Source organism: Carassius auratus, chromosome 43, assembly GCF_003368295.1.
Source record: "Carassius auratus strain Wakin chromosome 43, ASM336829v1, whole genome shotgun sequence".
Classification (NCBI taxonomy): Eukaryota; Metazoa; Chordata; class Actinopteri; order Cypriniformes; family Cyprinidae; genus Carassius; species Carassius auratus.
The window spans coordinates 3,786,880-4,261,304 of record NC_039285.1 but is presented as its reverse complement, the minus strand read 5'-3'; the positions used below and the strand labels follow the sequence as shown (position 1 = coordinate 4,261,304).

Genomic DNA, 474,425 nt, shown 5'->3' with positions numbered 1-474,425 from the left:
CTTTGAAATTAAATTATAGATTAAATTAGATTTATTATCCAATTAAGCCAATGCGTTAATTTATGCAGTTATGTTTGCAAGTAGTCTGTCTTATCTAAGAACTCCTTCCCATATTCATAGTATGTGTGTATATTTAACTTTCACTTCTAAAGATGTTTTGTGGTGATACTGTTTGCCTGGCTGATCTTTCAAACAGTTCAGTTTGCTTCATGTTTTCTCCTGAGACACACACTAAAGCCTGTGTGGCAAAGTAGATAATCTCCCTCCCCTGGTACTTAGAAACGGCCTATCAGGGCTCAGTCATTGCTTTATAAAGGCTGTGATTAGGCTACTTGGGATGCGTCATTGTTGGCCCCGCCCATCCGGTACGTGTGCGCTCCCGCCTAACAAAGGTATGTTTGTAGCTGGTCTGGCTAATGCTGCAATGAGCTCTTGGACATCGGCTAACTATATTAATTTATTGTAGCTGGAGTCGCCTTTTTGCAGCTTGAATAGCCCATTATTCCTGGCTTCGCTGTGGTTTTCAGGCTGTTCTTGCCACCTGGTTAGACTGATTTCATTCAAGTAATCTTCTGAGACTTGTGCTGTGAGCAACTGTATGAGGTGTGTGTAACGCTGTAGTCAATACCTGGTATGTATAGACACATGTATATGCATTTCTTTTTAATGGACACTTGATTGTGTTTTAAATTTAACTAATGGGTTGTTTTTAGTAGGACAAAGTTTTGGGAACGTCCGCCTGTTTTCGGGTGGGGAAGATCGCCTCCTGCATAATAGCAGATTAAAGACGGCTTTGCTGTTTTGCTGTTTTGCTGTTTTGCTGTTTTGCTGTTTTGCTGTTTTGCTGTGTTGCTGTTTTGCTGTTTTGCTGTTTAATTAAGTTTTGTTGTGCTCGTATCATTGTATGGTTTTTGGTTATTGTTTGTTTTCGTTACAATTGATTTTTGTTTGATTTTGATTTTGTAGTGATTGTTAAAACGTTTGCTTTAAATATATATTTCTTTCCTTTTCATTTCAGTTTTCTTTAAGTGACCATTGTTCATTTTTTTTTACATTTTGTTGTGTGTTTTGGTAATTGTTTCAGTCAATCAGGCTTTAGATTAATTTCGTTTTGTACATTTGAGTAATTTGTGTTTTTTGTGTTTTAGGCCCCTGAGTCGGGTGGCTAGCTGTCCTAGTATCCTGGTGGTGGTGGTGTTTGGAGCACGGAGTGTGGATTGTCGTTTGTAGTCACTCACCTCACTGTGTGTGTGTGTGTGTGTGTGTGTGTGTGTGTGTGTGTGTGTGTGTGCTTTTACGAATAGCCACTTTTGCAGCTAGCCTACCCTGCTAGGGGTAAGCCTTCGTAAAACTGATTAATGTATGCCTGGTCAAATCATATCTTTGCCTAAACTTTTAAAAGGTGTATTTTCTACTTTGTGAATTTAATAAATAGTTTATACGCTAGTGCCTCTGTCTCTGCCTCCTATGGTAACGAACCTGTGTGTCTAAATTCCATCAAGTATTTAGTTCCCCTCACTTTAGAGGGGTGGCGTAGTCGGTAGTTACATCATAATTAATTAACTTCAAGACGCCACGCCACATTCTGGCGTAGTCGGCAGGGTACCATGTTTGGCGGAGACACTGGTATTAGTGGTTGTATTTTTTTTTGTCTGTTCTTTTTCTTTTCTTTTTCTGTTGCAGTGAGATTGGTAAAGAGTAGCAGCAAAACAGCAGCGCACGTCTGGTGGATTCTGATTCTTTGTGAGTCTACTCCCTCTTGTTGGTAAGTGTTACGGCCGTCAAAATTATGGAAGAAGAGTTACAGGAATTGAGGGAAGTAGTAGCTCAGTTGCGGGCAGAAAATGAGAGGTTGCGTCAAGACCACTTTCTTGCGCTTCCTGGCCCTAGTGATGCACCTTCTATTGTTCCTGGTCCTTCTGTTGCTGCCCCCCCCTCAGCCAAGTAATGCACAGGCAGTCCTGCCAGAACGATTTGTTTTTGTACCTCGAGACAGGAAATGTCAAAAATTCAATGGCAGGGTTGGTCTGAGCATTGATGAGTGGGTTGAAGAGGCCAAAGCTTGTATGCAGGCTCGTCACCTGTCTGTTTCTGATCAAGCTTTCTTCTTGTTTGACCACTTGGAGGGGGAGGCAAGGGAAGAGATTAGGTACCGTTCGGAGATTGAGCGACATGATCCAGATAAAATTATTTTGGTGTTGCGGGAATTATATGGTTGCTCACAGTCATATGTCTCATTACAGGAGGCATTTTTTTCTAGAAAGCAGCAGGAGGGTGAATCATTGTTGGAGTTTTCCCTAGCTTTGATGGGTCTCCTAGAACGTGTGACGCAGCGATCGCCGTATGTTATGCCAAATTCACAAGTTTTGCTACGCGATCAGTTCATTGAACATGTTTGTGACGTGGCCCTTCGCCGAGAATTAAAACCGTTAATACGTCGTCAGCCAATGTTAACATTGTTGGAAGTTCGAAGCGAAGCTCTTAGATGGGAAAGGGAGGGGATGTTGGGGAGTACGAGAGGACTTGTAACAAGTGTCTCGTGTTTCTCGTTGAGTAGCCGTCAAGGCCAGGGGACTTGTAACAAGTGTCTCGTGGTTCTCGTTGAGTAGCCGTCATGGCAGAGCACTTGTAACAAGTGTCTCGTGTTTCTCGTTGAGTAGCCGTCAAGGCCAGAGGACTTGTAACAAGTGTCTCGTGTTTCTCGTTGAGTAGCCGTCAAGGCCAGGGGACTTGTAACAAGTGTCTCGTGGTTCTCGTTGAGTAGCCGTCATGGCAGAGCACTTGTAACAAGTGTCTCGTGTTTCTCGTTGAGTAGCCGTCAAGGCCAGAGGACTTGTAACAAGTGTCTCGTGTTTCTCGTTGAGTAGCCGTCAAGGCCAGAGGACTTGTGCTAAGTATCTCGTGTTTCTCATTGAGTAGTATGGTCAGTGGTTCGAGTTGTGTTATCGTCGGGGCGACGATAAAATGGTTGGGGCAGATTGTGGCAAAGTAGATAATCTCCCTCCCCTGGTACTTAGAAACGGCCTATCAGGGCTCAGTCATTGCTTTATAAAGGCTGTGATTAGGCTACTTGGGATGCGTCATTGTTGGCCCCGCCCATCCGGTACGTGTGCGCTCCCGCCTAACAAAGGTATGTTTGTAGCTGGTCTGGCTAATGCTGCAATGAGCTCTTGGACATCGGCTAACTATATTAATTTATTGTAGCTGGAGTCGCCTTTTTGCAGCTTGAATAGCCCATTATTCCTGGCTTCGCTGTGGTTTTCAGGCTGTTCTTGCCACCTGGTTAGACTGATTTCATTCAAGTAATCTTCTGAGACTTGTGCTGTGAGCAACTGTATGAGGTGTGTGTAACGCTGTAGTCAATACCTGGTATGTATAGACACATGTATATGCATTTCTTTTTAATGGACACTTGATTGTGTTTTAAATTTAACTAATGGGTTGTTTTTAGTAGGACAAAGTTTTGGGAACGTCCGCCTGTTTTCGGGTGGGGAAGATCGCCTCCTGCATAATAGCAGATTAAAGACGGTTTTGCTGTTTTGCTGTTTTGCTGTTTTGCTGTTTTGCTGTTTTGCTGTTTTGCTGTTTTGCTGTTTTGCTGTGTTGCTGTTTTGCTGTTTTGCTGTTTTGCTGTTTTGCTGTTTTGCTGTTTTGCTGTTTTGCTGTGTTGCTGTTTTGCTGTGTTGCTGTTTTGCTGTGTTGCTGTTTTGCTGTGTTGCTGTTTTGCTGTGTTGCTGTTTTGCTGTTTAATTAAGTTTTGTTGTGCTCGTATCATTGTATGGTTTTTGGTTATTGTTTGTTTTCGTTACAATTGATTTTTGTTTGATTTTGATTTTGTAGTGATTGTTAAAACGTTTGCTTTAAATATATATTTCTTTCCTTTTCATTTCAGTTTTCTTTAAGTGACCATTGTTCATTTTTTTTTTACATTTTGTTGTGTGTTTTGGTAATTGTTTCAGTCAATCAGGCTTTAGATTAATTTCGTTTTGTACATTTGAGTAATTTGTGTTTTTTGTGTTTTAGGCCCCTGAGTCGGGTGGCTAGCTGTCCTAGTATCCTGGTGGTGGTGGTGTTTGGAGCACGGAGTGTGGATTGTCGTTTGTAGTCACTCACCTCACTGTGTGTGTGTGTGTGTGTGTGTGTGTGTGTGTGTGTGTGTGTGTGTGTGCTTTTACGAATAGCCACTTTTGCAGCTAGCCTACCCTGCTAGGGGTAAGCCTTCGTAAAACTGATTAATGTATGCCTGGTCAAATCATATCTTTGCCTAAACTTTTAAAAGGTGTATTTTCTACTTTGTGAATTTAATAAATAGTTTATACGCTAGTGCCTCTGTCTCTGCCTCCTATGGTAACGAACCTGTGTGTCTAAATTCCATCAAGTATTTAGTTCCCCTCACTTTAGAGGGGTGGCGTAGTCGGTAGTTACATCATAATTAATTAACTTCAAGACGCCACGCCACACCTGCATTCTTTTGTGTCGAGCACTTTTTGGTTACTACTGAAACACACACACACACACACACATACTGATATGAGGTATGACTCACTGTTGTGAATCAAAATAAGTTCCTCTATAAGATCTATATGACTCAGATCTGTGGGCAGCACAGGTGTATGGTGGTTTTGTGATCCTTCTAGAACAAATGTTACACACGCCTGGCAATTCCTGATGGGAAATGGATTAGCCCTTATGCTGTGGTGGCAAGGAAGTTATCACACTTAATCTCACGGTTCAGCTCTGCTCTAGAGGAAATCCTCCTGCTAGCCCCGAGGAGATGTTGAGGTGAGAATAGAGATTGACGGCTGTTGGGGAGCTCAGGGCACCTCAATTCAACTAGAAGCAATCACAGATCAATGACACTTACTGTCAAGTCAGCCTCATTTGGGGGTATTCGCCGCCTAGGAAAATAATAATAATACAAAAAAAGAAGAATCAACCACAGAGTAAACTCTGGCTTTCATATACGAAGTTAGTGTATATCTTCAGACACTTGTGAGGAGCAGAAAATATCTGCAGGGTGCTGCTGCCATTTATCTGTATACTAGGAGGTAATGTTATGGCTCAGTGCTAGAGCCCGTCGTTATGTGCTCTGGTTGTTTTCATGTGTTAATCGAGAGGTCAATCTGGCGACATCTCTCCCTCCCCTGTTTAATGCTAATAGTGAGCTTACACTCTGAGCTAACACTTATTTGTGTGGAGGCTTCTATGACTTTAAACATTATGTATTTGTTTAAATGAAATGGCATTATGCAGAAATGCTAAATTGCTTGTCACGTTAACCTCAAAACATCACCTGCTTCTGAAGTTAACTCTCTCCAGAAGTAAGTAATGCATCTTACTAGTGAGTGGGTTGTCGTGCCAGCAGGTAGATGCCTTGTATGGGGATCATCAGCTCTGTGGTGGGGCCAGTCTCTTGCTGCTTCATACTGATCTTTAATTGCCGTTTAATTAAATTAGGCCCTGTTAGAGAGTTGGCCCAAATTATCTGGGTCATATGCAATTTTCCTCCATCTCTTTTGCCGTGTGCAATCAGCTCCTCTGAGCACTCGAGCGTGGATAAATATGATGGCAGCCCCTTCCACATGACCCGAATGTCCTGCATCTAAAACACCTGCTTCTTTATGGACTCAAACTGCTTAAATAAAGTGCTAAATTGTACCTCACGCACATAAATTTTATAGTGCGGCGTGTTTTTACAGTGTCGAGCAATGTAGCTAGTGACAGACATATGTTGATTTCTTGAACACAATGCTTAATCAGAGGTGTTGAAGTTAGAATCCACTGACTGCTCGGAACGCCGGAGGTATTGTCAAGTGCTGAGTTCTGCAAGCACGAGATTCATCTTATTATAACAAAGTGTAGACATGATGTAAATAAGAGATTCAATAAGCAGTGTAGACAGCCTCATTGATTATAACAGAACTTTGTGAGATTGCGATGAACTATGAGTGACAGCTTTTTAGTGATTTTAATGAGAGTGCTCCATGCACGCTTCCTAGGATATATTTAATCCATTCAGAATTTGCATAAAACTTTTAGTTTTTCACATGCACGTAGCAAAATATCGGGAACGATTGACGTAGTGATAACCATAGCAATGGACTGAACAAAAATATGATAATAGTAAACCACTATTTTTTTAGGGCTACACGTAGTGCATCATTGTGAGCAACAAAACTGTAAGACAGGGTTCATGCTATTTCAAGGTTTTTTTAAAAAAGCTTCTTGATGCATCTGTGCTCTTGCCAGGGGAACACTCTCATAAATTTCTACACCAGGACTGACCTCTGACCTCTGTTAATAACCCACAACACAACATTCCCTTCAGAAATCTTGTGTTGTGTTTGTATTGCACTGTTAAATTTGTTCATAATGACTTAATGCTTTTTGATCTGTGTGAAATGACAACTGATTTATCTACATTTATGTCCATGCAATATCTTCCATATTAGTATGATAAGACACTATTCAGAGTTTAAAATGTGTACCACACCAATCTCTCAAACAGCCCAGACAAGAAAACAGCAATAAGAGCGATAAAACCGGCAGTTTTCTGAGTGCTCTATTTGTGAATTGGACTTCAATTATGTTTCTAGCTCTCCACAGAAGATGACTCTTTTGCTCTTTTTTTCCTTTTCGCATCTCATCACTCCCCTTGGCTCCATCAAATGGGTAGGAGAGATGCATGAAAAACAAATTCCCAGCATTTGAAAGAATAGAGAGCACATTGATTTGGGATTGAGCTGCTTCGTCTGAAAAGTGGAGAGACAAAGCATGTGCATTGAATCTGAGTGGCTGAAAAGATGGAGGGAAATCGAGGACAGAGACCGCATGCTGATCGATGGATGGGAGAAAGTGACTAAAAGGGAGAACAGCAGGTAGAAGCGGTGCCATTCTTTAGTTAGCAGAGAGTCAGGGTCATGGTGGCTTTGGAATATAACTGCACACACAAACACATAATGTAACCCAGAATAGTGAGGTGAAAGAGGTAATATAAACCAAATCATTACTGAAAGATAAGCCTCACTGAGACCTCCAACCCCAAGAACTGTTCACCTTTCTCAATATCTTGGAAAAGATAAAAAAATGATAAACATATAGCTGTTAATAGCCCTTGAGAACATGTCTTAATTTCAAAATGAATGACGTGGCTGCCAAAGTCTGCCTTACCAAATGACTACAGCTTCCTCTGAGAAAAGTGCTGTTTTTAGAGCTTTGCAGAAATATACAGTGGGGCGATGCTGAAAATCTAATATAAATCTTAAAATAAACAGAAAATAATGTGATTTTCAACAATAAAAAAACATGATGTTAATTCATTGAGAAATGTTTAATATTATGCATTTTAGGTCACTGGTAAAATAAGCAATTTGAAACAAATTATGTTCTAGCCGCAACCAAAGCACAAGATGCACAGATCATACACAGATCATGCTGGAGAGCTCATTCAGCTTTTACATGAATTTGTGAGGATTTTTATAAAGAGAAAAAGGTGGAAAAAAACATATTTAAAGGTTTGGGGTTGGCAAGATTTTTGGTGTTTTTATTTTAAAAAAAGTACCGTATGCTCACCAAAGGTACATTTATTTGAAGAAAATGCTGTAAAAGCATTGTAAAACATCACAATTTTAATGTATATATTATAAAACGTCATTTATTACTGTGATAGCACAGCTGAATTTTCAACAGTCATTACTCACAGCTGAATTTTCAACAGTCATTACTCACATTTTGAGGGTCACATGATTCTTCAGAAACATTCCTTCTTATAGTGTATGTTGTTATGCTAAAACAGTTGTGCTGCTTAATATTTTTAATGATTCTTTGATTAATACAAAGTTTTATATATATATATATATATATATATATATATATATATATATATATATATATTTTAGCCCTTCAAAATTCCGAAGCATAGATCCACTTATATACTTTGAAATGACAAAAGCTTGTTTAAATGATGATAGGATTCTCATTTTTGGGTGAACTTTTCCTTCAAGCCTCCAATCAGCAAAAGACCAGCAAAAACACATTCATCTGACTGCTTGTCTGAGGATGACAAGATCTGAGAGCCTTTGGTCCCTTTTTTCTCATATGCACACTTTTAGACTGACAGTCAGAAAAAAAAACACTATTTGTATAACACATAAACTTATAATGACCTTTAGAGTTATTGTGAGCCGAAGTAGTGAAGTGTGACAAACAAAATGACCAGTCGGCAGCTGCCTGGAGGGCCATTGAGCTGTTACCACACACTGAGTCTTCGGGAGAATAGGGGATGGTAAACCTAGGGGGGTTGACTATAAAAACAAAATCTGACACACATCCAGATGACAAATAAACACACAGATCAAGAATACAGATAAAAGCAATGGGATGCAAAGCCCGCTGATAGACAAGCAGGTCCATTGAGAAACAAGTCATTCTAATAAAAGGAAGTAAACACAAATTACACAGACTTCATGTAATAGAAATAAATTTTTATCAAGAGAAATCAGGAGAATGTTGCAGAGAATCTTTTGAGCCTTTGAGGAGCGGGCTTCCGTAATTACAAGCCAGATAATAACCTGTGTGATATTCTCAAATCGTCTTTAATAATGTCTCATGAGGGAACGTTGATGGACTGCAAATGGGCAGAAAACTGATGGAGAAATTCCAAAGATGCAAACAGGGATGAAACGAAGCGACTATCAGTGAACTTTTCACACAAGGCCGTTCCCAGATTGCATGTCACTCTGTGCCTAATGAAAATGAGTTTTTATCTGTAAGAGCCTGGTCGTCATGGCCTCTTTTTTCTCATCTCCTTTATGTTGTTAATTAGATATTCCACTGACAGACTGCGGAGATGTCATTCCTAACGCCCAGCGTAACATGCTGGCGAGATATTGGTCATGATTGTGACTCAATATATCGCAACTGTAAGGCTGCAGAATTAGACAGAAAAAAAGACATTAATTATGATACGAGTCTTTCAGAGAAAAACACAGCCACTGATAAAATGTATTATCTGGGACCAACATCCTGAGCTGTCAGTGAGTTTTAGTAATTTTTCTGCGCTTACAAAAAAAATATTATATTACAGAATACATTATGTATTATTTTATACATTACAATATAATATGTTAATGTTTTTGAAGGAAATCTCTTATGCTCACCAATGAAAGTGAAAGTGACGTGACATTCAGCCAAGTATGGTGACCCATACTCAGAATTTGTACTCTGCATTTAACCTATACAAAGTGCACACACACAGAGCAGTGAACACACACACACACTGTGAACACACACCTGGAGCAGTGGGTAGCCATTTATGAATTACAGTTCGATGCCTTGCTCGAGGGCAACCTTTCGATTGGGAGTCCGACTCTCTAACCATTACGCCACAACTTCCCAATGCTGCATTTATATGATGAAAAATGCAATAAAAACAGTACTATTGTGAAATATTATTACAATTTAAAATCATTTTAAAATGTAGTTTATTCCTGTGATGGCAAATCAGATTTTTCAGCAACCATTAATTACTCCAGTCTTCAGTCATATAATTTCTCATTATTATCAATGATGAAAACTTTAAGATTTAATAGGATAAAAAAAGAATACTAATTCAATACTAATATTATTATTAGCAGTGATGAAAACTTTAAGATTTAAAAAATTTAAAAAAAAAAAAGAAACTTTACAAGAATAAATTACATTTTAAACATTACGAAATCTCAACTTTTGACCGGTAAATACTGTATATAAATATACTATTCATTTATAAGTAAAAAAATAAATATAAAAATAATAATAATTATCAAAGACAGCTTCGTTTCTGCTTTTATTCAACAGTTCAATAAACAGTAAGTTAATACTGAGTAACTAACATATACTTCTAAACAGAGCCACAGCAGAACCACTGCAACACCGAACAACACTCAATAGTGGTGTTTCATTCATTAAAGAAGCAGTGTTTTGAAGAAATCAGGTTGAATGATTGATTCAACGACTCACTCATAGTCAAGTCACTTGTAGAGCAACAATCTAATGCACAGACCGAGTTCAGGTTTGAGGACTGGAATGTGCTGCTGTATAATAAAACTGTATAACTGCATAATTAGAAATATTTACAAATTGTAGTGACTGTGTACAGTGATTAGCAGTATTATTGCAGAATTGCATTGATTCGCCATGACTGCATTATAGTAATCTTGTTATTGTATATCTTGTATCCCTGATCTTCTGCATAGCTACTACAAGTGATTTATTTGTTCTCTGTCATAGAAATAGAACTTAAGGAACCACATGGTGAAATCGTGCTTGCCAGCTTCTGTATGTGACCTCAGGTCTCTGAACAAATATAACTTGGAGGGGGCAAGAAAGAGAGGGAGAGAGAGAGAGAGAGAGAGAGAGAGAGAGAGAGAGAGAGAGAGGACCAGAAAAATGCAGGATGCAGGATGCATCTGTCACTTTTTCAGCCAAGAATTTCATTTCATTCAAAACTGAGTTCTCAGGATTCCTGTTGAATTGCTCACTCGCGCAGAAGTGACAGCCCATAGTTTAAGAGCGTCATCATCCTTGAAGGCCAAAGCAGTTTACCATCAGCTAAATCTACACTTGAGGTACTGATGATTCTCAGCTTTGTGGTTCATGGCTGACTCATCTCCCCTCAATCAATCTTTCACACATCTACTCTCTTCCCACTTTCTCTTTAAACCAATTTCAGACTGTAAGGGCTCTTGTTATACAATTTAGTAGTGATTTATGTCAAATTCACATAGCATTCAGCATTTTTCAACTGGTGCACATGATTTAGATCAAGAAAAAAGCGGGCAAAATCGAGTCAGCAAGTGGTTGAGATTTTTATAGTGTGTCGAAGCCCAAAAAGAGCAATGGCCCTTTAACAATTTTGAAAAGAAAAATTGTGAAAAGAGGCTATATGTAGCCTCATTTATGCCTGAATCATGAAAACATAAATAATAAATTAATTTCAACTAAAACAAAGTTAAGTGGTTTAATGTGTTGGATTTGCTTGGTAGTGTAGCATCAGCATGAAAAAAAAAAACAAAAAAACAAAAAAACAATTGCATAATTTAGATTTGTGTGAATTGTTATATCATGGTAAAAATGATATAACAGAACAAGTTAAAAACAGATCAAACTCCCAGATACTGAGTAACTGATTACAGCTACTATGAAACACGTGAAAGCACGAATGAGCTTAGTGACAAGATACACCTTGATGTGCCTTACTGCCATGGCAACCGCAGACGAGCGAGAACAGATTTGATGGATTGTTCCGCATTTTTCTATAGGAGAAAAGGGCAACTTACTGACATCAGCGCTGATGATTTCATCCATTTCAGCAGTGAGGGGATTAAAACAGGTACTGGTTAATGAAAGCAGGCAAACCAGGCAATAACTGCAGGTGCCCTGTGTAGGAGTGAGGGTTTATACCACTGTACACTCATAATGAGACATGACATGAGTATGAGTCACAGCTGCCTGAGAACGTACAGTACATGAGAGCTGGATTCACTCTGAGGTTCATCAATCTCTCATAGAACTCTTGTAATATGTCTAAAGCACTTTTTGAAAGTCCTCACCGTGTTTTTAGAAAAGCTGGCATATTTGCCTTATATACACAGTTATGTCATAATTCTTCACATTCTTAACACTTACATGTTTTCATTTATAGCTAGCACTTTTATCTATACATTTTTATTCGTACTATACAGGAATATGGTAAGTAAGTTGTTAGGGAATCCTGGAAAAAAGTATCAAGGTTTCCTCAAAAATCAAGAAACACAACTGTTAAAACTAATGTAAATGTTTTTTGAGCACCAAATCAGCATATTATCTGCAGTAATGACAGGTGAAAAGTCAGCTTGCTTTGCATTACATTTTAAAATATATTAAAATATACATTATAACAAAAGTTACTTTAAAATATAGTAATATGTCACAGAACCCTGTATCATTTACCCCAAAAGCCCCTCTGATCACTTAAAGGGATAGTTCACTTTCAGTTGCTGGTCCCCATTGATTTCAACTGTATGGGAAAAAAAAGTCAATGGGGACCAGCAACTGAAGGTGAACTGTCCCTTTAAGAATTATCAAATGTAGCAGGGAAAAAAGTTAATAAATAAATAAATAAATAAATATATATATATATATATATATATATATATATATATATATATATGTAATTAAAAATAATTATTTTAAAGGATAAATTTGGTTTTAACTGCCTTTTATATTTGAGGAAGGTCAACATCAAATTTTGGGGTCTGTGGCATAAAAAGGTTTGAAAACCACTAAAATATATTATATGATAGATAAACATAAAATGTGACTGATAAAATTTGAGGAGCATTTAGCAAAATAGCAAATTATACGCTGAGGCCATTTATGAGGTAATGGTTTGTGTTTTTCCTCATTTCCTAATTTCTATTTAAGCAGAAAAGCAGGCCCTGTGGTACGCCAGTGTTAAGTGTGATGGTGGTGGAGTGGTTGTGGCCTGACCGAACATGCTGAGGCCTGTTGGTCAGAAAGTCCATAATCCAGTTGCAGAGGGAGCTGTTAATGTCCAGGTCTCCAAGTTTTGTGGTCAGCTTGGAGGGAATGACGGTGTTAAATGCTGAACTGAAGTCAACAAACAACATCCTAACATACGTGTTGTTATGGTCCAGGTGTGTGAGTGCAGAGTGCAGCACTGTGCATACTGCATCCTCTGTGCTCCTATTCCTGCGGTAGGCAAATTGGTGTGGGTCCAGTGTGGGTGGGAGGCAGTCTTTGAGGTGTGCTAGGACCAGTCGCTCGAAGCACTTCATAATGATGGGTGTGAGTGCTACGGGGCGATAGTCATTGAGGCACGTTGGGGAGGAGTGTTTTGGTACTGGCACAATGGATGTGGACTTAAAACATGTAGGCACAGTTGCTTGGATGAGGGACATGTTGAAAATGTCTGTGAAGACCCCTGCAAGCTGCTCAGCACATGCCCTAAGCACACGTCCAGGAATGCCATCCGGGCCAGCAGCCTTGCGTGCGTTGATCCGGCTCAGTGCAGTGTGGACATCTGTGGAGGTGAGTTTGAGAGGTTGGTGGTCTGAAGAGGCTGAGATGTTGGTGGCCGTCTCCTTGCTGTCGCTGTTGAAGCGATAATGATATAAACATGATTTCTAGTCATGACCTCTTTGGAAGGTCAAACAAAGTAGTTTTTCTTTCTCAACGAAACAGCCTTACACACCGTGGCCTTAAGTGAGCGGAGGCGGGCGGCCTTGAGAACGGCGCAGCTGGCGGATTATACAAAGGAGTGTATGTTGGGCTTTCAGCAACCACATGTGACAACCTCGGCCTGGATTCTGCTTTATCCATGGTAAAAGCCGATCCAGCGATCCACAGTGCGAAGTTGATGTATTTCCTCAGTGATCAGCAGGCATCAGCCCCAGGCATGACAAAGTGGATATCGTCCTCTTTAGGAAGCCAAACAAAGTAGTTTATCTTTCACAGTGAAACACACAGTGTCTATATGACATGGCAGCGGCAGCAACAACAATACCACAGCGAGATTAGAGGGTATGCCTTCTTTCTTTGCGTGAACATATGGGCGGCGTTATGCAAATCTTCCCACATAGTGATGTAGAGATGTGGGGGCGTGTAAGACCGAGCCGTTTCAGGGGTGTGTGTGGTTGACTCTAAACTTTTATAAAAAATATCTCTTTGGATTTGAGACTTCAGTCTTTGCATCTTTACAGATCTTCTTTATGCACCAAGAGCTTGTAACACTCCAAAGAGAAAGGAAAAATCGAAATCGCATAATATGACGCCTTTAAATTTATGCTCAATTTAGCCCTTCTCTTTTGTAACTGAGAAATTTGGTATCACATGCTGATAAAGGGCCGGAATGGTCATAGTGTGACAATAAAATATCTCTGGTTGAGTGAATGAAAGGTGTTTTTAGTAGTGTGTGTTTGGACTAATGAGAGATGCTGTGAGGAAAGAGTGACTCACATAAGCGATCAGACGGCGGTCAGATAACTTGCCAGTATCTACAGTATTGTTCAAAATAATAGCAGTACAATGTGACTAACCAGAATAATCAAGGTTTTTAATATATTTTTTATTGCTACGTGGCAAACAAGTTACCAGTAGGTTCAGTAGATTCTCAGAAAACAAACAAGACCCAGCATTCATGATATGCACGCTCTTAAGGCTGTGCAATTGGGCAATTAGTTGAAAGGGGTGTGTTCAAAAAAATAGCAGTGTCTACCTTTGACTGTACAAACTCAAAACTATTTTGTACAAACATTTTTTTTTTCTGGGTTTTAGCAATCCTGTGAATCACTAAACTAATATTTAGTTGTATGACCACAGTTTTTTAAAACTGCTTGACATCTGTGTGGCATGGAGTCAACCAACTTGTGGCACCTCTCAGCTGTTATTCCACTCCATGATTCTTTAACAACATTCCACAATTCATCGACATTTCTTGGTTTTGCTTCAGAAACAGCATTTTTGATATCACCCCACAAGTTCTCAATTGGATTAAGGTCTGGAGATTGGGCTGGCCACTCCATAACATTAATTTTGTTGGTTTGGAACCAAGACTTTGCCCGTTTACTAGTGTGTTTTGGGTCATTGTCTTGTTGAAACAACCATTTCAAGGGCATGTCCTCTTCAGCATAGGGCAACATGACCTCTTCAAGTATTTTAACATATGCAAACTGATCCATGATCCCTGGTATGCGATAAATAGGCCCAACACCATAGTAGGAGAAACATGCCCATATCATGATGCTTGCACCTCCATGCTTCACTGTCTTCACTGTGTACTGTGGCTTGAATTCAGAGTTTGGGGGTCGTCTCACAAACTGCCTGTGGCCCTTGGACCCAAAAAGAACAATTTTACTCTCATCAGTCCACAAAATGTTCCTCCATTTCTCTTTAGGCCAGTTGATGTGTTCTTTGGCAAATTGTAACCTCTTCTGCACATGCCTTTTTTTTAACAGAGGGACTTTGCGGGGGATTCTTGAAAATAGATTAGCTTCACACAGACGTCTTCTAACTGTCACAGTACTTACAGGTAACTCCAGACTGTCTTTGATCATCCTGGAGGTGATCATTGGCTGAGCCTTTGCCATTCTGGTTATTCTTCTATCCATTTTGATGGTTGTCTTCCGTTTTCTTCCACGTCTCTCTGGTTTTGCTCTCCATTTTAAGGCATTGGAGATCATTTTAGCTGAACAGCCTATCATTTTTTGCACCTCTTTATAGGTTTTCCCCTCTCTAATCAACTTTTTAATCAAAGTACGCTATTCTTCTGAACAATGTCTTGAACGACCCATTTTCCTCAGCTTTCAAATGCATGTTCAACAAGTGTTGGCTTCATCCTTAAATAGGGGCCACCTGATTCACACCTGTTTCTTCACAAAATTGATGACCTCAGTGATTGAATGCCACACTGCTATTTTTTTGAACACACCCCTTTCAACTAATTCAACTAATTGCCCAATTGCACAGCCTTAAGAGCGTGCATATCATGAATGCTGGGTCTCATTTGTTTTCTGAGAATCTACTGAACCTACTGGTAACTTGTTTGCCACGTAGCAATAAAAAAAAATATACGAAAAACCTTGATTATTCTGGTTAGTCACATTGTACTGCTATTATTTTGAACAATACTGTATGTGATCACAATATGTTGTATATAATTGCATCTTATGGTACCTCTTCTTTCACACTTTGTCAGTTATCTTCTTTTCAGGTAGTTTCATCTGATCAGGGCGGAGCTGACTGAAAGCAAGCACTACTCACCTCTCCTGCAGACTGTGTGGTCAGTTTGACTGTTTAATAGCTTTTTCATACCTCTGCATCACTGACTTTTATATGTTTGCCTGCCGAGAATACATCTAGAACAAAAAAAACAAAAAAAAGTGATCAATGTCAAGGGTTAAGACACCTGCTGATAGCACCTTTGTAGTAACATTTTCATCTATAATGCTCCATATAACAGCTCTCTGAATGCTGCTTGAAATTATTAATGAGAAATGTTAGTAAGCAACGTACCTCTGATAGAGATGTCTCTGTGATGTACGTGTGCTATCAGGGTAGCTTGTTGCTGGAATGGCTGATCTGAGCTTTATTAACCATGCTGTAACAAAAGTTGAAGAGCATTTCCATGTGCAAGTAAATGTCTGTTCATCTCCACTATTGGTGTCAACCCTAGAATCATTGTGAAAATTAAAAACAGTGATGAAAAAACGTGGTGCCAAAGCATATTCACATATGAGCTCAGCAAAAGCCAGGGGAGGTCGCAGAAGATCTGACACTTGATGTTTATTGAGGATGCCAAAGTTGACAGCTATCTGCTTTCGGTACTTCAGAATAATAGACCACCTGACTTGGATCGCTGCCACTCAAAATAGCTCTTCCATTTAAATGTCTTTTTTTTTTTTGTTGAAAGGTTCAACCCATACAGACAGACAGGTGGCAGGCACTGCAACATCATGACACATGATTGAAAAGCCTTTCAAAAAAATCTGAAAACTGCTCGAGAATATACAGGATCTGAAATTGCATTCACTGACTTTATCTGCATTGCACGCTAAAGGCTGTGCCATTTTACAGCATTCAGATGACTAAAAGGAAAAAAGCCCAAATAAGTGCCACCAGATACTAAAAGCGTGAATTATGACCACCTAAAGGTAATCTGACCTTCATGAACATACACTTGATTACATGAGCAACTTGATTATAATCAGCACTGTCTGTTTCATGCTGTGCTAAATTGCTTTCTTTCACTACAGGTGAGCTTTGTTTTCATATTTCTTTATTGATTGGTGTATTTTGCACCGACTCTGTGTAGACTCTTTGTCTCTGTTCCAAGAGAGATCTATATGGGTCAAAACTACGATAAATGGGGAATATGTTAACTGAATTTTAAATTAGCGTTTAAAAACTGGTTCAAGGAAAAACATGTCAGGTTCTTGTAATTGTCCCTAAAGAGGAGACCTCTGGGTCATGATTCTTTAACCCCTTTAATTAGGTTTTATAGACATGCTTGAAGAATCAAGTTCAGTATGTTTTGAGTCAGTAAATGTTGAAACTCTTACATACTATTTCAAAATTTATAAAAGGCAATTAAAAGAGGCATCTGTGGTTCCATGATGAGTCTTTAACATCCATGGAATCTTCCCATTACACAAAAGATTATTTATAGTGGAAAAAGTTATTTACATTTTTAAGATGTTCTTCACAGTAAAAAAAAAAAAGGGTTTCTTTTATGAAGTTTACTAAAAGTTTATTTGAGGAAACCAAAAATGGGTTCTCTATGGCATTGCTTCAAAACCCCTTTTGGAAATTATTTTCAGGAAGTGTACATGCATCACTTTATGGACTGACGTTAGCAAACAATGCTACCCTTGACTTCTGGTAGTGACTGGTGGGAACAAAAGATTTTAACCCTTGAGAATGAGTGATTATAGACTTGGTTGTGTTCTACATTTGGATTATCAACAATAAAGCCTCCTTGTACATTCACAAAGTTAAGGAGCAAGGTTTTACCATGAATAAAGAGTAGTCAAGGACAGCTCCTCTTTGAACCCTATTGTTAGCTCCATTAGCGCTGCAGCATGGAAGAGCATTTGTCTTGAGACCTCTCTACCTCTGCAGGTCAGGGATATGCTAAATAACTCAATTCTAGCAGGAACAGTGCATCATTATGTAGAAATAGAAAATTGAATCTACAATTTGTGATGTATAATGCCCATTAGAACCCCTAATGGATTTGAAATCCTATTCAACAAAACCATTTCATTAAATATCATTCATTCTGACCATTAAAAACTGAAAGGTAAAATTGCCCTCGGCTGCCTTAGGACACAAGTTATTCCTTATTCAAATCTTAAAACGAATGGTTTATTCCCTAAAGCTTATTTTTTTTAAACATCACGCCTTTCTTTCTTTCTTTCTCCACACAGTTTCACCAACAACTTCATATCATAAAAATACCATCACTGCAATACTTTTATAAATCAAAAAGGCTTGACCAAAAACACAATAATTGACAAAGAGTGGAGGAAAATGAGAATTCATGGCGTACAGTACAAAAATATTCATCCTATGAATTTGCTTGTAAGCTGTCTGTAGTGTAAAACAGAACATCATTTTAACACTGATATGTTTCTTGTTAGCAGGCACAAAAAACTGTATTTTAATGATATTTTAAAAAATAAAAATTAAGAGCTGATTTTTAGAATGTTTATGCGGTTCTTTTCCATACAACTAGATTGATAGAAAGCAACTGTTGATGGAGATTTTTCCCTTTGATTATTGCTCTCATACACATAAAAGCAAAATACGCCACCAATACAAACATAGTGTGTCAAATGGTTGAACCAAAGAGAAAAATACATAGCATCAAAAAAAACAATAGTATGCAAAGTTCCCAGAACGCAGAATGTGTGTCACATCACAGTCTACAAACTACTTAGAGAGAAAAGTACGACAAGTTCTCTTGCACTTTGAATGTCCTTCTGGACTCTTTATTTCCCATGCATAGTTTGGACAAGTTTGTAGTGGAAGTTTTTGTAGCTGGAGAATAAAGAAAAAAAAAAACAAGGAAAGGTTGACATTCATTATTTTTCCAACATTTTTAATTATTCACAAAGTATTTTAATTATCTTTTATTTGTTTTAGAATGTTCTAAATTCATGAGTAAGTCCTTCGGGGATAGGCTTGGACAAGGAAAAGTGCTGTAAAAACATAAATACATACAAAAAAGCTTCTAAAACTAAAACATTCAGCATTTTTGTACAACACAGTGCAATAGAAAAGGGATCTGGAAAGGTCAGGTTTTCAGCACTGGTCTTTTGGACTTGCGACACTCACTGAATGATAAAACCATGGAATTGTAAACGCCTCTGTGTGAGTTCACGACGGGTGCAGCACCGTTTCAAACCCACAACAGCATAGAGAAATTGAAACTGTTCTCATTTGCACGTGGTTCTGCGTGTTCCTGTTCTTACCGCAGAGACAACTGAGGTTGCTTTTTTTGTAACACAGGAAAGGGGAAACACCACTGGTAACTTACACAAAGTCCACTTAGTAGGGGAGAGTGATGAGCTTTGTGACCCGTTGTTTCAGACATATTGACAAGAGTCTTTGTTAAGGCTTTGCCAAGGTAGCCTGCACAGAGGAATAGATTGCATGACGCTGTTCTTTTCAACATACACGCATATGTAAAGTAGTATAAAACATCACTGAGTCAGCATTGAGAATGAACAATTGAAAGGGGAAAGAGAAACAGAGTGAATGAGAGAAGGACAAGAGCGACACTGGGTTGCCATTTTAAGAAAGAAGCAATACGAGCAATGAGTTCAAATTTCAAATTCTCTTGCTTTCAGTAGCCTTCAAGATCGTTCAACTGTGAGCAAGACATTGATATGATTCTAATCTATGTTATACTTCATTTCAAGGTTAAAAAGAAAAAGGAGGAGAAATAAAAGACAAAACAAACATGCCTTTCTCAGCATGTCCATGATGGTCCGTCTAGAGAACACATGGCACTTTTTCAGCAGGTCAAAGGGGTTAAGGATTTTGAATCAGTGAAAGTTTTGTGTTCGGGAAGAGATAAGGTGAGCTGGTGACTAGACATAACAAACTCCTTACACTGTTCGAAATCCAAACCATAAAATCCCAAGACAGTTCTTAGATCTGTAACGCACATCCATCTGATGGAAACTGTCTGTCTGGGAGCCGGGAGCCATGTGTGCCATCCTTTACCTTAATAGACCAGCACTTACAGAATTTCCACTCAAGTCCCAATGATCAATGCGAAAAATTCAAATATGACACATATGCAAGTATCAAGAAAAACACCACACTAAAGATCGAAATGGTTCCTTTTGACAGTATGAAAAAAAAGAGTATTTCTTTCAAAAGAAACTAGGTAGCATTTTTAACTCACATGAAATGCATGAGGATGACCGATGATAAATAGTTTCTTCACTTTTTTTTTTTTTTTTTAGCATTCAAAAACTTTCATCTTGATCTGGTAACCAGGTGACCCCAATTTCAACTGGGTTACTTAGTTTGTACTACATTTTTCCCCCACCAGTCAGTGTATTGACAAAAATCTGCAGAATCTAAAGACCTCCACTAGGGGTCAGAATTTACCCCAAATCAGCAATTTAAAACAAAACAAAATTGGCTCAGTCAAACAATCTTTTACAAATATACAATGGCATCATTGATTAAAAGGACCATAAAAACAGGATTGATTAAAACAGCATTTTCAAAGCAAATTATAGGGCAAGATGTCACTTTCCATCAGCAGATTTATAAACTCACAAATGAAAGAAGTCCGCATGGATGAGCGAATAGGTCAGTGGGGCACATTCTGTGTGCAGGTAGTCTCATCTCTTAGTGTAATACAAACTTGACCCATAACGTGTAATAAGTTACCATAGTAACAACACCAGATAACATGGTCGGTATCGAGACGTCCATATCTGGCTAGTAACAGTCCCGCTATCATGCTCTGTCCGGATCAGGTCAGCAGTGACATGATTGACACTTCTAAGCATAAGAAGGAATGGCAGAATGGAATAGGAAGAGGGCTCACTTGACATGTTCGGCACTGTGAGAGGAACAGTAGTATTTTTTGTGTGCAATGAATGTGGAGAGGCTGCTGAATTTGATGTTGCAGAGGCGGCAGTAGCGGGTGTTCCCGTTCTGCAGAGGAACGGCGAGGGGTGTTTTAGGCATGGTCAGAGTTGTGTGGACATGGCTTACAGCAAGGCCTGCCTTTTCAGGGAGGAGTGTGGGTAATGGGTTATGGCCTATCTGCCTCACCTCTCTTAACGTTTCAGGCACAGGTGACACAGTTACTCCTGTAGGGGAGAGGGCAGGGGCTGCGGTTTTCGGAGAACCAGACCCCACGGACTTGGTTTCTAGCAGACTTCCATTAAGCAGAGGTGAGAAAGGTGAGGTTGCTTCCACCTTGATGCTCCGGCCATTCACACTGTCCTTATGGTGCCGAGGGCTTGGTTTTTTAGGTGGGGTGAGAGGAGCTCCTTCCCGTGGGCTAAGGCTAGGACTAGGACTGACTCCAGAGGACTGCATCTCCAGATGTTGTTGTAGTGTGAGCACCAGACCATGAGTCATTTTAAAATGCTCCATCAGATCACAGGTCAGCAGTCTGTTGGGAGGACAGTAAGGACACACTACTGGGGAGGTGCTGGGGGTCTTTGGTCCCTGCACATGTGGAGGAGTGGATTCAGAGGCAGGTAGGGCGGATGGATGCAGAACCGCTGCGGTCTTACCTGTCTGAAGCCCTTTGGGATCAGGGTGCAAGTCAACAGCACGGTTCTTTGGTGAGGTGGAAGCAGGTCTCTTCAAGCGGTTAAGCTGTTCCATAGTGTGCGGCTTCTGAGTGGTTGCAGGGCAGTAGTAGGTCTTGTGGGCTAGGTAGTTCTCGATGCTGTTGAAGCTAATGCTGCAGGCGGTGCACTTGTGGTAGTCAGTAAGGGGCAGAGCGGGAACACTGCCCCCTCTCTGGCTTTCTCTAAGTCTTGGTCTTTTACTCAAGTCAATGGGTTCGTCATCTTCAGGACTTGAGCTGCGTGTTGGTGTGGATACTTGGGGCAATCGGGGAACGGAAGGGCCTTCTTGTTTCACCCCCAGACTTGTTGCTGCCGGCAAAGCAGTGGCATTGGCCAAAGCCTCAGTTTGAGCCATGTGGATCTCATACATCTTCTTGCGCTTGCGTGTGCGGATAGGTTGGGGAAGGAAGGCGGTCTTACCAGAATTGGGCCGCTGGATGGAGGGATCATGTCTTGAGGCGCAGTAGAATTGCTTGTGGACAGTGTAGTTCTCGTGGCGGCTGAATCGGATGTTGCAGGCCTGGCAGAATGTGCGAGTAAGATCATCGTCTGGGTCTTCAGTGGAGCCACTGGGACTTTGGCTACCCTCACTGGCCTGCCCTCCTCCAGGTCCCTCTCCCTCTGAGGATGATGAGCAGGTGGTCTCTTTCTTCCCTGTTTCCTCAGTTTTCACCTCCTCTAACTTGGGCTCTAAGGCTGTGCCTGCTGGGGCAGGGGCAGGGTCAGGGTAGCTAGGAGAAGCCGAAGCTGCGCGGCTGACCGGTCTGGCCTGGGGTGAAGCAGCGTGTACGCCAACAGGAGCAGCTGCTGTGACCCCCCCTTCCTTCATCAGGCCTGCTGCCTCACCTTGCTGATGCCTGCCGGAGCAGTAAAGCCTCTTGTGCACGTAGAAGTTGTTGATGTTGTTGAAGGTGATGTCACATTCAAAGCAAGTGGCTCCTTTGTGAACGCTAGCAGGAGACCCTGGTGGGTAGAAGCTCTGCTGTCCAGCTGAGGGTCCCTGTCCCTGTTTAAGCCTACTGTGTACCATCTCAGACATCTTAGCCAGGATCTCAGATGCTTGTGGCATTATGGCAGCCTCGGAATTGAACATGTACTGCGGTAGAAGCATTGCACCTCCAGGGAGAACAGAACCGCTCATTCCAGTGTGCACGGGACTGGAACCTGGAGTGGGACTGGCTGGCTCCGTCTTAACCGCCACAACCTTGGGGCTCTTAGGTGAAGCAGACTGAGATGAGCTTGCCTCCACAGCATTTCCTTCAGGACTACCTGCCTGTTCTTCTTCCTTCGAGTCATTTTCGTAGTCTGAATGTGGTTCCTGTTTGATATTGAGTTGGTTGAGCGGACTGCAGCCTTGAGAAGCTGAGCTCCCATTGGCTCCTGGGCTGGAGGAGTCTGGTCGGGGCACGCAGGCAGCAGGCTCCGTCTCTTGCAGCTCTGGAAGCTCAGAGGAAGGAGGACTGCTCTGGCGAGGGACAGGACTCCTCTCAGCCGGAACCCTCACTTCCAGGTGTGTGTGGACATGTTGCTGGAGTAGGGCAGGTGTGTCGGCAGAGTAGCCGCACACTTGACATTTCAGAACAATGCCAGAGTCTCCTGGACTCAAGCCTGTCACAAAGAAAGAAGTGACAGACATTCAGTTACAGGATGACTTCTTTAAATCTTACAATTAATAATAAAGACAGGATGTAGCCTTGAAGTAATGTCTCATATCTAAACATGTATCTGTGTTACTGACATGATTTAAACAAACTGCTGTATTAGTAATAATCATAAAAAAGGAACTAATATGCAGCATCAAGACTAAGTTTGCGATCTGATATTAGAGCTGTTACCTGCAGCCAGAGGCAGTTTGGGTGAGTGCACCTCGCTGTGAGAACCAGGCTGGCAAACCATGTGACTGGTGACCAGGTGGCTATACAGTATGTCTCGTGTTGTGGAGATGAAACCACAGCCGTGACACACACCCTTCAGCGAGTCTGTGTGAACCTTCAAGTGCCGCTCACAGTTCGCCTTAGTGGTGAAAGATGACAGGCAAATCAAACACACAAACGGACGCTCTCCTGGAGACACATCAAGAGACAAAGACATACTTACTTACAAATTAGACATACCGGATAATTAGATATAACACGGTTACTAATGCAAGCGTGCACATTTCAAGAAAAAAAAAGAAACTGTAACAAGAAAAGTGTCTCACCACTGTGTGTTCTCATGTGGATCTCCAGAGAGCTGGCACTGGGACAGCTTTTGTTACACTGCGGGAATGGACACAGCCTCTCGTTAGGGTACGAATCTTTAGGCTTGTCCTGTGGAGGAGACGCCGAGGTCTGCTGCTTCTGTCGGCTTGCGCAGTAGTACATAAGATGGGCCTGGAGATTCCTCTCACTTCTGTACCAGATCCCACAGTCTTTGCAAGGGAAAATGTCTTCTGCACGTACAAACACACCAAATACGACAAGTTAAAACAATGCTAGCAAACTATTTATATCTTGAAAGAACGATGAGTTATCACAGGGGATGTTTAGAGAAGGATATCCACTCATTTCTTGGTGTTCCATATTTGTGTGCTTTGTGTGTACTGACAATTCATGGATTATACAAATAAAAGCTTTTGTTAGTTAACAGACAATATGTTATTTATCCCATGTATCCCATTCTAAGTGATACACTTTTAATCATATATAGGATGATAAGCACACATAAACTTAATACACACACAATTATAAATCAGAGAAGGCCATCAGAATCGTTCAATCATCTCCACAGCAATGGGCACAGCGAGTTTGTGAAGTGTGTTAAGTGTGTGTCAGGGTTTGATCTGGTGTCAGGGTACGTGCTGATCAGGCTTTATCTGACAACAACCGTCACATCCCAATTATCTGTCTACTTGGAGCCCAGCTATAATGCAGTAGGAAGCACAAAGTTGGGCTGATCATGTTTTACGCTTTAGCCTTATTTACAGTGTTTATTCATGTCTTCATCATGGCATGTCCGTGTCCACTCCCACTCATCATCCAGTTTAGCAGATATGGTGGAGAGACCTGTACCAAATCAATGAACTCCACAGCTGTGGGAACTGACACAACACTGCCACCTACTGACGATGACCATGAATTACAAGCAACTTGGAGATAAAAAGCAGGTAATTTTTTCCATGTTAAAATATTATGGAATTGCGAACTTGAAAAAAAAAGGTATTTTTGATAATTAAAGCTTATCAATAGTTAAATCAAATGTACAGAAGTTCTTTTAATTAACTTTAAGTAACATACAAAACTCAACTCATGTACAGTACATTAGTCAGTGATTATGTAAGAATGTATAACATGTAGGCTGCATTAAAAATACAGTAAAAATATTATTACAATTGAAAATAACTGCTGTTTTAATATATATAAAAAATGTTTTTGCTGCTTGACACTTTTGTGGACAATCATTATTTGATGAAAAGAAAGTTCAAAAGATTAGCATTTTAAATAGTAAAGCCTTTTTACATTGCTATAAAAGATTTACAACTTCTGATCAATTTAATGCATCCTTGCCGAATAAAAGTATCTTACTGAACTCAAACTTATGAATACCAAGGTATTTTACATACGTACACTGTGCTACTGGAAAATTACCATATTCCTATACCATGGTATATCAATGGTTCCATATGTTATGGTCATGGTAAACGTCCATTATAACAGTATTAAAAAATATTGGAATATTCGAATATCTAAATAAATACTGTAATAATGGTATGTTTTGTGGAAGCAGAACTGTGGTAAGAACTTTTTATGTCACAACAATCTTTCGGGAAAAATCATTCATAATCACAGATGTAAACACGCTCAAAAACATGCATGAATGTATAGACATAATGCTTTTATCAGCAAGCAGTGACTCACTATTTACGACAGCGGTTGCTAAGATGGCAGCCATGCCAGCTTGTTGAGGGAGGAGCTGGATCTCAGAGTGCAGAGCAGCGGGGTACGCAGGCTCCTCCTTCACCCGCACGCTCTGGACCTGAGACACCGCTGACTGATCCACGGTGGAGCAGGACAGTGTTGCCAAAAGTGCATCTCCACTGGACAGTTCCTGTGTCAGCTTACAGAATAATGCCCCTCCTGTAAAACAAACAGTCACTGTTAGACCCTCCATCCCACACTGAAGTCAATGTGAGAGGTACATGTGGGAGTGTTTCGGTGTTGTACCCTGATTGTAGATGATGCAGTTTGACTCAGTGGGGCTTGAGGTCACAGGAATCATTTTGAGCCAGCAGTTTACCTCCTCACACTCCACAGACAATACAGGCCTCTAAAAACACACAAGGAGAAAGAGTCAGCCGAGAAACAAAGTCAGCCGTGCAATTTTAAAGGAACACAGACAGATTTAGACTCTTCCAGCAGATCTAACACAGAGGTTATACAAAAGTACTATTTCACTACAAGTATATTCAAGTAGTTTGCTTGAGTGCTATTTTTAAAATGTATTAAAAAATGTTAAAAAGTTTTATAATTAAAATGTTATTTCTAAAATATATTTTCTGTAATACATGTTTTTTTTGGGGGGGGGGGGGTTATTTATAAAATGTAATTTTGAAATGAAAATTTTAAGATGTTAAAGCAGATATTTGTATTTGTATTGAGATTTGTATATATTATTGTTTAAAGTAGTAGTTTTATCTTTACATTAACATTAGCTTAAGAGTATAAATAGAATAAATAGAGCTTTTTAAATTGGTCTTGTATTTAAAACAGACAATACTTATTCTACAGCATAGTATACACTCATTTCTGACAGTGTTTTCTAGGTATTGGTAACACTTTAGACACTAGTTACACATTATTGGTTGACCACTACTAATTTCTTGGCTTGAGGTCCATTCACTACAACAATGCTTTTGAATTGTACTTTCCGAGAGGCAACCATTTGTTTATCTATGAGAGACAATGTGAAGTTTTTTTTTTTTCAGCGTAAATGGCTTCATGTTATGTTCAAAGAAACACAAAAAGCTGACCAATAAATATTTTTTTATAATTTCACTTTTAAACAAAGACATTAAATGGGGTAAAAATAAAGACACATCATCCTACTATAGTGGACTGGGCAGAAGGATGCAAGGAGTAAGAAAAGACAAAAAAAAAAAAAAAAAAAAAACGGAAACCCCCCAGGAAAACCTGGAGGTTGGAAAGGGGATATCATGCGGATATAGCAGATCCATTTCAACGGAACATTTTCAGTAAACTAACCAAAGTATGCAGAGGTGGAAGTGTGTATTGGCAAGCTGGCAAATATCTGAATAAACACACCTGGACTTTTCCACACAATCGTTTCAATGTTTAGCTGTAGCATATGTTAATAGGTTTAATGGGAAACACACCCGTTTCAACGTCTAATTTAACAGTAATTCTCACTCACAATGAACTGCAGAATGACTGACAGTAAAGTCATAATAAAGGTTCTGGTAACAGACTGTATATATAAACTGAAATTTTTTTTTTTAAAGGCTAAAATACACAAAATTGAGTGACTGATCCATTCCACTAGGTGGCAGCATTTCAAAACTAGCCTCATATTCAAGAAAAGCTTCCCACTCGTTCATTCTCTCGGCTTCACGGAGTTAAAGATTTGCCCTTGGGGGAGACTAGTCCTTCTATCCCTGACATGCTACCAAATCAACTTTAAAGCCAGGAGAAAATAAAAAGACATTAGTTCAACTGTGTTAAAGAGCATAAAAAGCCACCAGTCGAGAGGATGAGGGAAAGAGACGGGCCGCAGAGGAGGACAGCTGAAGGGTTTCTTTCTAATTCTGTCTGTTCTTGCCTGAAGATACAGTCCGTATTGTATTTCATGGGGAACCAGTGCTGATAAGGAGATAGGGCTCCTTTTGTTTTAATTTGAAACCCAATGCTGGAGCCGTCTGTGGCATAAGTGCTGCGTGCTTCTGCTAATTTGTTTCAGACTCATTTAACACGACTCGACTTTAAGCTTCACAAAAGGAGAGGGCAGCCTTTGACAAAACACTTCCAGACAAACGCGCTCTCTAATTAAACACACACTTACTGACACACAGACTGATCCTTGTGCAGATGCGAACAAGGAGTAAGTGAAGATGTAAATGGTCAATAGTGAACAAGAACCAGTTCAAAACAATCAAGACAATCAGAGCAGGTAATTATTTTTATGTCTAAATAAAAGACAGGTGACTAGATACATCACTCAGGCAAACAAGGACAACAAGATCTAGCAGAAAAATAACAATATTTCATGAGGCCCAAAGTTTTGGTCATATCACAGCACAGGATTTTCTTCCAAATCATCAATACAATGTTTTTTTCCAATGATAATTGTTGAAAGAATTGTAAGGATGATCATCTGAATTACTACAGAAGGAAACATCAGTTGTGACTTGCATATCTTCATACTTCCTTAACACTGGTAGAAATTTCATCATCAATGTTTATCTTGGAAAGCATGTGGAAAATTGCACGTTCCTTGTGTACAAACCAGTGCAGTCTTGTGTAATATCATGGTGTCACTCTCTAGACCGATTGGTGGTTTATGTTTATTATTTCATGATTTTTTTTGACAACATGAAGCACTTTTTACTGAAGAACAACAAAGAAAACAACATAAATGTATCGTCCAAAATTAACTTTTAGCTCTGCTAAAAAATCTATTCATAGTATTTAAGGTTGAATTTAACAGTGCAATCCTTGATACAAGGTTAATTTACTTGAGAAACAACACTGAATAAAATATTAAAGATTTTGTTTATTACTCTGAAATAATAAAAGACAATACAGACTTGCGTCTAATAAATTCGCAGTTAATTGAGAAAATCTCAAGCTATCAAACAACATTTTTCAGTGTGTGTGTGTGTGTATATATATATATATAGTTAATTGTGAATCTTAATGCAAAAAAAGCATGTTCTGGATAATAATAATAATAATAATAAAAACATTGGTCTCCACTATATTTTCCATGGTCGGACTTGATTATACATGCCACATACATGAGGGTCAGACTATTCTTGCAAATCAATTTAAACCATGTAGTGTTACTAAAAGTTACCAGCCACAAGAAGAGCATATGTGACACTGTGTCAATTTTGCATCCTGCTTAAATGTATCTGAACATCATATAACAATGCTATTTGTAAATCATACCCGAGTTGAAACTAAATGTTAAAGATGCTAAATCACTGACATTTTGAAAAAAAAATGCATTCTTATTGTAACTAGCCTGAAAATGCCGGCAACATGTAGTCATGCCACCTCTGTGTGAATAGTTGAAAAGCAGCGTGAAGAATAGAAAGAAGGCTATCATAAAGGAAGAAGGCCACATGTTTTAGAGTGTAACCCTGGTGCTGGTGAATATACCCCCAACCCCCTGATGCACAAGGAACTAGGGGTACTTTGAGAGTGGTGCTTTAAGCCCCACCGAGTATGGGGCTTTGAGGAACAGTCTAAGCCCCCTCGTCCGAGCCCTGCTTCCTCATGAATATTAAATGACGGCGGCCGTGCTTTAATCTGCCTGATCCCCGCACTGCTGCCGTCGCCCTGATAGCGAATCTAATTATTTGGTCTGATATTAACCAGCCCCCTCCCTCCCTCCCTCCTCCTTACAAATGCACGCCATCAGGAAAAGAGGTAGATGCACCTTTCCATGCACACAAACACACACTTGTGCACTGCCATCACACCAGAACACCTTATACACACCCACCCCCAGTCAAGCCTGGTGTGTGCAAGCCCACAGTGTTATCATTCTTAAAAACACCCTCCTCTCGTTCTGATAAAAGTTGAATGCAAATGATTCTCGGACTATTTTCGTTTCTCATTTTGCACATCTCCTTTCTACGTGGAGAAAAAAAAATATTTCGCCGCCTTCTTTAAAGATAGAAAAGGACCGTATCTCTCAGTGACCCTACAGTATGACCCCTCGAGTCAAATCCATCCAGGTTTACAGAGCCAATTAAAACCTATCAAATTGACTGAACTCATCTGCCGGCAGTCAAAGGACAGGCCGGTCTTTTTGACATTCTTAGAAATCATTTGAACGTCTCTGGAACGCACACTCCATATGCTTCACATGTAGATGTTTGAGGCATTAAACAGTGTGCAAATACACTAAAGCCGATGCCCATTATGATAGCATGGAACAAGGTTTTAACAGGTGTTTGCTCAAGATTTGACAGTATGTGTCTTCCCATGTGTAATCCTGCAGTCGTATGTGATGCAACACCTGCAAGAAGTGAAAAAAAAGCTCTGATGTGTCATAAAACAGCCTTTGTTAACAGAGGCGCCCACTCAGTGTTAATTGTTTCGATTCACTGAAATTACTGAATAAAAATGTTTGTTGACTTCTTAATAAAGAATATGAGATGGAAAATATGAATCACAGCTATAATTTGGCACAAATATGACACAGACACACTGACAAAATACTGGGCATTGATCTGCATTTTTTCTGTAAATAGATCATTGTAAATATTACACATTGCACCTTTAAGTAATAAATAATAAAAAAATCTTACTATCCCTCAACTTATGAATGGTATTGTATCTATGAGAATATGTGATATCCACAACATTAACTTAGGGTGTATTCACACCTGTCTTGTTTGGTTTGACTGAATCAAATTCGAGTTCGTTTCCCCTCTTGGTGTGGATCTTTTGGGCAGGTGTGAATACAGCAATCACAATCGTGTACGGACCAAAAAAACGCACTGAGACCCATGAAAATGAACTTGACCTAAGCTAAATTCTAGCCAGAATGTGCGATTACAATGCACTTTATGTAGTGTAACATCCTAAACCGTCTCTAAAACACAGGAAATTCATTATCAACTGACAAAGAATTGGGTCTGTGTCAGCCTTAAATGGTTTTCATCATTTTGAACATAATCGGCAGGACCAATACCAGGAAATCTGGGCCCCTATAAATTGCATTGAATTCATTACACTGGATCCTACATGAATTCTGCTGGAACTGTTGCAGGGCAATTGAGTTATTCCCATGTTTCACATTATCAGTCACAGCCCTGATCGACCTTGAATGTTATTTTTGTGAATTAAAATTATACTCAACTTCAATCAGGGTGCAATGGACTAAAACAGATAAAAAACAATTAAATAGTGACTACATTTAACACATATTTGGCATAAGAAGAACTATGACTAAAACTAACTCTCACTGTACAGTACGCTTCTTCAGAAACATACTTTCTCCCTTTCTTTCTATTTTTCCTGCTTTTTACTCCAGCGTTATCTTCCTCCATTCCTGTTTCTCCTCTATCTCCACCTTTATCCCGCTCCTCATCTGTCCACATCCCTCTTTTCATGCTCCGCCACGCTCTTTGTCTCCATCTCCTTCTTGCTATCTATTCCTCTCCATATCTCTCCACACATCCCTTTCTCACTTTTCCATCCCACCTGCTTTCTCCTTCTCCCAATCCTATCCCTCTCTCTACCTCCTTTCCACAGGAAATGGTTTCTTTCCCAAAAGGGGGTGGCGGGGGGGATAGAAAAGGGGTTCATACCGTCCCAAACAAAGAGGTCAGTGTGTGAATCCTCCAAAAATACAGAGAAGAAAAAGGAAGAGGCGATAACAATCAGAAACCTTCTCTCATCCGCCTCACTCACACACTTTTTTTCTCCATCCTTCTCTTTTTTCAGGCCTCGTTTGCACACATCCAACCAAATGCACTTACGCATATGTACTCCTACTTATGAACTCAAAGCAAACAGCAGAACATCACCACATACACATCCCTCCAAGAAAACAGCATCCAGGTGTTATGAGCAGCATGCAAATAACATGTAAAAATAGGAAACTGTGAGTACTTAAAAAGGCGCGATAAGAGATTTGAAAATGAGGCACTCTTGGAAAGTGGGCTCCTGATCTGCCAGTGATCAGGTTTGGAGATAGAGGAAGGTTTCCTCTCTCTACTCCCCACTCATCATATCTCTCGCTCTCTGTCGTTTTCTCCACCGTAAAGCATGCAAATCCAAGTACATCACGATCAAACATTAACCATACGTCTTTCAGCATATCTAAAGTTAAAAAAATAAAAATTATTAATCAGTACTTCACAGTATATAAATAATTTTATTTAGTAAGGGTGCTTTAAATTGATCAAAAGTGACAGTAAAAACTTGTTTGCCACCTTATCTTTACACTTCATCCCTGTTTTGTTAAATTCCATTTTCTGCACAATTTTTATGTCTCCATTAGACATCGCCTTTTGATGTTTAAACCTAGTCCGCTACATTTCTGAACTTCTACGAGTGGAGAGCAGGGAAAGGTCCTCAGAAAGATCCACAGGTGCCAATGTGTGATGCTCCCAATTGGACTCCCATTTGAAGCCTGACTTGCTTACCTTTTTATCACTATGCAGATAATTGAGGGAGCAATAATTAAGGGTATTAAAGCATTCCTTTCAAGGAAAAGCATGTGTAGTGAGGAGTGACTCTCTGAGATCACTCTACTGACAGATGTAGATAAACCAGAGATTGGTTTACCCGCTGGTAAGTGAGAGGAAAAAAGAGAGAAGATGAAGAGAGCTCACCTTCACGTGTCCTTTGTGGGATGGCAGAGAGGAGGGGAGCAGGGCTCCCCCCAAAAAAGTGGGCTGGAGAGCAGTGGGTGGCGGGGCTTATCGGAGCAGTTCTCCTGGAGAGATTATTGGGGGATTAGTTGGGACGCTTGTTTCTAAAACATGATAAAAAGGCGCACGGTGCATGAAAACGTCTTGAACTCCACACCCGCTACCTTTGTGTCCTCGGGCGACGTTCCACAAAATAACAAGAGATGCAAAATGGAAAGAACAATGGCATCGTGGAAGTGGGAGTCATTCTGCACTGACTTAGAACTAACGAATGTTCTTTTTTCTTTTTCTTTACTACACAAAAATCTGACTTGACAGTTCTGCTTGTGTCAACAGCAAAACTGGGCTTATCAAAGCATTGATGGCATGTATAGTTAATGTAAATTCTAATAATATTTCATAATTTTACTGTTTTTACTCGTACTCTACATTAAAGGTCTACCAACCCCAAATAGGCAGTGTCTGTTATAACACTATATAATAAGCATGATATGAATTAATATTCATTAACTTAATTATATTTAGTTAAGATATCTGAAAATGTTGGACTCTTCAGTCACACTTAAACATTTTTTATTCTCATTGCATTAGGAAAAAAAATAACAAATCATTTGGCATCTTCAAACAGCTAGAGGTAACGTTTTTTTGGGCACACTGTAGTCAATTTACTGTAAGTCATTTAGAAGTCTAACAGAAAGGTGTGTACATAACGGCTACTTCACAACAGCTTCATTGTGTCATTGGCTCATTCAATCATATTTAGGAGCTAAAACCTTTGTAACAGTGATAACTGATCTGTTTTGGAAAGAATCTTTCATCCAAAAAAAAAAACAATTCTGGAAACAGTGATATGTCTGTTCATATATCCTTTTTTTTCTAACCTTTCTCTTTCAGTTATCATTCAAACATTCAAATAGATAAAAGATGTTATGGTGGTTTCAGTAAAGATGCAAATTATACGATTTACATAAAACAGCCAACTGAAAGTGATAATCAATACGAAAGGATCTGTTAGAACAGTACAGTTTCATGGATGTCATATATTCAGTTTCTCTTAACGTCTTAAACATTACAAATTCCCAAAAACTCCTCACGCACACAATATGACCAGAACAACGCGTTTCATTTCTCACAGTGTCTCAGATTAAACTCTGAAGAAAGTGAGACTGAGAAATAAACAAGCACAGCCATGACATGACAGACCCTGACGCTTTGTGACCCCAGCAGCTCCAGACTCGGGAGGATGTGGAGGGACGGCGAAAGATGCCATAGGAATGTGAGATTCAACACACTATCTCTGCCAGATACACACTCCTTCAACGAAGAGATAGCGGAGCGAGAGCAAATGCGATAGAATGCGAATGTGAAAGTTCTGAGCTGAAAATCATCAACAAAGCCCTGCCTCGATAACAAGATTTAAAAAAATACAAAAAAGAGTGAGAAAGAGGAAGGGAGAGAGATTAGGAGGAGGTGAAGGAAAGGCGCGGGGATGGGAGGGAGCGCTGGGTGCACGGCCTTAGAAATTCTCATAATAAATGAAATCTTAGAAATGAGAGCCTATCAAGTAGAAATCAATCACTGGGGTTTGTTGTCCAAGAGGATGGCGCCACGCTGAGATAAAAGAGAAGCGTCCGTCTGGTGGGGGGTTGGGGGGGGGGACTAGCCAATCTCGTGCAGGAACGGCCGAAAGCAGTACAGCGGGAAAAAGATGACACTCGTTCAAGATATGCATTGCCATTTGCATACACCCATACTCCCATGGATTACACCTCACTTTGAATCAGTGGAATGCAGACGTCCGCCCATTCATCCTCAATTTGATAGGTTTTTCTTAACACGATCCACAATCCTTGTATTTCACTGCCGTAACACACTTGAATCGAACAATTTTGGAATCATATGCAATCAAGCCAAGCGAGGAACTTCGCCTGTGAGTAAGAGTGTGTACAGGTGTACAGTGTCATCTCTGAAATGTTTGAGAAAATGGTCTGAGCCAGGAAACCTCTCCTTGAGCTGACGTCACATGATCAGATGGACCTACAACACATGGCTGATTCTCTAATACAACACAAGGCTACGGTATATGGTAACCTGTCCAGAAATCCCAATCCCGATATGGTAATATCATGTTAATTGAACCAGGTATATTATGACTGTCATGTTATGACACAACAGACCTGAGATAGGAATCTTCACCAAATATCCAAATTGATCGCTGGTCCATTCACATGCCCCTTACCTCATTGGCAGGTCCGTCTATGGGCTCGCCTGATTGGATGCTGCCAGAAAACGGACCCCACACGGTGTCATCAGACAGGTCCCTGAGGGCCAGGACCTTGAAGTCATCAGCACTGCCACTTAGCATAAGATCATCTGTTTACACACAGAGCACAAAATAGTGTAAATACATCAAAACAACAATTAAAAACCGGTAAAAAAAGAGAGTTAGTTTGTTTTAAGTGCCGTTTGCTAAGGTGACAGCTATTGCTCATACTTAAGTAGGGAAGCACCAGTGTTACAATTCTAGCCGATACACCAATAAGTTTAAAATCATTTAATGTTATGGCCGATAACCAATAATTGTATGGTATTAAAATGATATACAATTTTGGCTAAATTAATAAAATAAAACCGCACAAACCAAACATTTTCAGTGTTAGAGGTTAAATTAGGCATCACAACAGTGACGTGTTCTGTGATTCGTAATTTCACTTCTAACATGACAAATTACGATATTATTACTGATAATGGTGAATAAAAAATGTAAGAATTTAAAAAAGTAATTATTTGACGAATCGCTTGATCTTAAATGTAAATGTAAATGTAAATATACAGTAATTTAAACAAAAAATTAAATGTTAATTAGACAATGGCAAAAGTATATCTAAATTAAAGAAAAGAAAAATCCAATTATATCATATAATATAATAATTCATCTATAAATGTATACAGTAGAATACAGATCGACAGGCCTATTTTTTTCTTTCTTTCTTTTTTTACTTCAGCCGAAATTCTGGGATTCCACACAAACTGCACAGCAATAATTATCCAAAATGTCATATATGTTCATTTGTTCTTATTAACCGGCTGCTCACTTGTCTTTAATAAGTTTGAACTTTATATTTGTTAGGCAAGGAGTCAAAACACCATACCAAACCATATCTATTTCAGTCTTTAGTATTAATAAACATCGATTCTAAAGTCAACTACTAAATCTAGTACCACTAGGGGGAGTTTGGCACTCAACGGGCAGTGACGCTGGACCAAAACAGAAAGAACTTCTGTACTTCCTATGAGAGATAAGTGCAGTGGGATGGGAGTCAAGGCTTTGGTGAGTCACAAACGCAGGCCTGACACAGGAACAAACACAGGCTCCACAAATAGTGATATGGAACAGCTGACACAAAAGTCCGCTGCTCACTCAACCTAGAATTCTACATATTTATGCTTTAGAAGTGTTTATTAAAAAGGTAACTTCTTCAGAGGGAGCTTCGCTGAGGAGGTCGACCTGTGGTGGTGGTTCCAGTCTGTTCCAGCATCTTTGTCCCTGTGCAGCTCTGTTTAACTACCCCCCTTTAGCCCCCCCACCAGTCTCGCTTTTGGGGGTCGGGCTAAAGTGCTGGGGCCGATAAGAGTGTTTGTCTAACACTCTCCATGTCAAAACACTCATCTATCTTCTCTGTATCTATCCCCACCAGAGAACAACAGACAGACGCTGATAAAATGGCTTTCCCACAGCCAAGACGTGGAGTGGGGGAGGGCGTGAAGAAGAGAGAGAGGGCAATGGGAGCAAGAGAGAAGGATACATAGGTGGAATGGGACAGATGCTGGACAGAAACATGACAGAGCGAGACTTACTGGAATTGTCTGAAAGCTAGTATTAAATGATTAGTTATAAATCAGTCAGCGGTGGGTTGGGTTGGAGTGTTATTAATGAGAGGCTGGGCCTCTATCTGCAGTCTGAAGTCCAGTGTCCTAGATCCACAGCCCAGAGCTCCTATCTACTGTTTGGCTTCTAATCTAAGCCCAACATCAGTACCCACCCTGACCTCTCACATGACCCAATCTTATCACTACAGAAGCCATTATTATCAATAGACTACTCTAAAATAGCACTGGCATAATTCCTACATAAGCAATTCCTACGCCATCTGTTTTTATTTTTGCTCAGCAGATGGTGACTGCTAACAGGTAGCTTCTCAACAGTAAAATCTCAGTTGTTTTTAAACAAAGTCTGAATAGGTGAATCCAATGAAAAAAGTCCTAGTTAAAAAATAAAAATAAAAAAAAGAAACATTTAGCACATATTACCCAAAATGCTCATTACCAGATATGACTTTCCTTGTTTTTGCGATTCATTTTACCCTCAAAGGTCATTCTCATTAGATTCAATACAAAATTCCGGTACAGCAATAGTTTTAAAAGTTGTATAAAATTACAATTATAAAAAAAAAAAAATTAAGCCATATATCTATTCAAATAAATGTATTTATCAATAGTAATTAATAATAGTAATAATAAAACTATATTTAATTATTATTATAACTGTACATTAATAAATTTTAAGATTAATAATAAATACAAATAATTACTGTTAACATTACATGTTATATACGAAATTATTAAATATATGTTATACAATATAAACATATAGAAAGGGAGAGAGAGAGAGAGAGAGAGAGAGACTATAATAGCTCATCTTTATTTGCACATTACAGTATTAAGAATTAATTTTATAGAAAATAAATATACAAATAATAAATGTCAATATTAAATACATTTAAAGTGATCAAAATAATTAAAAATGAAATAATAAATAATCCTTTTTTATTTTTATACTGACACGGAAGAGAAGTATTTTTTTAATAAAGTCATTATTCTCATAGCATCAAAAAATGACGATTGAACCATTGATGTCACATGGACTATACGTGATCCTTGCTAAGTTTCTAGGCCTGGGAATGTTTCAGTTGCATTGCTGTCTATGGAGAGTCAGAAAGCTCTCGGATTTCACCAAAAAAATGTTATGGGTTTGGAACGACATGAGGGGGAGTAATTTATGACAGAATCTCGACAGATTTCTTAACAGGTTTCATGAAATTCACCTAAATGTGCTCATTCTTAACATCAGGGAAGTGTTAAAATACACAGTACTGACACACCTTTCCATAAAGCTATAATGTTTTCAGGGCTTCTGCTGGACAATTCACATCTGTAACCCCCGTGAACAACCCCAAACGAATCCTCTCTAAAGACCAAGTCGTCTTATCTTTAAAACCCTATTATTTTCCCACACAATACACTGACACACTCGTGATGCTGCCCTTGTGTTAGGCCATGGCAACTCCCCAACAATAACCCCATCAACCTTATCGATGGCTCTGCGTGAACTGTTCCCAAAAAATGTACACCACCCTTATCGATAGTGATGAGTCCACACAGCTCTTATCAATAGCTCTACACACTGGCAGTGTCCACACAAGCCTTATCAATATGCCTGCTGCTGTAGACACCAAAGCACCCAGTGTGCCATATAAAAAAAGAAAATCACCCTTCGTCATTAATTCAACACCATCGTACAAAAGAAAGAAAGAAAGAAAGCTGAATTCAGCTATAATGACACACTAGAGGGAAAGGGTCTTCGAAAGAGCAGTTCTGGAGCAGCAGCAGTGTGGTAAACACCCTGAAGCCAACACAAATCACTCCACGGTGAGTGTTGTGTGACTAGTCATACTCCGTTATCACAGCCACATAATTCCTTTGAAGAAGGATTCACATTAACTCAGTTGGGACCCAAAACTTTCCTGAAATCTCATTTAATGAACAATTTGTAACTAAAATATTGGTGCTTCATTATATGTGTAGTACTTGTATGCATGACAGGGTTGTTGTTCACAGATATTTTGGGTAACCCTGTAACCAGGGTTATGGTGAGTCGGGCTGTTGGTGATAACAGCCAAAACTCCACAATAAAACTGCTAGAAGAGAGAAGAGTAATTATTATACATGACGAAATGATTGCCTGTGGCCTTAAAGCTCTGGAAATAGAGACAGAGAGGAATTCAGTAAACAGCTGCAGCATTGCATCACGCAAACATAGCAGATTTTGCAATCATGCCTGTGTAATTATCTGTTTTATCATTACTGACGCCAGAACCAATACATTGGTATCATCAATACTCATGGTCAGTATTCAATAAGAGTTATCATTGACTGGTATTTTGGCCAGAAGCAATGGTTTAAAATTAAAGAACATTAAAATGGATTTGTTTCTAACAAGCACAGCTTTTTACTTTGCAAGATGTTTCACTGGTGACCTGGAGTGTGGATTTCTTGTGGCATGTGGAACGTTATGATGTTTTTATCAGCTCTTTGGTCTCTCATTCTGAGCAGCCATTCACTGCTGAGGATCCATTGCTGAGCAAGTAATGCTACAGTACATTTCTTCAAATCAGTTCTGATGAAAATTAAAAAATGTTTTATATTTTCAGCAAATTTTCATTTTTGGATGAAATAGTCCCTTAAAGTTAATCTTAAACAAATCCAGATGAATATCCATTTTCCATACTTTACATTTCAATGTTGTGACACCTAAATTCACTCGTAGCATTTAAAATTATTGATTTAAATTATTTTAAATTAATACATTGCTTTTGACAATACATATTCAAAGGAGCTTCACAAAAAATATATATGTTTCAATTGTACAATCAGGAAGTAATCTGTTATCAGTCAGTGATGAGTGTCAGAGTAATCCATAAAAATAACTACTGGCTATATTAACGGTATCAGCAGGAATTTGAATATCAACAAACTCCTAAGAACAACGCGTTCAGTTAAACAAGAATTCGCTCTTAGTCAGTTCTCCTTTCAATGTATTTTTATATTTGTCAGTTAACGGCCTCATACCTAATTGCCAGCTTTACATTTTTCAGCGATGTTCCTGAACAACACTCTATATCAGTCCAACACAAACAAAGATTCTCATACACTCATAACAACAACATTGAGGGAGTTCATCTTTTTAAAGCTCCATTGACTCTTGTTTATTGGCTAAAAGGATCATGCAGATGTCAAGTCATTCTTATTCAGGTTTTCATGGCTCCTTGGGCTTCTCTATAAGGACTAATTGATTTTTAAAAAGACTATTGTTGATATCAAATGAGCAGATCGCTCCGCAGCCATTGATTTTTTGACACAGTAGAACAGGAAATCTTTATCAGAGCCACACTCCGACCCTACGCTAATAGGTGGGGTTTAACCTCTGCTGAACGACAAATCCCCCACTTTCCTAACTCATACGGAGTGGAAATAACAAGTGTGTTTGCTAGAAAGTTTGTGTCTAACACTAGTAAAAGAGTGGTTATTGTGTAGTTTAACAGGAGTGATCAATAAACCGCTCACCAACACACTCATACTCAAACAAAAAGAGCCTGATAACTCACCCAAGCGTCCGTAAGTCAAAGAGTTCATTTAAGAAGATACAAATTTCTAGGATAGGCATCGTATATTCAGCGAGGCATCATTTCCATTTTACCCTTCTTTTGCTGGGTGGAGATAAGACACCTGTGTTGCCACTCTCATCAGATGAGCTTCAACAGAACTTTATCATTGACATTTACTACCGTTTAGACAACTAAGTTCTCTTAACTGTACTTCTGAACTTTTATCTGACCAACACAAGGCCTGGAGAAGAGCAGATGCCAAACAAAATATGCAAAGGTGTAGGCAAGATGAACTATGCTCAAACAGAAAGCATTTCACACTGCTGCAAAGATGTGGCTTTGAAGACGCACGCCTGGAGAAACAAATAAAGCCTTTGAGCTATATGTTAAATTATACCATGGTGGAAAACATATTGAAGTGCTGAAGCGATTGTATTACAGAAATTATAGAAGAAAAGTGCAGGTCTGATAAGCACAATGAGTGTGATATATCACAATTTAAACATAAATAATGCTTGACCAGGATAATAGAACAAGAAACAAGGAACCAAGAGGATAACTACTGTAAGAAACTGCAAAACAAAACCGTTGCATAATGACTCATACAAGATACTTTAACTTTAGCTTTACTAAAGTGTCAACTCACCCAAACCAACAGGGGGCGACAAGTGAGAAAGGTGCAATTAGTCTTAACAGGGTGACCTCGACAGAAAAGCAACAACGTTTATGTTTTATTATTTTAGGGGGTCAGTAGGCTTTAGTTACATCACAGCCATAAACCATGTTTTGCTACAGGGACATTAGCTATTAGATAGGCTCGCGTAGGAGCTGGGAGCTTTCACTGTGTCAAACAACCAATCAGATTAGTTTCGTTCATCGTCATGTTTTTTAAGGCGTGGAAATGTCGCCACAATAACAGACCATTATTTTAAACCGTATTTTAAAGTTTCAATGCCGCGAACTTTAATTATTTCACATATTTTTGAAAACCCAGCGTTTAGTTGATCCCAATAAGTGCTCGTCGTTCCAGTTCTAAACACTACATCTTTTTTCTTTCGTGAGGGGGTTTGGCGCCACGGTATCTTTGTTTCCAGGCTGATTGTTAAAGAACGTGACATACGTCTCGCAGAAATCCTGTAGAAATCAACCAATCTGATGATGACTTTTACACTCCTTAAGTGTTTCCACTGTTGTGTCCTATATGCATCATACGTTTAGCCAACGGTCCGAGGGCGTGTCGTCTGACGCTGAGACTAGCTTCTGGATAGCTTTTGACAAAAAATCTGTGTAATGCAGGATGAGTCATATTACGTGAGAAACAATGTACATTGTAAAGTGCAAATAAATATATATGTGCTTAAAGAGTTGTATATAGATTAGCTTTAAAGCAAATGCACATGAACTAAATGCCACAAAACACCAATTCTGATTTCATGGGGTTTTAAATGATGTTTAAAAGGTAATACATTGCTTTAGGATAATAATTTTGTTTTTAATTCTCACCCTTAATGCTGTGATTTTAATTAATTTGAATGTCTTCTGGTTAGGAGACCATATAGATGCTCTATAATCTTCTGTATGACTGCAGGCCTGATCTTGTGCGTGAGTGTGAGTGTGTGTGTGTGTGTGTGTATTTCTTCCTTGTCTTCCACCACCGTTACCCTTTCACAAATTGAAAGTAAGGACCTTCCAGAAACTCGTCCTGATAATCAAACATAAATTAATTAGAAAATGTTTCTTGACATTCTCGCCGCATAGACAGGGGAAAAGACTCCGGGAAAAGCCATCAAATTAATTGTACGGTATGTGACTTTGATAATTAATTCAATAATTATTTCATGTCTACTTTCGCAACTCCCTCTGGCTGGGAAAAAGGACATTTTGATGATTTGCAGTGTAAAGATTTAGGTTTTGGAAAATAAAATATGGGAAATTACAAGGAAATACAGCAGTGAGAATTTTTTTTTACTTCAGAGGAAGCAAACACCCATTTGAACATTTAAAATGTGTAAATATTAATGTAGTAAATAACAAAATATAAAATATACAAATTTGCAAACAAATAATTCTAGACATTTTCTCAAATCATTTTCCATAACATTTCCTACAAATTGCTTGAAACCAACCAGTCCCAAGGTGAGATACATATATATAATTATTATTTCTTTTTACAATAAATGCTATTTGGTTTGATACTCTATCACAAAACAAAGAAATGCACACATTTTTAATTGTGGGTTAACTGTCCAAATATTTTTAAGGCCACTGCATCTCTATAAAACAAAGTGAAATAAGAAACGGCTAAATGACTAAATGTCTGAACGAAATAAACTTTAAATTAAAAAAAGATTTAATTCAATTGGATTTAATCCAACCATTAATATAATATCAATGCAAAACTACCAGGTATATGTGGTTTCTTCATAAATCCTATTCCTACAAAATAAAATGTCTCCAGATACTTCTCACATATTTAAACTGTTTTCTAGCTACATATGACAGATGTAAGTGGCACACAGAGAAGCCAGGGCCTGGCAGAGGGAAGATATAGGGCAGGAGAGAGAGAAAACTAACTGAAATGCGGGGCACAGAGAGAGAGACAGGAAACGGCAGGAAAGCACAGGCATCTGATAGGGCTGGTAATCGGCGTGGCAGTGTCCCGGCTGCAGCCGCCAGTTCATGGGCCACATGGAGATAGCAGTAGGGGACGGCGGTGAGAAATGTTCCTTCAGATTAAAGCCCACACCTCTCAATCATCAACAGGGGAAGAGAGTGACAGACAGAGGGAAGGGAATGTTCTTAATTACAGATAAATTCCCCTTCCTTCACAGTCAATCATCATTGTGCGAGTCGTATGCTACAGTGGAATGCACACTTATTCACAAACAATAGTTCTAAATTTAAATTGTTCCAGCCAGAATGTTTTCGTGTGAAGTTTATTAGATTGCCGTTGAGCTCCGTTTAACCACAAGTGTGGGACGATTGTCCCGCAGCCCACTGTGCACAATAAAGTTCCAGCATTCTGCAGGTGCATAGGAAGCATGCCAAGAGCAAAATAAAAAAATAAGAAAACAAATGAGATTCAAAGACACTCTCATCAGTGAAAAAATAGAGCCTGAAAACACATGTTTGTTACTGTTAATTAATTATACGAGCCTTAACTGAACAGAATAACCCATCAGATCATTTGACTCTTGGAAAACCAACAGAAGTGATTTTTTTTTGTTTTCATTTTATGTATAAAAAAAAAATAAAAAATAAAAAACACACCGGTGGCTATACTGGTGGCCCACCATGACCAGAGTGGGAAAATAAATACTTTGTAATGGTTAGTTTAGTAGTAGGGATGCTAATATTACTGTACATTTGAGAAAAAAGAAAAAGTAAAAACATTTTTCACTCATAAATTGCTAGTAACTTTTACTATTGATGACAGAGAAACAGAAAGTAACTTAAAAAAAAACATTACAGAGTATCAATAGGAGGATAATTATTTTCTTGTTGTAGCTAATAACTAAAAAAAACTGCAGATATTCAAATTCTGTATTATTTTGTCAAATAAAATCACCCAAATTCACTTTTACATTTCAAATGTTTGAGTAGGAATGGCAATCCTTCTTTAGTAGGAAAACATTGTAATTTTGTTATTTGCTAAAGATTAATTTAAATATGCTTTTTAATTATTAGTGTCGTTAAAGAGAAACTTTAAGTGAGCGTTAGATGGCTGTAAAGATTAACTATAGAATAAAAACAAGAAATATCAAATATAAAATCGATATTAACAGATAAACTACAATTCCCATATGTCAGGTCAGGAATCTGGGACACACGCTGTGCTGGAATAAGAGGGTAACGTGGGGAAGTGAGAGTGACTGAGAATGGAAGTTAACTGTCTGACGCTGGTCCCGCTCTGCTCAGCCTCAGATAACAGCTTTCGCCCGAGTCCCTCGTAGTGCAGCACGACCACAGCCAGATCTCAGGAAGAAATAATGAAAGATTGCAGAAGAAGGCAAGATAATCAACTGAAAACCATCGACTTCACAGGCTGTCATTCTGATATATCGGTGCTGCCAAAACATTCTCGCCGACACAGGAATTAAGAAAAAACATTTTGGAAAAAAACACGTTTGGTAGTCTGGCAAATTACCAGGTGCAGTTATATAGTCTAATGGCACTTCATGTAGATCTCTGAAAATATCATGCTCCGTTTTACCATGAACCTGTTACAGCATTAAACTTTCCGCAGTTCTCTCTCTAAATATATTTTTCTAAACAACCAAAAAAAAAAGCTTCTACAGCATGTAGAAGATCACAGTCAGACACAATTACAGATCTGGGTATATCTGATATCACAATCTAACTTTATGATTATGCATTTGAGTCTTTTGTATGGTTAGTATTTATTTTATGCTGTTATGTGTAACCCAAATCAGCTTAACCAAACTAACCACATAATTGATGAGACTGACAGCATGTCAAGATTATTTGCATGTTTAGGCCGAGTTGAATTAACTGAACAGATACAAATACAGTGGTATCAGGCTTCCACTAAATTATGCCCGGAAAGACATACAATAAATTATGAGAAAAAAAAGGAACTAAAAGAAATTCAGCTTTGTTCAGCAGGATATAGATCATCAAAGGTCTAAAAGAGCATCAGTGCCATCGATGCCCTTCCATTGAGAGTGACAGCAGATCAAAATAAACTTGTGAATGAATCTTTTGAATTAACTTTGAAATGCAGAGCACAATTGCATATTACGTCCATACACTCTGGTGCTCTGATCTAAGCTTCCTCATTCAGCAGCGAAACAATGGGTACAGGGATGAGACTGAATGACTCGCCCGTGAATTTCACTCCTGCAGTAGACACGTCTGATAAAACCCCAGACTGCAGGCGCTTTTGTCTCCCTGAGAACAATATAAATATGTTTAACTAAGGACTATCACTTGCTACTCTGTTTAATATCAAAATTTAACTCCGTGATATCCAGGTTTTTATGTTCATTCTATTTAAAGCTGAGGTTTGTTTTTTTTTTAAGTGAAAAGTGTAACCAGTGTGTCACTTCAAAACACTGATACTCTTGTTAGTTTAAGGGTGCTTTCACACTTGGTCTGAACCAGAGTTCGACTGCTCACCCCTCCCTCTTCCCCCGCTGCACTATATCTATATTATATTATTTGGGTCCGAATCGCAGTTCATTTGTTTCATCAAGCCAGCAGCTTTTTACCCCATTGCTTAGTAACAACGGCACAGGAGAAGTAAGCAAATGCATACATTGCTCTCTGCACTTTTATATATTTACATTTTTGAACAGTTCAATTTGTTTACAAGGCTTCGGTACATTACGGAACATACGTCTGTCTTACGAAAGTTCCGCAGCTGCTCTAAAGAATGCTGAAGGCTAACAGAAATTAGATATATAGCTCTCTGTTTGCAGCGCGTCTGTCACGCTAGTCAAGAAAGTGAGTGAAACACGCATTTTTATCAAATAATACGTCTTTAATAATGGTTCACTTCCGCGATTTGTACGTGTGTACGGTGTGTTCACATCAGCAGCGAACTGTGCCAGATTTCACACGAACCGTACCCCAGACCCCCTTTTTAAGTGGACTTGGGTACGGTTCGCAGGTGTGCACCCGAGTTCGGAAGAAAGCGTTCACATCATCCAAACGAACCAAACTCTTACGTCAAATCGTACCCGGGTGTGCACCAAAAAAAAAGCACCCTGAGAATCACAAACAGCTTGACACACCAACACTGCCTTGGGATGGGGCTCTTGTCCAACCAATGAAAGTAAGGAAGAGTGTCGGGAAACCTGTTTAATAACAATCACTATTTTGCTATTTTTCTGCAAGAATTTAAAAACACACTTCATCTTGCATACAATATTTACAAAAATACAAAGAAAAAACTCAAATGCTAAGATAAGAAAAATCCAAGTTTGACATCTGAAATCTATTTAGACAACTTCACTAAAAACAAATATTAATTAAACATTAGTAATACAATAATAATCTTAATAAATAAAAAAATATATATACATTTAGTTAAATAAAAATAAAAATATCTAATGTAAAATATATATAATAATAAAATATGAAATATAATAATATATTTATATTATATTATACATTTTTATTTATTTATTTAAATATTTGCAGCAACATTTCATGACATTGGACTGACATCCACAAATGCATTTCTTTTTAAATCTCCCTCTCTGAGCTTTGCTGATATGTTTATAATTTTCCAGCACTCAGGACTCTTCAAGAGGTGTATGCAGATTTTCTTACTCCTCTGCTGACGCTGTAAAACCCGGCCAACACCTCCGCACCTATCAGCGCCCCTGCAGCCCTCTCATCAATGCCAGTTCCAGCACCCGCAAATAATTTATCAGCATTTAAATGCCAATGATAATATGCACACGCAGCTCCCTCCGATCCCTTATAATTAAATATGATAAAATCCCACCACGCCGGGTAAATAACAATAATCGTTATTATCATTGCCATTATAATGCTTTATTGGAGTAATTTGAATAACTTATGTGGATAAGGAAGGCTTGTGGGGAGGAAATGCTGGGCAAGCAGGAACATAATATTCAGAGCTAGTTTAGTCAAGGTCTAATTCCATCCTGTTAAACTGTAAAAGAGAAAGCGAGATGGAGAGAGAGAGAGAGAAAGAAAGGGGGAGAAGGAGGAAGGAAAAATGAGCAACGGTCCGCCAGCTAGAAGGGATTACTGTGACGGCCATTTGCATATCAAGAATTTTAAGCAGAGAGGAAAATATCAAACCCTCCAGCCAGCAAGGTCATTTTGAAGATAATTTTTTTTCTTCATAATTTATTTTGCATATCATGCAGCAGGACACGTTATAGATTAAAAAGCTGCTTTGCCGTATCAACCCATTCCTGACACTTCTGCCTCGCCACTGCCTATCAATTCATTCAACAGAACCCCACCCTGAAAAATATTTGATAAAGATACAGAAGCAATTAATAAATAACAAGCTTGAGTTTTCCAGGGTTGTTACGTATGGATGCTTTAAAGAAAGGATAGACGCCTGTGCACATTAAATTGCGTAAGTTGTCGAATTGTAATATGCGCTATTCTTTGATAATATGGTGAATTAAAAAACAACAACATTCAATTTAAAAAATAATAATACCTACATTTTTTAGTTACTCTTTGAAATGGTTGAATAATTCACTAAAAGACTCCAACTCATTTAAAATTCTGTTCTTTTTTACACAGAATTCAAACTAAGTTGTACCCCAGCATACTGGCAATTCTTAAATATGTGCATTTTATAGCTTCAAAACTGATAAGGCACATATAAATAAGCATACTTGTTTATTTATGGCCTACGTTCTATCTCTTTATCTATGTGTTTGTGCATGCGTATACAATAAAGCTTTATATAAACTGATAAGAACGACACTGGATGAGAACCTTCCAGCTGAGAACTTTAAGGAAACATAAGGCCAAGATACAAAAGGTTAAACAGAAATAGGAAAACGTTCCAAGAGATATATTCAGTACAGAATGACAAAATCACTGCATAAAGACAGCAAAATATGAAGAAATTACGGGTAGTTTCGCTACCACAACACCTTCATATACGGCTGTGCAAAAAGTCGAATGCGATTTTCATGCACATCTCATCAGTAAAGCCACTCTTGTGATTAGAAGTATATCTCCAGCACGTGCGTTTGGATCTGGGTTGCCAGGTTTTCACAACAAATCCTGCCCAGTTGCTTCTCAAAATTAGTCCAAAACTAGCTCAATCGGGCTTCCAGGAGGTTCCCTGATAAAAATTGCTTCCCGGGGTTAAAATATAAATTTTTTGGAAGGGTTGCCTTGGTAAAATTCATATTTTAGGGGCTAAATATCACATTATTTGTATTGGGGTCGCTTCGACCCGAGGACATGAAAAACAACCAAAGACTTGGCAAAACCGTTTGGCATTTACTACACCGAGCCGTAATTCACTGACAATCTAGACAAAATCGATGTTAAAATCGCAGGCGATTCTTTGTCGATTTTGAAAGCGATTTTGTGTTAGTTGTCGGTAGACTATGGCTCCGTGTAGTAACTGCTGCTCCACCTGAACCATTGTTGCCAAGTCTGCGATTGTTTGCGGGTCGAAGCGACCCCAATACCAATAACGTGACATTTAGCCCCTAAAATGCGAATTTTACCAAGGCAACCCTTCCAAAAAATGTATATTTTAACCCCGGGAAGTAATTTTTATCGGGGAACCTCCTGAAAATGCGATTGAGCTAGTTTTGGACTAGTTTTAAAAAAGCAACTCACAGGATTTATTAAGAAAACCTGGCAACCCTGATCTGAACGCACGTGCTGGAAATATGCTTCTATTTACAGGAGCATCTTTACTGATGAGATGCGCATGAAAATCGCATTCGATTTTTTGCACAGCTCTACCTTCATACTAAAGAAAGTGGTAAAACAGGATGTGACATCATCAGACAAGGCCCGGTCCTCTCTGAATAAAGTCAATCTGGTCGTTAAAACCAGAACTCCGCTGATTACAGTAAAAAATGAGAGGAATGCAAACAGCTCCAGATGAAATGGTTTTTGTTCAGTTCTACGAGGATAATAGAAAAAATAAAAAGGTGACATATACAAAACGAGTGCAAGAATTAACACACTGTGACCCAAAACAACAAGAAACAAGGAAGAAGTGCATGTGTGCATTGGTCAGGGGGTGTAAGTGGTGATGGAGAGACCAGTGGTGGGATGTGGGGCAGTGTGGGGGGATTCAGACTGGTCAAAGTTTCACTTTTGCCAATCGTGCTCGTGATAAAAGCAGTGCCTGCTCCAGTACTGATAGAAAGCATATCTCTCTCCTGCTCCCCCCTCTTTCTTTCTTTCACTCTCTCTCATTTTCTCTCTCCCCTTCTTCCTCATTCTCCTGGCAGTTAGTTTACAAGGAGGGGGGCCTATCGCGCTCACATCGCCAGTGCTGTCATCAAGCGGCAACCGCACAGCAATTAATATCACTCCAATTACTGTTAAAAGGACAGGCTGGAACAGGGCGATAATAAACACATCCTTCACGTGAAAAATTAAAACACACACATAAACACACACACATATTTAGACGATTTCTACATATTCGAGATAAAGAAACGGCCTTGCATATTGAATCATGTCATACTTTACAAGATCCCCACTATCGCTATAAGCTGTACCGCTCAGCCGCATGGTCCTGAGAGAAAAAGATGGAGAAAAATGATAGAAAAAGCTGCTTTACGTTATCCAGGCTGATATTAAAGATTTGAGTGCAGCAAAGTCTCAAAGTTCTAAGTATGTCTCAGATTTTATACAACCGGTTTGAGGGAAAGAGTACAACACACAAAATAACCTAGAGGTTGATGCATACTTATTATCATATGTTTGCAATTTAAGGTCTTTGACAGGGTGATTGGCATCGAGGAACATCTATGAACACTGTTGCGAAGAATGAGGCCCACTAAGGTACTTAACCTGTGCTGAAAACATGAAAACAAGTCTCTGGTGTCTGCAGAATGTGTTTGTGAAGTTTCAGCGAAAAATACTCCACAGATCATTTATTATATCATTTTGACAATGCCTTTTTTAAGTCGAATTGCAGAAAAACACAGTTTTTCGGGCCTTTGTCTTTAAATGCAAATAAGCTGACAGTATGAGTTCGGCTGGCCCTTTCTGATGTAAACACTCCAGGGAAAGATAGAGACTGACCTGGGCCGTTCCACTGGGGTTCCCCTTCACCATCTGCCCCTTCCTCCTCCTCATCTTCTGATGGTCCTTTCTCATCTTGCCCACCCTCACCCGGCACCGAAATGGACTCGTTCGTTCTTGGTTCTGTGGAGAGCCGATGAAAATAATACATCAAAAACAACACATATTTCTTAGTCGTCATGTTCTGAAATGTTTATGTATGTGCAATTCAATTCTGTGCTATGTTATCTGGAGAATTTGTTCTGATCGGACAGCCACAGCATTCTGCAGACAACTGCTTTTGTAAAAATAAAATATTTAGTTATTTGGTAAGTTGACATGAAATAAATGGAATAATGAATTAGTCATTATTGCAAATTAATCTACTTCAGAGTGATCAGATTTGTAATTTTCATTATTTTATTATATGCTATTATCATATAATACCACAACACCGTTCAAAAGCTTTTGTTAATGAAATCTCTTATTGCTGACGAAGGCTGAACTTATTTGATTGAAATAAAACAAATACAGTTAAACATAATTAGAACTTAAAAAGAACTTCTTTCTATTTTAATATATTTTTTTTTTCTGTAAAGAAGCCATTTGTTGCTCAAGAAACAGTTTGATAAAAAAAATAGTTTGATCAACGCATGCCTGCTGAATTTATTGGGATCATTTAAGTATTAATTTCTTCCAAAATTATGTCATATAATATCAAATAATATAATGATTTAAACATACATATTTTTTTATTTTTTATTTTTATTTCTAAAATTAACCTTAGCACATTTAGCACATTTAATAATTTCTGGCTCCTGAGTGTGATCTTTCATGTCTTATGTTGTACAGTTCTCTAAATACTGGTCTTGCTCTGATGATCAAAGGTGTATTCACCAATACACCCGAGTCCTTCTGATTTACCAAACGAGAATTGGAGCCAACTGCCAACAGACGGCCAGCGTATTCCTTTTATTAAGGCCAATCTTTTTCATCAGCGTAAAAGACAGTACATATCCCCCACACACTGATGCCAGTGATTAGTTATTCTCTGTGATCAAGCGATCACCTTGCTGATAGCACTGTCTCTTTCGGTTGGTTGAGTGCCACTGTTGCATGTATACAAATAAACTGACATGACTTCTTGTCCTCTTCTCTCCCACTCTCCCCCATTCCTTCTCCCCTTCCCCATCTCTCTCCCCTTCACCCCACCTCGATTACAGCTCATCTATGGTGCACAAAGGGCATGTTTACCCTTGCATTCCCGGGGCGATAAACAGTGATAGCTGCCGATCAATACCAGCCATAAATGTCCGTCTGCGTGACGCAGGTCAGAGCTGCTGTTATTAATGCAACAGGTTGAAGATTAGATCTTCATCATCAAATAAATCACACATGCGCACGCCCTTCTCAAACCCGACAATTCCACCCAGGCCCGACCGCCATTCTCAGCCCGTCCCAGTGCATGCTGGCTTATGACGTGCCTCCCTCCCTGCCTAAGAAGCCCTATTATTTTCAGCTATAAATCACACTGAATGGCACATTGATTTTATCCTGCAGCGCTCAGCGTGGGGACAGGAGCTGGAGCCACAGTTATTGCATTTAATATTATCAATATAATCTCCCATATCATCTGAGCAGAGACGGCAGGTATCAGGAAAAGAGGGTGGGGTGGATGGGTGCTGCCACCATCCTGGCTCCTCGACAGTGTCTTTAGTCTACCAGCACATGCAAACACACACACACACACACCACATCCCCAACCCAACAACCTCCGTTCATCTGATAACAGCGACTTCCCTTGTCACACCTGGAGGGCAAAGTCACACAACTTGCTCCATTCTTTCTGGCTGGCCTCGTTTTTTTAGATTCAATTTTCTGTAAGGTCTTTCTCCCAAAACAGATCATCGTGGTAGGGTCAAGTTCTGTTCTTGTATGTTACGAAGGGCTCAGCTGTATCATCTCTGAGTCCACCATGGCGTCCAAAGTGGGGGCTAGCTAAGATGTTTCCATCCAGTTAACTATTTCAGCCTCAGTAAAACCATAAGCCAGATCAGGACCGCGATCAAACCTCCTCACTGGGTTTGAGATAACAAAGGTGTTCTGGAACATGAAGCCATCTTTACTTAAGGTTTATCAGCTCCTCTGCTGATATGGACGAGAAGGAGTTCATCAGATCTTTATTGGGAACGCTTCAGACTGACCCTTTCACGTGGAAACCAGCAACCGCTCTGCCATTAATGATTATTAAAAGGTGGTATTTTCGTTTATATTTATGTTATACAGGTGGTTATCGGCACTGTGTGTCCTGTGACTGGTTGAGTGTTTTTCTGAAGCAGTTATCAGTTGGTTATCGCCGGTCTCTTTCTCTCCCAGATGGTGGATAAGGGAGCTTGCCTTTATTAGCCACTGCTGGTCTGATAAAGACCTGGTATTGATCGCAGGTTGAAAGAGCAGGTTCGTCAAACACGGCTGATTTACAGAGGCTGATAATAGCAGCACCGGGCAACAGTGAAGCCCTGAGGGGTGGGGGCGAGAGATTGATAGAGGGGGGGGGGAGCTAAAGAAACACATTAAAATAGACACACCGGAAAACAGGAGGATGACAAACAGGAACTCAAATGCGAACTTGCAAATACTACTATGTCTAAATGCACACATGCGCACAAACAAAACAAAGCAATCTCTAGACTAGTCACGATTAGCACCTGACAGAATTCCCATGCGTTTATCAAAAGCAGCCAACGAACTGGCTCTTATCTCCCCAGTCCCCAGTTTCACAAGAACGGGAATTTTCCAGATTAAAAATAAAAAAAGAGGGAAAAACAGAAATCTTAACCAAACATGTGACTTAAATAGCTTATGTGACTTAAAACATAATAATATTACCTCATTACCAAATTTTTTTATGACTTTCAGAAACTAAACCAGGTATTAAAACAATTAAATTTTAAGTTATGATGGACTTTCTTATGATGCCTTATCCAGTGAGTGTTTCCTTTTCATCAACAGTTATTTCATAAAGGATGAGTAGATTAGAAGAATCTTCAGGCGGCTTTTACAAACAATGACAATTCATAGTGACCACATCAAGCTCCTAAAAAATGACTTAAAAATATATAGCTTAAAACTATAAAAACATTATAAAAACTTTTTGGAGCTTGATGTATAGAAAAAAGGAGCATAAAGATGCTTAAAAAATTTCCTTTTGTGTTCCAAAAAAAAAAAACACTGCAAATAGGTTAAGAATAATATGATAGTGAGTACATTTTAATTGTATCTTTTAACCATCCCTTTAAGTCACATGACAAAACGAAGCCATTTTATGGAAGGCCAGACGTGAGCGAGGTGTGAATATGAGATGTGTAATACTGTTATCAGCAGACATCAGTGATAAAACTGTTTCTTCACAAAACAGTACAGGTTATGTCAGACCATCAACACACTGTTGGGAACATTTGGGCTTCTGATGCTTTTCATACAACAGCTGGTTTAGCATGCGCCACTTCACCTTCATTATAAAGTGGTGTAAATGAAGGTGGGCTTGAACCGTCACACTCTGCGGAGTCCTCCTGGTCTGAAGCTCCGCCCTCCTCTCCTGACATGCTTACATCATCAGATGGGTCCTCATCTCCGTTAAGATCCCCAATAGAGCCTGCAGAGAAAAACAGAGAGAAAGAGATCATAAAAAAGTCGTCCGACATTAAAAGGACTTTTAAAAGATCCCATATCATGCCAAAGCCTCAAATGAGAGGCTGCAGATAATATTGAATATGCCCTGTTAATGTCTTACAGGAAGTAGGGGAGTTCTGTAAATAAAAAGTAATAAAGTACATGATTAAGATAGAAAATTCTGATTCATTTCAAACCTTCTTGCTACAACCCTTTAACAGCTTTAATTGGCTGGAAATCCCAGAGCTTCAGATCACAAGGAAGTAAATGAACATGGTGTATGTGTGTGTGTGTGTGTGTGTGTTGTATCACTGGACAGGATGATTAACTCATTTGTATAACTCAATACATTCTCAGTTGGCAGCAGTTGAACAAAACCTTACATTTTCCAACCATGATTAGAAAACCAACCGTTGGTATTTAAAAACACCCATTTAATAAGCTGATCTTAAAAAAAAAAGGGGGGGGGGGAAACCTTTACAGAATGTAAAGTGTAAAAGCTTGGTGATAAAACTACTTGCGTACATATTTTTTTTTTTTACATAAAATCAATTTCAAATTATATTCTTTTAGAGAGAACAAGCTATACAATAAAAAGAGCTCTCTACGAATATTATAATGCAATACATAGACAGGGCTTTGCATGCTAATTCAACAATCGCCGGCCATATTGTTATTCCAATAAGGTTTAAGATGAGCAAAACTGTTGAGAAGAAGCACATAAATTCACCATAGCACATTCTCAGTGCTCTTAATTCAACCAGGACACCCACTATCTTACACATCTGCATCTAAAGCAAAATTACCAGGGGTTGGAAAATCGGATTTTACCACAGTTTTTGGTAAATTAATTTTCATTAAGTTGTGATCAGAGGATTGTGTGGAGCTAAACCTGTGACCGGAGGCGTATATATTTACACTTGCTAGAACAAAGAGGCCTATAATCTATACAAAGCACACAACAATACCCGTGAATAAAGAGCCTTGTAGAAAAAGGCAAAGGCAATTTTTCTAATTCTGTTAATTTCACTTCCAAAGCAATTAAAACGAGGCGGAGATAATGCTTAGAAACAATCGCTCCCTGACAAAGTGGTTCGGTCTTTGTAAATGAAACATCTTTAGGCTAATTTCGACTTCCACGCCTGCATGGTTCACTGTAATTTCAGATAAAATTAACACACTTAGATTTGGACCTCAGTAATAAAAGGCGTGAGAAAGAAAAGTAAGAAAAGATCGATCCCATACGCCATATTTTTAGAATGTAGTGCAGGCCTTGCTAGATCTAATTTTCTATATCTGTGGCGACATTTTCATACAATTAATTTTCCTTTAATCATAATCGTACAAAGGGGCCCCTCTGTTTAAAATTCCAATTACATTTCATGTTTAAATGTAAGTCTGAATTATGATTTTCTTTCCCATTACTGCTCTGGTTAAATGAATAAATCGCCGCATCACTGCTTTCTGACATCAAATGGCGCGGAAAAAGTTTCTGCTCACCCTCTTCATCTTAATAATATGCATCTTTCACAGAACTGAACACAGAAAAAGGATCGTTTACATTGGCAAAATGTCAGCAGACAACGTTATTGGCAAATAATTTAATAAAATAAAATTAAAATCAAAAGAGGCACTCAAGAACATTTAAAACCTGGAGTGCTTTTTGTTATATACAGCAGGATAAATATCTGAGATTGCACTGAAGTATAATTTAAACCTGTAAAAATGATCATTAAACGTAATGATGTAAAATATAAATTATAAAATTGTTTAATAAAAAAAACGCTAACTTTTGGCTTTCCGTCCATATTTAATGACTTAACCTTAAATTGTAAAAGCCCCCATTTCGTCTATTATGATGAACTGAAAGGAATACACTTTTGAGTTCTAACTGGCACTCGAACAGGCAGAACAAAGTGAGAAAGCTGATGAAGGCGGAGGAGATAGGGCTTTATTAAGTGAACCTGTCCACATCAAACCTGTGCGCTTAGCTGCAGTGATTAAACTAGGAGACACCACATCAAACCTGAGCCCTGATTAAACGAACAAACTTCCTCACCCTCACGTTAATCACCACATTACCAATCAGCCCAAACACAGCGGAAAAAAGAACACCACTTGTATAGGGAAATCAGGGACTTGTGAAGAAAGATACTTCTAGGAGAACTGGGAGCCTTTGGTGAGAGTCTGTGTGTGAGAGTGAATGTTCAGGACAGTATTGCGGTACCTGACTTAATTTCAAGCACAAGTGGCTACACACATTGATCAGAGCCAAGGGCATTAAAACACTCTTAGTTATATTCATTGGATCCAGGAGTTAGACCGGATAAATTGGATAAATCAAAAGGAGACTGATCTCATAAGTGAAATGGCTGATTAGAAGACCGATCAGTTTATATACAGACAGGCAAAAGGAGCCATTGATCTGCCAGCTGAAAATGTGCTGAAATGACTGATGAGCCAGTCGAGTGCTGAGACAGAGACCTGGCTGGATGGGACTCGTGTCACCAGCATCGCTGGAGCCGTAGATAAGCTGGGAGCCTCAGGGCTTGCGCAGCACAGGCAGGACCTCTGCGGACACGCTGACGGACCGGAGTGGACTTTCACTTGCTTTGCCAAGATTTGCGCCATCTGTTTCTACCAACACAGCATGCGGTGTGAAATGCAATGAATAGCACTCCAGTGCTCTTTCAGTAAAACTTCAGACACAAGAGCAGAAGTGTCTTGTCATCCCTGACAAGACACCATTTACAATTAGAGGCAGGTACTTAGACAACGGATTCAAGTGAGGCAGCGATGTAATATTATTAATCTTTGTACTAAATTAACAGATTCCACTGCGGAGTCTCTAGGCCCCACAGTATTAACTGTTACATTAACCAATTTTAGAGGAATATTTGTGCTTTTATACATGTTGCTGTGTTGTTATTTACACATTCATACATTTACAATTGAAGGCTACAGAGAAAGAGAAAAAAAAAATTTGTACGTGGGTGGTATCTATTAATTATAAAAAAATGTCCAGTAGTGTGACATTCTATGTTCAATCTAAAATGATTGTAATCAGCATTTTGCTGAATTTTTATGCATGCAATTTTTACTAATCATACATGGAATATTTGTTGTCACAATGAAGGACAAATTGGACAATAAAAAAAAGATAAAAGACAGACACAGTTCTTTTTCTTTGCAATCCAAAAAGGAGATGTTTGGATGAATGTTCATGCTGCTCTTATACATAGGATGAAAGTGGATAAGAGAATCTAAATGCCCTATCCTCTTTTTTTTTCTTTTTTTTTTTTTTTTGAGGCCGAGCATTAGTTTTATGTGAGAAAACAGGCTGATATTAAAGTCATACTGAAAATGTAATGGTCACTATTCACTTTTGTGAAGCTTGGATATTCTTCTGTAAACAACTTCCTTTACAATAAACGGATGAAAGTCAGACAGGTTTCGAAAGACATGAAGGCAAGTAAACAACATCTCTTAACAATTATAATTTTTTAATCTGAACTTTTAAAAAGAGAGAAAGAGGCTTGTAAACAAAACACAGTATATTTACACAATATCTTTTGTATTTGCCAAAGCATGAACATAAAAAGTAAGAACAAAGAAAAATAATTCATCAAAAACTCTTAAGACATAGCACGAACACTGAACAAATATAGTTATACTTGACGAGGCTCGTTACTAATGAAATAAAAAAGTAAACAGCGCAGGAAGATTCTGTTCTCATTTCCTTCAGTCAAATCACACGAATGAGTGATTAGAATACTTATGATAATGACTGATTATTGTAAGGTGATAATGTGCGCTGGGCACGGGAGCACTTCAAACGGGCCTGACTGATCCTCGCCGTGGATTTGTCAGCAGGTTGTCAAACATCAAACAGCCATGGGCCCGGGACACTGCAAAGAGGCAGGTTTTAAAGACATCCCTCGATTTCCTTATCTTCTTCTCTCACTCGACGCTTCCTTCTCTGCTTTTTACATCCCTCCATCACGTTACTGTCTCTGCCTTTTCTCTGCCTCTCTCTCTTTCTCTCTCTCTCGCCTGTGCAAGCTCTTTCCTTTCCCCATTGCTCTCTCCTTTCTTTCACTCTTCATCTCTCTCTCTCTCTCTCTCTCTCTCTCTCTCTCTCTGTCTGACTGGGAGCGTCACTCTGTGTGGATAGCTGCGAGCCGTTCCCGGTTATCGCCTCCTGCAGACTCTACCGGTCTGATCTGTCTCCTCTTCATTAAGCAAATACGCCGACGTGGAAATGAAAACATAATAGCTATTTGATTTCCAGCAAGATATTTTGCATATTGGTTCAGAGCTGATAGTGGATTTTCATCAAGTCGTTTTTTTTTTTCTCTCCATGCTTTAAAAACTGAATTACTGAGCTGGGCGGCTTCGGCAGGATTTCTTTACATTGCTGGGAAGAGGGAAGGAGAAAAAAAAAAAACTGAAACGGCAGCAGCAGTTCCCCAGGAAGACTACTTAAACGATTAAATATCCCCCATTCCCCTTTTTCTCTTTTTGATAACAGGGAGGGAAAATGTAAAGAATTCACAGTGCTTTAGGTTCAACTATACTAATCAGAGATAGAGGGGAGAAAATTAACTCCTTAATGAGCAGGAGCTGTCTGCCAGATAATGGTCAAGGAAAGGTGATAGGGCTGGAAACTGAAAGGGAGAGAAAGAATGGAGGAATAAAAACAGAGAGATGGATTCACCGAACAAGGGAGAAATCAGATTTTACCCCTCCTCTGGAAATTGTTCTTTGTGTCCACAGTGGGCAGGTGCGATTGTCGGCAACGATATCTCTAAGGTTACAAGCCAGTAGGGTCACCATAGAGATGAATGGTGCATCTGAGGGTATTTCTCATGCCTCTTTGAGAGAAAAACTACCACTGCAAGCACAGTTCAACAAACCTGCTCTCACCAATTTATCAGTCTTCCTGTAGAGGAAAAAAAGCCCAGCCAAAATACTACTGATATCTATTTTCACTTGTGCTTAATATACAATCTTAATATTTCTGTCATAACACATATAGAAACTTTATTTTCAGAAAAAAAAAATACGATTGTGGTTCCTCTCATTCAAAATTTCACATTCACATAGATGAAAGGAGTGTAAAGTCAATTTCCATGACTTTTTTGTTAATGAACGATTTAAACAAATCCTTTAATAAAGATTTTGCTCACAAAGAGGAATTTTCACCCAATTTTAGAACAGAATATAAATCTATTCACTATAGCAATTAGCATGACTTCATTTGATTGTATTAATTTAATATTGCCTGTTGGGTTTTCTTAAAGGGCTAGTTCACCCCCAAAAAATACATACCCACACATTACCCTCAAGTAATCCTAGGTGTATATGACCTTCTTCTTTCAGATGAATCCAGTAGGAGTTATATAAAAAATTGTCTTTGATCTTTCAAGCCGTTTAATGCCACTCAGCGGGCGTTACAGTGCATCAGTACAAAAGAAGTTAAATAAAAAGCACCCATCCATAAAAAAAGTGTGTCATACAGCCCGGGGGGTGAATAAAGTCCTTCCATAGCAAATCGATGCATTTTTGAGAGAAAAATATACATATTCAAATGTAATAGGTCTAATCACTTTAATGTGGCTTGCGCAAACAGATGTACATTTCTAGCAGCTCCAGGCGGATTACGTATAAGGGTCAGTGTTGCGCTTTTTATTTAATTTCTTTTGGACTGATGCACTGCAACACCCGCAATTAAACAGCTTGAAAGATCAAAGACAATTTTTAATATAACTCCTACTGGATTCGTCTGATTGAAGAAAGCCATATATATCTAAGATGACTTAAGGGTGAGTAATTTATGGGCTAATTTTAATTTTTGGGTGAACTAACACTAACTATGGCAACCTGGTATGACAAAAAAGTTTTTTGTTTTATTTTTACTTTCATTCATATGGAAATATGGAATTATGAATCATGAAAATCTGAAAAAACCCTATTGTTTGCATGAAAACCAAAGATCAATTACCCAAATACCACTGAAAGTTCTGGGGTCAGCAAGACTTGATTTTTTTTTCAGCAAGGATGCATTAAATTGGTTAAAAAATATCTTACCAACCCCAAACTAGAAATATGACAAGAAACAACCACAACACAGGAATATACAGTAAGTGCCAATCGGTCACATCACATGTCCTGAAAGAGGTGAGAAGGCACATTTTTCCTATTTAGGAATGACGTTAAAGACCCAATGATGGACACATCACCACACACACGTTTTGCACCAAGCCACATCTATGCTTTACTCCTCCAACTTTCTAACCATCGCTAGAACAGTAGAAATAGACAAAACAGGACATACGTGCAAGTAAACAAACTCATATCTGAGCATGTGTGCCTGTGTTTGTTAGAGTATTTAGGAAAAAAGTGTGTGTGTGTGTGTGTGAGCATTTATGTGAGAGAATGACTGAAAAAGAATGGCTAGAAGTGAATGAGAGAAACAGACGAGTGAAAGGAAATACATGTGATGCAGAGAAAACTTTTCTTCTGAAGGTCAGAATAGATGTTGAAAGTCTGGAAAAGAGTGTGTGTGCGCATTATGTGAAATGCCCATTGCTATGATTGAATGTGTGTGTGCCTTCTCAATAGCCTTGCAAGTTGTTCATGGGGAAAGACAGATACGGATGGATGAAATAAGTAGTTGATTCAGTTGCCCCTCCTCCCTCCGAATCTTGGATGGTGGGAAAGTTGAAATCTGCTGCTATTTTTTATCTTTTATCAGGCAGCTTATCTCCTGGCTCTTGTCTGCGTGCCTGGCTTCGATAGTCCAGGGTCTCCACTCAGGCTGCCTGGCAACTTCACTCCCCCCAGTTCAATCTCTCCTCATCTCTCCTTGCGCCACGCTCACCCTACCTTACTGAAGTGCAGAAGCGAAGCAGAAAATTTCTGTTTACGATTTAAAGCATAAATGTTCTCAATAATGCACAAACCAACATATATTCACATCAAATGTTAACTCAGCGGTAGAGTTACACTCACGAGACATTGCACTTATTCGCAATCACAAAAGTACATTATTTGCATGTGCTTTACAGCCTTGCCAGTTAAATTTAATTCTCATCCTGACATGCGCTTTTGTCTGAGTGCATACACATTAGGCGCACACACACTGAAAAGCCTGTCAAACAGTACCTGATTACAGGACTAAGTAATCTTTCGCGTCTGATAGCACTAATACGATCACAAAATGTAAATATCACTATATGCATATTGCAATGGCATTGGGATATCTGAAAATAAAATAAGTGGCATAATTTATTTTGAATTTAATAAATTAATTTATGCATTTAGCAGACGCTTTTATCCAAAGCGACTTGCAGTGCATTCAAACTATACATTTTTTACCTCTCATGTGTTCCCGGGGAATCGATCCCCCAACCTTGCACTTGACAACGCAAAGCTCTACCATCTTCCTTTCAGAAGTTGTACAGATTCATTATTTTCTAAGAAAAATTGTGAAACATATATTGGTTATAATTTTGAATATTTATATTTTAAAATATAATGTAAATTTATTTGACACACTTTAAGCAATATCGTATCACATATCGCATTATTTAACAAGGTATTGCATATAACTTTTTTTTCCAATAACGCACAGCCCTAACTAATACTGTCAAAAACACACGAGGTTTACATAGAATCAGTTGTTTACATAGGTTTACATATAAACACATTTGTAGTGCATCTCCCATCCAGTTATTGTCGAAATGAAATTAATTTAATGAAATAACTACATTTTCATTTAATGTCTTTAATGTGGCGTGATAGACCACAGTAAGAAGCAGTGTGGTTGAACCATTTAAATGTGTATATTCACACAACAAATTGTTATTGTAAAAACTTGAATACCCAGCTGTAAGTAAAATGTTCAGTATAAAGTAAACGTAATTATTGATGCTAAGTGGTTTTGTGTTGTTGCTATTTCCAGTAGTTTGTTGTTGTTGCTATTCAGACTTATCTATTTCTTTTTGGCAGCGAAACAACAGGCTGATGCAGTGTTGTCACTATTTGGGCAAACTAATTATATAAGATGATGCAATTTACATTGAACACTGTATGCGTACCTTTCTGTATGTGTAAAAACCAAATAATACTTTGGGCTTTCATGTACTGAAAATTAGTTCAATACCACAAATACATTAAAAAAATTGTTTGGTAATTAAAAATTGTCTATTTTTGCCATGTTTTGTTTGTTCTGTGTGGTGTTATAACTTATTACCTCAACAACATGCTAACAACAGTTAACAGTAGGCAGCTCACTAGGTTTAGAATAGAGCTAGAGAGATGACGGGTGTGAAACTGTGATATCATCATAAAAAGAATCTGACAAGCACATGGACACCACATTATGCTTATTTATCTGACATTTTAACAGTCCTTTTGTATGAGGTACCGCTACTTCTCTACTTCCCCACCACCCAAATGGAGGTTCAGATCCATATACAAACATATCTCTGTATGTTTAGCTAAAGAGTCTCTAAGCCGAATCAAGCTCTCGGTCTATTCAAGAGGTCAGGGAAACAGCTGCCAGGATGCGTCTAATGGAATAATGAGCATCAGTGCAAAGAGAGCTGTGGGGTTACTCAGGGGTCATAACCTGTTAACCCACATACAAGCATAATGCAAGCAGGCCCAAATGGGTTTCCAAATTCTGCATTAAACACAAGCTTTATCTTGACTTGTCTGTCAGCCAATGGAGACAAAAAAAGGTGTTAACACTTATGCACTTACAATAGACGTCTATATGTCAATATAAACATTGAATTTAAATTTTTAAATTTAAATGGTCCTATAAACTTTTATTCTTAAGTGCACTTCTTCCAACACATGGAAAATTAAGTTTACCTGAAAATGAAAATGTTGGCATCATATACTAATCCAGATCCTCAATATACAGTGTATTTTTCACTATGTTTCTATTATTAGTAGTATTATTATTATATTGTTTTACATTATTTTGGATGGGATTGGTGGAATGTTCTGATTATATATTATTTCCTTAGCTCTCTCTCTCTCTCTCTCTCTATATATATATATATATATATATATATATATATATATATAATTTGAGGGCAAGTGGGTGTTTTACAGTAGATGACAGAATTTAAGGAGGTCTAAAGATAAGATATATTGATGCTAATGTTAATTGCACTGACCTCATCAAATACTGAACATTGTAAAAAAAAGACTCTCGTAGTACTGGCAAACAGCCTCTCAAAGACATTGTTGCATTTGTTATCAGACCCTAACTTGATTGATATGAGCTGTCCTTGGATAAGCCTGAGGCAATATTCAGACACATTCTTTTCCCATGAAAACCTCAATTAAAGCAGCATTGCAAACAAAAGAAACAAGCTCAGATTAAACTAATATCAAAAATATATATTAATATCACTATACACTATACTCCAAGACACTTTGCATGTTTGCGCATGCGATGAACTCATGTGTGTGTGTGTGTGTGTGTGTTTTATACTAAGTGTGAATGCTGAAAGAGTAAAGAGAGAATGAGAGTGATCCCTGAAATCTCATCTCACCCAGAACACTTCTGAGACTCTTCAGAGGAAAAGGGAGAGGCAGTCATTGCGACGGTATGTGTAGGAGACACCACTCATCCTCCTCTTTTCACCATTCCATCAGGTTTTCACTTTCTACTCTGACAGAACACAGCAGATCCATCGTCATCCCCCTACTAGAGATGATTCTCACCCTCCACACACACACACACACACACACACACACACAGACATGCGCACGGCCTTCACCGTTTATCCAGATTCTGACCCTGAGATCTGAGATTCAAGAAGACAAAGGGTTGTGCAGATCTTCCAGCTCCCCCATACAGACACATCCCCAGCTGTTCCAGTCCAGACTAAAGACTAAACATGGTAGATCACACAAACACTCTGTGGATGTGCCAACTGAGGCACAAGACCACAACATGCCCCAAAGAAGAGCAGCAGAGGGGGGTGACTAAAGCAGCCAAAAAGAAAATATGTTAGAGTTTAAGTGTTGTCAAATCAAAAGGAAATGTGTTTCACCTTTACTTGATTTTGATCAAATATTTGAAGATACTCATTAAGAAAGTAAACAGAATTTCATGTTATAATATAATACACAGACATTTTTGGTGGGCACACCAGTTAGAGGCCTATTATTGAAAAAGAGGGGACAATATGAATGAACATTGAAAATATATGCACGTAAAAAAAATACACTACCATTCAAGCGTCAGTAAGATACGGAACCCCGCACATGACATGAGGGGAAAAAAAAAAATAGTAGGCTAAATCTAGTGCATGATTTACTAATTCATTCCCTCAAGGTACTAAAACGTGCACACGATTACTATTTCGTTCACTCGATTTATAAATCGTGCACACAATGTACTAAGTCTTTCCCTAAATTTGCAAAATAGTGCGCACGATTTAGCAAATCGAGGGAACACAATAGTAAATCGTGTGCGCGTTTTAGTACATTGAGGGAACGAGTTAGTAAATCATGCGCACAATTTATTTATTTTTTCTTGCATGTCACGTGCAGGAGTCCGTAGTAAGATTTTCTTTAAATAAGTTAATACTTGGCAAAGATGCATTAAATTGATCAAAGTGACAGTAAAAACATTTATAATGTATAATGCCACAAAAGATTTCCATTTCAAATATATGCTGTTCATCAAAAAAATATATCATCAAAAAACCTGGATGTAACTGTTTTCAACACTAATAACAATAATAAGAAATGTTTCTTGAGCAGTAAATCAGCATATTAGAATGATTTCTGAAGGATCGTGTGACACTGAAGACTGGACAAATGATGCTGAACATTTGCTATTTGCTAATGTAATAAATGACATTTTAAAATCTATTGAAACAGTTATTTTAAATTGTAACATTTTTTTTTTCACTTTCATTATAGTTTGTGAGAATGAGAGACGTCTTTGAATGGTAGTGCACATTTAAACGTGTGTTATGTGTTCTCTATAGGAATATTCTCATAGTGTGAGTGGGTGTATTTACATTTCTTTTGTACTCCTTGTCAGGAGGCAGAGAAAAGCCCTTTATGGCTCTTATATGATTGTTATGACTTAATCACCATAAAAGCACATAAAAACAGACAACACCCTGAGCTACTGAGTGAGCTGATGCAGATGGACAGAGGTTATACACACACATACTAAAACACTTCATGGGCCACAACTGCTTCTAATCCATTCGCTCCTATTACTTACATCATGTAAACCATTAATAATTATTTGCTGGTTTAAACATTTTCTTAATATGAGAAGCACATGAGGGACAAATGGTACCACCATTGCAAGCTTGCAGGAAAAAAAATAATAAACTGGTTAAAGGTTGTTTTTTTTTTGTTTTTTTTGGTGTTTGGTTACCAACAGTCACACAGGTTTGGAACGACATGAGGGTGAGCAAATGATGACAGAATTTTTGGGTGAATGATCCTTTTAAAAATAAAGCACCACCTACGTCCATTCAAACCCGTTGCAAAGGAACCTCATCTGAAGGGATTCACAAGCCAGACAAAAGACTTCAGTTCACATGCATTGGCATTATTCAGCTGTGGTCAGATGTACATGTACCTATGTGCCACATCTGAGCACACAAAAACATATCTGCAGGATAGTAGAGAGGGAAAGAGGCAGGATTTGCTGTTGAAATGTTATCTTTCACCATTGTCGCAAAGGCACAAAATTTTAAAAAAATATATATAAAAAAACAGCGATGTGTGAGGGTGCCAGAGATAAGTATGGAGAATGTAAGGTGGGGGTTGATGAAGTAGGCATGTTAAATATAAACCAGCTCACAGCTGGCAGCAGGAAAGAAAGGGGGTATTTTCAAGAGGAAGGGCATCACTACAGCCCTCAGTGCCTCTGATAACATCCATGTTGAGAGAGAGAGAGCAGTACAGAAGAGGGAAGAAGAGATGAGGGGGGACGAGGGAACGCAGCCCAGGAAAGATACGTACAGAGATGCCGTTTGCGAAAGGAAGTATCACCCCCTCCCTCAAACGCAAAAGTCACAATGGGATTTCTGATGGGAAAAATGTGTTCTTTTCAGATGAGAGGAAGATAGAGAGAGCACAGCCAAATGTCAAAGATGATAAATGAAGGAGTGCGCGGAAACATCAGCATACTCTGATGTCTAAGTCGCCAACAAACAGAACATGTCTGTTTGCTCTCTTCAACAAAACCATTCAACGATAAAAGTTATACAAAATGAACAGCCAATAGATTCACAGATTTAAAGGGAAAGTTTGCCCAAAAATAAATGTGTTGTCATGATTTTTACCATATAAATAAGTAGCTAAAGATCTGAATTAATTTCCTTGAGATTAAAAAAAGCTCAGAAACTTCCCAAGCAATATATATATATATATATATATATATATATATATATATATATATATATATATATATATATATATATATATATATATATATATATATATATAATAAAATATATCAAGTATTTTGAAAAAGTCTATGAAAAGCTCCTGACGTCTATTGAAAGCTACAAGATAGCTTTGCATGACAAATGGACAATTCTATAGTCTGTCAAGTCTATATTCACAAATCAGTAACATCTGTTCAAATGAACAAATCATTTAGAATGGTTTAGTGATCTGGATCAATAGATTCATCAAAAACACCTGACAAAAACAACCAACTCGTCCACTAATCAGCCCTAATGTACTTTTAATTATATTCAAATGAACGTCCACCGTGTTCACTTTCAGTCCACATCGGAAGAAAAAGACACACGCGGAGAGTAAACAATGACAGAATACTCCATTTTTGGGTGAACTACTGCTTAAACATTATGTTTGCGGATGCACGTACACAAACACCTACCATTAATTAGCCTCGTTATCTCCACAGCCTTACTAAATCTAATTAAAACCGGTTTGTCATTAACCGCAAATGATGGTAAGGAAACATTAATGAGAGTGACTCGCTTTAGAAGAACACTGGTGAACCAACTAAATGAAACCGCCACTTCAGTCGGGGTCGGTAGTTCAGTGGTTACAAAGCCAGTTCAGTGGCTCTTAGAAGGGAACAGAACGTCTTGTCACCAGCGAACAGGATTCTGTTGTCAGGATGTGAAGTATTGGTTACATGACATTTATTCTAATACAGCAAATATTGGATGATGACTTACTCAAACTGGTAAAGATTGCACCATTAGTGTGAAACATTAGTGGTATCTATACTACGCCTTGTCATAAATCAAAGCTAGCAGGTACAGCTCAACAACTCTCTAGCTAGCATAGCCGCTATTTATCAGTAATATTAATTGCAATTTGTGAATTAGCAGGGCTAACGGACATTACAGAAAGCAGAGGCCTGTCTAGTCCGATGTGTGCCAGGATGAGGTGTGTCTGCGTGTGTGTGTGGATGACTGTAGATAATTTTAATATCAGGCTGGTGTGGATTGCTGATAGTGTTTTAAGGCAGGGCCCTGTGGACTGAGCACTGGTAGTACCTATCTGTAATTAGTAACCATTCTCTATCGCTGATAAGATAAACTCACCCTGACCTTTTCCATTTGGTCGCCTTGGTAACAGGCCCTATACCCACCCTCTTGATATTATTTTAGTGATTAAACGGCAAATAGCAGGGAGATGGAAGAAAGCGATAGGGATGATTAATAATGGTGTTTGGTTGAAGTGAACATATGCGATTGTGTGCGTGAGGGGGGCCGCCGGTGTCAGAGAGGAGTGTGAATAGACTTGGCTTGGCTTTTTTTGTGGTGAATAATGGAGATTTAAGATGAGGCAATAGGAAATAAAAGCATGGGGTGAGAGCGATAGATGTCTCGTTTCTTTCTTTTCCCTTTTTTGTCTCGACGAAACACTTTCACAGGGAAGAAAATATTAATGCGTCTGACTCTTTCCTCCCTACCCAGCCATGCCCTTTACCCACAATCCCCTCATTCTCATCATTTAATTCTGGAGACTCAAGACTGTTCTGATTAATAAGAACTTCTGCCCTTCAGTACCGCACTGGCTGTGATAGCATGTGAGAACATGGAACAATCCACAATAGTGTTTCAGAACATGTATGAAATTCCACATGATAACTAGATTTTGGAAACATCTGCATGACGACAATAGGATGAGGGCATTGAATTCCTTTCCAAAGACTTCAAAAACATTAAATATAAATGCGGAGGATGCAACAAGATAAACATTCTGGCCGATACTGATAAGCCAGATGTAAAATGTAATGAGAATAAATTAATATAATAATAAATAAATAAATAAAAAACATTAAAAAATAATGTGAATCTGGGATCATATTATAATGTACATATAATGTATATATATATATATATATATATATATATATATATATATATATATATATATATATATAAAGTTATATATTTTTTTACTTTAATATAGGATATCCTTAATTAAAGCATTTAAAAATATATATATTTTGAAAAAAATATTTGCTTTTATTTTGGTAAAAGATTATGCAAATAATAAAGAGAAATATCAGATTTAATTCTAATTTATTTTCTGGTCAGTTAAAAGATACTGATCAACAATTAACTTTACGAAAAGGAATAAAAAAAATATTTACTTATATATCATCAAATTAATAATAGTAAAAAAATAATAATTATAAATAAAATAAATATATAGGCCTAATTTATATTTGTGATACCAAATATATACTTTATGAAAACTATTTTTTTTTTTTTTTAATTCCAGGCCCTGAAATCTAAGAGAAACAACAACCACCAAGCAATAGAACAAACATATTACTTCATTTTTTGTCCACACTGAAACCAATATATAACTTCAGTTCCCAGGCAGGGCCGAGGCTTCTCTCAGCAACCTCTGAGAGTGCATTTGCATAAAAAGGAAAGGGCAACCGTGCATGCAAACTGGGCCCAGTTGACTGAAAGGTCACAGGGCAAACGAGCAGGGCTTGACAGCTCGTATCAGGCTGATCTCTGTTCTGATAGGCAGTAATGGACACCTTCCCAAATACGGCCAGGGGGAGAGCTCATAGACCTCACACGAACTCTGACAATCTGATGACACTGGCGTAGATTCACACGACAACATGCATTTCATCAGAGACACAACCCTGTGAGACCACACTGACATCTCTTCAACCACTGACCTGAGCAGCTCTCTGGAATGTGGCTGTCATCAAGGATTCAAGGGCAATCTGATGAAGGTTAGCCATTTCCGAGATATTTCAGAGATAGACTTCCCACCATATCTGCAGAAAGGAATGCCTGGCCTCTCCGAATGGATAATGGATCCCATACTTTTTCCAAGTGATCTGAGATCTGACAGAAGTACTGAAGACCATCCATGTTCAAATGAAGATCCCCAATAAATCCAGCACTTTACAAAAATGACAGAAACAGACACCTCGCCTGTATCGAACACTTTTTTGGATTTCTTACTTCATTGCTAGATTAATCGTTCTTAAAACAGGGCCACAGAACACACACACACACACACACACATCTGCACTGTAAGTCTGCTCTATTGCTTGAGTAAGCGAATTAGCCTCAGCGATGGCTGAGGAGGCAATAAGGCGATGGAAAAAAAAGGGATAATCTTTTATCTCACATCACTCCCCACTGATTTTTAGTCCATATCGCTTCCCTGACAGCTGATGTTCCACTTTTCTTTTTCATTATTTATTTATCTATTTTTGCTTTGTGTGAATTCAGCTAAAATACTTCTAAAGCCCTTAATGGTGCTATCGGGAGCCGGGATCTGCTTCCATGTGCTGCGTTTCATTGGAGATATTTGCCGACCATCCATAAAGAAACGGGACATTATCAAATGTCTAACGAGACTGACACGGCCAATTATTGACAAATTATTCCTTCAGAGAGCGCCTGACTCCCTTGATGAGTGCGTAGTCCCCCCTCTGTCCTCTGGGCCGGGGGACTGACGCCTATCAGATTCTATTAAACGCTCTGCACTTCTGCGAACAAAGCTTCCCGCACCCTGCGTAACATTAGCTTCCATTATACACTCATGAACTTCGTCATGATCACAATGCTATACCCGTCTTTTAAGACATTCTATTTATCGGGAGACTCAAACATGACTTCTCACGAGGAGGCAATGATATGTGTGCTCTTAAGAAGGTCCGTTGTGGCCCAATTCAGACAAGAGTGAGAGAATACACCAAGAATAAATTGCATCCACTTTTTGCGGATGCAAACAGTCCCAAAAAATGTAATAAAAAATAATTAAATAAAAAATATCGACTGCAATCCAGGCCACTAGTTTTTATTGGAATGAGGCCTATTTGCAATAAAAACAATGATTATTCATTGATTTACCAATACCAATTTCGCAATTTCGCAATTTCGATGCACTAACAATAAAAACGTGGCCGAACGTAAATTATTTTTATGGCGCCAAAAAATAACCAAAAAAATGGCCAATATTAAAATTTAATTTAATTTAAGAAAAGAAAAAGAAAACACTAAAACCTAAAACCAATTTTCATAACATTATAATGTAAAGTATGAAACTAGACAATCATTTACATAAATTACATTTAAGTGTCATTACATTTTTAAAGATAAAATTAAGTGAGCCTTAGATGCCAGCAAAGGTCATCTATGTAAATGTGAAATATGCATATGGACAATTAAATAATAGTTATCTATAAAAATAAAAAAAAATCCGATATAGGCCAACAATCAATCCATTTTGTATCTTTATTTTTTAAGGATTAACTTTCAGTGAGTGTGACAAAAATAAAATAAAAATAAAAATAAAAACTAAAATGTAAAACCAGGGGAAAAGAGAATAACATTTGTAATATCGATAAATTAATAACAGACCATTATGCAACTATTATCACCTAGTTAAACTTGACGAAACATCTCACATCTCTCCTAAGATTGAGCTGAGCTGTTATTGGTACACCACAACAAATCTTGAGTAAAGACTCCGAAAAGCTATTAGCCTGAAATTTGAACTCTAAGCACTTAATATCTGTCAGGAAAATAATGCTTTATCGGCTATTCGCACTGTGCACTTCTAAGTACTGCGCGCTTATCAAATGCATCGTCATCAGGGGACTTTGAGGCATGACACGGACTGATAGATGGGAGCAGCTGATGTGCTTGCTTTAGGCAGAGAGGTCATTGGAACGATGGGCCTGGGGACAGTCCAGGAGCAGGACACAGTCCAGTTCTGCAGTTGTTCGTGGGATTGGAGTCTGGATATGAGAAGCTGGTTCTTTACAAGCACAAAATAATAAGCTAGTTAATGACAGAGGACAACAAAGCAGTCACTCCAGACGACATCCAGCTGTCCTCTGTAAACTTTCTCATGAGGGAAGTGACTGTACTAGTTTATTAGAGGCAGAGATAAGCACTTTCAATCTCCAGCTAAGACAGACGAGCCAAGACAGCAACTTTATCATCAAGATATAATGATATATGTGGTATTAAAATTAGGGATGGACGATGCTAAAACAATTCATTATATTTTTTCAGCCTTCATTTCACATTGAAAAAAATTCTCTCTATATATCTTTATCTATGGTCTGAAAAATAATTGTGAAAATGATTTTTACAATCAATCAGTGAACCATCATTTCAAATAAATCACAATTTTTCCAAATAGATTTAGAAAGTTGAATACAATACTTTTTTATGCACCAATACAATATTCATAAAATAAACATACTCATTTATCAATTTTTTCAGTAAAGTCACACTTCAAAATAAATTTAACTGCAATCAATAACAAAATATTTAGATTAAAAGTGCTATGTAGCTTCAGCTACTGTAACTCTAAAATAAATGACATTTGGTTGGATATATTGTAACATAAAATAAAAAATACAGCTTAAGTGTTCGAATACTTGCTTGTATTGCTGTATAAATATTTCTGTAGGGCTTGTGACTATTAATTTCAATACAAAATTGCAACAGTGTATCCTGGAGAGCAACAACATGTATTGTGTATAATTAAAAATAAATGTAAGGAAGGAATCGCACATGCAATAAGTGCATTAAATATGAAAAAAATTTATCACATATTTGAGCTTCTGTGTTTATTCATTATTATTAAGGAATGTAAAATAAAATACATTTTTTAACAACATACACTTTTTAAATGTATGTAGTTAAGGACAGAGTGCAGGCATATGTGTCTAACATAATTCTTTATTTTCACATAAACAGAATCACAATATTTCTATTCTGGTTAAATGAACTTATTTTTGCTATCTCTTCATCATATGTCCATTTGAACTCTATTTTGGCTTAGTTTAAAGTATTGTTAGAGTTGTTAAAAGTGTATTGTTACACCCCTTATGTTTGTGCAGAAAATTCTTTTTTTTACTAAAAGGATCTAAAGACATGGAAGGGAAGAAATAAAGACAAAAGCATGTCTGTACAATAACAGGGTCTTGACCTCTAACCTGCCGACTGGCGCAGTGTGCCAACATTTTCCTCTCTCTCCCTCCTTTCATGTGCGGCCCCCTTCATGGTCCTTGCCAAGTCCACATCCTCTCTAACAAGGGTGTAGTTTCTTAACATTCATCATCGCTGAACTCTGAAACTTTATCAGCTCCGGAGCACGGCGCCACGGCCCCGGCCCGGCTCGCTCCAGCTCTCAGATAGGGCCGATAACACCCTGATAGATTACAGTAGATTGTTTTACTTCAGGGGACACTGCTGCCTCTAATACTAATACTTAGGCAAGACTCACTGCTTACGGAGGGAGAACAGAGAGAGGGAGGGATCGACATCACAAAGAGGAGAGGGCAAAAGAGCCAAGTGTGTATGCCTATGTGTGTGCGAGTAAGGGATATTCACTAGGAGATTGTAATCAAAATGGGCTCTAACAGTAGCACAGGTTTAAAATGACAGTTTTCGTGGAGATTATACATTCCTTTCACTCCACAATCTGATTTAATAATGCTCAGTATCACAGAAACTCAAATGCTGCATATTGCCTTTGTGTGACTTCTCAACATTAAAAAGTGCTGAAATATGTTTCAGACTTATAAGCGTAATATAGAAAGTACAGACAATAAGTAAGGCATCAAACAAAGATGTTGACTGAAATTATACAGTTGGACACAGTTGAATGTTTCCAGCTAAGCAGCATGATGAATATGAGAAATAAACCTATGAATAAGCGTTAATTGTGTGCAGGCCAGCCATAATGCATCTGACATGTATCACACTTAGAAATGTCTGAAGTGACCAGACACAATCGAATCTTGGATGACAGAAGGCACATTTTCCACCAAAGTTTCCACCATCTTCGAAAACACCATTATCTGAATGTGTTTGTCCCTAAAATGAACTGTTCTACTCATTTGTAAAAACAAAACTGAGATTGGTCACTTAACATGTCATTTAGAAGGTCTCTTACTGTTAAAGTGGGCGGTTTGCAGAACCAAGCAAAAAAAAAAGTAAAAAAAAATTAAAATAGACTTGTTTAAGAGCCAACAAAAATGCACATTTGTGGGGGGAAAAAGTACATATCAAATTTCCTCACGTTTTATCATACATCTACATGCTTAAACACAAAGACTATATACCATTGAATCTTTTCATACACATGCAGCTCTCCCCAAATAAAGCCTGAGGCACAATGACGAGGAAATCTGAAGCGTCCAGGCAGGGCAGGACTGGAGTACCACCTGACCTTCAGCTAAAAAAAACAGGGTCAAGTGTAAATCACAAGGACTCCACAGAAAGACTCCTGACTTGACCATAATCAGATGTAAGGGAATAGTATTGAACACAAGGCATAAATGTAGAAGTTGTTGGTTTTATTTCTTCCAAACTGGCCATAACTTGAAGGTTTTCAATAACAATCGAATATGACCGCAAACAGCCAAATAGGATAACAGAAATAACCCATAACAGGGACAGTTCACCCAAAAAGTTTAATTCTGTCCTTACCACCCTTCATCTGAAACACACACCCCACTGTCAAAAAAAATTCAGCTTTGCCCTCACAAGAATACATTTTTAAAATACATTAAAATAGAAAACAGTTATTTTGAATTGAAAAATATTAACTACTATAAACTTTTGAAACAAACATGAAAAGAAAAAACTGTCAAAAAAAAATGTAATGACAGTGCATGCAGTTTTTATGTGAAACACAATGCTAGGACTATTTCTTTAGGCAACATTGTTATACTGTACAAATCATAAGAAACTCTTTTTATGTTTTTTTTTTTTGACGAATTATCCCTTTAAGACACAAACGTTTAGTCATAATACAACTGTCAAAGTTTTTTCCGATGATTATTAGCCGTTGAACTGAGACTGCCAAAACAGTTTTATAAATGTAAAGCAGGGTCAATTACATGTAACATCCCCTTCCTTCTCTTTTTGCTGAAAGTGAACTGCACCCTAATGATTATCCACTCAGCTGTCCTCAACAACAACAGACGCCTGTCGCCCACTGCTACATGCCTGTCCACTGAGTTCGGCCTCTTTATTTGGGTCAGACTGAGGATAGCCTTATCAGAGACCAGCAGCTCTAAAAACGCTGAGGTGTGTGTGTGTGTGTGTGTGTGTGTATGTGTGTGTGTGTGTGTGTGCGCACACGCGTGTTAGAAGGTATGCATGTCTGCTGAGAAACAGCCCAGAAAGGGTAAACCTGGCCCAATCACTCACTCTTTGGCAGATATAGAGAGAAACAGTCACACAAACAAATTTTTTTTTATGCTTCCCTCTTCCCTTTTTTTATGCTTCCTGCAAAACAACTGCCATCAGTAAAAGCCTAATAGCTCCGTATATTCTTAATTTTTGCATCACCTACTTTATCAGCAGGCCCCATGAATAATCCGTGCGGTAATTTCTTTTCTTTCTCCCTTTTTGTTCCTGGCATTTTGGTAGAGAGAGATAAGGCATAAAAAACAACAGAAGGGCTAAGAGAGTGAAAAAGACAGATAGATAACATTGATATCAACTCCTACACAACGCAGTCATTCCCTTATCAAGGCTTTTTATCATGCTCTCGTTATTTTTTCTTCTTCTTCGCCTCCACTCCCTTTTCTTTGTAGCCAGACTGAAAAAAAGGTCTACTGCCCTTAACAATCAACGCAAGGTTTTGGTATCAAATTAACCCTCTGCAGGCTTTTTTAAAGGCTCGCAAATGTGAAGAATTCAGCACACAGGTACACCCGGCTGGAAGATTGTGCAAGCGCCGCCGTATCAGAGGGAGCGTCAAGATTTTCGGAGCAAAAGCAAACTCTCAAACAATTCTTTTTAATTCCTGTTTAAATAAACCTCTGATTTCTAGACTGAGTGCTGAGGGGAAAAAACGGACACGTTCAGACAAATACTAATAATTTCAAACTCGCTCATACTCCCACAGAAAGTTAAAAGCCTTTCTAATCTATCAAGGTCAGTTACAGTGCCCTGAACAAATGCTGCGTTGTTTAAGAGAGCTCTCTATGTAAGCAGAGAACGGACGTTTAGACAGAAAGACAGGAAGATAGAAGGACAGATAGTCAGCTAGACGGTACAACAGACAGAGTTTCAACGCCAAACGTCCCCAAACTTCCGGTATTAAGTGATTGAAAAGCGACCAAATATAACATCACTCATCTCCATCAAGAAAAAGATTACATCTGTCATATTAGACATCCTTGATTCCACCCAGATTTGAACATGTTCGTGACAATACCACTTACGGACAAAGCAGGAGGACCACTTAGATTTGAGTTATGCCACTACTAGATTGCATCATTAATGGCACATGAGTCCCTCTGACATCAGCAATGTGATCCAGGAAGTGTGAGAGGAAAATCCACAGTTGGATGGGTGGAAAACACAGGTGAGAAGCAAGAAGGGAGAGATAAAGTGCGTATAAGGTTTACTGTATACAAGAGGATGTAATCAGTTATATCAGCATGGTATCTGAAAGCAATCTGTGATAAAGAAAAAAAGCACCCTGGAAGAGCATGTTATTGCAGATGGGAGGTCATCAGCAGTGATAGGGTTGCCCACGCGCTGCCAGGCTACTTCCTCCGGCTGCTGTGGGAAATCAGCGGTCAGCCAGCTACAAGCCGCTTCCAGCATCGCCAAACCTGTGCGATTATTCAAAGTGGTCGGGCGACCCTGTGTTTCTGATTGAGAAAGTGGAGCGCGAGCGTTTAGGCAGCGCTTGTTTATGCAGATGGCGATGTGATTGCGCGTCGTAGAGTGTCAGTCGACAAGATTCCAAATGTAATAGTCCCCAAGAGGCACTTGAATGGAGTCATTCCCCCATCACACTCCCCCGCCCCTCCAAAACTTTTTTATTAACCTCACCATCTCGCCATCTCTCCCACATACCCCTCCTTTCCCCCCATTCCTCCTCTCTCCTTCTCAAATAAACCTGCAAAGAAAGAGAAATTAACAGAGGAGACGTTTTTCTCCCTGCTTGCCCTCTCCTTTCTAGATAGCGTGGGAAGGAGTGAGAGAAACAGAGGGAGAGAGTCCCTCTGAAAAAACATAATTTATCTGTGTATTATCAAGAAAGGCAGACACTTTAATCAGTCAGCTATGAAGTCAGTATTTCCATTCTTATCTGTTGCAGGAGTGGAAATGGAGAGCAGATAGTGTGCTGGGAGCCCATCGGTGGGCAGGAATGATAATGGGAGAGAGAGGGCTGGCTATTGGACCGCTGTGTCAGCTCTATCTGCACCCATTATCAAGGGCTTTATCGGCGCTGCCATCAGCCAAGCTGTAATGGGGCCAGTTCAACTTTCCACATTATCATACCGCTAAGACCTGGTTCAGTGAGGCTAGGGGTCTGACTGGAGACAGGAGGAGAAGGGGCGGGGGGGGTTACAGAGAGACAGTTGTTGGGGGCAAGGGGAGTGGGTCAGGGGAGAAAGAGTGAGATAGCTGTAGATATTGGGGATGAGAGAGAGCTGGGGTAATGGAAAGAGGGAAAGAAATGAAGGGGGAGAGATGAAGGAGGGGCTTATGTGAAAGGGTTAGGAAATCAGGACTTTGATTGACAGAATGAAACTCTGGGATAAAAAAAAAAGGTAAGGTGAGGAAGGCCTAGAGGACTAAAGTCCATGCTGATTGATGATTCAAAGAAATAGTCCACCCAAAAATGAAAATTGTTACATGCAAACAATTTTGGCTCCCAATGACTTCATTAAATGGACAAAAAATTATAATAATAAATACTATGTAAATCAATGGGAGCCAAAATGTTTGGGTTCCCAACATTCCTCAAAATATCTTTCTTTGTGTTGAACAGAAAAAACAAAAACAAAGACATATATAATTTTCATTTTTGGGAGGATTATCGCTTTAATAGCACCAGTCTTATCATATAATCATCATTGTGATCGTCTACAAGGGGAGGATTGTATGTGCTGGATAAGACTTTGATTGACAGGCTGAGAAGAAGTGCATATATCTTTAAGAGTACATTCTGGAAACATAACAGAATGTGTGATGTCCAAAAGTCAACAATCATGAAATCACGATGATCACTGCCTGCAATATGCCACCAAGTATTATCATTTAATCATAATGATAATGATAATATTTTCTTTATGATTGTCTAAAAAGTTAAGACCCTCTGGATGATGACCTTTGACAAGTAAGATTTAATTTTAGATACTGTTAAGTGTACTGTTCATTTTAATTAGAGCAGGATTACACAATAAATGATTTCAACATAAGTCATAGACCAAACAATACATTCCTAAATGGTACAGTGAAATATTAACTGACCCTGCAGGTTTATAAAAACACAATCATCCTAACAATCATGTTAGCCAATGCTCACCTACTTATTGGAAGCAATGCTATTTGTAAAAATGCAGACTATTATTCTCACTTTATAGCCAATATAAAAATTGTATACAAATTAAAAAATATATACAATCTTAATTGCTAACTGAAGTAATGCAAGTGTTTTCCACACACTTACACTTTATGTGTGGCGGCACTTCCCCCAGGGGAAATATATATTCTGAATACAGTTGGTTCCCTTCAAAAACAGTCATATAAAAACACCCACGCCGCGTTTTGATTTTAAAACGTACAGTGCTCAAATTTATTCAATGAAGTCAAATCCTTTTGAAAAATCTATTTGTGGTGGGCAGTTTTGATATTGAGGCGGGCCACCACAAAAAAATCAATGTGGGACTGGGAAATAATGAATAAATGATATAATATTATAGAATGAAATTTCTTGTTTAATTTTGTAATTAATTTTAGTTTAGATTAATTTTGTTTGAATGTTCAATGATATGCAAATATTATATAAATGTAAAAACTGATCAAATGAGCATCAACCGATACGATAAATAATAATAAAAATTAACTCTAACATCTATAAATAACCAATATTGTACAAATATATTGTGCATCCCTAGCTACTTGACTGGTTTAAACAGGATATTCTGTAGGAAATGCTAGTGAATTTCATTAACGAAAACTATGTAGAAAAATGTTCGTAGTAGTGCTCGCGATATATCTAGCGATACGATCATACGCATCTAGTCAGTAAATCTGGTTCTGTGATTACCGCTAAATTGCCATCACCTGCTTTCAAATGGAGTGGCATTTAATAGACAGAGCCGTAGATCACTGACAAGCTACGCAATATCGCGTTCATTATCGAAGGCGATTCATCTGGGATAATAAATACAATATTGCGTAGCTTGTAGCTTGCAGACTTCTGTATGGGATTTCAAATCCCCAAATCAGAGCTTCTGGAAACCATGCACACATGTTTGGTCTGCATTAAAGAAGCACCTACAATGATATGAAAACACAAACAAATACGCTGAAGTTTATCGATCTCCATGTGAGATGTTAAATGAAAGTGTCATTCAGCAAATCTGTGTTCCCTCATGATTTCTCAACTATTTTGTTTGCTATTGTAGTTGCTGAATAAATGCACTTACTCGACAGATGTTTGAAATAGAAAGCATTACTGCAATTTGGATTTATTGGAATTACTATTTGGAATTACACTGTTAAAAGTATTTTTGTTTGTTTTTACCAGTTTTCATAATGTAGAGAGCGTGTATATCTAAAATTTGATATTAATTTATATAATAAATAGTCTATAATAAATCAGTACACTAGAGGTGGCAAAATAAACCATGTATCTGAGCCCACGTGATTTGTGCTTATCGGTTAAAGTGCAATTCCTGAAATGTAAAAATAAATCTCTCAAATGACAACAATTATTGCAATTATAATTTTGAGCAAAAAAAAAAAATTAAAAAATTCTTGCTACAGATGTTTTCCTTTGGCTTTTAATCATGCTGTCTGTGTTCGCTCTTACTGATTTGCTGAAAGCAAAACAGGGACGATAATAGTTGAGTGTCAGCCAATGAGATTGCTGTTTGTGCATTAGTTCTGCCCACTACCAGAGAAAAAGGAAGTATCTTATGGTTGTTCTTAGAAGCTGAAGAATTCCATAATAACTCAATGAACAGTCTGTTCACAAAATGAGCAGTCAGAGTGATCGGCAAATGAAAATATATCTGTGCTAAACTTATACTAAGCCTCCAACTCACACACTGGCGAATTAAAATCTAACAATTTATTAGCCAATGGCTAATGTTAAACATCATTCCAGGCTGAAGATTTATTTGCATATGCAAGTGATTTACTCGCATTTTAGAGGGTTGTCTTCCATGAAACTGTTTAAGGCTAGATTTGCCAACTAAAAAGGACACAAAAGGCAAAAACACACTGTATAAATTAGCTAAATTCCTGTTTACTGTTGGGGGTTCAGCTATGAAATTGTTGTGCCTGAAATGTAGAAATGCTGGAACCTCTGCAAGATTTCATGTGCCTTACACACAAATTGATCAGATTCCCACCTCACATACACATGTACCTCTCAAACAGAAGCTGGAAGAGGTCTGAGGCTGATCTCTGGTGGTCTTCTTTCTCTTTCTAGAGCCGGCCAAGTGGAGTGTGTGAGAGCCGAAAGAGGAGCCACTTTGGTCTAGACCACCTCTGTTCAGGGGTTGCTCCCTGGAGGCGGTCTAACCTCTCCTCTTTCTAAGGCCTTTGTCCCAGCTGCCCTTCTGTGCTTATCTCTTCTATTTCCTCCTCTCCTTATGAAACATGCCCGGTGTTCCCTTCCCACAAGAGCCTCCTGCCTGGCATATAACACCCAAGCCTGAGGTCTCCACACCGTGAGCAATAGGGATACTCAAGACTGCATTATCTTTCACACTGAGGCCAGTGGTAGTTTATAGTACAGATGTGCAAACAACATGTTTTCAAAGCTGACCACTCAATCGATTGTTGATCATAATCAATATAATCGATCATTCTGTCTTAAAAAATAGACAAGTAAACGATTAAATGTGTTTCAGTGATGAATAAATTTAAATGTGTGTGTGTGTGTGTCTATATATATATATATATATATATATATATACATAAATAATTTCAAAGGTATAAATTACATTTTAACATAAAATAGAATAAAATAGAATTTGAATTATAATATTTCACAATATGGAACCTTGTGAGTATAAGAACATATGCAAATAAATATATATTCCATTTTATATAATTATTATAATTACATTTTTATATAATAAGAAAAATAAATAAATTTTTGCCTGTATTTACATTTTATTATACTTGTATGACTCACAAAAATACTGTTGGCAAGCTAAACTCTTCTTGAATAAGTTGCCCACTTAAATTCCTTAAATTCATTAAGAGCTATGGCTTAATACAATTATGCAAAACATAAGCTAAAAAAATTAAGAACTTGAGATGTGCAAAACTACATATTTATTCAGTATGTTGAAACAACACCTACCGGCCACCCTGGCAGGTAAATAAAAATAGCAGACTCTTTCACCCGGCCAGTGGACAAAAAAGTTTATTTCCATCCCTGGTGTGTGTTCAACACGCAATAAAATGTAATATCATCCGAAGCAGCTCCGTGGAGAAAGGCGATGTAAACCTGGCTCGAAACGGCGGCGTTGTTCCCAGTACAGTGTTTGCAGCTGAAGTTAGTGCTGCCGGCGGAGTGTTATATGTGATGAGACACGTAAAAACGATGTATTAAAAACTATGTGTGTTCATTTGTTGATGGCGTAAAAGTTTGTGAGCCGAGATTTCTTTCAGTCATACAGTGTTGAACAGGGGACTTGACATTGGTCTGAACGAATACAGCAGACGGGCTGATTGAAAATGCAAAATCATTCTCTGCAAGCAGGAGGTGCTAAATAGCAGTTTCAATACCTTATCAGGATTATAGAAAAGATTAAATGAAAATTACATCAAAACTTTCTGAAGACAGTTAGTTCCCTTCAAAGATACATTCATTTGTGACGGTCAGTTCTGATATTGTGGAGTGCCACAAACACTGACCAGTTAACCTCTGGTTTGTACTATTTGACCTTTGAGTCAAACTCCCTAATCCACTCATCAGGATCTTTTTGGAGTTTTATATGCCACTTTTTAGAGTATAAAATGAAACTCAAACATTAAATAATTTGTAAAAACCTGACCTACACTGGTCTCTTTGCAGCCATAACAAACAAGCCAGTGAGGACTGTTACTATTCCAGATATACCAGAGTGTTTTATTATTTTAGAAACTCACCTGAATGCCACTGGGATGTGACCTACAGATTTAATCGATGGCCTTATGGTTCAGACAAATACACCCAGCTGAACTGTTTGCATAAAGCCCCCCTTGAGATATCTGTACTGATCCTTTTAAAGGAGGGAACAGAATATGGTGTCACTCTTGAACTTTTACGTCTTTAGCGCTACATCAAATTGATGGCCCACACCCCTAACCAAGCCAATTAAGTACATCAAATAAAGAACATGACATCAAACCTCAGTGTGGAAATCAGCCAATCTAATCAACCCTGTTAGCCGTGATCCACATCAAATATGGCTCCTCCACATCGGGCAAATTATCATATCTCCATTCTCCTTAAGACGCAAATTATTAACTCCAACCAAAAAGCGCAGAAAACTCTTTTACACCAGCTTTCCAGAGAAAAAAAATCTTCCTCCTGCGATGGCAAATCTCACCTCTGCCGTTCTTATCAAAACTGCACATAAAAATAAGTCCTCTCCATAAGATGCTAGGTGATACAGTACATTAAAAGATTACTGCCCTATTCCCATCTTGTTTTTAATTGCATTGGGGCCAGAGGCTACAGGATCCTTAATAACACTAATATTTTATTCTCATCCACCCCTCCACAATCACATGCAACTGTAGCTGTGTTAAAAGCTTTATGCTATGTCTACATTTGGTGGGGTGTATCACAACTTTTAAGGGCCTTGTTTGAGTTTACAGTATGCACTGTAGGTGACATCATCAAGTGTAATCTACATATATTTACATAAAATATCCTAAACAAACAAAATAAAAATGTGGTTGACTAGATAGTTGTTTCTTCTGCCAATATTAGACTGAAAAAAGACAAAAAAAGTGTTTATTACAGTTTAAATACACGTAGTTTAGCAAGTTTTCAGCTCAAGCTTTTTACGAGTCTACACAACAGAGGAAGAAGTGAGGATTTAGGAGTGCTTATAGGTCAGTGAGGGTTCAGTTATCATAACTCACTGGACTTCCCCTTGCGTAAACATTAGGAAAGAGCAATAATTCATCAAAACACCTAAAAGCTTTTCCTTTCACCCTGGCAACCAACAGACACTTCCTTTAAACAGTAAATTCTAATCCACAGTTACTGCTTTTAGACATTATTTAGACATAAAAATATAGCTATATGGGTTATTTGGAACAAATAAACTATTTAAAAAAAAAAGATTATAGTTAAAGATTTGGGCTTTAGATAAAAAAAAAAGTTAAAGATTGAGTAACAGAGATTTGTCAGCAGAAAGCAACGAAGAGATACATAAAAATCCTTGCATCAATATATTATGAGATGTTTTTGGCTCACTAGAAACATTTCTAAACCTATAATAACATCGATGCTGTTCCTTTAATTCATCAAAGAATCCTGAATAACATGTTTCTACAAACATATTAAGCAGCACAGCTGTTTTCAACATTGATAATAATAAGAAATGTTTCATGAGCACAGAATCAGCATATTAAGGCCCTTTCACTCTGCACGTCAGACCCGGCAAATTGCCGAAACATTGCCGGGTCGCCTTTTGTGTGAAAGCAAACACATCCGGGATTGATTCCGGCATTGAACCCGGGTCAAGCGCTGTGTGAACAAAGCCAGATTTAATGCTGTATCATAGTGATGACGCACGTTATCGCGCAACTCTTTTACCGGTAGTTTTGAAGGAAGATCAACGTTCGCGACAAAAAAATATGTGCAAACTGTAATGAAGCAGAGATCAGTTAGTTACTCACTTTCCACACTGACGCTGAGATCGTTTACTAGCTTGAGTGAAAGTATAACGTGCCTAACGTTTTCGACTCATACATTACACGTCACACCCTGATGTCACGTGTCGGTATCGGATCTTTACGGGTCGTGTGTGAAAGCACACACATACCCCAGGTGATCACTGGCAGTGTGAAAGTGCAAAATCTAGCGACCCGAGAACAATTTCCGGAACACTTTAACTGTGTATTTGCCAGAATCGCAGTGTGAAAGGGGCTTTAGAATGATGTCTAAGGTATCATGTGACACTGAGGCTAGGAGTAATGACTTCTGATTTATTATCACAGGAATACATAATAGTGAGCATAAAAGACGTCTTTCAAAAACATACGAAATCTTACAGAACCCAAAGTTTTGAATGGTAGTGTAAATCTAAATAATTTGCTTTGTCTTTATTTTTACCATAACATTATTATCTATAAGCACAGTTCAAAAGCAAGATGCATTATTAAGTAATAACCATTAAAAGCAGGACTTTGAAGACCTTAACAATCTTCTTTAAAGATTAACAGATACCACAAATCATTAATGATCATGTTTTATCAAAATCATAAAAGCGTCCTTGGCTTTGCAACACATTATTAAAGACTTTATAACTTTCTCACAGTGTTCACTGCACCCATTATCACTCAGTATCTAATATCTCACTGCAAATCAACATTTCAGCCATACTGCTGACGCCACATACTTGTTTCCTTTTGCAAGGCGCACGGCTGAATACTTTTTTTTTTTTGCTGTTTTTCACAAAAACGCACACTGCAGATTAACATCGACAAACAAAAAAACCCTGCATCTCAATCCTATCTAACACAAGATCTACAGTGAGTAATATGTGGAATTAGTTTTAATTAAATTAATCAACCCCAACGGTTGTTAGGAAAAAAACATAAGGGTGGGAACTAAGAGGGTGGGGGAGTAACTAAGGCGGGGGAGGGGGGGCATTCACACCTATCATCTAATTATACAACAACATTAATCACATTAAGGCTGGAACTGATTGCCAGGGTCCGGGGCCCTGCTGTTCTTATGTGTAGCTTTGTTATTGCAGCAGAGCCTCAGCTCCTGCCTGCTCTGCGCTGATAACAACTCTTATCACACTTGGCGATCTTTATCTATACCGGAGATCAGGCCCCAAGCTTTATCAAAAGTTCACATCAAGCTAAAAGCAGAACAAAGAAGGAAAACACACGAGCAAAACCAACAGGATGCAACAGCGTGTGTGGGTATGTGTGAAAATATGTGTGCGAAAGCCTGTGATCTCTCATTCTTTTCAGCGTTTTTGGCGGAGTATCAATTGACCCCGAGATGCTGAACCTGACAGCAGCGAAAGCTCTGAGAATGCTTTCAACAAAAACAGGAAGAGATCCCATCAGTTGTCCACGCTTTCAAAAGTGCAAGCCAAAGGTACAAGAGTTGGTAACTCAAACAAGTGCATTGTCTGGCCCGGGCTTCTCAAACATCCTCCAGCCGCTGACGCCAAATTCTGGGAGCTCATGAATAATTCATGCCGACCTCTGAGCCGTTTGAATGATGTCACTCGCCTGTTATCTGTGAGAATCTCCTCTCTGTTATCTCCCAATCATCTCAACGGCTCGCTTATCGGCCTCTGCGATCTCACTGAGGCAGCTGCTTCTAAAACGCAGCATACATCCATCTACCATTTCTATATTCCTGCCTCTCTCCCCCAGCCCTTATCAGCCCTGCCATCCTACTCTACCCTTATCTGCTTTTCTCGCTCTCTTTTTTTTAAACGTATCTAGAGATACACCCAGCCAGTCCCAAACAACAACAACACAAACATGACAAAGATGAGAATGCTTCAGCCAAATGTAATTATAATCCCAATGTCCCCACCCCCCTCAATGTTGGGACTATCTCCACAGAGATCACCGCCTCACCTATCTTGTCTCCCATCTCAACTGCCAAAATATAAGCCCTGGGATGTGGCCCCACTAAAACCGTGAGCTAATCTCGCCATCAGGGAGGGATGGATAATCTATCAGCGTGATCTTCACCATTGGGAGAGTGACGCACAAAAGCCACACAAAAATATTTCCTCTCAACACAGTCTTCCATGATACCGGATACCTCTTTTTGAGGGGCTAGGATTGTAATCCTTCCAGCAAGAGTGTAACAAACAATGCAATCGCACACTTATTATACAGTGTCGCCTTCACGTTTACATATGCAAAAAGGTCAGATAAGAGAAGCAATGTGACATCCATATGAATTCCTATGTTTGCTAATGGGGGGGGACTCACCTTTGGGGTGATATAGAGCCAAATTTGAGACACTTTTCCTTTCCGTTACTCTAATGGGATACTCGCGGGGCTGGCGATGTGTACTTCAAAAGCCACTAGATATGAAATCTTCACGGGGTTCAACATTTCAGGAAAGATAAGGAATGTTTATTCTGAATTGTTCAAAACATCAGCTATGACTGGCCTGAAGTAGTAACGCTGGTTCTTCTGTTTGCAGCTGCCTCTAGGTAAGAAAAAGAGTTCTGCAGAAACCAACCAGAGATAGCTTTATATCAGATAAGACATCTCAATTAAGGGAACGCCTTCATGGGTCAGCAGGTCATTGGCAGTACTGGCCAACGTGCTCATATAACTCTCCAGTCACTTAAATAAACCTTGATACCGTCCGTTTACACTCAGTGGCATATGCTAATGCTGCCTTATCAGACCATTTTTCTTTCCTATTCAGGAGTCGCTTTCTGCTTTTGAATTGCATTAATATTTTTCTTTTTTTTTTGAGCAGCCCTTTCAAACTCAACCTCCAAGATATTGCTACTGTGCTTATCGCCCGAAAGCATCTCTTCTGGATGAAGAACTGAAACAGCGCCTGGCACCAGAGCAAAACAACTTTTCAGCGCTGTTGGTTCTTTTCACAGAAAGAGAGGGAGAGGCAGGGGTCAATGAATTTGATTTTTTTTACTTCAACCACACTATGCTAAGGGCTACTTCAATCAAAAATGGATTTCTGTCACCCTCATGGTTGTTACAAACCTGTATGACATTTTTTCACTTTCATCAGTGAAAGTCAAAAAACGGTAGCTTTTTTCCAAACACAATTAACGATGAACGAAGATGTCAAGTCTCAAAAAGGATGATATGAACATCTCAAAATCATAATAAAAGTGATTGATAAGACTAGCGCACTACAGCCTTATGATTGGCCTTATGATTGCTTTGTGTGAGAAACAAAGTTGTTTTTCACTTACAATCTTATACTCCAGTGAGCCGTTAACGGTTGCGACCAGTTTATGGAGTCAGCTGAACTCAAGAACCAAATCAGTACAATACATAAACAAATAATTCTGATTGGTTTTCTGAATTGTGTCAACTATTTCCTTTAATATATTTGAAAACATTGCTACTCTGGAAAGTTTAAAGAAGAGATTATGCCTTGAAATAGTGCACAAGTCTTTAAGACCACTTTTATATTTAGCGTTGTTTTAAGCCGGGCTTCGGCCACCATTCATTGTCATTAAATGGAAACTAGCAACCATGATTTTCTTCGAAATTTCTCCTTTTGTGTGCCACAGAAGTAGGCGAAGGCATACAGGTTGGCAGCAAAATTATGGTGTGGAAATTATGACTGAACTTCATATCTTGCATGCAATCAGTAAAATGTCATTTTAAGACCAACTAATGGTGCCTGAACATCAAAGGGTTAAAATGGATAGATGGGAAAAAAAAGAAGATCCAATTGTAATCCTCTATCATGTGGAGAGATCAGCTGGGCGAACTATCTGACATCTCATCTCTGGAAAGAGAACTGAAAAGCCAGAGGAAAATGCAACAGCAGCCTTGGTGCAGCCACAGTCAGAAAACAAATAAAGGATCCAATTTTAATAGTTATCTCGACTCAGATCGCATCGCTGTTTATCTGAACTTATATCGTCTTTTTCAGAGAACAGTGACGTTTCCACAACAGTGTTAAACAGGAAGCCAGGGTTACACAGCAGACGAAAACACTTTTACATATTAAAAACTAAAATATTATTTACGTTACGGGTTTATTTCACACAATTATCGCCGCTGGATTTGAAAAATAAAGCGCGAGTTTCAGCGGTGTTGACATGTGATGCGCGCTTTTACAAAATGAGCCGCGCGTCCTAAAAGCTATTGGTTACTTTGGCGATTGTAAGTAAATATAGCCGTTTATATTTTTTCTACTGTCTTAAAACCATTCCAACACAAGGACTGTTAGAACAGACCGCTCGCACATCTAACGTTAGAGCGTGCCTCGTGTCAATAGAAAGATCTTGTCAGTTTCCACGAAATTGTTTAAAAGCATGACACCGTTGCGCTCAAAACCAACGACATCCAGTCATTAATAACGTAACACTTTATTAAACTGAGAGACACTATTCAAAAACAACATTACCGGTAACGTTACTAGTGAAACTTTAGACGCTTACGTTTGATTTGCCGGGGTTTGCTCTGCTTTCTCCGGGACATGCTTAATTCCGTCGTTCCTGCTCAGCTTGCGGCAAAAGTCCACCGGAGTCACTAGCAGTCACAGCAGCACTGGATCACAGCTCTCTGTCCGTCCGAGGACACCCGCATGACCTGTACTTTAATATTCAGATCCGAAAGTGCTACCTGTGTCCAAATGAGGCTTAACGTTAGTTACTTTTCAACGTCTTCACAGAGAAGCGATCTATCCTTTCCGTTAGCCACAGAAAACTGTGCCGATGACAGCGCATATGCTACTGAAGAAAACTAAACCCTTAGCTTTTAATAATCTGTTTATGTCTACTCCGGTGAAGCACAGAGAGAGCGCAGTTCTCAACAGGGCTCGATCGACACATGAAACAGTAGCGCTGATGTGTTATGACACGCCTCCGCCACGCCCCTTGCGGATGACGCCATGCCGCACGCCGCACGCAGCTCCCAGCAAGCTCTCGATCCCCCAAACATCACATTTCCATCCACGCAAGGCATGCAATTTGTGCCTCGTTTGCATGCTAAACAATTTTCTTAAGGATGTGTGTACATGGAAAATTATTATTGTTATTTTGTATTGCATAAATTATACATAAACGATTTTATATACATAACAATTATAATTTATTATAATATATTTTTTATTAATAATGATAATTATTATTATTATTATTATAAAATGTAAAATTCTAATCAATTCAATAACTAATTATTATTGAACTAATATAGACAGACAGACAGACAGACAGACAGATAGATAGATAGAGATAGATAGTAATATTAATTACATTCTAATAAAATATTCTAATATCACTCTATAAAAGTAGCTATTTGTATTACTATACATAATTATAATAAAATGAATAATTTTAAATATTTAAAAATATATATGTAAATATATATATATATATATATATATATATATATATATATATATATATATATATATATAGAACAAACATAATACAAACAAAAATTCTATAAAATGTTGATAACACATCTAATTTATATGAATTATTATTATTATTAATCTGTCATTGTTGTACTTTTTATGCAAAATAATTTATATGATAAATATTTTGTGGTAAAAAAAAATTACTTTTTATTATTTTTCCTTGTCTATTTTATATAATTGTTCATTTATCTCACAGAGGAATCAATAAATATAATTCAATTCTATTTAAAGAAATACTGAAAACCTATTTATATATATATATATATATATATATATATATATATATATATATATATATATATATATATATATATATATATATATATATAAATGTCAATCATTGTATAATAACCAAAAAAGCAAGAATGCTGTTAACATTTTCTTAGCACAGATGCAGGCACTTGTGACCTACTCAAAAACTCACTGCTTCCATCTAGTGACCAGCGAAAAAGCTTATCTCATGCCCCATGGTAGAGGCACGTGGTTGCAATGAGCTTCCTTAGTAGATACATTCCTCTCAAGCCACAACATTTGAATATGTGTCAAATACATCAACCATGTCTCGTTAACAACCTGGAACTTGTGATGCAACCACAAATAATAGCAACAACACTAGAATAAAACACTATCCGATAATTCAGTTTTGTGTCATGATTTATTACATGGTTCAGAGCAAACTATTTGGGCAGACTATTAACTACTATTTACAAGATCAATGTCTAACTTTGTAAACCTTTATGTTGGAGGAACGTTGTTCATCATGTCTTTCATGATTAAACATTATGAAATCAACACGTAAAATATAAAAGTATTATGCATTTATAATGACAATAAATAATGACATAATACAATAAAAGCAGGATACACTGAAAATATACTATAGTCTATATTTTGAACACCCCATTTCAAATGCATTTATCATAAACTAACTTTTTAACTTTTTACACACACAAACCTACATAGTAAAAACATTATAAACAATTAAAAGAATGTAAAAAATCAATAAATAAATATTTGACCAAATGAGCAATGAAAAAAATACATGAGACTGAGCTTTATAATTATAAATCCTATAAAATAATAAAATAAAAAAATACAAGTTATAAATTACTATTATGATGTTTGAGTTTATGGTTTATGTACAGTATAAGGTATCTAGAATGTGTCATGTAAAAAAAAATCAACTAATCTCAACTAAAGTACAAAGGTATTTTTATTCAATGGAAATTAGGAAGAATTTCAAGGACAAAAGCAGCAGCTATTTGACCATCTTTGTGGTTTATTGAAATGACTATACCTCCCCTATTTCTAGACCAATGCCTCTGGAGGTTGAGGGTTGATGACCGTCATGCCATCAGTTAGTCAAACAACTTTTTATAAAAAAAAAAATATATATATATATTAATAAAAATCTTGTGAGTGTCAATGGATACAGCTTTTAACTTCTCACTCAACTTCATAACCTTCAAGCTTCCTTGTAGCCGTGTTCAATAAAACCAACATCCGACATGAATTATTACCCTACCTTTGAAGATTCTGAGCCTCTGTGACACTCTTTTACCATCTGCATTAGCACTCACTTTATCACTGGGTACAGCATGAACCATTTGACTGAAGAATTTACTGTGGTGGCAAATGAAATGATCCATATGGGAATAAATGGAAATTAAAAATGTATGAGTTTTGATTTATGTGTTTTGTTCACTTCACCAATAAATGTAAGATTTTAGAACTCTAATCTAACAAACGTGTCAGTGCAGAATACAGAGATGCCGACATGTTGTTAGATTCGAGTTATAAAATACGCCCACTTTGTACAAATGTATCAGCTGAATTTTTTTTTTTTAAAGGTTAAAAGACAATATTTTGTAACTGAGCGTCAACTATATATTTTATCAATTTTTGAAGGAGTATTGTTACTGTACAAGAATATATAATATAATATGATTGATAATTTGTATCAAAGAATGGGTGTTAATGTCAGATTTTTTTGTTTTTGTACAGACTCTGGGCCGGTGGTTGTTCTAAAGAATGGCAGCATCTGTGGCCAATACATGAAAGTTAAAGGCTCAAAAAAAGTAGTGTAGCAGTATTTGTGGTTATGTGAGACTGAACTGTATTTTTCATTAACCAATATAATGTTAATATTATAACTAAAGTAATACAATCTGTTTTGTATATTATAATATACTGATAACCACCATATCAATACAGGTGGTAAAAGGCACAAAGTGTCATGCACACAATAGGGTAACATAAACCTGTACATGGTAACACACGTGATGTAAAATAATGCAATAACCTTAACTGGAAAACGTACTTTGTAAAATGAAGCCCAAATGTACATAACGGATAACAAAAATTAAAAACCAAAAGCCAAATGTGTCAAAAGTGTAATGCAGATAAATGTGGGAATGTGAGTTAATGTTTTTTCACAGTAAATTAGGCCTACATGACTTTTCATATTTACTTCCAAAATCTGTACATTTAACAGCATTTTAATTGTTTACTGTAATGTCCCACTAGATCTATTACAGTTTTTCACTGTACTGTACATGATAAAGGAACTTGCCATAGTCTTTTACCATTAAAGTGGCAAACATTTCTTACAGTGTACCTTCTCTTGCTGTATTCTCGATGCCTTCAAAACCCAGATTTTCTTTCTATGATGCTAAAATCAATGATGTTGGATTTCATACCAACAGCAGTCTCAGAAAACTGTTTGTATCTGAACGTTTTTCACTTCTTCTCAAAGATCAGAATCAGATAAACTTCCAGTGAGTACTAAATAACGGCTTCTCTAATCTAAACTAGAGGACAGCAATTTCACTTACAAATTATTCTGTTATTCTTTACTGATCATTGCCCCAGCTCTTATGACGTATCCCCATTAGTAGCTTATATGAGAACATAGTTGTGGTTGTCATTCAGTACCGACTTGGAAGTTAGGATACTTCAGGTATTAATTTATGGTGGATTTCTTGTTTCATACTGAAGCTGCTTCTGCAGTGCGTAGTAATAACACATGCTTCTGGTTTTAGCACATGATATAGGAATGCTCAAGGAAACTGGGGTTTCTTAGAACAGATTGTTGCATTACAATGGGTGCAGCACAACATTGAGGGTTTGGGAGGAGACCCCCAGTCTGTCACCATAGCTAGGCAGTCTGCAAGAGGAATCGGTGGCTCTTTTCTGGTCAGCAAATGTTTTTAAAAGCAGCATTATCTTCATTGTCTTTCTCTAATGTTGTATATTAATTATTTATGTGCCTGATTTAATTAATAATAATTCATATTATGATTTCTGAGTCTTTACAAAACAAGATAAGTTCCAAGTAAGTTGAGCTTCCCCTGGAATTATGATAATAAGTGAATACTGAATAGCTGAAAGACAAGTTGTTAAAACAACATAAGATCTTATCCATTAATAGATTCTCTGCACAAGATACTCTGTGCAAGGATCAAGCACGTTCTAAAGATGTTCTTCTAGACATTTTCACTAATGACCAAGGGTCTGTTTCAGCGGGCGATCTTTCAGGGTGGGGTAGCAACTACAGAGGGCTACTTCATTAAAGACCCTCTGATGTTTGTCAAGGTATTTAGTCCAAATGCAACAATAAATGTGTATGTCTCAGTAGATCCTTATAGGGAATCTGTAGAATTATGTCAGATGGCAAGAATTTTAGAACCTTGTTAAGTTTAGCTCAGGTCGCTTCATTTTGTCTTTATTTCTTTATTGTCTTTAAAGCATTATGGTTTCAGCATTTAGACATAAAATTATGTTAAAAAGTACAAAAACATCCACCCCCAAAAGTTTAATCAATATAAAAAAGCTTAAGCTCAACCTCCTTTGAAAATGCACATTGAAGAAACTTAATTTAAGATAATTATTGTCAATGTTTAGAAAAAAAGCTGATCATATGTGATGTGTTTGATCAGATGGGAGCAAATGTTACTGAATGTGACTTCAGCTCTAATGAAGTGCTGACCAAATGCATTAAAGAACTGACTGAGGAACAAATCATCAATGCAGCTGAAAAGGTAGGAGAAGAGAATTTAAAAGGAGATGCTTTCCAATAGTTAGACGAAATTAATTTCTTAGCAAAACATTTTCCCTGGAGCAACAGCTGATGGGGAATTTCTTAAAGCTCAACCAGAGGAGTCACTAAAGAACAACAACGAACCATGAATTTGGATGGATGCTCCTTCAGGCAAGTATCTGATATTTTTGTATGGAATGGTAAAATGAAACAAAAGCTCTATGAACCTTTATGACTATTTTTAAATAGTAATGCACTTTGTTTTCAGGCCTTATTCTCCGAAGACTGAATAAAAGGGATGGAAACAAATTAGTGAAACAAATGTTGGACAATTTTAACAAAGATGGAGTAAAACTCAACTTCTCTTCTTCTTTCTTTCCAGATTATTTGTAGTGATTAAGAAACTAAAATGCAAATGAGTTTGGTTGGATTAACTCTTTGTTAGTGTTTGTCTCCCTCTAGTGAACAAAGTACAACATATGATTTAGGAGGCTCGGTAGAATATGTGTAATCCTTTATTCTGTCACCATAGACGTCAGGAGTCAATGAAATCATAGCAGAAGAATACCTAAAAACTGCTAAAACTCCACAGGACATTCGCAATGCATTTACTGAGATGCTGGGGGATCTTTTTATGATGGTTCCCTTCATTGAGGTTGCATCTTACAGAGGTTAGTTGCGATTTCACTGGCAACATTTCACAATCAGTGATGTTTTACTATTGGTTTCCTTTATTATTTTCCATCCTTCTACGTTCTAACTTCACAGATGCTGCATTGCCTGTGTATGAGTTCCAGCACTGGCCAAGTATATGTAAAGATTACAGACCCAGCTTTGTGAAAGCTGACCATGGTGATGAACTTGGATTTGAGTTTGGGGCCTGCTTTTGGGATGGCCATATCAAAGTCGGTATACAGATCTAAGAACTTATTTGTCCAGGCAAATTATTAATATACTGGACATTTGTACTGGACGATTTACTATACCAGGGGTTTGAAGCTGCAAATGATTGAAACAAAAGTGAAAATGTTAATGATGAAGTGGTTGTGTGGTTATGGTTATCAACTCTTTATCATCTACAGGAACACTCACTGAGGAAGAAAACCGCTATGCAGAACCATCATGAGATACTGGGCTAACTTTATTCATACTGGTTAAGTGGTACATCCATTGTTGGACAAAGCATTAGTTAATGATGATCCTTTATTCCCTAAATAATTAGTTAATTTATACAGCTCACCAGATGGTCCCAATCTGGCACGTAGTGGCCTGTGTATGACAAGTCTAATAAATACATGAACCAGGGATTGCAGCAAACTGAGGGACAGGCTCTGAAGATGGACAAGCTGCTCTTTTTCACTGAAGAATTACCTAAAAAGCTTGTAGAACTTCACAAAACCTAATTAGTTATTTCATCAATAAGCACAATAAGAACATATGAACAAAATCTAATGTTTACGTCAGTGTGCAAATAATTATTTGACTGTGAAATTGTTCCCAGATTAACATTTTGCAGCTTGATTAACCTTTTTTGTCTGTATTTCATAGTAATGTACAGAATAATTTCAGATTTCTTTATAAGAAAGAAAAAATGTTAATTTTTTTTTTACAAATGAAATAGTAAGGCCCATTACAAATAAATAATACATATTTGTTTGTAAATAAATAATAAATCTTGCCAATCAAATATGAACAGGCTTGCTTTGCAGTGAGTGATGGAGGAGGACAGGAGAAAAGTTGAATCAGTAAAGTGCTTGATAGGGACCTATCCTAATGTGTGTGCACGCCATGAGTGTAGAATACATAAACACTTTTTAATAAAACCTAAATTTTTCCACAGCAATTTTGTTGGCCAAGTCAAGTGAATTCATAGAGGTTTCCATGGGCCAATTTGAATAAAAATACATGATGTTGTCAGACCTTACATTATATTCTTGTCCAAAACAAGATGTGCTATGGGTGTGATACAAAGGCTATATACAGTAAGATCTGACAGAAAGATCCAAAGATCAGCATTTATCTGAAATAAAAAGCTTTTGTAACATTATAGGCTACATATACCATTCAAAAGATTGAAGCTATATATATATTAATTAATACTTTTATTTAGCAAGAATGCTTTAAATTGATCAAAATACATTTATAAGGTTATAAAATATATATTTCAGAAAAGTTTGTTCTTCTGAACTTTCTGTTCATCAAAGAAACCTGAAAAAAATTGACTCCGCTGTTTTCAATATAATAATAATGATAATCATCATCATAAATGTTTTTTTGAGCAGCAAATCAGAATATTTGAATGATTTCTAAAGGATCATGTGACTGGAGTAATGATGCTAAAAATTCAGCTTTGAAATTGCAGGAATAAATTAAATTTTTAAATATATTTAAATAGAAAACAGTTATTTTAAATATATAATCTTACTGCTCAAAACCTTTTGACTAGTACAGTGTGTGTGTGTGTGTGTGTGTGTATGTATGTATGTATATATATATATGTATATATATATATATATATATATATATATATATATATATATATATATATATATGTATGTATGTATATATATATATATATATATATATATATATGTATGTATGTATATATATATATATATATATATATATATATATATATATGTATATATATATATATGTATATATATATATGTATATATATATATATATATATATATATATATATATATATATACATACATACATATATATATATATATATATATATATATATATATATATATATATATATATATATATATATATATATATATATATATATAAACCAAATGTATTTCTGTATTATTACTACATATTACTACTTATTCTGTATTATTATTACATATTAATTTCTGGAAATTGTGTTACTGTTTACCAAAATTCCCATATGTCCATTTGTGTTATTTAATTATTGGAAATAATTCTAATAAAGAACTTAAAGATGCGTTTACAACTGACGAGATCAAACGTGAACAGTGAAAAATACGCAGTGTGTAGTCACGTGACATCTAGGCTACGTCACTGGATTCCCCAGTCCGCTACTGATAATGTTGCGCATGCGCACAATCAGCCTCAGAGCAGTTCGTAGCAGCCTGTGCATCTACGCGCCTGGAAGACGAAGCTCCAGCTGGAACATCCAGGGTAACCGTCATCTTACAAGACTTTATTAGGGGACTTGACGTTAACAGTTCGAACAGCGCTATTGTTATGTCCATTATGACATTTTCTTATGTACGTAGCGCGAATGAACATGGCGTGCTGATGAAAAAAGTATCATTATCGATATTCATTACGCTGCAGGCAGATACCTATATAAATATATGCGCGAGCTGTTATATAAATGCAGTTAGCGACGGAATGAACGAGATATTCGCTTACTTCCAGTATTATCCGCCTTGCTTTCCGCATGAAAGTGTGCCATATGATTGCACAGTGTTGTTTACAATAAGAAGGTGGAGGGGGAGGTTTCATTTTTCAGGAGTAAACTGATCCATAGAGTGCTGGTGTGAAGAAAGTATGAATGATCAGAGCTTTGAGAACATGGCTACTGTGTCTCAAAACCTATATTGTGTTCCTAAAATATGTAACTGCGCTTATTTTTTTAAATGATTGTTACAAGCAACCAGAGATGCTGATGCATTTTTAATTGGTGCTAATATAAATATGTATTTGTTATGGTGGCTAAAAATAGGGCCATTATGACTCTAGGAAAGGTTTCCAATGGACCCTTAGATTTGTCTTTTGACAAGCTGGTATTTTGACAAGCTGGTATTTTGACAGGCACTATTTTAAGTCAAGTAAAATAAAAGGTCTAAAGCACTGGATGCGGAGTAAGATGGTTTTCACTAGAGAAATCCATGGTATTAACTGCAACTACATTGAGTCTAGTTCCTTCTCAATTTCTTTCTATTTCCGTTTACTGTCTGGGGTTGCATTAGCAGGTATGCCACCTGACTTAGACGGCATTTCAATCTCTTGTGAATAATTGCTTCATGTGTTCTGAAAAATGACTCAGATCAGTGGCTGATTTATATTTAGAGGTAAAGCCATTGTGAAATAATATAGAGTGTTTGTTATTATTTACATACTGTCAATTATTTTTTTTTAAATGATATTTGCTGTTGGCTTTTATTAAGATTTTTTTATTTAAATTTTTGTTAAATTTTTAGCCATCTTTCTATGTGTGTTGTCATTTTTAAACATTACTAATTAGGTTTATTTATTTTTATTTAAGTTCAGTGTTTAGTGTTGTTTATTTATTTCTAATTAGTCATCTTAGTTCTTCAACTTATACCTTATATATATAAAAAAAACTAAAATGTATGTATCATTTTCTTTAAAGTGTTTATCTAATATTTATATAATTATTTTTGATCTCAGCTTCATTTTAATTAAAAAAATTGTAATAGTGGTTTTAGTTTTAATTCACCACAATAGCCCTGTATTTATCTTTCCAGTCAAGTCGAGGCTCATTTTTCAAGTCCTATTCAAGTGCAAGCCATTGATGAAAAGCTCAGTGTTAAAAGCAATTCTCAGTCTGTGTGTTCTGTGCAGTGTCTCAGGAAAGAGTAGTTGTATGTGACTTTTATTGAATCTGATGCTCTCTGGTTAGAAGCATCGATCCATTTAGGCTTTGTTTATGTGTCTGATTGTGCGGCATCAGTCAGCGGCTAGCTGATCAGTCCCTGCGTTCAATCGTAGGATGGCAGTCTTAAGCTCACAGCGTCTGATACCGTGACATATACAAGTGAGGTTTCCCTTGAGAAAATGTTACGTAATGATACAAATGAAACAGCCTCAAATTAACCTCTCTCTGGCCTTCATTTTGCACCAGAGACACACTTTCTCACACCATTAATACAGAGAAACCTTTTGCTTTTTAAATCCAGCCGAAATCTGATCTGTTAGTAATCTATCACTATCATGCATGGTTAGTAATTATTTGTTCCCTAAATATTTTGTTTACTACAGCATGTAATCTGAATCGGTCTATATTTGCATTTTGCTTGTAATTCAAAATCTAGTGATCGCTGAACTAGTTGGTTCTCAAAGGGTTGGTTACAGGTAAGTTCTTCAGATAATAATAAAAATGCAAATAACCATCTAATTGTGCATAGATATTATTGCAAAATAAATTAATAAAGGGAGGAGAAAAAGCTTCCTATATCTTCGGTTGTCAAAGGTTTTGTGCCTAATCAAACTTGACAGTGCTTTGGCAAAAAATACATGTAACATGGAACAAGGACAGCTTAAAATAAAGTGTTACCATATATAATTTAATTGATAGTTTTTAATATTATAATCAGTGAGATACACACACACACACATATATAATTATCTAATATCTTGTTATAATTGATTTTGTTTTTTTAATAATTTCAGTGTTGCTTTTATGAACATTTTTAAATGTTTTTGTGTGATAAATGTTGGGTCGCAACTTGACATCCAAAGTAAAAAATTTCCCATCCAGTGTAACAGCCTTGACACAAAACTAATTGAACGCCACTGTTTTGGCTCACCAGTTTTCTAGTTTTTTGACCGGCTTGACCTTGCACACAAGCCAACCCAATATCTCCCACCCTGAGACATTCATCACACATGTAATTATCTTTCTCTCTGCACTGCTGACTCTGATATCACTGCACTGCACTGCTTTGGTGACCTGAACCCATTCAGCCCCTCAAGCCAGTGGACCAGCTCAGCAGTGTCCCGTCACTCTGACAGCAGATGCTCTGCGCTGGGCTCAGGGTGAAGGGGCATTCTCATGAATGGATGGAGTAAAAAGGGGGCAGTGCTCCAGTGCAGGGAGGCAGGAATATTGCAGCATTTGCATTTACCCTCATGAATGCTTAAATGTATGAAATGCAAGAAAACATGTTCTCCCAGAGAAGCAAGCCATGCTTACCCCAACACACAGCTGTTTCTTTCTGCCTTGTGCTTCTCAAAGATAAGTGAAAATAGGCTGTGGCAAATTGACACCCTCTCTGACTCTGGTCATTGTGAGTGTGTGTGTGTGTGTGTGTGTGTGTGTGTGTGTGTGTGTGTGTGTGCACTTGTTTGTGTGCAGCCAGCCAAGTCACGCTCCTCCAGCTCTGCATTATGTAACCGTCCTCTCAGTCCTAATGCATTTCTCAGGATTTTGTCAAAAGCCTAAGGGAATATAGTTTCTGGTGTTGTTTTAAGTCTTGTAAAAAAAATCATTCAAGTATAGCATGAATGATTGTTCTTCTTCGTGTAGAATTCATATATTGTTTTCATTCGGTTTGACTTACAGAAGCTGCTCCTGTGGTAGCCTTGCATGGTCCACTGCATCTTAAGGTTGGTACTCACTAGTTATCATTTATGGATCATTTTAACTGATAGCCAAAAAACTACTTTTCATGATCCAACCAGTTCCTAAACTGTGCAATGGATTTCATAATGTAACATCGTATTAACAGGCTCTGAGGGACACTGCTGTGTTCAGTCTGTATAAACACAGCTGCAAGGAAGTTTACCACAAAAGAGGACATTAAAGTACTCCCCCATAATGTTACACTTCATGAAAATGATTTGAATGCTTGATGGTATATATTTATTACAATGATTAACATTTATTATAATTAATAAAATGTGTGTATGTGTGTTATAACATAATTAACAAAATAATATAAAAAATATATTATACACTATCATTCAAAAGTTTGGGGTCAGTAAGTTTTTTTTTTTTTTTTTTTTTTTTTTTTTAAAGAAATTAGTACCTACTTTTTTTAAGATTTCAGTGCCGAAATAGAAATGAATACTGTTCTTTTGAACTTTTCTAGTCACCAAAGACTAATAAGAAAACTGTCTGGGAAAAAAAAAGTGTCTTAGAATGAATTCTGAATATTAATGGCTGCTTATATTCAGCTTTGCATTTCATATATAAATTTTAAATGTATTAAAATATTTGAATTATTTAAATTTTTTATGTAACAGTATTACTGTTTTTACTGTCTCTTTGATTTAATAAATAACAAGTTTAACCGCAAACATAGATTAAGTAATGTTATATTCATTTATAAATTAAGCTGCTTTTTTTCTTAGGTCCTGCTGCTGTGACTAAATTGTGGAGCTACAAACAGCGGTTGCCTCTGTGCGTTTTTTCAGCTGACATCATCATATTTCACCTAGTGACTGAATTACCCCCATAACAAAGAATGGAGGGGGCCGTGGTGAACAACCTCATAGACTTTGACTCACCCCCAGAAGGGACAGATCCCTCTGTTCTTGGACCTCCCAGTGAGGCAGGCTTTTTCTCATCCGAGCCTCTCTTACCTGAGCCTGCGAGCCACGCCACCATGGAGCCCCTTCTACCAGAGCCAATGGCCCCCACACACACTTCCCACAGAGAAGATGATAGTGATGCCACCGAATCTGCCGACAGCGACAACGATGACACAGGATCGCCATCGCACCCGTCGAGCACACGGCGGTCCTCGTCCTGCTCCAGTCACAGCGCCGAGGACGCAGAAGAAACGGAGATAAGAGCATTCATGAAAGCCTACGTGGCAAAGCTCTTCCATGGAAGGTGATTTGCTCCACAAACTACTAGCCATGAACACAAAATAGATTTTTCGCAGAATGTTCATGCTGCTCTTTTATTCATAACTAGAGTTACAGTCTGTTCCTTAGTCAGAGCTATTGTGTTGCTTCAGAAGGCTTAGAATATCGTGTATGAGTCACATAGACTCATTTTATGAGTCTTTAATGCTTTTTTTGTCTCTGTTGGAGATTGACAACCCTTTGTTTACTTTTGTTCTCCATGGTAGTAAGAAAAGCATAGGGGTTTAGAACAAGTAAACGATGACAAAATCTTCATTTTGTAGGTGAACCGTTCTCTTGAATGAGTAAGAAATTTCAAACAGAATTATAGTCACATGTCAACTGATGTGTGTTTGCATTTATTCCTCTCTCCCTGTCTCTTTCTCTTCCTGCTGCTACTCCTGGTTCCTTTAATTCTCTTTTCCTCTCTCAGGGAGGACTTTGATCAGGAGGAGAAAGCTCACTTTGGAGAGCTGTGCACTGGAGAGAACGGCAAAGGCAGGGAGTGGTTTGCCAAATATGTCAGTGCGCAGGTATGAAAGCAGCCACACTGAGCAATCACGAAAACAAAATCACTGCATGTTTCTATTCCAATTTCAAAACATTTTATTTTCTAATTGTATGAGTTATTATGGTCATTTTGGATAATGGCTTAGACCTGTTTCACAGATCCTGCACCTGAGGTGTGTGAACGGTGTTGTTATCGTTTTACTAAAACCAGTACTTTCAAAAATCTTTTTTTGATAATTGAAATCAAATATAAATATTGAGATTAAACATGTAAAATAAAAAAACAAACGTACTACTTAAATGAAATTTAGAATGGTTGCCTTGGCAACTTACTAAAATAAATAAGTGTTTGGTTTGTTAAAGCACTAATTTGAAGTCAAGTGACTAAAACTAAATCTGAAATAAAAATAAACGCTAAATAGAAATATATATATATATATATATATATATATAAAAAACCTAGTAAAAATGACAAACGCACATAAAATGACTAAAACTAAAACTATAATTAAAATGAAAACTAAAAATATACAAATACAGTCCCCTCCACTAATATTGGCACCTTTGGAAAATATGAGCAAATCTGCATCGTTTATCCTTTTGATGTTTCATTAAAAAAAAATCACATAATTCTAACCTATCAAAATCTCATTATGAAATACATGTTTTTCTCTAGCTCACATTGGCCACAATTATTGGCACCCAATTATTGCAAGATCATTTTCCCAAGATAACAGCTTAGATAGTTTTCCTCAGCGTGCATTAGGACGATATAGACACACATCCTCAGATTTGTAACATCTTTGGTGGATTGGAACCTCTTAATTATTGCCTTGATGGTGGAAATGGGGGGTTTTCAGTGCTTTGGCTCTTTTCTTACACCCACATTCTACTTTGTGAAGCTCAACAATCTTGTTCTGCACATCAGAACTACATTCTTTGGTTTAACTCCTTGTGATGGATGATTACGGGAATTTGGCTTTTGTGTTACTCATATTTATAATCCTGTGGAACAGGAAGCCATGGCTGGACAATTTCATGCTTCTAGTCTTCTTACATAATTTTTTTTATATGAATGGTAATGTGCTTTTGAGATATTTTACAGATAATGATTTTGAATGAATTATTGGGGTGCCAGTAATCATGGCCAATATGCATTGGGGAAAAACATTTATTTCATAATATGAGTTTCCCCCCACTTTCAATTGTTTTACTTCAGTGAAAGATTATAATTCTGTCAATTTATTGAATGAAGGATCAGAAATATAAACAATGCAGATTTATTTTCACAGCCATATTTACCAAGGGTGCCAATATTAGTGGAGGGCACTGTATAAGCTAATTCAAAATATTAAAGAATAATGTAATAGCATATAAGTAACACTAAAACACCACTGTGTGCAAACAGTGCATATTCATCTCTCTATTTTCACCTCTATTTAAGTTGGAGAGTTCACACCGTATGTGTGAAAAGCAGCAGTAAAGAGCATATTTTTTTCAGGCACATACTAAACATAGCAAAAAATGTTACAATTGCCATACAAACATATTTAGGAGGAAATTTTTTTTGCAACATAGGATTTTATTAAGCAACACCAAATAATGAACACCCATTGTTTGAAAAATGTGTTGAAAATTGTTTGACTACTTAACAGACAAAATTACCAAAATGTTGGCCAATATTAAAAAATGTAATCTTTAATAACAGTAATAATTTAATAGCACTGTTAAATGTAATCTTATAATGTTGAGATGCTTTTAAAATCATTGTTTTTTGTGTTCTATTTTTAATTTATTTAGAGTGATTTTTCTATTATTTTAATAACTGCAATTTATTGGTTATCTACCATAACATAAAAATTACTTTCGCCCATAGTTATCATAAAATACACTATAAACATCAAGCACTGTCTATTTAGACTTAATATACCAATCCCTTTTTAAAAGATAAAGAAAACTCATGCAATAAAATGTGCATCAACAAACAACGTTGTGATGATTGCAATGCTTTGTGTTTGCAGCGCTGTCACTCCAAATGTGTAAGTGAACAAACATTCTACAGGCTGGTTCAGTCCTTCGCTGTTGTTTTATTTGAGTAAGTACATCAGCGATAATATCTCAGATGAGTGTTTGACATTATATAGAATGCCAAACCAAACTGTTAAGAGTAAATTTACCAAATGTCTGTAGAACTCTTGGCAAGTCAGTTTGCGGCAAGTGTGAGACTCACATGTGACCAATTTTTGATTGATTGACAGATGTCACCAGGTGGATGACTATGCCCCAGCCAAACACCTCATGACCATGTGCTTCACATATTACTACAAGGGTAAGAGAGTTCACCATTAATATCAAGCAAGCATACTGTGGTGTTGTAAAGAATATAAGAATCTGATAAAGAAATGTCCAGACCTCCTCTCACTTCCTGTTACAGCCTATGACTCAGACATTACTGGCACTGCCGCTTATTATGTTTTGGAAAAATGTAACAATGCCATTTTAATTAGTTTAAGGGAGGTTGGTTTATATGACCTTGTATAAAAACTAGTGATCTGGGAAAAGGTGCATATACAGTACATTTCAAAAGTAAATATGATTTAATAAAAGTTAATAATAATTATTCAGCAAGGATGCATTTAGCTATTTGTTTAAAAGGAACAGTAATTGCATACAGTATTACATAAGATTTACATTTTAAAAATAGATTGTTCTTTTAAAAACAAATGAGCTTTGACATCTCAGAAATAAATTACATTTTAAAAAATATAACTAAAATATAGAGGAGTTACTTTCAATAGTAAAAATATTTCACAATATTTTTTTCCCCAAATAATTGCAGCCTAAATATCTTTTATTTATTTATATGTTTTATATAAAATCGTGCTGACTCCAAATTTTGAGCGGAACTGTGATTCACTAAATAAATTCACCAAATTTTTTTTGCAATTAATTATTAATTTCTCTTAATTATTATGTATCATGCTAATGATCCCTTTTGTTCTCATGTTATGAATCGTTTTGGAATCAAATCGTAGAATTCAAATTTTAAGAGAATCCCACTCCTAATATACACAGTGTGTGACTGCCTAGTGTGCCTTTTTGATTAATTTGAATTTCTAATTAGTGTGTGTGTGTGTGTGTGTGTGTGTGTGTGTGTGTGTGTGTGTGTGTGTGTGACAGGTAAGTCCCAGCTGTCTCCTGCAGAGCTGCTGGAGAGGCCCAGCGGGGGGATCGACTCGTATCTGCGCAGTGGAAAGGTCTGGCTCTCTGGGAAGAAGGATATCGCAGAGCGACTGCTCAAAAACACCTCAGCTAAAACCGATGTTAAAGGATTCTTTGGGGGTCTGGAGAGTAAACTGAGAGGACCTTTGGGCCGAAAGAATGAGTGGGTGATATTTTGTCATAGCTATTACTCACTCTCTTAATTAGTGACGCTTCTGTTGTTCACAAACCCATCCGGTTCTCATTCTGTCCTCCTCAGAGACACAGACAAACCTGCTGAACAGAAAACCAAGACTCCAGGTAGTTCACGATGAACCACCACTGTGTTTTTAACATCTAGTTCTCTCCTCTCACCTGTGGTGATCTCTTGTCATGTCTTTACCGCTTTTTAGAAGTCTCACTTAGGGTTTTCTCTATATATACTGATTATTTGACTTGGTGGTTAAGAATCTGGGTTGGTTACCCAAACCATTCATTAGCTTCCACCACTCTGCTGTTGAGCCAGACCCTTAACCCACAGAGATTGTCCCTGTAGACATGTGTACTGCAGATGTTTGAGTTATTAAATGTGCTAATCTCTGCGTACCCTGTAGTTTCTCCCCCACTCTCCCCGGATAGAAAAGAAGAGGAGAAAATTTACCTGTACACACACCTGAAACAGCAGCCCATTTGGTAGGTTGTCAGTCATAATTATTCAAATGAACAGCTGAAGCTATTTCTAAAAATGTATACTTTCGCATAATTAGCATTTTCATTAAATATTCATGTTATTTTAAAAAAAAACATTTATGGACTGCATTTGCGGCATCCTGTCAGTGTCTTAAGTTGTTTTAAACAACTGACTGAATATGTTTTAACCAATGTAACAGTGATTACATCATAATCATATTTCATGCAAGAATAAGAAATTAAATTGGATTTTTTTTTTGTGTTGTTTTTGTTGTTGTTATTATTCATGTGGATTTATTTAAATCTAGTTGATTCCAGTGATGGCAAAGCTGGATTTTCAGAAGCCATTACTCCAGTCTTCAGTGTCACATGATCCTTCAGAAATCATTCTAATGCTGAAATGTTCTTTTTATTGTCAGTGTTGAAATGAGTCGTGCTGCTAGTGTTGTGGAAACACTAATAATGGTAATTTTAGTGTAAATTTACTAAAACAAATAGTAACATAATATTACAGTATTTTACACTATATAAATAAGTCTGTAAGTCACTTTGGATAAAAGCGTCTGCTAAATGAATAAATGTAAATGTTAATATAAATAATGTATCACAATTTGTTTGGCATTACAGTAATGTTGTCAGATTACAGCAAAAAGTCATCTTTTGTAAAACAAAACAGAAAATCTGTTTGCAATGAGACAAACTGAAGCCTAGCAAAAAAGGAGGCTGGTGGGTTTAATCGACAAGGTCTGCTGGTATTTTAAAAGTTCTCCGAAGCAGTTTTAACATTGTTCGGGCACTAGGTCTGATCACTTGCCACATATAGATGCTAATGTTGCTTTGGTTTCATTTGTTTCCCTGTCTTTTTTTTAAAAGGCACACTTTGAGGTTTTGGAACGCAGCGTTTTTCGATGCTGTCCACTGTGAGAGAAATAAAAGATCCCCCACCACGAGGTGAGAGAGTGCAGGGTTTTTCACAGTAAACCCTGTAACTCTTATTTTCTCTTTCTCCTGATATAACGTGCTATTAAACAGACTTTGCACGGCACCTAATGCACATGTAAGATTGTCGTGTTTGTTTGTATGTCTATTAAATCCAAAGGGAGAGATCTAGAGTTTACTTTGTGTTTGATAGATTGTTAGTGATGTTGAAATAAACTACCCAGAAGTTTCAGCCGAGGCGCGTGTCTTGCACTGTATTTGTAGTGGAAATATCTGATGTCTGGAAGAGTCCTGAAGTCCTTCTCTGTGCTCATATGGTTTACTGTTCCACACTGCTCATCTGCTCATCATCCTTTCTTTCTCTTAGTGGCTCTTTCTCTCTCTCTGCATGTGTCTTTAACCCTTTATCTCCCTGTGCCTTGCTGCCTCACGCAGGCGGACGGCTGAGGAAGAGAAAGATGAAAGGTCTGTCCTTCATTCCGTCTGCTGCTCTGGACATTGCAAGATAGAGAGAGGAAAGCCAAAGAAAGCGGAGGATTAAAGAGGAGAGGAGAGACAGTCAATTAGAATAAAAAAAGAGTGAAAGATGAGCAGAGGATACGTTGAGGAGAAAGTGGAGGGAGTTTAGGAAAAGGATGACACACTGACAGAATCAGGCCAATGTTTAATATACTTCCACTCTGCACAGGGTTCTCATAGTCATAGAAAACGTATACATATCAGGGTTTTTTTTATATTCCAGTCCTGAAAAATAATTAAAATTAATAAGAAATATAATAATAAAATCTTAAATATGAACTCTTCATTATTTAATATACACTAACACTAATGAAGTCGGTAAGATTTAAAACATCTCACCAGAAGCTGAATAGTTAAAAAACATTTCTTATCATCAATTACTGCCTCTTTTTTTCAATTGAATATGTCCTTGCTGAATAAAATTATTTATATATATATATATATATATATATATATATATATATATATATATATATATATATATACTTTTTTTCTAGCTACACTCTAAAATATTTGACAAACTAGAAGTTCCTCATTGTGAAAGCATTCACTGACTGGAAAATTCTCAGGTCAAAATAAGTGGGAACCCTTTCTATATTTCAGTGCAGGTTCCAGTCAGGAAGCTGTGTAACATTCTGATAACATTTTCATCCGTACTCAAAGGAAACTAGGTCCTCCAAATAACTCGTGACTCATATTTGCCTAAGGCGTATTGCATTGTATTTTTTTTTATCATGCTGTCTTCATTGCACAACTTTGACATTTTGGACATTAAAAGCAGATACAATATTTATTAATACTAAAATACTAATAGTTGTGCTGTAAAAATGTATTAATAAATACAAGCAACCATACACTCCTGCAGCTAGTATAGTAAAAATAAATAGGCTTATTAAGTTTTAGAAAAAACAAAGAAAACATGCTTTTGCATCCAATCAAACAGTGTTTGGGCATGGTATTTCAAATTCATCTGGCCTGCATGGACAGGTTGCATGACATGCCCCTGTTATTGAAAACCATAATATTACTACATTTCAATGTTTAACTAAGGAAATTTTTGTTTACTTTTGTACCATAAAAAATGTTGGGATTGTTTCGGGGTTATTGTAAAAATCTGTGTTCTGGAACCAGCTGGGAACCACTGATCTACTTTACACAAAATGAGATGTAGTGAGATCACAGTATTCACTATTTGCATTTTTCTCATTGACACTGCATTATTTGCTGTATTATTGCATGCCCTCAGAGTCTATTGTATCCAATGCCTGTTCATTGCTACGTCAACTGCTAACCAAGAACAGCTTGAACTATTAGAGATGTTTACTAAGCCAAGCATAACTATTACTAGTGGACATACTTGCCGTTAAGGGTTCTGTCAAATCGAAAGCCGTAAGTATTAACCTTTGACCAGTAATTCATCCCACACTGTTTGTGCTACAGACATAAATGGTTTTTCAGTCATGAAATTTCTTGTTGAAGAGATATGTTACTTTTATTACATTTACGTAGTGTTGTAAATGTAGGCGATAAAATGGGCTAAAAAATGAAAATAAAAAAAATGCATTGGAACAGAATACAGTTATATATTAGTGAAAGACATGGGCAAATTTTTTTCTTTTTTTTATTTAGTCAAATTTACTTAATCTATTTTTAGGAAAGGACCATTTTGCACATGGAAAATGCATTGATTTTTTGCCTGAGCATTTTAACCTGTTTCGAGAGCTGAGTTATACTGTGGTTCTGTGTTGCTCATGTGCTTTCTGTTGTTTCAATTTTGGCTTGTTTTTGTTTGACTCGTGAATCATGGCTACCGCTGACTGCTCACTAAACCTTTTTATAAAATCTTTGTTGGATTTTGCATGTGCACCAATGAATGGCTAATACACATTTGTTCTTTTGTATGATTGTTTTCACACCTTGTAACTCTCTAACCTCCCAGTATTTATTGTGATGTGATGTTAAAAGTTTGAGTAACATTTAACATTATGAAAGAGACTATTTTGATGGTCTCATGTACTTGATAAGAGAAGTCTGTGAGAGAAATATCAGTGACCCCTTTGTTTTTGTGCATTTAGAGAAAAGTGGTGTCATATGACCAAGGAAGAGAAAGACGATAGCTCCAGATTTAATGAGAACATCACCTTTGGTCAGCTGGGGTGAGTCACATGGCATTGGTCTAATTTAAAAAAAAAAAAAAAAAGACAATTATTCACTGCATGTTTTCGGCCATTGTTTTGTATGCTCATACGCACAGAAATATTTTTTTCTGTTTATTCAGAACATTCACCCATAACATGGTGGCTTTTGGATTGAGCAAGAAACTCTGCAATGACTTCCTGAAGAAACAGGCAGTCATTGGAAATCTGAATGAAGGTAAAGTCACTTTATAGCTTTCTGTGCCAAATTTTTGCACACAAAAAAATATTTGTCTAAGTTGTGCTACTTAATATTTTTATGTAATGTGATACTTTTTTTCAGGATTTTTGAGAATTGCTTGAAACTGAAATCCTTTGTTACGTTTATAAATGCCTTTACTGTCACTTTTGATCAGTTTAATATACTGCTTAATAAAAGTATTAATTTCTGTCAAAAAACTATTTGAACAATAAAGATTGTATAAATATGGTTCACACTTTTTATCATCCTTTTTTAGAGCAATACAAGCTGCTGTGTGACCACATTGAGCAGATGGCTGCAGAGTGAATATCCAAATTCATCTAAACTCTGCCATCCACATCAGCACATCCATTCAAAACTCTAATGATCAGTATTCCTCAAATGCCAACAGGTTTGCATTCTGTTATCACCACAAAGTTCTACCACTATCCTTCAGTGTCCAGCGGCAGTATAAAAATGGTTTAATTCTGTTCAAACTGCAACAATGGGAAAAAAATATACAAATTTGCACATACCCTGGAAAAGCCATATGACTTAGAGTCTTCAGGCATCGCAAGACACAATATCTGTCATACAAATAAAAACTCTGTAATATATGTTTGACAAGAATGCGATGCAATCACCATTTCTAATATTCCACATATCTTTCCTGCTACTTTTATGTACAAAACTATAGTACTAAAAGCATCCTTTGAGCAAATACAGTGACAAATGATGAACAGAAAATAGAGTCAAACAATATCAGTATTTCACTATATCAATATCAATAAGATCAATGTTTCAATGTTATTAGTCAATATTTTCTATAAGTCCATTTGCTCTCCAGAAGTCTCTACTGGTCTGTTCCTGTTATGTTTCCATTTATTGCACTCTTCTGGTTTTGTGTTCTTCCTGTATGGGTAAATTGAGTATGAATATTGTTTGTGACATCCTCGTAATATATGGAGACTGGAACTATGTCTGTTCCCTGGTTTAAAGTGCCTTTAGTCATATATATTAAGTGGTGATCTTCCCATTTTAGTGCGAACAAACCTGTGTCAGCATGCTGTTCTCCTCCCATGACTCTCTGGGGTAGCGCTCATAAGTTTGTGCACCCTTCCAGTAGATGTGTTAGTGTTGAATGGATTATGCTTGCGGTTCGTATTCGAGTCAGTTAAAGAAAAGTATCATGCTGCAGCTGTTTCGATGTTGTACAGTGTTGTGTCTATAGCGCATGGTATGCATGCACATTGTTTACCGTCTACTTACACTGTTGTGCAATTACATTACAAGCCAGTAGAGAGCAATCATAAACCTCCGCTTCGACTGAAGATCAGTGGAGGTGATTGTCAGCCACTGAGTGGGGAGTTTGTATTGACTCGTGTCCTCCATCTGAGGGAAAACTGAATTTAATATATTTGGATTGTAAATACAGATTGTTTGTTCACACAACGATGAGGAATCGGATGCTAAATATGGGCTAGTTTAAAGGGATCATCAGATTGTTGGGCATTTATTTATTCAGTGTCTGAATGTGTTGTTGTACATGAACGCATGGTTGTATCAGGAATGTGCTGGATCCAATATGGTCTTTGCATTTCAGATGATGATGTTAATATTGTGCTGTCTATGTAAATTTATGTTCATAGTAAGCTCAGTGGTCCGCATTGTATTTTCCCAAGTGCCCTGAATTTCCTTTTGGAAACGTACCTTGAAACCAACAAGAGTGTGAAGTGTTTATAATAAAATAAAATCAAAATCCAAACATAATTCTCTTTTCCTGTTGCATTTTAATCTTTTAAGTCCTCATTGTACTGTAGATTCAGCTATGGAGTGTGAATGCATCTTTAACCAGAAAAACCTCTTATGGTCACAGAGGCTGTGTTTATTTGATTAAAAATACAGTTAAAGCAGTGATATTGTGAACATAATATTGCAGTTTTCTGGGGCAATTCCTCCAGTCTTTAGTGTCAGATCCTTTAGAAAACATTCTAATATGGTGATTTGGTGATTTAAGAAACATTTATTATTATTATCAATGTTGAAAACAATTGAGTAAACATCAAGAGATGATTATAAGATGGTGCTCTCTGACTGATAATATGTTGTTGAATATGTCTGTGCAGATTCAGCTCAATGTGGGAGTGTTTAAGGCTCTCCAGTGAAGAAAACTGCCAAATGGCTGCCAAGGCTGGCTGTGTGGATAAATAAACAGCAGTCACACTGATTGGACACACAGTAATGAGCTGTGAAAGGCCGAGCACTGGTGTCACACAATGAGAGCTCTACTACTGCTAATTAATACCAGACCCCATCAAACAATGGCCAAACACTCCTTATCTTGAACAGTTAGTGATTGATCACATCCTCTACACTTTTTCTTTCTTTCTTTCTTTCTTTTTGGTCTTTCTTGGACTCATTTTTCTTATCTTCTTTATTTCATTCTGTCTGTGTGTAGTTCTCAGGAAATGGTATATAATTTATACACAGCCTCTAAGGGGACATGGTGTGTAAAGAAAATGGGAGAATATGAAACTTCATTAATTATATTTCAAGGCTTTGACATTCACTCACCAAAAATTTGTGCTCCATCAAAATAACTTTGCTGGAAAATCTTTTGCATTTGCTTGCGGAAATTACTGAAAAATGTTTTTCTCCAATATCATAATTCTGCTACCCACAAAAGTTTTGCAAGCAAACAGTTTGGGTTCCCCCCCGAAGAAAAAAAAAACGAAATATTTTGCAGAATATCTTCTTAAAAGAAAGAAAGCAATACAGGTTTCGATTTGAATTTTCATTTTTGTGGGGACTCATTCACACCAAGGACAAAAACTATAAACATAAATAGGGAAGTCCACACCACAGCTATAACAATAATGACACACGATGAAGGAATAATATTGTTGGAATCACTTTCAGAATTACTTTTCCAAGTGGTAAATGGTAAAAACGTTGAACTTCATTTAAGTAATGGAAGTCTTAAAGGGTTAGTTCACCCAATAATCAAAATTATGTCATCAATAACTCACCCTCATGTCGTTCCAAACCCGTGAGACCTCCGTTCATCTTCGGAACACGGATATATCTTAGATTTAGTCTGAGAGCTCTCAGTCCCACCGAGCCGAGTCATTAATGACATAATTTTGATTATTGGGTGAACTAACCCTTTATTAATTAGACTAAATGTACCACCAGGGCTGTAACCACCATAGAAATATGTCAATATTCAGATTAGTGACAGTAAGTCTGGTGTTTTTATCCATAATATCTCTGTCTATACATTTTAAAACACAGAATCTCATAAACACACATATACATCCTCTTGTGCATTCATAAAGAGCTTCTCTGTTTGAACCCAATTGCTATAACCCACTGTTAATGTGTCTGTGTGATGTTTGGCTGGCCGGGTACAGATAGTTTGCTGTAGTCAGTCAGTTGGAGTGGACCTCTGAGGCCAGTGCACTTTTCAAGCCCTCTATGGGAGGCTAAACTGGAGTCAGGTTTCTCCCCGTAGGCTAAGTGTGAACCAGACAGCCGGGTGGTCTGTGACAGGGGCCACAAGCACACACTAATGGGTCTTGGGAGCCTTTGACACGTACACACATAACTGTAAAGGTATGTGTAGACATGCACACTTTCATTCAGACGACATTTGGCCGGCACATCTGGCTCTTAGAACTTGAAACGATTGTTTTCAGGATGGCTTATGTTGCTCAGAAAGTTTCCTCACTATAAGAAGTGTGTGAAACACATGTCTTCATGATAATCCCACTAGTAGTCAGTATGGCAGATGTAATGTATTTTGTCTCCAAGGTCTGCTTTCTAAGAGTTACAAAGTGGTCAATGATACTTGACGTAATACATAAAACATAACATCCTCATTTAATTGTGTTCTATATGTAATAAGTAATAAGTTGAACCATCACATCTCTTTTAGTTGTTTTAATTGTATATCATTGAAATCTCATTTGTTATTATCTGTGTATTTAAAATGGACAATTTTTGAATGTTTTTGTTTTTCATTGTTGTGGGTTCTGTGTTAAAATTAATAATTATAAGGATGTTTAGTTTGATTATTATTATTATTAGTCTGGTTTTAATTCAATTTACCAAAATACACACTAAAAAATAGTTAATAGTAACCATTGCAAATAGCAAGCAGTTAATTATGTTATAATAACAAAATTATGACTTTACGAGAACACATTACAAAATTATTTATATATATTTTCCAATTAATATTTACAATTTTACAAACTGATTATACTGTATATGGCAATTACAACTTTTAAATATTATTTTATGTTCTTCTTTATTCATACTGGGGTGTACCTTCACCATGTGATATAGTTAAGTGTGTGTGTGTGTGTGTGTGTGTGTGTGTGTGTGTGTGTGTGTGTGTGTGTGTGTGTGTGTGTGTGTGTGTGTGTGTGTGTGTGTGTGCCTGGTCTTCACTACATTGGTTAGTAAATTTTGCCTTTGTGGGGACAAGTTTTTAGAAAATCTAAAAATGTTTTATTTGAAGGCTAAGGTCAGCTGTAGGGTTAGGGGATAGAAAATACCCCCGGGAACGAAGATGTTTTAGGGGTCTAAAAGGCTGAGCTGAGACCACTAGTCAAAATTATATTGAGTAGCATTTTCTAATTTAATTCATGCAAATTTCATTATAAAAATAACATATTAAAAAATTAAGACAAATTTCAGAATTTTCACACAAGTATCTTAATAATTTTACAACAAGGCCGACTGCACATTATCCCACTTTTTACATGTCTACTTACCAAAAGAATAGAGTGGATATTAAATTTAATAATACTTTTATAATCTTACCTTTGTATTCATTTTACGTTTCATAAAAAAATTAATTAGAAAAACGTCCATTACAACATACAAAACGATTGGTATTGCAACAAAACAAACATTGCAACAGTGAAGTTCTCTGATTATTTTCAATACAAAAATTACGATAAGTGAGACGCACAGTAGTAACAGTTGCAATTGTAGGAAATGTGATAAGATCGACTTGAAAGTAGCACCGGCTGAGCTGACTTATCTATGGACGATGGGCAATATCAGACAAGTAGTTGTGTAATTGATCGGTCAGAATTGAGTATTTCAGGGAGCTATGTAAATATTCACAATAAAATCAGCAGAAATGCATGCTGTGAGAAAAACTGTATAACTGGTTTTGAATATTCAGTGTCCTAACAATAGGTTGGCATAGTAAGAGAGCATCTCTTGCCAAAGCAATAAATAATGAATTGTTTGAAATCAATAGAAAATTCTTTTGGTCATTAATAATGTGTATGTTACTGATTTAGTTTAGCCTTAAAGATGGGAATGTGCAAGGACAAGGGTGGGCTATTGCAAAAATCAAGATAAAAAGTGTTAATTCAGCAGCTGTTAGTCAATTTAAATTCCTTGGTTTGTGTGATTTAAACTGGAGGAAAATGACCATGTCCAAGCCAGCTGGTGCATAATCCACTGAGATGGTGGTTATATGTGTAATATTTAGTTTGGCGCATAGAACAACACTTGAAAGTTTGTTTCTAAATGGCTCTTTGTTATTCCCTCAAAAATTGTATTTTCACGGTATGAATCACATGTGTAATCATGTCAATTACTGTGTGCGGCCATATGTGTGGGTGAGAGAGATATTTATTGTGCTAACCTCCAATTACAGCTTCTCAGTCAGGCATCTGAAAAGATATGTAAACACAATCATCAGCGAATACTTCATGACGTCATTCCAAATCAAAGAGCAAATTTTACATTTGACTCAAGAGCAGAGGTGTCCATCTGTGTTTTTCGTGACTGTGTCATTTGCAAATTTGGTTGATTTGAGGATCACACGTGCATCAACTGCAGTTTGTCTCACCAGGCATGCATTTAGTGAACTGCTCTGCTGAATCCCAGCTTTAAAAGGGCCAAATGAGGGCATGAAAGTCAAATAAACCTCAGATTCCTAAAATAAGTGTCAAACATTTACATTATGATAAAAAAAGTGTTTGTTGTAAGGCAGTTCAAATGGAGTCAACATGACCGTTATTTTAAAAGGAAAAAACTTTGAAAATGCTACAGTACAAACCTGTTAAATGGTTAACGGTAATTTCCTGTAAAATTTACAGGGAAAAAGACGTTCCCAGAATTCCCAGAATTTCAAATTTGTTTGAATTTGATGTTTTTTCTTTGGAATAACTATGTTTCTTCTTATTTTTTTTTCTTATCTGCTATGTTTATTAGGGTTGTATGTTACATATAATGTTGTTAAATGAATGTTTACTTAATATTTCAGTTAAATGAGTCTCACCATTATGTTGTTTAGTGTTTGAATGAATGACACTGTGCACCTTCTATGTATCTTATTTTTTAAAAGCTGCTTGTGATGGGCTTTGTTTCATCATGTGACTTTCTCATTACCACCTTCTTATGGTGGTTAGTCTGCATGGTTACCAGTGTATTACAAAGGTACAAAACAGATTTCAGTACTTCAATAAGTTGTTATATTGACATTATATCAGTTTAATTATTGTATTAAACTGTAAATTTAAGGTAAAACCGTTAAACCTAAGATGGTTACTGTATTTTTTATGGTGTAATTCAGGCAACCACAGCTGCCGTTTTTTTAATGTATATTTTACAGATGTTTTTTTTTTTTTTTTTTTTACAGTGTAGGTAGCCTGGATTAGGTCTACCTCAAGTTAAAGGTCACATTTTTCGTGTTTTTTTTAAAGCTTTGATTGTGTTTACAATGTGCAATATAACATGTGTTCATGTTTCGCGTGTAAAAAAAACACAGTATTTTTCACACAGTTCACCTATCTGTATACCGCTGTTTTAACTGTCATAAAAACGGGCTGATGACTTCCTTGTTCTATGAAGTCCCTCCTTCAGAAACGCGTAACGAATTCTGATTGGGCCAGCGGTTCCTGTGTTGTGATTCGACAGCAGCTTACAGTACGCTGCCCTCCTGCAAACGCGATTGGACTAGTTTTGAGAAGCGAGTGGGCAGGATTTGTTTTTAAAACCTGGCAATCCTGATCTGAACCATAGACAGACAGTAAAAAAAACGCACATGCTGGAGATGTACTTATAATCACAGGAGCATTTTCACTGACGAGATGCGCATGGAAATCGCATTTGATCTTTTTGCACAGCCCTAACATCTAGTTAACAAAGCTAAACAGCGTTGCCCTTTGTGTAATAAGTTACAGAAACTGTTAAACGCACCAACTGATATAATAAAATACACTTACTGGTTGTGGTCCATAAACAACGCCTTCTCCAGACAAAGAGGGAACTGCTCCATCTTTCAAGAATAATCTTTGTGCGAATCCGGCATTAAACTGATTGAGATTGAGGAAGTTGTCCTCAGCAAAATGTGCTGCACATAGTTTTACATGTGGATTATAATTTTTGGGGAACCGAGTTAAACATAAATTGTAACCATTAATCTCCAAGTACACCGTCCCTGGGAAGCCCAAACAAAGATGATTGGACTCCGAGATGAAAATAACAGCGTTTCAACGACGTGGCGACAAACACAAACGCAGCTCTTTTTCTTCTCCGTCGGAGCGCAACAGGACCACGCCCCCTTTTTGTGTATTCATGTGGGCAGAGGTTAGTTAAAAAAAACAGTTTTAGTGACGTCAATACTGAGGGAAGTAGAGGGATGTAGTCCAAACTGGTCGTTCGATGTAGGAGAATTCTGTTGAATAAAATATCTCGCTTGGCATTGAACTTTGAGCTTTAGAATTTTACAGATATTATTTATACTCTAACGACAACATTACACACTAACTAAAGTTTAAAACATGGGATCACGAAGAACAGGATCTTTAAGATTACTTGCATGTGGTGCTAAAAGTATGTTTAGACCCTAAACTCAATATTTAGACCAGTAGATTTTTGTTGCTGTTTTTCTCTCATTTTACTGTTTTTATTTTTATTCATAAAGTCTTATCTACATTATTTATTTATAATAATTTATCTTTAATATTATTTTCTATTATTATTATTATTTTTATTATTACATTGCTTTTAAATTTGGTATATAAATATAGTTTGACTTGACTAAACTGTGCAGTGGTGAGAAACTTGGTTGTTAGTGGTGAAAGTGTCTGTTTTTCATATTAAATGTAGATGAATTAATGCATGAAGGTGTCTCCTAACATTGCTATCTGGATCGTCAGCACTGACTCGGATGTATGAGTGTGTTTCTGATAGCAAACATGGATCTTGTGCTCTTTGCATGCAAATAGCGATGTATAAAATGGAGTGCCAGGAAACATAACTTGATTAGCAGCTAATGTTCCTCCCAGAGAGACCATCAATCTTCATCAGCGCCCCACCCCTCGCTTGGCGTTGAGAGGGTATTTGGACAACTGAGTTTGGTTTACGCTAGGAGTGAAAATATATAATAAACACACAGATTAAAACTCTTTTGATGTCGGCGGCTTGAAACGGTATGATTTAATGCTGCCTGGAGACGTGAATGCGCATGAAACAAGGGTGATGACGCTTCTGCAGTAGGGCTTCTTCTTTTCTCTCTTTCTTGATTTGACCCCTGTCTGATCTATCAGACCTTGTCAGTTAAATGAGATCCAAGCTTTGAACCATGGCTCATTGACCTCTTCAGGAATGGATTCATGGTAATTGGTTTGTTGTAATAACCTTAACTTGTCAAATATATTAAGTAAAAATTATGAACATAAACAGTCCTCTAATTTCTATGGTAAATATGTAAATTTTTATGAAAAATCTATTTGTAAGAAGAAAGAAAGGAAGATTTATCTATATATCACTTTATCATTTTTAACAAATTTTGTTACACCGTACTATGACATTTTACAGTAATCAACCACATGGCACAATAATAATAATAATAATAAATAAAAAATAAACATTTTAATACATAATTTGGCTGATATAATGTATAAAATCATAAAAATGTACACAGGATATACTTTTAATACTATTTTATTAAAAATATCAAACTGGAAATATATCAAATATACTGAAAGGTTCTGATTTCATCAAATGATCCCTTAAATTTGTTTGAAATCATTGCAAGGCAGTGTGTCAGAAGCATTTTACTTTACTGGCTTGTCTGATACAACTGTTTGTGGATCTGAATCAGTGTTGGATTTTGTCATTTAAACACAAAAAAAGAAGTGAGTAATTGCTTTAAGTCAGCCAAACAATATGTTTGTTTGTGTAGCCGAAATATGGTTTTGTTTTTTAATTAGGCCACTGGTGTTTATCAAATTCTGCTTTATAGTCAGTGTGCTTTGATTTGGCACTTCTCACATTAGAGCACTTGTGGTTATGGCCACAGAAACTGCTCTATTTCCAGTTAAAATAAATGAAAATGAGGTGGCGTTCTGCTCTCTGGTGTGAAAGTTTTACACTTTAAACACTTAGGAAGTTAATCTTTCTTCTCGTGTTTATTTTAATATGATACTCAAGAATGACAGAACACAAACTGAGAATAAGGTCATTGAAATTCACATCCAGCTCTGTGGTCCATCAGCTTCAAGCTGTTGAGGCAATGTTTGCCTTCTGCTATACTGTTCTTGTGGTTCCCAAACAATCTTACTAGCCAGATATCCAGCAGTTAGACATTTAGCAGTCAATCTGTATCACATAACTGGATCTTTGCAGAAATTGGAATGAAGATGTATTGATAAAACATAGACTGGTCTGTTAAAGGAAAAGTAAACCCAAAAAAAGAAAATTTGCTGAAAATGTACTCCATATTAAATTGCTTGCTCACCAATAGATCGTTTGCAGTGAATGGGTGCCACCAGAATGAGAGTCCAAACAGCTAATAAAAGGAATAATCCACAAGTAATCCACAAAACACCAGTTTATTATTTACAATAATCCATAATTCATATTAATGCTTGCCTCCGTCGAAAAAGTCTATCCCCTTGTCGTCTGCTCACATCAAAACCCATTTAGTTTAGACCTGTTTTGGTCTGTTTTTGCATGTAAACTGTACTTGATCAGTGCACATCCTGATTCAAACAAGACAACTTTTTTTTACTGTAAAAAGTAATATTATGGATTGAGGAGTCATATTTTAGGAAGCAAAGGCTCAGAGTTTTAAACATCTTTATGATAGATTTGTTTATTACAGACACACAGTTTATGGATTACTTACATTACTTGTTGATTATTGTGATGTTTTTACCAGCTCTTATTCTGACGGCACCCATTCACCGCAGACGATTGGTAAATTTAGCATCCACATTATAACACTAGAGGGCACAATTATCTTTAGCAATATAAAGAGACAATTATATATTTGTGTATGCAGTAACAGTGTTTACTGTAAGAAAAATAAAATAGCAAAATAAAAAACATTAAACAACCTGCACCACTTAATTGCAATATTTAATGCAATAAAGCTATATCAGTACTTAAAGTCATGTAATTCATCCAGTATCCTATGATGCCATCAAGAAATTCCACTGAATATGAAAGAACATTCTTTTTATAATCTTAAAGATCACTTTAGCGATAGCAGTATTTCATAATGATCATGCCTAATTCAGGTTCTGCGGTCGAGCAGAGTCCTGCAGACTGCTCCATCTAAGGAGCCCATCTGTGAAGAGGAGGACAGATGGAGGCAGCAGATTGAGAGATGTAGTCTCTTTCTCTCTACAAACCTTCAGATGGATGGCGCTCTATTTACACTTCTGACCAAAAGAATCCTATACACAGGAAATGCTTGTGAATGTGAGTTCCTCTGCCTGAATGTGGGGAAGCTTATTTATTTCCACAAGCATTCCTGATTTGCACTCAGTGAGGCTTAGACCTTTCAGTTCAAAAACTACTTATGGCTATATATGGTGGCAAGAAATACATGTGGTAGACTAGTTTCACAGTTGAGGATCATGTACAGTCCTAGCAGTAGCGACAAATTATAGCTAACTTGGCTATATAGAAAAATTACATCTATTTCATTCATTTTTATGAATAGCTATAAATACTTGCCCAAAAAAGCACTTTATTAGCTAAAACATATTTAAGAAAGCACAATTGTAAGTTTCTCTTACAGATATAAATTTTCCCTCCATAAAAATGGGTTTCTTAGGGGTTTATATATATATATATATATATATATATATATATATATATATATATATATATATATATATATATATATATATATATATCAGGTTCTTTTGGGAAACTGATGATGTTTATTTCATCAAGGTTTTACTCAATCACATTGTTTATTTAAAGACTTGATTTCTGTTTTTTAACACAAATCTCAATACAAATGGAAATTCCACTTTCCTTTTCTTTTCACAAATGAATAATTAAGCACTAAATCAGGTTTGAGTTTTTAGCTATCTGTAGTTGTAGAGGAGAGGACAAGAACAGCACAATGCAATTTGCCAAGTATCTGAGAGGAACCTTGTTCATATAAACATTATCGTTTATCATTATCAAATATACAAATAAACATAATCATTAGAATTAACTACTGTTAGTATACTGTTCTTTAGAGTGGCAACCCATGTTGAATTCCACAACAACAATAATAGCAATAGAAATAATAATAATAATAGATTTAGCCTGACCGCTTGATAGATCTTTTTAAGTATAGATCTGTTTGTTTGCAATTAATAATTATTAGCTGATTGAATTGCTTTGCTACGGACTGAGATTCGTCAAAAGAATAATTTCTCATCTGTTTTCTCTCTGAAGTTCAGTATTTTGTCTGGACAGGTGAGAGACAGGTAGGAGCAGAGCGGGAATCCGCGCGGGTACAGCTCTGGGTGCGCGTGTGTGATCAGCGACGACGTGAGCGCGTAACCGCGCGACTCCAAACACGCGACCTGCGCTCCTCCAGCAACGCCGCACCTTCTTTGGGACTGGTTCTCCTTTTTTGACAGAATATTGTCGATGCTAAACTCCTTCGATTTGTCTGTTGTTTTTCGAGGGTGTGTCTGAGCATTCGTTTCTTTGGCTTTGGCGTCTCCGGTTTGCGCGCTTCCAATATCACTCGTCACGGATACCGGCGTCTCTCGCGCGTTTAAAGGCGCAGTGTTTGTGCCATTTAGATTGTTTAGAGACACTGTGCTGGCCTGATCGGGCCTCGGGCATCTTGGGTTAGAGCCCGCTGTGGTCGAGGGTGCTAAACACCAGTCTTTCGTGGAGTCAGATGCGTGTGTGGTCACATTAGCCTCTCTATTTTGTTGTTGGGTGCCGTTAAACTTCTCATGGATGTTTAGATCTCTTTCAGGATGTTTTTCGTGTTGCCGCTTGTTCGTTTCTGAGTCCTTAAGTGGTGACTCTTTCTCCAAATGGGCGCTTTGATTAAGTTTGGAGTTCAGGGTCGTCGCTCGGGTTCTCTTATGTCCAAATCTAATCTCTCCCGTTTCCTGAGTCCTGCACTTTCTCTTCCGTCGCCGGTAGTTTCCGTTCTCGAACATGTCCAGGCATTTGGTGTCCAGCGTCCAGTAGCTGCCCTTCCCCGGTCGTCCTTTTTCTCTGGGCACTTTGATGAAGCAGTCGTTCAGCGAAAGGTTGTGGCGGATCGAGTTCTGCCAGCCCTGCTTGTTGTCATGATAATAGGGGAAGCGGTCCATGATGAACTGATAGATCCCGCTCAAAGTCGCGCGCTTGTCCGGCGCGTTCTTGATTGCCATTGCGATGAGCGCGATGTAGCTGTAAGGAGGTTTCTGAGGAGGCTCCTGCCGGCTTGACGCGAATCCCAAAGCGGGAATGATGCCTCCAACTTCACCGCCGTAAACATAGATCAGGGAGGAGTTCGATAAAGTGAGAGCCGAGGCAGCCACGCCGGACTGTGGCACAGGGCTGTGGTATAAACTCATGACTTCGGAGGACAGTTTCAGTCTGGGGAGCTCGCCACCGGTGTGTCCGCTTCATGAGTCTGAAATGTTAAATAATTGTTGTCCGTTTTGCTGTTTTATGTTGACTTAGCGCTGGAAAATAAATTGTCTATGATAAACACCCGTTGTGTTCCCTCAGCCCACCCACATTAATTAAATTTTCATTGCCGAAAGCCTCGAGTCTCTCCCTCTCTCTCCTCGCGTGTTCCCTGCCTACCAGCCAATGGTGTGCTCGGTTATTCCTTCATTTGTTTATAGAATTAGTCTGTTGATAAGTCTGCCCACCCAAGTCGAATCAAGCTGTGTTTATTTGGAAAAATTTCCGGGCACCCAATACATAAACGCACTGATCTGATGTTTGAAATATCACGTCCACCCTTAACGCTGAAAGTTGCTCGCACAGAGAGAACAAGCAAACATGACAGAGCTCTTTCTGGGAGTTGCTTTGGGTTGCTAGAAAGGAAAACAAAGCATGCTATTTAAAGGAAAATAACTTCGTTTCTTTGTAACTCAGATTGTGGACACCACAGTTGACATCTATTTACCAAATCCATTTAGCCTAATTTGACATTATTGCGTCAGATGTATCTGTAATTACACAGTGATATTTTGTTTGTAACACAATGGATCTGTTCTACACAATAAAATATGCACTATTTGCAAGTTTTATTGAAGAACAATGTTAAAATGTTGCAGTTAAAACTCGATTGACCATATTTGTATATAAATACATTGTAAACGTGAAAAATATGAATTATCTTATAAATTACATGTTATAATTTACAGGGCTTATTGTTAATATTTCTGTAAATAAAAAATAACAATTTCCTTACTTTTGGTATTTTTTGAAAAATGGTATTAGAATTCCCTGCACAAATCATTTTATTTAGTTCTAGATCTTAGAAGTTTTTCCTCAGTGCACTGGAGTGTTTCATATTGTAGTTTATTTTATTATTTTAGCATTGTGTATCTTCCCCAGTCATGTTTTCTCATAAAAAGTCACAATAGCTGTCACTGGGACGGTAAAAGGTACTAAATTGCAGCTATTATGTGCTAAAATATACCATTTAGGTAGTAATGTATAACTTTAGGATACTAATATATATCCTTTAGGGACGAATAAGGTACAAAGTTGTACCTTTTCTGAAAGTGTTTGAATTTTAAGACATAGTGTCAACTGTGCGGTTATCAATTCATTATATGATAAAAAACTAAAAATATTTTAGGTTGTATTAATATTATAGAATTTAATGACATGAAAAAGGCATCACATAATGCTTGTATATGACTGAATTTTTTACAATTAGGTTTTGGAAACCACACCTGCTAAGAGCATTTCTACTGCTTCTTTATTCTATCACATAAAAATGTCATCAGTTTGCTAACAATAGATGAAAGAGCAGTGATATCCAAAAAAGGAAAACTTGGCAGGAAGTTAGGATAAACTCTATTATTTGTGGATGCACGCATGATGCTTTATATTATGTATTTTCCTGTTTATAGGACAGAGAGGGATTATAACAACTTTACAAGTGCACACAGCTGGCCTATGATTACATTACGAATTTGGTGGTTTCTGTGAATAAACTTAAAAGTTTTTCCTGAGTTTGTACTATCCCTCCGATAATGGTGATTCAAAAAGTTTTAGACTAACAATCCAGAAAAATGCCACATGCCACTATGATAATAGTTTCAACCGACAGAGATTGTTTAATCCCGCAGATGTGTTGCCATTTTCTTTGAGTTTGCCTAACCTTCCCATATTGTTTTATTCAGCTTTATAACTGATAAACAATTGCCTTTTTGCGTTTGAGTTAACAGTATATGAATTGCCTTTGTTTTCCATATACTATATGTTCGTTGATTATTGATAGCTCTTAAAACAATTAACATTTTATTTCAGTTGTCTTCGTTCAGCATGCAATTTTCATCATTGAATCTGTCTTCAGAACTCAAAACAAGGAGAGAAATGTGGTTTAAGATTGTTACAAGCAGACACAGATCTTTCTGTTATTTTTAACCGTTAGGAACATGTGTTAAAATTCCTTACTCTTTGTTTTATTCATCATGTTCCCATCTGAAGGATAAAAACAAACAAAAAACCATGTGAAACAGACTGGCAAGGTTTGTTACCAAACACAATAAATAAAATCAAGGCCAACAATTTTTCCACAAACAATGTAATTGGAGTTTTGATCTGAGCTATCGATGCAGAGAAAGTCAAATTATTCACAGAGCTTTGCAAATCATTCACATTGTCTCATTCAGTCTTTTCAATCAATTTGTGTCAAATGTGATTATAATGCAAGCTCTTTAAAAGTGTTTTCCGAAAAATATATATCTTTCATTCTATTTGGATAGTTGTTGTTTACCAGGCATTTTTATCCAAAGCTACTTAATTACGGGAAAAAGCCCAATGGGACAATACAGGGTTAAATGAAGTTTGCTCAGACACACAAAAGCATGTTTCATATAACAAACAACAGACTGTTATAGATACAATCTTTTAAAGAACATGCACAGACCACACCGCACATACACTGGCATATGATCAAGACACGGTTCAAGAGGAACTATAAACGTATCTTAAATGTACAGTACAGAATAGGCTACACATATATTTTCATTCAAACATTATTAAATGACTCTTCGGCTTTTGAACACTGGTGCCATTCTATTCTATTCTTCTGTATAGGCAACTATTATATACACTCAAGGATTCATGCATACACAAAAACTTTTCATTTGTACCGGATGAGCATGTGACAAATAAAACTGAATGTTGTAGGCCTAACCACAGAAGAAACAAACAAATGTGAATTAAAGGAGAGCGTAATAGTCAGACACCAGAGAAAAACGTCAACATTTCAGCATTTTATGGCACGTTTTTGAGATTAAATAATAAACAGACAGATGCATTCACCACATTGTCTCTGTATTATCACCTGCACTGTAATAAAGGTACTCGCCAGTGACTCGATGCCGCCATCTGGTGGCTTTTCATCAATATTTCTAACATTTTCAAATTACTTTGACCTTTCCTGTGTGAACACAAGCTTAATTTATTGATTCAGCTGTCAGATCTAGCCTTAGGCTGGAATGAACCAGAAAAAGAGTTAAATATATGTCCCAGCCCATAACAGTTAGCCTACTCCTTATCTTTCTCACACAGTAGGCCTAATAGACCTTAATCAGGGTATGTGGCATACTGAATTTTATGCTGATGAAAATAGGATATGTGGAATGGACTTTAAGATATACAAAGCCATGCACTGTTTTATTTAGTTTTTGTCTACTGAAAGTCTTTTGTAAATATGTTTTGTCAGCTGAAAAAAACGATATGTTTGATAATAAAACACAGAATTTCTATCCCTGAAAGACTAGTTTTGTTGCTTTTCAAAATTTTTAACAGACCAATGGCGCTCAGACTAAGATCTATTACATTTATTACTTTATTTATTTAAAGCAAACTGATGGTCTTTTGTTTATTTCTTAGAATGCAATGTGAGTTGAGCTAAAAAGTAAAGTTAACTAAATATCTGCACTCTTAAAACACTGCTGGAGTAATATATAGTAGCCTAATAAAAGTAATATAACATCTAAAATAGTATACCCAACATAAATACTTTCCTTCAAGCACCAGTATGCTACACAAAATCTGGTAAGTGATTCATCAGCATAGAAAAATCAACATGACCGAACTATTGAGTCTAATGACAAAAAAAATTGAATTGTTTGCTCTCATTTTTGGAGTTTTTATCTAATTTAATATAATTTTATTTATTTATTTTACATATTTATAATTTGAAAGGATTTAAATCCTTATTTATTTACTTGATTTTTTAATTATTTTATTTATTTATTTATTTTTGGTATTAAGCTATATTTGCATTTTTGTGAACACTTGTGGCTTTTGTGGTCTGCGGTGTATGTTTTGTTCGGACAGCTCGCCGTCTTTGACTTTTATTTTGAAACTTGCCGCGCGGAAGTGATATCTCGTTCTCACAGGAAGCTGAACTATCAGCTGGTGTTTTGGATGGAAGTTGCTTTTGGCACGAAGGCGTTCTTTCTTTATCATCTTAAGCAAATCTTAAACGGCAAAGACACCGGAAAATAAAGCTGCATGTAACAGCGCGCCATCTCCAGCAAGCGAAACGGCGGAAAACAAGAGAAATCGGCGTTATTATGAACAGATGATGGTCTTAAGTGCTTATCTGTTTTCTTACTGTTAAATCATCGGAAAGAAAGAAAACAACGTCAGGCGAGGCTCGTGCTAGTCACTGATAGTCTGATGTGTGTAACTTATGTTGATTCATCTCGACCTGCGATCTTTGCCACAAATAGCTTAAATGCGTGTAATGTAACTCGTTGAGCACAAAATGTTCTTCGTTCGGTGTAATAATTAGTAGCATATGTGTTTTATTTGATTCAGGAGTGAGTCAAAGATCAGATCAAAGCTTTTTTTCTTGTTTACAGCAGAAAGCAGTTTTAAAAAAATAATGCATGCGCCTACATATTGGTCATAAGATAAATAACGCCTTGAATTAATTTGTGCGTATGGAAGTTGATAAAAGAGCAGCAACCTGTAACCAGTTATTAATTCTTGACATCAGCTCGTCGTGACTGAAATACAGTTTGTTTAATTTATTCTATAACTTTGTCATATTGACCTTTTTATCCGTGTCTTTATAAGTGTGTATTTGTTATTCAGTTGATAGTGTTATTTATAAACATGGTGACAGTGGAATGCATTGATAGCTGCATTGCATCACTTGTGTTTTGACATATCTGACGTCAGGGGTGCCGTGTGTCACTCAAACTGTGTTTAAAGTGTGTGGGGGCTTTTTAAACATACTACTTCGTCATATTTGGACTTATCTGCTGATTTAACGGTGGATTATTCGAGATATTTCGAGAGGGAAGACTCAGATCTGGCACAGTCGGAGGTCCTCGTTGATATCCCCAATTTCTCCCCGCCAATGCTGGATCTGGAGGTCGTTCCTGAGCGATCTTTGGGAAATGAACAATGGGAATTCGCATTAGGTGGGTGTGAGATCAGTTCAAAGGCTTGAGTAATCAGTGCATGTTGAAATAGCTAACGGTATGCCAATTTGAAAATAAGCACATTCATTTGGTATTATAGTCGGTTGCCATCTGGATTTCATAACTGCATCCCGTGCTCTTTGACACGTTCACATCTGAGGTTCACTTGACCTGAAAAAGGTCTCTGTTGCACTGAATTATTTTGTTTGGCCAGGGCTGAGGCATGAATATTCCAATAAAACGTGTATTTAACTCTTTATGATAGTTTCAAAATGAAACCAGGCGTTATCGCAAATATATCTTGCATCACTGAATGTATTTGGGTTAAATGGTAAATAAATATCAGTATGCGTTTATCATCTGGTTATATACGTATCGTTTTAATAGTATAAATAATAGTTATAATAAAGTCTCGTAAATCTATTAAAAAGCAGATAACATTACTACTATGCACATTTATATCAGTAACCATAACAAAGCTAACTATATTAGCGTACACATAAACAAACGATGACGTTATATTTATTCAGTTACGCTGCGCGCGCTTTATTATGTTGATTGAGTGTCGGTGTTTTTATCGTTCATAATCAGCTGGAAATCTTCCTCTACATTTGTATGCTTAGTTTCGTTATTCTTTTTGGTGTGACTGGACCTTTAAACTTAAGTTCAAGTTACTTTTGGAAGGGCTTCGCTATGCCGTGTAATAATAAATTATTATAAACGTTGCCAAGTTATATTCTTACCCTTATGATTATGTGTTTCATGTTGCCCTGTGATTATCATGCTTTTACTACACACCCTTTACAGCTGTTGACGCCACTTCTTTCATCATCACGTTAATGTAAACTGAACTGTTTGTCTGGATTTGTTTCCAGGGATGCCATTGGCCCAGGCCATTTCCATATTACAGAAACACTGCCGAATCATCAAAAATGTCCAGGTGCTCTACAGCGAACAAGTAAGGATCTGTCATTGTTATTGTCTATGAATGTCTGTGTTGGCACTGCAGTTATGTATGTGGATCATTAGTATCCTTATCTGACCTGTTTCTCTCCCTCAAACAGATGCCACTCAGCCACGACCTCATTCTCAACTTGACTCAGGATGGAATTAAACTGCTGTTTGACGCCTGCAATCAGAGACTGAAGGTGAGAAATGGCATGTGTGTGTGGCTTTGGGCTCAAATGTGTTTATTTCTGATGTTAGTTTGCAAATCGAGTCTGTTTTGTTTTGGCAGGTGATCGAAGTGTACGATTTGAGCAAAGTAAAACTGAAATACTGGTGAGACGTCTAGTTTAGCCACACTAGTTGTGGATAACATTTGTATTAGACCCAGAATGAAGCTTTTTCTACATGTTGTAGATGCTGCTACACTACCTTCTACTGATAACTTGTCAGCCACAGAAATGTAAAATGATGCATTCTTCTGTTCATTACAGTGGAGTGCATTTCAACTCTCAGTCAATAGCTCCTACTATTGAGCAGATTGATCAGTCTTTTGGCGCTACTCATCCAGGAGGTGAGATTTGTCATCTGTGTCAGTCTTTTGCCCAGACCTCTATTTGCTGTGTGTGTATATTTATTGTGTTCGTGTTCTCTCTGTCCAGTCTACAATGCTGCTGAGCAGCTCTTCCACCTGAACTTCAGAGGGCTTTCATTTTCCTTCCAGCTGGACTCCTGGAGTGAAGCTCCTAAATATGAGGTGAAACTGTGTTTGCGCTCTCTGTTCATGCTACTTTATAAAAAGCACTGTGTACCATTAGATAGATTGTAATACCATGGCTCTGAATGGTACCATATTCATGGATCATGGTATTTAGATGGAACTTAAAAGAATACTGAGGCACGACCAATGGATTGCATCTGGCATGATGTAAAAACATTGTATTTCCATGGTATTTTCCACTTTTTGTGTTCGTGTGTGCTCTTCCTTTCACACTGTTTTAGTTCTAGCCACAGACATGTAGGAAATTGCCAACTGTCTTAATAATATTGCTTATCTGTTGTTACATGTGATTGCTTTATGACAAAAGACATATAAAGCAAAGTACTTATACAGAATGATTGCAAAGAAAGAAATTACTTTATTTTTAACGAAGTAAATTAAGATAAATACAAATTAATGCATGTTAACCAATGACACTTATGTTGTTCAAGTATTTTATATAGGCCTACTATTATAGTTTAGTATTTTTTAATATAATTTATAAATATTTTAAATGACCTTTAATTTTAGTTTTTTTCATTAAAAGTTAATTGACATATAATTAAGTTTTATTATATACAGTATATTAGTTTTAGTTCTTTTCTAGCGATTTTGTTGTCCATTATTAAATTTTTAGTTGTGTCTTATATTATTATTTAGTTTTTTTTTTTTTTAAATGTTATTTATTTGTATTTTTCCCATTTTAGTTTTAGTTCTGCTTTAGTGCTTTTAGTTAGTTGCCAAGGCAGCATGTCTAATATCCGTTAGTTTAAGTATTTAATCTAATATTTGTTTTTATTTTAGCTTTATTTCTATTAATAAAAAGGTAGTTTAATAGTTTGTTTCAGATAATGACAGTAACCCATGTATAAATGTATCTAACATACGCAACTGTGATGATGTGAGCATCTTTTCACCAGAAGAGACACCTGCACAGACACCACATTCTACTCCTAGTTGTTTTGCCTTGACAGCCTAACTTTGCCCATGGCTTGGCCTCCCTGCAGATTCCCCATGGGGCCACTGTGAAACGGATGTACATTTACTCTGGAAACAACCTTCAAGAAACCAAGTAAGAGCTGTGTTTGAATATTGGTGCTTGTGTGTGAATGTAAAAATGCCGTTACACCACTAATGAATAATTACAGCTGCATACTATCGAGTATGGATGTGTTTACTTATAGACCCTGAAGTTCTAAATCAGTCTTCTTGTGTCTGTTTGTAATGTTTATGTGGCCCAGGGGTGCATTAATCTGTGTTTAGTCTGAGACCATGGGCCTTTATTTCTGAGTTCAGTTAAAGCACTTGTTAAGAACGCCTTGGTTGCATTGCCTCAAGCAGCGATCATTATAAATTATATATTTCTTCACAGGGCTCCGGTGATGCCTCTGGCCTGTTACCTTGGTAATGTGTATGCAGAGAGTGTGGAGGTGTTGAGAGACGGGGCGGGACCGCTGGGTCTCAAACTTCGTCTACTCACCGCAGGTATTACAAGCAGCCCTAATCCATAAAACTATTCATTATGTTCTAATAAACTAGCATGCATGTGACTAAATTCGTTTTAAACACGCCTTTTAATACTATTACCTGTAAAAAGTATCAATATGATGAATAGAATATGGTCACCTCACGTATTGTACATCTCGGTACAAAGAGTGTCATATTCTCGTGAACTCCTAGAATGAATTCATTTTAAATTAATTCGATTTAGCAGATTTTTTAGATGCTCGTTTGGAACTTTTTCATCTCCACTCTCGTCTTCGCTCTCCTCCTGTTATTCGAAACTGATAAAAACAGATACTTCCTGTAGAATGGCATGTTTTGATCAAACCTAATTAGATTCAAATTTTTTATACTTTTAATATGACATTAATAAATATGTCTTGTTTTGATGAAGACCACAGTTTCCTGTTTTCTGGCATGCTTCTGTGTTTAAAGGCATGTCTTGACATGTTATTTCCAAAGTTGAGCGGTGCTTAGCAAACCAGCATAAGTAATGTGGGCTTCTGGGATAAATACACATTTGTGCTGATTATTGTTTGATTGTTAGTCATCACCGACGTAAACAAACAACATAGGTTTCATTTTATCACTATAACATAAACCACAGAGCTGGCGTAATTATAGATGTATAGATCTTAACAAAGATATGTAGCTTCTGTTATCCATTCTTTGGAAGTGTTCTTTGTAATCAGTATTGTGTGAGTTGAACTATAGTATAGTTCAGTGGTTCTCAATTGGAGGGCCGTGACCCAAAAATGGATTGCAGGTCTGTTCACAGTCAGCAAAGAAAAACAAGAACAAATCATAAACTGCAACTGTGTAATCATGTGCTTTTAGGATAGCAAAATACAAAGGTTTTTAACATTTATCAAACATTTTACTGTTCATTAATCATAGTAATTTGAACATTAACTCATTATTAAAATCGCTCATCATAAAAAAGGAAGCAAAATGTCTTAAAAAAACTACTTTTTAACTATATTTTTACTGTTTACACAACTGATTAAACGTTTGGGGTATCAGTAAGAAAAAAAATATATAACAGTGAAGACTAGAGTAATGACTTCTGAAATTCAACTTTGCTATCTCAGGAATAAATTTAATTTTAAAATGTATTAAAAAGAAAATAGTAATTTTTAAATTGTAATAATATTTCACAATATTACAGGTTATTTTTATACTGTATTTTTGAGCCTTGGTGAGAATAAGAGACTTATTTCAAAAACAAAAATATTTTACTGACCCCAACAGCAGAGTATGTTTACTTAAGTGTTGTTTGTTTTTTTTATTTATTTCTTCTTTCTTTTTTTGCCATAACCATTTTTACTGCTGCCTTGATGTCCACAATAAAATCTTGGTGCCGTACTCCAGATTATAAGTGATATCCAATGATCCAGTATTAATAGACATTAAATAATAAACACATATGCAACGCTGCTTTTTCTTTTACTTTCTCAGGATGTGGCCCAGGAGTGTTGGCTGATTCTAAAGTGCGGGCTGTTGAGAGAAACATCTACTTTGGAGATTCTTGTCAGGATGTTTTGAGTGCTCTTGGCTCCCCACATAAGGTCTTCTACAAGTCAGAGGATAAGGTAACGACCAAAGCTATTTCAACCAAACACGGCACGTTATTCTCAAGTTGAGCAAGCTACATTCTCAAAACGAAACTAGCACATTCCCTCTCCACATGCATTCTGTTTGAAAAGCTTTTCTTTTTTTGTATGTCTCAGATGAAGATCCATTCACCCTCCCCTCACAAGCAAGTCCCGTCCAAATGTAATGACTACTTCTTTAACTATTATATACTGGGAGTGGTGAGTATCATTTTTAAATTACTCCATAACATGCTGTTAGCGTAGTTTTTTGTTTGTTCAGTTTACATAAAGCCATTGAACTTTGAGCATTGTTTCTTTCTATATCTTTCCAGGATATACTGTTTGACTCTACAACCCACCTGGTCAAAAAATTTGTCCTTCACACCAATTACCCTGGTCACTACAACTTCAACATGTGAGAGACGTTTCTCTGCTTTTATTGTATTATGTCTTGTAGCATTGTAAATATTTGGTTGAATGTCTCAATTGGTCAGTCTGTGGGTTTTGCAGTCTGGGCATATTGATTGAATATTGGTTTTTATTTCAGAAAGTTTACAGTGTTTAGCAGTGTGTGGTTTGAGAATCATATTCCACTTTATTTAAGCACACGAGCATCAGAATAACTGCCCTTTATTCCCATCTCAGATATCATCGGTGCGATTTCAAGATCCCTCTTATCATTAAAAAAGGTCAGTGTCGTCTTCATCATGCTGTCTGGACTGGATCTTTATTCTGTCATGTCTATTTGGGCTTTTGTGTCTCATTCTTTAAATTGTGTTTTAGAGAGGGCAGATGCTCAGAGTGAGAACTGCTTTCTGACCACTTACAGCAAAGTGAGTTCTGGGACTTCATTGTATAGTCAATACTTACATTATATGCACAACATGTATTAGATGTAATGCACTACTGAATGCGATGAATAATTAATAAAAGATTTTTAAGGGAGAACTAATTATGTTTTGAACTTTTGCACTCAGTGGGATCAGATTCAGGAGATTCTAGGACATCCCATGGAGAAACCAGTTGTGCTACACCGGTGAGAGCCATATATGTAGAGATTTGGCCACATGAATGCAGTGTTATTTTAATATAATTTACATAGTAGTATAGTATTTATTAATGTTTTAAATAGCTGTTATTTGTATTTTTATTTCATTTAAGTCTGTGGTTTTACACATGGCTTGATTAAAGATACATCCAGAAACCTCTGAATATGAAAACCTGTTTATAATACTCTGATTAATTGATAAATTATGCACTGCTCTGCAGGTCTTCGTCTGCAAACAACACCAACCCTTTCGGTTCCACATTTTGCTTTGGACTACAGCGGATGATATTTGAGGTATGTGACTGGGTCAGCTTTATTTTTTTCTTAGTTAGCCTGTATAAAAAGTTGCTTTTTAAAATTAAAATAAAGAAATATCTATAAATGGCAGATTTGTTATTCAGACAGCTGTTGCAGCTTTGCTATGTTCATAGTTGATGGGAAATATTATTGGCTTTTACTATGGATGTACTTACCCTATTTTCCGGACTATGAGTCGCACTTTTTTTAATAATTTGGCTGGTCCTGCGACTTATAGTCAGGTGCGCCTTATTTATAAAAATGAATTTGACATAAACGAGAGAAATGAACCAAGAGAAAACATTACCGTCTCCAGCCACCAGAGGGCGCTCTATTAGAAATATGTTGTTTAAATACGTTTAAAAAATAAAACCTAAAAAATCAGCCGATTTAAATGTTGTAAGTGAATTTAGGCATCACACAACATCATAATGTACAGTATGAAAAAAATGGAAATTCGTTTAGGGATTTGTTAAAGATAACATTATTTATAAGGGCACTTAAGATTACTGCAAAGGTATGTTAAATGTAAAAATAGGTGAAAACATGAAATCAATTTTTTTATTTTTTATTATGATTTATCCTAGCACATCATATTTTGTAATCTTTAATCAAAATAACTTTGCCTCCATTGTGCAAAAAAATATGTTTGTTCTTTTTTTTAAATAAGCTGTTTCACTCAGATGTATGTCACAAAAGGGGGGGGGGGTATCGCAAATTTCATTTTATACCGAATTTAAATATGACAAAATGTATTTTTTATCATACTTTTTTATTTAAAAGGTCTCTAATATTGGCAGATAACCAATATGGTAATGATATATTATGTTCCCCTACCTCATACCCAACTCAGCACTTCATGAACTATTGGATCTCATCTCCATATTGTTGCTATGGTTGCAGGTCATGCAGAATAACCACATAGCTTCCGTGACTCTCTACGGAGCACCTTGTCCAAGTAGCCTGGCCCGTGCCGAGCCTAGTGCCCACTGAGGAAGTCGCCGTGCCCACAGTGCCCGTCCAGCCCTGCAGAGCCTCTGAACTGACCAGCAGAGTGTGCCTTCACTCAATGCTGCCATCACACAAGCTAAAGCAAGACATGCTGGGAGTTTCTGTTCATCCTAATAGAGGCCACAATTCGGTCTCCTCATCCAATAATAGCATGGAGGCTGCCCTCAGCCTGCTAATTATCCCAGATAACCATGCAAACCTGGCTCCGCCCCCAAAGCTTTAACCCAGATCTGCATCAGCATCAGCATCGTTCTAGTACTTGTGAATGCACAGTGATTTATTTCCACTCAAGCATATTTATGCATTCTTTTTTTTGCCTAACCTTCTAAAAAGTTCCATACCAGATGCAGCAAATATTAAACAGATCTCTCCTCTGCACACTAAACACTTTAACAAAAACACACATGAATTCAACTTCGTTTGCTTTCTGGCAAGCAGAGGATGAGAGCAAAGGCAAATGAGGACATACTTTCGCAGCAGTGTGTTTTGTATGCATTTACGTAAGGTTCCAAGCACAAGCAAGCACAGTATGGATCCAGTGCTGTGAAAATATTCTTGTGGCACATGAGCAGGCTCAGATAGACACATAACGATTCATCGACTCATTTCATACCAAGTCAACAGCACAGATTACCTCCCATTTCAATACCGTACATCCACTTTATGGTCGATTCTGTTATTGTTTTGTTGTTTGTGAGCGCATTAGTTTTGAACATTTGCACTAAAAATGCACCTAATTTACTTGATAATTGTCTCCTGTCCACTGAGGAACATTTTAACTGCTGAGTCTCGGAGAGAAAGGACGGCGGGGAGGGAACGACGACGTGCAATCTTGATTTCAAAGCTAGTTGCGACCCTGACTGGAGAGAAAACATCCACCCATCGCTGTTTCATCCGCTGGATGCTGTCAATTTTTTTTTTTTTTTTTTTGTGCCCAGTAGAAAGATGTGAAGTGCTTTTACCTTATTCAGTATCTTAAAGTCTTAACAGAACAACAGAATTGTCTTCTGTCGCCTGATTGCCAAATCGCTAGCCAAAGAAGAAACAACAGTTAGCTTTCAGTCATTTTAAATTCACATCATAAAAACATTCCCTGTTGATTTGATCCATACAGACCCTGAATTGTTTTTAACATAGCGACTCAAATGATTCATTGGTTTTTAATGCTTTAAAGCTTCCTTTCTTGCTTTTTACTCTGCAGATTTGTTTCTGTAGTAAGTAGACGTGATGTTTTCTGTAGTCATGTCTGATATGTCCATGCCTGTACAGATCTGTAATTAAGATGCACAATTTTCATTGTTTAATCAGTCTACCAGTACCGTATCAGATCAGCTGACATCTGGAACTGGTTTTCTTTGCCAGCCATTGAGGGTCACTATAGCAGCTTCCCTCCACTGTTTTCCTGGATGAAATCGCCTACATTTGAGCACTTTCAGGAGGATTTAACAGAGTTGACTAGAACATTTTAACAACAGTAGATGGTTTGTTCACCTCTAACTACTGTTCATTGCTGTGCTGCCTTGCAGTGTAGCCACCTGTGGCTGTCAAGCTCCAGTTCTCTGGTGTCGTTCCCACCTCCCTCCAAGCTTCTGCAGTGTGTGCTTCAGGCTAATTCTGGTATTTATAGCTTTCTGTTTCAGTAGCCTCTCATTAACTGTGTTGGAAGGCCATCAGTGGTGTTTTTCATATGTTTTACCCTCAGCTTTTGGTCATTTACAAGGAAGATGCTATTAACATATAGTGCCTCATTTCCCACCGAGCCTGTCTTGACTTTTTCTCTGTAAATGAAATTGTTTGAAAAACTGCTTTGTGTATGTCTGAGCATGTAAAGATACATTTATAGTTATAGTCCTTTTGTTTCAAAAAAACAAACCTGAATATTAGAGGAACTAAGAAAAAACTGACTTGTTGAGGAATGAACTCTTGTCATGAAGGGCTAGTTTACTATAGAAAAAGCCTTTTTCTGGCACGGAATAAATAAAATTGCAACCTTATCTAACTTGTTTCTTTCAATTGGGAGATGAAATCTCAGAAATGAGGGGGGGGGGGGGGGTTGGGAGGATGGCCAAAAGGTCAGAATAACCAGATAGAAAATCGATTACCTTTAAAATATATATATATATATATATATATATATTTTTCATTCCAGAGCGAAAATAAGCTTCAAAGTATTACATTGATTAAATGCAGCACCTATTAAAAATTAGTTCAAAATATTACGGAACATGTAGGTTGCCCTTCATGGTTTGAGGTTCACAAAGTAGTTGCAGTGTTTTTATCTAAATGCAACCTGTACTTTTTGAAAATGGTGTGAAGTTCCACTTAAATGAGTTTAAAGTGAAATAAATATGGTTCGAGCTTAAAACTCTTTAGGGCTGAGGATCAGATTGAAAATGCACAATTGGAGCCTCCATTGTCAATAAGGAATAACACAACTGCTGTTTTAGTGTCATTTACAGGAGGAGTGTGGTCTGATGGGCTGTTTGTTTGCCCAATCTCAGGTGGATGTTTTTAGTTTTTTTTAAAGCCAGGAAGCAAGTGAATGCTTAATTTTCATCAAATGGGTTTTGGCTGTTGTCTCCTCTTCAGACTTTATCCTATTTTTGCATCGTAATGAGTGAATGATCGTCCTGAGGATTGTAATTAGAAAAGGACAAACTCCATACAGTGTAATGTGCATATTAATGCTATGTATTGTGTCCCTCTATATCGTATGTTTTTCCCCATCCTCCAAAGTGATTATTTTTTGTGGATTCAACCCATTTCTGGAAATGGGTCTTATCCTCGATTAAAAAGTGTGCATCAAATTGATTGCAATGTAGTGTTTTGTATCTCAGATATTTTTACTTCTGTAGATTTAAGGAACATGTATGTGGATGATAAGCATTATCAGGCATTTTGTGTTGTTTCTTTGTTTGTTTTTAAAGCAATAATCGTTGGATTGATGGATAATAAATTGGAATGATCTGGTATATGTTTGTCAGTAGCTCAGAATGGTGCAACAATGCTGTGACCATTGGATTTTAGTTTCGTTGAATCTACTGAAAGCATTATACATTTTTTTAAATTGCTAATTTTTTTTCACAAACTCTTCGTGTGTTCAACAACAAATAAATATTTAAAGAATGGATGTAATAAATATAGGGGGAAAGAATGGACGCATACTTTGTCTTTTTTTTAAAAAACATCTTTTATAAAACAGTGTAGTAGTATGTTCATGTTCACAGCAGGCTACTTTTCAAATTCAATCATTTAATTCAGCAGACAGCAGATCATCCAAAACAATACAGCACACTAATCAAAGGGGAAGAAAAGTGTTCCGTTTGATAAATAGTGACATTTTTCTAATAAAGAATATAAACAGTAATAGACTGTGCTAAGATATAGAACCCAGTACTTTTTGATGCATGAGAACATCAGTCAAGATAACATTAGTGTTCATTTTGTGCACACAAAATGTGTCTGATTTGATTTCCTTGGGATTCCTATACAGCAACATATTTATCATTTTGCTACAGTCTAGTATAGTTTGAGTCAATGATACAACCATTAAAACTAATTGTTTACAAAGATCATTTTTAAAGATCCATCTACAAAAGCTTTTGCAATCTTAGGTTTCATATGAGTTTTGCTATTTTTTTAAACAGTCTTTTAGATGGTAGTTCACCGCAAAATACATTTTTTGTCATCTTTTACTCATCCTCATGCTGTTCCAAACCTGAAATTTTAAGATACATTTATATATTGCATGTGTCAATGCTGATCACTCCGGGTTTGCTGCCGAGTCCTGGCTTGAAAGAGATTTTCAGTGAATAATGACTCATTTTCAAGAGTATGAAAGCTGATGGACATTACATGTTTACTTTGTATGGAAAAGAGCAGTCCAACATCCTCAAATAAACAATCACGGATGGAAGTCTGAAAGGGAAAAACCGTGGGATCTTGACTGCTGTGACACTGAAGGTTAGGGTCATGCAGAAGGTTCAACATGAGCCACATCTGTGGGACAGTCAAGCCGTGCACAACCATCAGCTCTCTGTAGAAGCACGGACAATGATGTCACCAACAAAGAGATCCTTATTGATCTCTTGACCCTCAAGCATCTCCAGGATATTGTCAATGTTCACATAAACATCTGCATCACCCTTAAAAATAAACTTTACTTTGGGACAGCTCACATTGATCCACTGAATGAAGTGGATTTCTTTTAGCTTCAAGTTGAAGAAGGTGTCTTCAAAGTCCCACAGCAGTTTCTCACTAAAAGCGTGACTCTCATATCCCAACAGTTTGTCCCATAACTGGAGCACTGTTTGATATTGGGGCACACCGAGAAGAAAAAATCTCTTGACGTTCATATTTTTCTGGAACACACCTTCTCATCCCCATGTGCGTCGAACAACCTGACGTTTGTCAAAGTCAGTTGCTACTGATTTTATGACGATCGGCATGTAAGGGGCTACTTCTGGTCCAGAACACTTTGTTGGTTGATCGATTAGCAGCTTGAAGTCCTGTTGATCTTTCATTTGAAGGTGAAGGAAACGTGTTGAAAGCAGGATTTCTGTCGTTGAGGGCTAGCCAAATTTAGACTTTGCTTTGCAATGTTCTTTCTGAGATTTGACCTTTGATGAAGTATTTGGATTTTCTCACAGCCTTTGTAGGAACTGCAATGTAAAATTACAAAATAAATTAACAGAAATATGTTTTGTTAAATTTTGCCTCCAAAAAATAAAATTCATGCAACATTTAAGCTTCTATTTTGCAGTTATATTTATAAGTCCTTAAAATCAATTTCCTATTCTGTAAGATATGTCGGAGTATGATTTATATAATAATTTAATTAAGATCTTGCTTGTATACAGATATAATAGTAGTGGTTTTATACACACAAACACACACACACACACTGCCTTGGTACACAAAATAAAGTCTCTTTAACCCAGTTATTCCTCTAACACAAAACTGCTGCCAGTGAGGGCTGGATCCCATATCTATCCCCTCATGCAGGCTTTTAATTTTCCACCAGGTTACTGGGAACTTTCCAAGCCAGTTTTGGGGTCTCTGTGCTCTGATATTCCAGACATTTGTGCTTGAAGGTCATTTAGGACCAGATCTTCCTCATGACAAGGCAGTCCCTGCTCTCATGATCTTGAAAAGAGCATTGATGTTGTTGTTCTTGATGGCATCCCGACAGGCAGTGATAACCTGAGTTTTGGGTTTTCCCACTGAAAAATATATATGATAAATACATTTGGCACAAATAACTGCAGAGGAAAGCATTGTTTTGCCCTCCAGATGCACATTCCTATGAACTATGAACACTAATTGGCTATCGTACATGTGTCATCTCAGAAAAATCCACCCACCTCTCAATCTCCCTGCTCTTTGGATGGCCTGGTTAACCGATTTTAGCCGGGCAAGTAGGGCATTGTGATTATTAGATCTGATTTTATATTCATTAATCAGATCTCTGTTGAGGTCATACAGTTCAATGTAGCGTTTCTTCGTGTTTCTCCTAGGAAACAAGAGTATTATTTCTGTGCCTACATTTATCTGAGAAAGCAAGAGGACTGATTAATCAAACTAGGGATGCTCACCAATCACCCATGAGTCTGGCATCTTCTGCCTGCACCAGCATATTTCTTATATAGTTGGAATGATCTGCCATTGCTGCTGTGAGCTTTTGATGCACTGAGTGAAACTCATCCACCTAGAAAACGTAAAAGGTTATTTACAGCTACAAAATACTTTCAGAAATCTGATGCTGCTCTTCCTAACCTCGGTGAGTGTGGCTCGTAGCTCCTTGAAGTAGACAGGAAAGTCAGCTTCAGCTTGTAAGTCTTCTATGGCCAGAAAAGAGGCAAGAGACTGGATCAGATCTCCTGCCAGGTCAATGTCATCTGCTCTCAGCGTGATCTGACGAGGTAGAATCAAGTTGAAGATTTTGGAATAATGAAGAGAAAGTAGCTCAGAAATAGTGACAAACACACACAATAAAAACACCTCTCCACTAGGCTGCATGTTAATGTTCAGGAGACCTCCTGCACGCAGTATTGTAAAGGTGATGTCTGGGCTGTCAATGCCCTCGGGCAGCAGAAAGTTCTGGTTTAGCCACATGACCACCTGCAGACAGATGCATGCCTCATATTTAACATTTCATCAATAAATAGAGATTTGTTTTGTAATGCACACAGAGTGTGTCCTTTTACCCTCTGTGGTCTGTCATTGAGGTTGAATGTGACTTTTCCTGTGGGTTGTGTTGCTGAGGGGTCAGTGTTAAGGTCGTACATGGAGAAGCGAGGAAGCTGACGTGTGATCTCAAATACATGGAACTGTGTACTGGAGTAAATGGGGAAGAAGAGAGAAAAAGGAAAAAACTATTCACTTTTACATGATACCTTCATTTTAAACTTAAAATAACCACTAAGTATTCAAGCAATGAATCCTCAAAATGTAATCCATATAGTTAAGTTTGTCAGTCGTCGTGATGATATTCTGCATGTGTGTACCTTGTCTTGCCTCCCACAAAGGCTTTAATGTGAAGGTCCACTGGAATGTCTTTTGGAGGAATGATTGGGACACGGACACAGCCGGAGAGATTTTGAATGCTAGGATGAACAACATGACTCTCGCCTTCAAAAATCCCTTCAGCAAATATCAGCACGGCTCTAATGATGGTTTCTGAAGGAGGGCAGCACCAAGAATGTGACATTTTTTTTAATTTAAAACTTCATGTCTCCAGGGCATCGTATGTGTGCTCTCTGGCTCTCTGTGGCTCTCCGTACAGACAAGGCTGTCTGGAGCTGTGTGTTGGCTGGAATTACACCCTTCTTAGATTCCCCCTGCAAAACACCAGGAAGAGCCTACAGAACATCAATGTCCATCAATAACATTTTAACTAAACAACTACATGTATGACCTTGGCATTTTCCTCATAGTTTCGTAATTCCAGTATCAAGTTCTGTTTACGTTGGCTCAACTCCCTGATCAGGTCTTGTTCTACACTTGCATCCATTAGGTTTCCCTTCATCTCCTTACTGGCAGGCAGATAGCCACGTACTGCAGGATGACACATACATTTGATGAGCCAATCCTCAACATGCATTTACAAAAACGTCCTGTCAAGTCACCTTCTCCCTCCACAGAGCTGCATATAAGCTGGATCTGTCCATCCATACGGTAGTCTCCTTCAACAACCCCAGCCACAGAGGACGAGAAGTTATCCTTGAAGATCACTTCACCAGTGCGATCACTGCGAGCGTCAATCTAGACAGGGAATCATCTCATGTGAACAGTACTGTAAAAACCTTGTTAAGGAAAATGCGAGTGTCATTGCTAAAAGACTGACCTTTCCATTGGACCACCCAGTTATGAGCTCAACAACACCATCGGCATTAAGATCAAAGGCATGAATACTCATAGCGTGATTTTTAGACTGTAAGAAAAAAGTAAGACACTATATCAATACAATTTGTTTCCAACTCATTTATGATAATGAACGATCATGCTCGTTTAGCAAAAATGGCTGATTCAGGTTAAGTTTTGAATGGAGCACGATGTACTACCTTGATCCTCCAGTAGCGGGCAGTTCGGTCATATACTCCGACTGTGCCATTGGCCAGAGCATAACCAAACCTGCTGCCGTGCATGTGACAAAGCGACGTGACTGTCTGAAAGGAACAGACTTTATACATAAGAAAAGAATTCCCACAGAAAGCAAAAACCATAAGCCATAACCATATCCATAAGAAAACAAATCACCAAAAATTGCCCAATTATCAAGCAGCAATGTCTCAGACTATTTTCATTAGGGATGCACGATAATATCGGTATCGGCCGATAAAAGCTTAAAATGACCATTATCGGTATCGGCCGATATGACTATTTCTGCCGATGAGCCAAACCGATATTCTCCAAGTGAAATAATTGACCTGTTTTTCAGATGTGAATGTCTGTCTACATTTGTAAAATAATACATTTATGGTAGAATCAGTACAGAAGAGATACATGGATTTCTCTTCAGTAAAATTAAAGTTTAAATATATCAGTATATATTTGTATATATATCGATATCGGTATCGGCATCGGCCAAAATTATTTTGAAAATATCGGCATATCGAATATCGGCCAAAATCCAATATCGTGCATCCCTAATTTTCATAACTCATACCTCATTTTCTGCCATCTCAGTCACTAGTTCATCTTCTCTGAACACCCTGAAGTCCTCTGAGCCAACAAGCAGCTGGAAAGATGGGATGCATCGTCAATTTATAAAAGCAGTGGTTTATAATAACTTACAAAACTTGCCATTATGAAATGAAAATGAAAAGTGTAATGGCTCACCTCATTCTTGCCATCTGCAGTAAAGTCACAAAGCACAAGTGATCGTACATTATCACCAGTGACCTTTTAAAAAAAAAAAAAAGGTTTATCTATAAATATCCTTTTTTTGGTCAAATACATTTTGTAAAGAGGAAAGTGAATTAATCTTACCGTCCAGAACTGGTCATTTCCCTCAAAGTCAAAGCCTTGCAGAGCACAATTTCCTCCAATAATGGCGAGGGGGGATTGGATATCTCCTAGTTTCCCCAGAACAATGGCATTGGCCCCATCAGTCACCTGTTATAGAATAAGCATGTGACAAACATTTCTGTCTTACTTGGATAAGAACCACTCATATTAATCTATCTATTAATCTTCTGATATCAGTGACATTAGAAATCCACTCTAAATTAAAGAAATTGAAAAATAGAAATTTTGCTGTATATTGTATATGAGACATGCCTATTCACCTTGGCTTACCTCCTTGTAAAAGATGTCAGTGTTGTCATGCACATCGTAGGCCAACAGGTTGGTCTGAGAGCCTACAAGCAGTGTGTGTCCTGTGGTGTTGGGTCCCAGAGTCCCAGCCGTGAGACAGCTGACTGCCTGGTTGATATTGAGGAGTGAGATATCGGAGTCCTGCCTACTCTGACTCAGTCGGTGGGCTGCTGGTCTCTGGCCTCGAGTGTGAGGGTTATGGATAAAAACCTGCATGGGTTTAGAAGTTAGACTTGATGGTAATGTATGGAAAAACACAAATAGGTATATTATGTAGAAGATACTATTAAAGCTTTTTATTCCCAATTATGAGTTTATATCTCACAATTGTGACTTTTTTCAGAATTGCGAAATATAAACTCAGAATATAAACACAGGAGCTGCTTGTCAAAATGAAAAACAACGTTGTTAGTGGGGAAAGCTGAAGACTACAGAAACATTGGCACAGTTAAGAGCACTATGAAGTCCATTGTAATAAAATACAACAACCAAAGCACTACTGAGATCAGGCTTTGCTGCAAAGATGAGAAAATACTGTCAAAGAAAAAAAATGTTGCTTCTTATAGAAGAAAACAAGCTTTCTGCATGAATATTCTTGACACCAAGGGAGAATAACTATTACAATGAGTATTACAATATAATATATTGTTACATAATATAATTCAATACTTTTAACTTACCTTCCCTGCTTGTGTGGCTGCCGTGAGGCATGGGTGTATCCCATCATATTTTCCAATGGCAACCATTCGAGGGTTAATTTTATGATTAAGTTTAAGAGTAAAAATGGGCACTAACATGGTGGCACGACAGCAAGAACAGATCTGTTACAAAGACAAAAAAATAATAAAAATGAAAGTGAAACCACCATAAACATGTTATAACAATGGCTCGGTTAACATTCATAGCATTAACTGCAAAAAAAAAAAAAAAAACTATCAACCATCAATGATGCAGCATTATTGTAAAATAACACACACACACACACATTTTTTTCATTTCTTCTATTCATTTTTTATGAGTAAATTGTTTGGCTTTATAGTTATGTCAATTTACAGTATAATGAAAAAAAGAAGCAAATTACTACGGGGTAAAAAAGCAATCATCAGGGTAGCATGACGTAAAACAGCTTTTGTCAGTAGTTATGAAAAAAATGATTGATGTATTCCATAGGTCCATGCTAAAGGTTTAACCAGGGACAAGTGCTGTATATCAGCTCTATTAGCTAAAGGCATTCATCTGAACATCTGCTGCTCAACACTGTGCAGTAATGTCACTCTGATTCGTCCCTGTCAACAAAACAATCGTTTACTTAAAATAGAACTCATATATATGAACTGAAATGTCTATTTTGGTAAAGAAGGAGGATGAGACATCCAAGCAGCTGACTGTATTCAAGCTTTAGTAGTGCCATCTTCCCTTTCTGTCTGGGTAATAGAATAAACAGCTTACTGAGCCTCTCGCCCCATAGGGCTTCCGTTGCCTAGCAACAGTGGGCAGCTTGTCACGGCATTATGAAGCCACTTTTGCTAGCATGTTATTCTTGCTAATCCTTTTCGTTTACAAGTCTGCTCACCAGTTTTTATTTGTTTTTTTTTAATGAACTTTAACTTTATTTTTCTACTTGAACATACTAACTATGCCACGTAATTTGGATTTAAAACGAATAATTTACATGCTATCTAGTGTTAGCCGGTATTTTCTATGCGCTGGCTATGTGTGCTAACTCTGCGTAGCTAAGTTAAGTTACACAGAATTCTTGCAGAACCACTTTTTATATTGCTCTGGGAGGTATATTTATATTGATATTGCATTCAAGGCAATAACCTTATAAACTGTATTAAATTGAAAATTGTCTTACCACAGCCGCTAGCTTAATTGTTCCCTGCCAGGTGGTGTACCAGACTGTTCCCTAGCAGGACATACAAATGCCCATGAATTGGAGAGGATTGTTTTCAGGATGTGCCGTGAGCACGCGCAGGAATCCTGATTTGAATTAACAGAGCGGGCCATAATAAAAGCGGGCACCTTGGCATCAAGAATTAAAGGGAACGGCTTAAATTCAGAATTTATATATATTTTTTTAGGTAGATGAAACCTCTGGGGATCTTCTGGGATCGGTTTAGCTTCCTCTTATACTGTGGATGATGAAGAAGCTGCTGAGACCTTGGAATGGTTTTTCTGTGCAGAATTAATTTTAGAGCCACTGATAATTTGTTTTTCAATTTATGTAAGACATGCATACATTTTTAGAGAATGTGGTGGAAAACATGCATTAAACAAAACTGAAAAACAGTGGTTTATTTTTTTTTTTTTATGTAATGACTTTAGATTTGAAGAGTATAGTCAGTATTTAATTTATTGTATTTATGTATTAAAATAATTCAACAACAGCAACTGTGAAAAACTCAAACACAATGCACATTTTTTTATGTTTTATTATTTACCAAAGTCAGCAATCACCAACTGCTGTGTGTTGAGTTATTTTATTGTGTCAGTTTTGGAAAGCATATTAACATTGAATGTGACTATTACACATTAACTTGTTAATTGATGATTAAATAATTAATTATAAAATGGTTTATACATATATTTTTCATTGTGCAAAGAAGGGATATAAGCAGGTGCTTATATATATATATTCAGTTTCAATTTAATTATTATATAATTGTCTTAGCTCAATTATTTTCATGCCTGAAGAATGTGTACAAGGAAAAAAAAACTATACGTTTTTAATAAGGTATTACTATAAATTAGTAACATATTTTGCCAATATGCGGACCATCTACATAGGTATATATGCAAAGTAATTGAACAATATTAGTGTTGATGTTCAACAATGTATTTGAGTTATTTTATATAAATCCAAGTCGTGACCTAAACCACCAGCCTCAGCGTGCATGTCCTCAAAGCTCATGCTCGGCTGAGAGTGCATCGTATCTGCAGCCAGCCAGACTATTGGAAATTGGAGAGGTAAGGAGTGCAAAAATATTACATTTTTTTTTCAACTGCTTACACACATTTTCCAAAGTGTTCCTCTTTTTTTCAAAACTTAACACACAAATTCAAGAATTGAACACACAAGATGCAAAATGCCTCACAACTCTTTCAAAATGAAACACCACAGTCAAAATATCACAAACATATTTCAAAAGCAAACATTGGTCTTACGTTGTAAACACCTTTACCATAATGTTTTATTTTTGGTTATGTCATATACACACTGTTATTCAAAACCTAAAGCTCTTCTTTTAAAAGCTCACATGTACATGATTGAATGTAATTTGGAGAGAGCTGTTGAATATATATAATGTAAAAACAAAAGCAAAATTGAAACCAAACTTAATTTTTTTGCTTTTTGTGGTTGTAAATGTAGTATTAGTGTACACAGTTTGAAAATAAAAATACATCACAAATATGTAGTGTTGTAGCATGTAGTGTAAAACCAAACATAATGTGTGTGTGCTTGCATGTGGAGATGGTTGGGTGTATCTAGGCTCCATCTCTCCTCCGGGCTAGGTCCGGTCAACATACGTCATCCACGTCACATGCTATATTCTCTCTTGATACCTTACCAAACTGTGACCAATGCAATGCACTGTAGTAAATGAATGCAAGGGTACTACAGTAAAATATTTTTATTACTGTAAAGTATAGGCCTATTGTTTGTTATGGTAAGAAAGCCATTATGTGTACATTAGAACATGTGTACATTACATTGTTACATACCGGTTCTCATTTCTAAAGGTTTGAATTATACCAGCCACAGTAAATCTACTCAAATTATCTCATTGTTAAACCATGGTATATCACATCTAGAAGAAGAAGAAGAAGAAGAAGAAGAAGTTTATTCACATTTTTTACACATACATATATTCATATAAACTTAAGATGAGCATGCATGTGAACTGGTCCCCAAAGAAGCTATCTAAAGCTTATAATAGGGGGCCATGACAAGCCAGGGAAAAAAAATAAATAAAAAAAAATGATCGACTACTGTAGCCCTAATCTCATTCGAGACCACTCTTCTTTTTCCTTGTCCTCCTCCATTTCTGACTCGTCCTCTTCCTCCCCTTGCTCCCCTTCCAACTCCTCTTAGTCGAACTCGTCCTCTGGCTCTCCCTCCAACTCCTCTTACTCTGTCTGCATTGTTTGCATCCATTGTCCAAAAGCTATTACTTGACATTTGGCCTATTTATAGACCACTATTATAGTTATGATTGGTTGTTGTTAAGTAAAGCAACAAGTGTTTGCACATGTGAGGAGTTAGTGTGAGGCACTGATGAATAAGTGTGGCATTTTTATTGGTTGTGTTTATAAAAGGAAATCAAGACACTTCCTGTCAGATTTTTGTGTGTTGCATGGAAAATTGTGTGTTGTGTTCTGCAAAAAGTGTTTAACGGAATTGAAAACTGAGTAAAAGGCCAAAAATTTGTGTATGGTTTTGCAGATTTAGTGTATGGTTCTGGTGTTTGAGTGTCAGGTTTTAGAAATTGTGTGACAAGTAATAATTTTGTGTGTAAGCAGTTGAAAAAAACTGTAAAAGATTGCTGGGAACATGGAAAGTCCAATTACAAAAGTTTGGGGTGGATTGGCTATGCGAAAGCTGAGAATATTGGGTTACATAAATTACAGTACTGTCCAACGGTTTCAGTCCCTCCTATTCCACCATGGTTTTCCCTATACCAGATGTAGATTTAGGCATTCATAAGGAAATAAAAAGTAAGTCAAAGGAAGTAGCAGTGAGGGATATTGTTAAATCTTATCTGGATATGCATTTCTCTGACTATACATTCATATTTACAGATGGTGCTAAGGATCCAAAGACAGGACACGCTGGATCAGCAGTATATATTCCAAAGAATGGGGTAATATGTCAGGAAAGAATAACCGATAATTTATCAGTATACACAACAGAGCTGGTTGCAATTTTGTTGGCCTTGGAATGGGTAGAGGGAAATGAGTTAAATAACTCAGTGATTATATCTGATAGTTATTCAGCTTTAGAAAGCATAAAAATAATTATATAATTCATAAAATGTGTATGGTTTTGCATAAGTTAAATGCAAAGGATTTAAAAATCAGGTTTCTCTGGATACCTGCACATGTTGGAGTGAAAGGGAATGAGGAGGTTGATAAACTTGCAAAACAAACACTGAAACACAATAGAATATTACAAGTTCCATATAGTAAATCTGAAGCTAAAACATTCATTAAAGCATATGCAAGATCAATGCAAGGTTTATTAGGGAAAGCATCCAGTAACATTCATCAATTTGTTATTAAGTTTCTTAGAGACACAGACTAAGCCAGTAGGATTTAACATTTTATTTTTTTATTTTTTTTAAGATCCAATATCTCCTGATTCACACTCCAGCCCAGTCGGTGGCAGTAATGCACCATTAAGTTGGTTTGCCAACCGCCCTAAAAAAACAAAAGAAGAAGAAGAAATCATTGTTCTTCCATTGTCAACCATGGTGACCTGCAAAGAAACGCGTGCAGCCATCATTGAGTTGCATAAAAATGGCTTCACGGTCAAGGATATTGTAGCTACTAAGATTGCACCTGAATCAACAATTTATAGGATCATCAAGAACTTCAAGGAAAGAGGTTCAAGTCTTGTAAAGAAGGCTTCAGGGCATCCAAGAAAGTCCAGCAAGCGCCAGGATCGTCTCCTAAAGACGATTCAGCTGAGGGATCGGAGTGCCACCAGTGCAAAGCTTGTTCAGGAATGGCAGCAGGCAGCTGTGAGCGCATCTGCACGCACAGTGAGGCGAAGACTTTCGGAAGATGGCCTGGTGTCAAGAAGGGCAGCAAAGAAGCCACTTCTCTCCAAAAACAACATCAGGGACAGATTGATCTTCTGCAGAAAGTATAGTGAATGGACTGCTGGGGACTGGGGCAAAGTCATATTCTCAGATGAAGCCCCTTTCTGATTGTTTGGGGCAACTGGAAAAAGGCTTATCCCGAGAAGAAAAGGTCAGTCCTGTGTCATGCCAACAGTAAAGCATCCTGACACCATTCATGTGTGTGGTTGTTTCTCATCCAAGGGAGTGGGCTCACTCGCAATTCTGCCCAAAAACACAGCCATGAATAAAGAATGGTACCAAAACACCCTCCAACAGCAACGTCTTCCAACAGTCCAACAACAGTTTTGTGAAGAACAATGCATTTTCCAGCACGGTGGAGCACCATGCCATAAGGCAAACGAGATAACTAAGTGGCTCAGGGACCAGAATGTTGAAATTTTGGGTCCATGGCCTGGAAACTCCCCAGATCTTAATCCCATTGAGAACTTGTGGTCAATCCTCAAGAGGCAGGTGGACAAACAAAAACCCACTAATTCTGACAAACTCCAAGAAGTGATTATGAAAGAATGGGTTGCTATCAGTCAGGCTTTGGCCCAGAAGTTGATTGAGAGCATGCCCAGTCGAATTGCAGAGGTCCTGAAAAAGAAGGGCCAACACTGCAAATACTGATTCTTTGCATAAATGTCATTTAATTGTCGATAAAAGCCTTTGAAACGTATAAAGTGCTTGTAATTATATTTCAGTACATCACAGAAACAACTGAAACAAAGATCTAAAAGCAGTTCAGTAGCAAACTTTTTGAAATGTAATTCTCAAAACTTTTGGCCACGACTGTACTTTGTTGAGTGTGCATAACTTTTATAAATGCTCGTTTGTTTAGTATTTTAATGTTTGAATGATTTATCTTCATCCCCCAAAATTCAAAGACTCTCTGCACTCGTTACATTTCATTTGTAATGAAGTGATGGGTAGTGGAAAAATACTCCTGGTCAACAGCCAGCGAGCAAACGAGTGCAAATCAATTCTTCTGTTTAGTCTTCCCAGCATCCTCGCCGAGTGCAGACAGGGGGAGCACGTGCAGTTTCATGCACACACGTCACAGTTAGATTCGCTTTAGTGCCGTGTGCAAAAATGGACAAACTGTTGACAAACTATTACATGGCAGAAAATAAAGCTTTCATAAATTCTAAAATTGTTTCTCCGCGAACATCTTCTAAAGCCTGCCTGTATCTGCTTGAATGCTAACTTACTGATGTTCAAATATATGCTTATATTAATATTAAATAGGGTAGTCGCCTATCACTTTGCTTTTATAAACTAAAGACATTTAAGAAGCTCAGAAACTAAGTATGACAACGCATGGTCTTTTATTTATAGTCCTACTTGATTCTAACAAAATACTTGGAGATTAAAAACAAAAAGATATTTCACCTCCAAAAAAGAAAATAACATTCAAAAGCATCGAATTATGTACTCAAATAAACACTCCCCTGTCAATATTCCGCCAGTGGAGTGGAAACGGTAGCTATATAATCGTATAAATAACACATTGATGTGACAAGGTGGGAATGGTGATTCCTGATTGTTTGATAGTTTGCACCCAGTTTCATTAATGAGTCACCGTGTGCAGGCTGGAGCGGGCGGGCTTTTGCACTCGGTCTGTGTGCAGTCCCAGCTGTATAAAACCAGCGCGCGATCAGATCTCTGGTACCTTCCACAACAACTCATTCGCAAACTGAGTGACGCGAGATCTCAAAGGGACTTTCGAGCACTTTAAGGATATTCTTAAGGCAAAAATGGATCCTTGCGATTGCGCCAAGAGTAAGTGTTTCAGATCGTTCAGTGAACTCACATTGATGCTGAATTTTTGTGGGTGCTTAAAGTTTAGTTACTATATAGATTTACCACCAGTGTGTCAATAACATGCAACTTTTATGTATCTTATTTAAGCTGGAGCTTGCAACTGTGGTGCCACCTGCAAGTGCACCAATTGCCAGTGTACAACCTGCAAGAAGAGTACGTGAACCACAACCCAATATTGATGATTTTTTTTTTTATTAATTTTTTATTTTTTTTTTATTTTCTTCAATCCGGTGGCTTCATTTAATTTTTTTTTTCCCTCCACAGGTTGCTGTTCTTGCTGCCCGTCTGGTTGCAGCAAGTGCGCCTCTGGCTGCGTGTGTAAGGGCAATTCCTGCGGCTCCAGCTGCTGTCAATGAGGAGGTCAACGTGATGTTTTGTTACAACAATGTGAACTTGTTCGTCTGTGCTGGGCGTCTTCGCTTTTCCATCGCATGAATGTTTTATTTTTACATGATTCTAATAAACGACCTCCCTGTTGTTCTCAAAGTCTTGTTTAGTTTTGCCAAATCGTTTAACAACTGCTAGAGGGAAATGATTCACTGAGACTATAACCACGTGTTTGTTCTTCATAAAAGGACAATTTGTAAGTTTTTATATAATGTACTTTGTCTACAATATATAAATGTCTGCAATTATTGACTGACGTGTGTGACTTTCACAGCTTTTTTTTTTGTGTGTTTCAACTCTAACAGTAGTGGTGGATGAAGTAGGCTACTTGAAGTCACTGAAAAGTATAGATCTATTACCAGAAAATACTTAAGTCACCGTTTGGAATATTACTCGAGTAAAATATTTTCTTGGTGGAAAAGTAGCAGATATTAGAACTTATTCTATAGCTACATGGTTTGGCAGTCAAGATCTTGTTTGGTTTTAACATTTTCTTCAATTTTTGTATCTTTGGGTCAGCTTAAGAGCCACTTCTGTAACAAAGACTTTCAACAAAAGAAAAAACGGTTTAAAATGTACTATGGAGAGTGACCTTTGCATTCACACGGTTTCAATCAACTCGAAGGGGACATGGATGCATTTAAACCGTTACAAATGCATAAGTTGTTTTTGTTTTTTAAACCGTTGAATATTTTTACTTGAAAAGAACATTGAAAAGATCCTTGAAATGTAAAAAACCCGACAGTAGGTGGCGGTAAATTAGTCATTGGCTGCATCAGAAAACTATCAGACAGCTGATTTGCTTCCTCGCTGCCAAATAAAGAAATGACTTGACTTTGCAGGCAGCGTTTTTGCACCATTGTTGCAACTAATTTTCAGGGGAAGTTGCCAAAGGAAAGTTGATTTGTTAAAAGATGCTAAACGATGTTTACAAAACATTTTTGTCAAATCTCAGCAAAACATATTTTATATATGTTAGGCCTAATTAAGATTTAATCGTAACAATATAAATGCATATAATATAAATATTTTTTAAAGGTATTTAGTGTTTAATGTTAACTTTTTAAATAGTGAATTGTCGTAAACTTACATATTTTTGAACGATTACAATTGGTAAGATTTATTATTATTATTAGCCAGTAAACAAGTAAAACTACACATTCTGAACAATTATACTTAAATGTCGCCCAAGTCACCAACTATTTTACAATTAAATCTAAACCTAATCATGACAAACTATCGTTGGAAACGTCTAAGACTTCTAAATAGATACATTACTTACCACTGTTTTTTCTTTAAAAAGAATATGTAGGAACATTTATAGATTAATTTATGACAAGAGTGCACCTCACAAATCTACATGATTACAGGAGTACTGACCTTTGTCACAAAAAGTCTTCTTCGTTGCCTTTTCCTCGAGCATACTTTAGAAATCATCAGAAATTATATGAGAATCGAAAACTTAAAATCTCGAAATGGATCCTTTGAAAACCATTTTAAAATGAGACATTGCATTACCATGAAAATAGTATACATCAATATCGTGTTACAAAATGTTTTAATTCATGAATTATAAAAATTGAAGTCCGGATAGTGCACTTTCACGTCTGTGTTAAAAAATGTGAGTGACAATTTAGGGGTTTTAAAGCACTGTATTAATAATTAGTATGCTACACTCTAAGAAAAGTTAAAAAAAATAGTGCACAATACGTTAATGTGAAGGAATTTTCTGTAGGCCTGTTTATTTTTTTTATTTTTATTTTTTCCCCTGCATTTTTAATTACGCATTGTATTTTGTGTTTTGGGTTACAGGATTGCAACGAATAATATCCTGGAAAATTACTATCAACTTTTCAATTTTTTTCTACATATTTTTCTTACAGTAAACTAACTCATCAACAATCGCAGGTACAAGCTACTAACAATGTGTCTCGTAGATAAACAGTAACAGTATTCACTTATTATTATTACTATTAAATTAAACTTGAATGTATAGCATAAATAGCAGCTAACTTAATTACTATGATGCATGTACTTCTAGGCATCTTTGTTTTCCCGTTTTTGTTTAATTAATATGGTATATTGTGGCCCTTTTATCGTTTGAGCCACTTATCAAAAGTTCCCAAATAAATAAATAAAAAACGTTACATTTGTTGCTAGGTGCTTTTGGAAGAGAAAGTATTCATAAAGTCTTGTCTCACAGAAATTATTGTCAACAGAATTTTTTTTTTGACATTTAGGAATTACAACTGCAGTCAGGGGGTACAAAAAGTAAAGCAAATAAACAGACATAAAAATACATATACAAATTCAGAAAAAATGTAAAGGCTAAAGATGTGAAAATGCTTACAGATTGAAACGCATTTTGCAGCTTTCTTATTTTTCAGAAAAAATAAAGGCTTATTTCCTCCAAATTTACATTTTAACAGAAACATCTGAAAACAGTTCTATCGAGTCGCGCGTGCTTCTGGGAGAAACTGTTTGAACCAATCAGCGCGCATTCTCAATGGAACCCGGGAGTTCACGAGGGGGATGTGTTTAGCATAGCGGCTAAAGTGGAGATTATCCTATTATAGCTGCTATTACTGGGATTCACATTCAGAGTGGTGGGTTTTTACATATTCGTTAATTGATTAACTAGTTAATAGCTAGTTGACTGAAGTTTCATTTGACAGGTGTCTGTTTGGGACGGGTTTGCCAGCAGCATCTCATGCCAGGTTAGCTTGCTAGCAAGTGACAGTCATTTCTATTTACCACTGTTGTTTCACAAGCTAACATTCATTCAGTGTAATACTTATATTGTGTGCTTTCATATGTCCCATTTCATAAAAGACAGTATGTTAAATACATGAGTACGTGTATGATACATCTTATTTGACGGAAATAATTGTAGTCACGGTAATCATGTCACTGACATCCCAAAGTTAACATGATAAAGGTATGTCATTTCAATGAAATTCCCACAGTTACTACTGTACAATCATAATAAACTGACATTGAATGGCCTTCAAATTGTAGGTTTGTCAATGTAATAAGCTTTTAGAGATTCTTTCAGTGTTATTGTAATGACATGAGCTGTAGTAAGTGACAATTTGCTTGTCAACTTGCATATAAAAGAATATAAATGATGTGTATAATATCAGCATGTAATATAGACCTACTCTTTTGTGATGCTGTCAGGTGGTACGTGTACTGGGACATGGATACTGAGGGCTTTGGGGAACTCCTGCAGCAGGCAGAACAGCTTGCGGCAGAGACGGATGCCGTGTCTGAGTTGCCCCATGTTGAGCGAAACCTACAGGAGATCCAACAGGCAGGAGAGCGACTACGCTCCCGCACTCTCACCAGAACCTCTCAAGACACAGCTGATGTAAAAGCGTGAGTTTTCAGATTGGTGTCTGTATGTAAATTGGCAAGTCATTTGGGTCAGCATGCCCTTTATATCTGTATTATTATTTTTTTTTTTTACTTTAGCTCCATCCTCTTGGGCTCTCGGGGTCTTGACATCTTCCATATCTCCCAGCGTCTTGAGAGTCTCAGTGCAGCCACTACATTTGAGCCTCTTGAGCCAGTCAAGGACACTGATATTCAGGTTAGTGCATGTTTTACTTGGGTCAGTGTTTGTGTTTCTAGTTGTTTTTGATACTTTTGATACTTTATACCTCCCTTCTGCATCTATTGAGATGCAGCTGTTTAAAGTCATATATATATATAGCCACGGCAGTAATTGTTTGAACTGTTGCATCTTGCATATTTTTTTTTTTTATTTTTTTTTTTTGAGAAGTGCATTTTTCAAATTCATTTTTAAACTTAATGTAATATGCCCCCTTTATTTTAAGTTGCTTCAATTGGAAATCAATTGCGAAGTACATGTAAACGATACTATTTTTTGAGAAGTAAATCCTAATACTCAGTCTTAATTATTTAGATTGTCATTTGCAATTACCATTTTTAAAAACAAGTTCAGATTTGATACAAGGCAATTTTTCTTGCAGAAATTTAATACAACAATTTATGACTTAACATAGACTACTATTCAAAAGTTGGGGTTAGTAATATTTACTTGTGGTTTTCAAAGAAGTCTCATGTTCACTAAGGCTGCATTTATTTGATCAAAATAATTATCTCTTTAAATATATTACAAACATTTAATTTATTCCTGTGTTGGCGGATATGAATTTTAAGTGAATAGATTTCGTCACATAATCCTTCAGAAATGATTCTTAATTATTCTGATTTGGTGCTCAGAACATTTCTTATTATGATTGTTGTTGTTATTATTATTATTATGATATGACTGTTGTGCTCCTTGGCATTTTTGTGGAAACCGTGATGCTTTTCCAGTATACTTTGATTAGTAGTAAATTTAAAAGCACAGCAATTATTTGAAATATAATTTTCTTGTAACATTATACATGTTACTGTCAATTTTAATTAATGCATCCTTGCACAATTAAAGTATGCATTTCTTTAAAAAGAATCAGTAAATAAGTTCTGAACCCCAAACCTTTAGTTTTTATTATTGATTTTCCCCGTTAGCGATGTACTTTGCAATGTCATCTTAATAGTTTGATGAGGCATCCTGCATGACAGCCTCAGTAGAAGCCAAATAAACATTTTAACAATCTCCACACTCAGCCCATTTATAATTAACACTATGCTGTTGCCTTCAGAGCTTCAGAGACAGGGTTGGTCTAATTGCTCTCAGTTCATTTGTATGCGTTTCTCTTTATGGCAACAAGTTTTTCTGCTGTTCATGTTTTTGTATTGCTTTTATCTGCACCTTGACTTGTGTGTGCCATACATTATTACCTGTTGTTTATTTTGATTTGGCCATTTGTGAAGGCAGGTTAGAAGTGTAAAGCCTTTAGAAATTATACAGTGCTTGCTGTGAATTGGATTATAATAATGTCAGTTTTCTAAGGTGTGGCTTTGCTGTGGCAGTGGGTTATTACTGAATTCAGTTCTAAGTGCATCTGTAAAAGTAATGTAGGCCTAATGGCCAAGAGATGTGATGTGGCAAAATGTGAGTCCAGCAAAGCAATTACATTTTCTAATCGTGTTTCAACAATTAAACATTAAAATTACACAGCTAAGAGCATTACAGCTTAAGAGTTGAGTGTTTTCAAAGACAGCTGCTATTGTAAGTTAAAAGAACTAAATATGAAAATGGAAAAATCACATTTGAACTCTTAATTTTTCCTGACTGTATGAAACATAACAGTGGTTACTACTCCCCCATGTGGAAGCTGTTGATACCAGAGGATTTGTAGATTCCGATATATAAATTCATGCATTGCTAATGCATGATCGCAACTGTTCTGGTAAAAAAAAAAACACCAAAAGACAAATATGTGGGTTCAGATAGGGACAAGAAGGGTGTGTTTATGGTTACTGCATTATAATATCACAGGTTTAGTGAATAATAGTGAGCTCACTAGAGCCAGGAATCAGCAGTGAAGTCAACACTGAGCTGGTAAACCACATGAAATTAAACCTGGAGTCATCTGAGGCTTTTTGTCCATGTCTGCTTAAATTAGCTCTAGAGAGATTTTACTGCATAAGTGGCAAATGTGTTTACTTTTCCTGTGTGTAACATTATACATTTTAATGCTGTGAAGTAGAGACCTAAATGTATTTACACAAAATCACAGGAAGTATTGTATCACTTACTTGAATGTTGAAGTGGATTTGACATAAACGAAAGCCTATTGGCTTAACTGCTCTTGTCACTCCATTTATTGTGCTGCAAATAATTTAAAAATGTACATTTGAGCCATTTATGTGCGATAGAGTTTTGGTACAAAGTTTAATCATTATTGAGGAAGAAATAAATTGTGCTTTATTAATTAGACAAAATATGAATGACACATTTAGGCCCAAAAAAAAACGCTGTCAAAATATAAATCAGTTAATCGGTCTTAAAAAATAAATAATGACTCTGGACAGAGGCAGATTGTTTTTGCAGCAGTGCTCTGTAAAACTTGTCTTAGTTATAAAATATCATATCCCTTATTTCTCATTGTGCTTCAGTTTACAAAGAAGCTACCTGATGAGTCCGTTTTTAGCCACAGTATCGATTATCTGAAGTTTTAAAAATGAGTGATTGAAATAAATGCAATTTTAAAGTCCCCATTAGATCGAAATGGTTTCTTTTTTTTTTCTTTTTTTTTCAGCATGGTAAATTAACCTTCAGTTTATCTTTAAGCTACTCAAAAAAAAACAATGACAAAATTAGCATTTAGAAGATATAAGCATTCAGAACGTCACTCAAGCCTTCTACACACTGCACGATTTTAGCAATCCCATAAAAACATTAGAAATCAAATTGTGCGACATGGATCTGATAAACTTGTGTACGACATACAGACTGTACAATGATGGCACCTGGTGTCTCGATGAATCACACTTTGGCACTTGTAGTTTTCATGTGTGCTGAAAAAAGTGGAAGCTGTGAAAGAAGAAGAGATAAGAGCTTGAGGTAAGCAGTTTAATGTTTTAGCACCATGTCGCGTTGATTTCATGTCGCATTTTAATCGGCTGGTCTGCTGCTCTATGTCATGTCCTGTCTTCCTAGTTATATCAACACGTAGAAAAATGCTGCATGTTTCAAAGATTTTAAGTGGATTTTTAAAGTCCGCATGAAATCAAAATTGACTTTATTTACTTTACTAGCGCACATAGCTAGTCTTGATGTGAACAATTAATACGTGCAAGTTATTCTGCTGAATAAAATTGTTTGTCTTGGAAATTTTTAATCAAGATCTGAACATTTATTTCTGCTCTGGAATGGCATTCCTTTCTGATGACGTCAGTTTGACAGCTGAATATCCTTAACCACGCCCTATGAGAGAGAGACAGCGAGGAGGGGTGCAAAAAATAAAACTTGCCGATGGGCCACTTTTCTTACTGAAGGGCTGTGGGGTACTTAAGATTGGGAAACATTAAACTGGTGATTATCTAAATGCTGTAAAAGACGAGGACATTTCTGCAGCCTTTATGAGAAAAACAATCAAGAACATCATCTTTTTTAAAAGATTTGTTTTGGCTTCATTTGAATAATACAGTACAGAACAGACAGCAAGCAATGTGGGAGAGAGGGGAACAGGATCAGAAAGGACCACAAGTTGGGATTCAAACTGAGCAATTGTGTCGAAGTCTCTGAATGATTTAAGCGTTTGTCTCAGATCAGTTGTTGTTGTTTTTTCTTTCTTTCTCTCAAAATCAAAAGAGAGAAGTTTACCATTTCTTCACAATCCCTCAGCCACACCCATCAAAACATACAGGTGACATTTAACAGAATGTGTCTTGTTGGTAACTGGATGATGTCCTCAATGACTTTTGACCAGAAAAGATAGAACTATTTTCATTTGTTTGAATTTTATCAATGAAGATAGAAAATAGACTGTTGACTCAAGTCGTATAATGATCCAATTGGTTTTCGCTTCTTGAAGGTTCGAAGTCTTCCATCCCCACCCATCCTTTCCTCTACTTATCTATCTTCTATTTCTCACTGTCTTTATCCCTCCTCCACCTCTCCATCGTCTTTCTTGTCAGACATATTTTTGCGGTGGGCCTGCCAGAGTGCGGCTCAGCTCTTACTGGAAGTGCACTTACTGCCTGGCACTGTCCTCACCTCCCTCCCTTCCTGAATGTGTGTGTGGCTGAAAATCTCTTTAGCATTTTCAGAACAACTCAGATTGACTCTAAGGGCTATGAGATTGAATATCTCCCTTTTGTTGAACTTGTGTAACTGCTCTTCCATTTATCATCTTCATTCTCGTATCATATCTCCGCCGTTGCAGTCACCTATTGAAAAGATGTTCAGGATCGCATTAAACCCTCTACTGAATAAAACAAAGATGCTGCAGGTGCCGTGCTCATAATTTAACTATTACAGTTGTGCCGAGGCATCCAGATGTGCATCGACCCTGCGAGCTGGTGGCTGAGTGTGTGTAAATTGTATATTGTGTGTGCTCCATATAACGCTGCCGAGCTGCCTGCTTGCCTGAAGACAAAGGAAATGCACGCTGCTGATGAGGCGTAGTCTCCTGCCTTTCTCTCATCTTCTGCATTTGCGTGTGTGGGAAAACGTGCACCCTTCGACAACACACATGTTTCTTTTATAAAAGCTACGTAAAATCGTTTTTTTATTTTAACGTCACAACAATAATGCGAACAAAGGCAGGAATGCTTTAGGTGCTTATATCATGTAGATGGAAAAAGCGAACACTTTAAATGATGGACTCGAAGGAGATGCACTACCCGAGCTAAATGACGCAGAATCGGATGATGCATCTCATCTTTTGCTTTAACTCGCACTTCCACATACTTCAATCTTTCCCACACCATGCCTTCGCATCAGAGTGTATTATCTAAGCACACACAACACTAGGTGCAGGATGAGTGTAAATAGCTCTACATGTGGAGTCTGATCTCTGGTCATTGCACTCTGCTCATTAATTAAACATGACTCTTAAGAGGATTATTAGCCCAGTTTCTGGACAGGATGTCGAAAGCCATCAGGAGAGTGTGTGGTGGGGGGGGATCCATTACCATAATTGCATTGCGCTAGCACAAGAGGAAAAAGGAAGGATGCAGAGATGTTTAAAAAAAGGAAGAAATGAGTGAGAGTGAAAGAGGAGGCTGGCAGAGATGCTGGAGGAGAGATGAGGAGGGGTGGACGACTGATGGTGAACAAGCGCATGGATCAGGTTGAATAATGACTTCTCCTCAGAATCCCCCCCGTGTCTGTGGGCCAACTTGGTACGCTCCGCCTCCGACAATAAAGCAGCCCACAGTAACCCTGCTCGTGGCTCATATCTAGGTTCAGACCACTGGGCCGCCTTGAGGTAAAGAAGAGTGCATGTGGCAGAGACAGTGTGGGCCTCTGGCGAAGGAGGTCAGAAACGCCCTAAAAATGCACCGGCCTGCTTCTGCAAGACAAGGAAAACGGAGATGCCATGGGCAGTGGATGGGCACTCAGCTCCCAGACACTTTCACCTCTCAGCAGCACTTTCCCTGCAGGTTAAACCAGAGCATAAGTGAGTATCACTTAAATGCACATGCTTTAGATAGGCTCGCTATAGTATGTATGCCTCAGGTCAGTTGGTTTAGTCCAAAAGATGAGACTGTCACCTTCTCCAAAGGGATGATGAAGATGGCGAGGAGGAGGATGAAGACTTGTCTGTCACACAGGAAGTGGTGGGGTTAGGGTGGGGTTCCTTCACTACTACTTATTGTTCAGAAGTAAAGGAAATGAAAAAAATAAATGTATAGATCTAGAGGGGGGGTGTTTGAGTTTAAATTAAATGCTTTGGGATCGGTTAGCGCATGCATGAATGTCTTTCATTCGATGCCAATCCATGTCATATTTCCTGCTAGATGTTGCTAAAAATGCGTTATACCTAATTTCAAAATGTATGTAAATCAACAAGAAGGCGTTTGCATGTATGAATTCTTTATTGTTGCATTTATTACAATGTCTTTACTGAACATGTATACATTTCCTATAGTAATGTCGTCTTTTGCTCATCGTGATGCACTGTTTTTATCCAAATCGAACTCGCTCAATATTTGCTGCACCTTGAATTTTCCAAAAATACATGGTGCTTAATTGTATGGTTTGTATGTAACCTCCTTTCAACCTATGTTATCTGCACTTTGTGTAGCTGCTTTAATGGCAGCCTTTAGTGACACTTTTATTTTTCTGTGGTCCGATGATTCAAAATATTCATCAGAAATGTAGTTTAGTATGAATTGCACATCGGATCTCTTCTGAGTTTTTTTCTATTCAATGTGACAATTTTTTTTTTAAAGTGCTATATGTAATAACACGCTTCACCGTATGTAGTAAGCATTTTCTCGGTTAAAGCATGACCCAAATCATCCATATAAAATGTGTTCCTTTTGTCGGCTAGTGGCTCTTGGGTACTTGATGCAGAGTGTGGATGTCTGAAGGGGGCACTGTTCTGTAGCTAGCGGTTGGAGGCATGGTGACTGAGCAAGTAATAGTGCTGCTAAGTATGAAACACCCACCCACTTTACATCTCCGTATCCATCAGCTCGGCGCTTTCGTTCAGATGCGTCATTTAGATGTCGCATTGCCCAAATCAGAATAAATCAATCCTCATTTGCAGCTGTCAGTCAGAGTGTGGATGGGGTGATTGGGGTCTTGTAATCTCAGAGGTGGAAGGAAAGGAGCAGGAAGGCACTGGGGGGTGGGTGGGTAGGTCAGGCTTTAACTTGAAGACTTGGATAAAAAGGGTGTAAATGATGATCTGTGGCAAAATTTTTTAAAATGAAGCAATTTTATTGAGGAAATCGAGGAAACATCTCCAAATCTATGTTTAATCTTTGGCGGTAGCGTGATGTGTTATTCACGACATGACCTTATTCAGTAAAAATCAAATCTGGAAAATGTGCCTGATACTTTTTTGATTCCATCCTTGTTGTAATAATAAAATGCAGTGGTTGTAGGTTCCATTTCAGAGGTCGCATCTTTCGAATATTGGCTTTTCAGTGGTCTGATGATCCTCTAAACCCATCAGAACCAGCTTCTTCCTTCCATCAGTACCACTCCCTATCCCAACCCCCACTCAATGTGTGTGTGTTGCACGTCATTCCAATGACTTCTCTGTCCTCAGGATCAGCTGCTGGATCTTTCTGTTCTGTGTTTAATCAAAACAAATGCAGGTGTGTGTGAGTGATTGTTACCCCGCTGTACATCAAGTTATGATCGCTCCTAGTACATCCATATAGGTTGCTCGAGCTGCACACTTAGCATCCAGCCAGATAATGTAGCTTGTGTATCCGTGGAGGTTACTGAAGTGTGCATTTTCCATCTGTGATCGAAAAAAAAGATGACATTTTAGATGATGATGGCCCATAATTAGATATAAGCAGCTGTTGGCTTTATGATTTCCAGTGTGTAACATTCTAGTCAGGGTTTATTCTGGTTTCAACTGTCAGTGTCCTTAAGGTAGTCCGAGAGCGGTAGATGGGTGGAAACCAAGCAGTTTGAACCACATTTTCCATATACCTTCATGGACTTCTGTGTGTAGAAATGTGGTTTACAAATTGTTTGCATGAATGCGGTGTTTTTTTTTTAATTTGCAGTATATTTGCTAGTGAATGTAGTGAACGATCCTACTTTGACCAGTCGAGAATGGCCATTTTGGGCGACTGTTCTTGCACAGAGTCGATTTTAAGCATATTTTTTTTAGCAGCGATTTCGATAATGATGGCAATTCTCCATCTCTGGCCTGTGGCGTTTGCGTCTTGGAGGAAGTATGGAGGGAAGGAGTGAGAATGGGAGAGAGAGGGCGTGTGCTCTGCATGCAGAAGAGAGGAAAGTAGGTTGCAGTACGTTTAACCTCCATGCCGTGTCTCTTGTTCCAGGGCTTTCTGAAGAACGAAAGAGACAATGCACTGCTGTCAGCCATCGAGGAATCACGCCGCAGGGTGAGCATCTTCCTTTACCTCTCTGTATCCTTTTACATCCATTTATTTGATAGATCCAGTCTATCAAACCATGTCTTTTTGTTCAGTGTAGAGAAAATGAACAGGATTCTTTACAGCAGAAACTTCAGTGGAACTGCATCCCGTATTCATTTCAAATTTGCACAATTCATCTGAAAGCTCCTTTTAAACAGTCTCCTACTGAGAGTTGCCAGAGGTTGTAGATCTTTTGGTTATAGGTCAAATCCCCCTTTTTTCCCCTTGTTGCCTCTTCAGCCTCTGTCAGTAAGGTAAAAACATGCTCTTTCACCTGTTATTATCCATTACTCAGCAGCGAGCTGCTCTCTGCCAGGTTAATCTCCCATCTATCTACCCTCTCAGTCTAGTCATCAAACCTCTTAGGATGAGGAATGTCAGCAAAGAGATGGACAGAGGATAATTTGCTCACCAAAGAAGAGGTGTTACACTCACGACACAGATGGCCTGTGTGACAACATGTCTCTGGTGAAAGTTTTGGGTCCTCAAGAACTACAGGAAAATTTAGATCCCTCACTAGCAGGATCAAAATCAACTTTTTGCCATACACTTTGTTTAAAAAAATCTACGTAAAATAAGGCCACTTAACTATGTTTTGCATGATTTATATATTTAGAATTTTATAAATTCCTTGTGACAGTGAAACTATTTAGTTCCATATTTAGTCATATTTGTGATACAGCCAGTCACCATCTATAATGGTACCTGTCAGAAAACAGATTATTTCCTGTTTCTGTTTTGTTTTTGTGTTTTAATATGAGGAATATTCCATATATGTAACCAATTTTATTCTTTAGGATATACGTTTCTCTCATAGAGGGTACAAACTAGGCTTAGCAACCTGAAGTTTTCTTCAGCAGACCATTTCTACGGTTTTGGTTTGAATCTTGCATGTCTCTTACATCATAATGTGTTGAACGATCTTTCTTAAATTTGACATTAACCATTTAAAACTGCAGTTCCTAATAAAGCTGCTGGCGAGTAATTTCTTTATTCTGCTTTCCAAAGCAAATTTTGTACTTTCCCTTTTTTTTTTTTTTTTTTTTTTTTAAGTATTCGTTTTCAACCCCAAGTGAGAGTGAAGTAAATTGCTAGATGATTAATAGCTTTTTTGACCTAGCAAAATCATCTGGAGTACAGTTAGTTCCTGAAGTGCTTATAAAGCCATAAACTATTGTTTCCCCCTAAAACAAAAAGCCCCTGAGTGTTTTTTCCTGTTTTAAGTTTTACCCGATTCACATTAACTTCAGACTGGTAATATCTCCCTCCCTCCATCATTATGCTTGATTCCAAAATCTGTTCCTCCAGAGTTCAGAAGCCCTTTTAATTAGAACACTCGCAATTATCACACGTCGATCCGCCGGGACGGAGTAAAATAGACGAAAGGTCTTTGGATTCAATCAGGGTACGGGCTAAATCGGTAGTAGGCGTGAAGACAGACCCAGATAGCGGCACAGTTCCATTAGCGAGGCCTCCACGCATCCGGGCTTTAGCAGGCCAGACCCAGTTTGAGTCTCCCCAGGCCCAGCTCTCGTCGTTCCTTGTGCCTTGAAGGTGGGATTGGGGGAGGGGTGAAGATAGTGGTGGCCGTTAGCACTTATTGTGCACAGCATGTTTCCCAGATCGAGGCTGCTCCCTTCTACTCCACTAGCTATTTTTAATGCGTCACGTGTTGAGTAACCTAAATATGTGCAGAAGGCTTTGTAGTTTGCATTGTCCACATGCTTTTTTTATGTGTTATTTGTACCTTATTCCCTCTATTTCACTCGTTCTGGCTTTCTTGCAGACATTTCTGCTGGCGGAGGAGTACCACAGAGACTCTATGTTGGTGCAGTGGGAGCAGGTGAAGCAGAGAGTGTTGCACACCCTGCTGGGAGCTGGAGAGGACGCACTGGACTTCAGCCAGGAAGTGGAGGTCTGAGGAACAACACGCCACATGAAACACAATACACATGCACGATAGATATGATATATAGGTATGCACTGCCTTGTATGATATGGAATAGCACACATTCACCTCACTTCACACAATTGGCGTATCTGTGAAGTACACTTGTTCTCATTTAGCATCTAAGGAGCTTGTTCAGATCTGTTGGCGTGATACACCCAGCCTGTGGGTACATTTGGCCTGAATCTGAGTGTCTCAGTGAAATCTTATCTGGCAAAAGCTTTTCTTGTAGTTCTTTTCAGAAAATGACATTTAAACCTGATTGTCCTTTCAAATCGTTATGTAAAGTTATCATTCAGTTGGCATTAAAGTAATTTATGCAGAACTAGCATCACCAAATGGATTATTATAAAAATATATTTTTCTCTTATGTATGACGTATGCATGTTGATATAAACAAAATCTACATTCAATATAAATATATGTATTTAGATTTAGTTTTATTTTTTAGTATATAGAGATTTAGTCTTAACTATATATAGATATGTTTCATTTTATATTTTTATACTTTTGTATTATATATAGAGAGAGATTGAGTTTTTTTCACATTTTTGTGATATATTTTTAGTTTTAAATCTAATTTGTTATATTCACATGCTCACAGCATACTAAAGTAAAAAAAAGTCAGTCATGTGACAGTAAGATGGGATGGTGTTGGTTGCTTTTAGAGGGTATTATGCATAAAATAGATGCTGTTTTGGCAGCATTGCTCACATCTCTGCTGTAACAAAATGGAGAGGTGAGTAAGAGGGAAGGATGTAGAAAACATCAATCATTGAAGATGGCATGCACTCCTCTTCTAAATAATATATAGCAGAAAAAAAAACACACAGCTTGTTTCACTTTTATGTCCTTAAACAGAACAATAGTCTTATCTACGGAAAACAAAGACAGTCTTTTTCTGATGACGAAACCTTAGAATATGCTTTTGTCTTTACTTTTATTTTTTTTATAAAGGATTAAGGAAGAATGTTGTGTTTGTGTGAATTTGGACACAAACACACGTATGTTTGTGCTCTAGAAGGTTTTGGACTGCTGCCCTGCTCCTTTAATTATTAAACAGCAGTTAAATTTTCCATGTGTGACCTGCTGTACACTTCCTGTACCACCCGCCTGGGTCGCCCCCTCCCCGCTGCATAGTCACACAAACTACAACGCTTCGGTGGCTTTCTTGACGGGCTGTTCATGTAATTGTAAATGTATTGTCTGTGTGTGCGTGTGAGAGAGAGAGAGAGAGAGAGAGAGTTGGAAATCATTTCAATTAAAGCACCATATGCTTTATCTATGTCAAATTATTCTCAGTACATGTGACATTTTTCTTTGGAAGAGATAAATTCATCTCCACATGTACAATTTAAGGTTTTTCTGTCTCTGTCTCTCTCTCTCTCTCTCTCTCTCTCTCTCTCTCTCTCTCTCTGTGTGTGTGTGTATTCACAGTACTGAGCTGTGTGCTCTCAAGCGTGAGTTATGTTCTTCACAATAGCTTCACGCTACATTGCTCGCTGCATTTAGATTAAAACAACTCTCTGAGAGAAACGCAGCTTGTGCACTTGTCAAACCCACGCCTTTACAGGCGCACACATGCACACCTACACGCATATAGAATATTAATTCGGTCTTGTTGTGTAGACAGTTTTCTGTGTGCCTTAATGACAGTTGCTATGTGCCCCACAGCCCAGTTTTGTGAGCGAGGTCAGAGTTCCAGGACGCAGTGCACTAGACAGTGTGGAAGCTGCCTACAGCCGACAGGTTTGTAGAAAGCCATACGCATACATACAAACATAAGCACACGTATCATAAGAAAAAAGTATCTTTATAAAACATTTTGTACATTTTATTTATTGGTGTATGTGTATTACAACAATATTTGCATGAACGTAATCAGTAGAACATACTTTTGAAACATCACACTGAGGAGGAATTGGATGACATCAATATGGTCACTAATAAATCAGCAATCTTAGTTATAAGACATGTAAAAAATATATATTTTCATTAAATTAAGCTTAGCTTTACTTTCAGTCAGTTAACTAGCCACAAGAATAAATGTGTTGTGTTTTGCAAGCCTAGCTCGACTGATCGAAAAAATTGATTGGCTGGAAATAAGCTTGATGGGTAAGCTCCCAATCGGTCCATAAAAGGGAGGACCGTCTCTCACTCTCCTCCTTTGTTCTATTTTTTTTTTTCAGATCTCTTTTATTGCCTTTCTCCTTTTTTTCTAATCATGTGTCGCCATATCGCCTGCGGAGTCATCTTCCTGGTCTTTATGCTCTTTTTCCAAGACCTTCTAAACATTTTCATCCTGTTTGTTTTGTTTTTTGTCATCCTTCACTTCACTTCCAGATCGTAGCGGATACACCTATGGAGAGCTCAGCCTTAGAAAGCAATCAGTCTTTGACTTTAATTCACCATTTGCATTTTTACTTTTTCGTTTAGATCTATATCTTCAATGAGAAGATAGTAAATGGGCATCTTCACCCAAACCTGGGAAATCTCTGTGCCTCAGTAGCCGAAAGTCTGGATGATAAGGTATGTCGCATTCGGCCTGGCTTCAGTGTGTGTTCCTTCCTGTGCCTTTTGTCTCAGAAATATTAGAGGGTTATTGCTTTAATAGCGATTCTGTAAAGTTGTTTGTGCATGTGCTTGCAGAATGTGTCAGACATGTGGCTCATGGTGAAGCAGATGACAGACGTTCTGTTGGTGCCGGCAAAGGACACGCTGAAGAGTCGAGTGTCTGTAGACATGCAGATGGCCTTTGTCAGACAAGCCCTGCAATTCCTGGAGAACAGGTGAGAGAAAGAAAATCCAGCTTGCTCTTTGTACAGAGAAATAATATTGGGACAATTTTAAGTATGGATGTAGATACGTTGAGATTACTAGTATAGGCAAAAAATGTTTTTATGCTATTTTTTATTTTTATGATTGTCAATTTTTTGTAAAAAAATAGAGAGTTTTCTGTTATTTAATAAATATTCTAATAATTATTGATTTTAAATTTAATTTAAAATGAAAAATCATTATTTAAAAAAAAGGGTTTAAAAAAAAAAAACAATAAAAGCTTTTAATTTACTTTCTTTAGAGACTTCCAGTTTTTTATGCTGGAAATTGGTTGTACAATTCAGAATATGCTTTTGCAAAGCAGTGTTATCAGCACCCATTACTCCAGTCTTCAGTGTCACATGATTAAAAAATAATAATAATTTAAAATTTAATTTAATGCTGATTAGCTGCTAAATAAACATTTCTTATTATTATCAATTTTATCATTATTGATATTGAAAACATTTGTGCTGCTTAATATATTTGTGGAAACAATGATATATATATATATTTTTTCTTTGATGAATAGAAAGTCTAAAAGAACAGCTTCTGTTTGAAATAAAAAAATATTTTGTAGCTTGAACTATTTAATGCATCCTTGCTGAATAAAAGTAGTAGTCTTACTGACAAACCCTTTTTCTAACAGTAGTCCATGGTCATGGAAAACCTGGAAATATCTGGGAAATTAATACAATTAGTTTCAGGGAAATAAAATATTTAAAGGGTTAGATTTTGCTCTTATGTTGATTTAAAACTTGGTTACTAGACAATGAGTTCAGGTTTGTGAACTAATCCTTTTTAGTCAATTTATTTGAATGAGTCTGTCAAACTACAATAGGGTTATGGAATAAACATTTAAATTCACTGGTCAGAAAGTTAGTAAACCCAGGATGTACTTTTATTCACTAGAAAAATTGACTGCTCGTGTGTCTCTTCTGCAGCTATAAAAATTACACTCTGGTCACTGTATTTGGGAATCTGCACCAGGCTCAGCTGGGTGGAGTACCTGGCACTTATCAGCTCGTATGCAGCTTTCTGAACATCAAGCTGCCGACCCCGCTGCCTGGCATGCAGGTACTGCAGCAGAACGTGTCCTCACCACACAGCACAGCACAGGCAGCTCTACATCATACAGACTAGATGCCTTCACTGCAGATCCTCTCGAGTGAACTGCGCAGAGTGTGGCTTGCCATAGTTTAGATAACAGCAGTGGATTCTCCCTGCATGGGCCAATAAGCAGCTTATTCCAGACTTAAAAGTAAAAAGGGGGTAAATGGACGGAGTGCGACCCAAGGATAAACCCTGCAGTGTGTGTATGTGTGTAACAGGACGGCGAGGTGGAGGGACATCCAGTCTGGGCTCTGATCTATTTCTGCCTGCGTTGCGGAGACCTGTCTGCCGCCATGCAGGTGGTGAATAGGGCACAGCATCAACTGGGTGACTTTAAGATCTGGTTTCAGGAGTACATGAATAGCCCCGACAGACGGTGAGAACGCACATACACCCTAAAAAAAAAAAAAAACTAGATCACATCCTAAGAGGACTATTTCTCCTCTGTTTTTGGTAACTACTTCTCTCTCTTGTGTGTTTGACCCAGCTTGCTCCCTTTTCATCTCTCATGCATAAGTTTATCTTAAAACTGAATAATTCAGTAAATTTTTTTAACGATTCAATATACAATTTTGTTCAACTGCACTGTTCTTCTCAGTTTGTCTCCAGCTACAGAGAATAAACTCCGACTTCATTACCGGCGTGTGCTGAGGAACAGTGCCGACCCCTATAAGCGTGCAGTCTACTGCCTTATCGGCAAATGCGACATTGGCGACAATCATGGAGAGGTGGCCGATAAGACAGAAGACTACCTGTGGCTTAAGGTCAGATATAGGGACAGAAACAGACTTTATTGTATGTCAGAGTTCACGTTCTTGCTAATATTTTATACTAATGTTTTGAGCCATGTTCTGTGTTCACCACCAGCTGAATCAAGTGTGTTTTGATGAGGATGGGAGCAGTTCCCCTCAGGACAGAATGACTCTAGCCCAACTTCAGAAACAGCTGCTGGAAGACTATGGTGAGACTCAGTCACCTGTACATAATATGTATATATATATATATATATATATATATATATATGTGTGTGTGTGTGTGTGTGTGTGTGTATAGTGGATTAAGTTGACTATATTTGTAAATAATATTATATTTACAAAATCCAGGGAATGTATCTTAATGCATTAGGACTCGAGAGATTTCAACTCTATAAAACAAGTGGTCTCTCTCAACGAGTGCAACTCAGGTCAAATTATTCCATACAGCCAATAAATCACCCCCCTTATCTTTAGATTCACTTGAGTCCTAAAGGAAGATATTTAAATGGGCATTTGAAAGACTAGGAAGTTAGTCAGCATGCAAACCCCCCCTATTCAGTCTCTGCCAGTGTGCCTAGCCCAGATAAAAGTGTATGCTATTGTGCTGCTTTCTCATGGCTTAAACTTCTCCTCGCCTAGTTTTAAAAAGGCATCCGCTTAGTTTCTTCCACCTGCCTGATGAGTCAGTCTTATCTCGCCGGCGCTCCTGCAGTACACCACATTTAAGACTCCCTCTATTGCTGATAAGACTCCTTCACTCCCAGCTGCGCTGCCATTAAGCTCCATGCAAAGTTGCAGCAGGGTCTTTTCAACGCCATTTTAATATGTCAGTTTTAACGGCAATTTAAACGAGGGGATTATTTCAACTCATGCAAATGGAAATGAAACAGCCTATTTAAGCACTTCACAGCTGAGGAAGATTTATGTGGAACCTATTACTCGCTTAAAGAAGCATTCAAGTTCCTTAAGTTACAAATCCTTGCTGGCTGCATTTGCATGTGCACATTCCCAAAGTCATTTATATTGTTCTGTAAGTGGTTTTGGATTATCCCAAACGCTCATAAAGGTGTTTGGCATTATTTGAATTGTTTTCTGCAGGTGAGTCCCATTTCTCGGCCAGCCAACAGCCATTCCTGTACTTCCAGGTGCTTTTCCTGACTGCACAGTTTGAGGCGGCCATAGCGTTCCTTTTCCGAGTGGAGCGTCTGCGCAGCCATGCCGTTCACGTAGCTCTGGTGCTGTATGAACTCAAACTGCTGCTCAAATCATCAGGCCAGAGTGCACAACTCTGTAAGTTCTGATCAATGAGTGATAATAAAAGATTTCTGGATTCTGTTCTAAAGAGATTATGGTCTCTTCTCAGTGAGTCAAGAGGCTGGAGATCCTCCAATGGTGCGAAGGCTCAACTTCATCAGGCTGCTTATGCTCTACACTCGCAAGTTTGAGTCCACAGACCCACGAGAGGCCCTGCAGTATTTCTACTTCCTCCGGTAAAGATCGGACCCCAGCTGATGCTATTGGGTCGTTTAGGGGTAACACGCTGCAAGAGCTGATCTCAAATCAGTCATGTTGAACAGCTCCTGAGCAAATCTATACTTCCCCACACCAGACCGGTTCTAAAATTAGCTCGTTTCCTGTTTGATCAGTGGCTGAACTGTAAGTCATGTCTTTTTCTCTGAAAATACTGCGAGAAATCCCTCTCTGAGAAGAGATTAAAGTGTCATGAATAACTCAGAACCTTCCATGGATGATCCATGAATAATTAAACCTGTTCCATGCACCCTGAATTCGATGCTAACTCAACCCTTTGTTTTAAGAGACCTCACAGGCACCGTTACAAAAAGGAAACGGTTGATCTTCTAAAGGTTTTTTATTTCTGGGCTTGCATGCGTATCACAAAGCAAACACGCTCCTTTGCAGGTCCAAGTGCTTTCGCGCTACAAATGGCATAATCGCTGTACTTTACTAAGTGAAAACTCACAATCACTGTTCTCTGATTGGCTACAGGAATGAGAAGGACAGTCAAGGAGAAAACATGTTCATGCGCTGTGTCAGCGAGCTAGTCATCGAGAGTCGGGAGGTAAGAAACAAGCTCATTGCAGGAAACGTTTCTGCATAATAATTGCTTTTATCATTACATAATTTCTGTTAATAATTAACTCTTTCTGTAGTTTGATATGCTTCTTGGAAGACTTGAAAAAGATGGAAGCAGAAAGGTATGTTGGAGGCTTCTGTTGTAACATCACTTGACTTGTAGAAAGCAAACATGCCACAGTTTTTTCTTGCTAAGTCATTGTGCACACACTTGTTTGATATTTTGTTCATTCAGCCTTCCAGGGTTGTGGAGAATGTGCTTTTGTCTCAAAGCCTTTAAATCACAATATGGCCTTTCATGCTCAATGCAGTTTGACAACAGCATTGTGCATTCAGATTTTTCTCAGCTCTAACCAGGGTTTGTTTGAATCCCTTCAGCCCGGCGTGATTGACAAGTTTGCCGGAGACACGCGGACCATCATTACCAAGGTGGCATTGGAGGCTGAGAACAAGGGGCTGTTTGAGGAGGCCGTCAAACTATACGAGTTAGCCAAGGTAAGATAGGTTGTGATGTGCTGTTGGGTTCATTAATCTCATGATGATTGTGGCTAAAGCATCTTTTCTTTCCTGCATCAGAATGCTGATAAGGTTCTGGAGCTGATGAACAAACTGTTGAGTCCAGTTATCGCTCAAGTCAGCGAGCCCCAGTCCAACAAAGAGCGACTCAAACACATGGCAGTGGCTATTGCTGAACGGTGAGCATTTTGTACAAATACCTCTTAAAACTATTAAAGTCAATCTAACTATCTAACAATTGCAGCTTTATTTTTCCCAACTGATAATAATCCCAATAACTATTACTACTTTGCCTCTCAATTACTAAGTTGTTTGCTAATTGCAACTTTATACAGTATCTCAAAATAGTGCCTTTAGATCTCTCAACTGTGACTTTATATTTTGCAGTTGCAACATTGTTTCTTGTAGTAGTGATTTATTTCTTCCAAATGCAACTCTAGTTCTTTCAAAGTGACGGTTTCTTGCAACTGTGACATATCTTGCAAATGCAACTTATCTCACAACTACTTTAATGTTGAGACAGAAACAGGCTTCCATAATGAACCTCCATCATGGAATATTTTAGATTGTGGTTTCATTGAACACCAAATGGTTTCTTGTGTGTCGAGCACAGGTACCGTACTAATGGTATAGCTGGGGAGAAGACTGTGGACAGCACCTTCTACCTGCTTCTGGACCTCATGACGTTCTTTGATGAGTATCACGCCGGACACATAGACCGAGCCTACGATGTAAGTCTCCTATAAGACCCCTGCTGACCTTGGGCACATGCTGCCAGGCATTAAACTTTGTTTTTGTGCCATTCTGTGTCAGGTGATTGAGAGGCTAAAGCTGGTTCCCTTAAGTCAGGAGAGCGTTGAGGAACGGGTTGCGGCCTTCAGGAACTTCAGCGACGAGGTAAGAGATCTGAAAGTATTAGCAGAAATTACCTACTTGCTGTTATTTCAAATGCTAAGCTGTTGTGTTGTTTCAGGTGACCCCAAATTAACAAGGTTTTCAAATCTTGGCATTTTGGTTGATTTGACTAAAATGTAGTCTGTATAATTGTGAAACATTATTCTTTTTTTTAATGAGCAGAATAGAGACCTTTATTCTCATGACATTCTCTCCAATTGTGTCCTAATCTTTCCACAGGTGAGACATAATTTGTCAGAGGTTCTGCTGGCCACGATGAATATCCTGTTCACACAGTACAAGCGTCTAAAAGGGGCTGCAGCAGGCACACCAGGAAGAGCTCAGCGTACCCTAGAGGACAGAGACATGGTAAGACACCTTTGAAAACATAAAATGATTGCTTAATTAACTATAAAGATAATCCTGAGCCCTTTATTCACTGGACACACACAATGATGATACATGTTAATCCTGATTATCTCTACTTTCTCTGCAGCTGCTGCGCAGTCAAGCCCGGGCTCTGATCACGTTTGCGGGAATGATTCCGTATCGGATGGCTGGAGATACCAATGCCAGACTGGTTCAGATGGAGGTCCTAATGAACTGAAACTCCCCACTCCACCCTTCTCCAGCAGCTGTCTTTCATTGTCCTCATTCCATCATTACTTTTGACATCTTAAATTTGTATATTATTTGCTTTTTTCCATTATTTGAAATAAAAAAGAATGAAATTCAGTTTTGTTTCATTTTAATTTCTTTTATCATAAACCTTTTTTTTTATGTGACATTTTGTCCTACATTTTCCCTTTTAGTTGATTACATCTCAGTTGCATGTCAATTTCATTTTAAAAGCCTATAAAAGACTCATATAAAAGGCTATATGAAAATAATCAAATACACTTAAAGTTTATCCCTCTTAAAATCCAAAATCAATCCAATAAGAAATCTAGTGCAAGCAAATCAATGTGCACATCTCATGACAATTGTATTTTTTATTATATTATTAACATTGAGATTAGTCACTGAATTTGCAGGCAACCAACAATCTGTGTACTATATATACAGGGTTCTCAAAAAAAGAAAAAAGGAAAAGGCTTTGAAATTAAATAAATTCAGAGATTCCTATAGTGGCTATACATTTTACTAATCATTAGTTCTTCTGGAATATTTTATTGACTGTGCATTGTTCTTGATAGAGCTTGTGTAGTGTAAAACTCACAATCTAGTGATTTGTGAGCATTAATATTTCTTTTAAGGGGAACACTTTACAATACATTTTCATTAGTTAATACATTGACACTGAGTGATACATTTGTTACAGTATTTATTCATCTTTGCTATTGTTAGTTTTTTAAAATTCAACTTTTATTAGCTCAGGTCTGTTTAATAATATTTAAATCATGTATTAGTAAATGTTGAAATTAAGATTAATACATGCTTAAGATTTTACAAATCAGTCAATCATTGCTCAAAATCTGTGGGAGCCCTGTATATGTTTTGGTTGGGTCATACTTCATTTATAAAAATATGTATGTTTTGTAACAAACCTACTGTACAAACAAGTGGCTGGACAGGGAGTGTTTATACCCTTTCAGAGAGTTATGAGAGTATGCATGTGTCTGTGTGACATTGATTCTCTCAGCAGATGGTGGGTTATGGAGGAAATGCCCGTAGCGCACACAGATGGACGTGTTGGCTTTGTCACGGCTGGCTGCAGTGTCTGCTCCAGCTCCCTCCAAGCTCTGCTTTGCATTTTTAACCGTTAGCATCTGGAGCTGCTGCATTAATATTAGAGTGCACTGTCCTGAATTCAAGGTACTGGATGCACAACAATCGGGCTGTTTCAACTTTATTTCACCCTTTGAACAACACCTGTTCTGCAAAGACAAATCTGGTCCTTACATAATTTTTATCCAGTCTTCCAGCATCAGTACATCACATGTGTCAAATGGGAACTCTGTGTTGTTTGGAACCTGGAGGAGAAGACATGGAGGGAAAAGATTCATCTTGACGCCTCATGGACTGGTGTGAGAGGTGTGTGTGCTGCAGCTGGTGTTGTGAATCAGGCCGATGTCACACGTCCGCGATAACCCGGCTATTTCACAACACCAGGGTGGCACCACACCGCTGCCAACAAAAGAACTCTTCCTAAAAGATCATCCATCCTTCTCACAGGCCTTACATCTATGTGCCTGTACAGTAATGTATTATCCTCACTAAAACTACAGAAGTCGTTCTTGAAATAAAGCATTGTAACTAAGATGAGGTTTCTCCGTTTTATTGCAGGAAATATCGCTACCATTTATTGTAACTTCTATTTTTATATATTTTAGAATGTAATTTGTTTCTGTAATTTTCAGCAGCCATTACACCAGTATTCAGTGTTACATTATCCTTCAGAAATCATTCTAATATGGTGATTTGATGCTCAATATACATTTCTTATCAGTACTGAAAAAAGTATTGATTGATTGATTAGAAACCATTATTCATTTTTAAGGATTCCTTGATGAGTATAGAAGGTTCAAAAGTACAGCATATTTTTCAAATAAAAATATTGTGTTTACTGTCCCTTTTGATCAATTGATTGCATCCTTGGTGAATTAACATATTGTTAATAATATATATATATATATATATATATATATATATATATATATATATATATATTACTGAAACTTTACCAAAACTTTTGAACAGTAGTATTTAATAATATTTAGCATTTTTTCTTAGTTGATATTTATTTATTACAAATTGTTATAATTAAAAGAGGAATGTCCATCTTATTTTATATGTATGTGCAATTGTTAAACATTACAAAGGGTTTTACCAGATTAAATCTGTCTTTTGATGTAATTAAGAACGATTTTATGTAATATGAAATTATGGCCATGTTTCCTTTACTGTAGACTCATTGCCACTCTATACAGTCTTCTGCTCCTTGTTCTGACAGCTCCCCTCGGGTATAGCATGAGGATTTCAAAATGACCATTTAGTAACTTGGTTTTCTGCTTAAGCTCTCTGTGTCTAATAATAGAAATTTAATCAAAAACCTTGCTTTAAAGGATAGCACCTGTGGGTACGTTTGTAGAGTCTGCACTAATTACAATTAAAAGGCTCTACCTTAGAGGCTTCCAGACCAATTTCTGCAGGAAAAATCATTTAACCCGACGCTGTTCCCTGGGTCACAAGCATTGGCGGACATCAGCCTTTTACTTAATGAGGAACTGTTTCTGCAATGATCAGTCAATGCTTAAGGCAAAAGACTGTCAGTTGGAACGACTTTGAGCAGCTGGCGAGTTAAAAGAGACTAAAATAAATGTCACTTTGGGATGGAAAATTCTCTGATCAAGACAAACTGTCTCTGTAAATACCATTTCTCATTACACTTTAATTAATGGTGTCTTGTTACGTTGTAATTATACATTTAAGCACTGAGTAATGTTAATTAACAGCATGTACTTATAGGGTTAGTATTAGGGTTTGGTTTAGGGTTAGGTTAGGTGCATGTTATCATTTATAATTTACTGTTATTACTAAATTAAGTGAAACGTATAACAAGGACACTGTAAAAAAGCATTGCCCATTTGTATCTGACCTGAATATTTAGAAATCAATGTTCAGAAAGTTTTGCCAGTATTTTATTTTGTCCTGATCAAAAATAAATGAATAAATCTACCTAATAAAATAAAATATTGAAATAATTCCCTCGGTTAAATAAGCAGACTACATTCCACCCGGGACTCAAGTATGTCTGACCTGAGGTCTGAGTCTTTACAGATACTGATGATGTTTACAAGTCCCAGGACAAGCAAAAGGCCCTGCAGCAACAATGAAGAATGAATGGCTGTTACAAAAGCTCCTGAATATGTTCCCACACTAATCATACGTTTATAAGTTGTTTCTTCCGGCTCAGGGATCAAATCAAGCCTTTGCGCTACACAGTCGGCTGTTGTTTCAGTTGTGTTGGAGGTACTGCAGGCCAATGAAAGGATGAACCTCTCAGCTGCCAGGAGCCCTTTCTCAGCCTCTTCATTGAACAATGGTGATGCTCATAAAGATGTAGAACTTTCTGTGAATTTATAACCTTTATATCTTTAATACTGACTGAGTAAGGCCGTGTCAAAGATTGAAATCAGGGTTAAATGAATGGCTGAAATCAAACTTTGATGCTTGTTATTTCATAATTAGATTTTGAGACTTCAGCATGGATTCAAAGACAGGGTCACATATAGCTACATACTCATGTGAATCAAGTCTAGCAGAAAGCATTTGTGTTCCTCTGATTGGATCCTGTCCCTCCCTGTAGATCCGCTGTATGCTGAATATGTGATGCTTCCCTGGTTCACAGCTCAGGCAGGGCTTGGTATGTCAATCTCTGTTTCTATATGTCTTGATCTCTTTATTTTGTGTGAGTGATGTTAGCATGGTAGACCATCTAAATGATCGTTGGAGTGATTACTGTCACCTGTCTGCTTGCCATCTCAATGGCTGGAATGGAGTGGGAGTCCAAGGTACGTTTCTCAAACAGAGCGATTTTAAGCAATCTTTTCTAGTTCAGCTCCTAATAGTTTGCACTAATTTGTTCTTCTCCCAGACCTAGGTCTTGTTCTTCTGGTAATCATGATCTCCTTCACCAGTTACATTGTGAGACCATCATACTAGCCGCTCCAGAGAAAAAAAGCCAAAGGATTTTTCAGCTACTAAGCTCAAAGAGCAGTGCAGTCAATATGTTCCACAAATGTGCTAATAATAACACTTCATCCTCATTTTCTCATTGCTAGTCAGATTACACTACCATATGTTCCTCATAAACTATCTCAATTTGTGCCCAATAGCTGATATTTTTGCAACAAACTTTGCACCCGGCTGGCGTGGACCGGAGGGCAGTTTCTTTGGCAAGTTTTCCATCTTCTTCCCCTCAGCTACAGGCATCCTTGCGGGGGCTAATATCTCTGGAGATCGAAAGGCAAGTTGAGCTCCCGGTCTTAGTTATGTTTCTTCCAATAAAAGATTTTTATTTGTGGGAACTCAAGCCTCTGAAAGCTTGTTTTTTTTCAGTCTATTGTTTTCACACACAACCTCCCATAGGATCCAAATGTTGCCATACCCCGTGAAACAACGTTGGCCATTTTGTGCACTATTTCGTATCTCTTTATCTCAGCTGCTATTGGTGAGTATCAGAAATGCAAAACAAGTCCATGATAATGTCTGTTGATTATTATTTTATTCCTTCCTATACATTTACCCTATGTGGGTTTTTATATTTTGCCCATTGCTATTCACAGGTTTCAAAATAGCCGTATTCCTATTGAGGCTCACTGAAGCTTTTCTCATTTTCCTTTTGTGTGAGCAGGCTGGCGTCCAACTTTTTGATTTTGGACTGCTGTTATAGCCATCGGCATAATCATCTTCCTGCTGGGATATGTGCTGTATAAGAAACCCGGTAAGACACCGACCCTCTTTATAGCTTGTCTTTGTCAGAAATAATTTGTCTCACGAAGCTCATGTGATTACATTGAGCATTTCAGCTTGACAAAAATAATACTGCCAAACTTTAATCATGCACTTATTGTATAAATATTGTTTGTGTTTTGTACATTTCAGATGTCAACTGAGGTTCATCAATGTAAGCCATCTCATATAACATGGTTACGCTCACTTTAAATGTTCCATGCTCTATTCTCACTTGTTCATTTTTTGTCATTTCTTCCTGTGTCCTACTTTTTCCATCTGTTCTTTTTCTCAGGCCACAGTGTTTAGTCCTCAGTGGACCTCCCTGTATGCCTCCTTCCCTGGTGGATTTCATCTGCACCTGCAACCAGAGGCTGATGATATGTGCAGAAGTCATAACAGTGAGTCTACGAATAGAAACACTTAACAGGCTAATGAAAAGAGATGATGGCCTACACACAAAATGGGGGTTTGAAGTATTTACAGTAATTACCCTAAGAAACAAATCATTTTATTTTAATGATATATTTCCAAATTCTATACTAATATTTAATCACATAGTACATACAATTTATAAATTAATGATATATATATATATGTGTGTGTGTGTGTGTGTGTGTGTTTTAATTATTATTTTTTTTTACTTATTAATGTATACCTAAAAACATAATATCTTAATCTATTTAATGCATTTTTACTTAATGCATTTCATTGTTCCTCAAAATTTCAATGTTTATTAAACAGAGTTTGCAATTGTCAATTTGCAGGCTCAAAGCTCTGATCATCAGGTTCCGTCTGCGTTTCCAAGATATTCCGGACTTCAATGGAAAACTTGATCAGTACAGTTTCATTCCTTCCATTCATGTTACAACTTTCTGCATTGACCTTTTAAACTAATGAAAAGTATATTCTTATGAAAAGAAATGTTGTATTTCTGTCCCCAAAGATTTGAGGATATCATAGCTCCATATAGAGTAAATTCAGTCCTAAAGGATGGTCAAGAAGCCGATAAGAGAACAAAGGAATTCTCCTGGATCTGTCTAATGAGGAAATGGAAATATTCAGCACTAAGGTATTTCAAATTATGGTTTTTGAGCCATGAATCATCTTTTTAAATTTTTTGTCCCATGTTTATGCAGTTCTTCCAACAAATACACTTAAATAAAGTTATTCAGGATTAGTCAAGAGATGCTGCACTGATTATTGTGTAGTATAAGTTTTATTCATACAGTACAAGTGCATCTTGATAAATCAGAACATCATGGAAAAGTTCACTTATTTCAGTAATTCAACTCAAATTGTGAAACTTGTGTGTTAAATAAATTTAATGCACACAGACTGAACTAGTTTATGTCGTTGGTTCTTTTAATTGTGATGTTTTGGCTCACATTTAACAAAAACTCAACAAATCACGATCAACAAATTAGAATACTTCTTAAGACCAATAAGACATTTTTTTTGTGTGTGTGTATTGTTGGCCTTCTGGAAAGTCTGTTCCTTTACTGTACATGTACTAGGTAGGGGCTCCTTCTGCTTTAATTACTGCCTCAGTTCAGCGTGGCATGGAGGGGATCAGTTTGTGGCACTGCTGAGGTGTTATGGAAGCCCAGGTTTCTTTGACAGTGGCCTTCAGCTCATCTGCATTTTCTGGTATCTTTTTTCTCATTTTCCTCTTGTCAATAGCTCATAGATTCTCTGTGGGGTTCGGATCTGGTGAGTTTGCTGGTCAGTCAAGCACACCAACACCATGGTCATTTAACAAATTTTTGGTGCTTTTGGCAGTGTGGACAGGTCCCTGAAGTGAAGTGAAAGTGACATACAGCCAAGTATGGTGACCCATACTCAGAAATCATGCACTGCATTTAACCCATCCAAAGTGCATACACACAGCAGTAAACACACATACACACACACCGTGAACACACACCCGGAGCAGTGGGCAGCCATTTTACTGTCTATGGCAGCGCCTCGGGAGCAGTTGGGGGTTCAGTGCCTTGATTAGGAACACCTCAGTCGTTGTATTGCTGGCCCGAGACTCAAACCCACAACCTTAGGGTTAGGGGTCAAACTCTCTAACCATCACGACTAACCCCAACTATACGGTGTATAGCCTACACCCTTTCTATATCCCCTATGATGCGCATCATTCAGTAGTCTCCCAACATTAGCCAAATCATGACAGTCCAACACATGAGTATACCTAGTGTTTGTATATAAAATTTTAATCAGGAAAAATATTATAGAATATATATTGGTTATTATTCAGCAGTGTATTTGATTTCTTAGCCAATTAAAAGTAAGAAATATGATAATGATAATAAAAATAATAAAACCTTTCAATATGAGACCAAAAAATATCTGAAATGATGGCAACATTCCTGTGTATTATTAAATTACCATTTGCCCAACACTGTGTGGAGAAATAGTCATAGCAGTACAGATTTACAATTCTGTATAAATTGAGAATCACATTTTTTTTTGTTTCAAATAGAGATAATTATTCTCCCACACTTCTGAAGAGACAAATAAACACTATTTAATTTATTTGAATTATTTCAAAATCTGCACCTTGGTTAATATTAATTTCATTACGATCCGTAGACTACTCCATGAAGTCAAGTAGCAGTAAAGTGATGGTGTGCCAATGCTACTGGCCCATTTTGGGAAGAACGAAACACGCAAGACTACGTTACATGTTTAACATATTGCTGTTTATAACATAGGGCGTTCATCCTTTCCTGCGCTTAAAAAATGGGGGCATAAATTAAGAGTATCGCACCACTACGCCACTTCTTACAGCAAACATTCAAATCATGAAAATATACCCTCATATTTCAGGTAAATTGTACGTAAAAGCATAAGATATTACATTAGCCATCTGATGCAATCACAACATTTGCAACAAACAACGTAAAAAATTCCGACGGCTTTTCCTTAGCGCGCATGCGCAGTGCGTGGGCCTTCAGGACTGGCTCCACGTCTGAACACGAGCTCGTTACAGCCAATCACAGGCGGCCACAGTGTGTTTGGAAACAACACACGCAAATACTTCATGGCTTATGACCAGCCCGAAACTTCTTGAATCAGGAACCTCTCTCTCTGCCTTTCACTTGTCGTCTAGTGTCCTAGTGAAGTCTTCGAATATTACCCTAACGTTAGATATTTTATGCGTTTCTTAAAATAGTTCCAGCTGTTTTGACTAAGAAAGAAAATGGAGAATTCTGAGCTCTCGGATAAAGCGACGATCTCGCTGGTCATTAAAACGCCTAATCAGTTTCACGGCGACCAGCGGATCGAGGGAGTGCGCGTGGACTGGACCGTGAAAGACCTCAAATGTCACCTCTCCAAGGTTTATCCCACCAACCCGGTAGGTTTGGATTGGTTTCCTATCCTATAGAAATCGTTTTACACTTCCAGAGCCGTTAGCATTCCTCAACAGACAACACAAAGCCAGTATGGCTGAACTCTACTGGAAATAACTGTCATTCATTTGCCCTCTGTAAACAAGATTAATTTGCACTCCATAAAGTCTCTAGGCTACTTTCATAATGTTTGGTAAATAATACTTTAGCAAATTATTCCTCTACTGTGTAACTGTTTGTCTTATATGGACACAAATTCAGTGTGCAAACTTTGATTTTGAAGAGATAAAGTTACACTGAATGCATTTCCTCAAAAAATGTTTTTACTTCGCACAAACATAAGATAAATACCATGGTGTAAATTGACTTTCTAGACCACGTTTGACATTTGGATTTTTTTTTTTTTACAGGCCGAGAAAGACCAAAGACTAATTTTTTCAGGAAAGCTACTTCAGGACAACCTTCTTCTGAGAGATGTTTTCTCAAAGGTGAGGGACTTTACCATCTGTGGGGATTCTTTCTGTTTATTTCAGGGTTGACAAATTACTTCAACTACAGACCTGTAAACAAAGATTTTAATTATCTTATGCTTGTTTGCTTGCTTTAGTATTTTATGTTTACCTGCTTCAATGAAATGACAATAGTCTTTATAATCCGTAGCATGATCCAGAAATAACAACCAAAAATAATCAACCTTTTGGCTACATTTAAAATCGCAATAAGTCATGGCCATATTTTTTGTGTCCCTGAAACATAATTCAGGGTTAGAAAAAAAGATTCATTGTATGAATTCAGTTGTACTGAAAGGCAGGGGTGTTGGCAGAACAATGCTGGTGTTTTTTTTTTTTTTTTTTTTTTTTCATTGTTTGTCAAAGCAACAGAAAAAATGTAAAATGGGTGGATCCACAGACATCTCTTGTTCCGTATCTTTAGCCTGATCCTCTTACCATGTGCTGTAGTCATTTCAATTTCAAAGCTATTTAGAGAATTGACACTCAGTTGCCTTCCATCTGAGATGTTTATTTGAAAATAGGACATTTATTGTTACATGTTGAAAGCCTTTCCCCTACATGCCATAAAAGCGTGACGCAGATTTGCACAGAAATCGAAACAATATGACAAACACGTGGTTTACCAATCTGCCAAAGCTTTCTCTTTCACATTAATAGTTTCCCTTGGTGCATTTTGTTGTCACATCGAAAACCATGTTACCACATGCTTCTGCCAAAAGTACTGGAAAAAAAAAACTGTTTTTATTGTTACAGGTTCCTTCAGAGACAAAGCCCACTCTTCACCTGGTGTGTGCTGTGAAACCCCAGCCTGCTACCCAACTTGGAGCCAGACCGAAGGTGTGTTATTCCCCATCTACTATTTATTTTAGGCTTTTACCAAGTGGCAAGACTTTAGTGGTACATGTGTAAACAGACATTCCGCTGATTAGTTTTCATGTCCTGAATTTAGCTTCAAGGCAGGATGTTTGATCAGCTTACAGCGTGTTCAGTGAAATTGAGATATGTAGGCCTACAGTCTCGAGGGGAGTCTGTGTTCGTTTCAGTTGGGTGGAGATATCACCACACAGCGGCTTACTTCCTGTTCCTTTCTGCATCCGTGTTTGCATAAACCAAACACTGCAGCAGTTTTGCACCTGCTCTGGTCTTCTTACTCAAAAATCAAATATGCTTCTTTCTCAAATCTTGGGTGTAGGTGACGTCAACACAGCAGCAGCAGAGTTCCCAACCCTCCCCACTAACTGCTATCCAAAGTTCAGAGACTTCAGGACCATCTGTGGCCTCTGTACCCTCCACTGACGGACTTAGACAACGAGGTCATGCCGCCTGGCCTGGAACTAGCATTAATACATCTATGTGAGTTCCTGTCTTTTCCGTTCAAATTAAAATTCAGTGCAGTGAGTATTGAAAGTGTATGAATGTTAATGTGTAAATTGTGTGTAGAGTTTTGTACTAGTTCATTAACGTTCGCCTTCGTTTGCAGGCCTGTAACTGCAGCGATGGCCCACCCAGCCTTTCCCACATACTCCCTTTACAGTCCACAACAGCTCCTGTGGTGGCAGCAGATGTATGCCCGCCAGTACTACATGCAATAGTAAGTACAACCTATGTAGAAGTACTACAGAATAGGGCTGTACAGTTGGGGGGTGGTTGATTTGCTATTTTTCTGATTAAAATTGTGATTTTCAAATTGCTATGTACAATTGCTATATTAAGTCTCAGTTTGCTTAATGCAGTACACATAGCAATAGCTTTTAAATAATATAATAAATGAAAACCGATAGAATACAAAAAGTATTGAGCAAGTTAATGTTAGAGGTCTTTTTTTTTCTTTTTTCTTTTTTTAATAATAAATAAAGAAAATATATTTAATAAGAATAGAGTAGAAAGCTAGTTAGATTTTTATTTTATTATTATTGTTATTAAATTATTTTTTTTCTAATTATTTGTAATATTATTATTTAAGGCAAATCTTATAATAAAATAACTTGATTGTACATATTTAAATATTTATAGCTTCCAGTTATTTTTAGCTGTACAAAACCGCTCAGCTCAACTGGTATCTCTTATCGTATTATCTTAATATTTAATCATTGCAAACTTCTACTTCCCTGTAAAATAAGAGTATGTAAGAAATATCATATAATAAATTAACTTATAAAATTACAGTACTAATATTTATAGATTCCAGTTACACTTCCAGTTATTTAAATTGAAAACCAATATCATAATTTGTTTTATGATTAATCGTACAGGTCTACTAGAGTATTACACTGTTTAATGCTGCGATGTGTCTTTCAGTCACGCTGCCATGGCAGCCGCCGGCTCCACTCCAATGGCTGCCCCTGCTTCATCACTCCCTGTTGGTCCTCATCAAGCTGCTGTACCTGCAGCTTTACCCAACCAAGCCCCCATCAACGACCTGCCAGTTAATCAGAATGCCCCAGCTCCTGCTTTCATCAACCCAGAGGGAGCCAATCAGAATCTGCGAATGAATGCACAGGGTGGTCCTGTGATGGAAGACGAGGAAGACATGAACCGCGATTGGCTAGACTGGGTGTACACCGCGTCCCGACTGGGTGTCTTCCTGAGCATTGTGTACTTCTATTCCAGCGTGAGCCGCTTCATCCTGGTCATGAGCAGCCTTGTTATTATGTATCTGTAAGTTTCAACTAAACTCCAGATGTTTTTTGCAAACAAACTTGTGGTTATGGATTTTGAGTTATTTTGGGGGGATTTGGACTACACTGGTCGTGCTGTAGGTTTGTGATTTACAAAAATGAGCACCTCTTAGAAGTAATTAATTCAGAAACCACAGTGTTCTCTCTGATCTCTGGTTTTCATCTCCAGACTGAGGTCTTCAGACTGGTAAAAATTAACTTCTCCTATTTTATCTCTGCAAACGTGGCAGTTTGACTGCTCTGCAGACCAGTATGTGGCACTCCAGCAATCATTAGCTTGATCTAAGGGTGTTCACTGTGATGTCCTCCATGTTACAAACCTAAACCAACCCACCATAAAAACAGTCTGAGCCACCTCTCGTTAGTTAGTAATGTATAAATGAGCAGAGTCTGTTTTGTTGTATGTTGTCATTTTAATGGCAATGGAGTTCATGGGGGCCTGAATGTCTTTTTGTAGCTATTCTAATGGTTCTTTTTCTCTCTTTCAGACACACAGCAGGCTGGTTTCCTTTTAGAGGGAGACCCCAAGCCAGGCCTCACAATCAGCCAGCACCAGAAGTCATTCAGAACCAACAAAACCAAAATGAGGATAGACACCCAGGACCTGTGAGACATAGTTTACTTTTAAAAAAGCAAATGAGAAAATAATTAGTTTTACTTGAATAAGTGGAGTGTGTATGCATATATGTGCTTATTTGTTCTCCTTTTGTTTTGAAGGTGCTGCCCCCTGATGAAGTGGAGGGTGCTGGTGTCGTTGAGCCCGCTATGACGGCAGTACCTGTTCCCCCAGTTAGACAACCCATCCTATGGACAGCCTGGGTGTTTTTCAAAGCTTTTTTTGCTTCTCTGATACCTGAGGCTCCACAGGATATTGCAAACTGATGCCAAAAAGTTGGACAAAATTGGACTCCAGAGCCCTTGACCGTTTAGACTGGACATTATCAACAGAGTCCTGGAAATGGTAGCACTTTCCAGTCCTTTGACTGTGACCAATGCTTGCAGATTCTGTATAGGCAAGCTCTTGGACATGGAGTTGTACATTTTGCTGGACATTTTTTTTTAAACCGCACTTTATATAACCACAACGGCTGAAATCAGTGCTATCAGTCTCCTGGCTTGATCCTCTTATATATAGGCTCCTGTCAACAGGGCTTCATTTTCTTGAAGTGCTCTACTAGGAGTGATCCAAGGATTAAACTCATGGGATTATCTTATTAAGGTTCTAGAATGGTGGACAAGAAAGGCCATATATTGATTTTGTTCTAAGTGCATGAATAGATGGAGGGTGCTTGGGAGAATGCATTTGTGGCACTTTGAAACTAATGGTGTTTATGCAAGTAAAACATGCTTCCATGTTCTTTTCTAATTGTGTTCCACCTGTGAAATGAGAAATGTTTATGAAAGTGGTTTGGTACGAGTTCAAGTGTTGTAAGCAGAATTTGCAATTCAGGGAGCACCGAAGAGTTTGTCGTTGAAAAGGCGAGTGAACCTCACTTTGAATTTTGCTGCGTCTTTACATGAAGGAACAATGGCTTTCGTACTTGCAATTGACATGAACAGAGTAATAGTTCTGAGAGACTTAAATATGCTTTTTGACTGATATTTATCAACAATGTAGCATTGCTGTAGCATATTATGGATTTAATCGCTTTATTATTAACATTATTAAGATAAGCCTCTTTGTACCTGGAAATGCAAGTGTAAAACAAAATAAACACTTTCTTTTGTTCCAATTTCTAATATAAATGAGTTTTATTCTCTTAGGGTAGCTTTTGTTTTCTCACCCATTTTTATTTAATTTATTTATTTTTCTTATTAATTTGTTTAAAAAAAAGAAAGAAATCATGCCAGTGAGTTTTTTTTTGTGATGTCACAAACCTACATAATGCAATTGCAGCCAAATCTTTCTAAAATCACTGGAAAACAAAAGATGGTGTTTTAAAAAAAATTGTCCTGGTCACTTTTTATTTCTGTGGTATTAAAATGAATGGAAACAGGATCTTTCAGGTTTCACAACAGTTTATGGACTTTACAAATCGTACATTGCTATTTTTCTCAAGAACATGCTACGTTTAAGCTAGAGCAGAAATCCATTAGTCTACTTTAAACTCAAAATGACATTAAGGAATTGAGAAAAAAAAAGTTTGTCCTAGGCCTCACAAAACTTGATGGGGATTTTGTGTTGGAATTAATTTTAAACATTTTCAGGAACCTAGGAGACCAGACAAAACTCCTGACTTTGTTTCAGTACCCTCTTCTCACATGCAGAATAGATTGTAGTGTAATGTCTTGTAAAAATGGTTAAATTTAGGACGTTTTATGATCTCATAAAGCATAGCATAGTTATGTTATACATACTGTAAAATATAAAAAGGTTGCAAATGACATCAAGTCATTAGTAAGAAAGTAGCAAAAATATTCAAATGCATAAAAATAACTGCACACAAGCGGAAATGTAAATTAATGAAAAACAATAATCAAATAATTTCCTTCTCATCAACCTGCAGTTCCCTGAACTTGGGAAACCCTGGAATAGAAAATAAATATTTACCTTCCTTGATTCCTCAGTGAATGAGGAAACTGGCCATTTTTCAGCATGCCAGAAATCCCAGAGCAGAGGGACAGCGATCAATAGGCTTTGGGATGAGGAAATATGGATTCCACAAGTAGGAGACTCCTGAATTTGTTTACATGTTATGGGGTCCACATCTGTGTTACATCTTGTATCTTATGACACTCTTCTTCCCACATCAACCACAGCTTAGAGATCCTTAACCTTTCCATTGGAACGAGTGCGTTTGAGCTGAATGAGCATGAAGGAATAGGGATTGCTATTTCAAATGTGTCTGCTCTATTCAAAGGGACCATCAACGATGAATATGTCAGCTGGCTGTGAGTGTTTCTATTTATTACCACATATCAGGATCAGGTTTCTGCAATAGCACAGCTATGGTTTAACCTGATGCTCAACATATGTTTTATCTTTTGTTTATGTAGTATGAACTTTAGGTATCTTCCGGTCAGCCTGTAAAGAAATCACACACTTATTTTTAATTAAATGCACATGTTATAAAGACTCTAGTCTAAAAAAAAAAAGATTTTAACATGGAATTTGTTCCTCTAACGAGACAAAGTGTGCCACTTTTTTCCACAATAGTAAAACCAATGTCAATTTGCATCAAATTAACATTTCTATGTTCTTTCTTATACTAACTCAAACTGAACCAGTCAGTGGATTTTGAAGTTGAGTTACTTATTGACCTGGTCATCAATCCAAAACTATGTGAGTGTATCCCCATTCTGTTTAGAGAGCTCTGTTTGACATAACATACTTAATACTTAACATACTTTAATTGGCTCTACTTTTCTCAGAAAAAAAGATCTGTTTGTTTGTTAGACTGTGGAAAGGGCAAAGTGGCTGCAGACACATCAGACTTTACCTCAGCTGCTCCTGCTCCTGAGTGTGAGTTTCACATTTCATATTACTAAGATACACTAGAAGTGATCATGATGCTTCAATCAACCTTTTTACAAAGTAGATTTTGATTTATATCTAGTTCAAAGTCAATTGTCATTTTCTCTGAGTAAATAACATGTAAGACAGACATCAAATATAGCAGAGTATCAAAAAGAGTATCATTTTACTCTTGGAATGGTTACATTGTTGTTTTATTTCTTTAATTGTGCATGTGCAGGTGTATGCGATAGTCCAGCTGGACCACCTGCTCGTGGAATTCCCTCAAAAAAGACGCTGAATTGGCAATCTTGTTCTTTTTAATTTGGTCTTTCTCACACAAACACACTTATAGACACATGCACACATCACATAAACCAAAAATATGAATGACTATATTGTGACTGCCTTTCTGCCATTATGGCTCTTATGTAAAGAACTTCGATGTTTTAGCTGTTCAGTGTTCAACATTTTGTAAATATGAAAGTGTAAATCACAATGATCTAGTTTTATGGTCTCCAATAATAGGATCTCATGAACTACATAATTCAAAGTAGAGATTGTATTACCATTAAACAGTTCCTGGTCCTGTCAAGCCTAATTATGTGTTGCACGTTTCTGGTTAAACTGGTTTGTCTTCTGAATGAAGTGGGCTGTTACAGTCTTTCTTTTGGATTTTACATTGGTTACATTTTTTTAACTCATGAAAACTATATATATATATATATATATATATATATATATATATATATATATATAAATAGGGAAATGAAAGATGGTTAACAAGAGTGCAGAAGTACCTAATCCTGACTGTTAACCTAAAACTGACATTCCCTCAAAAGTTATCTCTCAATTCTGATTGGTTGATTGGAATGATGTTCCTGGATCAACAGGGATGTTGTAATTGGTGAAAGCAGGCTCACTATATATATATATATATATATATATATATATATATATATATATATATATATATATATATATATATATATGTGTGTGTCTGTGTGTGTGTGTCTGTGTCTGTGTTGATTGCTTTGTTACATGTTCAGCACCATTTCATTTATTATGGTGAATAGGCTTTGTGTGATGTAAAAAGTTCAACAAAACAAAATTAAGGACTCTTTGTTTATTGATTCTGATTTCCCCCCAGCTAATGGATGAGAATGGACATGGTGGACTGGTCAGGGGACATCCTGCCACTGGTGGCCCAGGAGCCCAGTGCATTGGTGGACTTGCTCTACAAACAAAACAGTGGTGTTCTGGACCTGATCTTTGCCTTGGAACATAACCTAAGTGGAACCTAAAACACTGGATCAGATACGGTCATTGACCAACAACAGGGACCGTGTCTCAGCCATTGTAGATTACTTCAGGAACTCAGACCAGAAATTATGTATACGGTTTCTTTCCACTGTATGTCAGTACTGTGACAACATTCCCTTTCTTGTTTGTTCTTGGATTTGACCGATTGGGTGTGAAGGAATACGTTTAACAGTACTTCCATAAAAAAGGAGAAGAACTCAAAAAGAAGGCTGTAAACTTGCTGATGGACAACCGACACTTCTTGTCAATGTCTCACGTACCCGGAATCTGTCATATTTGCTGTGTATGTATAGATCATCTGTTCTCCAGTGATGGAACTGATCTACAGCTACCAACTTCCTTAACCCAAATCTACATGCAGATCCTCTTGGCATTCCTCAAACGCTTAAATCGAGGTGTGGTGTCTAGTACATATTCACTGCAGAGATACAGAGCTAAAATTGTTGAGATGAGCCTGTTGGCTCTCAGAGGACTGGAGGAAAGCACTATAGTCTTCAGGGACACGGATGTGTCTCCAGAACTCCAGGATTTTGGCATGGTTTTACCTTCATGCACCTTAAAATGCAGGAGTTTCTCGCTGCTCTCCACCTCATGATCAGTCAGAACATTCAAAGAGTTTTCTTTATTTTCATGACTATGAAAATTGTAGAGTCACACTGAATGCGTCAAGGGCTATTTGACCAAGAAGGAGATTGATGGGGTGCTGCGCCAGATGACCTGGCCTCCACAGTCACCGGACCTGAACCCAATCGAGATGGTTTAGGGGTGTGCTGGACCGCAGACAGAAGGCAAAAGAGCCAACAAGTGCTAAGCATCTCTCGGGGAACTCCTTCAAGACTGTTGGAAGACCATTTCAGGTGACTACCTCTTGAAGCTCATCAAGAGAATGCCAAGAGTGTGCAAAGCAGTAATCAAAGCAAAAGGTGCCTACTTTGAAGAACCTACAATATGAAATATTTTCAGTTGATGACTTCATGGCTGTTATGAAAATATGAAACATTTATCACCACCTTGTCAGGACATCACAATACTTGTATTGATAGGTTTATAAAACAGCAAATGTAGTGAAAGAGACAAAGTGATGTTAATAGTATTTACATCTCGTCTGTTCTTTTGAAGTCACTTGAATTAACAAAAATTTGTCTCTCTATTTAGTTGTAGTTAGGTTGTGGTTGTATACCGAATGGTTTCCCATGTGGCAATGTTACTCTCATTTCATCCCAACTCACACATTCACTTACACATATTCAGTGGGCATGACAGATTTAGATTTAAAGGGTTAGTTCACCCAAATATTACAATTATGTCATTAATGACTCACCCTCATGTCGCTCCAAACCCGTAAGACCTCCGTTCATCTTCTTCTCTTCCGGGTCTGTTGTGAGCACGTTTACGGCACTGTTGACGTATGATGCTGCTGACGTGTTTTCTGGCACACCCAATAATAAAGAAAACACGTCAGCAACGTCGTACGTCAACAGTCACAGCAGTTGCGCTCACAACAGACCCGGAAGAGAAGACAATGCTGAATAAAGTTGTAATTTTTTTATATTTTTGGACCAAAATGTATTTTCAATGTTTCAGCAAATTTGAACATACCCTCTGATGTCACATGGACTACTTTGATGATGTTTTTATTACCTTTCTGGACATGGACAGTATACAATACACACATTTTCAATGGATGGACAGAATGCTCTCGGACTAAATCTAAAATATCTTAAACTGTGTTCCAAAGATGAAAGGAGGCCTTATGGGATTGGAACGAGGGTGAGTCATTAATGACATAATTTTTATATTTGGGTAAACTAACCCTTCAAAAAATGAATCCTTACCTGAATATTGCTTGAGCGCAATTTATAAGGCTTATGATAGAGCGCCCTCTAGTGGAGACATGATGGAAATATATTTTGCCAAGTTGTCAATGTTTATTTAATATATACAAAATAGTTTGTGGTCAGTAAGATTTTTTATTTTTGGTTGAAATGTGGAAGCTGTCATCAGAAATAAATTACACATTCATATATTACCGGACATAAATACATTACAAAGGAGGACAGTTATTTTAAATTGTAATAATATTTTACAATATCACAGTTTTTACTGAATTTTTGATTCAGTGAATGCAGCCTTGGTGAGATTAGAAAGACATACTGGCCCCATTCTTCTGCACGGTAGTGCTATCGTCTAGATTTGTTACTGCAGTAACATCATCTGAACCCTTGCATCGTTATTAATTTTCCTTGATTAAAATTTTTTAGCAATGTGCTTTTTAGCAACAATGTGACTGACCAGGCTGGAGAGAAGCTACTGGCAGCACTATCCCACTGCAGAGTTCTTCAGAAACTACAGTAAATCATTTATTTTATTTTATTAATGTGTGATATTTCTTGCAAAATCAGTAGCTGACCATTCTTCATCATTTTGTTTTCACAGGCTGTCCAAAACCCGGCTTGGTCAGGCATGTGCTGCTAAACTAGCTCAAGTCTTTCCGTTACTGCCCCAACTTACAGAACTCAAGTAAGTCTTGTGTATTGTGGTCTTCACAATGAATAATTACAGAATTAATTTAAGATTAAACTTGAAAAGATGTCACTGACAGGGAATATACAGGGAATAGTTTTTGATTTTATATAGTTTGTCAGAGAATCATTTTGGGCCACATGGATCCTTGGTTCTTAGTGTCAAGGTCGGATGAGCATGAAGGCACTGAAAACACTACAGTAAGACATACAGTAGCCTTAGTGAGCATAAGAGGCTTATTAAGAAAACACACTGTAAACCAGTGTTACTACTTATCTCTCGGTTTGACTTCGATTGGGAGTTCAGATCTGGTTGGTGTGGCCTCATCCCACAAACACTGTCCGTCCATAGAGGACATCAGGTAGGATAAGACATTTCAGACTTTTTTTTAATGCTGCAGTTGGACTGATAAATGCATTGTCCCGGTCCCTGTGTTGTGTGTGTGTTGCCATTAGAAAAATACTTGAGTAAGTGCTTGAGTGCTTGCTGTGAAGGTTTAGCTATTACTGCGATTACAAAATGCTGATGTCATTAAAACTAATGATTGCAGCTTGGAAGCAAATAATATAACTACAGCAGGAGCCACAGTGATAGCCACATGCATCCTATTATGCCCCTCCATTGAAGTAATAAGGTTTGACTAGTACATACACTCTTTTTCAGAAAATGTTTTACACAGACTCTGGAGGAACCCAATTGCCAAAGAAGATGAGAATCTGAAAGATTAGAGACTTAATTTTTCATCATTGTAATTACTTGTGTTTTCTTTTTATAATTTTTCCCCCTTATATTGTAAACAATATTGTTGTAGTACTATTACTGGATTGTAATGTCTAGTTATTTAATCAGGGAACACATTACCTTATTAGAGCAATTCATTACACCAAAGTGACCAAACAACACAGTTTCCAGTTGTTCAGGGACTTGAATCAATTAATGTCCATCTAATGGTAACAGTAGGCTCTGTTTAATAAAGAGAAAGAGCAGGCAACAAACTATGGCATACCTTTACATTTTCTGCAGATTTTCTAAATTGGAAGAATTAGAAACAATGAAAATGTGACTAATTAGCACAGGCAGCTCTCTTGTAAAGTTCAGCACACTCATGCTCTTTGTTATGCACTGACATAAGAGCCCAGACCTCCATTAGGGGCATTCATGCAATGATCAACCCTGGACATCCCCATGTTGTGTTAACTGTTAGCTATAAATTGTTTTATTTTAATTTATTTTTTTGTTGTGTGCTAAACTCTGTGTTATCTGTAAAATGAAATTGCCCAGCTTGTGTCACAGGGAAAAGCACAAACATCCTCTCTGATAGCTGCACTGATACATTTGCATTATGTTCATCTACTGTGTTTTTAATGTGCCCTTTAAATATAAATAAAGGTAATTCATCAAAATTATTTTGGACAATAGTCATTCTACATTTTAATCACATCTCAGAATACAATATAGATAGAGACACAACGAGATATAGTGCCTATATATATATAAACTGCTCCTCTGCACTCTGCAGTATTTCTGCTAGATGGCAGTATAAAGCAACACAGTAAATGTGTTAAGGACGTGGACCGCTGTTCTCTTCAATGTTTCCTCAGAAAATACTGTTCATCTGAATTAAATCACAAATTCCTGTCACTATGATGACACGATGTACGACATAATCAAGAAGAAACAAAAAACATTATCCGTCCGTACGCCCAGTTTATAGCCAGTGATGACAATGAAGAGCACATATATTCAAAGACTGTCAAAGATCCCCCTACAAATGGTCTGTGACTCTTTTTAATCAAAATTGATTAAATTAGATGGAATGAAACAGTAGACAATACATACGTTTGATTTAATGATCTTTCAAATATTTCCCTCACAAGTTATTTCAGAACAATGCGCGTGCGTTCAAAATACACCAAGATACGACAGACACAAATATATAAAACACAAGTGTGTTACTTTAATTCCTTTTCCTCATGGCTTTCTTTTTACTCTCTTTCTGATGGAGGCATGTAGCTCAGAAGAGACGGACTCATGATAATGACAGATGTGAACTCGGGCGGAGTTCAGAGCTGTGAAAACTAACTGCACGCGCTTTAACCAGAGCGAAGCTCTTTCTTCTTAGAAGGCGTTTACCCTCTGATATATCATACATTGGAACCTTTTTTGCTGGATAATCCAAACAACCCTTTCTTGAAACGCAGAGTTGCTGCCACCAGCACTAGAAATAACGACGACACAAGACGCTGAAGAAAAGTAGGCTTTGTATCGCACGAGAGCTTCGAGAGGTGAGTTATTATTGAGTTATACAGTGACTTCATCGAGTAATCATTCCCATTCACAAACATGCAGGGTTTGTTACATGTTAACCTCTGAAAGGAAGTAACATGAACATAAACAGTTCCGTTGTTTAAGATTTAGAAAACAACAACCTGACAAAAAAAAAAGCTTAAAACAATACTGCGTTAACCAAAGCATCTCATCTGAGCGTCTTTAGATAATTGCGTTATATAATCGTGTCTAAGATGACAAAAATGAGAAATCTCTTATAAATACAGTTACCATACGTGCCAAGTTCCTAGAAATGCCATTTAACGTCATAATTTTTGAATTAAGGTAAAAAGGATCCAAGAAGTCGCCCAGTTGACCTGAATTCACTTCAAAACATACCTGTTTTAGAAACATTTATACATTTATCTGCAAAATATCAATTGAATGAATCAAAAACTGTCAAGTGGTGTAACTTTACTTGCATCTTGAGGACATGATTATGTATTTGTATTTTTAAAACGCTAATCATATTTTAAAACAAACATATTTGGCTCTTTGTCTTCGACCTATGTTAGCTTTTTTTAAATTATTATTCGTTTTTCAAAGTGTTTTTTTTTATTATACAGCATAGATATTTTTATTATTATTTTATAAAAAAAATTAATGTAACTTTTAAACCAAAAATTTACAAAATATATGAGAGATATGTGCAAGCTTTTCTTTGTATGATTGCATCTTTAATGTCATTTTGAATAACTTAATGGATCAAGGCAAAAGGAGCGCCACCTCATTCCACTTCACTGACCCAATTTCTATTTATTTTTTTTATTTATTTTTTTTGCAGTGGGAGAATTTTTAACTGCAGGTAGACTGCCACAACCTCCATTCATACTGTTTTACAGTTAGCCATTCTAAACTTTTTTCAACACATTTTTTTAATGTCTCAACACCTTATTGTAGTCAACCGGATGTTGTCGCTTTGTACTATTTAAGTGAAGTGAATATGGTTTGACACTTGAGCAAAAAGGTGATGCTTAAACTGCAGCACTAAGTCACAGATGCTTGAATAATTGTCTTTGAGCACATAATGTTGACTTTTTCAAAAATGCATTTTCTTGATTTTCTTGAAGTGGAGCTAACCCGTAGTGTTAATGAACAAATTAAATGTGAATTGACATCAGATACTTCAGATTTCCCCTTTGCTGCTAGTTTGCACACTATTGTAACATGAATTCACTTTCAATGAAGGCTATGTGGCAAAGCAGAAGTGAAGCTCTTTATATATATATATATATATATATATATATATATATATATATATATATATATATATATATATATATATATATATATTTCTATAAATTATTCCATAGATTTTTTTAGCATTTACTGTGCAAAAATAAACTTGGGTCCATGTGATGAACTATATTTTTCCATTTAAAGAGTTCTTTGTAAATAATTGTTAATTTTTTTTTTTTTTTGTGCATTCTGTGTGAAACTTATTGCATTTACTTAACTGAACTATGACTACAATCTGCATTGTTGTTGTTGTTTTTTTCTTCTTTTTTTTTGCTTTTGCTTTAGCAAAGGTTAATAAAATCATAACAGTATACTTCGCATTTGATTACAGCCCTTTTCCACTCCTTGATGTCTAGCTGTGTGCTATCTGGCACTGAACCTTGGAGATAAGTACTGAAGTCAAGGGTTGAGTTGATGAGCACTTAGGTTAAGTCATCTTGGATACATGTTGCCATTTTGACCTCAAATGGGAGGGATAAGACATTATTCCCAGACAGCAATGATTAAACTAGGAAGCAAGGTTAGGTGGAGGATTTCTCATTTGTGGACTATCATTTTGGCATTGCATGAATTGAACGTGTGCTATGGGTGTATGCTTTCTTGAGTGAGATTTAAGCACACACTGTTGAGATTGTATATCCCGTTTTCCATGACATCAGTCATTTGCAATGTGTCATTATTCTGGGAATAGTTACCAACACAGGTCAGTTTTTGTCTCATTTCCTAATAGATCAGAAAATTTTTCTGTTGTTTATAATTCATTTTATTTATTTTTTGGCCTTAATTTTCTCAAAATCAAACTTTGAGTTTACAGTAAGGATTTTGCAATGTAAATGCATGGGGAACAGTTTTATAGGGTTTAAACGCTGAGATATCAGTCTAAAAAAAATAAAATAAAAAATGTAATTCCTCTGTCAAAATCTGTGTATTATTGAAGTTTAAATCTCAATTTTTACAGTACTTTTAGAGTTTTAAGGCCTTGTGATGTTATGGTGACAAAATAAAAATGAATATAACTTTACACAGGAAAGGTTAGTAAGCAATCTTTACACTAAAATCATATTTATATATATTATTAGTTATTGTGTCTACATGTGTGGAACAGTATTATAATTTACTTACTTTTAATTTACTTCCATTATACAGTAAGTAACCCAGATAGTTTTTTTTATGTTGACAAGCTGACATCAGTACCACTGGAAATTATGCACAGTTCTTAAATGAATTGATTCAGACTGACTTCCTCTAGTTAACACGATAAGTTGTATTGCTAACATTGATGTACTGTGATTCTATGTAACGTGATTGTGAAGTCACTTTCTATCATGCTTTGTCTATGGTGGTGGTCACAGCCTAATTGTTGTTTGTGACATTAACACAGAAAGAGATGGTGGTACATCAGTATCTAAGCAACAAGAGCCCTCGCTGTATTCCCCTTGTCCTGGAGTGATGGTCGTGTTCTGTGTGTGTGTATGCGGGCACTGATGTGTGTGCAAATCACAGGGTGTTTTCATGTTTAGTGATTTTGAGGAGTTGGTTACCAGGGGACCATGAACCCAAGCATCACAGTCCCAGACGAGTTATTTTTGTGAGAAAAGGTCAAACAATTATGTGTATTTCATTTCTTTACAGTGTTATATGTTGGTAATTTAGAAATGTGCGTATCAAATATGAAACAATAGGTTTTATAGGGTTGCTGGGATATTGCTGTCTAAAAGAATTGGACATTAAGATATACAGTGGGGTACAAAAGTCTAGTGAAAATGAATAAATTGTGCATTCAAATTATAGTAGCATAATAACAGTTTGAGTGAAATTTTTACTTGATAATTGTTTAACCTTGCGGGAAGACCAGACCTTTTATATTTAAAGCAATTTTCATGCTCATAAATGTGCATATTTGAGTGTCTTAGAAATAGTGCAGACTTATAATCATATTTAATTAAAGAAAATATTAAAATACTTAATTTTTATATCCTAGGACGTCTTTGTTTTAAAATGTTCTGCTTATTTCAGGTTTAAATTAGTTTCTGTTTTTACTGAGTGAATATTACTTTGCAAAGGAGTATTTAAGAAGTAATACTGAGAAGAGTATTGTTGCCCCCAGGGTGTGGGAGAGGAGGTACTCCCATCTCCATGGCCTATACTCTGGCCTCAGGCCCCGAAGCGGGTCCTGCCATTGGGGCCCAGCACTGCATCACAAAGGTAGAGCTCTCTGTCTGTGGCTCCAACCTGCTGGACCGTGACGTGGCATCCAAGTCTGACCCCTTCTGTGTTCTTTTACACGATGTGGACGGCAACTGGGTGGAGGTAAGAAGTGATAAAAAGTATTCACTTTCCACTTTACCTTCACAGATCAGTGGAGTTATTGTGGATAACAGGGTCGCCTTTAATAAAATCTGATGCTAGTTAGAGATAGAATGGAGAAAGCAGACTGACATGTAAATATGAAAGAAAAGATGATGGAATTGGGCAGAGATCTCTTTGGGGACAAAAGCAAAAGCTGGAAGCTGAAATAGCTGGCATGTAGGATGCAAAATCTGATGGAAACAGGTTTTAATCTCTTTGTACGCTGAAAAAAAAAATGAACCTGTGTCTGTAGAGTCTCTATGGGACTGTGCCCTCAGCGGTCCACTCATCACAGGCCAGTGCTGCTGGTCAGTAGGACAAGCCGGCACATGAAATCACTCTTCCACAGCACACTGTAACCATGGAAACACCAAAGGACAAACAAAGGAATGTGTCTGTAGTATAAAAATACATCTTAGAACATGATGCATTTAAGAATTAAGCTAACATTAAATGAAAAGATTTATATACGGATAAATAATAAACCAAGATTCTGCCTAAGCTCTCTTTCATGTTCACATGATCTATACACCATTTATGATGTGTAGTGATTGTATGTAAAAATAGACTCATTGTCATCTCATCTATTTGTTGTTTTTGTATATAAAGATTATACCGTTACTACAATATACTATAACATACTGTTTTGCTGCCTTTAATGTATGATGGCTTGAGGTTATGCAATTTTATACAATGATGAGATAAATAAAACAAAAACCAATAGAAATGATTACAAAAATAATTACCAAAAACTTCAACTAGAACTTTTTTCATTGAATAGTATGGAAAAATCCTAAAAATACTTTATTTTTCATGCATGCTGTTTTGAAAATAGTGTTACAATGCCAAACAAATAATTGTATTACAAAAATATTTTGAGATTGATTTACTTTTTGTTTTCAGGATGAGATCTGATCTTACCTGGCCAGATCTGACCTGAGAATATTGGTAAATTAATGGATTCAGCCTAATTTACTGGGCTATCATTAAATTTTAGCATTTTTTGTTTACAGTTTATTTGCCAAACTTAAATTAGGCGAATATCCCCATCTTTGTTTTACACTACTGAAAGAGTAGTGCAATGCAAGTGTATGTAGTAAATCCTGATAATCACATGTCCTCTGCTTTTATCTCGTTTCAGTTGGCTCGAACAGAGACTGCTGTGAACAACCTGAATCCAGTATTCGGTGTGAAATTCCAAGTAGATTACCACTTTGAGGAGGTCCAGAAGCTCAAGTTTGCCATGTTTGATGAGGACAAATGCAGCAGCCAGCTTGATGAACACGACTTTCTGGGCGAGTTCACCTGCACACTGGGAGTGGTACGGTAGCACTTTCATATTTTCCATGCTTCCAGATCAATCTGCTATATGCTGTTTCACATCACTGTCATTAGATAAGTAATTAACGTAAGCTTTTATGCTCTTAGGATAAATTAGAGGCTTTCTGTATCGCCTCTGCTTGTGCATTTTATCGGGCCATCTGTTTTGTTTTAGATTGTGTCAAATAAGAAGCTACATCGACCACTGATTCTGGCTAATGGCAAGCCAGCAGGGAAGGGGGCTATCACAGTAAGACGGCACATAATACACTATTACAGACATATGCTTTAATGGAGTTTGTACTAGAGCATCATGAAATGCTCCGTTTGGTCTAGATAACAGCCCAGGAGTTATCAGACAACAGAATAATCACCCTAACCATGTGTGGGAGGAAGCTGGATAAAAAGGTGAGTTAAGAGGTTGTGAAAACCATTCAAGCACTTTAAAAAGCGCTCCGGGATAGAGGATGATGCTTTTGTTTGTGGCTGTTTTTCAGGACTTCTTTGGTAAATCAGATCCCTATTTAGAATTCCACAAACAAGGGGATGATGGGAAATGGATGATGGTTCACAGAACAGAGGTTGCTGATATTTTTGTTTAGAAACACTTTCGTTCTTATAGTTTTATCATTTGTTAAGCTTGTGTTTCAGGCTGTATTCATCTATTTAATGAAGGCAAGGAAGAGAATAATAAGCGTTTGTGTGTTTGACTTCAGGTCATCAAGAACACTCTGGATCCTGTATGGAAGCCTTTCACGGTGCCTCTAATCTCACTTTGTAATGGAGATGTGGACAGAAACATCAAGGTGTGCATTTATATTGTATGTCTTTATTTAGTCTTATAGTCTATGTGTGTGAAGATTCCCAGTAGAATTTTGTCTGGGGCATTTAATGTAACATGTAATATGAAGATGAAAACATATTCCCGATGAGTTTCAATTAAACTAATTATTTGTAGCTTTACCAATAAGATTATTATTTTAACTGAAAAAAACTAGTTGTGTTTGGCACAAAGCATGCATTTTCGCTACCATTTAAAGTAAGGTTTTTAATAAAGATATGAACGCTTTATTGAACAAGAAAGCATTTTTTAAAACTATATATTTGGTCCAGATTCATGCTCTTTCATGCTAAACAAAAACTGTATCCCATCTTACAAATATTCAAAGAACTACTAAGTAGTTATGTGTTTGATTTTGATTTTGACAAATTTGATCAGCATCAGTTTCCTTTAACATGGTCATACGTGTCACAACTCACAGTAAACGTGTGATGTCACAGGTGCTGTGCTACGATTACGACAACGACGGAGGCCATGACTTCATCGGCGAGTTTCAGACCACCGTGAACAAGATGGGCGAAGCACAGAACGGAGTGGAGGTGGGCTTGCCTTCAATTAACACTGTAGAGATTCATCATTTCCAGAATGTAGGAACTAAATGCGTGAAGTAAAGCTTGGCTCGCACTAATGCACGCCACTTTTGCGCCAGAATACTATGTGAGTACTAGCTAAGCTTCATTATCTGGCATAATGAAGCTGAGAATTAGTGAGTGAGAGAGGGAGAGACAGAGAGAAAAAGAGAAAAGAGGTGGGAGGGAGAAACAGAGAGAGTAACTGGCTCTTTTGAGATGCAAATCGTTCTTATTTTACCGCTGCCTTGTTTACCAGAACAAGCATTGTGTTTGGCCAGTCACACTTAGGCAGAACATGTGTTAATGTTCTCCTGGAGAAAGAGGTAGTGTATTAATAAACGCCCTTTTACTCCTTTCAGGTACTGACATTCTTTTGCACAGCCTTAGCTAGGAGATATGATGTATTTTGTGCCATGTTGTGAACGAATCAAGCTCCCGCAGTGATTGTCACCCCTCTGTGTTCACATTTCACTCGAATGCTCACACTAGAATTCACAGATGATGCTGATGCTTGCATTAACATTTCAGAATAGACAATGTGGCAGTATAGTAGCCTTAAAATAATGTTTTCATTGGTTAAAATAAAGAAAGCTGATTAGTTAGTAGATTTATTATATTAGCAGAATTGCAGCTACTAATATCAAGAGACCAGGATAAAATATGAATAAATCACAGCTAAGGATAATGCAGATATTCAAGATTGCTGAAATAAAATTATTATTATTAATTATAAACACTAATATTTTACATAATGTAATATTGCTTGAAATGTAAATAGAATTATTATTTTAAAATAGAATTAATTAAAGTGGACAATAACACAGTGCTCTCTGTTCACAGGTTGAGTTTGAATGCATTAATCCCAAAAAACAGAAGAAAAAGAGCTACAAAAACTCTGGGGTCATTATAATGAAGTCATGCAAGGTAAGGAAAGAAAATGGTGACATTCGCTGTTCACAGGTAGCAAAAATGCAGTTTTAAATACATTCTGCTTGCACATTAAAGCACTCCGGCTTATTTAATTAAGGCATTTAACTGTGGCTTCGCTGTAAGGACAGATTAGTTTAATAGTGCTAAATCCCCTTTAAATAACATGTATTAATATCGGCACAAAACACCTGTCACTCTTGCACCATCACCATTTAATCACCTCTATTGATGGATTCAGGCATCAAAACAGAACATGATTCAGTAATTCTCCCTAAATCTCCTTTTGAACTCACTTTAACAACCAGTTTGCAACCTTTAGCTGGAGGGAATGTGAAAGGGTGGTGACATGATCTGGATATGTGAATATAGAACGTTTTGCTGTGTTGTTTCTTTGTTAGATTACGAGAGACTACTCCTTCCTGGACTACATTCTGGGCGGCTGTCAGCTCATGTTTACTGTGAGTATGATAACGTCACCACTGGAATTGTTTTGTTTTGTTTGTCAGTGATTTGAGGGGAGTGGGGTTCATGCAAAAACATCATTTGAATGCAGATGATATTTAAGATATACTCTGCCACTGAGAACGATTTTAGCTCAAAACCACAATGGCACAATGCTAAACTGTCAGATTTGAATGGTGGATTCGTTTGATGTTTTACGTGACTGAATTTTGCACAGATGATTGTTAAAATCAAATCCAGTACTCTAAAAGCTCTCCGTACACTGTCCAGTTGAGCAGGCTCTATATATGGTCCTTTTATATGACTCAATTGCTTTCACCAGTGTGATTGGTAAGAAATTAAGTACAGAAAGTGAGTGAAATTCACAGGTTGCTATAGTTACAGTGTGCTGCAGTATAGAGGTCCATGTCTATCATTTGAAACTAAAGACAGAGAGACACAGGGATGTACAAGAGAGAGGGAGAGAAAACAAGAGAAGCCGTGTGAGCCTCTAAACAAAGGAAAGTGATTTCGATCTTGTTTGCATGACGGCACCTTCTGATGCATGCTTGTTGGTTGCCCTCACATACAGATTTCACCAATGCAGATTTTCTGTGTCAACTTTTTTTTTTTTAATGGTTTTTTATTAGTCAAAGGATTAGTTTATCTATAAAGAACATTTTATTCACTCTGATTTTGTTCTAAACCTGTTTGATATTCTGTCTTTTGCTAAAAACACAAAAGGCTTTTCCATTTAGTTACAATAAATTGGGACAGGTCATTTTAAGCTTAAAAAAAGGAAGCCAGTGAATCATAAAAGTGTCCTAAAATTTGTCCATATGATCACGACTTTCTACTGAAGCCAGTTTTCAACCTACCAGTAAGCTGTTAACTGCTTAATAAATGATGTTAGAATCTTCATTGTTGGGTGAACTTTTCCTTTAAGGTTGACAATTTTTGAAAGTATTTGTGAAGACACTGGAAACATCGGTCTCAAATTTCTTAAGCATGTGATTTCAACATAGATTCATGGTTTAGGTCATTTACTTTCACTTTCTTGCTTTCACCCCATCATTCCTAGAAGATCCAGTGTGCCGCAGCTGTGATCTCAGTTTCTCAGTCCTCGTGCAGCTTCAGTGCAGCTGTTTACCAAGTTCCTCAAAGCATTTTTATAAAGCCAGTCGAGCTCAGGGTTCAACAAACTGATGAATGCAGTATTCAGAAGAGATGTTTTCTCTTGATATTGAAGATTGAGAAAGGGCTTATAGGATTTTACTCACCGTAGGAAAGGACATTAAAAAAAATTCTGGAGAGGAGAATTGGGCAAGGTCTGTTGGTTAGATTTATTAATTTTAAGGTAGAACCAAAATTTTAGTCTTCAGTTGTGTTATCTCATTTTAAGCTGTATTTCTTAAAGAAACAGTTCACCTAGAAATGACAATTCATTCATTTATGGTCTCATATTATATCTCCTTTTTTTGTTCAACAGAATATTGAAAGTTATATGAGTTTGAAAGGAGGCTGAGTAAATGTTGACAGAATTTTAATTTATAGCTGAACCCTTTCTTTAATACAGTGTGAAGGGTGCATTGTATATTCCATGACTGCATTTTTATCTACTGCAAGACAGTCTCTTAAAGAAACAGTTGTTACAACCACACGAGTAAATATAGTAGACATCACTTCGGTTTATACTCATGCGCTAAACTTCACAGCTTGGTCACCCAGAGGCCATGACAGGCAATGTGTGGACGACTACAGTAAAGGGCACCCTCATTCTGTCACCTCCTATTCCCCTCGTCCTATCATTTCCACCCTCTTTCCTTTCTTTTCCCACCAATAATCTGTTTTCATCCTCGGGGGGAATGATCATCCGGTGTTTAGGTGTTCTCTAGCGAGTGTGAAGGTTAGACACAGGGTCCTATTGGTAAACATGTTTTGTTGTAAGCATGCAGTTGGAGAACATGTCTCCTGGATCTTGACTGCCATAGGACAGAACTATCAGATCTCATATGAGCAGATTTGACGGTTCTGCCTCCCTGGTGTTAACAACATCGCCTTTAGCTATGAGCTTTGATGCCTCACTAACTGAGTAAAAAGCTTATGAAATGCATTGTACTAACAGCTGCTTTTTGTTTTTTATACACCAGTCCAGTTGGCATGCATTATCGGATTACATTGTGAATGTGTGTTTCTCTAGGTTGGCATCGATTTCACAGCGTCCAATGGCAACCCTAGGGAGACGTCGTCTCTGCATTATATCAACCCAATGGGCAGCAACGAATATCTGTCCGCCATCTGGGCTGTAGGCCAGATCATCCAAGACTATGACACGTATGTAACAGTGTTTAAAAAAAAAAGCACACAATTTAAAGGTCTACATATGGGCACAAAAGCAGTGTCTGGTAAATTCACACTCCTTCTTATTCACACTTCATGTCCACAGGGACAAAATGTTTCCTGCACTTGGATTTGGGGCTCAACTCCCACCTGACTGGAAGGTGAGAAAAAAGTGTCCATAACTGTGTGTGCATTTGTATTTAAAATGTATTTTTGTATGTTTATTTTTGTGCATCTCATATTAGTTGTCCTGTGAAATAATCAGAATTGTATGCAAAAGGCTGCTAAAGCTTTCGGAAGTGTGAAATGGAAACGAGAATTTGAAGTGCAAGACAGAGAAGAGGCAGATAAAGAAATTAATAATACTCACATATCCCAATGATTATGCAACTGCCATCCCATCTGCGTTGCCATGGCACTGGAGTGAATACAAGGAAGTCTGAGGGGGGATTTCACACGGAAAGAATTGCACCCGCTGATTTACCATTTCTTTGTATGCATTGCGTTACTTTTAGCACTTATCTAATCAACTTGTTATGCCCAGTTATGGTGATCTTCTCTATCATTTGATGATTAACTGCTGCCATTAGCAATATAAATTGTACACAAACATATTAAATTATATCTGCACAACATGAAACATGGCCAGAACAATAGCACTTTTGGAGTTTTGTGAATAAAACGTCTCTGTGCAATAAGTAATGACAGTGACTTAGATATGATATATACACTACCATTCAATAGTTTAGGGTCAGGGTGATTTTTTTTAAAAGAAGTTAATACTTTTATTTAGCAAGGATGCATTAAATGGAGCAAAGGTGACCATAAAAAAAACATTTATGATGTCACAAAGGATTTCTTTTTTAAATGAACCTATAAATCAAATAAACCTGGAAAAAATGTATCACAGTTTCTAGAAAAAAATGTTGTTGTTTGTTTTTTTTTAGCTTCTGATTTTTTTTTTACTCTTTATATTCCAGGTATCCCATGAGTTTGCCATCAACTTTAACCCCACCAACCCTTTCTGCTCAGGTGAGGCTCAAAAACATGTTCTGTAGCACCCACAGATTGAGTTTAGTTAGTATCTGTGGTATCGGTGTTTTATGTGCATGCAGGTGTGGAAGGGATCGTTCAAGCTTACTCCAACTGCCTGCCTCACATCCGCTTCTATGGACCAACCAACTTCTCCCCCATTATCAATCACGTGGCCCGCTTCGCTACCCAGGCCCTCCAACAGGACACTGCTGCAGTAAGTGCCTGAACATTCAAGAGGATCAGAGGTTTTCGTGAGGAAAATTAGAAAGGGAGTCTAATTGGTTAATGTAGTCTTATGCTAGGAACAATCCAATGCTTGGGATAGTAAGCCAAACCTGTTTTGGAAGTACATTAAGCTTGTTCAGATTGTATGATAGCTTGTACATTGATAAATTGATGGATTTAGCAGATCACTTTCTGAAACGCTTGCCATCTGTTGGCCATGTCAGTCTCACATGTGAAGCTAAAGCACTCTGGAAGTCCCTCTGGATGAGAGCATCTGCTAAATGTTTTAAAAGCAAAGGCACATTACTGACTCTTACTACCCTCCTTTCACTATTTAGCAGTTTTTAACAGTTAGTGGACACTCATTAAATGGTTGGAAAAGCTCGTCCTGAAGTTTCAGACTGATGTGTGTGTGTCCCAGCACAATACCGGACAGCAAGCCTCCATTTAAAAGCCTTAGTAGTCTTATTGCATCCCATTACGTTTGTCAGCTTGGTCTGTAAGACTATGAGAAAAGACTGGAGTGGATCCAGACACAATTTGCACAAATCTCTCCACTGAGAGAGGAACAGTATTACTCTGTGTTCCCCTCAGACACTGAATGGAAACTGTAAAAGCTCCTTGGTTTCCTAGATAAGTGCAACATTTAAGCGAGGCACTGACCAGGGCTCACTCTTTTCCATGATAGCACAATGTGTCTGTGCTTCGTCAGGCAGGGTGTTCCTGCAACTTTCCACTTGTGAAGTTTAGCTCACTCTGTTAACTTCCTGTGAGCATGTGCAAAATTTGCTTTTAAAAAAACTCTCCCTCTCAGCTGTGGCTCTGTAAGTGCCTCTTGGCTGTAGCTGATTCTGAGATAGCGATTTTTAACGAATTGCAAACCTAATCAACTGTAGACTGATTTCTTTCTTTGATTTCTTTTTTTGTGAAATGTTTTAAATGAACATACAATGAAATAAAGGGTGCAGTCAAGTTCAAAGTTCAAGTCAAGTTCAAAACATGAATCATAGAAGTACCTTAAAAATCTATATCACTTATGTGCTATCGTTTTTGATGCCATAGTAGCTTTGTGGGAGGATCACAAATTTGGAAATGCAAACCTTCCATCTCAGCACTGACATGTGAGTCAGATGGACTTTATGGTATGGTATGTTTTATGCACTTTCTGCTGGTGTTGTGTGAGTAGGATGGGTGTGCCTGTGTGGTTGTTTGCTTTTGTAATAAACAACAGGACTGACCCTGGCTCAGCAGAGCCTAATTGCTCCATAAGCCACTCACAAAATGTGCCTCCGGTTGTTAGTTCAAAGTCTACTAAGGGGCTTTGAACAGCACAGTGCGCACAATTTCTCCTGCTCTTATTATCAGCCCAGTGGAAATAACCATTAGAATCCCTTTTCAGTTATAGCTATTTATAGAAGTTGATTCAGCAAACAAATGTCCTCTCTTTCCCCCCAGTTGTTCTTGGGTTTTAATGAGGCTTCACCCTCGGGTCTGTTATGTTTACAGGCCAGCAGCACGGCCATCTTCAGAGAAAGATAAGGGAGCGATGCTTTTTTGTTGTTGCGAGGGAACAAGCCTACATAGAATGTCAGTGCAGTCATCAAACCGACAACTGGCAAGACTTTAATTCTTATAGAATTTAAATCTTATAAAAATATGTTGCTATGGATAAAAAAAAGCATTAAATGGATTTGGCGAAAATGTAGGCCTTAATTGGCATTGAATTACATCATTACATTTTATACGTCATTCAAATTTTTCAGATGGTTTATATTAAAAGAAAAATAATATTACATAATTAACATGAAATAATATTAGTTTATTTTAAATGTAGCTTTCGTGATAATAACTATTTAATTTGCTGTTGCGGGTTACATTGGGGTTGTGGATACAGCAAAAACCGGAAGCTAACAATCCATAAAAATTTTACCTGTTATATTGTGTTTTATCAACGTCTACACCTACCCCAACCCTAAACCTATCCCTTACAATAATGGAAAAATGGTAATTATTGTTGTACAGTGAGAGAAATATTACGCTATATTGATGTAAGCATTCCCAGTAGTTTTTGCTGTATCCTTTCTAGCCTTAACCGTACATTGTGTGATACAAACGCAGAACCAGTTTGGTAATTGCCTCCGGCTGGTGTGAAATTACGTAACGCCGGATGTTTGGACAGCCGCAGACTGGAACATAGAGGAGTAAATCTTAGAGCAGAGAATGTAAATTTTGTAAAGTCTAAAAAGAAATTGGGAAGTGCAGTTGAGCAGTTTCAGCTAAAATGATTTTGATTACATTGACGCGCTGCCAAGATGGTGACGGCTGGTTCCGCCCACTTTGGGCTTCAAAGATGCTCTTCAGAAACCTACTGGAGACGTCACGGACACTAAGTCAATGTTTTCATGCAGTCTATGGGCGCACCACACTGTCTTTTTTTTGGTTGACTTTTTTTTTATCAAGAAAAGAGCAGTGCATGTTGCTAGGCAACCACTGAATCAGCTGTCCTGTCAGTCTAATCTAGGATTAAATCAGGAGCACTCTGAAATCTTTGGTTTGAAGTTAAGTAAACTGTCATATTAGCAGAAACTTAAAAAAGAATACAGCTCAAGGTAACCCGCGACAGCCAGCACAAGTTTCTCCTCCATCATTGCAGTCTCTGGACGTTCCAAGCAACTGGAAACTTCCCTCACCACACCAGAGGGCCTGCCTCTCCATTCATTCGATTGGACAATGGAAAAGAAAAAGGCGAACGACGATGGGCGTTTTTCTGCTCACAGTTAATTTTTTTTTCAACTTCAGGCGCTGATGTTATTTTTCTAATTTGAGCTTGGAATGAATTAAGACCTGCAGTATTGAATTAAGCGGAGTGCAGTACTGAACTCACACTTCATAACTAAACACGCCTGGCCTGGAAGGAAAACTTAATAGTTAGTTATTATTTAACCTCCTTTAGGAGAGCCCAGAGCGCTTTCTATCCCTAATTGCACCCTGTCACCTTTAAAAGATACAAATGGGTAGTGAAGAGAGAGATAGAGAAAAATAGAGCCTTAATGCAGTAGATGAAGGAATATAATGCAGCGAGCTTGTAGTGACTGAATGGCCGAGAGGTCACAGAGGATATTTTATTATTTATACAGACCATTTGAAGCTGAAGAAGAAACTCAGAAGAAATGTCATTTCATAAGAGCTGCATTATGGGTGTGTAAATTCAGTCCTAGAACACTTGCCGAGGTAATCAATCAGTTGTATGTGTCTGTAAATATTCAGTTTAGCGGTGTATGTGTTTCTGCTCTGGATAATGAGACGCTAATGAGCCTGCACCTTAAAAGCCCAGACATCAGAAGCCACAGCAGGGAAGATGTCATACACAGTCCACTGTTAGTGATGCTAGGCAGGTACCATAAGAAACCCAGCAGCTAGCAGATACTAACTGCATTTAAGCCTGTCCAAACAATGTCTGTGTAAAGGTTAGGGAGTCCAGATGAATTAGGGTGGTTCGTCAACATTCTTTCTGCTGTGTCTTGTGGGTTTTCGTTTTGTTTTATTTTGGTAACTTGGATGGTAAGTGATAAGACAGCTTGTGTGACTTCGTCATGTGCTGAGTGTGTATATTTAGGAAGGTTAACACCGTGGTTACAGGAAGTGTTGCCCACAGTGTCTCAGCAATACAGTATGGTGGTTAGGGCAGGGGGCACGGCCTTGTTCCTTGTTCTGTTACGCATGACTGTACTGTTCATTTGGTCATAATACACATAAGGGAAGAGGGCACGGCCTTGGATTCCATCTATTTCTTTTCCAGATAACAGATGTCCACTGTTAATGTTTCCTTCTTGATAACACTTTTCAGAAATCTCCACCATGATGCTAGTGTGCTCTGGGTCATTGCTATATGGTTGCTAATGTGTTCTGGGCGGTTGCTAGGGCATTGATATGCAGTTGCTAGGGTGTTCTGAGTGTTTAAGTCACTTCATTGTAAGTCGCTTTGGATAAAAGCGTCTACAGAATGACTAAATGTAAATGTGTTTACTGGCCTAAGTCAAATTAATTTCTGATATTCTGATCTTTATGTCTTGGGTACCCCCTTATTATACACTACTATTCAAAAGATTAGTTTTTTTTTTTTTTTTAAAGAAATTAATACTTTTATTCTGTGACATATTAAACTGATTAAAAGTGACAGTGACAAATCTATTTCAGATAAAAGCTGTTCTTTTGAACTTTCTATTCAAAGAATTACATTTGTTCTGTGATCAGTTTGTATGAAAATATTAAGCAGCACAAATGTTTTTGAAATTGTTCCTAATGTTTGAGCACCAAATCAGGAAATTATGTTTTAATATTTTAAAAATATGTTATCATGTTTTTTGAAAATTCAGTTTTGCAATCATAGGAATAAATTCAATTTTATAATATATTAAATTATAAAACATTTATTATAAATTGTAAAAACATTTCAAAATATTATTGATTTTACTGTACTTTATTATATTAAATAAATGCAGCCTTGGTAAGCATAAGATACTTTTTTCAAAAACTTTAAAATAATCTTATCAACTCCAAACCTTTTAACAGTGATGTAAGTGTAAGATTTTTTTTGCTATTATTATAGCCCACCAGGTAAAGTTTTTTTTTTTTTTTTTTTTTTACATCCAATTGTTGTTAAAAAAAAGTGGTTGTTATGGTTTTCCAATTTGTTTCTATAAGTGAAACGTCAAAGGAGCCCACCCTACGAGATTATAGTATTATAATGCCTAGACTTTAATCAAGTCCTTCATTTAATACAAGTCTGTTGGATTTTGACTGTTTAAGTGCTTGCATAAGTATACAACACTAATACACTTTAGACTGCATAAGTGATGAAATATATTTTTTATCTCCCCACATCTCACCACACTGTTTGCCTATTTAGGTCACATCACCAGCTAAATTTAAGGCCAATTAGCTTTTGGACCAGCCTCTAAAGCCCCAGTTCTTGTTTCTTATTTCTGCTTTGGCAGATCCAACATACTTCTTTCCATTTGTGCAGTAGGGCTGGACTCCTGGAGGAAGTATTGAAGTATGGTGTCCATGAATTAGGGCTGGAGAGACAAGCCATGCTAAGTGTTACTGTCAGAGAGGAGCTCCCACGGAGAGAAGGAGGAAGGGAAAGTGTCAGCGTAAATCCCTCCACACATCTACTTCAGCTCCCCGTCTGTCTGTTGTGTGCGGGGGGAGGGTGGTGTGCAACATCAACATGTCTTATTTTCCTTCACTATGTCTTTGTATCTTGGGAAAACCATTGGATTTGGGGGCTAGATGAAATATCTGTCATTAGCAGCTCTTGCTAAATACTGTTGTTCATAATTAAGGGTTAGAGGATTTTCAAAACATCAATTCGTGGAACTTTTCTTTGTTGCTAAGTGATTAGATGCACGATTTTCACCAGGTGGATGCTAAAAAACTTTCCATTAAGCACAAACTCCATATTTAGGGCCTTGAACTTAGGGCTTGGTTAAGTAAACTCCCAAACACTACAGCAACCACATAGCAATGCCTTAGCAACCCATTAGCAACCATTTAGAACACCCTAGCATCTACCTCAAATGCCTTAGCATCCGCATAGCAGCACACTAGCAACTACCACAAGCAGCTTAGAAACGCCCTAGCAACCTCCAAAAACACCATACAAAGCATAACAACTATCACAAATATCTTAGCAACAGCATTGCAACAACTTAGAAACAAGCCCAAACACCTCAGCAATGCCTTAGCAACCACCCACCACACTATAGCATTATAGACTCCATTTCTAACACCATAGCAACATTTTATAAAATCTTAGCTACCGCCAGAACACTTTAGCAATGCCCTGGCAACCATCTGGAATACCCTAGCAATAGAAAAGCAATTACCCCAAATGCTTTAATACCTGCATTGCAACCACCCAGAGTACCCTAAAATTGTTGACCCTAAGTCTAAGGACTAGAAGATCATGGAAATGGCTCTTCTGACTTGGGAAAGTAAACCCAAGACACATTCTAGCAACAGCGTTTCTTAGCTTCTGCTTTGTTAATTTGTGCGATTTAACAAGATGCTTTCAGGAAGTGCACCAAATTTAGTGCATGCCATGTTTGCACAGTTTAGAATGAGCGCATGTTACTTCCATAGACTTCTTTTATAGTTTCCTTTTCCTCTTTTGCAGCAATACTTCACGCTACTTATCATCACTGACGGTGTGATCAGCGACATGGATGAGACACGTCATGCTGTAGTTCAAGCCGCCAAACTGCCCATGTCCATCATCATCATCGGGGTGGGCAACGCCGACTTCAGCGCCATGGAGTTTCTGGACGGAGACAGCAGTGCACTCAGATCCTACACGGGAGAGGAGGCGGTCCGAGACATCGTGCAATTTGTCCCATTCAGGGACTTTCGTAACGTGAGTGTTTCCCATCCTGATTTCCTCTCTTGATTCCACACTGCTTCACTTTTATAAGGATGTTGTCATAGGGTGCATGATGCAATGCTTTTAAAATGGTAATTTCAGTGCCAGGTCAAAAGGTCTTTCCCAAGCTGCATTCAATTCTCAATATTACGCAGATGAATTGACCCAGAGGCTTCAGCTTACGCATATAATCAATATTTCTGTTGCCAGAGACCTCTGGATAGTTTCTTGTTGTTCTGAAGTAAATCCAATCCTGGATCACGTATGTAAACAGAATCTGCAGTAGGAGTGCGAGTGGGCGCTCTGTGGGCCATGTGATTTCCTCAACAGCAGGAGGGAACGGCCAGCACTCCCTCATTTGGGCTCCATTCAGAGGAAATTAAAATTCATTTAGCTTAGAGAGAATATGGAAGGAACCGGTGCCAACTTTCACCGCCACACAAGCGAACCTGTCTGCCATTTCTTCATTTTCATTACATGGAAGTGGATTTAACAATCTAACAAGTGGCCACTGCCAACGTGTGCTCAAATATGCATCCGCAATGATGCCGTTGCATGTGTTTGTTGTTCTCGCAGGTTCCGAAGGAAACTTTAGCCAAATCCGTATTGGCAGAGCTGCCGCAACAGGTCACACAGTATTTCAAGCAGAGGAACCTGTCGCCTAGCAACACAATGCCGGAATAAGCGCTGGAGGCCTGGGGTTCACACTGCATGTTGCCAAAACCTGCTAACTGTTTACAGACCACCCTTGACCAATTCCATGGACAAAGTGCATGTTTTTTTTTTCTGTACAGAAGTGTTTTTAGTAAATGTTTTTATTTATTGGTTTATGTATAGACAGTATACTGTATATGATGAATTATCAATCTAAAGGCAACAGCCGTTTGTGTGTCTGTCACAAAGTATTTAACAGTATTGCCGAATGTAACTTTATACTACTATTTTTTTGTGTTTTAAAAGAAGTGAAAGCTAAAGAGTACTTTATGTAGTGATTTGTATTCAGTGATAATTGTATGGTACCATGGTCAAGCTGGTGTTTTTGGAATAAAACAACTTGATTGATTCATTTGGACTATATTTTCAATTTCTACAAACTGCAAATTGAAAATTTTGCATCGTTGGGGTTTCAGTGGATGAGAGAATTTATAAATATATATTCATTTCGATTTTGAAGATTATTGAAAGTCCTGTGGTTTCAGAATGACACGAGGAATAAACAATTACAGAAATTTTATTTTTGGTCTTCCTATTAACAGTAGCCATTTAGGAGTTTTTTTAGGTCACAGCAGCCATTTGAATATCTTATTTAACACAATAGAATATTAAAAACTATTAATGCTGATTAACATAATTATTTAAAGATGTCATACATTCACAAAAATCTTTCAATTGAACATTCTGAAATCCTCCACTGAATTTTCGGTTTCACTCAGAAACTTGCATTACAGAACTATAATGGGTTGCAAATGCTGTTTTACATTGATAGGAAATGATAAAAGAAAGAAGCAGCACAGATTCATGAGAAACACCTTTATTTTGCATTCTGTCACCACTGGTTATTTTCCAGTTAACATGACTATCCTTTACACGACATGAAAATTCCAGCAATCAGCAGCACTGCAGCATTTTGTCTTAAAAATAAACGTCAAACAAACAAATGTAGAACTCAATCAAGGCATTTAAACTTGAAAGAAGCCCATGATATCTGCTTTGTCCTGTGATGGTGTCTGAGATCTGGACTAAATGATTCATGTCTTCTTGATCCACAGCTGTCAGTCAGTGTCCCCTTGGCCACTAGAGCTCTGCAGAAACCGCAAGGGTGGGTAGATGGGAAGGTGCGTCACCGGGTTAAGCTGCCAGGGGTTTAAACTGTATGGAACGTAATATGAGGAGGATGGGGGAAGTGTCACGTTTTGAGAGCACAAGACATCAACAACCACAATAGAAGTTAACATTACAGCCTTTAATAAACATCAAGCAAGTAAGCAAACAGATCTATCCAAAAGTGAACCACTGAAATAACGGATACCTAGTGTTAAATCGTTTTAGGTAGTGCACCGCTGAGAAGGCGAGGGGGCGGCGCCCAAGCCTTGGGCAGCACAGGTGAGGGAGAGAGTGATAGTGAGTGAGTGTGATCTGTCAGTGTGTCTATCTGAAGAGCCTGTGGCGCTTTATGGGAGAGCCAATCTCGTCCACGGTACCTTCGCTGTCGCTGCTGGACTCAGAGTCGCTGCTGCCCGAGTAAGCGCCGAGCCCTGGCAGGATGCCAACACATACAGCGGCGGCGGGCAGGTGGAGGACGCCTGAGCGAGGCACGCCCGCGCCAGGGGATTTGGGCTCGACCGCCTCCTGATCTGACAACACAAAACAATCCATGCACATACAGCACACTGATGCATTTCACATCTAACCCGGCAGGTTAAAACGGAAAGGTGAAGCAATTTCTAATGGTAAATATTACACTACTTTTACATTGCATCTCGTTAAGTATAGGAATATGCCATGCTAAAACAAAATTTTATTTTTCATTGTAAAAAAATAAATAAAAAAGGGTAACACTTTAGTATAGGGTCCAGTTCACACTAATGACTAGTTGCTTATTAGCATGTCTATTATTAACATATTGGCTGTTTAAAAGTGCTTATAAAGTACATATAATGCATGACATCCATAATCCTACCCAATACCCTAAACTTAACAACTACCTTATAAACTATCAATAAGCAGCAAATAAGGAGTTAATTGATGCAAAAGTCATAGTTAATGGTTAGTTAATAGTGAGAATTGGACCCTTAAATAAAGTGTGACCAAAAAAAGTGTTGATAATGTACTTACAATTAATTTCTATGGGGAAACCATTGTACACTGCTGTTCGAAAGTGTGGGGTCAGTAAGATTTTTTTGGCGTTTATAGAAGCAGTCTCTTATGCTCAATTTACCGGTAATCCAAAATACAGTAAAAACAGTAATATTGTGAAATATTATTACAATTTAAAATGACTTTTTCTATTTTAATTTATTCTAGAGATGTCAAAGCTTTTTGTTACAAAGTCTTTACTGTCACTTTTGTTTACTGTCAATTTAATGCATCCTTGCTGAATAAAAGTATTAATTTATTAAAAATAACTGACCACAGTGTAGTGTACATATAACAGTGTTTGTTTTTTTTTTTTTTTTTACAGACTCCTAAAAACATTTTTTAAAAATTAGTTTCACGCTGGGATTCTTATGAACACTTCCCCATGTTTTTTTTATCAGCTATAATCTAATACATTTTAAAAGCAATTTAAATATTATGGCAAATAATTACATATCTAATAATGACCTGAAAATCACTTTACATAATTACATTATATAAAGCCAGCTTTTTACTACTTTTGTTACCTGTCTGACTGCCATTGCCGGCTACACACTCCTCTGTTTTCTGCTTTTTACTCCCCTCTGAGGACTGAGACGTGCTGTACAAAGACAAAAATGAATAACAAATAATTATACATGAAGATTATTAGGCATCAGGTTTCCGCAGGTTTAAATAGAGTATAATCATGTAAATGAACACATTGAGGTGTGTTTGTCCTCTTCGTACCTGCGTCGTTTGACTGCCCCAGCCAGCAGGTGGGCCTGAGACAGGTGACTGGTCCTGTTCTCTGAGGGTTTGGGTCCTGCCTTTTTCTCCGCCTCCTTCTTTTGGCTCTCATTGGTTGCCAGCTTCTGCAGAGCACTGTGAGGTTCATCGGTTAAGGAGAAATCACTGACCTACAATTAAACCGTGAGAAAACTTCTCAGCAACACATGACAACCTATGCTCCTGCGCTAAGTCACAAGACAAATTCAGTATTTCCTTTTATACCGTTTCTTTCTCATAAAACCTAAAATAACTTCTGGGAGGACTTAAAGAGCATGCAAACAGACCTAAACCCACAGACAGAGGAGGAAGTTCAGATAAAGAGGTCAACTGCTCCTAAAAGTCAGTCACCACAGCAGCCACCAAAATCAAACCTCCTTCCTTGTGTTCACAGATGGCCTAAAAATGTGACACACTTACTCACTTAATGTGCCCCAATTGTACTGAAACAGGTAAGACCAAATTGTCTTACTAGTTTGGTACAATTCAGTTCAATTAAGGCACATTACTGTATTATGCTGCAGATCACGGTTCTCAGCAGTGCTTTTAGATGCAGTTATCAAGCCCTGAGAAAGGTTTCAGTTGCCACGACAACGCATCCTCCAACCTTCTATCTACAGTCATACCTGATTATGAGAAGAGAAAGGCCACTGCTGATTACGTCAGCAGTTCCATGATGAAAAATCTATTTTATGATATAGACAAAAGTTCAGCATTTGACTTTGATAATTTAATGCAAGAAAACCATGCTAATGTAGTACAACCTGCTGACTTCATAGTTCACTGTATATGCTGTACACACTATATATGTATGTATATATATGTGTGTGTGTGTGTTCATACACAAGACATGCAATGATACTGATACAAAACATGATTTAATTCATCGAAAGATTCAGAAGACTAATTCAGTCAATCTTTTTTGATTCATTCAGAGAAAAAGCTCAAAAGAGTTGTTTGTTCGGGAATCGTTGCATGTAGTGCTGTATGTTTGCGTGCATCCTCCAAGGGCAACTCGTCATTTTGGGCTACATCGTATCACACTCAACAAAGACCACAAACTCACAATCACAACTCAGGTAAAGACAGTTTATGTTTTTCCTATAGCGCTGGAGATTTGCTGCCGCGTTCCATTGCTGAACGTTGGAAACGAGAAACGATGCGTTCTGAAGGGGAGTCCGTGGGAAAATGAACGATTTTTAGAACGACATTACTACAGCACATGCTTATAATAAACAGATCTAAAGCACTTTATCGTGTGTTGGTACTGAGTCTATAATAGTTACCCACCGTTTCTGGTGTGAACGGGCCTTAAAGCCGCATTCCACTACTTTTTCAGCTTTTTATAAATACATAAAAATACATTCCTTATTAATTTAAACAATTATATACAGCATTTCAACTGTATAAAACTAATTTAAGTGAAATTGGTACGAATTCGTACGACCACACTTGTACAAATTCATACAATTTTTGCCAAATCGTACGTATTTTACGAGTTGCACAATTTGTATGAATTTGTACGAATGACCTACACCTAACCCCGCCCCTAAACCTAACCGACACAGGGGTTTAGGCAAATCTACCAATTCATATGCGTTTTACGAGGTGGCTAAGAATGCTGGACTCTGGGTGCGGGACTGTAGATGCAGCAGGCTCAGGCTCCGAGTCTGCAGCTTCATAATATTTCAAAAATGGCCAGCTGCAAAATAAACTGCTTGAAACTCAACGCATTCAGACTGACTGTTTTCTAAACCTTTATGCCAGGGGGGTCAAACTCAATTCCTGGAGGGCCCAGGCACTGCAGAGTTTAGATTCAACCCTAATTAAACACACCTTATCCAACTAATCAAGTCCTTCAGGTTTATTTGAAAACTACATGGTGTGTGTGTTGGAACAAAACTCTGCAGGGCTCTCCAAGTTTGACACCCCTGCTCTAAGCCATTTTCCAAGACTGCATGAATTTCTGTTGAAGCAGCACTGCAACATCAATGTGTCAGGTTCCTCTTGGGGCCGTCTTGTTTGAGAACATGTACACTAACAAGGTATAAGAACTCTTTACTTTACTTTTCACCAGCGATCACTGCGCTCGACAGCTGAAGCTACCACCACCAGCTTAACGAAGGTGAAAGTGGAGACAAGCTCAGGCGGTAAGCAAAACTCGCTGTCAATTTTTAAGAGGCATGACAGTAATACCGTGTGCGCTTTAAGGTGCAAAAGGATATCCTGTATTCTTTTAACTCCTGAGCTTCCTCATCCCTTCTGTGTTTCTCTATTAGAGACTGCTTCTGTGAGACCTCATCAAGAAAGCTGGTCTCATCTTCATCCAGGCCTTTAACCATGTTCTCTGTGAAGGAACACAACAACAGCATTATAAAGTATCCATTAGTGGTTCTTTGCGAGGACACTCAAGAACCGCTAACAGAACCATGCATCATGAAAATAATATTTTCTTTCTCACTCAGTACGGGTTCTTCAACCACTAATGTCTGAATGTGACCACCATGCTTGCAGATCAATAGATGTGGCTCTAGGAATCGACAGGAGCAGCAATGGTCGCTAGGGAGACCGAGAGTGGGTTTGTCACCAGGGATACAGAGACGAAGCCGAGATGCTAAGATCATGCCAGTCTCCCATCAGCACCCGCAAGAACAGACCTGCTCTTGATCTCCACCACTCCCATCTGTTCACACTCATAGGCACCCACCGACAAGCTCAAACACACTCATGTTTTTGCGCAAACGATGACAGATAAACCCCAAAATGAGGTCACATTGACGGGAGAGACAAGCCCCCTGAGACCGTGTGATGCGTGTCATCCTAAAGATCTGTTTTTGATAAAAATAAAGGGATGAATATGGGAGAGAAGCAGCATGAGGGCTTACTGAATTTGAACTGCTCCTCATATTCTTCCTGTTTCTTGTCTTTCTGCTCTTGTAGCCGCTCATACAGAGATCGGGGGTCGTACTTCTCTTCGGGGGCCTCTGTGATTGAGTGAGAACGAACACAAGCAAAATTTGGCAAGTGCATCGGAGGAGAACTAATGTCTGTCATTAAGCCTGCTGTTAATTTGTGTGATCGGTGCAAATAAAGGGAAAGTTTCACCCTCCGGTTCATCTGGCTTGCGGACTTTCTCCCATTCCTCCTGCCTTTTTTTCCTCCTCTCGTCTAATTCAGACTCTGACACAAACTTTCGGCTGAGGTCCACACCATCTGCCATGGCAGAACCTACACAACACATGCATATTTTTATTATGTTATCAAGTGGTGATCACCACATACAAACAAAAATATATTTAACCAATCAAAACTTACTTAGATGCTGTTTATGTAATCACGACAAACACTTTAGGTAGCTCATGAAGTCCTCTGCAGTAGATTCTGTTCAGAGATCGAGAATAAAAACGTGATAATAATAAAGAAAAAGAAAGAAACTGAAAGTAAGACTCAGAGGGTCAACATAGTCATCTTCATTAAAAATAGTGCTGTCTTTGATCTTGAAATGAGCTGATAATTAATAAAATGCAGCGTTTATCTTGTGATTTCGTTGACGTGAACCCGCGTTAAATTTAAACATAGATTCGAAGATCAGATTTATATCCGTTTAGCGACGACACATTTATATGGCCAAGTGTAAATGGAAACGTTTTAACAAACCAAACAGATATCCGATCGGCGAAAACCCATGAAATGACAAGATGTAATCAGGCCCACAAACAACTTTAAGATCAAATAGTGAACAATGCATTTTCATAGAGAACTACACAAGCATCTAACTATTCATTTTAAACATGAAGCACAATATAATTTAAATTCCCAGTCCTGAGATATAATATAGTATATATATTATAGATCCAGCAGATCATTTTTGTCTTGAGCAATGTGAATGTTTTGGTAAGAGAACGTAAACACTGCCCCCTCGTGCTGGAATTAAACGGTGAAAGCAATAGATCCAGGTGTTGTGCCCAAATCTGACCCCCTGCCAAATTATTAACCCCTAGTGTTGGTGGGTTTAGGAGTAGGTTTGGGGGAGGGGTTAGGATTAGGGGTGGGATTAGGATTAGGCAATCAGGTAACGATTTGAACGAAGGGGTAATAATTTGGAAGGGGGTCAAAATTGGACACAACACCTGATACAAACTCACTTATTTTCTTACTTATAACCATTTAAGATGCATATTTGTTGAAAGCAAACACATATTTCTAAGTGTTTAGCAAACATAAAGCATCTACTCCATATAAATGGTGCTAGAAACACCCTGAGATGGCAAAATATATTAATAAAAAAGTCAGTCTAGCTCAATCCATAGTTTATAAGCATTTTCACTGTCACTGTGAAATGTGGATGATAAAAACATACCATCAAATAGTATTGTGGTGAAAAAATAAATAAAATAAAGACAGATATAAGCCTAATGCAATAAGGATGAGACTCGACACGGTTATTTTATTTTGAATATATGCAAGAAATCCTGCGATACTACTATGCAACGGACAGCAAGGCAGCTTCAGTGCTGATATTGAGCTCAAGTAGTGCGTGCAAGGCTTTGATCGCACTCACTGGATCAGAAATCAGCGGTATTTATACAGCGATTGGTTTAATACACATTATATAATCTTAAAGCCGGTTTGGTTCATATGTTAGACAAATAATGATCGAAGTGAAAAGAAAAGGAACGAGGAATAAATCATTATTTCAAGAAGGTAATGCGCTCGGATATTTACCTAATCCGGTTTGTGTCCCTGTAAAAGGATCCCCCTAAGCAACAAGCTGCTAAAGACGTAGTTCCCACGCACGCACTACTGACTTATGGCAAATGTAGTTTTCATGGGAAAGTTTTTTCTTCTTCAAAGTTTCAACTCATTTATTTATGGGTAAAAATTTAAATGAGCGGACAATAATAATCAAATGTACTTTAAATTAGCTGTTAATTTTATGTTATTTTAGTGTGCTGTCAGTTACATAAGCCAGTTAGTTATTTAAAAATATATATTTCCAGATGACTAATATAGTCAAGAAAAGCAAACGGATTTGTGCTTGTAGATTTTGTAGCATTTATTTGTGTTGAACCCAATGAATAAATTTCAACATATCTGAAATTCCTCAAGTTTAAATTTTTATCTCTAAAATAAACATTCGCTACTTAGACACACACAAGAAAGCAAAAAAGTCTGACAAATATAGTATTTACCACTTGCATATTTGGAATTTGTTTACACAGCCCTCTCTTCAGCAGAATTTGGTTTGTTTTACTGGTTGCTGGGAGGGGTTGGGTCCAGCATCATGTGCTAGACAGAAATATGCGACAACGAATCGTTCTTGAATCACATATTTTTTTAATGAACCGACTGAACCGGTTCACAAAAACAGATTGAATGATTAAACATGAGTTGGACTGAGTCGGTCGGAACGGATCGGGCACGAGTGAGCCCAGAGAACCGAAAAGGGATAAATTAGAAAGCTAATTTAATAACTTGATTGCTTATCAACATACCAACATGGTATTGATAAATAGCATTTTATCAAAATTTGGGAAATAATTTCCAAGGAGGTGAAGCGAATGAATTATAGTGTAATTTTTTACAGTTTATATTTAGTTTCTAAAAACGAAAAACAATCTGTACTTGGACGCGACAAATTCGTCTATAATAGACACCGTTATTAAACATAAAGGGAACACAGGCTAAACAGCAATATGTGCATACAACTAGCATTCTTGGGACGTTTTTAAATTTCAACCTCTGTACTGTGATGGAGGAATTTCGTTCTGACGTTAAAGAACAGCGGAATCATTTGTTGAACCGGATCTTTGAAACGAATTGTTCAAAAGAACCATTTCGCGGAAATGATTCGGACTTCCCATCACTAACGCCACACAGAGCTCACATTGATCTCCAGATATCTCACGCTGATTCCAGACAGTTTTTATGGTTTCACTTCTCAGTCAGCCATTTACTTTCGTTCTCAAACACCGGCTGTATAAGCCTTTCTGTGTGATCGGCAAAATGTTGATTGTTAAAGCGGTTGTAGTGTGTGAGAGTACGAATCAAATCGCTGAGAAGTAAAGCACGCACACTTCCCGTGTAACGTTAGTCTTTTGTGTTCGGCCTACGGATCAGTGCTGTTGGATTTACCGAGAATCCTCCGCTTTACCGGGTGAGTAAATACTTGTCTCTGGTATATCCACATTATTTATCGATACAAGACCTGCTAGTGTATGTATAATAATGTAACGTTTTGTTAATCTCGTCGGAGGTGTGGCTAGTTATATGTTTGCTAACATTAATTTCTGACATTTATAATAAAGGCTGTGTTAAAACACACAGTAAGCTACCTATCTAGACAACATTAACGGAATTATATTCACGTCTACAGGCTTTTGTGGACATAGGCCCGTTCGGCGTTTTTAAGTCTCAAAAAATTGCTTAAGGAGACAGACAAAATGACAGCCTGAGTCACTAACGTTATTCATTTTCATCATATGAGCATTCACGAACTGAAAGTATATGGTGGCTGACGTTGTCAGTTTCCAAACATATACTTTGTATCTCCTTCTTGTGTTTCATGGAAGAAAATAAAATTTTATAAAGTTTTACATCTTTTCATTTACAGACAGACTACTCCTTTAAATGCCACCTACTTAGGCAGCTCACTCTGATTTGAGAAGCAGCCACAGAGACTCAAGTTTATTGACGCTAATTTACTGAAATGACAGCTCGTTTTTTATAAGCTTTCAGCGGCGTTGTAAACGTCAGTGATTGTGTTAAGCGTACACTAGCCATTGTTCATTCGTCTGTGTCTTGGTTATTGTGTTTTAAATCGGGTTTTTGTAGTTGTTTGGTTTGCTAGTCGTTAGTTAGCCACTGCTAACATTGACACTGCTAATCCTAGCAAGAATATTTGTTTAGTTTATATACTTAAAAACGAACCCTCTGTTGTTTTTTTGTATTTATTATACACCATTAGTAACTGAATTTATATTTAGGTTAATATCAAATTAGTCAGGTTAGTTTTTATTTTATTTTATATTAACTAGTTACAAACTTTATGCATCAAAGCAAAACATTGTACTGGAGACAAGCCCTGGATATTATTGGAACTAATGATATCATCAATAAACATTTAAATCAATAAAATATAATAATAAATAACATATTTAATGTTATTTTCATATCATAATATATTACATATGTTGTTATGAGTGAGGGACGTGACATTCAGCCAAGTATGGTGACCCATACTCAGAATTCGTGCTCTGCATTTAACTCATCCGAAGTGCACACACACAGCAGTGAACACTCACAAACCGTGAACACACACCTGGAGCAGTGGGCAACCATTTATGCTGTGGTGCCCAGGGAGCAGTAGGGGGTTATGTGTAGTGCTCAAGGGCATTGACATGTTTTCTGTCCACACTGATAATAATTTGATGCTTATTGTTTTTCAGGAGTGAAAACCTCCCAGGCTGTAAGATGTATGTGGACTGCACAATTAGCTTTGCTCGTCTGCATCTGGCTCCTGATGGTCTGCAGTAGCACAATGACCGACACGTCTACTCGACCCATACTGAGACAACTTTTAAAGTCCTTCCAATGATATGATAGTAGTCACCTGGATTGCATTCTGTGCCAGCAGGAGCCTCGTGCGGGTTCTGCGACTCACCGTAGTACAGCTGCAGTTTTGGCCCGGCCGCTCATCCGGCAGAGCCATGGGGAACAGCTGCGTGTGCAGAGAGGACAGTGATGTGGACGAGGGATCAGCCCCTCGCAGGCAGCTCAGGCGAGTGGATAACTCCGTGTCTGATCCCCCAGAGGCCAGAAGCAGCCGGCCCAGGGACCCGGTCCGACCACCCCGGCGAGGGCGTGGACCGCACGAGCCACGTCGGAAAAAACAAAACGTGGACAGTTTGGTTCTGGACACATTGGCTGTCATCAGGACTCTTGTTGACAAGTGAGTGAACATTTAATGACAAGAGGATCTGCAGAGAGTTGTTATTAAATCTGTGTAGGAATGGATCAGGCACATCGTATCAATTTCAGTTCCCTGTTTACTCACACGTCAGCAATAACATCTCTCCATCTTTGGCTAAAAGCATTGGCTTGCTGTTGAAGCACCGTTTGCATTGTGGGTTGTTTTCCAGTATTCTTGTCTACCACAGCGATGCCACACAGTCTGCAAGAGCTTTCACTTTCAAAATAAAGCAGCTTTAAATGTGCAGAGCTTATGGAGAAGCCCGGCACAGCTCTGTAATGAGCATGCCATTATTTATTTATTCATTCGTTCGCACTGCACCACATTCACTCTAATCTTAATGTATTGCCCAAGACAGCAGCTTGAGGTAACAGAGAGAATTTCATGTTTCTTTTAACATTTTGTCAGAGTCCCCAGTCACTCTTCCTCTTTGTCACATGTTCTTACACCTTCCCACACAACCGGCCTACTGCTGTCTAATGATGGATGTTCATTTTAGATGAGAAGTTGTTCTGTGTGTACATCAGATTTGGTGGCGAGGCCTGCAGTATTGCCTGGGTATTTTAAGTTTTAAGTTTATGGTCACTTTTCGAAGAGAATCTCAGATTAAAGAAAGAAATATGCAGCAGCAGCTTCACAAGAAAAGGAAATGTTTTTGTTTTGATTCCAAAGAAAAATACATAATGGGCACAAGAGGGAGTGTCAGCTTTTCTTTTCTTTTCTATTACACCTGGAATATATTATGGTGGGTCAACCACATCCTTTGACAGCCGTTTATATTCTTAAACCTGAAACCCTAGTTTTATTGTTATAGCTAAGGATAAAAAAACTCAAAATTTGCTTGACTTTTGTGGCACAGATTTAATTTTTATATACTACTCTGTCAACCAGGGGAAACATTTTATAAATATGTATGTCTGTAATGAGCATATATATCCATAACTCTTTTAATTGAAAGATTGAATCTCATAAAATCACAACATGAATCATCTACAATTTACTAACACCCAGTTTCCGTTCAGTTTCTAATTAGAACATATCCCTGTGTGACCATCACACAGCAGTCAGACACCCATGGCTGGGGGCATTAGACCTTTATCACACACTCTCTCTTTTTCTTTTTCGACCACCCTTATAACTATCTTTTCCTTGGCCTCTCTGCTTTTTGAAAACATCTCCCCTACTACCCACCCACCACTGATTTATGACTGACAAATGAACCACACCGGTGTCACAACGAAGAATAGAGGCACATTTATTTTCCCTGCCTAAGTGTCTCTAGTGGTGTTTTGATCGCACCGGGCTCGCTCTAGGAGCACCTCAAGGGATTTTGCTTTCGCTGCTTAGATTTACTGTTGCAAAATGCTTGTAAAATGGATGCATACACCCTAAAGCCAAAACAGCCCCAGCGGCAGCGGGAGTCTACCCTCCACTAGCAATCAGTCATGTGTCACACAAACACGTATTATACCATTAGGCTTTCATAACTAATGTCTAGAGCAGCCAAGGACTAAATAAGATGCTTACACCCTGGGTGTGAGGCACACAGGCAAACCTCTTCTCTATTAGGCTGCTCTACTTTTTTGCCATTAATTATTGTGTTTGTTCTTTTTGTATTTTAGTGACCAAGAGCCACCGTACTCCATGATCACACTGCATGAGATGGCAGAGACGGGTGAGTGAACGACTCACGAAATGCTGCAGGATTTCCATAAGGGGTTCAAATCTGCTATTGCGCTATATGCCAATGCAAGAAAGTTTTAATGCTCTTGTCATCCATGTGTCTCATCCAAGATTGTTCACATGTGGATTGTGGGATTCACAAACTTTCAAATGCTGGCATTCTGATTAGGAGGAGTAAACTTTGTGCACATGCAGAGGCATATACTCTTACCTATGTCACTTTTTGTATGGCTTATATGCAATTACCAATATGGATAATGGGATTACCAAATCGCACTGCGTTTTTATCGCAAGTTATGCACTTTTTCAGTTTGGCTAACTCATGACATGAGTTTGAGAATGCAGTATGTTCAGTAACAACTATCTTCCCTAACCTGTTATGAGAAGCACTTATAAACCAGCTATTGTCAACAAAGAGGAGGAGCGTTGTGCTCCCTGTGGCTTTCTGCTAAAATAAAACTTGATTGTTTCAAGTTTGAAAATTAAGAACTTTGCCATGAAGACAGCCATAAATATTAGTTGTATAATTTTACATCTGTCCTCTAAAATGAAATTATTCACAATTAGTTTTATCATAAAAATGGCAGTTAGATCGTAAATCGTACACTTCTACCACCTACTGAGGTGATTGGATTGCTATTCATCTCAAATGCATCTCCATGTCTTTTCATGATCCAGGGTATGACGTCTAAAACCCCCCTAAAATTCCTGGAGAGAATTATCTGTTAACATTCCCATTCATCTCAGTGCTTGAAATCTCAGATGCTTGAAACTGACTGACTTGGATGGTGCCATTTTTGCTTCATATAAACTCTGATTTGTTTTGAATGGATCACCTGAATTGTAAATATGACCCAAATGATCTGGAACCACAGGAGAATGACAACACTGATGGCACAATGAGAATGTGTGGAGTCACAGGCTCTTTCTCCTTGCTCCAGGGGTGTACATGAGCTGTGACATTCATTGTTGTCTACTTCACCTACTCGACTATATAAAGCTCAAAACATTGATTGTTGAGTTTTATTAAGTAAATCCTAGAATGAGTAGATACTTTTGAATGTCTGTCAGAAAACAATGTAGTTATTAGCCAAAGCAAACCAGCCGAACCTTGCCTCTCTGGTTATAGGCTTGTTTTTTTCCAACAGGGGAACAAGTGCAGCTTGCTGTGACCCTCTTGCTACTGATGAAGTATTAGGATTGTAATTTAACAGCGGAAGCTCTATTGGTATTAGTGGCGGCTGGTTTTGAAGTTTGGCTCATGCCCTGCGCTACCATTGTCATGCCGTCACTCTGTTACAGTGACTGACGTGAGTGGGTCGCAGCTTAACTGCAGCTTTAAAGTCCCTCAGAGCCTCAAGACTGCAGAAACAAACACTGGGCAGTGGGCAGTGCGCTGCTGTTTGTTTACATGCTCTTTTAGCTACAAATTCACCTTTTATATTTTTAATTAGTCATGGATGTTACCTGCAGTGAATCCAAGTGTGCCACTGTAATGTTGGCACTCTAGTCAGAGGTTGAAATTAAGCAAGGTCATATGCAGGTCGCCCGCCTGCCTCTCTTCTTATGCCATTGCCCAAGCCTCTGTGACTGTTGATTTTATTTATACATGCATCTGTTGCTCCGAGCTGAGCCTGCATGTTGTGGTTTGAGACTCTGTGGCGTCAGGTGGCTGCTAAGAGCTTCATGCAGGAGTAAACAGGTGGAAACGCTACTCTGGGCTTCAAGACTGACATCAGAACCCTCTGAAGAGCATGTGTTTAGTAGATTGCTTTTGTGTCAATTTATGTGCATTTCTGAGTATATTATCTGTAAAATAAATGTGTAATTTTACTTAGCAATTTAGTTATCTAGTTTGCTCATCATCATCATATATATAATATTGACTTTTTATAGACCATCTGCTCTCGAGATGTTGGCATTACCATTAGCACTGGGAAACACCCATATTGTTTAACCAATCATTTTCAATGTTGTTTGAATGCATTGTCATAATATTGGCTCTGTAAAAGACATGTCCCATAAACTGAACTTCTGTTTGTTCTTTTGTCATCCTCTTTTGTCTCTGTCCCTCTTTTTCTCACGCTGTAGATGATGGTTGGTTGGAAGTGGTGCAGTCTTTAATTAGGGTAATTCCTTTAGATGACCCACTAGGACCGGCTGTAATAACCCTCTTATTGGATGAATGCCCTCTGCCTACCAAAGTGAGTTCACATATTCATTAACACACAACACTGACTACCAAACTAGTTTTCCACCTCTGTTTTTGCTAATGGACAGTAATGCAGCTCTAGTTTTGCTAGCACTTTGAAAATGGGACCAACAACATTTCCCTGGTACTTGAATCTATGCTGCTTTTGAGTGGTATCCCTCTTGCTTTATTTAATTGATTCCAACAGATGCTTTTTTTTTTCACTGAAATGGTTCTTATTTCTATTTTATGTTGATACCAAGATAAAATCTTGGTATAATTTCTGTTATTCTTCATAATTGCGGTCAAAATCATGCTTAACTGAGCATTAAGATTCATGATTAAGGTATTATGATGTTATGCAACTGTTTTTTGTACTGATTCAAGATTAATTGTTCGTTAATGTCCTCTTTTGGTTTGGGTCCTTCAAATTCCAAATATAAAAAAATGTGTTAAATTATATGAAGAATCTTTGTGTATATACATATTGTTATCTTCAAATGCTCTACTTAAAGTTTAAAGTCATTATGTTTTTTAGCACTTAGAAATGAATATTTTTATTCAGAAATGATGTCAAAAGTGACAACCTTGTGGAAAATATGTTAAGTATCAGTCAAAATATGTTATTGCTTCTGATGCTTTTTTTTTTTAGTTTTGAGGAAATGCTGCTAATATTAAGGCGAAGGAGCAGTTTTCTGTGTGTAGTTGTTTCCGTGTTCAGTGCATTATTTTCTGACCCATTACAAAGTCAGTCATTGATGAAGAGTTTGTTTTGTAAGGATGCTCTTCAGAAGTTGTCAGACATGTTAAATCTGAGTGCTGCTGTGGCGCGTCAGGATGCCCTCATCCCAGCCAAACACCGCAACACCACAGCAGTCCTGGGCTGTCTGGCGGAGAAACTGGCTGGTAAGGAACATGCATACACACACATAGTGTACACACACACACATATATATATATATATATATATATATATATATATATATATATATATATATATATATATATATATATATATATATATATATATATATATGCGCATCCGGTTTTTTTATGGCATATTTGCAAAAGTCTGTTCCTCTAAAGCTAAAGAGCTGAGTTTGCAGTCTGTGAAGACCTGTCATGACTGTGAATGCTGTAGGCTCCCTCAGAGGCCTGTGATTTGACAGCTCTGCTGAGGCTGCAACAAACACACACACACACACACACACACACATACTGACCAGTTCTCTCAGTTTGTAGATATCTGCTTCTGTTTTTAAGGTCAGACACATTGCCCAAAGGAATAATTTGTATAAATCTGGAGTACTTCATCTTTTCACTCTTCTGTCTACAGGTCCAGCGAGCATTGCGCTCCTCAGCCCTGGAACTCTGGAGTACTTACTTGAGAGTTTGGTAAGAATGCTGCGTGGTTTTATTAAACATACAGACTAACACGGTGTTTCTTAAAGAGGTCACATCATGTTTCCTTCCTCTTTTGAAGTGATAGTTCAAATTGCTGCATAGATTTACTCTATTCTCAATGCAAATCTTCCTCCCCAGTATTCTTAGAATATTACGAAATATATGTGAAATATCCCAGTTTGGTGATCATTTTAACTCTTTTTATACTAATGCTTTGGTTTTGCACAATCAGTTGTACTAAAGCTGGTGTTACAGCCATTAAAGTGGTCTTGATGTTCTTCTAGAGTTCTGAGGCCCATCCCACTGTCATGCTGTTTGCTCTCATCGCTTTAGAGAAGTTCTCACAAACCAGTAAGTCTTAACTGGTCTCGGCTCAGAATGTTCAATCAGAAGAGTCTCAGAAAGTTACTTTGAATGACAGCCTGTCTTTATCTCAGGTGAAAACAAGTTAACAGTGTCGGAATCGTGCATCAGTAAGCGTTTGTCTGATCTGGAGTGTTGGGCAGATCATCCAGACTACCTGAAGCGTCAAGTGGGCTTTTGTGCCCAGTGGAGCCTTGATAACCTCTGTGAGTATCTTCCACTACTGTTACTGAGACTTTTTAAATGAAGAACGACCTAGAAAAAAAATATTTCCCAAAGAATGTGAAATTCTTTCAATCCATTTTTTTTGGTCTTCATTGATTTCACTTTCTGTGGAATATGGAACAACTGTTTTGTAATTTGTGATGATTTTGTCAGTTTAAGTCAAATGTTAAGATTGCACATTGTGTCTCGCTGATAATTTTATCTTTGGTCACCCTTTGGCCTGTAGTCATTAAAGAGGGGCGCCAGTATACCTATGAGAAGGTCAACTTAAACAACATCAACGCCATGCTGAACAGTAATGACGTCAGCGAATATCTCAAGATCTCTCCTACTGGACTGGAGGTGAGAGACAAACTATTATTATGATTGTGGGTAAAATGCAGCAAAATGGTTTTAAGATAATGTAAGATGCGATCAACAGAACTGAACTACACACTTATTGGTAGATAAAAGACATTTATTTAAGGCTCTTTCAAAATGCGAATAAAGAAATAAGTGAAAACCAAACATGTACACACAAGGCATGAGGAATGTTGTAGAGATATGAAAGATTTAGATTTTGTGGAAATCTAAAGAATTCTGTGCAATTCTGCTGTTTCACTTCCAGTTAGGCCACTCTATAAACAAAACATATTTTCATACTTCTTTGAATGGTTCACAAACATCTCATAAAGTTCTATGCATGCTATAACCTTTTTACCTTTTGTGGAAGAATAGCTAGTTGTAACCATAAAAAACAAAATATTGTGATTAGTGCAAACAATTGATGTCTAACGTGACCTGGCTTTCTCTTATTAGGCACGGTGTGATGCATCATCATTTGAGAGCGTCCGCTGTACATTCTGTGTGGATTCAGGAGTTTGGTACTATGAAGTCACGGCCATCACCTCCGGCGTCATGCAGATTGGCTGGGCAACCAAGGACAGCAAGTTTCTTAACCATGTGTGTTTCTGGTTATGTTTAGATATTTGTGCTTTCTCTTATTATAGTATGTTCTTATATTTACATGAAGAGTACAGTGTTTATGTGAACACCCCTGATATTTTACAAGTGATATACAGAGTCCTGATATTGTAATGACTATGAATTTGATATGCGTTACTTATTAAGAAATTTGGGGTCATATGTTATACATTTTTTTAGGTATATATTTAAAACAAGCTAATTGTTCTCTCACATGAGTGAATAAATCAACTCGAGTCTCAGTAGTGAGAACATGTTTGTTTGTACAGGAGGGTTATGGAATTGGAGATGATGAGTATTCATGTGCGTATGATGGCTGCAGGCAGCTGATCTGGTACAACGCTCGCAGTAAACCTCACTCCCACCCCTGCTGGAAAGAAGGTTTGTGCAGAGCATCCTGTTCAGCACCCAAGTTCTTCAATTATGTGATGGTTTCCTACATTTAGTGTATTTCATCCATTTGGGAAAAAAAACTTTTGCAAAGTTTTATACTAAGCGTTCTCTGGGCTTTCTAGGTGATGCCATAGGATTCCTACTGGACCTCAGTAAGAAGCAGATGATTTTCTATCTAAACGGAATCCAGCTGCCTCCTGAGAAGCAGGTGTTCTCCTCCGCCACGTAAGCAAAGCTCACTTCCTCCACCAAAAACAAATGCAAAAAAAAAAGAAGTTTTTTTTAAAACTTGCTTTACCTTGTCTTAGATCTGGCTTCTTTGCCGCAGCCAGTTTCATGTCCTACCAACAGTGTGAGTTCAACTTCGGAGCCAAGCCCTTCCGCCATCCCCCCTCCATCAAATTCAACACATTTAATGAGTTTGCCTCACTCGCATCAGATGAGAAAATCATTTTGCCCAGGTTCGCTCCATTTATTCAATTTCTTTACACAGGGCCAAGTGTTAATGACTGCTATGTGGATGTGAATAATGCATTAGTTATCACCTAAAGCAGGTGACTCATACCATTCATGCCAGAAAGAGAGCACATAAAATTGTTCTTTCTCTGTCTATTATTTCAGACACAGGCGCCTAGCTTTGCTCAAGCAAGTTAGCATCAGAGATAACTGCTGCACCCTCTGCTGTGACCAGATGGCAGACACTGAACTGAGACCCTGTTTGCACAGGTACAAAGTTCAACATACAGAGTCAGTGTTTACACCATTGGGTTTATGGGTTAAGGCAGCAGTCCCCAACCCCCCTGCCGCGGACTGGTACCGGTCCGTGCGTCATTTGGTACCGGGCCACACAAGAAAGAATAAATAACTTACATTAAAGCTGCATTTGGTAACTTTTGGCGCTCGCGTCTGGCGGAAGAACATTGTAGCCGGAGCTACTTCTATCTATGGCGAGTCACGCAGGTACTGGGCAGGTACCGACCCCAACCAGACTAAAATAGTCCGAATATAAACACTTATTGTAGGTGTACCATAGTGATTAAGGATAAGACAAAAACACAGTTTGGAAAATGGATTCATGATGTACTTGCTCATTATATATTATTCATTTTATGTTGGCGCGATGTTACGAGGACGCTGCTAATAAAGTTGCATGCGAATACACAGTGGATTCATGTTTATTATTATATTTACAATATACCACAGTTTTTATGCCAGTCGTATCATTTTATTTTGTATTTATGCTTCACACCTTAATGCCCGGTCCGTAAAAATATCGTCTGACATTAAACCAGTCCTTGGTGCTAAAAAGGTTGGGGACCGCTGGGTTAAGGGATGTGACTGGAGGCTCAAGAAAGCAGGAGTGTTGTGCTTGGCTGAATTGGAGTCCATAAGAGAATTAAGCCAAAACGTGCGAAGATTATAAAACTGTTTCATTGGTGTTTTATTCATTAATTTTCATAGTAACATGCTATTTATTGTTATATTGCCTTTCACAGTTGCAAGTTGCCAATCATTGATCATTAACTGTGACATAAGAAGCCTAGAGTGGTACAGTAACCATGAGCTACAAGGTTTAGTTTGATGCCAGCATCTTGTAACTTTACATGTTCTTGTACCTTTTATCTTCTTGTTTCCAGTATTACAATTATATCATATATTTGTGTGCTGCTGACATGCCATTAAATAATTTTTGTCTAAAGAAGTATAAAGTTCACAGCATTATAACATACTCGTTTTGAGAATTGTTAAAGATTAAATTGATCAGTTATTAAGTTTTTTTTTTTTTAAAGATCGTCTTAAGTGACAATGCATTGGATGATGGCAACTGTGATCTAAATAAAAGAAATTAGCATGTACAATGAAATAATGGTGCCATGCTTCCTTATAAATATGTCCCAAATATTTAAAATACATTAACACGGGAGAAAACTGCTCATCAAGTGATTACATATTGTTGTTTACTGTTAGCTCAACTCTTTGTGCTGAACGATAAAGTCAACTTCTGTGTCTCTGTCTTGTCTTCAGTGGGATTTGTATGGAGTGTGCCTTACAGCTGGAAACGTGCCCACTGTGTCGCCAAGACATCAAGACAAGAGTCAGACTCATTTCCCACGTCTCCTGACATCAGCCCACCAACCCTAGATGTGGACTATCCCCTTCAAGCTTCCATACTGTCCAGTCCCCTCTGTCTGAGAGATCAACCTGACCAATCAAATCATGATGCTGTCTCAGGATTGGATGTGGCAGCGTGGACCTTTGACGGATGGAGAAGACCCTCCTTAAAACTGGAGGGAAGAACAGAAAGAAAGAAAACTGCACTGTTGCACTCCAAGGAGGCCCTAGTCTCAGGGCTATTGAGGAAACCAGGAGATTTAAAGGCTTCTGGGAATTTTTAATCTGCATTTCCAGGAACAGATCAAATATGGAACACATGCATCTAATACATACTGCTCTGTCTTTGAGTCTCTCCCCTCAAACTCTGGTCTGCTGTGTGTCTCTGTTCAGATGTGTTAAATGTATATGTGACTTCATTTTTTTTTTCTTTTCTTTTCTTTTTTTTTTTTCAAGTTAGTCTCTGCAGGAAATGTCACCAGTCGCTTAACCACTTTGTTTCCTCTTAATGTTCATGCCTGCCTCAGAAAACCCATTATTCTTGATTGTACTTGAATCTGTTCTGGGTTGATTGCCTCATATTCTGAATATGATTTCAAAATGTCTTGATGAATCAAGACACTGTGATTTTTAAATAGTATTTTATATTGATGTATGATGCAGAGTCCATTTAGAAATAAATGAAGCCAAATTACATTAGATAAAATGACAGAACTGAGTGAGGGTTGATTCAATCAGACTGCAAGGCATCCCTTAAATGAGGTTCGGGGGAAATTTCATGTGTTTTCTGCCATGGTTAATGCACATATCAGTGTCCTAATGCTGCTGTCGCTAAATGTGAACTTTCTGAAGCAGTTCCAGAGACTTAAATCTCCAAAGATAAGAGAGTATGATTGAATTAAGAATCTTTCTTTTTCTGAATTGTGGTGTTTGTAATAAATGTCTGTTTTATGTGTTGCACAGACTTTATCTGACATTATTTACTCCTTTCAACTGTGATTTACCCGAATTCCAAAATTCCAAGATCTGTGGAGAATTGCATTTTTGCCTAAACAAAAATGCCTCATAGTCCATAGCATGCTCACCTAACAATTTAAGACTACCATCTTCACATAATATCAAGAGTGCAAAAATAAAATGGTAAAGCTTACTTTTTTTGTACATCCTAATTAAGATTTAAAAGCCGCAATTTTATGAGATAAAATTGCAGTTACAGAATATAAAATTACAATTGTATGATATTGATCTTGTAATTGAAAGCTTAAAATCTCACAATTATGACTTTCAGCTTCACAAAAAGAAAACGTTTTTTTTTTTTTTACTCTGACAGATATAAACGGGGAACAATATATACAACAATATATATTGGTGACTCAAATATTTGACTATTCCTCAGAAGCCTTTTTTTATGCTTCATTTGAACATTCAGTTTAAGCTTTGGTACAACAGTTATAACACTAATTATAAATAACAGCAATAGAGAGAATAAAAAGCAAACATGAACAGCCAATACCATATCTAAAAATAGAAACATAATGATAAAGTAAAGAGAAAGAAGAGGGCATTATACAGAATGATAAAAATGATACAAATTTGTTGGCTGTGCAAATTGTACAGGTTCTGAGTGCTTTCTTGTTCAGCTAAACTGAAATTGTAAGTAAATTATTTTTGATCTCTTGTAAAAAATACTACAAAAATAGGTGTACGATTTGAAAATGTACATTTATGAGTATAGTTATATCTTTATTACAAAACAGGCATTGGGATCCGCTTCAAAAAAATCCATTCATTGAAAATGTCAGGGCCCGATTGCATAAAGCACCTTAAGTGTAGGCCTAACTTTCCTTTAAGATCGACCTTAAGTTTCCCATAAGGGCGTTGAATAAAATATCTCTTAAATCTTACTTAAGGGTTTCTTTAGGTGAAACGTCATAACCCTTAGAATTTCTCTTAAGAATCGATTAAAACCGACTGTCATTTTCAGGAGCCTCATCCTGAGGAGGCTGGGCAGTGACGTCACTTTCGTTGTAGTTTGTCTTCCCGTCCGTTAGGAGGCGCCACATGCTTCCGCAAATACTCTCGTTCAGGAAGTCAGATCGAGCGTGCAGCTGGTCTTTTGCCGCAAACAGTAACTGGGATTAATGCTTATTTTCCAATTTTATTTTAGTATGTACTGATCTCGTCAGAGATGAAATAACCTATGAGCAAATTCATCAGTTTATCACGATTCACAGAGCAACGGGAATTTAACGTCAACTGAATATCTAACGTTACGCAGGTAGGAGGGGCTTCACATCAGCTTGAGTGTTTTCATAACAATAATTTAGCAAATGTCGCGGATATTTAACATTGTTTTAACTAGTTTTTTTAAACAATGGTTGCGCACATTCATAATTTCATGTGCAACCAAAACTTATTTGTCTTGTTTCCTGCGATATTAAGTTTGCCGTTCATTTAGAAGTCAAATGTCGTCGTGGTCGAAGAAAGCTGGAGGCAGACGACCGCCACCAAAACACAGCGGAGGAAGGTTTGTGACACATCTGTAAATTAGTGACTGCGTTTCAAAAGACTGGGAGCTACTGCTTAAATATGTTTGGAACATTCGAAGAATTAATATGACGCTTTCAAGTCCTGTCTTGTTAAACAACTCAATAGGGTTTAACACACAGCCTAAGTTTTATATTTCTTATGTTATGTTTATCATAATCATGTTGATTTACTCCAAGCAGTGTCTCAAATCCTCCCAGATCTTTTCGAAGAACACCATATCCGATGAGGGAGGACAGAAAAGATGATCATCCAGAAACTGAGAGGTAACGTTCCATTGAATATGACAAAAGAGATGAGTGTTTATTTTTATAGTCAACAAAGTGCAACAGCATTGATCTTTTTCCAGATTTAAATCTACATTTTTTGATACCTGTTTCTCTCTTCTTTGGTTGTGAATTATTATGCATCTAAAATCTAAACCCCTTTCCCCACCGATCTTCCTTCATTTTGCAGCTTTGAAAGTTTAGATGAAGGGATTGACTACTCTGGCACTGCAGACTATGAGCATTCACCACATCAGTCAACTGGTAGGATTTTTTTGTGTGTAGTAAACATCTTGGTTTCTCACTGCTGCAGTTGCGGCAATTATGAGAACTCTTTGTGGAGCCACTTATTCATGTAAATGTGTTTGTAACAGCTGGTTCACCTGAAGAATATGATGCATCGCTTCAACGCAGTGCCATATACGAGAGGTTCTTCCAGCAGCTACATGGAGATGGTGCTAAACAGCCTGCAGACTGTGTCGTCCTGTCCGTGAACAACCAGAATGTGTGCGTATATACTGCTGGTAGCAGTAAAAATCTGTTGCATTAAATGTTTTTATTGGGTCAAACTTGCTTTCTGTTTTAAATAGAAATGCATTTTGCAGACTTTAGGTCATAAATTTGCATGTAGTAAAAAAAAATATGGGACTCATTTACTTACATTTAGTGTGATACTGTTAGATTTCTGAAAATTCTCTGTTGTGTGAAACTGCCTCGTTATTGCTAAAAGTTAGACTGACAAGGTTCGTCAGGTTTAAGATCAAGAATCCGTATGTATCCAAAATCATCCTTGATGGTTAAAATAATGAATTCTGATGGGTATTTTATATTACAAATAATCCAAAATCTTTAAAAGGAATTAAATATGCCTTCAAGGGGAAAACAAAAACAACAAAAAAATGTGCAGTATTCTAAATGTTCAAGATGGGGGTCTTAGAGGCCTCTAATGATTTAAAGTTTAAATGTAATCTAATCAAATGTTTCTATTCCACATATCTAAAAAAGAGAAATAATAAAGGACCTTTAAAATGTTTCCAGAAACGTTGAATATACGTTTTTCAAAATTAGTTAGGTCTCAAGCATAAAAGAGTGTTTTTCTAAGCAATAAGCTGAATTAGTTTTGTTTTTTTTGTCCCCCACACATGACTGATTTATTTGTATTCTGTATATTTTCATCCTGCTAAAAACACTTTAATTGAAAGAATAAGTATGTCCAAAAAACTGAGATTTTAATCACATTCCTTGTTTATTTAGCCAGCTATATAAGAGCTTCTTTAAGAAGTTGTGATATTCAAAATGTTCAGTAATCAAAGCCATATTTCAAAAAAACAAAAAAAAATTAAACCAAAACAATCATTAAAATATGAAAAACACAAAGAATGCTATTATTAAAACAGTGAATTCAACTTAGAAATTGAACATTTAAATATAGGTTGACTGCAAACTCATACTTCTGTTTTTATTAATACACAATGAATATGACCCAAACAAAAAATAAAACATTGTAAAATGGATCTTAATAAAACGTGAAACACTTCGATGAACACATTTATGACAAGATCATCCAGTTAAAAGATCTTGTCATAAATGTGTTCATCGAAGTGTTTCACGTTTTATTAAGATCCATTTTACAATGTTTTAATTTACAACTTTTTGGTAAAACATTTATACATGTTTTTTTATAATATCTAAACCCTATTAAATTTGTGTGAAGTTCTATTATTATTAATATTAAACTGTAACTTTTATTTACAGTTTATATATTTAAACGTAACATTTATAACTTTTTATCTCCTTTGAGAAGACTGATGCCTCACGCAAAAGCATTTATTTGGCTAAGATAATTGTAACCAGTTAATTTTCAACTATTTTCTAATATTCAATTCACTTTGAAAATGCTATTTGTGTTGGTTTATTCATTTGTGTAGTGTATTAAAACTTGACCCTTTCATTACTGCATACACAAACGAGGCCAACCCCAGCACCTCATGCCCTCAATAACATGGTGCTCAATAACAAGATCTCTTCTTCTTCTTTCAAAGGGATTACCCCAAATCGATAGGCCAGTGTTTGCAGGAACGCGGCCTCTCGGTGGAAATGCTTTACCTGCAGGTGGAATCTGGCCTGACGCGGGCCCTCCAAGATGTCCGCTCCGACGGTTCCCCCTTATGTATTCTCGTCGAGCAGACTAATGTAACTCTCTCCTCGTGCACAGTAATCATATTTTCAGAGTCCCTCAAAAGTAAGTCCCGACTCCCACAATCTATCTCCCAAAAATAAAAATAATTGTACAAATTTAAACAATAGTTAAAAAACCTTAAACAGCCTTGACTTGGTGGTGGGCATTTTATTTTACTTTTGATCATATAATGAACAAAACCTTAACATTATTCTGTGATTGCACCTAAAGACATACATTTATCTTTTCTGAAAATATACCTAAAAAACATTCAACAATTGCAAAAACTTTCAGAACAGTCTAAAAGGAGAATTCATTTATATTAACCTCAAATACAATGTAAGGGCTGCAAGCAAGCAACCTTTATCTTTGTGTATAAACCTGGTTTCTGGGATCTATTTACTAACATTTGAAATATAGAAAACAAAAAAATGTCACTCTCTAAGTTTTTTTTATTATTATTTATTGCATTGTGGACACACAATTCACATGCCTCCAAATTAAACCGTATAATAGCTTGTAATTTTGCAACAATTTAGTTTGATTGTTTTACACTTTTTTTCATAAAATATCAACAGTTTTGAGTGGTCAGAATAAATTAGCCATAATTGATCAAAAAAAAAAAAAAATACATAATTATTATAATAGATTTGTGTACAATAGTTTTTCCAATCTACATTTTTTAAAATGTTTGCACCATTTAAAGCCAAGCAAAAATGAATCAATGTAGTGCAAGTCATAACCCCCCCCCCCCCCCAAAGAAAAACATCTAAAAAATGGTGATTTTGACCCTCAGCATCACATTAAAATAGATGAAATGCCCTCAACAAAAGACCTGCTTTAATTAACTTTTTCTTAAAATCCATTATTTTATTGAATGTCCACCACTTAATTAAAAAAACTTCAATATTAAAATAGTTCAGATGTTTAATATAATTACTAAAGCTTTTATTCCTATAAAACCTCACCTTAACAAAAAGTTATCTTAAAGCTGAAATACACTTTTTAAAACACTAGGCATCATGTTAATGGATACACAGAAAAACTGAACACACACTTAACAACTAGAACTGGATAACACACCACTAGACTTTCAAGTCTAAAAAACAAACCCACAGAACAAACTTATGCAAAAACGTAAGTCCTATTTTAAACATGTTAAATTATTTTAAATTTTCGGAATGTACGAATTTGCTATTGCACAATGTCACATGTAAAAAGTGAATGCATATGGAAGTATAAAACAATTGTACCATGCACAATTCCTTCGTCACATTAAAATGTGTAAAAAACTATTTTAAAAGCAATCTTAAATAAACTTCAACTTCAAGTGTGCTCATGAATGTGTCCTTTGAGTGCATAGTGAGTTTTAATGTGGTAATTGGGTTAAGCAGTAGTTGCCAGACTGCAGTGTGTTGCTGATGAGGTAGAACTCTTGTGCACACTGCTTCGACTGCAGTTGCTCACACTGAGCACCATATGTAACCCCCTTCCCTCCTCTGGCTGACCCTTCCTCTGCCTCTCCACAGTTCATCGAAATATGCCCAAAGAACAGGCCTTGGAGTTTGTGATTGTGGAGTTCAGGCGCTTGAGCGGTTCACGACGGGTGCTGGACCCCACAGAGGCTGCGGCACGGGCGGCTGAGCTGACGGAGGACTACCTGGAGCGCAGCAAGCTGGAGCACCACACTGTTCCCTCTGCCACCCGCCACCTGCTCTTTCTCCTGGCCGAAGGTTTGCACCTGTACCCAGAGGAGCTCAACACACTGGCGGAGTATCTTCAAAACCGCCAAGACCATCTGCAAGGTGAACATGCTTCCATGTCCTGGCCTAGTTACATTCATGTAGTGCTCTCTTTATAAGTGATTCTTAATTCTCATCATTATGATACATTTTAATATGTGGTATAATTAAATGATCTCAAATTAGATTTATGTATGATCAATACAATTCTAAATGAATGCACAAAACAAAAAGCAGTGATGGTAGCGCTGCTGCGGGGGTGATTCTAATACAATGGTTGAGGGAGTCCTATAAGATCAAATGGGAATTCCCCACCATTGTAGAAGTTTATGACTATGACAACTTTTGCTTGTGAGATCCCCAGAATTATGAAAAAGGTACGTCTAGCCCAATGTTTCAATTTAAAATATATATAAAAAATAAAGTAATTATACATGTAATTATATATGAGGTTATTTAAACTATTACATTATTTGAATATTTATACTTTCTATATATATATGTGTGTGTGTGTGTGTGTGTGTGTGTGTGTATATATATATATATATATAAATATTTCATGCTATACCCCAAAATATCTATTATATATAATTAAACCTTTAAAATATCCGTTCTTTTTCTCTCCAGTATCTTCAGCAGAGGTGGGCAGTGATGTTGCTCCTGTAATAAACAGCCTGCCTCCAGGGTTAGGAAAGCCCCCACCACTTCTGCCTGCTGGGTCTGGACCACCACCAAGAGAGCAGGCAAACCTGCCCTCGGGGTCAGGAGGTACACCCCCGGGACATCACATGGGATTGCAAGGTTTGTTTCATATATATATATTAGGGCTGCACAATAAATCGCATGTGATTGTCATGTGCACCTTGTCAGTAAAGCCGGTTCTGTGATTAGTAGTATATCTCCATCACGTGCATTCAGATGCAGCGCCAGTTACTACACAGAGCTGTAGTTCGCTGACAAGCACAGATGAATCTCATTCAATGCGTTGCTTGTTAGCTTGTTATAATTTTTTACTTTAAGATAAAATTATTCATTACATTAATTTGTCTAATCTGTTTATGATGCTTATTTAATGCAATATTCCCTCTGTTTCCAGGCTCGTACCCTAAGACGAAACCACCTCCTTTGCTTTCAATGCAAAATCTAAAGCCACCTTCCCACAGATCAACTGGCCCTCATAATCTTTTACCCTCTCGGGCTTCTTTGGTCTCACACGGTTCTTCATTTAGTTCCCCGTCTAGAGGTCCAGCAGCCCCTCATAGTCTTGACAAGCCCCAACCTCTGCTTGGCCCAGCACCTACACATGGGCCAACGTCCACCCGTGGCCCTCTACTTGATACGCCTCTTGGTTTCCCGTCCTCTAGAGGACTGTTGCAGCATCCGGGGGCACATTCATCACGAGGACCACCATTGATTAGTGGACCCCCACCGCAGAATGGACCCCGGGGTCCTAGAGCACCACCACCTTCACTCAGGAGCCTTCATATGGGAGCCCCAACCGGTCAGCATCTTCTCATGAAGTTCTAGTTATAATCGCTATTTAGAGTACTATAGCTACGGAAGGATCTGTCACTAATTTTTCCTTTTTTCTTTTGGATCCAATTGTTTATATTATTTTTTTTGTCCATCTTCAGGTCCACGGCCTCCACGACGCCTGCTCCCTGGATTCTCTCAGGACATCTGATTAAATCAGAGGCCAATATTGCCACTTAGTACACTTGATACATTCTGAACAAGCAGTTTAGTGTTTTATATTTTTTTAGGAATTTGCCTTCTGTGTTTTCTTTAGGGATCCCTTGAGATGTTTAAAGATTATACTGGTATGGAAATAAACCACAGTGGTGTTCTCTTGATTTCCACAGGTGTATGCTAATTTTTTTAAATAAATATAAAAAATGTCAGTGGCATGAATGTGCAAGAGATATCTTTAAATATCACTGTTCTCTATACAATCACTGAATATATTTCAAATACAATTTTTGGTGTGAGGTAATAATATGAGACTATTCAGATTTTAGGCAGATTGTAGAAGATTGCAGAGCTTGAATAGACAAGATATATTAAAAACCTTTTGTATCCACTGAAGAAAGTTCCACTTCCAATTTATTTAAAAAATCTAAAAACAAAACATAAATTAGACGTGTGTGTGTGTGTGTATATATATATAAATATAATATAATATATACTGTGTGCACAATTATTAGGCAAGTTGCATTTCTGGGGATTAATTTTGTTATTGTACAACTACAGTGCTCTTGGTCAATCCAAAGTCTTAACAAACCCGAACATTTAAGTAGTAAAAGTGAAGTTTTGGCGTCCTTAAGAGAATATCTACATGTACACCATTATTAGGCAACTATTAGTGTGCAGAATTATGCAACTAAATGAAAAACAAAGATTTTCCCATCTCGCTTGTTTATTTTCACCTGTTAAAGTGAGAATAATAAACTCCATTTACAAATGAACATTTCTGAAATTTCAAAAAGAAACCTCAGTGACAGCCACCCTTCTTTTCGATAACAGTCACAAGCCTTCCACTCACGGAGTTGGTCAGTTTCTTGATCTGGTCAGAATCAACTTTTTGTGCAACCGCAACCACAGTCTCCCAGACACTGTTCAGAGAGGTCTACTGTTTACCTTCACTGTAAATTTCCTGCTTAAGAAGGGCCCAACATTTCTCAATAGGGTTTGAGTCATGTGAAGAATGGGGCCCATGTCATTAGTTTTTTCATCTTTAAGGCTTTTACTGGCCAGCCACACAGTGGAGTACTTTAATGCATGTAATGGAGCATTGTCTTGCATAAAAATCTAAGTCTTCTTAAAAGATGCAGACTTTTTCCTATACCACTGCTTGAAGAAAGTGTCTTCTTATAATTGGCAGTAGGTCTGAGAGTTTATTTTGAGTCCATTTTCAACCCGAAAAGGTCCAACCAGCTCATTTTTAAATAATACCTGCCCATACCAGTACCCCACCTCCACCTTGCTGGTGTCTGAGTCGAAGTGGAGATCTGTGTCCGTTACGGATCCAACCACGGGCCCATCCATCTGGTCCATCAAGAGTCACTCTCATCTCATCAGTCCTCAAAACCTTTGAAAAATCTGTCTTCGGCCCATTCTTGACGTTGCAATTTAAGTGTCTTGTTCAGAGGTGGTCGGGTTTCAGCCTTTCTTAACTTGACCATGTCTCTGAGAACTGAACACCTCATACTTCTTGACACTCCAAGTAGGTTGCAGTTGGGGAATATGGCAGCACTGGAGGATAATGTATTCCTGGTAGCTTCATGTTTGATTCTTCTCAAATCTTTGGTGGTTAATTTGTGTCTTTTCTTCTAGACACGTTTCTTGTGACCCTGTTGACTATTTGCTAAAAAACATTTGATGGTTCTGTGATCACGCCACAATATCTTAGATATATTACAAGAGTGCTGCATCCCTGTGAAAGACTTTTTTAAAATTTTTTATACAGTTTTTGACTTTTCAGATTCAGTTAAATCTCTTTTTTGGCCCATTTTTTCCTGAGAAGAATCTGCCTAATAATTATGCACACCTTGATATAGGGTGTTGATTTCCTTAGGCCACACCCTCCCTCGTTACACAAATACACATCAACTGATATGCATTAATTCCAATAACCATTCAAGTTTATATAGCTTGGACTTGGAAATTATGGATAAAATGATGATATTTTTTATGTAAACTCCAATCTAAAAAATTATGTCTAGCTGAAAAGATAAGTGAGTTTTTAATGATTATAAAGACAGTTTGCAAATGTGTTGAATTTATACAGCAGTTCAATAAACAAGAAATTCATATTAAGTAACTTACATTTTAGGAATATTGTCTGATTTTGCTCTATTTCATCAATGAAAATAGTTTAAACCACTGCACATCACAAGTGGTGTTTTATGAATGAATCTACACTTTTGAACAAATTTAGTGAGACCTGATTCAATCACCCATTCACAAGGACCTTCACCTGCTCATATCTCAATGAATCAACAGTTTGAAGGAATGGATTGAATGAATGAGTCATTGACAAGACTTGCTGCCACCTACTATGCCTTTTACTTTCACTTTTTAAAGTATTATTTCAGTATTTAATTCAAAGCATTCATGCCACTTCTGAGCCTCTTAATTTATTGTTCAATTAATTGTTTGTTTAAAAAAACAAAAACAACAACAAAAAAAATAAATAAATATAAATGTATTAATAAAAAGATGACACATTTAAGAGAAAGAATTCCAGTGCAAAGATGCCCATGCAAATCTCATTGAGTCAAATAGTGCCTCATAATATGAAGGTAATTTTTTGTCATTGATCGGAAGTTGCTTCTATAATTTTCTACCTTTTATGAAACACAAGGGCTCATTAAAAATATTTACATTTTAACCCCCCACCCCCCCACCCCCTAGCCCTTCCAAGCTAGAGGTAAACTATGGAAGTTCATTTCTGCCACATTCAAAAATATTTTAAATGGTATATCATAATTATGAGATAAAAAACTAAAATCACATTGAATCCTGGCTGTTTATATCACAACTAACTTCTTATAATCTCGATTCTGATAACTACGACATTATTCAAATTTAATAAAGAATGATTTTTATATATAGGCCTATTTATTTTTAAATGTATAGGAAATCGGTTTACATAGTCAACATAAATGGACAGAGGAAAATACATTATTTTTTCTGGAAATATATAAGGTCATCTTATTTTTTTACATTCTTCTTTAGTTTCTTAAAGAAAAAGTAAATTCCAAAAATGAAATTTACGTGGAATTTAAATGTTAGTCAGAGAGTCTGTTACCATTTACCTTACTAAATGGAAAAAAATATTTCCTTATCTTCGCCTAAGGCAAGACAGACAGGCTTGAAACATGAGCGTGTGTAAATGATGACGATTTACATTTCTAGGTGAGCTGTCCTGTTAAATAAGGGGAGATTCTTAATATTACAATTAAATATAAATGTATAAAATTTTGCGTTATTGCAATATGTATGACTATTTTATCACCACAGAGGCAGAAAAAAAGCAGTAATAATCGACGAAACACGACGCTATCTGAGTGTAAGCTAATTTTAACCGCTAGATGGCGCTGTAGACCTACGTAACATACGCTTAACGTAGCAGTTCGGTGTTTTATTTGTGGTCGTGTTTATCAAACCTCAAAATATCCATTGCATTTCTATTACATACATCATCTTCTCACATGAGATTTGGTTATACTTTATTTGAATATTTCATTTGAAAAAGAGAAACACTGAAATGCAGCATTTAATACGATTTAAAAACAGAATGAACCCAAATTGTTTTCGTTCTCTGGAACACATTACTAGAGTGAATGAATGTATTTTCCCTCAGTAATAGTAAATATCATTTTCTCATTAAAAATAAACCATTGGGAGATACACCGAAGGCTTGCAGAATGTTGCTACTTTTGAAATTTAATAATAATAGGAATCTGTATTTGTGCAGCGTTCGCTGACGCACATCCTCCAAATTGAGCGAGAGAATATTGCTTTCAGACGACATAATTTTTGAGGACAAATATAGATGAACGTAGACTACAAACCAAATATAGAAACAATACTAGATATTTTAAGGACAAAAATCGTGTTAAAAAAAGTAAATGCTGCTCTTATTTTATTTGGTATATTTTAATATCACACGTTTTATAGTCACTTTTCAAAGCAACTCTCACAAAATATATGGACTGATTCTTGTCCTCAAAAGTCTCCTTCAAATACTTTTTCAAAGGTTTCACACAAATGTTTCTTAGGCCTCGCGTGAGAACAAAACTAGTTCTGGATGGACCTCTGTGTGTACACAGTAAATACACTGCATGTTAATCCTAATGGCACACACTGTCAGCAGATGCATGTCTTTAGTAGGGCATGTTTTACAGCTGTTCGTCTCTCCACTTTCTGATCACAGACACTCGACCGCAGCTGTGAAGTATCCATCACGTCTCAAAGTAATGGAGGCCGGTTCTGCTTCATTTCACCAGCTGGGAGGTGTTGATTGGGCCTTTTTTGGTTAAGTGAGCAAAAAACGACTCCACTAAAGCCGATAAATGCAGTAGTCGATGGAAGGATTACCAGTCAAACGGAGTGAAACCAGCTTTCGCCGTCACAGAAGGGAAGACATGCCTCATTTGTGTCCCAAGATATGCGATTCAGTTACTGTTACAATTCCTCAATCACACAAAATCACCCCCCCCCCCCCACCGAGACAGAACACTTGCCATTCCCGCACAACTGGATATCAATCAAAATGTATCACTATGAATATTCTTGGCATTATTGTGTTAGAATTCACAGATACCCAGGTCGTTTCTAAACACGATGTGCTTCTTTGTTAGGACAGCACCACACTGAGCTCCTGTGTGCTGCTGTGAGTGAGATCTTCATTAGAAACCTTGAGCCCTTCACCAGGATCTGTGCCAGGTACTGGGTCTAACAGCCAAACATGTTGATAATTAAACCCCTGTAATCGAGAGGTGTTATCACAACAATTAACAGCAAAATTGTGAGGGTATGAGCGAATAACTCAGAACGTGTGACTTTGTTCGCATTTCCTCCCCTTTTCAATTTGACGGAAAGGTTTTGCATTCACTCTAATTATTTAAGAGCCAAATTAGCTGTGCATTTTTGTTTTGAGTGTATATTTTGTGCAGTATTTTTCTACCAGACCATCTAGGGAGGGAATTGATGTGGGGGGAAACGTACAAAAACATAATTTCTCTTCCCGTCTTTTTTTCCTGATAGCACATTTGTCTCTCTCCTACTTTCCCTAATTCTCCAGACGTGTTCCAGCCGTTCTCTCCCCCCCCCCCTCCCTCCCCAAAGTTGGCTTCCTCTGCCCTCGTTCCTAGGCATCAGCTGAAGACCCAGCAAGGCCCCCATACACAATGAGCTTTAATTGGGTTAAGTTTGTCCGCCACAGATAACATTTCTCTTTCTGTGGAGAATAAAACAAATTGCTGGCACTAATGGCACTGTTTAATGTATCTCTTTTTATTATGGATGGAGGAAATTAGGAGGAGACTCCCAACAGAGAGCCGATGTCGTGGGAGTGAGTGCATTGTTGCAGCTCATCAGAAAAGCGTTTTTTTGCTGGAGCGCCGGCCTCCTCGCTGCTGTTGCTCATTTCTCTCTCTCTCGCTAAGCCCTTTCATGTGCCCTTTTGAAAACACGGCTGTGTACCTAAGAATTGGAGCGTTAAGGTGTATAGCCTGTGTGATCTGACGCGATCGTGCCCCACGTTTGGCGCCATGTGTTCCGAACCTGTTCTCTGTCCGCTGTTTTTTATGCTTTAATGCCCTAAGTCCATAAAGCTGGTGTTTCTTTGTGTAAGTCTGGGGCAAGAGCCAGGGAAACGGGGGCTGGAGGGGGGCTTGTTATTGAGGTTTTGGCACAAGACGTGTTAAGCCTAAAAGCCTGAAATTTGTTCTGCATTGCTTTCGTTTCTGAAGAAGGTCCCCATTTTTCAAGTCAGACGTCTCACTGCAGCAAGCTGAAGGGATGCGAGGACAGATGCACACCCTGGCATTTAACACGCCAACACCTGAGAGTGTTTGGAAGACAATCAGCAGTAAAAATGTAACGTTCAATCTGGATTTATATGGTGGCTAATCAGGACTGATGAAGTAGAGGGTACATTAAAGTGCAGCCGAGCGGTCAGCCCCAATCTGCGTTCCTGCTCTCCACCTCTCCCTCGTGTGCACTCGGCATCAGCACGGCTGTCTGGGTCTGGGGTCACTGTAACGAACAAAACGTGCTGTTTTAAGCGCCGTGCTGTCCTTACATGGACAATTAGTGCTGTACAGCGGCATATTTTAGCAATCCTATATTTTGCTGATGTGCACGTTGAGACAATTAAAAGCTTCCGGCAATGCTTTCCTGACATTTTTTGCTTTCATAATAGATTTTATCAGGTCAGGTCACCGTAGCTCAGTCCCGAAAGTAAAACCCGAATCGAAGGAAGCTAATAAAACTGCTAATTTTTCTTGGCCCTGCTTCAGATCCATTAGCTTGAAACGCATTTGTATTTTTAACCTCCTTGTACGGATTGACAGAAATGACACCGTAAGCGTGTGCCTCTCCTGCACTTTGTAAACGAGACAAAAGAGTGTTGGCTTTGCAGTATTTAAATCAGTTATGTCTAATTATTTCATACAAAAATAGCCTATCTAGGGCAAAGCCAATGAGATGTAACATTGTCTGTGGAGGGGGGACCTGGAGGAGTTGGCGTTAGTTCAGCTGAACAGAACAGAACAGAGAGAATACGCTGTAGGCAACATAAATATAACATGAACTCTCCAGGCTTGTGACAGTACAATGGGGGAGTGTTTAAAGGGTGCTTTCTGGGGCCGCACTGTCCAATGGATGATAGTCGCATAAGAATAGCAGCATACCTAGGTACGGCGAGAGAGGAGATGGATGAGCGAAAGGACAAAACGCTGTTGAGTTATTGCTAAATTTTGAATAATGAATAATGTTAGGGCATCAATCTACCACTGTCCCTGCTGCGTGAAGGAAAATACCAGCCAATACTGACACCATTTGAATTCAGTTAGCAGTGAAATCAAGTGTTGCAAATGCCATCCTCCTTATAATATCCAATGAGGGATTTTCTTCCTCTTCTAAGCATTCAATATTTTTCAAATCGCATGCAGTCATCCAAGCTCAAAAAATGATTTGCCACTCATTAAAATAGTCCTTAAATAGCATCGGCGTCTATTCCAAACAGGACCACCGCATTTGCGGTTCACACCTCTTTTTCTCCAGCGTCTTAATTAATTTCATCCACATGTCTTGTAAGTCTTATTCTGAACTGTTCATTGTGGCACAAGAAAAATGCAAATCCGTAAAAAGATGACAGAGGGTGTAACCGCTTGCTATGTGATTTCACAATGCCACTCTTTCAAACCATTCATGTCTTGGCTGTCCTTGACCCTTAAGGAGCTTGTAATGTGGGCTATTTTCCTCCTTTGAATTTATCCGAGAAAAAGGGACCACTGCGGTGAGCATTCGCCCCTTCGTGCCAGCGGCCTCTCTCTCTGGGACACCAAAAGCACATTTAAAAGCGGTCTCCAGGCGTGCGCTCAGACGAGACAAGAGGGGCCCCGGTCCTCCACAGGGGGTCAATTTTAAAGGCCGCTCCGTGGCTCTGCGGGGTGCCCAGCTCAATCTGCAGGACATCCCGCTGACCAAGACAGGGTGCCCACCATGTTATCCATGACAACGGCCAAGCAGCTCTGGTGCGCTGCGTGTGATTTTGACCATTTCTTAGGTTGATTTTTGCACAAATTATCCTCTTTCGGCGACAGCTTTTCGGCAGCACAAGCAGACAGCCAGACAGATGCTGTTGGGACTGAAAACATAGTCAAAAAGGCCTAGTCCTGCCAAAAAGAACACAACAAGAATCCTAGAAAAAGGGTTAAAAGTTAATTAAAACATCCCATAATACAAATGAAAATAAAACAACGCATCTTAAAATATCAAACATTATTCAATGCAGATCTTTTAAAAAATATAATGCATGCATTTAATGTTGCAAAGGATAAACACAAATACAAATCTGATGCGTTTACTCACCCTGTTGTTGTTTCAAACATTTAAGACTTTCTTTTTCTCAGTCACCATTCACTTTCATTGTATGGGGAAAAAAGATAGTGTGTGAGGCTGTCAGACTTTATCATACAGCCTAACATCTACTTTTGTGCTCAGCAGAAGAAAGAAAGTCAAACGGTTTTGGAACAACGAGAGGGTAAGTAAAAGATGACACCGTTTTTATTTTTTGCCTGAGCTGAACTACCCCTTTAAATCCTAAATCGTATCCGTTTAAACGCAGATAAACGTATTGCAAAGACGACGCAGAAATGATAAATGTTCAGAACAAACCCCCCCTAAATAGTCAAAATGTCATCTTGTCCAATCGACAGTTAAACGCTGGAGTGAACCCGAGACGATGGCACCAATACAAGGAGCGCAAAAAGGCTAATCCAGTCCGTCTTTTTTCTTGCACGCTGCAGAGTTTCCTCGAAGCTCCGTGTTTTGGCCCCGATCCGTGCTCCAAGTTAAGCTGTAGTTTCCATGGCTGACCATGGTTTGGTGCTGTTGGCTCTCTCTGTCTGCTCAACCCAGGCTGTGCGGAGCTCCCTGCGGGATCAGAGCGCTCCCCCGCCGGGACCCTACTCTCACATCCTCCTGCTGGGACACGGCTACATTTCCAGCCAAGCCTGGCTTTATTATGTGTGTCTGCGCTGCAGCCCCGCCAGCAGTCGGATCGGGAGGCGGAGGGAAGACCAGAGTCAGGACAAAGAAAAAGGGAGAGAGAGGCTAGCGACTAGAAATATTTACGGCTTTTAGGACGATAAACAACAACAAGAAGAAAAATACCCTCCGGTGAAAATGCTGCTTAAAATGCCATCGAGAGTGGGACCTTCGGAAAAATAACAGCGAAGGAGGGCGGTTCGGCGGGATCATAACGTAAAGAGACAGTTGCGACAACTGCAAAAAGGAGGAAAAACATTGCGAATCAATCCCGAAACACCGTCGAAGTGGGTTTACCACATTATCGGCAAGTATTGGCACCTCTCGCTACTGATCAGGTGTAATTTGGGCACGCTCCGCTTCTTGAAACTCTGAGCGCGCGTGCCCGCTCCACCGTCAGCGTCTGCCGCTACGGAGGAACAAAAGAGCGTTCGCTTCTCGAGCACGGGGAAAACCGCAAGTTATTCGTTAAATCTACAGGTTTGAGGAGTTAAATCATTGGAATATCAGTTTCCATTGCCGTACTCTCTCTTCCTTTGAACGCTTCTGGACTAGCGAGACTGAAGTTGCCGCATTGCAACAGGCAAAGTGAAGAAATCTCCCAAGTATCAGCGCGTGACCTGTCAATATTTCTCGGGAGAGGACAAGATACCCGTTAAAGAAAGTAAAATATTGTTGTTAACACGGAGATGTCTAGACGCAAGCAGGCCAAACCGCGCTCCGTTAAAGGTAAGCGTTTTATGTTGGTACATGATAGGGAACAACTCACATGACCAATGACATTTCGTGGCTAAAACTTGCGGGGATTGTGAAATTCATCGATTTAATGTGTTTGCTCTCAATAGTGTCATTATGTTCAGAGGCTTTAAAGAAGGTTTTTGGCATTAAAAGATAATTAAGAAATGAAAAGCTTTCCTTTTGATGCCAGGTGCCCTGGTGTCTTGTGATTGGCTGTACAAGTTATCTCTAAAGTGCTCTCCTAGAAATAGTGCTCAAGTTTAATTTAGGTTATTTATTAATATTATTATCAGTAGTATTTTAAATTATAATTTAAACACAGTTTTATTAAATTATATTTTGTTTTTAGAATTAAACATCAGTTTGTAGTCAATAATCATTATGTAATATTTTATGAAATTCAATTAAATATATATTTTTAAGTAGGCCTATGTTTAATTTTTTTTAAACTTTTTTTTTATATATATTAACAATACTGCTACTAATCATACAATAGACCTTTAAAACAGGTATATTTCTATTTTATCCTCTTTGTGGAAATCCTAAATAATCTTAAATGTAGTTTAGAAACCCCCCTCTCAGTCTGTAGTAGTACTGTGAATGGAATTTAACTCTCTATAGCTCTCAGTTTGGTGTTTTTTTTTTCTTTTTTTAAATAAACCTCTGCTTTTTTTTATGACTCAAATGTATTCCCGGTTGTGACTTTGACATGGCAGAATCAGTCACACACAGTCTCATCTCATTCACACCCCTCCTACAAGACCCAACACTCCCAGGCAGGTGAATTTAGGAGCAATAAGGCCTGCTGCTATTTTGTCTTGTCCATCAGCAATATGTGGCAGATATTGTGCTGCCGGTCGAGATATCACTTGGCACCCTCACCCCAATAGAAACCAGATGGGCTTTCGGGTGGCCATGTGGCCCATATTAGTACCCCCTCCCCCAAATAATAACCTTTTTTTTTTTTTTTTTATCAACGGCCGCAATCTGCAGAGGTTCATCAAGAGAGAAAAAATGGTTGTACGTTTACATAGAGTGTAAATGGATAATATTCAAGGTTGTTGAACTGAAAATACGTGTTAAGAATCACTTATTGTGAGGGATATTTAACATTGACCGAGCCTGCTGAGTGCAGATCAATCTTGAACAATGTTGTTGAGTTGTTTAGGAGAGAGACCGCAATCCTTTCGACCCTGCAATCAATATTTTAATATTTTTTTATTTTGACCAGCTTTTTTTTTCTTTTCGTATGCACAAAGTAATTGCGAAATATTATTATATTTAAATATGCATCACCCCCCCCACCCAATCATTAACTAATAATGTTTTTTGTTGTTCTGTTTTTTTTTTCCAAGGCATTTTAAAATCAATGTTTTGTTCTATTGCAACAAATACTATTTCAGTTTTCTATTGAGTATGCATTGGCCTGCTTCAGCGCAGAGGTTTGGGGGTAAACAGTGATTGTATTGACTCAGTGATGCACGTCAATCAGAGGCCAATTAAATATGTAACCAAGGCTCACTCTGTCCCTATCTCAGTCCAGCACCTTTAGCTTTGATTGCTATGCTCGGAGATTAGAAGGGCACCAACAATATGTCTGAGTGTGGTATGCACAAAATCATTCATGTTTTTTTCTGTCCCGGTGTCTAGTGTATTGGCTCGCTCTTCCAGAGGTTAAGCTTGTTTGTCATTCATTTCTGCTTTGGTATCTTCAAATCTGCAGGTGTTATGGCTGTAGAAAACATATGCAGGCACACAGAGAGAGAAAGAGGAGGGGGGGGGGGGTTCTTCAAAAAAACGTTGCCCATTGTCATGTTAGACGGGGATTATTTTCCAGTAAAGGAAGTCATGCTCTCACATCACATTACATAAAAAAACTGATTGCCAGTGTTACTCGCGCACGCAAAAGCGAGAGAGAGATTATTTTGAGAGGAAAGAGACAGCAAGTGTTCGTCAGAGGGGGAGAAGGAGCTGCGCTTATCAAAATATTATTTCTCTCAATTAATCCCTTTTTAATGTGTGTCTATGCACTGAGCGCTTGGCTGTGGCATTCCTGTTTCATATCTCCACCGTCCCCATGAGTGTTTCATGCATTATGTAGCGATGATTATTACTTAATTACACATTAATAAATCCCCTTCATTTGCAGGACATTAAGAGGGGGATGAATGCACATGACAGGAGGGGAGACAGTGAGGGCACTTATTTCCATTTTTCTTTTTTTTTCTTTTTTTTTTTTACTGTTGTTTACAGTCAGTCAAATCAAATTGGACCTTTTATTCTAAGGAGGGGAGAAGACATAAGAGTAATGGTTGTCTGCAGCTTGCTGAGAATGAAATCTACTGGCATTATTCCACCTCTGCCCACTGACACTGAAGTCTTTTTGGGTATGTGGTTATGTGGATGAGTTTGTTCCTGGTTCACATGTTGAAATGTCTTTCAGGAAGGCATTCAGCTCTTCCTGCAGAATATGTATCCTTTAGCAAGGGTTTCGATAGGGAATTGGGTAATTACTCGCTGTTTTGAATGTAAATTTTCAGACGTGCATTTCAACAACTGAGGGACTGAGGGATGGAAGGGATTTTCATACACTGATACACAACATCGAGTTAAATTTTCTATTAATTTTGTAGTTTTATTATGTGAGATTCAAAGTTGTGGATTTTCCCATCTTTAAAGAACACTACAGGGATTTTCTATTGTGTGATTTCAGTGATATTAGTTGAAACTCTCATCCTTACACATTTTTTTTTCTGGGGGAGCTGTGCCACATGCTAGAGGATAAGAAAAGAGGCAATGAAGCTGTAATGTGTTGTTGTGTTGATATTTTTTTTGGTGTGTGGTTATGTAGCGGACGGTACAGATCTAATTTCTGTCACCATCTGGTTTTAAAATGAAATGGCTTTTTTATTGTCACCTAGACTTTTGGCAACAGCGCAGAAGTTTCATTGGTCAGTGGGCTGTTGTAAAATGTTGAAGTGAGTTACCATAGTGATGCAGGGCCACAAATGAAGAGATCAGGGAACAAGAATCCCCAGCGCTCTTATGCATCTGCATTTGTGTTTTTCATTTTGTGCTTTGATTGGTGTGCTGTTTCCAATAATTTTGTGCACATAATCACTATATTGCATCTGTTGCACATTTTCAAATGATGGTTCGTTGAGAATAATTGATTATATTTATTTTCTGTCAATATTTCCATTCACTTTTCTGTTGTAGTCCCAGAAACTATTTTTTTGGAATATTTTCCTAATTATGTGTTTAACTTATAGTGATTTTGGATTAAACAATTTTTTTTTAAGCATTTAAAAAAAAAAAAAATGACAATAATAATCTGAAATTGAGAAAGCATTTGTTTCAGTTCTAGACTTGTTTATGTGAAGATAAAGAGTGTAGTATTTGTTGTGTGTGTGTGTGTTGACTGTTAGAGGGTGTGATTTTGAGGTAATGGGAGATGAACCACAAAATTGATTTTTATGCTCTTGCTTTTTTTTTGTTTTCATTGACTTCACAGCATGAACAATTAGTTAAACAACTCTAAAAGTATTTAATCAGAACCAGGAAAAAAAAATGTAATTGCGCACAGTTTGACAGCAGCTGAGGTCTTTTTTAATGGCTTTCTTTGGGTGTTGATGTGACTTGTATCATGATATTAAGAGGCACGCTTTTCTTTCGCTCTTTAACTTTCTTTTCAAGTCAAATAGTTACACCTTGCCGTATCTCAAAGCAGTGACCCCTATTGGTGTGGAGATCATGGAGTAATTCATATGGTCTGTGATGGGAGGAAAAGGCGGGTGGGTTTGGATGTGGGTTTCTCCCCAGTGGGCAGTGTGTCTGCCAATGACAACTCCTTATCAGCAGCCTGCCTGCTAGTTTTGTGGGGAAGAATCTGTCTTAATGTAAGAGCTCATTCGTAGGCTCTGCCATTGTACCGGCTTAGCCATACGCTTTATCAGAAGGCCTGGGCTCAGTGGCCCGGAACCGGCGCTCGCTGCGGACCCGCTCCATGCCACGCTTCACTTCTAAAGAGAAAGCGTCGCTCTGACGCCTGCTGTTATTAATTCTGTTTGTGTGTTTGGCATTCCCTGCGCCCCCCTCTTCTTTCCCCACCAAGCCTGCCAGCCTAGGCTCCCCTGTCAGGCCTTCCCGGTGGATCACAGCCGTTCTAAGATGCCGCGCTCTGGAACCCGGATTGGGCTGCTGCAGAGGGCAGATTAAAACGTGCTGGAACAACGCACAGAGAAAGAGTCTCTCAAAGCTGCTCGTACCCATGTAGATTAAACATGGCAGCCATTTTCACCTAGTCCGCAGAGAACATCGGAGACTTTTGTCTAGAAAGCACGTTGTGGTACATCCTGAAAGTATACTTTTACGTTTAGAAAATTAAGTTTGGTGACCTAGAATAGGAATTTGAGTAACGTTTCATATCGTAAGACTGTCGATGTTATGAGGTGGGAGTGGGTTACTACTGTAAAAAAAGTTGGGGTCAGTAAGATTCTTTTTTTTTTTTTAAAGGAATTTATACTTTTATTCAGTAAGGACGCATTCAAATAAAAAATGTCAGTAAAGACATTTGTAATGTTATACAAAATGTTATGTTGTTCATTTTATACTTCCTAGCACTCAGACAATCCTGAAAAAAATCATCCACAGAAATATTAAGTAACTAAATAAATGTTTTTAATATTGATGATGATAATAAGAATGTTTCTTGAGCAGCATAATAGAATTTATAAATTATAAATCACTGGCTCTGAAGACTGGAATAATGGCTGCTGAAAATTCAGCTCTGCCATTTACAGGAATACATTACATTTTCAAACATATTAAAATATTATTCTCTTGTGAAAATATCATTTTTTCCCCTGTATTTTTGTTATAAAATGTATCTAGGTTGAACAAAATATACTTTACTGACCCCAAACATTTGAACAGTGTTTAACATTCAAAGTTAGAAGTGTTTGTCTGTGTGTAATTGACTTTTCCTGATATTCAAAGATGCATTAATGCTCTTTCTCTACTCCTCTCTGGGTGGCTGCTCTACGACCCTGCCCCGTCTCGCTGGGCTGTACATTAAACATAAGGAAAGGGGGCAATTAGGCCCACTCTCTACACCTGGCTGATGCATATATTTATTGGCCTGTCTCCCTGCTGGACAGGCTACAGGCCTTGGTCTGAGCTTTTTGGGGGTGGTGATTGAAGGGCTGCAGAGGTCATTAATGAGGAGTGCTGGTGCTGGTTTGACCCCTGCTGTGCCCCCCAGAGTCTCTGACCCCTCACCAGGTCATCTGGTCTCCCATGGCAGAGCGCTTAGGGAGCCATCTTAGACCAGTGAAGGACTGGTATAGCTGGAGGTGAAATGTTTCTGTGTGTGAGAGCATGTACCCACGCACTGAGAAATCTCTTGAACGCTTGTGGCTCTCTCCAGAGCTGAACCTATCGATTTCACAAGGCCTAGAAAAGTTTTCTAGCAGCAAGAACAAAACCGCTAAAACAAAGATACACTTACAGAGTTGAGCAGCCTTGCCCTTTCAAACACAGATGGAGTTTGACTCTGCAAAGCGAAACTTTTGAGTAATTTGCAGAGTTCATCCAGAGGCAGAATGTCTGGCTGTACCTTGCGTTAGATCTTCTAGACAATTACGTTGGCGAATAAAGAGGCGTAATTGATTTGGCAGAAAGATAAAAGACAGCTGTGACCCTTCACTGATCAATTAAAGCAACTAGTTTAAAAAATACAGACATGGCTAATGATAGAAAAGCGGTGCTTGTCATTCTGCTGTTTCGTCATGGACAGATTATGTGTGTGAACCACGGGTCTCTGTGTTGGGTTAGTGATGCCTTGATAAATTGATTTTAAGGCGTGAAACTTCTTTGCTTTATCCTGAGGCTAGTCTGGAACCTAGCATAAAGCCTTTTTGGCTTAGACAGAATTAGCCCCTCATTGTAAAAGACACTTGGTTCTGCAAGCCCGTCTGACTCCACAGAAAGATGAGCCCTTGATCCTAGAGTCAGACATGTTTTACCTTATTTTTCTTCATTTAATTCCCTGTCAAACAGCAAGTCCCCCCGCAAAGTCAGGGATAACAACCCGTGCAAACAGCGGGGCTATGCTGAAGAAACAATTAAAGTCGCTCTTCGTTCAAGAGGGCTTACACACATATACACTCACAAAGGGAGAATAAAGGGGAGGGGAGACAAGAAAAAAGTCATTTACAATACAGTTGTTCTTCTACAGTGTGTTCATTTGTTGGTTAAAAGTCAGGTTTTTCCATTGTGTGCAGTTCACTTAGCATGTGTGTTTATTTGGAGGGCTGATCCTGTATTCAAGAAGTTCCCAGAGGAACTGAATGAGGCAAAGAGTGATTATTACGCTGTCCTCTCTGACTTCTCTCTGTTCACCTCATCTCACCTCACTTCTCATCCTGTTGCCTGACTTTACAAGCTCAAGGTTATAAAAATTAATAATAAATAAATTGACATTGCATTGTTTATATAAAAAAAATAAACTTAAAATTTTTTTTTATTATATGGTGGAAGTCATATTTGATTATAATTTTTTTTCTGGGTTAAGAAAATCATGTTAAAACTGAGTGTTGAGTGAGTCATGCAAGTAAATGAAAGTCCAGTGGGTTTGCACCATGCAGGTAAATTGTGTTTTCAAGCTAACACTTTATACACTGTATTTTAAATCTGCATTGCGTGAGACTAAAAATGGGGTTGGGGAATATGGTACAGCAATTAACAGTATACATTTAAACTGACACTTCATGTCAAAAAAGACTGATAAGAAAGTGGAGAAAATGGGATGATTTAGACTTAAACCTATGTCCCTGTGTACACAATGGCTCTTATGTGTCACATGCACGTGCGTCACCCAATGCAAATTCAGATCCACCAGTCTGCCAGCGAAACACACGACGGATCTGCATTTCAGTGTGGCTGACGTGTGTATGTTTGTATTAGAGCACTGCCAGAGAGATAGTATTCACTCCAAACTGTGTCAAAACACTTGCCATATTCAAACCAAATAAGTTAACCTTATGTTATATCTCGTCGGCTTAGTCCCCAGGTAAAGCTCTCCATGCTACAGCCACAGCGTGTATTTAAACATCCATCTGCTGGCACTCAGATGCGCGAGCACGCTGTGGGCTGTTCTGGTAGGTGTGTATCAGTGTTGTTGTGGTTGAACATGATTGGGAAGAGAGTCTCTTTCAGCTACTGCAAAAAAATAAAATAAAATAAAAAAAATAATAATCCAGGGCCAAGAGAAGTGCACAGAAATTATTAACCATCCACACACTCGCACTCCCAAATCTTCTTTATTCTCTCTTTCCTGCTCTGCTTCTCTTGCCTAATAAATGCTTCATGTCACCATCAAACAGGGCCCGACTTGCTCCAGGAGAGGCAGGAAGGGAGCAGAAAGAAAGAGAATTGGATATCGCGGGGCGGGGGGGGTTGTGTACTGTGGGGCCTTAGTGTTGATGGATGGATGGGTGGATGGACAGATGTTAAAAATGTAAAGTTTTGACCGGTTCTGTAGTGATGGACAGGGGACCAGGCTGCCCAATTCTCTTTTTTCTATCTGGATCCAGCTCGATCATTAAACTCAGACAAAACTTGATATCAGAGGTTTTGCACCACACTACCTTGAGGCATAGTGTAAAACACAACACTTTACACATTGGTTCTGCAGTAATCAGACCATAATTGGTCGGAACACTATAGTCTAAGTATGTTGCGCTTATTAAGTGTTATTTTATGGCTTCTTTTATTAACAGCGACAGTGCATTATGTAATCACAATTGATGCGTAAAAGGTTAAAAACGGTTGTTGACTTCCATAGTATTTTTTTTTTTTCAATATTATGGAAGTCAGTGGCTGATGTCAGCTGTTTGGTTACCAGCATTTTTCTAAATATCTTCTTTTGTGTTCATTAAAGGAAAAAAAATCATACAGGTTTGGAAAAACATTAGTGAGTAAATGCTGACAGAATATTAATTTTTGGATCAACTATAATTTATTAACTAGAAAATGCAAAAGAACACTAACTTTTTGTAGGAAATTAATATGATTAATTCTCTACTTCATTAATGTTTTTAATTATGTGTTTAAATGTATATCTTCTATTTATGTCATTTAAATAAATGATTTAATTTAATTTAATGTTTTAGAATGCAAATCATTTCAATCTATTTATTTGGTGAGATAAGACACTCTGTCAAAAGTAATGTAACTTTATTTTTAAAAGTATTGTTCACTAGCACGCTTGTGTGTATTTATCTATGTTATGAGTTCTTTAAAAATTCTCATACTGGAAAGGAAGACCCTTGAGGTCAAGGACTGAGCATTATCCCCCCAAACACTTTCCTTCTATATCTTGTGGTCATGTCCTATAATAAGGGTCGCTGTAAGTGTGGGTAGAGTTCATTTAATAAGAACCCCTCCCACAAAATCCCCATACACAAACAAACATGTGCTGGCACGGTCTCTGGTGGGCTAAACAAACAGTAGCAGGGTCTCAGAAGGAGCGTGATTGCAGAGTTAATCTGTCCTCTAGTGATGCAGGCCGGCCACAAAGCTCCTTCAGAGAGGGACACATTGTACTGCCTAATCAAGTCTGTATCAAACTAAATAATGCTGTAGCGTGAAATTGGAAGCCGAAGTCAAAAAGCACTCCCAAGCCTGTACTACAGGATAAGGCAATTAAGACTCTCTCTCTCTTTTTTCTCTCTCTGGTTCTTCCTGTCTCCTGAGCAGTCGGGCTGTACTCTTATGTCTTTGTGTGTAACAGTCCTGTTCTCTTTCTTCCTCCTGTTCGGATGATGGTATTGTTGGTGGTGCACTGGGACCATCTATTTCTGGAGGGTCCCAAAGGCGGTGTGATCCAGGGAGGCCGTCCTCCTCCTAGGTCAGGGGCATTCGGCACGGGGCCCTCCACCTGCCAGAGGGTGTAAAGCAGGCATTTTGGTCGTTTTGTCTCCTTGAGTACTCTACAGATAAATCAATGGAGTACTTTGGGATCTGCGCTGTTGTGCATTGTTTGTCTGTGAGCAAATGCGTCTGAATGTTATGCCTTTTTTGTTTTTAGTCACAAGGCATGTCAAGTTGAAAGTGCTGCTTTAAAAAACAACACCACAAAAATATTTTAGTAAAAATGCATCACAAGACCCTTGTATTCTGTTCCATTAAGTTGCTCTCCGTCTAGATATCTACAAAGTGCTCTGTGGGAAAACATCCTAATTCTTGAAGTTTTGCGATGCAGCCATTGTGTACAGCTATTTTCTTAAAAGGCCATATTTTCCAATTTAAATTTGAGGAAGGCCAAAGATCTATGTAAATATTTCAATCTTTGTAATTGCACTTTATTCACCCCAAAATGGAAATGGTCATAATTTAAAAAACTGCATGACTTTATTTTGTGGATATTTTGAATGTTTTGTTTTTTTGTCCATACAGTGAGAGTCTATGGGATGGATTTTTTTTCTCCTCCTTTCAAAATGTCTTCTTTTTGTGTTTCACATATAAGGTTAGAAAAAGACATTATTTTCCTATTTGGGTGAGCAACTTTTTATTTTTGGCATGAAAAAAATATTTTGAGATTTTAAAGGCAACTCTTATGAGCTCTTGTGAGGAATTATAAAATCTGCTTAAGCCCAAATATTTGACAGAGCCAACCCAAACAAAACTGATTTAATTATGTTCAGGATCGAGAATGCTGACTTTTTACATGTTTAAAACATACATTGTGCACATGAACCTGCAACTGTTGTTATTCATTTATTTTATTTATTTATTTTTATTTTCATAAATGGAACCGATTGGATTAGACATAACCAGATATGTACGCCTGTACTGCCAATTTATGCGCTTTTGTGCAGGAGACAGCACATCAATTTCGTCATTATTTAATCAATAGGAGGGTCATATAAAAATGATAGACATGCAGCATTTGGCCCAAGGGCTGCAGCATTGGCACACATTGCTGTCTGATGAACTGCTGAAAATAATGCAGTAACCAGTCAAAACTGAAAAATGGACTCCTTTATGACATGTTTACATGTAGTAAAAGGTTTAGAATTTTGGTCCAGTCATGGAATTATTGAGCTTGCATGATTGATTGTTGTGGTCACTTTCAAGTTTTAATGGCCATTCTTTTAGTGAAGGGGGATTTTAGACAAGACGGGATGTGTGTGGTGGTTTCGGGGCTTTGCCATTGTCGTCCCCATTGCAGCCGCCCACCCATCCCGTACCTGTTTGATGGCATCATGGCGGGAAGAACGTGATTATGGTGCTCTCCCTAGTGAGCAGGGATCTGAACCTAGTGTCACAGTCGCTGACAGCCCCACACAGCCGACGGGATTTAATCATGCCTGCTCTCTCTTTTACTTTTTCCGCTTTATATAATTCAGACTCAGCTTCTCTAAGCCGTCCTCGATCCTTCTCTCTCTCTTTCTGTTTCTTCACAGGTATATTGCAAACATTTTTCCTCTTGTCTTTGACAGGCGAGACAGATGAAAAACAAATTTCAGATCTGATCTGAGCGCCCCTTTAATCTTTGACTATGTTTTCTTCTAGTGAACACTGTAGCACCGTGCTCTTGCGTGTGTGTGTGATGCCATTGTGGTTTACGTTTTTCTTGAATCTTTGAGTTGAAGAATGTGCCTGGGTGCATTTCTAAGCATATTTGTGCCTCTGAGTGTGTGTTTATAAGAGTGTGCGTGTTTAGAGTCAAAGAGTGTCAAGATAAATATATAAACTTCAGTGTTCTGGACTGTGTTGAAAGCGGGAATTGTGGTAAACTGATAAGACCCTGACTGCATCTTTCACTGTGTGTGTGTGTGTCTGTGAGAGAGAGAGAGAGAGGGAAATGCAGAGGAAGAAGGAGAGTTGACACTGTACCCAGGGTTTTCCTCAGGAAACGCCTGCTGACGGCCTTTAGCCAGAACCTCGCATCGCACGGCCAGGAATGTGCCATGTGTGCGGTGTGAAGGGAGGAGTGTGAGAGACAAAGAATGTGTCTACATGTATGACTTTGTGTCTTTTTTAATGTTTGACTGGCATCACGATGCAGGGTGTTATTTCTGGGACACTAGTGACGAAAATCAGAATTGCAAATGTAATGATTAGTTTCAAACAGGTTTCCAAAACACTCTCATTTGCCATTCTGCCACACCATTTGTTAGTGTGTGGCCTTGCATTTATTTATGTATGTATGCTTGTTTGTGTAAGTGTGAATTATATTAAATTATATATTTTTTTTTATTTTATGTCACAGCTCAGGATAGTTACGCTTTGAAGTTTATGGATGGCCTTCTCCAGTCATTTCAGACTTCTTTGCTTTGGACAAGCAAATAGTCCTGAGTTGTTCAAAAAGAGTAGTTTTTTGAAAGTGTTTTAACCCACAATAGACATTTCTGTTCATTAAACTGTGATCGGATAAAGTATTTTAACATCAAAAAATGACAAATAATTTTTAAGCTTAAGTAGCTGTATGTTTTTCTTTCAAGGCTTTGACTAAAAAGATATTGTCAGATTATGCTACAACATGTATTTGTGCTTCTCATTGCAACATTTGTTTGTCTGTCTCATGGTCTCCATCTTCCATCATATCACAGGTGTTGGATCTTTAGTTGAGTCTTGTAAAAACCGAAGTTACCCTCACTTCAAGCTTTCTCGCAAACATGCAACACACCTTAACTTATGTGAAGGAAAGACAAAGAGATAAAGAAAGAGAAAGAAAAAGCATAGAGAAATAGAAAAGCACAATACTATGTGTCTCTTCTGACCTGAGCTGTCCAAGTTCTCCCAGAGCACCAAAACTCAGGAAGACAACACAAGTGCTCTTGCCATCCTCCCACTCTTGTATCTGCTCTCTTTTTTCCCTATACACCATTTCCTTCTTTTACAGTGTTGACTTCCTGTCCCTCTGTCCTCTACATTTCTTTGCTTAGATTCACTGGTTAGGATCATATGATGTACGGTATATGGATGAGTATTGAACACAAACATGCTAAGCAGCACTATCTAAAATAACCATTTCCAGTCTGGTTGGCTGGCATTTTTACTTACATTTAGTTTTTTTTTTTTATGTCAGCTATATATATATATATACAGTACAGACCAAAAGTTTGGACACATCTTCTCATTCAAAGAGTTTTCTTTATTTTCATGACTATGAAAATTGTAGATTCACACTGAAGGCATCAAGGGCTATTTGACCAAGAAGGAGAGTGATGGGGTGCTGCACCAGATGATATATATATATACTTAATAATAATAATTACAACAACAATTTATTAATAATAATAATGAATAATTTGTAATTCATTTTTCATTTATTTGTATTTGTATTTTTTAGTTAATCCCAGCATCTTGAGCCATAGGTATGTTTTGAACCATTCATTATTTTTTCCCAGTGCAGAATATTATACTATTATTATGGTGTATATATATATATATATATATATATATATATATATATATATATATATATATATATATATATATATATATATATATATATATATATATATACAAATAAATATATAAATATATAAATAAAATTATTTCAAAATTTTTTGCCTTTAAACATAACTGTGCTAGGTTGATTTAAATATGTGACTAGTGTTGCCATATGTGTCCTCTGCATTTTTAGAGTGATGTAGTGGTGAGCCTTCAGTTTGGGTCCAGTTAGGCCTTATTGTGTCCCTTTGCCATGTAAGCCTCGCCCCCCCCCCCCCCCCCTCCTTTGGCGTGTTTCTGGCCAGTGCTGCTGGTTTGTGTTTTTAAGGCCATTTTGTGCAGTGGAGCAGTTTCAGTACTGATAAAAGTATTTGGTTAATCAGCTTCCCTTGCCGTCCCTCGGCCTAGGTTTGGAGGACAGGCTATTGAAGTTGAAGCCCTTGTGGGAAAAGCCCAGGCTGAGAGATTGGCATGGAGCACTACCAATGTTTGACCTGCGAGATGCAGCTGGCAGCCAATGCGTTCGGATTGCGAGGGTCTGAGGGCGAGGCTGTCAGCTGCGTCCCGTCCAGCAGGAAATGCCTGTACCGCCCTCACAGGACAGCCTCCAAAGCCTGATTGGACACAGTGACCCAGTTGAGCGATAAGGCCTAGCAAAACTCCCGCTATCCACGCTTCCATGCCGTGCTCGGGGAATACTCATCCCTGTCATTCCATCTCCGCTGTCATTCCACTGCAACTGGAGAGAGTGTGTGTATGTGTTTGTGTGTGTGTTTTCAGGGGCGGAGCTGTCACAGAATCCGGCTGCATTCAAAACAGGCTACAGGGAAGGAGTGAAAGAGAGACATAGACATATTGAGGAAACGGGCTCCTCCTACTGCTGTCAATGCTGGAGTGTTGGTGACAAATGGCTGCTTGAGTGTAAATATTAGTTTTTATGCCACATCTCTTGCTGTCAGGATGGCAGCTGTTGTTTAGATGGTGATATTTTGTAGGTGTGGGAATCATCAGGGACCTGGTGATTAAAATATTACAGTATTTTGATATCCGAATATATGACTCTTTCATGTAGTGCATGATTGCAGTTCAAACTTGTGAAAAATCTTTTACTTATTTTTATATTAATTTTCATTGGACTGTGGTCAGTCAGTTTTTTTATTTCATTGTAGAGTGATTTAAATTAATTAATTATACATTATATACAGGGTCTGTACGGATTTCTATAAAATGAAATGAGTTATAGACTTCTAAATTATAATTAGTTATAGACTAATGTATATATTTTGAAATAATATTTAGAAAACATATTTTTTTATTATTTATTTTATTACGTTTGATCTGACTTTTAGGTCACTTGCTTTTTTGTGGTGGTCATTCTCTTTTTTTTCTCCAAAAAATAATGTGAAAAATAAAACCGTAAATGTCAATTTTTGGCTTCAAATTACTAAGTTGAATATCGCCAACTACCTTGTGGTACAATACACGTCATTCAACATTTGCCACAATTGTAATGTAATATAGTAGTAAAATATCACTGGTGCAGTCATTCTGCTGCATTGGTGCATACCTGCAGCCAGTGTTGTTCTGTTGTGCTTATCACTGTAGTAAACACACTAATATTGTATACTATACAGCATGAACAATACATTTCAGTTCAAGCTATTTGTGTGTGTTTATGTGCTGTGGCAACCATTTGAGTGTATGTGTGTCCATTCTGCATGTAGTCGAGTCCCCTCTTTTGAATGGCTTCATAACCACTGTGTCCGGGTATTGATCTTCAGTGGTTGACTGTGATGTGAGTAGTGCTTACGGGAAAGAGCGTATTTATTTTTATATGCATGTTGGCAGGAGTGAATTGCGCCATTCAGAGAGCAGGCCTATGAACGGCACTCTCTTGGGTGTGTTTGTGCCCGCGTGTGTTTGAGTAAGTGCATGGGTTTCTTTTAGCATGCTTGCCTCTCTCCGATCTCGTGCACGCGTGTGTATGTGTATCTGTTCTGGCTCAGGTACGCCTCCCCCCTCTGTGCTGCAGCAAGATGACGGTGTCTCTGGAGGTCTGCAGGCCAGCGTCTGGAGACACAGCCGTGCGTGTTCCCGTCATTCTCCCTGCTATTAAAAGCTATTAAGCCATGCAGAACAAGTCAGGCTTTTATCTATTATTAATTATCTGGAAATGAAAGACACTCTGCCTCTCCTTCTCCCGCTCTCCCTCTCTCCTTCAAGGCGAGACTGTTTGTCAGTGTACGATGACCGTTAAGGCATCATTAACCCAGAAACATGGCAGTGATGGACAGCATGCTGGATCTCTTCATTTATAATGTGTTTTCTGTCCCGGAGAATAGGGGCGATGTGAAGCCACATATAGCAGCCATTAGATCAGCCCTACTGCAGGACTTACTGGATGCCTCTGATTTCCTTTATTAAATGTTGATTGCTGTGCCTTATGCTTTTTAACACTGGGTTCAGTGGTCGAAAGGGTGCCTATTGACTCGAGTTGGGTTCACCAGTAGAACCAGATGCCGCGATGGAGATGGCTTTTTTTGTGCTGATTTTGGCAAAAATATCCATCACGTTTAATTAACTACTATCTTTCTATATCTGTCTATCTATCATTCCATCCTTCAATCGATCATTCTGTCGTTCTATCACTGTTTATCTGTCTATTAGGCCTGTGGCAATAATTAAATAACCGTCTAATTGCAATTATTTGATCTAACCACGGTTGTTTCAGACAACCATGATTATTGTGCTTTTTACACAGCACAAGGGGGAGTCACCAAAGGAAACAGAGGAGCACCAGTTTGGTTTTCATGCACTGTATAGCCTGTATATCATCTGAAGAATCACTGTGACTTATGTTGCTTCAAGCACATCATTCTGCACCCTGGATGTGCATTAGAGCTTTGTGCCATTCTGTTTGAAGCATTTCACATTATCAAAGTTTTGCACACAATAAGATTATTAGAAGCTGTAATTTTTCCTCATGATTTCTATCTCATTTTCATGAATCTATTTTGTCAGAATACAAATAATTAACAGAATAAACATTTTTAAATTGTATAATGTGCGCCAAATATTTTTTTCAAGATATTGTTTTTGCTGCTCAATTAAACAGTCAGCAACTTTAATTTCATAGCTTATATATTTTTATTCAAATGTAGTTTTTCTCTGTAACGAGAAAGTGAGTATTTAGTGGATTGTTAAAAAACGGGTTTCAAAAAAGAGTGACAAACACAGTATTGATATTTGTAGTGGTGTAGAAAGTGCTGGTGTTGAATCAGTAGTAGCTGATTCTTAGTATTTGGAATACTCTATGAAATCTTACACTGCAAAATAATAACTCAAAAAAGATTAAAAGATAAAATCATAATTACTTCCTGAACCCTTAAATTGATCACAGTTATATAATCAAAGCCACCCCCCCCCCAGACAATTAATTGTGATAATTCGGCATAATCGCCGAAGCACCTAAAACAGACAATTTATCGCGGTAACCGTGACTGTTTTTGGACAATTAATTGTCAGAAAAGTTTTTTTTATCATAACTGTCTGTCGTGTAATCAATCAATCTATTGAGCTGTCGATCATGTTAATCAATGTTTTTCTAACATTCTATCTATCGCTAAATAAATACGTCCATCCATCTATTGTTGTAATTATTACTATATTTTCTGTGAATTCACTAAAATTGAAATTGACATTACTGATTTTACACAACAATACAGTATTTGGCCAATTAAGCGTGGTTAGGAATTATTGGCCGATATATTGGTCTATTAAACTAACCAAAATAACAAAAAGAAATACCCAATATTTAATTAATAATAGCATTTATAAATAATCCTAGCAGACGAACCTTTCATTGTTATTATTACTAACTTTAGCTTATCCAGTCATATTTTAGATCCTATAATCTACACTATAGTTAACAAATCACTACCATTCGCCACCAACAAGGCCCTTCTTTTTGTTTTTGTAATTTCTATTAAATTATGCATGCCATAACTCTGGAATTCACCACCACTACTCTGTGCGTGTCTTTTTATGATGATGTTTGTGCCACAGAGCTGTGGACCCCAACATGATTAATCCAGAGCAAGCATGTGTCTGCGCGACAGTCTGGGGCCCGGTCTCCCAATTCTTAGGGACACGCAATAGGCCCCTGATCGTGATGCGTGATGTTGCAGTGGCAGCCATTGGCCCTGCGTGGCCCATTCTAATGAGGGGGGCCGGACCGCAGTGCACTCTGGGCCCAAACAGCTCACCGCTGGACACCAATCCCAGGGTGCCGTGGAGCTGTTTTGTACTGCCAAAATTACACATGCTTTGCTCAGGAAGCAGCACGCACACACTTGTACACAAACAAGGCAGGAGCACAAAGACACAGGGGTATGAACCCATTCAAATGCATGGACTCAAACATGCACAGGGCGCACATACATACACACACACACTGAGCTGCAAATGGGGGGCTGCTAATGGCTTCCAGTGGGAGAGAAGGAGAGCAAGGCTTTATCCCTTAAGTGTAGAAGACTTAATCATACAGAATGGCCCGGGGCCAGTAACAGGGCTGTACAGCACGCCCCTCCACACACGCATTAGGTATTCTGCAGCTGAATCTCCTGCAGACGGCTGCAGCAGAGCCGGGCCCAGGTGAGACTCCCTCTGAGCACTCTTCCCTTCCATCGCTCTCTTTTTCTCTCCATGTCAAACGCACATACCAACAGTGGTCCACTAGAGCTTTTCATTGTAATGTTATTGGAGGTGCATCTGCATAATATCCTCACCCTCCCACCGCCCATCTATTAGTCTTTCTGTCTCTTATAAAAATTTATATTCATACAAACCCTACTAGCATCACTGTTTAAATAACAATCTCTCTTTTCCGCCGTGCCGCTGCAGAGCGATGCCAATCTTTGAAGCTTTACCAGCAATGTGTGAGGCCCTTACTGGGAGAAGCAGGGGGCTGGCGTGCATGTGTGGCGTGTGAGGGTCCGCATATGCACGTGTGCTCGTTAAGGGCCCTCACAGCGTCAGGTTTGAGGGCGAGGATGTTTCTTCTCGCTGGGTTAAGCGATGCGATCTCATCCTTTGTATGCGCAGCAGCATCTTGTTGTTGGAACCTCTCACTCGCGGTGAAGCACATCCCTGATTTGATAACGTGGCGGATCCTGATGGAATTCATCTTCAGTTCAGGAGGAATGTGTTCAGGTACAGTAATACTGCTAGTCAAGTGCTATATAAACGGATGCTAACCGAATTCACCCCCAGTTCCTCATTTTTCTTACTGTGGTTATGTCCGGGGGGGAATTTGATACGAGTTTCATGCTTATAAAGCCTCTTACGGACAGCTATCCTCACCTGCTTTCTTTTTGTATCGCTCTGCATTAAATGACCTCCTGTAACAACAATTGCTGTTTTGTACTTGACTTTCTTTTTTTTTTTTAAAGGCAGGAAATTGTGAAGGAAAAGGGAATCAATAAATGTATATATTTAGTTAGATTTGAACCCTAGTAACCACAATGCCTCAATCATTTTTATTTTTGAATGTATCATTTTAAATCAGATTGTTATTATTGGATTCAGATTTGCCTTCATCCAATCAACAACCTATGGATTTAATTGAGTGCCCATCTTTTTTTACTTTTTTAAATAAAATGTTTCAATCAGATGTACAGTATATCATATTGAAGATCTATCAAAACTTCTGTTACATCACAACATTAAAAGAATGTTCACCCAAAAATTTACATTTGTCATCATTTACTTGCCCTCATGTTGTTCCAAATCTATATGAATTTCTGTCTTCTGTTGAATAGAAGATATTTTTAGAAATGTTGGTAACCAGAAAGTTGCTGGAAGCCATTTACTTCCAAAGTATGGTTAAAAAATACAGTGGAAGTCAATGGTTAACAGCAACTGTTTGGTTACCAACATTCTTTGAAATATCTTTTGTGTTTAACAGAAGAAAAAAACTCATAGGGGTTTGAAGCAACTTTAGGGAGCTGTGATTCATTTTTAGGTAAACTATCCCTTTAAAAGTTAAATTACATCTTTAAAAAAATTATCTTTCAAATATTATTATTGTAAAAGTCGAGCTACAGTTGGCTTTGCCATTGTGCTTATGCCCCAATAAAGTGCATTAATTTCCTCTGGAAAGTATAAATAAAATTAATTTCCTCTGAAAAGTTTCCTCTCTTTGTTTGAGAATCATGACCAGCAACATTGGCTAAACCAATGGTGTGAGTTTGGGGCAGGATCATGATCTATTTGGCCAACCAGTGGCACAACTGATTAGGAATCAGTATTTCTTTCTTTCTTTATTCCTTTTGGTGACACAGAAATTAGACAAGCCAGACCCTTTACAAGTTCAGATAGAAATGAAGCTTGTTCATCTGCGCGTACTTACTGTGATTTCCCCATACCCTTGTTATTTTGGTAGATAAGCATCGCCCGTTGTTAATTTAAAGTGCTCATTTTAAAAACAATTAAAGGCTGTGTCATTCTCCCACTGGCTGGCAAGCGTTTTGGCGGCTAAATGCGAGTGTTGTGTTTGCCATGTTGTTACGACGCGCTTGTTTGATCTCTACCCTCGTCCTATTCTCCGCTCTGCTACGCTGATCACTGTGTTGCCGTCAGCTACACTCAAATACATTTGTCTCTGTGAGTGAGTGTGTGTGGTGACGGTGATGTTTAACACTGCTTAACAGGACCCCGAAATGCAAATAACGCTGCATGCTCACTCCAACACAGCAGTAATTAACTGAGGAGGAATTTCAATAATATAGAAATAAACTGTGTCAAGGATTTGTGTGTGTGTGTGTATGCGTGAGTGAGATGTAGAGAGGGAGTTTGAAGATGGCCCTTGGGGGAAATGTGCCTTTTTTCCTCTTTCTTTCTCCCTTTAAATAATAGTTTAAATGGTAAAAGAAACCGCAGTCCACCCCAGCAATGGTGCTGAAAAGGGGGGGATTTCCCTAGGATGCTGATTATTTATTAACCCCTTCCTAACTGTGAGATTAATACACAAACACACACACAGTTTATTTTATTCATAGTTTAGTTTGTTTATAAAATAACAGAATTGTATTACATATTTTTAGTTAAACCTATTAAGGTTGACCAAACTGGAACTTTTGTTTATATATATATATATATATATATATATATATATATATATATATATATATATATATATATATATATATATATATATATATATATATGATACCGGAGTGAAACCGCGGCACTGACCCCCACTGTCGTTTAGATTTTTTTTGTAGTAATAAAAATCATTTAGTTCAGTAAAAGAACAGACACTACAATTAAAAACTGAGCGTGGCTGCTCAATGCAGCGTGTCGAACCACAGTCGTATCACAGATCAGATTTCATTTACCCAGTGAGGAGTGTGAGGAGAGCAGATTGACAAGAAGAGTGAGGTGAGATGGAGTGAAGACAGACAAGATGATGGTGGATGATTTAGGTTTGAAACGAAATGCAAGAGATTTTGAAAAGCTTGCTCTCTTTTGGCGTTTATCTAAGGTGATTTTGGAATCTTTTTTTTAAACATTTGTTTAAAATGTTATTGGTTCAACGTTGTTTGGTGCTGTGCCTCCAAGCTGTCTTACTCGTTTTGCTAATTTATTTGGTTATATATTATACATTTTTACTTATTTCCTGTTTTGTATACCTATTTAAACTTTATGCAAGTTATTTGTCATTTTATATTAGGCATAGCCTGCCATATAGCATGATGTATTTTTATTTGTTTTATAAATAAAAGTTCTATGTTTTATATATAGGCTAAAGTTAGTTTGACATTGTATTTTGTTGTTGCATTCAAGAAAATTACAACTACATCTATTTGAAAGTGAAAGTATAATGCACATAGTGCTTTTAAGCTAAGGAAAGCAAGGAAAAGAGGGAAAATTCGAACAAACTAAAAATTAACTATTGCTTTATGCTGAATCGCCGCTATTTGAAAGTGAAAGTAAAGTGCACACGCTGCTTTTACAAGCTATTTAAAAGTGAAGGAAAGTGAGAAAAAGCGGGAACACCCCCAACCCCATGGTGATACCGATATTATCAGTGTTGTCACACGACCATTAACCGGTGGGAAAAATTTCTCACCATCACAACCCTAGCTTCCAGTACACAGAGACAACAACACGCAGACAAAAAAAAATCCTCATATGTAAATATAAATAGACAAATATAGGAAGGAGGATGGAGTTGGGAACAAATAAGGTTATTCATAGATTCATATAATGATATGATATATTGTCCATCTAACTAAAAATATCCATGTTTTTAATTTCAGAAATAGTTTCCTTATAGTATGATAAGGTCTAGTTTCGTCTAGAGTTACAGACATTAGACACCATATGTAAAAGCATCCAAACGCTGTGGTCAGTGGTGTCCATTTTGGATCTTTAAATGGAGGTACAGCGTCAATCTCCACTCCTTCTTCCAGCTCCTGTGTAGCTCTGGAGCATGTTACGGAAATGGAGAGTATCCAAGGTAACATTTAAAACATGCTGTTATCATTAGAATGTGCACCCCACTGTATAAAGCTTTTACAAGCAGGAGCTGTTCTGGAGAAAGGAAGTAGTGTCAGTGCCTGCAGTGTGGAGCTTTCCTTTCACCAATGCACAATGTCAAAAATGAATAAGGAATGCACCAAGTCTGTAGTGGCAGACTGATATTAGCAATATAGTACTGCCATATACGCTAATGTTCAAAAGTTTGCACTGAAGTATTACTTTATTTACTGTAGTGTAGCATAACATTTTAATTGAGCAAATTAGATATACACAAAATTTAAAATGTAAGACATTTCTTAAGAATGCACACATATTAGTAATAAACTGGTTGTCAACTTATAGTAGAGATCTTTTTATATTGGTTGATATTGGTGGGTATTTAATCATGCATGCTTTTGTCTTCTGTTTTTACATGTAGATTTGCCACATCTAACGTTTACTTTAAAGTTAATCTTTACAAACATGTATAATTTAATTAACACTTAAACTTTTAAAATGATTACTGTACATTTATAATGCCATTTCATTTTGAATTTATTTAGACGTAATAGCAGGGCTCAATGCTAAGGATTTTTTACTGGCCCAGTTCAACTTATTACTTGCCCTGCCAATTACAATTTAATTTTCCGCCTGCACTTGGAAGCATGGAACAGAGATAGTCTCTGAAATAAAACTAAAAATGCCCAGTCGATTGGTGCATCTCTACTCCACTGTATAAATTAAATATATATTAATCATCGTTAAAGCTGTAAAGTTACTTGCCAAGACTGGAACTTCGACATATTTTTGTATGTATTTGTCTATTTAAGTGCAAGAAAGATGCGGAAATGGGGCTCGGGCATCAGAAACGCAACTGCTTGTAAGCGCACTGAACACTCAGAACGGTACGCGAGTATCGAATGGAGTTGTCTTTAACCCCTTGCTGGGATGCTGTTAAATTGCTTGATTTTTTTTTTTTTTTGTTAGCAATGCTTAAAAACATAAATGATCTTTTTATGACGATGTGGCAGTGGTCCGATCGGGCAAGTGACAAATCTGTCAACTGTCCCAAGCTTCTTTCACTCTGGCCATGGGCCATCAGGCAGTCCTTATTGTTGAGCCCTGGATAGTATAGAGTTTTAATTTCTCTGTTTACAACTTATCAGTATAAATACTTCTCATCTCATGTGCTTTGGCCAAAATTTTAATATTAGTGCATCTGTCTAATTCTGCCTGAAAATTTGTTTATACGTATCAGTGATCCTCAAATCTGGCTCGGGAGATCCACTTTACTACAATGTTTAGCTCTAACCCTATTCGGACACACATGAGTTTGCTAATCATTGTCTTCAGGATCATTAGAAAATCACAGGTAGGTTTGTTTGATTAGTGTTGGAGCTAAACCCTGCTGCAAAGTGGATCACATATATATATATATATATATATCAATGGGCAATATATCGGTCAGTCACTAGAAGTAGTATTTACTACTTTGGGATTGTGAATGTTGGTAATTGGTTGATAGTGGATGGTTAACAATCATATGACATGCCCGTTATATCTCACATTCCCCCTTCATCTCACACTTCCTATGGCTAAAGCCCCCCCCAGTCGCGTCGCAGTTCACAGTTTCCACACGCAGGGCGCCAGGGGATGAAGACAAGATACACAGAAATAAATAAGCTCAGCTAATGAGGGAGAGCAGGAAGAGGCTTTTAATAGAATGCTGCTTTTAAAACTCCTTCTAATGACTTTTTTTCTTCTTCTCCCAATCGCCCTCTTCTTTTGTTTCTTTCCATGTGGGGTTGTGTTTGGCTGTGCGGATCCTAGTGTGAGGTCTTAATATCCACTTGGGTTTTATGTTTTATTCTTGTTTTTAGGAGGGTTGGAGAGTTTGAGTCACTCAGGACTAGAAGTGTGTGCTGAGGGTCATCTGTAGTCCAGTGGTCCACAGCTGGACGGCCCATCCCTGTAGATGAGCGTTAGCCACACCTTGATGTGTTTGGGTTTTTATAACAGTGATAATTTATATTCTGTAGCATCTGCAATCACTTTCTTATAGCTGTTCAATCACTGATATTTCTGACCATTGACTTCACAGTGGGTTCGGAGTTGTAGCTCTCTCTCTCTCTCTGTGTGTGTGTGAGACAGAGAGGAAGTAAGTATGTCTTATTTGGCTCAAGCCCAGTGCAGTGCAGTAGTGTGTAGGAGGCAGAGGTCTGCCAGTGCCGCCGGCAGCTTTGTTTTTAGACAGGGATCGGGGCTCAACTGTGTGTGGTGCTGTTGTGCTGAAGCCTGGGGCTGAACGGAGCTGTCTCTGTGTGTGTGTGTGTGTGTGTGTGTGTGTGTGTTGAGAAGACGTAGGGCATTTGTCTGCTGTAACCCTCTTTCTCCTCCGCACTCCTGCGTTCTTTCTCTCTGCCTGACTACACTCCAATATCCTTCCTCTAATGAAGCGGGAAATGGGGGATGAGTGGCCCTCTGATTGGGAGTAATTTAGCATTTTTTCCTCCTCCGTTGGGAAGACGTGTCTTCAGGAATCTGACGTCCCTCGTCTCGTCCAGGAGTCTTAAGTGATCGCCGTGGTGTAGCTGAGATTTAGATGATGCTTCGGTTTGAATTCTGGGATTGCACAAAGATAGGGTATTCTGGATGGTTGCTAAGGCTAGTACATGGCCATCCAGATCAGAATAGCACATCTTGTAGTCTCTGTGATACTCTGGTCTCTATGTGTAGCGTGGGTTCCTTCTTCACAGGTGGATGGGCCAGGAGGGGGCTCAAGCCCCTGCCTCTTTAAGTGCCTAAAGTACCCTTCCAATCTGTGATTTCTACCGAATGAAAGCGATATGCCTTGGTGCAATTTTTAAATTGCAAAGACTGCCATTTAATTAAATTTATATGTGCAATGTTATTTTATTTTACATGCAAGCAGTTCAAGATCCAGTGTTAGCTTTTTGGTTTAATATCTTGAAATTTTGAAATTAAGAATAAATATTATTATTGATTTTTTTTAACAAAACTTTTTACATATGGAGAACAAGTCATTGTGAAGAAACATGCGTAATTTCATAAATTAAAAAAATTTCAGCTGACAGATATTACGTTTGTCCACTGATGAACTGATAAGGTAAGAAATAATTTAAGCCTAGTCTTGTAAGGCTCAGTCTCTAACATTTAGAATGACAAGTTAATGCACTGAATCAGTTGGTATGTACTTTACTTTAAGTTTAGTCATAATAATTTTTTAAATGCTTATAGAGCATTGAAATCATAAAAAAAAAAAAAAAAATGTATAGGCAGAGATCATTAAAAGTTCTATCCAGTCCTCTTTCCCTCATAGGAAATCTTTCATGCCTGATCCTTAACTGCTCCGTTCCATTAGTAAGAATGACAAATAAATACATAAAATGAGTTAATATTTACTAATAATATAGTTTTATATAATTATTTCACAAATTTTTATATATCATTACAATCATTTAAAAAAATGGCCATAGATCATAAGCGTTTGTAACCCCTTTACAATAAGGTGTCTTTTGTTTCCATTAGCTAAAGCATCAAATACGATGAACTAACAATGAACAATATATTTTTATAGCATTTATTAATCTTTTTTTAATGTTAGTACATAAAAATGTTAATGCAATTCACAGTACCTTTATTAATGTTAACAGATACAACTTTACATTTTAATAATGTATTAGTAAGTTTTGAACCTAATATTAAGACTAACATGAATGTATGCCTTATAATTATTGCTCATGTTAACTCATATAATGTTAACAACTGAAACCTTTGTAAATTGTAAAGTGTTACCAAAGATTTATCTATCGTTCTGTGTGTGTTTCACACTTGATGTTATAGTGTAAGTCTTTAATTGCTGTATCCCTTAAAACCAGACTGCCAGAGGGTTACTGCAAATGCTTGTGCCCACTGTGCACCGTTTTCCTGATGTGCAGCATGGGCCTGTCATCTCTGCTTGCAGCTGTATTTATTATTGCATTTATATTTACAGTAAAATGCTAATAAACAATAAATAAATTAAATACAAATAAGTAATCACAATTTAAATTGCAGTCACTATTAATTTTTTATCACAGTCAGATTTTATCAGAAAAAAATGCAGCTTAAATTTCCTTTAATGCATGCAACAATTTTATTATTTTACAGTGAAAGAATGCAATTTTAAAGTTAATTTATTTTAATATTTATATTTAGTAGTTAAAGTAGTAATAATAATGTCATACTCTTTTTCTTTTTATATTTTAAAATGATTAAACTTATAATTTAAAAAATTAAAATATTATTATTCTTAACAGTAATAAGTACTATTTTTACGTCATATTCATAATTAATAAAAAAGAAATTGGCCATGTTGAGCAAACCCGCAGCTTTTTTTTTTTATCACCTTTTAATTCCAGAAAAATCAGTGTTTACACTTTATTTTAAAGGTGTCTTTATTACAGTGTAATTAAACATTTAAGTGCTGAGCAGTATTAATTAACTAAATGTGCTTACTGTATGATAAGGGTTAGGTTTAGGGTTTGGCATAGGGTTACTTGCATTGCAATTATACATAATTAATTGTTATTATAATAGTTAGTACATGTAACGTGTAACAAGGACACCTTAAAATAAAGTGTTACCAAATCAGTCAGTAAAATATATAATGGGCTTCTGAGTCTAACATTTCAAAAGGTAATTGAAATTTTGAACAAAAACACACTGGTACTTTTATACAGCATTCAAAATATCTTATTTTTCCCCTTCAGAAGAAATGCATAGAGCTAAACTATCCCTTTAATAAGTGCATTTTTTTTGTATGAGTAGCAGCACTCATAGTGGATCTTACAGACTACCGGGAGCATACCATAAAGCCAGGGGGAGAGAAGCCCAGCCCTGCACAGTGGAGAACAAGAGAACAAGAGAGCAAGGAAAAGCAGCATGATATCTCCCCTGATAAACAGTACAGCACGGCATCGAAGTGACTCAGGCCAGGGGAGAAACTATTCAGTGAACACACAAATACAAACTTACAGTAAAGAGAAAAGATGGTCAGAGAAGAGTAGGAGAACATCTAAGCAGTGTTAGCTAGATGCATTCTGATTTGGTCATGATCAGGGCCGCAGTAAGCAATTGTTGGGCCCAGTATAAAATGTTAATCACGGGCCCTATACGGCTGAATTCCGGTTGAATTCTCATTCATCCTGATTAAAATTACATGAATTGTGCTATGCTAAATATGCAAGATAAGATGCTACCCGGCTGCAATCATGTTTATTTGCAAACCAATACAAACCAATTTATTGTTTTGCCTGATAAGTAATCAATGTTTAAATTATTATTGTTGTTATTTATTTTCCCCATTATTTAATGTGAAAAACAATGTATTCAATCTATTTTATTCGTTTTAATTTATTCATATATTTTTTCAGGTTACACAGTGATTCCTTTTTATATGGGCATTCTTGAACATGAGTCTTTTTCATGACCGAACACTTGAGGAACATGTTTGTCATTTCACCATATTTTGTGAATGACTCAAGCTCTTGACTTTTGTGATCTGTTTATGAATTACACATGTACCAGTTCTACCCAGCACTGCCTCCAAGTCTGGTGCAAGAATAAACGGAAGCAAAAATCCAGCCACACGTCATTTTAGAACGGGAATTTGCATGAAGGAGGGGAAAAATGTGAGACTTTTAAACAAAGGAAATGAGAAAGGCCAAGAGAAGTGTGACGAATCCCTTGACTCCAGCATCAAATCACTGAGGGTGCTTCTTAAATTAGTAAGGGTGCTGTGTATATATATATATATATATGTATATATATATATGTGTATATATATATATATATATATATATATATATATATATATATATATATATATATATATATATATATATATAGTGCTTAGCAACCTCTGGCACCCCTTAGAACCGGGCCTATACCTCAGTGTCCTGTTAGCAAAGGCCTTTTGGGCTCAAGTGCTTGGCGTCCCGTAACAGGCCAGTCATTCTGACCTGGCTTGGCTCCTTGGGTCTTGATGGCAGGCTTTTCACTGGAACTCCTGGCTGGAGCATCTGCGGTCCTTATATTCCACTGTACTGAGAGGGAAAACAGGGGCCTGTTGGCCTTGGCTTGGGAGTAGAATATTGAAAAGGGTGGTGGTAGTGGAGTCGAGTTCACACCGACCACCCTGCTGGGAGCAGCTTCGGCAAGAACGGTGTACGGTGGCCCAGACAGCACTTTCAGCAGAGTGTGTGTGTGTGTGTTTTTGAGAGGAAAAGATAGTCTGTGTGTAATTAAGGAACTGATAATGTGGAAGGAATGCAGTATGGTTGTCCGGGACAGTGCAGTTTGTGCCTTTCTCTCTCTCTCCCTCTATCTGTCTTTCTCTCCTTTTGTCTCTCATTTTTTCCTGCTTTCTCTGAGTCTGTTCCTGAGAGGAAGTGGGTTTAGTGAGACTGCAGTGATGCCCAATGCCAGCGGGAGCATATCTAACCACAATTTCCTGTATACAGAGTAGATTCAGTCTCTCTCGTTCTTTCTCTGGCTCTATCTGTCTTTCTTGTTCCCACTTTAGTTTCTTTTCTCATTTAACTCTATTTAAAGGAACAGTTTATTCAAATAATAAACGTCTGACGTGATTTACTCATCCTTATATTAGTGTAAACTGGTATGACTTTGATTCTCCTGTGAACACAAAAGAAAGAATGACATTCACATTTATTTAACAGAGACTGAAAGCGAAAGCAACTTAAATGATATGTGCTTATTGTCTTTTCCACCCACATTTAATGACAGTGAATGGGGACTTGTGTTGTTAGACTTGAAAAGCAAACAAAAAAGCATCATAGAAGTGGTCCATATGACTCATGTGCAATATTCCATATCTTCTGAAGCCATCCATTAACAGTGAATACATTTTCATTCACCGAAAAGGTTCCTAAATCATGTCCTGCAAATGATTGTGATGGCCAAAGTTATTTGGAATATTTGGAAATGCATTATTTTATTTTATTTTTTACAATCCCTAGACACTTTCATATATGCCTAACTGAAAAAGAGCAGTGTGAACATTCACACTGATGCTTCCACATAAAAACAACAACAACTAAAATCCCTCAGTGGTTTGAAATAACATGAGGGTGAGTAAATAATTACATAGATAAGTTTCATTTTGGCTTAATTAACGCTTTAAATCTTCACGTTGGCCTCTTTTGAACCTCATCATTGATGTTTATCTTTCCTGTTTTTTGTTACTTATCTTCATGGACATTGTTCGCTGAATGTGAAGTCTTCTACACTTAATAGTCCATTCATGCTGAAAAAGTGCTGTTATAGATTACTCGACATATTCCTTCATACTCTGATGCCTCTGTTGTCTAATGTGGCGAGGTTACACAAATTGCCGCCCGTGTTGTTGAAGAGTTACAGTGTGTGTTTCCATTCTAGACTGCGTGCCAAAGTGCTTCCAGGCTACGGGGAGTTTTGTAGAGACCGGTATTGTGCGTGTGTGTGAGTGAGAATGTGTTTATGGTTGTGAGCTATGGGGGGTGCTCCAAGTTCTTATTGTGTCCTCAACACTGCTGCTTCCTGTTTGTGTGCCAGTGAGGCTTCCTTCCTCGACTATGCCCAGGAAAACCTTCATCACACATTCCTCCTCTCATCTCACCGCCTCCCGTTACCTGTTTTTGCACCTCCAAAATTAGCAGATAGACAAACAAAGAGAACACACACACAAAGCGCTTTGATGTGCATCCAGGAATCCGATCGAATGCATCATAGGCTCATAATGGGCCACCGTTTATGCGGCGCTCTTCTGACAAGATTGCCAAAAATGTTTGTGTGCTCAAAATGTGTGGTTGGGCTACACAAATGCTCTAATATGCTCTCTCTCTCTTTTTCGGTAGCGGTGGAAGAGTCCGAATCTACAGAGTGCGCCAGTGGTTGGGACTCCTCTGTTCAGACAGGTATGATTTCGCTAGCGTGGCGTCCTGCACGATACATCCAACCCCCTGCTCCCTTGGAGACGACCCGCTGCATCACAATCTCGAATATCAATTCCACATGGCCTGCAGTCCTGCACACAGAGGGAGGGAGGAAGGGAGGAAAGGAGGGAGAGTTTTTCATAAGGCACAAGAGGATGGCGTCCAGGTGCATGCTGGACTGGAGGCTTAGAAGCGCTTCCTGTCTGAACGTAAAGGCACTTTGCAACGCTCCGAATGTAATATTGCACGACTTGACGAGTTTGACTACACCTCCTCTCTGTAGAGGAAGATTTCTATCTGGCAAAATCCAACCGGGCTGTTTTAGATCATGCATCTTTCTGAATATTAGATTTTGCTTTTCAACCTATTTCCTCAGAAGCCCTTTTCACTTCTTGAGCATTTTCAAATTAGGGATACGTTTATGTTCGGATTTGGATGGGATGGGAGTGTGAAAATGTTACCACAGCATCAACCGAGCTCCGTTTTTTTTGACTGGACATTATCCAACAAATTACACAGCTATGCATTTATTTGGATTATGAATGTATTAGCCCATGCTCCCTTCAGCAGTGAAAGATAGTAGGGTGGGATGTGATATCATTCACCTGTTGAGATTTGATTAGATTGTGGAAAGTGGTTTCTATATGACTGGTTAGTGGCAGGAGGGGGTGATGACAGTCAAAAAGGAAGCTTTTGAAAGTTATTTTAATGAAATATTACAAAGACAAACTTTTTTTGTGTGCAGGAAAGTGTATTTATTCCGAACATATATTGCCAGTTGTGATTTCCTGATTTCCTGAAGAGTAACATCTTTTCTCCCTGAGGTACTTTATTGTTTAACTCCAGATCATGTGGATTACTATTGACTGGATCTCGGAAATTTTGTTCAAGGAATGGTAAGTGTGACTGTACCTTAAGACTTAAAAATGCTGAAAAACACAAAAAGTGTCGATATGAGGCCTTTTCCCGGACCCATTCCCCCTTTTCCCTGTAATTTCCTGTCATCCCTCTATTATCCCAATAAAAAAACATGGCCTAAGTAAAATAATATATGGCCTTTATTGGAATCTTATTAGTCATTAGGTTATTGAAATCACTAAAGTCAGATATCGAGAGTGTGTTAGATGTGTTTATGCTTTTTTTTAAGAGTTTGTATTTGTTCGTTGCATCCTGGTGAGCTCAGCAGAGAGAATGGAGTAAGATAGTGGCCCCCAGGGGCCTGAGGGGATGACGTGGGCCCCTCCTAACTGGCCCTGAGGGAGTGCTGCAGGGGTGCTGACTGAGGTCCTGGGTGGCTGCAAAGTGCTGCGTGTGTGAGATAGAGCAGGAAGGGGAGTCCCAGGGCTCTCTCTAAACCCTCCGCTCTTCCTCCCTGCCTCTCCTCCTCCTCCCTCCATCCCTCTCTCTCCTTCATTTTTTGTGCCGTAACCCCATTTGCTCATGCTAATCAGCCTTTTTTTCCCCACCTCTGTTCCGGGTGGACTTGGTCGCATTCCGCATCACCTCCTCTTTCTTCCTTTCTCTTTCCTCTTTGTCTCCCTTTTTTTCCTTCTTTCGCTCAATCCCTTCCCCCATCTATATTCTCTTCTGTGTTTGTTTGTGCTGCTGTGCTGAGGCTCAGGGGGCAGCTCGCCATCTCTTATTTAAAAAGATAAAAAACCTTCCTTCCCTTTATTCCCTAGGAGATGATGTCGACAAGGACACTGGCAGGCTTTTCCTGGTATTAAATTCACTTCGTTCCCCCTTCCGTCCTTCTCCTCGATGGAAAATGTGTGCTGAGTTTGGAGTGAGGTGGTGGGGGGGAGGTTGGATTGGAGTTAAGGAGTGGAGATGTTAAAGAAAATAGTTATAGCCCCGCCCCCATCCGTGGGCCCCAAAGGAACTGATTGAGGCCCCTTCGGTCTGTCCCGCTGGGGGAGCGGGCCGGAGGTACACCCCCCGTTTCCCTCTGTCTCCCATTCTCTCACTCGGTTTCTTTCTCTCTCCACCCCATGCTCCCTGAGATAGAAAAACAACCCGTCCCTCCCTGGCCCAGAGGGGAAGAAGAGAAGGAAAGGAGAAAAGAGAGAAAATGAGCCAGGTCTGACACTGGAGACTCTGGGAGATGGTGGTGTGGGTGGGGGGGTGGGATCGGTCGAAGGAAAGGAAGAGGAGGGAGAGCGCGAGTTTATAGAGACAGATGCATAAGCTTGTCATTTTTTTTTCCAAAGACGGGTCAGGGAGGGGGAATTGTTTTTTATAAGTGCCATCAGAGCTGTGAAGTTGAGCATTGTTTTTCCTGCTTCCTGTCAAAGAACCGGAGCGGTGTTTTTGAATGCGTACACACACACACACACATACACACTGAAACAATAGCTCTAGAGACTTTGCTTTATCAACATATAGGACATCGTCTGATGCACATTTGCAAGGATCAAGTACATTATTACTCACACACACATCGACGCACACAAGCACCCAATTTGTGTGTGTGCCCCCGACTATGATTCATTGCGGAAAAAAGCTGCTCATATCCCCATGCGCTGGCCGATCGGGGCTGTAATGGTCTTGAATTGAATTATTTTATTCATTTCCTCCCTCAGCTATTGGTGGGCCGGCAGGACCTCTTAATGCAGCCAATCAGATGACTCCTTCTGCTCTCCCTCGGTCTCACCCACACTGGGCGAGTCATTGTGACCTCACCCGTAATGTGAGCTTTTTGGTCACCTGTGTATTCCTCAGGCAGAAAGGGAGCTGTTGTGTTCTGGTTTTATTTGGCAGCGGGGCACCGAACCAGGCCTATTTATGACCCTCTTAATAGCCTAAGCTGTCAAACTCGGCACACGTTAAACTTTTGTTGAGGCCAGAATGAAAGGGGGAGAAAGTGTTGCAGTCAGTTCAGTGCAGAAGATTTGATTTTTACTTGCTAATATTTTAATTGGCTCAAATATATATATATATATATACTATACATTTTTAGAAACACATTTAATATGCCTCAGAAAGAAAAAAATATATCTTTTTTGGGACGTAATGACACTTTTTTTTTTTTTAAATGCTATATTTAAAAAAAATATTAATTGGCAGGTTGCCTGAATGACCAGCTGACTAATAAATCAGTGTTTAGGAAAGGCCTGTATAATAGGTTGGTTTTTGGGGTTACCTGATTTTAGTCAGGGCGTTTACATGGGATGTGTCCCTGAGGGGTCTCAACACTTTAATTAAAGTTATACTAATTATTACCTTGACACTGATAAAAAAAAATAAATAAAAAAAAATAAATAATAATATATATATATATATATATATATATATATATATATATATATATATATATATATATACATTACTGTTAAAAAGTTTGCCATCAGTAAGATTTTTTTAAGAAAGTAATAGTTTTATTTAGCAAGGACACAGTAAATGGATAAGTGAATGATAAAACTTTTGCATTGGTACAAAAAAAACGAATACATTTTAAATTATTTATTTATTTTGAACTCTCTATTAATCAGAATTATGTTAAAACATAGAACAACTATATAAAACTGTTTTAAATGTTGATAAAAAATAGAACATAAATTCAAATTTAATTTAGAAAACAAGTAAATTGTGATAACATTTATCAGTATTCCTGTTTTTACTGTCTTTTGTTCAAAGAAATGCAGCAGTTAGTCGACGGTCATAATGATTTTTTTTTTTACACAATTGAAAAAAAAAATTACAATATACAACTCACAACTCCAAGAAAGCATTTATTTTCTACCTCGTTTCTCTAGAAAATGGTGGTGTAATGTGCAAAACACTTTCTTAAGAGACATCTAGTGGTTAGATTTTGGTTAGATTTAGAAAATGTAGTCACAGGTGTATCTATTTAACTAGTTCTCATTCTCTATTGTCTAACACCCTGACTAAGGCCTGTTTGGGCTGATTCGCGTTGGTGTTTTTTAACATGGAGCCCTGTTTTACAATAAAGGCTTTTTCTATTTTTTCTGCTATGTGAGTGCCTGGATGTGGATTCTTTTTGTTTCTTGCAATGGGATCCACTTTTTGTTTTTGGCTTTTAGGACTACCACAAGTCATTCAAACAGATTTGCCAGAACCAGCTCGGTAGCGTAACCTTGGTGACATATTTATATCGCAATGCAACATTAGCTCAATTGATCTAGCAGTAGTTCAGTCTGACCCAAAACAGACTATTTTTTGAGGCAACTGTTGAGAACCAGAGGTTTGGCGAGATCTGTTAGATGATTTTGTGTGTGTATGCACCGACTCACACACAGAGTGAAATATCAGTCAGTCTCCTGGCTCCTGCACATGCTCTGTCCCTTCTGGAATCTAACCTGAGCTGGATTCAACCATGCATTCTCCGTTTGGTGGCTGGGAACAAGAGAGGGGAGGGTGGGAGGAGGACAGGAGCGATGATGACCGTCGGCAACATCGCAGCCCCAAAATGGCCTTCTTTCTCCATGATGCAGTGGGCAGTTTAGAAAAGAGGACACAACCAAGAGATCCATCTCTCTATCCCTCAAGTGCTTTTGTGTGTCTTCCTCTCTCACCATTCATGTCTCGCTGTCTGTCTCGCTATCTCATTTATGTCCCTCTCTATTTTTCTTCATCTCCTTGCATGAACCTCTGGAGGTCCATAATATATTTTTAATTTCCCCAAGGCAGCGACAGGAAAACAGTTTTAATGTGTGAAGAGGAGGTGAGGTTCTCTCTCTCTGTGTGTGTGTGTGTGTGTGTGTATGCTTTAGCAAGTCGCCGCGTGCGTATATTTCCACGTAGAAGTGTGTACGCGATGATCGCACATTCGTTTGTCGACTGACAGAACCACGGGCTGGAACAGGTGATGGCATCAGCGAGCAGCTGTACGGCTGTTTGTGTGTTTTGTGTGATTTAATTCCCATCCTTCCATGACGTGCTCTTTCATCATCTCTAACTTTTTTTTTTTCATGTGTATGCATTGGGTGCTGGGTCTCTAGAGGAGGGGAGACTGGTACAGTGTGGCTGGCAAGCGGGGGTCCCAAGGGGCCGTGAGGTATTGTGGAAACGCAGCTAGCGGAGGCCAGTAGAGCCAAAGAGAGAGGTCTGCTCACTTTAACTAGGTCCTGTGTTTACCGCGTTAGGCCTTGCGCTCCCCCGAGAGACCACGTGCACACAGTGCACCTGCTCAAGCACTGGGGCATCAGGGGCCCTTGTCCCAGCTCCAAACCAGAATATGCACAGATTGGATGTAGATGTACCATACATGCGGCTTTATAGCTAGTGGTCAACCAACTAGTGCTATTTGATGGCCCATGGCAATTTATGGAGGGAAGAATGACCACTATATATACATGCATTAAGAGAAACAAGATTCAAATGTTGAAATCAGTATTTCAATATTTACTCCAAAATGGCAGGATTGGTGGCCATTGATAATAATCTTAAATTAGCAAAACATTGGCAGATTAATGATGTTTTTATATTATTTTATTTTATTTTAACAAGCTGGCTATATTCTATTGTTCAATTTTAATTTATTAGTAAAAAATAATATTTAACTAACAATTAAAGGAGTATATTCAGTTGCAAAATAGCTGCTGTTGAAATTGGAATAGTAACAACTAGGGTTGGGTACAGTTCACTTTTTAACCAGTACCCAATGGTTCCTCCTTTTAGTAATTTACTCTCTTTGTAATTACGAAAACAATTATTTCAGTGAAAAAATAAAGTCCAAACGTCTCAATTTTTAGATTTTGAACAATAGGGCCCTACAAACTTTTTCTTTCTCCAACATATTTTTTTTTATATTCTAATTATATATTTTTTTTTCTACAATTAAGTGATTAATCTGGTTTTAATATTTATTTTACTTATTTAATTGTTTTATTTAAATTTGATAGAAAATGTAATATTTAAAGATGTACTTTATTCTGTACAAAAGTAATACAAGAGTAATATATTTCTCTTACATGTTAAACTGTACTTTTATTTTGACAGGTTGCCATGCCATTTCTGTGTGTATACAGTATGCTGATTATAGTTTTCTGAAATGAAGCGGTAATATTATAGAGTAAATTACGTTCTTATAAATGGACTCGCGTACACATTTTCACAGAAACAAAATATAACCTCACTTCAGAACATTTGGGCTTGCCCTCTCTGTTTCTCTCTCTGTAGCGTATACTCCCAGATGTATTCTCAAGTACCGAAATTTGGCCCTGATTGATTTAACGTGAATCGGTACTCTGTGGAACCGACACTATTCAGTAGGTACCAAACCCTAGTAACAAAATGAATCATTACAGCTCTTCTGAATGGACTGTATACCCCTAAGGTATGAAGGTGCTGGTGCTGTGGAGTCCATATTAAACCTGGATCACCTATCCATTGTGTCTTTTCTATCAGTGAGCGTATCTGTACCAGTTTTCAGTGACAGGATGAGCGATGGATTTGGACAGGTAGGCTGTGCTCATGTGATGAGATCAGACATCTCTAATCGAGCTCAGAGCAGTTCTACAATTCCTTTGGTCTCGCTGACTAATGCGGGCTTGGTCTGGTTTACATTTGGCCATGTCTGGTTCGAGTGTGTGTGTGTATTTGTGGTGTAGTTGAAAGACAGCCTTGTGCTTTAATGTTTTCATAGGAAAAAAAGTCTTGTTGAAGTTGGAGCTGATATGTTTCCAGTACAGCACAGCACTCATTCTTTTGTTGGGGTTTAGTTGTAATCTGGTGTGTGTGTGTGTGCCACTCTTTTCCCCAAACCAAGTTTACTCTCACACTTCTCTTCTGATCCCCATTTCTGTCTAATATTGGTTGACATGCGAGTATGACCTCATACTGTATGTGGATTTCCCCTTTTAGTGCTTTAAAAAAAATCAAAACACATTCTATTGCGCTTAAACGCACACACAGTACAGCATAACTAAGAGCAGACACAGTGGCGGAAGGGGAAATGGAGTTTTAACGGTTCTAGTCATAAAGAGAGTTCCCTAGCTAAGGTCTCAAAACGTTTTAGCCGAGTTGCTGTCTTGGTGAAGCGAAACCCACAATGCAAAATGGAAAGCTTTTTATTGCATTATTTTAAGATCACATGAAATCAAAATCTGACATTTGTGGCTTTTAGTCTGTCTTTTAGCATCTATATACTAGTGCACTTCTAAAAGTTTACAAACTTTTAGTTAATACATGTATCTAAATTTTACGTTGTTTTAAATTTGTTTTGAGGATACAAATTAAAAAGTTTGATGACTAACCATGTGCTTATCAGTTTTGTCCAAAATTCAACACAGAAAAGAAAACTGCTTGTCAAGCAGATTTATGTCATTTTGTATTTAACATTTATTTTGCAATGTGAGCGATTAGAAAGACAACTTAGTTGTGCTGTTAGATCTGTGGACACTTAGTGGCACTAAAACATCTTCTTGAGCCTTTGTCACTTTTGTCATTTTGTTCCTCCCATCAGCGTGGAGGATGCCTTGCGGTGTCCATTAAGGGCAGCATCACACCAATGCTAATTATTTCCCGCTCTCATGATGGAAGCTGCACCACACTTAAAAAAAAAAAACACATATCAACTTAACGAGGGGTAATTAGCAGGTCCCTGTAAGGCGGGGCTGTGCTCGGCAACATGACTGCTCTGTGGATTCTGCTAATTCACTTCTCCTCATCTAATTACCCCACACAAACATGGCTGTTTGTCTTTCCTGAGAGAGAAAGTGTGCTGGGTGGGGTGGTTTGGTATCTTGGCAATTGTAGCACCCCCCCCCCCCCCCCCAAATCTCCGCCACTGTCACACACATACAAACGCGACCCAAGGCTCAACAAACACAACCCTGTTTAATATAAAGACTAAGAAAGGGGTATTTGTAGAACTATGAATATTATATAATATTATAAGGAAAAACATACTATGTTAAATCTGAGTTTCAATCAGACCATGTTGCAATAGCATGTGGTTTAAAAAGTTGGCCAAGATTTATGAATATTAATATTATTTTCTTTTTCACTAGAATATGCAATCTACCATTTTTAGAAAGGATGCCGACCCCCGGGACTGCATTTAATGACTGGAACTCTTGAGCACCATTGAATTACATCGTAACATATGAATATGAATACATCTTCTGAAAATATTGCTAAAGCTATTTTTTGAAGCATCGCTTTACATTTGTGAAAATGGGTATGTCTTAAGAATTGGAGATGAACCAGCTTTTAAAAATTTAAGTTTACATTTTTGGTTTTATGTTCAACAAAATATTAGGAATGAATATATATTAATTTAAAATATGTAAAATAATTGTAAGTATCTTTGGTTTTTTACTTTTCCGATTTTTTGCTTTTTCTTGATTAAAATGTTAGAAAGGAATACTGACAGGCTAGGCTTGAACCGAACCCAATTTGAGCACCAAGCAAATGTGTAGCTCTGACAGAATTACATAATTATAAACACTCATTTTTTTAAGAATAAGGACTGAGTTGGTCAATTAAGAGTGAATTTGTTTGTGTGTTGATTGTACTTTTTATAATACCCTTGTTTAGTGTGTTTCTGTTGTTTGTATCTGTAGTGTAGGTTTATGGTGGGTATATTTGTGTGAGTTCTTGGTGCTGGGACAGGCTGATAATGGCCCGCAGAGTGTGGGACAGGGGCTCCAGCTGGCTTTGAGAGAGTGAGGAGGGCTCCGGGCACATCCCCTGCTGGGGACCCCCTAACACTCATTAACAGATCACTCTTGCACATGAAAGAAGACAGCAGCACACACCTTGACTTACAGCATTGATAAAATACTCTCACATACATGAACATGCAGGGGTGGAAAGTGTTTGGCACCTGGAACGGCAAAGTCTCAAAAGAGCACTTGAGAGTGTGTGTGTGTGTGTGTGTGTGTGTGTGTTTGTCTTTGTCATCAGCATACCAAGGTCGTTAGTTTCAAAAACTGCAGTAATCACTTCTACTCTGATAAATGGAGCTTTCAATCAAGTTCGCAACTCCGTTGTCCAGTCACTAACCCTTACCAAACACACACACACACACACAAACATGCACACAGAAGTGCAGTCTCTTTGCCTTGTTTCTCACCTAGCCCTCTCACAGTAGAGGGAGTCTAGGCCCTGTTGTGAGGTATGCCAGTGTGTTCGTCTGTCCTCCACCTCCAGTGATGCAAAAGGACACTGAAGGGACAAAATTGCCTCCCATACTCATTTAAATCAAAACAGCCCACCTGAAGCACAACATTATAAAAATATTAAACACTACATTATGTCGCTAACACATTTCTACTACATTAACAACACAGATAGCAGCTCAGTTACCACAGGTTTTCTAGCTTGACAGCTATTACAGTAATGAAACAAAAATAGCTGCACGGTTTCTGACAGGAGCGGTGCGTGCTGGAGATATATGTTAGCGGAGTTCGGAGGAGAGTGGAGAATTATATGAGCACTAAGAATATATCGGAGAGCATAAAAAGAACTGTTTCTTTTGAGTTACTTTCTTTAAGATCATTAGTCTCTTAGTATTCTCAAAAGCCCAGATTCCATTGAGCTTGACTGTGCCACAGTCAGTCTGTGTTTAAAAACAGCTAGCTGCTTCAGAATGATTCAGCTAAGCCTTGCCTTGACCTTAAGTCACTTTTACAGGTTTTGTCTATGTAGGGGCATTAAAGAGAGAGTGTAGCTAAATTGTCATTACTTGCTCTCATATTGGAAGCAGTAGTCTTCTCAGGAACACAAAATGAAAAATGTGTACTTTTTTACCATTTCAGTGCAGCTGCATTTGGGACTAGCGCTCTCAAGCTTCAAAGAGGGCACAAAAATGCATAAAAGTACCAAAAGAGTGATCCATAATGACTCCTGTGCTGTATTGTAAGTCTTTTGAAATCATACAATTAATTTTAAAGGTCCCGTAATGACACATGACATTAGGATGTGATGTGTAATATACAAGTCGTAAACGCTAGGCACGTTAACTTTACGATAACGTCCGTCATCACTACAACACACACTTTATGGCATTGGTTCTGGCTTTTACTCACACAGAGCTCATTCCGGAACTGAACCCTGCAATGTTACTAAGTCCCCAACCCGGGATCGATCCCAGAATAAATCCCGGGATGTGTTTGCGTTCACACAGAAGTCAATCCAGCAATGTTCCGGTAATTTTTCCAGGTCCAGCGTGCAGTGTGAAAGGGGCTTTAGACTAACAGACCCAATGACTCAAGGAAAAACATCAGTAAATCTCTTATTCTTTTGTCTTTTTGGTGCAAAAAGATATTGTATGGCTTCATTAGACTTGCCCAAGATGTCTGGACCACCTTTAGGGTACTTTTATGGTTATTTTGTGTCGCAAAAATTTTATTATCATTGAATGCAAAAAAACATAGATAACACAATCCTCAAATTTTCTCTCAAAAGTAGTAAAGTTATATTTAAAAAACATTGGTGATGGTGAGTAAATAACTGTTATCTTTTGGGTGTGCTATCCCTTTAAATATTTTAACCGTCAATTGCGCAAAATCAAAAGTGAGGTCTGTTGGGTGAACCCTAATCTCAAAACGTTCATGGACCTCACCTCGACCTGTTCCCCACCACAAGTCCATCAGCCTCTCTTCACACCATGTGTCGTTTTTACGCACATGTCTGCGCTTGTGTGTGTTTGTCAAGGCCGCGGTCGGAGGTGGAACGACCGCAGCTGAGTTGTGTGATGCGTGTGTATCAATCTTCCACTGCAGAGAGAGAAATGGAGCCCTGTAATGATGGTGGCCCTGCACTCTAATGGAGTGTGTTCTGGAGGGCCCCCTCTAGAGACCTCCCTCCCCTTTTCCCTCCTGAGAGGGCATACACTTACAGGAAAGGAGGGAGGGGGAGAGGCGCAGTAATGAAAGGAAGATGCAAAAAAGAGAATGAAAACGAAGGATGGAGCAGTTCAAAAGGCAGGTTAGTGGCGTTGAGCGCTCTGCTGGCCACTTTTATCCTCGTTTCCATCGCCTCCTGTCCGCCAGCACTGCTTAAGAGCAGAGAGATGGAGGGATGGAGAGAGTAGAAGGGTAGGGGAAGGTCCCTTCCTGCTCCTCCCTTGTTGCCATGGTAGCAGGTTGTGCTGGCATGTGCCTTGGTTGGCAGTGCCTGTACCTCTGGCATGAGGGTACCTGGGGGAATCAGGGTTTGTGCGCGAGTGTGTGTGTGATTGAGTGAGGAGAGGTGGGGAGTGTTAAAGGGTTGCTGCCACCATCCATTTTCCCCGAGATTAGAAGCTCTCGTGGATGAAATAGTGTAGTTAATGCACCTTTTGTGTGTTTGCGGGTGTGTGTATGTGTGTAACCGCTGCTCAGGGTTCTATCAGTGTAGTGTCAGTTAGGGGCTGTTTCCCTCCCTGTCCAGACGGTGTTCTCACCACTGGACAGATGGCCATACCCCTCCTACCCCCTAGACCAGCCTGCACCACCCTCCAAACCACCGCGACGCCCCCACCTTCACCCCCACCTTTCTACCCTCTGCTCTGGTGAGAGATATAAACTAGAGCACCTCAACGCTTCCTTATCCAAATGCCCCTCCAGATACCTAGCCCACCAACCCCCCTCAACCATTTCCACCTGCAGTCCGGACTGGGCTGGGGCCCAAAGTGAAGCCCAGGCTCTCCTCTGGCTGGGCTCCGATCCGCAGGCCCCATTAGCGTGGGCTGCTGCGGCGCAACGTAATGCAGTGCCAGGCCTGGCCAAATTAGAGCTGATCAGAATGTGTGGAGCACAGGAATGGCCACCTCCTGCTTCTCTCTGATTGCACAAGTCCAGGATGATTAGACAGGATGTTAAGCCCAGGGGAGTCGGTGAGCAGCCCTCCCTCACTCCGGCCCTCACTTCCTCCCTCCTTTTTTCCACTACCTCTGCCCTCACGTTTCCTTCTTTCCCCTGCTCGTTTTCTCAGCTCCTCGGTTTCCCTGGTTGGCAACGTTGTTTTAAAAAAAAAAAAAATTAATTTCTTTCATTAACACGTTTCATATTTTTTTCCAACTCGGTGTATTGGAGAAATGGAAACTGGTTGCGTATTGCATCAGAAATTGCGTTTACTGAACACGTTCTGTCATTTAACGAATCTGAAAAACATGCATGGATAATTCAGTGATTTATTTTGTGTGCTATTGTGCTAAGATGCATTGCCACAGTAAATTATGCTATTAGGGAATAAAAGTGATTAAAACATTTTTTAAACTCCCTTCCGATTATAGAAAGTGAGTGACGTGAGTGAGGATCTAGGGATTGAAACGAGATTCCAAGTGTAGTCCAGTGGAATAATTTATGAGATATTGATTATAAAGTCAGGTGACCTGATCGCTTGACCTTCTGTTGTTTGATCACATTTATGTTGTCATGAAATGGAAGTAGCAACTGATCTTGGGGATTTAGTTCTCTCCGTCGGTTGTTGGGTGGAGGTAGATTTCAATGCGAACTTGCAGTCAATCATAATGTTTTGAATTATTTTGTTTTGTTTTGTTTTGCATTGACACTTTTGCCAAGTGTGGTCATAATGTATCTGACCACCTCCATATGTGGTCTGGGTAAGCATGATGCAATCGCATGGCTTTTAAAGTGGTCAAGCGCTTTCAATTCTGATCCGACCACCAAATGTGCATGCTAATGGCAGGTATGACGTTCACCTTTTGTGTCTTAATTTGGATTAATCATATCTGTTCCTCTTTGCTCTCGTTCTGTCTCAAATCCCTTACCACCCCACATTTTGTACACTGTCTTGTCTCTCTTCCTCTGTCTCTCTCTCTTTCCCTCTCACTCAATCTTGCTCTCTCCTCCCTCTTCCTCCAGTCTCATGTGTAGTCCTTTCAGCGTAGAGCCTTTAATGTGATAATAAGGTGTGAAAATGGAGCCACAATGGCGGAAGGAGGATTGCAGTGGCAGATTTCTCCACTGGTCCTTACTGTGTTCCATAAGCGACTGGATGGCTCATGCTCAAGCAGCTCTCGAAGCCTCAGGCCCCTCTCTTACACTTCAGTCTAGCGGCTCACGGGAGCTTTGATGTAGTTTTGACTGAGACTAGACACACTTAGGGTTGGGATTTATGCTGAGAGGCTAAGAAAAGTGATCTCTTTTAGGTCATTTTTAACAGTGGGGCTATTCCAGTAATGTGGTACATTTTCTAGCGATTAGTGATTACAATATAGCTTTGGAAAGTTTAATTGATTCAGGTGAATTGGTTCTTCATAAACGATTCTTTACCTCATGTGCAGCATTGGAATTTATGATTCATTATAGTGAATTAATATATATATTTGTGTGTGAATATGTATTTTTATATATTTATTTATTTATGTATATGTGTGTGTGTGTGTGTGTGAATATGTACTGTATATATTGAATACTTTTTTAAAAAGTAACATGACTAGTTTACAGTTTTACAGTTTTTTTTCATAAGTTCTACCTTGGCAAACTACGGTCTCAAAATAGCTTCGCCAACACCGGATAAGACCTGCTTGTATTTATTATTTTTTATTGATTTAAGTTTTGACAAGTACAGAACGTTTTACTTCCCCTGACATTTGCAAAAACTCTGCATCAGCACATATATGAAGTACAACACATAACAGGCCAGAAATGATTGTTAAAATTTGATTCACCTGTCAGTAGCAATCCTTTATCCTCATGTCTTGCCCCTTTCTCTCTGTGGTGTATATACATAGATGCAGCAGTATCAGAGCGAGACTCTGATAGAAAGGAGAGCCGGGCGGCGGGTGAGGATGGAGAACAGAGTGTGACCAGTCATGATGAGAGAGTGGGAGAGGAGGATTTAGATGATGACTCAATCTTCACCTGTGACAACTGCCAACACGACTTTGAGTGCCTGGCAGACCTGACCGAGCACCGTACCAACCACTGCCCAGCAGGTTTGTGCATGCATGCGTGTATATTGTGTTTCTCCACTGTATTTAACAGAGAAGTGTATATATTTTGTAATCTCCTGTGTTCTTCTATAACAATTTAATGTGCCACTTATGTTGACTTTTGTAGAATGCCACTTTAAAGATTTTGAGTTAGACTTTTAAATGACTGACTGTTGCCACAGTGCTTTTTTACCTAAAATAATCATGCAACTAATCAAAGATACAAATAATGTTGCATTTCATTTATGGGTGAGACTAAATTTTTATCTGTAAAAAAACGGTGAAGTGTTTGGTAAACCTACTTGAAAACAGTCCTTATTTTATGCAATTTCGTGTTATGCTATTGGCACAGAAATTGTACATGACTTTAATTTCTTATTACTGAGGAAATCATATTGGCATGAAGCAAAAGTAGGTGTAGTTTTCATGGTGGTGGGGTTACTCAGAGGCCGCTGGCTGTTCTGGAGTCAGTATGCTCCCTCAGGAGAATAGTGTTTTAAAGCTAACACGCAGTACACTCACACAATAGCCGTTATTACAATCGCAGTAATTAATGAAACGCTGAAAGCGGCCCTGCAGGGGCATCTGCTTCCTAGCAGATTAATCAAGGGCCTCTCCTTAACGAGCTTAAAAACAGAGGAGAAGAGAGGGAGAGGTAGTATATATATATAAAATATACATAGAGAGAGAGAGAGAAAGAGAAAGAGAGCATGTCACTCCAGCAGTCGTATGCAGTATATTTATTCAACAATCCTGCTTTATTTTTTCAGCTGTATAAAATTCTTGAAGTCACAAAATATGATGGTAGTAGTTAATATCCATGGCCTCATCGTACCAGAGCACACGTTTCTGAGGGGACACAATACAGCGTGACACAACCCTCCATCCCATCGTCTTCCTTTATTTTGGCTACTTTCAAAGTAATGAAATCATGGCACATGGATTGTGGACGCAATCTCAGTTTTGGAGTCATCAGAGAGCTGCATGTTGTGTAGTGGAGGGGAAAAATAAAAATTGAAATGAAATGACCAAATGTGGTTGTTCCCAGGAGTGTGCGATCTGGAGATTTCAAAAATAACATGGTGCTGTGTCTGGGGGATTAGCTCAATCACAAACCTTCTTCCTCTTTTTATGATTATGATTACTTATATATTGTATAATTATGAGTGTAATTTTCAAAAATAATAATAATAGTAAAAGGAGTAAATAAAAAAATCACTTGCAATCCTTTTCAAGTTCTTGATACAATCCTGGGAGCTGGTCTGGTGGGGCAGAGAGTAGCATGATGCTGGTGACAAACACACCATTGTGTGAGTGAGTGTGTGTGTGTGTGTGTGTGTGTCTGTGTGTGAGGCAAGCCATGTTGTGGAGAACAGTGGATGGTTCCCATGGCCCCAAGGAGAGCCTGGCCAATATCAGCACACCAACAGAAGGCTCATAAAGCCACTCTATCAATTTACGGTTATTATTATGACCGCGTGCCCGTCAGAGCAGGAATATTCTCGAGCACAGCCGTGCCACGCCATGCCATGAAATGAAATTTCTTTTCCCTTAACAGTAGACACCGTGGCCATGGAATTACACCTGGAATCCCATCATGTGTTTGTGTGTGCATGTGTTTGAGTGTCTTGTATTTGTGCACTGTCCTCTTGTTTAGTTTTTCGACAATAATATAACCTCTGATATGGTTGCTACCCATCTCTACCGTCATTGTCTTTCTGCCTGTCCCTCCATCCTTCTCTTTTTCTTCTTCTCCCTTGCTGCCATTGATTGCTTCTAATACGAGTTGCACAGAAGACGATATTGGAGACGAGGAACGTCTGCCTTTCCGTCCCTCCAAATGTCTTTGGCTCTGCAATCCCCCATTAAACTCGGCTCCTAGCATTTCCATCTTCTCCTGCTTTGTCTTCTATATCACTTTAACTTTTGCTCGCTTTCTCTTTCTGCTGAGGATTTACAGCAGGCTTCAAAAGTCACATTGAAATTTTTTTTTTGTTAAGAATAGAAATAGACAAAGTAAATATCATCTCAAATATGCAGTTTTCTGACACTGATCATGTGACTATTTGTACAGACAGTCAGATGTCCCTGCTTTATCAGGTTTAACTCAAACTAGTGGAGTTAATTCAGTTCTGCTAATGTAACCTTAATCAATTTCAAATAATTATTTTAGTTACATTTTACATTGAAGTAAAAAATTTTCACACAAAATCTGAATTTGGTCCAAAATACGGTAAAAACAGTACAATTGTGAAATATTGTTGCAATTTGAGTAACCCCTTTCTGTTTTGGTTATAGTAATGTAACTTATTCTGTGATCTCAAAACTCCATTACTCCAGTCTTCAGTGTCACATGATTCTTCAGAAATCAATCTTACAGTATATGCTGGTTTGGTGCTCAAAAAATTATCTTAGCAATTTTGTGAACATTTTTACTGACCCCAACTTTTGAACAGTGTAAACTACGTCCCGATAACATGTCTGTTTACAGGATTGCAGTGTGAGCGTGTTTGTGTGCACTTTGCTGGCAATTGGACGACATCAAATCGCCTTGTGTATGTTTATATTTGTCGGTGTATGAATATATCGGGTCATGAGTGTGGGTTAGTGTTTGTGTGCACAAGTATGCGAATGTGTGTGGGTGAAACGTGAGTGTGTGTGTGAGTGTCGTACTGTGGGCCGATTCTGAGGGGAGGCTCTACTGGAGGAGGAATCTGGAACACTGGCTCCCTGAGGAGCGCTTGGAAAAAACCTCAGATCAAATGGAGAACATTCACCGCTCTGCTCCGCTCCACTGCCCTGCAACCGGCCAAAGTTGGGCCCTGGCTGTTAACAACACTCACCTCGCTCTCTCCCTCTTTCCTTCTCCCTCTCGCCCCCTTTCCTCAAGTCCCCTGTGACATTGTGCAGCTCACCCCTCCCTCTCTAGTCTGGAACAGAAGGCCCTATAGCCTCCTGGGTTTGGCTCAGTCGAAGAAAGAGGCCCAGTTTAGACTCTACAGCACACTGTGCAGACCAGTAGACCCGTTCAGGTGTCCTCTCAGCCTCATTTCGGTTATACGTGTAGATTTAATTGGTCCACCTTCAAAATGTGTTGTATATAGCATTGTTGACCACCCTACAAGCTTCCTAAACTCATGTGGCAGGACAAGGGATGAGCAGGAGGCACAGATACACACACGCACACAGAGGTGACCGCTGCATGGCAGCTGAGTTCTTCTAGCCCGAAATAAAAATTCATTGGATGACATCCTTTGACCCATTTCGCACTCAATCGGTTCATATTTTGATCTGTATAGAAAATAAATGTCGGGATGTGTGTTGCCTTAGTAGAATGGACGAGAAATACTGAAAGACTATAGGGAGTATGCCAGAAAATGGTTGAGTGAAGCAGGCAGCCATGTGGGTAAACGAGAAAGCTGTCAGTCAGCTGGGGGGGCGGGCTCTCCACCTGTCAGATACAAATAGGAGGCGAGTGCTAATTAACCCACCTTCAGAAGACTGAGGGGAACGGCAAGCGCTCCAGAGAGACAGACTGAGAGAGAGAGAGAGAGAGAGAGCGAGTGGTGGTGGTGTGTGTGTGTGTGGGGGGGGGGTGGGGGGGGGGTCTATTCAGTAGAAATAGCTCTACACAGCTCACACTCTCTGTCACTGTTCTGAGAAGGAAAGAGAGGGTTGGAAGATGAATGGCTTTTTTTCGGCCTTTTTGCCACTTTTATTTATAGGTGTAGTCAGGAGAGGACAGGAAATGATGGGTAGAATAAGGGGGAATAAGGTCAGTAAATGTCACCAGCTGGATTCAAACCTCAGACTCATGTGCATTAACCTCTAGGCCACATGCCTGACAGTGAGACTTACTCTGAGTTGTGATATCAGTTAGCATGAAAATTGTCAGCACACTTTTTGATTCAGATTCAAAGTATTCACATGTTCCAGATTTATTCTAACAATATTTCTATAATATTTTTTTGATATTTTTTAGCTTTATTTAAAACATTTTAAATTAGTATTTTTTATTAATTTAGTTTACATTTTTCTTAAATGTATTTGCAGTTTTATATTTAACAAAACTAGTATTGTTAATAAATATAATTTTAAAAAATAATTTAAATGAAAAGGTTTTTGTGAATGATGACACAATGGCAAATCTGCTAAAATCTTCAGATTTTTTCTCCTGCTTTCTCCCATGATAATAGTATCCCATCTTTTAACACTGTAACATACAATGCACACTAACTCATTTACTTCTATAGACACTCACACACACAGGCTAGGTGAGGAGCTGTGTGTCTGGCCGGCAGTTGAAGTGTAATGGGGGTATGTGACGGGGCCTTGTGGTGGATCGGTCCCTTGAGAGAGCAGTCACCCCCTTCATTCTTCCACTAAACACACACTCGCCCAGGGCACTGCACACTATGAGTACATATCCCTTTTCCACTATCCATCCTTCCATCCATCCGTCTGTATGTCTGTCCAGGCCAACAGAAGACCCCCCTGCTCCTGCCTGTCGTCACAATGGCAGCTGAATCCAGGGAGGCCAAGACTCTTATTAAAGTTGCAGATCATTTTCCTTTTCCCTTCATCCTAAAGAGAAAGAGGAGAGTAGTTTGTAACTGGATCTTGCTGTGCTGTGAAAAAAAGCCGGACAAGGACAAACTCAGATATTAGTAGCCTAAATTAGTTTTATTGCCATTAGTTTAAATTATTTTGTGAATAAATGTGGCTGGACATCTCTATGTATGTTGAAGAAAAGATTTATTAAATTAAACTCTATTACCGCGGAAAATAATTCTGACTTGGTTAGGGACATTTTTTAAAATGCTCTTACACGCTTACAGTGTAAGTTTGGTGGCCCCTTTCCACTGACAGGAGGCCAATCTGGAACTGTTATGCACGTCCCTGTTGAGCTGGAAAAAATGGCTATTTAATATTTTATTTTAAACTGTAACACTGATGCAAAAGACACTGAATTAAATTACATTTGATGTTAAAATGTGTTCTTGAAAATTTGTATGGCTCATAAACAAAAGTTTATTTGTGGACATCTTTTAATGTAATCAGTTACTGTATATCATTGTTCAACTGTCAAGTCAGCAGAAACACAGTCCAGAGAGAGGTTTGCCGATCCCTGGTTGATCTCAGTGAAAAAAGTGTAGTCTACATGCATCTACATACCCCATATTTTCTCATAGATCTCCACTGTAAACGCGTCTTTTTTGTTTTTACAAATTGCGAATAAAGCTGAAATTGTTGTCTGTGGTAATCTGTATCATACCACATGCATATTGAGCTGAATTTGCTTTGCATGCATTTGCGGCACATATATATCAGATGAGAGCGTGTGTGCACTTATGTGTGTCTGTCTGTGTTTAAATCAGACTACGCGTGTTCCCTCAAAGTGAGAGCTGCTTTTTGTGTTGGTCCTCCCTTTCCACCTCCATTCCCTCTCGCTCTCTCTCTCTCTCTCTCTCTCTCTCTCTGTCTCTCTCTCTCTCTTTCTCAGAGCCAGAGGGTGGCCTGAAGATTCCTCCACTAAGCCTTTGGCACAGATACAAATGCAGTCACAGCTGGTTGTAAACTCAGGTTTTCCAGGGAGAGCAAGAGCCCTGCCTCCATAAGAGAGAGAGATTGAGGGGAGGGGAGGGGGCACAGCATGGAGAGAGAGAGAAAGGGAGGGGGTGAGATGAAGAAGGGTTGTTTCAAAGCACACTGGAAGTCATTTTTCATCACAGGGTTCATTTTTCACGATGAAGTTCTTTTCTCTCTCCTTTTTCTCTTTCCCCGTCGCTGTCTTTCAGCATCTCTTTTTCATTTCCTCTCCACCTCCTTCCATACGTGACTCTACTTATCTCGTGCTTTTCCCCCCTTGCTCGGTCTCCTAGCCCAAGATTTTCCTCTACCCCCTCTTATAAAATATGGATGGCACCAGTTTTGGGAGAGTTGAGAGGCTCTCTGGCAGAGAGAGCAGTGCTCTGTCTCTGTAGAGACTTGGTTTGTGCATGCACCTAAACACTTCACTGAGCAATCTGTCAACATGTCAGCAACACATGTTTTGTAAAAAAATGAGAGGAGAGGAGAGAGGAAAAAAAAGGAAAAAAGAACTTCCAGAGGGAGTAATGGCTCCCACCAGGACTCCGAAAATGCTTTGAATTCAGCAAAATTCTATTGCGGGGGGACTCCCCTGGGGTGCCTTTTTTACAATGCCTGCATTTCAGAAATTTGAGCCAAAGACCCCTGGGGGCATCCTTTCATAATGCCTGAAAATGTAGGGTTATATTGTGTGCAGTTCCCCATGGGGCCTTTATTAATACCTGAATTCTGAGGGACTCGAAATTACACAGGGACTCTGTGGGGGCCTGTGCTCGCACCAGGAAGGGAGAAAAACTCTGTGGGGACGTTCTCTCTTCTCTTCTCTTCCTTTTCCTTCCATCCTCTCCTCTCTCATTTTTTTTTCTTTCCTGCTCCACGCAAGAGTGAAATAAAAGAATTTGCCAAAGGACACAAAAAAGAAGCGTGTGTGTGTTGGCGGCAGCGTACTTGTATTCAGCTTGCCTTCTCGGAGGGAAAAAATCAGCAGATTAAAAATGTAACTCTCTCTCTATTTCTTTCTGTCTCTCTCCCTCTTTCTCTCTCTCTCTCGGCTGCTGTGTTGAGCAGGCGGGCGGAAGAGGGGAGAGTAAATATTTGGTCTGTCTGCGTGTGCCCAGGAAGAAGCCAAAATCTGTTGGAATATCCACACACGTTTTTTTCCCGCTCGTGGAGAGAGAGTTAATATTCCTGCCACCAAATGCACTCATTTGTATTCATTGGCTATAGAAAGGGTGTGCACAGACAAATAAATGTACAGCTAATCAAAGTACACAATTACAAGTCTATTTCTTTTGGTGCTCATCCACACCAATAAGCATAATTTATACAGTGCTTATTTGTGCAAGTTCTGGTTACGTGTCCTTTTTGTTTAAAAGTTCAAATCAACTCTCTTTTTACCATATCACACGTGTGTAGTAATGCATAAATTACTCATTCATACATAAAGATCTGTGCGCGCCTCGGGAAGTGCACTAGTTTGAAATGAATTTTCTGCAGATTACATTAAACTTTCCATTCCTGGATGTTTACTGCCCAAAATCATTCAAGGCCATCTCCACTACCTTTGAATGATTGTGGGGGGCGGGGCGTAAGACCATTCTAAGATGGCAGCCTTTTGTTGGTTTTCCACAGGAATGAAGTCTTTGACAGAGGCTCTGTGGGAGGAGGAGGCCAGGTGTTCCGGTTATCCTTCGATTGGTTCGCATCTTAGTTAGGGTTTTGTCTGAGAATGTGACCCTGGTTGGTGTGCATGACCTCGGTGACCCCGGGCGTTGGAGAATAGAGCCATCACCAGGTTCTTCACAGGGAGTCGCAGTAATGAGGGACAGCCTGTTCTCTCCGATTTATTCCATGTCACCCCTCCTTCTCTTTCCGTCTCTCACCCTGTAGTGGATAACCCAAACTGCCCTCTTTCTCCCAGTCTCCCTCTCTCCAGCTCCCCTGCAGTGTACTTTCTCCCTTTCTCATTTTCTTTTCACTCACTCCCCATGTCCTGTTGAGTTTGGCACATTTGCCCCCAACTCCCTTGCACTCTCAATCTCTGGCTTCTCCATTATGGTTTGTGGCTACTAGCTGTGCTCCTCCACTCCATACTGGCTCCCAATGGCCAGCTTAGTGTGGGCCTTGTGTGGGCACAGAGGGGGCCCCTGCAGGTCCCACCCTCAAGATGTGCCATTGCTGGTATTGTTACCATACCAAGTACCAAGATGCGGTCAGGTGGTGTCGTATGTCAACACACCCCGGAGCTGCAGACCTTGACACATACACACACACACACCTAAACCTACATACTCTTACACATTCTAACACTCAAGGGGCGTAAAATGCGTGCACACACACACACACACACACACATACATGCATGCACTGGGGCCAAAGGGCAGTGTGCCAGGGGGAGAGCTGTTATAATAGTTTTAACCCTGCGCTCAGGTGTGGCTCGCCTTTGTCAAGTAAAATGTCAGGAAAAGCAGTGCCCCTGGGACGTGCGCAGAGAGAGAAATGGGCAAGGCTGTCTGAATCCACACACTTTTCAAAGAGCCCCAGCCTTTCCCCATTCCGCAGACAGACCAGAGTCCATTAACCACGGTCGTCAGCGTACACGCTCACACACTCAACCTTATTGACACACAGTCACTGATTCAGCACGCAGACATGTGTATGCTAGTAGAGATGGACCGCACATGCACAGAAGTGCTTTTCCTTTTGTCATATTTTGTTACTTTTAAATTTCTGTGCAATGGATAATTGTTCCTGAGCCTAGTGGGTCTACATAGGCAGCTGCCCGCTTAGGCAGCAATCCGAAATTAAATGGACCCTCAAAGGTGAAAGAATTGGAATGCTCGACATAGGCAGCAACTCAAAAATAGAGCTGCTAAAGTGAAGCAAAATTGACCTTTATAGAATTTGATGCTAGCATATTACTAAGCTAATGATGTCATGCTCTAAGCATATTTTCTTCCCCAAACCAGTTAAGTGCAAACTCAAAAAGCTGATTGCCTTATCTATTCATTAATGACATCATCAGTGACTAGTCAACTTCAACTCGACTTTCATCACATAAAATCACATCACCCCTAGTTGTCAATAATGATCAATAACAATTTGTTTCTCACCAGTAATCGTCTAGGTAAACAGGTTGTTAGGTTTTGGAGCAGAAGTTATGGCCTATCTGTGTAAGAGTCTTATCTTTAGGTCTCAATGTGGCGGCCAATCACAGTGTGCTTTGTAATAGCACAGAATGCCGCCTCCTGTACTGTCGATATTACATCTCCTAAGATTTGCACAGGCTTCGTATGTCCTCTTAAATGCATCACATATCACATATTCTCATTTCCGTAGTTATGATAAATCTCAGTTGATATTTTGCACACAGCCCTCACTCATTGAGAGTGTCCGGAAATGATAGAGAACCTCTTTTCCTATCTTCTCATGAGGACAGGCCCCCTCAGGGACCTCTGGCAGCCTCAGGCAGGCTCTCAAACACCCATTACGCCCTCCCTCTATCTCTCTCGCACATACACGCACTCATGCGCGGTGACGTCAGTGGCTGGTTGCTCCCCTGGGTGCCGAGACCAGTCTTTGTTCCCCCTCATTTTTCCCTTTCCATCCAGTCCTGCTCCTTTCCATGTCCTTTGTCCCTGGAAATAGCAATCCAGCTAAGTGCCTGATTGGAATCCTTCGCATCTTGCAGGTTCGCAAGGGGGGGGCCTCTGAAACCACAAGGGAGTGAGAGATGCATGGATAGTAGGAGAAAGAACAGGACAGGTCTAGATTTAGTGTGTAATATTGGACTAGGGAGGGCATATAGATTGTTTTTTTCCCCTTTTTTCAATGGAATTAGTGTGGTAGGTGCATATTGTTTTGTAGAGGCTATTGACAGTGAAGCTTCCCGGGAGAAACAGAAGAAGGGAAATGCGTGATGGGGAATGAATGTTCAAAGAAGACGGCCCTCTATTGGGGTTAAAATTCCTCTGAGCTCAGATCTTACGATATCCACCCTGCCTTTGTAAAATATTTAAACCTGTTTCACATTTCTGAGGAGGATAGGAAAGTCACTGCTGAATAAGTAACCAGACCTGGGGGTGGGTGGCGTCACCTATAAAACTCATGCACAACCCGACGAGAAAAAGCATAACTTGTCACATTATTAGCCTTGGTGTCTCGCCATCACCACCTTTCCCTTCTTTCTTTCTTTCATTTCCTTTTATTCTTTCTTTCCCTCTGCTTAATGAGAGCAGCTCCAGTGGAGCGCAGTAGGGCCATGGCGGACCTGCTCTCTGGCTGGCTGGTGGGAGCGCCCTGCTCAAGTAATGAACTCCCCCAGGACACAGCACAGCAATGCAGGCCTGTTTCCACGCTCTGTTCCCAGGGCAGGCCGGGACTGCTGTTGCCTGCCCTCCGCTGCCACTGCTAGGTGGGGAGACGGAGAGAAAGAGAGGGAAATGGAGATACTGGTTGACCCCCCCCCCCCCCCCCAGTCTGCTGCCAAAGCGTATGCCCTGTAAATGGTTAGATAAAGTGAAGTGGGGTCTGGAGGAGAGGGAGCGAGAGAGGGAGTGTTGGGAGGCTCCGACAGCTGTGGTGGGCTTTGGGTTGACTGGTGAGGGGTTGATAAGGGGTCAGTATCGGAGATGAGTAATAATCCACAGGCATGTCTGAAAAGTTGTGGAGAGATGAAATGAGTGCAGTTGTGTGCGGTGGTTTGGGATTGTTACAGACACTGTGTAGTGATGGGATTTAATATGCATTACTTTATTTTTATGTTCTGTCTTTCTTTATTTTTTAGTTTATGAGATCATTTTCAGAATATAAGACCTACGTTCTTTCGTTTTTTTTTTAAAAATTCTTATAGGAATGAATTTGAGTGTGTGTGTGTGTGTGTGTGTGTGTGTGTATATACACACACACACAGTACAGACCAAAAGTTTGGACACACCTTCTCATTCAAAGAGTTTTCTTTATTTTCATGACTATGTAAATTGTAGAGTCAACTGAAGGCATCAAGGGCTATTTGACCAAGAAGGAGAGTGATGGGGTGCTGCGCCAGATGACCTGGCCTCCACAGTCACCGGACCTGAACCCAATCGAGATGGTTTAGGGGTGAGCTGGACCGCAGACAGAAGGCAAAAGGGCCAACAAGTGCTAAGCATCTCTCGGGGAACTCCTTCAAGACTGTTGGAAGACCATTTCAGGTGACTACCTCTTGAAGCTCATCAAGAGAATGCCAAGAGTGTGCAAAGCAGAAATCAAAGCAAAAGGTGGCTACTTTGAAGAACCTAGAATATGACATATTTAAAGCTGTTTCACACTTTTTTGTTATGTATATAATTCCATATATAATTCCACATGTGTTAATTCATAGTTTTGATGCCTTCAGTGTGAATCTACAATTTTTATGAAAATAAAGAAAACTCTTTGAATGAGAAGGTGTGTCCACACTGGTATATATAAAATATGCATTATTTATTTATGTTTTAATATGGTCAAACAACCATATTATGATTCATTGCTTATGAAGTTGGTCAAAATATTTAATATGTGTACACTCCAGATGAAGGAAATATGTTAAACATCATAAATGACTGAGATTTGTAGTTTTTACAACCTCCGATTACACTTGTGCCTGGATAAAAAGTTTTTACATCATAAGAAGTCAAAGGTTTTGGAGAATTGTGATTATTTGTGGCTATTTGCTCATGTAAGTGAGTTCTTTTGTATTTGGCAGTTCAAAAATATCACGAAAGACCCCACTTTTTGGCTCAGTTTAATACGGCTTTTGATTTTATGCCTGAGACATAAACAAAACTGCTGTCCAAATCATGGACGATCAGTAACCGAAACCATCAGAGCAGCAGGCAAGCCCAGTGTCTTGTGGGATAGCAGAGGAATCGGTGGTGATTTTGTTGTGTTTATGTTGCGAGAGTTTCCACCACCAGTTTGGGTCAGAACGGATAAACTTCTTGATGTAGATGAGGCAGCAACATTACTTCAGCGCTTTAAAAATGCGATATGTGCATGTCAGAGAGGCTTGCCAGGACTCTGTAGTGATCCCATCATGCATAGTTGTTCCACTATTTGAACCTAAAGTCAGAGCCAAGTCTTAAATCTAATTTTGGCCACAATCTGCAATCAATAAGACAACAATATGATGTTTCAGAACTTTGGATAGTTGGAAAATGAGCTCAGCAGCAGTCCTGAAGTGAAGAGACAGTTTAGTGAGGACGGCGGTGTGTTGGTGTGACTTGTTGCCCGATATAGACCAACCCCTTGTATTACTCTCTCAACGAGAGTCATTTCACAGCTCAGACACATCAGAGGCCCTTGTCAGACACTTTCCAGAGATAACAACATTTCTTCCAAATGAAATAAGGTACAGTATGAGCGATTGTTTTTTCCCTCCAACGTAATAATACCCATATGTCCTTAATTATTCATATTTTCGTAATGCAGTCTCTTAATGGCTGGAAACACAAGTAAGTAATAAAACACTTGGGGGTTTGATTTAATTTAATTTTTTTTCATATTAATTTAATTTTGGGGCATGTGTGCGAGCTTGTGCGGCAGAAAACGCACCCTTCAATATTGGCTTTATGATTTTGCTTGTGTGTGGTAAAGAGAGAAAATAAAAGACAGGTGAAAGACATGTTAGGTATTCAGGCAAGACTTTTTGCAGGTGCATGCCTGAGTGTCTTTACCTTTCCAAACTTTCCTTTCTTTTCCTCTATTCATTGATATATCTGTAGCAACACCTCTGACAATAAAATAAATGAATTTAAATCAAAATAATAAAACTAAGTAAATAAAATAACTCAAATTTTTAATTAAATGTTAAAAAAACAAGATTAATTTGTTTAAATTAAAATTCTTTTTCATATTTTTTTTCTATACAGGAAGAACTTTTATATAGTAAGGCTATAAATTTGTTAATGCATTTTTTTTTTTTTGTGGTGGAAAAACCGTAATCCCAAGAGCCCAAGTGATTATATTGTAGGCCATTGGACCTTGTATGGTTTTTGCCTAGTAGATGATAAAAATCCAATGGACTTGGACCAGTACACAACCAACCAACACCCAGAGCACCCTGCATAGACCATCCTAGCATCATCTCAGGGACATTTCCTTATCACATTTGCATTAAAAATGTATAAATGTAGTTGTAAGTGATTTTTTAATGATTAAACCCACACCTCTCATGTGTGTTGAGTTTGATAGCATCCCATTGATGAAGGCTAAACACATCCCTGAAGTTATTTTATAGGATAGGGTAAAAAGAAAGAGGGAGAGCGCACATGAAAGCCAGCTCATCGTTGAAGCTATTTTAATGTTTCTGTTCTACTGCGTTATTAAAAAATGTTGGCGGGGCCACATTTGATGTCAGGATGGGGCTGTACTTTGACTATTAGTCCCACTGCAGTCCTTTTTTTTGCCAAGGAGTCCAAGCAGCTAGTGGTCGCCATTGATCTGCTGCACCCGTCACTCTGGCCTCTACCACACAGGGTGCTTCATTGTGTGTGTGTATGTGTATGAGCTGACTTTTTTATTCATATATAAGCGGGCATTTGTATTCATGTTTGCATGTGCATTTCATGCATTTTACATGTGTGAATGTCTATACAGATTGTATGTTTGAATGTCTGGAGGTCAGCTTGCTTCTCCTTCCAAGAGAACAGCCCCTGGGGCAAAGCATTAAGTTCACAACCAAAAGTTTCTTTATTTTTTTCAAGTCGTCCAGTCACAGTGGACAGCCACCCCCAATGAGCCAGCAGGGTGGGCTCCCCGCTTGGGCCGGGGCCTTGCAGGCCAAAAGGGAGTGCCAGAAGGGGATCTGGCAGCGTTTGTGCATCCTGGAAAGGGTTTGAGTGTGTGTGTGTGTGAAGGACTATCGCAAAGGCAACCCTAGACGCCAAAGGATTGGAGAAGTTTTCACATTGCCTCCATCCTCTCTTTCCCTCTCCCCATGCTTTAGCGGATGTAGGCCGTAATTACTGGACCCCCTGGCTTCCCTTTCTCCCAACCGCAGCCTTTGATCTGTTTCATGTCAGGCAGATTTTTTTCCCCATTTGCTGTACCTTTGTCTCGTCCTCCCTTTCTTTTCTCTGCCGCTCCTTTTCCCTTGGCTGAGCCCCCTTTGACGGAGACGGTTTGCGCTCTTTAATACACAAAGAGAATTTTCTCTCGCCCCACCTTCCATTTTGTTTAAAGTTGGGTCTTTTTTGTTGACAACCACATTGAACTTGATACTGATTTTTTTTCTTCCTGTTTGCTAGTTTATTTGGTGTTTTTTTCCGTCCTCATGACCTTGATTATAGCATGTCCCCCTCTGTCACTGGGTTAAAAGTGAAATGAACTCACAAAGCCTAATGGCTGGCCACTCTTTGGGTCGTCCTGGCATCCTTTTTTGCGTTTGAACAGCAAAGAAACAAGATATAGGAGATGTGTGTCTTAGTCTAATGCATTTTCTTAACGTTGTGTGTGTAAGGGAGAGTCTCGGAGTGCATAGGTTTAACAAAAATAAAAATCCACTGATGAAAACAGTCCACGGTGAATGAGCAGTCCTCACCTGTTGGCGGTCGCGCATTGTCTGTTGTTTAGCATGCGTCCCGCCGGGTGTTGATCCATAGCCTCCTGCGTGCATGGAAGAGAGGGGGTTGTATTTGTTTGTAAAGTAATGGCATTGTTAGCATAATGCTGGGTTGATTTGCTATTCAGTGTGGCTATACTTTTGGGCTAATTGCCACGCCACATAGCGCAATGTTAAAGGGCCGGTGTGGGTTTCTAAGAACGCTCAAATCTGATAGGCGCTATCAGAGCGGGTGTGGGTACGGTCCAGCGCTCAGCTTTTGTTAACAGATCCCAGACAAGCAGTCCGTTGTGATTTCACTGTTTGCTTGTTGAAAGATTTTGTGTGTGTGTGTGATTTTTCTGATGTTCTGTTCTTCTTGTCTTCTGATTGATGTTTCACTTTTTCTTGCTCTCTGTCTGAATGCTGCTTAATGGCAGCGGTTGAAGGAATGGTTCTGTCAAAGAATTACAATTCTCATTATTTGCTTACCCTGGTGGTATGACTTTGTTCTGTGAAATGCAAAAAAGAGTTGCTAGTTAGGATATCTAAGCTGTACTTTTCTATACAACAAATAAGGAATGAATGATGTCCAAAACTCACCAAATATCATAAATAAAGTTTTTTGAAAATGTGTAGGAACTAATTCTGTTCTGAAAAGTCATTATTCGTTAAAAATCATACGTTTATGAGATTTGAGAGCTATGATGGAGGGAAAGATTTCAAGTGAATAATGAATATACAATTTCAATAAGTTTATACATTAGTGTTTTTTTTATAATACAATAAACTTTTTTTTTTGTTTGTTTGTTTCTTAGTATTATGTATGTATACATATTCAAGAAAAAAATCTGTTCCTTACACCAAGCTTTAGGAGGTACACCAGATTTGACAAAAGTAAAGAATGCAACTGGCTCTTACATCTCATGACCCATTACTTAACAGCAGCTTTTAATATGCAGACGTATGAATGTAACTAAAGACCTATCAGAAAAGTGAATAATGGCTTAGTCTGACTTATTACTGACTTGCTTTTTTCATTTTTGGAGCCACCTTTTATTGTACAATAAAAATCTATTTGAATATGCATTTCTTTTTGTGTCCTATGGAAGAAATTATGGAATGACATGACATGGGTGAATAATCAATGACAGAATTTTCTTTTTGGGTGAACGGTCTCTTTATGGGCAGCTGTTTGAGTACATGTAAGTGTGTGTGAGAGAGAGAGAAAGAAAATCGAGAGAGACAGTCAGAGACTGCAGCGATGACAGTGTTGAGGTGGAGCTGTTTGTGTTTATATATGTTGTATTTGAGTGTGAGAGAGACCGAAAGAGAGGTTGAGCAGCAGACAGGCAGTGAGAGGCCGTGCGTGCTGCTGTAATGACAGTGCTGAGGTGCAGCTCTCTCTGCGTCCTTGAACCCCGGCTGGGTGCTCTGGTGTCACCCTGGGGAGTGCACCGTTTAATACCACAGTAATTATCCTGTCCTTATTCACCACATTGCCGTCCAGGTGTCTCCTTCACCCTGCCTCGCAGCATGTGTGTATCTGTGCACGTGAACATGTGTGTTTTAGTGTTTGTTATAGTGCCGCTGCCCTGTATTTTTATACCTCTTAATATTCATGACACCTTTTCATTAACTCGTGTGGGTGTGTGTATCTGTCAGGTTTTTTCTGTCAGGTTTGTGTGTTGATTTTTTATGCACAGTTCTGCATGTGCTAGTTCCTGTTTACTCGACTGTTTGTGCATTAATGTCAAAGCATGTGTTTGCCTGTATAGTTCTTGTGTGTGTATGCGTATATGCATGTGTGTATGTGATGTCTTTCTCTCCAGATCTCCAGCTTACCGTCTGTCTGCTCTCCCAGTCTGTGTGACTAATGGCAGGTCCAGGTGTTCCTCTTAGTTCTGGGGGTCCCTTGAGATGCCGATGGCTCCCACTGTGGCAGCATGGGCAGGAGGTACCCACCTCTCTCTGCATGTGTGGAGGGTCCCCTGGGCCCAGGAGCCTCATGAGGGCCGCAGCTTTAACCCCCCACTCTCAGCACCTCTGTACTTTTATAGCTTAGATATCGAAGTGCAATATTATACATTAGCTCATGTTGTGAGCTTGCTGTCTGTGATGAGATAAAGGTAAAATACTGCCAAGAAAACATGCCTTTCCATTGGATTGTCTTTGCTTGCTGCATTTAAAAACAAACAAAACTGCTAGTTTACTTGGATTCAAGAATAAATGACTCCTAGTCTTTTAATAAGTCATTTACAAAATCAGTTTGAATCAGTCTGATGAATCCTTCATTGAATGATCTCACTGCATTCCTGTACTTAACACTACTGTTCAAAAGTTTGGGGTTGGTAGGATTTAATTTTTAATGAAGTCTTTTTATGCTCACCAAAGCTGCATTTCAATGATGGAAAATACAGTAAAAACAGTAATAATGTGAAATATTCTAAACATTTTGTGGAAAGCTTGATCATTTTTTTCCAGGATTCTTTGATGGGTCGAAGGTTCAAAAGAACAGCAGTTATTTGAAATATAATCTTTTTCAACAATGTAAATTTTAACTGTTAATTTTGATCAATTAATCAAGTCATCCTTGCTGAATAAAAATATTAATTTCTTTCTTTCAAAAGAAAAAAAATACAGACACATAAGACAAACACACACACACACACACACACACACACACAAACACTCATATATATATAATTGGTTTATGTATTCAGTTTAAGGAAAAGGAGAATTTTTTGCAGTCCTCAACTGACTGTAGGTGGCGATACACATGTCAGTGTTTCCCAACCCTGGCCCCTGACCTCTAGCACTGCACATTTTGCCTCTTTCTGATCAAATACACCTGATTCATCTTATCAGGATCAGAGTTGAGGAAACCCCGCTCTACATAAATGACATGCAGTATAGTTCAGTACAGTTGGTTTATAGGGTGGCGGATTCTAATCCAGCCTGCATTCCTTTTCTCTTTCTTTCTTTTTCAACTTTACTGTTTCCCTTTTGGCTTATGAATAATAAAAAATAAAGCTTTGGATTGTTTGATTTAGCCCCCAGCTCTTTAGCGCCCTACACTGCTCCAGTGGTCATCTCCTGCACTGCGGGTTGGTGCAGGTGTAAGTGGATTACTGAAGCGTCAACTTGTCAGCTGGGAGCACTTGTTTGAGGGCTTGAGGTGGATTAAACACTCATCAGAAATAAGGTGCTTAGCCTGTCATGCCCCAGAGACAGTTACATGCTAAGCTAAGTGCGGTGGCTATTACTGTCACGCCCATTTTTACACTGAATTTGGAGAGTGTGCTTACAGCTAATCTTTCAAACACATTTAGAAGGAGTAGTGCTAAAGTTTTGTGGTGTGGATGGCAGGGTGTGCTCATTGTAGTTAGCATGAAGCGTTCTCCATTAGCCTCCTCCTGTAGCTCAGGAGCCTGCAGACACATTGACTATTTTTAACAATGAGGTTTGGCTGATTGAGTTCAGGGAAAAGAGGGGTGGTCAGAGACAGACACTGTATACTGCAGGTTGACTTCCTTTCAAAAAAGTTATTATATTGAAAAAGTATAAAAGATATTTTGCATTCATGGAATTGAACTATCTGTCTAATCTAATCTAATCTATGACTTCCACTAGTGCTCGCTTGTAGTCTGTATGTTGTGATGGTATAGCAAGGGCCACTTTGTGTTACCAGTCAGGGAGCAGGTGAGCTTTAACCTAAACTTTTTTTGGAATCGGTTTGATCAAAGAGAGCCAAGAGGCAGAGTACAGTGCGTGATCTGCTTAGAGGCCTGTCTGCCTCCGAGCACAGATGATTGCGAGAAAGACAGACGGGTACAGTAAGTGATGGGAGAAATGATCAGGGAAACACATTCACCTTCTCTCTGTCCTCTCTTCCATCTGTTATGCACATGCTCTCTTGCTCTCACTTACAAAACACATACAAACACACACAAATTCACGTCTCAGTGATGGAGGGTCATGTTCCAGGTTATGTAAGGTAGATGTTTGTGTGTGTGGGACTCTAGAAGGGAACAACGTGCTTGTTTAGCCCTGCTTTCCTGCATGGCTAGGCAGGCAGCTGCTTCCCATTGACTCAGTGCACAGTGGGAACCTTACTACACTCACTGTACACTCCCAACCAGTAAAACTTGTGATATACCCAACTACCAGACAGAAGAGACAGAGCGATCAAAAGAGAGACATCAAATGAGTGCTATTGCCAAAAAGTTTTTCCTGGGTTTTATGGTGTATCTGTTTTTTGTTTTTTGTAGTCTGAACAGTTAAATAATAAATAAATAAATCCAGTGTTGCAATGCTGATCCAAACCATATCCATATGTGCAAAGTCAGGCAATCTTCATAATTTCTAAAATGACAAGCCAGTTATAACAAACTTCCTTTCTAGTACTTTGTGACATCATCAGTCTACAATGTTCAACCAAACGTAGCAAGTATAGCAAAGGAATCCAAACTTTAAAGAAAACACTAAAAGCGAGAAAAGAGAGCGGCAGAAGCCAAATGTCTCATCTCTGATACTGGAGTTGTGAAGAAGCTTGTTTTGGTACACTTCACATGTAATTAATATGCAGCTGTTTAATAGTGCGGGCCCCCGCCGCTCGTGCAGACTGAGCAACACAAGAGTCAAACGGAGCTTAACCACTACCAGTGCCCCTGTCGTCACGCAACCTCTCCCTCAGTCTTTATCTCTCCTTCATCTCACCTTCCCTCTCTCAGTCAGACAAACACAGAGTACTTACGCTTCACCTCTGTGCCCCTGAAAATGCTTAGCATGTAAATCATCCTCACTAAAACGCCATTGGCTTTTCCGCATCTGAACATTATTAATGGCTGAAGGCTTTTAATTGGGTTTACAGCAACTTTATCTTCTGTAGAAAGGGTTTGTTTAGAAGTGATTTCATCTGTGTCTGGTTAGTGTTTAAAAGAGTGTTCTGGGTTAAATACAAGGTAAACTTTATCAGCAACATCTGGGGCATGCTCTCAGTTTCCATTGAAAATAATTTTGCTCCTTCAGTTTATAGACAAAAATGTGCTAACTGAAATTTAACCCCTTTATGCACCCTTGTTGCACATTTTTGGGGGGCTTTACGACCTGGGTATCAGCATAGTTATTGATCTGATTCATGTTTAATTTCAGTTCAGTTATTGAGATTATTTAGATTTAGATTCGATTGCATTTCATTTTATTCAGTTTAATCCAGTTAATATATTACAGTCAATCGGTCAATAGAGCAATCGGTTTAATTTGATTTAATTTGGTATAATTTCTGTTATGTCCATATATATATATATATCATGAGTACATACATTAGTGCATAGACCAGAAATGGCCGAAGGACCAAAAGGCAGTAGGCCAAAATAATTACTGTAAATAATTTTTTGCTACAAAGGACCAAAAACTTGAAGGCAGTAGGCCAAAATCATTACTGTAAATTATATTATAATACTTATACATTTTGATACAGAATGACAGGGAAAATCAGAAGCTACAGAGCTACACTGCTCATGGATTTGGCATCTCTGGAATATAAAAAAAATAGAGATTTTTAGAGCTGATATCAAGATTGTTTACATGAACGTGATTTTTGCAATCAATCTAGAAAATCTATATTCTTCCCAGCTTTTGTGTAGAAAACGTGGTGTCACATTGGTGTCAGCGATCTGCTCATGTCATTGCCTTATCCTCTTTCTCCCTTCTTCTGCACATCATTTCCTGTCCTCTCGACAGCCTCTCTTGTTGTCATGTTAGCACTGCACCCATCTGCACAGCACTCTGTGGTCTCTAGAGGTGAGTGAGTGGTCAGGCTCCAGAACGTATTCCATTTCTCTTCCTCACCTGGGGGTCGCCAGAGGGGAGATGGGGAGCAGGCTGTCAGCTGTCTTTGGCTTCCCAACCCCCTGCTCCTCACCTTCTGCCCTGGGAATGAGTCCGGCTGCTTAGATGCTTATGGGCGCCAACTACTCCATATGGGCCGTGGGCAGCAAGAGTGTGTGTCCTCCAGGATTCCGGCCCCTGACTGACAGTCCGTCCTGTGACATCACTGCAGTACCCATATGTGTGTGTGTGCGCAAGGGTACATATGAGTGTAAATACATGGGTTTTCTCCAGGATTATGGTTCCTGACAGACTGGCTACAGGATGACATCACCTTGGCATGTGTTTGTGTCCTTTAGGAAAAGACCCCTAACAGACTGTGTCCCTAGAGTCCACTGTAGGGTACAGAGAGCAATGCCAGGGGTCCTGCGAGCAAAGACTGGAGAGTGTCAGCTTGATGGAGCAGAGACCGCTAGGGACAGCAAACATGAGTTTGTATGTATGTGTGTGTTTGTGTGTCCACCAGGACCAGTCCCTTGACAGGATGTCTCCCTTGAGCGGCAGTGGGGTACGGCAGAGGCAGAGAGTGTGTCAGCATAGACACCCAAAGGAACACGGCAAAACTGTAGGGGGGAGAGATGCATGAGTCGGTTTGCTTGTGTGTGTGTATTTAAGTTTCAGTAAACAGGTGTTTGGTCTCAGAGACTCTGCTCCCAGAGGACTGCTGGCCATGTGGTCAGTCCCTGCGTGCCGTCCCTCTCCCTTCTCTTTCTCTCTCTTGTCCACACTCTTCCACACTTTCTTACCCTCTTAGCAACATAGCTTTGTCCTCTGCTGTGTTTGGTTATGACTGTCCTGTTGCCTAGGGGAGAGAGGAAGGAAGGAAGATAGGGAAGAGGGAGGTCTCTCCGAGAAGCCCAGAAAAAGAAATGAGAGGGATGAACGAAGAGAATTAAGAATTTACTGCCAGTAAAAAAAAAAAAAAAAAAAAAACTCCTATAGTCCTATACTCTGGGTTTTTTTGGAAGTTGTTTTCCCCTGGCTCTTGCTTCAGGCCTGTCTGGCTGGCATGCTGGGCTGCCCAGTGGGACCCCGGGGTGGAAGTTGTTTTTCTGCCCCCTACAGTGTGTCTCTCCTGCCCCGGGCTGTGGGCAAAGGGCCAGGGGGAAGAGGCTGTGAGCTGGGCAGGGGGGCTGCTGGGAGAGGTGGAGGTTTGGTGCAGGGGGCCAGGCTCAAAAGTGGAGGGGGTAGAGGTCAGGGATGTGGAATGTGACTAGGTGAAGTGATAAGACGCAGGTCTAGTTAGACCATGATTCTACTGAAATCGCTTTTTTCCCTAGGTTGTTATATTGTAACATGTCGGAATTATTATATTTTTGAGATAAGTGCACATGAACACCACCTTGAAGTCACCAGTAGGAAATCTGTTGCTTTATTTTAAGCTCTAACTTTGATATGTGCAGCATGTAAATGTAACTTTTTAGGGTGGAATTGAATTGGTTTTGATTTGTAAAAAAAAAAATTTGATCGCGTGTTTGTTAGTTTGTCACCCCTCCCTCCATTTACAGGCACATTTGTCCTTACTTCTAGAATAAGTAAAAATGTAATTGACAAAACATTTGAACACAAATAGATATCACAAATAACTTGTTTACACTATTATAGTTTGTATAATGTACTGGTGATGAAAAATAGTGATAAGCTTGCTAATTTGCAGCATTAGGGATATTTAATCTGACATTAGGGATGCACAGTATTATTGGAACATTATTGGAATCACTCCATAAAAGCTTGAAATGTAAACTTCAACATCGGCAAGACATTTCTGCAAATATACCTTGCCGAAAAGACAAATAAGCTTACATGTTTTCAGTGTGGGATAGTGAAAAGCTCACATCAGCAATGTGGACATTCTTGAAGTGAACTTTTGCCTGAATGATTGCCATAATGATTTGAAAAATATCTGCATATCGGATATTGGCAAAATCTAATATCGTCTATCCCTATCTGACATGAATAAAAGTCCTGCTGTGAGGTTTAGATGTAAAGTCCATTCAATATCTGAAACATCCTGAGCCATGTCTAATCATACCTTGCCTTCAGAGTTTTTGTTTTTAAAAAAAAAACTTTGTTAGAAAAATTTCAGTGTTTCGTCGGCTGAACCATTAGCACCATGAAACAACCTTGTACAGGATCTACATCTAGCCTCATGTTTATGTCAAATTTAATATGGCATTTACCTTTACTAAGGTCCATTACTATTATAATTAGCATAGCTTGAGGCTAACAGGATCAGCTTGTTGACATCTGCAGTCACTGATAACATCCTACTTATACTTTAGAATAGGTTCTGGCTGTAGTTTTGAAATGAAACATTTGTGGAAAAATTATTAAACTTCTCCAGCAATAACTTTGGTGGTGAAAAATACACTGTAAACATTCTGGTTTTCCATGACTGAACCTTATATATTATATTATCTTATGTTGACTGGATTTTTTTTTTTTTTTGATGACAGGCATTTTCTGAGTAGTTCTGAAACAAAATACTTAAAAAGCATTTTAGGATAAAGTGAGATGTTCGTAGTGGCATCTAACCTAGATGGATGATGAGATTAATCAGGCCAAAACCAGAACGTTTGCCTTCATTTGTCAAGTTTGAATAGAATATGTTGGAATGAATGTGAAGCTGGTTAAGTGTTGGTGCAGTTGTTGTAGAAGTGGGTATATTTAACCTCATCTCCCATGCAGCATCAATTTCAGTGTGTTAATTATTGTGGAACTGCTGTATTGTTTTTGGATGGTGTATTGTTCCAAGAGGGGAACAGCAGTGCTGTATGTCATAAGTGTAGGCCTGTTGTATATGCCTCCAAGTGCTAATGAACACACTAGCCTGTTTTGGCTCTGACGTTTGGCACGTGTTGGTAGGGGCATTCGTAAAATCCACAGATCTGGTGTTGGGAGAGATAGAGAGGGGATCTCTTTTTTCCCCCTTCTCTGTCTGTCTCCCCCCCCCCCCCCTTATTCTCTCTGTCCTTGTGTCTGATAAAGAGGAAAGAGGACAGACATCAGACCGAGCACATCTTCATTAACGTCTTCCACCACGCTTCCGGCCTGGCATGCCAGTGCTTTGGCTACCCCATTAACTTGCCCAATGTGGTTCAGCCCAGCCCTGTCCAGTGGAGGCATGAGGGTCTGTGCAGGGTGGGTGGGTGTTGGGGTATGCTCTTGAACCTCCTAGAATTATCTGCAGATTAGTTGCTGGGGTGGCTGCCACCATCACCCTGTGTTTCTGTTATCATGGTTCCAATTACCAGGCCCTGTTCGAGGCAGGGTGGCAGGCCCATCCCTGGACATCAGAATGTGTCCTTCTGCCAGTCCTGTCTACCCATTCTATCCACCCCCGATACACCCTTCCATTCTGTGCTCCACCCCTCCACATGGGACAGGCTGGCAAGGAGAAGGCCAGCGCCAGGGGCAACCACCAGAGCAGCTTGTTAATTTGGTAATGAGTCACAACTTGAAAGAAAGTTCAGGATGGAATGAGGAACAAGTGAGAAACAAACTGTCAGAAAGGAAGAAAATCTGAAATGAAAGGGAAGGTCAGTCATGCCTTAAAAATGTGGAAAGAATGGGAGTGTGGAAGGTTGCCCCATGTTTTCGCACTCATTCCAGTCGCCAGTTCTTTTCTCTCTCTCTCCCCCCTCACTTTTTTTCTTTCTGTTTCTTTTCTAATTTAACTTTTCATTGAAATTTCTTACCCTGTTTAGTGCTCTTGCCAAGTCCCCCGGTGGACAGATGACAAAAGCCCCCTAAAAGCCATGTGATCTTCCATTTTCCGACAGCCACACTTCTGAGGATTAAAGCTATTTAATGACTATAATCTCCCTCTTTCTCAAAAGTGATTTCTCACATTCTGTCGCAGTCAGAGGGATTGCATTAGCATTAATAGATTTATAATTCGCCAGAATGACCACATGTGCCAGGAGGTTTTTTTTTTCTTTTGGGCTCCATTCTTTTCCTGTACTCTGCCTCTTTTTTTCCCTCCTTTTTTCTGGCTCTGAACTCAAGCAAGTGTTTCTTTGTATCTCTTGCACTGTGGTACATGTCTGTGTCTCAGCAGAAAGGGCCTACCTGTTAGTCGGCACCCCCACCATCACCACCATACCCGCCCCCTCTCACCTCCACAGTGGCTGGATCAGAGAATGGCCTGTCAGGGGCCACGGTCTCATTGTGCAGCCAAAGAATTCACCACGGTTAAGTCCCTTATGGGCTTTTCATCTGGGCCTTTTCATTGGGCCTCTGCAACACTTTCTCTCCCGTGTTGCAAGGGTTTTAGGTTGTGTTGGGATGGCTCTTATCCTGGCATGGACACAAAAGCATGAGAACAGAACAGGGGGAGGGCACTGTACTTGAAGGAGGGAGGGTAAAGAGACAGAGGAGGTATGTGAGAGGTGGGGTGGGATGTCTTACGCTAAATGTAATCTGAGAAAGTGAGAGAGACTGAAAAAAATGAAAGGGGTACAGAAGAGGGTACATATGGGCACAAATACAAGTTCTTTTCTACCTTTTTTATTTGATATATTAAGACAACCTATTTATCTTTGTTATGTATTAAAAATGGCATGAACCAAAAAACCTCTTATGGCATTATCATCCTTTTAAGACATGAACTTTTCAAAAGTCAAAAAAATCTAAATGCCTTTTTTTTTATTACTTTTTCCTTTTATTTTTTTCAACAGTAGGGGAAGTAAATCCAACATATATTAAATATATTAATTTACCTCGAATTGCCACAACTTAATTTATGAAATACTTAAATTGTAAATCTGAATCTTACAAAATTGACCTTAACCTGGAAAAGGCTCCCATTTGATAGAATGACATCTTTCTTAATGTCACACCTCCTTCTCTTATTTTACTCCTTTACTGATATCTCTATTTTTAACCTTTTTGTTACTCCAGCTCTGAATTCATTTCTCGATTATAGCTAAATTCATAATTCATTGTTTTACAAATTTCTACCCACAAACCCCCCTGGAGATTTATTTGTTCAGCACAGTACCTACATTTTAAAGTGGATCAATTCATCACTTGAATTTATTTTCTACAAATTCTGCTGTGCTCACCTTTGTGTAATGGGAGAGTAGTGGGCGGAAGTAAAATCCTACAACTGCCATGTGGAGTTATTAGTTTATACAATACACGCTGAGGTTATGCACTTTCTTTGTTCTTTTTTCCCCCCGTTTTTCCATTGCATTAGGTCATAGATTGTGACTGTTTCAGTGGGTTTTCATTTCTAATTAGAATACTGAGCATAGGAGGCCATTGTTAAATTTTGCTTGTGAGTGCGAATTGAGCTTTTAGGGTATGTGGAGTGTTATCCTCTGTAAACATAAATTTTTTTCTGGATCTGTTAAACCAGAGGCTTCTTTCATTGCATTAAAAGTGAACATACAACTTAGAGAAAATAAAGCAAACAAACAGTGCACTGATAGAAAATTCTGTGTTTGTCTGAGCCGCAGTGGGACTTTGTGCTTGCAGCATCCCTGCTCAATAAGTCATGAGCTCTCTCCCTTGCTTTCCTTCGGAGTCTGCTGGTTGAGATGCTAAATAGATGACGTGTGGACTGTGTCAGGCCCCATCAGATTACACAAAGCAGGACAGAATTAAGAGCAACCCGCTTTGTATATCTTTGTATAATGTATGCCTGCATTAATCTAGACTGGCCATGTATTTGCACAAACAATGAAAAAAACATAAATAATCCAGTGCTATGATTTTGTTTGCATTGTCCAGTAAAGGGGCTTTCCTTTCTGAATATGCTCTTATCAGTTTTGAGAAGCTTTTCAATCTGGTGACCATAATGGAAAATATGATAAAGCAAATCCAAATCTGAGGGATATAGGCATGAGCTTGTTTGCTGAGGGAGGATAAGAGGATACAAAAATACATCTTTGTCCTTATTTCTCTACTCCTTTGGGGTTTGTTGTCTTTAGTTCTTGCTTCTATTTTGATATTTTCTCTACCTCTTTAACATTTTAATTCTGTCTGTGTTTTGCATTGCAGATGGTGATGATGACCCGGGGTTCTCCTGGGTTGCGTCCTCTCCCTCTAGCAAAGACGTGGCATCGCCTTCACAGATGCTAGGGGATGGCTGCTGCGATATGGGCATGGGCACAGGGGAGGAAGAAGGGGGCTCTGGCCTGCCTTATCCCTGCCAGTTCTGCGACAAATCCTTTAGTCGCCTCAGCTACCTGAAGCGCCATGAGCAGATCCACAGTGACAAGCTGCCCTTCAAATGCACCTTCTGCAGTCGTTTGTTCAAACACAAGCGTAGCCGTGATCGTCATGTCAAGCTGCACACCGGTGACAAGAAATACAGCTGCCAGGAGTGCGAGGCAGCATTTTCTCGCAGCGATCATCTCAAGATCCACCTCAAGACACATAGTTCCAGCAAACCATTCAAGTGCAGCATTTGCAAGCGTGGCTTCTCTTCCACCTCCTCTCTCCAAAGCCACATGCAAGCTCATCGGAAGAACAAGGAACACCTGGCAAAGAAAGACCAGGGTAAGCGTGATGGATCTAACAGTGATGTAGCTGACCAGGATCAGGACCTTTACATGTGTGATTACTGTGAGGAGACATTCAGTCAGACAGATGAACTTGAGAAACATGTGCTGACACAGCATCCCCAGCTCTCAGACCGTGCAGAGCTTCAGTGCATCCACTGCCCTGAAATCTTTAGCGATGAAGGCACTCTACTCACCCATATTGATAGAACGCATGCCAACAAGAAACACAAGTGTCCCATGTGTGCTGAGCAGTTCCCATCTGTAGAGGATGTCTATTGCCATCTTGACAGCCACCGGCAGCCAGACTCTAGCAACCACAGTGCCAGTCCTGATCCAGTCTTGGGAAGCGTGGCATCAATGAGCAGCGCTACCCCTGATTCCAGTGCCTCCCTGGAGAGAGGATCGACCCCAGACTCCACCCTTAAGCATGGACAGAGTAGACGAAAGCTTGCACCTTCTTCTGATCATGACGATGGAAGCTGGTCAGGCAAAGTAACCTACAGCTGTCCATATTGCTCCAAGAGAGATTTCAACAGCTTGGCTGTCCTGGAGATTCATCTGAAGACTATCCATGCAGATAAACCTCAGCAGAGCCACACTTGCCAGTTTTGTCTGGAAACCCTGCCTACTCTCTATAACCTTAATGAGCATGTGCGCAAAGCACATAGATCCAGTGGAAGCTCTGCGTCAAACTTCCCCCTTCTTCAGTTCAGTAACGTTTCTGCCTTTCATTGCAACTACTGTCCTGACATGTTTGCAGACATCAACAGCCTGCAAGAGCACATTCGTGTTTCTCACTGCTTATCTGGTGGTGGTGTTGCTGGATCCACCACTTTGGAGGGCAACCATGCTTTCTTCTGCAACCAGTGCTCCATGGGTTTCCTTACAGAGTCCTCACTCACAGAGCACATCCAACAGACCCATTGCAGCAGTGGGGGAGGTGTGACCAAGATGGAGTCCCCAGTCTTGCAGTCCTCGCAGTCCTTCATGGAAGTGTATTCTTGTCCTTACTGCACCAACTCTCCCATCTTCGGTTCCCTCCTCAAACTCACTAAACACATTAAGGAGAATCACAAGAACATCCCACTCGCCAACAACAAGCGCAAAGTCAAAGTAGCAGACTTGAGCCCAGCCTCATCTGACGTGGAGATATCCTCCCCTAAACGCCATAGGGTAACTGGTGACAGCACTCCAGCAGTTGCTAATGGAGACTATCCCTGTAATCAGTGTGACCTTCGATTCACCAGCTTTGAGGGCTTCCAAGCCCATCTCAAGTCCCACCTGGAACTGCTACTGAGGAGACAGTCTTGCCCACAGTGCAACAAAGAGGACTTTGATTCCCAAGAAGCACTGCTTCAGCACTTGACCATTCACTACACCACTACTTCCACCCAGTACGTATGCGAGAGCTGCGACAAACAGTTCTCTTCTGTAGATGATCTGCAAAAGCACTTGCTAGACATGCATACCTTTGTGCTGTACCACTGCACACTGTGTCAGGAAGTCTTTGATTCGAAGGTGTCTATACAAGTCCATCTGGCCGTCAAGCACAGCAATGAGAAGAAAATGTATCGCTGTACGGCCTGTGCTTGGGACTTCCGCAAAGAAAGTGACCTGCAGTTACATGTGAAGCACAGTCATTTGGGTCACCCTGCCAGCACTGGGGCCACCGGAAAAGCACGCAAATGCATATTCTGTGGGGAGACCTTTGGTACAGAAGTAGAGCTCCAGTGTCACATCACTACTCACAGTAAAAAGTATAACTGCCGGCTCTGTGGGAAGGCCTTCCACGCCATTGCGCTCTTGGAAAGACATCTCAGAGAGAAGCACTGCATTTTTGATGGAGGGAATGGCAATGGAAATGGAGGAAGCCAAAATGGTACTCCCAATGGGGTGACTCAAAGCTCTAAGCGTTCTACTGCAGGATCCACTGCAGCTGCTGAGCAAGCAGATTTGCAGAACATGCTGTTAAAAGGAGGAAATCAGGAAACCTTGAACAGTCATGAAGCTAGCGGTGGTGAAGAGGAGCTTGATGCCTCAGAGCCAATGTATGCCTGTGACATCTGTGGTGCGGCCTACACCATGGAGTCTCTGCTTCAAAATCATCGCCTTCGAGACCATAATATCAGGCCTGGTGAGGATGATGCATGCTCAAGAAAAAAGAAGGCTGACTTCATCAAGGGTAACCACAAGTGCAATGTTTGCTCACGGACCTTCTTTTCTGAGAACGGCTTGAGGGAGCATGCCCAGACGCACCGTGGCCCAGCAAAACACTACATGTGTCCCATCTGTGGTGAACGCTTCCCTTCACTTCTTACTCTTACTGAGCACAAGGTCACCCACAGCAAGAGCCTGGACACAGGCACCTGCCGTATCTGTAAGATGCCCCTGCAGAGTGAGGAAGACTTTATAGAGCACTGCCAGATGCACCCTGATCTGAGGAACTCCCTCACAGGCTTCCGCTGTGTAGTTTGCATGCAAACTGTCACCTCAACACTCGAACTAAAGATCCATGGAACTTTTCACATGCAGAAGCTCTCGTCTTCTGGGGTCAGTGGTGGAGGAGGAGGATCAGCCTCATCATCTCCCAATGGCCAGCTGCAGGCCCACAAACTGTATAAATGTGCCCTGTGTCTCAAAGATTTCAAGAATAAGCAAGAACTGGTCAAGATAGATGTGAACGGCCTGCCTTATGGTCTTTGTGCTGGCTGCATGAGTCGGGGTACAAACGGCCAGTCCCCAACTGTTGTTGTCACCCCACAAGAGGCTGGGGAGAAGGGCACTGGACTGCGCTGCCCAGAGTGTGCTGTTAAATTTGAGACCCTGGAAGACCTGGAAAGCCATGTTCAGGTGGATCATCCCGAGATGAGCCCTGAGACCAGTGGAGCTAAGAAACTTACAGATGCTTCCCCTGTCCCTAAAGTAAGTGTCAAAGCCTCTTACTTGTATGTTCTTTTTTCTGAAAGGGTATTAAAATGTACTTGATAGTTCAATGTGTTAACAGAAGAGCAAAGATGACTCTTAGCCAATGTCAATAAGCATTGGGCCATTTAACAGAATTGTTATATCACAAAATGTTTTTATATTTGCTTAGGGTATTTTTTTAGGTCGTTTGAGGTTTTCTTCTAGTTCTCAGATTCGTGTTCTTTCTCTACCTTTTCTCTTTTTGTGTTTCTTTTCCTATTATCTCTTTTCTTTTGACAGTTCAAAGAAGAATTTTATGCAATTTCTTTTGAAAAGGGGAGGCATTGCCAGCAACCATTTTCTGGCAGTATTTTTAGTGTATAAGTTCCCTGTGTTCCCAAAGTATTCGGAGTCAAAGAGAAATGTGTGAATTCATGGCTACATTACTACTGGCCCCAGAGGGTTCAGCAGCTTCATCCTGCTGGGCTATTGTACAGCCTGTTCGCTTCACTTGATATTGACAGTGAACTTCCAGGGATGCTCAATCTTTACCTGTGCTTTTGTCTCAGCTCAATGTAACAGATAGTAGAATCTCTGCCTTTTCCCCTCACTTTGCAGCATAGAATAGGTCTGTTGTATTTGAGTGTGTGGAAAATTTAAAAAAGCCTGTTCAATGTGAATTCCAACACTGTATCTTTCCTTGTAGAAGAAGACGTATCAGTGCATCAAATGCCAAATGACCTTTGAGACTGAACGAGAGATCCAGATCCATGTTGCCAATCATATGATCGGTAAGTCGACCCCATAGTTTCCTTTGCTAGTGCGCGTGTGTATGTGTGTATTTACTTGTGCGTATGTTTGGCTGCTTGCCAGTTGCTCCTCCTGCTTTCCTACCCTTATTTGCTGCCTTAGTCTTGCCCCAGCACTCTCTCTCACTCCCTGCACACAGGTGTGAGACAGACAGGTGAAATGAACAGCTCTATTTCTGGAAGTGCAGACATTGCTCTCAACAGCTGTTCCATTGTTTAACACTTGACTACGCAGCTGAGGCCTCGGCTGCAGGTCTGATTGCTCTGTTAACTCTTCACCATGCAGCCGAGACCAGGACTGCAGGTCTCGCTCCTTCAGCAAAGGCCAACAAACAATTAGGTTCTTTTATTCCCCTTCATTTCATTTCTGTAGCCTGTCGTGGACAATTACACGCATTTTGCACTTTGTTGCAGATATTTTTTAGAATAGAGTAACTACATGTGAACATGGAGGGGGTGTAATCTACCAGTGTAGGAATTCTAATTGTTTTAGGTTAGGTGGACTATAAGGGCTCTATGGCTTATCTAATTATGTTATCAGAATCTTTCAAATGTGTTTCCTCAAACGCTAACATGCCTTAGAGTGCAGGGTGGGATTTTTTATTGATTGGCTCCTGGTGGATGATATTTTCCTTCCTATGTTTCTTGTTTCTTTGGCTAGTGGCCTTGGCTGCAGTATATGAGCTTAACCGAACAGTTTCTCTGTAGTTGTTTTATATGCCTCCTCCCTTGGTGTTGTTATTCTTTAAGTAATAATTGCTGTTGCAGCACACTGTAGTGTAGATTAACGAGCTGGGCCTGTGAGTAATTTCACAGAACAAACGGCGCAATGCTCTGAGCCTCAGCAACTTCCCAGCCTTCTCCAGTCCTGACAGCCAATACTAGAGCAGAGCCGCCTGATATATTCTTAAGAGTCCTAGTGAGCATGCTGCATTTGTCTTTAGAAAGGCCATTGTGCCTAACCACATAGACTTGTGTGTGCATTCGCAATCTACTCTTTTCTTTTTGTTTGTCCTTATAGGTGGGAGGAATTTTGAGTTTAATTCAAGGGCCCTTTGTTCCATGTTCATTTTCTCCTTCATATAATGAGCACGGAAGTGCTTAGCACCCAATTATTCCCATATTAACCGCCCTGACTTTAACCTCCCACCCTGTTTCTATCCATCGACCTATCTCTCTCCCATCCCTCTTTCCCATCACACCTGACCCTTCACCATTCAATTTCAATCTAACTGCATCCAGCCTGCCCAATCTCAAACCAACACAATCCAATTTGGACCATGCTGAGTGCTCTCTCCATTCATCCCTCCATCCTCTCTCTCTTTTCCTTTCTGAAGATACTAATGCTAGAGATAAAGGCTGCGCATGAGACGGTAAGGCGAATCGTATGTCTCTTCCCATCGCCATGAAGGGAATTTTGGGTTAATTAACATCATAATTGTCAGAAAAGCTGGAGGAGATTAATTATGGAATTGAGGCAGATTATTTTAAGTGCCGTTGATATTTTATTATTTTTCCACCCTTCTTCAAAGATTGATGACTTGTTTGAATAATGAAAACGGAGTCGTGTATTAACCTTTATCAGACTTTGCGTTAGGAACCAGAAAATTAAAGTGAGATCACAAAGGAGTTCTAGTTTTAGCGCTTTTGCATTCTGTCTTACTCTTTCTTTTTGAGATTTCGAAGCAATCATTAAATAGCTATACTATCTGTCAGCTTTGATATATGACTAGTGAGGCTATTATAAGACTCTGATAATTTAGCCTGCCTTTTACGCTGGAATTTGCAAGCATGCACAGTGCAAGGTTTTTTTTTTTTATTAATTTTTACCAAAATAATAATAAAGATAAATAGTATACTAAAGGGATACTTACCTTAGCTCCGTGTTCACTTGTAAAACATTTGGAGTCACCAAGGATAATAGTAATAGTAATAGTTTTTATTTGGCTGTATATAGACTGACAACCACAACCAGCCGCATACTTTAATCACAGTCATATGTGCTGGTCAGATTTTGAAAGCCCTTTTTCATTTTCCAGAACAGTGTAGATGGAATCAGTTCATTTTATTTATGAACAAATGCATTTATAAAAATACCTTACCCTTAAATATCTTACTTTCAAGCAATTAAATTTACGATAATTCATGTTAAATCAAAAATTGTCCTTTCTTATAATAATTGTATGCAGAAATGTAGGAATTAGTCATGTTTTAGACAGCCTCATTTATATTAGGTGTACTTTTTGATTTGTCATGTCAATAACAAACAATTACTGAAATAGCTGAATTTTGACAGCAAATGGATTCAGTGTAGTTTCACTGTGACGTACATATATTTAATTGTTGCCGATTATTTGACTTGAGCTTACTGAGTGAGTATTTAGTAGGCTACATGCTCTTCTCCTGCCGTGTTAAATAGAACAATTTAGCTTTGTGCTTTTTGCCACACTTCTGCAGCTGTGGAAACTGTGGAAATCACTCAAATTTGATCTCTCCGCCTCCCGTGTTTCATCAGTGCTTTCACCATACATACTCATGTGTGCATCTCTCCCAAAAGCAGCTATGAGTGTGGTCATTGCATATATGTTGAAGATGTAAATGTAGTTGATGAGTGGAAGTCCCTGTGCATTCCTACCCAGACATACCTGGTCTTATATATGATTGACACTTCTGATAAGAGATTGCATACACAGACAGACGCATTGACCAGACAGTCACCCTCCCTGCTTGTGCATACACAGAAACACGGTTCCCCGTTTCAGTCATCCTACCTTTTTGCCAAGGTGTGATCATACCTCACCTAGTCCCCCCCTTCCTCTCACTATTTCCAGCTCCATCCCCCTCCCCTCTCTCACTCTTAACAGTCACCAGTAGGCTGAGATGACACCTCATCTCAATCAGTTTGCCTCCTCAAATTTGCAACATCTGCTCCCTTCTGTTCCTCTCCTCTTTTCTCTTGCGTCCTTCCTGTGAGCGCCCCACCACTGTGTAAGCACACTGCCTGTGTCATTTCTGTATCGTCACTTTGCTCCTCCAGCAGTCCCAGAGCAACCTGCACCAATCACAAGGGACTTTCCTCTCACAAATTAAAAAATAAAAAATCCCACACACGCCTTTAACATTCGTTTTACACACCTGAAGTCTTCCTAAGGCATGCTTCAGGTGGTTAGGGCACCTTGAGGTTTTGTGACTTGATCTGTAATTTAGGTTTAGATTTTATTGGTGTCGTTTCAAATCTTTGCTGCCTGCATTTGCGTGTAACCTGCATTGAGCATAGGTAAGGGAATCAATAAAGATTTCAGGCTGTTGCGGCTTGCTGCAAAAGAGCTTGATTACACTGAGATGGGAGGGGTGGAAAAAGCCTAGTGTTTTAATTAATCCGACTGGTGAGGCAGGCGAATGCGATCAGCGCTCGGTTCTCCAGGAGGCGGTGAGCCTGGAGGAATGTGGGTTTATTTTTCCCTGCCTGTTGATTGAAGCCGTGTGATTATTTAATGTAGACGTTTGTCTCTGTGCGGAGAGACCGCGTAACGATTTTCCTTAGCACGGAGGCGGCAATCCGTGTGTACGAGAAAAATGAATTTCATTAACGTTGCCCTGATTTCATCAAACAACCGACGGCTCCAGACTGCACCAGGTCATGCAGACTTTTATTTACTGTGTGGTTTTTATACTGCATTATCATTAGTTTCATGTTGCAGTAACGTCTGTTCAGCTTCTACTCAGGATCTTCTCTCATTGGCTTGACACTGCAAAGTCAAAGTCAGCCTGCAAAGTGATCTGATCCCATTGGTCTGCTGGAATTTGACAGTTGTGTTATTTTTTATTTTTTTGATTCTTAAAATAAATGATATTTTCTGAAATAGACTTTTTAGTGCACACTGTGATTCAGATATATATGAAAAATGAATCTATTTACACAACATGAGTAGTTGCCATCTAATACCTTTTTTTAATATTTATTATACATGCAGTTTTTTATAATCTCATATTAATTGGCAGATTGTATTAAATGGCTGTGATTTAATTTGTCACACTACAGGGCTGTTTGTGGGAAATACAGTAGAGATGGACTCTTACCAGAGAAACAGATTCCTGGCAATGGTCCCTTTTCACAAGACTGTGATCATGCGTTTCAGTGGTCATCAGTGTCGTACATAATGTTTTTTGCATTTTCACTTTTTGCATTTATAACACTATACTTTGTATTATATTAACTTTGCATACCTTTGCAAAAACTAGATAATGCTAATGCAAGGGTGTTTCTAATACAGCATCTATGGGAGTGAAAGTACATTTCACTGAAAGTCATGTCACTGAGTTTTTCCTTTGCTATTTGAGCAAATGGGAATGCATAAAAATATATTTGTGGTAGTCTCCCATTCACTGCTATAGAAGTTTACCCAACTCTGACGACTTGTGAAACCCGGAAATGTGAAAGGTCCATAACGGTAATATTTGTACACCCCATCCAGAAGCACAGAGCTAGTGAGAGCTGGTGTAAAACCTCTCAGACACTGCACTACACATATTCACTGCCCCACACCAAGACCTGTCTTAGCCATGACACAGGCTGACTGGACGCAAGGAGTAGAGCTGAGAATTCTGGTGTGTTGTGGCGTTTAGTTGTGTGAACTTTTCTCTTATAATAAAAATAAGTCATGTGTTAGGTTCTATTTACCACAAATAAATACAATACTTTGTAAATGATGACAGAATCTTCATTGTTGGTTGAACTATCCCTTTATTTCACTCTGTTAAGGGTCAGAATACAGCAGTTTGCATGCATGATAATTCAGGAGTGCATCATAAAAGTTCCTGTCACACTCTATAGCTTCTGTCTATTAAAGAAAAAAAGATTTAAAATTACTCTTTGGAACTACAAGCACATAAAAGACAGCATTTTGATTTGTTCCTGAAATGACAGGGATTCAGATGAAAATTAGAAGGGGAGCTCGATCCAGCTCAGTGACTTTATATTCATATTAATATAACAGAACCCCTCTGAGCAAGGCTGTTCGTTTGGGGGCAAAAAGATGTCGTGTCCCACTGTCAGGCCACCCTCACGGGGATGTGCCAGCGTAGTCACAGGCATCTCAGTGCACTGCTTTTAATTTTAGTCTTCATTTAGCACAGCACCCCTTGATGATCACCTCTACGCAGCGGCGCGCCCTGTTGGCGGGGGAGAGTCGACGCAAGTGCGCACTCTTGAGAGCAAATGCTAGAAATCACACACACACACACACACGTATACGTACATACACACTATCACACCTGCAGGGGGCACCCCGTGGGTCTACAGCTGAGCAGCCGAAAACAATAAAGCCTGCAGAAAAAAAAATCCCCTGTGCTCCTGAGAGACCTTCACACACAAAAGATTGAGCACCGGAAAATAATAGTAATAAAAATACAGACAGACTGACAGATAAGCAAGACAAGAGAGGGGAAAATAAGCTTGAGTAACAAACAAGCAGACACAAAACACAAGGCCTCTCAAACAATAAAGCGAGGAACTCTGCCTAGTATCCCATACTTCCACCTTGACATGTTCTTGACACTCCTTGTGATAAGTTGTGATGTTTTATAATGTTTGTGTTTTGCTAGGCAGGCTAGACGCACATAGGCAGGTTTGTTTTCCAGGCCTCAGTGCAGTCCTTGGGGCTTGACAAGTTTTCTGTGTTTTTCTTTGCTTTTCATGTTGGGTGAGTGTATAGGAACAGTAGGAGAGGCGAACAGAAGGAGGCTTTACTCATTTCACCTCTCCATCCACCCCCACCTCGATCTCCATCCGTCCATTTGGGCACGTCGCAAGGAATAGCATGCAGACACTAATGTTGCACTAATCACCGGCGTACAGAACTCACAGCACGTCCACTCTCCTCTCAATCGCCCTTAATCAGCCAACACATTTCAATTAGCATATTGTGTTTAACCTCCCTTTCATCTGCCTTTGTTAGTGGATTGAGCTGTAGTCAGCCTCTTCACCCCCCTCCGTCCAATGCTGATTCTCCCTCACTCGTCTCAGCTGAATTGCTTTTTTCTCTCTCCGGTTCACTTTTCCAGGGTCTCTTGTATTGCACGGCTGTGATCTGTGAAATAAATGTTCAGGATTGAACGATAGAGGACACACTCTTGTACATCATATACAAAGTTGTTAAAGGGATAGTCCACTCAAAACTGGAACAAAAAAGAAGATATATTGAAGAATATTGGTAACTGAATGGTTTCGGTGTCCCATTGACTTCCATTGTATGGACAAAAAAATGCAATAAAAGTCAATGGGAACCGAAATTGTTTGGTTATCAACGTTTTTCAAAATATGACATATTTTACACTGCAACAAACTACTCCGAGAAATTTTATGACATCAATGTCTTTATTGTGGTCAGTCTAATCTAAAGGTCTGTGCGATGTTAAGTTGTGAAGATCTTGGGTTTTCGTTAAAAGGCGTGTCCATGGCGCCATGACGAAGTTCGATGTCTCGCCATGGGAATAAAAGATGTTATCACTCAGGCATAAAATGTCCGATCTTCCCCAAACTTCACATGTGTGATAAGTCATGGCCTAAACACATCTGAAGGCCAATATTCCACTGGGTGTGGCAAAATGGCTCGATAGCGCCACCTATACACTTTCAACAAAGTGCGCCTCGAGCTATGTTTCACGTACATGTACAAAAATCTGTACACACATGTAACACAACAATACCTACAAAAAAGTCTCTTGGTACAAAATCTGAATCCCAACAGATTATCTTCAGCACAAGATAGAAATGTATACAGGTTGGGAACGACATGAAGGTGAGTATATGGGGTCCAGTGTTGTTTTAGACCCATGTGCCTTTGGTCAAAAACAGTTGCAACATTATAAAAAATATTATTTTGCATTCTGCCGATAAATTAAAGTTATATAGGTTTGGACACGAAGGGTGAGTTGGGTGAACTATCCCTTTAAGTTTGTTAATTTGTTTATGACAAACCACTGGAAGCTTGTTTTGCGAAATGATTGCGAAAGGAAATAGTTTATCAAATTTTGGCTTCATTTAAAAAGTTGTTCTTATTATTTATTTGGAATGACAAGAGGGTGAGTAAATGATGACAAAAGTATCATTTTAGAAGGAACTCACACCATAACAATGCTTATTTTTCTAGTTCTACTGTATTTTGACAATTTAAGACATGCAAAACCATGGCAGCCCAGTCTCCCTCCATACGGTCATCATGAGTGAGCCATGAGCCCCATGTCTGACCCCACCTCCACCATCTAACCCTCATGTGATCATAGAGCTGCTGACTAACTGTCACCCTGCCTTCTCTTTCCACCCTCCCTGCCTGTCGGACGGCCCAGGAGAGCCCGGCCAGCTGCAAGGTTTGTTCCCCCTTATCTCTCTCCATTCTTAGCTAGATTACCTGAATGAATGACCCCCCTCAAGCACACATACATCTCTCACTGCTTGAGTAGAAGGACCGGGGCTAAAGTACAGAACAGTGCATGATTGGTCACATAAAGGGGTCATGCCATACTTTTTTCATTTTTCATTCGTTTATTTTCCCTCAGGTCCCCATAATTTAGTTTTCATGCTCATTTTCCATGCTCTCTTTAACCCTCAGAATTAAACAGACCGTTTTTGCAGCATGTGAAATGAGAAATGGCTTTTACTCAGGAGCCCTCATCCTTCCACAACAGTCTTTGCAAATCCTGAATTACGTTGTGATAGGATTACAATAATAATGTGTTTAGATTTTCCTAACATCTCGCTTTTGTTGTTCGTTTTGGAGTAATAGTATTTTCTTGTTATGCTGGTTTAGTTTATACTATGGAATAATAGTGGCCTTTCTATCCTACTATCTATCCTAACTTCCTCCTTGTTAACACAGAGTAGTTGTTGTTTCAGTATAAATGTGGGCGGTTGTAGCATATTCAGTGAACTTGGAACAAAATATTTTTGGAGCTTTGTTAGAGTAAATAAAGCATTTTGAAACCGTCTCTCTGTCAATACTTCAAAGCTGTCAAAAGATTTTCACAACTTTTAAAGAGTTTTTCTAGCTTCAGTAAAATGTGTTCGAGTACATTTCTTAGAATTTCAATTGTTTATTTTTAATTCTTCTATACATTCAAATTTAAAATGCAATTCTGCGTCTTGTTTGTTGTTTGCTATTTTAAATACAGAAACTGAATTGGAATTTAAAATGCATTTAATTCGGAATATACAGTTCATGAGATATGATTTAAATATGAATATAGAATGTCGTGTCAAAAGGAGCGTGACCTTACTTATATTATGATGTCAGTTTGATTTCCATACCACATTCCCTCTGCCAGTTTACAACACCACCGCACACACACACACATTGTCATAGTGGTTATTTGTGCATGGGGCTGGGCCAAGGGCATGAACGCACATACACCTGAAGAGGCTGCTCTCCAGAGAGTATCGCTAATGTCACCACTGATTCTTAGTTATTCATCCCAGTGATTCTAAAGCCTGAAGCGGGAGTCGCACATGTGTTGTCAAGGCAACGCCACATAGATGCTTGCCTTTGACCCCAGGGTGTTCTCTGTGATGTCATAATAGTCTTCTTGTCTCAACTGTGGGTGCGCTTTTCCATATTTGAATCTTTTTCTTGTCACATCACAGCTATTATTTGTCGAAAATCTGTTTTGATGTAACCAAGCAGTCACACAAGTCAGATTATTTCTTTAGTGCGGAGTAGGGATGCTCATTTCGATTAATTTTCCTGACCGACAACCGCCGCTCGTTAATCGATTATTAACCGTTAACTGATAAGATTATAATATTGAATTGGCATTAAATACAAATAAAATTGACGCGTATCTGTGACCCTTTAAAAAAATACAAACATTTTTTTTATATATAAAAGGGTTTATTTTAACGTGCAAACAGCAGCAGCATACAGAACCGGTTTCAGTTAAAATGTCCACGCACCTGCAGCATTTCTGACAGTGAGAAAAATAGAATAAAAAATTTACAAATAAAAAAACACAATAGGCCTACACTAAATATATTTTTTAAACTTAAATAATTAACAAATTAAGGTGACAAAAAGAAAACACTGAATCCGTTTGAATGAAGCTTTCAAAAACCGGGAATTTTTTTCGTTAGCCTAAGATTTATCGTTAAATAAAAATAGCAGCCCTACCTCAACTCCTTGTCTAATTTTTATTTAAAAAAAGCAACATATCAATGTGATGTGGGGTCAGTCTGGAGCGCAGCCTTTTGACAGTTAGACCCACGGCCGAAAACACCCTCTCCGATGGGACAGTTGTACCGGGAATACACTCGCTAGTGCCAGCTTCGGGAAGCGCCTTTCATTTGCTTTCCACCAGTCAAGAGGATTAATATCCAGAGGAGGAGGATCATCTCTCATATAGATGTCAACCTCTGCTTCTGGATAATCAGTGCGTTATCTCCTCAGATCGCCGTGCATCGCATCTTCTCCCTGATAACATGGAGGGCAGTGTTTGTTGCCCTTCATCACTCGAAGCGCGTGGGTGTTTGCTTCGTAAATCGTACTTGTGCTACTGCTGTATTTTAATACAGCGCCGCATAATTTACAGGTAACATTGTCGCCCTTTCTGTTAAAATGATCCCACACAGTGCTTCTTTTCGCTCGCTTCATTTTGCTTCCCTTGCTCGGGTGCCGACGCGCTCCGTGAGTTAATAAATATAAGCTATATAGTAGGCTATTTTATTTTTAAACCATGCAGCAAAAAAAAAAAAAAGAACCTTAAAAAAACGTTTTAAACCATTTAACTGATAGTATTAATCGGTCAAAATGTTTACTTTCGGTTAACGGTTAAACGGTCAATATGAGCATCCCTAGTGCGGAGTGAAGGATCGTGGGATTGATTGTTGTCTCGTTGTGATAAAGTTGACCAGTGCTTTTTTTTTTTTTAACAGAAAGTGATGCCACAGAGCAGTGCAGGCTTTTTATTTTGCTGGAGCTGATGCCCAGCTCATGCTTTAGAGACAGACACACACTTACACAAATACACACACATGCACGGAGGCTGGCTACTAAAGGAGACCTGGCGCGGTCTCTCTGTGTCAGTGCAGACTTAATGAGGCAGCACACAAGAAGCTTTAGGAGTCAATGGATGTAGATAATGTGGATGAGGGTTCACTTCACTGGGTGCCTGTACACGGGCAAGCCAGTGTCTAGCCTAGGGCCACACTGTGTGTGTGTGTGTGTAGCCATACTCCAGCCCCCTCCATTCTGTAGTCATGAGAGCAAAAGAAACCATCATTCCTTCACATTGCATGTCACTCCCTGTTATCCAGCCCCTGATGTCTCTATTGTGCGCGCTGAGCCGATGTTAGGTTGAGTGGCTTTGGTGAGAGTAGTTATTCCTCAGTGTTCTGATGTTTTAAAAGGGTTGGGTTGGTTTTTATGGCTTGTTAATGGTGTGGCGTTCTCTACTGCAGCCCATGTGGCAAGTACGTGAGCTTGGGAACAGATGACAGCCCCTCATGCACATCATAGACCACCTGGAGTTAGCCAGCCGGAACCTCATAGGAGCCGGGCAACGTTTGAGGGGGATGATGGAGGGTGCGCTGCTAGAGGTGAATAGAGAGGGAAAGAGAAAGATTGAGGGAGTGGAGCTGGACCAAATCAATGCAACACACGGGCACAGTTAAACACCTGCACATCTGCATATGTTTAAGTTTTTCTTCTCAGGTGTCCTGAATACATGATTTTGATTGGTCATTCTGCACTCAAATATTTTTGTGTAATGACTGCTTAACTAAATAGTTGCCCCTGGTAATTGATTTATGGCATAGCTTGTACTAGTTTTATGATATCAGTCTGTGGTTTCATTCCTCTCACTTATTAAAATCATATAAAATCAGCATTTTATGTTTTATGTATTAGTTTGGTAAGCTTCTAATCAGGGTCCTGATGACCCTGTTGGCGGCAGCCATCTGACTGTAAATCATGTTTTACTTACTGAGCAAATCATTGCATAACCGGTATACACTTATGTTTAAGAGTGTGGGGTGGGTAAGATTTTGAAAAAATGTTTTTAAAAGAATTTTATACTCACCAAAGCTGCTTTTATTTTAACAGCTAAATTTTTAAACATTATTAAAATCCAAAATAATTATTAATGTTAAATGTGATTTATTTTAACAGCCATTAATCCAATCTTCAGAATAAAAAATAAATACAAATCGTTCAAATAAGCTGATTTGGTGCTGAAGACTTTTATAAATTTATTGAAAACAGTTGAATAGAATAGAATGAATAGAAAATAGATATCTTTTGTATTATAAATGTCTTTACTGTATTTTTTATCAATTTAATGTATACTTGCTGCAGAGAAGAATGAAATTATTAGAGATATGCAATATATATATATATACAGTATACACACACACACAAACAAACATGCACTGATAACCAATATACAGTTTAGCTTATGTTATAATTTTCTATGCATTTTTTTCTAAATACATTTACCATAAATCACTCAAAATTATAATTTATTTGTGTTTTGTGTACATTCAACAACGTTATGATTAATTTATAGTATGTAATTTATAGCGTTATGTTAATTTAAAGACAAGGCAAATAACCCGTATGATACTTATATGTCATGCTTTTTGATTGTGCTGTATGGAGATCTGTGTATGACTTGACATTCAAGCTCAAACAGGCTGTGGTGGCACATGACCCTTACATTTCTCCATGACATTGACCAAACACCACCTATTTCATTAATTTACCGTCTCTCTCTCTCTTCCTTTCTCCCTCCTTCGAATAGCCCCCACAGAGAATGTCATGTTGAAAAGGGAGTGAGGCAGCAGTGTTTTGCCGAAATGTTTGTTTGCAAGGCTGAGTGATGTCTGATCCCCCTGAGAGCTCATTTTGCCACGTTTGCGCTTGATTTGCTTCTTATGCTGTTTATTAAAGGTAATTACAAGCTGTTTGGAGATCTATAAGAGAACTGCTCAGGGGGAGCCTCCTCCAAAAGGTGTGGGAACAGAATGGAAAATGAGGTACACTTGCGTGCGACGTGGCGTAATCGCAGGGGTAGGGGTTGCAGGTGCGCTAAGAAAAAAGACTGCGGAGGAACGTTTCTTAAGTTGATCAGGTTTACAGATATGTCATGATCTCTGACACAGGAAGCGCTAGATCTGATGAGTCTTTGACCTGCTGGTATGTTAGCAGCATGTGCGTACATCTTTCTCAGGTAAATCTGGTAGAGGTGCAGCTGCCCCGTTTTCCCCATCTCCCTTCCCGCCATCCCAGATCCGTCCAGGTGTGTCTCAGCCAGCTGCCGTGGAGGGGAAGAAGCGGCGATATCAGGAGCTCGTCAGCCTCCCAACCCTCCCTTTTCTGTGCCGTGCGGTAATTGTTAAAAAGACAAACAAGCTGCCTGCCTATCTGTGCATAATGAAAGGGGGCCAGCCGCAATTTGCTCCTCACTTAATTCGTTAAGTATTCTGAATTTATTTTCTCGAGTGACAGTGGCATCTGTCGTAGCTGACGAAGAGGACTTACTTGCACATGACTTTACATATTCTTTTTTCCCTTTTTAAAGGGGGGGTGAAATGCTATTTCAAGCATACTGAGTTTTTTACACTGTTAAAGAGTTGGATTCCCATGCTAAACATGGACAAAGTTTCAAAAATTAAGTTGTACGTTTGAAGGAGTTGTTGTCATCAAACTGCACTTTCCACATGTACAGCTTAAAAAAAAAAAAAAAAGACGACATAAAGTGGAACTTAGTCATTTTCCAAAACCGCTAAGCAAATATATACCGTTTCAGTACATACCACATAGAGACGCCTTTGCTGATGCTGCTCTTGTTAAATTTCAGCCTCTGGATCTGTGTCACAGCTTCCAAACGCTCTCAACGCAAAAGCTTACTCGCGCTCGTGATTCTTTAGCTCTGCCCACACGTCACGCCTCTAGGTACAGACGGTACAGACTATCTTTCTCTTATAAATATAATAAAAATAAAGACTTTTTGGAGTTATGAAGGATGCAGTACTACTCTATAGGTACTCAAGATTAACAGGATATTGAGTGAAAACGAGCATTTCACCCTCCCTTTAATAATGTTCCGGATGTTCTTTTCCATGCAATTACAATTAATGGACTGAATCTTTAAAGTTTCAAAAAGGACAGAAATGTTCTGAAGTCTTTTGAAGACTTATGGTAACTTTAGTGTTCGAAACAGAATGGATATATTTCATTATTGTTAGATTTCCTTCATGAGAATTCATAAGGGAACTACTAATGTCCAGTTTATTAATAAATCATTCAATGAATCCCTTGATACAGTCAATGATACTGTCTTTTTTGGTTCTAAACTTAAATTTGTGTCTTTCCCTCTTAAAAAGCTTATCATATGGCTCCAAAGACATTAAATATGGTGTGTGGTCATTTAGACTGTTTTAATGATGCTTTTGCTGCCTTTTTGAAGCCTGGAGTTCCCATTCATAGTAATTGCATGGAAAAGAGTTGCAAGAAAAAGAAAGTAAAGCTGGTTTTGAACAACAGGAGGGTGAGTAAATCATTTAAAAATGCAGAGTTCTCATTTTTAAGAGTGGTGGGGGCAAGGTATACAGTAACTTTTGTAAGAACCCTAATTGACGTCAGAAAAGCAGAGCTGTGCAGGTGATATAACAGTGCCAGGTAAACTCCGCAAATAAAGTCCCCTAAATACTACCTGATAATTAACATCTGCTGTCTTGTGTGATCTTGCCTCTGCACATCAGCTCAGTGTGTGAGTATATACTGTGTGTGTGGGGGGGGGAGGTAGGAATAAGCGGATGTCACAGCTCATCAGTGCTCTATGTGAGATGCGCAGAAATCAGGGGAAGGCACGCTCTCGATGGAAGGATGGGGGCGGTGGTCCCAGAGAGACGGGTGGAGGCCCCTCAGAGTGGATGCGTGCACTCGAGCCCATGTGTGGGAGAAGGGGCCACCTGGGGTCGGACTCTTCAAGGCGGCTCTCTGAGGAATGGTGAGAGGTGCCTGTATGACAGGATTCCTGGCTTTGATCCGGAATAAGAGTCCGAGTGGGAGAGGAGATGGAAGGCAGGAAGGAAGAATCCAGAAGGGAATTCAGAGGTGTGACTTGTAGATAAAAAACAAGAAGTCATGGTACACGGTAGATCTAAAAGGCCTTTCCCCTGTTAGGTTTCTTTTAGGATTCACTATAAATCTTCACTTTTACCCTGTGGGTATGCCTCTAACATGCCTCTGCTGTTTGTCTGTCTCCTTGTTTTGTTGTGTGTATGACTCTGTGTTCAGAGGCTTTCTGTGTTTGTTTCTCACTTTTGAGTTCATCTGGTTTGTTTAGAGCATTCATTTCATTACTAGTGGTAAATTGTTCATAAGTTTTAAACTTAGAACTTTTCCAAGTTTGTTTGGAATACAGACTGTGACATCAAATCATTGATGCATATAAGGAAAGTTGTTCTATTACCTTTTAAGAGTTTAAACTTGGGGTTTATAATTATTATCATATCATATATTAGAGATTTAAAAGTATAGATTTACATTACACAATTCATATTACATAAAACATACATGAACATATTGTAAAATGTTTAAAATATCCTATTATGTATATATGTATATTTTATTGTACATAATGTACGACGTGTTATATTAAATTAAATAATATATTTATTTATTATTACATTTTATTTTAGATTTATTTCTAATATTTTACTTTTAGATGGCATTTGCCATAATTTAACATTTACTTAAAGGTAATCTAGTTAATCATGAAAAACAGTCGAATAGTTAATTTAATAGTTGATTGTAATCTTGTTGATTGTAACAAATCTCAAGATGAATTCACTTGTAGGTTAGTTGAGTGTTTTATTTGGTTTTGTTTTATACTGCACAGTATTTTTTGTCTAAATTAGCTATTTGGCATTGTCAACCATATCATAAAGAATGAATAATTTTAATATTGTCCATACCTAGTTTAGACTTGTGCTTTTCTCCTGTTGAGCTTTAAAAAAAAAACTGGAAATGTCCTGTTGGAAACTGCTGTGTGTGTGTGTGTGTTTAAACAGTTTAAATCTAGTTTGAGATGTAGAAGGAACTGGCTCAGTTTTATCATGCTGTTACCTCACTGGATATTCAGCATCACCACCATATTCAAATATTTCACCTTGAAATTTCAGTTGTAATGAAGAGATTAAGAGAATGAGTAAGGGGAGAAGAAGATTATTGGGTATAAAGATCGAGGGATGCGATGGACTGGTGAAATGGGGAGGGATCCGTGGGACAGAGGGCAAATGGGGGAAATTTGGCAGGGAACATGGGATGAGATGAGAGGAATGCATGATCAGTGCTTTTCCCTCCATACTCGGTACAGAGATGTTGCAGGAGGAATAGATACAGAGGGAGGTAGAAAGAGAGAGAGAGATGAACTGACCGGGTGCTGATGAGGGAGGTTGACCTTCGGAAGTGAGTGAGAGCAAGCGAGGAGGATGAGGCTGGCTGACAGGGGCTCTCCTGGTTTTTGGCAGCCTCTCAGTCTGCGCGGTGAGCAGCTGGACTTCATTAGGCGCTGGTGTTAATTACTGGGTCCAGGCTGCAGCCGCACGCACAAAACACTCGCCGTAATTCAGCCAGGGTCACCTTGAAATTGATCATTTACCATCAGAGAGACGAAGGCGGACTGAGTAGAATGAATGAACGAGTGACAAAAACAATTGGGTCTGTTTTTAAACCTAGTAAGGCACATTCCCAACTGAAGACTGTTAACATGAAAACGCTATGCATCTTAAGATATATTTTATGGCTTAATTCTAAGGCAATTTGAACCCTTGAACTCCAGTGGATGCAATACCATAATGAATTCCAATAAGCTTAGTGGAAAAAATGAACCCAAGATGACAGATGAGCCAATAGATACATTGACTTTTAAATAGGCCTACTTACTGTAGATTTCACTAAGTACTGAAAATGATGTGTGTGTATGTACTTTGTTGTCTGGTACCTCTCACACTTTATTGAAACTTTATTGAAAGTTGTTGGAAATCTCTTGGAGAAACTTTATTTGTGTGGAATACTGTATGTTGATGCCAATGGTAGAGTGTTCAAAATCGTTTCTTTTTTTTTTTTTCGTATTGTCTATACTGTTCAACTAAATAATTTAGATTTGATAGTTTGTGTTAAATAGAACATGTAGTATGTTCTACAGCTCTGTAGAAATGCAGGAACAGGTTCCGTGCCTGCTTGAGGTTCTATGATGGTTAGGTTGTTATCTTGGAAAGTTAGGCAGTGCGGCAGCTCACTAGGTTCTGAAACAGAGTTTGTGTCTTCCAGAAGAGCTGTGAAATAAAGACAGCTGTTTTTAGCTAGCGACACAAATGGTGAGTGTTAAATGCTACAGCTGTAGCAGGCGCAGCATAACGTCAGATGCGGGGTGAAGTCACAGTCAAGGCAGTGATCGCTGCGGCTTGGTTTCCTGTGACACCGGCCTGCAAGGTTAACCTCCCTGTGGTGGATGACTCAGCTGACCAAACCAGGGAAAAGGACCATTCAGGGCTTGGTATGTGTGGGAGAGGAAGCTGGCAGAATTCACAACATTTGAAGATTATTTCCCGTCCACTGCTGTGGGACCTCTTCACACTTATGATAGCTCTGTCGCACACACAGTTATACAATTACTTTAAGTTATTCTTTGGAGTGAAGCTCACGGTCCTACCTTGGCGACACTATGGTAATTACAGTACAAGAGGACAGAGAGACAAATGGAAGTCGAAGAGGTACGAGAGAGAGAGGATGTAATAGTCAACCTGACATGTATGTGGTCCCTGCGTACCCGAGGCATACAACAGAGCGCTTTTATTCAGCATCCTCAGAAAGCAAAAGTCTACCACTCTCTGCACTCAATAATACCAAGGTCTGATACAATCTCCTTCTTTAATTCTCAACCATGTCAGTTTTTCAGGAATGTTTTTGCCTCCTCCCTGAAGAAAATCAATGCATTCTGATTTGGTAATTTCCCATGGTGCCATGCTCTGTGCGCCCTACACTGAGAGAGGTGACAAATCCGGTCATGGTGGCTTGAAGCCCCCCCCACCCCCTTCCCACCTTTCTCTGTTTTCACCCTGCTTTTGTTTGTGTTTCTCTCTCTCTCTCTCTATCTCTCTCTCGCCATCTCTGGGTGTTGCGACCACAAGCGAGTTTAGAATTTGTTGGAATTTCGCAGCCCTTCCCGGTGCTCTGGTGAAAAACACTCATTTGTGACGGTGCCAAGCTGCTAATGGCGGATGGCGGGGTCCGTGCCGAATCCCACCTCCGCTCCCCCGCGCTCGTTATTCCATGCTCGGCGCCGCTCGCACCCCTCCCCTACATCTGCCAAACTCAGCTGCGAGGGAGCGGCATAATTATCCCGCCGGAGCCTCAGACGCCTCCATGCCGTCACAACTGGGGCTTCATTAGAGACCCGCAAGAATGCCCCTGTGTGTGTATGTGTGTGTATGTAAGAGAATGTGTTACGTTTATTTGAAGATATTTGCACGCGTCCCTTGGTGTGTTTGCGTGTTGTGTATGCATGCGAGTGTGTAGCGAAGCGTGGATAGTTGCTCCGAGAGTTTTATGTCCATGGCTTGCAGCGCCAGTGTTACTTTGGTGCCGTTTGCGTGTGTGTTTCTAAGTCCTGTCTGTGATAATATTCTGGTGAGTGTGCCATTAATGAGTGTGTGGCGTGTGGGTGTGTGAGGAGCTGATGAGTCGGGCTCAGAGGTAATTTGACTTCTTAGAGCTACAGACCCCTGTGCCAATCTGGGGCGGGGGGGCCCCAGCTCCCTTCACCAGCTGAGCAGTCCCGAGGAAGGCTTTAACAGGGCCTAGATTCCCCAACACACACATGCCGCAATGATACACACTTATATACTGTCAAAGACACGCACACTTCAAATGCACATTAATAATGAGACATTGGCCTCTCCTAAAGGCGCCTGTCCATGTGCGCTTCTTTCTGAGACTTGTTTGTCTTCTGTGAGACTTAGCTTGTAGCCTAAAGTGTAAATAGTGAACACATATTTTAGTGTTGTGAATTAAAAGTCAGTTAAGCCATTAAACAGAGGTTTAAATGCATGTGCAGGTGGTTTTGGGGGGTTTTGAGGAAATATCACAATGTTTTGTTTGATTTCTGCTCTTAGTTTTAAAATATTAGTGTGGGGCAATGATTAATTGCATCCAAAATAAGTTTTTGATTACATAGTAAATGTGTGTGTACTGTGCATATTTATTATGTATATATAAATACACACAAATGCATGTATATATTTAAGTAAAAAAAACATTTTTATATATTTATATATAATATCAATTATATGAATATAAAATATACATGTAAATACATGTAAATATTTTCAAAATATATACTGTATGTATGTGTTTGTATATATGCTTAATAAATATACACAGTACACACACATATACTATGGAAAAAAAAACTTTTATTTTGGATGCAGTCAATCGCGATTAATCATTGCCCAGCACTAATAAATATATAATATATTTGATCTGTTATTGTCGTTTAATCTATTTGAGATAAAGAGGTAATAAATACGTATATAATACATTTGATCTGTTATTGTCGTTTAATCTATTTGAGATAAACAAGAACTGTAGTCATTTTGTTGTCATGCAGATGTATGGATATTGGCCAGAATAATCTAAAAAGTAAACCAGACTAAGACTGAAATGACCTGATTTGAGTATTGAGCTGAAGTTGTCTGAAAATGCTAGCTTGGAATCAGAGGATTTGTTGTTGTAGATTTTTTCCCTCTCATTAAGTCTCTCTTTTCTCTCTCATTTCTCTTCTTATGTCTCTTTCACCTCCTCTACTTTTCTCTCTGCTCTCTGAAGAGTCTGGAGACTTAAATTGTAATGATGTTTTGGGTTCTTTTTTATCTTTGCCACACATTGATGTTGTAATTGTAGGTTTGTGTGTGTCTGAAAAAGGAAAGAAAGGAGGGTCATTACTGTCTGCTGTTCTCTCAGGCCACCGACTGCGCTGTCGTAGACGGCCGTTAGTGCATGTCATGTGGAGCTTGCTGTGGCATCACCTTGCCGCTACTACTATGTTAACTCTGTAAGCTCCTTTTCTGCACTTCTTATTTAGAGAAATCACTTTTAAGTCACTTTAAACATTTGGCCTTCCATTATGTTCTCTTTATATATTTACTCAAGTATTGCCTTGATATCAGCCAGAATAGTTTCACGCGAGACATCCACTTGAGGAAGAGAGGTTCAATTTTTCCATTTGAGACTCTGCAGAGACATCAGACCACCTTGGAGGAACCACAAGCCTCCTCTGCATACCCTCCACCCCAAAGGAAAGCCAGAACTTTTCAGTTCCAAGCCAAAGCAAGCATCCTCTCCTCTCCTGGGCCAGATCTTCTAGTGCAGTTACAAACCACTGTTCGCCCAAGGACAGAGGGGAAGTTAAGCATGAAAGCTACTTGATACTCTCGAGTCACTTTTATGCACCAGTCTAACTATTTTGAACCGTTTTGAACTAGATATTAGTGTTAGGAACAAGACAGGCATGTTTCCACTCTTTCATGACCTTTGGATGTGGGGTCAGAGGTAAGAGGGCAAACGCTGCGCTGACTCATTGCATTTTCTGCAGGCGTTAATTGTGCTGCTGGCACCTTATTGACAGTGTTTCTTGCTCTCCGTACTGTGCACATTTTGTCTCACTCACACCCCAGCCCCCTCCTTCCTCTGTCAGTAAATCCCCTTTATACTGGAGGGACGTGAGGGAATGGTAGAGATGGATGAAGAGGGAGGGAGGAGGGCGAGCTGTGAGTTGGGCTTCTACGTAAGTGTCAGTCATATTAAAAGCCGCTGACAGCTTTCGCTTCCAGACCAAACTCTGGACAAATAGCTCTCCAATCGATAGTTTCCCAACAGCAATATTTGGTATCAATGCGTGTCCTTCTCATTACACGATGAGGCCAGAGTCTCCCTGGGCTCTGAATAATTTATCCCCCTGACGTGGAGAGAATAGCAACGAAGGAAAGGCCGCCCTATCTCTCTCATACTCTAATGCTCCGTTCCAAAACCTACTGAGCTGCCTCCGTAGGCAGCATTTTAAAGCATTATAGCAGAGAAGTCTGTTCCAAAAGGTAGGCAGGGTAATTATGCTGTCTCCTAAGATATAATATTTTGGCTAAATTCTAAGGCAACACTGCATTTGCAGAGAAAGTAATCCCAGAATGTGCTGCGACAAACTTAGTAATAAAAAAAAATATAAAGATGGTGAAATAAGAGAAATGTTGAATACAAATATATTAACCTGAAATATGTTTCCTCAAATATTATTCAGATTTAAATTAAGAAAGCTTTTTAAAATCTCAGTTCTGTTCATGGGTTTGAATGGTCGCAAACAGGATATGGAATTGTAATTTGAATGTTTAAGTATTCAATATTTATTATTATTTTATATTTATTTGGAGTTATTGAATGTGAGGAAGTAGTAGAGCATTTCCAATCACTTATGAGGTTTCATTTCAGTTAAGTTGTCTAAATAGGCAGCTGCTTTCTAAGACAACAAGGCAGTCCACTAGGTTTTGTAACAGAGCCCACCACACTTAGCTCTCCATAGCTCATACCATGCACTCGCCTTATTCCCTGTTCCCAGCCTGTCCCTTTCTCTTCCGCACAAATCTTTCCCTCTCTTTCTCATGCTTTTCTCATCAACACATTTTTAGTTTTCCTCCAGCAGCCCCACTTCTCTTTTTAAGTAGCTTTGCATACATTAATCGCTCGCCATGCCAGGTGCTGCTGGGTAGTATTTGCCTAGACTCAGCAGTATTTGTGCATTTATGGGGTGAGCAGGGTCTATGAGGGTCCTCCATAAGAAGAGGATCAACATATCCATAGGTGTTATGCATCTTGCCGGTGTCTCTCTGGGGAAAGGGGGCTTGAAGAGCAAACTCATTTTAAACACACTTACTCCACTCCGACCGCATCTCTCCCTCATTATGGCGGCAGCCAATAGCGTGGGATCTGTGTGGAGGTGAGCCATCTTGAATAAGTGGTAGAGAACATTAGCGAAGAAGAAGATAATGGAGGTCTGGAAGGCTGGCTAATGAGTGCTATCCTCTCAGGAGCAGACCCTCAGCCCTATCCCTCTCTCTCCCTGATCAAATGTGCCGAGGAGAAAGCTGGAGGAAAAGGTTCCCGCTCCATCTTCCGTTATCTTTCTTGACCCTTCCCCCCTCACCCGCCCTCGCCTCCTAATCATCGCTAAGTATTATAAATGTTAGCTTAAACCAGGCAATCATCACTACACCATAATAATAAACTTTTATTGCCGTGTTCCTATTAGTGAGTTAATGTTGTCTGCTGATGGCGTGTAATTGTGCTCTTTTCTCGGCTTTGCGAGTCCCACATTTCCCTCATGCCCAATCAGCTACGCACGGGGAGAGAAAATAAATAGCCTAATGCTGTTTTAATTACTGAAAACATAAAGCATGAAGCCTACGCCTTCCCTCCTCTCCTTTCCTTTAGCTACCTGCATCTCTCAACAATGCAACTCGCAACCAGCGGCACTGACCGGCAGAGCGAGCGGGGCCACGGCTAACGCCCGCCCACTCTGTAGAGTTGCGGTAGATACCTTTAGGGACATCCAGAAGAGTTTGGACACGTTTGTGCTTCCATCATTAGCAAAGTATGCTTTTACAATAACGCTCTTTGGGGGCAGAGTCACTAAACCGTTCCAGCACAAAAAACTGCTTCAGATTTTGTGAACCCATTTGCACCGTTACCTGTATTTCAGGTGCATGCAAATAGACCGACGTCTGCAATCCTTCATGGCGAGTTCGTTCTTGGTGTTGTTTTGCGGTCTAAGCTGGTCATTATGTCCTCTATCTCTTTTTAGTATGCACACACACTCCCACCGAAGCACAAACATACACAAGCCCCTGTAATCTACCCTGAGAACTCGGCGTTGGTAATCTAGTACATTCTTTGACAATGCTTACAACAATGCAATTAGTTGCATATCACACACATTCTTAAACACAAAACAGCTTCCTGCAGTGTTTACAGCGCGCTAACATCCCACCCATACCATCACACACTCAATCCTCGACCCACACACACACACACACACACACCCTGCACTACCATGGTGTGGCGTTGTTTCTAAGGAAACAGAGCATTCGAAGTGTCTTTGTGGCTCCCAGTCAGCCGCCTTCCCAGACGCCACTGTTCTTATTTTAACTCGCATCCTTCACACCTCCGCTGAGGCCGGAGAACACGCTCGCCCCGCTAGACATGACACTGAAGCAGATGTTAAAAGTGCTCCTGCTGTAATAAATCTGGTACCTGTGCTATAACTGTTGATTTAAAACAAAAACAAAAAAAAAAAAAAACTACACAGTTATAAATGGATTATGGAGAAAAAAAAATACCTGACTTGCGTGATGGAATGTTGAAACACTGACAAAATGGTTCATTTTTATTTTTAGACATTAAGTAAAACCAAGCAGCATTTGCAGTGATTCACAGCTCTGAAGTTTCAGCTGTGCTGGCTTTTTTAACCTGCATGTTCTGTTTTGGGTCTCAGAGACCCCCAAGGCCATTTTATAGCTTAAAAATATAGCTAAATATAGATAAATAAATAAATCACACAAATCCATGAAACATTTTTCATCTATTTGGGGTTTTAGAGACCCCGTTGTAAAAGTATTGTAGTAAATTATCACATTAAAGTTCTGGTGTACACCTTTGCCATTTGTTTTTAATTGATTTATATGTTGTTATAGTATTTAATATTATTTTGAATTTGCTTTTATTTTTATATAAATAAGTTTTATTTTATATAAATAAGTTTTAGTTTGTAATATTTTGTGTGCTTTTGTTATTTTATTTTATTATATTTATATTCATGTATTGCATTACTTTTTATTTCAGTTTTGGTAATATTAGCAATTTATTTTAGTTTTACATTTTTCATTGAATATTTATATTTTATTTAAAAATTGTATTAATAGTTTTAGATTTTGTTTTATTTGACAATAACTACTCCCATTTCTAAAAATTGTATGAATAATTACTGGTTGAATTTTCTTAGGTTAGAGGAACTTAAAATAATTTTCATACCACAAACATAAAAACAGTTAAGTCAAACAAAGAAGTCTGCAGGGATGGACACAAATTTATTGCGGAGTGGAGAGGCAGTAAACTGCCCTGAGGATGTCATTGTGACTTAAGGTTTCAGTAGATGACAAGCAAACAGTTGGAATATTTTCTGCCTTCATATTCTCTTCATTTTCAATTTCACATAATGCGTCCTTCCCTGTAGCGAAGTAATCATATTACAGTATCATTACATATCTATTTAAATGTGTGTGTGTTTTGAAGACTGAAAGAGAGTTAGAAGTGCTAACTTTTAGCAGATGTTGTCTTGACACATTTGTGTGTGTGCATATTAAAGGCACGTTTCTGTTCTTTTCTGGGTGTATATGGATAAGAGCTGGAGGGGCAGATTAAAGGTGTGGGGTTTGTAACCCAAGGCCTGCTGTAGTCTGCCACAATCCCTTATCCAGCCTTGACCCAGACAGCATTGATCCACTCAAATGTGTGTGTGTGTGTACAGAGCTTATTAACCCTTGTTAAAACTATCTAGTCTCTGGCTGGTCAACTGTTTAACACAGAGAGAGAGTCTTTTTGGAATCATCATTTAATGCCACATGACATCTGTTAGCTGAATTTGTTTCTGTGACTTGTGATTGTTGGTCCAATTAGGTTAGGGTTGCACAGTCATTGCTGGCAGAAATTGTCGTACCAGTTTTAGTGTGCAGTAGTCGTCCAAACAATGAAGGAGCAGTCCTAGTGTGCTGTGGGTTCATGTATGGGCAAACACAGACACACTCTCGCTAAAGTCACATTTGTGTCTGGGCTTCAATGCCACAGACTGTTTTACAGGCTTGCTTGGTAGCAAGAAAAAAACGACACCGTAAACTGTGAAAATGCTTAGCTAGGAAACTAAGCGATTAGCATGTAAACAAAAGGTTAAATGAAAACACAAAAAGGTGTATTTTGATATTTTTTATGTTTGTATAATTTTATCAGATACCAAAGATAAACCAATTTTAAAAAGTTGCTAAGGAAGGGAAAAGGGCTAATTGGCTAGCATTATACTTCAATAGCAGCGCTAACACTCTAGCTTGACATGTCACTCCAAAGAACATTGGATAATGCTGACGTGAGTCTCGTGTGAGGGCTTTAGCACATTATAAGCAGCTTGATCCTTTTGTTTGTCACAAAGTTGTTTTGTCGCACAAAGTCGTATTCGTTACGTACTGCGGAACCATTTACAAAGAGGAAATCGACATCTGCAGAGTGAGGGGTCGAAATATAATGGCAAAAATGAAACAAAGTGCTGTGGTTACTATACAGGCCATGCAAGTTACCCTTTGTATTCCTTTCTTTCCTTTTCCTCTCTCACACCCACACGTACATACCCACAGTTACGAATAAAAGTATGCAAATATCGCAGCGTGTTTGATTCTCCGACTCTGTGTGAGGTCCCCACAGACTCATCAAGACTTTAGCACCTCCATCAAGTCAGAGCGGAGAGAAAGAGGAGGTCTCAGCTACACCTTACATCACACACCAAAGTGTGTTTGTGTGTGTGTGTGTCTGTGGTCTCACTGAGCTGCTGATGTGGAAGGTTGGTTTGTTAAAAAAGGGAGAAAGAAAAAAGAAAGGCCTTGGGTCCAGGGGTGTTAAAATTGACCTATATCACTGTAAAGGACACCTTTAATTACAACAGCAGGGGTTCTGTGAGGGTGTGCCTGGAGATGGAGGAGTTGACGGGACAGGAGAAATTCTCAATTGAACTCAGAGTAGAACATGCGTGAGCTCAGCTTGTCTGAGTCAAACTCTTTTTGTAACAATTTTGTGTTTACTTCAATTTTTTATAATTTTTTTTGTAATCTCTGCTCCCTGACGGATGAGCATTGTAAAAATCAACGGATTTCAGAAGGCGGGCATAGAGGAGAAACAATAATGTACAGTATGTGGAAAATAATGTGTATTTTGAACCTTAAACCACATAAACACATTTCATTACAACCAAATACACCAAATAATGTTCTTTTTAGCAGCATCATATGACCCCTTTATTATATATTTATATTATTATTAAACTCACTTTAGTGCACAAGAACATTTATTTGAAATAGAAAAATTTTCTAAAATTGTAGTCTTTACTGTGACTTTTGATGTATTTAATACATCCTTGCTGAATAAATCACATTTATTTCATAAAATAAAAAAAACACTTAAATCAAAACAGATTTACTGCTACAGTACTTAAAGAAAGTAGATTAAAAAAAAAAACAATGGGGAAATGTTTAGAATGGAAGACCAAATTCTCATTGAATTGTGATGATGAGTGTGTGTGTATATGGTCGTTTTAGCATTTGTCTGTCCGCTCATGCACACACAGTGCTGAAGACCTCTGAAGACTAACACTCTTCAATTCAGCCGGGGTAAGGTGCTGAACACTAACGACCTCATTAAACATCTTAACTCGGTGTAAGTAAGTAAAGTTAATGCTTTCATGTTAATCAGAATTTTTATGTTATCAGCTGCAACTTGGTTGCAGATACAGTATTTTGCTGATTTCATCTTACTGTTATGTAACTAAATGTTCTGATTTAGTGGGGTGTGTGTGTGTGTGTGTGTGTGTGTGTGTGTGTGTGTGTGTGTGTGTGAGTGTGTGATGGAGTATGTTTGCATTCAGTTTTGAATTATTCATTTGGAATCTTGTTGCGATAATCTGCCATAAGACAGCAAACCTGTTAATTAAACAGATTTTATTTGTTTGGTTGTTTCTTTGCATTGATGCAAATATGTTCTCGGTCGTGTCAGAACGCCTGTCTTGTTAGAAGCTCATCCGTTCTCATGCTCTGGTGTCTCCCTTCTTCAAAGTGTACAAATATATGCAAACGAGAACATTTGTCTGAAAAGACACTCTTTAGTTCTTCATTAGCGGAGGGTGAAGCTACAAAGAGCACAAACAATATGAGGGAAAAAAATGCGACGGAATGAATCAAAGGGGTGAGAGTTTTGTCAGAGGAGCAGAAGCAGATATGATGCCTGCCGCCCCATTTCCTCGGCAGAGCGGCTGAATTAGCATGATAATCATTCTCATCGTTTACAAGGGCGAAATGTTTCAGTTTAATGCCTTGCTTGTGTTACAAGCCATGCACTTAATTAGACGGTAATGACTCCGGCGAGGCGAGCGGAGAGAGGAAGAGAGGGGAAGAAAGGAGTTGAGGGGATGAGGAGTGAGAGCCCTTCACATCCAAGAGCCCTGCCACATTCACCCACTCCACCTGTCAGATCTCCACACACACACACACACACTGCATGCTGCGTCCTGTAGCCATGGCGACAGTTTACACAGGTAAACTGAGAGGCACAGTCTAGTGTCATTGTGACCCTAGGTCACTTCCTTTATGCGCTGTAGGGTATTAGCATATCAGGATTGCTTTTACATAATGTTATATCCTGTCCTCCTTTCACTCTACCTGTTTTTATGATTCTTTGGTGTTAGTGAAAGAGTGTGTTTTGTCCATCTGTCTGTCCATCCATTCATCCACCATTCTGTCTGTCTATAATATACTTTATATTGTTATATATTATTTTATTATGTATGTATTTTTATCAAACATATTCTTCATTGTTGTTTTTGGATTTTGTTTGGATTTTTTGCAGTATGCTCCAACAAATTTAGCAGTGATGCTCATATAGGCACGTTCAATCACTGATGCAATAACTGCTTGCATCAGTTCTTTTTTCCCTCATCATATTCCCATATCCTCACTAACCCATGTATGTTTTATACAAGAGTAGTAGAGCTAATTTATACATATAAATACAATAATATTGTGTGTTTAAGAGGGATACAGTCACTTTAGATCCTTTTAACATTCTCTCCTGTCCCATACTCCTCTCTTTCCTCCTCCTCCTGCTTGTAATAGGATGTCAGGGATCATGTTCTCCCTTCTTTCTGGTGAAGACAAAGACTGTGTAGTTAGAAGTGACTGAGTACTTTTACCATTAGAGAATGCAGGCTGGAATTCAACATGGGAGCAGGCCTTTGGGCACAGCCTGTCTCACCGCATTAAGCCCAGAGCCTGCCGTCTCGCTGGCTGTCGGATTGGAGCGATACGCAGGTCCATATCTCACCCCATGCCCTGGCTCTGAGCTCTCCGGCCTGGGCCAAGAGGTCTATCCTTCCCTGCTCACAACTCCTGATGACCTATGATAAAGGACGTGAGTTTACAGCATGTCATTCTGGATAGATTGCTGTACTGCGTGAGTGTGTCTGCAGAAGTATAAAAGCCTGGTTGGGAGCAGGGCTGTTTCGTCTCCGCCGTTGATCCTGCTCATGCTGTTCTTTGAAACGGCTGATAAATGCGGATCTTCAGTCACACTCTAATTACAGCAGCTTAAGTGCTTTAACCACTGTTATCGCAAACTGTTCTATTCTCTGAACCCTGTCAAAATACACACATGCGTACGTGCATGCCAGAGCATTTGTTTGTGCATTTATGCATCACATTTGAGTGTGCACGACTGTTCGTTTACGCAGGCCGCGGCTACAAGAATGCCCGGGCGTTCTCACGGGCAAAGGGACTTATCTCCGCATGTGTGCGAGCAGAAGTAGGATGTAATGGCACATGATGTTCCGTCGAATGCATTTTTCACAGCGCATAATTTAAAAGTTTCCTCCTGTTTGCATCTCCCATTGCTTCTGTCGACTCCCCACCTTCTCTCGCTCCTTCCATCAGAGGTTGTACCTCAGTGACAGCCCCCCGTGCCCTCGGACTGCCTGCAGTCTGCCTATTAGCGGCAGTGACGGCATCCGATTCAGCCATAATGCTTAATTTGCGATAAGGATTTAATGTGTGACACAGAGAGGAGGTGTCGATAGACTAGTGCCTCATCCTTTCATCTTATTCTCTTCCTGTCTTGGTCTCTTGGATGTAATTGGTTTCTGTCTCGGGTAGCATTGCTAGCTCTGAGTGCAAAGTGAGGCGAAGGCAGAGAGTGCTCAGTGGTTGGCGATGCCTGGGAGAGTTAGCTGTGTGTGTGGTGTGGGTGAATCAGGAAAGGTGTGTTTCCAGAGTGGAGGTGATTCTTAATGGGGTGTGGAATGTGTGTTTATCAGCTCCCTGATCGCTGTTTATTGCCCAGTCGTGTGGAACTAATATACTAATCGAGTTTGAGGCTGGGAAAGATGTGGCGGGAGGGTTTGCAAAAGAGACGCAAAAACATGTCGTACCCCCGAGTGCATGTTTGTGTATGGAATGATTGAGTATGCTCACATGTCAAGATTGTGTAAATATGGGCATGATGGAGTTAACCAAAAAGATGTGATGTAACTAAATCACAGGCATCCGGGAGATTTGATGTTTAGTGTGTAGGAAGGTGAAGAATTTCTGACCAGTGAGATTTCACTGTCGGCAGAGCTACAATGTAGTCTGTTACTTCAAATTTTGTTTGCTGTATGATGACCGCTAAACTGGGTTAGTTCACCTGAAATTGAAAATTACCCTCCTGTAATTCCAAACCTGTATAACTTACTTTCTTCTGTGTAATACACACAAAAATGTCTCTGCTTCTTGTCCATACACTGAACGTCAGTGGGGTTTAATGCTGTTTTGGACCCTGTTGACTTCCATTATACAGACAAAATATTCTTCCATTTTTTTTCTTTCGTGTTCCATTTTTAATGAACTGTCCCTTTAACATGTCCCTTTAACTGCCTGCACGATGTGCCCAACTCTACCATTTTCAGTTAAGGGGGCACAACAGGTGAAATGTGTTGGCTCGCTCTCTGTCTCTTTCTTTCCTCCTTTTCTTCACCTGACATTCCCTCCACCTCTCTCGTGCTCTTACTTTTGTTGGTGGGAGATTTGACTTGGAATTTTAATAGGGGAGTGAGGCTGGAGTCCTCTTCAATCTCTGGATAAGAGCGAAAGAGAACAACCAAGAGGAAAGAGTGTAACTGAAACTCAAGCTTACACCTCTCTCCCTCACTCTACCACTGTCAGTTTTAGTGTAGTCTGCATAAACGGCATGACCAAAACGGTACAGTTGTGCTTTCAATAAAAATAGAGAAAAGGAGCATAATGCTAAGTGCAAACAGAGTAAACTGATAATTAATTTGAATTCAAAATGATCAAATTAAAATACATTTAGAATAGGATCAAATAAAACAAAATGGAATTTTGTTAAATAAAAAATGATTTGGTGTAGATTAAATTAAAATTAAATTTATATTGTCACTAAAATAAGAAAATAGATTTTAGAAACAATATCATTTATTAAACTAGACTAATTAAGATGAATAAAAATGTAAAAAAAAAAAATATGGCAATAATTATAATATTTATGAACAAATGTAGCAAGTTTATGTTGCAAATGTTGATAATGACGGCTTCTATTGCATCTTTCTCTACTAGTGAGTTGTGCAAGAGAAGTTCTTGTTTTCCATCTCCTCTGGTGTGTGGTTGGATCACCCTGCATTGACTGACAACATGCATCTAGAGTGAAGGAGAGGGAGAAAGAGAAAAGAGAAGAGAAGTCAAGAAGGCTCAGTTGTGTAAGGTTTACAGAGAATGGGGGAGCATGGGTTTTTTAGACAGGCAGACATTTCTGGGCTAGCTTACAGCAGCTGTGGAGCCCCGCTGGTAGATTAAAAGAGGCTCCCGTCCGCAGAGTGAAGTACAGCAGAACCCCCAGCGGGTGCAGGTGGGGAGGGGCCCACGCAGCTGTCACCCTCCACATACTTTCTCACCCAACTCCAGGAGCTACGACCCAGCAGTCCCACCATCACAGCGGCACGGACATTAATGGAGAGGAGCTGCAGGCTAGAGAGATGGTCTATCAGCAAATGTTTACTGAGGTTGTGTGTCTAAGTCATCAAAGATTGGAAGAGTTTGAGATGGTAACTCTCATGCTGCAAAACACTCAAAAGATTCATCCTAGCCACCACCTAAGGGTTAGTTCATATACAGTAACAAATCTTATCGTAATATGAACAAATTTATATCATGGTAATGCTATGCAGCAATTAAATTTTTTTTAAGAAACTGAAACTTTTTTTCAGAAAGGATGCATTAAAGTGATCAGAAGTGACAGTAAAGACATTATTATTATTATTATAAAAAATTTTCTATTTAAACTGAAAGGTTTTTATTTTATTTTATTTTTGTTTTTTTTTATCATAGAATCTTGAAAACAAAAAAGTATTAACATTTCCATAAAAATATTAAGCTGCACAACCATTTTCAACATTAAGAAATATTTCCTGAGCTCGAAATCAGCATATTAAAATTATTTCTGAAGGATAAAATTTTACTATATTATTGTTTTTACTTTATTTATGATCAAATAAATCCAGTGTTGATGAACATAAGACATTTAATTTTTTAAACTTAAATTTATTCAAAATAAATGAAATTTTATTAGAATAATTTCCTGTGGAAAAATTATATATATTGTTGTATTTACTTGCAATAATGCTTATTGTTTAAAACAAGTAAAATAAGTATCATCTCATTTGATTATTTCCCTTTTTAACTAAAAAATTAATGGAATTCAGATCACAAACCAGATGATAGAGGACTACTCTTAACAAATACTGTACAGTAAACACTATCACATCATGCAGTCCTACCCTGTGTAATCAGCATAAGCGTTGCGATCTGGACAGAGAATTCATTTGAGAAGTCTTTTCAGAAGGTTTTTGTTTTCTTTTCTTTTTTCACTGCTTTGCTTTTAAGCAGATTTACTCTATTGCTTCTGAGATGGGCCCAGATCCATCTTTAAGGTCACAGAGCACATCTTTAAGGTCACAGAGGAGTGCCGTCACTGTTTGTTTCATGATAGCAGTAGTTCAGTATTTTGAATTCAAATGCTACACTGTTAACATCAGCTGATAAGCAGGCTTTTTCCCCTCTGTTGAGTGGAAGGGAGTCTGCACAGCTACAGCCAGGTCTGAAGTGAAGACACGCGCTCTGTCTGTTACACACACACACACACTAATAGTGAGGATTACAGAAGGGAAAAAGAACGATTTGACACTCCTCTCAATGTTCTGACATATTTAGTTGGTTTCCCGGAATTTCGTATTCTCCCAAACACGCACAGTCACAGGAGGCCTCGGGTTTGCTGAGAAGGCTGAAGTCAGTGGGTCTCTGTGGTAAAGCTGGCTGGGGAGGCTTTGTCACGCAGACGCCCTCACCAACAAGCACTGAACAATGACAGTTGTTCAGAAAACACAACACAACACACACACTCCCTCGCACAAACATGTCCTCACTCCTCTTAGTCCAGTCCACACTGCATTTCAACACCGACAGCTCAGCCCACCCTAGGGATATGGGTTTCTTTTGTTTTAGATTTGTGGGTGTTTATGTGTCGCTATGTCTTTTTTTTTTATAGGTCTGTGCTGGTCTTGTCGCATTTATGTAACTCTTTCGCATCTCTCATCATAATATAAAAGTCATTAGTATGTGTGCATTTGTGTATTTTTGTTTGATTTTGAATGTGTAAAATGGGGCTTTTGCCGGCTCCTGGGTGAGATGGGGTCAGGAGTATCAGGACTAGCTGAACCGGGTTGGATGGACTGATGCCTTGGCCCCGCCCTCCACCAAAAGCTCCAGGCGCACTGCCTGCTGGGAAGGCAAGACCAATCAAACGCCTGACAACACGGACTGTACACAAGCCGTACTCTTGATTTGTGGAGAAAGACTCGATCCTGCTGGGCTGTGGAGCTCCTGAGGTGGAAGGGGTATGATAGGGCAGGGAAAAAAAGGTTAGTCGGGAAAAGAAGTGTTTGCTAAAGGCAGGTGTTTGGCTTTGATGGATGGCGTGGGCTGCAGGTGCTCCCTGCACCTGTGTAGGATCTCAGGTCTGGTTTCTGCGGACTTGAGGTGCTTCTGTTTCCCATCTAGCCTTGAGTGGCGTGCTCACTTGCTAAAAGGCCCCGCAGAGTTTAACATTTTTACTGAGGTGCAGCATAATTGGATCTTACCAGCCTAGGAATCTGTTTTTACTAATGGAGACAGACCCAGACAGGAGCACTCTCAAGCCCAGTCAAGGATGGGGGACTTCTGCTCCTCTCTGATAACCATTAATGATTCTCTCTGCTTCTGGACCACTGCTTTCCTGCTATAATATCATCTATCTCTGTCTCTCTTACAACCATGGGAGTGTAAATCTGGCTCCTTGGAGCCACGAGGAGCAGAGTGTTGTGGCTTAGATCTGACATCCAGCCACTGCTTCCCATTTTTCCTGCTTTCCCTCCTCCTCCTCATCTTCTCCTGTTCCTTTCATTCATATGGACGTGAGAAAAGGAGGGGCCGACTTAAGAGGATTCTTTTCTCCTTGCTCCTTCCCTCCCCTGCTTCTCCATTCATTTTCGGCCCGGGTTGTCTGCAGGGTCCTGACTTGTGCTGCAAATGAGCATTGTCTTTTACTGATAGGCCTCTGACATGCTCATGGGTCGCTCTCATGGTCCCCTCTTTGCCTTCTCTCTTTCCCTTTTACTCTTCATCTCTCTTTTTTTCTTACTCTATTTCTGTCTTTATCCTTCTTCATCTCTTTCACTTTGCTGCAAAGTGACAAAATTGAAGCCAATAATAAGAAGGTTTAGTAGGAAAGTAAGAAAGTAGTATGATGTGACGGAAAAAAGAAACAAGTAACAATAACGTGTCTCGACACAAGTTGCATGTTGCATTTGCAGCTGGTTAAAACAAAATGTTACTTTAAAAGAGTTCATTGGTTATCACTATAAAGCATTACACCAGGTTTGGGCATATTGTTATACCTTTCCATCTGCATACTTCCCTGCTATGTAGTACACTGCATAAAAAAAAAAGAATACATCAACTCATTGCATGTGTAGACATTGTCTGTAAGTGGCTTTTCATTTTCTAAGTTAGAGAAAAACTTTTGATGTGATTTCATATGTATGCACGTTGTGTGTAAGCATGTGCGGATTGAGAAATGCTCATCAGCATGCAGCGGGAGGTGTGTTGTGTATCAGAGACTGGAGGGATTAGAGAGACTTTACTTTCACCAACCCCTGGAGAGCGAGCTGAGAGCACACACTTACAGCATCCTGGAGCCAGATTAGAGCTTCACATCACACACACACACACACACACACACACACAAACACTAATACAAATAATTTAGCCTCAGTCCGTACACTGTAACACAAGACACATAACACCCATGGGTACAAGAATTCTAATACATAATCTTTATAGTCAGGTACATAGATTTAAGTTTTGTAGATTTTTACATGCGTATGTGTACTAAGCTATTTAAATAGGGATATACCATAGATTTCTAATTTGCCATCACTAATTAATAATACAGTAGTGTTTTTTATACTTAGCTCACTTTTATTTCCATGTGTGTGTGTGTGTGTGTGTGTGTGTGTGTGTGTGTGTGTATATACTTTAATATTAAATAATTATTTACATAATGTATGGATATTGAGTATGTCCCCAAAGGATGTTTTGTCAGATTTAGTTCACTTTTGAAGAGAATTTTGTCCCCAAACTTTATCAAAGTACTTGCACACACGTAATGCCTGAAGCTGTAGTATTTGCAGCTCTTTCATAAACACACACTCATAAATTCATTCAAAAGCACAAATAATGAACATTCCTTCTTGGGCTCAAAACAATGTGAACAGACCCCCAGATTGCTGCTAGTCCCCCCGCAATCACAAAAGGATAAACAGGCATCAAAACCTAAACCCCACTCCAACACACACACACACACACACACACACACAAGCGTGCACGTTCACACACACACGCGGCAATGATCATGTGTCTCTGCACCCCCACCCTGAGCCTGGTCCCAGATGCCCCAGTGATTGGCCCAACTCTGCACAGCAGACTGTGGTATTATCAGGGAGGGGGAAGAGGTGCCAAGGGAGAAAAAGAAAGAGGGAGAGAAAAGGAGAAAGTCAGAGTGGGGGCGGATGGAGAGAGGAAAGCAAAGAATGCACCCTTCACTGTGGGGAGCACCAGCCTGCCCCAGACCCCCAGAGGGTACCCCTCTCTCTCTACCTCTCTCCCGCTCTCTCTGTGGTGTTTGGACAGCTGTGAATGGAGATCAGGTTACGGGTGGCGCTGGCACTTCCTCTGTGCTGGCAGGCGTGCGTTTGTGTGTGTGTGAGAACGTCTGGATGCCATTACCACCATTACACTGCTTGAAGCTCAGTTACGCCACTTTTGACTCAATATACAGTTTCTGCAACGTAGCATGCAAAATGAATGTCTGATGACTCAGAATCCTCAATATTCATGAACAAGTAGACCGTCGATATCTGAATCACCTTCTGCATCTGATAAGATGCTGATGTGTGTAGCCAGTGTGGACACTTTTGTATCCCATAAAAGCTAAGTAGACATCAAATTCTGAAAGTGAATTGATTCTTTTAAAGCAAATGCTTTACCAAACAAGTGTACTTATAAAAATGCTACAGTTATTTTAACATTTGTTCTTTGTAGTTAGTACTGTAAGTAATAGGCCAGCATCTAATATGGCAGATGTACTGCAAGTAGGATATCTGGGAATGTATCTGCTTCATTCGTGATAAGAAAGGTACATCCTTCATTAAATTCAGTACATAGAACATATAGTCTTTGCTCTCTAATTTCACTTGAATGTCTGTGCTAGTGTTGCTTTTCAGATAGCAAGGAATAAACATGTCAACAGTTTTACTAACTTTCTCAGCAACCATATGCAACAATTTTTACCATACAAAATGTTCTTCAGTTGCATTATGAACAACAAACTAGAAGCATTTGCATTGACATAGTACGTAGTATATGTTGAGGGCCTCACAGTGCACTAAAATTGCACACTTTATAGATTTCCTCTACAGTAACTCTATATATCAGGATCTGATATATAATAAATGTTACATATATTATATTCTTCTAGTCATTGTGAGATTCCAGTGTTGCATCTTGACATAGCAGATAATAAAAGTTGTCTGCTGTTTCTAAATTCCCCAAGTCCTTCTGCCTTGCTTCTTTCTCTCTCTACAAGACTTTATGACTTTTGAATTTATGCTGTTCTTCATTTTCTGTATATGTGTGTTTGTTTGTGTGTTGTCTCTCTGCCTGTGAGCCATACCTGCTAATGAGGTCCATATTCAGATGAGCTCTCCAGCCAGGCTCTGAGGCTAGATGCACTCTAGAGTCTTGTCTCATCTCTCTCTCTCGCTCTCTCGCTCTCTCTCTCGCTCACTCTTCCCCTCCCCTCACTGGTTTATTAATTCATTCCCTCCTGTAATGGGCTGCAGCTGGGGAGAGGCAAATCGTTGCTCAAATGCTGATGGAACCTTCAGCTGCTGTCTAATCGCCCTGTTTGTGCGCCACACTCATAAAAGGTGGGAAGTCAATGTGGGGAAGAATGTTTAAGTGTCATTTAGAGGTGACTACCACTGGAAATGGATCGTATTAAGGTATGAGTGCATGACTGACACAAGGCACGCATTCAAAAGTATCGCCCTGCTAATATTTTTAATAACCCACCAAAAACTTTTATCAAATGAAAAAAAAATTATATATATATATATATATATATATATATATATATATATACACATACACACATACACACACACACACACACACACACACCCACTGGCCGTCCAAAAAAAAGTCACACACTAATATTTTGTTGGACCACCTTTAGCTTTGATTATGGCACACATTTGCTGTTGCATAATTTCGATAAGCTTCTGCAATGTCACAACATTTATTCCCGTCCAGAGTTGCATACATTTTTCACCCAAATCTTGTATTGATGATGGAGTTGGACCGCTGCGCAAAGTCTTCTCCAGCACACCCAAAGATTCTCAGTGGGGTTAAGGTCTGACACTGGACTCTGTGGTAGCCAGTCCATGTGTGAAAATGATGTCTCATTCTCCCGGAACCACTCTTTCACAAATTGAGCCCGATGAATCCTGGCATTGTCATCTTGAAATATGCCTGTGCCATCAGGGAAGAAAAAATCCATTGATGGAATAATCTGGTAATGCAATAAATTCAGGTAGTCAGCTGACCTCATTCTTTGGGCTCATAACACAATCATCCATGCAGTAATTGTTCAATGGGGGGCTCTTCCCTATTTGCTTAGTTAAATCCAGGTGGTGACTTTTTTTTGGACGGGCAGTGTGTGTGTGTGTGTGTGTGTGTGGGTGTGTGTGTATATATATATATATATATATATATATATATATATATATATATATATATATATATATATATATATATATATATATATATATATATATATATATATATATATATATATATATATATATATATGAAATGAAGATGGACACAGTTTTTGATTTAATTTATCCAGAGTTATTATGTCAAAAGATCTATGGGATAAAGTTGTGGACAGGCACAAGTCAGGAGATGGATACAATTTTTTTTCAAAGGATTTATCAATGCCTAGAAGAACACTATTAGTAACACTATTATAACTCTATTATTAAGAAGTGGAAGGTATTTGGTCACATACCTTCTCTGGATTAGAACGTTGCTCCAAACTGGATGGAAGAGTCAGAAGGAAACTGGTCAGAGAGGCTTCCAAGAGGCCTACAGCATCTCTGAAGCAGTTTTTTGAGCAGGAATTTGACAAAGAGTGGTTGTTGTGTGCATGTGACAACAATATCACAAATACTCCACATGTGGTTTGAAAAAAGCCACTCCTCAAGAAAGGCCACATGCAGTAATGTCTGAGCTTTGCTAAAATGCATCTTTAAGATTCTGAGGCAGATGAGACTAAAATCTTATTATTTGGCATCAACACAAACGATATGTCTGGCAGAAATCCAATAGAGCTCACCATCCAAATAACAGCATTCATACAGTAAAGCATGGAAGTGGTAACAACCTTGTGACAGTGGAGCACTCGTCCGGTAAGGCAGAGTGTTTGTCTGACACATGTCTGTTCACATGATAACTGCCAATGCAAAGGCGTATCTTCTCCTGTCCAATCAGAGCAGAGACATTGTCAGATTTTATTCACAGAGCCGTAGGGAAGAGCACGTAATACATGCGCCGAATGCTTATAAAACACTTATAAAACACTGCAACAGCCGAGCAGACTAACTTAAAAAAAAAACGACCTGACCCAGGCACCGGCAACAGTTGCTAAACTCAGCTCAACGGTCTCAACTCAGCTCATTATCCAACACAAACTGGCCAAAACAGACTTGGCGCACTCAGTATGCTCCACTCATGCACATACACAATAGAAACAGAAATGCATTTGCTACGACAGACACAACAGTGTGAGGCGGGCGGACGGGCAGGCCCCCGGGAAGCAGCAGCATTGCTGTTTGATGTTGGGAGCTGATTAATGAGATGTGAGGAGTGAGTGTTTGACGGCTACTCTCTGGGCGCCTGTTTGAGGGGCCCACTGCGTTCGTGTGTGTGTGTGTGTGTATGAGAGAGAGAGGAAAGAGAGGGCGAGAGAGAGAGTAGGGGGGTGGTAGACCCCTGCTGGTTACCCTTGAACACTCTGCGGAGGTGTTGAGGCGGCCCTAGCTCCAGCCGCTCATGAGGGTGCTGTCGCAATTAAACCAGCACAGCAGAGCTGCTGTCGAAAAGAGAGGCCTCTTCACTACACACCACCTCACCAGAGAGAGAGAGGTGAGGAGCGGGTGAGGATGAGACAGGAAATCGTGAGGCAGGAGAGGTAAACGATAAGAATTAGTTAAGGAAGGAGAAATCAAAAACATGAGCAGGAAAGGTGAGTTGAGAATCCGCTGACAGGCCGTTTTTAGAGCATTAAAGGAATGAATGGATGTGGATGAGGATGATAGGATAGAAACCAAAGGCAGTTGGTAAGGTCTTAAAGGGATAGTTCACCTGAAAATATAATGAAGACTTGTGTGGAAAACAAAAGGTGCATTTTTGAGGAATATTCTGTCCACTCTTTTCCATGTAATAAAAGTAAATTAGGATTGCGACTTGATGAAAAACTTAAAAATATCAAAAAGTAAGACATAAGACTCATGTAATAGCTCTAAACCCATTATTTGCTGATATTTTTGACATTCTTCATAGGCCTGTCAAGTCTGATTCATGAACGATTCATTCTTTTGCGTAAAATTCAAATACTTTTTTCATGAATCTGACTGATTTGAATCTCAAGTTTAATTTCCCATGGCTTCATAGAACTTCACATATAGTGTTACTAAAAGCTACTTAAGATACTTTTATGATGTTTTTACCTCCTTTATTCTTACACATCGTTGAAGACCATTGCTTTAGTTATATACAGTAGATGAATATTTAATAACTACAACACTTATTTTTCAGTAGAGACAGAAGCATATATTGAAAACAGTCTAGGTAGAATCAATGTTATTCAAAGCCAGAAAGCCACATATTCAAATAGATGTGCAGAGGTCAGTAGGAGGTTGTCGAGACGAGCGAGATGTGGGTGCGTGGAGAGTTTACTCTTCCGACTCTACCGGTCGGACTCGCTTTGGGAGCGGCTCTTTAATTAGCTTCTGATGAGGACCTTGAGGAAAAGAGGCAGGTGATTGGACTTCTTATCCAGATAATTACCTCAATTAAGTCATTAAGACCCTGGGCATAGCCAAGCCCAGAACTGCCTCCCCTGTGCCACAGCATGCATTCATCCCTGATCTCACTCTCACTCAACTGCTGCGGTGTGTGTGTGCTCGTGTTTTTGTCTCAACTGATTGCATTTCTTTAGGCTACTGCACATTTGTGACCGTCGTGGCTTTTTCTTTTGTCATCTTATAATGGCAATGATTCTATCGCAAACACAAAGTCTGTCTCATACTTTAACATGAGCGCTCACTCACAGAGGTAGGTTAATTACCCATAGCATCTGGATGGCCGTATGTGTGTGAGCCTTCGGCGCCAGTGTGGGTCTCAGTGGCTCTGAAAGTGCCCCGGTGCATCATGGGGGATTAAACATGGGCAGCCGTGGGAGGTTTGAGGGAGACAGCAGTTTGTGAGACTTTAACGCTCATTTTCCCTCTTTAGTTATAGAATTAGCTCACGGATAAGCTGATTTTGTGTGTTCGGTTCAGAAGTGAGACTGGCCACCATACGTGGACAGCACAATTCCCTGCTGGAGAGAAAGAGCGAATGAGAGGGATAGAGTGAGAACAGATAGTCTGGAGCAGGGGGCTGTGTTCCCCTTTTCCTTTTGTTTTGCTGCTGTATGTGTCCAGGTGTGTTTTCGCCTGCAGAGCTCGGCGGCCCACATCTGGATCAGGCCAGTGGCTGTACACCCAGATGAGCTCCGGTTCTAGACTCGCCCTCCCTCCCTCTTCTGTTTTATTTGTTTTTATGCTTTTTGTTAGTGCAGAGTGTAGAGAAAGGGGGCATCAGCTGCCTGTCAGGTGTTTGCATAGATGCAAACAGATGTTATTTTGATGAGTGTGAGAGAGAGAGGGAGGGCAGAAGACAAAACAACAATACCACTCGTATCAGGAGTTCAAACCCAAGATGTAATGCTGGAATGAGGAAACGCGGCATACGGATGAGGTGCACACACACTTGGCCCTGCATTGTCTACTCCATCTGGCCTGTGTGCGCGTGAGCATCTGTGGGCGTGTGTGCGCACTGTTTGATTGTGTGTGTATCTTGCATGTGTTCGACAAATTTGTTGTGCACCTCCAGTGAAATTAGACCAAACGCTGATCCTCAGCTTTGTGTCATTCTGAGGCTGCAGGTTTCGTTACTGTGTTTGGAGGGAGAAATGGCCACTTTCTGACTATAAGATTATATATATATATATATATATATATATATATATATATATAAATATATAAATATATATATATATATATTTCTGATTCATAAATATAAAATGCAAAGATGCATTGTTTTTGATTAAAATGTTTTTAGACGCGTACCAAACATTCATCCAGATTTTTTTTTAAAGGTCCAGGACCTTAAAAAGTAGAATAGAATGAAGACGGTAAACATGGTGTGAAAACTGCGAGGGAAAAGTGAAAGAAATGGGGGGGAAATGTGGAGAATGCAACCCCTCCTGTGCTGTCCTTCTCATTTCACTCCTGTGAGCATGGATGTGACATGTTGAATAAGGGCCCTTGGGCTGCTGGGAGCTTTGATTTGACCGAGGACTCTTTAGGTGGGACAGATGAGTTCTCCTAGGGGAACAAGCAACCCCCTCCCTCCACTCAGTGGGGGAGTGAACGATGGTTTAAAAAGAAAAAAAATTAAGTCAGGTTGAAAAAACATAATCTAAACAAAAGCACTGACATACTTCCTTTGTTCTGGATGTGTGCGCATTAATATTGATTTTTATTCGACTGGAGTCTTTGAACATCCAGTTTGGTGTCACCCCTCAGGGGAACATGCCCTGTGCTCACCCGATTAATGCTTTGTCATCTGTAATAACTCATGTCTTCGACACCCTGATATTAATATTAGTATTTGGTGTTTCTTTGTGGTTGCTTGTTTTCTTTTCTTTTTTTCTTTTTTTTTGGTGGTTCTTTCTGCTCATCTTCAAACAGGCTGTCTGTGACAGAAAGGGAGCGTGAAGGAGTTGCATGGACTGGGATATAAGGAGTCAGAAAGAAAGGGAAAGAAATCAAGGATAAAAAAGTGACAAAATAACTATTTGGAAGGGATTAGTTTTCCCTGAGGAGATCAGGTGAATTTGTAGTTTATTTTGAATCCTGATTTGAACACATGTGTGGAAAATTAGACAACCTCTGTAAGAATTACAGAGCAAATTGATTACTGATTTTCAACCAACTCAGGGGACTGAAGAAATCTAATCCCATTTGGATAGAAAAATATAATTTTTTCATAACACCTCCTGGTTTATTTTGACCTTTGTCGGATGCTGTAACTAAAGCTAAATTTCTTGTTTCTCTGCCCGGCGCACCTTCATTATGAATGTAGATCTTTTTGCCAAAACCTATCTGGGAACAGTTGGTGGTTCAAGTACTGCTGGCATCCCATCTGATTTAAAAAGAGAATTAAATCATTACAGAGGGTCTGGACTGTTCAGAACAGGCATCTTTATTAGCAGCGCCAGGTATGATCCTCATCTTAATTAATTTCTTACTCTAGTTTTTTTAATGCACATATCCAGAGCATATGACCTTCCATAACAGCCATAGCCAGAAAATACATGCTGCCATCTGTCTAAATAAGTGCCTAAAAATCACAGATGTCCTTTGTAAATAATTGTAATTCAAATGCATTTGTAAAACAAATTATATAAAGATAGTGTGAAGAGTTTTTGTTTGGAATTATATATATATTTTTTTATAATTTTACAAACAATTCCTTCACATTCTTATACTTTTTAAAGCTTGAAAGTGATGCTGAGTGACTCGGATTCTCTACAACGGCAGGAAATGAGAGATTTTGTTTTCTGCGTCTGTAAGTGCGTCAGCATTATCCATATCCGAGATGGCTGTTTTAAAAGCCCTGTTGCTATCTGAATGCACAAACAAATCTCATAACACATGTATATTTAATCCTGGCCTTCGAATAATTAATACAGCATTATTTATTGATTTGTTTGTATTTGAGTATGTGATCCTAGTATTACAGAAGACATGGGCTTGGGTAACTATGGTAACTCACAGGTGCACTATGCACTGTCCAGTCTCTGTGGGTGGGGGCTAAAGCATGCTGGGAGATTTTAGAGTCAGAGGAGCTGGGCAAGGCATGCTGGGAGATGAAGGCTCAGAGGAAGTGGCATGCAGAGAAGAGATGCATGCATTGAGCAAGTTGCAGTCCTGAGGGAAGATGGGCCTTCTTTCAAACTGCTCAGTCGTTCCCTATTCCCTAATCTGCTGAAAGAAACCTTTCCATTAAGTCACATCAAAGGCAGCACCCTGCACAGGGGACAGAACAGTCACATGAGACACAAACACGGTTCCTGCACATGATTCGAAGAAGCTTAGCAATGAACAAAGTTGTGTGTGTAATGTTAAAATACTTACTTAATACTTACCCAGTTTAATAACCATTTGTAGACTGACATTCCAAAGAGTGTAAACAAAGTCTTTCTGGACGCTGTCTGTTAAACCTGTTAGCTTTCCGCTCTACCGCCCATGGTACACTGCATGTTTTTGGGGGTTAACTCATGACCTACAACAATTCAAACAAATATTCTAAACATGTCACACATCTTTGGAAAGCTGAGATTTCTTGTGATTTCTAATGATTTTAAGATACCATCAACACAGCAGGTACAATCAGTGTCTTTGTCAGACTGCCAACAAGGCTTCATGCTGTGATCCCATAGTGTTTTCCACCTAATAGCTCCCAGCTACAGTCATCTGGAGGTCTCTGTTTACAAAACAAATATAGCCTGAATGGTGTTCAAAGTTCTGTTACTCAAAACCAGTAAGATTTACAGTGCAGTGATTTTGAGGTTTGCTCTGTTAAGGAAATCTTAAATTAATAATTTAAAACACTTTACACTTTTATAATGTTTAAATGCCAGCTGAATGGACAGACAGACAGACAGACAGACTGCTTGCTTGCTTGATTGTTTGATTGATTGACCTGTGCTGAAAGTCTTTGAACTACAATTCAGTAAATTCCTCCTCTTGCCATTCCAGTTCAAATTCCAATTCAGCCTTCTGTGGTGTGGGGTTAATTCTAGTCAAATTCACAGACAATTCTTATAAATTATAAATATACTAATTATAAATAGAAATGTAATTCAGTGCATCTTTATGAGTTCATTTGTGTCAGGCAGCAAAGAGGGGGTGGCAGGAGTGTTTTGCGAAACCTGTTTAGAAACTCCTGTTTTGGCAATTCCACTGGTGTCGCTAGTGGCGTAGAAACAACGCTGTTCACTTTTAATTAAAAGGTCTTGCAAAAAAAGACTTGTTCTTGCACCTTTGTATGAGAGCGGATCGAGCGGATGTGACTAATCTAATCCCTTAATTACATTTATCACACTCTTACCAGCTCTGATAACCTGGATTTCTGCACTTCTCCATCACCGTCCTCCATTCTTCCCCTTTGTCGCTGCGATCTAATGTTCTCCTCTCTCCCCCACAGATACGTGCAGATGTGTAGGGAACCGCAGCTCTTCTCTTTTCAATGAACTCCCCTAACAGTCTCGGCTCTCTGATCATCGGTGCTGATGATGTGTCTCAGATCAGTTTGTAAACATCCACATAAAACAGCCACTGAAGATCTTTGATATGACAGTATTTACAGAGGAAGAGTCTATAGACGCACCAACTGAGAACAGCGAGAGGAAAGATTGTGATGGAAGGGGGAGGAGGGGGCATCCATGGGAGTTTTGGCATTGATACACATGACCTACAAATGATGTAGTGTCTTCATCAAATGTGGGATTTTTGTCTATGTGCAAGCGTTATTTAGGTTAATATTTAGTGTGTGTGTTTAATATGGTATGCAGGATGGCAGTGTGCGTGTGTGTGTGTGTGTTTTGGCCCTGGGTTAGTGTCCAAAGGCAGGGCACAGTCAGACGCAGGGCAGGGGGCGGGGACGGTCCAGACGCAGCAAGGTCACTCCGACTGCTCACAATCATCCACATAGAGCCGGCTTACTGCCAGGACCCCTCTCTCTTTCTCTCTCTCTTCCCTTCAGTCTAACTGTTTCCTTTTTCTTAGCTCTTTCAAAATATCCATTTTATTTCCACCTCCATTGTCGTTGTTTTTTTTTCTTCATGTGAGCGCATTTATCCTTTCAATCTCTTTTCATTTGTATAACTCCCTCCTCTCTATCCTCTCTATCATTTCTTCTTTCTCTCTCACTCTGTCTTTCTCTGGAGGTACAGATGGACACATTTGCAGGTTAACTTGAACAGCTGGAGGTGCATTATTAGCATCCTGCTGCTTCCTCATATTTGCTCAGAATTTTTCCCCCTTCTTTAGTGAGCAGATAATTCACAACCAGCAAACCAAAGAGGTAGACGTGTCCTAATACAGAAGAAGATAAAAAATAAAAAAACACAGGAAAGAGATGAAAGCTAAGGGGATGTGGAAGTTGAAGGTAGGCATAGGCGACCTGTTTCGGAAGTATGTCCATGTAATAGAGGTATTTTTTTTTTGCAGTTTTTTTTTCTATACAGCTAATGTGGGTTTGGAGTCAATGGGTTGAACGAAAGGGGGAGGACAGAAATTAAGTCCCAGGAATCCACTGTGTCCCAAAGGGCCAAACTGACAATGAGCAATTGTGGTGGAATGGTTCATGGATATTGCTTTTGAGCTGCATTTAGGAGATCTTGCGTGGATAAAAAATCCCCCGGTGCACCCAGGGGTGTGGATTAAACTCACACGTGCATACATATATAAATATACATAAACACAGATGAACACATGCATATGTGCACAAACAGCATAAACGCTTACTGTTTCCAGAGCCATATTGTCCCTTTTAGAGGACTGTTGTGTATACTTCGCTGAATGTAACCATTGTGTGTTTGTTATAGTAAAGGCAGCTGTGTCCTCTGGCAGCCATTGTGTTTGAAAGCAACCCGTCATGTCTTCGGAAAGTCATGTGGCAGATTGCAGCATTAGAGAGAGACAGACAGTGTGTGCGCAGCCGACTAACAGCATAGCCAATTCCAAATTCACTGCACCAGGCCTCAAATTCAATAAGACCCCACAAAGACCAGGTCCGGCCAACAGTACTGGCCAGCCAATACTCCGCTGACCACTCACCAGAGCCATAATTACCCTCTATACTGCAATTAGCAATCTGGGGCTGTGCAAGTGCGGGCGCGCTCACGTTTGTGTCCACTTCCAATAAAAGTTTGCATTTGGCAAAGGAGTTACAGCTCACTTTGACCTTGAAATGTAGATCTGTGTCTTCTACGTGTTGGTTCGTCTTTCTTGCATTTAACAAGGCCCCAGCCAAGTAACCTGGCTGTTCTGAGGAGTTTATTATATGGGCAATAATTCTTCATTGAGCGTATTATTCATGCCTTTGCGTTGCCATGGTGACTCATGCATTCGCCTCAAGACCACACATCCCTCTCTTTCCACGTACTGTATATTTACTCTTATTTAATCACTGAAGCATATGTTCACACATGTTGGATTCAGTTAAAACGTGGCTATTTTGCATTTGCGCCATCTAGGAAGGTTCGAGGACATGCAGATGATAGGAAAGAGATGGGTGAGGGAGAGAGGAGGAGGTGTACAGTGACTGTTGAGGTATATGGAGGCCATGGGAGTAAGTGCTTCTTATAAAGACTTTATCATGTGAAGGGTTTATTGGTATGCTGATTAGAACTATTCCCCCATCGGCACTTTCCAGCATTCAATTAACATTCAAAACACAAATAGCTGTGCATATATTACACGCTAACAATCAGGTCCTCAAGTGTGTATGACTGTGAGGTCGAGGGTGGTTTGTATGTACAAGAGGATGTGGGTGGGTTACTGTTTGCGTGTGTATGTATGCATGGGCATGCGTGTCATTTGCCCTGGCAACAGAGTATACATTTTTCATAAATCCATTAATTCGGTTTGAGTGTTTAAGCCATTAAAAAAAGCCTTGATCAAAACCATCTTGCTCCATTTTTCAGCCATTGCAAGGTCAGAGCTGTATGCGGTAAACATGCATGTTTTATCCATGATTTGAGCTCTGTTTTGATGGCAGACTCTGTCTGCAGCACAGTGTGCAGTCTTTGTATCTGTGTGTGCTGGAAATGAGAGAGCGCTGCCTCAGTGGGAGCACTGGGTGGTCATCAACACTGCAGCCAGACCAGACTGCCTCATAGGGGGTTAGACCTGCTGACACGTACTGATTGGTGGTGAAGAAATTAGGAGGTGGCTCTTGTCAAAGAACAGAGCACTTTGACTGGAAGAGTATGTGGATGGTTTATAATATGGGACAATTCATTGGTTGATAAACTAAGCACAGTGTGAGACTTGTGCAGCTGCTCCTGTAGTGCATTATGGGTAATGAGGTTCTCTGGATGAGAGCACCCTGGTAGTAACAAGGCATAATCAGACTTTAGAAAGCTAATTTGATTCTGTGCCGCTCAGAGACCTCAAGCAGCAGTCATAATGAAGCGTGTGATATTGACAGATTAACCCTTAAACCTGAAACACATTTTTACAGGAATGCCGACATTACTCACATTAGTTTTATCCGTCCATCCATGATCCATCCATCCAAAAATGAAAACCTTTCCAACAATCATTCAACATTTCGTTTGACAAACTTTGCCTTTCTAGTTAAAAATGACAGTTGAATTAAAATTCATTTGAATTACATTGGCATTTGAACTGTATTTGTAAATTCTGTTGGCTACCTTATTTTAAATCAGGAACTGAATTTGAGTTTAAAAGGTGTTTCCAATTCAGTTCTGAATGACACCCAACCACAGACAAAGTATGAATTTAAAGAGAATTTTGATTAGATGGTTTAAGTAAATTAAAATATTGACACATTCGATATCAATATTCACCTTAATTAAGACACAAAAGTTTGATAGTAACTTTGTCTCCTTGACTTATGAACTTTGTTACTGCTATTGAAATGCAAGAATGCGTGTTAAGTTGATAGAACTTGCATTCACCTACACATTTGCATACTTGTATGTCAGAATAGTTTTTGTTTTTGTAATCATATACATAGCACCAGGTTTAAATGTGAAGTTCAGCTTTGGAACTCATAGAGGACTGTGGGTCTCAATGGATTGCTTAAGCTTTGAGTCAATAGCCACAGTTGGTAGAAATTTACCACACTCATCTGTATACCAGCCCGAGTCAAAAAGAAAACCACACCAGCAGGGTAGATAACGCTGAATAAGCGAGTAAGCACCATGAGATTAGACGTGCACAACAGCAATGGAGGAAGTAGACAAGCTAAGAGGTGGCATGCGCTTTGGATGGATAGTTTGTTTGTTTGCTTGTTTGCATGAAGGTCGGTTTATGCAGGGTAGAGGGATCCAGTGTCCTACTGTTATGTAATCTGATAGGAGATTCCAAGCTGGTCAACTCCATATGCCGTCCACATTTGCCAAAAATATCTGGAGCCGGAGACTCCATCCTGTTTGGCAGCCAGATAAAGTGAGAGAGAGAGCATTCCGGAAATATTTGCTGCAGATAATAGGATATGTGTGAATCAGTCTGACAGCCAGGAAAGAACACAGATGAGTTAGTCGTGTCCCCCACTTTGCTCTCATTATTGCTGTCGGGCCGTGGGTATGTTTTTTTGAGTCAACGAGGCCTGGGTTTAACTTTTTGGGCATGAATGAAAGTTGTATAAAGGAGACGTTGCAGTCACTGCGTGCGTGTATGGTGTGAAAGTAGTGAGATGACTCTGCAGCACTCTGTTTGTGTGTAAGAAAGAAAGAATGAGTAGGAAGCAAGAGCTCTCGAGACCCCCTAGCCCTGCAGTAGGAGTGTGTGTGTGTGAGTGCACAAGATTTTGGCCCACATTGCCGCCCCCACCAGCACGGGTCAAGCTCAGCATGCCGCCGCTTCTCCCTTCTCTCCCTCTCTGAGTTGCCATGGCAACACACCTTGAGCTCGCCCCCTAGAGAAGCCCGCTACCTCCACCCCCTTTCACCCCAGCTCGCTCCCCTCCTCCCCCTCCTCTCCCACAGCTCTCCCATTCTGCCTCTCTACAGCTCGGGCCATCAATCCGGGGGCTGGGGCCACGGGCCTCAGGGCCAGGCGAGAGGTGCCGAGCCACATGGGATGTACAGCTCCCATCTACACAGCTCATTTGTGTGCCAGTGCACACTACAGGGGGTGATGGGTGGAAAGAGAGAGTGCAAGAGCAAGATAGAAGAAGTGAGGCACTCTCATATAGATGGGCCCGTCCCAGAGGAGCGGCACAGGCCAGGGCGCCACCTGGTTCCCCCTGGTCAATTAGCTGGAAGCACATTGACCAAGCTTTGCAGCAGCTACTGCAGACATGCAGCGGCAAGGAAAGTCGGCCTGTTCAGTTGGTGGAAGAACAACCTGGAATACCACATGAATGCGTCCTTTAATCATATGCTTTCTACCTATCTGTTTGCGCAATCGCGGTTTTCTTGATTTGATCCTCTTGCCGTTTCTCTCTTGCGCTCTCTCTCTGCCTCCCTCCCTCTATCGATGTCCTGGAAAGCCCTCATCAGTGATTCTGTAAATGTGTGGCAGCTTCATGCCGTTTCTCAATTAAGATTGCTGCATACCTTTAGAGGCAGCCAGTTTTCGGGTTTTTTCCGTCTTGTTCTTTCCTTCTAAATTCCGGTTAAATATTCCCTCAGACGCACATCGCTGCCTCTAGCTGCTCTTATATCTCTATTTTCCTCCCTTCCTGCTTTACTTAGCACAAGCTCTAATAAGCAATGAATATAGGGTGAAATTCTTTGAGGAGAAAAGGTAGAGAGTTAAATCGTTTAACCTCTCTCATAATCAGATTCCAGATAAGGAGAAGAAATTGGTTGCGTTCAATAAACCTTTTTACATAGCGACATGCAAACGTCACTGTGTATATATATATATATATATACACACACACACACACACACACACAACATGCCAAGAATCAATGCTTTCTGAGATGAAGGAAAGGAATTCTGAAATCTCTTCAGTAGGCCTTTCACGATGTCGCAGTGCTTTTGTTCTTTTTTTTTTAACCCCCAGTTAGTTTCAGTTATGAAAGAGCGTGTTGTTGTCATGCACTTCCTAGGCCCTCTGCTGCACTCTACACGTCTGTCTTCTCCTCTTTAGTGGTGTGATGGCTCCCCTAGCACACTGCAGTCCCCCTCTCTGAGACCTTTGTGTCGGCCTCACTGATCAAATGCTCTCCCTGACAGCACTAGTCTGGTTTGCAGTAACAAGCAACTGTAATCCCAACGTAGCCCCATCACTCTCTCATATAGAAACACACACACACACACACACACACACGATGAAGTAGAGAACTTAGTGTTTCTGTGCAGACTGGAAAATAGATGATGGAGCATGTTCTGTACTTACTGATCAATTGCAGTTCTCTCAGAGAGAGACTTACTTTTAGTGCACACACACACACGGATGCGGAAATGCACATGCTCACAGTCCCCTTGGCTACCATTACTTTGTGTTGGAAAGCCCAATTATCCCTTTGCTTTCTGCTTTCTTTAGCAGAATTCTCTTCCTCTAACTCTCTTTCTCCCCAATTTTTCACTTTGGTCTCACTTCCCTCTCTTTTCTGTCCATGTGCATATCGTTTGGTCCATCCATATCTGTGGAATGGATGTAGTTTTTTTTTTTTTTTGGTGTAGATCCTCCCTCAGAAAGGCATTTGATATACTAAACCTGGTTATAATCTCTGTCTGTCACCGCTTTCTTTCACCCAGAAAGGAATCCGCTTCCTTTACCTGTCCTTGTTTCGTTCTTCACAATTTTTGGTTTTGGGCTTGCTTCTCTCTGTGTGTGGTTCATTCAGTTCATCTGCATCCACAAAGATACTTTACATTTACTTGTGTTCTGTATTTTGTACACTGGAAAAAATAATTCACTTGTTTTAATACATAAAATGTGGCTGAAAGATATATTCAAGATATTTTCTTCTCAAGTAAATGTTTCAAGAAATCTTTTACGTATTTTAAGTGGGAAAACAAGTCAAAAACCACTCATCAAAAACTCATTAAGTGGTAAGTTTTTGTAGTGTGACTAGCTTTAATATGTAAAATGTCTTTTGCAAAAAAATCTCCTCTACTTTGGGAATGATTTGTACAAGACAAGATCAAAGTAAATCTTATGTAAAATGTTTTTAGATATTTCAACAAAAACAAGTCAAAAATGAATATCTATTTTTCTTGCTGTGCATTCACTTTGGTCTTGCTTCCCTTTCGTCTCTATCTGTGTGCCTAGTATTTAGTTCATTCAAAGCTGTACACTGTTTTTTGTCTCGTATTAAACTACTGTAGTTCATTTTTCTCCAAAAGTTATTTGACACAAACCTAGTTATAACCTCTGTCCACTGCCGCTTTCATTGTCCCAAATCAATTTTTCACTTGGGTGTTGCATCCCTTTCATACCTATCCTTGTGCATAGTGTTCGTTCAGTCTGCATTCGCAAAATAGATCTTGTCTTGTGTTTCAAGATGATCTTGTGTTGTCCAAACCTCTGTCCCCAAAACTAGAGCAGATTTTCTCCAAAAGGCATTTGACATATTAAACTCAGTCGTAACCTCTGTCTGCCGCTGCTTTCATTCTCACAGAAATGAATCCACCACCCCTCCCGAACGCAATGTCTTTTAGGAGGCAGTGGGGAAGGACAGACCAAAGCGGTGCCCTTGCCAACACCCCCCCCCCCCCTTACTCTCACTGTCCCCTTTGCCTCTCCACCCTCTCCTTTCAAATGGGGATTAGAGCACCCTTGTGTGGGCCTTTGAGACGGAGCAGAGATTGGAATCGGCGGAGCTGGCTTTTGCAAGGGAGGGGTGAGATGTGGAGGTCAGGGTGATGGTGGGGATAGATGATTGAAGACTTTATTAACCCTCCATGCACCCCATAGCTCAGCAACAGGACTCTTCGGGCCTGTCTACACGAACTGGTGGGGTGCTGGATGCTTTGGAAGATGGGGGTCTGGGAGGTGGTGCTGTGTCGGCGTCTACCATACCCCTGGGCTCAGTTAGTGGCTGGGGGGATCTGTGTGGGAGTCCGGCGGCGGGTGTCTGAGGGAGCGCAGGCAGGCGGGCCGGGCTCAGGCCTGTGTGGCGGGTGGGTGATAAGACGAGAGCAGAGGCGTCCAGCCAGGACACAACGCCCACCTTTCATCTGTCCCACACCAGCAGGGGGCGGCACTAATGTCACTCAGACAGGCTTAAAATAGAACAGCGGGCAGAGGGAGGGCATAGAGCCAGCAACACTGGGGGGGGGGGGGGGGGGGGGGGCAGCAGGCAATAGAGCTTGGGAACATGACGTCAGCAACGCAATGCATTCTGGGACTTTAGGACACGGACGCTGATGTATGTATTGTATTGGATTGATAATAGACTTTTGTTTGCTCTCTACAGCTAAAAAATAAGTTACAATGGTAAAACCTTGTTGTGTAATTAACTGCCATACTCGTACTCATGACCGGCATGGAAAAATAATTTGAATGGACTGCGATTTTTCAGCTTTCCCGCTGGAAAACCGCACCTTGATCTCAGGTCTCCGAGTTAACAAAGCGGCGTCACATAGCTTGGTCAGCAGCAGTAAGAAGGAAAAGAAGGATTGTCCCTTTGGTCTGATATATACACACGTATGTATGTGCATTTATATATATATATATACAGAAATGTACGTTATATAAACAACTTTTTTTTGGATGTGATTAATCGATTTGACAGACTTACATTAAATGTTACCTATGCATGAACCACGTCTCCTGCATTATCAGTGTTATGCATATTGCATACCACCTGTTACAGTAATAAACGGCAAAATTGATCAATTCTGTGTCTCTTTATTTGTGCATCATAACACACTGAGGTCAATTTGTACAGTTTACAATAACGCATATTAAAAAGTGAAAAGGCAGTGTAACTCGCTCGTTGACGCGTACAATTTGTAGGTTCTGCACCCATCAATTTGTAAATTGCAGGTGAGACTCGAGAGATTTATCATTTTTAAACTGATCAGAGGTGTACGCTCTGACACTACAAACAAGGTAAGAAAACACATTGGGGAAGGTTACGAGCGGCAGATCTTTAAGATCATCCGTTCACTCTTTGTGTTCGTGCAGATTGAGTTCGTTGATTGTCTTGATTTTTTTCTAAATACCGCATCTTTGCTTCCTTGTTGAGTTTTTCTTTATATGTAGGTTAATCTTACACTTGATCTGTATGTCATGTCACTTTCACTTTTACTGATAAGCGTGTCCCAAAAAATGGCCGCGACTACCCAGAATGCAATGCAAAGCTCTATTACCAGCCGGGAAAGAGACGGCACTGGGCAGAGGAGGGGGAGGAGGGATGGGACGGGTGGTCATACTGTCCAGAGCTGAAGATTATAAGCCTGGGACCACAAATGATGTGCAAGGACGGGAAGAAACAGAAAAATGAGCCTGTTCGCTCAGGAGATCACGAAAAGACTACGACCGCTAGCTTATGAGACGCCCTCGCAGACGGTTAATGTGTAAAAATGTTGTGCCATGTCTTTTGGCAGCGTGTCTCTCTGTCTCTCATTCTTTCTGTCTGACCCTGCTGGTGTGTGTAACCTGTTGTATCGTGCTCTTGTGTTGCAGAGGAAGGCATCAATCATGAGTGCAAGCTGTGTAACCAGATGTTTGACTCTCCGGCCAAGCTCCTGTGTCACCTGATCGAGCACAGCTTCGAGGGCATGGGAGGCACCTTCAAGTGTCCCGTCTGCTTTACAGGTGAGGGGTCCGGCCCAGGGGGTTGGTGGGGTTGAGGTCGTAGGGTCCGGGGCAGTCAAAGAGTGTGGGGGGGGGTTACACACAGGCAGTGATGAGAGGGTAACTGCACACAGCGTATGGTCACATGGAGACTACTTGTCTCTGTCTCTTTTCTTTTCATTTTGTCTTGCTGCTTTGCTTTTTACATCTTGTCTTCATTCACCCCTTGTCGCCTAGTTTTTTCTCTCACCTTAACTTGTTCCTTCTCTTCTCTTCTCTTCTAGTCTTCAGTTCTCTTCTCTTTTAGTCTTCAGTTCTCTTCTCTTCTAGTCTTCATTCTCTTCCCTTTTAGTCTTCAGTTCTCTTCTCTTTTTTTCTCTTTTAGTCTTTAGTTCTCTTCTCTTTTCTTCTCTTTTAGTCTTTAGTTCTCTTCTCTTTTCTTCTCTTTTAGTCTTCAGTTCTCTTCTATTTTCTTCTCTTTTAGTCTTCAGTTCTCTTCTCTTCTCTTTTAGTCTTCAGTTCTCTTCTTTGCCCTTGTTTTCTCATCTCTTTTTCTTTTGTTTTGTTCTCTGTTTTTAGTTTTCTCTCTTTTTCTTTTGTCATCTTGTTTTTCCTCATCTCTTTTTAGTCTATTTTTTTTTATATTTAGTCTTCTGTTTGCTTCTTTTCACCTTTCTCATCAAATTTTGTCTCATCTATTTTATTATTGATTTCATGTTGTTTTAACCTGTCTCTTTTCTTGTCTTATTTCTCTTGTTTATTTTTCGCTCTCCTCTCTTTCTCTCCCCTTCTCTCAATCTCATCCTCATTGCCACCACTCACCCCCTCTCTCTCCCCTCCATTCCTCTGCTCAATTTCTCCTCCTTGTCCTGCTAATTGAACTGAATTAACTATTAAATTCATTGTTCATCCTGGCGAGAGAGAAGAAAGACTCGACATGGAATCTGAGAACACGGATCAACTTACGGCTTCTGAAATGCATTCAAGATCAAAATATACACATATACCGTACATATACACACCACATTATGTAGATCAAGATCGGTTTCTCTAGACCTGAGATAGAAGAGAGATATTATGACACACTCTTGGCACACGATGGTTAATAAAGTTCAATGTGGCTAAGAGAGGAGGGTGTAGTTCTCGGAGGCGACCTGCTAAGCTGATGCTAAAGCTAATAAGAGCCGATCGTCCTGCTGTGATGCCTGGTGGGACCCGTAACCCCTGGACAGATCAAGCCCCTGTCACATGTCCCACTTTCAGTGGACCAGAAGGCACTGCAGTAGAATAGACAAACAAGAGCCCACAGTTTACTGGCTTTATCAAATCATAATGGCCGTTTTGAATGCTGTAAAGTATCACATACAAACTACTAGCTTTTTTTGTAGGCCAGTTGTAATACTGAATGTCTTTGAGATGAGAAAATCGTTTGTGTGTGTGTGTGTGTGTGTTCACTAGAGGAGAGGTCAGAGAATAAAGGGCAGGTTTATAGAAAGGCAGTGTAATCCGCTCTCGCTCTCCAGGGTAGGACTGTCCGTGTACGTGTGCATTTAGTTAAACAGGCCCAGTGAGTGTGTGACTCCTCACACTAAGTTTGAAAGTCACTTTGGACTGTTTGTCAGCTAACCTTTGGGAATCAGAAATCATTACTTGAGCTTGTCAACTTTAAAGACTGGTGTTCGAGGCCATATTGTCCCCAGCAGTGCAACACACCATTCTCCAGATAATTTTGCACTCGTATTTTATTTGATTCATCTTTTTCTTCCCTCACCCATTCCTTATTACTCCTCTTCCAGTTTCAGCTCCTTCCATATTCACTGTACGCTCCCTTTTGCTTCTCTATTCGTCCTTCCCTCCACCCCTCTGATCAAATCATCTGTTCTTTTGCCTTGTCCGTCCCCTTTTCTCCCTCTGGCTTTCTCCTTGTGGATTAGTTCTGTTTCTTTCACCTTTAGTGAGTTGTTTGGCTACACCACGTTCTCTTCCCCCTTTCCTCCCTTACAGGTACACAGTCCTCTTTTAAACTCTAACACTATTCCTGTGTGGCTCATGAATAAGTAAGCGGATGCCTTCTTCTCCTGGGACGCTTAATAATTCATAGTCTCCACACACAGCAAACTTAAGTTTACTGAGCAAAAAAAAATACACGAACGGAATTTAAAAACCCAAGGAAAAAGTAATGATTTATTGATAAATATCACTAGGTCTGGTGGGGATACTTTAGTCTCTTTCTCTGTCTCTCCCTCCATCTCCAGCTGTCATCCCCTTCTCTCCGATAAAGAAAGTTTGAGAGCTTTTCATTTGAGAACACCCCTCCCCCTTTCCTCTTTCATTTGTGCCGACACATTGTCTCAAATAAAAAAAATGCATTATTTTTTTTCTCCCTCTCCTACCCAAAGCATGACTACCAAGTTGGTAGTCATGGATTTTTTTTTTTTTTTAATTCCTCACTTAGGATTAGTTCTTAATCGAATCAGCTATTTTCACAGCCAATTCGCGGTACACTCTTGGGTAAAGCGTTTCAGCCAATTGTTTGACTGCTGTTTCCCTTCTGTCCTTTTCCCACCAGTGTTTGTTCAGGCCAATAAGCTGCAGCAGCACATCTTTGCCGTCCATGGACAGGAGGACAAGATATACGACTGCTCCCAGTGTCCGCAGAAGTTCTTCTTTCAAACTGAGCTCCAGGTGAGTAATGCAGAACCAAATGGCAGTGCAATAATAAGGTGAACATTCATGATACTCTGGAATAAGTCCAAAATTCTGGCCATTTTATTTTATCAAAATATTGCAGTTATAATTCAGTGTAAACCATGCATTTTTACAGTTCATAATACATTTATACATGGAGTAACTCTTTCCAAAGCCAATCTGTACTCACATTTGATACAAAAAGTCTTAAGAAAAACACAAATCTACTGTAGAAAAACTACAAAATGTGGGAAATTTGATTTATCAGAAAGTAGTATCCCAAAAAGCAATGTGAGAACTTCTGATGTTCATGTTTTAATGGTTTCTAATCAGATTTTGTGTGTCATCTGTGCAATAAATCCCCTTGTTAGTAGCAAAAGGTGTTTCTGCTCTGTGATGTTTGGAATATAGTGGGATTCTGTAGTCGATCTCAGTTAGCTCTGATAGACACAGATGTGACACAGATCACAGCTAATAAGGGAATTAAAGGAGAAAACAAGGTGCATCCTCAAGCCAGTAACGATTAGACCCATTACTCTGCAAATCAATCACACCACCTGCTGTGACTGCTGGAACTCACATTCATCCACACACGCACACACACACACACACACACACACACACACATACACGTACATCATCAGGGCAGACAATTGGGAATGCTGTCCCAGGCCCACTCTTGCTTACATTTGCAGTGCATATACAAAAACAGATTGTCAGTCATATGCATTGTGTACTTAGACACACACACACGTGCTTCTCAGTTTGAAACTCTGGATTTCGGGAGAAAAAATGTTAAGTCCAAATAAATCAATTAAACATTATGGTATTTTCCATCCCATACAATTATAATTATGAATGATATGATAAATAAGTGTGCACATTTTGGGGCTAAAACCCTTCATAATATTAAATATGAACACATTTATTATTATTATTTTAAAGGCATTTTGTTTGCTTTTGCTACCTTTTCTATATTCTAATAAACTCTTTTTGTACTGCATTGTCACATCCAGTGTAAAATCAAACAAAACCAGTCGAGAACCACTGCACCAATAAGCACTATATACTGTGTAGAGGAATGTACACTAATAACAGTTCAGATGGCCTTGAGCAGTTAGAGATACTGGACAGACAACTGTATGCCCTACAGGTTCACGCTCAAGTTCACAGCACAATCTGATGTCTGACAGCTCATCAAAAGCTGTTTGTCTACTGTAACAGTAACACACTTTGTCCACTTGACCTTATTTCTTTCCGGATGCATCTCTGTTTCTGTTTCTTTCCTTCTCTCTTTCCTTGTTCCATTTTTGTTCTGTATCAGTTTCTCTTTCAGTCTCTTCTACTGTGTTCGGTATAGCTAGTCTCTCTTTCGTTTTACTGAAGCCTTTATCTGAGTTCCCTGAGGGAGGCCCTGAACCCCTCCACTCAGAGACTGACACACTCTTTAGCGAGCAAGTGCTGCCACACACGTTTACAAAGTGCGGCCACACTCTGTACACTTTTTGCTGTAACTTTTTTTATGACACTGTGGTACCTGAAGTCCCTTTCTTTTTGACATGACTGTATACTTTGATGTGCATTTTCACTTACAGCGATTTATTCCTGCTCCGCTTTGTCACACTGCCAGTGTTTGATTTTGCTAACGAACGTGGCTTCAGATCACCTCTTTTTACCATTTTTTATTTTTTTATTTTTTTATTTTTGTTTTTACTTTTGGTCGTTTTGTCATTGCTAATCACTGTCAGTGTTTACACAGTTTAAAAAATCTGTCAGTTTTTGATGCATTTAAATATAGATACTCTTAACTGACATTCTTCGGAACCACAATGTAGTTTTGTGTCTTCAGTGCCCAACAAAAAGATCTTTTATAGAAATACAGACATTCTAGTGGTGGTTTGGTTTGGTTTTAAGCACCTCGGGATGTTCCTGACCCGTGGTAATGATTCCCAGAGGATCCAGACATGGCAGAGCAGTGAGACACATCTGCTGACTCAAGTTTAGCTGAAGATATCACAGAGCTGTGTGGTGAAAAGTATCAATTTAAGCGCCAACTCAAAGCTTAAGGCCAGGCAGAATTTAAATCTTTTTCTCTTTCTCTCATACACACATACACAAACAAACCCACATTCTTCCCATGCAGTCTTTTTTAAGGGACTAGAACTAAATATACTGGTTAAAGTTAACTGTTAACTGGTTGATTCCCCTCTAAGGACTTGTCTTTAGTATTGCAACCCTGACCTCCGATAGTATCAGCACTGGGTTCAGGATTGTCGAAGGATTTTTGGATTAAAGTATTAAGCAATATAATAGTTTAAGAAATGTCTTTTTAAATATGCTAAATCAACACACACACATGCCTCAACTAAAACTAGTTTTTGTAGGAGTCTAGCGTTTTGTGCATGTTTCATGAAATCTGACCCAAACCTAACCTAAATCTTGACAGTTTTCCATGTCCCATCAGGGTTGAGTAGCAGACCTCTAGATGTGTGTTTGAATCTGACTCGCATTTTGCATTTCCTGATCCCGTTTCTCCCCTTAAGTGGCAAATAGTCCAAATATAAAATGGAAAATGTGTCCAATAACAACTTAACAATAATCTTAATGTACTGTTGCTAGGTCAGTGCCACTGTATGAAGGCTGTAGGCATGTTTTCATGTTCTCTCTCTCTCTCTGTGTGCTGATTATGTGGCAGACAGATTGACTAAGGGCAGGATTGTGAATAACTCAGCCCGTAGTGCCTGCCACGGGCCGCTGGGGTCAGCTGCATCCTGCCCTAGCCCAAGTTACATTCATCTTTGTGAGCTATGGGCCACCATCCCTGCAGCCTGTGTGTGTTGGTGGGTGGGTCTTTATAAGTAGCAGTGTATGAGGGTAATAGCTTACTCAGGTCCATGACTTAATATTTTAGGGGCTTGGGGGGTGTGACCTAAATCTCCTGCATGGTTCAAACACCCGACTCCTCCACGTGAGCCCCCGGCCGTGGTGTGACAGTGATATAAGGCCGGCGGCGCTGGGCATATGGCCGGTCAGTCCATTTAGCAGCAGGGGGAGCGCTGGACCCTGTCGGTCACTGTCTGCCTCACCCTGAGGCCGGCCAACCGAGATACTCGCACCAGCCCATGGCTCAGCAGGCACACTGCATCACTCCCATCCGCTCCGTCCCCCGCATCCACTCCAGGCCCACCTAAGTGATGACGGAGGTGAGGTACAGTATAGAGCAGTCAGCTGCACAGACAGCTCCGTTCCCACGTACTGACCCATGCCGGGTTTTACCCTGCTCCTGCCCAGGTTAAATGAGACTTGATCGTGTGTGTGTGTGTGTGTATGTTGTTAACAAGACTTAATGGATGGAAGGGCATGGCCTACGTGCCCTACCCAGCATGCCCGCCCAGTGCGGCCCCACTCTGAGTTAATCCTCATCTTCCCATGAGCCTTCACAAGACACGTTACTGTATCATCCCCCTCTCCCTTATGGCAAACTTTGCTTCCATCCTTTATCTTGTCTCTAATTCGTTCTCTCATTCGCACTCCCACCAACTCCCTCCCTTCCTCAAACTGTTTCCAACTCTCTCACTCTCTCTCTTCTCTCATTCGCCTTTTTATGTCTCTCATTCTTTCTCCTTTTCCCAATTTCTTTTTTCTGGCTCCCAGAAGAGCCAGCCCCCATGCATATTTTAGCCCCTCTGTGTTGCTCCCACCCACCCCTCTCTCTCTCCATCTCCCTCTTTCCTTTCTGCCTCTCCCTGGTGCACCATAAATAGTGCAGATGTAAGCTGGTAAATAAGTGATGCTTCGCCCCGATCAGCGCAGCTAGACCTACTCTGCCGGATCCTCCACTCCTTTGTTTGAAACTTCAGAGACTTTTTTTTGTGTGTGAGTGAGTGTGTGTGTGTGTAGATTTTCTTTCAGTTGTTGTTTTGTTTCCCCTGGTGAACTCCCGACCGCCCACCCTTCGGCCCTTCCATAGGCACTGCTGTCACTCTCTGACAGTGCGCCTTAATTTTACACACTGCTGGTTCTGATTGAGCCCTCCAGGGGGCGCCACATTCCCCCCACGCCCTGTATCCCTTGCCCCCTGGCATGTGTGCACACGTGGGTGTACAGTATTTCCTTTAGCGCTGGTTAATATTTAACTGTACTCAGCAGTTAGGATGGACGGGTGACTGACCGCGTGTGTGTGTGTGTGTGTTTGAATGAGGGAAGGAGGGGGGTCTTTGCAGTTGTTTGTTTGTTGATGCCTCCTTGTCTCTACCCACTACCCCCCTCCTGACATTGCAAAAGTCTTGAATATTTGAGGGCTATGAGTTCTCATACGGCGCTGAGCGGAGTGATGTAAGGAGGCGGTGTTAATCAGGGCATACACACGCACTCGCTTTCTTTCATACTTTTCATTTTTCACAGAGGTGGAGGAAGAGCTTGTTTTTTGTGTTTCACACATTGGAGATGAGGTAGACCGTTTCTCCAAACCTTGCAAGCTAGAAACCTTTACTATTATTGGTAAATATGGGTTATGGGATTGTTCAAATCCTCAACTCAAAATATTTTAGGGTTATGTATAAATCCCCATCCAAAAAAAAAAAAACTTGAAATAAATGCTGTCCTGTTGAACTTTATCAAAGATTCCTGAAAACATTGTATCAAAATTTCCTGTTAAGAGACTCCTTTCAAAAACATAAACCAAAATCTTAGAGACCAAACTTTTGAACAATAGTGTATATGTGGACAAAAATAAAACTGCAATTATTATAATTTATAAACCGATTGGACAATTTTTCCATGGTAAATAATAAAAAGGGTGGTTAGAATACATTCAGGTTAGTTTTAAAATAGCAGGCATATATTTACTCGCATAACCCACATTAAGTAAATCAAGGCTTTAACAAGTGTAGAAGCTCTGAACATATTCATCTGTTCCATTACGTGTCATATTAGATTTAAATGTATGTGGAGAGTTTGTCTGGTGTGCTTTGAATCTTCTTCTGTGTGCTGTAGATATTGATATAGGTTTCTATTGTGATGCTCAATTTTATTATTGCCTTTGTGTGTGTGTATGTGTGCGCCTGTCCCAGCTGCCCTTGCGTCTGGAGTGGCAGTGTACGTTATTAGAATGGGGATCTAGGGGGCTCTCTTCAGAGCTCTAACCCCAACACACACACGCATGCCTACAGCTCCTCAAATCCACCTTACCTGCTGCTGATTGGCTGGCTGGTTGAGGAGTTATCAGGGGACTGCAGTATAGTGTCTCCAGCTAAAGCTATGAGCCCTGTGTTTAGAACAGCTCCAGAAGACCATGACATCCCTGAGTCTGCTGTCACGTGCTGAGCCTTCTGACATGAAGAGTGCTAGGCCTCGGGTCTCTCTGATGGCTTCAGCAACGTGAAATGAGAATAAGGCGAATAGCAGGAACTTAGCCAAGAGTTGATAATGAACTAATGAAACCATTCACTAATGTATTCTGTTATCTAAATATGTACGATGAAGTACCAAACGGGAGCGGGTACAAAGTGTGTCGTGGTGTTACGGATTTACATTGCCACATGGTTTCCGATGGAAATTCTCCAGGCGGTGGGCATTGGAGTAAACTAGAATCGGAGGGGACATGTTTAAGTTGTTTACCTGTTTGCATTTGTTTTGTTGCTCGCCCTTGCTGAGACGGAGATTCAAACAAGCTTGGGTCTGGCAAATTCAAATCAAAAGCACTCACCATGGGGCGGCACTAATCTTCAGAGTAAATCAACACATTCTCATTCATTTATTACAATGTTGGATACCGGTTTCGGGCCACGAGCGTGCATGTGCGTGTTTATGTTGAGATAAAAATTAAGTAAATGCTTTTTTGCAAATTTTCCAGTGCACCCACCCACACTCCTGATTCGGTCTCGAAATACCCCTGCTTGGAACAATCTATAAAGTGGAGGAAAGAAGGAAGGAGGATGTGGAGGGAGAGAACTTCAGTGGGATGGCACATAGGGAGATATGGTGTCTGTGCTAAATTAAATAATTTGGGGACTGGCATGAGAGGGAGAGAGAAAGGGAGAGAGGGAGGGGGTAAGGAAAAGCGAGGGGAAAAAAGAGAGATGTGTCCACTGGGATCACTATAAAGCGTTTTCTCATATCCGTCTCTCATGGTAGCCTGTTCCTTTAATGCACAGACAGAGTGAAGGATATGTTGAGACACAACATGAGAGAAAGCGAACTGAAATGAAAATGTGAAGACAGCAGAAGAAGGAGGGGGTGTGTACGGCACATGCCCCAGTCAGATATGACAGTTGAGCAGGGTTGTGCTGTGGTGCTACAGCTCCGCGCTGCGTGGTGTGTGTTGTTGTCTCGCGTGCGGGTTGCCAGCTCGGGACTGGAACTGTTGTGGCTGTGACAGTGACGTATGAGTCTAAGCGCTGTCGGTGAGATGACTCTCACTGCTCAACTCTCTCAACGCTCGACGCACACGCGCGTGCATGCACACAGAGCACAGCTGTGATCTGGAGGGTTTGAGTACTGTGGATACTTCACTCTGTTTCCCTCGCTCATTAACATAGCATAACAGAATAGAAGACTTTATCTTAAAGGAATAGTTCACCGAGAAAGGAATATTCTGTCATTATTTACATTCCTCAAAGACAAAAACATTTTTAACTATGCCTTCAAGGCCAAAACAAAACCATTTTATTCATTTAAATTAAATTAAATTAATGCATTTAGCAGACGCTTTTATCCAAAGCGACTTACTTTTCATTTATTTCAAATAATTGATTTACATTTTTCCAAATTTATTGTCAAAAGTGTTAAAGGTACAGTAGTAACTAGTAGTTTGTTTAATTCTAACTAGACAAGTTGCTGTAAAGTGCTATATACTGCTTTTTAATTTATATTCATCTTTAAACATGGATGAGGAGAGACGGTTTGTGGAAGTTTAGAATATTTTTTTATGATCAAATATTAAATATTTCAAATGCCACAAAGGAAAAAATGTGTTAGAGTGAGCAAGCAGTGAAAACTGTTCTGATTGGCTGTTATTTGTCTCATCATACCCCATTTTCTATGTTCGATGTGAACAAATTGTTTGTTGTGTCACACTTGAGTAGGACAGATTGTCTAAAATGGTCTTACAGTACAAAATTGCTACTGTTTTGATTTCAAGAAAGCTTAACTAACATTACAAGTGGACTTCACAGTGGAAAAAATGCAACAGAAGTGTCTTTAAAAAGTTGTCTCCTCTCTCATTCTCTCCATCTCTCTCAACACACAGACACTGGTAGGGGTCTTTCTCGACCTGACACTTTGGTTCAGCAGCTGGAGTCTGACAGCACACTCTATAAATCACACAGCTCTGACAGCACACCTCACACACTCTCCTATTCTCTTTTCCTCCTCACTCTTACTCGCACTCTGCCTGCTAAGTTCACATATCGTTGTGACAACAAAGTGTTGACGTTGACTGGCTGTAGATAACACTCGCTAGCCCTCTGTCTCTCTCTCTCTGCATGCGGCATTGTTCACCGCGTAATGCTTTTTCTATCTCTGTCTTAGTTTAGGGCTGCTTTGGAGTCAAAACCTCCTCCCTGAGGGGAAGCGGAGAGGGTTTTAGTGAGGCTATGACATGGAAAGAGAGTGTGTGTACTTTGAGTGCATCTCTGAGTGGCAGAACACAGCTAGCGTAGCATAGCCTAGTGTTAGCCTAGCGCAGTGCTATCGCCCGTGACATGGTTCTATTGAGGCCACTGAGCTCATCTAATATTCGGACCTGCACACTTCACAGATCTCACAAACGCACAACTGTGTGTGCATGTCCGTATGGGCTTGTGCATGCGTGCGTGTTGTTTTAGTTTGTAGTCTGTCTGTGACGCATTGTTGTTGAATGCCTACGGAATACGTGAAATTTAAAATTAGAGACTGCTTACAACAAAAGAATATTCAACGAGATAAAATTATAGGGCAATTTATCCATCGGTAATAAAATAATAAAGAATTAATGGCTCTTATGCTGCAGTTATTTGATAAAAAAACAACTGGAAATGGTAATATGGTGAAATATTATTTAATTTAAAAAATAACATGTTTTCTAGTTATAAAGCATAAAGAATATATATATTATAAAATGTAATTTATTCCTGTGATGGCAAAGCTGAATTTTCAACAGCCATTACTCCAGTCTTTAGTGTAACATGATTATATATACTGTAAATAATTTTAATATCCTGCTGATTTGGTGCCCTATTATTATTAACAATGCTGAAACAGCTGTTTTGAGGACTCTTTGATAAAAAGAAACTATATATTTAAATAACAGCATTTACTGTGATTTTTGATCAATTTAATGCCTCATTGCTGAATAAGTTTAAATTTTTTTAACAGTAGTGTATATATGTTACTGTAAACTATGGTTGCAATGGTATTTATTAGGGTCCATCTGTATGCCAGTCTGTATGTGCCGCTATTTGATGCCTGCAGAATGTGTCATGTTATATTAAAGACAGCCGAAAGCGTATGTTGACTTTTACAGCCAGCTCTACTCTCTTGCTGAAGATTACATCATCGAGTTGCTTATGTACATCATCGCTGTATAATTAATCCCCTGTACATTTAGTATTTATTTGACAACCTGGGACTTGACAGAGATGTACCGATTTTGGATATACAGTATGTATAAGTGTAAACAGAGCGTGCGCATGTGTGCGTGTGATGAATGTGAGGAGGCCGCCCTGGAGCACAGAAGTCAAAGGAGGTCAGTCATTGTGGATTCACTCCCTCTGCTCCTTTCAGAGAGAACAAAACGACCATACAGACTTTGACTGATATCACCTGGATTTTTTTCTCTCCACATTGCTCAAGGTAAAAAGAAGGTTTATGATTCCATATAAACCACAGGTGAACAGGTGTTTTAAATCGTTGATTTTGCCACTATTATTGATGTAATAGCTGAGGTATAGCTTATATTGGTTATATGGCTTCCAACACGGTTTGTATAATCAACTTTTTTATAATATGAACATTACATAATGTGAAGCTCTCTTTATTTATCTTTTTGTGTGTGTGTGTGTGTCCATCAAGTAAATAAAAGAATAATAAATAAATGTATTATTTTTTGTATTTTTTACTAAATTTAGTATTTATTAGTAATAGATAGTACACCTTGGCTTAGTGGAAGCTAATTTGTAGGTCATCTGTCATAAGCATATTTATGTTTACATTTCATTTAGATTCACACATATGGCTCTAGTCCTGGTCAGGCCAGAAAGAGGAGAGCATTTGGACAGTGACGTGGGTGTAGTGCACTTCAGTACAGGAGGACGGATTTGCAGGGAAAGTGCTAAATTCAGGGACAGGCACTATCCAGGTGGAGAATGGTGTCAGTAGGTGGGTAGAGGGGAGGGATGAGGGAATCCAGGGGCAGGGCAGGGGGGCATTTATTTGTAGCACACTCCCAAGTGAGTTTCCTGTCTCTGGGAGGTGAGAGCTGGGAGCATATGAAGCTTTAAGACAGCCCATCTGCTAGTCTCCGGCCATTGGAAGACTGTCAAGTGGGTCTAAAAATAAGCTTCTCTAAAGTGCACCGGGCGGCAAAGGTGATTTTTCATTTTTTGTTAAAAACGGAGCAGAGAGGGACAGACTAGGATCCTAAGAGCAAAGCTGCACTCTCTAACACCCCCCCACATCTCTCTCTCTTTCTCTTGTACTCATTCACTCTCTCACTTTTTGTCTTTCTCATTCATGATCCCTCTCTCTTTCCTTTTAAACCCCCTTCTCATCACTTTTTTCTATCAGCTTCAGTATTTCCTCTTCGTGTCTGTGTTTAGCCGTACAGACAGCAGACAGACTCGGCCGATAGCACAGAGACACACTGTCTGTTCATTTGTGTGTGTGTGTATCTAGATACAGTAATACAGTGTGGCTCTTTATCTTCCGCTTCAGTTTTTCTCTATTGTAATATATAGATGAATTATATATATTGCACTGAAACAAGACTTATCTGAATAGTCTTATCAATTTTTGATTTTATGAATATTTTATTTTATAATAATGATATAAATAAAAGAAAGATTTTAAATAAAACGTTAATGAAAATACGACCATTAATAGTCAATAATTTATTTAAATGTGGTGTTATAATAAATAATAAAATAAATGTAAATAATAAAAATTGAAATTCTAAATAAATGTATGCAAATTATAAATTATATGTATATATAAACCAAACAAATAGTTAAAATATATAACTTGTTTCTAGTAATTTATTTGAAATAAAGGCATTAAACAGGTCATATAATTTTTGCTCTGAATCATATAGCTTGTGTTTTTGTGTGCGTTTCACTGGGGAGCTGCCGCTTTCCGCTGTTCTGAGGTCAACTCAGAGACATCCGTAATTCCAAAGAATCCTGTTACGAAAAACAGTTTACTGACATAACGGCCACCCTCTCCAGTAACACACTTTTCTCTCTCTCTCGCTCTGTTCGCTCTTGCAGAACGAGCCAACACATTATAGTTTCACTGACACTGCACCGTCCCCAGGGGGCACCACAGAGCCCGGAGCCAGGGGCCCTGCGGCACACACACACACACACACACACACAAACAGCCCTGATTGAAAGTGACATGACAGCCGCTCGGTCCGGCTGTATGTGCATGCTCTGTGTGTGAAAAGAGGCTGTGTAGGGAAACATAGATTTGATTTTCCTTTATCTTTACTTCCCCACCGCTTCCCCCTTCTCCCCCCCTCCTCCTCCTCCCCCTCGGCGAGTGCAGCAGTCTCGCAGTCACTGCATCAGTAATGTGACTGGGCCATATTTCCCAGGAGTGCACAGCTCCGCAGGATTTAGCCTCTCTTTTATAACCAGTTTAGGAAAACAATGACAGCGTAGATATTGACTGGAGCTCGCAGGGGCTGTTCTGCCCACCGCACGGCCTCCCCCTGCTCCGTTGCCAAGCCAAGGGGGGAAAGAGAAAGGAGGCTGTCCTGCGCATTACGCCGTACCCTCCCCATGTTGCAGAGACGGTGGAACAATGTTCTGGTATACGAATAAAACTACAATGAGCTTCTTAAACTGCACTTGAATTCAGGAGGAAGTTGTCGCATTTCTGTTGCAACAATGGCGCATGACACATGAGCAAGTCGTGAGCGTGTTTGAAAGCTCTTCAAGTTCTCGTACATGAGTATAGCGGCATGCAACTGATAAAACACTTTATAGTGAATATGTCTATGCACATGTTTTGGTGCGTTCAGTCGCAGCTCATCCATGACTGTTTAAACAGCCTTCCTCTGTGTTCCCCACCTCTCTCGCTCAAACTTCCCACCCTTCAAGAATATATCAATTACAGCTGCATTGCACTGATGTCATATTGCGAGTCATTATCAGATTCAGAGAGACACACCATTCTGGCTATCGATCGCCTGTGGCTTAATCAATAACGCTGCACCCGACGACGCACTCGGATGAAGAGAACAAACTGCGGCTGGCCTGAAAATGTGTTTGTTCCAACACACTGATTAACTAATTTAAACAAGTGTTGCTGGTTTGATCGCCCACACATCAGCTGCCATCTTTCAAGAGAGATATCGGAGCGATGGAAATAGATGTGTTGGGGTGTGTAAGTGTGTGTGCGTGCACGCTGGACAGCTGAAGTGCGACAGTGTGTTGCGTTTATAAGGGAGTGTGTGATTAGACAGAGCAGATATATGAGAACACAGTGGCTCGTATATGCCAGAGATCATGAAATAAGCCGGGCAGTGGGTGTTGATTGTGGCTAGTGGCCGTGCATGTGTGTGTGTGTTTATGTGAGATACGTGTGCCCTTGGGAGTCTGAGCGCATGTCTTTTGTTTTAGAGAAGGTTCTATGCGTGTGTATGAAGGATGTTGTGTACTGTATGTTAGGTCAGGCTCCCCGCACCCCTCCAGTCCTACTGTGCCGTTTCTATCAGGCCACTGCAGTGCTGGTGTAACCCTAGACCCCAGGGAACAACACTGCCTCTCTGTCCCTCCACCTCCAAATCAATACAGCTTCACACAGCCCTGACAACCTGGGGGAGACCATACACACACACTTAATCACACACACTTCCTCTTTCTCTATCACAAATGCAGACACTCCAATCTTAACTTGCTCTCGTTTACGCATTTAAAATCAAAACCAAGAATGCAACAGTATTATAAAACAAATTCACTCTGGTTAACATTTAGAATATATACACAGTATAAACAAACACACACAGTAAGTATATATACAGTATTGCGTTTATTGTATAAAAACAATTTATTTTGTTACAAAAAAAAAAAAAAAATATATATATATATATATATATATATATATATATATAATATTTTAGTTCATAATTTAAAAATGAATATACATATATTTTATGAAATTATATAAATATAAAAAATAATGATAAAATGCATAATCATAAAATTATAGTATATTTTATATCTTTGATCATTGAGTATATTTTCATAATTTGAATTCAATATTTTTATGATAAGAACTGTGTTTTAATTATTTATTTATTTTTTATTTGATAGAGGATTTATACATATTTTGTTTTTTTTGCCTTTATTGTTATACGAATGTATATTGTAGACAGGAAAGTAAGGGTGGGAGAGTGAGAATGGTTTCGGGACATGAGTAAGGTTAGAGTCTGAAACTGTATTTGTGTTTTATCTGTAACTCTGAACTGACCAATCAGAAACCAGGAATGAAACGGTCTGTTTTACAACATGTTTTAATTTATTCTGAATTTAAGATGTCAAAAACAAGTCACGAAGACTTGATCAATGCCAGTACTGAATGAACTGAGATTAAATGACATGAGATTATTATTACTTTTATTATCGTTGTGATTATTATTGTTGTTGTTGTCATGATCATCAGCGTAAATGAAAACATAGGCGAGCCAGATGTTAAGATGGCCTCACATTGAGTTGTGGTATCAGGTATATAATGACAACTGCAGAGTTGCATTTGGCTCTGCAGCAGGTGAAGATTGAGTTTGGAGGGGGATTGGCTTTGTGGGGAATAACTGATAATTGATTGAGCAGCAGCATATTCTTGGGGGCTCAGCTAAGGCAGGTTTGGGTAAATTGGGTCGTTAGTTGCTCTTGACATGTGCACGTGTGACAATGTGGGCAGGTACACTGTATTGAATCATTGCTCATTGTCATGAGTCCCAGGATTATTTCACCATGCCGTCGATTTTTTTTGTGTTCCGTTTTGTTATAATACCAATATGTGAAACAGGTGCTTGGTGATGAGGACAAATGATTTGCAATATGTTTAGGTTTTGTCCGATGTGCACCTCCGTCTCGTTCTCTTCTCCGGCAGAGCTCAGAGTGAGATATAGACAAGGCTGGCCTCTGCTGGAAGGGGGGTGGAAGCGCAGGCAGTGGGATGCAAAAGGAGAAGTGCTTTGCTCTCATAATGGGGTCAGTGGCTCCCAGAGAGATGCGTCTCCTCGTTCAAGAGCCTTCCTCGTGCGCGTCTCCTCTCTGTTCCATGCAGGAGGGGCAGGAAAAGAGAGAGAGGCCAGGATGGAAAGAGAAGGAGGACGCGAGACGCACATCCCCAGACAGGATGCCATTGATTCGGTCTGGGGTTTTAAGACCCAGTGGTTTAGCCTTCCTCGGATAGAACTGCCCATCCCCTTTCGCCAGCAATCATTTGCAAAATATGTGCACTAAGATAAGAGGCTGAAGAATAAGAATAAGTATTTATCAACGAAAAACCATGTTTAATCCTACAGATTTGTCTCCCCCTTTTCGTTTTTTTATATCAGGGCATAAAAACACAGTCTATCTCTCTTGGAGAGATTAATCTTGGAAAGGAGCTTTGAGAGGGAAAGTGGGATGATTGCCGGCTCTTCTCTGGGAATTGGGTTTATGGTCCAGGGAAAAGCATGCAGAAAAGCAGGGCTGCCAAGAGACCATGCCAACACAATAACCATTTAGCCTGTGCATATCTGCTCCTGTTTAACACCACTCGCAACGACCGATTGATCTGTTTATGTGATCCTGGTTTTTTTCGTCCAATTTCCGCCACTATGGCTTCCTTTGTGCACATCTGTCACAATGGTGTGCACAGTGAATGTTGACTTTTTGAGGTTGTAAATAAACCAAAGATTCCACTCTTAAAAATAAAAGTTCTTTACTGGCATTGATGGTTCCATAAGGAACCTGAAATGTCTGTGGAACCTTTCAGTTGCACAAAAGCTTCTTTAGATGATCAAAATGTACTTCAAACTAAGAAATGGTTATTTTAAGATATGTTCACTGAAATATGGTTCTTCTACGGCATTGCTGCTGCAAGCACCCTTTTGGAACCTTTGTTTTTTAAGAGTGCAATTTGACACAAAACTGTTTTCTCTCCTACTTTTCTTCTACACTTCAAAACGGAGAGATTTGATATGTTATTATAAATGTATGTTCTGTTCTCAGGAGTCCAAAGAATTGTCCTGATGTAAAAGATTCATAAACATGAATCAAAGGCTCCAGAATATACAAATCAGTGCTTTTGTATTAGAACTCTAAATCAAATGGAGGACGAATGTTGTGTTTCTCTGCCCGGTGCGGAAGTACAGCGTGTGTGTGTGCGTGGGCTGATGAATGGGATCGCAAGTGCACATGTGCCCAATATTTAATGGGAGGGTGTGGAGAAGAAAGAAAATGGGAAGAAAGGAAGGTGTTCGCTCATGGCTGCAGAGCTCGAACTCCTCTGTCAAAGTGGGGCTGCTAGTCTTGAGATGGACGGACAGGCCTGGTGGGTAAATGGAAAGAGAGATGGATAGAGGGAGAGAGGGAAGGAGTCGGGTGGAGGTGTGGGCACGTAGCTTATTATTTCTCTCCTCATGTGTTCTCTTCTGTTCCCCTGTAGAACCACACACTGAGCCAGCACGCACAGTGAGACCGGGCCCCGCAGGACTCCCGGTTCAGCCTAGAACCCCGACCCAGGCCCGGTGGGGGAGGAACATTTCAACATCACAGCCAATCAAAGTGTCATTTGCTACTCACATGTAAAACTCTAACGATTCCGCCACCAGGCGCAGCTATTACGAACGGTGGGGAATGAATATTAATGGGATATGCTATTAAAAAAGAAAAGGAGAGGAAAGAAAGGAGATGGAGAGAAAAAGGTATTCTACAGTACGTGCAGTATTTTTTATCGTCCCTTCTTCCTGGTTGTGTGTTCTTTATTTTCTCCCCATTTTCTTTTTCGTTTTTTCTAGATTTTTTTGGGGACAAAAGATGTAAAAAAAATAAAATGGAAGGAAAAGACACCCACTGCCTGATTTTAATCTCTAGAAATACATATCTTGTCCTCTGTTGCTTCATGTATCAAGCTTCATTTGTGCCAATTCTGTTCTTTTCAATGCATATATTCTCAGCCCTTTTTGTTTGATTTATTTGTACCATTTATTTCTTGCAGTAAATAGGTACTTGTGCTGTGCTGTGATTGCTTGCCAGTCGTAATATTTTTCCTTTCTATTATTATTGTTATATATTTTCTTTTTTTTCTAATTACAGTAAAAAGACAAAAAACATATAAAGAAAAAAATAAAAAACATTATGGTTTTGATCGGATTTTCCAGTACATGGGCCTTATGGATGTTGTAAAAATGAATATTGATTTCAGTGCAACTGGATGATGTCTGCTTTTTAAATGTGAATTAACCAGATTGCAATAAACTAGTACAGTTGAAAATAAACAAATAAATAAATCATGAATAAAGGGAATCCGTGTATCTGAAGTGAATGTTCTTTCAAAGCGTATTGAAGCAGCTGAACTCCTTCGAGTGGCTCTGTTCCCCTGATGCCGTGTGAGTTCTATTCTTCTTGTCATGCTTTCTATTTAACAATAAATATCTGTGAGCTACAGTAATGCTGCTCAAAGAACACCGATAATGTGCATTAAAAAGCTTATAATGACAGTGATGAAACTCTTGGATGGGTGTGAACGTGCTTAACGAAGGCTTGGTTTATTTTTACATTAAGAGATATCAATAAATAATAATGGAAAGATTTGCAGTGGATATTATTAAACATGTTAACATGGTAACAATGAATTAATTTTATACAAATTCAAGTTTACTATGATTCATCTGCAGGGGAGAAGAACAGTGACTCCATATTGCATCACAAACCATGATTCATGCCACTTTGGTTGAATTCAGTGCAAGAGGATCTGAATCAAACACTCGAGTGTTTGCCAATTATATATGGTGTTTTATAAAATTGTTACATAAAATAATGCAGGACTATATATTATGTAAATTTCCCTGTTTATTTAGTGTTATGATTGCTCTACATGTAAATAGGCAAAAACCAAGCAATGATCATCAGATGATTTAATGCCTTGTGACTCACCGAATAAGGGCAGAAACATCTATTTAAAGTAGTTTCTTCTTTTACCAGAGCAGTTTCTGCTTTAATTGCATCCATGTGTTTAAGCAGCTGATTCGGCTGCTGAGTCTTATAACTTGAGCTGGACAGAAGGTCTGTGCTGTTCCCAGAAATCAGCCATTGGAGCGCATCAATACACTACGGGCCCCTGAGGGCCTCTGAACCTGTCCGCTTGGGAAAAAGGGTTCAACATCTGAGTAACTCCTAAAAACTTGAAAACTAGCATGTGATTTTACGAATCGTCCACAAATACCCAATACTACTGAAAGATGCCCTTTAGTTGTACTGTACTTCACTGTACTTTTAGCCAATCAGTTAACCAGTTTATCTGTTTCTAGGCGATTACCAATCTTCACAGCCTCAGGGTTTTACAGACCCCCACACAGACTCTCAGCATCCCAAGGATTCTCAATATGACAAGATAGATTTTCTCTAAAACACTTTATAATTACTTTCATTAAGAAAATTCACCAACATTAACACATTATATAATGCTTAACAGATCATTAGCTAGCAAGTTAAGAAATAATCTTCTCAATTACATGTAAGCATGTGTTGTGTACGATTAATGTTTTTTGACATACCGTAATAAATGATATATTGGTCTTTTTATTCTTTATATTGTGTTATATTATCCGCCAAACTGAGAAAACATTAATATACAGTGATATAATTTGTAGTGTTTTGTATTATATTGTGTCTGAGTGTTTCAGTACCACATAATCAAACAGATTAACATAAACATGAGATAATATGATTATCTTATCGTTTTCTTATCAACAGGTAGTACAGTAGTCATGTGTACTCAAACAATTTCGCTTCAAGACTCGTTTCCCTTATCAGCCTGTCAAAGACTCACGATAGACTCGCATGAGCTGTTAGGGACCATCAATAAAACGCCGTGCTTTTTTTTACGGTCATAATATTTAACAGACAGTACCTATAAAAGCAAACACAAACAAAATAGTTAGTAAACATTTAAAAATATAATGTCGTTTTGTTAATTATCTTAATCCTTAATTAACAGCCAGTGATTGTAAAGATTGTTTTGCGTCACACCACAAACATACATTTTACGACTGTCCCTAAGAACACTCCACACCAGAGAGCTCGAGAAAAGTTTTCCAAATATTCACTTTATTCAGGCTGTCGGACAGTTTAAAGACCTGGCTCAGACGTCCTGTGGAGAACAATATTTATAAATCATTTAGCTCATGAGATGAAGCAAGGTAAATCATTTTTACAATATGTCTTTTTGTAGCGAAGTATCAGGCAGTTCGTGCTTATTTTAGTTCCGGGTGTGTTTCACTGAAGTAGGAACCTCAGTGGGCTAGGAAAGGTGTGCCATTCAGCGCTAAACCTAAACCCCTGTGTAATAGTTACTAAATGCACGATATAACGTCATTATTAATGCATTTTCTCTGAAAACTGGCCATCATAAGAAACCATGGCTGCGGCGTTACTGTCAGAGACGGAGATCAGACAGGGGTCTATGGCAGAGGAGGATCCGAACGGGAATGAACATGGGGCGGCTGCGCGCAGCACCGCGCCTCGCTGGGGACCGCAGCACGCTGGAGCCCAACAGCTCGCCAAGCTTTACTCTCCAGGTAAGACAAGTATACCGACTGTCATTAAACAGTCTTTATAGGAATTGTTTTTGTACTGTTTTATGCTGCAGCATCATCGGGTCACATTAAGGCCAGGAAAGCGCGCATGCACTCAAAAGTTGCGTGTAGCTTTATGCAAAGAGGTCAGTTTGAGATCATTATGTGACAGCAGCGCATGAATGACGTCAACATAATATAAGGCACATTGATGCTTGTATAACATCCTCCTGAAAATGTAAGACTTCCTAGTTATGAGTTGCCTGTTTTCTGTACTTGTTTCTTCGTAAAACTTGTAACACTGTGCCTTCAGACCTATAGAAGTATAAGACACTAGTACCTGTCAGGATAAAATGTTGAGAGCAAGAGAATCGTTTTCAATTCTTACTGGGACCGTTCACTCAAAATTTAGCATTCTGTCAATATTTTCTCACCCTCATATTTCATATTTTTGAACATTAGAGATATATGGAAAAATTCATGGTCAGTTACTGACAATCATTTATTTCTTCTTTTTTTATTTACATTTTTACACAAATAAATGTAATTATTTATCTCTTTAATTCAAAGGATCGGTACCTGCAATACAGAAGAACGACTTTACAGAAAATAAGATATGATTATGGTAAAACTTTTCAACAAGGTGCCATTAGTTAATGTTAGTTAATGCATTACTTACGTTAATTAATAATGATCAATACATTCGTTACAGTATTAATCTTTGTTAATGTTAATCCAAATACAACTGTTCATTGTTGGTTCATGTTAGCTCAGATCCTTTAAATAATATTAATAGATACGACTTTTAATCTACAGTATTAGTAAATGGTACAATTAACAATAACTGATAAGTTAAATAGCATTATATATATAAATGCTTTAGTATTTTTCATTGTTCGTTCATTTTACCCTATTAGTGTTAAACTAAGTGTACAAATGGAACCTTATTATAAGTGTTATAAAACAAAGCATGTAATAATCTAGAATGACAATAGAAATCCATTGTGATGTTCCCAGTTAGTAGACATATTCGACAAGCTGCGGTCTTGCTCATATTTTTTATTTGACCTGAGTTCACTATGGGGAGTCGACACGGAACACCAAATAAACAAATTAATGCATGTTTCAGATTTGACTTCATTCCACTTTTGGCTTAATGGAAAACAGCTCCATCTTTGCACATTATGAGCCAGAGATCAACAGCGTTTGGGAAAGCCTTTAACCCCCAACCCCACCATGCCATCCTTCTAACCTCCAACTAAAACAAGATTTAAGTCCCCCTCCACTGTCCTCTAGCTGCAGAAGCAGTGTCATGGACACTTGTATTTTGCAGCTGTAATTAAAACTACATCGATTTAATTCAAAATGCTATTAAGAATGATAATGACCACTCCATTTTCTTTGGCAACGCACCCAGCGTGTTAAGCATATGCTACCACTGGCACGTCCAGCATGTAAATGACTTGCCCATGTTGAGAATGTTTGAGAGAAGTTTAAATAATGTTGTGATGTGATGCTTCTCTCTGTGAATGGGGTGGATGGGATTTTTGGATGAGCTCAGTTGAGTTTAGTATTCGCCAGCTGTGAAGTGCATGTTGGAGAGGCTTAACTGTGGGATTCTTAAGGAAAGTACTCAGGGATTGTTGTTTTGCTTGTGCTGTGGTTTGCATGCTGTTTGCGGTTGTAATTAGCACACTTTCAAAGTTTATCGTCCATGACATACAGGATTGTGGTTAGTGGGCGGAGGTGGGAGGTAATATTTTATAGTATTGCAATCTCTTACCTCAAAATGCAAACTAATATTCTTACAAATGTTCTATATTTTAGATTTACACTACCTTTCAAAAGTTTTGTGTCATTTAGGGTCACCAAGGCTTCATTTAATTGATCAAAAAAACAGTAGAAACAGTAATATTATTACAATTTAAAATAACTGATTTCTACTTTAACCTGTTAACTGTCACTCACGTTTTTGAAGATAGACTTGAATGTGCATGATACAAACATAAATTTGTATAATTCATGACTGAAAAGATTTTGTAAAATGATTTTGATGTGCCATTTACATGGTAATGCAATGTCTGATTTTAAAATGGGTTTTGAAGGATGAATTTTGAGATTTTATGTTTTCAAGTGATATATAACTTCTGATGATTTCTAAAATGTGATAGAGAAAAAGGCAATGAGGAAGTCTTTTTTTTTAAACAAAGGTCAAAGCTCCTTTTGTAATGTAGATTTCTAAGGGTGCACTCTTGTCATAAATTAATCTATTACTTTTCCTACTTTTCTATTAATTTTTAACAAAAAATATTGGTAAAATATATATTTGGGAGTCTTAGACCTTTCCAACAGTTATATAGTTTGTCAAGATTAGATAAGATTTGACTGTAATATAGTATAGTCAACGTAGGCGTCCCGTATACGGGACGGGGTGACATTTAACAGGTTTTAGAGGAAGGCCTAATGCTATTTCATGCATTCTGACTTTTTTTACACTTTTAAAGAGTTTGATTCTCATGCTAAACGTGACCAAAGTTTCAAAAAACAAGTTGGACTTATGATGGATTATTTATACGTTTTTTTTTTCGTATAACGTCATAAAGGGCAGAATTCCATATATTGCTATCAACTGGCTTTCATTTTAATTTTTGTTTTTTTGAAGTTTGAAGGTTTATAGACCTTACAGAAAAGAAACATGGATAAATTGATTCTAATTAAGTGTATGCTATGGCCACTTTAATTTTAATTCAGTGTATTTGAACACATACTTGGAATCCTAGATTTATTTGGTTTGTTTTTGAAGAAATTTAGAATTTGTTTGTGTGACTTTCACACCATAGAACGGTGCGATTAGGTTCCAAAATGGTGATACCTCATGGCTTGCTTCTTGCAGGTATCAAACCATCAACCTTGTGGTTACCATTTCTGCAAGTACACCACACCATCCCCAAATGGTCTTGTCCACCTCAAGCCCTTGTATATTTCCTTTTATTCAATCCTTAATCCACAAAAAGTGCCGTAGTCTTGGAATCCAATGGTCTGAGACCCTTGACTTCTGATGGAATTCAGCTGAACTGCAGTCCATCTAGAGAGGCCATGAAGAGCAGAGGGTTGAGCCAGAGAATATAATGTCAAGGATGCTAAAAGCAGACGCTCCGGAGACTTGTCTGAGGCTGGTTTGTGTGTGTCTGAGATGAGGTGAGCGGAAATGGCGTTTGGAAGTGTTGAGGCTTACTGGTGAAAAGGGATTGATGAGGCTTCAGTCTGCTCAATGAAGCCTCCGGCTCATTACTGTAACCCCAGGACAGCGAAACAGCTGGACGCCTCTCCCCGCCAGATGTCTGCGTGTCATGCACCACTGACTGCTCTTTGTGCTTCTTATCCCACTTTACAGATTCGCCGCAAAGTAAACAGGATTTACAGGCTACTTTCTGTTTCCCCCATCGCCTCTGCCTGCCGCTATGCTTTGGTTACTGAGGTTCTTGTGGTGTGTGTGTGGGAGTGTGTGATCAAGAAAAAAAAGAGATCAATATAGTATTACATCACAAAATCTAGTTTCCTATGCAGTCAGCGATCTTGACTTCAATTGGTTTAGTCGCTCCTTATTGTGGCAGGCTGATGTCTTGACTACAAAAAAGCTTGAACCATGCGGAAAGGTGAATGATACGGGTGTAAATTGGTGGACGGCTCTATAAACACACTGACCTACAAGTGTAAATGTGTTTTTAAGCTTATCAGCTGTCAAACACCTCTATATTTATTTATGGTAGCAATCCTGCAGATAAGCCAACAATGGCTCAACACTGCACACCAGGAGCGTTATCTTCTTTGTGTCTGAATCCGTTCCGCCATAACAGTCCACTCTGAGATACATTCTTGTTGCACACACACCTTGAGAATGATTTTTATAATACAGAAATTGATTCTTCCGCCTGCAGGTTTTGAAGTTAATGTGCAACTTCATGCAGTTTGAGGGCACATATATATTTTCTTTAATCTTTCTGCATGGAAACAAAGTTGTATTTCCAAGGCACAAGTTTGATACAGTGAATGCTTTTGTCGATTAAATAATCACAGGTTCTGTCAACATTTTCAAGGTTGGTGGGATCAAATCTTAAAAAAACGTTTAACTTATTTTTATCTTTACTACTTCTGTATGGGCAAAATGTTCCTTTTTTTGGGGTTTACTGTAATTTTACACATCACTCTATTATTGTTATATGATATATTTCAGATTAACCTAATGCTATACAACATGTAAAAGTAAACACAAACTGTGGATGATTGTTTTATTTTGGTCAGATGGTCTCAGTGGCAAGTTCTGGGCCAGAATAAACCGCATGATGTAGACCATCTGCCAGTTGCAACAACCCCCTTAAGTTACAAAAAAAAAAAAAAATGTGTGATAATATGTTTACAATTATAAGGTGGTGAGAACAGGTCTTTTGCAAAGGCTATGCCAAGTTCGACCACTTGAAATCCAGCTGTTTTCCTTTCCTGTCATTTTATGTGGTGTTCTCTTGCCGTAGATCAGTCGGAGGGGATCTGATGGTCTTGGAGATGGAAATTTACAAATTCACATTGAGTGTCTTGAGGTCATAGCTGCTATGTCATTATGCACATTTTAGTAAAGCCAAATCAGTTTAGTAAAGCCACTAATGCAGCCGTCTAAGGAGAAAAGGAGAAAAAAACACAGACGTCCATAGGGTCGCACTGGAAGCGTGCGTTGCACACACCAACATGAAATACGTCTCTTACAAATCTGGAACGCGGTCATTCTTTGAAGTATCGATACTAATAAATGTAGGAATCGTGACGTTTTTAATTTCCGAGAATCGCGATACTTTTGAAGTATCGGTGCACCGTGCAACACTAATCTTGTATTTTGTATATTTTGTAGTGCTGTCAAAATTAGCGCGTTAACGCATTCGATTAATTTGAAATATTTAACGCGTTAAAAAAAAATAACGCAATTAACGCGGTTGCAGTTTTTTTTATTTCCAGTTGTGGCCTATGTGTGTTCAACGTGCAAAGAAATATGGATAAGACCAAGGAAGGACTTTTAGATGGAAAGTTTCAGTATAAAACTCTGCCGGATTACTCTTCAGTCTGCCACAAGAAACATTACTCTTCATTTAGTCTGCCACAAGAAACAGCAACATTAAAATAATGAACTCAAATGTCATTGTTTAAAAAAAAAAAAAAAAAAAAGACTGTTGTAACAGTGCGTAAATCAGACCTTTCTGTAACGCTAACGTTAATAAGCTTAAACGAAAATATTATGTAGCGGAGTATTTTTTGTACACAGTGCCGCGAACTGTCAATCACTCCTGTACTCGTGCCACTGTCCTCCTCAGCTGCAGCAACTTGCGCTCTCTCTCTTCATCAAGCTTTAAAACAAAAAGGGGACAAAAAGATCATATTGTCTTTGTGCATAGGCTATAGATTAATTAGATAAATGAATATCTAAATTTGTGCCTTGCCTTCTACGGTATTTTTTTAGAACTTAGAAAAAAGATGCTGCAGCCAATGAACAGCCAGCGGGGGCTGCAGGACGACTCAACCTCCGCAGACAGTTTTTAATGTTTATCAGACAATAAATACTCAAGATTTTGCTTTAGTATAACTCACAACGAGTTTCACACACCTTCTCCGGCCACGTTGAGTTGTTGACACTTAACAGTGGGAAAAGCGAAACATGTGCTATTCACTTGTATAACTTAAGGGTGAATGGGTAATGTAGTTTCTGCTCTGGGTGGGATGAATTAGGAAGCTTGCATTGTAAAGGGCGCTCTGAAAATCGGCAGTGCAGGTAAAAGATTAAAACCTCTATTAAAACAGATGTCCAAATGAGCGTACCGGTACGCTACAAGCACGTTCTGGGCGCACGGAGAGGTGGCGGTACGCTCAAGAGCTATATTTGGAAGTGGCGGTACTGAGTAGTACTGGTGCCTACCGGCCCACTTAAAGCACTGGCAATGACTATACTTTGGAATTTTTTTGCAGTCCACTTAGAATTCAACATTGAAATCATTTTTGTTTTTTATTGGCATTGATTGTTTTGAAATTCAAATAGTACTTACATGCCTGTGTTTTTATTTCTGTAATAAATATGGCTTTCAAGCCAACAGTTAATTTGGAGGATATTGATGGTTTATTGCAGGTATGTTGTTTACATGAGAAAATCTGTGTTACAAGTTAAACAAAAATTCCAATAAACAATCATATTTTGAATTTAAATAGTTTCTTTGTCTTGAGTTTACATTAATTATTTACATTTTACATTTACATATCCAAAAAGTTTCAGTCTTTTAATTGCGATTAATCGCGATTAATTTTAAAAAATTGTGCGATTAATTAGTTAATTTTTTTTAATCGATTGACAGCACTAATATTTTGACATGACATGTTCCCATGAATGGAAAAAGTAGGTCTTCACAAAGACATAAATGCTAATGTACATTTTGTTCTGGGGATCGCAGAGGATGGTTTTAAATCGGACTGGGGTCCGGTTCTCCAAAAGGTTGAGATTCACTGAGTTACAGCACAGAGTGGAGACTGGCCACGGAGTAGAATAAGACGGCATGACACTGAGCATAACCCTGCCTTCAGTTCTTCTGCACACCACCACATCCAAACACACACACAATCCATCCTCCATCCTGATGATCACCTTCCTGTACAGTGAGATTATGTGCTTCTAATAGGTTGGAAATACAACTTTTGAGCAATTACTTCAAAAGCATTAAAAAATATTACCACCTCAAACTTTTGAATGATAGTTTATGACTATGTTCACACATCTTTTTGCCTTACAAATAATGTATATGATGACTAGAGACTCCAAAAAGGCACCATGACAAGACTTTTGCACTGTACTTAGTCTTCTGAAGCCATTCAATGTTAGTTTTATCATAGACCAATGTTTCTCTCTCTGTCACAGCTCTGAAATTCCATTTGTGCATTTGAATATTCAAATATGGTTTATTGTGATCTTACACTAGGGGTGTCCGAAGTCGGTCCTGGAGGGCCAGTGTCCTGCAGAGTTTAGCTCAAACCTGCCTCAAAACACCTGCCTTCAAGTTTGTAGTATGCCTAGGAATATCTTGATTGGCTGGTGCTAATGGTGTTTAATTGGGTTTGGAGCTGAACTCTGTAGGACAGTGGCCCTCCAGGACTGAGTTTGGATACCCCTGGATTACTTGGGTAATGGTGCAAAACACTGCTCACAATTAACTTTCAGTGTATGGAAAAGTGAACCTTCACAATCTGCAAAACATCTTTTGTGTTCAACAGAACAGTTTTGAAGGGACAGGAATTAAGTTAATAATAGTTTTACGAGTGTCAGATGTTTTGAATGTTTGTGGTGATACATGACGTTTATCTACTACAACAAAATATATTTCGTTCCAAGAAGTAGCAAAACTCTTGGTCAAAAAGTCTCGGTTGTTAAATTACACTCTGGATCTTGCAGATTCTGTCCTCTCTTTTGGCGAACAGCAGACTCTAACTAATGGTCTGTTCAGTCTGATGACAGCAGTTATTCATGCTAAAGCTGCTGGATGCAACTTTCACTGATTTAGAGAGCTGAACACTTCTGGGTGCGCAGCTACTGCAATCTCAGTCACTTTCTGACTGCAGAACCATTGCATTTATAACTCGGTTCTTTTTGGAGCTTATTCACATCGATCCAATCAAACACTTTGCTTAGCCATGTAATCTTATTAGCCCCGACCCACTGCCAGGCCAACACTGCCCCCTGCCCAATCTTTAATGCTTTTTCTTTTCTTTCTACTTGTGCATTAGAGTCCCCTTACTCGTTGGCGTCTGACCTACTGTATAATTTATCCTGCCTTCGTGTCAAACACACACCAAATTGACCCCGTCATGCCTTCCTAGTGATCTTGGCTCTCATACGCTGACCCTGGGGTCAAAAGGTCACAGGTTCAAGGTGCTGAACGACTAACTCATGGCCATAGTTCTGAGCTGGTCTTGTGACCCGGGCCACAGCGGAACCAGACAGTCGCTATGTGATGCAAAACATATAGTTTTGCTCTGGCTTTCACTGCGCCACTCTGTCCGAGCTTGAACTGCACACTGTTAGCATAAACAAAAGCCAAGCAAGCTCTCGAGGGGGAAGTGGGAGAGAAGAAAAGAGAGGGAGACAGAGAGACAAGGAGGAGGGGAACCTGGCTACCTGCAATCTCTCCTGCTGGTCTTCTCAATTATACACACACCAGGGCAGCTAAATGCATTAGGACCTCAGCTGTATACATGATACAAAACTGGACTCACACACACACACAAATGTTTTTGGGATGGGGGGAGGGGTCAAATGTGGCAGGGTGTTAACGCCGCACACAGAATTGTCTCTTTTGCATGCCTACACGCACATAGAAGCGTACCAGGGTGCCCAAATAAACTTGGACTGGAACCACACAGCCTGTTATTAATATTTGATGGAGTTCTCCATCAGCTTTCTGTGTGAATTCAGGTGGTTTGTGGCAATTGGGAACAGGGACAGTGGGTGAGCCGTATAATTACTATTATCTAAATTCCATTTCTGAACGCGGCCCTTCCAGCGCCGTCCTCAATCAGCGCTGTATTTAGTATGGAGTTCTCGCTGAAGTGGCTCCGCTGTGAATTTTCAATATTTAAAATCCACTCTCTGCATTTTAATCCCTCTCTCTTATTAATGAATTTCAATCTAAAGGTCATAAACCTACTCAACTCTTTGCGTTCCTGAGGTCAGCTGGTCGGAATATAGTCCATACTGTAAAGATGTGAGAAATATGACTGAGTTTATGGGACGACTTGTTTTGTTCAATCTGTCGGTCCGGACTGATTGCATACAACCTCTCGCCATGAACTTCAGCGTTTGTTACTCTGGAGATTTGGAGATCTTAAAAGGTAGTGTGTATTAGTGTTTATGTGTGTATGGGGGGGTCTCAGGGGTTGCTCTTTCCTAATCCTGTCATCTGTGGCCCTTATCAGGGTCGGTCTGACTGGGTACACAATCAGAAATGCATTAAATTGTCTTCCTATCTCACTGTCTCTTTAAAATGGGGTTAACTAGTAGGAATGATAAACGAGAACCAGCTTATTTTTTTTTCTTTTAAATGACATCATAAATTGATACTTTTTTATGGTTCACAATCCCTAGTAAAACTTTTGTCCCCAGTGGTGAATGGTTAAGTTTTTGTGTTCACCCAGTCCAACGTGTTTTTGTCTCTCTTTAAAAAAAAATAAAATAAATACTGTCTATCAGTCCTCACATGTTTTTATTATTATTATTATAAATAACAGAGTATTGTATCCCATGCACAAAGTGTGTTTGAGTGTGTCTGGGTACATGTGTTAGCGTGTGTGTCCCAGGTTGAGTTGTCCACTGAGAACAGATGAAAGCAACAAGGCCTGTGACTGATCCATTTGTCCTGATCAGGGGAATTCTACCTCCCTCTCTCTTACTCTCTTTCTCTTCCTCTCGCCATGTATGACCCACTTTCCTGTCTCTCCCTTCTTTCCCAAAGTCCCCTTCCGAAGACAGGCCTACAGAGAGCTGGCAAGGGGACAATGTGCATGTGCATCTGTGCCATTATGTATCCCGCTAAATATAATTGTGTGTGCTAATATGAGGTTCATTTTCCTGGCCAGCATTTGATGTTCCTAAATCAATACCATTTCCTTTTTGCCCACATGTAGATGCCCTTGGCATTGTTGGGGGGAGGTAAAGTGGGGTAGAGAATGGCTCAGTCATGGCATGTTGGCAGGACTTTGTGGCGTGGCCGGCCCTCTGAAAGGCTGCTATTCTGAGTCTGTGAGTTGCTTTTTGTCTGCCTATCCAGAGGAGGTGAGAGCCGTTCTTTCAGTGCCGCGACTGCACTGAGAACAGAGGGCCGCGTACCACCGCAGCCCCATCAGGAGAGCCCGCCGAAGAAAAGAGCCCTTTGTTCATCGAGGATAGAGACAGAAAAAACACCCATCTCTCCGCTGCACAAACAACACATACTGTTCACACTCACTGACTTCTGCAAGCGTGACAGGTGATAAACCGCCACCATGCCCCCCGCACCCCACCCCACCCCTTTTCTTCTGCACTCACCCTTACTCAGCATGGGATCTAAGCATCCTATCAGATGTCCCATCAGAGCTATAAAAGTTTTCTTTAATTTATTACAGGATTAGTTCATCCAACAAATGAGAACTGGCATTGTTTGTCTTTTTTTTTTTTTAACTTGTTTGACTTTCAGAAGGACACAAAAGGGGACATTTCAATAATGTGTCAGGTTGCTCTTTTCCATGCAATTACAGTGAATGAGGTGAAGATTTTAAGCATTGAAATTATTCTAAAGTATCATAAGTGGTCTTAAATGACTTGTGCACATATCTGTGTTATAAAAAATAGAATTTAAGTAGCTGTTTACTGATAATCTTGCTGAAACCTGATTACTGAATCTGTGAGCCTAACTTGAGAACTGAATCATTCTGATTCAAGGCTAGTTTTGTGAACTGGATAAACTGATTTTAAGAGTCAGTTGATTTATTCATGACTCCTTTTATGAGCTAGCACAGATAATGATATTTATAGTGGATAATGACTTAAATTTTGGTTTGTTTGTCACACAATTCTATTGTATTTCTTCAGAAAACATGCACATATTACGACTTTTACTTTTAAAGGTATAGTGATGTTATTCCAAACGTGTATACCTTTTTTTTTCATGTGGAACAAGAAGAAATTTTGAAGATTGCTGGTTATCAAACCGTTTTAGTTCCTATTGACTTTAATTGTAATTTTCATCCATACAACAGACCTTACGCGTCAGAGAAACAAGTGCGCAGCCATCTTTAGAATTTTGTGATTGATCTATAGCATCAGTTATGAAGAGTAGTTAGCTGGTTAAGTGGATTTACTTATTGTAGAGTTAACAAAAGTTATCATGTGCATTGTAATGTTGAAGCAGAAGACAGAGCACAAGGGCACCTAAGTTGTGGTGCTGCTGGCCTGAGACCCGAACCCACAACCCTAGGGTTAGGAGTCAAACCACTATGCCACGACTTCCCCAAAATGGCTAAGAGAGGAAAGATTCACTAGGTCTTTCACCTCAAACTGTGTAACCGTACTTGCATGCATCAGCAGGTGAAGCACGGTGAAAATCGAGGATGGACGACGCCATATTACAGCCTGCCGCAGAAACATGCACACATTATGACAGAGCGAGAGAGCAAGAATGCCATTAGCATTCACGGTCGTTGTTTGGCACTCCAGCTGCCCCTCTGCATCGAACCAGGCATCGTTGATTAATATCAGCCTATTAGCACCCCCTACCCTCCCCCCGCCCCTCCCAGGTTAATTCCCCATGCCAGCGAGCGGGAAAGGGGGCTGCGGGTGTGAGCGATGGTGCAGGGGGTTGCAGGGGAGCACGTTGTTGTCAGGACTGTATTAATGAGTGCGCTGCTAAGGTCCCGTGGACAGGGGGACGGTGTTCCTGGCTGCGTACGGCGGTGGAGGCTCTGTCGAGGCCTGGCCTAGTTTCTGCCCTCACCGGGGAGCGGGAGGATCCAAGGACTGACGCTGAGCACCTGACAGCGGCCCCACTGCTGCGAGAGTGTGTACACATGTCTGTGTGTGAGAAAGAAAAAGACATAAAGAGAGGACGCAAGTGTTGGAGTGGATACAATTTATTTATTTATTTATTTTTTTAGGTTTCTGTCTCTGAATAATTTTGGAAGATGGTGTTATGTTATGTGTTTTGAACAGCGGTAGATATTTTCCCACTTTTTCATTTCTCTGTGATATTCTGTCAAAAGAGCTGTACTATTGTTCCTGTACAAAAAAGAATTACTGTAAAAGCGCTTTCATGCAAACCTCATTCAGATTTCAACACCACGTTTGAGGCTGCTGTGAAGTGTAAAGAAAAAAGCACAATGTTGATGACAACCTGACGTGCTGCACCTGGACTTTCTCATCCCTCCACTTCCTGTTGAGCTACCACATTTAGTCCAACTGCACAATCCATTGTGCCATCAGAAAGTGACTATAACAACATCAGCTGACCCTGGATCATCTGTTCCCTTATATATTCTCTGGTATATAAAAACAGGTGTTTTTATGCTCATGTTGTATTCACATTTGGCACTGTACATGAACGAGTCAGAACCTGAATTTAATTGTCTCCCTCTTCCAGATGGGTTTAGGGTTTTACAGTGCATTGGTTATGGTATGTTTGTTAAATGGCCATTCCACTTAATCATTGGCATCACAGCAATCATATTTTTCTAAATAAAAAAGTCGTCATTTTTAATCTAAGTAGTGAGCTTGCAATCAACATCAAATGTTATAATTTGGTAACTATTTGCAGTTTTTTTCCACTTGTCAATCAGTACACTAGTCAAATTGTTTTTGAGAGGCAGTAAAAATGACAAAATAGAAAGATGAGTTGTCTGTAATCAGACACCTTTCACATTAATCCAGCAAGCAATTTTACAGTTGAACTCAAGTCTGCTCCAAAACCTGGATGGATCTCAGGGTGCTTAATGGGATACAAGCTGTTAGGTTAAGGATTCCAAAGTTTGGTGCTTTTATAACTAAACAAAATATAACCCAGGCTTGTAAGTGCATTATGAGAACCGCGGTCCATCGTTCAGGCATATAATGTTGGCTGGCCCACTGAGGCGCTATAAATAGCTGTCATCAATATCTTCTTCTCAACCTCCTCACGTTCCCAATCCACTCAGGACGGCTCCTCTAATGGCATTAAATTTTCAAAAGAGCTGAGTCCACTGTGCCTCTCCATGCCCACATCCGCCCAACAGGAGAGCAAAGGAGAGAGCGATGGAACAAGAAGAAAGAGTCACAGTAAAAGAACGAAAGACTCAGACGGGCTGGAATGCAGTTTAATACTGAATATGCAAAGCGGAGATTGAATGTAGGCTGTGGAGAGATGGGGACATGTAGATGTGGTTGGTGTCCATATCTACTAATTCTCTACTCTGTTGTGAATAATGCATTAGCACTTTAATCATCCTCCACGGCCGGCCGCCGTGCCACACTGCTGTCATGGTGGTCTGAACAGTGCCCGTTGTGGCCCCTCCATCGGTGCCCTCTGCCCTGACCTGGGACGTTTAGCTGTGTCAGGCAAACGCACCATCGCAAGAGATCCTGACCTTCGCCTCTACCTACAACTTGTCCTAGTTTAATCGATTACTCCTGAGCACATGAGATAATGGGACACACACACACAGTTACACACGTTCAGCTCGTCTCCTGTCCGCTGACCCTGATGACCTTTTGTGCTTTTGAGAGATGTCAGTTCGCTGCTGTCTGTGACCTCGCAATGGACACTGTAGTTAAATATACTGGAACTAAGGAGAATTAATAACATTCAAAAGATGGTACTTTAAGGTTTTTTTTTTGATGAGCGGGGTCATTATGGTAGACTATTTATCCAACGACTAGTCAACTAGTTAGTTAATTTTGCCCTTAGCCATGCCATTTCTGTCTTTTTGCTGTTCTGTTGTTTCTCAATGTTTTTTTTCCCTGTTCTTCTTTTGAATATTTATTCAATTAATTATTTATTTCTTAGTGTTGTTGGTATTCTTCCAATAAGTAAAATAGGTCAATATACAGTATTTAAGCCAGCAAATTAAATTATAGACAAAAAAACCCATCAGACTCCAAATTCCTAGTTGGTCTACTAGCTGTTAAAATAAGATGTTTTTATCCATGTGATGTATGAAGGTTGTTGCTTATAATTTTTTTTATTCTTGTTTGAAATTTTTTTGTGTTGATCAAAATATGTATAGTACTAATGTGCCTTTATGTGTTTGTTGTCCCTGTAGGAAAGCGGCTGCAGGAGTGGATCTGTGTGGTTCTGTGCCTCTCGCTCCTTGCTCTTAACCTCTCCTTCCTCTTCCTCAACTTCTCCACAGTGCACATCTACAGAATCCTCTTTGGCATTGGTAAGCCTTACATTATTATTATTATTGACCTTTCTGTTCATATCTTTCCTTGTTTTCTAATAAAGTTTGGCTGTCATTTATCTCTGCAGAAACCCATTGGTTGTAGTGCACTTTTTTCCATGTCATGGTCTCATGGTGAATTTTATTTTAGTACTGACTGAATTCAACAGCTTCTTTCTTTCTCTTCAAGTGACTGGTATTGTGACAGCAGATTTTGCCTCTGGGATTGTACATTGGGGAGCTGATACATGGGGTTCAGTGGACATCCCTGTAATTGGAAAGGTAAGGACCAAGGCCTATGCATAGTTCAGTATGTATGACACAACTGTTTTTACACTATATGAATGTGATTGGCTGCAGGTGTGTGGGCACATTTAGGCACATTGGCACCATCTTTCTGGCAAACATGCATTTCCCACATACTCATATGCACAGTGCGGTCTCTAAGCGTAGTGTCTTGTTTGATTTTAACAAATTACTCTGTTTAATTTTCATATCAGCTTTTGCTCTATTGGCCTGTTATGGTTTACCAAGCTTAAAAAACGGCAAGTGTGAAATGCCATCTCCACCCTGGGGAGTTCAGCCCTTCCTGCTTCCCTGGAGCGCCACATCTTAACCCCACCCACTCTCAAGCCCGAAGGGTGCTGGGGATACTCAGGAGGGTTGCATTAATGCCTAGTACGGTCGCACTCTCCATGCCCAATCAGAGAAAAGGTCACCCCCTCGCTGTCCAATTAAAAAGCAGCCGACACTTGCTTTCTGTGTCGGACAAGTAGGGGCCATGAATCTGGAAGCATTTATGTGTTTTTGTGCTGACAGGGGTCGTTGTGCTATTATGTGGAAGAGGGCAGTAGACTGGCGGTAGAAAAAGGGCAAACCTTAGCTAAATCCAGTCCCGTGTGCCAATTATTAGGCTACTTCAGGAAATATGGACTGTTAAATGTGATTACAGTGAAAGGAAATGACAAGTATACAGGTTTAGCAATGATCAGAATACACTTCACCGTGAGTGTGGCCATGAAATTCACAGTTTTAGTCCTGTCCTTTGAGTAACACCAATCTTTCCTATTTCCTATTCTTTGGCTGATGTGTGCTCTATAGAGATGGGGTCCTATAGGACTGGGTGGTTTGATGCCTTATACTGTGCAACTCCAAATAGTCTGCTATTTGGAGTTGCAAAATATGATTTGATGTGATGATTATGTATTAAAAAAAAAGAAAGGCTTTAAAAGTGGTTTTATGTTTACATTGTCTAAATAAATAAACAACTAAAAAGAAAAATCAGTCTGTTAGGCTTCACAGCAGTATAATGTATAGTGTGAAAAATGGACAGATGTATCACTTATAACACAAATTTTCACCACATGATATACTGATTTGAGAAGTAACCATTTTAAAATCTTGCTTGTTTATCTTAATATATAATCCATTACAGTGTGCATAACAGTCATTCTAACAACCAGACAAGCACTTCAATAATATCAGCTTTACTGTAGGCCTACTATCAATCTACTATTCTATCAGTCTATCACGTGTTCGTGGTGTGATCCCAGACATGTGAAAGGACCGCCGGCTACAGCTGGGAATCGATTCCAAAAAGAATCAATTTCTCAGGCTTTGGGAATCAATAGCTGATTCCAAAGGTTGAAATCACTTCTTTCAAATAGAATCAATTCCTCTGTAAGAGCCTTTCTTAAATTTCAGGTAATCATTAATTTGCCATGCTAATAGTGATTGGTAGCCTGATTCATTTTCGTGAACAAATTTGTTGAATTCCGTGAAATCGTTTCAGAAAATGATTCAGCAGGTCACTTACTCCATTGCGTAATCTCTCTGGAATAGATTAAAAAAATATCTGAATCAAACAGCCCTAGCCACAAATACCTGGATGAGCGGTCATTATACAACATTGGTATTGACCATTGTCATTGTGATGAATAACTGATTTCAGAATGTCCTGACTGACCAATAATAATTAAGTTTTTCGGAGGGCTATGTAATACATTTTCAATATCGACTGATAGTGACCATTTACAGTTCTCTAATGTTGTCCATTATGGTACTGATAATATACCATGGTTTTAGTCATACTGTCCACACCTTATGCCCTGCTTCTATAATGGGGGCATGTTTACATGCTGGTCATTGAGGCCCTTAGTTGTCTTACATTGCCAATTCTTTGAGGCCGTGAGCAGGATTGTAGAGAGCAGATCATCTGAACAGCCCGTCCATCACCAGCTGTGGGTCAGGCCGACGGGCCCCATTCTCTTGCTTTCATCATCGTCCTTCTGTGCTGTAAAACGGCTCAGCCACACCGCCTCACCGTGAAGGGGTTTCCACCCGGCTCCGCAGCCACCGCCGATCCTTCTACTGTCGAGGATAATTAGGATCCGCCACCTGGGAGTGATCGGACTTCAAAAAAAGCGAGGGAATTTACAGACATCCAGAACGCTGAGCTTTAAGACCCTTAACCAGCAGATTAAAGGCGGCACTTAGAGGACCGATATATATGGCTTTTTTTGTCCACATGTTCAAACAAGAAGCACCAACTTGAGGGAGAATCATTAATGACCGTGATTAAACAGGCACTTAAGAGCAAAGAGCGTAGGGAGGAGGAAAAAAGGCAAGAGAAATGAAATGGATCTCTCATGTGCACTCTGGTCTTTGGCTGGGTTGCTAGGGCAATCTGAAGATGTGAGTCGTGATTAGGCAGAAGGCGGGTGAGGCGAGGCGAGGCAAGGCAGGCCGTTAAACGGTGTGGGATTAGCAGCGGCGAGGCACAGGTTTGCCGCAGCGTGCCGGTGAGTCGACATGCACGCCGTGTGCTTGGGCTTAGCGCTCTTTTAATCTTACGCACAGAGAGACGGAAAGGAAACGAGGAGAACAGGAGGGAGCATAATTGTCGAAATATCAACAGATAGTTTTCTCTGCTCCAGCAGAGTGTCACCACTTGCTCTCAGATATAGGTGTGATTGAGTTCAGCCCACAAACATGCAATAATGACACATTCCCCCCCCACGCTCCATCTCTGAAACGCTATGGTAATGTGCCTCCAAACGATTTCTCCTTTTTATGTGGAAAATAAATTGCATTCATTCTTGTATTTTCCTTTGTGCTTATACAATCCTTTCTCTTAGTCCCTTTCATTTTACGACACCCGCGCAGTCGCAGACGGGTGTCCGTCTCAAATCAGCACTCCTGGGCGTGAGTGACAGGCGCTGCTGGGTTATGGGTTTTCATGATGCTGGATCCGAGCCGTGGGGAAGTGATGTTTAATGCCAGGTTATCTTACCGCTCTGAACGTCTAGCTCATGTTGCATGTGTCATCTTTCATTTAGGACCTACTACCGCCAACACACCAATTTGCGTCTATCAGTCAACATCTAACCCCTCCCAGCCCTGTCTTGTGGCCAGATTCAGGCAAAATCTGCCTTTTCGTATTTTCAATGCAGATTTTTAAGGAAAACCTCTGGTTGCTACATTAGTACTCGTACGGGTGTATTTTCATAATTGACTAGCAAGACAGTATGTTGCCTGAACTGAATTTGGTGCAAGTTTTCTAACGGCTTGGGTAAAATAACATTTTCATATATATATAAAAAAAATTATTCAGTCGTCCTTACTAATTGACTATTCAGTTCTTGCAGTTGACCATTGTGACTGGTTCTTATTGGGACAGTAGCTGAATACATTATCAAATGAGCTAAAATATTAATTAATAAAACATTCAAGGGTGTCAAATGTATAGAACTTTGTGACCGATGTTTCTGAAGAGTTCAGATTTTCTGTGGGCTTCCAGCTCATGATCAGTGGAGAATCTTCAGGCAAAGGATGTTTCTGGTTTCTGTACTGATTATTTTAGTTTAAACTCTTCTTTTTTTAATTATCATCCTAAAATGCACATCCAGTGTTATTCCAGCTTGTTCCGAGTCTCTAACTATAACACAACAATAGCTTCTAGTTTGACCCTGCACTGTCTTTATCATAGACGTACCCATTCATTACCACAGGGGAATGGATCTAAATTGCAGTCCTAGACACCCCTGCCTGTTTTTCAATTGAACCTTAACCTCCCTTCTCCCTGCTCCCCCCATCTCTCTTTACCTCTCTCTTTCCATTCAGGCATTTATTCGCCCGTTCCGGGAGCACCACATTGATCCAACGGCTATCACACGGCATGACTTCATAGAGACTAATGGAGACAACTGCATGATCACCATCCTGCCTCTGGCCCACATGGCCTATAAATTCCTCTCCTACCCACCAGGTACACACACACACATCCAATCTCTTTTCCAATGTGTAGTTGAGAGTGAGTCAGCGTGACTATTTAAGAACCAACGAGTGTGACCTGAGTGCAACACCTTGTCTTGGAGCTGTCGGTGTGCCCCACATTCATCTTAAAATCGACAAATGAGAATATGGTTTGAAAAGGGTCAAATGTTCTCAGTTCCATTTTTGCCCTGCATGGGTTTCAGGAGCAGCTCAGGCAAAAAATGAAACTTTTTATTCTTCACTCATGCTCATGTTATTATGATTCTTTCCTCCTTATAACAGAAGAATGGAAATTCAAAAAAAAGAGCTTAAATTTTCCATATATTTGGATATTTCTAATGTTTTTTTTTTGGCCATTAAAGGAATAGTTCACACAGAAATAAAAAATCTGTCAGCTGTTACACACCCTTAAATTGTTCCAAACTCGAGACTTTCCCTCGATTGAAAGTCCTTTCCTCTGAAATATTTACTCTTCAAAATATTCTTAATTAGATCAAAATCCATATTGAGTGGTTTAATCCAAGTCTTTTGAAGAGACACAATTTACATAGAGCACATTGAATATGGTAAATGGAAGCTCAACTATACTTGCTTGGATGCGGTTTGTTTTTATTTAGATTTTTAAGGTGTTTCGTATTGCTTTGTGAAAATAGCTTGAATTTGAATTAAGTTGTACTTATTGCAATACATTTTTTTATTCTTTGGCGTTGATTATGGAGTTGTTTAACCCCTGAACTCATGCTCATGTTATTGCAAACTTGTATGACTTTCACAACACAGGAAATTGAGGAAGGATCTATGCTTTATTTTTTCTTATGATTAAAGTCAAGTAAATTTAAATTCAGTTTTTTTTCTTACATAAAACTACATAAATTCATAACACCTTGAATATCACACACAATTTTACTTGAACTCCGCAGCATCCTTCCTGTCTCATTTATGGTTTCCAGTCATTCTTGTTTTAAAAACATGAGAATAAGTAAATGGTGACAAAATTTTCTTTGGATAAAATTCCATGAATTCCATTAAATTAAATTCCATTCAAACTTTTTTTTTTTTTCTTTTTTTGCTGATGATCTGCTCAATCCTAAGAAAATTGAAAGGTCAGTTTGATTTGATGTTTCTCATGCTAAAGGATAAGGCTTGTATTATACTAGAGGGTTAGGGCATGTCGTATTAATTTGCATATAATTTTATCTCTCTTTCTCCACCTTATCCCATTGTTCGTTTATCTCTCCCTCCACCTCTCCATTACGCTATCTCTCTTTCCCAGATGCCCTTGCAGAGTCCTACCCCTGGGAATGTTTTGTTTTTGCGTTGGCTGTCTTTGTAACCATGACTAATCAGATCCACAAGTGGTCCCACTCCTACTTCGGCCTGCCACTCTGGGTCACACTACTGCAGGACTGCCACCTAGTGCTCCCACGGAAACACCACCGGATCCATCATGTGTCGCCACATGAGACGTACTACTGCATCACCACAGGTACACACTCATGCTTCACTTGATGAGTCTGAGCCTGGTGTTAGTGTTATCACCTGAAAATATGAGAATTCGGTTATTATTTACTCACCCTTATGTCATGTTATGACTTAGTCTTTAGCTGAACACAAAAGGAGATATTTTAAAAATGTCTCCGTGTTTGTTTTTTTGTTAATACAGTGCAATTCAATGGGGTCCAAAACAACAATGGATGTCATTGACTTTATTTGTATGAACAAAAAAAGTGGAAGTCATACAGGCTTACAACAACACTAGGATGAGTAAATTATGTTTTAAGGTGAACTATACAGTATTGTTCAAAATAATAGCAGTACAATGTGACTAACCAGAATAATCAAGGGTTTTCGTATATTTTTTTATTGCTACGTGGCAAACAAGTTACCAGTAGGTTCAGTAGATTCTCAGAAAACAAATGAGACCCAGCATTCATGATATGCACGCTCTTAAGGCTGTGCAATTGGGCAATTAGTTGAATTAGTTGAAAGGGGTGTGTTCAAAAAAATAGCAGTGTGGCATTCAATCACTGAGGTCATCAATTTTGTGAAGAAACAGGTGTGAATCAGGTGGCCCCTATTTAAGGATGAAGCCAACACTTGTTGAACATGCATTTGAAAGCTGAGGAAAATGGGTCGTTCAAGACATTGTTCAGAAGAACAGCGTACTTTGATTAAAAAGTTGATTAGAGAGGGGAAAACCTATAAAGAGGTGCAAAAAATGATAGGCTGTTCAGCTAAAATGATCTCCAATGCCTTAAAATGGAGAGCAAAACCAGAGAGACGTGGAAGAAAACGGAAGACAACCATCAAAATGGATAGAAGAATAACCAGAATGGCAAAGGCTCAGCCAATGATCACCTCCAGGATGATCAAAGACAGTCTGGAGTTACCTGTAAGTACTGTGACAGTTAGAAGACGTCTGTGTGAAGCTAATCTATTTTCAAGAATCCCCCGCAAAGTCCCTCTGTTAAAAAAAAGGCATGTGCAGAAGAGGTTACAATTTGCCAAAGAACACATCAACTGGCCTAAAGAGAAATGGAGGAACATTTTGTGGACTGATGAGAGTAAAATTGTTCTTTTTGGGTCCAAGGGCCACAGGCAGTTTGTGAGACGACCCCCAAACTCTGAATTCAAGCCACAGTACACAGTGAAGACAGTGAAGCATGGAGGTGCAAGCATCATGATATGGGCATGTTTCTCCTACTATGGTGTTGGCCTATTTATCGCATACCAGGGATCATGGATCAGTTTGCATATGTTAAAATACTTGAAGAGGTCATGTTGCCCTATGCTGAAGAGGACATGCCCTTGAAATGGTTGTTTCAACAAGACAATGACCCAAAACACACTAGTAAACGGGCAAAGTCTTGGTTCCAAACCAACAAAATTAATGTTATGGAGTGGCCAGCCCAATCTCCAGACCTTAATCCAATTGAGAACTTGTGGGGTGATATCAAAAATGCTGTTTCTGAAGCAAAACCAAGAAATGTGAATGAATTGTGGAATGTTGTTAAAGAATCATGGAGTGGAATAACAGCTGAGAGGTGCCACAAGTTGGTTGACTCCATGCCACACAGATGTCAAGCAGTTTTAAAAAACTGTGGTCATACAACTAAATATTAGTTTAGTGATTCACAGGATTGCTAAATCCCAGAAAAAAAAAATGTTTGTACAAAATAGTTTTGAGTTTGTACAGTCAAAGGTAGACACTGCTATTTTTTTGAACACACCCCTTTCAACTAATTGCCCATTTGCACAGCCTTAAGAGCGTGCATATCATGAATGCTGGGTCTTGTTTGTTTTCTGACAATCTACTGAACCTACTGGTAACTTGTTTGCCACGTAGCAATAAAAAATATACTAAAAACCTTGAATATTCTGGTTAGTCACATTGTACTGCTATTATTTTGAACAATACTGTAGCTTAAAATATACCCAGAGTCCCATAGGCATCTTTACAACATCAATACGTACTGGATCAGATTCAGATGAGGTAGGTGAACTTCCTCTGAGAGACTTTACTGTAGTCGATCGTGGTAACCTACAGTATCTGGCAAGGATTCTTCCACGGAGCGTGGCCTGCATCGCCAGTAGCTGTAAAGAGTGGGTTAAAATAACTGTTTTAAAGTCAGCTGTGTCTGTTCGCACATAAGTTTGTGTGTGTGTGTGTGTGTGTGTGTAGGCATTAAACTCCCATGATAGCTGGAGCACTCAGTATGCGACGTGCATCTCTGGGAGCGAGGGGAGCGAGGATGCTTGTGCGTCACCCTGCGCCCCAGTGGACGACAGATGTGTGTGTGTGTGTGTGTATGCATACTCCAGAGCACAGACCGGTCCTTTTGACCCTCCCTCTTTTCTTTTCCACTGCTGCTCCCCGATCCCACTGGGAGACGCTGATGAAGGGAGAGGAAAGGGTCTCTCTCTCTCTTTCGCACACATACACAAACATGCCCGCTTGGGAGTCTCTCTCTGCGTGAGCCCTGCTCCTCCACCCTCCCTGCCCGAGTCCCCAGGGGCCAGGGCCCGCCTTTGTGTATGCCACTGGCTGACAACCTCCATGTATATTTAATGCTAACCTGCTGTCAGTGCTAACAAATAGGCTTGCGCGAAGGGGGGGTGGGGGGTTTGGGTTTGACAAAGATGAAAAATCAAACAAACATGATGAGCTGTTCTGCTCTCCTCCTGCACCAAAGGGGTCACTGTAGAGAGAGGGTACAAACACACACACACACACACACACACACACACACACACGTGGAGTTGACACAGACGTGACCGAGGAACAGTGTGGTGCTTATACACAGACATACAAGGGCAATGGCTGACTATGTGATGTCATATTCAGGGTTCACTGAAAACAGTACTGTGGCGGTACCATGGTACTGTAATGGGGTCAGGTGGAGATACCATGGTATTTTCAATTGACACTGAATGATTAGAGTGTTCCTATTACTTTACTTCAATTACTTCAAAGTATGCAATTGTACTTGCACACAGGGATGGGTGATATCAAAATGATTGTGTTTTTGTTATTTGGCTATTAAAGGGATAGAAGAACAATTGAACATTTCCACCAATTACTCACCCTTACTTGGATCCATTTCGTTCATCTTTTTCTTGAAGTCTGAGAAATTTCTGTCCCTCCATTTAAAGTCCATTCCACCATACAGACACTTCAGAATGTTCTTAAGATTCTAAATGAAATCCGTCTCCTTCTGAAGAGATATGGCATACATAGAGCACTTCAAATATGGTAAATGGAAGCTCAACTGTTATTGCTTAGCTTGACCCTGAGAACAAACCTTATTGGTCTATATATAGATTTGTATAGAAAATATTGAAGTTTGTTACTAAGGGTTTCTATATTACTATATTTTGATTCTATTTGATTGTAACTAGATCGCATTCATTTGATTGATAGAAAAACAATCACCCTTTTAATACAGTAGTAAATAAATAAATAATGAGATGTATATTGGAAATCTTAATATTTTTAGATATACCGTCCAGCCATACTACTATAGTGCATGTCCAAAGAACATGATCGTATAATGGTCATTTTTAAAACTTCTGGTAAGCGCTCAAATGTCTGATTATTCGCCTAGGTTGATGCACTTTGTCCTGTACGTTTTTGTGTGTTAAATATCTGAATATCTTGTGTGTGTGTCTGAAATGGTTTTCTTGTCAAAACCCAAAGTAATGCGTGTCTGGGAGCACAACAGAAGTGTGTGTGTACGTAGTGGAGTTGAGGCGGGCTGGCTGGGGGTGGGGTGCTGCTACATATTTATAGCAGTAAGTATGTACATTACTCTACTGCTTGCGCCTGATCTTCTGTCCATCCCCTGGGAGTCACTATCCAGGAGCTTCTGTGTCTCACCGCTTCTTGATGTTGTTCTCTGTGCCTTCCCCTTTTTCTTCCTGTCTTGCTCTTTTGTCCTTGCACTCTCCTTTTTGCTTGCCTTGCCCCTCAAAGTGTTCTCTCTCTCTCTCTCTCCTGCATTTCTCTCTTTTCTCTCGCTGGTGAGTTTTCAGAACGGTGTGTAATTCAGCGAGAGGAATGAATTTGTCTGGTTGCCTTTACACATCAAGCCTGTGTGCTTCATCTTTTCTGTATTCCTTTTTCAGTTTGACTCCTGTTTCAAAGTACTCCGACACGATTGTTTTATGACAGTTTTACACACAATATTAATGTTTTACATGTATCATAATTTATTAATAATGCATTAACTAAAATGTGATGATGTGTTTATCCCTCTTTAATCTTGAAATGTATTTTATGGTGTATGGGATGTTTTCCAACTATATACACTCTTATTTAGAAGTTTGGGTGTGGTGAGATTTTTTTTTTTCAGGATTTGATAAATATAAAAAAATAGAATTTATATGAAATGAAAATTTTACTGTCATTTTTGATCAATTGAATACATTCTTGCTGAATTGTTTTTATATATACAGTAGTACACACAAGTCGAATTTAAATGCTTTCTCTCCTGTCAATCTGTAGCACTTGACTATCTAATCTTACACTCATATTAACAACTACTCAGGAGTCAAAGTGTTTTTTTTATTCCTCCTTTTGGTCATGTCTTATCTCGCCTGCGGCACGAAGTGAGCCACTGCCATTGATGTCCCTTCATAAACATTGGTGCCTGACACCCCTGCTTCTCTATTATTCTCTCCCTCAGGGTGGTTGAACTACCCGCTGGACAGAGTTGGTTTTTGGCGGACGATGGAGTGGTTGATCGAGAGATTGACGGGTCAGAAGCCACGCAGTGATGACATGGTGTGGGCCAAGAAATCTGAGTGACCGGGATAGCAGGACGGAATTCCCTCTCTCATCCATCTTTCCCCCTCTTTAGGGGGAACACAAACTGAATATGGGCCTTACCTCTGTACCCCAAAACCTTTCTCCTTTAATGTTCCTGTGTCCATCTGTCTCCTCTAAACCATCTTCTGTACAGCACATAACCACAGACCACTCTTACCGCTGGGGCCTTTTCCAGTCACTGAGGTCTGCTACACGCAAGCCATCACCTGTTCCTCCTCTACTGGCTCCCTCCTCTCTTTTTGTAGATGTCCATACACAATGAAATAGTAGAAAGACAATATGAATTTCAAAAGGGTGGTTTCAAACTGTTGAGATAATGATGAGAGACACTGTTTCTCTCCCAATCCTTTGCTCCATCTCCACGTGCTTTCCCGTTGCGGTGTGTAAAATGTATGTTTTCTGGAGGTTGGGCTCTCCAGAGGACCTAAACCATGTTGTGATTTTCCCAGCATGGTTTTCATAGCAAGGCATGGAATTAGATAAGCAATGAAATCGGGATTCCACAAACTGCGAGAAATGATTCTTTCTTATCTCAAACACTCTCCAGTTTCAAAAAAGCATCTCGGCAGCATTAAAACACTCCCTTAGTTCGAACCGAAGGAAGCACAGAGGATCCATTTCTCAAAAAACACAGGGAATGGGTTTTGTTGGCCAACCCACATGGTCAGTGCTCAGTTGACCCAACTGAATGTTTTCCCTGAGTGTTATTTACTGAGCTTGTGTTAGCCTTAAGTACAAACCCATTACACTTATTTCTAATCAGCTTACAGCTTAGTAGTGATGATCATTGATTGTGTCTCTGGTGTGTTGACATGTTACTGATATTTGGAGTTGAATTAACAGTCTAGCTCGCGATGTCCTCCTGCTGCATCCTGTGGTACAACGGTTTAACAAAGGTTGTACTAGCAAAATCTCACTTTAGAAAAAGGTCAATTTCAATCTGAGTTACCAAGCTTTATTAAAGTTTTTTTTTTCGTAATGAATATTCACACTATTTGACCAGTGGTACTTTTCATGCAAAACATAAGCAAAAAACAGCCAAATACACTCCCTATTTTCTCTCTCACACATAATTACACATGCACACTGACAGATTTTAATCATGAACTCCAAAAACACACTCTGTGAAGATTTCCTGTTGATTTGTCATTTGTGCTAAACTGATAAATGGAGAGAATTAGGGTTTTATATAGTGGTTCGGTATGGATTGTCTCACGTTCTCTTACAACAGCTGCAGCTCTACAATTTGGATTTTATTGTCTGGCTTTTTTTTTTTTTTTAATCAGAGTGCAATATAACACTCAGCCTCGTATTTGTTATTTGATCTTACTTTCCATCTTGCAGCTAATGCTTGCTGCTATTCTGCCTTAAACCAATGTTTTTATTAGCTGTATGATTTAATAAATATCTAATAAATAACATTTGATTATCTAATGTTTTTTTGTTTTTTTTGTAACTCAAGTGATTTTTAAATGTTGCTCATTAGATATAAAAGTTAGAAGCAATAATTTAGTTCTCTTTGTTAAAATGAGAGCGTAAAACAATTGCAGAGCTTTGCAAAGATAATTACGCTGGAAATCTGCTGGGTACTTTTAGGTGATTTAACAATGAGTCACAAGCTCTGTTCTACTCGAGCTGAAAATAATTCTGAGAGATTCAGGGGGGTTCATTTAGAAAAGCACTAAACTGCAACCTTAATTTAATCATTTGTAACAAAGAATTGATTGGAATTAGCCATTTATATAAGATTGACCGTGTGGACAGTAAATGATGAGTTAAGAGCGCCATCTGGTGGCCGAACAATATCCACACAGCTGAACGAATCATTGTACTGTCATGGGTTTTGTTTTTGTGGCAATACCTTTTTTTATTATTATTATTTCTTTGCAGTATCTCAAAAAAACAACAACAACAACAAAATACTTAATCAGTAAATATTCACTACCATGGTATATTTTGAAATCTATTATCTGAAATCATCACTGTTCAAAAGTACCACCACAGTACTTTATATAATAGTGGGTTGACAATTATCTGATCATTATGTTATGTATTTGTAGTCAACATTATAATGTTATTGTGACTGCATAATTCACAAATGATCTCTAAACCTGCCATTTATCACTGAAACGGGTGTCTTGTGAAATCAGGCTTTCTGCCATTGACATGATGTTGTCTGATCTCTGTGACCTGGTGATGGGGTTGCTTTTCAACCCAGTGATGGGGCGAGGTGTCAAATTGTTGTATAGGATGGTGCAGAACAGAGAATATTTTCTTCCCCTTGAGTCTCTGAATGTAGAAAAGGTTATGTAACCACAAAATAAACACTGATTGCAATAACATACTATCAAATTGGCCATGATTCGCCGGCTAAAAATCACTAAGCTTTGGAAATTACAGATTGCACTTTAATGCAGTACTGTTTTCTGGAAGTCTCTCATGAATTTTGGAGTGAGTTTAGTATTGTAGTGGATGTTTTTTTTTCCCCATGAGAGCATTTAAAGTAACATTAAATTGTTTGGGGTAAGTTAGATAAAATTCTTTTATTAATCAAAAATGCATTAAATTGATCAAAATGGACAATAAAGTTTTTTACACTTTTACAAGAGACTTATTTTAATTAGATGTTTGTGGCTCAGTGTTAGAACATTATGTTAGCAGCGCAAAAGGTTGTGGGTTCAATTCCCAGGAAATTCATACTGGTTAAAAGAAAAGGATCATGTGACACTGAAGACTGTAGTAATGACTGTTAAAAATTCAGCTTTACCATCACAGGAATAAACTGCAACTTAAGACACGTTCAAATAGAAAACCGTTATTTTAAATTGTAATCATATTCACAATTTTTATGTTTTGCTGTATTATTGATAAAAGAAAAATCGATGATGTGAGAAATTGTAAGAACACCAAACTTATAAGTGTAGTGATGGTCTTTGCAGATACAGTATGCTGTAATTGATCGTGTGATTTAAATCACTGAGAGAAACGTATTTCTTTTTAAGCTGATCAGTGCAGTAGTTCAACACCTGGAGCAATATCTTGCTGTGGTTAGTGTTATGAGTCACTTTAAATCTACTTAACTGAATCACCTTCTTTAAACTAAACATTAATATATGCTTAAAACAGTCACTGATTTGATGGTTCTGTTTCTGATGGTATTTTTAAAAGGATACCTTAAAGGGGGGGTGAAATGCTATTTCATGCATACTGAGTTTTTTACACTGTTAAAGAGTTGGATTCCCATGCTAAACATGGACAAAGTTTCAAAAATTAAGTACGTTTGAAGGAGTATTTCTGTTCCAAAAATACTCCTTCCAGTTTGTCACAAGTTTCGGAAAGTTTTTTTTCGAGTATGGCTCTGTGTGACGTTAGATGGAGCGGAATTTCCTTATATGGGTCCTGAGGGCACTTCTGCCGGAAGAGTGCGCGCTCCCGTAGAGCAGAGCAGAGAGAGCACAACAGACATTCACTGACCAGAGCGAGAGCATCGTGAAATATCACAAAAGGAGTGTGTTTTTGGTTGCGAGGGCAAGAAAACCCTGCACAGATTACCAAAAGAGAAACAGCATTATGGGACCAGTGGATGGAGTTTATTTTTACAGAGCATCAACGGAGTTGTGCAAGTGTTTGTGTTTGTTCCCTGCATTTCGAAGATGCTTGTTTTACAAACAAGGCCCAGTTTGACGATGGATTTGCGTATCGTTTATTTCTTAAGGATGATGCAGTCCCAACGAAAAAGGGTCACGATCGTGTGTTGGAACCACATGCGGTGAGTAAAACTGCTTCAAATATCTCTGTGTTGTTAACTTAGCTATCGGCGCGTACGCTCATCAAGTAAACAACATGCGATGTTGTCATCAAACTGCACTTTCCACATGTACAGCTTAAAAAAAAAAAAAAAAAAAAAAAGACGACAAAGTGGAACTTAGTCATTTTCCAAAACCGCTAAGCAAATTTATACAGTTTCAGTACATACCACATAGAGATGTCGTTGCTGATGCTGCTCTTGTTAAATTTCAGCCTCTTGATCTGATTCTGGATCATAAATAAAAGGCTGAATCTGACTGTTAGTCATGGTTTGTTTGGGATGATGGTTTTTTCCTCACGGTAATGTCACAGCTTCCAAACGCTCTCAACGCAAAAGCCTACTCGCGCTCGTGATTCTTTAGCTCCGCCCACACATCACGCCTCCAGCCGGTCGTGTTTTTCCGGGAAAAATCAGTACAGACTATCTTTCTCTTTTGAATATAATAAAACTAAAGACTTTTTGGCGTTATGAAGGATGCAGTACTACTCTATAGGTACTCAAGATTAACAGGATATTGAGTGAAAACGAGCATTTCACCCCCCCTTTAATAAATTATCTAGCTAAGCCCATACATAATATACTAAGGCCATCTGCTGTAGCTACCAGTCTACTGACAAACACACAATTAGAGCCTTTCTGTGGTTTGCTGTGTGAAATAATTTGACAGTTTTGCTACCAATCACGTCCAGAGTGCAGCCGGATCTCTGGCGCTTCATTTCAGTGAAGGTATACTGACAGATGATGGACAGACCATGTAATTTGCATAACCATCTTTATGCTATCTATTAGAGTGCTAGAGTCCTTCCCTCTTTTTATTCACAGAAGAGTGCAGAGAGCACTGGAAATGACTGGGCAAAGGATAGGGAAATGTTAGATATAAATTCACTTTACTCTATTATGGGACCACAGCTCAATATGTCGGAGCATGTGTGCTGATCAGCAGGCCACAGCACGCATTTAAGCTAAATTTAAACTAAAGACTGTCACAGTTCCCTCTTAACTTATTCTGAGATCATAATGGTAAATACCATAACAAGTCTGACCCCCTCAGACAGACAATGAAGATGAAAGTTAACGAAGATGTGGCATGAATCACGGTCTGTTTTTGTAGATAATCTTCAAATATTAGAGCGTAATTAGCAGTTTGAACACAAAGGAAATGATTTCCAGTCTGTTTGGTTCCAAAACATTCTGAAAAGCAACATTACATTACAGTAGGGTATCTTCAGCTTGTTCTGAATGCAACAGATGCTTATCATCTCCATGTAACCCTAATAATAGGCTAAATTATGTTAAATGGAGCTTGGTATTTTTACATATTACTGTGTTTGTCTTTTGGTATATGGTTATGGGTGTAGGCAGAGTGACACTGTGCAGGGTGAACAGCAGTGGTACAGAGATGGAGAGAGAAATGAACTGCTGATTCAGGCCTTTAGAGACTACAGAGCCGTCAACCTGTCAAATCACGCACAACTGTCACTACAGCCCTCTTCACATAGTAGTATAGCTGCTATAGTCTAAACTAGTGTTCTAGCTTAAAGGGGGGGGGGGGGGTGAAATGCTCGTTTTCACTCAATATCCTGTTAATCTTGAGTACATATAGAGTAGTACTGCATCCTTCATAAATCCAAAAAGTCTTTAGTTTTATTATATTCATAAGAGAAAGATAGTCTGTAACGATTTTTCCCGGAAAAACACGAGCGCCTGGAGGCGTGACGTGTGGGCGGAGCTAAAGAATCACGAGCGCGAATAGGCTTTTGCGTTGAGAGGATGTGGAAGCTGTGACATTACCGTGAGGGAAAACCCATCATTCAAAACAAACAAACAAACCATGGCTAACAGTAAGATTCAGCGTATATTTATGATCCAGAATCAGACCCAGAGGCTGAAACTGAACGAAAGCAGCAGCAGCAACGACTCGCTCCGAGCCGGGCTCGAACCCGGGTCTCTGGCATGGGAGGGGACGCATTAACAAGGAGGCAGAAATATTTGAAGCAGTTTTACTCACCGCCTGCGGTTCCAACACACGATCGTGACCCTTTTTCCTTGGGATTGCATCATCCTTAAGAAATAAACAATACTCAAATCCGTTGTCAAACTGGGCCTTGTGAACAAGCATCTTCGAAATGCAGGGAACAAACAAAAACACTTGCACAACTCCGTTGATGCTCTGTAAAAATAAACTCCATCCACTGGTCCCTTAATGCTGTTTTTTTTTTTGGTAATCTGTGCAGGGTTGTCTTGCCCTGGCAACCAAAAACACACTTCTTTTGTGACTTTTCGCGACGCTCTCGCTCTGATCAGTAAATCGCTCTGATCAGTGAAATGTGTGTGCTCAACCTCGTTATATGGGAGCGCGCGCTCTTCCGGGAGAAGTGCCTTAGGACCCATATAAGGAAATTCCGCTCCATCTAACGTCACACAGAGCCATACTCGAAAAAAACTTTCCGAAACTTGTGACAAACCGGAAGGAGTATTTTGGGAACAAAAATACTCCTTCAAACGAACAACTTAATTTTTGAAACTTTGTCCATGTTTAGCATGGGAATCCAACTCTTTAACAGTGTAAAAAACTCAGTATGCATGAAATTGCATTTCAACCCCCCTTTAAGTCAGTTTAGTTGTGCATGCTGATCCCCTCCAGGCCTTTAGATGGCCCCCTTGTGCCTCCTCTGTGACACCTCTTGCACATGCAGGATGGACAGATGTGCATTGTGTTGCTGAGACAAGAGATGAAAGTGAAGATGTTAATTAGGCGAAAGATGTGAGATCTTTTCTAGATGTGCAGTTGAATGTGTCTTGACGTTCTTGTTAGCTGCTTGTACAGCAATCTTTTTTTCTTTTCTTTTTTTTTTATGTGTGGGTGTGGCCCAGGCTTCTGGAAAAGTCTTCACAGATATTGTAATACCTCATTAAACTGACTTGGTCTCAATTAATGTCTCAATTAAAGTTTAATGTAACTGTAAGGATGAGTGTGTGGTAATTAGCTTAAGTTCAGAACAAATGAAGTTAATTGGAGGTACTTAGAAGTATAGATGTGAAGGTTTACATGTATTTGTGTTCCCATATTAAGTCAAACTGAGGCTTTAGTTTAAGTTTCTTGTTTCTCAGATGTTTTTCCTGAAGAAAGACTTGAGTATGACCTCAACCTTTTCTTATCAAGTTATTCCAAGAACAAATCATTTTATGCAATATTTTTTATATTTATATTATTCATAAATATTCATGAATTCATTCGGAAACACTTAAGGGAACACACATTAAGAGTTTTCCCTCAAAAAATGTCTAATTTGCTGCTTATTAATAATCATTAATGTGTGCTTTATATGAATTGGTGAGAATTGGTTCTTAAAATAAAGTGTTACACTTTATCCTAACAAATGTTTTTTTTTGTTGTTGTTTGTTTTTTTTGTCTCTGCTTTTACAGTATATCCTATAAGAAATTTTAGTAGGACATCTGAGACAAGGTTATAAGACTCCATTCTGGTATGTATCACCCGCTTAAGTTTTCCTCAATGTTTATACTGTTTCTCTCAGAAAAATTCTTCAAATTGTGGAAATGAACTTCAGTTCACATTGGCTTCAAGTGTCCTGAACTACAAAAGCGTATAACCTCTGAGCAATTTAATTTCCCTTTGGGTTTGTGTGTTTGTGTGGGCATATGCTAGAGAGCAAAAGACAGAAAACAAATGGCCTGTGAGTCAGGAGAATCAATCTGGGTTTACAAGAAATATCAGTGAGTGGTAGCCTACATCTCAGTAGCGTTACAGGAAGTATAATTACACTTATAGCATCCCTGCTGTACGTTAGCCTATGCTCTGATTGCCACTCTAATCAGCGACTGATTAAGTTCTCTGTTCAAAGCTCCAGGTCTGTGTGAGACACTGGCCTTGCTGTACTCTCTCCTGGGCCCCTCGGGGCCTCTCTGATTGGGTTTTAATTTGCTGGTCAGGGGTTGGCACTGGTGCTTTATTAGCTCAGCGATGGGTTGAGTTATGTACAGCGTTGCTTCTTGCTATTGATCGTTTTTTATCCACAACAAGGTCATTGTAAGGAGAGACAAGGGAATGGATTAATCAACAACCAAGAATGCCGCCACTGCATCAAGAGTTACCTGCAGACATTAAACATTTCCATCAAATTTGCTGTTTAAGTTCCAAAGTTTGCTGGCCGTTGCTTCACTAATGGCATCAGGGAGGAACTGTACATGTGTTCAATGTGTCAATAAGAACTGGTGGCCGAATTCATTCCATTATTAATAATAATACTCTTGAAAAATAAGTGCATTAAATATTGTGAACACCAGAACCATTTAATTGACACACACACACACACACACATATATATATATATATATATATATAATTTATGTCAGAAAAAAACTGCTTATTTTCTGTTTGATTCTGGGAGGTCTGCAGACCACGTTTTTACATTAAAGAAAATATAGCTGCATTGCAAATGATACATTTTATGATTCATATGATACAAAATATTGATGATATGTCAGAGAGATTGGGTGTTTGATGATGGAGACTCCGAAGCAGTGCTTTTGCCCTGGAGCTCTTTCTCTTACCTGTGTGGTCTCAGCCAGAGATGAACCAGCTCTAATCCAAGTTCACTTACTACCCGGGTTGGACCATACAGCCATACATAGCATGTCACCAGAGTGATCTGATGAGCTCATGGTCTGAGATCTCTGTTTTCGTCTCAGCCCAAGGCCTGATGGGAATTTACAATGTGTGTTTGAGAAAGAGTGAGCTGACGGGCACAAATGCATGTCTTTTGTAATACAGTGTGTCAATGTAAAGGTGTGAGAGAGAGAGTTTGTGTCATGTTAAAATCTTTTGCTCAGTGAGGGAAGAAAGACAGATGATGGGCCCTGAGTGAGGTGACAACACATTTCTCCTGTCATCTTTCTCTCATCTCATCACCTTCTCCCCTCAGTGCTTTTCTTCTCAGCAGAATGCACAGATGCCCTCCACCTGGGTCACCAAGGTCCCGAATGCGCCTCCCTCTGCTTTCTCTTGCTCTTCTCCACTGTCTTTATACCCTCTCTCCCCAGTTCTACTTCCCTCATATTTCCTTATTTCTCCTCACTCATACATCCCAATTAGCCACACGTTTGCATCTCTCTTTTCTCCTGGGCCATATCTGTTTGCAATTGGCATTCTCTCTGCTTCCCCGATTCTTTCCAAAGTGATCCTTCATGATCTTTCATACAGACAATTTAAGGAAAACTCACTGTGCCTCTTAAAGAGTGCAAAAAGAGGAATTATTATGCGTGTAGGTTACAATTATATTTAGAATGTGGTTTTATATTGAAGTAAAAAAATAGGAATATTCTGTCATCATTTATTCACCCTCATTTCACTCCAAAACTGTAAGGCTTTTTTTATTTTAATGTGGAACACACACATACAAATTGAATAAAGAAATAAAAAGGAGAGAGTAGTCATAATTTACTTATTAAAGTGCTTTATAATAAGACAGTTTTGGTTTATATTACAGGGACATTTAAGCAAGATGTTTGCATTCAAAAATAAAGATATGGACACTTTTTGGTTTTGACTTTTCGGTTGCATTATAAACATGAAATGCAAAGTGATTGGTGGCACTTATCAATACAAAACCTTTCTGAGAATTATGTCTAACAGCATGCTAATTAAAACACCACTGCTAAAAATCATTGCCCAACAACTAGTCATCCATTTTGGCCTATCCCTCAGGCCTTTGAGTATCTGATCCCATAAGGGTTTTTCTGTGACCTTAAACGGTTGTAGCAGGCTTGATGTGGGCCTGCTGGTCGGGTGATGTTGACCGAGTGTCTGGAGGGTAGATGCGATGCGAGATCACTGACAGAGGACAGTATGATGTAGTGCTGAACCGCTGCTTCACTATTGCAACACAAGCCTTGAGGCTACATGGACCTAGTGACAGCAAGTGAATGTGATTGAGTGAGAGAGAGTGTGACTATATGCTCATCATGTGATGATAAACACACTACAGCAGTAGTGGCCCATTAGAAACCACATGACATAAAAATGAAAGCCTATTGGCTACTTCAAAAAGGCCTAAGCCCTACGATATATTGAAATGACTAATCCAAACTTCTTGTTTCAACAGAAAATGTCAATGGAGGAAAGAAAAGTTTGCTTGTTAAGCATAGGTGGAATTTTCAAACCCATTATGCAATTAATGTCTGTTTTGTCCACAAGATGGCAACAATTAAACAAAATGGCTCATGTTTTCGTGGCTCCAACTAAATATGCATTCATTTGTCCATCGTTTACCCATCCAATCATTCATTTAGCTTTATTTTTGCCCTTTTTCTTTTATTCAGTTGTCATTTATGTCCGTTCATTTGCTTATCCATTTCACTATCTATCATTTGAGTTTATTATGCCTTGTTCTCTGAGTGACTCAATGCAGGTGGTGGTGGTGTGTGTGTGTGTGTGTGTGTGTGTGTGTGTGTGTGTGAGAGAGAGAGAGAGAGAGAGATATCTGTGGGCTATTCTGACAGCCGTGCTGTAGGCCTGTCATTAGTGACCTTTCTCCAGCTGTATGAGTTGCTCCTCGTTCAACTAGCAGGAGGCCGTTCTGTTTCTGTTCTCTCACCAGAGAGAGAGAGAGAGAGAGAGAGAGAGAGGTGGTGAAGTATTACAAAAAGAGTGAACCAGAGATTATTGAGAGTCTGAATTATGGTTTAGGTGCAAGAGAAACCAGCAGACAGAAACTCGAAACCAAGACATGGAAAGAGTTTAGGAAAGTGTTTTAGTGTTGAAGATTCTCTTGTTCCCATCCAGTAGATGGATTTACATCCCTAATATGCTGGATACATATACTGTGGATATCAAACATATGAGTTTGTTAGTGTGAGCTTGTTTAGCAGCCAGATATAGGACACAAGGATGCGTCATGTAATTTGTCTGAGATTTCCTCTACCACATACAGCAAACATATATCCAGACAGCCTCAAAAATGTTCTTTTACTTTTTTTCTTTTTTCTTGTCTCTTATGCTCAGCAAGGTTGCATTTATTTGATAGCTATGACATTATGAAATATTATAGCTATTTAAAATAACTTTTTTTATTTTAATGTATTTTAAAATGTAATTTATTCCTGAGATGGCAAAGCTGGGTTTTCGGCCGCTGTTACTCCAGTTTTTAGCGTCACATTATCGCTCAGAAATCATTCTATTATGCTGATTTGGTGCTCAAGAAACAGTTCTTATTATTACAGTTGAAAATGGTTTTGTTGTGGAATAATTTTGTTGAAACCATATACCTTTCTCAGGATTCGTTGCTAAATATAAAAAGTACAGCTTTTTATTTGAAATTGAAATATTTTTGTAACAATTGTCTAAAAATGTCTTGGTTTTGGAATGACTTGAAGATAGGGAAACTTAGTGAATTTTAGTTTTAAATGTTTATGAGCAAAAGCAACCATTGTCCTACTGTATTTACTCTCATATGAATCTCCTCTGCATGTCTACAGCCAGCCTGTTTTTTCCTCTCTGCCTTTTAAAGAACACTTTTCTGTTACCATGACATCACATCTCTTTCCTGCCTCTTCATCTCTATCTTTTCCATCCTGTTTTCTCCTTTAACTCATCTGCTGTTTTCTCTTCAGATTTGTCCTGTTGGCCCCTGCATAGCTGGCTATAGAGGTGTGGAAGTGTGCATCTCTCTCCATACAAACATTTTTAAACTGTCTCTGTATTTGGCTGTGACGCACACTCTTGTTCTCTCTTTAAATGAGTGTAAAGAGTGCACTTTAGGCAGACCTCTCTCAGCGTGATGTTAACATGGTCAAGTTCACTCGTATCTTTGCATACATTTTGATTCATTAGGACGTATGAACCAGACAGCTTTTTATCTTCAAAATCTTATAAGGTACATTTTAACACTCTCAGAATGCAAATTGCTACCTGAGCAATACTTCTCTCTCCAGCCTCATTTTAGAATGCATATGTACATAATGTTCCTTTCCTGGAATGGAAGACGAGAATGAATTTGTACATAGGTATTTGAGAATTTCAGTTTTCTTAATCCAGGGGATTTAGTGGTTTTCAAACTTTATTATTATTATATTATAATATTGTTTGTATTATTGTATTTTTAGGGCTGTTAAAGGTAGCTTTAACTTAAAATAACAGCTAAGATTAACATAGTTGCCATCCACTTTTATTTAGCAAGTTTTAATTAAATTGATCAAAAGTGACAGTAAACAGTTTTCAGTGCTGATAATAAAAGGAAATGTTTCTTGAGCACCAAATCAGCATATTGGAATTATCCCTGACTGTTAGTATGACACTGAAGACTGGTGTAATGGCTGCTATAAATTCAGCTTTTTCCATCAAAGGAATCAAATATAAAATATAAAAATGTAAAATATAAAAAAATATAAAAAGTTATTCAAATTGTAATAAAATTTAGCAATTTTACTGTTTTTATTGTGTTTTTGATCAAATAAATGGAGCCTTTTGTGTTATGCTCTAAATAAATAGAGCATAAGAGACTCAGAAACACTAAAAAATATTAAAACCTTACTGACCCCAGTCTTTTGAATAGTGCATGTTAGCATAAGGTGAAATATTGTTTATAATTTCCGTAATTTAAAGTTTTTAAGAGTGAAATATTTTATAGGAAGAAAATGGAAGGCGGGTTTTTATACAGGGAATGTTTGGATCTCAAAAAGTGGCCATTACAAACTAGAATGGAGGAAAATTAGCTTGGTGACAATCTTTGACTGACATTTGATTGATACTTTAAAGAATTTATTATGCTTGTCAGCCAAAGTACCCATCCAATCTAGCTCTCCCACTAGAATCATGTCTCTCATGAATTCAGTCAAGTGTACACAGCACAGTACTTGCTCACATTTGTATCCACCAGGATACAATATAGAGCTTGAGATGAAAGTACCTCATGTTGACTCAAGCCCTAAGCAGCCATTGCCCCATCCCAGTGATTCATCAGTCAGAGTCTGATGAGTATGCATTTATATGCATGACTGCATTTGAGTTTTAGCCATTTTGCAGTTTAATGTATGGCATATACACACAGATATTAGGAGAGAGACTGTAAGATGCTCATCATGCTGAGTGACAAGCGTATGTGTGTCCGTGACACTGGCAGTGTTATTATCGAGGGATCAGAAGTGAAGATTGTTCCGTTTCCCATCAGCAGTGGCCCAAGTATCGATCTTTTCTGTCAACATACCACTCCTATACGCTGTTTACTGAGGATACACACACCTCATGTGCTTAGTGCAGACTTTATTTGCATGCTACAGGGGCTGTCAAGTGTTTACAGTATTTATACTAACAGTCTGGTGTCTCAAACGTGAGACGCACATCTCACACACTGTATTAGATAGTAAGAAGGCTATCTATTAGCGTTAGTGTTCTTAATCTTAAAAGAATAGATTTCCCCAAAAATAAAATTAATCAGAACAGCTTTGGAGAAAATTTGAATTATGTCAGTAGCTCAGAAAGGGATCCTTTGCAGTGAATGGGTGCCATGGGGAGTACAAACACCTAAGAAAAAAATATCACAATCCACAAGTAATCCACAGAAGTCCTCTATCCATGATATTGTTTTCTGTGGTGAAAAAGTTGCCTGGTTTGAATTGAGAGAGAAACATGCAAAGGTTAACCACCATTTACAAGCAAAAACTTTTTACAAAAGGATTATGGATTAATTTTATTTTTATTTTGGTTGTAAACAGCAGTTTAAATTTAAAACACCTTAAAGATGCAGTAGGTAACTTTTGTAAAAATATATATTTTTTTACATATTTGTTAAACCTGTTATTATGTCCTGACAGTAGAATATGAGACAGATAATCTGTGAAAAAATCAAGCTCCTCTGGCTCCTCCCAGTGGTCCTATTGCCATTTGCTGTTACAGACTGCTCCAGGTAAGAAATCAACCAATCAGAGCTGTGGTCCGTAACTTTGTTTGTGTTCAAAATGTAGAAAAATGTATATAATAAGCGAATACACAAATCCATTTTCCAAACAGTGTTTTTAGCTTGTCCTGAATCACTAGGGTGCACCTATAATAAGTGTTTATATTCGGACTATTTTAGATTGCTTCGGGGATACTGCGACGGAGTAACCCAGTACCTTTGTGATTCTTCATAGACATAAACAGAGAGAAGTAGTTCCAGCTATGATGTTCTTCCGCAAGACGCAAGCAGTTCTGTTTATTAACCGCTAGAGCGTCAAAAGTTCCCTACCGCAGCTTTAATGATGGATTTCTAACAGGCAGCTTTTCACTTCATAAGACATTAACAGCTGGACTAAAGTCATGTGGATCACTTGAGGATTATTGTGATGTTTTTATCAAGTGTGTGAATACTCATTCTGAAAGCATCCATTTGTGAGCCAGTTATTTAATGCTAACTTTTTCCAAATCTGTTGGAGATAATCTGCAGCCTGAGGGTGAGTGTATTCTCAGGTAATTTGGCTGAACTATTCCTTTAAGTACCAAGAAATATATGAGTTAAACCATGGGATCTTCAGTTCTTCAGCCCCATTGATTTAGCTGCAGGAAAAAAATTAAAAATAAATAAAACACATTAATAGGACACTGAATGATTAAACTTGCCCAGACGCAAGCCCTTTACTATACTAGTCCATTTCACACTTTTTATAGCTTTTATCTGGAATTATTAAAATGTAATATATAATTTAATGACATTTTTGCTTTTAAAAGTTGCTTGCAAAACATTTTTTTTTTTTGTCAAAATACTCTGATAGCCTTAAAGGACATTACTGGAGATATATATACATATCTTTTTTTTTTTTTTTTTTTTTTTGGTGCCAGTGTTACAGAAACTATGTAGCAGGAGTTAACTGGGTCACATTAACCAGCAAAACCTCGACCTCTTAGTGCTCATTTCATTTCATTCACAGAAACCAAGTCACTACTCTCACCCACTTAAAATAGACATGCTAATACCTAATTATCATAATCAAATTCTTAATCTATCTCTTCATTATACAATCCAGTTATTTTACACCTCTCACTTATTGTCATAAAAAAAAAATCAGTATCTACTTTCAATATCTCATCACATCTCATCCAACTAGCTCTTTCTCACCATATCTCTCTCTTCACACATCTTTTTCCACATGCTTATCTTATTCTGCTTAATGTTTTATATGTAGTATCCTATTCTAGGCCTTTGGTTCATTGCAGATACTACATCTAATATCTTTTTTTTTCACTTCCATGCTGTTGAATGACTAAATAATATAATTCCCAACATGTCAAAAACTTGAAAAAGTTCAAAACTAACAGTGACTCAAAATTTACATAGACCGAGAACAGTATAAAACAGGGAACTGTTGGTTATTTCAAATTTAATCAGGCGGGTGACCTATTGAGTTACAATATCTTTTAATTTCTGAAACTGCTTCACACAGGCTGTCATAACACTGCTTGTTATGGACTCACACTGTGACTACACATCCAAGTAAAATATGATTATGCTGGTTACAGGAATACAGGTAGAACCCAGTCACATGGTAAAACATGGTTACATGGATGATCACCCAGGCCAGTGGTTCAAGTCCTAGAGAACCCCCACCACTGCACATTTTTATGTCTCTGTTATCTAACACATGTATTTGAGGTCTACAAGTCTTTACTGTCTTCTTTAGCAGAAGAAAGGCATTACCGTTTTTATGGAACAACATGAAGTTGAACAAATGATGACAAAATGCTAATTTTTGTTTAAACTATGAAAAGGTACCTTTTAGCTTTAAAACGGTTAACCCTGTGGTTAAATGAAATCCTGGGTTAGATTGTTCCACTGCTCATAATTTACCCGGAGTAAAGAATTAATCCTGCATATTCATACGCTGACGTTTCACACTACATTCCTAAACACTGGTTTAATGTTCTTGTTTTCTTATTTGCGGAGTCCGTGTTACTAATTGGACCAATGCAGCATACGACCTGTTTACATAATATAGCGGCTCTACCATTGTGCATACTCGTATTATAAATTGCCGCCTTGCTTATTTTTCCATAAGAGTGAGATCGGCCATTTGTAAATTGAATGTGTCTGCCTGACTTCCGGTATCATCCGCTTCCAGGTATTTATAGCTGTAGAAAACAGCTCATTTTGCTGTCTGATGCTGCAGACTGGCATTTCTTGCCATATTATTTTAACGTATTGTCTTAACACACTGGTTTGTGGCGCAAACAGTTTTACCGTTTACTGCACTATGTCATTCTCGTTATTTCTCTACAGCAGCTAATGAATCGTGAAGTCTTCGCACATTCACAGAAATAACTATATTTGTATTATGGGTAAATACCATATCCACAAGACTAGATATGTTAAATTTAAACCCAGCCGCAAAATAGTTGCTTGTGCTCTACAATTATTATTGTCATCACTTCACTCTCCTAAAATAAAAAAGCTCTAAAGACATCTCTTATTATAGAATGGTTTTTTAAGTAAATTGTACATTTTATTTCTTCTTTCTTTTGCTTTCTCCCCTGTATTCCATTTTTGTTCTGAACTATTTGTTTGTAAGGTGGATTCTATTAAGTTTGAGACTATGAATATACTTTTGAACTATACAGTAAATGTAAGAGTGAAACAGCCTTTTCTTCACTCCAAAAAACGCATTTTCAGTTACCCCTCAGCATGTTAACCCTCAATGCTGAAACTTTTTCTGTGACTGTCAAAATATGAGGAATCTTGCCAAAGACCATCTTGGCTTGTAAGGTTGTATTTTTAAATATGGTTCTTTTTTTTTTTTTTTTCAATAACATCTTTAGGTCTTGGATATGGCTTTTGAGCGTCTATGCAGCTGTCTGGAGTCTCTGCTAGCACCATAACAGAGGTAAATACTCCTCATATTACATGACTTGCTGTTTGCACATAGCGTCTCTTCCTCTTTTTTTTCCCCCAGTCCCTAACTTTCTCTCTCTCAGGAGCATCTTCTTTCTCTCCCACTTAAGTTTCCTTCTCTCCCCTATCCTCCATCTGCCTTCTATCAGGCTGTCTCTCTTTATTACAGACCGCCTGCGTCTCTCACCTTGTCCCCTGAAAACCCTGCCTCGCGAATTAGACCCAGAGAGAGACAGAGTGAGTGAACAACCGAACCGATAGAGGACCGAGAAAGCGGCCAAAACCAGCGAAAGTGATGACAGGTTATTTTTCACCAGCCCTCCCTAGACAGCGCAACGCTGTTTTCTCTTCTCCTCTGACACATGGAAGATTTAATCCAGCCATCTCTTGGCGGCCCTTCCGCTCCTGTAACCCAATGAAAGCCATGATTACACACGTTACAGGCAGAGGGGGTCTGGAGACCTCTGCGCCAAAAAAAAAAACGGCCAGAGCAGCAGATTCACCGGGCTCTGCAGGGTAATTCAGAGTGCATGTGGGTGCACATGTGCGGACTTGCCTGTATGTAAAACATTGTCTTTATTGTTATGGAGGTTAATTGTTTGTGCACCAGGTGGGAGACATCTTAAACAATAAAAGTGAATGGTTCACATAGGGCTTGCACGCTGCTGTTTTATATGATTATTCAATAGCTTCCCTCCTCATCTAAATCTCTCCTCTGTTCCTCCCATCCTCTTCTGAAGGAGACACGCTTTGAATAATATTACATGCAGTGGGGCACAAGCATAGGCTTCTATTTTTATATGCAATGTCATATAAGTCATAACAAGTTTATGGTGCTGTATACTAAAAATTAAACCATGTGGATTTCCTTAAGAGACTCTATAACTTGATGCATAATTGCTGTGGCATATCAAAATATGGCACCACTCTTTCTATTCATGCAGTTACTTCTCAGATACAACATTTGTTGGAGATTTTCAAAGTGATTCAGTGGTTTCTGCCGTTTTGCCCTCAAGGAGTCGTGAGACTGTCTCTTTAAGAGTCAAGTGAGTCCTATATCACTGCATGCAATATTTATTCTATTCCACTGCAAGGCCTTAATGGTTATTTTCTCAGCCAGCTGAGTGCACCATAACTCCAGCGCAAAGCAGCAGGGAACATGGAAATCGGAGGGCTATTTTATGTTTAAATAAGAATGTCTAATCTGAGAATGCATTTGGATAAAAGCCTCTCATACACTCAAGATGTCATGACTACACAGATTTATGTATGCAATCTATGATTAAGGTGACTGAACATTTCAATCATTTAACCAACCATACACACATTTCCCTTGCTGACACTTAATAAATCATTTATAAAAGTGACACTATTGTACACCTTCCCTGTTGTCCTTGTATGTTCCCTTTGGAGTGGACTGGGGCCAAACTCTTTTAAAATCATATTATTGAATCGCCTCCAGGACAGAAACTATATTTCTGATGAGCCACCAACCGGCCGCCGATAACAGACTAATCTGATTTGTCAAATTGCATTTACAACACTTTACATTCTTGATAGGATTACTCCCTGCAAAAAATTGGTTGCAGTTCTCTCCTAATCAAGTTAATCATCACTTCCACCTCAAAATGAGTAAAATGAAAAGAGAACAAGGTTCATTAAATACACAGTGTGCCAACCTCAAGTTTAAATATGATTAGTATCAATCTTTCATTTCAGAGAGGGAAACAAGCTTGGAGCGATATTGGTTATGCTTCGAAATCCTGTTTGGAATTGAAAACAGTTAAGCTCGGAGGATTATTTGCATTCAACCGAATCTGTATTTAGTTACAGAACTGCGAAGCCAAGGCACCTCTGCGAAAAGCTTGCTTTTTAGTTCTCCATAAACAAACAATAACTAAAGAATGCTTGGAGTTATGGAGGCTCTCAGGGAAAACATGTCATTTGCAAGGTGATAAATATTTTAGTGTGCTAATTACTTTGGTTGTTAACTTCTCCTTTTGAGAACTGAGGTGTTTGCATGCTAATTGTTCTTTAATGACTGTGTACCGGGTAGTCTTACTCCGCTGGGAGGGATATATACTTACTTTGATTTTCTTTTTCTCATCATTTAGACATGCATTTTTTTATTATGTACTAGAGGTGTTTTCCCGCACTAGCAGCCAGGCATTGCGAGCCAGCTGGCACCAGCACACACACCGTTACGCTTAACATGTCACTGACACACCTCTCTCCCTCTCTCTCTGTATTTCTTCATGATGCGGGGAAATGGAAGCACCTTGGGCAACAGAATGATGCAACGAGACCTGCGGGATGCAGAGTGTGACCGGACATTCCTCACAGGGAATCTGTCACAAGACAACATCTGTCCTGACGCTCCACTAACCTGGCTTTTATTGTTCATCTACAGCATCAGGTGACTGTCATATCTGTCTGTCTGTCCGTCCATCTGCCATCCGTCCTACAGTACATTATCTCTAAATGAAGTGCATTAGGTAACGAATGTGCTACTAGCCTTACAATAATTATTCAAGTTACATATGGTTTCCAAAATGTGTTTTTGTTTGTTTGAATAGATATAATGCCACATAAAGATTCTTAAGAGACTGTTTCATTTGTAATTATTATCAAACTCAAAAATAAAAAATGAGAAGGAACATTTTACACAAAAGCAGAAACAAAAAGAATTAAAAAAAGATGATTTTGAACAGAATCCAAGAATATATATACTATATAAAAAATCTTTGCCTTCATCCTTTTCATCCTACTAATCTCTGTCATTTTGACACAATTTTATGAGTTTTTAGAGTTTTGGTTTGGTATAAATTTAAAAGTGATCAGGGGTGTACTGAATTGAATATATAACTGCATTTTTTTTTACATTCATCGTGTTGATTTTTACGTTTTGGGCATTTATGGCAGAAATTAAACTCTTCAATTTTAGTAATAAAAAAAAAATTATGCACCACTGCAGTCCCGTGTGTTGCTGTCCTCACTAAAGCTGTGCCTACAGCCCATCATCTCTTCTTTAGAACATTTCTTTTGAGAATAGTTGAATACGTGACTTGCTGACTCCAGACCAGCATGCTGTCCGCTCCTGTTGAGATACAACGGTGAAATACTGTTTATTCTCTTTCCTTTCACTGTAACAGCAGGTGTCCATACAATGGCGTGCACACAAAAATATCTTTGTTTTTATTAATTTTAATTTAATTTAATTATTTAAATCATCCATTAACCAGGTTCAGGTCTGACAACCAAAGAACAGTTTCCATTCATAGGATGGCATCTAATTTAATGAAGTCTCCAGCTCACCTCACGTATTCTCATACATGCTTTGTTGTTGCTGTTTCTTTCAAATGTCAAGTTCATCCTCTGTTCTTGTTTAGCTCGCAATGTCCCTTTTCTTGCTAAAACCTGCTCAGTGATCTCATTTATTAAATGTCATGTTGGAACTGCGCTGGCGCAGAATGAGTGCTGTCAGAAAAATCAGAGTCGCACGGGCCTCAGACGCCCCATCCCATCAACATGTTCAAACTCTGTGTAAACGATTGGAGGAGTTCTATTATGTGAGAATATTATATTCAGCTGAAACAGTATTTTACACTCACAATCACAACTATGTCATTAACTGATGTTAACATACCAACTTAATGTAGGCTACTTGAACTATTAAATTCTGATTTGTGGAATATAACAGATTGTACTGGCTTTTTTATTTACGTACTATAGCCAAAAATACATACAGGCCTAGACAGCACAGTGTTATAAAACACAATTTCGAATAAATAACAAACAACTAACCTTAAAATAAAAAAGTAACACCCTTATGAAGTAAATAAAATATATGTAACTTAAATGCGAAAGAACTTGCAGGAACATATTTTACTATTTTCTTTCAGGAATATGTTTTTTTTTACCTTTTTAAACTATTTTAAGAAGCAAAACATAGTTTTCAGATTGTAATGGTACATGCTATTTTTTTTGTTGAATGTTAATAAATTGTTGATGAAAATAAAGTAGCTATAGTAGTTCATTCAAGTCCAACCTCCCTCCCCACCCCCACAATGAAATTACACTTATAGTCTATCAAATCTAATATAAACTCTTTCATTTACATTTTATAAGGTAACCAATTAACACCTGTCTACTGTAGCATTTTTTTCCCTGTTAAAAATATTTTGTATCACAATAGTCCTCCCTGCTTAAAGTTGGCTTGTCCATCTGTAGAGGAATATCTAATCATCACTGATTTCGTGAAGTGTCCTTATCAGAGCAATAGGTGTCCGATAGTGAGCAAAAACAACTTCGTGAACTTCTTCCATCCGGCGTTCTTGAAGACAACCTCCGCTTTGCTTCCGCTCGCTCACAATCCATTTATCTTGAGTAATAGTTTAACAGGGCACGGAAGAACAAACTGCGTCCTTGTGTCCGGTAGAAAGATGACAAAATAACGCGCCCCCATTTCCCGAAGATCTGGGAGTCATCCCCTTCTGTCTGCTGAGAAGAGTCCACCTGTAAGAAACTTCTTTTGAGGGGTGGGACCCCACCGGCGCTGTCACGAGAAGAGGCGGTCCGTGCACTGGCTTGGAAAAGGATTGGAAAAGTAAAGCCCGTCTCTTGCGCTGATTAGGGGCTCGGAGGGGAGGGCGGGAGGATTGCGCTCGCGAGCCTTTGTGTTTCACTTCTAATATCTCACATATCAATAATTGAGCGCGCGAGTAGACGGACCCCACGCGCTATGTATTCTACTGCGCGCGAGCTCTGTAAGGGCCTTGTTCCGCTTAAAGTCGGCTCTTCCATTTACGGACTGAGACGGGAACGAGAGGGAAAACTCTTGTAGTTTTGACTTGAACTGTTTGGAAGGACTTCGTTTTACATTGAGGACAGGTTTGGGATTTGAGCGTGCTGTGTCTGTGGGAGAAGACTGCTGTTAGTCGCGGAGTGAAGTTGGCATGATGTTGACGTTGGTGCTAGGCGCAGTGTGGTTCGTGTGTCATGTATACGCACAGAACGAGACAGAACCCATCGTACTGGAGGGGAAATGCTTGGTCGTGTGCGACTCAAATCCCACTTCGGATCCCACTGGGACGGCTCTTGGGATATCGGTGCGCTCGGGAAGCGCCAAAGTGGCTTTTTCCGTGGTGAGGAACACGAACCACGAGCCGTCGGAGATGAGCAATCGAACAATGGTGATCTACTTTGATCAGGTAAATTTTCACTGTGGTTATAGGCACTTCTTTTGTTTCATTACTTTTTACCCGTTCGCTGTTGAATTGCGGGAGGATTTGTATGTCACCGTTGCAAATACAAATAGATCACAAAATCTAAGAAATATCACAGCAATCAAACATTTAACTGATATGTGTAGTCTGGGGAGGCGTCATATTCCCTTTCACTTCCTTAAATGTCAATTACAGGCTAATGGCTTTCTATTATATCTAATAGCCTTGAACTTCTTTGTCGTGTCATGAAACTCTCCTCCATCTCTTCTTTTAATAAATAATGAATCACCAAATGCTTTAAACGGTTTGCTGCTTTATACCAGCAAGCTCCCATTGAAAAAATTCAAGTAAAAGCCAATACGTTTTTAAGAGACATCACCTACTGTAGCCTGTTATTTGACTTCCTGTCTGATGTCTGCACCTCTTTAGGTACTTGTGAACGTTGGTAGAAGTTTCGATGAGGAAAGGAGCAATTTCTTCGCCCCGCGCAAAGGGATATATAGTTTTAATTTCCACGTAGTGAAAGTGTATAATCGTCAAACGATCCAGGTAAGTGCACACACCTTTATTTTCACCTGTCTCTGGAGTGTTCTGTGGTGCGTGTGGGACAGTAAAGTGTGTGGGAAAATGTGAAAATTTCAGTTGTATAGACAGGAATGCTTTCGTTTATTTTCTCAATTAGCACAAGATTAACAACCAGCCTAAAATTTGGCTCGTAGACAACACTGGCGCGTGTTCAGGACCATGGACAGAGAACGCGCGTGACAGATTCGCCTCCTGGTTTTAGTTGAAATCTGCACAGCACACACACACACACATCACATTTCCCTATTCATTACTGAAATGCACTGACTTATTGAAGACAATGAGTTGGGAGTTGTGTATGTGTAAACGACACGCACAAACAAATATAAGATGAGACGATACATATATTGAAACTAAAGCTCTAATACAACTATGATAATTTAATTAGGACACAATAAAGGAGAAAACATGTGAACAGTCTTGCATTGAAAGATCTATTTAGTTTTTATGTTGTTTTTTTTTTTACGGTGCTCACAGAAATTACAAAAAATATGTGTACCTTATACGTTTATTTATACCTTTTTATCAGATGCAACGATTTTGCGCAAAATCAGGTCAGTACCAAATGAGGATCTTATGGGCTATTAGATTATGCTGTGAATTAAGTGTGAAAGGACAGACTTTTTAAGACAGAATGGTGTTTTCAATGGATTTGTTTTAAAATAAAAGTATTGTCATAATAATGCTTAGTTCATTCATATGTGTCCAGACCAAACAGAAAGTTTTTGTCATTTAAATGCATATTATCTTGCACAGATCTATCATTGATTTAATTTTTGTTTTTGTATAGTCCTTTGTTTTAATCTGTTCAGTACCACCTTTTTTGTGAAAAGAAAAAAAAAGTTGTTTTCAACTCCCTCCATATTTTTGGCTAGAGTTACACAGCTGACTATGTGTGAAATATTTTGTTTATCTGACAGGATAAATATTTCCTTTGTTGTTCTAGTTACATTCACACTTGGTACTTCAAAGAAAACATAAATTACACTCTGTTGATCTGAGCGGGAGGAGCAGGCCTCTCTATTAGCATGCACAACATATGACACACACACACACACAGATAGAGAGAGAGAGTGATCTGAAAGGCTCCATGGATAATCAAGCAACACATATAGTACCTATACGGATCCCAATCAGTTGTTTGGAAGTAAGACCGCATTCATTGACTATACATATATTTTGTCTATTTTATTGCAGTTTCTTTCAGCTTAAAAACCTCTGGTCATATCCCTATAATCAATTTTATATTCTCTCACAGAGTAATGTACTTCAATACCCAAAGGACAATACATCTGACAACATTGGTGACTGATGGACAAAAGCTTTTTAAATTGTGTTCTGGTTTAGGTGTCACAATCAAGTGATCACATTCTGTATTTAAAATTCTAGTCAGTTGTTTTCATTATAAGTTAATTTGCATCATAAAACTCACAAACATAATTTAGTTAACACCTATTTTGTTGGCTTTGGGGATACTGACACAGACTGAGGAGTCTAATTGTCACAGAAAGTTATTCTTATACAAAGCTTAAAGCAACAATTTTCAATAGACAAAGCTGCAGACAGCTGCATTTGAATATTGATTACTGCCCATATTTTGTGGAGCACAATTCTCTATGAACCCACAGATGTGACAGACGGTAATTAAGAAAATTACTCTCTGACCTAAAATAATGCCCTTGTGAATAGATATGACAAAGGAGGAGGAAAAATATTTTGTCGTCTCGCTCATGTCCAACCATTATGTATGACTGAGACAGGCAAAGGGACTGAGAGAGAGAGAAAGAGAAAGAGAAAGAGAAAGAGGGGGGTTGTCCTCCATCACTTCACTGCGTCATTTGGACAGGAAGCTGTCTGTCGGTTCAGTTGAATGCAGCATTAAATTGTGTGTTAAGATCCGTTCACATTATCTCACATCTTGTTTTTGAGTTTTTCCACACAATGGTTCATTTGTATGTTTTACATGTATTTGAAGAATGAGGACGTAATTAGAATCACAGGGCCTTTTTGACAGGTTAAAGTCAGCCGGAAAAATTATATATGAGTGTCACGTGTGAAAAAGTGCATTGAGTCATGAGTCATGATGAGGGTTTGTTATTAGTGAGCCTTTTGTGGCTTTTTATCTCCGTGTAAGAGTGGTTTATTATTATGTAATGGTGGTTTTGCATATTGATAATGATTGTATCTGATCGTCATGCACAACATTCAAAGGTGCCTTTCCAATAATCACAAGCTTATTCCTCCCTGAGAGTTCTTAATAGTATCATTTTCACCCTTCTTCTGGCTCTGTCTGAGAAAGGCTGGCAAAGAAAAACGGACACAAATAAAGCAATGTGCCATTTTCATTTCCCCTGGCAAAGACCCATAAATGCTTTGATCAACGTTTATGATTTTGTGGGGAGCTATCTACTATATTATCAAGGGACTTGTCAGCGAGCAAAAGAAAGGGAACAAACATGTATAGATTATGCATGTTATTGTTGGTTAGCTTAAAACAGGCTTTTATTTGTCCCATTGGTGTTTTGTATGTGTGTTTTATTCAGCCGAGCAATACCTGTTTAGTTCAAAATTCACTTTTCAGCTTCTTTAAGCAAAATTAGACAGAAAAAAGAAAGTACGTCGTTTTGCACCAGTGGGATTCGACCAGCTAATTTATATGCTTCCATGTTACAGGTGAGCCTGATGCACAATGGCTGGCCAGTGATCTCCGCCTTCGCCGGTGATCAGGACGTCACACGCGAAGCGGCCAGTAACGGTGTTCTGATTCAAATGGAGAAAGGTGACCGTGCCTACCTCAAGCTGGAGCGAGGCAACCTGATGGGCGGCTGGAAGTACTCAACCTTCTCCGGCTTTCTGGTTTTCCCTCTGTAGAGGAGGGGCAAGCCACAGAGGGACTATTGCTCTTTAGATGGACAGCTTGTGGGAGACAGAAGGGATATGAAGGCAGATGAGAGATAGAATGATAGTGAGAATGTAAAGAAGACATATAGGAAGACTAAATTTAGTGTGGCAAGCTCTCAGTCGCACTTACTTTGCTCTGCTGCTTGACTACAGCTCTGGACAGCCAAAACTTTTTTTTATTATCCTTATGGTAATTGAAATAATATGGAAAGAAAGCACACCGTGGATCGTAGCCCTTCCCACCTCCCTCTTACTCATCCCATCAAAGTCCACCCTCAAATGTCTTCATCTGCTTTAAGGATTCCCCTTCAATAGTCCAGACCCCCATTTCACACAGGTCACATCCTTGTATATTCTCTCCATACGTACATACTGTGTCAAATGTCATTGTCATTCCACTCAGTCCATAAGCCCCTTCTTTTCTGGCTTCCTCCAGCTCACCCTTTCTTGTCTCTGAGAGGGTGTCTTTGCTCTGTCATGAATGAAGGATCTCTGAATCCCCACAAAAAGACTGCATACTGGATATATACATATATAAATAAATTAAAAAAAGTTTCTATATGATTATGATATACTCAATGCCTAATTGAATCTGGTCGACTCTGTATTTCTGTATTTCAGTGTTAAAACTTAGTGATTGTGAGTGGATTTTCAGGCTGCTGTCCAACTACAAATGCTTCTTGTTTTTGGTTTCTGTCAAAAAATGTGGCTAAGATGAACTATATCAGAAATACTATGAAGTAAAACGTTTTATTATCATTGATTGTAAGATATATGTGAATATTTAACAGAGAAAATCCTCCCTTTTAATCAATTAACCATTGTTTTTTTTTCTTTGATTCAATAAAAATTAAATGGTACTTTCTTAATCTGATGCTGTGATTTTGAAATTTTAATATTGTTGCCTACAGGTTTTACAGAGCTACAAACACAAATCATTTCACTAAAGTGACTTCAGACAAAGCTCTCTCTCTGTATGTGTGTGTGTGTGTGTGTGTGAGTGCCACAGAGACACAATGACACAGTCTCAGTGTGTCTTATTGTGCTCTCTCATGATGTAGATATGCTTGGCTGGTCTCTCTCTCCCTGTCTCCATCTCTTTCTCTCTCTACCAGGTGACTGGGGCCTATCTCTGCTGCACTCAAGGCTCTAATGAGCTCCTGGGGGAAAATTAGTGCTTGCATAATAAGCAAACCCCACTGTTTACACAAAAATCATGTTGCGTGTTCGTCTTTCCTACTATTTTTCTTTCATATTTACCTTTGCTTTGTCCTTGAGTCAATTCATACCATGAAAGGGATTTTAATCCATGTGACTCTTGGCTTAATTTGATGAAAGTCTCCATCATCCTATATTTATTTTAGCTGTAATATGCACAAGAGCTGTAACCAAACCAAAAATACTCATAATTGGACAGAAAAGTTGAAATTGAGTCATATTTGTATTTGCATAATAACAAACACAAAATGAGAGATGAACTCTCACCTTATTCTTCTAACATAGTAACAGGAGCTCAGCATTCTGACATGCGATGCTTACCTCAGCATTTTATATCGCTATCACTTCACAATGCAAAATAATGTTGCGTTTGAGGGCCCTCTCAAGAAAACTTGTGAAATGTTAACACTGCAACATAGGAGTCAATGTGTCCCTGCTGGTCGGTGCCCAGACAGTACAGGCCTGTTTAAAATCACTCATTAGTGTCTGCACACTTATCATTTGTCTGAGCAGAACTATGGAATGAAAGCTGAGGGACACGTGGGAAGTGAAGGGGAAAGGATTATGGTTGGTTGATGTTTAAGTGCAATGCAGCTGTGGCCTAATGGTTGGAGAGTTGGACTTGTAACCTGAAGGTCACAGGTTTGAGTTTCAGTGCCAGCAGTAGTTGTAGGTGAGGGGGAGTGAATGAACAGCGTTCTCTTCCACCCTCAATACCCATGGCTGAAGTCCTCTTGAGCAAGGCACTGAACCCCCAGTTGCTCCCCAGGTGCTGGAAAAAATAGCTGCCCACTGCTCAAGGTGTGTTCCCTAATCACTGTTAATGTTCATAAAATTATAGTCTGAAAATGGAGTATAAAAGGAAATATATATATATATATATATATATATATATATATATATATATATATATATATATGTATATGTATATGTATATGTATATGTATATGTAAAGGTGTTGGTTGTTTTGTATCTTATTTGAAAAATCAGGCTTTTATGGTCCATAGTTAGTGCGAATATGGAGCTGACACTCAAGGAAGAAAACAAGGTTAAATTATAAACTTTATTTCAGAGGCCAAAAATCAAGTAAGCTAAATATAAACAATTTTGTGCAGTTATTTATGACGAGAAAATTTAATGTAAATCCAAAATTACTAACACTATAACAGGCTAACATAAATTAAAAATAAATATCAGTTGTCACATTGTCCAAAAAATATCTTAGAAAGATGGTATTTAAATGCTTAATTTTATGACCAAATCTCTATAGTTTTCATTTTAGGGGGACAAATCATATAATGCAATGCAGAGTGAGAGATGTATAAATAAATCATCGTCAAACGCCTGTTGTACAAACTACTGTACACACACACACACACACACACACACACACACACACACATATATATATATATATATATATATATATATATATATATATATATCTTTAAAAAAATCTACATTGATAATCAAGTTGTATATTAAATATGATTCAGTAGGTTTTATAGAGTTAAGTTGCCCACTGTCAGTGCATGAACTTGTTCTTTATCTTAGCACCTTCCTCCAGTCAACGGTGGAGGAAGATGCACTACACGTTGAATTCTGACCAACATTTATTACACTCTTAAATCAGCCATAAGATAAAAGTCATCAGATAAAAAGAGAAGTCAGTCATCTGGGTTTATGTCGGCGTGTCAGCGCGGTGTTATGAAGAGGGGTAGCTTAAAGGTTGCGCGACATAGCCAAATGTTCTCTACTGTGGCTCGTGCCAGGTGCCTCTCTGGTCGCGAGCCTGGTCCGTTGACTGGAGGAAGTTGCGTCATCCCATCTCTACTGCTCTGACTAGATTCCCGGAGACTACGGCCCCTCGAAAAAAGGCTGCGTGACATCAAACTTAAATATTGCTACGTTTCCATGTACACACATAGTAAGATTATTATTAATAAATCAGGAAGTGGGTTGAATTAATATGTTTACGACGAATGCTTAAAGCTATTTTTAATCCGTTTAAACGCTGTTGCATTTGGGTGAATTGTCCTAAAGTTGGACAGTGTCTAATATGGGACACTTAATGTTTCGTGTTAGCTCCCCCATAAATACATGAATGCCAGTAAAACTCTGGGTTACCAAAGCTGGGGGCACATCCTGGGGTTTTAAAAAAGGTATTAGTTGTGGATTTAATGTTTTGGTTACACATCACATTATATCACAGAAATCTGAAATGCAAAAAATGTCCAACATTAGGGCAATTCACCCTACTTAAATTATTCGGTCAGAACTGTGATTGCTTAGACATCCATTTTTTTTATATATCAGTGACTATTTCTCACAATTTTGTCTTTATTTTTTATTTTTATTTTTATTTTATTTTTATATTTTTTGTGTTTTGAGTCAAAGTGGGATTTTTTTGTGTGTGTAACCAAGTCCAGCAAGAAGAGAAGCTTAGACACATAATCACAGAAAAATTTCTTACAGAATGCTTATATTCAGATAATATCAAATGTTATTACCATACAGTGATAGCTTTGGATGCCATACCATACATAGTAATGCATATTAATCAATATTCAAGTCCACTGTATAAGATGCTATTCAGTATATATATATATATATATATAATTTTTTAACTTTTGCTCTTGATTGACCTTATATATTTAAAAAAAATATTTACAATTTCTTTTTGCCAGTCTTTTATAATATATATATATATATATTTATAGAATTTTTTAAATATAACTCATTTTTTAAATATAAATCCTTATTTAAAGATAAGGCCTTGATAACGGAATAAATGAGTTGAGTGTAATCTGTATCTTTCTTCTCTGTCAGACACAAAATTTATTTTTACTGAGTCTTGGCAAAGGACAACGTCTTTTTGTCCAATGTTTGCAAACCTCGCCAATTTCAAAATATAGCTCCCAAAACCATGCCCAGTGACAAGCAATTAGAGGACGGCTCAGTGGTAGTTATTTCTTTAAATGCTAAGGCAAAAAGAGAGGTGAGAGAGAGAGAGCAGCAATTAAAAGGGAAAGTGGTGAGACACTGCAGATTGAATTTTAATTGCCATACGAGGAACCATATTAGTAATGTTTACTTTAACTGATGTTTACTTTAACTGTGATGCTCGAACAGGAGTGGAGTAATTATAACGGCCTCTGAAATGAAATGAACTGCTTGCTGAATTTGATTTGTGCTGTAGAAGCGCGTGACAGAGTTGTTGACATCATTTTATCTGCTTTATCAGGGTTATTTGCTCACGTCACACCAACGCTTATAATTGCGCAGCATCATCAACATCTGCTGCAGGTGGCTTGGGTTATGAGAGCTCGGTGCTGTGCAGGGTATTTTGCTTCTAATTTGATATTACTGTATTATTTATCCAGAGAAGTGGTGTTTGAGGATTTCAGACTCATAATGTGCTTGGTAAAAAAATAAAAAATTAGGCCTACATCCAGTAACAGATAGAGACAGTGGACTGTAAATGTACCTTCCTTATGTAGTGGTAAATTATCCTCAGATCATGAATTTGTAGCACTATTTAAAAATGACATTTTTGCTTTTTGAAGTGTTCGCTAAATCGCCATATAGTTTAATCTCAACTCTACATCTTGACATTTGTTAAATTATGCATTTTTATGAACTTCAGTTTCTCCATGCTTTATGCACTTATGAAATACCGAAAGTGTTTGGGTATAGTTTAGTCTATTACTTTTTCAGACTGCCTTGACCCTATGAAATAGGTTTAATCGTTTTTAGTCTGTTTAGTGTACTGCTAAATATAATATTACATATTTACTAGTATACTTTATCAGATAAACACATTTTAAATTTGTAATGTTTCTCTTGTGGGAAAGAGATCAAGTAAAGTGATGGCTCATCCTGAACTATATTTACAGTATGTTATCAAATATATTCTCTAGAATGACAGTCACATGCCCTAATACTGCCCTGCCAACAACTAGCAAATCAAGGTTCCTGTAGCTCAATTGGTAGAGCACTGTGCTATTTAGCGGACGCTTTTATCCAAAAGCGACTTACAGTGCATTCAGGCTATACATTTTTACATATCATGTGTTCCCGGGGAATCAAACCCCCAACATTGCGCTCGATACCACAGTGCTCTACCAATTGAGCTACAGGAACACAGTGTAAAGTGTAAAGCATAATGGTTTATAATTCATAATTTCATTGTCCTCATGTGTATGTTGCTTTAGATAAAATTTGCAAAATGACTAAATGTAAATAAATTTTTTTTAATTCAGTTCTGTTCCACCCTAATTCCAATGGGCTGACAAACTATGTTCATCAGGTGATTTCATGTATGGAGATTTGTATTTATTTATTATTATTTAAAGAGGTTACACGTTTGAACAAATGTTTGAAAATAACATTGTTGAATTAATGGATACCAAGTTAACTTTGATTTTATATAATCGAAAGAACTAAAGAATATTTGTTGTCAATAAGCACTAGCCTGCTTCTGCACAGACTACTGAGATGATGACCATATGACCCTCACATTTTGCTTTGTATATTTAAGCATCAGGCAACTGTACATTTTTGAATTTATTTATTTTGCTCTTTTTATTGGCATGAATGATCAAAGGCAAATGTGTCATAAAACAAACACATTTTCTGGGTTGGACGCATTTGAAACATTTCATGAAGAGTTATGTGTTTAATGGCTTGAAGTGAATTTGGGGATTTATTGTTTCTCTAAATTTTTCCATGGGGAAATAAGATTGTGAACTGGAAGGTATTGATGATATTGTCAAACGACTGAACACAAGACACTTTAAATATTTAAAATGTTAAGAACTGATGTTTCAGCAGATTGTGTCACCTTTTAAAGCCAAACAATATGTCACTTCAAGTGTTAACCGTTCTCCACTGTCAGTCAAATTATCAGTTGGGGACCTGTCGTAGAAAATGTTCTTGGGTGCTAAATTATGTCTTCAATTATTTAGAATATACAGTTGTTTCGTCTTGGTCTTGGTCATGGTCATGTTATGTTATCTCAGGGGGGATTCAGATTTATATTCGTTTTTCTTTTCTTTTTTCTCAATAGTCTAATAACAATCTGAGTGATGTTCAGTTTCTCTTAGTATTTTATTTTTGCCTTCTACAACTTGTGGGTGAAAAGGCTTATTATGTTAATGGGGAACAATTGAATGTTAGTGTAACAAATTATCTCTGCAAATGATATCATTGTGCAAATTAATCACCTTCCCATAAACAACACCGGCATGCTTAAACTGAGAGAGAAAGAGAGAGAGGTTTTAATCATGCTCATAATTAGTTTATGTGTGCTTCATTTAGCTACAGCATGTTTATCTGAGTCCTGTTGTACTCACTTTAGTAGGTTAATGTGTTTTCTGGATACAAACAAAAATTGCAATTATCTCTTTAATCAAATTAGGCACATTTTGGGTGCATACACCTAGTCTACCATCTACCACACTTATGAAACCAAAGTATGAGTTGAGCTGTTACCAGACAACAGCATTTCATAAAATATATCATCATTTGCTCTGTGCTGTGCTGTTTTTTTCTGATTGTTTGTCTATGTCAAAATGAGTTGGTGAGAATAAGAAAGGGAGTATGTGGATTCAGAGAGCACGATTTGGCTGGGAGGAATGACTTGGTTTTGACTTGAGTGAAAACACAAGAATTGGAATAATACGTTTATTTCCTGACACATGTCTAAGAGCTCTTTAGCAGCTCTTAAAATGTCACCAGGCTCACGTTTGCCATTAGTATAAAGGGCTGCAAATCTACAAGTCATCAAATATGGATGTAGGACCACGGAGGGAGGGAAAATTATATGGAGAGAGGAGAATAATTGTATGACTGCCTAAGTATTTAAGATAAATCCTAATTATGCCACAGAAACCTGCACGGGGGGCGGATAAGAGGAAAATGGGGCTTGAACGTAATGTTTCTAGTTGTTTCAAGAGGGTTACAATCTGACACAGTCATTTGAAGTGAATTTGATTCTTTATTGTTTTAATTGCAGATGAATTGGGTTCAGTTTTATTAGATTTTTTTTCATTATTAGGGTTATTATACAGTAGTTAACTAAAACTATAAAATAAATTGGTTTAATTTCTTAAAACAATAAAATATAGTTGTAGTGAGAAAGCAATCCGATCCAACAGACCAATGAACCAGGCTATATCCAATGTATAATGGATAATTGTGTAAGTTCCGTGAAAAGCAGTAGATGGTCCCGTTGTCCCAATGTGCATACTATACACCCTATCTGCCCTGAATAGTATTGAAAATTACTAATATCACATAGAATTTAGAATGGATAGTATGCTAGTATTCTATTTGTATAGAATGGCCAGTATGATGGTATTCTGTTTAGAATAGAAGAGCCAGAGCCCCTGCCCCCATCATGTGCACCTTCTGCAGAGGCACCATCGAGAACATCCTGACTAGCTGCATCACTGTGTGGTATGGTGCCTGTAACGCGTCCTGCAGGAAGACTCTTCAACGCATACTGAGAAGATCATTGGTGTCTCTCTCCCCTCCAGGACATTTATGGAACCTGTCTCACCTGTTAAGTCCTATGCATCGCAGGTGATCCCACTCACCCGTCAAACGGCTTCTTCAGTCTGCTACCATCAGGGAGGAGACTGAAGAGTCCCTAGGCCAGGACCAGCAGACTGAAGGACAGCTTCATCCATCAGGCTGTCTGGAAGCTGAACTCCCTCCATGCACCACTGAACTCTGAACCTCAGCACTAGCCACTTTGTACAGTTTGGGTCTGCTCACTACCTAATTCAGCATTGACACTTTAACCAGACTAAATAAGCTCTTTTGCACTACAATAAATATATCTGCACTGTTTACTTCACTGGTATGCACTCTATTTTAAAAATGTTTTCCCGTCGAGTCCTGGACACCTGTTCAAAATGATAAATTAATATAATGACAGCTAAAAATAAAATAAAGCTGTTGTCATTCCATCATTCCAATAAAAAGCAACATTGTAATAATTCTAATCCCTGTATTGGTAAAACAAAATAACAATCAAATCTACAGGTGTGAAAGCATCCCTAGCCTGTAAAAATGGTAACAACCTGAAAAATTAAAACCAAAGTTTGAGTTAATGTAATCTTGTTGAAACAGATTTCACAAAATTGGTATTGATGAAAGTATCGTTCAGGAACCGGTATTGAAGTCAATGTATCAGTATCGAAAATATTTGAACGATACCCAGCCCTAGTGAACAGAGGATCCCGAACATTGTCTGTCTAGTTGCGGTGACACTGACTTCTCCAGTCTCACACTTGCCAGTATAATCTGTTCCATCTCTCACATACCTTGGTCCCCGCAGCCATTGAAGATGATGAAAACTTCTCTAGTGACATTTAGTAACCTTTTCCACCAAGAGACAGGAGAATGGAGATCTGAAAGAGTGAGGGGGGAGTGAGGGAGGGCCTGGCATCTATATGTGGCATTCTTCTTTGTGTCTCCTCACCACATGTCCTCTCTTCCTTACCTTTTTTTTCAGCCCACCTCAGTCCTTGGCACTGGTCATTATGAGATGTATTGTGCAGAAGCTTTATCCAAAGTAATAGTAGCTTGTGTTTGTGCACCACTGTGATCATGAAAGCTGTGTAGGGAGGGGTACTGTCCCTTAATATATCAGGAACATCTCTCATAATAGTCTGCTGAATGTTATGAAGTGAAAATTGAAAAGAGTCTTGTCAAAGAGGGTAGGCAATGATGCCCTGGTCCTGTTATGGGGGTGGAGGGTGGGGGGGCTATGTGTAGTTTGTCTACTGAGGTCCCCTATGGCAGAAGTGTTATACACATTTACTAGAGTAAACTAAAAACAAACAAACAAGAAATGGAATAAATAAGTTAGCAAATAAAGCTTGTATTGTGCAGCTTGTGTGGTCTGTAGCCCTATGTTACATGGTTTCATGGTTGTCCAAAATATTATTTATTTAAAGTATTTTAATAAACATAAGGTTAATGTGGTAAGTTAATTTACATCTGAATCTTATGAATCCATAATAAAGCTAATTTATCAACATGATAAAAAAAAAAAACAATGCTTTAAACACAACAAATACCTTTCAGTCTTTTTGGTGGAAGTAATACAAAGGCAAGACTGTTGGACATGATTTGCAAAGTTTCAAATAGTTTGACACTTCTACGCTTTTATCCAAGGAGACGTCCACCAAAACAAGGAACTGCAAACTAAATTGTGATTTTGTGCCTTTCTGATTATAGCATGAGGTGTTGCTGAACTAACAATCTCAGGCTTCTGGAGGAGATAAATGATTTGGTTGGGAATTAAATGACCACAAGACGATATTTTTGTCAAAAAACAATAGTCCACGAAATCACTGATTAGCACCCGTAAATGTTGATGTTCCTGGGGCTAAAGTGGTAGAGCATTGCATTAGGAGGGCAAGGTTGTAGGTTCAATTCCCAGGGAAAACGTGTTACAGTAGGTAAAAAATGCTTTGGATAAAAGCGTCTGCTTAATTCATACATTTAAATATAATTTAAATATTTGTGCATATACCCATATAAAACAATTGCAATTGTCTTATAAACAATAATGTCACAAATGAAAATTTTAAACCATACTTTGTCTTTTCTCTTGGGATTCTCTCCCCTCAGGCTATTTAGTTTTTAGAGTGAGTGTCCTGTGAAAACCATTTGTAATGTATGGAAAAAGATTCTGTGCTTCTGGGACAGGAAGAAATGGCATGGAGGGCATCAGATCGAATACACAGAACCACAAGCTCAAAGAAATGCTCCTCTGTGCCCTCTTGCTGTCTGTCTCTTTCTTTCAAACACACCCACATACACACTCTAACACACACACACACACACACTGACAATTAGGAGATTAGTCAGCTGTTTCATCTGATAAAGGAATCCTATCGTGGCATGTCACAGAGAGAAGGAGGGCACAGACATGAGCCGTGGAGGGAACCGATTTCTCAGGCGCTCGACATCAGCTCTGCTTCCCCTGCCATACCATCACTGTTATATTTTTCCTCATTTTACCCAAGATTCTACCATGTCTTCCTCCATGGTGGTTTCAGAGCAATGTGATAAGATTTCTCAACTATTCACCAATTATTTACAGGTAGCCTGGATCTTAAGGTTCAAAGTCCCATTACATTAGCTTCTACAGCTTCTACATTATTTTTTGTCATAAATTGTATGGACATGTAAAACCCAGTGTACCAAGAGAGGATGGAGTGCTGCAACCTAATTAGAGCAGAAAGGATGATCTGGAGATTTTGCTTATTAAGACGTAATTTTTTGTTTGTTTGTTTGTTTGTTTTGTTTTTTTTGCTCTTGTTGTGTGACATTGGGCAACTGGTTGCTTGAGATGACTGTTCATATCTGTCTAAATCCTGCTGAATTTTATGGCAAAAATGTATCCTATTGAACCAGCACTGTTGGTTGATTAAAAAATATTTGCTTTTAAATTTAATTGATTAAATACATTAAAATTAATCTTGCATTAAACTTGTCAGTCGGTCCAAAATGCTGTTCTCATATAATGTTTTTTGCATTCCATCTGTACTTTCTATTTGGAAAATGTACTCTCTATTTTGAAAAACATTTTCTATAGGCAATATTTATTTTGAAATTAAAATTAGTTTGGCTGTTCACCACTGAGTTTACTTTAAAATTGCGAAGCACACATACTTTAAAGGCTCACTGCTAGATATACAGAGCAAAATATGAACATTTGTACAAGTTTAGCTGAGAACCAAAAGCTTTCAATACAACTAGACATAGCAACAGGTTCAGTAGGCTACAGTGTTTTTTTTATTAAATTAAATGTTGAATGTGAACTGATTTCACCTGAATAGCGAGAATAAGAACTTCTCCAACAGCTGAAGAGCATATGCACCGTCTGAAAATGAAAAAACCTTCTTACATACTTTAAAAGCATCAGCTTTTATATATGTTTAAGCTTTATTGCAATAAATAATAATTTGTGTTACAGAAGGTTTGCCTGATACACACAATATTTCAGTTATTTTGACTTGCTGTTCTGAGCATGTATTTGGACTACTCTGTGATTAACTTTTTGCTCCTTATTTAGTGTAAGTTATGTCCTCATGGCAGAACAGAACAAGCTGTTTTCCCTCTGTCTGAGTGTTTTGGCCATGCTTGAGCACTGCTGTTCTGCTTGTTTCTTTAATAATAATTTTTAATGAGCTCTTCCTTATGCTATTCCCCTCTGCAGGCAGCTCAATTAATGCCTCGTTCCATATCTCCACATCTCGAGTGCAGAGAGCCCCCAGAGTACACCCCTCCCAACACACACATACACAGCGATCCACGGCACAGACTTCCTGCTTTCCTCTCCCAGAGTCAAATCATTTGCTGTTATTTGAAATTATGCCCAATCTAATGTGAGCTCTCCAGGTGAAAACAGTGTAGTTTGTTTTTCAAAGGTGTCACAAACATGCTGTTTAAGTGCAGGGGAAATGGGAATGAAAATACCACCAGGTGGGTCACTGTGTTTGCAGTAAACAGTTCAAAATGAGGATTTGAAATGCACTTGGAGCTGTCAGAGGACACTTTTTTTTTTTATCAAGGACGAAAAATGATCTTTAAAGTCTTAAAAACCTTTGGCAAATACTTATTTTACTTTGAAATGTCATTTCATTTTTTTCTTGTTCTGAGATTTAGTAATCCGATTTGAAAAAATAATAAATAAATAAATCTTCAGCTGTTCCCTATGCCATATTGTACATTTATGCTAAACTGATGAGGTAAAATCTTTGATATGAAATAAAAGAGTTCATTTTAAGACAATTCTTCAAGATCTATTTATGAATGCTGTTTTGTCAACTTTACTAAGTTCATAAATGTTATTCGTTTTTTTATTTGTGTGGATTACATGTATGAAAATAAAAGTTAGAATGAAGTCATTCTGATGGAACTGTCCTTCAAGTTAGAGACTCAGTAATGCCTGTTGCCATGGCATCCTTTACCTTCAATCTATTTGCTTGCATTTCAATGTCATCTCTATTGATTGGCGCTCTATTGTCTGTGGTCCTGAAGATGGAGGCTGTGAGAAAGGTTAGAGACCGATTAAGAGATCGTTTTTTTTTTTTACTTTTTAGGATTTATGCCATTTTCAGTTTCTCTGTAGGTAATGCTGACTAAATCAGCGCACTTCTCTGACACGCAAAATTTTAACAGAAATATAATTTAGTTTTATATTATTTTTATTATATAATGCAGACTGACTGACCCCTATATATATATATATATATATATATATATATATATATATATATATATATACACTGTTTTATTTGAAGTCAGATTATAGCAGTTGGATCGTGTCACAATACTAGTAGTAGATTCTTTCTCTCCAAGGCTGTAGTGTTTGTGGTCATCAGTCAATGCAATAACCATTTTAGTGCACTGTCCTTTTCCCCGCAAATCTCTGATCACAATATCTATCCACAGGCATTCTCACCAAGGTCTTGAGATGAGAAGCCCCGCAAAGGTTTAGTTTTTCCCTATGAAAGTTTTTCCAATCAATTTCTGAGTATATGCAGACCTGACAGATCCTGCATCATTTCTCCATTTGACTGACAGCCCTTCTCATTTTCTCACGATGCTTGCAACCTGATCATGGACGGTGTGTGTTTGTGTGTTAGAATGCGGGTGAAGCGCTTGTGTATGTGTGTTTGAGTATGCATGTTCCTTTGTAGATATAAAAAAAAAGAAAATCCAATCTTTGAACAGCATATTCCTGTCTGTCTTCGCTGGGTGTTTCCTTTAAAGTCTATATATTGGGGGGTTGAGCTGTGATATCTTGTCCTCTGTAAATCAGTTCTTATGTCAAAGGGCTGTCAATTTAATTCAATCTAAATATGTTTTCTTTTGTGGGCTGTCAGATGGGTGATGCTGCACAGAACCCAACTCTCCTCCCCTTTTTTAAGACGGTAATGTAATGAGAGACACAAGACAGATCTGTGGGTTTGCATGTATTGTCCATGGTTTGTTTCACATGATTTCATCAAGACTATTGAAAATGACTGCTGAAAGCAATATCTCTCACTCTCCTTCTTTCTCTGTCACTTCACCCCCATTCTCATCTCAAAGCACAAAACTAAACTAAATTAGTGGTACACACACAACCATCGAGCAATGATTATTTCTAATGGAGGGCGATTTACCTTTGCAGGGGTGCTAACGTTTTTATAATTGACTTCTGATCAGCTGAGCAGCAGAGACAGATGTTGTGGCTCATTCTGGCTTGTCACGGGGCTTGCCAACAATAATATGGAACATTCCCTGCACCTGTGCCCTGTCCTCTCCAGTTACAGACGTGTAAGTGTGTAATCCCAACCCAATGAAATCACCATTGTCACCAAAATGTAAACAAAAGGGGCTTGCTGGTCAAGCAAGGTGTGAGCCATTCGCAAGTGAATTTTAAATCCAATTCAGAAATCCATACAACTGTAATGTAATTTTTTATCAGAGCAGCAGACAATCTTTGAATGCTGGTTTGAGAAATTCTGGTTAGAATCTGGCCATCTGCCCATTGTCAAGTAAATGAATAGTGGGAATTTTTGCCACTATTTACACATGCTCATAATATTTCAAACATATTATGTGAAACATAAATTAAGACATTTTGAAAAGTGTTTCAGTGGACAGTTGATATCAATAGTGAAAACTGTACCAATAAAGTCATACATGTTTGAAATTACATAATCGTGTTATCATGTACTCACCCTTTTCATATTTGGCTAAACAATTCTTTTAAGGCCAAAATCCAATGTAAAACATCCTTTTGTAGTGGCATTCTAAGACATAATTCCCCTATAGAAGTCTATCTGTTCCCATGTGTGCAGGTTAACATTATAAATGCATTGCATATATCATCTCTGATTGATTGAATCTCATTTATTTAAAGACCAGTTCTCCAGAGAATGGAGTAAATGGAAAAGTTGGAGGTGTGGAATAGACTGAAATGTGTAGAGGGATAATCTGTTCAGAGCTGTGTGTTCTTGGCCTTGTGTTCACACTCCTTCAGCAATGCATGAAGGCTTTAGAGCGGATTTCTCCCTAGAGAGGTTTTCATCTTTAATAACAGCAAGATATCCTGTAGAGACCATTAACCAAGCTGATTCAATACTGATTCAAAGGCAGGGAGTGAATTACAATGAATAAAGCTAATTAATAACTCAATGAGCATATTCCTGAATTGGATGGTAGTTGATGAATGGGACATATATTTGGAGCATATATCCGAGAATTATGTTTTAGTTAATAAGCGAATAACCATAAGTTTATTGAAAGAAATGTAGTTTGTGGTTGTAAGGTTTCTATGTGTGTTACTGGTCCCTTGGATGTATAAAAATCCCTCATTTCACCAATTAGGCGACCAAAGCACTGCAGGGAAGTTGGATATAAATAATGTACCCGTGTCATGAAGTCAGCCACTGTAACCTTTTTCTAGCTCTTTAGGACGTCATTTTCAATGAAGCTGCATCTCCATCACTTAGTACAGAGTGAGAGAGAGGCTGGAGGGAGGGATTCAAAAGAAGACAGGCGGAATTGCACAGCATCTTAGAAGGTCAAACCTGGAGATCAGGTCTATCAACTGCCTGCTTGTCATCTGTTGCCCATGAAGGAAAAATGAAGAGAAGAAAAGATTGTAGTCCAACTGAAGCAGATGTAAGAAGGTCAAAAATGACAGATAATAAACCTAACTAACCTAGGACCATTGAAAAAAAAAAATCCTCTGAACAAATTATGTTTTTGAATGTGGACAGTTTGTATAACCCACTCACATTTAGTGCACATGCATATATTGCCCATCACTATTAAGCCAAAGGCTGTTCTTGCAATTGAGTACTTCTGAATGAAACAGCAAATTAAACATTTGGCATTATTCTACAATAAACACTTCAATTAGCAGAATTCAGCTTTTGCCCCATCACACATACAGTTTTTACTGGTAAATTACTGTTAAGAAATCATATATAAACAGGACCTTTCCAAAAATACTGTCTATTTACTGGTATGAGAAGTTGTAGCATTACCAGTAAATTAACATTTATGATCTCTATGTGAACAAAAGACGAAATTACTAGTATGAACGAATGTGATCAGAACGTTCTGATGGAAAATGACTATTCTGGGCCAAACATTCTGATGCAGAAGATGCATTTACTCCACGCTGTTTAAGGAAGTCAAAGAAATGTCTAAAGTTGTCTAATATGATGTATCCGTGCCAAAAGCAGCTGCATGAATGTGAACATTTGACACAAAAATGAAAACATGCACAAAAACACTGACCGCATATACCCCCCATGTTGACAAACACAACACCGGAAGGCGCAGCCATTTAGAGGATGTTTCCAGTTAATGATGGCACAGAATTCACTGGTATTTTAGAATGTGTAAATGGTGCATTACCAGAAAAAAAAAAGACGCAATGTCCTTGTCTGTTTTTTTTTTTTTTTTTTTTTTACCGTTAAAATTGTTCGAGTAATTTTACAGCAATTTACTGATTTTACAGTATAAATGGTGATTTTGTCACATGACCTCATCACATTGCATGTTACCAAGTTCTGTCATCAAACTGTAGATGGCACCGTCCTTAACTGCTCTACGTTTAAATGGCTGATTAGTATTCGCTTGAGCATTGCAGCGTGCATTCAGAGTTCCTCTGAAACCCTCCACCTTCCCCAGCTCCACCTGTATAGATCTGCTAAGGGTTATTTTCAGGGTTCTAAATTAACAGGGTTAAAATTCATTTTGGCGGGTGTTAATTAAAACTTACTAGCCAGTTTGGCTGGTGATGCATGACATGAGGCTCTGTTCTCGGTCATTTATCCCCCTGGCAGCACTTCCTACATTTCCCACGAACACTGTGCTGTAATGCTATGTGATGACGTTTCATATGCTCATTGGCTGCACGCAGTTTGCAGTGAAACCAGCGCGGAAAAACATGGAAACGAATAGCGTCCATCAGAAAACACAAGGAAGAAGAACGAATGGAGCCAGAGCAGGGAGCATAGACTGAAAGAGGAGGGAGTTAGCTATTAAAGAAAAAAAATTAAGATTAAACTAAATGTGGCGGTGGTTGGGACAGATTTCTGGGGGCGAAAAAAAGAACGAGGCAGGGGATGAGGATATTACGGAGAGCCCCGCAAGTCACCTGTAGGAGAAAAAAAATCAATCCGTGATGACGGTTTTGCAATCCGTCCCCTCAGTTTATAAACCGTACTCACAAATTCATAAACTGTTCTCTCGGTTTAACAAATTGTACCCACGGATTAACAAACCGTGCCCACGAATTCCCAATCCGTGCGCTCAGATTTTGTAAACCGTACCCTCGGTTTTTGAATCTGTACCCACGAATTCATAATCCGTGCGCACACTTTCACAATCCGTTCCCTCGGATTTGTATTTGTAAACTGACACGCATTTGTAGCTCCGCCCCCACCGGCAGATTCATTTCTGTTTATTAAACATTATTTTTCATAGTATCCAATGAGTCCACGATCAGCATTCACAAATAGTCTTCTTTTTGGCGTTTATTTTAATAGTGATTATTACATTAATCACCAATAGGATAAGACACAGCCGCCTGTGTTTTATGACCAAAAAAAAAAAAAACGCTAAAAAGAAAATAAGAGTAAAAAGCAATACAAAACAAATAATATGCCGGTTATGTTTTCATTCCTTTTCTCTCTAACTGAATGCAATGTTATTTTCGGCCTCATTATTTATTAATAACATTAACAGTGAAACATGAATCTAACTCCGGCAGGTGGGGTGGATGGAGCTTAGTATAATAAAATCAGAAAAATAAGTCTTCATGCATGTTAAGAAAGAATTGTAGACAAGCATTTACAAAACTGTCAAAGTTTATTTAAAAATAAAGCAATTCATGAATTATTTTCTTGTACTCATTTATTTAGCCTACAAATTAAAATGATAAAAATAACTTTTTTTTTATTTTTATCATTATTATATATTATTATACAGGTTATGCATAAGAATCTTTTATCCAAAACAATTAACAACAGGAACAGGAAAAAAACAGGAAAAAATTACTCCAGAGTTAGTCACAATGCCAGGTTTATTGTACAATAATAGTCAGTTGCTATTAAAAGATTATTCCTTTATTATTAATAAACCTATTCCACATAATAATAGTCAATAAAACTGCATGTTAACAGGAGCTTGCTGCATGAATCCTTGAGTACAGTTTACAGATTGGTGGGAACGTACTGCGAAAGTGTGCGTACGGATTATGAATTTGTGGGTACGGATTCAAAAACCGAGGGTACAGTTTACAAAAACTGAGCGCACGGATTGGAAATTCGTGGGCACAATTTGTTAAACCAAGGTAACAGTTTATGAATTCGTGAGTACGGATTATAAACTGATGTTTTTCATGCCAACAATGTTAATAAAAGGATCAAATGCATTTAGTGGCACTCATAATTTTTTATTTTTACCGGAAAAAAAAATGGCTAGTGGAAATTCTGATTGGCTGGTAACTTTAGAAAGTTACCAGCCACATTGGCTGGTGATCAAAAAAGTTAATTTAGAACCCTGGTTATTTTATATGCCATTTGTGCAGCAGCATGTCTTAAATACTCACAGCACCATATCGGCTTATGTATTGACAGTAACAAGTTCTTGTTCTTTCTTGCAGCAGCAATAATCTACAAATATAGCAATAACCAACAGCAGCAGCATAGCAGATCTATTCTCCCAAGACCAAATACATTAACATTGTCATATTTATTACCAAATTAAAATCTTGAGGCAACCTTTCAGTTAAACAAGGCGGTGGTTCCTTTGGAGCTTTTTGGAAAAAGGATTTTGGTGAAACATTATCATTTAGATAAAAATAAATGACTTAAGAACCTAAGAATTTTTTTTTTTTAAGCTCAATAATACAACGATTTAGCATAATAAAATTATTTGAGGCTTTGTCTCTACCAGTAACACTCAATTTTACATACATTAGAATCTCTTATTGATGCAAATTTAGCATCATTGACTGAAATCAAAAACGATTCAGAGGTCTTTTCCTGTGCCACTTAAATACGTTTTGAAAACAACCAGGCCTTTAAACTGAATATTTGCATACCACACTGCCATTATATTTATATTTTAATAGATTTCAAAATGTAATTTATTCCTGTGATGGCAAAGCTGAGTTTTCCGCAACAGTGACACATGGTCATTCAGAATTCATTCAAATATGTTGATGTGACACTCTATAAACATTTCTTTTTAACATCAATATTGAAAATCATTGTGTTGATTAATAGTTTTATTTTAAAAATGTGGCTAGTAGAAAGTAAAAAAAAAAAACTGCTTTAAAAAATAACACTTTTTTTGTTTAAATAATATTTGCAATAATAAATATGTACTTTTGATCAGTTTGTTTATAATTTACTTTAAAGCATCCTTACTGAATACAAGTAACCTATACTATATTTTATATATAATACTAATTAGTTTAATATTCATTTTTGCCATTCCAGTGACAACATATCCATCAAAATTATTTATGTTTTTTTAAATGTTTTTTTTTTTTTTTTTTTTTTTTTTGTGAGGAATTTGAATTCTCTGCGGTCATGTATAGCATGTGAATATCCAGTGAGTTTTCATTTCACTCATGGTGTGAGTAGGACTTTTTTGCCAGTTAACCTCACCTTTATATTACATTACATGTTGCTCTTTGTGTGAATAGGCATTTAGATAAATGGTAAGGGTGACCTAGAAACTTCAGCTCCTGAGATCACAGTCATGCTATAAGAGCAATACACAGCAAGCAGTCCCTATAAGTGTACTATCACACGCTTTGATTGAAGTAGTGGCCAAATCAACAGTCAAATGCCAATCATATTTACTTTTGTGATCCAGTTTCCAGTTTTTAGCAGTGTCACAAACCACTCTTTACCTGTTGATAATATCAGAACTGAAAAGTATTTTCCTCCTATAGGTTTCTACCTGCCACTGTTTCTGTTCAAGAACATGCTTCTTAAATAAAACCGCAGTAAGCAAAACTGATGGGCAGATAATGTTTGAAGCGAATGGGGGAATTAGAACAACATGATAGCTGCATTCGCACCCCTTCAGGCATTTTCCCCTGGGAGCACACTGTATTACAGTCTTCCCCCATCCACTCCACAGTTCTGAGATACAGAGACGATAACACACTGGTAAGTGTGGTGGCCTTGATCTTTCTACCTCTTCATATCTCTCTAGTCTATGAGAGAAGATGAGGAGAAAAAGACCCTCTCATACATTCAGCTGTAATCTGTGATTTGGGCTGCACTATCCACCTCCATTATCACCTCATGTCCCAAAGGAAGAGGGAGAATTGCATTTTCTCTACCACTAACCTCACCTTGGCTGCTTCCAGTATCACATATTGATGACATGCAAAGGCTTTTGGGGGTAATTCATCTTTCAGTCATTTCGAAGGGAATCGAGAAGGGAAATGGATTTAACTTACGTAATAGTTTATGATATAATGTGGCGTCCAGGGTTTCCCAGAATGCTATGCAGCCAGTTTTGATGTTTAACGTAAAATTGTAAATTAGTTGACTTAAAATAAGCCTGATAACCCTGCCAGGGTTTCATTTGAAGAAATGACCTGATTGTGCAATCAGTTTTTATTCAAGTGTATGAATGCCTTCATTAGCTTTGAAAGACACAAACTCCACACTAAGGTGCTTTCTTTAAATGTTTGCTCTGGTTTTGTGCAATTCACAGTAATGCAATATCTCCTACAGTAGGTGCAATCTACACCTATTTACAGTTGCAATCAAAATTATTCAACCCCTCAGAGACTGCAGTACTTTACAAATACAAGCTTTTCTGAAGATCCAGGATATAATAAAACTTGCATCTATAACAGTTCACTGGCATCTTAAAAATGATATTATCAATTATAATGTAATATATTTGAGTTATAAGATTTTTTAATAATGCTGCTATGTCATAATTATTCAACCCCTATTTAACATTGCTGTTTATAAAATCACTTATTTGCATGGTGGGGAATAAAACAGTCTCAAAACACAATTAAGCCTTTAGAAACTCTATTTAAAACAGAATTAGCTTGAGCTGTTACACATACAGTTTGGCCCATGCATGTATTGAAGTTGAGTAGCAAAAATGTCAACAGAGATCTCACAAAAGCAAAAGAGAAGAAATATTGGTAACACTTTAGTATAGGGTCCAATTCACACCGATAACTAGCTGCTTTTTAGCGTGTCTATTATTAACATATTAGCTGTTTATTAGTGCTTATAAAGTACATATAATGCATGACATCCATAATCTTACCCAATTCCCTAAACTTAACAACTACCTTATAACTATAAGTAAGCATCAAATAAGTAATTAATTGAGGCAAAAGTTATAGTTAATGGTTAGTTAATAGTGTGAATTGGACCCTAAAATAAAGTGTGACCGAAATATTGTATTACTTTAGAAAGGCTAAGGCTATATGATGATTTCCAAGAAATTGAAAGTTCCTAGAGACACAGCTCTCAGCCTTGTTTCTTAGCTTAAAGTGTGTTTTACCAGAAAACCTTTGAGGGTGTGGAAGAAAAAGCACAATATCATAAAATGTTTAAACAGAGCAACTGAGAAAAAACCTGCAATGTACAGCCAAAGACTTGCAATATGACCCGATGAAAGGAGGAAAACCATTTCAATGCAGTGTGCAAGAAGAACACTAGACAAGTATTGCCTTCATGTTGAGATCTTGATAAATACCACTCTTGATCAAGAAGAACAAAAAGCCAACTTGAACTTGATCAAATTCATTTGTGTGGACCCGTGGAGCTCTGGAGGAATGTTTTATGGAGTGATGTGACCAAACTGGAAATTTTTGAACCCATGGATCAACGATATGTCTGATGCAAAAAAAGGCAAAGCTCATAAGCATTGTCAAACTTGGTGGTGGATCAGTCCTGTTATGGGGTTTCTTTACTGAAGAAGGAAGTGGAAATCATGTCTGTATGAAGGACATCATGGATTCTTTGAAGTATTAGGCCATTTTGACAAGAATTGTGATGTCTTTGGTGCAAAGACTGAAGTTGATGATCAGAGATTTTCCTGCAGGACAGTCATCCCAAAGTACACATCCAAATCTTCTGCTTGGTTCAGGGATCAGTCATAGAATGTATTTGAGTGACCTGTTCAGTGTCCAGAATTTAATTCTCATTTGCAAATATCTGGTTGAATTAAAAAAAAAAAGCAGTGGCAATGTGAAAACCAAAGATTATCAGTGATCTGGAAGCTCTTTCTGGCGAGGAATGGTCCAAGACTGTATTAGAGAGGTGACAGAAGCATCTAAGCACTTACAGACAGCATTTATTGGTGATTTTAAAGATTAAAAGATTCTGCAGAAAGGGGGTTGAATAATTTTGAACATGAATGTTTAGAGCCAATTTGAATTTCATCATGATTCATCAGTGTTCCATTCTCAGAATCACTCAAAAGTGTATTAACAAACTTTCTCTAATATTTTACTGATGCCTTTGTTGATCTGAATTCATAAAATGTCGTTCTCCACAACAAAATGTCTTGCAGGTCAAGGGCGTTAAACTATTTTGATTGCAACTGTACATGTAGTTAATGTGACATCAAAATTATACCACAAAACACTGACATAAGAACATGTTTATCTCTTCTGAGAGGTGGCATTTCAGCCTTTTATTTGCTAGCTGAGAATTTAATGTGAGTCAATCCGTACTAATGCAGTGATATTTACTCAAGTTTTGGATAAAGTATGCGTACTATTAAAGCTTTACAGATCGATAGACTTCCTTAACCTAAGAACCATGGGTTAAAATATACTTGATTAGTTCTGCAAACATCTGTTTATTTTCCCTTTTCATTTCAAGACTCACTTTAGTGAGCTAGCAGCAATAAGAAATATATAGAATTATCAGGCTGTTGTTAATATACAAATAGGGTAAATCAGAAGTATTCCATATCATGTCTTTAGTCCCACAGGAGTGTCATATTAGAGTATTTCTTCCTTTTTTATTTCTTCCTAAGATTCGGGTTGGTTATTTCATTCTCCAACTGTCGTGAGAATCATTTATTTCTTCTGTTAAAGAAAACAATAGAATATACAGTAATGACAGGCAGATGGTCACATGATTGGATTTTAGCCAGTGGTGGAACAAACAGGCCAGATTTTCCTGGACTGCTTTCATGTGTTCCATCCAAAAAAGTAAAACAAGTAAATTTTAAAAGTATAACATTGTACCTGCCACTTTGTATTTATATTTTACATACAATGGAAAGCTTCTATCCAAGCTACAAGGGAATGTTCTCAGAGCTTTGGTTAACGTTCTGGCAGGGTTCTCTCAAATATTCTTCTAGTAATGGTAATAGAGCATTCATTAAAAACTATATGGTCTTTAAAAATGTTCTCATAATGTTATCACAAAAATGTACGTATACATCGGTCCTGGGATGTTGTTCTTTTTTCTAAAACATTTTAGTTGGACTGATTCTTTTTTTTGTAGGAAAGAGATCAGAGTGCAGAATCAGAAATATACCTTTTTTTATTTTGTGCAACAACTTTTAAATTGTTGCAAAGTTATTCTTTTATCTCTGTGTATATTTACAGATTTAAAATACATTTTAATCTCATCTTTTCATTGTGGAGTCAGACTTTCAGTCCTTACTGTAATTTCAAGGTTGCTACTGTACTTCAACGCACCTTCATTAATCACATTCCTTCTTTCTCTTTTAGCACTAATGCACTCTTTTTGTCTTTTAGTGACATTTTCCATATACTAATTGCATTTCTGTACCACACACCAGCACAAAGATCAGTATTTATAAATCGGTCAATGGTAAACTAATTTGCCTTTGCACAAAGTAAGATGATGATAGGTGAGGATGACATAACTGAATGAGCTAGCTGCTACAATTATACATCCCTGCCACTGTTTCAATCAGTTTAATGTTTATAAGACCAAATATGAGAGCATTTTATGTTCATTGTATGGCTGTAATACAATACACAGCACATAACAAAATCACTGTTGTATCGGATGCTTGGAAATAAGTGATTTTCTATCCAGTGGCCATGGTTGTTGTTTTTCGCTAAGTTTTCATTTGCAGGTCTTAATGAAAATGTATTGTTTATGAAGTCCAGGCCACAGTGAAGTCTGTCTGGAATTTCAACCCCAGAATTCATTAGTATTGATTTGGCCGGACCTTTGTTGTCTAGCTGCTGTTTTGGCTAGCCTGTGTGCACATTGTATTTCTCTGCGATAAAATAAAAAAAAGGATTTAACCAGAGCAATGAACTGCTGCCCCTACTTTACTTTGAACATTTTTACTTTACAATGGCAATGTTAAGAGTTTGTGTGATACCAGAGCTTTCAGATTTTCTTTTGCTTATGTGTTTCTTATGTGTAAACAGATTTGGCTTTCTGTCCCTGTGGAGGCACTCTTAAAATTATATCAAATTTATTCTTAATGCATGAGAGGGATTAGAAATAGAAATTGGTTTTAGGGAATGACTGTAGAATTTCATTGAAGTGAGGTAAGCAGCCAGCCACATATATTCTTGCATTGATTAATAGGACAAAACACTAATTATGACAGCTGTTGTCCCACCTTATATTTAACATGTTAAATGAAGTGTCCTTAACTAAAGACAGCTAATATAAAGTGGGTCCAAAATCTTGTTCTTATTCTTCCAGTTATTAAGGCAGATCTAGCCAATCAGAGGCAATATGACAACATTTCTCTTCTAAGTATACATCAGTGTTTAATCTAACACATAGTGGCAAAATAAATGCATAGTAAAAATGAGACTTCAAATTGAAAAATGGCAAGAGATGATAAGGATCATAAAATATGACAAAAATAGCTACAAAATGTTAAACTATGGACAGTCTAAAGGCAACTGTATTATGAAATGTTTAATACATATAAACAAGTTATTATTATTTTCAGAAGATTGATTCCTATCAATCTAAATAATTTCAGAAAGAGACATTTAAAGTTTTTGTACAAATGGAGATGGATTTAAAAGAATAAAAATAAGGTATTGGTCAAATCAGTTCACATGCTTACAATTTAAAATTAGAATTTAAATTGTTAATAATGAGCATGGATTACACAGTCACACTTTACATCAGGGTTAATTATATGGGACTGATTAATTCTAATGAAGTACATGCACCTCTTGTGTAATTATTCTGCAGAGCTGCTTATAATTACACATTATTATTGTTGTACATGGAAGTCTCATGAAAATACGATATGGCTATGATTTAGAAAGCTACTGGGTTCTGAAAATGCTGTTTTAATAACAGAAACCATAAAAAGTCATCGGTAGAGAAAAGCATACTGCAGCTGTTGCCATAAATACTGTCAATAAACATTTGGGTAGCACTTTATTTTACAGTCCTGTTCCTCATGTACATACTATGTACTTATTATAGTAATTACAATAACTATGTAATAACTAGGTACTAACCCTGAACCTACCCCTAAACCTAACCCTACCCCATGTAGTTACCTTGTATTACCAGAACTTTCTTAGGTAAATACACTGTAAGTACACTATAAGTACATGTAAGTACACATACTGTAAAATAAAGTGCAACCAACATTGGTGTATAGTGTGTGTGTGTGTGTCTGTGTGTGTTAGCAGATAATCAAAAGTCACACAGGTTATGAATGACAGGAGGATGAGTAAATAATTTACAGAAAAAATAACATTCTAAGGTGAACTTTAAGCTCCATATCATTTGGAACAGCCTTTATTTCTGAAACATGCCTATAATCCCTTAAAATACTCCCTCAGTAGACAGCTCACTGTGTACTGGAAATAAGAAGGATTCCTCATTAGGTCTGGATGATTGTTTGCTGCTTCTTTGTCTTTTATACCTCCTCTCTCTCACTTCCTTAAATTTACAGACGTTGAAATATTTTCACTCTTCCAAGCAGCTATTCTTTCAAATATGTGACAGACTGCAATTAAAAGAAAGTGCTACTCGTTTAGTATTCAAAGACACTTTGAGGCTGATAAAGGGAAGTTGTGTTCAGAGAGTGTGTGCCACTGTGTGCAGGTGCATCTCAATAAATTAGAATGTTGTGGAAAAGTTGATTTATTTCAGTAATTCAAATCAAATTGTGAAACGTGTATTGAATTGGTTATTTTAATTGTGATGATTTTGGCTCACATTTAACAAAAACCCACCAATTCTCAACAAATTAGAATACTTCATAAGACCAGTAAAAAAAAAAAAAAAAACATTTTTAGTGAATTGTACATGTACTCCTTTTGTTTTATACACTGCCTCAGTTTGGTGTGGCATGGAGGTGATCAGTTTGTGGCACTACTGAGGTGGTATGGAAGCCCAGGTTTCTTTGACAGTGGCCTTCAGCTCATCTGCATTTTTTGGTCTCTTGTTTCTCATTTTCCTCTTGACAATGCTGGCCAATCAAGCACACCAACATCATGGTCATTTAACCAACTTTTGGTGCTTTTGGCAGTGTGTGTAGGTGCCAAATCCTGCTGAAAAAGTAAAATAAAAATCAGCATCTTCAAAAAGCTGGTCAGCAGAAGGAAACATGAAGTGCTCTAAAATTTCTTGGTAAACAGGTGCATTAACTTTGGTTTTCAAAAAACACAGTTGACCAGCATCAGCAGATGACATTACCCCAAATCATCACAGACTGTGGAAACTTAACACTGGACTTCAACCAACTTGGGCTATGAGCTTCTCCACCCTTCCTTTAGACTCATGGACCTTGGTTTCCAAATGAAATACAAAACTTGCTCTCATCTGAAAAGAGGACTTTGGACCACTGGGCAACAGTCCAGTTCTTCTTCTCATTACTCAAGGTAAGACGCCTCTGACAAGAGGAATACAAGAACTGTAGCCAGTTGTGTGGTGGCTCTTGATGCCTTGACCCCAGCCCCAGTGCATTCCTTGTGAAGTTCACTCAAATTCTTGAATCGATTTTGCTTGACAATCCTCATAAGGCTGCGGTTCTCTTGGATTGTTGTGCATCTTTTTCTTCCATACTTTTTCCTTCCACTCAACTTTCTGTTAACATGCTTGGATACAGCACTCTGTGAACAGCCAGCTTCTTTGACAATGAATGTTTGTGGCTCCTTGTGAAGGGTGTCAATGATTGTCTTCTGGACAACTGTCAGATCAGCAGTCTTCCCCATGATTATGTAGCCTAGTGAACTAAACTGAGAGACCATTTTGAAGGCTCAGGAAACCTTGCGGGTGTTTTGAGTTGATTAGCTGATTGGCATGTCACCATATTCTAATTTGTTGAGATAGTGAATTGGTGGGTTTTTGTTAAATGTGAGCCAAAATCATCACAATTAAAAGAACCAAAGACTTAAAGTACTTCAGTCTGTGTGCATTTAATTTTTTTAATACACAGGTTTCACAATTTGAGTTGAATTACTGAAATAAATCAACTATTCCATGACATTCTAATTTATTGAGATGCACCTGTATGTGTTCCAGAAAAAGAGGGAGCCCTAATGTTTTTGCATTTTGCCCTGATCTATACAGTGCGTGAGATCTTGAATACCAGTCAGCTGTTGTGTGTGAATCCCTGGATGAGTATTCAACTCTCCGTCTGTCCTTTCCACGCTAGCTGTCTGCCTACCTGTCCACTCGCCACCTCATCTGTCTACAGCAGAATAGAGTTGTACCTTTATCTGACAGCAACATCAAGGCCCCGAGACATCCAGGAGTGGACATGGTGCGTGTGGGCGACCGCACAGCAGCGACTTAAGACCGAAACCGATCTACTGAGACCGAGCACCATGAGCTCCTCTTAAATTGTAGATATATTAAACCGTGTGTGTTTGTGCTATTGCTTGAGCTGTTGGTGCAAGCTGACATACCTTAAATCTCTGTGGTGATGAATGCATGCAATATGTGTTTGTGCCAGAGGGGCTTTATCATCTTTCTTTGAAGGAAAAGTTCTGGATGATTCATTAAAGTGAGAGGGAGAGAGGTGGTAAGGGGTGTTTGGAAGCCTTAGCAATAGGAAGGGATGGAGAAAGCAAAAGAGGAAATATATAAAATCTTACAGAGCATCACTGAGAACAAATCACATATGCTTTGGTTGTCTTTTAACAATTATTTTCTGCTGCAGATTAGCAGGTCAGTCAAAAGGCAAACTCTGCTGCGTAGCTACATGTGAAAAAATGTTGTATCAAGAATACTGATTTTTACATAACATACAGTATCAAGTGTTTTTTAAAGTGGTGATCATTTATTTAACATGAAAATCAAGGGCTCAACAATATTTTTTTTCTTCATGGTTCTATTCGCTATTGATATATATTTTTTATTTATATTATATATTTATTTGTATACAAATTTGATTATTTATTTGTTTATTTATTTAATGGGTTCATATGATGCGATTTCAATTTTTCCTTTCTCTTTGGAGTGTAACAAACTCTTGGTGCATGAAGAAGATCTGTAAAGTTGCAAAGACTAAAGTCTCAAATCCAAAGAGATATTCTTTATCAAAGTTAAGACTCTGCCACACCCCCCTAAAACGGCTCATTCAAACACGCCCACACGTCTACGTCACTATGTGAAAATATTTGTGTAATGCTCCCCAAATGTTTACACAAAGAAAGAAGGCATGATATCAGTAATCACAATTAGTGTTGAAGCAGCCATGTCAGGGAGATGCTGTGTGTTTCTAGACAAAAGTAAAAGCACTTTATTTGGCCTTCTGAAAGTAGTTGATTTAGGAATCTTTAAGATTACTTACAACAGAACAGCAATGGATTTTATGGGCGACCGTTTCGTGAACCTAGGAGAAGAGGTCATTCTGAATTTGCGACAACAATCTGGCACTTCTAAAATCATCTACTGTGAGTATGTTTTGTTATTATTTTAAGTATTTGCTATTAACTGTTCAAATGCAGAGTTTTGCATGTTGTGTGTGTGTGTGTGTGTGTGCGGGTGCACGCGTAAATGTGTGTGTGAGACTGAGAGAGATAGCGAGAGAGAGAGAGAGAGAGAGAGAGAGAGAGAGAGAGAGAGAGAGAGAGGATCTTAACTGTCCGTGGCTTGTGTACCGCAAACAAATAAGAGCTTCACTACAATGTCTGTCATGTGACTCTGTACTCCTTTCGGGCTTGAACTGATGGTAAAACTAAGGACATTATTAAAGCTGCAGTAGGTAACTTTTTTAAAAATATATTTTTTACATATTTGTTAAACCTGTCATTATGTACTGACAGTAGAATATGAGACAGATAATCTGTGAAAAATCAAGCTCCTCTGGCTCCTCGCAGTGGTCCTATTGCCATTTGCAGTTATACCATCGCTCCCGTTAAGAAACAACCAATCAGAGCTGCGGTTCGTAACTTTGTTTGTGTTCAAAATGTAGAAAAATTTATATAATAAGTGAGTACACCATGAATCCATTTTCCAAACCGTGTTTTTAGCTTGTCCTGAATCACTAGGGTGCACCTATAATAAGTGTTTATATTCGGACTATTTTAGATTGCTTCGGGGGTACTGCGGCGGAGTAACCCAGTACCGTTGTGATTATTCATAGACATAAACAGAGAGAAGTAGTTCCGGCTATGATGTTCTTCCACAAGACGCAAGCAGTTCTGTTTATTAACCGCTAGAGCGTCAAAAGTTCCCTACCGCAGCTTTAACTGTCTTTACATTTATTTTGAAAGATAAAATTCATGATTATTGAAAGGGGCGTTACATTTCTGACAAGTGTTTGCAGTGTTTGGCCAGTTACAATGCACTGGGTCATTTGCCAAATCAAAGCAGACTGTGCCTGTCAGAAGGAGGGACTTTGAAGAAAATGACGCATTAGAGATAGTCGGGGCATAGAGGACCTACAACAATGTACAGTATTTAAAAAAATAATGAATGTTTGTTGAA

At 38.7% G+C, this 474,425-nt stretch overlaps 16 protein-coding genes, 3 long non-coding RNA genes and 1 pseudogene across 36 annotated transcripts; 15 read left to right on the top strand and 5 right to left on the bottom strand.

The window, feature by feature from the left end:
• Positions 1–18,502: 18,502 nt before the first annotated feature.
• On the bottom strand, positions 18,503–87,079 carry LOC113061491 (zinc finger protein ZFPM1-like). Its single transcript, XM_026230641.1, has 9 exons — positions 86,671–87,079; positions 52,660–52,803; positions 49,170–49,292; positions 34,217–34,350; positions 25,574–25,676; positions 25,268–25,486; positions 23,572–23,802; positions 23,207–23,434; positions 18,503–22,979 (listed from the first exon to the last, which is right to left on the bottom strand). The coding sequence occupies exons 1-9, from the start codon at positions 86,708–86,710 to the stop codon at positions 20,608–20,610; spliced, it is 3,594 nt and encodes a 1,197-aa protein (XP_026086426.1). The 5' UTR covers positions 86,711–87,079; the 3' UTR covers positions 18,503–20,607.
• A 4,921-nt stretch (positions 87,080–92,000) lies between these two features.
• LOC113061256 (carboxylesterase 5A-like) lies at positions 92,001–93,187 on the top strand. Its single transcript, XM_026230293.1, has 3 exons — positions 92,001–92,363; positions 92,461–92,601; positions 92,775–93,187. Exons 1-3 carry the CDS (start codon positions 92,309–92,311, stop codon positions 92,816–92,818), a joined length of 240 nt encoding a protein of 79 aa, XP_026086078.1. The 5' UTR covers positions 92,001–92,308; the 3' UTR covers positions 92,819–93,187.
• A 1,547-nt stretch (positions 93,188–94,734) lies between these two features.
• On the top strand, positions 94,735–109,278 carry LOC113061490 (uncharacterized protein KIAA0513-like). Of its 4 annotated transcripts, XM_026230638.1 has the most exons (15): positions 94,793–94,851; positions 96,682–96,774; positions 97,985–98,028; positions 98,776–99,259; positions 99,707–99,806; positions 101,805–101,878; positions 102,042–102,112; positions 102,964–103,168; positions 103,265–103,305; positions 103,599–103,677; positions 104,548–104,625; positions 105,049–105,078; positions 107,208–107,288; positions 107,411–107,505; positions 107,786–109,278. In XM_026230638.1, exons 4-15 carry the CDS (start codon positions 98,889–98,891, stop codon positions 107,833–107,835), a joined length of 1,275 nt encoding a protein of 424 aa, XP_026086423.1. In that variant the 5' UTR covers positions 94,793–94,851; positions 96,682–96,774; positions 97,985–98,028; positions 98,776–98,888; the 3' UTR covers positions 107,836–109,278. The 4 variants fall into 4 exon arrangements, with proteins under 4 accessions (XP_026086425.1, XP_026086422.1, XP_026086424.1 ...); XM_026230637.1 differs by lacking the exon at positions 96,682–96,774 and having other exon boundaries at positions 94,736–94,851; XM_026230639.1 differs by lacking the exons at positions 96,682–96,774; positions 105,049–105,078 and having other exon boundaries at positions 94,736–94,851.
• A 9,406-nt stretch (positions 109,279–118,684) lies between these two features.
• On the bottom strand, positions 118,685–120,920 carry LOC113061489 (forkhead box protein L1-like). Its single transcript, XM_026230635.1, has one exon. The coding sequence runs from the start codon at positions 120,357–120,359 to the stop codon at positions 119,193–119,195; it is 1,167 nt and encodes a 388-aa protein (XP_026086420.1). The 5' UTR covers positions 120,360–120,920; the 3' UTR covers positions 118,685–119,192.
• Positions 120,921–124,385: 3,465 nt separating this feature from the next.
• Positions 124,386–134,595, top strand: LOC113061486 (UPF0183 protein C16orf70 homolog). 2 transcript variants are annotated; one of them, XM_026230632.1, is made up of 16 exons: positions 124,386–125,420; positions 126,296–126,378; positions 126,485–126,568; positions 126,658–126,701; positions 126,860–126,939; positions 127,028–127,122; positions 128,100–128,197; positions 128,498–128,610; positions 130,087–130,220; positions 130,359–130,442; positions 130,556–130,638; positions 130,869–130,912; positions 131,007–131,056; positions 131,201–131,259; positions 131,493–131,565; positions 132,472–134,595. In XM_026230632.1, exons 1-16 carry the CDS (start codon positions 125,357–125,359, stop codon positions 132,559–132,561), a joined length of 1,278 nt encoding a protein of 425 aa, XP_026086417.1. In that variant the 5' UTR covers positions 124,386–125,356; the 3' UTR covers positions 132,562–134,595. The 2 variants fall into 2 exon arrangements, with proteins under 2 accessions (XP_026086417.1, XP_026086418.1); XM_026230633.1 differs by having other exon boundaries at positions 124,387–125,420; positions 128,133–128,197.
• A 1,883-nt stretch (positions 134,596–136,478) lies between these two features.
• LOC113061214 (UDP-GlcNAc:betaGal beta-1,3-N-acetylglucosaminyltransferase 9-like) lies at positions 136,479–137,677 on the bottom strand (annotated as a pseudogene).
• LOC113061488 (Bardet-Biedl syndrome 2 protein homolog) lies at positions 137,399–143,652 on the bottom strand. The gene is made up of 18 exons (XM_026230634.1): positions 143,255–143,652; positions 142,077–142,217; positions 141,379–141,606; positions 141,070–141,195; positions 140,920–140,982; positions 140,747–140,818; positions 140,142–140,246; positions 139,925–140,011; positions 139,707–139,842; positions 139,496–139,635; positions 139,310–139,439; positions 139,086–139,266; positions 138,786–138,915; positions 138,580–138,699; positions 138,355–138,492; positions 138,174–138,286; positions 137,943–138,091; positions 137,399–137,801 (listed from the first exon to the last, which is right to left on the bottom strand). Exons 2-18 carry the CDS (start codon positions 142,191–142,193, stop codon positions 137,695–137,697), a joined length of 2,142 nt encoding a protein of 713 aa, XP_026086419.1. The 5' UTR covers positions 142,194–142,217; positions 143,255–143,652; the 3' UTR covers positions 137,399–137,694.
• Positions 143,653–148,863: 5,211 nt separating this feature from the next.
• Positions 148,864–149,709, top strand: mt2 (metallothionein 2). Its single transcript, XM_026230631.1, has 3 exons — positions 148,864–149,024; positions 149,154–149,219; positions 149,331–149,709. The coding sequence occupies exons 1-3, from the start codon at positions 149,000–149,002 to the stop codon at positions 149,420–149,422; spliced, it is 183 nt and encodes a 60-aa protein (XP_026086416.1). The 5' UTR covers positions 148,864–148,999; the 3' UTR covers positions 149,423–149,709.
• Positions 149,710–151,684: 1,975 nt separating this feature from the next.
• Positions 151,685–171,821, top strand: LOC113061484 (nuclear pore complex protein Nup93-like). Of its 2 annotated transcripts, XM_026230630.1 has the most exons (23): positions 151,685–152,059; positions 152,129–152,170; positions 152,634–152,831; positions 152,928–153,045; positions 160,854–160,916; positions 162,736–162,864; positions 164,572–164,646; positions 165,334–165,426; positions 165,547–165,686; positions 166,659–166,791; positions 167,046–167,203; positions 167,426–167,591; positions 167,695–167,788; positions 168,681–168,872; positions 168,946–169,072; positions 169,590–169,662; positions 169,754–169,798; positions 170,055–170,171; positions 170,253–170,371; positions 170,806–170,923; positions 171,006–171,089; positions 171,327–171,455; positions 171,583–171,821. In XM_026230630.1, the coding sequence occupies exons 3-23, from the start codon at positions 152,653–152,655 to the stop codon at positions 171,691–171,693; spliced, it is 2,463 nt and encodes an 820-aa protein (XP_026086415.1). In that variant the 5' UTR covers positions 151,685–152,059; positions 152,129–152,170; positions 152,634–152,652; the 3' UTR covers positions 171,694–171,821. The 2 variants fall into 2 exon arrangements, with proteins under 2 accessions (XP_026086415.1, XP_026086414.1); XM_026230629.1 differs by lacking the exon at positions 152,129–152,170.
• Positions 171,822–173,834: 2,013 nt separating this feature from the next.
• On the top strand, positions 173,835–177,598 carry LOC113061255 (uncharacterized). The gene is made up of 7 exons (XR_003278328.1): positions 173,835–175,600; positions 175,684–176,259; positions 176,443–176,532; positions 176,694–176,715; positions 176,836–176,941; positions 177,308–177,379; positions 177,487–177,598. It is a non-coding gene; the product is annotated as an uncharacterized LOC113061255 (long non-coding RNA).
• A 1,957-nt stretch (positions 177,599–179,555) lies between these two features.
• On the top strand, positions 179,556–184,838 carry LOC113061483 (homocysteine-responsive endoplasmic reticulum-resident ubiquitin-like domain member 1 protein). Its single transcript, XM_026230628.1, has 8 exons — positions 179,556–179,907; positions 180,313–180,390; positions 181,168–181,251; positions 181,607–181,767; positions 181,895–182,005; positions 182,713–183,072; positions 183,581–183,698; positions 183,810–184,838. Exons 1-8 carry the CDS (start codon positions 179,752–179,754, stop codon positions 183,972–183,974), a joined length of 1,233 nt encoding a protein of 410 aa, XP_026086413.1. The 5' UTR covers positions 179,556–179,751; the 3' UTR covers positions 183,975–184,838.
• Positions 184,839–186,328: 1,490 nt separating this feature from the next.
• LOC113061254 (uncharacterized) lies at positions 186,329–188,400 on the top strand. Its single transcript, XR_003278327.1, has 3 exons — positions 186,329–186,375; positions 186,465–186,555; positions 187,697–188,400. It is a non-coding gene; the product is annotated as an uncharacterized LOC113061254 (long non-coding RNA).
• Positions 188,401–190,130: 1,730 nt separating this feature from the next.
• Positions 190,131–191,397, top strand: LOC113061253 (uncharacterized). Its single transcript, XR_003278326.1, has 3 exons — positions 190,131–190,220; positions 190,306–190,389; positions 190,507–191,397. It is a non-coding gene; the product is annotated as an uncharacterized LOC113061253 (long non-coding RNA).
• Positions 191,398–192,140: 743 nt separating this feature from the next.
• On the top strand, positions 192,141–211,502 carry LOC113061482 (copine-2-like). 3 transcript variants are annotated; one of them, XM_026230625.1, is made up of 16 exons: positions 192,141–192,677; positions 196,067–196,269; positions 197,450–197,629; positions 197,804–197,878; positions 197,965–198,036; positions 198,126–198,209; positions 198,345–198,434; positions 198,910–199,008; positions 199,882–199,965; positions 200,370–200,429; positions 202,613–202,746; positions 202,859–202,913; positions 203,733–203,784; positions 203,868–204,001; positions 210,194–210,430; positions 211,013–211,502. In XM_026230625.1, the coding sequence occupies exons 2-16, from the start codon at positions 196,096–196,098 to the stop codon at positions 211,118–211,120; spliced, it is 1,638 nt and encodes a 545-aa protein (XP_026086410.1). In that variant the 5' UTR covers positions 192,141–192,677; positions 196,067–196,095; the 3' UTR covers positions 211,121–211,502. The 3 variants fall into 3 exon arrangements, with proteins under 3 accessions (XP_026086410.1, XP_026086412.1, XP_026086411.1); XM_026230626.1 differs by lacking the exon at positions 192,141–192,677 and adding an exon at positions 195,383–195,557; XM_026230627.1 differs by lacking the exon at positions 196,067–196,269 and having other exon boundaries at positions 192,145–192,677.
• Positions 211,503–211,951: 449 nt separating this feature from the next.
• Positions 211,952–218,842, bottom strand: LOC113061481 (protein FAM192A-like). 3 transcript variants are annotated; one of them, XR_003278372.1, is made up of 9 exons: positions 218,786–218,842; positions 217,376–217,441; positions 217,166–217,288; positions 216,946–217,044; positions 216,286–216,407; positions 214,022–214,158; positions 213,820–213,893; positions 212,466–212,790; positions 211,952–212,305 (listed from the first exon to the last, which is right to left on the bottom strand). XR_003278372.1 is itself a non-coding variant. In XM_026230623.1 (9 exons), the coding sequence occupies exons 3-9, from the start codon at positions 217,278–217,280 to the stop codon at positions 212,301–212,303; spliced, it is 705 nt and encodes a 234-aa protein (XP_026086408.1). In that variant the 5' UTR covers positions 217,281–217,288; positions 217,376–217,441; positions 218,786–218,841; the 3' UTR covers positions 211,952–212,300. The 3 variants fall into 3 exon arrangements, 2 of the variants coding, with proteins under 2 accessions (XP_026086408.1, XP_026086407.1); XM_026230623.1 differs by having other exon boundaries at positions 212,638–212,790; positions 218,786–218,841; XM_026230622.1 differs by having other exon boundaries at positions 211,952–212,790.
• A 1,064-nt stretch (positions 218,843–219,906) lies between these two features.
• LOC113061480 (RING finger and SPRY domain-containing protein 1-like) lies at positions 219,907–232,324 on the top strand. The gene is made up of 15 exons (XM_026230621.1): positions 219,907–220,217; positions 221,509–222,011; positions 223,655–223,707; positions 225,807–225,919; positions 226,686–226,812; positions 227,243–227,301; positions 227,595–227,661; positions 227,748–227,879; positions 228,125–228,240; positions 228,697–228,840; positions 229,131–229,242; positions 229,377–229,479; positions 229,563–229,715; positions 229,876–229,980; positions 231,280–232,324. The coding sequence occupies exons 2-15, from the start codon at positions 221,659–221,661 to the stop codon at positions 231,374–231,376; spliced, it is 1,734 nt and encodes a 577-aa protein (XP_026086406.1). The 5' UTR covers positions 219,907–220,217; positions 221,509–221,658; the 3' UTR covers positions 231,377–232,324.
• Positions 232,325–233,419: 1,095 nt separating this feature from the next.
• On the top strand, positions 233,420–240,007 carry LOC113061478 (nuclear receptor coactivator 5-like). Of its 6 annotated transcripts, none has more exons than XM_026230620.1 (10): positions 233,420–233,644; positions 233,825–233,893; positions 234,114–234,179; positions 234,370–234,443; positions 234,554–234,686; positions 236,222–236,421; positions 237,888–238,163; positions 238,728–238,901; positions 239,197–239,601; positions 239,735–240,007. In XM_026230620.1, the coding sequence occupies exons 2-10, from the start codon at positions 233,832–233,834 to the stop codon at positions 239,782–239,784; spliced, it is 1,440 nt and encodes a 479-aa protein (XP_026086405.1). In that variant the 5' UTR covers positions 233,420–233,644; positions 233,825–233,831; the 3' UTR covers positions 239,785–240,007. The 6 variants fall into 6 exon arrangements, with proteins under 6 accessions (XP_026086405.1, XP_026086403.1, XP_026086401.1 ...); XM_026230618.1 differs by having other exon boundaries at positions 234,096–234,179; XM_026230616.1 differs by having other exon boundaries at positions 234,093–234,179.
• Positions 240,008–248,176: 8,169 nt separating this feature from the next.
• Positions 248,177–393,029, top strand: LOC113061477 (zinc finger protein 423-like). Of its 3 annotated transcripts, XM_026230612.1 has the most exons (9): positions 248,177–249,110; positions 278,024–278,083; positions 291,750–291,953; positions 317,998–321,425; positions 322,114–322,198; positions 329,564–329,584; positions 374,504–374,635; positions 377,184–377,299; positions 392,162–393,029. In XM_026230612.1, exons 1-9 carry the CDS (start codon positions 249,071–249,073, stop codon positions 392,189–392,191), a joined length of 4,116 nt encoding a protein of 1,371 aa, XP_026086397.1. In that variant the 5' UTR covers positions 248,177–249,070; the 3' UTR covers positions 392,192–393,029. The 3 variants fall into 3 exon arrangements, with proteins under 3 accessions (XP_026086397.1, XP_026086399.1, XP_026086398.1); XM_026230614.1 differs by lacking the exon at positions 278,024–278,083; XM_026230613.1 differs by lacking the exon at positions 329,564–329,584 and having other exon boundaries at positions 248,188–249,110.
• Positions 393,030–394,772: 1,743 nt separating this feature from the next.
• LOC113061476 (transmembrane protein 189-like) lies at positions 394,773–421,287 on the top strand. Of its 2 annotated transcripts, none has more exons than XM_026230609.1 (7): positions 394,773–394,916; positions 395,130–395,294; positions 409,134–409,253; positions 409,444–409,535; positions 413,376–413,520; positions 414,802–415,014; positions 419,714–421,287. In XM_026230609.1, the coding sequence occupies exons 1-7, from the start codon at positions 394,907–394,909 to the stop codon at positions 419,833–419,835; spliced, it is 867 nt and encodes a 288-aa protein (XP_026086394.1). In that variant the 5' UTR covers positions 394,773–394,906; the 3' UTR covers positions 419,836–421,287. The 2 variants fall into 2 exon arrangements, with proteins under 2 accessions (XP_026086394.1, XP_026086396.1); XM_026230611.1 differs by lacking the exon at positions 419,714–421,287 and adding an exon at positions 415,192–415,306.
• A 19,306-nt stretch (positions 421,288–440,593) lies between these two features.
• Positions 440,594–446,099, top strand: LOC113061475 (cerebellin-1). The gene is made up of 3 exons (XM_026230608.1): positions 440,594–441,750; positions 442,195–442,314; positions 445,024–446,099. Exons 1-3 carry the CDS (start codon positions 441,496–441,498, stop codon positions 445,219–445,221), a joined length of 573 nt encoding a protein of 190 aa, XP_026086393.1. The 5' UTR covers positions 440,594–441,495; the 3' UTR covers positions 445,222–446,099.
• Positions 446,100–474,425: the final 28,326 nt, after the last annotated feature.

Coding starts and splice junctions, on each gene's coding strand:
- LOC113061482 (XM_026230625.1), top strand. CDS start 196,096: ATGGCCTATACTCTGGCCTCAGGCCCCGAAGCGGGTCCTGCCATTGGG. Junction 198,037..198,125: donor GGAGGAAGCTGGATAAAAAG/GTGAGTTAAGAG, acceptor GCTGTTTTTCAG/GACTTCTTTGGTAAATCAGA. Junction 199,966..200,369: donor TTATAATGAAGTCATGCAAG/GTAAGGAAAGAA, acceptor TTTCTTTGTTAG/ATTACGAGAGACTACTCCTT.
- LOC113061478 (XM_026230616.1), top strand. CDS start 233,832: ATGTCGTCGTGGTCGAAGAAAGCTGGAGGCAGACGACCGCCACCAAAA. Junction 238,164..238,727: donor CCGCCAAGACCATCTGCAAG/GTGAACATGCTT, acceptor TTTTCTCTCCAG/TATCTTCAGCAGAGGTGGGC. Junction 239,602..239,734: donor TCATATGGGAGCCCCAACCG/GTCAGCATCTTC, acceptor GTCCATCTTCAG/GTCCACGGCCTCCACGACGC.
- LOC113061483 (XM_026230628.1), top strand. CDS start 179,752: ATGGAGAATTCTGAGCTCTCGGATAAAGCGACGATCTCGCTGGTCATT. Junction 181,768..181,894: donor ACTAGCATTAATACATCTAT/GTGAGTTCCTGT, acceptor CTTCGTTTGCAG/GCCTGTAACTGCAGCGATGG. Junction 183,073..183,580: donor AGCCTTGTTATTATGTATCT/GTAAGTTTCAAC, acceptor TCTCTCTTTCAG/ACACACAGCAGGCTGGTTTC.
- LOC113061480 (XM_026230621.1), top strand. CDS start 221,659: ATGATAGTAGTCACCTGGATTGCATTCTGTGCCAGCAGGAGCCTCGTG. Junction 228,241..228,696: donor TCTCTCCTACTGGACTGGAG/GTGAGAGACAAA, acceptor TTCTCTTATTAG/GCACGGTGTGATGCATCATC. Junction 228,841..229,130: donor ACAGCAAGTTTCTTAACCAT/GTGTGTTTCTGG, acceptor TTGTTTGTACAG/GAGGGTTATGGAATTGGAGA.
- LOC113061481 (XM_026230622.1), bottom strand. CDS start 217,280: ATGGCAGATGGTGTGGACCTCAGCCGAAAGTTTGTGTCAGAGTCTGAA. Junction 217,045..217,165: donor CAAGCCAGATGAACCGGAGG/GTGAAACTTTCC, acceptor ACTCAATCACAG/AGGCCCCCGAAGAGAAGTAC. Junction 213,894..214,021: donor GGGGCAGTCAAACGACGCAG/GTACGAAGAGGA, acceptor GTCTTTGTACAG/CACGTCTCAGTCCTCAGAGG.
- LOC113061490 (XM_026230637.1), top strand. CDS start 98,889: ATGGAGGGGGCCGTGGTGAACAACCTCATAGACTTTGACTCACCCCCA. Junction 99,260..99,706: donor GCAAAGCTCTTCCATGGAAG/GTGATTTGCTCC, acceptor TTCCTCTCTCAG/GGAGGACTTTGATCAGGAGG. Junction 107,506..107,785: donor CATTGGAAATCTGAATGAAG/GTAAAGTCACTT, acceptor ATCCTTTTTTAG/AGCAATACAAGCTGCTGTGT.
- LOC113061488 (XM_026230634.1), bottom strand. CDS start 142,193: ATGTTAGTGCCCATTTTTACTCTTAAACTTAATCATAAAATTAACCCT. Junction 140,983..141,069: donor GAAATGACCAGTTCTGGACG/GTAAGATTAATT, acceptor TTTTTTTAAAAG/GTCACTGGTGATAATGTACG. Junction 140,247..140,746: donor CTGAGATGGCAGAAAATGAG/GTATGAGTTATG, acceptor TGTTCCTTTCAG/ACAGTCACGTCGCTTTGTCA.
- LOC113061489 (XM_026230635.1), bottom strand. CDS start 120,359: ATGAGTTTATACCACAGCCCTGTGCCACAGTCCGGCGTGGCTGCCTCG.
- LOC113061475 (XM_026230608.1), top strand. CDS start 441,496: ATGATGTTGACGTTGGTGCTAGGCGCAGTGTGGTTCGTGTGTCATGTA. Junction 441,751..442,194: donor TGGTGATCTACTTTGATCAG/GTAAATTTTCAC, acceptor GCACCTCTTTAG/GTACTTGTGAACGTTGGTAG. Junction 442,315..445,023: donor ATAATCGTCAAACGATCCAG/GTAAGTGCACAC, acceptor TCCATGTTACAG/GTGAGCCTGATGCACAATGG.
- LOC113061491 (XM_026230641.1), bottom strand. CDS start 86,710: ATGTCCCGGAGAAAGCAGAGCAAACCCCGGCAAATCAAAC. Junction 49,293..52,659: donor TACACCACTTTATAATGAAG/GTGAAGTGGCGC, acceptor GGCTCTCCACAG/AACCAAGAACGAACGAGTCC. Junction 23,435..23,571: donor CCACATGAGAACACACAGTG/GTGAGACACTTT, acceptor ATGTGTCTCCAG/GAGAGCGTCCGTTTGTGTGT.
- LOC113061476 (XM_026230609.1), top strand. Junction 409,536..413,375: donor ACATCCCTGTAATTGGAAAG/GTAAGGACCAAG, acceptor CTTTCCATTCAG/GCATTTATTCGCCCGTTCCG. Junction 413,521..414,801: donor ATTCCTCTCCTACCCACCAG/GTACACACACAC, acceptor TCTCTTTCCCAG/ATGCCCTTGCAGAGTCCTAC.
- LOC113061484 (XM_026230629.1), top strand. CDS start 152,653: ATGGATACTGAGGGCTTTGGGGAACTCCTGCAGCAGGCAGAACAGCTT. Junction 170,172..170,252: donor AACTATACGAGTTAGCCAAG/GTAAGATAGGTT, acceptor TTCCTGCATCAG/AATGCTGATAAGGTTCTGGA. Junction 170,924..171,005: donor ACATAGACCGAGCCTACGAT/GTAAGTCTCCTA, acceptor ATTCTGTGTCAG/GTGATTGAGAGGCTAAAGCT.
- LOC113061486 (XM_026230632.1), top strand. CDS start 125,357: ATGCTGGATCTGGAGGTCGTTCCTGAGCGATCTTTGGGAAATGAACAA. Junction 130,639..130,868: donor GGTCACTACAACTTCAACAT/GTGAGAGACGTT, acceptor TTCCCATCTCAG/ATATCATCGGTGCGATTTCA. Junction 131,057..131,200: donor TTCTGACCACTTACAGCAAA/GTGAGTTCTGGG, acceptor TTTTGCACTCAG/TGGGATCAGATTCAGGAGAT.
- mt2 (XM_026230631.1), top strand. CDS start 149,000: ATGGATCCTTGCGATTGCGCCAAGA. Junction 149,025..149,153: donor TCCTTGCGATTGCGCCAAGA/GTAAGTGTTTCA, acceptor ATCTTATTTAAG/CTGGAGCTTGCAACTGTGGT. Junction 149,220..149,330: donor GTGTACAACCTGCAAGAAGA/GTACGTGAACCA, acceptor TTCCCTCCACAG/GTTGCTGTTCTTGCTGCCCG.
- LOC113061477 (XM_026230612.1), top strand. CDS start 249,071: ATGTCTAGACGCAAGCAGGCCAAACCGCGCTCCGTTAAAG. Junction 278,084..291,749: donor GGACTCCTCTGTTCAGACAG/GTATGATTTCGC, acceptor GTATATACATAG/ATGCAGCAGTATCAGAGCGA. Junction 377,300..392,161: donor TCTTTCAAACTGAGCTCCAG/GTGAGTAATGCA, acceptor GTTCCCCTGTAG/AACCACACACTGAGCCAGCA.
- LOC113061256 (XM_026230293.1), top strand. CDS start 92,309: ATGCTGGGGGATCTTTTTATGATGGTTCCCTTCATTGAGGTTGCATCT. Junction 92,364..92,460: donor TGAGGTTGCATCTTACAGAG/GTTAGTTGCGAT, acceptor CTAACTTCACAG/ATGCTGCATTGCCTGTGTAT. Junction 92,602..92,774: donor GGATGGCCATATCAAAGTCG/GTATACAGATCT, acceptor TATCATCTACAG/GAACACTCACTGAGGAAGAA.